This window comes from Sceloporus occidentalis, unplaced genomic scaffold (assembly GCF_023333645.1).
Source record: "Sceloporus occidentalis isolate IW3139 unplaced genomic scaffold, rSceOcc1.0.p SCAF_5, whole genome shotgun sequence".
NCBI lineage: Eukaryota > Metazoa > Chordata > Lepidosauria > Squamata > Phrynosomatidae > Sceloporus > Sceloporus occidentalis.
In genome coordinates this window covers 78,131,453-78,708,168 of record NW_028316985.1, presented here as the reverse complement: position 1 = coordinate 78,708,168, position 576,716 = coordinate 78,131,453, and the positions used below count along the sequence as shown (strand labels likewise).

The window sequence follows — 576,716 nt, the reverse complement described above, 5'->3', positions numbered from 1 at the left end:
AAATAGAGTATTCATTATTTAATTTTGAAAGTTTTCATGAACATTATAAAATTAATTTATGACATTGTTAGTAGTATAAATATTGGACTGAATTCTGAATGTCGAAAGGGAATGAAAAATGGCCCCAGATCATGCAAAATTATCCCCAAATGGAAACATTTAAAGTGACATGAAATGCTAACAGATAATAGTTTAGTTACATGAAATGCTAACAGACAGACAGTGATCTGGGGCCGGGGTGAGATTGTTGACATGTGATTTAGGAGGGAGGGTGGTTTACCTTCTCATCACTGATTGCATCCAATTCTCAGCAGAAGTAGCAGCATACTGGCCAGGCACTCAGAGGAAACTGCTCAACCAGCAAGTGGACAATGGCAGTGGTGGCACCGAAGGGGATCCACTTGTCAGCTCAGGATAAGAGGACTGGTGGGCTCTTCATGTGTGGACAACTGGATCAGCTGAATTGGACCCAATCTAACTGGCCAAAAGAAGTGGAAGCACCCCACGGTTTCCTGGATACACCAGGAATTTCCCAGACTTCACTCACTTCAGAACAAAGTTAAGGACCAATAACCATAGTTCCTTCCTAGTAGTATTTGTACATCATGAAGACAGCCAGCACCATCTTTGCGGTGAATGCAGTATTTTTCACCAACATAGTAAAGCCCCAGGACATAGACTGCCTATCTTCTCAGTACAGCCTGGGTCTGATTTTAGGGCATGTCCAATAAGGTGTCTCAACTTTGACCTGTACCTCTTCATTCTTCATAAATGTCAACATCTTGATTAAAGTTCTGGAAAACAACATGAAAGAATTTCTCCCATGGGGCTTTCCTTCAAATTCATTTGGACAGTGGTTCAAGTTATCTGTTGGGGATGCTTTGTTTGAGATTTCCTGTATGACAGGGCGTTGGACTGGATGGCATTTGCGGTATCTTCCAACTCTATGATTCTATGATTCTATAAATATTCTTCATCATATCATTCATATTTCAATTATTTTGCAGTTTACAAAGTAACTCACAATGGTTAGCCTTAGTGTCTATTCACACACATGCATGTTGCAATATTGTGAATCAATGCCTTTCATGGGTTAAGCAATCAACATTGATCCAAAACACTGTCAAAGGTTTTGCACTGCTTAATGTCATCTCAGGTACTAGGAAATGCATCTCACTCACAGAGGAAATTAACATGCAGCTGAAAATTATTGAATAATGAATTATTATGTTACAAATTTTCATATATTAGAATTTGTTGCTGTTGTTCTATGCCTCTAAGTTATTTCTAATTTATGACAAACACAAAACGAACTTATCATGGGGTCTTCTTGGTAAGATTATATCAGAAGCAGTTTGCCATTTGTTTCCTCTGTAAATGAAAGAATGTGAATTGCCCAAGATCACTGGGTGGATTTCCATGCCAGAGTGGTGATTTTACTTTCATCACCAGAGTCCTACTCCAACATTCAAACTGGACTGATTATCCATCCTTCCTTCCTTCCTTCCTTCCTTCCTTCCTTCCTTCCTTCCTTCTGTTAGAATAAGTGCATTTTTATAGAATTTTGGAGTGCGTGGAGTTCACTCTGACCTCAAACTGACCTCCTAGTAAACCCACCATTTCTCCGAAGTGAGGAGACCAGGTAGGCAACTTGCAGGGAAAAGGCAGGCCCTAGAAAAAATACACTTGGAAATTCTCCAAAGGTAGCTTGAGAGTTGCTAAATGGGAAAGCCATCACCTCCAAAACAAACACAGTGCTAACTGTTTATTCTTAGTCTCACACTTGATGGGCTGGTGATCAAATCAACAACCTACCCATATATCTATTTGTCTTCTCCCCAAGTGTGTCAAGGCCCAAATGCATTGACCAGGCCACCCTACACCTTGGCTTGACAAAGCCCAGGCAATCAAACACTTTTGTCTAGGCTTTGGCCAAACCATTAAGCTCATCACTAGAGGCTAGATTTTGCCTATAAGAGCCCCTAGATTTGCTCACTCAAGAATGCTACTTTCAGAATACAGCTTGGCTCCATGCCAGAGTGAACTCTGATTTTAGCTCCCTCGGCCAACCCCCCCTGCTCCACATTTTGGCGGTCGTGTCTGATCCATCATCCATTTCAGCACTGGGTTCCTGGAGAAGCCTCGGAAGTGAGTATCGCCCGTAGTTCTGCCTTGCAATCTCTTCCATTTTTTCCCCTCCTTTACTTCCATTGAGTATTGAGTGTCTCTGTGTGTATGTGCCCGTTGCTGTATGGGTGCTCCCCCTTTAATAAATATTTGGACTTTAATTGGAGAAGCCTGTCTCTGCGTCATCTCTTAAGGGATTATTTGGTCCTTTGGTATACACTAAGGGACACGATCTCGCGAGGGCATTGTTACCCCTCCCTCTTGGCAATTTGAGCTAATTAAGAAATTCCCCTAATTAGAGACTTCCTAACATTGCCTTCCTCCCTTCCTTTGACAGTGGCTTCCCAAGACAAAGCATCATGACTGATAAGGCTCTGAAGTTGACTTGCCTATATTTACAACTAAAGTTATAGCAAGTGGATCTCATGCAGTTCTCCTTTCAGCATCAAGATGTACTGCATCACAGTTCAACAAGGAAGAATACAAAGAAATTAGTAAGGCATGGAGAATGAAAATGGAAACAGATGAGGATACTGAATATAGAGTAAGCTATTCAATTAAAGACACAAATTTCAAGGCCGGTGCTTGACATCATCACTTAAGACTCAAAAGAAACATCTTGCCCTTTCAGGGCTTTAGAATCTCATTGTGATTCACAATTTACAATAGCCCAAAGTTTCTGCTTACTTCATTCCAGTGAGAGATGTGTGAAGACAAGTGTTATTAACACAAGAGAGGTCAAGGGGATAAACTCGCAAGAAGCTCTATTTCTTTGTCTTTGAAATATGCCAGATGGCAGCATTGGGCAATTGTTAATTTGATCAATGTGTTGCTTCCTTTCTACCTGGGAAATCTGAAGCTGATGACCTAGAAGCTCTGTCTCTGCTTGTTAACCAGGTGTAAAAAATGCCACCAGACTTCTCCCAGACACTCTTGTTACAACCAAGCAACATTTGGCCTTTCCAAACAGGCGTAACTGAACTTTTAAATAAACACCATCTGAGTCACTGAACAAAATATATTGCTGAAATTGATTCAGCCCACAATTCCAGTTGCACTATGTGACTGAAAACAAGGATTAAAACATTATTAAATATTAAAACATGATGTAAATTAATTAGCATCAGTTGTATGCCCGCAGCAGTGCAAGGCCTTACAACACAAGACAGTTGGAAAGCGCCAGGGAAGGAGGCACTGGAGGACTGTGAGTTGCACGTGGGAGATCTGGATTCACAACTTACCACAAACTCATGAGGCTGCAGTGTGGTACTGTTAGGAATACTTTGCCCTGTTTCTGGACACAAGTCACCATAAAACTGTTTCTGTGCATGAGTACAGATGACCACGCTAGCTTGAAATCAACATGTACACAGCAAGCATATTTTGGTTTTGCCACTCTATTACAATAATAGATGGCATCAGTAGCACTGGAGAGTTTATACCAATGGATATCATAAAGTTTATAGCCCTTGCATCAGAGATACATTGGTCACTGAGGTAAAAATACGAAGTCTGTATGTCCTCAACAGATGGAAACTGAGTGATTTATTTCCTGCCGTAGCTCCCAAACACTGCAAGTTTCCTTTTTCATAAATACATCATACAATTTCCTTGCAACCAGACTCCTTTTCTTATTAAACTCATATTCTTTCAACAACTCCTCACAGCTTTCCCCCTCTTAAAATGTGATTTATTTCTCTAGTGAGTTATGAATTAATAATGGGCCTTTGATAAACTGACCAAATGCTGTTCTCACTTTCATATCGTACCTGAAACAGAAGGAGCTTCTTGGAAGTATAGCAAGCCTTCACTTGCTTAAATGTTTGATGAGTGTGCATGTAAAATGATTGTCCTATTTACAATCAGGAGAAAACCCCACTCTTACTTAATTTCATTATGAGTGAAAATATTTTCCAGAATGTTTTCTTCTTCTGGCATTAGGAAGAACTTTATAATGTTACAACTACAGTGCACCTGCTCCATACGTGGCTTCTGGTTTACGCAGAAGCCACACTGCTATTAATTTAATGGTGCTGGCCAGTGTAGACAAGCTCTTAGACTCGTTTAACAATATCCCCAAGCTTTTTAAATGGTTTGGAATTTTCACTTAACAAACACAGCAGTATTTACATATGTAAAAGAAATGCACTATATAATCATATTTGGAATGGTACATGTTACTATAAGAGTTCAGTACAAGAAGCCAATACACACTGTGGAGCAGAGTTTCTAGGTTTTCAAACAGCTCTAAGAGACAGTCAAAATTCCTGAAGTGCAGATTGACATTTAGGAAGAAGCTCTTAACAAGTTTCTGTTCTACCTAGATATTAAATGAAAGTATTGATTTCAGATATCTTAGCCAAGTATTTCTCTATAAAATTTACATATAGTCCACATTCATAAATTACACAATGCACACATTTCTGTCTTTATGAAGGCATATGCTCAAAACTATGGGATTTTTTTTTTTTTTGGTAGGATCTTATTCATTCTATAGAAAAGGAAATGCTTTCCAACTCTTAAGTAGGAAATATTCCTGATAATAAGAGACACCTGCACTCCAGTAAGGGCCAAGCTTTCCAACCATCAGATAAAGGGCATCCCTTATAACAAAGAAGACCTGTCAGCACTACTGTGGAACAAAATTGTCTTCAGATCCTTCTAATCTCCTTATACTGGATTGCTTAAATTAGTGTATAAAATCAGAACACTATTTGTCTCCAGAACAATAGGTTGAAGACATTTTGACGCTTAAGAAAAGGACAGAATTGTACACCATTGCTGCAAACATCATGGGAAAGTAGTTGAAGCAGTACTAGTCAAAAGACAATACCTTCCCAAATGTAGGACTAGAAGTGTGGAAAGTGCAGCTCATGGGTCTTTATTATTGTTGTTGTTGCTACTGTTTTGTGGCTTCAGGTCATTTCTGACCTATGGCAACCCTAAGGTGCTCTTATGACGAGGTTCTTTTAGCAAGATATATTCAGAGCATGTTTGCCTTCCTTTAAGGCTGAGAGAGTGTGACTTGCCCAAAGTCATCCAGTGTGTCTCCATGGGTAAATGGGGTCTACGTGGGCCCTATCAATTTTTTCCTGCCTCAAGGCTCCTCCAGTATATCCCATAAGTCCCTGGACACCCCAAAATGACTCAACACACAACAATATGATAGCCTGGCTTTATTTCTCCCATCACCACATCACCACTCATACTAAGACAGTTGAATATTAACTAAAAATAAAGCTGAATCAAAGTCAGAAGTGACTTCTGGATTGTTATTGGCTTTATTTTCAGCATTGGTGCAATCTACCAACAGGGAAATAAAGGTGAAAGTTGTAACACCTAGTGCAAATGTCCAGTCCTGTTTTAGAGCATTGGACTAGCTCTGAGGATGCAAGATACAAGATATGACACACAAAACATTGCTGCTTCTCCCCATCCAGCACCAACTTCTGCTTCTGCCTAATGCTAAGGAGAATTCTAGTCTCTAGCCATTGAAATCCAGCTTGAATAAGTAAATGAATGAATAAGTAAGTAAATTAATACATAAATGAAATAAGGAGAGGACAGAATGAAATGTGCTACAACTGTCGAGTAGGTCAAAGAATTCCTTGAACAGAGCATAAGATCTGCCTTTGTGGCTCAGTGTATTGAAGTTTGGGAGACAGAAACAGCTACAATATTAAAGGCCAAATTAGACACAGTAAAGTAGAAATCCCAACATATAATTACTATCCCCACCACTGGAGAATGTGGCAGCTTTATTTGTGATGATGAACATAGTCTATGTTTCAACATTCTTCAGTGTATTATTAGTACATGAGTGCATAAATGTGAGTGGGAGAAGGCAGGAGGGATAAATAGAAAACATGCAAATTATTAGACATTTTTGTCCTCTTATGTACAAAAAGCTTCTTTGAATAAGTTATTGATTTTATTGGACAACTAACTGGGGGCACAAAAAGACACACCTTCATTCTCATATTATATAAATTACAGTTCAGTGATCATTAGTCTATGCAGTTTTTAAACAACAACAACAACAACAGTGTTTAAAGATTGTTCACAACACAAGGCATTGCTACATACCAATCATTACTGTGTTCCAACGACATTTCTTGAGGGAGAGGGCACATGGCAGAAATGCTAGGTCTTTAAGGATATGGTCCTAGTGGCTTGTTCTAGTACCTCTGGCTTGTTCAAAGCCTTTTTCTAATACTCTGGTCTTCTTCTAGCACCTCTGGCACTCTCAGGGACTTGTTCTAGTACCTCTGGCACTTGCAGAGATTATACTGGAATATTGGATTCAGTTTGGGTTACCATATTTCAGGAATGATATTGGCAAATGGGAACGTCTCCAGAGGAAGGCAACCAAGATAATAAAGGCCTTAGAAACCATGCCTTTTGAGCTTATAGAGCTGGGTATGTTTAGTTCTCCAAGTCAACAATAAGTCTTGACATGCATCCAGCTTCAGTTCTTCATACTTTGTTTAGAAGCCTCCTTCACCTTGAGAGGAACAAGAACAAGTCTAAAATAGCCTGATTGGCTTGGAATTTGGGATTCAGTTAAAATTATGTACACTTATCCTTATGCATGTAATCTGTGAACTTTCATATCAATCTATGTGTGATGTAGATATGCAAGAAGAAAAGAGAGTGGGAAACTAACAGGATCAGTGTGATACCGACATAACTCAGTGGTTCTCTTCTGTACCGCTGGTCTCTTAAGAAATCTTGCTTTGTTGCAGGCTCAAACTCACAGAGAAAATGGAAATATGTGCTTTGGGGCCTCTCTGGAATAGTTGTTTCCATTCACAGTGAGAGTTGCTCTGCCATTTATCTCTTAACAGCACCTTTCATGTTCCAAATCCAGCTGACAGTGGCTTTTTAAAAACAAAGCTCAACACCCTTAATCTTCCATTGCCTCTTGTTTATTATCCATTCAATTCCACATGTTCTCTGTAACATCTCAAGCAGTGGGAGATCACAAATTGCAGTGACTGGAGGCCAAATCAAAATAGCACAGGAGTCACTCCTGATCAACTCCTCTGAAAGTGTGTACAGTTGCCAGGTTAGCTATATAATGTAGCTTGCCACAGCCTGAATTCCCATATTCTAATGGGTGTTGTTGTTTTGCCAAAATAGATATCAGGAACCCATAAATGGAACCACCATTTTCTGAACAGAACAGAGGGATAATTAAACAGACTTGTGGGAAAAGAACAGGTATCATTGTTATATTGTGGTACTTGGAATTGATTCGTGAACTAACCCAGAAAAGAACAGCAAAGAACAATATTCTAGCTTCACAAGATGAAGAAATTCTAACCAAAGGAGGGGGGACCAAAAGCACTACAAACCAATAATGAAAATAAAGGTGAAATGAGATTTGCAACAGCTAAGAGAGCCAGTGCGGTGTAGTGGTTTGAGTTTTGGACTATGACTCTGGAGACCAGGGTTCAATTCCCAGCTCAATCAAGAAACCCACTGGATGACCTTGGCCAAGTCACAAGCTCTCAGTTTCAGGCAATGACAAATCTCTTCTGAACAAATCTTGCCAAGAATCGTATGATCGATTCACCTTAGAGCTGCCATAAGTCAGAAAGGACTTGGAATCACACAGCAACAAATGAAATAAATACATTCACAAAGGCGGGGTACAGACCTCCCAAAAAGGGCAGTCTGCCCAAGCCTTGTTTTGCTGCATGAGGAAGCTGCAGCGGACAAACCATGCAGTTCCCTCGTGCAGCAAAAAGAACCCGCAAAAAGCAGGTTCTGTCTGCAGCGCCATAATGACACCGCAGTGCACCAATGGTGCACTCGTGACATCATTATGGGGGTGGGATGTGCTGATGCTAAGTGTCCGTTGCGTCAAAATGGTGGTGCCCATGTGTACAGGGCACCGCCATTTTGATGCCCTCATCATGTGCAAGGGGTGAGGCACGTATGGGCTGTGCGCCTTATAGGCCCATCTGGACAGGGCCAAAGAGTAACACAGGCATCTATCGTGTTTTTAATCCTCTACTATTTTCTACTGAGGAAGATGGTTCTAAAAAATGCCAGAAACAGAGAAGCCTAAATCCAATTGTTAGTTACAGCTAGAAGGGTCAGTAGACCCATTGAACCAAGGAAAATTTGTTAAGTTAATAGTTTTGTAAATTCTGTTGATTTAATGTATCTGCTGTAGTTGGGACTAACAATTGGTTTTCGGCTACAATTTCCAGAGAAAAACACAGATACCTTATTCTCTGGTTTCACTCTCCAGGAATTAATACTAAATAATAATGTCAATGGTGGGATCACACATAGGGAGCTGAATCTTAGGAGTATTCCCTCCACACAACAAGTGTTTTGAAAGTGAATGTCAGGCTTAGGTGATGGCTGAGTGGAGGGCCAAGGCATGGGCTGAGAGAGACTTTGCCCCTAAAGTTTTTTGTTATTGTTATTAACTGCCATCCGGTCAACATCAACTTAGGCAATTCTGTGAATGAAAGACATTCACGTCACTTTGTCACCAGCTGCCCTGCTCATGTACGGAGGTTCAGCTAAGAGTCCATTCATCTTCTAAATGTGGAAATGAGGTAGAAGGCACCACCTTTTTTGTTTGCATCAAGTCAGAAAATGTCTTGAACTGGCCCTTTTAGTAAGTCACAATTGGTACAGAACTGCAATCAGCAGCAATGGAATAACACAATTGATAGAATGAAGTATAATTTTACCTCCCACCCTCCTTAAAGTTTGAATACAGTACATACACTAGGTACATTTGATGATTATCAGAGCTCCTGCCAATGAGGCTGCAGTAGTACATACTTGTAAAATATTCATGTGTTCAAATGTGCATGATTATGAACAGACAGTAGTTGTCATTTGCTAGCATCTGACATTATCACTCTCATCCTTTCTCTCAAGTGAGTTGCATTGATCTAAGGTCACTTCAGCAAGCATATAAATATTGATCTCTGGGAGTGAGTAATTCATGGGTAAGGGTTGTTAGCAACAACTTCGTTGGATGCAAATTGAAAGAAAAAACCCATTCTGCTTGTGTGCAACCTTTCATCTAGACTAGAACAAGACAAAACATTGATTCCTATAAAAACAGACAAAATGGGATTTAGTACACTGCCAAATAATCCAGTAGTAGGTGGTGATGCCTCCTACAGATAATACAAGGACTATAATCATATTGTACATCCTCTTTAGTGTGTGAAAACACCAGACATATGTAATGATGGACTTTGCAACTTCCTGATTTCCCCACTTCCCACTTACATTCAGATCTGGCAAGGCAGCAAGTTGTATACATGCAAAGGAGGCATTATGCATTTAGGACAGCAGTGAGTAAAGGAGCTGTATTGCTTTCCTGCTGCAAGATTCTGATGGGTTGCAATCCCCCCTCATGCTCCCCACAAAAAACTGTCAAGAGGGATTTTTTGTGTCAAATAGCAGTTAATGCTCACAAACCTCTAAAGTGGTGTCACTGGATATTCTTTCTGATTCAGTCACTTTCTGTTTAGAAGAATGACATGTATAGGCCAAAGGAAGTGGCTTGGGTGCTTCACTTTTGGGGCATCCCCAAATTGTTGTTCATGTGTCTGGGTGTGGACTCCTGGAGTGTGCAAAAATAGTCCTGGGCCATATATAGCCTACAGATCACACTGTGTAGTAGATCTGCATTCTAATTTAAATGGATGTTAAATTTCCTGGACTTTGAGAATCTTCCAATTGCCACATGGCCAGAAGGAGGATGGGCCAACCTGCAAGAGCTCTCCCCACTCCATCTTAACTAAGAACAGAAACAGTGAAATGCAGGCCTCTGACTAACATCTTCAAAAAAAATCTCCTGTTTGGTTTGTAACATCTTGCCGGATAAAGATTCAAAAGCTCGCAACATGTATATTGTGCATTTTGGTTGGCCAATAAAAAGTATCACTGTTTGGTGGGTTTTTGTTTGAATTTGCTAAATGGCCTACATAGATACCCCTGGATGTAATTTATGTCACCCCTTCCTAAACTGGGCAGAACAACTTAGGGAAAACTTATAATTACCAGTGCTTGACAAATTCTGTCCACTATATTCAATCGACATGAAAAACTTATCTGTTGAATGTTTATATCAGGGATCTCCAGCAACCCTGATGATGATACATCCCAGTCTTCAGGAAATCTATGTATATAGTTACATGAAAGAGAGACTCACAATTTATAGTTTGATGTACATATATTTAGAAATATAGTCTGGTTTATGTTAGCTTTACATTCATAAATATTTTTACTACATTTGCTCATACAGTATATGAACTATAACAACAGTGATAACACAATCTGGTAATCTAAACTTATCTGAGTCCCACTGATTATTCCCCCCTCCCCTTGAAAGCTGTTAAATTCCAAATAAAAAGTTGTCTCTGATGCATAAAGTTTCCCACATTCTTCTAAACAGAAAGTGAGCCCTGGTGGCGCAGTGGTTAAATGCCTGTACTGCAGCCACTTACTCAAAACCATAAGGTTGCAAGTTCAAGACCAGCAAAAGGGCTCCAGCTCAACTCAGGCTTGCATTCTTCCGATGTCGCTAAAATGAGTGTCCAGACTGTTGTGGGCAAATTAGCTTACAGTTGTAAACCGCTTAGATACTGCTTAGGCAGTATGAAGCGGTATATAAATGAAGCTTGTTTGTTTGTTTTTGTTTTGGTGACAATTGACCACTCTCAGATGCAACCAGATACAGCCATAGTTATGGAGGCAGATTATGAACCCTGGGTGACCAACTCAATGAGAGCAGTCACATAGTGGCCATATTGTGCAGGCCAAGGGGTGTGCTATGGTTCAGTCACAGAGTACCCAAATGCAACAGCTGAGTTTGATTTCTTGGGAATTTGGGGTTCAGGGTGCATGCACACACACCCCTCTAGGTATTGGCATGAATGTTCAACCTATGGGCACTCTCCCCATTCCTTTTGGAGTTGTCTCAAGTCAGAGAGCAACAGGGATCAGAAGCAGGTAAGAAGGGGGAAGAAAATGCCCCCATCTCTGAAAGGGTCCCTGCTCCATTATTTTTCAGAGATTATTGGTTTTGCAATTGTACCTTAATCAGGTAGCAGCACATTATTTAAGGGAGGTTTAGAGTAGGTTTCTGAATTTTGGGGAATTTGCTACCCCTACATGGCCAGGAATTTAGCATTAGTTGTAGGTTTGGCGTATATAGTCAGGGGGAAAAATTAGAAGGATGGTGCTTTCCCTTCTCCAACCATCAAGCTTACACTATATCAGAGATGGGAGGGTGGAGCAATGAAGTCCAGTGAAAAGATGAGAGGAATGGGTGGCAGGAGCTTTAAAAATGCTTTCTGCCATGGCATGCAATGCCCTGATGTAATTACTCTGGCCTCTTCCAGATAGGAGGACAGCAAACACTCCTCTCCCCTACAACACTGCACAGTGTGTAGGAAGATGATTTTTTTTTCCTTTATAGAGGTGTGTGTGTGTGTGTGAAATAGTACAAACATTCACCCATTTGAGCATTTAGCTCCCCACCTGCTGTTTGAAATAATACAGTTTAGCAATGGCATCACCACCTGGAGAGTCTGCTTACCTCTTTTAGCTCCTAGCTTAAAGTTTTGGAAAGGAAGTGGGCAAGTCTAGCAAGGGGACCCTGAAACCTAAACATAAATAATAGCTGCTCACATAGAACTTTCACAGCTCCACCAAATGTATTGTAGATTTTTATTATGCTTATTCCAGTTACAGACATTTAATTTCAGAATAATCTTCTGAATATATCTGTTGCTGAAAAGACTAATTTCCTGACTCAATGATCTCTTTTTCAGAACATTTAATAGCTATCTAAAATGTTTGGAGATACACAAGAACTCAGAGAAAGAGAATTTGCTCTCGGACTTCTTTTATTAACCCTTTTTTTCGAGAAACCAGCTGAGCATGAGAATATAAGTTAGTGTCAGTATAAATGTGTATGTGTGAAAGTGAGTGAGTGTGCATGTGTATGAATCATGATTCCGACTAGTAAATGAAATTCATTTGAATCATAGGGCAATACTGTGTATTCAATAAATGCTTCAAAATTAAACTGATAAATGTAACATTTTATACCATCTCATATTCCAGAGATTTAATTAAAAGTTAAATGTGAGCTTCACAGTACAACTTGGAGTGAAAGAGCAACCACAAAAATTGGCTTTGCTAGTGAGACTGATGTGTGCGCTGCAGATTTACTTTGGCCCTATGAATCTGATCATGACAGGGGTGGATGTTATGCGAATTAATGTTGAAAGAGGCTTTCTTACTTCCCAGAGATATGGTACCTTGTCTCTTCTCTATCCCTCTCTTCATCAGAAGGCAGGATAAATCACATGTAAAATGGGGAGAAAATACATTTCAGCCTATTCTAGTTTTTCTCAGTACTTTAACTGAATAATACATTTTCTCTAGACATGTCTCCCTGAATGATAATTGAAGGTGGGGGAGCAGTGTAGAAATAGAGCAAAATGTTCAATGGATCTGAATTTAGAATGGGATGGAGTGTAACTTCCACTCCTTTTGCAGCCTCAAAACCCTTCAAAGCCTCCAACAGATAAGGTAAAACACTGCTAATAACCTCTCCATTGGATTTGCTTTTCCAAGGAGAAAAAATAAATAAACAAATCACTGTCCTCAAAACTTTTTTAAAATTTCATATTCATCAGTGGAAGTAATGTCTGGCTGCAATTTCCAGATTATTTTTGTCCCAGGTGAGCTACCACATGATTTCACAAGGATGAAAATCAAGCCCTACCACAGTTGTCCATGCCTGATTTACAAAGCATTACATTTAAATGTTCTTCCCAGATCAATAGCCACCAGTGGAGTGCAAACAGATTTCTGGTTCTTGCAAGTAAATCTGGCTTAAATCAGCCTTTCCCAAGTTGGTGCCTGTCAGATGTTTTGGAGTACAGAGACCAACACTGCTGACCATTGACTGTAGAAGCTGCGATCTGTAGCCCAGAACTTCTAGACAACACTAAACTGGGGAAAGCTGAATTGGTAGACCTTAAATATGGTAACAGATAATAATAATCCTATTTTTAAAAAGCTTTTAAAATAGACTACCTCAGAAGATAGTGGCCTGTCCTTACTTTGAAGTTTTTTAACAGAAGCTGGATGGGTATTTCTTTGAGGTGCTTAGCTTGGATTCCTGCAGAGCAGGGGGCTGGATTAAGTGGCCCTGGCATTTCCTTCCTGCTCTATAGTATGATGATTTTAGGAAATTTATGACACTTACCAAAGGATGCACACTCTTTCCATGAACTAAGTGCCCTAGATATCTTGTTCCTCTTCTGCAAGCAGAACATTTTTGTTTATGCAAGTTTTTGTAGCCAATAGATCCTCCTGCTGGAGAAGAAGAAAGGCGATTTTTGATAATTAGTATCTTCTAGTAGCCTTTTATAACTGGTATCAGCTAGCAATCTGGAAGCAGAGTTTTCAGGTGGTCCTGGTAGCTGGAAGCATGGGAGTTGGAAGGAATCCGTCAAAATCATTCCACCTTATTGCAATAGGAGTAATATTCCATGAGCAGAATTCTGCTCATGAGAATTCTGGATACGAGTCACTATTGGATAATGAAAGTACAATAACTACATCAAAAATGCTATAGAATTAGACTCAAGATTGTCTGAAACTGGGTGTAGACTAGAGTCATTCTTCAGTTTCCCAAGCAGAAATTCTCAAACTGCTAAGGACTGTTACATTGACCTTAACAGAATTTCTAAAGATTTGAATCTTCTACAAACATAATTTAGAGGGAAATTGTCACAAATTCCTATACTCATATAAAGTGGAGTATCTATTTCATCTGTGCTCTTGAACCTTATGATCAATAATAAGCTGTGTGCAAACATTATTTGACAGGCCACATGTCATTTCCCACTGATATTATACTCAGTACTACTCAAAAGATAAAAATTGTTAACATTATGCAGCATAACATGCAGATTTAAATAGGTTCAATGTGAAACAACAACAATAAAAATCCCCAAAATCAAACAAACACTTGATGTTTGTAATAAATACTCTATGTACATTTTCAGTAATAAATACTTTATGGAAATGAGTGGTAAAAAGGCCTCTAGTGTTATCAAACTCAATATCACTTGCTTTTGGAAACAACTTGAAGGTACAGAACAACATTATATTATTTTTATTGTTTCTGTGGCTTTGTGCTAAAGCAATAAAACTGAATTGAATTTAAAATTTGAGAGTAAATATTTACTTTTATCCTTACTTTTATTGTACTCTGGCAGTTAAAAGACTGTGGTTCCTTTGGAGGTAGGGGTCTTCCATTCAAAGGGATTTGATGAATCTAGTTGTGAAGAAAGCTGGTGGTAACTGAAATGAAGAGAACCACCCATGCACTGGATGCTATGTACTGTATGATGGAGGTTTCCTTACTTCTGACTTCTGACTAAGGTGAACTGTCCACATACTTCTGTCGGACATGGTACTTCCCTGCATACTACAGTGGTCCCTCCAGGTGTGTGGGGGATACATTCTGAGCTGCCGTGTGAATCCAAAATTTCATAAATATCCCATAGTCCCCAAATGACCGAAACCATGAGGCCAAGGCTACGAATCTGGAGGGACCACTGTATTGCTAGAAGTTGGATTCTTGTATGAGCCCCTATCTCTAGTGGTACAATTCCAATGTTAGTATCCTATGTTATCTCCTGTTGGTGACCTTGGACTTATTATAAAAGAAGATAAACAGTAATAAGGTGGTTGACGCTTAATAAAATATAGCCCTATCATTGTCACATAGATGAAATGGAGGGAGGGATAAATCAATTTCTAGGATGGAACTGAAACTATTATCAGGTAGCTTATATTGCTTTTATTGGGGAAAATGTTTAAATTGAACTTATTAAAATCATTATGAGGTTCTGAAGAACACTACTAATAATATTCTTTAAAGCTCTCACACAAAGACAACTAAATTTAGAGTGCACCCAAGGAAGCTAAAAACAACAAGCTATTGTAAATCACACTGTGATACCTTTTAGAATGAGCTAAACTATATATGAAGTATATTTGAAGTTTCTCAGCTTAGGTTCAGATACAAACTGCAGAAGCATGCAAAGTTTCTTTCAGGTTGACATATGAAATGTGAACCTCAAATGACTTTGCAACTTAACTGGCCCCAACCCCTGTTTCCCCAGACCTTCCCAGTTCACCTTCCTACAAATTTTCTCCTGATTCCATTATTGTTATTGGACCATATAGTCGGAGTTGTAATGGTAGCTCTCCAGCAGTGACGAGAATAGACCTTTCTGTGTTTTTGTGAAGATCAGCAAATCAGCAGAAAAGGGCTAGATAGCCCTTGGTAGTCAAGCTACATACTAGCAAAAAACTGTACCAATCCAAAAACACATTTTGAAATGATGAACACAGATGATGCCTACTCCCTCATCCTTATACAGAAGCCAAGGCTCATGACTTACTGACTCATCTGAAATGTAATGTTGGAACAGAGTTCTGTGGATATCACGGACTCTCAAAAAGACAAATCAATGGGTCCAAAAGCAAATCAAGCCTGAACTAGAAGCCAAGATGACTAACTACGACTGTCATACTTTGGCCATATCACAATAAGACATGGCTCGCTAGAAAACACAGTGTTGCAAGGTAGAAGTTAGTAGGAAAAGAGGAAGTGAGGGAGAGAACAGGCTGGCCCAGCTCCACCAGGGCTAGCCTGAAGAAGAAGAGCCCTCCCTCCAGTCCATCTGCCTTGGTCCAGGCCTCAGAGGGAGAGAAGAATGCTGGACCTGATCCCCTTCCCCCCCCTTCACCATTCCCTTCTCCTTTTGTGTCGTGTCTTTTTAGATTGTAAGCCAGAGGGCAGGAAACCGTCTATTATCCCCTCTATTGTAAACCGCTCGGATTACCAGTGATTGGGCGGTATATAAATAAATCCTATTATTATTATTATTAAGTGAATAGACTCAGTTAAGGAAGCCACAAACCTGAGTTTGCAAAACCAAAGCAGGACTGCTGATAACAAGGTGACTTGATGGGCTCTCATTCATAGGGTTGCTATAAGTTCAAGTCAATTTGACAGCAATTAATAACACCAAGAAACTTTGGGAGCAGTGTCTCTCTGGGCCCAAATCCTGCCTTTCCACTCAGCCTCTAATTCCACTAACCCTGCCTTTCACTTTCAAAACATATGTTGTATAAAGGGAATACTCCTGACATTCCCCTCTTCATGTGTGATCCCACCATTGAAAATATTATTTACTACAAAAACTTGAATAATAATAAATAATAATAATAAATTTTATTTATATCTCCCGCTTCTCTCTTCGGATCGAAGCGAGAACAATACAGAGACCTCTTGTGAAATGCAATATATTCTGCCTAAGAAGGGGAATATATTCCCCTTCTTAGAATATATTCTAAGAATATATTCTAAGAATAGTAGATAAAATAGGTACCACTTCTCAGTGGGAAAGTTACAGTGTTCAGTGCAGTCATGCTGGCCATATGACCACCAAAGCAGTCTTCAGACAATGCTGGCTCTTCATCTTAGAAATGGAGATGAGCATCACCCTCTACAATCAGTTACAACTAGACATTCATGTCAAGGGACTATCTTTACCTTTAAGGAGAGGGCAGGTTACTTTACAAAGGACATGAACAGCCTAGATCTACAGAGAAGTTACTTTTTTGTTGCTCATTGACATTTTATTACTTGTATTTTATTGCCTTTTGTCCCTGATCCCCACATGACCAAGAAGGGGAGTTGTCTCCAGGTGCACTGAGATTTCCAGGTGCATAGAACTATTTGGAGTTAAATACCACCTATATATCATCCTACGCAAGTTTTCTTATAAATCATTGTACAATATAAACTTTATGCCATTAGAACACATTTTTCCTCATATTTTTATGTGAACATTATGTCAAAATTTTTGGGTCCACTTTAGCTTGTATTCTTTTAAAGGCTCATCTTCTCTTTCTAGTTTCAGAAGCCATTTATACACTTCTTTAATTATATGGCCATCATTTTTATGCAACTTTAAATAAAATGTATTTTCTCTAACCTCTATGGCTGCATTTCTCTTGGCTTTATTAAATCTGTACTTAAATGCATATAAGCAAACCAGTTAAGATCTTTGCCTTCCATAAGAATCGCCTCTCTTGATTTAAACCTCCAGAGGCCTTGTTCAAGATACAAAAGATCATAATAAATCAAACTATTCCAATTTTTATAAACAATTTTTTCCCTTTAAAAAGGCTTCCTGTGGCGTGGTGACTAATATTATCTTAGGGGAATAGTCTCTGTTTGTACTTATACCAAACTTATAGGAGAGCCTTTCTAATACAATCATTTTAAAATTCAGCTTGTGGTTTAACTTTATAATATTAAAAAAACGATAAATCTTTTGTCATGACCTTTAAGTTCCAAAAGAATTATATCTAAGCAATGCTTTTGCCTTTATTATTGCAATTCTACCCATGAGGGAAGAACTTACATAACTATTGAGCTAACAAGTTTCCTTTGGTTCAATTAATCTTCTGCTACTCTAGCTGTAACTAACAATTGGATTTAGGCGTCTCTGTTTCTGACACTTTTTAGAACAATGTTCTCCTTCAGGAGAAAATGCTAGTGAACCAGAAATGAGGTAGATGTATGTGTTATTCTTTGTAAATGTATTTATTTCATTTAGCTGTTATTTTTCCCATTGCTAGATGTAGACATTCTTCATTCTGCCTGGCTCTGGTGAAAACCTCAAACCTTGTAAATGCTCAGTTTGATTATTTTTTTTAAAGAATGAGAGGGATGATATAATCTTTTTCATTATAAATCTGTATCCTTTCATTGCAACTACAACCCAAAAGGTATTAAAAATTTTCATTTTGTACATGCAAGTATTAATGGTTTTCACTCTATGCTCCCACTGTAGAGGAAAATCAAGATTTCTGTGCATTTTTCTAGATATCTTCATACTTTGCAAAGTCTCTTGCGAAATCATGCTATGCAGAAAAACATCTGCATAGAATTATTTCTTTATTGAAGAAATTGTTTTCTGCTTAGGAAAAAAGTTTTCTGCATTAAAAATATTTTCTGAAGAAGAAGAACCCACATATATTTCTGCACAGAATAGCTCCCTAAGAAACTTCATAAAGTGCAGATAATCTCACTGCTGATCTATTCTACACAGCAGGGTTTTCAAAAAATATCAGGAAGTCCATTATTCTGCCACGGAATTAATAGGGGTACATATTCTTTCTATCTCCAGTAACCACATGCTTTGTCATAATTGCCTCCCAACTGCCAACTTTGTTACTTAGAACCTCTGTCACCAGAGCCACTAACTCAGTGGTTCCCAACCTGTGGGTCGGGACCCCTCTGGGGGTCGAATGACCCTTTCACAGGGGTTGCCTAAGACCATCGGAAAACACATATTTGCACGTAGCAATGAAAATAATTAGATGGTTGGGGGTTGCCACAAAATGAGGAACTGTATTAATGGGTTGCGGCATTAGAAAGGTTGGGAGCCACTGCACTAACTCTATTTAATATCTAAGTTCCCCAGACAATTCATGCTTCCTTATTGCACTTCACTCCCAAAATGAGAAGCAGTGATTTTGCAGTAAAGGAGCAATTAGTAAGACTGTTAATAGGAATTGTTCTTGCTGCAGCCCCGCATGTGAACACAGTGGATCTGGAAGTAGCAATTTCACCCCACACGTGACAGTAAAAAAAGTGCAGTGGGGTAAGATCACACAGACAAACCTTGCTCCAATTATCCCTGTGCCATCTACTCTTCTGTAAATCAACATAAACTGAGCACAAAGGTTTGTCAAGGGACTGCAGATGCATTCAGATATTTAGAGCATCCCCCATACTAGGTATATGAAGTACTTTAGATGTGTGCTCATCACTAGGGATGTTCAGGCCGTCACACCTACCACCCTTTTAGAGTTCCTGTGCACTGGATAAATTCCTGCCTAGGGCTTCTGAGAAAATATTCTTGGCTGTAAAACCCTATCAGTCAACCATATAGTTGACCTCTGAATACTCCCAGAGCTACTACCTCAACAAATATTTAGAATTATTTCACTTAGAGCTTCATCAACTGCAAAACTGAAAATCACTATGAACATATTGATTTTATATTAAAAGCATACATCTAGGAAAAATTGAGACAGAACAAAAGCCTATATAGATGCCCATGGCCAATGGTTGAGCAAAGGACAAAGCTTTGACTCTAGTCTTCTCTCTGTGTTCAAGAGACACTTGGGAAACTGTGAAGAGAGTTGGGAATCATATATTTTGTGGCAGAAAAAGTTGTGATGAGGCTCAAATGTACTGATTTTGTTTGGGAGGGATCTTCTATGCACTACCTCTCCGAAAGATCTTATAGGCTGAATGCTTTAAAAATGGAAATTAACCAAAGTGCCTTCAAGTAAATATGAGGTAGTGAAAAAAGCTGATTTTGCAGTTAAAGCAATTATTTCTTTATTTAAAGACAGGGAAAAAGAGCAGCAGAGCCCGAACAGACAGGGCAAAATAAAGCTGCTTCAGGTCACTTTGGAGGTATGCTGTTTAAATGGCACACATATCTTAAGAGGCCAGAGGCTGTGCCAAAGCTGCACACTAGTGCTTAGGACTGGAGCATGGCTTTGGCGTGGCTTCTGGCCTCTTAAGACACATGCAGCATTTAAACAGCATACCTCCAAAGTGATCCAAAGCAGAAGAGTCTGTGGTTAATGCAAGCTGTTTCTTGAAGTAAATTTAAAAGGGGAGGGAAACAGTATGGAAGCTGGAACTCTTCTCTAAACAATCTAAGGAGGACTAGAGGAGTGTAGCTAACCTTAAGGGATTTACAGACAAAAACACACCTATGGATTATTTCACCCTCCAGCATGGAAAAGACTGGTAGGGAAAGTCACAGAGAGAGAGGTCCAAGATAGGATAGGTCAAAAAGAGAGAGATACTCTCTGTATGTTTTTAAAGTAATTCTAATTTCTGGGGTGGTCTCCTAAGAGTGAAAGGAAAGTCTCTGGGTGGGGAAAATGTGACCTTAGTATGCACTTGTAAAAAGACAGAGATGAAGTGAACTTCAGCTTCTGATAATGGCTCTTTCTGGTAGGAAACACAAGGATTCCAGACTTTACAAAATTTCTTAGTAGCCAGATAAACAAATTAATCTACTGAAGAAGAATTCAATAAGACAATGGCATTCTGCTTACAAGAAATCAAGAGCTGAGAACATTCTCTTCTTCAGTAATCTCAGATCTAGTCATTAGTCTGAAGCCTTAATGTAAGAACTTCAGACAAAGCCAGATGACAGCTTGTTTTTCTGTGAAACTCTTAGAAATCCAAATGTATGTCATGTTTTTCTCAGCTGGCTAAACAAACCATTTGCCTCATCATCATGAACACCTTACACAACATCTACTTAAAGTAACTTGCTTATTTTCAATCCCAGGCAGACCGCTGGAAAATAACCAGACTAATTTTGGTGCCTAGGTTTTCAGAAACACACCATTGCTACTATCCAATTAATTTATAATAAAACCTCTTGTCAGAAATATGAGTACCCTGTTGTCAAATTCAGTTTTGGGAAAGTAATTCACACCTTTGAATGTTCAGATAATTTGCAAGCAGAATGGCTTTTGGGAGGAAAAGCCCACAGTATGATGCTGACACATTAAACATCAAAGAAGGAAGTGCAATCAGTGCAAAACGTATCCCTCTTTAAAATCAGATTGGAATAATTTCCCTTATTTTTCTCTGCAATGAATATTAGGTGTCTGAGTCCACCATGAGATCAGTATTCTGTTTTCCAAATATGACTCCATGGAGGAAAAGTAATTTGAGGCATTTATGCAGATATAATCTCTCCAGAGGTCTCGTCCCAGGTCTCTTCTGATTGACACAAACCTATGCTACATCCTCACTACAGAAATAATGCAGTTTGACACTACTTTAACTGTCATGGCTCACTACTGTAGAAAGATGGGATTTGTAGTCTGTTGTGGTATCAGTGCTGTCTGACAGAGGAGATTTTCAAATGGGGAAAAAGGCCAGGAGTAAAAGTCATACTTCCAGCAAAGTCGCATGATCACACTGAAGATTTTCAGATGATGTCACGCTGATCCAGAACTTATCCCAGGAAGAACCAGGAATGCTCCAGCAACAAACCATTCACGGGACTTCCCTGTGAATGGTTTGTTGCTGGAGCATTCCTGGATCTTCATGGGTTAAGTCTTCGATAAGCGTGATGTGTTTGAAAACCTTCAGTGCAATTGCATGACTTTGCTGGGAGTATGCCTTTTACTCCCAGCCTTTTTCCCCTGTATGAAAATCTCCAGAGAGTGCTAAATATCTCACAAAATTACAAATCCCAGAATCCCATAGCATTTAGTCATGGCAGTAAAAATGTTGTCAAGTTGCATTGTTTTTGCAATGCAGATACAGTCACAGTTATCACTCTTACTGTTAGTGCCAGATACATGGGGCAATCAGACAAAGGCCACTGGAGCACTACATTTTATTTCCTCTATGTAGAGCCAGATATCTATTGGAGAAGCCTGCAAACAGGACAAGAGCACAAGAGCAACCACCCATTAATGTTACCGAGCAATTTATTTTGAACTCAAATATCACAGTGGTTATGACACTGGAAATAATATATCGCCCCTTCTGCTAGTAGCTATCAATATACGTGATGAATCCACTATCCCAGCGGGACTCAGCATTCTAACTCTTGAGTCCTATCACTCACCTGCCCAATTTACTCTTACCTTTTCGGGGTTTGGTCTTGAGCCTAAGGTGGCATTTATAATGGACAAGTTGAGAAGTTGGTCATTGGGGTAGAAGTGGTAATGTATGAGTGGCTTTGAAGTCATTTCCACTTTATGGTGACTATACAGGGTTTTCTTAATAATAATAATAATAATAATAATAATAATAATTCATTTATATACCACGTTTCCAAAGGATCAAGATTTTTTCCAAGGGTAAGATTTTTGTATAACAAGGGTAAGATTTTTGTTATACATTTTGAAATACAAAATGTAAATGAAGGACCCAGACTAATTTTTTGGCCTTCCTTCAGATGGATGGGGCTTTGCCTTCCTCTGTGGCTGGGAGAGTGTCATTTGCTCAAGGTCAGACAGTGGGTTTTCATGGCTGAGCAGGGATTCAAACCCTAGTCATAGTCCAACGCTCAGTCAATGCTCGGGCCACACTGGCTTTAATGCATGACTGGTCCTCCATATTAATTTTTAAATGAAACTATTCAGACAGATGTAGAAAATAAAAATACTAAAGAAGTATTGTATAACAAATAAGTTAAACATTGAACCTGATGCTGGCTGCATTCACAGTATGATGTGATTCCTTAGTTAAAACAGAGTAACACTTTCCTTGAACTCTTTACACACTCTCAGCTCCCATAAAACCAACCTTTTCTCATCCACTTACTATTATTTTCTATTCCTAGCCTGCATCATTTTTTCTATCCCTAGCAGGCCCTATTTTAATTCACTGACAGACAAGTGTCTGATTTTATGTTCTTTCTCTCTGTAAGATTCCTGCACAACTTTCCATGAGCTGAGATTGGCTGCCTGTACTCAACCTTACATACTGTATCTCCTTTTGTCACAGCTTTCTTCTTCATGTATTTGTCCTGTTTCCTATTAAAATCATCCAAGTGTGTATACATACTCACATAATAATCACATCGAGCAGCTGGAACTTTAATCGTTTAACTATTTGCTGTGTAAAGTTCTTTATTTTATTTGTTCTGAATCTTTCATGGGAGGGTTCTGAGTTCTAGAATTAAAAGAAAGGAAGAATTGTCCCTATCCACTTTCTATATGCCATAAATAATTATGGTGTGGGACAGACCGCCCCAAATGGGCGGCCTGCTGGCGGCCTAATTCCAGCAAACTGTGCGGCTTCCCTCCGGAAGAAAAAGAACCCAGAAAAATCGGGTTCTTTTTGTGTCATCATGAGTGTGCCCATGGTACACTCATGACTTAAGCGCCATGAGGTGCCATGTGGTGCCATGCGTATGCCACGCAGTGCTTACATCACAATGATGGTGCCCATGTACACGGGATGGCACCATTGTTATGTCGCCGCGCCGTGCTAGGGTTAGGGACCATTTGGTTGCAGCACAGTCCCTAACCCTAAAATTGGCGCCAGCACAGCACATTTAGGTGGTCTGTCCTGCACCTATATTTCTATCATGACAGTCCTTGGTCTCCTTTTCGCCCCTAATGCTAAACAGCTCCAAATAGTCTAACTTTTCTCTATAGGTGAGTTGAAAGTCAATCCCCTTGACATTGCTCTTTATTGGATTTTTATTTTTTTACAGATCTCTGATATTCATATGAATGTATGATGGTACTATCTATGTTATATCAATTCTTTTCCCAGTGATTCCCCATGAGGGAATGTGCCTTGCCCGTGTGGTGTAGTGGTTTGAGTGTTGGATTATGACTAGGAGATCATTGATTCCCTGCTCGGATATTAAACCCACTGGGTGACCAAGACCTTTTAAATATATTTGGTCTCTGAACTAATTCTGTTTAATGCCCTGTCCTGAAGACACTTGATCCTGTCTACTCTTGGAAGCAAAGCATGATCAGGCCTGGTTACTACCTGGATAGAGGACTGCCAAGGAATACCAGCTTCTATAGACTATATTCAGAGGAAGAGAAGTATATGTTGTCTAAGCATACCTCTAAGTATACTTTGTCTAAAAGAGCCCTAAGAAATTCACAGGGTCACCATTTGTTGACAGTCGGTATGAAGGCACACATATACTTGGTGCCCTATTCAGGGATTCATTGTGTATGCAGATTAAACAGAGTTTACATTCTGATGTGATAAACTGCTACATTGTTCATAATACTATTCCATTTCTGGCATTTCAAAACCCTGGCTACATAGTTCAGTGGATAAAGCCAAGAACATGTGGGATGATTTGTATTTCTAGATCTTTGCTTGTGTGAGCCAAAGAAAGAGAACAGATGCATGTACAATATTCACCTAGGTGAGAAAACATTATCTTGTATATATTTCATGTGCTACATTCTGTCTTTAAAATGTAATCTGCAGCTGCTAATCGGAATTAGAACTATTGTCTAAAGCAGAGGAATTTAACCCCTTTCTTTCGGCTCTTAGTATTAGTGAAAACTATACACCCTCTTTCAACTCAAAATCTACTATTTCCTCCAGGAGAGAATCTGAAATTAGTGCCAAGTGAGCAGTCCAGCACTACTTTTACTGTCATCCAAATCAGGTACCAGATGGTGGGTATCATGAAAGAACAGCAACTTTTAATTGACATCTATTATTATTATTATTATTATTATTATTATTATTATTGGGGCAGGGATGTTACAGACATAGAGAGCAATGCTTGTAGTATTTTCTGTTCTATGTCCCAAAATAACCTGGATTCCAGTAATTTGTACCTTGTTTTAAATGTTTTTCTACTGTGTCTGCATTCATTTTTCTTAATGGTTTCTTGCATGCGCGCGCACACACACACACACACACATCTATCTATCTATCTATCTGGTGCCTCTTTCACACCACACCAGATATTTTGGTGGGAGGTAATGATGCTGAATTTCCAAGTTACTGTCAGCTATGGTGAGCACTAAGAACTATAATGTCTGGGAAGAAATATAGTGAGCCACATGTGCAATAGCACCATCAGAAGCCCCTTTACATCCACATCACAAGCTGAGAGTGGACTGTTAGAAACAGATAAGCCTTTCCTGAACAGTCAGTGGGAAAGCTTGTAAAAAGCAAATTGATTCTGAATTGACCTAAGAAGGCTTCATCCATCCTTAGTGGTACTAATCAATCTGAGGGCAAGTGAAGAAAACCTCTTGAAAAGATGTGGCACTATCTACATTCAAGAGCCATTGACTTTGGTTAAGTATTTTAAAACAAACCACAGACTTGTTAACTGGTCTTAGCCATATTTAAGGTATACTTAAAGTACTAAGTCACTCAAGATTGATTTTAGTGAAAGTACTCTCAGTTTGACTAAATTTTGCTCTGATGCAAAAAGTTGCAATATATGACAAGGATATTTCATTTCTGGTTCTTCTTAAGCATGTTTCTTTTTTTCCTGATTCTTCTAAACATCACATTCAACATCACATTCACAGTAGCCCCCCTCCCCCCCCCATTTCTATTCCACTGACTTTCACCTGATCTTCTAGAGAAATTGGGAGGAAATAGATTCACTTATTTCTAAATCAAAGCCACAGTGCTAAATATGTTCTTGGCTGCAATATTTCTAGAGCAGGGATGGCCAAGTTCTGGAATTCTGGAGGCAATTTTCTAACATACCTCAGAAGTCACCAAGGGTTGTACCAGTCTCCTGAACCTTTTTCTTCCCCAAAAACAGAAATAGTTGAATATCCATTCCTGTCTCTTTTAAAAAGAAAACAATATTACCAATACCACAAATTCATCAAATATCACTCATAAAACATTGGCACACAAAATACTAAGTCAATTCAGTTCAAAGTGTTGGTTTTTACCAACAAAGTCCTATATGGCTTGGGTCCAGGTTATTCAAAGGACTGTATCTCCTTGTATGAAACCATTAGGGCTTTAAATCACCGCATCAAAGGCATACATTCTGTCTCAGTTGTTATTTCTATTGCCCTTTTATGACTGTTAGACCATTATGGTCTAACAGTCATTAATGGACAACAGAAGTATTAACTGAGACAGAAGTCAGTGAAGCTTGTGTGATGCTGTGATTTTTAACATCTTTGCCTGATGAAGTCAGCAAAGTTTGTGTGATTAATTTTGTGCATTTTAGGTGATCTGATAAAGGTATCACTGGTTTGTCAATTTTAAATTTTGTTGTCTTTTGCTCTATGGCCAACATGACTTATCCTGAATATGTTTCTGAATTGTTTACCCTATTTGTGACCAAATGTTCCTCTTTTACCATAGATCAGTTTCAAGATTCAGTGATGTTACTGATTTTTCTATCATAAATCTCATGTGGTATGTTTTTTTCACTTTCTAACTTACACTAATCACATTTATTTGGCTTTAAAAATTCTGAATACCGTGTATACTCGACTATAAGTCGACCTCATGTATAAGTCGACTGCAGGTTTTGGGGGCAAAATTATGGATTTTGATATAACCCTTGGATAAGTCGAGGGTAAAACTTAGGTTCATGCAACAAAGGACCTAAATGATGAAGCAAAGGAAAACAATGCCAAAGAACCTACAAAATTATGGCAGGCATAACTGTTTTGGCTCACACTAAAGGCTGGATGAAAGAGAGAGTAGAGAGAGGTCAGTGCTTCCTGGACAGATTGTACTCTTGCCTTTCACCAGGGAATGGTTTCCTTTTTAATAAGAGTTAAAAATAGTATTTACATTGACCTGTGGATAAGTCGACCTAGGTTTTTGGGGTCAATTTTTTGACTAAAATTTCTAGACTTATACATGAGTATATACAGTAATCTTATTGTGAGAAGTAACTGAGATAGAAACTGAGCTAATTGTTCTAGCTGAAGATTTCCCAGCTTGTAGGGCAGATCAGTCAAATTTAAAAGGTGTCTTTGGAGTCAGTTGGATTGGCATATTACATCTGCACTGGTCTCTTAATGTTAACTATTTAGATGGTACTTCCAACTTTGCAAAATGCCTTTTGGAGTAGAAGGTCAAAGCAAGGTATTATGGTGTTTTTACACCTTGTTTTAATACTAATTTTCTTCATAATAATCTTCAGGTGAACAAGTATCTGTCTTCTACCATTTCTTCAGCAGGGAACAATGGGGCATTTGAAAGAGCCCCATGACCATAAAAAGGTGTTGGAGATGTTGTCCTTGGGCCATACCCCCACTTTACAAGAGAGAGGCAGTGGAGCTCTTAAGGGATCATTCACACTGCATATTTATAGTACTATGATCCACTATAGATAGAGTGCTAAAATGGCAGATTCTCCTTCCTTTTCTTTAAAAAATCCCAATTAAAAATAGTGATGGGTGCATGCTATCATAGAGTGAGCCAGTGAACCTACAGTGATGAAGACAGACCCCCAGAGCATGCTTATTGTATCCCCTACTCAACACATGAACAAACAACAACACCTGTCCACAGTCATTTCAAACCTACCCTCACTGCTAGGAATGAAGGAATTTATAAAATACCTGAATCCTATATTCTGATTTTAAAAATTCTGCTTGAAAGGAACTGAATTTTGATTTAGTATACATGAGGGACCCTTTCACCATCAGGGATGATGGGAGTTGTAGCTCTTCACCTCTGGCTCTAACTCACCACCTTGTTATGCACTGGCGCTGACCAGTTTTGGCCAGTGGTTAATGCTTTTCTCCAAAGCAGCAGAGTTTCAGAGAATAGGCTGAAGACCCTGACAAACTCTCCAAGCCTTCTCACTCTTCTTCCACAGAAGTCTTCACACTTCTCCAGGATCCTGCTGGCTCTTGTATCTTCACTCAAGACACCAGACAACTCAGTAGTCTTGTATAAAAGATCGACTTTATTCTACTATATACAAAAACTAATGCCCTATAAATCACAATCTCTACAATCTCCAAACTACTCACAAAACTCCACAACTACCCACAAAATACATTGGCAAACATAGCAATTATTATGGCCATTGTCAAACACCACCCACTTAGTCAGTTTCCACCCAGTGGGCGTGTACACTCATTTTGATTGGTTCTCATAGTTCAACCCATACTTAATGATTTCATCATCTCACCTTGTACACTTAATGATTCTCAGTTGTTTTCAATTATACACTCTACATTTCTGTCCTTGGCATTTAGGACTGCTAAATTACATTAGCTTTTACACCTGTGTGGCTTCTTAATTGCTTTTGCTTAGTCACTGTGACTTTCACATACATGTTTTATTTCTTCAACTGTATGTCCCATGTTGCATTTTCCTTAACATTCACTTCCTATGGTTCCACTTTAATATCCTTGATAACATCCTATGGAGTCCTAAAATCAGCAGTTTAGGGAGGGTGTTTAGAATTCTCAGCCAGAGGGCTCTAGTGCCAACCCAAACTACAAATCCCAGGATTCCATAGGATGTTGCCATGGTAGTTAAAATGGAATCCTAGTGCTATAATTGTGTGCTGTGACCAGGGTGACCAGATGTCCTAACTGCAAAGGAATACAGGGCACCACAAAATGTAGGGTATTTCAAGAAAAATGTAGGATATTCCAAAATAAAAGCTAGAAAGCACTCATATGAATATAAATGCATGCTTCTTAGACAGATGGTTGAAATTTAGGACATGTCCTGGGAAAGGAGGATGTCTGCTCACCCTGTGTGAAATGTCCTTGAATTTAGTCTTATTCTCCTCGTTGCCTACATTTTATCTTTCCTGTACACTGCAGTATGATAGAAAGCCTCAGCGGGGCTCAGACTTAGAACTTTATCGTGCACCTTTTCCCCCCGTTATGGGAACTGGAAGGGGACTCTCCAGACCATGCACAACCGGCAAAAAAAGGATTTTATCGCACAGCAAATTGTCCTCAAAAGGGCCCCGTTCCATCCCCGGTGCCAAGCCGTCCCTGTTCAGTGCTGATGGGCACCATTTTCCTCGGTGGAAGACTTCCGACCAGAACATTTAACACCCCTCAGCACTGAACGAGGATGGCTTGGCACCGCAGGACAGAACGGGGCCCTTTTGAGGACGATTCGCTGTGCGATAAAATCCATTTTTTGCAGGTCGCACGTGGCCCCGAGAGTCCCCTTCCAGTTCCCATAATGGGGGGAAAAAGCTGTGCGATAAAGTTCTTAGTCATCGCAATGATAATTTCAATAAAAGTATTGTGGACAGCGTTAAAAAATACAAAGTGAGCCAGAAAAAAGAGTTAAACCCTTCAGGTCCTATTTATTTTAATGGCAGAGAGGGGCAATATTTTTTCTTAAATTTAGGCCTGCCACTTATTCATAATATTGTACTGTTAAACATGCCTTTATTAGTGGGTATAGGATTAGTTATTCTGTTGTCTCTTTAGAGCATATAAATCCTTCACCTTTAATCTGTTAGACATTCTTACATTTCCAATTGTACTAAGGACTAAAATGTACTTAACTATCCTTGGGATGAAAATGCTCCATGTAAATTCAGACTAAATGCCTGCTGACTGAAGCTGAAATAGAAGCAAATATGCTATTAGCTGAGAACATCTGCTTTTTCTCAGTGGATTCTATTTCTTAATTTGATGAACCTGCTAATTTTGATGAACCTATTTTTTATTTGACTGAATTATGTTTCTGGCTCTCTCCCCCTGTGGTACCTAGAAAACAAAATTCCAAATATCTGGGGTAGAAACTTATTCTATAGTGTTGCCACAAAGATAAATAATGAGTTTTTATTTAGAATAAAACACATACTAGAAAGCACATTTAAAAACATGGTGCAAAATTATCCCACTCCATACGTTAATTAGTATTTCTCCTTAATTATGTCATCAAAGTAAAAAATCTACATTTAAGCAAAGATCTTCCAAAAGAATATTACAAACCACTCTGTAAGCATCAATTTAATTCCACAAATAAATGGAGACTTTGCAGCTCTTGTGTGATACATATTTCAGATCTCCATATGGCTTCAGTTATGTGCCTTTTTCATGTTGTTAGGAAGCTTGTTCTGCTGGCTGACTTTCCAAAAAAGTGTTGCCTGATGCTCCTGGCATGAGTCGACAGGTTTCCCTGGTGCTTAAGTATGCAGTTTTACCTACACAGTTATTGGACAAAAATGAAAAATGATTTGTAAATGCAGAGAGGCAGCCACCACTTGAGCCTTCAGACATTCATTCACTGTAGGCTTCCAGAAAGATATGAAATTTACTTTGCCAATTCAGTAAAGATACCCACATATGGATTTACCTTCATATGTCAATTTTTACATAAGTCAGACATCCATTCTTTAATCCTGCCATCTGGCTAAATAAAGTTGCCACTTTTTACAAACTGGTGGGAGAAAACTAATTTAATTCAGTATAGAGGGACTGAGCTCACCTTTTACTCTCTGCTCTGCTCTGATTTTGATTTTGGCTATCTATCTAGCTATTGCCAAAAAGACATATAAATGGGTTCTGGAACAGATCAAGTCTGAAATCTCCTTGGAAGCCAAGATAATCAAATTGTCATACTTGGGCTACATAATGAGAAAGCGTGGATCCCTAGAAAAGACAATAATGCTAGGAAAAGTAGAAGGTAAAAGAAGGAGAAGAAGACCGCATGCTAGACTCAATCAGGGAGGTCATGGGCATGGATTTGCAGGACCTGAGCAGAGCAGTGGAGGATATGGATTCTTGGAGATGTCTCACCCACAGGGTCGCCATGAGTCAGGATCGACTCAAGGGCAGCTACAACAATACACACACACACACACACATCCCCTCACCTGAATTTTTAACATGGCAAATTAATTGAATCAGTATGCAAAGGGATCTTGTAGCACCTTTGAGACTGAAAGAAATAAGCTGTAGGATAAGCTTTTGTAGGCAGGGTCTGCTTCATCAGATGCATGGAGTGAACTAGTGCCTAGGAACAGATCTTTATATGCAGGCTGTATCAACCATAGACATGCAAAACCTGTGGGGATGATAATGAGGTGGCAAGTTCAGTTTTAACAATGTTCATTGAGGGACAAAGGCAGAAGGAATGATGTTGTCTACCTTTTCTTTTGGTCTGCAGCTGCATTTTTAATGGAATTTCCTTTTTCACCAGGGTTGGTGGGTGACCATATCAATGGCAGTGGAAGTTTTGAAATGTAGTGTGATACTGGCTGGGGACCAGGAAGGGGTTGTGATAAAGTACTCTATTGCATGGAGTTAAAACAGTGGCTTACCTTTCTCAAATTAATGCTAATTTGGGAGACAGCCAAGTCCTATCACACAGAAATCACCACTGAATCACTTCCTGGGTCAGTCCCGGATGTAGCATGGGTTGTCTAAGCTGCTTCCATGGCCATTTTTAAAAGTTGGAAGCTTCAGTGTTGAAAAAGAAATGGCAGCACAAGCGGCTTAGATGACCTGGGCTGCATCTGGGATGGACTCAGGGGGCAATTCAGTGGCAATTTCTGAGTGATAGGACCTGGCTGCCTCTGAAATTAGCACTGAATTTGGAAAGGTAAGCTGCTGTTTTAACCCCATGTGATAGGTTCTAAAGTGGCAATGAGCTCACTCATGAGACTGGGGTATTAAATAGTGTTATAATATATGGAGTGTGCCAGGAAACCATTGTCTGTTCAGACCACTGTTGATGGACTGGAATCTGTGGATATATTCCAATTCAGCTGTTTCTTAATAACATTGCCCTCCTAAAGTCTCTGGGTGACAGGCCTTTATTTGCCCCTATTCAATTTTTTTAAGTGGGCTGTCTCTTTAGAAGTATAAGGTTTTAACATTATTGGTACATAAAATCAGAATTCAAATGAAGTTCTATTATTTTTTATTTAAAAAAACAAAACAAGTGCAGCCCAAAAGAAATGGTGGAGTGCAAAAGGTAGGATATATTTAAACTCTTTGAAGATATGAAATCAGTATTTGACATGTCCTTAAATAGCAGATTCTTTTTCTCTTTCTCTCTTGTAAAAACAAGCACAATGACATTGTGAAACATCATAACGTCATTGCTGTCATGTCATTCATAGATTAGCGAGGGAAATACCATTTCATTTTCTCATATGTGTGAAAGCATATATGCTATTACCAAGTCTTTGTAGATTTTTCTTTGTTCTACTGTGGCTTTCCTGTCTCTTGACTGTGTATAATGGCAACATTAACAGCAAACAAGTTGTTGGTGTATTTTTACCCCAAGTCTGATTAATGCAATGTTTGGCAGCACTCCCAAAAAACACAGCCATCTTTCCTTAAGTCCCATTCGCACACACCAAAGCATAATTCCCCAGTTTCTTCTCTCCCTTTCCCCACCATAGAGATAGGCTGATTATTTGTTAACACAAGTTGAAAGAGTCAGTAAATGAGTTTTTCAAATCTGTGAGTGGGGACATTTGTCATTTGAATAGGAAGTTCTGTTCCTTCAGTAGAATTTGAACTGCTTGGGTTTGCTTTGTTTTTTAAAGAAAACCTAACCAATGTGATTAAAGATGCTGCTGAGGATATGCAGTGCCTTAGCAGACAGAAACAATTAAAAAGAGATATACTTCTTGGCTCATCCAAAGATATAGGAAAATCTTAGGGTATATTTTCAGTCTGGCACTTGTTTTGTTTCACATACCATGTTAAAGAACTCCTTCATTAACATATAGAAAGTGGTCTTTTCAAAGCTTGACCAAAATATCCACACACATCTGTGAAAAGGTGGTGCAGGAGGAGGTTTGGGTTGAGCAGGCGAGAGAGAAGGCAGGTGGGCAGGAGGATCCAGGGAGGCACCAGAGGGAGGAAGGAGAGGGAGGAGAAAAGGTGACACAGGGGGAGAGATGAGGTCCCCAGGGCCCTTATAAGGAAGGAGGGTGAGGCGTTCGGGGAGGAGAGCACGCAGAAGATGGGGGCATGGAGAGGCGGATGGAAAAGGGAGCGCACGGGTATTTAGAGGCCCCCTTCGGGTTGGTTGTCCCATTAGCCTGCAGTCTGCTCATGGGCGCCATCGGATTGGACCTCATCAAGCGGTAGAATTAGCTTACCCCTGGTGGGTAGGCAGCTTGGTAGATGACCAAGGGAGTTCTGGTTGGAGCCTGGCGGGTTGCAGCCAACCCAATCTGGAAGGGACCTGGTGGGACTCACGAAGAGAAAGGTGGGAGCACGGACTGCGCCCTAAGGAAAGGGAGAAAGCCGAGCTTGAACTGTCAGAGAAAGCCTTCCTGTAGGCCGCTGGAAAGTGGACAAGTAAGGACTTAGTGAGGGAACCTAGCCTCTCTTTTGTGCTGGTGAGGGACTTAGTTGCCAGTGGTGCAACTAGACCCAAGTAAGGATGGACAACGTATTTGTGTGAAGAGGAGTGAAGTTAACTACCTCATTAAAATTTGGTTGAAGTGCACTGCACTCAGTTGGTCTTCACGTCTGTTTGTGTTCAGCGGGAGGCCGGCATGGATCCAAAAATCCTTAACTCTGTGGCTGGAGCGCAAGCCCCTCCCACAACATCCTTGTGCATAAGCATGTGTTTGAATGTTTACATGTGTGTGATGAACATATTGTCTTGCTGTTTTTGTTGTGTGCCTTCAAGTTGTTTCTGATTTATGATACGCCTAAGGCGAATATATCATTGGATTTTCTTGACAAGATTTGTTTAGATTAGATTTGCCATTGCTTTCCTGTCAGTCTTAGAGAGTGTGACTTGCTCAAGGCCTCCCAGGGGGTGTCTATGGCTCAGAGGGTTGAAACCTTGATCTCCAGAGTCCTAGTACGCAAAGGGATTTTATACCATCTTTGAGATTAAGGAGATTAGCACACTTTTTTTAAAGCACCATATCCCTGATGGGATAGAGGCATGTTTAAATTTACAAACAGGTTTTATCACATTCACCATGGCTGGGCGAATGCAACCCAGATGCCAGCCAGGTTTCTTCTGCAGCTTTTCAAGAATGGAAAAATCCCATTTTTGAAAAGCAGCAGAATAAGCCCGGATGACATCCGGGCTATATACGGGCTGCATTCGCTGGCATCTGGGCTGTATATGGGCTGCATTTGCCCGGCCATGGGTGAAAGCAATAAAACCCATTTGTAAATTTACATGTGCCTCTATCCTGTGTTGGATAAGGCACTTTAAAAAGTGTATGCTAATCTCCTAACTGTGAGAAAGATGTTGTAGTAGGAGCTTTGGTATACTGTCCGGAGTGCCCAGGAAGGACCTTTATTGACTGTATGATGCCCAGGTCCTTCCTACCACTAAGCTCCATGTCAGAAGAGAAACCTGACTGCATGGAAAAACTGAGGGTATATCCACACTATACAAATATAGCAGGTTAATGCTATAACCAAGACATCTAAGGGAATTTTAAATAGCTAAATAATAGACGAGTTACTTCAGCTTTGGGACCTGTCTCTATGTTTTATGGAGGTCAAAGACAAAAAAACTGCAGAGGCCAATTTTCTAGAAGGTTATATTTTATTAATAGGAGTTAACACATACACCAAACTCACACACTTACACAAGTGCACAAGAAGCTTAGAATCAAAGAAGTTACCATGGAATAGAACTGAGGTTTGGACTAATGGTGATACATTATCAATAGTGAGGCTGCTCAGGTAGATGTGTCTTGAAGGATGGGAGTGGGTCTCAGTTGCTCCTGGACACAGTGGGGTTACGAGTGCTGAGGGGTCCAATTGGAGAGGTCAGTGACAGAGTGCCTGCAATCCAAACAGTCCGTCAAAGAGTGGAAATTTGGGGTTTAAATAGGAAATATGTAGTCTGGGACAAGTCCAGACATCTCATGACCAATTAATCTGAATTGAATGAGGTAACCCTCAGTGGTGGGGACTTCTGAGGTGAGAATTGTAATGCAAATAAACATATTCCTGCTTTAGATAGCTTGCAGGACCTGATAGACAAGAACAAATATTAACCTGGAATGGTATATTGTTTGTTCATAGGCTTTGCCTCACCTTCCCTGAGGCGTGTGGGTGAGTTGCATCCCTCTGGCAACTCCTAAGCTAGCTGATGGAACCTGCATGCTTGAAGGGGATTGTGTGGCATCCACATGTAGGGTCATGAAGGGGTGAATGTCACCCTATATTTTAATATTAAAACGGAGATAACCATTTGCTGTAACAATGCCACTAGCTGTCAGAGTGCATTTGACCTGGAAATTGGATTAATACAGTAAAAATATATAGTTTTCTACATTAAAACCATTCAAAATGCCACAAATATATTTTTAAAAACAAAAAAAATGATATCAACAGTTAAAGACCACATCTGGTCCAACACTCTGCCATGCAAGAATATACAATCAAAGCGCTCCCAACAGCACCATCCAGCCTCTGTTGAAAAACCTTTAAAGAAGGAGTTCCAACACACTCCCAAGCAGCATATTCCACTGTCATACAGTTCTTCCTAATGTTTAGATAGAATCTATTTTCCTCTAGTTTGCTCTGTGTCCTAGTGTCTGGAGCAGCAGAAAACAAACTTGCTCCTTCAATATTAAATCCTTTCAAATATTTAAATGTGGCTATCATGTCACCTTTTAACTTTCTCTTCTAAAGGCTAAACATACCTGGCTCCCTAAGCTGCTTCTCATAAGGCATGGTTTTCAGACCATTTATCATTTTGGTTATCTTACTCTGAACATGTTCCAGCTTGTCAATATTCTTCTTGAATTGTGGTGCCCAGAACTGGACACAGGATACCAGGTGAGGTCTGATCAAAGCAGAATAGAGTGGTAGTATAACTTCTGCCAGTCTAGACACTATATATCTATTGATGCAGCCTAGAACGGCATTGGCCTTTTCAGCTGCCACATCACACTGTTGACTCATGTTCACCTTGTGGTCTACTAGAACTCCTAGATCCCTTTCACATTTAGTGTTATCAATCCAGGTATCACCTATCCCATATATGTGCATTTTTAAAAAAATCTGCCTAAATATAAGTGCCTTATATTTCTTCCTGTTGAAATTCATTTTGTTAGTTTTGGTCAAGCTTTTTAATCTGTTAAGGTTATTTTAAATTCAAATCCTGTCATTTGGGGTATTAGCTGTGGTGATGGTGTTTGCCTTTAAGTTGTTTCCGCCTTAGGGCAACCCTAGGATGACCCTGTCACAGGGCTTTCTGGGTGAGTTTCTTCAGAGAGGATTGCCACTGCCGTCCTCTGAAGGGGTTATTAGCTACTCCTAATTTAGTGTCATCTGCAAATTTGATACACATGCCCTCTAATCCATCATCCAAGTCATTTATAAAGATGTTGAATAGCACTAAATAGCACTGGGTTCAGGGCAAAACCCTCTGGCACTCAACTAGTCACTTCAGAGCCAACTACAGCTCAAAAATATCTTCTTTAGTGTAAGTGGTACAATTTCAAGTGCAAATGGTCATATTTTCAATGAGAGTCCAAAATACAAGCAGCTATCTGCATTGATTCATATTAAAAACCAGTTCTAACAGTTTTTTAAATCCTCCAATAGGAGCAAGATTCTTGTAAGGCTAACAAATTTTAACTGCATATTCAACACTAGGCCAGCCCCTTTATATTGCAGCAGGGATTGTTGTTGTTGCTAATTGGTCTCGAATCATCTCTGACTCACAGTGACTTTGTAGAGGAGACATCACCAAGCCCCTCTATCCTCCACTGTTCTGCTTAAGTATTATAAATTCATCCTCATGATCCCCCTCATTCAGTCTGTCCATTCGGCTTGTACATATCCTGTCTTTCTACTATCCTCCACCTTTCCTGGCATTATTGTCTTTTCTAATGGGTCATGACTTCTCATGATGTAGCCAAAGTACAAAAGCCATAAATTGATCATCTTGGCTTTTGGGGAAATTTCTGACTTTATCTTCTCAAGAACCCACTTGTTCATCTTTTTCGGTGTCTATGGTATCCTCAGCACTCTTCTCCAGCACCACTAAGTTTATCGCATGGGGCATAAACCGTTCCCCAGCGCGTTCTAACGGGGACGAGCGTGGGCGCGCATGGAGCGTGATGGGCACCGGATGGGGCCCAAAACGCGACTTTATCGCACGGGGGAACGCCGCCGCCGCGCGTTCCCATTGCGTCCCAATTCTGTTCCAGAGGGCGTCATTTCTGAGGACGCTTTGAAACAGTCCCCAGAAATGGCGCCCTCTGGAACAGAATTGGGACGCAATGGGAACGCGCGGCGGCGGTGTTCCCCCGTGTGATAAAGTCGCGTTTTGGGCCCCATCCGGTGCCCATTGCGCTCCATGCGCGCCCACACTCGTCCCCGTTAGAACGCGCTGGGGAACGGTTTATGCCCCATGCGATAAACTTCCACATCACAAAAGAGTTGATTTGCCTCTTATTTGCCTTCTTCACTGTCCAGCTCTCAAATCAGTACATAGTGATGGGGAATAAAATGACTTGGATAATTCTAACTTATTCAGTTGTATATCTTTACACTTTAGGATCCTGGCTAGTACTTTCATAGCTGCCCTTCCTAGTCTTCTGGTTTCTTAACTGCATTCTCTATTGATCCAAGTTACAGGAACTCTTGTTTCTATTACACTTTTTTCATTGTCTAGGTTGAATTTGTATAATTCATCTGTGGTCATTATTTTTGTTTCCTTTACATTCAGCATTAAGCCAGCATTTGTTTGCACTTTCTTCTTTTACCTTCTTCAGTAATTGTTCTGAATTCAACAGTGATAGCTCCCAAATGAGGCCGCACCGCATCTTTTGGGCCAGCCTTGTTGCTGCCTGGGGGAGTGAGCCACTGTCTGAGCCCTAGCTGGTCTGCCTGGGCTCCCAGCATGCCTTGCAGGGGTCGGGCAAGCCCACTATTGGCCCATTCTGCTGGATGGGGTGGAAGAGCCCTCCTATTGGCTACCCCATTCCTCTGGGGTAGCTCATTGGTTGCAGGAGCCAGGAAGGCAGTGCCTCCTTCCTATCCTGGCTCCCAATTGGTTGATGGGTCTATATAAGGCCACACAACGTTCTGTTTGGGTGACAGTTGCTCAGCTCTAAGCTAGATATGTCAAATACAAGTGGATGATGTTTCCTTTGTCCATAATTCTGTATGTTTAGTTACCATAACTCCAAGTGTGACCAATTGGATCATGGTTCCACTGTTGTTCTGAGATGGCTCCGGGGCTCCCACCTTTGCCCACTAAGGACTCTTAAAATAATAATAATAATATGTTTTATTATGTTTATGTCAGCTCGCACCTGAGTTGGTGGCCCTCTCTTCTGTCATACTGATAGATCCCCTTTGACGCGATTCCAGCTGGTGTTGGTGCTGCGCGTGGCCATTCAACATTTGGGTCTTCCTCTTGAGGATTTTGGAGGACATTCATTCCGCATTGGCACAGCAACTTTGGCCACTGACAGTAGCATGTTGGTTGAATCCATCAAGAGGCTGGGCAGGTGGATATCTAGAGCCTTGCGGGGGCCACATCGATTCAGCAGCTCCCAGTGACTAGGGGCTTAATAGCGAACATGCGATTGACCGGTTGCATGTCTTATTCAGGGTGCTTTTCGTGGCCCCTATGTCATGCCAAAGCTTGGCTGTGACCAAGCAGATCGGTTCATCGACCAATCGGGGGTTGCTTGATGATCCAGATCCAGACCTCATGCTTTGGGCCAACCCTACCTCTGTGCTGTCTGGTTAATAAAGTTGTGGCCTTTCTTCCAATTCGGTGTCTTGGTGTTTTGTGGCAGCCTCCCTCCTCAGCAATAATACGTTATTGTTGAAAAGATTCTTCCAGTAAAATATTTTCAAGGTAATTAAAGTACAAATGACAATAGCAAAGTTCTTAGTCTCCCAGCCCACTACCCATGATATTACTAAAACAACATTATATTTCTCAAATAGGAAACCTACTGTTGTGAATATTTTTAGAGGAATAGTGTTGACATCCAACATTGTTCTTGTTACAGTTAAATACTCAGCTGTCCCAAGGCAAAGAAATCCATACATTCACATTTTTTTCACTCACTCTTTCTCACACACCCCTTATTCCATATTGCTGTTCCTCTGCGTTCTCACTGTGTGTCTCCTATAAAACTGTGGAAAGTAGCCAAACCACAAAGTTATTGTTGCCCATGGGGGATATGAAGAAGGGGTAGAGTGGATGCAATACCTTTCAATCATGCTTCTGCATGAGCCAAATTCAGTACTAGTAGACTCGTAACATAAATGACAATAAAATATTATTGCGCTCTTGGAAGAATCCCTTGCCTGCCAGTGTTTGAGATGAATAATGTGCCCTTGGCTCTAATTACTGACAGGTATTTATTACCTCCACTCAACTGCATTTATTCAGGATGAATTGTTCATGTTAAAGACCAGACTAAACTTCTCTATGGCACTTAATGGGGGTGGGGGGATCTCATCTTAATGTCATTGCCATGGGATTCTCAATCAAAAACAGTAAGACTATATGAATGTGTTTCATAGCAACACGGTGGTTTCTGAAAGTGCAGGCATGACAGGTGCCCATAGAGAGTATGTAGGAGTTTTTATTGTTGTTGTTGGAAAACACTGAGCATTTGAAATAACTTCTTGCCTTTCTTCAAATCTGTGTTCCTTCAGTCATAACAAGGAGTAGAAAGTCTCTTCTAACAGCCATCTGAGAAACAGAAAGAGGTAGGCTGCTAGATAAGATAGGTGGAAAGTTCAGTTCACTTAACAATAATAATAATAATAATATAATAAAAATTTTATTTATATACCGCTATTCCTATGCAGATCACAGCTGTTTCCAACATGAAAAAGTATAACAAAATACAGTTAAAAACAACATTATTATTTATAAGAATGCCCACATTTAGCCATTCCTCCTCCTCCTCTTCTTCTTCTTTTCAACAGAAACATTGGACTTTTAAAATATCATTACAAAGAAAACAAAAGTGGGGGGATGAGGAAATATGTAGTATATAAACACACGATAGGCATATACTTTGACGCTGACCCTATTTCCAAAAGTACTATTTCTTGAAGCCTGATGCCTGTAAAATACATGTTTATGCCTGGCTAACATAGTGAATTTCTTAACATGAAACAATAGATGGTGAATATTTATCTTTACAGCTTTAGAGTTTAAATCTTTAAGCAACAGTAAAAGCAAATAGGATTCAACTTTGCTGACCTTCATCAAATCCCATATCGCATAACTTAAAAGAACATGTTTTACCACTAGACTACCACTGGACTGTTATGTAATGTGAGATATAGTAATGTATCTCTCAAGTAAAGTAATTAGTATTTGCAAGTAGAAGGTAAACAACAACCATCCAACACCATCAACAGTGGCAAACAGGATGTAGCAAACAAATAAAATAGCAAAGGACAGGAGAGACCTTTTTACAGCTGCAGGAGTTTACTGCATACAATGCAGCTGTGCACAAGTCTCCATAGGAACCACCAAAAGCAGTGTTCAAACACGAATCAAGGAATATGAGAGACACTGTAGACTGGGTCAGCCAGAAAAGTCAGCAGTAGAAGTCAGGTGTAAAATGTTATTTGAAAATACTGAAATTCTGGATCATGCTGGACTTTCAGGTCAGAATGCACAGGGAAGCCGTTGACATCCACAAACACCTGGACAACTCAGTGGGAAAGAAGAAACCCTGAAAGTAAACAAAATTTGGCTACCAATCCAGAAAAACACCAACACCAGGGTCAAGGGTTTTCCCAGCAGACAATGGATCACTAATTAAATAGACACACAAATCATCCTCACATATCCTCCCACCCTGAGGTCTTGTCATTCACCAACATACCAACACAGAGATTAACATGTACATCACTTTCTCCCAACCAAGGGCCACACAGTATATATACCCCACACACCCCCATGCCATCATTCTCTGCAGATGCCAAGCCACAGATGCAGGCAAAACATGAACACATTTTTCCAGAACACATCCACATAGCCTGAAAAAAACAAACACAAAAATACACTATAAATAAAAAAGGCTTTCTTCTTCTTCTTCTTCTTCTTCTTCTTCTTCTTCTTCTTCTTCATGGCAAGAAAAAAATCAGTAGATATTGGAAATAGAAACACATGAATTAATAAATGGTCCTTGAGCTTGTTTGAGGTTCTAGCAGGGTCTACAGATACTGCATACACTTGACTGAAGAAAGGTACACTCCTATCTGGGATGGTTGTTCTCTTCCACCAACTGCTCAGCTTCAGGCGGGACACATGTGGAGTGGTGAGGGAGAAAGGGTACACCCAATCAGCCAGATCAGCTGAATCAACCCTGGCCATCAATGGTGTGACAGTTGTCACAGCCAGATCATCTTCACATCCAGTTCTTGGGCTATAATAATGAATACTGAACTGAGCTCTATTGATTAGTATATATACTCAAATCCCAGTCTATTGACAGTGGTTTGAATACAGACAATGGTTTCCTAGCACATAACACACATTACAAGACTACTTGACATCCCAGATAGTAAGTAGGGATCCCATGCCTGTTTTATTGAAATGACAGGAAATTAGGGGGGGATACAAATTTTATTATGGCTACCCACACTTGTTCTATTCATTTTCTATGAAACTTAGGCTGCAGCCACACTTCGGAATGAATGTAGTTTGACAGTGCTTTAACTGTGCATCCTGGGGTTTGTAGTTGGTTGTGGCACCAGAGCTGTCTGACAGAGAGGGCTAAATGTCTCACAAAAACTACAAATCCCAGCACTGAGCCATTACTTTTAAAGTGGTGTCAAATTGCATTCATTTTGCTGTGTAGATTCAGCCTAAGTTACTGTTGGGTTTTGAGGTTTTTTTAAATGCTTTTAGGCACCTTGAAGCAGTTGCAAATGGATGAAAGGAGAGGATGCAGCCACCACTTGTGTGCAGAAACTCTTGATGTCTCTTGACAGTAACACTGATGAGTGGCATGTAATGCCAGTTAAATATGAGAGGCTGCAAAGTCAAAAGGAACCTGCTGAACATGACTCCCATGGCACTACAAAAGTACTTAAAAGCTCTGACTTTCCAGGCCACCAAAAATCACCTCTGACTGAGCTTTAAAGTATAAATAAATAGCAAGAATCGCAGTACCAGCTAAATCCCACCTGGTGACAGGGTTTCTACTATAAAGAGGAAAAGTCTCTGTCCTGTATACGAACGAAGCTTGCACTGATATTCTGGACAGCTTTTAAGAATTAAAACAAAATAACTAGGTTTGAAAGTTTGATTGCAAAAGGTGAAGGTGGACAAAATGGGAGACAGAATTCCTCCTATTCTTTGGTACTGAGCACATCTGGGAAATGTTACTTTTTATTACTACAAATCCTGGAATGCTCAGCCAACATGATGGCTAGGAATTCTAAGAGCTGTAGTCCAAAAAATTACTGTAACATTCTGATTCTAGATCTCACCAATTGGTGGCTTACTGCCAAGTGATTGTAAATCCATTCTTTATTTTAAAGTCCATCTTTCTACACCTGCTCTGTTTAACAGATGTCTCCCAGAACCAAGGCCTTCCAGCATCTACTTCAGGGCCTTGAGATCTCCCATTCAACCTGGAACAGCTGCAACAAGAGTGGGTGGTAAAATAAAGAGTGGAATCACCACCTCCATGGCACTGGATGCACATGTCACCCCTGTCCCTGACCACTCCCACAAAACAGGAACCATCAACTTACTAATGCTGTCTCTATGTGTACTGACTGTTCAGTAGTTTAAAATAACTAGATCAGATGGTAGGCAAAATATAGTGCCTCAAAAATGTTTTCTTACCGCAAAATTGATAGGTGCAGGATGAATGAATGAATGAATGAATGAATGAAAATTTATTTCTAGACTGCTATTCCTTGCAGATCACAGCGGTTTACAAAAAGCACCATCAGAAAACAATACAAAGTGGCAACCCATAGCCCAACAATGATTTTGTCATCTTTTTTCATCCTCCTGGGTTGTTTTAGGTCCAAGAGAATTGTTATTGAAAACCGGGGATTCTTTCACACTACACAATGGAGATTATCAGGTGGGGGATGAAACATTCTTGTCCCATCCTTTTCCCATTCTTATAGTGTGATCGTGAGAAGATTTTCATATGATATCATGCTTATCCCATCATTACCACATGCAGAAAGTGCAATTGACCATGATTGTGTGAAAGATTTTCAAATGATGTTGTGCAGATCCCATCATTGAAGTGGCATTGCCTCTTGTTTTTTATGAAAGGCGTTCGCATTAATGCAATGCCGTTTCAATGACAGGACAACAGTGCTGCAATCTGAAAGCCTTTCGCAGGATCGCAGTCAAAGACAGGATAAGGATGGGATTGCTCACCCATCCTTATCCTGTCTGTGTGTCATCATCTCCAGTGATAGCACTGTGAGACTGCCATGGCCACATCCTGAAGAAACCTGGGGTTTGTAGTCTGGTGAAACACTAAAGCTCTCTGGATGAGAATGCTAAATACCCCTCCCTAGAAAGCAAATCTCAGGATTCCATGACAGTTAAGGGGGAATCGTAGCACTATGATTATGTAATGTGAACGAGCTTCAGGGAGTAACTAAATGGTGGGGAATTCCTAGATAGTCTTCTAGAATATGAGGGTCAATGTCCAGTCACAAAGCTCTTTCAATATTTGTAATAAATTGAATGGAAAATGTATTTATTATTATTGTATTTATGTTTATGTTGTTTATTTATATCCCACCTTCCTCCCAGTACAGGGAATCAAGGCGTAATGCATAATTCACTACAGACCATAGTGATACAGTTGGCCATCTGTATCCATGGATTCTGCATCCACAGAGTCAATCATCTAAGGCTTAAAAATATTTGACCAAAAAAGTTCCAAAAGTGTAGAAAATTAAGAGCAGAATGTAAAAATAGGTATATACAATTTGCCCTCCATATCCACAAATTCTGCATCCATGGCCATCCACAGCTTGAAAATATAAAGACCAGACTCTCAAAATCAAACCTTGATTTTTACATTGGTGCATTATAGACGGGCCTAAGCGGCGCCGTCAATATGCGCGAGGGGCGGCGCTTCCGAATGCACCTTGCCCCTCATGCGTATTCCGTACGTCAAGATAGCGGCGCCCTATACAGATGGGCGCGGCCATCTTGATGTAACGGACGCTGTGCGTCCGGACGTCCAAACCTGGAAGAGACGTCGCAAATGCGCACTTTGGCATTTGCAGCGTCTCTTCCAGGTTGCCGGAAGGAGCGCGATTTGCACACTCCTTTTTTACAGCGCAGGGGAGTCGCGCGGTTTGGCTGCAGTGGCTTCCCCGCGCTGCAACCAGCAGCGGCTCAAGACCACCCCTTTTGGGCGGTCTGTAACGGGCCTATATTATATAAGGGACACATTTTGAGTATACTATTGTATATAATGGGACTTCAGCAGTCACAGAGTTTAGTATCCACACCCCACTTTACAGTACAGTGGTCCCCCGGGTTACGAAATTAATTCGTTCCGCTGCCCTTTTCGTAACCCGGAAGACTTTCGCAAGCCGAATTGCCATAGGCGCTAATGGGGAAAAGCCGCGATTTGGTGTGAAATCGCGCCGAAAAGCACCAAAAGTTTTTTCGTAACCCGAAAAAACTTTCGTAACGCGGAACAGTTTTTTTAAATAATTTTTTTTCGTAACCCGGGAATTTCGTAAGGCGGCGCATTCGTATCCCGGGGTACCACTGTAATTGTTTTGATAAAAAAAATTATGTCTCATCTTTGTCACAGTGTTGGAAAAGAATATACAAGTTTTCCATTCTCTGGCCCAAAGGCCACAAATAGAAAGCTTTCTGAAGCCACATTAGTGTTCCCTGTAAACCATTCTTTTAAAATGTAAAGATTGTACAGAATGTTCCTTTTCAGCCTAATTAAAAACTCTCTGTCACATTTCTTATAATCACCCATTGCTTTGATTTTCAGAAATATTTCCTTCAGAGATCTTTGTTGAAAAAGAGTCAGAGTTGGAAATATCTTAAATTTGGCTCATAAGCTTCACAGGGCAGGGGAGCCTCCCACACCAGGTCAACTGAATAAAGGATGAAAGAATCAGGAAGCTAATTCTAATGGATGAGAAAGCAGTCAAGCTTCAAACTCTTTGAAACTGGTTAGACTTCTCTCCCCCTTCTGGGTGGCATAGACCCATTACGATAAGCTAATAGAAAACCTGTGGGGGGCAGTTATCAATGTATAAGATACTTTCTTATTTTTAATATGAAAAGGGCTCCAAAGTATCTGTCAACAGGGGGGGGGAGCATCTGTTAAGATCAATTGCAATGGATAAATATCTTTTGTCTATCCAACAGATAATCTGTGGCCTGAGATCTTAAGTTCATCCTGTTGGAACCATTTAAAATTCTGCCCTTGTTCCTCCTTACCACCACTCTGTAACTACTAAATGAAGGTGGCTTTGATAAGATTCCCCATAAAATATTAATGTCCTCATTAAACTTTGAGAAAATGTTTCAGATCCCCCAAAGGGAAAACAGGGTTAAAAGAGTATTTCAGATCTTCCCAGCTGAAGTGCTAGGCCTTCTCATGGCTGATAGGTCTACAGGGTGTCATCCAAAAAGTTCTAAGGAGCAGACTAATGCTTCTTGGGCAATAAACGTAGGCACGTCCAGCTTCTCAGCCTGTTAAACAGAACTGCTGGGTTATGAAACCTTTGCGTAGCTCAGAAAGCCATGGGTAATGTCAGGTCAATTGTTGCCTCTGATTCAGATGCCAGAAGGCAGAATGACTACATGCCACACAAGGGAGCGGATCTGAAGAGTTACTTTGGAGAGAGAAAATAAGGGAAGAGTAGATGTGGAGCATAACTATTATAATCCCAAAAGGTTGTTTAAAGGTTTTCTTTAATAAAATAGGGCAGGCTTGTGCTGCACTTTTGGATGACCCAGTTGCAATAATTAGATCTATTAAAACTTGGGGGAAAATTTAAAAAATATATAATTAAATGAAGCGAATAGAGCTTGGTTTTTGAGAGTTATTTCAAAGCAAGAGCAAAACATTTATTTCAAAGAAACACCATGCTAAGCCTACTCACCTTCCATAAATCAGTGCCACAGCAGTTGCTAATCATTGTCATTAGGAAGCCAGCTAGCAACTGCTAAGGAAGTTCTTCTCTGTTTTCTTCATAAAAGACTGAAATTACTAAAATAGAAAAATAAAATAAAATATGGATTTTCCATTACACAATAGAACAATTCTTTAACAAAGTATCCCTTACAGAACAAAGCACTAACTTATATTTCAAGCTGGCATGTCCCTTAACTATATGTACGATTTGTGGGAGAAAAATGTTCAGTAACATATTTCTCTCTTTCTCTCTCTCTCTGTCCTCTGGATGGTCAGGCACAAAAAAGATAAGGTTCTGGCACATTTAATGGGATTCATTCCCCTTTACATGACTATTAAACATGCAGAAATTCTGTCTCCTTTTCAGGTGGCCACCCTACCTCCTAAAAGCTATCCTCCTGTTCAGGGTTCATCAAGCGAGTCATTCTACATCCCACCCCAATTTTCCATTTTTCTGGAATTCAATTGGAATTCAACATTAATTTTGAGCAATAAAGCATGCTCAAAATTCAGTGTGCTGTTTTGGTGGAAGGGGTTTCTTATCCCTTCAGAGTGTTTTCCCCCATTAAATTCAGACCATGGGGAAATTCTAAGTCTGGGAATTGTTCTCCTCTGTTTCATGCCCAATTTTGAAGGTGTGACTAAGGATTCCAGGAAACCAGAGTCTGAATTCTCACTTAGCCCACTGGAAATCCATTGAGTGACTCTCTCAGCCTTCAGGAAGGCAATGCCCACCTCAGCCTTGATGAAAACAATGGCAACCTCCTTCTGTATAATAAATCTTGCCAAGAAAACAATAGAATAGGATCACCATAAGCTGGCAATGACCTGAAGGAACATAACCACCACAGCAAGTGTAGCTTAATGATAGATCTACATGTGTTCCATATAGAAGATTGCAGTTTCAGTCTCTAATTTAACTAGGTAAGTTCAGGAAGGATTCTTGGACAACTGCCACTGGTAGATGTCAACAAGCTAAGAAGGACCAAGCACCTGCCTCAGTATAAGATGTCTTCCAGTGTTCCTAATTGTAGCTTGAAGTAGTCTCCTGCTGTCCAGGACCATTGAGCAAGCAATTAAAGAAGGGAAAATCCAGAAGAGAAGCTAACATTATCATTTATCACAGAACAACATTATTTCCATTACTGAGAATTGAACAAATCTCAACTTAGAGGAAAGAGTTTGCACTGGTAAGCAAAAAAGAAAAAAGGAAAAAGAAAGACTTTAAATCATTTTTACATAGAAAAGGCATTTTTACATAGATACAGAATGGATTCCTGATGTTGTTCTTTGCTGTCTCATCTGACATTTGTGAAAGTTAAGTCAGAAAATGCAGATCATTTTTTGAAGATTTAATTTGGAATAATGGGTAAAGCACATTTTTCTTGGAATACAAAAAGAGAAAGATTGTAATAAGTCTGCACACAGTAATATAGGGCCCATCCAGACAGGTGATTTGTGCTACAAAGTGCTGTACAATTTAATTATACTTCTTGATGCTTGATGATTATAAAAGGTTTATTAAAATATGCCACAGTTTTCAGTCTCTCCAATCTGCCTTTACTGTTTTTTAGTTTACGTTTGAACTTTCCAAAACTTTAGCACCACTGCTTTATTTTTTAAAACAAATCTCCCTAGACTTTTAGCACTATTTCAGTATCACTGTTCTTTTCACTGCATAATTACGGTACTTTGATCCCACTGACATCCCTGCAGCCAATGGATTCCTAGGATTTGTAGTGCCATTAGGTAGACAAAATACTTTCCTGTACTCTCATGAACTCTAGCACTAGAGCTATGTGGTAGAAAAGTCTTAGTCCCTTGCCAACCTACAGAATCCAGAATTCCAAAAGACAGAGACATGGCTGTTAAAGTAGTATTAAAGTTGTATAGGTCCAAATCACACTCCATAAATTATCCAGTTGGAGACAACTTCAACTGCCCTTGTTCAGTCCTAGAGAATCCTGGGAATTGTGGTTTATTGTGGCACCAGAGTTCTCTGACAGAGAAGACTAAATGTCTCACAAAACTACAGTTCCCGTAATTCCCTAGCATGGAGCCAGGGCAGTTAAAGTGATCTCAAACTGGATTATTTCTGCAGTGTGTTTTGGACCATTATTGCATAGTGTGGATACGCCGACTTTTATTGCCACATAACTGTGGTTTTCCCTGGTATGTTTGCACACATTAATGTACACACACAATTTCTTCTTAGTCAAGAATAACATAATAATACCACTACAGCAGCTTACAACCATAGTGTTATGCTGTTAAAATTCTGGGAAGATTTTAGTGTTTAAAACAGGTCTCTCCACAGCTAAAATTCTAGGAAGATTTTACATACAGATACAGAAATCTAAATATTTGTGCCTCCCATTGACAATAATTTGATATAACAAATGGCTACAAATGTTGTTTCCTGTTGACAGAATTTGCTGAAATCAATAAGCATAAGGATCCTGCCTACAAGTTTCAAAAAAGAAAAGGTTTTTAAAATCTTTTATTTAAAAAATATACTTAAAAGGATTAAGATTAAAGCCAAATAACAGGTTCATACCAAGAACAGTCAGTAAACATATTACAAGATTCAAACAAATTTATCTTTCCTCTAACACATCCTCCCAGAGGTGTACATTGTTTCCTGGTAACAGATTTAAATATGAAGTGGAGTTTACAAAATTCAAAAAGGGATTTTTTCTTTAAATGATATACCACATCCATTGCGGGATTCCATTCTAGCCAAAGGTTTTTCCATTAAAAAGGAGTCCCATATTCTTCACCACCAACCCTCCAGATTTAATTGACTTGTTTTCTACTTCTGAGCAATCTCTACTCTTCTAACAGCAATAACAAATAATATTATATTTGCTTATATTTAAGGTTTTTGTCACAATCAATAAAAATTGACAAAAGTACTAAAACAGGGCACAAATGATTTTTTTTTTATTAGTAATCTGGGAGATTATACAGAACCTGTTTCCAAAAGTCAAATATTCTAGTACAATAAATCCACATACATTCCTCTATCTGAACAACCTCTCCAACAAAAAGGAGAGGGTTTTTTACTAATATAAGTCAAGAGAACCTGGTCATATACCATCGATGAATCAGTTTTAAGGAACATTCTTTAATGGCTGATCTAGAACTAAATGGGGGTGATTCCAAATGTGTTGCCATGCAGAATTTGGTATTGAGTCCTTAAATTCCAATTCCCAGTTCTGTTTAATTGCTAACCCATTACCGTACAACTCTTCCATAAGTCCTTTATAAATGAACCCAATAATTTCTTTGGTAGTTTATTTGACGATACACAAAGATATTCAAAAGCAGTTAGAGTTCTCATGGGTCCTTCTATTCTAGCTATCTTGCTTAACAAAGTAGAAATTTGCCCTAGTATGAACCAAGCAGATTTAATAAGAGACAAAAATCTCAAGAATAGACTATACAGTCTATTCTTGGTTTGGGTCCATCAAAAAAGTCTCTAGTATATAGCCCCTTCCCTTTCCATGTTTCAAAATAAGATTTCTCTCAATAGCTTTCACAATTTTGGTTTTTCCAAAATATGGCATGCTTATCCCACTAGGTGTTTTTGTTGTTGTTGTTGTTGTTGTTGTTGTTAACAGTTATCTCTGTCAATGACATATAGCACAGAAATGGCCTTGGGTTAAAAAAACCTGTAGATTTCAAAAACATAATAGCATACCTTCTTCCTTGGGTCTTTTTTTTTTTTTTTTTGGAAGCAATTTATATGAAAATAACATGCAAAAGAGGCATTTCTTAGAAATCAGAATCACTTTAGAAGGATAGTTGGAGGAGCTAGGATTTTATGATGAATTGTATACAGATTAAGATCTATTGTTAGTTCTGGTTTCTACTCATTAGGCACCAAATCATAAATCGGAAATCGAATGCAATCAGTGAAATAGGAAAGGATTGTGGATGTCTAGGAAATAGCACCAGAGCCAGAAGAATGAATATACTGGATTTTTTCAAGGGAGCCTCCAGTGTCATATCCACTAGAGGCTAGTTAATACTCCTACATTTGGGACAAGGAAATAGCAATAAATATAGAACAATCCTACTTGTTCCTTCCAGACCCTTCTGCCTTGAGATGAGAGAGATTGGTAAAAAACATTCAATGTGATTAAAAGCTAGAGCTGCCAACCACAAAACTGTGTACTATTTTCTAGCTAAGGAGAGCTTGGGTAGAAATGTACCCAGTCTTAATAACATCTGCTTTTTCAAAATGTGAAATCTCAAGCATGTGTGCTTCAGTAATATTCTCTTTCTTTCAAACTACATCTGGTGCAGGGTTGTCTGTGTCCACCTGAATATACATTGCTAACAAAATTTCAAGTGTTTGGATCTAAATTCAGTCCACTTCAGAGGAGTCTCACTTTGATTCAAATATTTCCCAGACCTCTTTAAAATGGCATGACTTAGCCTGGGATTCATCCAACACCTATGATATTATTTTAATATAAAATAGCATACAGACATCAGACAACTTAAAGAATGTAAGATGTTTCAGATATGAACAGTACAGTCCTACGTTTACTATGGAGCTAAGTCACACTGATTTCAAGCCTTAGGCTGAAATTCTAAACTTGATTATTAAGAAGTAAACTGATTGGAAATGATGGGATTTACCTCTGAGTGAACATTCATTGGATCATTAGGAGATATATCCAGTCATGTTTGTCATCTGGCTTTGGTTTGTTAGATACTCTGTAATTTGTACTTCACTGCATTGACTTGAAGTGTCATTTTCTATTGCTCAAAGGTTTCCATTTTTCCCCTTTTGGTTTAAAGATACCACTTCATCACTACATTTATTTCTCTAGGAGCAAAACAAAGCAATTTGTTTCTTTATTAAACCTAATTTGGCAGGAAAATTGGAGGTTAGGAAAAAAAATGCAACCACAAGCATCAGTTGGGCGGAAAGATAAACAATGCAAGCTGTTTGATGCAATAAACCCATTAGCTAATTCCATGAGAAACTGCCTGAACTAAATAAACAAGCTCTGATTTGTCTCTATTGTATGTGAAAAATCACAACTACCTCAATCTGCTAATTGCTAATCATCCCTCATGCTGCTTTAATAAATTCATCTTCCAAGTCTATTCTGTCAATATTTAATTAATGGGTCTTGATATAAGAACTCTTCTTATTAACATCTGCTCTTCCAAAATGTGAAATCTCAACCATGTGTATTTCAGTGATATTCTTTTTTTCTAACCACATCCTGTGCAGGACTGATATTTCTAACTTTTGGTTTAATTACCATGGCAAACTAACATACTGTTTTCAAGTATCTATGTTAAATTCTCTATTTATATCACATACACTGATGAATCACTAGGAGGTGAGTGTGAAACCTGCCCTTCTTAAATTCAGCCAGATATGGCAAGATCTTGCCATGCTACATGTTTACCTCTCAAGCCTGCCTGCATTTTGATCTGAGCAATTTCAGCAAATGGACTGAAAAAAGTCACTCTAATTACAAACAATTGGACAAAGCCCAACATAGAGACAACTGTGTAGTTGAAAACATCATTGCCTCTCACAAGGGACCCTATATTGGACACAACTTGATTTCTCATTCAGATAACATTTTTCCACTACTGTGGTTCACTGATCCAAACATAATTTCTGTCCAATCTGCAGTGGGCCCTCTGCGATACTTGATTTGGCTGGGTGGAAAAAAGGACCCAGTTGCTTTCTGGTTCCCTTTGGTAGTAGCACATTGAAAGCCAAATTGGACATGCAAATCTGGACTTCTGGGTAAAAAAATATGAGCCATCATGAGGATGGATTTATCCATTCTGGGGTGTCCTCAAAGTCAGCTGGTGAGAGAGCTTCTGTAGGGCCTTATCCTTGGATGACTGATAGATGGACCACATTAAAGGCAATCCAAGCCTGCTGCGACCCTTCAGCAGGACCTCCTCTCTGTGCATCTAATGCAGAAATATGACTGAAACAGGACATGATAGAACATTGCCTCAGATGTGCCTTTGGGCAGAGATATTTCACCCAAAAATTGCCCTTAAGGCACCTTATTAAGTGAAATTTGCTAACTGTTTTCCATGCTGTAGATGTGTTCAATTTAAACAAAATTAAACCCATTTTAAATGGAAAGTTCTGGTACATTCATCTGGAAGGAGTAAGTTCCTTTGAACTCAGCAGGATCTCTAACTAGACATGCACAGAATTCCATAACACACAATGCCCCTATAATTATTATTATTAATTCTTGTAATACCATGAATATGTCCCTGAATACTATTTTGCCTAGCTTGGGGGGAAAGGAAAAGTATCAATAAAACAACACAACACAATATAGTACTTAAGGCTTAGAGTCTGCAGGAGGAGGAGACCAGCCACGCGAGGGAAAGAGGTGTGTGTGTGTTGTGTATATGTCCCTTTAAGAACAAGGCTGCCTCCCTCCCCTTGGCACAGCAAGGGACACTGGGAAATCTGAGAACAGGGAGAATCGGGGACATGGTTTTCAGACTGCTGCAATTACGTGAAGAAAGCAAATTCGTGAATGAACTGGAAATGAAAACACAGTATTTTTGCAAAAATGCTTATTGCCTGATTCACCTCACATTCTGTCTGGATTCTGACCAGTTTGTGCACAGTGTCATCTGAAAAGCAATTGCAAAATTGTCCCTAATGTCCTGGATGGCCCTGCATTGTGTCTAGTTTAACCTTCCAATTTTCCCTGTGTAAAAAAGTAAATTGAAAACTATGGTGCTGTACAAACAGCCAACTCTTTACTCGCTGGATCGGGGCTGCAGCCCCTGCATGCCACGGCCCTGATCTGCCTCTGGAGAGTGGAAAAAGGAGCTGCAAAATGCAGCTCCTTTTTGCATCTTCTAAAGGGTGTCACAGCTGTGGTGGCACAGCTTTGTGACTCCCTTTTCACACTGCATCATCTAGATGCAGCACCAGGGTCATGCCATGAGGCCACACACTGTCTAGAATGGCGCACAGCATCAGGGCTCAAGAGGGGAGGAATCACAGCCTCCAGCATGTGGACGCTCCACCATGACTCTGCCCACAGGCCAGCATTTTGTGCCAGTCTGTACCGGGCCCAAGTTAATTAAACAGATCCCTTCGTTTGAATGTGTCTACTCTAGCTGGAGCTACAATTTGATATATTTCAATTATCTATACATGGTTCTGCTTGCAAGTAAGTGACCTACCTAGATGAAATCTTTTTCATTAAATTGCAGTAGCTACCTTCTTGGTAGTTTTAATAAACACAAAGCAATGGGCAGTTGTTCATACTCAAATTTCTTGGATTTTAGCAAGCTCTATACAGAATTGAAAATGATTGTGATTTGCAGTGGAAATGCTTATTTAGATACTTTACAGTTGTTTGTGAATGAAAATGAGAATGCAAATGAACTGCAATGTACCCATTGTGCTCCTGATGTAATTTAAACATCCTCATTCAACAGACAAGGAAAAGTAAACTTTATACTATGCAAACTCTTTTAATTGTCATTGGATTTGCTACAAGTTAGGGAGATAAAATGTTAATTTTAATTAACTTTCACAGAGTTTCTTTCATTGTATGTCTTTTAAAGTGCAATTATACAATATCTAAGACCCTAAGAGTTCATATTGACCACATTTGTTCACCATATTTTAAGATCTTCACGATTTTATTCATTACAATGCAAATTGGCTGGCAAGTCATCAGCTAAAAGCATCAGACGTACTTCATTTAAAGCATATAAATGCAATTAATAGCACTTTTATTCAAACAAAGATAAGAGTGGTAAATCTTCAACTTTGAATGGAAGGAACACATAATTATTCCTTAGCAGATGAAGGGCTTAACATATCTCTCAATTCAACAATTATATTACTTCGTCATGTCCCTCCCACCACAATTGTTTCAGAAGGTAAAGGGTAAATAATCTTGAATGTGGATGGTTTGCATGGTGGTATATAAAATTAAACATTTGGAACTGCAAGGCTTTTATAACCAAAAAATGTTTGTTAAACTGAGAGTAGAATGTAAAAATAAGTATATACAGTTGAACCCCCATATCCACTGATTCTGCATTCACAGGTTCGGCCATCCACAGTTTGAAAATAGAAAGAACAAATTCGAAAAACCCAAACTTTATTTTTCCATGTTACTGTGCCACTGTGTATAATGGGACTTGAGCATGCTCATATTTTGGTAACCTTTTGGTTTAGGAGCAAAAAACCCAGCAGATACCAAGGGCCCACTATAAGGCTCTATCATGTATGCAGCTAGATTAAGAACAAAAAGGAAGAGGCTTCACACTACACTTTTATAGCACCATATTCCACTTTGACTGTTATGGCAACATTTGGGAATTCATGAGAAGTGTAGTTTGGTATGACCCAAGAGTTCCCTGGCTGAGAATTCTAAATGGCCTCTAAACTGCAAATCCCAGGATTCTGTACAATGTTGCCATGGCAGTTAAAGTGGAAAATAACACTATTACAGTATAGTATGTTAAAGCCTTTAGCATTATCTGCAATTTATATAACAAAGCAGAGATTCATTACTTGTACTGCATAGGAAATATATGGCGGAAAGTTAAAGCACCCTACATCAGGGTTTCCATTCATGTCAGCCTGCTATGCTTACACTAGAATAAAAGAAATTCATAGCCACAGACTATATCTTTAAAGTAATATCCTTTTTTGACCTTCTCTTTATAATACCACTATAATAGGATTTATTATATTAATATAATATAATACTGAATACTGATTAAGTTCACAGTTACAAAATTACTAAAGACCAGCTGTGTTGATATTATTGCCACACAAAATACAACTTGTGTTTTTACCTAGAAGGTTATTTGTGACAAATGGACTCATTTTTAAAATGATGATTCTCTGGAACAAATCTCTTAGTGTGTTTCGCCCACTGCTATTCCTCCAGAAGGCAGTGGAAATTTTCCTATAAACAAAAATAGACTGGGTCAGCCCCATCACTCCTTCATCAGAATTTGACATGTAGTTCCCATTATGGATATGTTTATATTTCATGATAACAATATAGAATTCAAAGAACTCCTTCAGGAGTGCCAAACGACTTAGATACACCTCTTGACAATAATTCCTTTCATCCTTAGTGAACATATTCCCACACATCATGCTATAAATGCTTAAGAACTTTCTGTTTTGAGGAATGGGAACTCTACACCAGTAAAGTCTCTCCATATTTCACTACCGAGACCCCAATGCAGTTCTACTTCCCACTTCCTCAAGGAACATTCAGTATAGGAAGGAATTCATTGGCATTGGTGGATAAAGTACAGTAGTCTATTTTTGCTAAGAATTATCTATCTAGAGTCATTTTTGGGTGCAATTCGCCATTTTTACAAAATTTAATGGGACATCTTGGGGGTACAGGGGAACACCCAAGATAACATAAAGGTCCCTATAGAATGAAAAAAGGGCCCAACAGTCTCACATCTCTCACTTCTGCTTGAGCACAAATGTTAACTGATGTGTAATGCATCACTTTGGGATTTTTGCTAAGTAAGTGATCAAGTTTCTGGTGCCTCATATGTGAATACTTCAGAAGGAGAGGAAGTGATCATGCTAAGTAATTAAAAAATAATATTTTCTTCACTAAATACTGTCCTTTTCTCTGTCTATCTACTTATTCATTTCATTTCTATGCTGCCTTTCTTGACAGGTGCAACACACTTGAAGGCACAAAACAACAACCATATTTTCCCTAAAGGTCTAACTCAAGGCAGGTTTCACTTTGCTTCAGAAATAATTATTTTACCAAAAAGAGGTGAAATTTTGTCTTGTAAGATGGGCAGAAATGTTTCTGAGAATTGACCACAACTACCATTATTGCACTGGGCACTTTTTTCTTTCTCTTTTCTTTTACTACTCAGGAAAAACAAACACTGACAGGAGGACTTGCGTGCTTGTAATCTAACATCCCACCTAACCTATCAATATTGCCTTTACTCCCCTTCACTTGTTATTATTAAGGAGCCCTGGTGGTGCAGTGGTTAAAGAGGCTCCTCCCTCCATAAATGTCATCTTTCGGCCAGTGAGGGAGAGAATTAATCAGGCCCAGCTCCACCAGGGCTGAAGAAGAAGAGCCCTCCCTCCAGTCCATCTGCCTTGGTCCAGGCCTCAGAGGGAGAGAAGAATGCTGGACCTGATCTCCTCTCCCTCTCACCATTCCCTTCTCCTTTTGTGTCGTGTCTTTTAGATTGTAAGCCTGAGGGCAAGGAACCGTCTATTATCCCCTGTTGTAAGCTGCCCGGATTCCCAGTGATTGGGCGGCATATAAATAAATCATATTATTATTATTATTATTATTATTATTATTATTATTATTTAAATGCCAGTCCTGCAGCCACAGAGTTGTAAGTTCGATCTTGGAGGGCTCCAAGGTTGACTCAGCTTTCCATCCTTTTGTAAGTCAGTAAAATGAGTACCGAGCTTGTTAGAGGCAATTGGCTTACATGTTGTAAACCACTTAGGAGTGCTACTTCACTGATACATGTTATAGAAACATTCTTGCTATTGCTACTGTATTATTTTCAGAAGTAGTGTCATTGTATTTTACTTATCATAGTACTTCAACTGTCATAGTTAGGTTATATTCATATAAATATTGACAGATGACTCCTCAGTCAATTGTTCATATAATCTCAAAGCTATTTAAAAGGGCAGCTGGTCTGGCCATCATCACAAATCTGTCTTGCAGTGAGCATATGATGTAAAGGAATAAGGTGCAGATCAGTGGTACACTGCCATGTCTCTTATTAATTGGTTTCTATTAATCAGTTTCATACTTACTCTCCCTTTCTCTTTAACATAGATTGATTCAATGATGGCAGCATAGAGATATTGTTTGGGAGGGCATACCTCCAATAATTCACTGGAAGCCCAAATGGACTGCTATGTTACATAACTTTACATACACTTAGCTGTGTAGCAGAGGCACTAAGAAACCCCTTTACAGAATTGCAAAGATGTGTAATGGGACAACAGCAAGAATGCTCACTGTGATGTGCATCAGGACCAGTGTGATGCACATGAGTCCTGATGTACATTTGGCCCATCATATTGGCACACTAGCTCCACCCCATTATTGTCAATGATGGTGCATGCCTGCAGCCAGGCTAACACAGCCACACACTGCCCATTGACTGTACGTGCATTTGAGCATGTCTATTTTTTCTCATCTGGAGGGGCCTCCTTGCAGATGGAAAGGACACACTTGTATATCAGTCCTGTTGTGCACCAGACACCAATGTGCACCAGTCTCGTTGTGCATCAGGCACCACTATGCATCAGGCACTTCTTTGGCTCTGCTATTTAGCAACATAATAGCAGCCCTTTTCTGGACATGCACAGAATTGCTACATACCTAAATCCACTTATGAAGACGTAAGTCACCAACAGGATTCTAGTTCTTTGCTTTAGGATGACAACAGTCAGAATAGAGCCAGTATAGCCAGTGAGGCTTTGACTACTTATGATCCTAGAAAGTAACTTTGTAAAGCTTTGACAGGGGGTAGAGGTGAAAGCCATGCCTTCTGGCAATACTTCAAATAACAATATAATAATAATAATAATAATAATAATAATAATAATAATAATAATAATATAATATAATATAATATAATATAATATAATATAATATAATGTAGATGAGACTGTATGTGCGAAAAAACTAATGCTGCTCTCATTCTCTTCCATGAAACAATTTATCCTTACTCTTTATGTTACAGTAGAAACAAACCAGCCAACTTCAATTAAATGGATGGAAAGAGAGAGAAAGAGAGAGATGTGGGGTGGAGGAGGGGAGAGAGAGAGAGAGAAACAGCTCTTGTTATTTCAAGCCAGCACATCAGATACAAACCTCCAATACTGCATGTTGTTGCAGAAAGAGAAGGAAAGAGAAAGAAATGGCATCAGTAATATTGATTCCCCAAAGGTCAAGAAGAAAAACAGGTAAATACTGGGTTGGTTTTCTTTATCTATTATGATATAAAGTCAACGTTGTAACAAAGACAGTTTCTTAAAGACATCCTGAGTGCTTTTTCTTTTTGCAAGAAGATGAGTAGAAATTAAATTTTAAAATAGATAAATGAATAAATACATTCACTTCAAATGGAAGAGAAAATTGAACCAAATGACTACAAATCTGTTCAAATTAAATTATTTCTAAACTAAATGGATTTGGGAACACATTTGTACACTTTCTGCTATTCCCATTTGGGATAGTTATATCAATTAGGTTAACACCTACCTTTCTTTTTTTAGCTGGCTAAGTGAGGAGATATGATTTGACTACCCACTCTTGGGAGTTTCCAGTTTTGTCACAGAATGGGCCAGATAGTGCACTGTATTAAAAAAAAAAAGTGGCACTTTATGTTGAGTATACTGACTCGAAAAATTAAAAGCAATTTCAGATATGCAAAAGAATATTGTAGCACCTTTGAGATTAACTGTGTGAAAAAAGTTGTAGCATAAAATTTTGTAGACTTGCTCTACTTCTTCAGCTGCATGCAGTGAATTGTGACCAGGAAAGACCTTTATAATTAGCCAAAACAGACAGCCACGAAGGGGCTCATTTTACTGATCTACAAAAGGATGGAAGGTTACGGCCCCATACAGACTGCCAAAATAAAGCTGCTTCGGGTCACTTTAGAGATATGCTGTTTAAATTATGCATGCGTCCTAAGAGTCCAGAAGCTGCACCAAAGCTGTGCTCCAGTTTTTAGGACTGGATTGTGGCTTTGGTGCAGCTTCCAGACTCTTAGGACACATGCATCATTTAAACAGCATGGCTCCAAAGTGACCCATATTTTGGCCTGTCTGTACGGAGCCTAATTCAAGCTGGAGCCCTGCAGAATTGAACTCACAACATTGTGACTGCAGTACCAGCATTTAATCACTACACCACCAGGGCTCTTGTAGCCCTCTTTTATTAAGTTGACAAAAGTAAGTACTATTAAGTATAATGGAACTGAAGGCAAAGTAAAAGTGGTGCAAACACAGCTGTAGTATTACAGCCAAATACTGTGCACATACTAAAAAGAAAGTCTCACTTTGCTCAGAAAGTCCCAGGCATGTAGCCATGGGACTGATCCTTACTTTAATGGTACTTGTTCTAAAGTTAATGTGTGCAGTAGTATATTAACGAAGCAACATTTTACTATTGGAGCTCTGTATGACCTTGCAAAAGAGCAATAGATTATAATTCACACAGTGACAGCTTCAAAAAAAAAAAGTCACCAAAAACTGTTCAGTAGTTAACAAAAAGAAGTTGACTGAGAAGGGCAAATAATAGACTCTCCTAATAACCATGGAAACAAAAAAGGGCACTTTTAAGAGTTGTGAAGCCATTAGTTTGCAGATGATAATTGAAAAACTAGATTCAAATCATTGCATTCAGCTAAACAAAACAAAAAATCTGATGTAATTTCTGGATTACAAATGTTGCACTCCACCACATTTGTAGAGTTAAATTAGCATTTCTCAAATTAAATGGTACTCACTTTTCTTTTCTTTTTCCATTTCTGTGTAAGTGGAGCACTTCCCAGGAGAATCAGTGTTGTCAACTAAAGGAGAAGGGAGAGAATGTTGATTCATTGCTTGTCACAGAGGTTTTTCTTTCTTTCTCATTCTTTCCCATATTAGTGGATTTTCCCGCCTTACTGTTTGTGATTAAAAATGCCATGCATACACATGATGGATATTTAGAATAAAGGAATGGACTTGCTTAGCACGATTCAATGGGTCTACTCTAGGTGGGACTATTAATGGGATACAGGTCTTAATGGACTGTTTTTTTTAATCAATATGTGTTTTGTCAAAAAGTTCGGGTTTAGGCTAGTATCCAAGACCAATGAATAAGCAAAACAATGAAGTGAAAGCTAGTCTAATTTTCAGGCAGTGTTAAAGACCATATAAATACAAAAGCAGGACTATTTCCAGAACTGTCTGGTTGAGATAACTGACAAGAAATGCAGTCCTCCCTCTTCCATGGCAAAGAAGAGTTATTCAAGGAGGAGGCATGAGACTTGAAGGACCTGATCCCTGCCCTCCTCCTCTTCTCAAACTATTTTTATGTGTAGAATTTACACAGGCATTGAGATAAAAATTGCATTTACTTAAATAAAAATGTTCTAATTTGAACAATGTTATTTCCTCATAAAATGTTAAAATATGAATATGCATGAATGTACAAATGAAAATACACACACTAATAAACAACATATTATTATTCATGTGCTACATCAAGGGGGCATGTAGATGTGCGCATGTAGATGTAAAGGCGGGTCCCAAGGGTAAACGGTTTGAGTACTACTGATGTATCCTATTAAAACAACACTCATTTAAAAGAGGTTAAAACATCAGTAATTTAAAATGCAACAATAGGAATAAAATTACAGTATCTGTCCTCCTGTTAAAAAGATCCCTCTATAGTAATGAGATACTAACCAAAATCCTGTTTAAATTAATAGGATTTCGTCTGTTAGGAGAGCAGAGAGGGGCAAACCTGGTCTCCCATGGGAAGAAATTCCACAGTTAGGGGAAAGCCACTGAGGGTGCATCTACACTGTAAAAATAATGCAATTTGACACCACTTTTAACTGCTATGGCTCCATCCTACAAAATGCTGGGATTTTTAGTTTTGTGAGATGCAAGCACTCTTTGGCAGAGAAGGCTAAAGAAATGGTAAAACCGCAGATTCCAGGATTTCATAGGATGAAGCTGAAACACTTAAAGTGGTGTCAAACTGCATTATTTCTACAGTGTAGATGTTCTCTTAGAGGGCCCTCTGTGATATTCACACCAGTTAGGTCTGTGCCAGTGTTAGGACAGAAAAGGCCCTGTTCTGAGTATTCTGAATTACAAGTACATTAGGATCATACAGGGAGATACAGTCTTTCAGACCGTTTTTCTACCTTCACCTAATTACAATTATATATCGGGTAGCTTTCTGAGCTTCGAGGTTCAGGACCAATCATATAGCAGTGAAGTTTATGTTTCTAAGGGAACATACTTGTGAGATTTCAATTAATATAATGCAGTTATAGTGCAATTTATAGGGTATTACAATTATAATATTTGTGCGTGCCATAATTTACAATAATTTCAACTACTGTTTGCAATTACAAAGTAATTGGCATCTGCTGGTTTTTCCAATCTTGAATTACTTACTGTACAGAATATTTACAAAGACTTTGTGTTGCTAATTAATTTATTATAGCTATATCCCCCTTCTGTATAGAAGGCAAAAATCAGACTTAACTCTTACACCTTCCTGTCATACATTTCCACTCAAAATCATACTCACACGGTAGCACTTTCTCACTTACAAGGCAAATGATATTGAATTTCTTTGGCATTGTCTGCACAGCTGAGAAAAGCTGCTCTGTCCTACAGAATCCTGGGATTTGTAGCTTTGTGAGACATTTGACCTCTGTCAGAGAGCTCTGGTGCCACAACAAACCATAAATCTCAGGATTCCATATGAAGGAGCAATGGCAGTTGAAACTGTGTTAAAGGGCATAATTTCTGCAATGCAGTTGCAGCCTTTGTCTTTTATTCTTTGGGAATAAAACAGTTGAAATGAAGTGATTTTGTCTGGACAAGAACTGGAGGAGAAATGATTGTCTATATTGCTCAAACAGGTGGACAAAAAGCTTTTCATCCTTTTAACCTGATGAACAGTCTGGTTGTTTCCTTTTTTGTACAATGTCAACATGTTGCATTCAAAAATAGGGGAAACGAAGTGCCATCCAGCGCTCTGTTTCCATTCAGCAAAACCAGATATGCAATATCTACAAGCACTATAAAGAGTTGTTTTTATTCTTTCAAATAACCCACTGTGTTTTAAGATACTTCTGTTGTTTCCCAAGAGCAATTTGCTTTTACAGCTACTTAGGAGAGGATGTTTCAACTAATTGCTTTTACTTATTCCATTCAGACCCACAGGAAACTTTGCCTTTCACTTATTTGCCTAAGATAAATTTACCGAGGCAGAAAAATCATTACAGTAGGTTCTAAATCTGGGCGACAAGAAACTTGAATCTCTGTGGAAACAAGCATTTTCACTACACTAACAACAAGTTATTCTATTTTTTTCCTGTACATTTTTGTGTTCCTTGTTAACTCTGACCTTGATTGCCTGTGGTCTTACCTTTCCTAACCTCCCAGTCCTCTTTCCCTTTCTTTCTCCATTCTGCCTTTCCACCACCTACCTTCGGTGAAGACTTGTGATGTCCATGGCAATGGAGTGGTCAATCCACCCCACCTTTTAGTCCAAATTTTAAAGGACCTATCCAAGGTCCTGAACCCTAGTCCTCTTAACAGCTCCATCCCTTTAGACAACTAATTTAAAGTTTTTCCCTTAGGTACAAACCTAGCCCCCACCAACTTTATTTCTATGAATCTTGTTTTCTTGCGTGAGATGCTACCATTCCAGACCTTATTCAATCTTCTTCCCCACCTCCCCTTTTAGTCCTCATTTATCCTCATTTTCTCCAGTAGCATTGTAGGTTACCCTGATGTGGTTTATTATCAATCTTTTATTTCATATGATGTTTCTATTCTACCTCTGCCTACTCCTGCTTCTTTGTCTATGGTACTTCTTTCATTACACTCATTCTCTTACATTTATTTCTTCTCTTTTGTGACAATTCTACTTTTTCCCTTTTCTGTTTCCTGCCTTACTATTTTACTTCTTCTTGACATCGCATAACCAATGCAGTCTTAGGCATTATATTTATTGATCATCATTCCTGTTCAGAATATTCTTGACCCAACAGTCCTTAATCTGAAATCCTAGACTAATATAATTTAATCATTTCAATTTTCTTCAAACTTTAACAAATGGAGGACAATTTATGATGCCATCTGATACAGAATTGGAAGCCCTCAGAGTCAATAAGCATCACTTTAAGTCTATTTTCTTTTCAGTTCTTTGGAACTTGGAGTTGTGTGACTGTAATAACACTGATTTATTTTAAGTATTGAAAATGCTGGTTCAATAGCCAAAACTGTGCATTTTGGAAATAGAGGGTATTTTTAGTTCCAGTCTGGGGAAAATGTGGGGAATCTATAAAGTGATGGAAGAATGTATGCTTGGGAAGAGCATGTATTACAATATTTATATACTCCTTTAACCAGGGGTATGGCCTAAATAGCTAAAGACACCAGATCCCATATGATCTTGGAAGCTGAGCACATTCAGTTTGGGAGTAATATATTACTTGGATGGGAGACTGCCAAGGAATACCAGGTGCTGCAGGCTATATTTCAGAGGAAGCAACTGGCAAAATCACCTTGAAGTATTCCTTACCTAAGAAAATCCTATGAAGAATTCATGCAGCTGCCATACGTTGACAGGTCACTTGAAGGCACATACACACCCACACAAACCAGGGGTGGGCAACAATAATATTTACCACAGCTCCCACCAACCAGTCAATTAATTTCTTATGACAACAAAAATGGACATTTTTTCATGTAAATGAGGCTTGCTAACAAAACACCTTGATTTGAAGGTTGATTTTACTCTAATAAACATCCAGGAAGTACTATTCTCCTTAAAGACAAGGAGTAGATCTTGCTCCCATCTTATTTACAAATATAAATCAGCCTTGACCAAAAGCAGACTCAACAACAAAATGGATGCAACATGCTTTAATAGACAACATTTTATCAGCATTCCTGCCTAATGATATGATAACACGACAGGGCAGCAAACTTTCCATTTTTTTTTTTTTTTTGCCCTCACAGAAAGTCAGGGGCACTTAGGTGATACACTGCCTCAGCTACCCAAAATAACATGGCTGCCCAAAAGAACTGCTGTTCCATTTCAGGTCTATTTTAAAAAGCAAAAATGTCTTGAGAAGGCCATGAACAGATGTTAAAATGAACCAGATATAACAATGGTCTAAGTGCATGATGTGTTCAGGGTCTATCTCTGGTCACATGCCGCAAAAGCCATGTCAATTTCACATTCCTGTGAAATTTCCACCTCTGTTTTCTCTTTCACTTTTCCTCCATTGGAATAAAGTTAATTAAAACAGATTTTCTCTCTCTCTCTCTACACACACACACACACACACACACACACACACACACACACACTATTTGTTTGTTTGTTTGTTTGTTATCTATTTAATTTATATCCCACTTTTCTCCCATATGGGACCCAAAGTGCAGAGAGTGGGAAAGGTAAGAAAAAAAAGTTGGGGAAAGAAAGGAAGCAAGTGGTGAAAGAGACATGTGAGAGCCTTCTGTGACTAAATCAATGGTCTGTCTTCAATGTGTAGTCTCTGTTGTTGTTAACTACTCTCTAGTTGATCTTGACTCATGGCTACACTTTGAATGAGACATCTCCAGGACTCCTTGTCCTCCACTACTGTTCTCAGTTCTTGAAGATTCATGTCGATGGCCTCCCTGGAGGAGCTCATCTACCTAGCATGTGGTCTTCCTCTCTTTCTCTTTCCTTCCACCTTTCCTAGCATTATGGTCTTTTCTAATGACTTGTCTCTTCTCATGATGTGGCCAAAGCACGACAGTCTCAGTTTAGTCATCTTGGCTTCCAGGGAGCTCTCAGGCCTCATCTATTCTATGGCCCATTTGTTTGTCTTTTGATCCACAATATCCTCAGCACTCTTCTTCAGCACCACATCTTGAATGAATTTATTTTCTTTTTATCCATTTTCTTAATTGGCTAACTCTCACATCCATACATGGCAATAGGGAACACAATTGCTTGTACAATTCTGACTTTCATGCTTAGTTGTATGTCTTTGCTGTTGGGGACCTTTTCTAGTTCTTTCATAGCTGCCCACCTGTTTTTAGTCTTCTTCTGATTTCTTGATTGCAGTCCCCATTCTCTTTGATCCAAGGTACAGGAACTCTATTACTATTTCTATTTCTTCATTGTCTATGTTGAATTTAAGGATATCTTCCATAGCCATTATTTTTGTTTTCTTTATATTCGACAGTAAGCCTGCTTTTGCACTTTCTTCTTTGACATTTCAACTCTGAGAAGTCTCAGCCACTTCACTCACTTTTCAATTCCTCATCCTTTTCCTGTTGCCTTGGGGGGGGGGGGGGCATGATGAGGCTGGAGGGGCAGGAAGTGGAGCAACAAAGCCTCAGTGGGGCCAGAGCCAAAAGGGATCACAAGATCATCCAACTGGGCCCTGGAGCACCCCCTGGAAAGCAGCACTCAGGAGCGCCACCCTCGGACCTTCCTTCCTCCCAGGTCTTCCAGCCCCAATGGACACCTAAGTTTCATGATTCCTACAGCCCCCATCAGGCCTGGATGAGCTCCTCTGATTCCATCCACCCCTCCCTCCATCTATGGTGCTTCCTCTTCCCTATGGCATATGACCAATGGGGCAGTCAGAGTGGTGGTAACAACAAGCATTGGGTGTCCATTGGGACTGAAAGACCAGGGTGGTCTTCAAGACCTATACTATTTTTTGACAGAATGAGGTGAACACAGACTTGGAGTGTCAACTCAGTCCCACATTAATGGCTAAAAAATTTTTCTGTTTGTAATTAATTGATTCAGTTCCATAAATACAATTGGACAAGATGACTTTGGAAAGCAGAGAAGCTGAGGGAAAGTTTAGGCCCCCTTAAACTGCCATACCATTGCATGGTGGAACTTAATCCAATTCACCTCATTTCAGAAAGAATGGGATTTTGCACATAGAATTCTCTTGGCTTTTGTGTAACTTAAGCATTTGGATAGAAGGTTTAAAACTATGCACATAGTGTGGAGAATGAGATATAAAGGTGCTAAAACTGTGACTGAACATGACAGTAAAAGGGGATTTTAAAATCTATACTTGATACATTAGAGAAACAGTTGATCCTGTCAAGGCAAATTGTGACTTGTATCACAGAATCATGCCCAGATGTTACTATGCTTCATGAATCATAGCAAAACGGAAGAAAGATAGCTGAAACTTGAATATTATAGGTAATATTACTCTGCCTCAGGACATTCTAAGTCAAGGCCATAATATTTTTCAGCTGCATTCCTGTTTCAAAAAGGGAAAATAATTAGAGAACATTATCTGCTTGAAAAAGGACAACATGGGAATAAAATATTTTTAGGCACTGAATAAAAAATAAAATTCTTAAGGTGCTACTTTAAAAATTAGGTGAACATAAATAAGGACAAATTAAAATAGGAATAATAAATTTCATTCATAAAATATTTTAGACAAGAGAAGTAGTAAAAATACAAAATAAAAATAAAAATATAAAAATACTAATTTTGCTTTCATCGGTGCATAAAGAACCTAACGAAATTTTCTACTTAAAAATAAAAGCAGATTCTATGTAGTATAACTAATATTCAAGAACAGATGTTATTTAATATCATCTTATTTCATGGAAAATATTATAAAAGCAGACCTAGGTATGATGAAAATATCTCACCACATAACACCATGTGGTCTTCTAAAGAAAGGCCTAATAAAAGGTTTTAAGAAGATACACAAATTTATTTTAAAGAGAATAAAACAGAGGAAATGCCCAATATATGTAGCATGTAGTGCACTACAAATGGAAAAAGGTCAATATATTCAGAGAGGGCCAGACTGAAAAAGAACTGTAACCCTGAAATAAATTAAAATTTCATCAAAAAATAAAACAATTAGATTTGGGTTTGCTGTACTGATTACATATAATATTTTAACAAGAAAAGACCAGCTTTTTATAATGATAAAGCAAGGAAATTCAATATGTCAGAGGGAACCTGCTGTTTGCAAATCTCTGCAAGTAGCTAAGATAGCTCATTTGAATTCTAGGCAACACATCTGAACTAGATCATATTTTGTGTTTGGATAGCTTTATAGGTTTTGATTGAGGTAAGAATATCAATACTAGTCTATTTAGACAAAACACAAATGTCTGTTGTGAGTGAGTATTGGGTATATTACACATAATGTATGCATTCCTTTTCCAAGTCTCCATAAATTACATTTAGAAACACTCTTAGGTTGAAAGTGCACTACTTACATTACCTGTTTCTTTTAGTTTTATTCTTTAATCAGTTGGCATAGACTGTGACTTTTGCTCTAGCTTTGCCTGACCAGTGTGCCCTAGGTGACATTAAAAACCATAATCATCACACCGTCTCATTGAATTCCACATCAAAAATATAATGCATGCTCATCTTCCCACTGGAAATGATTTAGAGCCCTGGGTAGATTTCTTTTTACTGTTTTGAACCAGAACAGCTATATACCTTCCTATAAAAGACCCGTGCAAAAAGAGAACTTCATTTTTACTGCATTGCCCTTCTGTCTAGAGGGAGTTCTATTTCTGCTTTATATATTTTCAGAAACTCTGCTGTTTTCTAAATTTATGGACCAGAGAGAATACCACTACCTGAATATATACACACAGATTTATCACCACCAGAGGTTTTTGATACTATACCAGACAAAGGAAACACACAGTTTCTACACATTAGCAGTGAATTTATCAGAGGGAGGGGCAAACAAACTGCACTATAAATTACCAAACTAGTCTTTCTGATTTATAGGCAATATACAACTGCATCTTTTCTGTCTTTCACGACACTGTAATTAATGCCACCTTTATACCATACTTTCGTTGCCTGTCACACTCAAACAATAAGTTATAAGTAAAAGGGTTTTTTATTGTTAATTATATTTACACCACAACAGTAAATGGAAGTGCAATCCGGCTGGAAACAATGTGTTACAATCGAAAGTGCAAGTCAATTCTTAATGAATCAGGAGAGAAGAAAGGGGTGGTTGTTTCTTGCATATTTACTCCAGTTAGATATCATACAGCCACAAGTTTCAAACAGACTTGCAGGATAGTTATGGCTTCAGTACTGAAGTGATACATTTTTATAGTGCAAGTTCTCATTATGATAATTCCATCATCCACTGCTTCCAATCCAAGAAAGCACCACAAATGCAGTCTGTTGCATTGATCTATGCTGAAACACAGATGGGGTCAGATTAAATGTCTGCATTTAATTTCTTTAATTGTTCTGTGTCAAATTTTTTGCCATTTTTATTTTTGTTTTTTTTAGGAATGTTTCTAATATTTCTTCTCTCACTTCTATTCTTTCTTCATCTCTGTAGTTTCTCATAATATTTTGTGAACTTGTCCTTATTTTCTCCTGGGCCCATACTGTTTCTTCCTTATCCTGTATTTTTTTTCTATTATTATTATTATTATTATTATTATTATTTTGTCTTTCTTCAGTTTATTCGCTAGCCATTTCCCAGTTCTGTTAGTATTTTCAAAGAAGTTTTGTCTTACTTTTTAAATCTTTCTTTCAATTTCTTTGGTTAGTTCTCCCTCTATTTGTTTCTGTTGTACTTTTAATTGTTTAATTAATTTTCCAAATGGTGGATTTTCTCTAATTTCTTTTTCTTTTTTTTACATGCATCCAGTTAGTGCTCTTCAGAATTGATATCATGGGAAATGTCTAGCTTGGAAATGGTGTCACCAAGCATCCTCCCATTCTGTTCCATGGGTGGAGGGGAGCACTGAGTGTGGCAGGGAGACACACAGTAACAGTGTGACCAGTGGAAATTGTCTCCTTGAACTGGGAAACTCAAAGGCCATGCCAGTGCAATCATGTGTATGCCATGCATCCATTGGCAGTAATGGCACTTGATATCCCACACTATTTAATATTCATGGTGGGAACAGAACAGAACTTCAGCTGATATGGAGGACTGACTGTAACAACTACAGAAAATCAATGAAATTAAGGTGCTTGCTAGCTAACTGGGAACGTGTAACTTCCAAAAGCAACTTCTATAGACAAAAATTTCAGTAAAATATTTGAGAGATTCAATACTGTGAAAGGTAGACACTGAGGAAATTTAAGCACTGGTGAAAAAAGTACTTTAATTAACGCATTTTAAAATTAATTTTAAATGGGCACAAATGTTTGTATTAAAAGCTTACAATTGTGGATTAGGGACAGGAGAGAAAGAATTTATTGTTTACTTACCAAGATAAATTCAAGGCCATCTTTTTTCTCTATGAAGAGGACATGAACTGTGCGCTAACCTCTAAGGAACTGAGACTTATTTCCTGGAAAATACAATGAAGATAAAGCTAGATAGTTAACCTAAAGTGTGCAATAGTGACAGCTCATGATTGGGTGGATAAATCACAGAAAAAGAATTTTACTGTTTAAACATATACTTTGACAGCTGTCAAAATGGCTTTTGTTTATTCTGATCTAGCAACAGACATGATGGACAAGGAACAGATTATTTTATATGAGCTCAAACAGGTGAAGATGGAGATGAAAGTAGATGACCTTAGACCTGAAGGCTAATATTAAACAAATAGTGAAAAAAGCATTCAAAGAAAGTAATCAATCAACCAGCCTATTGACCAGTGAAATGGAACAGTCAAATATAGAAGGAGTGAATATGGGAGAGCAGTGTGAGAACCTAGAGAACTCAGTAGAAAACAATGCCTATAACAATGAAGAAAATGAAACCAAATTGGAACATGGGAAGTCAATTTTGTAGCCTTTTAAAAGTTAGTCTCATAGTGTACTGTAATAATTTGTTGTGTTGTATTTTGTCTATGTGTGTTACATATGCAGTTTTTCCTTTACATGTAGTTTTATATTATAAAAAGTTTGTGTTCAGTAAAAAGTATTTTTAAAGAAGAAAATGAGACCATGAGGTCAGCAATAGTCATAACCAGAAATTCCTTCATATTTATTCCTTGTCTTTGCTTTTCAGCAAATACTTCTTGCTGTACTTATCCACACTATAGATTGGCTTCTCAGGTATGCAGATATATTCCTTGTGATGTCCCATACAGCTATTTCCCTATAAAGAGCAGATCAGACTCTACCTTTGAAAACTACTTAACTACTATCTCATCTGTTTCTTGCCTGCATGTGTCAGCTGTAGAAATATTCTGGAAACTAAGTGGGATATTTAAATAACTTGTTAGTTTTTATTTCTGGGACATACTGTTGAATTATTAGTATTTGTATTGTACTATCATCTAATCAACCATTTTCCCTTCAGCTCTTTTGGGGACAGGAATGATCACACAAAGTGCCAGAATATCACATATGTGCCATCATATATGGCATCCTATGTAAACACCCAGGGCTTCTTTCCATCTTTGTATGACAATACCCCTAAAGCTCAACATTTGGGGATTAAGTTTATATAGTTTATTAATTCCAAGATAAGTTTCCTAAACAGTGTCACATTTTGGTGACACCATGCATTCAGGAACATAATTATTTTAAACCATGCTAAATCCAGATTTTAAATAGTTCAGCAACTACATGGACTGTTGATACATCAAAGTAATTAGTGGTAGCCTTCATGGGTATGGATGGTGTTACACTGGAAATGTCACTTGCAGCTAATTAAAAAAATCAAATTTAGGAGAGAAACTATCTAGGGAGAAATTATTACTCAGTGGTAGAACACATGCTTTGAAAGTAAAAGGTCTCTTGCTTCAGCTCTGATTTTGTAACCCTGGCATTACCGGGGCTTGTAAAATTTATTTTTGGACTACAAATCCCAGAATGCTCCAGCCAGCATGACACCCACCCAAACTGGTTGGGTTATTTTGGGAGCAGAATATAGAGAAATAGAATGGTTCCCAATAATAAAAGGAGTTAGGCCAGGCTGCATATTATCACCATACACAGAAAATATATGAAGAAGAACAGGGCTAGACTCAAACGAGAGAGTGAATATAGGAGGAAGGAACATCAGCAGTTTAAGATATGCGGATGACACAATGTTAATGGCAGAAAATATCAATGATGTGGAACAAATACTAAGGAAGTTCAAGGAAGAAAATGCAAAGGCTTGCTGCTGAACATAAAGAAAATAAAAATAATGACCATGGAGGACCTACTTAAATCCAAATTACTGAATGAGGAAATTGAAATAGTCAATGATTTATTGTACCAGAGATCAAACATCACCCAGAATGGAAACTTCAGTCAAGAGTTAAGAAGACTAGAAATGGGAAGGGCAGCCATGAAAGAGCTAGGGAAGATCCTAAAGAATAAAAATAAGCAACTGAGCACCAAAGTTAGAATCATCCAAGTCATAGTATTCCCATTCACTATGTATGGATGTGAGAGCTGGACTGTGAAAAAAGCAGATAAAAAAAGAGAGGGGGAATTGATTTGAGATGTGGTATTGGAGAAGAGTGCTGAGGATACCATAGTCAGCTAGAAAGATGAACAAATGGATCCATGAGCAAATCAGGACAAAAATACCCCTGGAGGGCAAGATGATTAAATTGAGGCCGTCATACTATGGCCACAGCATGAAAAGGCATCATTCAGTGGAGAAGACAATAATGCTGGGAAAGGTTGAAGGTAGAAGAAAGAGACCACACACCATATGGCTAGACTCAATTAGGGAGGATCCAGGGATGAGTCTGAAGGAAATGAGCAGAGCAGTGGAAGACAGGGAGACTTGGAGATGTCTCATTCACAGGGTCACCATGAGTCAAAGTCGACTTCAAGGGCAGCAGCAACAAAATCCATAAGGTCTGAGCTGGATTTGCACCTGCAACCTTAGAGAGCAGCTGCCACTCATTGTAAAGAAGATTCAACAAAATTGACCAATGATTTGACTTGAAATAAAGGAGCAGCAGTCTCTCATTCACAACAGCCAATTCTGCTGTATTACCTCTGGAGAGGAGATATATAACAATTGTAAAATTAAAAAAAAACAACAAAGCAAAATGGCAAATGGTACCACTTATCTCTTAATGAACACGGTTTACATAAGGGGAAGTATGTTTTGATTTCTTGTAATGCTTGCAAGGTGGATGCAGATGAAAATGACGAACAGGGAAGATTTGTTTGTATTCTCCTGATATGTAGAGGCATGTAGGAAGGAGTATATGTTGTGTTGAACAATAATAGCAACAGCTTAATGAGAATCTGAAAAACAAGTCTGTGCCAATTTGTTTGTATAAGAGCTTCGCATTACAAATAGCTCGGAAGAAATATCCAGTTAGAGTCATGCAACTTATATATTAAGTGAGAGGGTTGAAAATTACCAACATTGTTCTCAAAGAGATTACACCCAATTAAATTAATTCAATTACAACCTGAAGTCAGGTTTCTATGACTGATTTATGCTGTCAGCAATCAGGACAAATTGGTGACATCTTTAATTCATTGTTTAAAGCAAAGTTGGGAAATTACTTTTAAGAATGAACACAGAGACATGCTGGAGCTATCCATAACAGAGCAGTGGTAGCATGATGCATATGGATAGCATGATGCCCTGACTCTCAGAAATCCCGAGAGCTGTAGTCTGGAAAAGTAACTTATCCAAACTCCAAACATGATGGAACCAGAGTCAAGTGGATGTAAAGTGAGGCTGCTCACACTCACACCACTGTGGCCTATATAGCTGAGCCTCTGGCTCAGATTATTATCATAAGGGTTGATCCTAAAAATAATAGGGAGGCCAAATCATACCAGTGTCCTTTGCTCTCTCTCTCTCTCTCTCTCTCTTGTCTCAGTTTGGTTGGACGCTATCACTAAGTGTATGGTGGCAGCAGAAGAATAATGTTATCACCATGGAAACAAAACACCAAAGCAAGTTTGAATGTAATTCACTTGGTCTTAAAATATCGTATCTTGATGACCAGGTCTGCAGAGCTAATTTACAATTCAGGAGGTTTCCCAAGTGGCTAAAAACATGATTTAAAAACAAACAAACAGTTTGGTTCTTTTCTCATTAGGGGGTGAGTTTTCAGAGTTCATTGTTTTATTCATTATCATGCCATTAGTGGTGCCACAAAGGGAATGCAGCTTATCCTCAATATAGAGGTTCTTTATCTGCTACTTTAAAGAAGGGTCAGTTGCCACCAGTTGGGATCTTGTTGGTTAATTCTATGTAGAGTAAACCCATTAAATGAATACTTAAATGGTGAGTCAACACACAAGCGATGCCAGCTGGTAACACAATGATAGCGTCAATGCTGAGAGTTGTAGGGGGTCTCCAAAGATCTTAGTACTCCCATAATCATTCTAGATCTAGTTTAGGAGAGTGAGGGAGATTGCCAGGTGCTTCTCAGAGCCTGCCTGTTCACAGGTTCAGCCTCAGGACTTTAAAGTCAGGAGTGGGACTTTGGGCACTTTGTGGACATGACAGAAATACCACCACCCACATTGTCCAACAAACCACATATGCAAGGGTCATGTATGCTTGTGGATGTCCCACCATAAACTCTGTATAACAACTGCTAAAAATATAGACAGCCAAATAACAATTATATAACATCAGCTTCACTACTAACAAAAAGCGGTTGCCCGACTCGGCAGGCTGACCGCTTTGCCGCTAGACGCAGCGAACGACTACAAGCCCCAGAGTGCTCTGGGGCTTGCCCCAGCTCCCTATTGGTGCACGGGGTGAAAGGGAGGCCCTTCCATCCCGCGACGCTCTGGGAGCTGGGCTCGGTGACCGGGAGTTCTGGTCCTCCAGGGCAGATGAATGGTTCAGCTGCCCTGGAGGAGGAGTCTCCTGGTCAGGTGGTACTGAGGGAGGGGCTTAGGCCTACATAGGCCGTGCTGCCAGCCCCGGCCCTCAGTCGGCGCTTGGCTCTGGATGGTTAGGAGCCAAGCAGGAAGGGAGGAGGAGCTGAGCCTTCTCCCACCCACCCACCGCTTGGGTTTGGGTTTTTTGTCACAACTTTGGGGCGGCAGCATAGGCCAGGATCTGCACGGTGTGGTACCAGGGCTACGGAGCTCTGGTTTGGGAGTCAGTCGGGACCCGGGGGCGAATAGGGCAGGCGTATGGCCATTGCGGGGGCCATAACGGGAGAGCGCCTCCCGGTGACTAGGGGCTTAGCGAATATGTGAACGCATGGCAGAGATGCGGTCATACGGTGGTCCTTAGCCCCTAGGTCATCCCAATGCCTGGTGGGTGCCAGGTTGTGGTTAATCAGACAAATGTGGGGTTGTTTGATTTCGCAGATCCTGACCTCATGCTTTGTGCCAACCCTACCAATGGTTTGCTTAATAAAGTTGTGGCCTTTCCTCCAGCACGGTCTCCTGTGGTTATTCGGCAGCAGCATCTGAGGCAAATAGTCCTACAACCAGCTGTGAAATTCCACAAGGAAAACTAAAGGCATATTCATATGCCAGTATGAAACCTGCTCCTCCAAAACTCATGCTTGGATAGTAGTAAGTGTGTGTGTGCACGTGATGGGGACAAAATAGATCCAATTTCATTGCCTTTGTACTATTATTTGTAACATCACCTTACTAGCCAGACTTACATCACCGAGGTAGCCAAGCACTTTCTCACTTATTTGGAAAACTTCTCAGAGTCTTCTGTGTTTTTAGCTAAAGATCTGATATCTACTTAAGACAGCCTCCAAATGCCATTACTGGAAGGCCTATCCTGTGCGCAAGCATGTAAGAGTGACCTGGCCAAAGGTTTGAAAAAGAATCACAGAAGCATAGAATTGGAAGAGACTGCAAAGGCCATGTAGTCCAAATCCGTGTCATGCAGGAATACACAACTAAGAGATGGTCATCCAATCTCTGTTTAAAGACCTCCAGAGAAGGAGAGTCCATCATCATCATTGTCATCATCATAGTTGCTGTTGTTGTTCATCATCATCATCATTGTATTTATATCTTGCTTTCCCCCAAAATTGGGATCCAAAGCAGCTCACAATTTAAAAAAAAAAAGAATTAAAACATACAGAAAATCAACTTTAAAATAGAATTAAGATATTACAGTATTAAAAACAAATCATACAATAAAAGAATAAAATGCAATTTTAAAAGATAAAATCTCTTAAAAACAGTTCAGTTAAAACTACAACTAAAGCAGTCCTAAGAGATGGTCATCCAATCTCTGTTTAAAGATCTTCAAAGGAGACATCATCATCATCATCATCATCATCATCATCATCGCTGTTGTTATTCTTGTTGTTGTTATTCATCACCATTATAAACATTCTACTTATATCTTGCATTCACTCAAAACTGGGATCCAAAGCAGCTCACAATTAAAAAAAAGAAACATTAAAGCAAACTGACAGTGAACTTTAAAATAGAATTAAACTATTACAGTGTTTAAAATAAATCATACAATAAAGGAACAAAATGTAATTTAAAAAGATAAAATCTCTTACAAACATTTCAATTAAAACCATTCAGCACCCCCTAGTTTGTCCTTTAAAAACTGTATTTAAGGAGATCTGTTCTACTGTCAAATGATCCTTGCCATCAGAACATTCTTCCTAATGTTTAGAGGGAATTATTTTCTTGTTATTTAAATCCATTGGCTTGTGTTCTAGTCTAGGGTGCTACAGAAGATAAGTTTGCTCCATCTTCTAAATGTCATCTCTCCAGTGATTTAAAGATGGCTGTCTACAACTTCTCATTTTTCTTTAAGTTGAACATAACCATGAGTCATTCCTCATAAGGTTTAGTTGCCAGATCATCTTGGTTTTAAGATCATCTTGGTTTTCAGATCATCTTTGGTTTGATCATCTTGGCCACTCTTCTTTGGACATATTCCAGATTTGCACTCTGTTAGGGGCACTTCTGCATCCTTATCCAATCAATACTAAGAGAAACATCATGCCATGTTCTCAGTAGATAATACATTATCCTGGTAAAGCTTCATTTGGTGATAATGTTCAGTAATTTACAGGTTCCTGAGGAAGTTTGTAGAAACCTGTCAGCATTTTCTCCATATTAGACTGTGCATACCTTTTAATGTAGGGTTTGAGAAATCGTGGCTCTCCAGATGTTGGCAGACCCCAATTTTCATTAGTTTCCACCAACCCTGTCAATACTGACAAATTATGAGATTATAGCTGAACAAATTCTAGAAAACCACAGTGTCCCCCAAGTCTGCTCTATCACTATGTTTTGTTATTTAGAAAAAAATGACATTGGATTCCTGCAAAAAGATCTTCCCAAGCAATATTGTATAGGCTCAAAGTTGTGTATAATATGAAACTGCAAGTTTTCCAAGCAACCATCTAAACAGCAGTGGCAATTTGGAGAATGGTTATGGACAAATATACTTAGCAAGTGCAACATGCAAAGAATTATAATTTTAAATAAGATTATTATGGCATCAGTTATTTTCTTCATATACGATTTTCAAGCATTGCTGCCTATGGTTCAGCTATGTAACTCATCAAACTCTCTCTGTAGTTAGTGATTTTCTCCTGAGGCTATTTTAGTCATTCTACAGGCAAACCTGTTATATACTAATTGTGATCAGTGAATTTTTTTCATTCCCTTAGTGGACTTTTTGCCTTGATATGGGAATTTTTGCCAATATTTTTCACTTGATTTAAAGTTAAAATTCCATGAAAAATATTTTATTGTGTAATTGTGTTTGTACTGTTCAGAAATGTTGGGGTGAACTTAAGGTGGTTACAAATCTTGTCCTTTGATACCACACAGTTTTGGTAAACTAACCATGTCCTGGTGGCATTCTTCAAAAAGACACAGTACATGTCATTATAACTACTGATTTTGAATCATAGAATCATAGAATCATAGAGTTGGAAGAGACCGCAAGGGCCATCCAGTTCAACCCCCTGCCATGCAGGAAATCACAATCAAAGCATCCCCGACAGATGGCCATCCAGCCTCTGTTTGAAGACCTCTAAGGAAGGAGACTCCACTACACTTCGAGGGAGTTTGTTCCACTGTTGAACAGCCCTTACTGTCAGGAAGTTCCTCCTAATGTTGAGGTGGAATCTCTTTTCCTGCAGCTTGCATCCATTGCTCCGGGTCCTAGTCTCTGGAGCAGCAGAAAACAAGCTAGCTCCCTCCTCAATATGACATCCCTTCAAATATTTAAATAGGGCTATCATATCACCTCTTAACCTTCTCTTCTCCAGGCTAAACATCCCCAGCTCCCTAAGTCATTCCTCACAGGGCATGGTTTCCAGACCTTTCACCATTTTAGTCGCTCTCCTTTGGACACGCTCCAGTTTCTCAATGTCCTTTTTTAATTGTGGTGCCCAGAACTGGACACAGTATTCAAGGTGGGGACTGACCAAAGCAGAATAGAGTGGCACTATTACTTCCCTGGATCTAGACACTATACTTCTATTGATGCAGCCTAAAATCGCATTGGCCTTGTTAGCTGCCACATCACACTGTTGACTCATGTTCAACTTGTGGTCTACTTGGACTCCTAGATCCCTTTCACACGTAGTTTCATTCAGCCAGGTGTCCCCCATCCTATATCTGTGCTTTTCATTTTTCCGCCCTAAGTGCAGTACCTTACATTTCTCCGTGTTGAATTTCATTTTGTTAGCTTTGGCCCAGTTTTCTAGTCTGTTCAGGTCATTTTGACTCTTGATCCTGTCCTCTGGAGTATTAGCTCCTCCTCCTATTTTGATGTCATCTGCAAATTTGATAAGTATTCCCCCAATTTTGTCCTCCAAGTCATTGATAAAGATGTTGAATAGAACTGGCCCGAGGACAGAGCCTTGTGGGACCCCACTGGTCACTTCTCTCCAGGATGAAAAGGAGACATTGTTGAGCACCCTTTGCGTTCAGTCGGTCAACCAATTACAAATCCATGTAACAGTTGCCTTGTCTAGCCCACATTTTACAAGCTTGTTTGCAACTCAGCCCACTTTCTGCTAATTTCCTGCGAGTGTGTTGTGTTAGAATGAAAGGAAAAGAAAGGAAGCTTTCTAGATCATTCACATCAGTTGTTATTTAGCTTTACCCTCCCTTTGAACCCAATTTTTCTTCCATGTAACTTTCTAAACCAGAGCAATCACATGATGATTCGTCACAGACAGTAAAATCGTTCTTCATTAGCAGGTCTCCCAGTAATTCCAGGGTGGCCATGACATTAGCTTTGATTTTTTAAAACATCAATTTATTCATTTCCTAAGGCAAATGTCCAAGGTAAAAGGAATATGAACGTGCCTGGGACAACATACTTTCTGTAAAGTTTAATCAGTTATAAGGCAAGAGGAAATATGGTTCTCATGAGGTTCCATTAATCTGGAACAACCAAAAGAAGTCTTTCCAGGACACAAGCCCCTTAGAAGTTCTTTTGGATAAGTCACATGAAGAAACTTGAAGAAGAAATGTTTGTATTCATAATCCAATGTGGCTCTTCAATAGCATCTCTTTTTAATTTCTCTCTCTCTATTTTTACATCTAGATGACTGATGATTTTATCCACTGTTGCTGGATTCACACAGCCACCTATTTCACTTGATAACTGAAATGGTCAGATTAGAGTTATGTGTTATGTAGCATTTCTCCCAGTTCCATTCTGAAACATTTTCCCTGTTGTTTTCTGAGTTTCTCCAGCTTTTACACAAGTGGAATCACTCTTCTGTAGGAATGTTATGAATGCCACGTCCTTGCTACCCCAGTAAATTCTATGCAACTGTTCTTGTTGTTCTTGTTAACTTCATTTATACCCCACCATTTCCCCAGGATTGAGAGTCCAGGCAGCTCACAAATTATTATATAATTAAAAAGCTACAAATAGTCAGCATTAAAACAGAGTTAAACTACTTACAATAGTAAAATAATGTAAAATAAATACTGGGGGGGGGGGCAACAAGCGTTAAAAGAAGTACAAATTAAAAGGTTACATCATCCACTTAAAAGCACTTTCCTGAACAAACTTCAGTTCTAAAAGCCTGTTCAAATAATAATAATTATAATAGTCCCACTGATACAAGAAAAGATAGGAGGGAACCATTCCAGCCACTCTATGGATTGTGTTCCTGAGCCTGGGGGCACCCAGCATGAAGGTCCTATCTTAAGCCCTATGAAGGTGGTGAGAGTAACAGAAAGGACTCTTCTGACGATATCAAAATCTCAGAAAGCTCATATGGGGAGATACAGTTGGTCAGATACCCTGGATCTAAGTATATATAGAAGCCAATAGGTAACAACCAGCACTTTGAACTGTAACATGGGTGTATGGAGAACCAGCTCCATCAGGGCTAGCCTGAAGAAGAAGAGCCCTCCCTCCAGTCCATCTGCCTTGGTCCAGGCCTCAGAGGGAGAGAAGAATGCTGGACCTGACCCCCCCCCCCCTTCACCATTCCCTTCTCCTTTTGTGTCGTGTCTTTTTAGATTGTAAGCCTGAAGGCAGGGAACCATATATTATCCCCTCTGTTGTAAGCCGCCCGGATTCCCAGTGATTGGGCAGCATATAAATAAATCCGATTATTATTATTATTATTATTATTATTAACATCATGTTCATGTCAGTGATAACTACAATCATGTTTATTGCTAGCATGACTTATCTGTCCATAGGATTAATTCTGTGGCCCTTTCACACTACACAATTATAATGCTATGATCCCTCTTTACTACCATAGTTCCTTTCTTGGGAATTCTGGTATTCACAGTTTAGGGGGATTTAGAACCCTCAGCCAGAGAGTTTGTCTACTTCACTAAATTGCAAATCCCACTAAATTTATTGCCATGGCAGATAAAGTGGAATTATAGGTAGTGTAAAAGGGGCCCTGGACTAGGAATTATTTGGATTCATGATTGCTGCCTAGTTACAAATTAATTGTATCCAAATGCCTCATCTCCAGAAAAGGAGAAGAAGTGGTAACCTGCCAGATAGATTAAATAAAGAAGCAACATTGCAGAGGAGAAAGTAATTATAGCATCCTGGTTGAAATACAGTTTTATTGGGCCCCCAATGCGATCCACTTTGGTTCTTCAAATGGACATGCCCCCCTTCTATGCGAAACCATCACTTGGTTTCTCACTAACTTTGTTAATTTCTCCCTATTTTAAATACTTGAAATGTTTCTTCTAAGACTTAGAAGAGATTTAAGCTAAAATATAGTGGTATCTTTGGTTCTATCCTTTTTGCCTTTGCCTTCTCTACCACTGGAATGTGGCTCTATAGAACTTCTCTAAAATTGAATTTTGGCCTTAGGCTGAAAGAGTTTCTCCATTTTTACTGTGTGTGTGTAGCACTGTGATAAAGATAAACCAAAAAGGGATGGAATCAGTGGAAATGATATTTTCAGTGTGGCAAAGACAAGAAACTGGAACCAACTCATTAATATTAATTTCACTACTTACATTTGTTTATATTTTTAAGCAATCTCTTAAACTCAATATAATATGAAAGCATGTTTCCTTGAAAATTGTTTTGAACTTATGGAGACCCCATCACACGGTTTTCTTGGCAATATTTGTTCAGAAGAGCTTTGCCACTGCCTTCCTCTGAGGCTGAGAGCATGGATGTGGGTTTCATGGCCAAGCTGGGAATCAAATCCTGGTCTCCAGTGTTGTAGCCCAACACTATGCCATGCTGCTTTGTGGTACAATATGTATATATTGAAAGGAAGCTGTGGAGATGATGAAAGACTAGATAAAAATATGATAGGAAGGGACATGGATGTAGAGATGACAGAGAGAAAGTGATCGAAAGAGATGTGGAGGAAGAGAGAGAGAAAGGAGAAGAAGAAAGACAGGTTACTCTGTGATAATTTCAGAGGCAAACCGCTGTCTACAAGTCAAAGGTCGTATGGGAAAAATAGAGGAGGTGGTAGTGGAAAACAGGGAAATTGATTTGGATGTCACAACGGCAGATTTTGATTTAAAAATATTAAACATGATGAAAAAGGAGGAAGAGGATGTAAGATTGTGAAATAGGTAAGAAAGAGGAGAAAGGATATTGGAGAAAGGAGTTCTTCAGTAAATTTTCAGTAAATCTTTTTTATATCAGTAATGTAACATCAAGGGGTCTGTATGTAGAGAGCTCTTGTAGCACCTTTGAGACTGAAAGAAAGAAGTTGGCAGCACGAGCTTTTGTAGACTTCAGTTTACTTCCTCAGATGCATTTAGTGAGGAAGTAGGCTGAAGTCTATGAAAGTTCATTCTGCCAATTTCTTTCTTTCAGTTAGTCTCAAAGGTGCTACAAGATCTCTCTACATACTGGTTCTACTGACTAACATGGCTATATCTTTGAATCAAGGGGCCTGAAAAGCCTAAAGGCACCCGATCATATCTGAGATTTGAAGCTAGGCAAGATCAGCCCTGGTTAGTACTTGAATGGGAGACCACCGATGAATGCCAGATGCTGTAGGCTATATTTCAGAGGAAACAACAGGAAAAAAAACCTACCTCTGAGTATTCCTTGCCCAAGAAAACCCTATTCATATGGTCACCATAAGTTGATGGGCAACGTGAAGGCACAAACAATATAGCATCAGTTTAAATGCCAAGTTAAAATTAATGTAATATGATAACCACTACTTTGCAATGCGAATCTAATTAACATAATGTTTTGGGGATTTGTTAGGTTAAATGCAACTTCATGCCACTTTTTCATTAACTGCTATAAATAGAGCAACAGTACAAAGAACAGAATGACAGAAATAGTGCTTTATGGATTTCTGCAGTCTGTATCCCACTTTCGGTTTCTTTTTTTCCTATGTGGAGTAGAATTTTTCTAATGTACACAGAAAAATGAACCTAAGGAAGAGTGTTTATACAGCATTTATTGCCTTTCCACATGAAAAGAAGAATCCACTAGTAAAGTTTCTTTCCATCTGCTGAAGCTTTTTAATGCAGGACTATTGATACATAATAATTGCATTTTTATTTTCTTCATTGTGCATTTGAAGTGTCTTTTATAAATATGACGCTTGTAAAATATTTTTAAAGTCTGGTCTCTCTGGTTTCTTTTTTTAAGAGAAAGTTTTCCAAATCTAACAATGTTCTTATATCCTCTCTTTCCTTTTTGCCTCATTTGCTTGTCTTTATCTCTGAGAGAATAATGACAATATCTTAATTTAATTGCCATCATTTGAAGTGAGAAACTGTTCATCGTTAATCTTTTAGTGATAGGCATTTTGCAATTAAACTCCAAAGATATATAATTTCGTATTAAGCAAGATTCTTTTATTACACAAATCACAAGTCAAATTTATCTGTTCTTAGAGGCACTTCATGGTAATAAATTTATATCTAATTTTATTTGAGTGTTTCAAACGTGTGGATTTTTCAAGCTGATTCATATTTGTTTCTAAAATTGCCATTATGAAATTAATTAATCTTGCTAATGAATTAATAAAAGGAAACTTTGGTTGTTTTATTTCTGGATACTCCAGGAATAATCCAAAAAATGAGCATGTGGTAGACAGTTTCCCCAAAAAATATTTTGACCACTCGGTCATTATGAATTTGAGAGGGGATGACAAACCATTATGCACAGCATTCAAGGCTCAGTACAAACACACACTCACATACACTATTTTCCATACAAGAGATAGTGATTGCAAAGGACTGGTTTGCAATAATCCTAGGTCACATGTACTTTTCACTTAAGCTTTTCAAGTTGTCGTAGAAAGTCTAGATAGTTGTGAAAGGGCAGTAACAAACAATAAATTTGTGGAACATTGCCTTATTTTAAATATCAAAATTTAATTAGAGAATATAATAAAACAGCTCACTGAAATAGCATGCAAACATTTCCAGCCATCCTAGCATTGCATTGTATTAATCTAAGAAAGGCTGAGGGCACAAGTCATTGTGGAATAGTAAATCAAAGACAAAACTGCACAAGGCAACACTGTTCCTATTGTATTAAGTGATTCGGGATCCTAGTCTGAAAAGAGAAAATGAACAATGCAATCTGTGATACATATCACTGTAATATGTATTCTTGTAAGGTTATCACAGCTTTCAGCTAGCTTGATTTTGCACATTACGAAAAGAAAGAAAGAAAAGGACAAAGGAGAATCCAGCCTTCCCTCATCCCCCCCCCCCCCATGACAGATTAGAAGGACAGAGGAAATAAAGGATCTCATGAGTCTTTGTTTCTAGCAGGTACTGTATTTGTCAAAAATGAATTAATAGGTTCACAAGACTATTCACTATCTTATAGACTGCATGTGTGGAAATTCCTGGGTTCTCTTGTAGACATCTGGCAATAGATCAGGTTAAGATTACTTCCTGAAGCACTGGAGAGACACTGTGAATCACTGTTGACAGTGCTGAGGTATCAATGTTTTGGTTTGATATTAGGCAGGCACTATCCTCCTGTCCAGAATTCCAAAAACTTAACATCTACATCTCCAAATTTTGCCATCTCAGCTGCCTAAGAATCCAGGTAATATCATATAGTAATTTCTCCCCACTTGGTTGTTCTTCTTGAACCTCTGGCCATTTTTGTCTCTAGTAGGACAAAGCCACAAACCGTGCCATGTCTCTACTCTTGAAACTCAGCTACATATTTTAGATTTCACTGGAGATCCTTCCCACTTGTCAATACTGAAGTACAATTCACCCACCAGTCCAGTGCACTTCTATATATGGAATCAAAAGGAGGCTCCATTTAGTTCAACATCTCAAGCAGAAAAATATAATTGGGGGACCCTGGCTGTTTATTATAAATATTTTTGTGTGAAAGTGTCTGTGCATAAACAGAAGTACACACACACACACACACACACACACACCAAGCACAGCAGCAGGGTGCTATAATAAAAACAGAGGCATGTCAAGGGCTATATTCTATGTAAAACTTTTTCAGGGGATTTTCAGAATGGTAAACCGTCTGCACTAATCCATAGTTTATAGCCGCATTACATGAGAAGGGGTAGTTGTGTTAGAATGGTTGGACTGTAATACAGAGAAGAAGGGACAACAGAGCCATTGCAGGTTGAGGAAGGATGCAAGAAATGTGTAATAGCTGTTTTCATAACTAGTGGAGAACTGGACATGATTTTCCAAGGCTTGTGTGAGTTATAGCACTAGAATAGAGTACGCATAAGAAAACATATCTTGCCATTGATATTATATGTGATGCCTTTCATAAGCAATAATTCTAGAACTACTGGAGCAAATGATTTGCAAGATAAGCCAGAAGAGCAGACTTGGTTTGAAATCCAGAGTAGTCCCTGAGAACAGGATCTCATTTTATGGAAGGATAAAATGCTTTACTAAGTTAACACTATGGACAAATAAAGTTCTATTTTAGGAGCTCAATATGCAGTTAGGGCCAGCTCTGGAGGGGTAATCCTGTAACAGATTTCCCTTGAGATTCCCTTCAAGACTGAGTGTTCATAGAAGCAGTTTGTTCCTTCCTAGATTAAATGTTGTATATCTAGCTTGTGTGTGTGTGTGTTTGATTATGGACTTTCTATTCCTCTTCCTTAAATCAGCTTTCCACAGTTCTGCCCTTCTTTAAATGTGTTGGATCACAGCTCATTCTATCTCCAGTCACTGCCTGATGGATGTGTTAGTCCTAAGTAGCAATTGAAGTTGAACACTTTTGGAAAACATCTGGATCAAGAAGGAAGCCTGAAATGTTAGTACTCTATAGATAGAGGGATGGATCCAACATTTCCTTCTACTGCTAGTAGCAGTTCCTGAACAGAATCTCACCAAAAAATACTCCCCTGGATGGAGAAATGGGACATGACCTTTGGAGATTCCTTTTCTCTTTCCTACAGCATCAGGGAAAAGCTGATGGCTTCAGCATCAGCATCACTGGAATGGTAAATCCACTCTGGCTTTTAGTTTATACTGTAAACAATGGTTTAAAGCATGGATAAAGCAACTGCAGAAAGATGAGCATTATGAGATAGTGTCCCCACAAACAATGATCCATACCAGGGCATCAAAGCTCCCAATCCTTGCATAAAAAACCCAAATAATAGATTTTTCCAGGTGATTTTTCACCAAACTTCCTCTCCCAGAAGCAGCTCAAAACCTCTGGAAAATGCAGCAGGTTTTCTTCCTTGTCTTTTAGCCCACCCACCCACTCCACTCCATACCTTCAAAAATCATAGGAGCAAAAACGAAAAACCCAAAATGAGCCAAAAAGAAACAGGAAGAGAGCAACATCAAACAGAACTGAGACCAGATTTTTGTAAAAGGTGATCTGAGAGTGTCAGGGTGGCTCAAGGGCTGTACTTTGGGATCCTAAGGATTGGGCGTGCAGCACTTTGCCCACTCACAAATTAAAAGATCCCATCCTTATCACATCAATAAAGTGTCATGTTCTCATAGGTTGATAATAACGCTTTCTCCCATTATTAACCTCCCCAAAGTGCAAGTGGAGCATTATTACCACCTGTAAAAAATTCAATAATGCTCCATTAGCACTACTGCGGGGTTTAGTTTTTAACCCCAGCTTTGTCTGCAATTGCCCTGTGGGCCAATTTTCTGTTCTACCTAACCTACCAGTCAGCTATCGACAATTCTAACCCTTCAAAATTGTCAAAATGATAGCCTTTTCTGTAGTAGCCTAGAAAGGGAGGGGGTAGTCCAATTCCCCCTCCAATGGGAAAGGTGTACCTGTGTTTAAACTGCTGTTAATACGAAATTCTTTGCTAACATAAAATAAGCCTGCTAAAACCTATTTTGCACCCCAGAACCTGTTTGTTAGTATAGTATAGTATAGTATAGTATAGTATAGTATAGTATAGTAGCCCAGGGTCACTTTAGCCTCATCTGCTCATGCTATCTCAAGCATGAGATGCTAATGCTTCAGCTTCACCAGATATGTAACATAAAAACACAATTCCCCCGGTTTTAACCCATTAATATATCATTATTGAGCGATGGTGTGAAATGATCTGTTATGATTATGATCCTATTATTAACCAATAATAGGATAATAATGGGTTAATGATGGGATCATAACTAGATTGCCCCTGTGTGATAAGATCATATGTGCTGACTCACTATTCAGCAATTGATTGAATGGTTCTACTTTAGTTGAGACTAACCAACAGGATACCAGATACTTATTTTTGAAACATAGAAATGAAGATTGCCATCCTCTGTGTACTTACTTTGAACATTTTGAGTGGACGTAAATGGGACTCAAGATGAGGACATGAATCCCCAGAGCAGAAATTATTTTAGTGAGCCTGCAATGGCCTACTTATTTAATTTTATTCAATTTTATTTCTCTCCTATCTGCCAATTCAGAACTTGAGGCAGCTTCCAACATGAGACATAGTGTGAATAAAATCTATCATAACACTAGGAAAATTAAAATGAAAAAGCAAATAAATAAATGAACAAATTAAAAAAGAACACTGGGCTAAAAGCACTTTAAAAGCATTTAAAACACAACAAAAAAGGAAAAAGTACAGCATCTCCTCCCCTATAAAAAAAATATTCCACAAAAACCAGTAAATAGCCTGCACTCTCTCTAAATAGAAAACTCTTTGCTTGTCTATCATTAGGGTTGCCATAGGTTGGAAACAACTTGAGGACAGATAGCAACAAATGAGAACAGAGTGGGGGGTCACCTTAGCCTTCCATGGGAGGGAGTTTCACAACCTGGAAGCAGCGACCAAGAAGGCTCTCTCTTGTGTCCTTTGCAAATGTAATTGTGATGGTGATGGGGCTGAGAGAAAGCTCTACCCAAGAACTCAAAACCCTGGCAGACTTTTATACAGAGATATGGGCTGAATCCACACTGCAGAAATAATCCATTTTGACACAACTTTAACTGCCAAGGCTTAATGCAATAGAATTCTGGGAACTGTAGTTTTGTTAGTCATTTGGCCTCCTCTGTCAGAGAGTCCTAGTGTCATAACAAACTACAATCCCCAGGATTCCATAGCAGTTAGAGTAGTGTCAAACTGGATTATTACTGCAGTGCAGATGCAGGCTCAGGCTTTTGGATAGTCTGAATCCAAGCTGTATAGGGCTTTTATAACCACCTTTGATGTGCTACTGTCATGAATAAAGCTGGTTATGTACACAAAAGGCTCAAATACAAAGAAAGAAGAGCATGGTAAATGGCTATGGATGAAAATAATGCATAAGGATATAATGACTTACTGAATCCATCCATAATGGGTGTAGCCAAGGATTTCATCAGAGGAATTTGTAATAAGCTCAGTATTGCAAATGGGCCAGCTACAAAGACCCAGCAAAATTGCTTCTCAATTTATATATCTAGAAGACAGGGGAATTTCTAAGAAATGAAGCAGAGACAGGCTTCTTCAATTAAAGTCTTATTTTTATTAAAAGGGGAGATTCAGACAGCAATTCACTACCACACACACGTTCGTTCAAGGCTCAAGAAACCAGGAGTTAGAGCAGGATACAATCATAGGCACCACTATGGGTGATACTTACCAGAGACGAGGTTTACCTCTGGGGTCCAATTAACTTAGATAGCGAAGAGACATGGAAATGCTGGAGCTAAATCAGATTTCAGACCGGCATGGAGTCGGTCTGCCTTCCAAATAGCACACTAAGGAGAAAAAAGTAGGGTTTTTTAAAAGGGTAAAATTAAGCCCTGGCAAAATGTGTGTAATTGCTTGGATGACACCTGAATGGAGGTGTCGGGTTATTTTGGTGGGATAATCTGGTCTGACGACAGTTCTGGGGAGGACCTAGGTTGATCAGCTTGGGCAAACATTACACATCCTCCTTGTTATTTGAATAGAATGATAGTCTCATTAGCAACTCCAAAACTATCTGAAAAGATATTATTTGGTGATGCTGACCTCACCTGGGAGTGGTGTGTACATGTCACCTAGCCTTGGGGATAATGGTGGCCAGCAAAACCAGAGTCTGTCTGGAGCCATGTGGAATATCATTTACCAAAATTTCAGAAAAATGCATTACCAGTAACATGGGGCAATGATAGAATGATTCTCTGACACCGAAACAACCAGCCTACATCTGCTCAGTTGCAGGTTTGACATGGCACTGTATTCATTGTTCTGAAAAATAAAGTTCAAGGCTCTGTCATATTTAACATCCACTGATTTTAGCTGTACTACCAGATTTCGGTTTTGACTATACATCTTTGAAACAAGGCTTTGGCTTTCAATAGCCAATCAGTGAAAAACTGGGGAATGCAATTAGGTGACAAAAGCCAGTCTGTGGTGAATCACTCAAAGTAAGCACAGGATGACTGAAAACCACGACTGCTACAGGTTTATACAGTTATACACATAACTCATAAATAAATTGTGTTCTTTTCCTCCGGTTTCTCTGTTTTTCACACCCGTGCTCCAAAGCAAGATTTGTACTGATTTGTTAGCTGCTGTGCGAAGTATGCTCTAGAATTAAAAATTAGCTCATAAATAAGGAAATCTCATGGCAATGTATTTGTTCTCTTTTTAAGACAGCTTCTGATTCAGGTGCCTTTTGTTTCTTTGTCCGTATTCTCTCCATGTGTGGCATGTCAACTGTACACCCTGCTGCTTCTCAGGCGATTGACTATATAACAGCAGTAGGGCTGTTTGTTAGCACCCTTGGTGTCATACGAAAATTCAAAAGCAAACATTGTGTTTCCAAAGCATGACACCAGTAGCATGAAGTGAACATCCTGTTAAAGCAGCAAAAGCTGATGAGAAAAGTGACATCCCCACAGAGATGAGCCTGCAGGATTCCATTAGAAGCCAGAGCATTTTTTAGAAATGTTAGGATGATGTCCCAAATCCACAAAAGCCTTGATGGTATAAGACTTGAGATCATGGCCAAAATTCTGTTGGTGTACTGCACTAGTGTAGTGTCATGTAGCATGTGAAAATAGGTCATAGGCAGAGTGACCATAAAAAGAAGTAAGACACAGGAAAATTAGATTGTTCAAAGCCAATAGGTTTTTTCTGTCTTCCATAACTACTGGTATGTGAGCCTGAAAAAAGTGCAGCCACAGAATCTGACAGGATTCTGGCCCATATGTTCAATTCAGAAGCTATTCCACTTTATATTTTCCCCAAATTCATAATAATTGCCTGGTTCAGTATATGAAATTGTCCTGTTCAGTTGTGTTATGAGTAAAACACTATTTTGTCATCCTCCAGCCTATGAGGGAGTTGACCAGGCAGACCCAGATCCATCAGGGCTAGCCTGGATGAAGAGACTCCTCCCTCCATAACTGTCATCCTCCAGCCTATGAGGGAGTTGACCAGGCAGGCCCAGATCCATCAGGGCTAGCCTGGAAGAAGAGACTCCTCCCTCCATAACTGTCATCCTCCGGCCTATGATGGAGTTGACCAGGCAGGCCCAGATCCATCAGGGCTAGCCTGGAAGAAGAGACTCCTCCCTCCATAACTGTCATCCTCCGGCCTATGAGGGAGTTGACCAGGCAGGCCCAGCTCCACCAGGGCTAGCCTGAAGAAGAAGAGCCCTCCCTCCAGTCCATCTGCCTTGATTCAGGCCTCAGAGGGAGAGAAGAATGCTGGACCTGATCCCCTCCCCCCCCCTCACCATTCCCTTCTCCTTTTGTGTCGTGTCTTTTTAGATTGTAAGCCTGAGGGCAGGGAACCGTCCATTATCCCCTCTGTTGTAAGCCGCCCGGATTCCGAGTGATCCTAGTATTATTATTATTATTATTATTTCTCCATAGATTCCTTTTTGAATTGACATTTGAAGTACAATTCTGCACACACACGGTCCACAAACTAGACACACCCCTCGGTGCTTCGTAAAAGCAAACACAGAAGTTATTTAATAAGAGACATCTCAGGCATTACAATATTTTCATTACTTATTGTGACCTATGTGACATGGCTTTACTTTGGCAAATATAGCTTCTATTTGCATCTGTCAATTATCTTGATTTTTCTGGCCATCAGTGATGTGCTTGTTGTTCTATTTTCAGACTTCTCAAGGTCATGGGGTATATTTGTGGAGGTTTTTCTCCAAGTGAGCCTCTGTTGTGGCTGAGATGGATGCAAGGATGATAACAGGAGTGTGCAACCTCCAGGATTCAGTACAATGATGTCCTTGAATAAAGCAATATCACTACATAAAGGGAGGCCATATTATCCTCATACTGACCTGCCAGAACTCTAAGAATTTCAAAGGAAGGTTTTCTCTTGCTTCCACCACCATGACAGGCTCAGTTGGTAAGGGCACGAAAGAGAGTCTTCTCAGTAGTTTCTCCCATCTTTTGGATCTCCATTCCACGGGAAGCTAGGCTGAACCCCTCTGTGCTCCCCTTTTGCCAGCAAGCAAGAACTATTCTCATCAAGCAGGATTTTAATATGTCACTGCACAAAGGCAAGCTTTTTATTGGGGTGTTTGCCTTTGTATATTTTTAATGGTTTAACATTTTAATTTAGTATGTTTTTAATGATTTTATATTTTTAACTTGTTATATTAATGAATGTTTTAATTCTATTTTTAAAACTATACTTTGTTAAAGTATCTTTTGTGAGCATTCTTGGGTACAATTTAGAGAGAAAAAAAGCAACATATTAAATAAATTAATAAATTTATCTATAAATATCTTTACCTATGTACTGGTATAAATGTTATAGAACTGTATAAATCACTGCAAAATTCGAAAAAGGGACAAACCCATTCCACATATTTTGTGAGAAATGTCACAAATACTGGGCCCATTCCAGTGTCAGTTGATGGGAATTCACCATTCTTTAACTGCATTAGAAAGGTGGAGTGAATGCAGATTTGCATAAAGAAGTTCTTTTTCATTAGGCTATTCAGGAGACCAACTGGTTCAAGGCATACCCAGTGCCATTCAAGTGGAGACAAAGCAGGCTAGTTATATAGGTTTTCTAATGTTGAACATGTTGATCCACATTAATATAGCCAAAAGAGAGATGGAGATGGTGTATACATGTTGTGATTCTGTATCACATTATTAGATCACTGACATGTTATTGAATACAGACGTCAGCAAATAAAGAATGTAATTGTGTGCATGTGAGGTTTCTAGCTGTTAAAGATATGCAATTAGGGACCCTTTCACACTACACTTTGATTCTACTTCAACTATAGGCTGCTTCCTATAGAATCCTGGGGACTGTAGCTTGGTGAAGCATAAGAGTTCTCTGGCAAAGATCTCTAAGGGGCTTGAGAGCTGCCCCTTTCCGAGCTGGATCTGGGCCGAGGCAACCTCAGGCTGTGGCCCCAATCTGGCCTTTTGAGAGTGCAAAAAGGAGCCACAAAAAGCTGTCCATTTTTGCGCCCTGAAAAAGGCACCATAGCCGCCGCACAGCTATATGGCACTCCTTCTAAGCTGCATCATCTGGATGCAGCACTGGTGGTGCACCATGACGCCACATGCCATGTGGAGAAGCTCGTGGCATCAGGGCACCCTGGAGAGGCGAAGGCAGGTGTGTGTTGTGAGGGCAGTATGCCCAACTCTGCTCCATGCCGGCATTTTAAGCCAGTCTGTAAAGGACCTAAGTATCTCTTTCTAAATTACAGTTCCCAGGCTTTCATAACATAGGCATAGTTAAACTAATATGAAACTGTTAAAATTGTGTAATGTGAAAGGGCAAAGTGTTGTAAATGGGTACAGTACTGTGAAAAGGGCAATCAAAACCTAAGAAAATAACAGAGAGAGCACAATGCTGTTTCCCCCCCCTTAGTGGTCAAAAAGTAGTGCCATAACCACCACCCCCCTTCCCGAGTTCATTTTCCATTCAAGGAACTGGCAGAAGCAAAACAAATTGCATACAATATGACAAAGAATACAAATTTATTTAAGTGAATGATTTGTACAGATTACATGATTCAGGTACTTTTTAAATACCTAGAATATTGACAGACCTGGACCTATCCCAGAAAATGAAGGGGCATGAAGTGAAATCAAATCATTATAAATTAACGATGCTTTTTTTCCAGAATACATGAAGATAAATCTAAGATACAGAACCACTAGACAGACAATATTCAAGAAAAAATTAAACTGTAATAATTTAATATAATGACCTCTGCAATAGTTGGTTACAACCCACACACTCTTAAAATCTCATATAAGTTACCATTTCTGACACAAATAGAGCCTTTTAACTCACACCAGGTTTTGCATCAGAGAATACTAATGGTTATAAATGGCTTTAAAACATAATAAAGCTACTAACAGGATAGATGATAGTCATTTTCTATACTGGTAATTCAAATGTAAGCCAATATAATTGTCTTGAAAAAATCACTGAGCTTCCCCTCTGCGAATAACAAATAAGTGCATGAATTTCCATCCAGCCCCTAATATATTTCAGTGCTACTGTAAAGAAATGTGGAGGAGATGAGAAGCTGTTATCTAATACATTCCCATTTTGCAGTGGTGCTGTATAATGCATCTGTTGGAAGAATGAACCAAAAAATAAAAATCACAGCACAAGCTACTGCTGCATATACTTGGATAATAATCCCACATGTAAGAACTAGGGAACAGGGTGGGAAGGAGACCACAGTAGTCTGAGTTCCAAATGGCTGCAGGTAATCCAAGTAATGTTCTTAAAACTGGGAAATAACTTATATTTTTTAGATTCCATTTCAAAATGTAGGCTCCTGTTACTCTCCTCCCTAGAATAAAGCAATGAAAATAGCTTCACCATTAGATCAGCTAGGAGACTGACAACTCTTTTTATGGAATCTGGTGCCCTTTTATTAATTGTTTCAATGATGTTAGTGATGCTTATCATCATCCAACTAAATACAGTAATATTTGGAAAGATGTTTTATTTGGAAATATTTTGTGGATTCTATTGTCTAAATGAATCTAGAGTATTATGTCAGGAATTGCATGGCATAATATTTTTGTTTCAATGATTCTTTTTTTAAAAAATGTTTTTGACTTATAACTTTTTATGTTCTGGTGTTATTTGTCTTTCCTTTGTATTTTCATGAGTCAAAGTATGCCATCAAAATAATATTTGTAATCTGAACACTGATAAGAATATGCTGGAATATGAAGAGAGTTTATTATGCAATGCCACTTCAGATCCACGACATTTGTTTTGCACGTCACTAGATGTCGCTTTAGAAAGTATCTTCACATATATGGATTTTGTCCACATTGTTCAGACATTGTGTGTTGGGCATGGTTTGGACATCTTGGGGCAGAAATCCATTTTTGTATTAAAGTCATAGCTAAATAACTGCCAAGGATATAGGAAAAAAACTCTGGAATGTTACAGAGATAAAGAAAGCATAAAGTATCCACTTTACCATCCCAATTTAATTAGAGAGCAATTTTTAGCAACTGAGTGAAATTAAACAAATGCCTACATAAAGGCCATGACACCACCTGGCTAACTAACCTTTGAATGGCCAATTTAAAACTCCATAAGACCAGTCCAGCCCAGGAATCTTCAACGGAGTATCCGTTGAACGGAGTACGCCATTTAGTTTTAAAAACTTGCTGGTCTTTTCCCTGAGAGGTGAGCAAAGTCTTCTCCGCTGATCATCTGATTGGGGAGAAGCAGTGTGTGCCTTGTTTGATTTCCTATAATTGCTCCGGAATCCAAGCAGAAGGAATAAATGGTTCCAAATCCACAGTGGGCAATATCTTTATTAGTGTATAGTATATAATATAAAATGTGAAATATTTTGATTTCTTAAGAACATCAAGCTAGACTGGAGGTTAAGAAAATGAGAAGATGGGTCAGGTAAATCCAAAGCTTTTTTGCTAGATATTTTAAGTCATTGAAGTCTGCAGTTAAAATCAGTTTCAAGACAGAATTAAGGGGGCTTCATGAATCAGAGAACTAAGCAAATATCACAAGATCTAGGAGAAATAATGGATAGGATAAAGAAAATTGTTTGTTAGATAATATTTGGAATGTATCAGTTCTATCGCGACATTGGCACTTTCCAAAGGAATTTCCAAAAAAGAAAGAAAGAAAGAAAGTGTTGATCCAATAGAATAAAACAAAGCTGAAAATCCATAAGTAAATCATACCTTTATTAGAATTAATTACAAATCCACAAATGTGCACTTGATACAAGTGCTGCTCAACTTTGATAATAAAGTTGGGGTTTAGTTACTTTTCATTATCATTTCTTATGACACTTTAGTAGTGGAGTTCTTTGTTCTACTTGTGTGCGAAGCCCACATTCACTGGAAGACACTTCCCTTTATGGTTTTGTATTGAACTGATTTATTACTCAGAGAGACTTTGCACAACCAGAGGGAATAAGCTACCAACTCTAGTAAAATGTCCATAGAATCCCAGAACATGGTTGTTTATGAACAGGAACAGTTTAATTTCTGATATTTAGCAAACTACTGTTTGATTTCTCAGCCCTTGTTTCATGGGATGCAGTCAAGAAATGGCCTTAAGGTTTGGGAAGCAGCAGTATTTTAAAACCTACTAAATGAAATGGTAGACTCTGAGAATAAGATCCCTATAATTTTCTTCTGTTCAAATTGGTTTTCAAACAAATTGGTTAGATCAGTTATAATCCATATATTGTGGGGATATTAACGAACTAGAATATATCCAGAGAAAGGTGACCAAAATGATATGGAAACTAAGCCTTATGAGGAATAAGTCAGTGGTACTCAAACGTTTTACCCTTTGGGTCTCCTTTTACATCTACATGTGGATGCTATGCACTCTCCACTTGATGCAGCATAAGAATAAACATATTTTGTTTATTGGGTGTTCTTCTTCAAAATAAAGTCTATTCTTTTGGACTTTAAATATGGCTAGTCACCTTGCTGCTTAGGCCTGTTGGGATTTGTAGTCAACAACATCTGGAAAGGACACTGATCCCTCAGTCCTGATGTAGACCACAAGTGAAATGAAGTAGAGATACATCGAAAAAGATGTTGTGGATTCTAAGTATCTTTGCATGCCTATATACAATGAACAGATCTGAAGCAATAACCATGACAAAGACAGCCATAATAATAGTAAATGTAATAATGGCATTGATGAACATTTAAAAAACACATTTGAAGAGACTAAAGAAATATTATTAGGCATCCCAGTAACATACATTATTTACCTTTCCTTAAATCCCTGTTAGTATAGGGATGGGGAACTTCTGGCTCTTCAGACATTACCGAGCTGTAACTTCCAGCTCTACCTATATCTATGTTCCTCATCCATACTAAAAGATAGATCAGTATTTTTTTAGATTGTAAGCCTGAGGGCAGGGAACCATCTAATTAAAAATAATAATAATTGTAAGCTGTTCTGAGAGTCTTTGGGGCAGAAGGGTGGGGTGTAAATACTGTAAATAATAATAATAATAATAATAATAATAATAATAATATGATCCTCTTATTTCGGTGGAGGAAGATGTTGCTGTTGTTATTTAAATTTGTAGCTCAATATCAGGGTAAAAGTTCTCATAATTCATTAAAAATAATAAAATATGTAAGCCTTGAAAACTGTATTTAATACATAAATCGAGCATCCTTGCATGCCAGTATTGGAGGAAGAGAGAATACAATCATTTATCAAACAAACAAACAAATACTATACTGTTGTTGTGTGCCTTCAAGTCACTTCCAACTTATGGCGACCTTAAGGAGAACCTATCAAAGAGATTTCTTGGCAAGGTTTGTTCAGAGAAGGTGTGCCATTTTCTTCCTTTGAGAATGAGAGAGTAAGCCTTGTCCTAAGGTGACCCAGTGGGTTTGGCTGAGCAAGGATTTGAACTCTTGTTTCCAGAGTCCTTGTCCTACATTTGAACCATTGCATCATGCTATCTCTGCTATACTGTACTGAATTAATTAGTTCAGCCTATTTACAAAAGAAAAAGAAGCTACATAATATTATCTAATAACAGAAACAATAAAACCACATAAAATATCAAGACTTAATGACAGTTTATATATTTAGTAATTTTAGTGATTTCCAAACATTTTTTGGATGAGTCCCAAAACCACATAATAAAACACTGCAAGCTTTTGGACACAAAATGCAAATTGAAATGTACAATTTAGGGGTTCTAAAACTGAGCAGATCACGTTTCTTTTAGCCCCTTAATAAAATTTGTAATAAAAAAGCATATGTACCAATGTTTCAATATCTAGACTACCCCTGGGATAGTGGAGTCTAGAGGCAACAGACATTCCTTGGTATCTTGTTTCCAACAACCAAATGCATGATATTAAATCTTGCTAGTGCAAAGGCTACACAATGGCTTGAGAAAATAAAGTTGTACAACATACTGGGGAACGTTAAATGATAAGCCATTCAGAGCAATGCACCACTAAATATTCTGTTTCTATGTCTCTTGGATGCTTTGTCTAATTGGTAGTCTGGCTTCTGAATTTGGGAGGTAGTGGGAGGAGTAATTGAAAGACATAGCATGGTTTACCTCTGAATAATACATACTTTTCTTTCAATGGATTCATTAGAATCCATCATGGTTAAGTAATCAAATTTCTGCTAGATCCACTTAATGTTAAGCATAACACTAAGGAATCATCTGCTATTATACTCTACTTGATCCTAAATTCTGCTCCTACCAAACATCTTGGAAGTGCCATTACCTTCTTTAGAATTTCTCCAATGAATTCAAGGTACTATATATCACATTGAGTCTCCATATGGAATTTTAAATAGGCACTTTGACTTGGTAAATCTAGATAACAGCTGGGACATGTTCTTTCTTTCCTTTTTTGGAGAGTTAAACTAGAGAACTGCACTCAGACAATGCTTATGTCTAGCTAGTGAATATTGCCAGTGGGTAGACAAAATAACATAGCACATAAATATAGCAGATAAAAAAAGCAGCCGTAGATTAAAAAGTTGGTTAAAAGCACAGTACACTAAAAATAATCAAATACTGACTGGAATAAATGTGTTCTAGGACATATGCAGCTTTTAAACCACGATTACACCGGGCAAGAAGGGACTTTGGTGATACTCATCACACAATGATGCCTTCAACCTGCTGCTGCCCTGTCCCCACCCCATCTCTTTTCTTTGATGGGAGAAATTGGTGAATGACCTGGGCATTCATGCAAGTCCCTAGGTTTAAAATGTCACTCCTGGGGCAGTTGCCAATTGTCACAAACCTTTCACTGTCCCCTACTCCCCCCATTCTATTCCTCATTACTATTCTGATACACCCTGGTTACCTGTATTTATTTTTCTATTTTTCTTTCTTTCAAAAAATAAAACTTTTAAAGACTTCAGTTGTGGCAGCAAAGGTCCAGAATTGCACAGGAAAGAAATTAGGGGAAAACCCTAAAGGGATGCTGGGGAGAGCATAAGGCAGAGAGGTAGAGTTAAGACAGTCAGGAAAAGAGCACAATAGGAGCAGCAGACCTCGTTGTACAATTGAGAGAGGTCTAGTGATGGCTGCCTCAAAAGTGGTATGTTCCATTTTATTTCTATTAGTGTGACTGCTGTGAGAAAGGGGCTTGTGTGTAGTCCGACTCTAAGCAAATTAAGAGGGTGTACAGACCGGCTCTTTGTGCCAGCCTGCATCCAAACTAGGGTTCAGTGAGAGCTCAGCGTTTACATGCTCGAATATCTTGTGCTTGCCCCCAGCCACCATTTTGGTGCATGCCTAACCAGACGCTGGGCACCATGATGATGTCGCTCATGTGCAGCACCCAAACAGTGCTGCACACAAGGGGCGTCATAAGGCTGCACTATGGTGCGTATGGTGCCCCTGTAGCACCACAGATAGGAGCTGCGTTTCATGGCTCCTATTTGTACCAGATTGGGGGCATGGTGTGCGGTTGCCATATCCCCAACCCAGCACTTTGAGGGGCGGCATAGAGCCGCCCTTACAGGCTGTTTCTACAGCCCCTAAGTTGCCAAAATTTTGACCTCTTCTTACTCAAGTCTATTGAAGTTCATGGCAGCCAACAGTGCAGTCTTCTTGGTATGAAACAGTTAATTTCTGCATTCTATACATACAACATTTAGTAGTGTTGAAGACAAACCAGGCCTTTCCCCCATTTGGACTGTTGGCAACCTTTAAAAAGATTAATAATTTGCATTAAAGAACCTGCTTTTCATTTGCACACAACGTAGCTACAAAATGGATAGCAGGTGGGATGCTTTTATCCCTTTCTGCTGCATTGGTTAATTAGCTGTTCAAGACAGGAAGGTCCTCTCCTCCTTCCTTTCTTCTGCTTCACTTTCTTTTTCTTTTTCCTTGACCTTGTACCAGAGTCAGCTAACATTCTTGCAATCCATAGTCCATTTGAAAAGCTGCATGTTATTACAGCACTTACCTCACAAATAAAAGATTTTGTTAAGCCTAGAGGGCCTTCATGTCACAAATACTTCACTTTATGATGCACTAAGCAAAGGGTACAATTAAATACATTCTGAAGGAATGTGAGAGAATATGAAAATACACTTAATTGAAGGACTTATTAAGACAAATTCAACTGCAGTTTTAATAGTGAGTAAAGTCTAAATGAATGCAAATTGCACATCAAAGCATGATCAAAATCCCATTTTTTTAAAAAAAAATCTAATTATTCTAATATTCTAACAAGAATTAGCTGATAACAACCTGACACATCCTCATGTGTTGTCTGAAAGCACACTTTAACTTCTACCTGTCATCTCATATTTGAACTACTATTTGAACAATGTAAGCTAGTATCATGGATCCAATCTTTCCATCTGTATTATTTCTGTATTAAAAAGGTTTAAGCAAAGAATCCTGCCCAGACACATCTTTCTTGGAGATATAAAAACACACGCAATAGGTAATATGTACAAAGGAGAATGAATTCTTTAAGGTAATCACTATATTATATTATCACACTTCTTTGAAGAAACCTTGGAAGAATAAATATGAAATTAGTTCGGTTTGGACAGGCAAAAGAACAGAGCTGAGACAAGTAATAACTAGTTATTTAGGATATATTTCTTTTTCCACTAATGAATTTATTTAAATGAATGAGCTGCAGTTCACCATACTTCTTTTGTGGTGGAAATGTCACTTTAAAAAATTATTTTGATAATTACAGTATAGCAGTGGATAGTTCACTAAACTCTGGGGTGTTGGTTTGGGCTGTGCCTCATTTGGCTGCCTTGTGCTCTGTTTGCCTTCTTCACCTTGTCATTGTCTCAAAACCAACATTTTCTATTGCAGAAAAGGACAAATGTTTTCCAAAGGAATTATAATCATTCTGTCCCTTTTGAGAAACAGGAAAGTGCTACTTTTTCATGATTTAGTGGTCACTGAAATGATAACATCACTTCCTAAATATTCCAAGCACCACAAAAGAGTGTGAGTCAACACAGTGCCCTCCAAAAATGTTGAAGTACCAAGACACAGCACATGTGGCAAGCAACATGTTGGAAAAGGCTGGCCAAAAATGAAAGAGGATTGAAAGAAATGAGTAGTGATTCTGTGCTAGTTCTTTTTTCTGGTTCTCTGGGAAATTAGCAATGTATTTCCAGGAAAGTGGTTATCCATGTGTATGCTGCTTATATGTAAGTTTATTCTGAATGTAGTCACAGGCAATACTTAGTGGTAGGTGAGAGCAGCAATAGCCAGAATCCAGTTCTCTCAGGAGCACAAACTCTCTGATATTTCCAATATTTAATATGCTAGCAATCTATAGTTTTCTGTGGGTTTTCCAAGCTATGTAGCCACATTCTAGAGTCACAGACAAAATAGGGAAACTGATGAGGAAATACAACCTCCAAATGATCTACAGACCGATGAAGAAAATCTAACAAATGCTACACTCAGTGAAGGACAGGAGAGACCCTCTCACTGCAGGAGTTTATCACAGCAGAGACCACTAAACACAGCATCCAAACATGAATCAAAGAACATGAGAGACATTGCAGACTGAGGCAGAAAAAAAAATGGCAGTAGGAGAACACATAAACCGTGTGTGTGTGTGTGTGTGTGTGTGTGCATGTATACCCCACACATTTCCATGCCACCATCCTCTGAGGATGTCAGCCACAGATACAGGTGAAACATCAGGAATAAATTCTTCTAGGGTATGGCCACATTGCCCAGAAAACCCACAGAAAACTATGGATGCCAGCCATGAAATCCTTTGACTCCACATGCTAGCAATCTAGTCCACAAAGCTTGTATGTATTAATGGAGACATTTACATCAGTACAGCTCACTCATCACTCTGAATGCTAGCACTAGGATGTCTGAAGATGGCTGGCAGTATCTTACTGGGGCAGAAGGAAAGGATAATGATGGTACATTTACTCTCCCTTCAAAACAAAACAAAGAGCAAAAGAACAACAACCATCAATCCAAGATTGGTGTTGCTCTTGTTAAAACCAATTTATGACATTTGTTTGGCAAGAATTATTCAGAGTTGTGCCTTTCCCATCTTTTTAGACTGAAAGAGTGTGACTTACCCTAAATTTCCTAATAGATTTTTATGACTGAACAGGAATTCACATCCTAGTCTGCTGCAGGCCTAGTCCAGCATTCACATCATTGCACCATGGTGGTTCTAAATCCTCCCTTGTTTTCCACAATTTTTCTGGGACTACAAGAGCAAGAGTAAAGCAGCTCCAAACATAGTCCAGTCATTTCCAGAGAAGAACATGCATAATAACTGCAAATTGTTTTTAGAAGCACTGCCTGTAAAGCAACCCCTTCGTCAGAATTCTTTGTAGATTATAGGAGAAAGTTTGTGTGTTTAAAATATGTTTAATACAAATTTTTGAATGTTTAGGTTGCATATTTAGAGTGGAGTATATCCCTCATTTCGTTATTAGCGAACTGAGCACCTTGCATGAACACAGAAGAAACAGGAAAATGACAAATGAGACAGGAGTGATTTCTTGCATTCAGTAATCAAAACAAGTATTTTAGTTTTCTTTTTAAAAAGATGCATCCTGAAATAACTAAGCAATAGAAATCTGCACATGCATATAACCATCATGTTACCATTGAAAGCTGTAAGCACAAAAGAAACATGTTTGCACAGGCCTACACCTGGTAATGATTTTGTAGTTAGACATCCTGCTTGCACTCGAAAAGACTGCATCAAATGAGGAAAATATCCTCAGCTGATATGGACCTCAACATTATAATTCTTGTTAGTATTTGTATGTGTGATCACCTCCCACACACAACAGAATCGGATACAGAATAACATCTTGGTGTGCATACCAGTGTGGAGCTATACCTGTACTTAGGGTTGCCATAAGTCAGGACCTCCAAACCGGGACAAATGTAGGACAAAATTTTCAAATGGAGGACACTTTTTATTAAAAAAGGAGGACACGTGAAAAAATTTGCTGATTTTTTAAAAAATGTTAATATAAATGCATGTTTCTGAGGCTTCTATAGACAATTGCCCCCTCTTGCCCCCCTTGCCTGCCGCTGGCCCCCGCTTGCCTCCCTTGCCCGCCGCTTGCCCCCGCTTGCCCCCCTTGCCTGCCTCTCCTGACCGCTTCCTCCTGACAACCAGCAAAGGCCGTGTGGCTGGTGTTGGCCGCAGCGGCAGCCGCATGAGCAGCCCCACGCAAGCGTGCCAGAGGCCCCGCACGAGCGGCCCCCTGCCAGCATGCCAGAGGCCCCACGCAAGCGCGCGAGAGGTCAAAGGCCCCGCAAGAGGCATGCCGTCAGAGGCCCCGCGTGAGGGCCTCAGAAGCAGCCGCGCGGCCACAGCCAACCCATAGCCTCCCTCAGCGGCGCCCGGGGGTGGGGGCCAGGACAAAGGCCAAACTGGGGCGGGACCATGATGACCGGTCCAAACTCAGGAAAGTCGCGCCCCCCGGCGGGATATGGCAACCCTACCTGTACTGCATTTTGTTCAGCTGAACACGTACACTGATATGAGTTGGACAAAGACAATAATTTCTTGAAACACTACAAATTGACAGACTACACTGGTTAATACCCCAGCCTCAAGACCAAGTTATCTTATCTCCTTTCTGGTACCCAGACTAACACAGCTATGTCTGTGATTTTGTGCACTGAAGTTCATCCAAGTGTATATTATAGTGACCATCTCCACTGGGACACACATGTGGATGTATAATCTAAAACAAACTTGTCTACGTATCTATATATCTTGAAAACCCTTTAAAAACTTGGGAAAGGGATATTTGAAGGACTAACTTCAGCCAAACAATACTAAGAGTATTCTAAGATGTTCTGACTCTGGGGATCTTCTTGACTGCCCACCATTAAAGTAAATAGGATTAGCTGGTTTCAAGGTGAGCCCTTGAATATCTTTATGTTCAACATTTATTTTGATAGACTTTATATGTTTGCAGAACGGCTTTTTAAGTAATTTCTGAACCTTGGTTCTTTTATGATCACCTGTGATTTATACTTTGTCATTCATCTTTTTTGTCATACTGGAAGGGCACTGTCTTAACAACTGAAAATCAGCATTGGAAGGAAATAAACTACTGGTTAAGAAGCCCAAGAACCCGTTGAAAGGAGATAAAACCTGTGTGCCTACTGTGATTGAGGGGAGCCAACACATGAGAAAAAGAACATATCTAAGTTGAATATGGTCCAACAATTCTAAAGTCTGCAATTTGTATATAAGTCTACTTATAACAATTTCTCAGTGATACTGATAACTACCTGGTACAGATTCTGCCTCCATGGAGTCAACCATCCATGGACTGAAAATATTTACAGACACAAAAATTCCAGAAAGCAAACCCTAACTTTGCCATTTTATATAGGAAACACCAGTTTACTATGCCATTGTATATCATGCAACTTGAGTATCAATGAATTTTGGTATCTATGGGGAAGGGGGCACATTCCTAGAACCAAACTACAGCAAGGATCTATTGTAAATGTATGAAGTTCAGTATACATATTTATTCACAAACAGAATTTAGTATTTCAATTGATAAGCAAAAATACACAGTGATTCGCAAACAGAATTTCATATTTCAATTACCGCTAATAAGCAAAACATTTTGGCTTCTGCTCTAATCAGCTACTTAAAGTAAATACTGTATGAGCTTGCAGCCATGGTGGCAGTATAGTAACATCATTAATACAGTTCTTAAAACATTGCCTTCTATACTGAAACCATGTGGTGTTAAAGTCCTGTGTCTAAGGATCCAAAAATTTGACCTTTTGACTAAAACGCTTGAATGCAGTCACAGCCTATTTTCAAACAGGGAAAAATCAGAGAAGCTGTAATGTTTGAGTTAAAATATCTGGCCACTGGTTGTTCAAGCTTCCTTGTCAGAATTGCAGATTTGATTCCAGAAGTGTGTACATAGGTCTGTGGCTGTTTCCCTATATATTGCACCCTGTATGTCCTAATTCAATCAAATAAATAGGATTATAGGACCAGCAGGTTATGATTTGTTCAGTATGGCCTGCTGGTCATTGTGCTACTACAAGTGACTTCAGATATGTACATACAGGTGATGCAATGCTTGAAATCACAAGCTTGCAATACAGGGTTGATGAAAGACATTTTTAGGACAGCTTTTTTTCAGAACATCAGTATGCACACATATACTGGTATGAGAATACATGTGCTGTTCCTCTTGATTTAAATATAACCAAGACAGGATGCAACTAAATCAGGCTGTGAACATGGATTGCACCAGACTGAAGTAGAGACACACTTCAGAATAACATGACATTTTGATAAACTCTGGGCACTTTCATTATAGCAAATCAGATTACATCCCCATCTTTAATTTCCAAAATAAGCTAAGGTTGCTAAGTGATGTACATACGTAGCACATCACTTATAAAACTAATACTCATTGCTCAAAGAAACAGAAAGCTATTCTTATCTTACATTATCTCAAAATAAACATATCCAAAGCTTTCCTATTAATTTAGCAAGGACAGTTTCATGCATGTACCTTCTTTTATTCATGTACCTTCTCACATGGTGAGAATTTGTTTCAGAGTAATTTTGCACAATTATTTCGAAGTATTGGTTTGTCAATGCAGAAATGCAGTGGGTAAAGACTTGCAGTTTATACCTGGAGTATCAGCTTTAGAATATATCTTCCTTGAGTGGCAATTTGTGCTTTCATTTTGTGTCTTCATTGTGGTTTATAAACAACAGTTTTGGATAGTACATGGGCAGTTACAATTATCATAATTCTTAATGCACTTTTCATTTGCTTTAACAAAAAGCAACTATGCTTGTCACCCATGTATGTTGCCTATTATTTCCCAAGACAGAGACAATTATTTTGACCCAAAAAGCATAGATTCTGTATATATAAAAAAAGGTTTCTAATACAAACAGATATCTAGAATTTACACAAGAGCTAGGCAGAAGAGAGAAATTCTCAACAACAGCTAAAAAGACCATATATGTTGTTGTTCTTAATGAGTCACCATTCTCAGCTCTTCTTCCTGTTGGGAAGGAGCTAAGGAAGGAACATTTTCTAAAACTGCTTTTTCTTCATTGCTTTCAAGATTATATGTCTTTCTTTGTACATAGCATTAAATACAATTCACCAAGAATTTGAAAACTTTTTTCTTTGGACAAGGATTCCTGGTCTTTCCAAGCCATCATGCTTATATATGGACAAGCCAAATGATCATGCTGGTTGGGACATTGTGAGAGTTGTAATCCCCCAATTTTTCTCATTTTAATATAGCATGAAAAAAACAACCTGTTCAGCCCTCAAATTCATGCAGTGGTCCAGCACAGCTACAGGAGGGGGGCTGAAGTCTCCAGTTCCTATTTAAGACGAATGATGGTTCATCTCTGTCACATATAGACCTGGAATCAAATAAAATGAAACAAAATAAAATAAAAATTACAAAGACACACACAATTAATTTTATTGTAGAGTTTGTCAATACAGAATTGAATAAACAACAGCCAAGTACTTTACCAACAGAGAAAAGAATATAGAATAAATTGAAAGAAGCAGTAGCCAACACTTTGGTTTAGAAAGGACTTTGGAGCATTTAACATTCTTATAAATGCTAGAAAATGAGGCTTTTCATATGAAGATTTGAAATGACCTTTGAAGTGTGAACAAGTTTCCTCTTCACTGACTTTTCAAGGATCATCATTATATCACAGGCTCTGAAAAAGGGTGAATCTGGTTTGAAATTTTGAGCATAACTGTATTGAGGAGCCTAGTGTATTTTTGTACCTTTGTAGTTTTCCACTCTTTAAATAATCAGAATATGGATTTGTTTTGGATATGCACCTGCAAAATAAAGAAAACCTACTGTCTTTGGACACGAGGAGGACAGCAAGCACAGTGTTTTTGGGTCGGATGTGACTAGAGGAGCATAATTCCAAATTCTTAAGGAAATCTCCAAAATTAGTCAAGAAGACTAACAAGATAAAACTTATTCAGCAAAGAAGAAGGCCTAGTGAGTGAGAAAATAAAATGAATTGTAAGGAGATGGTTAACCTGTTCTTGGTGAGGCTGTACTATCTCTGAAATACATGGGCCCCATTCACACTTGCACTTTTGTGCCAGGTAGATCTGGGCAGATTCGTCAAGCCAATACCGAATCTGTACCGAACAGAAGTTCACACTGTGTTTACCCCAATCAAGTCTCTCTGGCACAATTTAATGTGATGATGTTCACACTGTTTAAAGTACCGATTTAATATGGTGCCTTTTTTATCAATCACATTTGATCATTTTTGGGTTGTGTGTGTGTGTGTGTGTGTGTGTGTGTGTGTGTGTGTGTCAATCAAATGATGCACATAATATGTCATTTCACATCCGTTGTCTCTGATGGTGACATTTCACCACATCCACTGTCACCATTATTGTTGCCAACTCCACATAGGGTCAAAGCATAGGCATGGATCCTTTGTTAACCATTACATTCCATGCCATCCTGAGTCAATTTCAAGGCTTCCTCAGGATTATGGTGGTTTTGTTGGCTACCATTGAGCATTATTAGGGGGAAAAATATTTTAGGAATATGAAACGCCCAAAGAGCATGCAAATCCAAGACATGGCATTATTTGTCTGTAGTGAAGGTATAATGAAATGTAACACCATGCCCCCCAAACGACCGCCTGGTCCCCAAGAAGGTTTGGTTTCATCTGCACATATGGTGATGTGGAGCATCCCAAGAAAACAGAAAGGAAACAGCACAGAAAAATGACAACAATGACAACAGTCACATATTCTGTAAAAAAAAAAAAAAAGGGGGGGGGTTAAATCCCAGAACAGAGTTGAGGGGTAATGTTAAGGTTTCAGAAATGGAACATTTGCAATCATCAGCACTGGGATTGAGCGTTAGTAATATGCACCGAAAGGGGGGAGGGGGAATTGCCACTGAACAAACGTTTGTATATTCTGTCAAAGGAAAGGGCGAAAAGGATTTAAACAGCCCCCCCTTGAGATCTTCTATCTGTGCTTCCTGATCCATTTTACAAACAGTTTTAACAATTATTCATGAGCTTTTGTGGCATTTTTGTCTTTTGGTAGACACAATGAAGGTATCACTCTGATGTGTGGTTTGGATTTTATTGACTTTGGTTGATCTTAATTCCAAATATTGGATTGAATAATAATAATAATAATAATAATAATAATAATAATAATAATAATAACATAAAATTTATTTATACCCTGCCTCTCCAATGAGATTGAGGCAGCTTACAACAGTATTAAAAAGCATTAAAATACAATAAAGTGCAATACCCCATAAACCCACCCACCTATCCTAACCAATAAATGAAAACAATAAACAACAATAAAACAATACAGTTAAGATTATTTAAACAGACAAGACAAGGTAGTCAGTGGGCAGCAACTGAGATGCTAATCCAGGAAGGTCTGTTGGAGTAGATCCATTTTGACCACCTTTTTAAAGCTATCAAGATTAGTAATAAAGTGGGTCTCCTCTGGCAGGCCATTCCATAACTTGGGAGCAGCAGAGGAGAAGGTCCTCTGGGTAATCGCAGCCAGCTTAGTTTTTGCTGGCTGCAGTAGATTTTTCCTAGAGGACCGAAGTGTGCGGGGCTGATTGTATAGAAGAAGGTGACCCTGTAGATAAGCTGGGCCCGAGTCATGCAGGGCTTTAAAGGGCATAACCAACACCTTATACTGTGCTCAGAAACTAATGGGTAGCCAGTGAAGGGACTTTAAAATTGGTGTTATATGGTCACCCCTAGATCTCGCGATGACCAATCTGGCTGCCATATTATAAACTAGTTGACGTTTCTGAGTTAAGCATAAGGGTAGCCCTATGTAAGGCACATTGCAGAAATCAAGTTGTGAGGTTACCAGCATGTGTACCACAGATTTAAGTCTCCGGGCTCCAGGAAGGGGTGCAGCTGGCGTATCAGCCAAAGCTGATAGCAAGCACTCCTGGCCATCACATCTATCTAAGCTGGCATCAGGAGCAACAGATCCAGGAGTACCTCCAAACTGTGAACACAGTTCTTTAGGGGAAATGTGACCCTGTCCAGGACCTGTTGACAAACCTCCATGCATGGGTTAGGGGATCCAACAACAAGTACCTCCATTTTATCTGGATTCAATTTTAGTCTGTTTTTCCACATCCAGTCCATTACTGCTCTAAGGCATTCATTCAGAGGAGAGATGCCATCCTTAGCTGATGCTGTAGTTATAAGGACTGGTTAAAATGTTCAACACCAGCAGAAACTCACTTTTATTGCCTGCTGATAATGTTTCAATCAGATTTATTAATGTTCCATCTAAATCCAATTTCTTAAATGATTTGTGCATTACTCTGTATGGGATGATATTTATAGTTCCTAACCAAAGCTGTTCAGTATGAAAATAGCAGAAGTTATACGTATATGTTCTAAATAAAGCATATTTTTGAAGCTGAGCCACGACCTCTTTTACTCAGTGCTAGACGTCAGTTTTGGAATATGTAATGTCTGTTGTTTGCTCATTTGTTGCTGGTTTTAATCACTTACAAAGCACCAAAGGTTTATTAACTAATGAAGAGAGATTAAAAACAATAATGTCCCTGCCTACAGGCTTGCAGACTAAAAGACAAGACACAAAGAAAATGAAGAGAAAGCAGCAAGAAGAAAACAAGCAAATGAAGAGTTCAGTCATTAAAGTTATATAATTGTTCATAATTGTTCAAATGGCAGCTGCTTCCTCAGCCCAGGCCAGTGGTGGAAATCATGCCATCTTTCAGATGCTATGAGACTGCAAGCATTGGGGTGCTGGCAAGTTACAATCCAAAAGCAACTCAAAGGCTACATAATTCCTGTAGCTAAGGCTCCAATCCTACGTATATTTCCTTGGGATACAGAATTAATGGACAGAGCACCCACAAGGTTAATGAGGCCCTCAGTGCTGCCTCACTATGATGGGCACTTCTTCTCCCCTAATTTATCAGCATTAAGTAGTTGTAGCATCAATAGTAACTAATCTCGTTCACAAATTCCTGGTGGCATAAACCATTTTTATATCCCTACAATACATCATGGCATAATGGTTTGAGCATTGGACCTTGGAGACCAGGGTTCAAATCCCTGCTCAGCCATGGAAACCCATTGGGTGACCTTAGGCAAGTCATACTCTCTCATCTTCAGAAGAAGGCAATGGTATATTCTCTGAACAAATTTTGCCAAGAAAACCCTATGACTGGCTTGCCTTAGGGTCACCATACGTCAAAACAACTTGAAGGCACACAACAACAAAAACAACACAGTATCTAATCCCCCAAAACAACATTGCTCCAAGACAGTGCTGCATCAGGGCTCCAAAAGCAATGTGAGGTAATTAAATGAGCCACAACTACCCAAGCTCTAGCAGGAGCAACACTGAGGGAAACTCCATCATCATATCTTGAGTCAGATGCAGGTTCAGAGGTGGACCCTTTGTAGTGTTTAGGCCATCAGCAGCTCCCAGATGCTATGTTTGCTTAATGGGACATGAACCCAAATAAATACAGACAGGCTCAGACTGAACCATACTTGAGAGTAATAACTGAGTGGCACTTACTTACAAGGAATACACTCTTAACCTCACACACTATGGCCAAGTCTCACCAAAATCAATGGAAGTCAGTACCGGGGGGGGGGGGTGTAGGATTTTCAGATAGGGATGCATTGGAGCACCATTCCATGTACCACTAGTTGCCAGTCTTACATTGGAACCTTACAGGCCAAAAGTAAGCTTGCTTTGTCAAATGCAAAGTCTCCTGAGTTAAATTATTGTCCTCTGAAAGCAGCCAAGAAGGCTGATAACAACAAACTGCTCTAAACAATATCCAGGACTTAATGCAGTCCAACTAAGCAAGCAAGAAAGTCCAAGAGCACAAACCAAGAGAGTTGTCAGAGAACAAAAGTTCAGGGTTCCAGAGACATGTAGGCAAATCCAAGATTAGGAAGTACAGGGAGACAAGACAACTAGCAATCTGAGGAGCAAGGTTTCCAGCCAGGAAACATGGGAGGTGAGGATCAAGTGTGCTTTTGCAGGAAGTTCAGATAATCTCTGACACCAAGGAAGGCATTCTGCACCTCTTTAAATTCCCAAGCTGCAGCAGGAATCTAGCTGTTGTCGATTACCTTGGCGTTTTACACAAAGCCTCCTTGAACGCGGGAAGCCCTTCCTTTCAGCTCATCACTGGCTGAAGGTAGGTACTGTAGATGCTGTTGTCCCTTCTCCCTCATCCATGTCTGAAGCTTCTGCTGCCTGTCTGCTGAGCCTCCTGGGAGGCCACAGGATCTGCTGGATCTGGCAGAGCAGAACAAGGGCCAGGCTCAGCCTCACATTAACTTCAGGCTCAGGTCCCAGTGGAGGAGAGTACATGTTGGAGTGTATTTGGGGGACTATACCTGGAGAAAGTACCTGGGAGTTGTATTTGGGGGACTGTACCTGCAGAGAGTACAAATGGGATTGTATTTGGAAGACTGTACCTGGAGAGAATACCTGGGGGGTTGTATTTGGGGGACTCTACCTGGAGAGAGTACATGGGAGTTGTATTTGGGGGACTGTACCTGCAGAGAGTACAAATGGGATTGTATTTGGAAGACTGTACCTGGAGAGAATACCTGGGGGGTTGTATTTGGGGGACTCTACCTGGAGAGAGTACATGGGGGGTTGTATTTGGGAGACTGTACCTGGATAGATTATATGGGGGTTGTATTTTGGGGACTCTACCTGGGGAGAGTACATGGGGGGGGTTGTATTTGGGAGAGTGTAGCTGGAGAGAATACCTGGGGGGTTGCATTTGGGGCATTGTAGCTAGGGTGAATATACAGAAGATTGTATTTGGGGAGCTGTATCTGGGGAGAGTGCTTGGAGGATTGTACATACTCATCCCTACAACGAATTCCTCCCGAGCCTCTGCTGAGAAAGAAGGAAAAGTGTGAGTGAAAGAAGGGAAGGAAGAAACGTCATCTCCCTGCTGCCGCTGCCCCCTCCCCTCCCTCGCCCCCCATTCGTTGCCTTCTTCATCAGTAACACCCGCTAAGGAGCTGCCTTCCTTTCAAAGCACAAGTGGCAGGGCTTTAAAAGTCCTGCTTTCCAGTCATCTATATGTAAGCATGCAGCTTGGCAGCAAAATGGCATTTGGAGCACACACACACACACACCCATTGCTCTCAATGCCCCCCCCCCATGAACTCCACAGGTGCTGCCTCCAAACTGGTCCAGGGCTGTCAGAGGAACATTAGCATATCCCTTCTCTCTCTCTCTCTCTCTCTTTCTTGCAGCTGACATATCCGCTGGAAAAAGAAGAGGGGGAAAAAAGAGACCGCATTGAGGAGGGAGGGAAGAGAGGGACAGAAAGAGACAAGCCCTGTGACAGCCACCCTCCAGACTTGCTCGCTCTTTTGGCGTCTCTAAAATGGGATCAAGCCTCTCCGGGGGGGGGGGGGAGAAAGGGGGAGTAAGGGAGCCGGTATGGGATTGTGTTTTGAGCCTTGGGCTGCATCCACACTGGAGAAATAAACCGGGTTGGCATCGCTTTAACTCTTTGTCTGGCTCAAGGCTACAGAATTCTGGGAACTGGAGTATGTTGTGGGGCCCAGAGCGCAGCACATCATCATCATCAACCACCACAACAAAGTGCATCTGAGGGAGTAGACCAAAGTCTAGTAAAATCTCATGCTGCCCATTCCTTTCTTTCAGCGAGTCTCAAAGGTGCTACAAGAGCTCTGTACATTATTATTATTATCATTCATGCATCTGAGGAAGTAGACTGAAGTCTAGGAAAACCCAGGCTGCCCATTTCTTTCTTTCAGCTCTCTGCATCATCATCATCATCATCGTATCCAAATGCCTCTGAGGGAGTAGCCTGCAGCCTAGGAAAGCTCAGGCTGCCCATGTCTTTCTTCCATTCAGTATAGAGCCTCAAAGGTGCTGCTGGAAGAGCTCTGAAAAGAGAGGAGCTGAGAAAGGGTTAAGTGGAGGGGAGGAAAGAGCCGGGGCCCTCGGAGGAAACGCCGAGGCGACGTGCCAGAGCCAGCAAAGCTGCAAAGGCAGGAGCAGAAGAAGTGGCTCTGGAGAGGACGAGGAGGAGGAGGAGGAGGAGGAGGAGGAGGAGGCGCCAAGGCAAGCAGAAGAGAGAAGGTGGCGGCGGTGGAAGAGAGCTGGGTCTCGCCTCGGAGGGGAAAGGAAAGCCCTGGGGGGCAGGAGGGCTCAGCTCTGGGCCCCCCTTTCCCTCCTCCTCCTCCTCTTCCTCCTGGCCGAGAGCATCCTTAGCCATCACCGTCACCATCCGCAGCCTTGGCTTTGGAGGCGAAGGCGAGGGTCTCTCTGAGAGAAAAGGGCGCCAAGCAGCCGTGGGAAGTTTTGCAGCTGTTGCAGGGCTGCCCTCGGAGGGGAGGCTTCCCCCTCAGCCTTCACTCAAGGGTCGCCTATGGCTTTCTTTCTTTAAACCTGGGAGGGTACCAAGGTGTACTTGGTGGTCCCCCTCTTCCTCCTCCAAAGCCTTCAGAGGCTGCCCACTTGGTCCTCCTCCTTTCCCTCTCCAGGGTGGCAGCTGTTGCCCCTTTCCCTTGGAAGTGGAGTTATAACCTCTCTTCTTCTTGAAATGGGGAGGGGGAGTTGTTGTTGTTGTTGTTTTTATCCAGGGCGGGAAATGACTTGGGAAAAGGCAGCTTAAAGCACAGCTTCCACCCCGACCTCCTCCTGGACGCCTCTCAGGGCTTTTGAGGTGCCTTTGCTCCTTCCCAAATTGACACAGACTGGGCAGGGAAGGCACCTTTTCAACCGGGGGGTTAAATAAAAAAAGGCGATCTCTACATGATGATGATGATGATGATGATTATAATAATAATATCCAAATGCATCTGAGGAAGTAGACCAAAGTTGAGGAAAGCTCCTGCTGCCCATTGTCTTTCCCTTTGTTTCTTCCCCAATTGACACATACTTTGTAGGGAAGGGACTAAACAGAGAAAGAAGAGAAAGGTGAGGCTCTTTTTTTGAGGGGGTGTCGTTGGTTCCCAATGCATCTCTTCTGTCAGAGGCAGCAGGGGGAAAGCCCACCATCCCTCCTTGGCACCTGGAGGAGGGGGCTTGCCTCTCCGAGGCTGAAGATGCTGCCAGGTGGATGTTGATGCCCAAACCTGAGGAGGGTTTTGGAAGAAGATGTTCCTCTTTGGGATTATGCGGGGACCAAGGCGGTCGTTCCCGGGGAGAGTTGGCTGGTGAGACTTACCTGAACCTCTGTTGTGTTACTGCGGTTGCGATTGTGGTTTCTGGGGACTTTGTGGCTTCAATGGCTCCATCTCCCACCAGAAGAAGAAGCAGCGGGAAAGAGGCGAGTGCTCTGCCAAGCGCCTCCTCAACTTTCTGGGCAATGATGATCTTGGTTGGCCTCCTCATCGCCTACTGCAGTAAGTACAGCCATAGCCAGGTGCCAAATCCAGGTTGTTCATTTGGAAGTTGTTGGGTCTTTTTTTGGAGGGGTTGGGGAGAGGGAGGTGGAGCACATTGCGCACAAAAGCTGCGTCGTCCAGCAATCGTGACATGTTAACGTTAAAAAGGCTTTTGTGGCAGAACAACTTGATCCTGTGTCAGCTCTGATGTCACTAAAGGGAAAGAAATGCCTTGGGTACATTTGTAACCCAGCCCCAAGTGCTTCAAGGAGCATGGAGTTTATTGCACTGGGGCTACTTTTGGCATTCAAGAGAGATTAAAGCGCATTGAAAGCGTCCCACAAATAAAGCAAAAGTGGCAAGTAATTGTGCAAATGCTTATCACATGCAATTGCACAAACAGAGTGGTAGCGGAGATGCATTGTTGCTGAAATCCCCAAAGTAAAAAAGATGCATGGTGATGCTTCTTTGTGACCACTTTAATGGTGGGTTTTGTGTGATGTCGTGTGAAATGGTTTCACGTAATTATGCAATTTTCCCGGGATATTGACAGGATAAACTTCCCATCTTCTTCGTGTGATAAACTAATAAGAAAGCCTGCTGTCTCTTCTAGAGTCACACACACAGAGCAAAGGGTCAGGAGACTCCAGCTGTTTTAAATTCTGCTTTGCACTTTATTTACAGCTTGTAGCTGGGCTTGTGTTTTATTTCCTTCACCTTCAGTTCTTCCATTGCCTTTATCTCTCTTTCTCAAACTCTCAATCCTTCCCACAAAGAGGCTTGTGCTGGCCTCCTTTCAAGGCAGAACAACTTGATCCTGTGGCAGCTCTGATATCACTAAATCAAATGAAATTCCTTAGGTCCATTTATAACCCAGCCCATGGCAAGTGTGTCACTTGGGGACAGAGCCACAATAGGACCAAACTCAAATCTCTTTAGCATGCTTTTTTCTGTGACTATTATTAGTGGACTGTTATCAGTGCTTTTAATTTATTTTTCATGTTTACCAGATCTTTTATTCTTATTCTGATATCTGTAAGTATGCTGTGTTCATCAATGTAGGTGCACTTAAATATAAAATTAACTGTGTAAAAAATATTCCACACTTGAGGTATTAAGTTATATATAAAGTTCCATTTGACTGAAATGGCATTTACTTCCAAGTGAGCATTCATAGACTAAAAGTCTTAGAGCACTGGATCAGTGACAGTTTAATACAAATAAATAACACGATCTTTGGTCAGGGTTGGAGTAAAAAAAGCCTTCCATTTGATCTTCATTGAACCGACTTGAGGGCAGCTAAGAACAACAAAACTGAAATTGATTTGTAATGCAATTTTCTTGGCCTCGCAGAAACTCATTGTACACCTGTTTAGTTTTAACAGCCCAATCCTATGCATATCTAATTAGAATTGCATGCCATTCAGTGAATGTATACAGAATTGCTGCCTACACCCCCTTGCAAACATTTCTTACTTTACTTAGTATTTACAATTTGTGGGGGCTGTGAAATTTTCTGAACATAAAAAGTCTCTTGGAATTCTTCTTTCAGATAAAGAACTTTATTTCACTGTTCAATTGCAAACTATGTTTAGATGAGTAAGAACACAAATGCTCTTGTTTTGATACAGCATGCTCTTCTCTTCTGCACTCTCACTCTCTTAACCTTATTATATACTATTCCACAAATGAGCTTAAATGAGCCTCATTGCTTCATCAACCTGTTAGCGTGCTCCATGCTACTTGGAACTTTTATTCACTGACATCTGCAAAGCAGAGACTTATTATAATTTTGAAGGAACAAATCTATGATCACTTTAAAATTATTTATTTAAAAAAGTGTTTTGATTTTTGACCCAGCAGAATTCCTGGGTCTAAATACATGCGTATTGTGAATGCTCAACAACATGCATTTTTGTGAAATCAATGATACAATGATTTCAATGGGACTTGAAAGTAAGAGACCCTGTGGTTTCAGTGAGGTTTGTTTTCTAGCAACTGTGCATAGGGCTGCATAGTGTCCTTGTGCTCAATAAATACAGACTGAAGTCTGTTAAGATAAGATTGTAATGCGTTTAAATCATAGTGCCTACAAGTCTTGTGTGAAACATATATTAAACAGGGCTGGTAACATGCTGCTTAAAGCCAAGAGTTTCTTACAGGATAATACATTTTAATAACAATGAGACATTTCTTAGAATTAATTATATTCCTTCAGTTTGCATTTCGATCGCATGTTGAGCATGGAAAAGTAGAATTCTTGTTTTCGTGCCTTTTGTTTTACTTGCCTCTCATTGTCAATTGCACAGTGTGCGTTTTAAATGAACAGTTCCTAACTACTTCTTTGTAAGCTTGTTCTAGTCAGTGTTTTATGTATGTGTATGTATGTATAAGTCTTATGCTATGTAATTCTGAACAAATACCAGGGAGTGTAAAACATGCCATATTGAGATGCTTCACTGCTTATGCTTCTTCTGTGCCTTCATGACTGAACACACAACTTTGGAATGTTAAACTATAATGTACATAGTATCTAGCTATTGTAGTGTTTGAAGAACTGCCAGTGACTTACCTTTAAATGAGAAGAACAGTAAAAGTTACAGATGGAGAAAAGGTGTCCTAATATATCTTCTATAAAACATTATCATTTTTCATTGGACACTTCCTGGAAGACTGTGCATTTCTTTAAAGAAATGAAAAGATAATTTGTTGTGAATGTATTTCATTCAAATTGTGTAAGCATCAGTAATTAATACTTTTGTGGTTTTGATGATCAAAAAATTCAAACGATATGAACATTTTCAACCCTCTAGACACAGTTTCTTGTATCAGTCTTTAAAAATATACCTTTTTTTACAGCTTTAGTCCAAAACCCACAAGCAGTTAAACTACTGCAGAGGAAAAATCCAAATTCAGCTTCATACAATAGTTAAGTGTCTGTTTGAGAAAGGCTTTAGTAACGGCTTAACAAAATTGAGAAACGGTTGTTTTTTTCTTATTCCCTTCCCTTTTTCTTCATTTTAAAAATAGGTTTCTTTTCATGCTGGTAATGTTTTATGTGAAGATGCAGCTGATAAGGCTCAGTTTTTCTCGTAAGAGTCTTATTAAAAAAAAAACCTTTAGATTAAAACATTCCTAATTATAAGGATATATATTATTTAATTTGGTGAAATGATAGCTGCTCTTTTATCTCCAAGGATGATAATATGACTGCTTTGTTCCCTAAATATTTGGCTTATATTTAGGGACAGTGGCTCCACCCAATGGTTGAAGGAGAGACCTGTACTAGACCAATTAGGTTAGTTGCTATAGTGATAAAGCTTTATTGGTCATTTCCACTAGAAGAAGAAAAAAGATCCAGATTTAAGAAGGATCTTAGTAGGAGGCAGTAGCAGAAACTAGGGGAAAAGCAAGTGTGGTGAAATCTTTTAAATGTGTGTTTCTGTGTAAACTGTTTTCACTTCTAAATATTTATCTTTCTAGTAGCAAAATAGAGACCTTACCATCTTTATTGGCCAGCTATCAGCACACTAATGGTGTGTTATCTAGCCAGAGTAACTTATACCATCATTATATCTCTTCTTTACTACTGCAATATGCTCAGTGTAGAGCTACTCTGGATGATTGTTTGGACATTTCAGCTAATACAGAATACTTAAGCCATACTATTGATCGTTTCCAACTCTGTGATTCTACAACTCTGGGGGAAACATGTTATTCCTACATATTATATCAACTTCACTTGTTACACAGTCATTTTAGGCCACAATTCACTCTGGGTTATTTATTTATTTAACATTAAGATTTCTACCCTTCCACATGCCTGAACATCTCAAGGTAGGGTACTGTCAAAAAATAACTTCAACATCATTTTAAACAATTCAATAACATCCCACTAAAACCTGCAACCCAATAGACTAAAACCATACTGCAGTTTCTAAGGCCTAAAAGCTTGAGTGAGTAACCACAGAAATGAAGCTGGTTTCATTGGTTTATATTGTCTATTCATATCTAGATGTTTCCTTACAGAGTTATCAAACTTTGTGTGTTATCTAATGGTACCCAGATGAAAACCTAAGCAAAGTTCTGAAGCCAGTCCATCAACTATTGCAAGTATCTCCTGAACCCACATTTTGAATTTTTGTATTGTTTGCTTTAGAATATATAATTATGAACTAATTTTTACCAGACATTATATTGAAATTTAAGTTGACATCCTGAATGTGTGCCTGTTTTTGATCCATTTTGTATGGAATGTACTATGATTTTATTTTTAAAAGTGAGTTATTAATCAGCCTTTTGTTTAATTCAGTTTGAAGAAGAATTATCAGCACGAGACTGGGCAGCACCAGGTATATTTCCTATGAATTATAAAGCATAAATAGAGCAGGGCCAGTGTACTCAAACAAATTAACAAAAACATTTCCATCCAACCATTTCTGTTTGCTGAAATCTTCCAGAGACAAAAAATTCCATGCAGTTGATGGTATTTAAATAATTCATAATGTGAGATGCTCACATGCTGCCTGATGGTCTTCTTGAATATGTTCAATCTTTCAAAGCTGTGGAGGTGATGGGCCAACCCATCAGCATAACTTTGTTAAAGTAGCAGGGGTTGTTGAACTTAATCCTTGAAAGATCAAAACCTTAGAGTTGAAATGATAGGAGGCATAGTATATGTCACATGCTGTCATAAGGGCACCAACTCCACAAGTCCAAGCCAAATTAACCACATCCAATAAGCAAATGGTATATAAGTTACTTAGCAAAGCTCAGCTGGAAGACCCCCATTAATAAGGTCTCCTTTGGGACAAGACAGATGATAAATGATCCCAAGCGAACCTTCAGTGTTCTTCAGAATAATGCCTGAAGGTTAGTCTGAGAAGTTTGGAACTAGAGGTGTGGTACTTACATGAATGATTTATTCTGTCAGTTTACACTGCTGCTACTAGCAACCTCAGGCATGCACAGACTGACTTAATGTGTGCACATTCTGGAGCAAATCCTTATTCTTTGAAGAGGAATGTAGCATTACTTCCTTTTGAACCCTGTCGTTCTCTGCTTCCTATTTTGTCTTTACAGAACATGTGGATGGGTGCAAAAGAAGAGTAGGTGGTAGTAGACAGGGTAGTAGAAATATCCCTCTTGATGAAAAGAACTCATCCTACCACTATTCCAAGGGCAAGAGAATTTTGGACGTTCTTGTGATATGACAGTACTTGAGAGAAACATCAGGATTGTAACCAACTCAATTCCTCTATTATTATGGATCCATTTTTAGGGTATAGGTTACTTCTCCACAGAAGACTTTATTTTAGATCCTATGTTCACTTACTCCAACCTTTGATATGGAAAGGGTAATGTGTGGGTGACCAAGGGCTGCTCATCTTATTTTGAGGAACTCCTGTGAAGGAGGAACATCTAAGACTACCAAGGCCCACAATTCACCTAGATTAGGAGGTGAGGAAATTTGTGGTGTAGTGACTTGAGTGTGACTCTGGAGTGTGACTTTGTGGTGTAGTAGCTTGAGTGTGGCACTGTGACTCTGGAGACCAGGGTTCGATTCCCTGCTCAGTCATGAAACCCACTGGGTGACGTTGGGCAAGTCACATGTTCTTAGACAATGGCAAACCTCCTCTGAACAGATCTTGCCAGGAAAACCCTATGAAATGTTAATTTTAGGAACACCATTAGTCATAAACGACCTGAAGGCACATAACAACAACAAATTAAGGCTGCAAAGTGCAACGTAGATGCCATATTCTTTTAAGTAGCCACATGTCCACCACTATGCCAGAGGAGCGAGACATTGACAAACATGCCTGTGCACCTTCTGTGTAGCCATTGCTACACGTAGACAGCCAAAATATGCACCTCTGTGTTCTTCCTCAACATACACCACACACTATCACTTTTGCACCCAACATCTGTACAAATAAGACTCCACACTGTAAAAATAAAGCAGTTTGATACCACTTTAATTGTCATGACTCTATGATACAGAATGCTGGGATTTGTAGTTTGGTTAGGTACCAAACCTCTCTGACAGATCAGGCTGATTACCTCGCCAAGCTACAAATCCCAGGATTCCACGTGATGGAGCCATGACAGTCAAAGTGGTATCAAGCTGCTTTATTTCTGCAGTATGGAATAGCTTTTAAACAGTACCAATAAGCTTTTATTGTGCCACCTGCTGATGATTTCATTAGTTCAAAGTCACCACCATTCATCTTAGCTCCTGGTTTATTTCTGGCCTTTCATGTTATCTTCTCACCTGAAGCTTCACATCATCTTTGCTTCATTACCCTTGAGTCTTCTTTCTGGAGCTCATCCTTCCTGGGTTTCATCTCCTGATGAAGTCTTAAATTGCTTTCAACACACTTTTATATTTTTCTAAAGCAGACCAAAGAGGAAACTCTGTCTTATACCAACTCTGGGGAGCCAACCAGTGTTGCTGATTAAGCCTTCGGTGATCTCGAGTTTACTGCACAATCATGGAGCAATGGAGCATAATGGACAACTGTTAAGAGTCAGATAGATGTTGTTCCTGTAATCTCACTCAAGTGAAAACAGTTATCAATGTGTTTTTCCCCTGTAGCTTTTAGCAGGGGATTAGAGACCATTTAATTTGTTCTATCATGCAACTGTTACCTGGCCAATCTTTACAGACTATATTGAGAATTTTTTAAATAGGGACTAATATCTTTACCACTGAGCAGATGAGAAAAAGTGATACATATCTTAGACCTGCTGTGATTGTTAGTCCTTAGTCTGTCATTCTTCATAATTGGTTTTATCAAGGCTGTTATTGGCCAGATGAGTATACTAAATGAACTGCTACTGCTGGTGCTGCTACTGTTGCTAATATCAATGCTGGAAATCAAACCTGGTCTGTGATGTTCACATACAGTCCTGATTTGGGGATAAAGCTTCCTGCACAATAACTGAAATTACTAAAGTGGAGTGGGAACTGAAAAATCATTAGCATTCCTCTACTTGCTCCCAAAGAGAACAAGTCTTTGCATGTATCCCAGCTGAAAGCTTGGCTTGGACATTCTCAAAATGCCCTATGCCACCTAATCTCTCTATGTCCAAAGAACTAACCTTGAGGCTTGTCATTTTCTCATGGGAAAAGGACACAGGGAAAATATGGCTTATATGGTTGTATTAGCAACTAGGAAAACGTGGTTCACTTAAATGTCAGATGTTTCTCTGTGTTTCTAAAGAGCAGAATAGCTATTAGCTGAAGATATCTACAAGTATTGGTGTTATCTGTTTCCATTTCTTAACTATGGGGCTGTACAAACAACTCATTCAGGGGCAGCTCTATGCTGCCCCTGAACAAGCTGGGTTCAGGATGTGGCAGCTGCATGCTATGCCCCTAATGCACTGGAAAAAGAAGTCCTCAAAAGGGTCTTCTTTTGCCAGTACTACAGGGGCACCATAAGGGCTGCGGCACACCCTTATGATGCCCGTCATGTGCAGTGCTATTTAGGCGCTGCACATGAGTAACGTTGTCATGGCACACACCAACTGTACGGGCACATGCCAAGATGGTGCCTGGGGTGCACGGTAGGGTTTCTGCATGTGTAAGCACTCAGCCCCTGTGCAACCCTAGTTCGGGCCCAGGTTAGCAAAATGTGCCAGCCTGTCCTGGCCCTATGCTTTCTTTTTAAAAAGTACAGTGGACCCTTGGTATCCACTGGGGTTAGGTTCCAGGACCCCCATGGATACTCAGATCCATGGATGCTCAAGTCCCATTATATACAATGATGTAGTAAAATGGTATCCCTTATATAGAATCAGCGTTCTGTGCAGTCATGATGGCCACATGATCACAGAGTCATCTTTGACAACACTGGCTCACTGCCCTCTACAGTTGAACATGACTTGACAACCTAGTCAAAGAGGAAACCTTTATCTTTCATAAAGAATCTTAGAATCATAGAGTTGGAAGAGACTACAAGGTCCATCAAGTCTAAAACCCTGTCCAACAGGAACTCACAATCAAACTACCCTTGACAGATGGCCATCCAGCCTCTGCTTAAAGACCTCCAATGAAGGAGACTCCACTACACTCCAAGGGAATGTGTCCCACTGTTGAACAGCTCTTACTGTTAGGAAGTTCCTCCTAATGTTGAGGTGGAATCTCTTTTCCTGTAGCTTGCATCCATTGTTCTGTGTGATAGTCTCTGGAGCAGCAGAAAACAATATAAATTAGTAAAATCAAGGTTTGTTTTTTGGATTTTGTTTTTGTTTTGTTTTGTTGGTGAGTGGGGGTGGGGGGTGGTTCCAAGCTGTGGATGGTTGAATCAGTGAATACAGAATCCATGGATACAGAGTCCAGCTGTAACTGCAACCTGTATATTATGAACTTTTATTGATTTATTCTTGGATAAGAATAACCACAGCTTGTTCTGGTTTTGACAAAGTGCAGAACTGGAGGCATGTAAAAATGGAAGCTAGTGACAGAACTCTTTATGACTGCCGGAGGAAAAGAGAAAAGATGAAGCAGAGAAAATCAAGATCCCCTTAGGTTTGTTCCTCACTTGACCTCTTGACATCAAAATATAACCAACATAAGAAAAGGTCCTAGGGCAAAACACAAGAATCCCTTGCTTAAGAGAAACGCATAGCTTTATATCATGCTGTATTCAAACAAGAGTGTATTTTGGTAACTGAAGTGAGGGCATAACTACCTATCATTGACAGAGCTTTTAGCAAGATATGTAATAGAATAAGAATAATATCTTTTTTGAATTAGCTGTATTAAAACGATTTGTTTCCTTTGTGTAGTTTGCAGAAAAGACTCATGATGATGCAAGGTCACTGTTGTCCAATGCAAACTGCAAATAAATGTTCTAGAAATAAAGGATCTCTTAGAAGGATTCATATCTTATCTTTGGCCATTGCATTTCTGGGGGAAATTCCAATTACAGTGCCATTATTTGTACATATTTTTTACTTTTTCAGAATTCAAACCAGTTTTCTCCCAGTCTGTTTTACAATCGTGTTTATTATAGATATTTAAAAATATTATGGTGATTATTTTGTCATATCAGGAAAGCAAAATATAAAATGCTCATATATTTTATGACATCCCAGCTGCTCTTTTTTTTAATGAGAGCATACTTTTGAATTTAAAAAAGTACTTTAAAATTAATGACCTCTACAAAATACCACCTGCCATCCACTGTATCCATACTGATACTGAAAATGCTTTGAAAAAAGGCAGTCATTGATTACGTGGCAATGTATAGTATGAACCCCAGACCTTAATTTGAACAAGATTTTTTCTATACTTATTGAAACCTATGAATCTAATCTTTAATAGACATGGCATGAGGGCAAGGACAGTTATGTGTAAACCTGTGCACAGATTCAATTTTTACAAGTTTTGAAAATTTAGGAGCACAGGTTAGTTTTGTTTCAGTGTGAGATTCCTTGGTTAAAAAAAGCCTGCACAAAACCAACAGGCATTTTGGTGTGCATTTCTTTCTTTGTATACATTTTGATCCACATTTCTTCTATTATACACAATGTTTGTATCAATTTTTCAAGTAGAGAACTATGTCACAAAAGTTGGAGAAGTGCAAAAACTGAAGAGTGATTGTATTTTATTTTTGCATAGTTCAGGTTGTGTAAATTAGGTTAATTCATATTAAAATAAGTTTCTCCCCACCCACCCAACCGCTTTTGGCTTCTACCTGCAGCTACGCTACTTTACACACCTATCAAAAGACATTGGATCCAGGTCAAATTTATTTTTATGGTCAATTGATGTTCATGGAAAATATGGTGGATTTTTTAAAACATGAAACCCACAGTGGACCATTTTAGTTCTACTTCATACATTTTTGTTTTATGTGAATGAGAGAGAAAGCTTTCAAGTTATATATGGTTGTGAAAGCTGGACAATGAAGAAATCTGGCAGGAGGAAAATCAATGCATTGGGAATGTTGTTGCTAAATGCATTGGGAATGTTGTTGCTAATGTTGCTAAAAAGAAAAATGAATTGGTGTTACATCAAATCAAGGCTGAACACTCAATAGAAGTGGAGGTGACTAAATAGGCTGTTGTCATACTTCGGGCATATCTCTAGGCCAGGGGTTGGCAACCTCCGGCCCGCGGGCCGGATGCGGCCCGTGGGCGCCTTTCTGCCGGCCCCCGCTCCCTCCTGCCGCCGAAATCACCGCCGATTTCGGCCGCTCCGGCTGCCATTTTGCCTTTCAAAATGGCGGCAAAGTCTCACGCGACCATAAAGGCCGCACGAGACTTCGCCGCCATTTTGAAGGGCAAAATGGCGGCGCCCATTGGGAGGCCCGATGCAGCAGCCGAAGCCCTGAAACGGGGCTTCAGCAGCCTCACCGGGCCCCTGGGAGACCCGATGTGGCCTCTGGAGCCCTGAATCGGGGCTCCAGGAGCCGCACCGGGCCTCTAGGAGGCCCGATGCGGCAGCCGAAGCCCTGAAACGGGGCTTCAGCAGCCTCACCGGGCCCCTGGGAGGCCCGATGCGGCCTCTGGAGCCCTGAATCGGGGCTCCAGGAGCCTCACTGGGCCCCTGGGAGGCCCGATGCGGCCTCTGGAGCCCTGAATCGGGGCTCCAGGAGCCGCACCGGGCCTCTGGGAGGCTCGATGCGGCAGCCAAAGCCCTGAAACGGGGCTTCAGCAGCCTCACCGGGCCCCTGGGAGGCCCGATGGGGCCTCTGGAGCCCTGAATCGGGGCTCCAGGAGCCGCACCGGGCCTTCAAATGGGCCCCGCCCACCTCCCTCCTGGCCCCGCCCACCTCCCTCCTGGCCCCGCCCACCTCCCTCCTATAAATGGAGGGGCGGGGGGGGAAGGAGGAGGAGGCAGAGAGAGAGAGAGAGAGAGAGAGGGAGGGAGGGAGGGGAGGAGGAGAGAGAGAGAGTGGGAGGGAGAGAAGAGAGAGGGAGGGAGGGGAGGAGGAGAGAGAGAGAGAGTGGGAGGGAGAGAAGAGAGAGGGAGGGAGGGGAGGAGGAGAGAGAGAGAGAGTGGGAGGGAGAGAAGAGAGAGGGAGGGAGGGGAGGAGGAGAGAGAGAGAGAGTGGGAGGGAGAGAAGAGAGAGGGAGGGAGGGGAGGAGGAGAGAGAGAGAGAGAGTGGGAGGGAGAGAAGAGAGAGGGAGGGAGGGGAGGAGAGAGAGAGAGAGAAAGGGTGGGAGGGAGAGGAAAGGGAGGGAGGGAGGGAGGGGAGGAGAGAGAGAGAGAGAGAGAAAGGGTGGGTGGGTGGGAGGGAGAGGGTGGGAGGGAGGGGAGAAGAGAGAGAGAAAAGGTGAGAGGGAGAGGAGAGGGAGGGAGGGAGAGGAGAAGAGAGAGAGAGAAAAGGTGAGAAGGTGGGAGTGATAGGGAGGGAGGAAGGGAGAGAAAGAAAGTGGGTTGAGACTGGCATGCATTTTTTGCTGTTTTGTGGCCTTGCCTAGTCGCTTCCATTCTTGCAAATATTGCTCTTATTATTGTTGTTGTTCTCCTTTGGTATTCTCTTTGCAAAATCCCTCCACATGGACTTGCTTGCTCTTTTGTGGGTTGAGACAGTGGCATGCATTTTTTGCTGTTTTGTGGCCTTGCCTAGTTGCTTCCATTCTTGCAAATATTGCTCTTATTATTGTTGTTGTTATCCTTTGGTATTCTTTTTGCAAAATCCCTCCACATGGACTTGCTTGCTCTTTTGTGGGTTGAGACAGTAGCATGCATTTTTTGCTGTTTTGTGGCCTTGCCTAGTCGCTTCCATTCTTGCAAATATTGCTCTTATTATTGTTGTTGTTCTCCTTTGGTATTCTCTTTGTAAAATCCCCCCACATGGACTTGCTTGCTCTTTTGTGGGTTGAGACAGTGTGCATGCGTTTTTCCTGTGTTATGGCATTGCCGGCCCTAGTAGCTTCTTGCAAATATTATGCGGCTCCACCCCTGGAGGGTGGAAACTCCGCCCCTGACATGTGGCTCCGCCCCTGGATAGTGGAAGCTCCGCCCTGGCATGTAGCTCCGCCCCAGAGGGTGGAAGCTCCACCCCCATGTGCAGCTCCGCCCCCGGAGGGTGGAAGCTCCGCCCCCGGAGGGTGGAAGCTCCACCCTCCGGGTTCGGCCCCCCAGTTGTCTGAGGGACAGCAACCCGGCCCCCAACTCAAAAAGGTTGCCTACCCCTGCTCTAGGCAGCATGAGTCATTTGAAAAGAAAGTAATCCTTGGTAAAGTAGAAGGTAATATGATGAGAGAGAGAGAAACTGCATTACAGATGGGTCAACTCAGTCAAGGAAGCCATGGTCCTTAGTTTGCAATATCTAAGCAGGGCAGTTGATAACTGGGGATCTTGGAGGTTTCTCTTTCACAGGGTCACCATAAATTGACTTGTTAACATATTTATATATAACCCATCTTTCTCCCAGTTTGAAAATCAAGGTGTTGGGTGAATTCTGGAATACCAGAACTCTTACTGGGTCCCACTCTGGAATGCAATATAACAAGTGGGCCCTGAACCAGCCAGATCAAGTACTTTCTCACAAGCAACTATTACTGTTGATCAAAGAGGAGGGGGTTCTTGCAAGAGAAGCATGGATGCACCAGATGCTTTTCATTAGCAAGAGGGGATACTTCATGGATTACAGCAAAGGTTTTATAACTTCAGATCAACATGAAGTCACAGGAGTCAGCCATGCATAAGTAAAAACAAGTTGATCAACAACAAGGATACAAGCAGCATTCTGGTCAGCAAAGAGACTACAGGTCCGCAGTTGAGAAATGTTGCACTCTAGGAAAAAAGAGAGTCTGTAAAACTAGCCTCTGGGAGGGCAACCAGCTAAGAAGCATTTGCAACATTCAGGTTCAGTGGATATTTTCTCACAGCTGCTTTCTGGTTAAAACTACTGTTGTGCTAGAGAAGAACTGGAAAGGGGGGCTGGGGAAAAACTGCTTTCAACATGGTATTACCTTTGCTCTGTTTATTTTTATTAGTTTTGTGCGTCTACTCTATAAATGAAAGTAAACAAGCCTGCCCAAGCTAGATCTCAGTTCAGTTTCCAAGTTACCTGTCCAGGGTCCTGAATTTCTGGTATAGACTAGCATGAGGAAGAGCTTTTAGTTCCCTCACTCTTCAAAGGCAGCTAACAGTTAAAATAAACATTATTAACAACAGTATGCAAGAGTTTTTAAAAAGCAATTAAACTATTATAAAAATTGAAATAACAACTAAACAACATCATACAAGGCTTCCTCCATTGAAAAAATCAGTTCTCAAAGGCTTGCTGGAAAAAAGAGGCTTCACTTGCTTGTGGAAAGGTGCTGGTCTAGCCTCTCTGGGAAGGGAGTTCCAGAGCCTGGATGGAGCCACTAAAAAGACTCTCTCTTGTGTTCCCACCAAATGTACCCATGAACATGGCAGGACAGAGCGAAGGGCCTCCCCTCCAGATCTCAAAACATGGCAAACAAGAATCATGAATGAATGATTCAATTTCTCTACCTTCCTTCTAGAGGATATTGCCTCTCCAAAAATTAATATTGCCTGAAAGTAATATCTATCTTGGAGATACTTATTTTGTTTGACACTTCTTACTTGCTCTCCTTTCCTTCGCTCTGTTTCCATAGTATGATATCCCCATTACAGTTTGTGTTTGGCTTTAACATGATTATACAGTCTTTAACTTGACTGTACAGTAAGAGTATGATGAAATCTTTCTGAAATACTAATTCTTTATGAGGTGGACTGTCTTGACACATTGACACAACATGTAGAGAGTTTGTTAACACATGGAATATTTTCCTCCTCCAGCAAGAGAATGAGACAGTAAGCATGCTTGTTTTCACTGAGGTGCCTACATAATATATTTGTAGAAAATTCACATTTTGTGCAGAAGCACAAACACACATAAGCAAGCAAGCAATGAATAATCAAAAAAGATGCAAATTCATCTTCTAATTTTTAATAGTACTGCAACACAGCAGCAATTATTATTGCTTAGTAATTTGCACAAAAGTTGTTCTCACAAATGTGAATAGGCCCTGAAGACCAAGAGAATTCCATAGCATTGAGCCATGGAAGTTAAGGTGGTGTCAGACTGGAATATTTTTACAGTGCAGATGCGGCCATAGTCACGAACCTAGTTTTTCCTCCTGGAGTTCTGTTGTTCAAGAAAAGAATGGCATCTAAAGACTTCTGGGAATATAGTTGCCATAAGTAAGCTTGTTCAGCTATGTTGCTCATTTTCTCTTGCTGAAATGTCTCCAGTTTTTACAAAATAATAATTTATGAACATGTTTATTTCACCTCAGTCCTGGTAAATAGTATATACAGTGCTTGGCTTTCAATTTCTGTTGCAGCTCTTCAATTTTATCAGTAGCTGACTTGTACCCAGATGTTGGAAGAATTTGCTTTTTGCTTCCAGGTGTCTTACTAGAACATCCTGAGAATTGTAGTCCAAAAATGGGTTCCTAAGTTCTGCCTTCTCTAGACTTATTACATAAGAATAGAACGTGTTACCACATCATCACATGTGTGAACTGACCTAAAACGTTTTACTAGGAGAGAACTCCTTATGCTGTGCATTTCTATTTCATACTGAATGTATATGGCCTTAGGGGATGGCTCACAGTGAGTGGCCATCATTTCATGTCTACAGTGATAAATGATGACAAATGCAGCTGTTAATGAGCAGTTCAGAATTTGAGATGGCTCATTCAGTCATGCAAGTTATTATACCATAGTTAACTTTAACCCTCAGGCACCAGGATTAAAACAAGTACTTGCATTGAGTCAGAAGTTGCATTTTCTGACCTCATTGGAATTCTAATGTACTGCAGGTTAGCACTGTGGGTAAGGTTAGTGGTTGGGGTTAATATACATTTCTTGCCTTTCCTAAACACACAGAGATTCCTTCAGTTGGTGTCAAGTTACTGTAAACAACTTCTGCTTCTTGGTTTCATGGTTGATTGGAAAACAGCATGGGACACATACCCTCCAAAAGTTGTGAAAACCACAGGAATGTCACTGGAACCTAGACGCCCTGACATACTGTTTATTGTGCTATGCTGTTTATTGTGGCAGAAACCAAGTCATTCAGAACAGTATCATTAATTTTACTTACCACCAGCATTATGATTCCTGGGTATTTTTTTACAGGGTGAGCCATAAATCAGTCAAAAAATCAGTGGAAGGCAGTTTCAGGGTAGGAAAATGCCCTAACAACCAATCAGAAAGGGGTGTGAATAGGCAGGTTGTTTCCTGTTGTAAAAGCTAACTGAGAAAGAGGAATAGAGAGGGTGAGTAAAAGGTATGGGAGAATGCATGTATTTGTGGTTACTTGTGTGAGAGATGGAATATATCTTTGTGAGGAGAAAGCTTGTAGCAGTTCATTTACATTAACAATGCAATCTAATCAGAAGCAAATTCTATTGAGTTCCGTGGAACTTTGATGTTGTTGTTGTTGTTGTGTGCCTTTAGGTTGTCTCCAACATATGGTGACCCTAAGAAGAACTTATCACAGGGTTTTCTTGGCAAGTTTTTTCAGAGGCGTCTTGCCATTGCCATCCTCTGAGGTTGAGAGAGTGTGACTTGTTCAAGGTCACTTTGTGGGTTTCAAAACTGACTGGGGAATCAAACCCTTGTCCCAAGAGTTGTAGTCCAACACTCAAGCCACTTTGCCTCACTGGCTCTCCAGCAGGACATTAGTGCAATTCATTTCATATTTTAAATACAGTGTATTCTAGTGCATTGTAGTCCAAGTACTGAGCCACAATTTTTTTATATGTGCAGTAATGATAACACAGGTGATATATACAAATTTTGAGAGGAGAAAAAGCAGTGATTTTTTTAAAAAGAAAACCCTACCTCTTTCTAATGACTTGAGGCCTCTAGCGGTTATCTTAAAACTCTGCTGTGCTGATTTTGAGGCCTATAAATAACTTACCTTCATGACACATAGAGAGGGAAATTTGTATACACGATCATAGTATCCCCCCCCCTCCCTATTTAGAGATATGATGAGAAACTAAGCAGTCATACCAGATGGCATTTGGTGTTGTATGTGTATGAATGACACCATATATGAATTAATCATTTCCACCCTCATTTATAATAAGCCAAACACCTAGGGCTGATAATTTAGCTCATTATGTGATCATTCTTGCTTCCATGGAAACTGATGTTTCAGAGTCTAAAAATGCTATATTTTGATTTTTAGGATACCTTTTCCTTCTCTTTTTCCTTCTTTGTGTTTATGACATGCTCAGTATCCATTACAACAGTGTGAAGTGGATGTAGCAATTAAAATTAATAATAATTCAAAAGAGTGTGGGAGGAGCAGCTTGATTACTTATTTTTAAAATGTGTGGGTGGTATAATGAGTGAAAGGGCTGGATCAGATGCAGTGCCAAAAGAGCAAATCTTTAAGCAATCTTGGGTTCATATAATCCCTCTCCCCCCATCTCTACTGTCTTTGTTTGCTGAATGATTCCTTCTGGATGAAACAGCAAGCAATGCTTTGCCTCAAGACAGAAAAGGGAGAGAATTGCCACATATAAGGGGAAGGGGAGCAAATAAGCCAGAGGCTTCTTTAAAAGCTCATTCTCAGAGCACTAAACTTTGGATTGGCATTATGTCTGAATCAGCCCAGAGTGTTTGTTTAGCAAAAATGATTTTCAAACCAAAATCTGAAATAAAACATAAATAAGTGTTTATCTGGGAATTGAGTTCTTGTGTATTCATCACCTGTATTTGTTTATATGACTCTTCAGCTTATAGTGACTTGAGCTTATTGTGGAACCCATTATATTTTATGCACTATTGATGTGCAGTGTGAAATTGTGCAGTTCTGAAAACTAATCTGATACTATTGCTGTCACATACTAAAATGCCTCTCAAATCACATGAAGGAAAAAGCTGTATTTTTCTAATGAATGCTGCTATCTTTAGAAGCCTAACACAAGCTGTGCAGAGGAAAAAATGGTTAACCATATTGAGGATAATTGTGGTTCTTGGCTTAATGATCTGTTAATTCCTTAAGAACCTGCAATATTGAGATACTCCCAAAACATTTCACAGAATTTTTTTTAATACTCTTGTTTGAAGTAAATAGAATCCTACTACTCATTGAGTAACCAGGTGTTTGAAAAAGCTTGACTCTTAAGACAAAGCATGATATATGATCTTTAAACATTTCAACAGTATCCCTTCAAACTCAATTGCAGATAATGAAAGATTTAATGATGAATTAAAAACTACATTATATACATTATAAATAAAGAATACATTCAATTTTCCCTGATTTATTATGAGCCATACACTGAAAATTTGTCAGTGATTTCAGCATGTTGACTTCCAAAGATAAGAAAGGAAGAATATTCTAGCTTATATGATGTTATAGGTCCTTGAAAATTGCTTTTGTTTTCTATTACTAACCTAAGGCTATTATCCTTTACCCACACAGTGGAACTTGCATCATAGTAGCTAGGTTATACATTCTGAACAGGATCACCACCCAAACGCCATCTGCTAATCATTTCTTGCTCCTATGATAGACTTAAATAATTTTATTCACCTGAACAACAAATTTGTGTTACCTTTCTGCAACTCTTTCAGAATACCAAAATGAAAGAAAAAAGAGAAAAAGAAAATGAAAAATCAATAAAAGCAGCCATGGCTTATGGATTATGCTCTTTTCATCAGTCACCCACAAACAAAAACAAAAACTGTCCCTTGATATACAGAACTATCAAAATGCAGCACCCACATTTTTGGTTAGAGCTGGTTAGGAACACATAATCCCCCCCCCACACACACACACACATACACATATACACATACATGTCAGTTTCACTGGCAACCAACTTTTTTCCTGGCACAGTTTAAAGCTATGATTTAGAAACCTCTATGAGACTTAGATCCAAACTTTCTAAAGGACTGTATTACCCAACACAAGACTGCAAGGGCTCTGAGAGCTTTGGGAAGGTCCATCTTTTTGCTCCATCACCCTCAGAAACATGTTTGGTGCAGATGTGAAAGAAGACTTTCTGGATGGTTGCTTCCATACTATTGAACCTCCTTTTATGAAATGCTAAGCTGGTTCTTCCCTTTTGTCCTTTCACCAGCAAGCAAAACATTTTTATTCAGGCAGGCTTTGGTCAATTTACTGGCTTCTGAGGAAGGGGCTTTTCATAGGGGATGTTTTGCTTTTTAACTGATATGCTTGTAATTCAATTGTGTTTTAATATTACAATTGGTTTGGTTGTGTTTTAGCAGTATAATTTCTTATGTGTTATTTATAATTTTTTTAAAATCTTGTGATCTATTATGAACCACAGTGTTGGGAGAAAGCCAGAATATAAATCAAATAAATAAGTAATGGATCAGTGACTGACCTTTAGACCCATTTTTGTTGTCTCTGTCCTTCCCGAAAGCAGAGAACCCCTGCTGCTAGGACATAGACTATAAACTTTTCATGTAGCTATCCTTTTGCTATAGTGACTATAACATATCTCATTCCACTGTAGATGATAATGTGGAAGGAGCTTAAAGTTTGTATTTGTTCCATATTCTCTTTCTTTTGGTGCCCAAAAACCAGAGTCATCTTCCAAAATATCTCCTTTTTTTCATGAAAGGAGAATAAGTAATCTTTAATTATTGTGTTGAATGGCAAGACAGCACAGATTATGTAAAGATAATAAATCATAATAGGCACTACAGCCTTCCTTCCTTCCTTCCTTCCTTCCTTCCTTCCTTCCTTCCTTCCTTCCTTTTGCTTTCTGCCTCTTATCTTAAGCCTGCCTCTTCCTGTATCAATTCTGAACTCCTGATCTCATTTCTGTCTTCTTTCCAAGCTCCCATTCTTAATCTTCAACTTCAATATTTTGAGAGTTGTACTTATAGTCCAAAATCATTGATAGATAATACAATAGTGCTAGGCAGTGTATCACTGTGGTTGATAACAGTTTTCCATGTTATCTGTCATATAGGAAAGAATGGCATATGTTGTACTTGCTTCCACCCCACATACGTTACATTATAGCTGACATATGGCATTGTAGTTTTACCTCTTGATCTTGACAACTTCTGAAAAATTGAATTCCCTGGTTATGCTTTTTACCCAAGTGGACAATGTTGAGTACCAATTGTGGGGTAAAGATAGTGATTTCTTAATAATACTTTCCTCAGTAGGACTAGCTTTAGGACTAAAGTTTCTGATCTTGGATTATATATTTTTGGTGGAGAAGGGCAGAAGACACTTTGAGAACACAACAACATGCTGTGGAGAAGATTCCCTTATGAGCAGTAGTTTTTTTTAGTATGCCAGAGCTGTCTCTTCAAGAGAAAGAAAGAATGGATCCTGGGAGGAGAAGTTTTGGCTTAGAGATACAAATGTTGTCATGTGAGCTTGTTGGAGCAAGAAGCTGACTTGATTTAAACTACCTTGATTTAAATCTTGATGTAAGTCTTTGGAGAACTCCATTTCAAATATTTAAATCACAGTTCACTACTGAGGATGATTTTATTTAGTCCTTTATTTCATATAAGCACATTATTGTTAGGATGAACCCCAAATTCTAAAAAGACATGTGGAAGCTGCAATTAGAGCAATGGGAAAAAAAAATAAATCACCAGGAACAAGGGATACAACAATCAAACTGCTTCAACCCACCCTGACAGAACCAATACCAGTACTAACCAACATATGTCAACAGATATGGAAAACAAAACAGTGCAAGAGCTGGACAGTGAAGAAATAAGATAGGAAGAAAATCAAATCATTTGAAATGTGGTACTGGAGAAGATTGCTGAGGACACCATGGACAGCTAAGAAGTCAAAGAAATGGATGCTAGAACAAATCAAACTGGATATCTCTGGAAGCTAAGATGACTAGACGAAGGCTGTCATACTTTGGCCATATCATAAGAAGGCACAGCTCACTGGGAAAAAAAACAATAATTCTTGCAAAAGTGGGGAAGCAGAAAGAGAGGAAGGTCACATGCTAGATGGATGGATTCTATAAAAGAGGTCATGAGGCCTGGTCTGGGCCCCCTATTCCCTGCCTTTGGTCCATGGGTAGAGAGAGCCAAACATGACCAGATCTCTCCCTCTGCCAGCAGTTCCCACTCACTGGAGTTGTGGGCTAGCTGCCTGCCTGAAGTGTCAAGCCCCAGGTGATGAACCCAAAGCCAGCACAGGGGAAAGATTCCCAGCAGCCACAAGAGATATTTGATAAAGATGGGAAGAGCTGGACTTGCCAGTGCCTACCCCTGCTGAGAGATGCCAGGAAAAGGAGAGTTCCCAGTGTTTAAGTAAGAAGCAGACTGCTAATAAAGGAGTGCCTGCAAGACCCGGATGGGCTATAAATATCCCAGCACCTCCCTCAATCCAGCATTGCTCACAACCATTCATCTTCCTTGTTTAGACCTCTGCCTGGACTCTGACTATACTTTCAGATTACTCTTTGGACTGCTTTAACGGACTGACTGCTGACTTGTGAAAGACCTGGACTGGATAGAATGACCACTGTTTTTGATACAGATTCCTTGGTGAGTGCAGTGGGACCTTGTTAGCCTCTGGGCTTTGGTACCAGGACACGGACACACCCTGGATAACAAAATCCTTGGATGCTCAAGTAACATTAAATACAGTAGCATAGCAAAATGGTGTCCCTTGTATAAAATTGAAAATCAAGGTTTGCTATTTGGAATTTACACTTTATTTCAATATTTTCAAGTTGTGTATGCGTGAATCCATGGATAAGGGGGGGGGGGGGCAACTGTAAAACTCTTTCTCCCTCTCCTTCCTTAAGATGCTGAAGTTTCAAGCTAGGATGCTGAGTAGCTTTCCAAGGGCAAAACAGGACATGAGGAATGACAACATGAGTTACTGCATTGTGGTGACACCAATTCTAGTGATGCCACTGTTTTGTTGTTGAGAAACCCTGATGAGAAGAATCTCGAACAAATGAGAATCTTCGCAGTTCAGAACTTAACTCTGTGCAAAATTTGCAAGTGGGTGTTTTGTCCAGAAAATGCTATTTTCTGCCCAAAACAAACATGCATAAATTTATCTGGAGGGTCAGAAATTGCTATCTTCTAAGTGAGAGACATATCTAGGCATTACACAGCTATTTTTTCTAGACAATCATTTCTAATTTAAGTTGGCATTCTAGAACAAACCAGTGTGCCAAAAGCTACTAGGAAAAATTGAAGTAAATGAGCCAGCATAGTGGTTTGAATATTGGACTAGGACTCTGGAGACCAGGGTTCAATTCCCGGCCTGGCCATGAAGCCCACTGTGTGGTCTTGGGCAAGTCACATTCTCTCAGCCTCAGGGGAAAACGAAATCTTGCTAAGGTCGCCTTAAGGTTACCATAAGTTGGAAATGACTTGAAAGTACATAGCAATAGGAGCCCTGGTCGCACAGTGGTTAAATGCTGGTACTGCCAGCCATGCACAGCCACAAGGTTGTGAGTTCAATCCTAGGCAGGGCTCCAGGGGCCACTCAGCCTTGCATCCTTCTGTAGGTCACTAAAATGATTACCCAGCTTGTTGGGGGCAATTTACAAATACATTGTAAATTGCCTATGGAGTGCTTAAGTACACTGATAAGCAGCATAGAAATGTCCTTGCTATTGCTATAACAACAACACAGCACAGAAAGACATTTCCCTGAATGCTTGAGCCATTAGAGTGGCAACATGCAAGACAGGAATCAAACAAAGTAGCAATGACTTAAGCCCAGAACCACTTCTGAATATATCTGAATTTCCTTAAAATTTAGCATTGGTTGATGGTCCCACTTTATTATTGATGATAGGCTCAGTGCCAATGTCTTGCTCGCATTACAGTGCAATCAGGTGGAATGGATAACCAGTAAGGATATGTTGCAATTATGGCAAGACTCAAGTGTTCCACCTCAGTAGCTACATCTCCTCCAACAGAAGTTGGTATCACACAGCTTCCCAGATGATTTAGGCAGCATAGGGAATGGTGAGAAATGGTATGGGTATTCATTCAGCCGTATCGGGCAGACTGCTTGATTATCACCTCTGCCTTGTGAGTAACACAGTATTTCACAAGATAATGGGAGAAGTGTTTATGGGTCCCACAATCTATGGTTTCATGTAATACGGCAACCCAGAATGAGAGTTCCTGATATTTGATAAAGATGGGAAGAAAATTATGAGGTGGAAATAATCAATAAACACCAGGATGGAAGAGGAGAAAGACTAATTTGAAAGAAAATTAGTTTAAATGGAGGAGAGAAGAGAGAGCAAGCAAGCAAGCAAGCAGTGGGATGAAGTTAGGATTGATGGGTTTCTAATCCTGGTGATGATTACTACTAGTAGTTTTATAATATGAAAGTGTTTATATGCAAATCAGAACTTGTAAAGTTGTTTTTTAAAGCAACCCATTCTAGTTACTCATTAAAGTGTTTGGAAAGAAACCCATTGCATTTGGTTGTTAGAATATATTGCAATGAAATATTTTGTTGTGTTACTTGTTGCATCAGTCATTATTTATTAATTAATTTATATAAATCTTTATATCCTGCCTTATATCACATTATTTCACCATGGCATAAAGACAATAAACAATTCAAAACAATTTAAGGCCATTTCAAACATTAAGAATAATTTAAAACTGTCTAATTCTCTATATAAAAAAGATTAATTTAGGAGCCCGGGTGGTGCAGTGGTTAAATGCCTGAACTGCAGCCACTCACTCAAAACCATAATGTTGCGAGTTCAATACCAGCAAAGGGGCTCAAGCTTGACTCAGGCTTGCATCCTTCCGAGGTCACTAAAATGAGTACCCAGATCGTTGGGGGCAATCAGCTTACAGTGGTAAACCGCTTAGACACTGTTAGTTCAGTATGAAGCAGTATATAAATGAAGCTGTTTGTTTGTTTATTAATTTAAATCAGTTTGAACATTTTAAAACTTATATTTATACAGGTCTAAACAAGATCCTTAGAGCCTGAAAGATTTGGTTTAAAATGCTATATTACTTTGGTATTATTTACTAAGGTTGGATGCTGAGATACAAAATAATAATATTATTATTTTTGAAGGAAAGTCCATAATTGTGCCCATGTTTTGATTTAGCACCATTTAGGATGATTCTGTGCTCTGAATTTCCTTACAGTGTGCAATATCAGGAAGTGGGGAGCCATGGGGTCCAGGTGGAGGGGGTCTAACCTGCAGTATGGGCATCAGCATGGTTCTTCTCCCTGGGTGGACCATTCCTTTCACCCCACGGAGTGGAGATTATGGCAAGTTTTGTCAGATGCTTACTAACAGACACCTGTTGCACAATGCCCTGTTTGAGTAAGTGTTGGTTTGGAAACCATAGAGCCTGATTTCCCCTTATCTTTTTCCTATATGTTATTATTATTATTAACTGTTATTTATAAAGCGCTGTAAATTTACACAGCGCTGTACATACAATATTTTAGTTAGATGGTTCCCTGCCCTCAGGCTTACAATCTAAGAAGACATGACACAAATGGAGAGGGGAGTGGTGGTGGGGAATGGGATCAGGTCCAGCAGTTCTTCTCCACCTCTGATATGTTGTATCTGAAAGGAGAATGTATGGTCTATGTTGTATTAAAGTTGAGATTTAACCCACTTAACCCACAACATGGTGGTCTCTTTATGTCAGAGCAAGGAGCCTTAGGGGCTGTGCACACTGGCATCTTTGGCCAGGTTGGGGGTGGAGTTAGGGTGTAGCATCTACACGATGCATGCCCTGGCTCCATGGTATGTCCAGGCTCTGCCACCAGGCCAGCATGATGCTGCGTGCTGCACCACACGGCATATCACATCACAGTGCTCCTCTGGCAGGGCCAAAGGAGCGCTGTAAAGCCACAGAGGTATGGCTATCGTGCCCTTTGCAGGGTGCAAAAAGGAACCACTTTTTGTGGTTCCTTTTTCCACCCTGCAAAGGCCAAATCAGAGCTGGAGCATGCAGTTTCAGTGTTCCCGATTTGGCTGTTCCGGATTTGACAGCCCCTTATACTGCCAAAAAAAAAAAAATTCTGTGTCTCCTCTCCTCTCCTCTCCTCTCCTCTCTCTGTTTGCGTATGTGTGCACATGGCAGTTGTTGTTTCATTCTTAACCACATAAAGAGTAGATTAAAAATGTTTTGGTCTAGCCTTAAAGTGAGAGGGCAAGAAGTTAAATTCTCTTATGTCTCTTGTTTGGCCTGTGGCCACTGGCTCTTTCTCTGAAGTACACAACTGTTTGCTGCTCCTTTTCATTATTAGTTCCTAAGCTGATGGGTATTGCCCCCTGTTTTTCATTTGCTTTGAATTTTCAATTTTGGGGATATCTGGTTCGATTTTTATATTCTCTTTCTCATTCATGTGTATGCACACTTAATGTTTTGCCTTCCAGTTTCATCAGTACCTTCTCCGTAAGACTGTAAAATCAAGCATCATAATATTGTGAGAATTTCAGCTGGTTCTGTTAAATACCTAATATGCACGTAGAAATTGGTTAATAATTAAAATCTTGGTGTGTGTTTTTAAATCAGCCTTTTAGCAACAACAATTTATTTTTAGAGCTGAGGAAATATTCAAAATATTTGGTTCACCCTCCAACCATTTGTATTATTCAGCCTATTTATTACAGCTTCCAAGGAAATAAACAAGTTTTAGGAGGTGGGCACACACGTGTATGCGCGCACACACATAAACTGAATTGTTGATCTGGCATGGAATTACTGGGAATAATTTTCATGTTCCTCCTTAGACCTGAATGCATGATTTTGCTATTGTTCCTGTCATAATTAGATTACAAATTGTGATCATCCTCCTGACCACTCAAAACTGTTCTCTTCCTTCAAGCTCAAAATTTAATTGGTGCTATTTTTGTGTATGCATGGTTTAGCACTGCTGTTTGGTCATTATAGTGTGAGCAAGGGGAAGGCATTTGATCACAGAATACCTCTTGATTTTGTATACAATGTCAGAAGGACCAGGTCAGTACTAGGAACCTTCAAGTCTGCACCATTCAAGACAAGCTAATGTATTCATTGAGGAAGGAGAGGAGTCTCTCCTTTCAATAAGAAAAGAGCAGTTATAGTAGACTAGAAAGGGCCAAAATTCCTTCTGGTTTGGGAGTTTGTCTCCAAATGGACTGGGACTATTATACAATGTTGCCATTTCCGTTTTTAGCTATCTTCCTATATTTGTCCTGCTCATAACCCAGATCATTCCTCTCTAAATTGCAGAAATAACACCCTTTCTGATTAATATTGGCTACACAAGGGAGCATGCCACAATTCATTCTAAGTATATTGTTAATATTTAAGGCAAGAATGAATCTTGGAAGTAGAGAACTTGCTTTCCAAGCACTTCCATTGTGATAATGATGGATATCCTTATTTAAAATCAACACACACACACACACACACACACACAATCAATTCTACCCCCATTACATTATGCGGTTTTAACTCTTTGGGACTCAGAGCCTCTGCAGGAGGGGAGCCTCCTTCACAGGAGGTTTATGGATCCAAATGGATTCCTGATGACCCTTAAGTTCCCTATTGCTTTGGTAAGAGATCTTGTCAGAAACCTGACAGATCGCTGGAATAGGGAAATGGGCAGAACGATGGACACGATCACTCCTAAGCATCCCCTCCTATGGAATAGAACTAAGGGCTGTGCTTCAGGTGCACCAGATTGGGGCTGTGGCAACCACATGCTATGGTCCCTATCTGGCCTTTCCAGGGAGCAAAAAAGAACCACAAACCACAAAAAGCAGCTCCTTTTTGCATCCTGGAAAGGGTGTGATAGCCATGGCTAGAAGGTACTCCTTTGGTGCTGCATTGTGTGGACGCAGCACCAGAGAATGCCGTGATGCTGTACACTGTGTGAAGTGGCGTGTGGCATCATGATGCCCTGGGGATGGAGGTATCGTGCTTTGTGTGGAAACCATACCCTGACTCTGCCCCCAGGCCAGCTTTACTGACTGGTTGCACTGGGCCTAACTGAGCCTCCTGGTTTACTAGGAAGCTGGTGGTGATAACATAGGTAGGACAGACACTAGAGCATTGATGGTGGAAAACCTGGAGTAAGTCCAGTTGAAAATGGGCTTCGCCTAGTGGAAAATCGTCTCTGTGGTGGTAGTGGTGACACTGAAGCAATAATTCTTCTCTGCCACCATTCCATCTGCACAGTCCAGCAGAAGTATCTTAAGTGTTCAGGGGCATTTTACATTTTGCCCCACGGGGACATTATATAGATCACTTAATATCCTGCTGTGAAGAGTTTGCTTAACACTTTTCAGATAAAATCACTTGGATCCACTCCAACCTGGATGCTGTAGTTGTTACAAGTCCAGTGGGTATAATCTTGGCTCCTGCTTGTCCCATGTTAATGTTCCATTTTGAGCAACCTGTGGTTGTAGCCAGGATCCTTGGAGAAGTGAAAGTCACCATGTGTGCACTGGACTCACATCCATCTTGGCTTATAAAAGCATCTGAGAAAGACTGGCAGAGTGGGTAATGGGAGTAATGAATGCCTAACTACAGCAAGGCAAAGTTCCATCCTGCCTAAAAGAAGCCCTACTAAAAACACTCCTGGAACCTGATTACACTAGGTGACTACCTGCCAGTCTCCAATATTCCGTTCTTGGGTAAAGTTCTGGAGCATGTAGTGGCCTCCTGGCTCCAGGGGTTCCTAGATAAAAAACATTATCTAGATACATTTCAATCTGTTTTCACACCCGGCTATGGGACAGACAGCTTTGATTGCCTTTGTGGATAGCCTGCCCAGGGAAGTAGACAGAGGACGTGTCTTCCTTTTGGTTCTGCTGACCTTTTAGCTGCTTTCAGTCAGCTACCTTTGGCCATGGTATCCTTCTTATATGCCTCTCTGCGATGTATTTGGGGACATGGTTATGCAAATGGCTCTAATCCTTCTTGGGGGGGGGGGCAACTCAGAAGGTAGTGCTGGAGGATTCGTATTCTACCCAATGGTCACTGGTGTGTATGGTCCCTCAGGGCTCAGCTTTGTAGCCCATGCTATTTATCATTTAGATGAAACTGCTGGAAGAAGTTGTCCAGAATTTTGTAGTTGAATATCACTAGAACACTGATGACATCAAAATCAATATCTCCTTTCCATCAAATTCCAAGGAAGTTGTCTCTGCACTTAACCATGTTTTTGGGCTCAGGTCTGCGCTTGGTTACCCAGCAGTGGCCAGGAGTAAGTTTGCACAGCTAAAGCTGGCACACCAGCTGCACCTGTTCCTTGAAGCATTAGATCTGGGCTACAGTGACACATGTCTTACTTACATCTTGTTAGTACTGCTATAAAGCACTGCATGTGAGTCTGCCTTTGGAACCTTTTTGGAAATTTCAGAGGATCCAAAATGCTGCAGCCAGGTTTCTGCCTGGGGAAGGTTATAGAGACCATGTAACCCCGTTGCTGAACCAACTCCATTGGATGCTGATCTGTTTCCAGATCTGTTTCAAAGTGCTAGCTGTGACCTTTAAAGCCCTACACAGCTTGGGTCCAGATTATCTGGAAAAAACTGTATCTCTTTATATGAGCCTGCCCTTGCCATAAGATTTGTGGAGGAAGGCTTGCTCTTGGACTCACCACCATCCCAGGCATGTTTGGTGCGAACATGGGAGAGAGCCTTCATGGTGACAGCTCTCATGTTTTGGACCTCCTTTCTGCTGGAAGTCTGGTTGTCTGCCTTCCTGCTGTCTTTCTGCCTGCAACTGAAAACCTTTTTTATTTAAGGAGAATTTGGATTTTCCTATCTTGTGGCAGTTAGAACATTTAATGAGGGGTGTATTTTTTATTATATTATGTCTTAGTGTCTTTTTAAATTTGTTTTTAATTTGTGTTTTTAAAATAGAAATTTTATTTAACTGTGTTTTTACTTTTGTACTAAGATTTTTTTTAAAAAAAGGGGGAGATACAGACAGCCCCAAAGGGGTGGCTTACAGCTGCCCCTTTTAGGCTGGATTGGGGCCAGGGCAAAAAGAAGGGTTTTATACTTCCCTGCATCGCTGCTAAAACGTTCTCCAAACAGAGCTAAAGGGGAAAAGAAGCCCCTGTGTCTGAATGCCAGGAGCACTTCCTGAATTGCCATAGAAATGTGGCTCCCTCTAGTGTTCCTGAATTGTTGCAAAACTTTGCATTCAGAGGAAACCTGCTTCCTTTGCAACAATTCAAGAACCCTAGAGGGAGCCACATTTCCATGGCGATTCAAGGACCAGTGCTTCTACACTGTAAAAATGATGCACATCGACAGCACTTAAAGTATGGTAGCTAGATCCTGTGGAATTCTGAGATTTGTAGTTTTACAAAGTCTAGCCTTCTCTGACAAAGAGTTCTGGTGCTTCACAAAACTAAAAGTTCCAGCATTCTGTAGGATGGAGCCATTGCAGTTAAAGTGGTGTCAAACTGCATATTTCTACAGTGCAGATTATCATTATTATTATTATTAATAACCTTTATTTATAAAGCGCTGTAAATTTACACAGTGGATGCACCCAAAGAAAAAGTTTTCCAGGACTTCAAGGAGAAAATGGCTCAGAATGTGATGATACAGTTATCTCAGAATCTGAGGAAGTATTCACTGCTCCATCTAGTCAGGTTTCCTAGGATTTGTTTTATTTGCTGAGGCCTGTTTATATGGATGGGGCACTTCAATTAGACTGTTCAGCCACCTGTAAGCTTGACCATTGCTCCTCTCAGCTGATAAAATCTAGCAGATGTAGATGTTCAGATGTGTGTGAATGCTTTACTATGTCAGTGGGAGGTGCCTGCTACATTGGAGTAGGCTGTAGCCTAGCGTCCCCTGGAGTGATCACCCTGTACCAAAAGGTATGTGAGAAAAAGTGTTCATATATTTTCTTCCCCCACATTAATTCTGAAAGCTATGTAGACAGTAAACCTTTATGTAAGACTATGGCGGGTTACAGACCGCCATTTAGTACGTATTCTATACGTACTAGGGTTAGGAAGGGGCGGTGCTTCCGCACCCCCCTAACCTTAGTACGTATAGAATACGTACAAGATGCCGGCGCCCTGTTCATACAGGCGCCGCCATCTTTACGTATCGGACACTGTGCGTCCGAACATGTCACGGCACTAATGACGTCGCGAATGTGCCCCTGGCGCCTCGCGACGTCATTAGGGCGCCGCAAGAAGAAGCTCCATTTTGGAGCTTCTTTTTTGCTCCGTAACGGAGCCACGCGGTTTGGCTGCGACGGCTCCCTTATGGAGCAAACGGCGGTGGCGGCAGACCGTCTCAAAGCGGCGGTCTATAACCCGCCTATGTATGGTATGCTATACCATTGCAATTTCTCATCTTTGTTTCTTTTTCTCAGTGCTTTTTATGGGAACAAATATTTTATATCTGCTCAGCACAACAGAGGATGAGGGAAGCAAACATTTTTTGTTGTTTTACTAATTTTGATGACACCCCTCCCCATTTTTATTGCCCTCCTAACCTCTCATAAACTGGCAAAAGGAAAGAGGTTTCTTATTTTTCTGGGGTTCTTTACAGCTCAGGACATTTTGTATAAAATTGTATTTAAACTATGATTATTTTCTAGAAATGGTAGTTTTAATTTACCTGACATGATATTTCTAGGCCAAGACAAGTTATGCATAATACATTTTGTTTCTAAAATAACAAAACTGGTTTTCCACTTGTAAAGAGTGCCAGTATTGCATTTTTGAAGCATTTCTTTGATTTTCACCCAAAATAAAACACGTATAAAAACTACAGCCAAAATGGGATTGTGGTAAAAGTGCCATCATGGCAGCCTCCTCACCTTCAGTGGGGCGCCTGGCCCAGCTGAGGGTGAACCTCCTCCCAGCCCCTGTTGCTGGCCAACTAGTTCTCCAACAAGTGCCTGAGGCTGGGAGACGCAACATGCATCATCATGATGGCCTGTTGGAAGCAGAATGCACTCAGTGACACAGCTTGTGCCCATGAGATCCAGACATTCTTTGATTATGCAGCAGAAGCAAAACACAAAGAAAAATTTTTCCAAGAATCTCTCAGACTATCAGGAACTCTTACTCTAAAACAAGTCAATAAACTACTTAGACATTTTCCTAACATTACACAGAGTTATTAAAGAGCCTTAACTAGACCCAAATTTGACTAAGTTGGAAAGATTCCCTCCTGCTTTGTCTTTGAATTTTAAGAAAAATGTTCCATGATGACAAGGACTGAAGACTAGAATTGTCTGTTTCAGATCAGGTGAAATTCTAAAGTAACTTCTGCAATGGAGCTTCTTTGAGCAGAAGGTTTTTTTAGTCTTACATGAAATAAAATCTTCTCACTAATAAAATAAAATCTATGACCAAAACATAACTAAGTCCCTATCTTTTCAGCCTGAAGAGGTTCCAAGGTGCTGCAAATGGCCCTAGTAAATGATGGCACTCTTCTAGTCATGGGATGCACTGAGAACCGGCAGCTGTAGGGACCACTGGGAGTCCTGTTGCAAGTGCTTGTCTCGGAGTGTCCTGAGTGCAAGAGTGCTGCAAACATTATCCTGCAACTCCCCTCTATGCACTACCTTGGAAACCCTTTGGTTGGGGCACTATTTGGCTAGAAAGGTAGAGTTTGGATGTCATGTTCAGTCATCAACATCTGTAATCATGTATCCCCAGCAGTTAAGAGATTATATCTCTAACTTATACTCTTGTAACAGTTGAACAGGATGCCACCCATATTTATATGGTGGGATATTAAAAATTACACAAATAACTTTGTGATGGGGGAGAGGAAATGATAGATATAGAAGACAATAAAAACTAATGGGTTTTAGGAGAAGTAAGGGAAAAGCACACTGGCAGCTTGGAGTAACCTCTGGCTGCTCCAACCGTGGTTGACCCCCGATTGTCCTGGGACTACAGCAACTGGATACTGTGGTCCTGAAGTCAGCCACTGCTGCAGTCCTCAACAGGCTGCCAGAAATCAGTGGCTTTTTCTTCTTTTCTGCCAGGGTTTGTAAGCTTCTAAGATGTCTGTTCTTTAAAAGAAATGTTGTAAGTAAATTTAAAATAGCAACTGAGGAGTACAACAATAACACATCAAGTGATCAAGAGTTTACTGAGATAGTAATTTCTTCTTTTCCTACTCCGTCACTTCATGTCAGGTAGTGGGAGGAGGCAAAGTTCGAGAGGGACTCCAACCACAGAATCCTCACTCTCTGAAAACTTACCCTCACTAAGGGGCTGTTCAAACCAGCACTTTGGGCCACCTTGGGGGTGGAATCAAGGCATAGCATCACCACGATGCACACCCTGGCTCCACCCCCAGGCTAGCTGCATGTCGTACCACATGGTGCACGATGTCATGGTGCTCCTCCAGTGCTGCGTACATATGACACAGCCCTTAAGGAGTGCTGTTTGGCAGAAACAATTGGGGAAGAACAAAGAGGGTTTTTACCGGGTAGACAAATCAGAGAAAATACAAGATTGATAATTGATATAATTGAATATTATGAGAAACATAACGAAAAAAAGATGGGTTTACTCTTCTTAGACTTTGAAAAAGCTTTCGACTCAGTCAATTGGGACTTTTTGTTGGCAATACTAAAGAGAATCGAAATTGGCTCTAACTTTCTAAATTGGGTATCAAAAATTTATAGTAATCAAACTGCACAGATTCGAATTAACAGAGAGAAAACAAATAAAATTAAAATTAAAAGGGGTACTCGACAGGGCTGCCCTCTTTCTCCCCTTCTGTTTCTGCTAACAATAGAATTACTAATTAAACGAGTTAGAGAGAAACCAGACATTCAGGGTGTCAAACTAAGGAACTCAAAAATCAAAATAAGAGCCTTTGCAGACGATGTGGTCATTATTATTGAAGATCCACTGAATAACGCTACAAAAGTGATAGAAACTATCGAAGAATTTAGCAGGTTATCAGGATGTGTATTAAATAAGAAGAAATCGAACATATTGACAAAAAACATTACCAAGGAGGAAGAAACTACCCTGGGTAAATTAATGGGAATTAATGTGACAAACAAAGTCAAATACTTAGGAATAAATATTACAAAGAAATCTAATGAACTATTTGAAAACAACTATACAAAAATATAGAAAGAGATAAAAAAAGATCTGATTAAATGGAACAAACTAAATATTTCTTTATTAGGTAGAATAGCGACAATTAAAATGAACATTCTGCCGAGAATGTTATATCTCTTTCAAACACTTCCCATCATTGTACCAAGAAAAATTTTTAGGAATTGGAATAAAAATATTTCGGATTTTATTTGGAGGGGGAGGAAACCAAGAATCAAATTTAAAAATTTGCAAGACAGTAACGAAAGAGGGGGATTAGGTTTACCATCTCTAAATTTATATTATGAAGCATGTAGTTTGGTGTGGGTAAAGGAATGGATAACGCTGGAAAACAAAACACTACTAGATGTAGAGGGAGATGATCTGAATATGGGATGGCACAACTATCTGGTGTATGGAAATAATTCCCAAAACAAATCCTTTATGAATCATGCACTTAGACGCCCCCTCTTTGAAATTTGGAAGAAATATAAGAGGCATATACTACCAAAAATTTGTGGATGGGTCTCTCCACATGAAGCTATCTGTAGAAAAGAGTCTAGCTCAGGAACTAACTGGCTTAAATATGAAGACCTTTGGGTCAAAACAGGAGATAAAATAATCCTAAAAGCAAGAGAAGATTTGATTAAAGAAAGAGAGGGAACAAACATTAATTGGTTTACACACAGGCAAATTTATGAGAGATTTAAGATGGATGAGAAAACATATGAATTTGAACTCGACATTAAAAAAGTAGAGCTGAGTAAAATTCTGTATCTGGATAAGGTTAAATTAATTGGAAAAACTTATGCATTACTGCAATCTTTAGATATGGAGGAGGAAACGGTCAAAGATCAAATGATAAAGTGGGCCACATGTGTTGGCCATCCAATCATGTTAAGCCAGTGGGACAAGACTTGGAAAGATATAAAGAAGCTAACTTCCTCTCAAAATATTAGAGAAAATTTTTTCAAAATGATGTACTTTTGGTATTTATCACCTTACAAAATGGCCTTGATTTACAAAACTAAGAAGGAGAGATGTTGGAAATGTAAAAAGAAAAAAGGGACCTTCTTTCATGCATGGTGGGATTGTAGTAAAGCGAAAATATTCTGGAGGGAAATAAATAATTCAATCAACTATATAATGCGAACAAACTTGGAGCCTAAACCAGAGCTATACTTATTGGGAATGACAGATGAGAAAGTAGGTAAAGAGGATGAGAGAGCAATATTCTATATGATCTCTCTAGCAAGAATCTGTTATGCTCAAGGTTGGAAATGTGAAAAAATTCCAACTATTGAAGATTGGCTAATAAAATTATACGAAGGAATGGGGATGGATATCCTGACTCAAGGTTTGAATGATGAGTATAGCGAAAAACCGTTAGATCATTGGAAAAAGGTAATAACTTTTTTTGGAAAGGAATGGGGTAAAGATGCAATTATAAGTTTAAGATAAAACTATGTCTTTTGAAATTATAGTATAATTTGGAATTTAATCCTGTCAAGCTTCTCCTTTACAGTGATACGGGATAAGAACAGGATTGCTTTGTATTTATCGTCTTTGTAAATAAATACTTATAGGATAGAGGAGAGAAAGAAAAAAAAAAGATAGCCAAGTGTTAACAATAAGATTCTGTCTGGTAGAGAGGAAGCCAACTTGTTGTTTGTTTTTGTAATAGGGATGTAAAGAGGGTTGTGTTGTTGGGGGCGGGGGGTTGATGGGAGAAGTGGATGTGTTGATGTGCTCCTTGTGGTGATGTATCTTGTGTCTTATGTGTGGGTCTGTCTGTTTTTTTAACTCAATAAAATAAAAATTAAAAAAAAAAAAAAGGAGTGCTGCCAAGCCGCAGCGTCGCAACTATCATGCCCTTCAACATGGCTCTACCACATTTAGACCTTAAGGTTGCTTTCTGATATTTCCTGTTCAGTCTTGCTTGCAGAGAGAAAACTAGAAGACATGAAGTGGGCATTGGTACTGGAAGACTTGGTAGCATCCATAGGAATCCAGGTCAAAACCTGTCAGATTCTGCTCTTATACATTTGATGTCACATTATAAGTTTTTAGCTTTTTGCTTTGTGTTAGGAACTTAGAATTTTATGTAACCTTTGTTATTTGCTTCTTCTCAGTAGAGAGCAACATGCACTTTCAAAAATAAAATTGCTATTTGTTGAGTGTAGTCCTGTCATATGCAAATTATTTTTGTTTAAAATTGCCATATAATATATTGATATTGTAAACATCCCCTCATTATATAGGTGACAGTTCAGAGGCAACAGCTGCTGAGCAGTAGCAGTAATGCAACACAAGCAAAAAGATTATTACATTGACCCCCCCCCCCCATCAAGGGATTTAAAAGAAATAGCCTTGGTGAAATATTGTAATGGAAACATTGATTCTGATGGCTTAGCAACATCATTGCTATTAACTTTATAGCATTGTACCTACGGAATAATTAAACCAGATGGTGTGTTAATCCCAATTGAAAGCATATAGGCATTTTTACTTTAAGTTGATCAAAATTAAGTAAAACAACATATGGTCTTATACATTCAGATCTTTTAACTACATATTAACTGCTTTCTTTAATATTCTTCCTGGAGCTGAGAGATACTGTGTTTCCACCCTAGTAATGTGTTACTGCACTGCATTTCTCTCCTCTTTCTATTTAAGGAATTTCTATGCTGAGACTGACTGAAGATCCTTGAAATTACAGAAAATGTTTAGAACATTCTATTTTGGGTAATATCTAGCTCTCTGAAAATGGTGGATACATTTGCATTCAAAATAATACTTAATTGACTCACAGGGCATACAATGTGCACAACTGAGCAAATTATATTTTATGCAACAGATGTTTAGAGGAGAAGAGTAAATGCCCTGTTTCCTGTTGTTGGTAGTGACTTGTCATTGTTTCTTTTAGTGTCATAACACAATAATGCCATACTGCATTTCTAATTATACTTCAAGTTGTTCCAGATTGAAAGATTGGAAAATGGGGATGTAGCTTCATTGTAGACCATATGCTTCCCAAGAAAGGGTGGGGGAGCTCTTTCCACCTGTTTCTAAAATACAGCAAAACTTTTATTTTTTGGAAATGGTCTAAGATCAAGAAATTAAATCTTTAAAACTAAGCACAGACCTTCTAAGGAAGTCACATTTCTCACAAAATTTGTTTCTGTACATATTATTGCAGAAAGGGGTTCATTAACTCTCATACAGTGCTTTGTTTATATATTTATATCTCTGCATGAGCTTTTGTATATATCAATCCACTTTCTCAGATATTCTGGCAAGGGGATATTAAAGCCACAGGCTTTAAATTGTGGGAGTCAGTATGCAATAGGGTACAGAAAGATCCAAGTTGTCACCACAATCATAAATTTCGAAAGAGCTGTGTGAGATTACAAAAGTCATTTAAGTGGGTGGCATTAGTCTGTTGGCTGTCTGGACATCACCAGATGGCCAATACAAAAATCAGATAGATAATTGGAAGCAGAAGATAGAGAAGTTCTATTCTTGCAGCCAAATCTAGACCAGGTGCTAACTTTGGCACAGGTCATGAGCTACTTATATGAAAAATTATAGTAAAGCTGAAGAAGAATATTAAAACAGTCACTATACAAAAATATGAACAATATCTCAGCAGAACTTTCTGACAAATAATGGAGGTAAGAATGGTCAACCCTACCTTGTTCTTCTTGATAAGTCAAAATATTTTAAAATTTATTAAAATATTAAATATTATATTGCATATTAAAATATTGCAACATGAAGCCATTTAAAATTCTTTCATTTTAATATTGTGAGTATATGCACTGTAGAGTAGATGTAAAACAATCTCCCATACCCATTTGGTGTTGCAGTTTCCATATGTAAAACCATTTCAAATGATCAAATATTTCAAGGGCACTGAGTGACAATAGAATTAGAAGTTGCTTATTTTCTTTATTAGTATGAATAATATTTAATGTCCTCTTAGTTGCATATGATAAGTTTCTGTCATGAAGCTGGTCAGATTTGGAAGGATATATTAATTAATAAAAGCATTTAAATTGTGGCAGTGTAGCTATAAAACTGTTTTGATCTTGGTTCAGTAAGGCTATAGATTAATAGGGTGAAACAGGAGAGTAAGTGCACTATTAGTTTTCAGGATCACTATACTCCATGTTGTTTGCAAAAACATAAGAACATTGCTGCCATTTCAGATATCATAAAACCAATCTGGATAATGGGCTGAGAGGGCAGTTGCCTTCCAACTCCAAGCTGTCTTAGAAGAAGACGATTATCTGGACCCATTTCAAACCAGCTTCAGGGCGGGATACAGAGTTGAGACTGCCATGGTCACCTTAGTCAATGATCTTTGTCTGGGCATCGACAGGGGAAGTGTGACCCTGCTGGTGCTCTTGTATATCTCAGCGGCCTTCGATACCATTGACCATGGCATCTCTCCTCTGGATGCTTGCCTTGGGTCGATAATGGGCTGGATGAAGGAAAACAAGCTCAAACTGAATCCAGAGAAAACGGTACCCCAGGTCTGGAGAAGGAGATTTGTCAACCAGTTCTGGATGGGGTCACACTTCCCCTAAAGAATGAACTTCACAGCTTGGAAGTACTCTTGGACTCGTCCTTACAGTTATCATCTCAAGTAGATGTGATGACCAGGGGTGCTTGGTGCCAGCTTCGCTTGACACTCCAACTGTGTCCATACCTGGACCAAAAGGACCTTGAAGCAGTGGTACATGCACTCTTAATTTCTCGTTTAGATTTCTGCAATGCTCTCTATATGGGGCTACCCTTGTATCAAGTTTGGAAGCTTCAACTGGTTCAAAATGCAGCAGCCAGATTGGTCACTGGGTCTTCCAGGTTTGACCATATAACACCTGTTTTAAAATCTCTTCACTGGCTTCCAATCAGCTTCTAGGCACAGTACAAGGTGTTGGTTATTCCCTTTAAAGCCCTACATGGTTTGGGTCTGAGTTACCTGTGGGAACGCCTCTACCTACATAATCTGCCCCGCACTCTCAGAATGATTGGGAAGAATCTGTTAGAACAACAGATGACTAGACCTGTACTGACTTCCCAAAGAGTTTTTACTGTAGCTGCTCCTAAATTGTGGAATGGCCTTCCAGAAGAGATCTGTCTTATTACCTCCTTGGAGGCATTTAAGAGGGCAGTTAAGACGGATCTCTTCTGGCGAGCTTATTCACTTGACCTTGTGTAAAAGACTGTTCCACCTCTTTGACTATTGCATAATTGTATTGTTATTGTCAATTGATGATAGTGTAAGTTTTAACCTGATTATTGTTCTGTATTTCATTGATATGTTTTGTATGTGTTTTATTGGATTGTAATCCCGCCTCGATACATTTGAGAGAGGTGGGAAAATACAAATAAATTATTGATTATTATTATTATTTATAATCTTTTTTGGATGAGTAATTAAATCAGATTCAAAAGCTTTATAGAAATCATCAGAAAAAAACATTCATGTCACCAGCCTTATCCCTTTTTTAAAAACAATTAATTTTAACTCATTCTCTGTAATTGGGGTGTTAAAGTAGTTTCTTTGATTGTTGTCAAAATTTTTGATGTTTGTTAAATGTGTTTGTTCTCCAATTTCTTCATATTTTGCCTTCCACAGAAACTTTGATGTAATTATAATTCTGGGAATGATATAAATTGACTTAGTTTAATAATATATGCTACTACATAGGGTATAACTTTAATAGTTATTCTCTTTCAGTCATATAAATGTAGGAATAAAGAATGCTTAAACACTTCATTAAATAATGTAATATGCAAGGAAGGTCTATTAAACCTACGCTGTGACACTTAGCTAGGAATAATTCCCACTGAACTTAATAATATGGCTTTCTTGTTAATAAGCATAGCAACTTTTAGTTATGAGGGGGGCACTTAATGCTAAAAATGAAAGGTTAATATCAAATTAAGTTTAAGGATAAATAAGCAGTCCTTTTGAAACCTTCTGGGATACAGATCATAACAAAGATATTCAGCTTGCAGGCGAAGTATTGTTAATATTTCCCTGTTTTAAACAAAACAAAAAATAGAACAAAAATTTGGGGACTTGCTTTCTTTTTTAAAAAAATCTAAAGTGAATTTATATCTGTCAAATGGAAAGCAGAATATGTTTCAGTACTACACCATACTTTCACTATAAAATGTGAAATGTTATAATTTCTCCAATTCTGTCAGATTGTCAGGCTAATTCAAGAGAGAAATTAGAATTGGTACTTTTCTGAAAATGTAGTATTTCTGTTGCCATGACTATGTTGGATTTTTAAACTTTCTCGTTTGACCAACCTCACACATTTTCTTGGGTATGCACCTAACTCTTTATTATTCATCCAAAACAACGAACATATTTTTAAATCAGATTCAATCTTACGTAATGTTTCTTTTGCACTTTAAGGGTGGGGGGAAGCAAATCATTATGTACGTTGGTTCCATAAAAGACAGAAGTACAGTATGAAATAAGTACCACTGCCCACTTGCTTTAGTGTTTGCAAGTGAATTTCTAAGGAGAAACATGTAACTGAATTTAAAGGGTTGTATGCAAGATCATTTTGTACTTGGCTGATTAAATTAAAATCAACAAAGATGGTTCAAGTGAAATGATGGGAAGTTCAAAAGACAGTGAAAGGGCTACACAGATGATGCACAGGGCAGGGGTGCCTCAGGAGTGACAAAGACACAGTAGACCACCACATGGAGGAAACAAGCCACAACTTTATTGTTCACTGGAAACAGGGTTAGCCTGACACATGGGTCAGGATCAGGCATCAATCAACCCATCTATTGATCAATGAACCCCTGCCCAGTCACTGCTGGGCCCAGGGATGACAGAAGGAGCCTCTGGGTGTGCCATAGCCTACCCCTTGTCATCAGGGGATGTTGATAAGGCAGTGACTGCCTTTGAGACCACAGTGTCCAGGTGACCTCTTCTCTAGCCCAGCACCCCTGGATCACAATGGGACTCCTGCTAACCAGGACTTGGCAGCACTGATAGCTCTGCCCACTAGATCCATGACTCATGCTACATCCCTTTACAAAGTTGTGACAACATTACCCACAGAGGTAATAAACTTCCTACAGAGGTTTCATGGCAATCTAGGGGGGGAGGGGGAGAGCCAAGCTGAAATGACAGCTCCTTCCAGTGATGCAATTTTATAAGCCCCCCCCAGCCAATCAGTGTGGGCCAGAAGTCCCGCCTCTTTTGGCCAATGGGATCAATAGGTTGGGCCAGAAGCCAATTTGTGCAGTGGTCTGAGCCAATCTCGGGCTCTTTCCTGCTCTAGATGCAGCCTGGGAAAGAGAGGCTGTGGGGCTGGAGGTCCTGCCCATCCCCAGCTGACCTGACCAATTGCCTCTGCAGCCCAGCCCTGCTCAGCTATTCCCAGGTTGCATCTAGCCCCAGTACAGCCTGGTAAAGCGAGGCAATGAGGCCAGAGCTGACCAGGAAAACCTGGGTGCTCCACCCTATAAATTGGCAGTCCTGGTGATTAGGGCAACTACAATTGTGATAACCTTCCATATATAAATAAGAGTGAGAAAAATCTATGCTTTTAATTGATGGTGAGAAGAAAAGTTGTTTAAACATTTTAGGGGGTTAATACTCTAGAACTGATCTTGCCAATGCACTCTTAGAATCAAAAGAGATGGCTCACACTTATGGCAAGACAGCAAATGGATGTGGTGTTTGTTCCATTTAAATTAATATACAATAACATTTATAATTTATACGTATCCCCATGTATGACATTTATTGATTGTTTATCTTTTTACAGAGGACCCTAAGTAATAATTCTTTTCCTGCCTGTTTAAGACTTTAGTTCATATGTCTGTTAACTGAATGTTCAGATCAACTCTGACCATAAACCAGGTTCGATAAGCAATTCAGTATTTTTTTTTTCAACTACTACTTTAGGTACTTGAGGGGAGGACTTGTTTTTCATTGAGATTTCTCCTTTTTTAGGGCTAAGTAGGAGCACAGCATGTGGACTATGACCATTTAAGGATAAACAGCCACATTTAAGCCTTCAAATTAGAACAAAGTGAAATATGTTCTTGGAAATGAAATCAGTTTAATAAGAAGAGGAGTCTTACAAGATGTTCTGGGGCCATTCAGACTACCATTTACCCCAGATCAGAACCCAGATTAACCACAGGAAGTTCATATTTGCCCCGAATCTCCCACAAGCGAATCCGAGGCTTGCATACCTGTTGAGGGGCAAATGCCCCTTAGCGCGGGTCTTTTGAAAATGGAGTAAAAGCTGTATCTTTTGGAAAAAAACGGGTCTGGCGAATATGAACAGGGCAAGTTCAGAGGAGAGATTTAGGTCAGAGGGAGGGCAGAGGGCGGAACTGGATAAAAGGTGTCATGCCAAGAGAATCTGGGTGACAGAGATGGAGCCTTGAAAGGGTGCTAAGAGATGGAGGAGGAGGATGAGGAGGAGGATGAAGGAGCCGGGGGAAAGAAGGGGGCTATGAAGGGCAATCAGGGTAATGGAGCAGGAGGAGGAGAAGGAAGGAGCAAGACAAAGGGTCAAGTTCAGGGGAGGAAATTAGGTCAGAGGCAGGGCACAGAACGGAACAAGCTTCCCTCTCGCACCAGGCTGCTTTCTCTCTCTCTTTATTTTTTATTTTTGACAGACTATGCTTTTTGCTACAGGTAGATACATATATAGATAGAATGTGTATCTGCTTGTGCTACTTTCCCTTTCATTTCCTTGCTCCCAGCATGGCACTTTGCAAAAGGCTTTTTTTCTAAATTATTTTTTATATGCGAATGCTACAATGCAAATGTTACAAATGTTTCTCTTTCAATTTGGCAAATTGATACAGATTCATTTTGCTACTGTATGTGTCTGTAAGGAATTCTGGGGTGGCTGAGGGAAAGCAAAGGATGCAGAGATGCCATTTGGGGTGAGGAATTAATTATTATTATTGTTGTTGTTGTTGTTGTTGTTGTATGTGTATGAGGCATTCTGGGGTTGCAAGGAGGGAGGATGCAGAGATTGCATTAGATTGCATTTTGGGGTTGAAAACGGAGGCAGGGGAAGATCCATAATCTGTAGTGACCCAAATACACACACACACACACACACACACCTGGAGGTTTTTAAATTTGACAAAATATGCGCATACTGCCGCCGGTTTTTTTTTAAAGGAGGGGGGAAGCACACTTCCGATTACCCAATGGCTGTAGGAAACATCACCTTGATGAAAGCGGAACTGAATTTGATTGACAGTAAAGGCACCTTCATTTTAAACCGGTTCAGCAAATGTAAACTCTCCGCAATGGCATTCAGGGTTAAATTACTCTGACTGAGGTAAATTATTAGTGGGCACTTGCTTCCAGAGGGATTTGAGGGGGGGTGAATCTGCCCAGTTCCATCCAGCACAGATAGGTGAGTCGGAATGGGGCCTCTGTATGCTTTTGCAGCTGAAAAATAAAAGATTAGGAATATCAAGTAGGTTTTAAAGATGGTCAGACTATAAAGTTAGAGTGGAGCCAAAATATGTCCTAAGGATAAGGTGGAATTCTCTATCTGAGGCTTATTACACATTTGAAAATAAAAGTAGAAGCCCCAAATCACAGTCCATTGAAACAATTATAAGTTTCATTTTCGATATCTGTATTCAAAGTTCTCACAAAACTTCTGAGATGTCTGCTGTTTCTGTGTCATCTGGTCACTGAGCAGATGGAGGGGGAAAGCTGGTCTACCTATGGGCTTTGCCAGTTTTTGGGGATATCCTGTGGTCTGTACCACTGGATGTCATTACAGGCCTAATATTAGCAGGCAATGTACACTGAACCCCTTCTTCTGTAAGGCTGGACCAGCCAAAATGGGCCATTTGCATTGTGCCATTTTTTAAAATGTTCCAGACCAATATGCACATGGACATGCCACCAATGTACATTTGCACATGGTTCCACCAACATATGCACATGGACATGTCACCAACAACCACCAGTCACATCCCTTGTCCTGCCAACTGCAGACTGATTCGACATCCTGCACAAATGGCTGTGCAACCAGCCACTTAATCACCTGTATGGGACATCAGTGCACCCAATGACACATTGGCACAGGATGTGGCCCCTTTCCTCCCCTTCCCCATAGCCCCCAGTTGGTCTAGCCAGTTTGTTATTGCTCTTATTAAATCAATTGCATTGTTGGCGACCTGCCATATTTGTAATCATTTCACTTCATGGGTTGTGTGTGATGGGTCGATCGTGCAGCTGACCACTAATGTGCATATGCAATCAATCTGTGGGTGAGCAATAACAAAAAAATATGGGTGGCAAAGGCAGCGGTGCCTCACCAGTCCCTTTCCCCGTCTTTCCACCAGAGCACTGTGGTAAGATAGTTCATACTTTCTGGCTTCTCCTGGAGCAAACCAGGGGTTATTTTGCTCCATTGTTTAGCTGTGGAGCATGGCTTCATTCTGGTTCCCTACTATTTTGAGCATGTGCATTGTTTCAATAGATAGGTTTCAAAATGGGGTGAAACCACTTTTAACACATGCTTGAATGTTCACCTAAACTCCTTTACATATAGAAAACTAGAATGTGGTTTCTGAAGGCACTTGGATTTGTCTCCAGCTTTGAATGAGAGATGAAGTGCTAGAATAAAGGAAATGTGTGGAGTTAAGAAAGGAAGTAATCTCTTACATTCTTTGTCATCAAAATGAAGGGCTTTTGAAGAGTAAGTGCAATAAATCTTGTGCAAGCCCAGGAATGTAGAAGAAAAGCATTTATACAACATTTAACATGGGTGTAGTAGTTCATTGTTCTTTTATGATGAGTGTTGAAATCATCTGTTTAGATCAAAACTACGTGTTCATAGTTTTCAGTTAATGGAAATGATATTTGGTTTTTGCAGTGTTTGCTGTATAAAGTATCATCTCGAAAGAAATTACCACTGGCGAAAAATCTGTATCCAGTACTTTGTAAAATTATGGTGGTCTCCAGAAGGAATTACAGATTTTGTAAAAGTCCACAATGCTGAAGTAAAGTTTATAGTATTTCTTTGACTTGGTTTATGCTTTGTTTAGCAGAAAATTCTCAAATATTGAAAACGCATACGTAAATACTACAAATTTCCATTGAAAGCTTCATAACATAAATAACCATTTACCATAGTGCTCTAAATAACTGCAGGCTATTTTTTTAAAATTTGAAAATTAACGTTAAATCATAAGAGAGAAAATAATTTGTAGTTCAGTTTGAGAGGCCATCTATATTCTGAATTGATGGAAAGTACATGTTTGGATGGTGACAAAAGGTAAATGATTTCAGAGTACATTGAATTTAAATATTTGCTAGAGACAGGAGTCTTCAGTATTCCTCTTTTCCCTCACTTTCACTTCTAATAATTCTAATGCTGCAATGTATTTATTACACTATGACTTAAAAGAAGCAAGGCTGCTTCTATTCAGAAATAAACAGATTTGCTATGTCTGTGAAATAGACTTACATGTAGTGAGAAGCTTTCTAACAGTTTCAGAAAGCTCTGAGTTTCTCGTTGCTTATGAAATGATAATACAAGTGGATTTAGCATTTGTATATCTAGAGGCTCAAGCTTATTCAGTTGTACCAAGGCAGCTTAAACTAATATCTAATCTTCTTATAGAATTGTTTCCCCAATAACAACAGGATTGCTTATAACAGGCTTGAACAACCAGATGGCTGTTTGGGGAAACTGAATGGAAGTTGCACAAGTTAAGCAGTATCTAATTACATTCCTCCATGTGCTTATTATTTTAATGTTTGAAATGAATGAATGATGAAGATGGCATTAATACAGTTGTCCATCTTGGTGTTTTACAAGCCTATCTGTTGCTTGGGGGGAGCTGCAAGGTTGCAAAGAGTGGTACTTGAATATTTAATAGTGATGAGTGTGGAATAATTGTGTGGAAACAGTTCACCATATTTAATTTAAAAAGTCACAGTAAACTTTGATTAGTGCATTCAATTTTGTTGCTGTTAACTGCCCATGAGTCGACTCCAACTCATGGCAATCTTGTGGATGACACTTCTCCATGATTCCCTGTACTTCACTGCTCTGCTTAATTCGTATCAATTCATGCCCACGACCTCCCTGATTGAGTCTATTCATCTGGCATGCAGTCTTCCTCTCTTTCTTCTGCTCTCTACCTTTTGTTTAAAGCATTATTGTCTTTTCTTCTGATCTGTGCCTTCTCATTATATGGCCAAAGTAAGACAGCTTCAATTTGATCATCTTGGCTTCCAAGGAGATTTCAGGCTTGATCTGTTCAGGGACCCACTTGTTTGTCTTTTTGGCTGCCCATGGTATCCTAAGCACTTTTCTCCAGCACTACATCTCAAATGAGTTGATTTTCTTTCTGTCTGCTTTTTTTCTGTCCAGCTCTTGTACATGGTGATGAGGAATAAAAATGGTTTGGACAATACTAACGTTAGTGCTCAGTTATATATCTTTACAAGATCTTTTCTAGTTCTTTCATAGCTGCCCTTCCCATTCCCAGTCTTCTTATTTCTTGACTGCAGTCACCATTAAATATTTGATCCTCAGGACATGAACTCAACTATTTTTTCCTTCATTGTCTAGATTGAAGTTATGTTTGTCTTCTGTGGACAATATTTTTGTTTTCTTTATTTTTAACATTAAGATTGCCTTTGCACTTTCATTTCTGACCTTCCTTAGTAATTGTTCCAAGTCTATGATGTTTTCTATTAGTATTTTGGTGTCATCCATTGTTGATGTATTCCTCCTCCTTCTGAGTTTAACCTTGCTTTTCTTATGATGTTTTCTTCATACAGGTTGAACAAATAGGGTAAAACAGAAATCATTATCATCATTATTATTAGTTATCTCATTTACAGTATATGCCACCTTTCTCCCCTGAGGGACCCAAGGCGGCTCAAAGACAAGAATGTAGCCTTGCCTGACCCAGTAGCATCACTAGGGGGTGCAGGAGGCTGCACCGGGTAGACACCACTGAAGGGGGGGGGTAACACCTGATGAGCACCTTTCACCTGCTTGCTGTGTGCCATGTCGCATGACAGGGAGGTAGAGGGCCCAGCTCCTCCAGTCACTGACCTGTGTGGTAAAGCCACATGTGGCAGGGAGGGAGAAGGCCCAGCTCCTCCAGTATCTGCCCTCATGGCTTTACTCCTGAATAAAGCTGTATGGGGCAGGGAGTTGGGAGCAGGCCCTTTTGGCTCCCATCCCAAAACTCCACCCCCTCCAACAGGTGACACCCCAGTGTGGGGCGCCACTTGCCAACAAAGTATTATGTGACAGGTTTCTAATAATCTTCTCTTAAAACAAAACAAAAAGTGAGAAAGAGGTAAAGTTATATACTGACCTTTTTTTTCTTCATTTATTAATGTTATATTGTTAAGTAACACAGATGTGCTTAGAGGCAGACAGGGACATGCTGGCTGCATGATTCTGAGTGTTGTAATGAAAAAATATTTTTTCCAAACTCTTAAAAAGAAAACTAGGATATGTACTAGATAAAGATGGCTCACAAAAATAGACAAGAAAATACAGAGGATCTGGAATGCAATATCCTAACAAGAAAATAAAAGTAGGGAATAAAATTCAGATCACTTAAAATAAAGTTTTATACACACACAAATACACAATGCAAAAAAAAAAAAAGCTATTTATAAAAAAATAACAATCATACCCCAGGATAAATGTTAATTTCCTCAGCAGATTATCTTCCTGAAATAGTAACAGGGTGAAATTGTATTTTAAACCATATCAACTTGTTTATATGGATGTTTAGAGATCCAGTTTGCACTTCTAAAGAAATGTAAATCTTCAGTTATATTTGATCTTGTATGCAGGAATAAAAATGAAACCAACCAACCAAACAAACAAACAAACAAAACATTTTTCACCCACTAGGATAGCGTCTAAGACCCCTCTTTGGATCTCACCCCTTGAAGCATTTTACAGAAGAGAAGGTAGACTGAATGAAGATTGGTACATGTATGAAGAATTGCTGGAAAAATCAGAGGTTTCCAAGTAGATAAATCTGAATTAGAAATAATTATTAGGGGGTGCAAAGTAAATCAATACCAAATTATACAAAACCTTACTGAAAATAAGTGGAAGAGGAGATGATCAAAGACCAAATGATAAGAAGGGCTAGAAATGTAGGGCACCCGATTATGTTAGCACAATGGGAGAAAATATGGTAAAAAGGCCTGAAATATTTGACATCACAGAATCTAAGAGAAAACATTTATAAGATGTTTTACCATTGGTATATAACTCCAGAAAAAAAATCTAAAATTTAGAATAAAAAAACCCTGAAAATAATTGCTGGAAATGCTGGGAGGGAGTGGGAACTTTTTTTCCACTCCTGGTGGAATTGTAAATTGGTAATCAAATATTGGGGGGAAATAAATGAGGTAATAAATTCTATACCCAATATTAAAATGCATATGTCTCCACAAGGCTATTTATTAGGAATATTAGAAGAAGATTTGGAAAGTAAGTATGGTAAAATGTTGTATTACTTAATTACTAGGGCCAGGTTAGCTTTTGCACCCAAATGGAAAACCAAAGACATTCCTACAGAAGAAGAATGGTTATTAAAACTATATGAAATAATAGAATTAGATAAATTAACTCATCTACTTAAAGGTAGATCAGTTGATATAGTTTATGAAGAGTGGAAACCAATCTTAACTTATTTTGAAAGACTCGTTTTGTTTGTTGGAAGTGTCTGTCTACATTCCTCTTTTATTATGTCCCTGGCTTCAGACCAAAGCTTTTCCAGTTCACGGTCTATTATACTTAGTAGTGCAAATATGTTCCTTAGATTGTCAATGAATTCTGTACTAATATTGTTTAAATCATATTTTGGTATGATGACTGCTTTTCTTTTCTTCTTGAGTTTTATTTTTATTTTTAATATGAATAATTCATGATCTGTTCCACAGTCAGCACCTGGTCTAGTCTTGGCCACCATTATGGGGTTTTGCCATCTTTTGTTTCCAATTATATAATCTATTTGTTTTTTGTTTTTTATTGGCCGTCTGGTGATGCCCATGTGTATAACCTTCTTTCTGGTTGTATGAAAAATGTGTTTGCAGTGAATAGGTTGTTGGTTTCACAAAAATCTGTCAGATGCTCACCTGCTTCATTTCTTTTGCCTAATCTGAATCTGCCTACTGGTTTTAATTCTTCTTTGTTTCCTACTTTGGCGTTCCAGTCTCCAGTGATCAGCTTGACGCCATGTGTTGGTGTGTTGTCAATTTCTTCCTCTACTCCTTCATAGAATTTATCAATTTCTTCCTGTTCTGCCTCTGTGATTGGTGCATATATTTGAATTATGGTGATATTCATCAGTTTTCCATGGAGCCTTATTGAGATGCTTCAGTCTGATTTTGCATTGTACCCTCTGACTGATTTTGTCACATCTTTTCTTATTATGAAAGCCATCCCATTTCTTCATGTCTTTTCATTCCCTGAGTTGTTGTCTGATTCAAAGTGGCCCATTCCTGTCTATATTGACCCACTCACTCCCAGTACTTCTATGTTTATCTGTTCCATTTCCAGTTTTACTACATCTAGCTTCCCGTGGCTCATGCTTCTCACATTCCATGTCCCTATTTTATGTGTAATGCTACTTTGGATTGTATTTGCCTTTCTGGGCATGTTTACTATTTGTCTTGTCATCTTTCTCTGTCCTTAGCCCTTCTTGCATGAGTGTTTTCTTTGAGTTTCTACCTGTCTCTATGTTGATGCTCTTATCTGCCTGTGTATCACTTGGAGTGTCTCATCATAGGGTTTTCTAGGTGAGGAGATAACACAAGGAGGGCCACCTACACCTCTGTGTTCGCAGTGCTAACAAGCGTTATCTACAATGTCACTTCTTTCACTTTAGTGACACCTACCACTACTGTTGCTGCTCAGTAGTCCTCCCTCTCATCCCATTATTGTTTAATTGGTTGTTTCCCTACCCATCTTCTCCTTCCTCCCTTCTCTCCCCTTCCCCCCTCATGTTCCCCTTTCTTTTAGTTTTTCATCTGTCTCCCAGCCTCTGTTCAAATTTCCACTGGGTTCTTTTGTTCCCTCTCCTCTGGCCTCATTCCTGCTGGCTGCTTCTCCTTTCCTCCTTCTGTGAGGCTTGAAGGGAGGGGATGAGATGGACTTTGCCTTCCCTCTCCCTGTTTGCCTCACCTAGTGTCCGGCTCTTTCCTTCTTCTTCCTCCTGGCTACTTCTCCTTTCCTGCTTCTGTGAAGCTTGTGGCAGAAGGGAGGGGCTGAGATATATTTCTACTTAGAAATAATTCCATCTGAGTTCATGGGATTTTCTTCCCGATAAGCATGAACAACACTACAGTGAATGGAATAAATTCTGTATTGGTCCAGCTGGACGACACTCATTGAATCAATGGTACTTACATAAATGTTCAGTTGCTTAATAAGAGTAAGCGAATCTACCCTGTTTGGTAGTATCAATAAGAATTAGATCTAAATGTCTTTAAAATCGTTTTTGCTTCATCTTGTCAAAATGGCATGTGAGGTCTGAGCTATGGTGAATTCTTATTATAGTACTTCTTGGGGTATAGGTCGTGTTCGTGTTGACATATAAATTAACCTGCAAGAAGATTCCAGATAGTAACCTACAAAGAAAACTTCAGTGTCAAGACAGTCAATTTGTGTAGAAATGTTTGCTATCTAAAAATTTCAAATCCACACTTCATTTTCTAGTTTTTCCATTTCTCACTGCAGAGGTTTTTATCTTTTTATCATAATTGAAATTATTGCCTCCTGACCTGGCAAAGAGGATTCCTCAAAGAAATTCTTAAAATCTGCTCTCTCTGTTAAAATTTGTACTTCACCATTTCCTCTTCCTCTGGTGTTCTGAAATGTTAACTCACAGACTGAATGCTTTTATAGTGAGTCAGTGTGTTTGCAGTCTTTGCAGTGCTTGCCTGTGCATGTGCTTCCTCTGTGAAATGGATGTTGATGATGATACCTTCCTTACTGTTTTTTCACAACACAGTTGAAAGGTATCATGAACAACACCAGATGCCTTTTGAATATTCTTTCTTGTAGGCAGTCAGTCTAGATTAATTCCTGCACTTTGCTTTTGCACTAAAAGCAAAGATCGGTGCTCTGATTCTAAGAATGCAGCTAAGCGTGCTATGCATACTGCTGTAACAGAGTCAAGCATACCTTTTGCTCTGAAAACACCCTGTTAAGTCATATTACAGTGGAAAAAACAAATTAGAGGAGCACATTGGAAAGAACACATGCACACCAGGTATGCTATTTCCAATGAGTTGTAACAAGAATTTTACAAAATGTGGACTTTTTTCTTCTTTGCATTCATGTGTTTTTTGCTGACAGAGATCAACCTAGTTGATATTTTTAGCCTGGGAGGAGAAAACAAATGCAAATTGGTGGACAACAATATCTGCTTGAGTAATCAAGAAGTATTTTAATGCTGGAAACACAAATATTAAAATTAGCCAGCTTGGTGGAATCACAAAGGGACAGTTCATCAGATGAAAATAAATGATTATACGATATCCTGGGGAACTGATTGTGAGCGAACAAACTTTGATAGACTAAGGGGCAAACCAGACCTCCCCCCAATGGGTGGCTTCAAGTTACCCCTCAGAAAGCTGGATCGGGGCCATGGCAACTGAACACCATGGCCCCAGTCTGCTTTTTGTTGACTGAAAAAGGAGAGGCAAAAAGCTGGCTTTTCTGCCCCACTGCTGCAGGAAGCCAACTTTAAGGCACTTTAAGTCAGCTTCCAGACATCTTGGAGTCATGGGTCATCTGTACGCCATGCCCCCAAGATGCCCAGAAGCAGGCTTTTTATGCCAGTCTGTTTTGCACTTGAATGTTAAGAGTGGCTCTTGATGCTATAGAATAAATCCACCTCCTCTTTCAGCAGTTGAGGTTTTACCTATAATTCTTTCCAAAAGACATGCCACTTGTTTTAACTTGATCTATAAACTGTTCCTTGAAAAGAAAGACCTATTTCTGACTTCAGAATTTAACTCTGAGGCTGCTATACATCATTTTCCTCTATGACTATAAAGAAAATCATTTGTTTAGAAAGTCATGTGTGATTCTGCCAAGAATAACTCCATTATTATCATTATCATTTTTGTGCTTGCTTATCTGCAAACCTATATTTACCATTGGAAATGGAGCAAGTTAGCCTTGGCCCCTGACCTTCTTGCTCTGTTGCTAAATGTGCATGGGTATTTACCTCACAGGTGTGCTTAACTATTTGTTACCTTGATGCTTATTTACTTGGGCTTGCATTTCATCAGCTAAAGATCTCTCTAACATGGAAGATTATCGCACCGGGGTTAAAACGTTCCCTGGCGCGTTCTAACAGGGGTGAGCACAGAGCGTGACGGGAACGTGATGGGGCCCAGAATGCTATTTTACCACACAGCGGAACTCCGCCATCACCGCCGGCCATTCCCATCGCGTACCCATTGAGTTCCAGGGGACGCTCCATTTCTGGGAATGCTTTGAAACAGTTCCCAGAACTGGCATCCCCTGGAATTCAATGGGAATGTGATGGGAATACCCGGCGGTGATGGCGGCGTTCCACTGCACGGTAAAATAGTGTTCTGGGCCCCACTGCATTCCCATCACGCTCCGTGCTCGCCCCCATTAGAACGCACCGGGGAACGTTTTAATCCCGGTGCGATAATCTTCACGGTCTGAGTGTTCTGAATAATAAGATTTGTTCCAATGGATAATAGTTGAAATTAATTGTAACAGTGCTAAAAGTATCTGGGAAGAGGACAATTTTAGGTATAGCACAGAGAATACTTTAAGGTTGCATATATCAAAGACAACTATTTTAAGCATTCATTCTGTTTAATATATACATGAAAGGTGAGGTCATCTGGAAATTTGGAGTGAGAAGTAAGTAATACATGGATAACACTCAATTGTATTTGTTTTTGTCATCAATTCACCTGAATCAGTAGGAATCCTAAATCAGTGCTCCCAAATATATTGATGAGATCATTAACAGTGAATGGAAAATAGATAAAAATTATGCCTGTGCCTTTTCATCTTCATAGGTTCCATGTCTGTTTACAGCATAAATCCTTAAGTGCTAGTTTTGACTCTCGTGTGTGTGTGTGTGTGTGTGTGTGTGTGTGTGTGTGTGTGTATGCGTGGTCCTTTATTATTTGTAGACACTTGGAACACTAACTTTTCCTATATGTATATACTTTCAGAGGTCCTTCCCCATTTTCACCTGAGGTGTAGTGAATACCTGTTTGAGAAAGGGTCTTTTAAGTGTTGGTATACTTTGACCACGTAATGAGAAGGCATGACTCTTTAGAAAAGGCAATGATGCTAGAAAAGTTGGAAGGCAGTAGAAAGAGAGGAAGACCACACTCCAGATGATTAGACTGAATCAGAGAGGCCATAAACCTGAGCCTGCAGTACCTGACCAGAATGATGGAGGATAGGGGCTCTTGGAGATGTCCATTTACAGGGTCACCATAAGTCGACTTGAGGGCAGTTTACAACAACAGCAACAACAACAACAACTGTTGTTGCAGCTTTACAGTCTTCACAGAATGTTAAGAGCTGGAAAAAGCTGCAAGGACCATTCTAGTTCAACGCCACCGCATAGGAAAACCCAAGTGAAGTACTCCCGAAAGAGGACCATCTAACCTCTGTTTAAAGACTTCCAAAAAAGGAAAGTTCACCACCATTCAAAAGTTCACCCTAGTCTGTTCTGCCATCAAACATTTCTTACACTAAAGAAATTATTCCTAATGTTTAGGTTGAGTTTCTTTCCTTGTCTATGAAGTGATAGATCTGATAGATAAGGAAAAGTTTGACACTCCAAGGGTAGGTTGTATGCAAACCCTAACATTCCTCACTATTGTCCAGGCTGGTGAAAGTTGCTGTTCTAGTTCTCCTAGAACAACTGGAGAGCTGCAGGTTGCCAACCTTATGAAGTCACAATACTGGCTTTGCTGAAGCAGACCAAAATGTCTACTCTTCCACAATCAAAGGGAAAATAGAACAGTGAACATCGTCCCATATGCAGTGGTAAAGACAATTTGCTTTATACTGTATACTTACAACATTTTATCATCCTTTTCCTCAAAGTGGTTCAGTATAGTATAAATTGAGGCTGGGGTTTTAGCCTGACAACAGTCCCATGTGGTATGGTAAAATGAAACAGGAATTGGCTTACGGTTAACTAGTTACTTTATAGACAAGCAAAGATTTCAACAGCAGCACTAGAATTTATATCCAATACTATAAGGTATCGTCTATGTTTCATTTAAGTATCTCTGGGGAGATTAATCTTTCTTTTTTTACAAAACTCCTGCTATGTTTTTCTAAGGGTTTTCTTTTGTCTTTATAATTAAAGTGCTTCAAGCACATATTTATAGTAATCTTAAGAAGTAACAAATAAAGGGAGAATCAAGAACAGCAACCACAACAATCTGATACCAGACGTAGTCCTACATAAAAATCTTAAGGCTACATAATTTTTAGAAATAATTTTGGCATAGCAAAATTATGAACAGCCAGTGTGGAATAGTGGTTTGAGCACAGTGCTATGACCCCGGAGACAAAGGTTAGAATCCCAGCTCAGCAATGGAAACTCGTCTTAGGGAAGTCAAACTCTCTTAACCTTAGAGGAGACCAATCTTAGGTTCACCATACGTTGAAAGACACAACAGCAACAAACATATGAAGACCTTGTCTTAAATACTGCATTCATCATTTTAGAAGAAAGTATTCCATAATCCAATTTTCTGGAAAACCAGCTTTGACAAAAAGGGGAGGCAGTAACTTCCCCGCCCCATTACTTGTTCCTAGCTCTCAGATTTCTAAACTAGCCACAGTTCAGCATGACACTTTTTCATCACACAAAAGAAAAAGAGATGCTACTGTGCATTGATGTAGCCTGTCCACTCTGTAAGACAAAGCTGAAGCCTTTCAGCACACTCCATAACAAATATGTGTGTGTGTGTGTGTGTGTGTGTGTGTGTGTGTGTGTGTGTATATATATATATATATATATATATATATTTTCATTCATTCTTTGCAGGGAGCAAATAAAAGGATATAGTGGTTGCACAGAAATATTAAGCTGCCCAAACTAGACTCCCAAATATTCTTTAAAGAATGTCACTCACTTTTAACCACCACACTATTTCTTCTTAAGAAATTTTATCAGATATTTCTTTAACCCCTGGGGGATAAATGATTATTCCAATATTGACATAACCTTTGTAGAGAGGTTTATTTCCTACCTAAATGATTTTGGAATGAAGTGAAAAAATATTTCTTTAAAAATATTTCTTAGGACTTTAAAAATCAGGCTTTTAAAGTTTAGTTATCTTTTTAATTGTTTGTGAACACCTTAATTTGTTTAACCTTTTCAATGCTGCTTAAACTAAAGGTTTTGAGCTGTACTGTTTTAGAGTTTAGTTGTGATTATTGTCAGTTTATTTTTGCTGTTCTTATTGTTCCTGTTTTTGTTTTGAACCACTGAAGACGTGTACTATCAGATAGCATGTAACTGCTGTAAATAAAAATAAAGTCTATACCAGGGGTAGGCAACCTTTTTGAGCCGGGGGCCGGCTTGCTGTCCCTCAGACAACTGGGGGGCTGAAGCGAAATAAATAAATAAATAAATAAATAATATAGGACAACATTTTCAAATGTAGGACACATTTTTTAAATGGAGGACATGCAAAAAAAATTGATGCTTTTTAAAAAATGTTAATATAAATGCATGTTTCTTAGGCATGATCAAAATGGAGGACATTTGGGCATTATTCCTAGACAGAAATGTACTTTCCTTTTGGCCAGCCCCCCTCCCCCCATTCCAAACAGCACATTTGGGCATTGAACATGGCTTTACTTAAGATGGCCTCTTGCATATTTCAGAGGCTTACTGCATAACCAAACTCTTTGGGTTTCACACTGAACATGGGTCCACATGGCTATGCATATTTAACATGTCAAGCTGGTTTAACAAGAAGTGATTTGCTCTTGGGTTCAACTGTACTTCTCAGAAGTGTGTACTTGGTCAAGGGACTTTGGTTTTTCTTCACTGGGCATGAGTTTGTAAAAATCAGAGCAACTTGCATTGGCCATGCCTCAGAAGCTGGCTCATATCAATATCACCATCATCACCACCACCATCATTGTCACAACAAGGCAGCATTAAAAGGACAAAAAACGCACAGAAAGACACTTTGGAAAGTCACACTCTCTCGGCTTCAGAAAGAGTGGGCCCATATCTCAAAAGCTGACTGATATCAATAAATAAGGGGGAAATATATAAATAAGGGGAAATGTACATGGAAAAATTAAATCTGGGGGAAAGGAGTATGGGAAAATTAATCCAGAGGGAAATGTACATGGGAAAATTAATCCAGAGGGAAATGTACGTGGGAAAATTAATCCAGGGGGAAAGGAGCATGGGAAAATTAATCCAGGGGGAAATGCATATTGGAAATGGCACCTTCCTCCTTTCTTCTCCTCCTCCTCTTGTTGCTCATTTTCAGAGCCAAAGGGGTTTGGGAAACGGCCCTTTCTTTCCCTTCCCTCTGGGCCAGAGGTCCTCCTCCTCCTCCGCATCCTCCTCCTCTTCCCAAGTTTCTCTTCCTCATTGAGGCTGGCCAATGGCAGAGTGGGGCTGGAAACAGCCCCGCCCCCGCCATTTTGCTATTGGCCAGCCCCTGCCAGGCTCCCTCAAGAGAAGGAGCTGCTCTTTGCGAGCTGACTCTGGCCCTGGAGAAAAAGCACACAGAGGCGCAGGAAGAGGAGGAGGAGGCTGCCAGATGGCCCAAAGGCCGCCGCTGCCATGGCGGCGGCGGCAGGACAGGACGGGGGCCGGTCCTGTCCCCTTGCCGGGTCGGATGTGGCCTGTGGGCCGCAGGTTGCCTACCCCTGGGCTATACTATGAAGAATACTGCCTAAAATAAAATACTAATCTATGGCAGCATACAGACTGCCCAAAGTGGGTGGTCTCCTGCCGCCCTAGTTTGCTCCACGGGGAAGCCGCAGCCTCCAGATTTAAAAATCGAGTTCTTTATGTGGCGCCATTGTGACGCCACAATGCACCAATAGCACATTTGCAGCGTCACAATGGCGCTGGGACGTGTGGACGCTAAGCATCTGCCATGACAAAATGGTGGTGCCCATGCGTACTGGGCACCACCATTTTGACGTACAGATTACGTACTAGGGTTGCGGGGCATATATAAGCAGCGCCCCAAGGCAACCCTAGTGCGTATGCAGGCCGGCGCTTTCACCGGTCTGTATAGCACCCATATTTACTATAGTCATCCCTCTATTTTCATGGACTTCAACTCTGTAGTCTCTGTCCTTCATGGACTGGCAACTGGGAAGCGTTAAAATGGTGCACACAACCATTCATACCAATGGAACTTGAATATTAGTAAATTTCCTTTTCATGGTGTGTGTGTGTGTGTGTGTCCAGAACAGATCCCCCATGAAAATGGAAGGACAACTGTACTATGTTTACAACTAAACTATATTACACACTAATGAACATTTTATATCTAAAACCAGTTCACCAGTGCACTTTTTCCCTGGCCATCTTTTTGTAGAATGAATAGGCAACTTTCTGTCCCTACATCTGTGCAGCAGTTTGACACCCCTTTAAGTACCATGGCTCAACAGTATGTAATTCTGTGATTTGTAGTTTTGTGACATATTGAGCCTTCTCTGTCAGAGAGCTCTGGTACCACATCAAACCAAAGATCTCAGGATTACAAAGGATGGATTTATGACAGTCAAAGCAATGTCAAACTGCATTAATTTTGCAATGCGTCAGGAGCCTGGGTTGCATCAACTCATGGACTGTACTTATGTCACTCCTGTTTTCACATGTTTCAATAGTCACATTTTGATTTGGTTTAAAATGTACCATCCCATTTTGTTACATTGTCAGAAGTAGTGGATTTGAGATATTCATTCCCTTCCCCTCACAGTGCTCCTTGGAATGACATCCCACTATAATGTACCATCATTCTGAGGAAGGCATTCAAAACAAAATGGGAACTATCCATTTTTGATAGAAAGGTGGGATTTAAATCCAATAAAGAAATAAAAAACAGAACTGAACATAACAAACAGGTTGCTATTTCTGTCATTGACATATTTATTCTGAAACAGGTCTCCAATGGAGATAAACCATAAAATATTTTGGCATGCTAGAGCAAAATGCTTACTAGGTGTCTAAGGCCTTCCATGAGCATAAAACACATGTGAACTTGGGAACATTACTTAAGGGTCTTAGTCTGAAATGATTAAGGCCATGAGTAGATGGGGAAGGACGGTCTGGGCTGAGCCAGATACCTGTCCCTGCAATGATCCAGGACCTGGGGCCACTCCTTTCTGGCACTTGATCCATCTGATACATCCCCTGCTCCCTCCGTCTGATGCAGAAAAAGGACATTGGCTGCACCCACATGGCCTGGTGTCCTGTTTTCTTAGAAACTCCATGGAAAACCAGTACTTTTTTACCCTGGGGAAATGGCTCTTTAGCCCAAGGTCAGGCCAGATCATCTAGATCGGTATCTGCACAGCCAAGATCAGCCCAATCATGTCACAGGCATTTTGGCCTGTATCATCTAAGCTAAGCAATGCAAGGCCATGGGGAAGCTGGGCCATTAGGTTGTCTTGGGTTTGTGTGGATTATAATTGAAAACTGACATTTGGTTTAAAAATGACAAATCAGCTAGACAAAAGAAGATAGCAGTGCTGACAGGCTGTTCGGTGCTCTCCGGAAAATAAATAAACATTTTTTAAAAAATTGTATAATCAATTCCTAATATGATGGTGCATTCTGGTATATGTGTGAGCTAATTCCCAGGTTTCTCCCCCAGATTAGTCATGAAGTCACTGCTTGTTCAAATACTCCATACAGCATTGAGGTTTATGCTGAGGTCTCTGAGTTTCTAGCATATTGATAATGATTATTTAAACAGAATTTAAAATTGGAGTTCAGTATACATTATGCTGACTTTCAAAATAAAAGGGTTTATTTCTCTTTTTAAGTGTGTGTTGGGGGGATTCAAATCCAGGTTTTATAAATATATTTCTCATAATTTTACTTTGAGTCCTTAGTCGAGTGTTGAACAAAGATGTTTTAGTTATACTCTCCTGTCACATACATTGTAGATGTATGGCATGCTTTAGCTGCTGAAGATAATAGATTGTCAAAAATTAATGCCAGCATTTGTTTTGCCAAACATTTTACTAAAAAGTAAAGCTGGCGATCAAAGTCTGCCATTTTGATGTTGTGGATAGACTTTTAAAAATAAATATGGCCTGTTACAGACTGCCAAAATAAAGCTGCTTTGGGTCTCTTTGGAGGTATGCTGTTTAAATGATGCCTGGGTCCTAAAAGTCCGGAGGTCGTGCCAAAGCCACACTCCATTCCTAAGCACTGGAAGGCAGCTTTGGTGCAGCTTCCAGATTCTTAGGATGCATGCATCATTTAAACAGCATACCTCCAAAGAGACCTGAAACAGCTTTATTTTGGCAGTCTGTAACAGGCCTATATTTTCTTTTTTTCCCCTTTCAATAGTCCACTTCTCTTGACTTAAAATTGCTTCTGGAGTCTTTTGCATATTAAGCAGAATGCTGATGTTTGCAGGATATTGATGAATCCCCCACCAGCCCCATCATGATGCTTTTATCTGCATTGTAGAAACCATTCAGTCACAAGTACTGTTCTGCATAAATTGTACTGGACATGAACTGTCTTGATCTAATGCATGCTGACTGCAGTATATGTTTTGATGTAATTAGCATGGTTAAACTTATAATCAGGTTTTATGGTATTCTGCTGCATCAACAACAAAGCAGTTAGATTTGATGCTTATGATTAAGGCTCAGAGTTTGCTATTAAGCACTTACGCTTTGTTTTTCTGTCTGCCTATCATCTAGCCTTTGTGACCCTGTCCTTGTGCATGCTCCATTCATTGAGATCATCCATTTGAAGAGTGGATTGCACAGTGACACCTGGTAGCTTCTATATTAGTGGGGTGATGAGCACACTCTGGGTCTTAATTCACAATTAATGAAACTATCCAAAGTGTTGAACATAACTTGAGGATAAGTTTAAGATGCTTAGATAGGTCCTTTATAGTTCAGACTAAACTTCAGAGCAGATTCACCACCACCACACTGACATGGAAGCCATCAGCTGCTACAGAACATATGAATGAAACATAATGGCTTTCACTATCATATAAAAGGATCACCATTACAGATATGGGCACAGCTGTAGATACCCCATCAGTTTCTAGCACCTGCTAGATAAGTAGATAGGCTTAGGCTGGTTTGTGACGTTAGGTTTCGGGTTATAGATAGGACATATTGGTGTGGGATTGTTTGTTTGAGAGGAAGGGAGGGAGTGATAACGAGGACAGGAAATTAATTGTTAATTAAATTTCAAGGTATTGGAAGGGATAGCTGTAGGGGAGGGAAGATGAGTGTGGCCAAGACATGTTAATTTCCAGCTGCTCTGGGCATTTCAGAGAGCGAAGAGAATGGATAGAATTAGATGCCAAGTTTATAGTTTACACACACACACACATACACACATACAGTGTGTTATTTGGGGGTGGGATCATAGTGTCGGGTTAATTACCTGAATCTAGCCTAAAACATGAGCCCCTTAACTTTGTGCAAGTCTTGGTTACAAAAAAATAAATAAAAATATCACTTGTTAATTTCACATTCTGACCTATTTCAATTCCACGTGTTACAAAACCACATAGTGACAAGGAAAGTTATTTTCATTTTCTTCATTGATTAAATTTTTTATTAAATTTGATGAGAAAATCAGCATTAAACATTGAGTTAAAATACATATTTTAAAACATATTTTCTCTGAAAAGTATTTTTTGGCAAGATTTCTTCTGAGACTCTCATCAGATTTTTCAGGAAGTTTGAAGCTTGTTATGTTTTGATCTTCAAACTAGTTTTGCAGTTGAAAAGTTCACATTGATCAGTTCATATTCAAATCCACAACCTGTTCTTCATGCATCTCTCTCCTCAGTCTCAGGGGTGAACATTGCTAACATAATAAATTAGACATAACTATTTACATCCTGATCATATGATCCATAATTTGTGATCTGAAGAGTGACTGCAGACTTTACAAGAAAGCATCCTCAACCAGATAAGCAAGCAGGTATGGATTCAGCTTGCAATACTTCTTCATTAATGTCTAAATATGTTCCAGGTCTACTAAGGGCGGCATGTATAAAAATATTTACTAGAGGTTAATTCCTGCTGTACCCTGTGGGATTTCTTTCAGACTAAATATTCACAGGATTACACTAGGTGTTTGTTTTTTCAATCAAAGAAGCTTGAAAAATTTCTTCCTCTTATTAAAAATGCAATCTAAAAACAAAATAGTACAAAACCTGAAGCTTACTTGTGACTTTTTTGTGATATAAATATTTTGAACTTTAACCGGGGCAAATGAATAACCAGGAATGGAAAAACTATTTGAATTAACCAAACTTTTTAAAAATGAATTTATCTAGTTAGCCATCTGAAAGGCTGTAAACAAAAGTGAACATACATCTTTCCCTTTCTGGTCAATGGAAGGTTACATAAAGAATCAGATTATCCTCAACCGTGGTTATATGTACAAATGTATGCAACATTTATATTTAAAGGGAAAAAAATACACTTGAGCCACTGCGAAGATGTTTAAGGAAATTAGATACATTAGAAAGCATGCATTAAAATGTATGCACAAATATCTGTGCAGGAAATAATGGAATCTGATACAGAACTTGGATGGACAAAATTGGTGGTGTGCTTCTGAAAAATGCATTGAAAATGTAACTTGACAGATTCTCATAACCATATGGAAGGCATCATAAGAAATAAAATTGAATATGTAATGTAGTTAAGGGTTTCCACTCATTTATGGTTGCTAAACACTTTTCTGCCATTTTTTTAAAAGCATACTGGAAGATTCTTCTGTAGATCAACCCTTGCTGTTCTGTAGTGTTTATATGCAAGTGACAGAAAGAGTGCTTAATACAGAACGTGAGAATCAGTGGAATGTGCACAAAGTTGCAATGATGCCATCTGCTATTGTTTCAGCCTTAGTTAGCCTATTGGTACAATGGAAATAACTGCTATAGTAGAATATATAACTAAACTCTAGATTATTTCACTAAAGTAAGCTTTCTATACCTATGCTGATCATTCCTCATTTATGTATGTTGTCTAATCAGAGAGTGAAGTAGGTAAATTTGCTCAAGCCAGAATGAAAATGGGGTGGGTAAACTCCTGGACTTTCTTTCCCCTGCAGGCACTTATCAATTAATTTGTATAATTTGAAAATTTCCCTTGATAGATGCCACATAATTGGCAACTGATTTTCACCAGGAGGATGGCATCAGCGCTTGCTTGTCAAACTGTGTTCTCCACTACAGTCGACCCTGACAAAAACATGTTCTTCTTGGCAGTGCTTCCATGGCAATGGGATGGCAATGTTTCCTGCCCTCAGTTTGTAAGCTATGCTACAACTGACACATTGTTAGCTCAGATGCCAGTCATAGAGCACCATCGTTCTTCTACTTTTCAAATTAGATTTTCCAGGAGGAAGGAGTGTGGTGTGATTGGATCATAGTTCTTGGCAGATGACTGAGTTCTAAAGCACACAGATGGGCTCCTCATTTCTGTTTAGCCCTTGTGTGTCTCCTATCACTGGCAAGCTAATGCAAGGAAGCCATGGGGACACATCTGCATACTAATGTGATTGTTTTAAAAAGGTAATCCCCTCCACCCCCCATTTTCCTTTTTTCTCTTTTACCATGGTGGGTCATACTGAGTTTTTGTAAAATGGAACACTAAAACTCAAATACTTAAATTATTAAACAAAACAGTGACAGAACATGATGATGAAAGAATTAGAATCAAAACTGGAGGTAGCTGAATTAGACTTAAAAAAAGAAAGAAAAATACATAACACCATTAGGACAGTATCTTTATGATAATGGTTAGAATAATCCAGCCCTCCTGATGTTTTTCGTCTGTAATTCCATGTGTTAATCAACACTGGCTATGCTGGCTAGGATTGTTGGGACATGATTTGCAACCCTGCCTTATGCAAACAAAATGAAAAACTTGGATATTGCCACATACCCAATCTCTGGAGTCTACTTTGGGGCCTTAAGGCCTGCTATAGATGTAAATTTGTTGGATGCACATCATGAGAACCAGTGCGATATAGTGGTTTAGGCATTGAACTATGACTTTGGAGTTCAGGGTTTGATTCCATGCTCGGTCATTGAAACCGACTGGGTGATCTTAGGTGAGTCACACATTCTCAGCCCCAGAAAACCCTATGATAGATTCATCTTAGGGTTGCCATAAATTGGAAATGACTTGAAGGCACACAAGAATAACAACAAACACATACCTATATTATCAAGAGATGCCACCTATCTGAGATCACTTCCTCCAATACATCTGCATCTTCTCTGAAACATCAGACAGAAACTCTCAACTTAAGTATTTACATATAGCATTTCTGAGACTACAGTACTTATCCTATGAAATAAAGGCCAAAGTCCTCTCTAATCTGCCGCTGTACTTAACAGTCATGCTGCCTCCACCTCCCCTACATTGAGTTGTGGAGAATTTTCTGATTCTATGAAAATCCCAATGTTTTGAGTGTTATAGTTAAGGTTGCAGATAGGATTAACATTTACTGGAGGTTAACATTTACTGGACACTTATATTGTCTGATCCCCAAAAAGCCTTCCAACCTACTGACAATGAGATCTTCACTGCACCATACTCACTAGAATTATTTACAGTTTACAACTGTTCAGGTGCCAGCACCTAGGAATGTTTACATTGCAGGTTTAGTTCTATAGTAAAATGTGACTTTGGGGGATGATAATGTCCATCCTGATGAATGAGAGTGAACCAGACAAAGAACACTAAAGGGAGACTACAGCATGAAACTATGGAATTACATTTTATGAAGGCATTTAGTTCTGTTTCCTGTAGTTTGAATCAGGATAATTGGTTCTTACTAAACGACATGTACTAATTAGCTTTCTGAATCTAAAATGCTAAAGTTGATGTGAACATTGGTTTCTAAATGGCCACTGTTAATAATGTAACCATGAAAGAACACACTTTCTGAATTTCATTTCGCTCTGATTTAATTTTTTTTTTTTTTTTGCTATTCCCCACCAACACTTTGTTACATGTTAGGATAATGTTTCATGCTTTGATGAAGTGAAATCTAGTATATTAAAATGTATCCCTAGAAAATGCCTAGAAAATACCTTAATAAGGTGCCAGAAGACACATGCTGCAAGGAATATTCTGTTGCTTGACAGACTCTTAACAGTACAATGTATGTCCTTAAGAAATAATACCAAGGTATCCTGGCCTTTTTAATTCTGAGTGCCACATACAGTTATGGCTGATGGATTGGAGGCCACACACATACGATTGCATGTGTATTTGCATACACATAGCCTTACATTAATTCTCCCTACTCCATCTTAATATACTGGAAAGCCAAGATTTGAATCTTACCTCCCTTATGCTGAGGTCATAGAGGTGGGATCATAGGAGAGGATCATTATCAGACCAGATGTCATTTACCCAGCACCTAGCAGATGGCTGACCTACTAAGCTATTGGGAAAAGTAGGTGGGTTTCCCTGGGGTTCCAGTGGACCACATGAAGAGTGGCCAAATGTTGCATATGACTTATGCTCTGTGTGTTACCCACCTGTGGAAAGTAGTGTTGCAGGCTATGACTAAAATCCTAACAAATTTACCATGTGGAGCATATTGTATGTTATTTTGGAGCAAGCACACAGTATTGCACTGTAGGCCTAGCAAAGTGACATCTTCTGATCATGCTTAGGTGGCAATTGAGATCTTCAGTCTCCACAGCTAAGAGAATGCTCTCTGGCACAATTGGATAGCATATGATATTTATTTATGGTTATAGACCAATAAAAGTGGACACCATCCACAAAATCACATTACACAAAAACAGCACGAAATTACAGTATGAAATTACATTATAAAAACAGTACAGTGTGTTCCCACCATACACAGGCATGCCATACACGACTTTCAGCTTACGTTGAAGCCACAGCTGGGAGGAAACAATGAAGATTTCCATACCTGGCTGAATTGCTGATAAAACATCCCTAAAACATCCCTCAAATTTGGAGGAAGCATGCATGTCTGAATTCCTGGCTTGCTTCCTCAATCGTCATGCAATCGTCACTCTCTCTAGTGTCCCTGAATCATCTCAAGGGGAGTGGATTTCCCCTGAATGCAAAGTTTAATGGCCAATTTAGCCTACTCAAATCCCATGGTAAACAAAGGTTTAGGGGAAAAGCTGAAACTTTAGTTGTAACTGCCAGATACTATCGAGTCTGGCCCTGATTAGATCTCTGGTTAAACAAATTTTTAACCAGAGATTGTTCTCAGTTGCCTAGAAATATTCCTAGTCCACAACATATTGCTTATTTAAGGCATTAATCTATTGTCTCAAAAGCCACCAGGGCTCCCAAAGTGATGCCAACAGGTAAAAACATTTAAAATATTAAATAAATCCACATTTTAAAACAGACTAAAATATCTGTTTAGAAATAAATTTAAAGACACAGTCAGTTAAAACAGCTAGAGCAGCCCATCTAGTTTAAGAACCAAAGGTTTGTGATTCAGATATTTAAAAATCTTGTCATAATTAATGCTTGCCTATACTGTTTTGATCTAGAAGAGTAAATATAAAACATATGTACTGTTTATATTCTTTGTGCTGGCACTGCTAGCTTAATGGGGTCAAATCCTAATTTTTCCATAGGCCTTGGGTGGTTTGCAGAGCTGAGTTTTTTAAAAAGTGTTCCTTAGTGAAGCAGTCTAATGTGCCTTAATTGAGATTAATTTGGTGGGAATGCTATTTTTTCACCTTATTGCCAAGGTCTCTGCTCATCACATATAGATCTGATTTTTCCTGATAGGTCGGTAAAATGAGTACCTAGCTTGTTGGGGCAATTGACTTACACATTGTAAACTGTTTAGGGAGTGTTAGGGCACTTTCACACAGAGGAGGGAAACATCATTAAAATATGATTAAATTGTGTGATCGGGGGAAAATTATCACCCTGCTGCATGCTTCTCTCATTTGTGTCCTGTGTGTAAACTGTAATGGATGCATCATTGAGTAATAATAGGAGTTTCCATTTTTACCCAATGACACATCCATTACAGTTTACGCATGGGACACGAACAGGAGAAGTGTGGTGTGAGATAACCCCCCCCCCCCCGATTGCACTATTAGCACGATTTAATCACATTTTAATGACGCTTGCCTCCCTTATGAAAAAGTCCTTAGTTTACTGATGAGCAGTATAGAAATGTACTTGCGATTGTTATTGCTATTGCTAAAGTCCCAAGTACAGGAAATCAAATACAGAACCCAATTGCCTCAGTGCATTTCTGCTTTTTACATGCACATCTGTGTGTGTGTGTGCATGGACACACACACACACAGCCTGTCAAGCTAACTCAGTATATTTCACATACTGCAGAGTATTATGTCTACCAAGATTCAGCAGGATATTAAGGTTAAAAACTATTTCAAAAGCTGCTATGGCTGCAGATCACAATAGAAAGCTTCCTTGGTGTTCAGACCAATAAATAAATTAGAAGATGGGCTTTAAGCTCTGCATGATAAAATGAACTGAAAGTAGGGCAGAGAAAGAACAACCTTTGTAACGAGACCTGCCTGGGGCTAAGAAGAATCAGAAGTTCATTGTGTATTTCAGAGCATGATGCAACAGTGTTGCAAAGAGTTGGTGACTGAGGTTTTCCAGAGCCTCAGGGTACTAGCATTTCAGCTGTATGTAATGACAGAGAATTCCTCAGATATACTAAATAAATCTTGTTTCTGCAGCTTACATTTTCAAGTTGCAGCTTAAGAATAGAAAAGAACACTTCTTAAGATATATTTTTAGCTACCCAGATGTGCTATGCACCATCTTTTTAATTTAATTTTATTTCTTTTTTCTTCTTCTTTTGCTTGAATATTTGTATTATTTGTGGATTGCATTTTAGGATACAATGAGAAATGTGCAACCCACTGTATGTTCCCTAGCTCTGTATGCATTGCAGCTCCTAATGTACCCCATTTCTGTATGTAGCTTAGTTCAGCCTTTAAAAATAGTCCATTTTGACATGGACCCACTTTGGAGGCCTGCCAATTCATTTCAGGTCCTGGATCCAAAATGAGGAAGGTGTTGTTTTTGTTTGGTTGAAGGCAAAGTCACACAACATCACTATTAAATAGGCAATAAAGAGCAACAAATCATTTTCGTGATCTGTCAATGATTTATTGCCTGTTTAATAGCAATATGTGTAAAAATTTAGATTGCGATATTGCGTTTTGCATGGGATAATCACTGTTTAAACCCCCAATTTATCCCGTGTGATAAGGTTCTATCTATCAGATTTGGAAGAGAGGAACAGGAGCTTGTGAGGAGAAAGTGGCAAATACAGACCGCCCTTGCCTTACGCAGGGGATCCGTTCTGGACATCCGCCACATAAGGTGAATTCTGCTTAGGCTCGAGCCCCATTGGAAACAATGGGGCTCGTGTGCAGCGGTGCAGCAGTGCGCGGGGCGCCACGGGTGCACATGCTCATTCAATTGAATGGGACACGCTGCCCCTTGTGCCCTGTGCGTGCCCCGCGGCTTGAGCGCGTACACTCAAGACCGCGTGAAGTGCACCCGCGTATAACGCAGGCACACTGTACTTCAACTAAAGCCTTTAATTTCATACCAGACACTATAATATACCTTTCTTCTTTATTTAAATGTTGGGAAATGAGTATAAAAATGATATATTAATTGAACAGATGGTGCTTTTTTTGTTCTGTCATGTCATGTTACTATATTCATAAAATAATAAAATGAAAATAAATGAACTCCAACATACAGGTATACAGATTGATTAAGCAAAGCATGCATTCTACTTCTGATACCCATTCTTGCTTTAAGAATTTTTCCTTTCATATTAATATTCAATCAGAAAAATATCCAAACATAAAAAAGCTATTTCTTGCAATCTCATCTGTTTTGACTATCAGATCTTTGGGGTAATATCAAACTTAAAAAAAAAATGCCAGCTATTTCAAGGAGAATCTGTAGGAAGAGTGTCTGCCCAATTAGTCCAGCTGAAGAAACAAACCAGCTTTAGTGGTCATGAGGGCAGCCAGAAATCAAATGGGGTTCTGTAGTTTACTTGCTGGTTTGGAAGCCTATTGGCCTCATTTTGTATGTGTTACAAATATCTTTCATACATTTTGTATTCTGTCTTCTCGTTTCCCTCCCCCCCCCTCTCTCTCTCTCTTTGACTTAACTTCTAAAGAAAAGAATTGCAGATGATCTGATATGAATATAGCCTCAAGTAACATTCTATTCTACTATAGTTATCTGAACCTACACACACACACATACACTCTAAACTGGTACGATAAGTACCTCTATATTTTTAATTGACAAAAACCCCCAGACCTTCAGACACTGTGTTCAAAAGTTTAGTGTATAATTTTGATATATTTTCCCTCTTTATTAATAATATCAGTGTAATAGGAATATTTTGAAGAGAGAGAATTCTGCTTGGAATAACACTGGTAAGCCTTTTAAAATGTATGATAGCCAATAGCACTATTTTGTGTTGAGTCCACTGCAGGCTGGCAGAGATTCATGTATATTACTTATGTGATATGCCTGGAAGGATCTCCCTGCGGAAGCATCTTCAAATGTAGGGATCTTCAACATTTCTTTTTAATTAAGAAAACTGATCCACCAAAGATTTAAAAAATGTACTAACTGTATACCAGTGAGATAATTCTGCCTGATATCTTCAGACATTTACTGAAACTGCTCTTTTTTTTTTTAATGACACAAGAATAGGGTTGGTAGAACGTATATTTCTAGCCTAGTGAAATCTTTGAGCATACCCTATGATCATACTGGATAGACTCTGTGATATCTCTTCATGAAAGGAAAGCTTGAAATTTCTTTGTCCTTTAAGTTGTGTTTGGATTAGTGATTTTGCAACATTTTGCTCCATGAAGGTCCATTAACTCATATGAAAGGTCATTTGGGGGTCTTAGATAATGCCCAGCCTCACTTCATTCTTACATAGTGCAGAAGAGGATTCTCTAAAGGACAGTTAAAAAGTATGAATGCTGAGGGCGATATTTATTTAGGATGAGAATAGCACATGATACAAAATAAAGTGCTCCCCGTCTTTTGGATACTTCTGTGAGAGTAACTAAGATCATAATGAGTGGTATGGTTACAGTAAGATGTGGAACTTTAGGATTCAGCTAGAAGACAGCACTGGAAAATCAATAACAGTAAACTGTATTACCTGCAGATCTGAAGATTATTTGTGATGAAAATGAAGCAGTGATTTTTAGAATAAAAGTAGAATAAAAATTCAATTCTTAGGTGGTACCTCCATGAAGTGATATCGACTTCATTTTGCTTCCTTTTTTTGTTTCAGTGTGGAGGAACATAAATGTATATCAGAAATGCCTGTTAGTAGATGGATGTCATGACAACTTTAGGTGTATCCTTTATGCAAATGGCATCCGTGATAATCATCAGTTGTGTAAACCAGTATAGACCTTTTATATTCCTTGGAACTTTTAAAAAGATTCTTCAATTTTCTTATAATCCTTTAGGGTAAGGGTACTCATAAGCAAACTGTCTGCCTTTATTTTGTTTTTGACCACTCAGGCTGTGTTTCTTATTTTTCCCTTTTCTTTTTGGCCTTAGGGAGGTTTACTGTGACACAGTTTCCAAATGGCTGAATTAGGAAAATGGCACACATGAGAGTTTCTCCTTTTTTGATTATATGTTTGTGTCTGGAGGTGTTATAATAATAGTTGAGAAGGGCAAATATTCTTCTGGAATAAAAGAAAGGAAAGTAGTGTGAAAGAGTTCCCTATTCACACACAATGATTATGTAAAGAATTCTATGTCTTTAGAGATACATAGGAAAGCTGGACAGCTTGGAAGAGAAAACAGAGAAGAGGAAGTAGTTATATTTATAGTATTATAAATTGTATTATTAGTAATCAGTAATTATATCTAATTATAAAAAAATAGATATAAATATATATGAAAGCCAGCATGGTGTAGTGATTTGGATGTTGGACTATGGTCCAAAATACACTGCAGAAATAATCCAGTTTGAGACTGCTTTAATTGCCCTGGTGCAGTGCTAGGGAATCTTGGGAATTGTAGTTTATTGTGGCACAAGAGCTCTGATAAAGAAGGCTAAATGTCTCACAAAACTACAGTTCTCAGAATTCCCTAGTCAGGGCAGTTAAAGCAGTCTCAAACGGGATTATTTCTGCTGTGTGTTTTGGACGTATGGCTTTGGAGACCAGGTTTGAAGCCCCACTCATCCATGGGAACCCATTTGGTGATCTTGAGCAAGTCACAATCATTCAGCCTCAGAGAAAAGCAAAGACAAAAGCTGCTTTTAAAAAATCTCGCCAGGAAAACCCAATTATAGTTTCACCTTAGAGTTGCCATAAATTGGAAATTACTTATGCACACAACAACCACCTGTCTTAGCTGTGGACTTTTTGTGTTCATCAGAGTGTTAGGGCAGATGGCCTATCAAGTCCTCTCCAACACTAATTCTGCTGCACCTTCTCCAAAATGTCAATGCTGTTCACATGGTTCCTGGGCATTCTTTTTGTCTCGACTGCTGGCTATACTGTTGTACCAAGACTGCAGAATCCCCTGTTTGAAATGCTTTCTAATGTCGAGTGTTAGAAAAATAGCTGACATAAAAATTTCTGTCCTACAATATTTGATTTTTATTTATTATTTTGTTTGAAGCCAAGTAAAGTCTGGTTGACAAGAATTTCAAGACAGGTGGATGTAAAGTGTAAAAAAGACATCGCTATCATCTTTCAGCAGGGACTGTATAGAAACTGACATTTATGATTAGTGGTTGTCAGCAGAGTTTGAATGAAAGAAACAAATCAGCAATTTCCAGCTGAGTCCATAGTAGGATGTATGTAAAATATAAACATCAAAATTATGTATCAAAATTTTATACAGAATTACAAGGTGACTGCCAAGCAGTGTACAGTTATTGAATTTCTGTTGTCAGGTGTATTAAAGCACACCAAGTCTGAAATACTGGGTGTGAGTGAATATTTCTGTGCCAACTCCTGCAGGCCAATATTGGAATCTTAGGCTCAGTAGGAGAGGGATCCAGGCCAGCTCCCCCCACTACACACATACACCATAAGCTCCAAAGGCCCTCTGGACACACCACGAAAACAAATGTTGTCAGGAAAATATCCAGAATATACTAATAAGTGCTCTGGAGGAATTGTGCACGTCCTGCACTCTCACATCTGTCCTAACAGTAACTCTTCACCTGCAACATGATCAGAGTGCAGAAATGCAAACCAGCTTCTGCCTTAGTACCTTCAAAACCCTTCATCATATATGCAGAAGGACTTGCCTCCTGTACTGAAAGCACTTGTGATAGTTGAAACACCCACTGACTGCTGGAACCACTGAATGCCTGCACTGTGTAGGCTGTGCTGATCACACTTGAGCTCTAGGGCTGGTGTATTTTCTGGTGGATGGCCACTCCTCCACCGGAAGGAGTGTACATAAGAGAAAGAATGTTTGTTAGCTCAAATGACAACTGCAAGAAGGCTTTGGATAACTAAAGTTAGACCTGTGTATAATAATAATAATAATAATAACAATAACAACAACAATAATAATATTTATTTGTGTTTCCCTGCCTCTCCCAGTGGATTGAAGCGGGGTTACAGACTATTAAAATCAATACATATAACTCTTATAAAAACATTAAAAAAATTACATCAACACTCATCAATACAACAGTACAAAAATCCATCAACCATCCAGCATCCAGGGGCAAGGCAGAATATCATTGTCAGCAGGGATATTGGTCTTCATTCTTCGGGGGGGGGGGGGGGAGGAAGCTTGACAAAAGAGTACCATTTTAAGTCTCTTTTTAAATGTTTCCAAGGGGGTCATGAGACAGAGCTCCTCAGGTAGGCTGTTCCAGATCCGTGGGGCCATTATAGTAAAGGCCTTTTGGGATGAGGAAACATATTTGGAAGATGGTGTTTCCAATAAGTTCTTACCAGATGTTCTGAGTGTGCGGGGCGGATCATACGAGGAGATGCGGTCCCTCAAGTAACTCGGGCCCAAGCCATGTAGGGCTTTATAGGTGATAACCAACACCTTGTATTGTGCTTGGAAGCGAATAGGAAGCCAATGAAGATCTCTCAAGATAGGTGTTATATGGTCAAACCTAGATGCACCGGTGACCAGTCTGGCTGCCATATTTTGTACTAACTGAAGCTTCCGGACTTGATACAAGGGTAGACCAATAACAGTTTCAAAAAACTCAACTTCAGAATGCAAGTGCCAAAAGGGAAAATTAACTTTCACACCAAAACATCACTTTCACACACATACAAGAACTAACAATATAAAAGATATTAGCAGACAATGATTTTCAGGATTGCAAAAGAGAATACTATACCAGTTCCAGAAGTAAAGGTTCCAATCAGGGATTCTGTCTACCAATATGTAGTCATCAACCCTCCTTTTCTAGCTTCTCATGGATGTTTTGGAATTTTCTGTCCCCATTAGTAGTTTCATCCTGCTTGGGAATGCTTGGACATTGGGAGAAAGTATTCTTTCCAGTTGTTCATGCTTTTGAGGAATCATAGCTTCTTGTGCTCTTTGGTGTTTTGGGTTTATTTCTCACTGTACCTGCTGCTCATATTGTTTCCATTTACTTCTTTGGGTGAGGAAAAGACTCAGTTGTGTGTATTCTATCTGGAAGCTGTGGACATTTTTTTGTTGAATGCATGCTCCATTTGGTTGTGCTGGAGTATTGCTGATGGGACTATGTGAAAGGTAGGGTTTGGATCAATGTGGTGTCTGAGCTGAGAATGAGCTGTCTCCACTGAAGTAGAGCAGTGGGTTGTGGGATGTAAGAATAAACTCTTGCTTCCAGGGCAGAGAGGAATAGTTCCAAGACACACACCCTGTGTTCCAATTGGACTATTCATAAAAGAGTGGTTTTAAGTAAGCTGGGGATGAGTGTCTGAGAGTCTTTTGGTGACTACTTAGCAGTTCATTGAAGAATTAGCACTGCTTCTCCATCCTTGTAGCAGCTTTGAGGGTAGAGAGAGAGGGACGTCATCACCATGTAGGAATATGAGAGTTGGGCAGTGAAGAAAGTTGATAAAAAGAAAAATCAACTCATTTGAGATGTTGAGCTGGAGAACAGCACAATGGATACTGTAGATGGCCAAAAAGATAAATAAATGGCCCAAGCCTGACCTCTCACTGGAAGCCAAGATGACAAAATTTGTGCTGTTGTACTTTGGCCACATAATGAGAAGGCAGGATTAACTTAAAAAGACAATAATGCTGAGGAAGCAGGAGGGTTGAGGAAGGTAGAAGGAAAGAAAGACTTTATACCAGATGGATAAACTCAGTGAAGGAGGCCATGGCTTTGAGCCTGCAGACCTGAGCAGAATGGTTGAGGATACAGTGTGTTGGAACTCTCATTATCAAAGTTGCCATGAGTTGGAGCCAACTCGAGGGCATTTAACAACAACAACAACTGCATCTCTGAGTGCTCCTGGACTCGTCTCTACAGTTGTCATCTCAGGTGGAGGTGATGGCCAGGAGTGCTTGGTACCAACTTCTGTTGATACACCAACTTTACAGACAACTTTAATTTCTTTCTGTTCCTCCAGCTTCCTTGTTTGGGAAGAAGTAAAGAAAAAAGGAAGCATTTCAGGCCTATGTTTTTCATGATGTTTTTCTAGGAAGTCAAGGAAGTGACATATGTTGCCACAATTTGACTTCTAGTAAACTAATATTCCCAGTTTCTTTGTGCTCAGAGCACAATTCAATGACATATTTTTATCCAGCCTCCGGGTGGTATATCATGGATTGGATCTTTCACAAAGAAGGTTGACTAAACAGACAGAACTGTGTGTACTGAATATATGAACTAGATTTCTTGGATATAAAAGAACAAGATGAATTTGTATAATAGTGATAAGCACCACTTATATAGTGTTAAGCTGAGTCTCTCAGACATGCTGCTGACATCACAGTGGCTTGGGCCAGAGAAAAGTGCTCTCGTCAAATGGCTGAGGGAGAAATGTGCTTCCAGATTGAACTCATTTAAAATATTTAACGTTAGTCTTTCATTAAAAAAAATCAGGTGAGCTTGCACCATGATAAAATACCAATTAAAACACAAACTGATAAATATATAAAAGAGAGTAGGACATGGAAACAATTCAAGCACCAGTGAAGTAATCAGGGAGATTAGTTCTAATGAGTTTGGCAGGTCAAATGTCGATTAAAAAAGAAGAATCTGGGACTTGACCTACATGACAGGATCAAGATTACTGAAACCTGAATTTGGTTTACTCAATGTACCCGTTCCCTTGTAGGTTGCAAGTTCAAAAAACAAAACAAAACTTATTCACTGCCTGTGTTGTTTGTTCTCCATTTCTCTATTGTAGAATCTGAAGAAATAAATAATAAGCCCTTCTTATACACAGATTTTTTATACACGGATTCAAGCATCCACGGTTTGAAAATGTTCAAAAAAAGTATAAATTTCAAATATCAAACCTTGATTTTCCATTTTCATAAGGGACACCATTTTGCTATGTCATTATATTTAATGGGACTTGAGCATCCACAGATTTTGTTATCCACGGGGGATCTTGGAACCAAACCCCAGTGTATAACAAGGGTCCACTGTAATAGGGCATTTTCATATTGAAGGAAGATCATCAGCAAGCAAAGGAAATGAGTTTCCTAGGCAGCAGATTGCAAAGCCAAAATGTAGAGGTAGAAAATACAGACTCCAACATCCCAACAATGCGGAACACAAATTGTGGAATGTGAAGGAGAACATAAGTGGAAAGTCTTGTTCAGCTGGCAGATTCATATAGAAGATGAAAGACCTTAAGCCTTTTTGGAAGACCAGGTTGTTGAAGAGAGCAGTGTACTGACAGACAAAAAGAATACAAGTGCTGGGGTGCAAGGTGCGCTGGTCTTCTTTTGCATTCTTACTGCAAACCCTTGACCTGGTGAATGAATTCAGGATTCATACAAATGTGCTGAAGATAAAGTGTGAAGTAATTACAGCATTGCAATGAAAATGTTTCTGTATATGGGTGCACAGAAATCATTTTGACATTTCTATCTTCTCTTTTTTTATGTGGCAAGGTGGCTAACCTGATACCATTAGCATGACTCTAATAAAATTAAAATAAGACAGTACATCTGACAGTTTGTTTTAGTTATGATGGGTAACTTGAGAAGTTGTCTGTGGGAGTGGGAGTTAAAACTAATTAACTGCACTGAATTCAATCTGCCCTAAAAGATTGAAAAGCTTTTTTGCTTTTCCTAGCTTTACCCAAATATTAAAATACAGGACACTCATTAATCCACAGGGCCAGGTATATTCTATTTTGAGATTAATCCAAGTTTCACAGATTAGTCAGGTATACCACCAGGTAAGAAAGTATAGAATTGTGTCATATCACTTGCATTTGAATCATTGTATTGTCCTGAGAAGGACCCAGATTCTAATGAAAAACACACCACCTCTCTTAGGGAGAGACTTTGGTGCACTCTTCTGTATTTTCCACCAAGACGACATGACTTTCCCATCATCTTCATATACAGTGGGGCACTCTTATTTATCATCTGTCTTGCCATCATCACCGTGCAGTAGGATGAAGAGTCAGCCGTGGATTTTTAAGATTTATAGATATCACTTTCAAGGTTTGTAGTGACCTGGTGGGAAAGCCCCACCAGCTTTTTAATGTGTTCATATGATCTAAGCACTTGTTTGTATCTTGGTGTGGATCTCACTGCACAGTGAGGAGGTTAGCAAGAGTTTCCCTGGGTCCTGTTGTTTTTCATCGGAACCTGCTGTGATTATACTAGTGTGAGATAACATGCTTTGACTTACCTGTCATAGTGAGCTACACTAATCCTAACCCCAATCCTGATTGATTTAAACCTGACTTGCTTTCCAGCCTCAGATGTATTTAAATTGGAATATGGTTGACTCCATTTACCTTTTCCCTGGTATGTCTCAAGTCCAAAGAACGTTCCTCACAGCTTCAATTGCTTGCTCTCAATATTATTGCTGCTGTGGTGCTCCAGGTATGAAATGATAATCAATGCATCATTTTCATGGAGCACTCCTTCTATGTTCTCTGAAGCTATATCATATAGAGAAGTTTACTTATGGAATGCTATCTGGAAAATAATATAAATCTTTAAAATGATTGCCAGATGACCTGAAAAATATAGGAAGTGGGGGTGGCTTTGTATTTTAAATGTGACCATATTCAAGAGGTTTATCTTCATGCTTTATCAGTCTTGTGTTTTATAAAATACTGTTATTTTGCCTAAAGTTTCAGGTGATGCATTTAGCTTATTTGGAAGGGCAATATTTAAGGTCTTCACCAAATTTATGTTCACAGATCCCATTCATGATATATTTTACTGTCCATTTATTCTCTTCCCGGAGGCATATTTATGGCTTCTGGCTTCGGTAATAACTAAGATATTTTTTGGCAAGGTATGTTGCTTGTGAGAATGTGTTTGAAAATAGCTTTGAACAGAATAGATATAGGCTTCTGTATCTGTGTCTTTTCATTATATAGCAGTTTATGTAGTCTGTCCTTTGTGGTAGTGATATTTTTCTGATGTTCTTTTGTAAAAGCATGTAAACTCTGAAGTACATAGGCACTATCTCATTTAAACTAGTCACTATAAATTCTATCCTACCTCTGCTATTCTTTGTTACCCATTTTCTCTGTGTGTCCTTACTGCATGGATAGAACATAGCCATTGATAAAATCAGACAGATCATCTTAAACAAATTTGTCAGGAAATTCATGGTAGACTCTCTGAGGGACCATTGGCTTCAAATAGTTTGGAAAGAATTTGTTAGTCCTACACTGTGATGTGGCTCAGTGGTTCAAAGCATATGTATTAGTTACTAATTTTGCAAAGAAATTTGTTTTTGGGACTTTATCATGCTTGTGCCCAAGGAGATCATGGCCAATCCCACCATGTCCCCTCAAAAGAATGCTAGGTCAGAAGGGGGAAACTCACATTCATTTCAGTGCCACAGAGACATGGCAGGAACATATGATGAGCATACACAAAGTTGTGCATGAACCAGATCCCACAGTTCATTAAGAGGTTACTATCATTAGGCCTTATCAGCTGGGCTAGTAATGGCGCTCGGTATTTAAAGAGATATTGGTAACCCACCTTTGAGCTTACCTGATTTCAATTATCTACTTACCTTATCTCAGTGATTTGCTGACCAGATGTTCACTCTCCCAATTTAGCTATTTTTAGTGTATTTCAGTTTTCCTGTCTGTAATATTTACAAATTTTTCATGCTAGTTATCTCTTGTAAAAATAATCTTGAAATTATAAACACAGCATGCAATTTACTTTGACTGCTTAATAAAAAAAAACCTAAATCATTCAATGGGACTTAATTCCTAAGGACATTGTCTCAAGACTTGTTTCTCCTCACTCACGCGCGTCCCCAACCCATGCCCAGAATGGACCAAAAAGTGCGTGCGATAAACTCCATTGTACTGTTTTTATTTGAATTAAGTTGAATTGATTATATAAATTAAATTGTTTTAATTGTATATAATAACTGTATTTTAATTTTAATGTATATTTTAAACTTTTACTACTGTGAATATTTTACTTTTATTTTTATATTTTGATTATATTGTACTTATTTTAATTTGTAAGCTGGTTTTTGTGGAAAGGGTGGAATATAAACGAAGATCATGGTGATTGTGATGGTGGTGGTGATGGTGATGATGATGATGATGATGATATTCTAATTACTGAAACGTGCAAAATTACCTATTTTTTCAGATACGTCTTTCAGACACATGTATAATATAAAATTTCGTCTGGGGTTGAAGCTTTGGGAAGAGGATGTAATCTGATAATCTTGTATAATGACAAAGTACCTGAACTGTGGTGATAGGATTTCAAAGGAATCCTATACAGGATTTATAGGATTACATATTTATAGGATTATAGGATTTACATTTGCAGTTCTGAAACCACTTGCTACTGTAAACACTTTGATCCAGTTAGTCATACATCTTTTCAACTCATGATGTGTTAATAAGTAAACCCCTGTCCAGTTCTTTTCCAGATGTAGGGCAAACATGCAGAGAAGAGACTAGCAATGTATTGCTGATTCATCCCAGAATATCCCATGTAATTTGTCTCTGTATAGGATTTCCAGTTTACATCTGTATGTGAGTCTCATATATCTCAAGGACATCATTCCTCTTTTCATGTTTGTCCTATGCACAGAGTAGCTTAAATGATAGTACATACCAATCTGTTTTTTAAATAATATTTTTATTGATAATGGTTCCAAACATAGTTTTAAAAGACATACATTAAGATACATACAAAATACAAACCACAAACAGCACAATTGCATACTAGCTGTTGTGTTTTAAACCTGCTGAAGTTTCTTAACATTTCTCTGAAGATGCCAGCCACAGATGCTGGCGAAACGTCAGGAAGAAACTCTGCTAGAACATGGCCACATAGCCCGAAAAACCCACAAAAAAACTATGGATGCCGGCCATGAAAGCCTTCGACTTTACATTTCTTAACAGTCTCCAAAAGCAGCCCCATGTACAGTATGTTAGATGGGATGTAGTCAAGGCATGTGTAGTCAGATCTGACATCTCAAGGAACAGACACAGCTAGCACAGTAGTTTTAACTGTGCAAATGCGGACCTGGCCACTGCTGAAACCTGGACATCCAGACTCAGAGCTGAGTCTAGGGGAACACCCAAACTGAAAGCCTGAGATTTCAGGGAAAGTGTAACCCCATCCAGCACAGGCAGAGTTCCCATTACCTGATATGCCTTTCAATTGACCTATGGCAACTTCATCTAACACTTTCAGTTTACATCTTGACAGGCATGTCAGATTAATCCAACTGAGTGAATAAATGTATTTAAATTGAAGGTGTTGTACTAGAGCAAGTATAGTAATGATTCATTTGCGCTTAACATGCAAGTTTTTGTCCTTTTAAAAGTGTCTGGCTGGTGCATCTGCTGCTGCATATCGTGGAGAAAGCAAATCTTACCACAGTTAACAGTGCTTTAATAACTTCTTTGGCAACTGTAAAGTATTATATGTTGACCTTGAAGTGTGTCCAGAAACTTCAGAAACTGCTAAATGTTGTGCGCTTTACACTTTAGAAACCACATGTCTCTGATCTTAAAACAACTGCAGAGGCTTCCAATTTGTTTCCAAGACCAATTCAATGTGCCATTTTGACCTATGAAGCCGTAAACAACTTGGTGCCAGGTTATTTGAAATACAAACTCCTTTGATATGCACCTGCCCGGAATTTGTGATCTTTCTAAAATGCCTTTTGAGTAGCAGCACTCATGTGTGGAACTGTTCAAGGAAGATCAGGATAGTTCCACCACTACTGTTTTTGACTAGCACTTCTACAATGTTTTCTGGCCAGGCTTTTATAGTTTTTAATAGGTGAAATTTTATTTATTTATATTTTATGTTTTGAAAGTATATTATTTTGTATGTCTTTGAAGGACCTGATTGTCAGTAAAGCAATATTTAAACAGTTATGGAAGTTAATTAAAATTAAGTTTTGTCCTGTGAAAAGAAAACAAAGTCCATGCAGTGATAACAAGATTTATTTTGTACTTTTGCATGGTCAGTGACAGGTTTAGTGGACAAGAGAATCACAAGGCGTTCTATCCTCACAGTCTTAAGATCATTTTTAAGCAGCAATATTGCCACGTACCCTCCTTAGGCCCATGCTTTCCTGGTCAAGGTGTTAGCACCTGGGTTGGTCTGCAGGCCAGCATAGGGCTGGGTGAGTGATTACATGCCCATCCACATGTGGCCCTGGTAACCTGCTACTGATATATGTTCCTAACCTTTCCTTGCAACCCCGCTAGCGAGCAGACTCCAGTTGTCATGCCTGATGTGAAAACAGGGCACCTGGCCATGGAGGTGCAGTGTCAGGCATCTGCTCATTTGTGGAGATGCAGGAGCAAGGTAAGGAACATGCAGGGCATCTAAACAGCCAGCTCCATGGCAATCTCGGGGTCAAATTAACCCATATTAGGAGCTGTTTACCCCAGGACCAGGCTAGATCCACAGGATCCCAGCATTGTCCAAACAGGAGGATGTCAAGGTCTGGCGGGAGTGGGGTGGGGGACGACATAGGCCTTTTGGCCTATGCATCTTCTTCCATGTATCTGGAATTCTTGATGCACCTTTAACTTTATCCTAATCATATATAAAATTGAAGTATAGATGAATACTCTTTTCTCAGCTATCCATTTTTTAATCTGCATCAGAGTATGTGGTATAAAAAATGATATTCTGGACTGACAGTGGAACCTATTTGTCTCTTGCAAAGTGGTCCTCTATTCTACCTGAAGAAGCAGTCAGGTTTAAGTACTGCAAGGTAAAAATATGACACACACATAGCTTTGCCCTACAACAGAGAAAAATAACCATGGGGCTCAGGAAAAATTACAGGGAGGGAGTTCTGCATCTATTGTCCTTTTAACCACCAGCAACTGCAATGCTTGCCTCATTTTGCTTAGAAGTGTGGCAGGTTCTTTTTTCTCTGTTATCTCATGCGTATGGGTTAACAGCATTTGGACCTAAGATTGCCCCTGCCCCAGTTGCATCTCAAGAGCTATTGAAAATTTAGTGAAATGCCAAATATTTATGTGCATTAATCGTTAAACAGCAAGAAGAAAACAGAAGGTTGTGCCTTGAAAAGTCATTTTAGATATACTTCACAGAGCATGGGATATAAGTTTGTTTGGACATCAAAGCTACTAATGAAAATTCTTATTTGATTGGGCACTGACAGTTCATACCAATGTTGCTTTCATATGACATATTTCTAGACCATACTGATCTCCTGCTGTAGCTTCTTGGCAAGCAATAGAAGACAAGGCCCTACAGTAATGCTAGTTCTTTTTGAAGGGGTCTTTAAGCCACTCTTCTCTGGCCACACCATGCAATTTTTGATCTTCAAGACTTATAGACTTAATTATAGGGAGCCATTTCCTCCTTGTAGGTATAAGGACATTTAGCAATGTGATACTGCTTCACAGTCATCACTGTCTCTTTGCAAACATAAGGTGGCAATCATATGAGCTTGATTCAGGGGAATGACACTCCATGTTTCAAGGGCCACATCCTTGAAAATAATTTGACTCGAAAAGGAGGGTTGCTTTCAGCAAACTCACTTTCAGCTGTTACGGAATAAGAACACATGGATAGTTGTGAAACATTTCCTTCATTTGGTGTCCTGGCTTTTAAACAACATCCTAATAGGTTGTAAAACAGCAGATACAAAGTGGTGTTTTAAATGAAAAACCAAGCACAAGCCATAGTTCATAGCACATTGTGTGAGTGTTGGTATATGTGGCTGGATTATGGTTGAGGTAATGGTGCTTGGGAAAGCTACTAACTTGGGGTGGGGTGGCTTCCAGATATTTTGGTCTACATTGTCCGTCATGAAGCCACAATGTTTGCACCAAGTTTTCTGTGCAGGAGATATTTGCCTGCACATTCCTTGGAAAGAACCATAATAGCAGTAGCAATGGCAAGTACATTTCTATACCGATTATCAGTGAACTAGCACTCCCTGAGCAGTTTACAATGTGTAAGTCAATTGCCTCCAACAAACTGACCTATGAAAGGATGGAAGTCTGAGTGGTCGTTGGAGCCCTCTGGGATCGAATTCTCAGTGTTGTGGCTACAGGACCAGCATTTAACCATTGTTCCACCAGAGCTCCTGCTTATATTCTGGCCATATTCTTTTCCATTTTAGACTGTTAATAATAATAATAATAATAATAATAATAATAATAATAATAATAATAATACTGTTTATTTGTATCCCGCTTTTCCTTTTCAGATCAAAATGGGTTACAGCAGCACAGCAGTGCACAAAACATTCCAAACAGCATACACATATAAAAAAAAACGCGAGTGGTACAGTTAAACAGATTAAAAACAGATAAAAAACTACCAATTAAAACCATAACAATAGCTAGCGAAAGTGCGGGTGCATCAATACATTGGGGGGAGAGCAGATATTACATTGTCTGGGGGAAAGCCTGTTTGAAGAGGAAGGTTTTTAACCTCTTCCTGAATATGTCGAGGGAGGTAGCTGAGCGGAGCTCATCGGGAAGAGAGTTCCAGAGCTGCGGGGCTGAGCTGGAAAATGCCCTTTGTGCAGACACAGAATGTTTCATGTTTGGAACTCTTAACAGTTGCTTCCCGGCTGACCTGAGAGTGCGGGGCAGATTATATGGGGAGAGGCGGTCCTCCAAGTACCCTGGGCCCAAGCCATTTAGGGCTTTATAGATAATAACCAACACCTTGTATTGCGCCCGGAAGCGAATGGGCAGCCAATGTAGATCTTGTAAAACAGGTGTTATATGGCTGGTCCTGGGGCATCCAGTGACCAGCCTGGCCGTCATATTCTGCACCAGTTGAAGCTTCCGGATTTGGTACAAGGGTTGCCCCATGTAGAGCGCGTTACAGAAATCCAACCAAGAGGTTACCAGAGTATGTACCACCATTTCAAGGTCCCCCCCGGCCCAGGTAGGGTCGCAGCTGGCGTATCAGCCGAAGCTGATAAAAAGTGCTCCTGACTGTCGCATCCACCTGAGATGTAAGGTGCAGCGACGAGTCCAGGAGCACCCCCAAGCTGCGAACAGAGTCCTTCAGGGGGAGTGTGACCCCGTTCAGGACGGGTGGACATATTTCCATCCCCGGGCCTGGGGAACCTATCACGAGTACTTCCGTTTTCTCTGGATTCAAACTGAGTCTGTTTTCCCTCATCCAGCCCATTACTGACTCCAGACAGGCATCTAGAGGAGAGATGCCATCCCTGGTCACTGCATCAGTCGGAGACACAGAGAAGCATATTTGGGTGTCATCAGCGTACTGATAACACCGCACCCCATGTCTCCGGATGATCTCTCCCAGCGGTTTCATGTAAATGTTAAATAGCATGGGGGACAGAATGGCTCCCTGAGGGTCACCAGATGTAAGTGCCCTCTTATTGGAGCACACGTCCCCCAGCTGCACCATCTGGAATCAACCCGAGAGGTAGGAACGGAACCACTGGAGCGCAGTGCCTCAAATTCCCAACTCCCCCAGGTGTTCCAGAAGGATACCATGGTCAATGGTATCGAAAGCTGCTGAGATGTCTAAGAGCACTAACAGGGGCACGCTACCCCTGTCCGTGCCCAGATTGAGATCATCGACCAAGGCAGCCATGGCAGTCTCAACTCCATAGCCCGCCCGGAAGCCAGTTTGAAATGGGCTTAGAAAATCAGTTTCATCCAAGATCGATTGAAGCTGAATGGCAACCGCCCTCTCGATCACCTTCCCCAAAAAAGGCAGCAGTGAGACAGGCCGATAATTATTATGAATCAGGGGGTCTAGGGAGGGCTTTTTTTAGCAGTGGTTTTACAATAAGACTCTGCACTGATTCCTTAGTCTGATGAAATAGACATGAATTGCTTGAGGATGCAAATTCATTGTAGGAGATGCATGCAGCTCAAAAGAGCACAGCCTTCATTGGTGAGGACTTCTACTTCCTTTTACTCCCTACCCCTACTCTGGATGATCTTCAACTTAGGTTTGCCTGTTAATTGGTGCAAAAAGGTAAACGACCTGTTATAGCCTATTCCGTTTTTTTAAACACTAAACGTTCTGTACACTATTACATTCTGTACACCTATTTATAAGCATTACTATGTTTTTGCTTGATTATGCTTCCCATAGCAAGTAGCTTTCAAGTCAGCAAGTTGTCATTTAATGATGATTTAAAGTCAGGCTCCTGGGAGATAGTTTGTGCAGCCAATTTTAGCTAGTTTTAGAAGATGATAAAGTGTTTGAAAAACAATTTTGAGAAATTACAGGAATTTGTCCTACTTAAAAATGTAGAGAAGCATTAATGTTTGCAAAATACATATTTTCTCACAGTTGTATTATATTTGTTTATCAGACATTTTTACCTGCCCTTTAGCTGCTGCTGTTGACTTAATAGCTACACACACAGTAATTGGCACTTCACTTCTCCATGACTGTATTCATTGATTTTTTTTCCTGTTTCCCCCCATTAAATTCCCTTTACTGTATGTTGAAGACAAAAATGCATTTAATCTAGAGGGATATATGTGTTCTTGTATTTGGAGAGGAGCAAGGCTTGCATTGGAAATGTTTTATTTTTGAGTGCTGGATACATTCACTGTTTGTTTATACCTCAATTCATACATTTCTATGTTTTCACATAGCCTTGTTTAGTTAGCCAATACACATTCAACTGAACCAGTATGTATTTAGAGAAAAAGTGATGTGCTAATGTAATTACACTGAAACATATGTCATGCTTGCATAATTTATTTCCACGAAACTGTTCTTGAATTCCATTTGCTAAATACTGTTTGAGTGTAAGTAGACCTTTTCTTTGATGACGAAAGCAGAAATTCTCATTGTAGAATGTATGAACTCTTAAAATATAAGTAAATTACCTGCTGCTATACAGCATAAACACATCCAATATGCTGTAAAATAATTAACCTTTGTGGGCACTGTCCCTAAAATTCTAAGGAAGAGGAAAAAGAAGGAATAACAGTTCCCTGTGGTTGCTTATCCCTCCCATTCTATTAGTAGCCCATTTTTATTAAGTACCTCTATCATGGTAGGCTTACTAGCTTTTAAGAAATCTAGGAAGGGAGATTGGTAGTGAATTTACACCTTTCCTTCTTCACAGTAGTTATAATTGCCAGTGTGGTCCAACAAAACATAGTATGGAGTCAACAATTTGTTTAATATGGGGTGGGCAAAGTGCAGTCTATGGGCCACATTTAGCCTCTTAAGTTCATTTGTATGGCCCCATGACCCCCCAGGAATGAAAAACATACAGTGGTCATTTTGGAACACCAAACTTGATAAAAATGCCTCCATGCTCCATAGAGACAACTGAGAGCTAATGTCCCCTAGCAGTTGCCCACTCCTAGTTTAATAAATAAATTTTCCCATTTCTGTGACTTTATGAGTTAGCATTTTAGTTCTCCCTTGTCTACATATCTCGTGTCATGGTTTCACAGCAGTGCTGACTTGAAACTTGGTGATATGATATCATTTGACTATTGTATTTATCATCCGGAATGTCCCTTTGCTCCATATTGTTTTCATCTCTTAGTTGTTAGACACTTTGAATGTACATGAGATGGCAGAAAAGTGTAAATAACCATTTGTACCACCAAACTGAGGTGGACAGAGGAATAAATTCAAAATAGGGATGTAAGTGATCACCAATTTTGTTCTTGAAGGAATCAAGAAGTACTTTTAGTAATTTTCTTCCAGCTGTGAGAAAGTCTTAGAAAATTGCATAGATTATGAAAACTATTTGAAGTTCAAGATTTAAGCACAAAATCTGCATATGGTGTTTTTGCACAGAAGAAAACATTTCGTTGTATTTCATGGTATTTTTGTGTGTGTGTCGAAAAAGCTAATTCCTGTGTAGAAAATGCTGTAAGTGAAGACTCAGGCAGCAGTGGTCTACTCTGCTCTCCCTTTCCTCCCCTCTCCTTTTGCTGCCTCACTCACTCACCCACCAACCAACCATCTGCCCAGATGCCCACTCATGGCTGCCAGGGGGTGGCTGGCCAAGTGAGCTAGTGGGAGATGATGGAAGGACACACCTCCTTCTTTTCTGCCTTGTCTTCCTCCTTGTTGGAATGAGCCACAGCAGTTGGGAAGCCTGGAGGAGCATGTGTGCTCACCTGCCCACCCCTCTTTTTTTGTTGCCTTTGCTTCCTCCTTGGTGTAGAGAGCCATGGCAGTGGATAAGGAGCAGGTTCCAGCAGCAGCACCATAGACACACACTACAGTGGGATGAGGACCTGAGCGGGTGTCACCCCTTCTCTGAAGTGTCACCCAGTGCTGTCTGTACCCCCTAGTGATGCCACTGCAGGGTATGCCTGATTTTTCTGCCTGTGTTCAAACTTTCTGCTGCATCCTGTATTTTCTTAGAGATGTCTGTGTTTGCTAGAAGGTCAGAATGAAGTTCCCATTTTTTTTTTTTTTTTTAGTTTCTGTGTTGTTTTTGAGAAAGGCATGGTCACTTTATTTATTTATTTCATTGCTGTACCACCTTTCTCCTGGAATGGGACCCAAAGCACTCACAAATACCTTTCACAAAATGGCTGAACTTTAGTTCAGTTCTGATCCCAAATGCCAGATCACAGAAATGTTTAAAGAAATATATTTGAAATATTCACTCACCAACAGTGGCTGTTGACTAGCTTCTCAACAGAGCAGTGAATGTCCTCTGGCTTTCTGTGTGAGCTTTTAAAGATCAATTCAAGATGATGAATCTTCTCCCCAAAATTGATTCAGTATCCTGAATAGCTCATTTAACCTCGAGATATATCACTGCCTGACCATGGAAACCATTACCTGCCACTGCCTCCAACATAACACACTAGTGCGCATAAATGCTCAAGCAAAACATAAAGTGCACACTACATCACACCAACCCAAAGTGTGCACACATAGAGCATAGGCAGAACAGCATGTTTTATCCTGTGCCACATTATTTGTTGTTGTTGTGTGCCTTTGTCATTTCTAACTTATGATAACCCTAAGGTGACCCGATCATGTGGTTTTCTTGGCAAGATTTGTTCGTAGGAGGTTTGTCATTGCCTTCCCTTGAGGCTGAAGTGTGTAAATTGCCCATGGTCACCCAGTGGGTTTCATGACTGAGCTGGGAATCAAACGCTGGTCTCCAGAGTTGTAGTACAGTGCACAAACCATTACGCCACACTGGCTCTGCTGTCACACTATTAACACTTCAAAATGATCTTTCTATTTCCCTCCTAACATATTTGTCCCCACTCTCAGAAAACAGGCATGCTTCAGAGTGAAGCTTTGGCCTGCAACCCACCCATTGCTTTCTGTTTCTAATAACATATTGGGGGCAGGGGGCATTGTACTTAGAAATGTTATTGGGAATAATTATGCTGCTGGAAGTAATCATGACACTTTGTGTTTCATAATGGAGGAAAATATACTCAGAAGTAAGACAGGGTGAGAGGCAATGATTGTGATTATGGTTTGGCAACAATTTACAGGACGTCATATTAAGGAGTATGATAACAAGCAGGTTTGGGTTGCTATGTCCCATAGCACACACGCAAAAGCAGCAGTACACAAAATTTTACTGATACAATAATTATTTTATCAACAAAAACAACAACAATAGCCTGTTATTCAATAGTGAATAACAGCTATGGAAAATCACGCCATAAAAACTGTAAAACCACTTGTAAAATGAAAATTAGTATTTGAAGGCTGCTATTTGAAGTTCATTTAACTGGTGTGAAAATGGATATTTTGACTATGAAGCAATTTTCTGTCTCTCTGTGTTTTATTGAGCAATTTTAATCCCAAAATGCAGAGTTCTATGGAGCTGCTGTTTCAGGATTCAGTGCTTTGGTCAGCACAACATAGATTTCTCATTAAAAGTTCAGTGTACCCAGTTTGTGCCCAATCTAAACATATTGCCTTAGGAAGAACAAGATGCTTACAGATTCTGTTAAAGTGAAGCCATTTAGGTCATCCATTTACTGCCTTTCTAGGAATTGACTGAGACACTCTTTTATTCCTTTGAATGCGTATGCACAGAACAGGACAACACTTAGTGAAGTAAACAGAGAAGTGCCCCTTTTAAGTGGATTATAACCTTTTGAGCTTAATCAGATGTCACGAGCAAAGAGGAAACAACACTGGAAAATCTGGAACATAGTACACCATTGCTAGGTATAGCACAATAATGCTGTGGTATATGTGGTGGTATACCAGCAGTGGCATACTGAGATAGAGCCAATGTGATATCGGAGTAAATGTCACAGTGAGCCAGAGGAGACTCATGTTCAAATCTCTAAACAGTCACAGTACTGTACTCAGTAGATATTCTTTGGGTCCCAATTTTGGGAGAAAAATGGGATAAAAAAATTAATATGATAAATAAATAAATAATATTCTTGAACTATTTGCTATGTGTCAGTTTACTCTATCATTTAAGGAGCTCTTGCAGACTGGTAATATGTCTCAAATTGTCCCATAGTATTTTATGTTGCATTTTTCCACTTGTTGCAGTGCCCCATTCAAACACTCTTAATTTCTCCCCCTGTACTCACTACACAGTACTTTTGATGGGTATTTTTTTAACACACTCTAAAAGATTTAGAGCTGAATTGCTAGGCTCTGCTGATCAGAACATGCTCTGTTGGGGATAGGCTTGGCTTGTTTCTCTGAGGCTCTTCCAGCCAGATACCATGATGTATGTTCCAGCCCTTGAAAGGTGAAGGGAGATCAGAAAGTGGTTATTAGTCCCTTTCCTTCCCTTCAGTGTTGCTAAGTAGAAAAAGGCAGAACCAAGAGCCAACCCGTTGTAATCTCCCTCCCTCCCTCCCTCCCTGTGTGTGTGTGTGTGTGTGTGTGTGTGTGTGTGTGTGTGTGTGAGAGAGAGAGAGAGAGAGAGAGAGAGAGAGAAATTAAGATAGGGGAGGGGTAAAATTTCACAGCATAGAGCTCAGTGCTTTGTGAAATATAAAACAATTAAAAAGTATCTGTGTGACTGAGCATTTAAGTCACTGTTTGGATATGAATTCAATTCTTAGGAAAAAGAGAGGCAAAATCTTATACCATCCTGTGAGCAGAAAACCTTTGTGTGTATCAGAGAAAAGGAAGGACAAGTAGCAGTAATCACTGCCATGTCTTGATATATTTGCAAGATGTGGAGGCAAAAAACAGTTGTTATGAGGATAAAATAATAGGTAGTAAACCATGTGCTATAGCTTGAATGTCTTGTGTGAATGACAAAATGTAGTTGTAACAAACAAACAGTACTATATTACAGGTAAAAAAAATGTAAAGGCAGCCCCTTGAAATGGATGTCTAGTCGTAACTGGCTGTAGGTGGAGATGCTCATCTCCATTACTAAGCCAAAGAGCCAGCACTGTACGAAGACAACTCTGGTGCTCATGTGGCCAGTGTGACTGCACCAAACACTGTTACCTTCCCACTTTAGTGGTACCTGTCTATCTACTTGCATTAGCATGCTTTTGAACTGCTAAGATGGCAGAAGTTGGGACTAGTGACAGGAGCTCACTCCATCATGCAGCACTTGGGCCTCGAAGTGCCAACCTTCCAGCCTTCTGATTGTCAAAATTGGCATCTTAACCACTAAGCCACTGCATCTCGTGTATTACAGTTAGCAGGGGCTATCTATGGTATCTGTGACAAGTTTGTTCATTTTACTTGCTGGTGTTCTCTGGGTCTCATCCATAAATGGTAGAAAAGCTCCTCCCCTCTCCCGTTTTACAATAGAATTGGCAATGACCTGGTCACCCCACATCTGTCACTAGGTAGAAGCCAACTCAAAGCTTACCCACTAGAAATAAACCACAGAGAAAACAACACCCTAGCTGGATGAATGACTATTGGTTGATGTAAACTGGACACCTCCCTGTGGTCAATAGAGTTCTAGTTAGCTTTCATGTACTCTTCCTGCTTCTGACTGGGCATTCCCGCTGAAGGGCTCTTACTCCTAGCTTCCATATCACCTCCATTCGCTTCTAGGGGAGGAAACCTCTTTTATCGAGTTCCTTACACTTAGGCCCTAAGACTTCTTTTTTTAGCTCACTAGATTATCTGAATAATCTCACTAACACATTTCAGTTTTGTTGTTCACACTATTTTTTTGTATCAGCACTGCATATATGCTCATCTCTGAGAGTTCTGATGCTCATGCATGTCAGCACTCGAATGAAGATGAAGTCGATGATGCAATTATATTCGAACCATGTTCAAAGCATGCAGAATTTTATCTTGTTTTATCCCAGGTCTATTTGCAGCAAGATCAATTATTTAGGTTTAATCGGATACATATGAAATGAATGTGAACAGCAAAGATTCAATTCAGATCCTACCAGATTTTCATCATCTGAATAACCCCTTAGATCCACTTCTCTGTAATTTGCCTGAGATTACTGGCAACTCTATTGATCAGTGTCTGCTTGCACTTTTGGTTATGCAGGATCGTGTTTACTGTTTTGTTTGTTAGTCTAGGTAAGGATCAGCCAGTTACATCAGCAGAAGATAGACCATTTAGACATATACCACATAATTTAATACTTTATTCCTTTTAAAATAAAAAAGAAAAAGAGAGGAGGAAAAATAAAGAATCTAAGTGAACCTTTAAAACTGACTAGTCTTTATTTTACCCTGAATTTTCATGGATATCAATCCACTCCTTAAAGTGCAATATTAAATATTCAGGTGATTAAACTGTTATTTATACAGTTACGGGTATGTGATGGAATGTGATAGGATTTGGAAAGATGCAAATTGTGATTCTCACCCAAAAGCTTCAAAGGGCTCTGTGAGGTGATAGAGGAATTTCAGATCTTTACAGTGGTTAGTTGGTATTGACATGTGAAAGCAATAGATCTGCTTACCAAAAGTCAGTTTTCTTGGAATCAATGTCACCTAAGTTAAAAGTTCTAGTTAAGCATTCCCAGACAAGGTAAGTGCTTGTTTTTCTATTGAGATACACTTTCTTTTTCCCTTCTTGCAGCTTGGAGCAACTCAATTTCTAGCAATTTCAATAGGAAATTGCATAATCTGGACACAGTGCAGCGTGTTCTTTTCTACACTTGTTTTAAACTTGATCAGCCATTTATTTCTGGTAGAAATGAAATATAGCAGAGGGGACTTGGCTAGGGTCAGCCTGCCCCTTTCCCAGAATCTCTATAAACAGATTTTCCTTTGTATAAGGGCCTGGAAGAAATGGAATGTGTGTAGGTTTCTGTGAAGCAGATGTAGCTTTAGTCCAAAAAGTTATTTCTCATGGAATGGAATCTAGGTCCACTGGATACTACTCAATTCGCTCTGTTCATTTCTGCCTACTCTAGACAATTAACTGGATTAAATCTGTAGATATAGGAAACATATTCAGTAAAATCCAGGTAATTACATTTCAACTTTATTAGCAACTGAAAAATAACTCCTCTTGAGATCCAAACTGACTCTGTCTTGTGGAGGCTGCCAGCTCCTTATGTAGGCAGAGAACATTGCATTTCTCAAGAAGCCTCAGTTACATGTGGGGAAAAGAAACTTAGGTGCTGGATAGGTAAAACTTGCCAATTGCAGTCCAAATAAAGGGTTTTACCTTTATTGTAAGTAAAAATATAAGCCCTGTGAGTCTAACATCATTTTTGTTTTCTCCTGTATGATCTTTAATACCTTTGTCTGAGAAGCCAATGGAGCTTTGAAAGCTTACATGATGTATTTTTGTGTTATGACTGTTTTTGGTGTTTAGATTTTGCTGTAGAAATACATATAGATATACACAGATTCTAAGCGTTTTCATTAGGGTTGTTCCATAATACAAGTTGAACCATTTCTAAGTCATGGTACCATAGTAATTCTCAGTTTCCTGTATCTTATTTAGAGGTATTTTCAGACACATCTTTTGATGCTGTAGTTAGTTTATTAGTTTTTCATATGCTTTAACCTTATTATTCCTCGCAAAGAAGGTAGCCATAGATACTGTCATGATTACGATGATATATCTTCATTGAAATTGTTTTTATTAGTATCTTCCTCTTTGCTTTGTAAACACAGATGCTAAAATTAGACATGTTGATACATTTAACAGTTGAGTAATAATTCCTGTAACTCTGTTATGTGCATTTTTTTCTTTGCAAGGTTCACATTATTATTTCAAGATTGAGTTTCCATTTTAATGTTTATCTTATGGCATTTATTCACAGTGTCTCTAAAAATAATATGTTGGAAACATTATATGCAAAAAAATCCTTTACCATTTCTAAGTACCAGTTTCTGGCTTTGCCTTTTCTTTTTCATCTTTTTGTTTCTTTGGCACTGCTCTTCAGATAATCCAGACTGATGAGATTAAGCATGGAAAGAAATAGTACTAAAGTCAGTAGGATGGGCCATACTACCAAATAAATGTACTTCATGGCCAGTATAGCAGAACTGATATTGCTAGTGGCTAATTTGCTAGAAACCCCAGGATGGCATTCCCCTGGAATGACAGTATACACCAACATGGATAGCATACAATGCTTTAAAAAAATTACACACCACACAAAAATCTTTTGCACTGGGAACTTAATGTTATTGAGTAACTTATGAATAGTTTTAATAAGTAAAAAAAACTTGAAAAAAAATCAGAATGATTTGTATTCCTCCCAACATGAAGCAAACTAATCTCAGTTGGAACAGAACCATTGAATCAATGTATCCTACTCATACACAGCAACAGAATGCAGAGTGCCACATGTGCAGTAGCTAAAGGAACAAGTGGTATCTGATTTAAAAAAAACAACAATGGGGGGGTGTCAGGAGCCATAGATCAAATCAAAGTCCTTGTAGGAGTGGCAAAATATATGAGTCCAGGCTCATAAATCACAGGGCCATATTTCACAGTAGATGCAGGCTGAGAAAGAAGTTTGCGTTGAATAACCCAAACAGGAAAAGACCCCTGACTTATAAAGCCAGCTAACTCAGCCCAACTCAACTTGTAGACCATATCTCAAGATGGTATTTCCCAGCTCTGTGTATGCAGCTTTTCACTTTACCTTTAGGGGAGAGACTGGGTTTGTGCCAAATGCTGAACCTTCACATTTCCTGCAGACTTGGACCTTTATCTCCTACCTCCTGCTCCTTTGGAGAATTTAAATGGCTGCCAGGCTGAGCTGGGGAAGGGCACAGTTGCAGTAGGTCTGTTTCATCTTCTGAAGCTGAACTTTCAGAAGGGGGCACTTCCCATTCAGCAATTGATTCCTTGGTTCTTTCCTAGCTGGGATTCACAAATGGATTTAGGCCAGTTAGATTATGCGATGCTGAAATTACCCCTTATTAGGTATTCATACAACTCTGATCTTTTTCAATGTTAGTAGCTAATATGGGGAACAGGCATATCATTCTGGTATGGATATAATTGTGCACTCATTTTAGGAACAGTGTTTTCTTGTACATATAAAATTATGCTGTTTTATTTGCTATTTATCCTGAAGCATTTTGTTTTTTTCCTCCTCACTGTCATCCCATGGAAGTATTGTTGTATGGGAAGATACAAGGCTGGGTTTGTATTCTGGTTGATAGCTTTATGCAGGGACGTCATTTTGAAATGCGGGAGGTGTGGCCTGCATTGGGTGACACCTAGGAGAAAGATGACCACCTGGTGATCCAGTCACCCCAGACAGAATGGCCTGCTGTGAAGGCAGCAGTTTCACCCACCTATTGGCAGTGCTTTTCTGATCTAGTGCAGCTGTTGCATATGTGACTAACTTTTTAATGTAATAGGTATCTGTGGGTCTTTTCCCTAGATTATTGTAGTGGGATATATTATCATCAAACATAACAGGTTTGTGAGCACAATTAATCTTCATCATATATTGTTTATGAAGCAAAGATTTCTGCTGCCATTTTTTTCCCTCCTGAACAAGAGGCCATGTCATTTAACTAAAGATGGAGATAATAGCATAGTAGAATAATATCTGCCTCTATCTTAAGCATTGACAGCATCAGATATAATTTATTTGTCATAGTAATAGGAAAGGAAGCACCGTAAGTTCCAAATTGTAGAAGTATCCTGCTGTATAATCTTATATTCATTAATGAGAGATGTAGTTTAACAGCAATTTATACTCTGTGAAAATTATTTCAACTGTATCATAGTTGTAGCTCATTCTTTCAGCACCACATAAAAAAAATCACACTGAATATTGTGATGCTTTCTGGCTCTATTTTAAAGTCACTGTATTTCAGAGGACAAAAATCCTGCATGTAGAGAGGTGAATGAAAAGTATTCCACAGTTCCCTAAAAAGCCAGAGGCAGAAACTATTTGTTGACATGAGGTGGAACATTCATTCTGAGGACTTGGCAACACTCCTTTTCTGCACAGGAACATAACAAACATAACCAACCACCATGACTTTATGTCCTAAAGATACTACCACTTTTATTCCCAACTGAAAACAAAATAAACGTAGTGAACACTCTTAATTAAGACAAAACCTGAAGTAAGCTGTTTATATTTGTTTGTACAAAGATTCATTTCTTTATTTTATATTATTTTGCTATTTATTTCACTGATTATATGGCACAGCATGTTTTCTGTCAGGAGCAGTTGAAAGGTTTCTAGCACTGTTTTCTTGACTGTGTCTTTCTTCAGCCCTGAGTGTCCTCAAATGATGTCTCTGACTGTTCCTTGCTGAACTGCCTAAGAATGTCTACATAGGATGTCTCCATCCCTACCTCTCAGGACATCAATATCCATACTTAGGGCAGGTATAGACTTGATGCCACCACTTTGGGTGCTGGATTGAGGCCACGGCAACTACACACCTCAGCCCCAATCTAGCATTTTTCTGGCCCAAAAAGAAGTGGCAAAATGCCGCTCCTTTTTGGGGGTGGAAAAAAGCCACCCTTTCCACTGCAACAGAGGCTCTTCTACACTCCTATGCTGTCCGCTGTCTGGTCAGGCAGGTGGAATGACATCAGCTTGGGGTGGTGTTGGGGCATGCATCATCTAAATGCCATGCCCCCATGCCACTCCAAGCCAGCACTTGCTTTCAGTCTGTTTCAGCCCTTAGTTCTTCCAGAACAAGGTACCATTTTCTGCTAGTAGCATGATGTCATCTGCATATCTTAATTATTCATGTTCCTTCCTCTAATTTCCATGCCTCCTTCCTATGAATTTGGTCCTTCTTTACCTTCTTCAGGCTAGTTGGAAAGTAGGCAGGCACTCTGTCAGTTTAATCAAGCTAGCCCCGGTGTGTCAGCTCCCCCCCCCCCCCATTCTGCGGCAGCCACCAAACCTCCTCATTCCAGACTTCTCTTCAACTGGACTCAAGATCCCTCAGCAAAGGTTTGTATCTCTCTACCTCTCTCCCCCTTTGATTCCCTCAGCAAAGGTTTGTATCTCTCTACCTCTCTCCCCCTTTGATTCCCTCAGCCTTTTGTCTGAGTGAAGGTGTGTGTGTTGTTTATATCCCCTCAATAAAGTTTTATTTCTTATTTGAAATCCTGCCTCTGGAACTCAGTGTGATTATGGACCCTGTAAAAGTTGGGTTGGATCCTTAAGGCTGTGTTATCTCAGCTGGTTAAGATTCTCTTTGAACTATTTATAAATTCCCCTAAATAAAATACATTGGTTTTGGGACCCTGAGTAGGGTAACATGTGGAAGAGGTCTATAGTAGATCTCTTTGTTCCTACACACAAGTCACTGAGCAGTGACATGGTTCTGACCCTATTCCTGCCATCTTACTTTTGCTTTTCATTTGTCTAGAACTGCTTGAAGAGTTTCATCTGTCATTCTTTGAGGCTTCTCTTTATTTTTGTCTGCAAATAATGCCTTTTTGCATTCCTCCCTGACAATATTCCTGGCTCCAGTCCAGAGTTCTTCTGCCTCCTAATCAGTTAATGTCAAATTTATTTTTTTACATTATCTTTAAAATCTGTAGGAATGTTCTTCAAGTTGTATTTTGACACAATGCATGCATGTTTTGGGCCTATGTCTAGCTTTCCTTGAGTCATGCTTCTCACATTCCATGTTCCTACAGTATGTGTTGTGCAGTTTCTCACATTCCTTTCACATCTGAGAATGTCAACAGCTGAACTTCCTTTTTGCTTCAATCCATTTTTATCATTAGCCTCAATGCTACTTGTAGTTGTCTTCTGCTCTACTCCAGGAACTCATTAAATGCCATTTGACCAGGGAGTTTCATCTCCAGGCACTACCTCTTGTTGCATTTTAGCTTGCCTCATCATAGGGCTTTCATATCAGAAGATACTCAAACGGGGTTTACCATGCCTCCTTTGCACAATATTAACAAGTGTTAGCTATGGTGCCACTGCCATTGTTTCTGCAAGAACTTTCATCAGTCTTCCCACACCACTGCTGCTGCCCAGCAGCTGTTTGGCACATTTCATCTGGCTCCTCAGCAAAATACAGTCTTACATGGGAAACCCTACTAGAAGCACTGTTGCCATCGACATTGCATCTCCCCTCTCAGGTGCACACAATCGAAGTGTAGTGGAAAGGTATCATGGAAAGGTACTGCCTTTCTTGTAAGTATATCTGTATTTCAATTCTGCAATGAACTGGGGCTCTGGGCTATTGAAATACCCCATCTTCTAGGACTAGCATGAAGGTCTATATATGATTTGGGGCCTTTTCAGTCTGTTCTATTGCTGTTCTTTTTCTGTGGATATCTGAAAGACATCTGGAAATAAGTGGTACATAGGCTATGAATATACTTTTGAGTAACCTGGTGCCTGCAAAAAATTCTGGTACCTTCTTGATATTTCTAATTTCTTAACATCTATTTTCTTTAAATTTTGGCCAAAATAAAGCTGCTTTGGGTCACTTTGGAGGTATGCGGTTTAAATGATGCATGCATCCTAAGAGTCCAGAAGCCGCATCAAAGCCACTCTCCAGTCTTTAGGAGTGTCTGTAGGCCTTGGTGCAGCTTCCGGACTTTTAGGACACATGCATCATTTAAAGAGCATATCTTCAAAGTGACCTGAAGCAGCCTTATTTTGGCATGTCTGTACAAGGCCAAAATTACTTATTTGAGCTTTATTATTACTTGCAACTTGTTTGTAATTACTGTGAACCTTAAAATCCAGTGTCTAAAATAACATGCAAACAGGTTTGTGAGAATGCTCAATCTACTTTCTGAACAAAGGAAGTGAACTGATTCATACGGATTTCAAAGTAGCCATCTCTATGTATTTTCAGCATGACCCTGAATGTCACAGGGAAGATCATGCTAAATCTTCTAATTCAGGGTGAATGTTAAATACTTTGTGGTTTGTGGCTGGAAACAAATGTACAAATTATGCCCTGCAGGGCTCAGTGAGAGTATTCTGAAATAGGTATGTTGTGTTTCACATATTTCCTGGACTCTGGTAATAATTCCCCTTACTGATGCTGTATTATTGTTATGCTATTCAAGTGACCTAGTGAAGATATATCTAGAAATAAACATGCCCTGCTAAGACCTGCTTGTATTACCTTTGGTGAGGCTTTGAGATTGAAAGTTCTTCATAGCAGCCTTTAGTTAAATAGATTTGCTAGTGATTGGGTGAGGTTGTGTTTATTTTTAGAATGCATTCTGGTGTTTCTTTTCAGAATGATGTAGAATAGCATTTTCCAAATCAATTGGAAATGGATTTCCACAGTTGTACATGTTGGAATGAGAGTGGCCACCTGGGTAAATTTTAGTTCAAAAGTTCCCAAGAAGAAATGTTTCAGCTCTTTAGTGAGGTTATTTACAGAATATCCCTACAGACATATTATGTGAGGAAAGTGAGAGAAATGCTGCTGCTCTGCCAGAGGAAGTATCATCATCCATACTCAGCTGAAAGAGAAGAGGGAAATGCATTACACAAGCAATGTAAATGTGGTATAGAAATGACATATTTCCCTTGCTTTCCTAGGAACAATTCCAGTAAAACCATAGTGATGGTGTTTACCATTCACACACTGAGTGTGCCAGTGATCCAAATGGCATGCTGGTTTTGTATCAGCTTCTGCCTTAGAAAACACAAGCCCTCTACCGGGGGGGGGGGGGGGGAATGATTTTAACCATTTATAAAGCTCTTGCAGCCTATTGCCACAAAGAGCTCCATTCACCCAACTATTTTCCTATTGTGGCAGCCCCATGGGTTTGGTCATCCCACCATTGCCACCAAATTATGTGACGAGAACCACCCAAACTGCCCCCCCCCCCCCCCCGCTTTTAAAATTCACTTTCAGATGGTACCTTTTGGTGTGGTTACTTATTTCAGACCCAGACAAGCTTATAAGTAATTAACAATAAAACGTGATTTGAAAAACAGATTAACAATGTTTCACTTGTTCAGTTGGTACATTCACTTGTTATTGTTTCACTTTGTTGCACTTAGTTACACCTTGTTACTCGTCTCTCTCTCTCTCTCTTTCCAGAGAACTCTAGTTACTCTCACTTAGGACTTTCACATCGTCCTCATTTACTGTTATCCTTCTGACCTTATTTCTGTATTAGCCCTCAGGCTAACCCTACCCCTCAGGATAGCAGACCAGGAACTCCCTCCCTTGGAGTGCTGTATTAGAACCATGTCCCTCACTTCTGAACTTGTTCCCTATCAGACCCTGTCATAGAGCTAAGTTGTTTCCTTTCAAGCTTTAGCTCTCACAGTCCCTAACTTCTGGACTTTCACACAACCAGACCCTAACTGTATGAAACCAAAACCTTATCTGACTCCAACTGTCAGCAATGGAATTCATCTCCTCTTAGTGGCCGACATCCCATTGGCTGTCGCCAGCTGACTCCTGACTGGCTGTAGCTAGCTTAATTCTACCTGGTCTTCACACCTATGTTTTGACAAATAATTTTAATTTGAAAGCTATTGGTCTTTGGTTTAGTACAGTGGGCCTCCGGTATCTGCAGGGGAACCATTCTGGACTGGGTCTGGGTCTGGGGCTTGAGTCTTGGAGCCCCGTCCCCAGGCCTGGCACCCAGGATGCAGCCTCTGGGCTCTGAAACTTTATCCCTGGCCCTGGTGCTGGGCCCCTCCAGCCAACACGGCTGCAGGGAGCCAGTGCCAGGGCTTGAGTTTTGGAGCTCAGAGGCTCCGTCCTGGGTGCTAGGCCTGGAGAAAGAGCTCTGAGACTCGATACTCAAGCTCCGACCTGGGCCCTGGCCCTGCTGACTGGGCAGCAGATTCCACCCCCACAATCAATCTGGGGCAGACAGAAAGGATGGAGGGAGGGAAGGAGGGAGGGGGGACTTTTGTCCCTAATGGCGGTGCTAGCCATCCACGGATGCTCACATCCATGGATGGCAAGTCTGTGGATAAGGAGGGCCCACTGTATACATGAGGGACTCTTTCACTCTCTGCTATTATTCCACTTTAACTGTCATGGTAACGTACTATGGAATCCTGATATTGGCAGTTTACGGAGGGGCATTTAGAAATTCTCAGCCAGAGAGCTCCAGTATTGCCTCTGGCCAAACTACAATCCTAGAATTGTACAGGATACAGCCATGCCACTTAAAAGTGGGATCATGGTGCTGTAACTGTGTAGTGCAGTATGCCCAACTTTCTAACTTAACCATAGACCTGTTGGTGTGTAGACAAAAGTTACTACCAGTACAGGTCAGGAATACTAAATTGTGCTATCTGCTTATCATGGCCTCTTCTAAACCTACAAAATCTATCCAATGTCATTCCCATTGACCAACCATTTTGGTCAAACATTTGACTTTAATCACCCAAATATTTGTACCAGACAAGGTTCTGGCAGCTTGAAGTAAGATTCTGTATGCAAGAGTGGACTAAGATAAGTCTGTTACTCAGTGGTGTTGGATTCAGTTCAACATATCTCTGCCACCCTTCAAGCTACAGTTCTTGGTCTTGTCTATACCTGTGGGAAATCCCCTACTTAGCCTGTAGTGGCTGTGAGCTGGGCACATGACATTCCTCATAATTGAGAGGCAATGCAGGAAAAAAGAATATTCAACTGGAAAATCTGGGTTGACAATAAAGACACAGCTATGTGCCCAGAAATACGCCACACTATAGGACATGTGGTTATTGTAGGACCACCCTTTTCTTCTGGGTTGCTCTGATTTTGCAATGGTAAGTGTGGCATTATTGGAGGCACTGCTGACTAGAAATGCTGCTTCGGCTACATGTGCATATGTGGTTTCTTACCTGGTTTCTTCCTCCCCACCCCAGCTTGGCTTTAGGGGCAGAGTCTGGTTCCCAGTCGTCCAGGGCCAGGACCAGGGCCTGGGGTGGGGCGGGGTCTTAAGTCTTGGAGCCTCTGTCCCAGGCCTAGCACCAGCAACAGAGCCTTTGGCCTGCAAGACCAAATCCCCAGCCATGGCCCCGGCCCTGGCCCCCTTGGAGCCCCGTTAGAGCCCCGTTGGCTAGAGGGTGTCTGCAGGTGTGTGGTTGTTTGGAACGGATCCCCATGGATACTGAGGGCTGACTTTATGTGTAAAAGATCTGTGTAGGTAGGGGCATAACTATACCAGTTCACTCACCTCTCTCCTATGTGTAGTGTGAGTTAGGTGGAGTTTAAGCATGGTATTGTAACATAATTTGCTCTAGAAGTGCTAAGTGCAACCTATGTTGTAGGGCTTTTAAAATTATTACAAACAATCTCTGCTCTACACACAGCATATATATCACTCCCCAGAGCAACCTTTTAGGGCAGGGGTAGGCAACCTTTTTGAGCCAGGGGCCAGGTTGCTGTCCCTCAGACAACTGGGGGCCAAAGCCAAAAAATAAATAATTAAAAAATTTAAAAAAATTAAACATATAAATAAACCAGGACAAATGTAGGACAAAATTTTCAAATGGAAGACACTTTTTTAAAAAAAATGGAGGACACGCAAAAAAAAATGCTGATTTTTTAAAAAATGTTAATATAAATGCATGTTTCTGAGGCTTCTATAGACAATTGCCCCCCAAAGGCCCTGGTGGCAATTGGTGGCAGGACCAGGCTGGGGCCGGTCCCAAGGCCTTGCCGGGCCGCATCCGGCCCGCGGGCCGCAGGTTGCCTACCCCTGTTTTAGGGTGTATTGGGAGCTGCAGAATAAAAAGGAATTGCTGATTCTGGTGAATTGGTGTGATTCAGTGCATGTATGCCATTTGATCCTGACCTTTAACTCTAACTTAGACTATATAGGAAACTGAGGGAACATAGAATTAACTAGTGAATTAAGTTTTTTACATTTGAAAGTCACCTTGCCAGTGAATTGAATAATCTGTATTAGATGCTAGACTGTTGTTAATATGTATTAATCATACTGGAGACCGTTCCACTTTTACTGATGATTTAACATTTTGTAAAATGAGAAACATTCTGGCATAAAATTTTATCTTGGGCCGCAAGCAAGACTAAGCTAAAATGCCAGGTTTATAAACCAAGGGAATGTTAAAAATAAATAATACTTACATTAAACCACCAATCAAACCTTCTTAATACACATCATCACTAGGTTCGGTTCTTCTTTTATACTAGTATCACATTTAAGATAATAATTTAAAAAATCACATTCTTGTATGAAGATGCCAAAATCTCAGGCCCATCTTGCCAACAGATTGGTGGTTTAGGAAATACATATTCCTAATCAATATTACATGTTGAGGGGCTAGCAAGTAGTCATCCCAGTCCTAGCAACCATATTGACGAAGGGTCACCTGACAAGCATAATGCCATTTTAATATATTTAGTTAATTATCTAATTAATGGAACAGTGAAACAGTTTACAGTTCTAAATTTTTCTTTGATCTTTTCTCCTTAGTTCTCATATTATTCAAAACATAGCAAATTGCAAAATACCTATAAACACTTACATTGATGCATATGTCACTTTAAAGTTTGCTGGGAGTGTCACAATAAGTATTATATATATTCAGTAATCTGGTTTTAACTGAAGTAACTAAAATTTTATTTTAAAAGTACAGTCACCCCTCCATGTTCACAGACTTGAGATCCGCGTCCCTTGCATATATGCAAGTGGGAAACAGAGGGGGAAACAATGAGGTGCACACCTCTGGCGCACGGCCACAGCTGCCCATGGGAGCACACCCTCATTCAAGCCAATGGGGCTTGAATATACGTGCATTTCCATTTTTGAAGCGTGGTCCAGAACGGATCCCTGCGAAAACAGAGGCCCAACTGTATTTAAAGCTATCACATGTGTGTAGTTGGTTTCAAAGGTCTTGCAGTGCTTATGACACTGACAGTATTGGGATTTTAAAGTGACATGATGTATCAATATAAGCGTTTATATTTATTCTATAATTTGGTATGTTTAGAATAATATAAGAACATCAAAGAAGGGAGAAAGTCCAAAGAAAAAATGTAGACTGTTTCACGATTTTATTAATTAGATAATGAACTAAATGATTAAAATGGCATTATACCTGTCAGATGACCCTTGAATCATATTGCCTACTCTGATTTATTGTCTGCCCACTTGGGTTATGCATGGATGTTTATATGTTTTTGGTTAAGGGAAGGACAGACTCATAATGAAATACATGAACTCTGGACTCTTTAATGTTCCAAAGCCTCATGCATACTGGATAGATGCTACTATTCCTATAAGGATGAGTGCCAAATGGAAAAAAATTGAATGTTTTGACCTTTATTATATAACATATTTTGACCAGCAAGATATATTTTCACCATACTCCTTACAAAGACCTATTCAACTGTTTTCAGTTGTGTAAAAGATAATGCTAGCCTCAAAATATTTATGTAGTTGTTTAACTCATGTAGTACATAGAATAAGTTCAACATATTTCAACATATCTGATATTTGATTTGAAATTTGATATTTGATCTTTTTAATTTGTTATTTTATATTTTGCATTTTGTAGAATGTACACCATTGGCAAGTTTCATTTTTATTGATGTTATTGCTTGTATGTACATAATGTATGTACTGTGTAATTCTACAGTGCTACATAAACAACAACAATAATAATAATAACATTTATTGTTTTTATATCTTAGAACAGTGTGCAAGCATATGTTGCAGCTGAATTATTTCAAATTATTTCTTAAGCCCTCATTTAATATTGGTCATGCCCTAAAAATGCTTCTTAATATTCCTTATTTATATATTAAAGAAGTTCTTAATTTTTGTAATTTTAACTTTTGATTCTGTTGGATGTACAATGGATGTATTTTTTGATTGGTAATGATAGATTTGTTTCCACATTTTGCATCAGTCTGTGCGAACTTCAATATTCAGTTTAGCTATGACTTTATGACACTTGGGGAAATGTGGAAACAATGGAGCTTTAATAATAATAACAACACACACACAAAAAGTCCTGTTGTCTTTCTCACAATGTTCATGCCAGTCATTTTCCTAAATCATCTTTAATCCACCTTTACCATAAACACTGACTGCTCTCCAAAGGGAAAAACAATCAGTAGAGGAGTGACTTTTGTAATATGAACAAAACAAAACAATACACACACACACAAACGGTCTGAGGGAAAAATCCTTCTAGGGTATTGCTTCTTATCTACAAAGAAAGAAGCTATTTCATATTTTAGGTCAGGCTAATCCTCGTTGAATGTGCTATTTTCATTCACACAGCAAATGATGGCAATATAAACAGAATATTAATGCATTTCAACAAGCCATTTAGAAAACTGTGAGGACTGCCCCCCCCCTCAATATTTTTCTTTAAAGACAGCTTCATAAACCAGCATACTAGGAAAGAATAGGGACACAAATGATGCAAACATAAAGTATTTGATTATTTTAGGATGAATTTAATTTGTTTGAAGGGGAAGGTAAGAAGAATGGAACATGTTTATACTCAGTCAGAACTGCATACTTTCTTAACAGATGTGTATGCACTCACATACACCTCTGCATTTTGAGTTTATATTGTTCCTTATATTTGAAAGTATAAGTAACTAAGGAAATGTAGCAGATGCCTTGCTGAGAAGGTGAAAAGAGTTTCTTTATTGCAAGGTAAATTGCTGTAATTTCTCATAGTCAGACGGTCAGGAGCTCAGATACTGATCTCATCCACTTACTCAGATAGGACAATGTTATTGATAAACACCTTGGTACTTACGGTGTCTCCTGAGAATTGATGCCAGTCTTGTATGCTTACATCAACAGAACAGCCTCTTCCTTGCTAATCTCTTCACTAACCTTTATACCTCAGGCAATACTCTTCAATATCCAATTAATCACTGTTTTGTCAATACTATCTGATATTGTGCTTCGGTTTACTACCTGACATTTTCTTTTGTTCTAGAAAGGCAGATTCATTGCGAAATGAAATAAAATAAAAATAAACAAAAGGAAGTATAAACTTCAAAGCTGCACGATAAATTACAAATTAATGGTTCTTGTTTTGGTTTATTTATAATGGTTTAAAACAAACAAACAAACACACACACAAATGCAATTTCAAGTGGGCATGGCTAATAATGAGGAGAAAAGTTTAAAAATCTGTCCATGGTTATAACAGTTCTTGCATGTCATTTCAACAATGAAAGAATATACTTCATAATGCGATATATCCTAGAAGGTCCCACTTAAAACAACCGACCTTGCAAAATAGATTAAGCAAGCACTGCTTTTGTGAAGCGTTTGTTCTCAGCGCTTTAGCTGTTATACAGTCTGTTTGTGATGAACTGAAATTATGCAAAAATGCTACCTGTCTGTTTGTTTTTCCATTTTTAAAAAAGACTAAAATAACAAAATATACACACTGGCATGGTCCACAACAACACTTCTGTCTCAGCCAGGAGGATGATAGAAATGATGATTGCATGAGACATTTAATCCTAATTTCTCATTTGTGTAGACTTCCAGATTCTCAGTGGGGCATAGCTAGACTGTGTTTTCATTTCCTTGGACTTGTTCAAGACTCTTTCTGATTAAATAATTTATGTTGCTGTTATTCAGGCAATAATAGACATTTTGGAATAGATAACTCTCTGTAGATTCTAGTGAAACATTGCCTGCGGTATTTTTTTTTAATAAATGACTTAACATTGAACCATGACATATCTTCAAAATATAATGCTAGGAATTTAAATTTAAAAAAAAACCCTCTTGCTCAAAATCTCCTAATTACATGTTATTTCTGGACACAATAAGCAATACCAATTCTTTTTGATAGTGTGAAAGGAATTTGTACTCAACAGATTTATCTTGTGGACCAAATGGAAATCTTGTATCACAGAAAAAGTGGAACTATGGAAATAATTTGAAAGGCTTTATTGGCCTTTGTATGATAAACAATGATTAAAAGCTGTGAAGTATGATTAGAATACCTTTGAAGTGTCTCCATTTAAAGATATTGGTGAGTTGCATCAGAATGGGGATACAGTTTGAAATGGTAAATTCTGGCTGTAAAGAAACAATTTTTGGGTTTCTTTCTCATTAAAAGAAACAAAGGAGAACACTAAGTATACACTGAATTTCCATTTTAACTAGATCTTCCACAGGTTTGGAAGAGATATTTTGGAAAGATGATGCTCTAAATGCCAGAGAGTATATTTGTATTTGTAATTTCTTATTTGTGTTTTATCATATACATCTCAAACAAAATGAGTTACTTCAAATATTGTTTTCAGGCTACCTGAAAGATTTTAGTGTGGCAACTGCTAAATGTTTTATTCCAAAAACTTTCTTCAGGTTACCTGAATTACTGTATTCTCTCAAATGTCCCTACCCAGGGACTAGGCAAAACAAAAATGTGATTGCTAATAATGCAGTGGATACAATTACAACATACACAAACCAGATAGTCCAACAGGGAGCATGGGGTGAAGGTGTGTGTGAAAAGGACATCTATGGGGATCTCCATGATTCTGCTTTGCCAGTGTATCACTGGGCACACTGATGCACTATACAGTACTATACTAGACGGAAGATGGAAGTAATTGAAGGTTGCCGGTGGTGTGTTTGTGTGATGGTGCACATGCATGGTGGGCAGGTGGCAAAAAAAATTATATGGCACAGTTTGATGCTGCACCATGCAGACAGTCAGTGGGTGTTTGAGCCACATTTGATGCAGGTAGTATGGATGGTGGGTTTCGACCCGCTTTCAGATAATGCAGGATGGAGCTCCTTTTTCTGGACTGTTGGCTCTAGCCCATTGTCTTGCTAAATTCTGGATTTTGGAGACTTGGGTGTAAGTCTAGAGTTGCAGGCTTCAATGATCTCAATTTGAAAAGGCTTCATTGACTAGCCAGATAAACATTTTCCCCCAGAAATCAAGATCTTTTTATGTGAAATGTGAAAGCAACAACTGGATTTATCCTTCCGAATGAATCTTTATGTAGTTTTAGATTGGGGAAAAGTTCTTTCAGAGTATGCATGCCCACTAAAATAATAGAACCGATAGCACAACTCTTTGTCCATCTCTCTTCCCTGAGATACCTTTCTCAGAACGGGATTTAGCAAAACCGTAGTAACATAAATGAGACAAACACCATTTGAAAGATCATATGACTTCTAGCTCTGAGGTTCGTGGATTGCTATGAAGAGAATGAAAAATGGGAAAAACTGAAAAAGTGAACCTCACCCATCTGGGATTATCTTAGTACCAAAATGCCTGTTGCCTAGATGCAAGGTGTCCTGCTGTAGATAAAGTTCCCTGCCTGGGAGATGTTCATGTTTCATGTTTGATTCTGTGTTCCCCATGTTATGGGAGTATTGAATATTGGGAATAAAAAAAAAATATTATTAAGGAGTTATATTTCTATAATTTTTCAAGGAGATGAATTAAGAACTGCAGGAAATTTCCTTACAGAAATTTAACCCTTATTTGTCTTGGTCCAGACAATACTCCAAACAGCAATTTCCTTGTAGCACCGCATCACATAACAGTGCCCACACATACACACATTATCTTAGCGGGGATGTTGCAAAAAACCAGATGACATTTCGACACCTTACCAAGCAATGTAGCAAAAAGAGCAGAAAACAAGGAAACTACTCTTTAATATAACAATGCATAAGAAGAAAGGAGATAAATAAAACACAATAACTAAAAATATACAACTATTTAATGCATAATAAAGGGAGAAATAAAAATAAAGCAAATAAAATATCATAATAAACTGAGGTTAAAGGTACTTGTATGAAATGACACTGACAATAGTTGTTGCAGAGAAATGGAAAGATATTCAATGATGTGAGAGAATAACCTGAAAAAGTGGTTTCTCAACAGACAGAAAACCTGACAGGAAGAAACCTGTGTCCCAAGGTACTGTAGGGAGTCTCCACTCTTCCATCCAGGATTCACAATTTTCCTGCCCCCTCTGCAATTTGGATCAGTCAGCTATGTTCTGATAACACAATGATCCCCAAGATTTGGTCCTCCAGAAGTTTTGGACTTCAGCTCCCAGAATTTCTGACTATTGAGCAAGCTGGTTGGGCTTTCTGGGAGCTGAAGTTCAAAACATTAAAGGGGACCACTGTTTGAGAATGACTGTGATAGCTAATTTACATCCTTTGAAATTTCACAGGGGTCCTCCAGAGGTCTTTGAGGATGACATTGTCATCCTGCATCTGGCTACAGAACATACACAGATGATTCTTGACTGCCTCCTGCCTTCCCTCAACTTTGGTAAGGCTGGAGAATAGCTGAGGATCATCTAGTTATACAGTCAGCCCTCCATATCCATGGATTCAATTATCCAGGACTTGAAAATATTCCCCAAAATTTCAAATAGCATTGATTTTGCTCTTTTGTATAAGGGCCACCATTTTCCTAACCACAGTATTTAATGGGACTTGAGCATCCATTATATTTCATATAAATCTAGAGTTACAGGCTTCCATGATCTCAGTTTGAAAAGGCTTCAGTGACATTTCTTCTAGGAATCAGGATTTTTTTTGTGTGAAATGTGAATTTGGTGATTTTCGTATCGACGGTGGGTCCTGGGACCAAACCCCAGTGGATAGCAAGGGACCACTGTATTCTAATAGCTGGGACAAATTGATGCAGTCATGCTTGGGGGTCTTCTGTGGGGTCGCCTGGAGATCCCAGAGCATGATATTATCATGCACCTGTTTATCTGAGCATAGCTGAAAACCTGCTCCTCTGCCCTCTCATGGCCACTAATAGCCAGTGCACAATGATGCAGACATATTATGGGACCTCCTGCCCTACCTGCTCAAAATATGACCATGTCAGGGAGAGAGAGTTGAGGAAGGAAAATAATGAGTCTTTGAGGAGAGAAATTTTCTCTGATCCATGAGAGCATCCTCCAAAACTGGTAAATTTTCAAAGACATTTTTGCAGTAGAGACAAAATTTAATAATTAGTCCTTCTCTCTTTGTTAAATAAATGTAAATAAGAATTGTATCCCTAGTGCAGGATAGTTCCAAATAAGTGCAGTTTATAATCTTAAAATTCTAAAGCCCTAGCTAATACAGTTAAAACAGCATGGGCTCTGTTTTTCACATTCTGGAATTCACAAGCATCAGGTAATGCTATTGAATCAACTTTTTAATGTTTGGAATTAATGAGGATAGGAATCTGTAATAATGTATTTGCTGTTGAGGAATTTATTATACTGTACCATCATATTTCAAACTCTGTTTTTGTTTTGGTACACAATAGAAACATATTACAATGGACTTAACAGTAGGTTCCTCAGTGCTGTCACATTTAAGTGTTGTAATGAAAGAACCTTGAGAAAACTTCAAATGAATATAGATGAAGATGAACTAATGAATATCTGTTTATATGTATAAAATGATTTAGAAATAGAAAAAGTCAGCTGCTGACCTTGAAGTATGATATTCAAGTGTAGAAGGTTGTCAAGTAGCTTGGGAGAGAGGTCAATCCTTGCCTCAAATGTCACTGTCTGAAAGTTTTGGAGAATCTTCACAAAGAATAATTCTGAGGCAATTCTGTGCTGTGGTAATGGAAAAGCAGATAAGATTCATAACGGCTCAGACTGTCCCCATTTTTGCATAATAAATCTGTGTAATAGTCACAGATAGTAACAAAAATAAGAAAGGAAAGTTAACTTGAGTTCCTAAGGAAGAGTCACTTGGAAGAGTTACTAGCTAAGTTTTATGGATGCGCTATTGCAGAATGAGATCAAATACTGTTTGTTACTAAAACTGGAAGTACTTCTCCCTTTACATACTTTTTAATCTATGCCTAATTGTGCTAAGTAATCATATACATATTGGGTTATGGCTAGCAAAAATATTGTGTGTGTGCATGCACACACACACAGACACACACCCATTGACATTGAACATGATGCTTGGCATATCAAATAAAGTTATTTCCTAATGTGGATCGATTGGGTAATGTATTTGCAGTTATATTTTATTGAAATTTACAATTTAAGGTTACAGGTGTGTGTGTGTGTGTGTGTGTGTGTGTGTGTTCACATAAAGGAAGTATCTAGTCAAAGTTATCTCTCTCTCTCTCTGGCTTTGCTTCGCAAACGAAGATTCAGGAAGGACTCATCCCACGCTTTGTACAAGCGCTTTGGTGACTAAAAAGGCCAATCCGGAACAAGCAGGTCTGGTTGCAGAAAGCACAGCGGAAAGTCTCTTTGGGTGATGTTTTCAGGTTGCAGTTCTTTCTGCGTTGTCGTTTCTCTTTGAGACTCGTTCGTTGGGAGTTTTTGAAAAAAGCTGCAGCATCGTGGATAGTGCGTCTCCATGCCTCCCGATGCGAGGCCAGGGCAGACCATTGTTGGTGATCAATTTGGCCAAGCCTGAGATGTTGTTTCAGGGAGTCCTTGTATCTCTTCTTTGGGGCACCCCTCTTACACTCACCCGTGGCGAGTTCACCGTAGAATACTATTTTGGGGAGGCGATGATCATTCATCTGAGAAACGTGTCCTGCCCAGTGCAGCTGCGTCCCCAATAGCATGGCCTCAATGCTGGTGGTCCCTGCTTGCTCAAGGACAGCAACATTCGTCACATAGTCAGTCCAGTATATATTTAGAATTGTGCGTAAACAGCGCTGATGAAAGCGTTCAAGGAGTCATAGGTGTTGGCGATAGGTGACCCATGTTTCAGACCCATAGAGGAGAACAGACAGTACAATGGCTCTATACGCACTGATTTTTGTGCTTCACCTCAAATGTTTGTTACTCCAGACTCTTTTGTGAAGCCTTCTGAATGCACCATATGCCTTTGCTAACCTGTGATTGATCTCTTTATCAATCTTGGCATCTGAGGAGATGATGCTTCCCAGGTAGGTGAACTGCTGGACGGACTTAAGTACAGATGTGCCTACAGTGATGTGGGGATGGTAGTGTTCTTCCTGTGGTGCCGGCTGGTAGAGAATTTCCATTTTCTTCAGACTGACTTCCAGTCCAAAGAGCTCTGCAGCAGTAGCAAAGCAAGATTTGAGGCGCTGCAGAGCTGCTTCCGTATGGGCAACGAGGGCAGCATCATCAGCAAAAAGCAGCTCACGGACTAGATAGTTTAGAGTCTTAGTGCGGGCCCTCAGGCGGCTTAAGTTAAACAGGCTACCATCAGTATGGTAGCGTATATAAATGCTGTCTTCTTCTTTGAGATCTGCCGTAGCCCTTTGGAGCATCATGCTGAAGAAGATTGTAAATAGAGTTGGAGCAAGAACACAACCTTGTTTCACACCATTAGTTATTAGAAAGGGATCCGAGAGAGCATTGCCATATCTGACTTGACCTTGCTGGCCTTCATGTAGCAGGATGATCATTTTGAGTAATTGGGGGGGGGGGCATCTTAGTTGTTCCAGGATCTGCCAGAGACCTTTTCTATTCACAGTGTCGAAGGTTATATAGTGGTGAGGAAAACAATTTGTGGGGATGTTTGGGAACGTACCCAGCTGGTCTCATGTAATAACTTCTTTATAATATAATCTACTAGTTTGGCAGGTGATGTATGATTATAGATTATGGAAATGCGCACAACTACAGAGGGCAAAGCTGATGTGGGAGAGTCACAGTGAAGAGAAATTGTGAGAGAAGTCCCTGATTTAGATGTAAAAAGAGAAGGCTGGAAAGAGAGGGCTTGGTGCCTGCTTTATACAGTTATACAGCATTCTCTGAAGATGCCAGACACAGATGTTGGTGAAACGTCAGGAATAAACTCTTCTAGAACATGGCCGCATAGCCCCAAAAACCCACAAAAACTATAGTTATACAGGCAGTTGATAAACAGTTTTCTACCTTGCAAACTGTGGGAGTTATTAGTCGAAGACACCAAAGGGTTTGGGAACAGGGTAGTGATCCCTAATCTTCATACTGCTTTATGACAAGTGTATGTTTAAGAAGCTTAAAATAATTCCTTGAAGTACAGAGGACTGAAATGATTCCAAGATCAGCTGTTAGTAATCCGTCTTATCCATATTGGACAAAAGAAACTGTAATGTACTATAGTGCCAAGTCAGTGAAACCCTGGATTTTACTTAGCAACAACCCAAAGCTTCTGTGTTCCATTCATATAGCTTGCTTGTGAAGTTTAATATACTGTATTATCATTCAAAATTACATATGCATTTAGAGTTTCTGTGTACTTGAAAGGTTGTTACTTCTTTTGCATACATACTGGAGTGGAATAAAATCAGCGATTCTGTCATCTTTCTGTTATGCTGCTGTTCCTTTGGACTAATGGATTATAGTAGTCATCTTATATTGAAACACATTTTTGTTCTTTTTAGTATTTCATCTGTGCTATGATAACTTTCCCCATAGTATCTTTTTAATAAAACAGTTCTCCCCTCCTCCAAGCAAGATGTGGGATTCTTACTTCTTTCTATTTATAGCAGGGGAAGAAATGCTTTGGTAGTTGACTGGCCATGGGCTACATAATACAGTATGTGTTTCAGCGTGGTGTGAAGAGTAATCCATGTTTCCCCTTCTGTGTCATGTAGGATGTCATGAACATTAAATCACTGCATAGTTGTCATTATGCCACATATATAGAATCTGAGACTACAGCGACTCTTGGACAGGTATTCATTTTCTGCTCTAGTTTCAGAAGAATGACGATCAAGGCTCTTCCCTCTTTCCCATGTGAACTCTAGGCTTCTGCCATCCTCTTTTATACCACTACTGTAATCTATTACTATAAAAGCAGTATCATAAAAGCAGAGTACTTAGTAGTTGATATAATCCAGCATTCTATATTTGAGTGTATGATTGTACTCATAACAAGGTTTTATTGGGGATCATTTGTTAAGTGTAATTTTTTTTCCACCCATCTTCCTGGACAAGTTAGCTTTATCATGCACCTCCCTGCTACGTCTTTCAGTGCAAAGGACAAGTCCGCATCTCGGTGCTTTAGTGTTGCTCATGCATGGCTTCCTTTAGAGACTCTTGTCTTCCGTTGTTGAGATATTTTTATTAGGGTGTGGGGTGATTAATGACTAATGTTTCTACACTCTTGCAATTATTACTCAACTCTGTTCTATTTAAAGAGATGTCAGAATGTTAGACAGATATATCTAGATCAACAAGCAAGCGATATTGGAAAATATGTACACTGCAAATTTATTCTTCTTGCTGGTACCATAGATCATAGCTTAGATTTATATATGATTATTAATGGGTTAATATTTTGCTAGAGAAATAATGGAACTTTAAATCACAGTAGTATTACTGAGTTGGCATACATGCTTTTAATTTAGTGCATAAAGGAGACGTATCCTACCGAGATTGTAGCTGAGTTAAATAAAAACAAACTATTGAATGTGAAGAATCTACACAATGCTGGGCAATGTATAGCAGCATGGAAGTCCAGATGGTGCACAGTATACTGAGAGCAGAAAGAATGCATGACACTACTCCCTGGTGACAGGAAAAAAAATAACCAGATGAATAATTTCTGATCATAAAACATAGATTTCCCTGCGGAAAGTGATAACAAGGGAACAGGAACTGATACCTTTGGTAGAATTATTCTTCTGCTCATGAACCAGGGCTAGGCTAAATGAGATGGGGAGAAGGAAAGCAGCCCACCTATTGTACTATTCCAAGTACTATAGGAATGCACCATCCAGGGCAGATGGCTGGCTTACTTATTTATGTATATTCTGCTTTCCCCCCAAATGGGATTCAAAGCAGCTTACACTATAAGTTAAAACAAAGCAGTTAAAACAATATGAAATAGGGTACAAAATTTTTAAAAAGCACTAAATAGTACATTCAGTTGATGGTGCTGAGAGTGGTACTTCGAGGTTTTTCAGCTGGTGGGTCCATGTATGCCCACCTCCTTCAATTGACAGCAAAGGGTGAAGGGTAAGAATCAGCTATGGCATCTCTGGACTAGTGTAGCTTAAGGATCCAATTTGGTTCTTTTGGGGGAGTAGGTAGAACAGGTTTGAACCCAGCAAATCTAAAGCTGGCTTCAACTCATCTCAACATAGGCCCAGTACAGACCGGCACTTTGCGCCAGCCTGGGGCCAAAAGTAGCGCTTGAGAGAGCAGAGCATCTGCACGCTCCTGAGCTCTAACTGTGCACTGCGGGCACCATCTTGGTGCACCACCATTTACATAGCATGCATGATGATGATGTGGCTCGTGCACTGTGTCCAAATGGCACAGCGCACAAGGGATGTCACCACGTTGCTCCAGGATGCTAATGGTGCCTTGGCAGCAGGAAAGGAGCCGCATTTCCCAGCTCCTTTTTACAGGTGCATCATTGCCGTGCCTTTTGGTTGGCGTGGACACAATCCAGGGAAGAAAGGGGCGGCCTCTGTCCGCCCCTTCCCCCCAGTCTGTATTGGTCCTCATTTTGGGCCTTAGGCTTTCTGCTACCATCAGTATGTGGGCATACCTGGGCTTAGTGGAGTTGATGTTCACCAAGGCATCATTTCTTTCTTCTTATAATTTGAAAATACTGGGGGACAGGGCTGGCTGGGCATGTCCATGGTTGAACTTGAAACATAAGCTTTCTCTGCAGTAAAATGATGCTGGTTCCCAAGTAAAATGTGTTGAACATTAGGACAGCAAAAGCAAAATACCTTTCATTCCTGTAGTCACAATGGTGCTATGATTTAAATAAATTTAAATCAGATGGTCTTCTATTTGTTTGCTTCTTTGTTGCTCTGACATATCCATAATTGAAAAGCCATTACAAGCAATGAATGATAATAAGGAAGGGAAGCGACTGTGTACTTCATAACTGAAGCATTACACAGGGCCATCTAAACCCTAGTTCATATGGTTATTAAGTCCCAAATGACCATTGATGAAGTGGCTCATCTTGGCCAGACATGGGACTCTTAAGCCTGTGCTGTTCACTAGCTTCAGGTCTCGTGTTGCTTTTTAAAAACAGAAACACAAAACCTTCATGCTTATTAGGCTCTCTTGTTCAGTGCAGTTATGATAAGAGATCTGTTGTAGCTACTTCTGCCATTGCTAGCCTCCTTCCCAAACCCTACCTTTTAGGGTAGGCTGAATAACAACCAAAGCAGTCTGAAGCAGTTAGGAATTGATGGGTGCTGCACTCTTCCAGTTGTGGGATACCTTGGGAGTAGTTGTGGTAGACTCCTGAGGGGTCTCTCCAGCTTCATATCTCAGTTCAGCTTGTGTCCAGGAGGTTATTTTGCAGCTTCCTGATCTGTAGTGCCTTGGAATCCTTCAGTTGGAACACTGCCTGGGTTAAAAAGAATGTTCAATTATTAATGACTAGAGACTATAGTCCATTTTATGTTCTTGTAAATATTGAACAGGATGCCAGCCTTGGTGTTCGCTTTGCTCCGTTTTGTCCTGCAGCTGCTGCTGTTGTTCTTTAAAAAGCAGGGAACAATGCTATGGTCACTTAGAAATATATATTACACACACACACACACACACACACGTATACTTCTGTTAAAAAGCAGTGTTCCTGAGCTTTGCTTCACTAACAGACACTTGGTACCAGAAGCAGAAATAAAATGGAAAGAACACAAAAAAGGAAGAGCACATTTCAGCAAACTTTTTATTCAAAACTAGCATTACGTACATGCAAAATGAAACAATCAAGTAAACAAAACCCTTTTGAATCTTCTTGAGACCACTTTGGAAAGTTTCTTCCATAATTCTTCCTGGGGTATTCCTGTCTTTCTTTCAATAGCCTCCACTTTTCTTATGGTTTCTATTTTGGTGGTGAAACTTACAGATCTATTCTGTTCCAACATGCCAGGAGAGCTACTTTATCCTCTTCTCCCTGTTTTGCTCTTCACATAGTAGATGAGTCTGGGGTCAGACATTTGCCTTACCTGTTGTACATAAGCACACACAGCTACAGTAGGATCAAGATGAGAAATAAATGAAGAACTGAAGGACTGTATATAATTATTATTATTATTATTATTATTATTATTATTATTATTATTATTATTATGTTTATTTATACCCCACCTTCCTCCCAGTACAGGAACTCAAGGCGGCTAAGTATATACCACCAATGGCTAACTATATACTTATTGGAGGAATTATGTGATTTAAATGGAAGAAATGAATAGATTATAAATAAGCATTGTTTCTCTAACTGTTTTGTCTAAAATCCCACAAGCTATGTACTCACTATTTATATACTGTTAATATATTTGTCCTCAGTATTGTCTTGCAAATCTGTATTTAAGTGACTGTAGAAAGAAATCAGTATTGGAGGAAATTCTCCTTTCTCATTGTTTTGCAGACAGTAGTAAGATGGCAAAGTAGTCTGCTAAAATCTTAAACCTATACAGACTGCACAGTTAATTTCACTAACCTTGTATCTCGATGTGTCCTTTGTAAAATGTTGGAAGTGGTAGTAGTAAGAGTGGATGAACACCAACTCTTACTTTAAAATGAGTCAAAGGTGCATGAAAAACACCCTTGAGTGGCTTTTGGCATTCTGCATTGTGTGTATGGCTCTTCAAAAGTGAACCTAATGATTTTCCCCCCTTTTTTACCCTATCTTTGCTTAGGCAGGGAAATTGATGAAAAATGGTTAGGTAAGTCCCATTAATTTCAATGAAGTAAGCCCTATTGATTTCAGTGACACTTACTGCCAGGTAGATAGCTTGCAGTGTAAGAAATTTTGATAAGGAGATGCAATGCCAATAGGAACCCTCCAGGGAGCAGCTGCGATGTCAATAGGTAGTTATGAGAAGCAGGTATGCTCAGGGAGGGAAAGAACAGGGAGATGGTGATGGCACAATGACATTCTGAAATGTAATGAAAAAGGTAGACTATAAAGAAATCAAGGAAAGTGTTAAATAACATACACATACATCTACACACACACACACACACACAAGCCAGTGTGGTGTAATGGTCTGAGTGTTGGAGTAGGGAGTTTATCACATGGGGACCATATGTACCTCCATCCCAATAATGATTAAAACGTCCGCATCCCACAAAAGCATGCAAATGTGCAAATGATTTTCACACGCAGAACACAATAAGGTGTTAGAGGCTCATTACTAAAGAGAGAAAGAGGGTAGAACGTGCATTTGGTTTTCACACAGATATGTGTAAGCCCTGTTGATAGATTGGGAATCGTGTTTTTGCGCGTGTGCACAGAAGAATTAGTTGCGTCACCAGACGTCGCCAGCGCACACATGGCAGCAAACAAAATTACCCAGAGAAATAAACAATTTTATTTACATAATTTTCTTTATAAAAATATACTGTACTGTTGCTTACTTTCCCAGAAATGGTACCTATGAAAAAGAACAAAACATCACTCAAAAGATAAGAAAGTTTTTTTAAAAAGTGTAAAAGTCTGGTTTCCAGGCATGACAGAGAAGCACCAGAAGTAAACTCGCCCCAAAGAACTATGGGAAATCTGGCAACAAGTACAAAAACTATGAGAATCCTGTGAATAAACCACAAATAGAGCAGTTGTGGGGGAAAAGGCGACATTGTGAATGAAACGGAAATGAATTCACAATACCTTCCCCAAAATGACTAATTGTTGGTTCATGTCTCTTTCTGGTCAGATTCTTAGTGATTTGTGCACAATATATTGTGTGAAAACCAATTGTGCAATTGTATCTAATACACTAGATAATCATGGGTTCTTACCCTTTTAAAATTCCAATTTTCCCCTGTAATAAACTCCTAGGATTGTGGAAACCAGGGCTCAATTCCCAGCTTGGCCATGAAGGCCGCTGGGTGACCTTGGGCAAGACACATGCTCTCAGCCTCAAAGGAAGGCAGTGGCAAACCTCTGAACAAACCTTTCCCAAAAATAACCCATGATGATAGAGAAGACTCAGACTGTCATACTTTGGACACATCATGGGAAGGCATGAATCGTTGGAAAAGACAATTATGTTAGGAAAGGTGGAGGAAAGAAGAGAGGAAGGCCACATGTTAGACGGATGGACTTTATTGAAGTGACGACAAATATGAGTTTGCAGGAGCTGGACAGACCAGTAGTAGAGAGGGGGCCTGGAGATGTCTCATCCATAGGGTCACCATGGATTGAGATTGCTGTGAAGGCAGTTAACAACATGCAGAAAGAACCACAATGTGAAAACATCACTCAAGGAGACTTTCTGCTGTGCTTTCTGCAACTGGACTTGTTTATCTTGGATTGGCCTTTTTAGTCATCAGCGCCCTTGTAGAAAGCATGGGATGAGTCCTTCCCAAATCTTTGTTCGCGAAGTAAAGCCAGATATATATATATATATATATATAGAGAGAGAGAGAGAGAGAGAGAGAGAGAGTTAGTTTTGTGTGTGTGTGTGTGTGTGTGTGTATATATACCGTATATACTCAACTATAAGTTGACCTCATGTATAAGTGGAGAGCAAGTTTTGAGGCCAAATTTATGGATTTTGCTACCACCCGTGGATAAGTTGAGGGTAAAACTTAGGGGCGTATAGCAAAGGATCTAAAAGATGAAGCAAAGCAAAACAATGTCAAAGAACTTACAAAATCCCAGCAGTCTTAACTCATTGTGCTCACTCTTAAGGCTGGATGGATGAGAGAGTAGAGAGGGTTGGTGCTTCCAGGACAGATTATACTCTTGCTTTGGTTCCTCCTTTTAAGTCAGTTAAGATACAGTACTTACGTTGACCTGTGGATAAGTCGAGGCAGGGTTTTTTTTGGTCAATTTTTTAACCTAAATTTCTAGACTTATACATGAGTAGATACAGTGTGTGTGTGTGTGTGTGTGTGTGTGTAGTTGCTGTTGCTGTGTGCCTTCAAGTTCCTCTTCCTTCAAGGCAGCATGTCCTTTGCCTAGATCCTCTGCCCTGTTCTCCTCCATGACTGAATTCACACTGGAGAAGTAACTCGGTTTGGTAGCGCTTTAACTGCCCTGGTTCAAGGTTATGGAATTCTGGGAGTTGGAGTTTGTTGTGCTCTGCTCTGGTCCCACAACAAACTCCAACTCCCAGAATTCCATAAGCATGAGCCAGACAAAGAATTAAAGTGGTGTTAAAGAAGGAGAGGAAAAAGGAGGGGAAGGAAGGAGGAGGAGAAGGAAGGGAGGAAGGTGAAAGAAGGAGGAGAGGAAGAAGGGGGAAGGAGAAGGAAGAGGAGGAAGAGGAAAAGGAAAAGAAGGAGAAAGAGAAGAATCCTAGAGTTGGAAGAGACCCCAAGGGCCATCCAGTCCAGCCCCCTGCCATGCAGGAACTCTCAATCAAAGCATCCCTGATAGATGGCCATCTAGCCTTTGCTTAAAGACCTCCAAAGATGGAGACTCCACTACACTCCGAGGGAAAGGAGAGGAAACAGAAGGAAAAGAAGGAGAAGGAGAGGAAGGAAAAGAGGGAGAAGGAGAAGAAGGAAGAGAAGAAGGAGAAGGAGGAGAACGAAGGAAGGAATAAGGAGGAGGAGAAGGAGAAAGAAAAGGAAAAGGAGGGGGAGAGCTAGAAGGAGGGGAAGGCGAGGAGGAGCTTTCCCTCCCCCAGAAGAGAAGGAAAGAGCCTCTCGGGGTTTTGGGGAGGAGGGGAGAGGAGAGGAGAAGGGGGAGAGGAAGCCTCGCCTGCAGTTCCCGCCCTGCCCTCCTCGCCTCCCCCTCCGAGGGAAGCCTCCCAAAGCCCGGGGCTGGCTGGGCAAAAAGGAGAAGGAGAAGGAGAAGGAGAACAGCCTGGGCAAGGCGGGCGAAGCGGGAGGAGGGCTCCCCAGGACCCGCTGCCCACCCTTCCTCCTCCTCCTCCTCCCCTTCTCTTCTTCCTCCTCCTCCGCCGTCTGAAGCCGCTGCTGGGCTGCCAGGGCAGAGCTTTCCTTGGGGAGGAAGGAGTGCCATGGAGGAGGCAGCGGCAGAAGCGGCAGCATCAACCTGTGGGCTGCAGTCGCTCGGCTGATCGGGAGAGCTGCTTCGGCCCCTGAATGCGCTTGCCTTGGAGGCAGAGAAAGAAGGGGCCGGAGAGAGAGAGAGAGAGAGAGAGAGAGCCCAGGCTGCCTCCATCGCCCTCCACGGAGAGGGAAGAAGGAAGGCACAAGGCAGCCAGGCTGGCATAGCTGGCTCTCTCTGAGGAGAAGAGACCCCCAAGACCAGGACCCCTCCGCATCCTCCGCAGCCTGGCCAAGAAGCAGCCCTCCCTCCGGCCGGAGATGCCCCTTCCTTGGGGCCAGTTGGCACCTGCCTGGTCCTGGCAGGAAAGGATGGATTGAATTGCCTTGAAGCAAGGACTGGAAGCAGCAGAAGAGAGAGAGAGAGAGAGAGAGAGAGGAAGAACTGGCTTTTCCAGCCTGGGAGGGAAGAGGACCCTTTCTGCTCCAGCCTAGAGTCCTCTCTCTCTCTATCTAGATCTAGATCTATATTCCCAGCGATGGGCCCTTGGCTCCCTCCAGACACGATGCCTCCTGCATTCCTCTGCTGACCTGGAGGAGGAGAAGGAGAAGAAGGAGGAGGAAAGGCAGCCAAACAGCCCCCTCCTCTTCCCGGGAGCAGGGCAGCCTTTGCGCCATTCTGCCCAGATTGGCTCCCTGCCCGGTCCCTTTCCTCCTCCTCCTCCTTCCAACCCTCCCTCCTTCCCTCCTTCCCTGCCTCCCCCTCCGAGGCTGCTCCCCTCCCGAGGAAACAGACAGCTGATTCATGGAGCCCAGACCCAGTCCCTTCGGGGCGCCTCCTCCTCCTCTTCCTCCTCGCCTTCGGAAGACTAGGATGCTGCTCCTGCTGCCATCATCGCTGGAGACTTGCTCTTAACCTCCTTCGGTCTCGGCTTGCCTTCTTCCCAGCCCTCCCCCGACGCCAAGGGGGAGGGGAAGGAGAGGGAGAGGAGGAGGAGGAGGAGGAAGAAGAAGCCTCTCTCTCTCTCTCTCTCTTTCTCTCATCCCTAGATCCCTTTCCTTCCTTCCTTCCTTCTCTCGCTCTTCCCCCTCCTCTGCTTTTGGCTCTCTCCAACCTGAGAATAAGCATCGATGCCTCGCTCTGGAGATCCATGGTGATGAGGAGGATGATGGTGATGATGATGATCGTGTGACTTTCTTGGGGATCTGCTGAGTGTTTTCCTACCCGAGATGCAGCTCTTGAAAGCTTTATGGGCACTAGCAGGGGCAGCGGTCGGCTGTTTTCTTCTCTTCGTCATCCACTCCCAGTTCCTGAAGGAAGGTAATGGTCGATCTGCATGCCTACAGATGCTCCTGAGCTGCGGCCACACTGGAGAAATAACTCGCTTTGGCAGCGCTTTAACTCTTTGTCTGGCTGAAGGCGCTCCGCTCTGGGCCCCACAACAAACTCCAACTCCCAGAATTCCATAGCCTTCAGCCAGGGCAGTTAAAGCGCTACCAAACCGGGTTGCATCTCCAGTGTGGATGCAGCCTTAGGATAATATTCCTAGGTGGTTTCAGTTCCACATCTCTCTCTCTCTCTTTCTCTACCAAAGCAAATGTATTATTCTTTTCCTTTTTAAAAAACTTCATTTCATTTGCAGAAGAGGCTCCTTCCTCGAAGTGCATTCTCTGCTTTTGTTGCTCAGCTTGGACTCCTGTAGCCTCAGGCATCCACCTGGTTTCAGACCCTCCTGTTTATATACAAGGCATCATCCCTCGATGCTAGTCATAAAATAAATCACATTGAAATCTTAGGTGTTTTTAAAATTTGACTCAGTAGCCATCCTTTTTGGGGGGCCTTCTCCCCCCCCCCCTAAAAAAGCATGTTCCATACATTTTCAATAGATGGCACTCAAGTTCTATGATGAGGGCAAGGAAGTGCTGAGCTGGAATAGAAAGGCTCCTTCCTCATCCATTCTCTCTCCCAAATCTGGAAGAGGCCTTTCTGCCTAATTTTGGGGGATTTCTCCATAAAATATTCAACCAGATGTAAATGGTATATCTCCCCCCCAACCCTCTTCCAACAAATAAAGAACCTGGAACAGTTATTCTTTGCGCTTTGGGGAAAAAATGAATGTGTTCTGCATTTGAATATAGGCTTATTTTTATTTATTTTGTAACAGACCCTCTTTTCTCCCACCATTTTTACTGAGGCTTTGGCTCTTATGAAATCATGGTGCCCATTAGCTGCTTCATTTCCAAGCTGCTGTGCTTCATGAAAGTTTAGTATATTATAGGTGAAAAGATATATTTGTGCAGCTGTGGAAGAAGATGAAGCTGTCTGTCAAGGACAACAACAAAGTAGCAGAGGTTTGAAAAGTAACCCCCCCCCTCCGATACTGTTTAATAATCTGCATTTAGATGTTTCCACATCCATTTGTACAAACAGCAGGAAAGCTGTTGGAGGCTAACCCTGAGAAATATGGAAGAACTTTTAGTGCATCTTGGACAAAGTAGCTCTCGACTGTTGCAGTGCTTTTGGCTGCATAATTTTGTACATGCCAGGCTTGGAATGGCCATGTTTAATGTGTCACTTGTGAGTAATAAGGCACAGAGAGAAGAATAAATTCTGATTTTGTTGGAATAGCAATGCAGAGTTAATATTTTATTTCCCCTCCCCTTTATTGGATCAGATGCATAGAATGTATCTGCTGTCTCTGAAGGACTAATTTTGAGATTAATGGTGATCACAACAAAATAATCCTTGCATTATTATATTGGATGCTTCTCTTTTAGGTGGATATAGTATTAGAGAAGAAAAAGGTCTGAATCTGGTATTTATCGTTGTATTATTATTATTTTTAAAGAAATCAGTTCCTTTTAATGTTCTGGAAATTCCCTACAGAATCAAAGAGACAATCCTTTTATACAACACTGCAGAGAGAAGCAATTTCTGTGTTTGAGAACAAAAGAGTAATATATATCTTAGCAAATACCTAATGTAATGTAATGTAATGTAATGTATGTGTATGGTTACTCTTGTAAATTAGTTGTATGGATTTGTTCTAAGCTTCATGGATAACTTAGCAACTTGAAATTTAAACCGTGTTTTCTTTTTAAAGGCCACCATTCACTATCACTGTAGTGCTGTACTTTCTGCAGTAGCATTGCATAATTAAATGAGTTTGGAAATGATTCCATGTTCTGTATTCACCAGTATGTTTTGAAGCACATTTTTTATTGTCTGCTTGGCTGAATCTGTTCATTTTTATCTTTGAACACAGCAATGTTTAGGTCTTATTTTAAATCATTTTTTAAAGCCTGTCTATGGTCATTCAGATTTACATAGTGGAAATTGCATCTCACCATTTCTTTAGTCCTATGCAGAGATGAGGCAATGTTTTCCAAGTTTTGCACAAGACTCTGGTTACTGCTATGAAGAACATAGATCAGCGGCATAAATATGGCAGGCGACTTGGTTCTTATATGTTTTGGGGCCTGGTACACAGATAGGATTAGAATGGCACCGTTTCTTCATTTTTGGGCCAATAAACTCAACTTTCAGTGCATAGTTGAAGATGGGGGCAGAGTGATTTCATCTTAGGGCCCCACTGTGTAAGCTTTGGTTTATTTTATGGAATTAAAATCTAGATACCTCCTTTCTATCATCTCCTCTGAGGCAGATCAATTAAATGGTCTCCATAATGTCAACCCAGTAATTTACAATTTGTCTAACTTGATCGGGCTTAATTGCCAGAACGGTATCTAAGATGTGCTCATCAGTTTAAACAACACCTGCTTCTCCACTCTTTAGCAAGGGTTTCCCAGGAACATGGCTTCAGTAGAATAGTGTCCCAAATCATTCCCCAACCACAGTTATATTAGGCCATTTAAAGGCTTTCTGCTTTGTTCCAGATTATATCCCATGTGCATGTGTATATTTATAATGGTAGATAAAGCTGTCACTAAATATAGTAACTGCTCAGTTTTTCTCAGAATAACTTGTATCACACATAGCTGCAGCATAAAAATAAGAGGGTGGATCAGGAGTTAGCTGTGGTTAGACAAGACTCGGTGCAATCAGTGGGGCTGAAATTAGGGATGAGTAACTTGTCCTACGGATTTTAGTGAGGTTATTCTAAACAAGACTAAATCTGGACTGAGCCCAGCATGTGCATTCTTATGGTTTCTTTTTTTTTAAAATTCCAAACAACAGGTAAGAATTGGACTTCATTATAGCAGATTTCTACCCAAGTCATCACTGGTTGCTTTCCTGGAAGGTCACCCTGGTAAACGTGAAGACATGGTGAAGTTTATCTAGAATACCTTTGCATATGGAAACTGCCCTGTGCTGGCTGTTTGTGCAAAATGGTCCAGTTACTGTTCACCATGTTATTAACCATGTTATTCTTGAGGCTGGTTGTTTTTTTTAAATAGAAGGGCAGAATCAGTTCACAGTAATGATAATGCTGCATTACTGTACAACTCAAAACAGGCAACACTTGTTCTGAGATGAGTGGGAAAGAGCTGCTTAACTGGCTGTTTCTTTGAATAATTTTCTTGACCCAAGAAGTGAAGAATGGCTGACACAGGGTGCATTTTTCCACACTTAGGCTTTTGTGTGGAAATACAGGTCGTTCTGTGGCTAATCCATTCCCTTATGTCCAATCTGTCTTTTAGTGTTTCAAAAAGATGAATCGAGCTGTGAACCAAGAAAAGGCTATTGTGATACATAATTGCAGTCCCATGCCTGTCTGATCTTCATACAAAGCAGTTTAACATATTCGGGTTGGTTTCTGTCAGTTTGAAGAGGTGTTGAAAATTAACACATTTAGAAATTGCTGTTATAGAAGATTAAACGTTGACATGGTATATTGATTAGCTGCCCCGAAATTCAAAATGGGTTTATCCCTTATTTTGACATTACCTTCAATAGAAAGCAGAGCTGTATAAATATTATAAGAGAGCTGAAGGGTATTTTGCCTGATTAAATAGCCCATAGTATACACCCCTGTTGCAACCATTCTGTACTGTGATGTGAAAGATGATGAAAGAGCAGAAGATACATCTTGAATAGATAGATGGCTGTGTAGCAATTTTAAAGTAGCTTAATTAGGGGAACAGCTCAATGGCAATATACAATGCACAACATATAAACACTCATTTCTTTATCTTGGAGGATGTTATGTCATTTTGGAATGTCTGCATCTTAATTAAGCTGTTTAGTTTGTCTCTATCCATTTACCAAAATGGGAAAGAGAAGTTTCCTTTCATGGTAGAATTTTGAATGGTGTATTGGGTTAGTAGGATGTGTATGACTGTGTAAAAAGTAAACAAGGTAAAGAAAACACATACTGTGCTGTGTTAAATAGAGCATACCCAAATATCTAGGAAACTAAGAATTATAGCCATCTCTCTCACTGCTTGAATTTGAAAAAAAAGCAAAACAACAACAACCCCATGGTATATATTTTGTTTTATTATCTTTGTTGTTGTATTCCTATTAATAACATATATGTAGCTCAGTTTTGCATTGATAAAAACATTTCTGGATAGTTTTACTCTCCTCTTTAGTTGCTGGTTTTTCCCCTACTGTGGGTTAGCTTCAGGTTGTTATACTTAGTGTTGACTCCTTGAACCAATTTAAGTCCTCGATTTCAGGGGGTCATCTGTAATCTGGATCCAACCCTAATGTGTTCCATCCACCAATAATCCAAAACACAGTTGATTTCCAAGTAAATCTTAATCTTATGTTTTTTTGTTTTTTTTACTAGTTAAGAATTGCATGGAAGAAATGTGCAAACATCTTCTTCCTTCAGAATCTCACAAAAAATGGCATGGCCTAAACTTCTGCAATATTTGCATTGCAAGATACAAAGCTGGTTCACATCAGGATGCAAAGATTTAGGGGGAAAATATTATTATAAATTGAGCAGCTAACATGTTAAAAGGATTACTTCTACTTTGTGATTGGGTACAATTTGGCAAAGGCCACTGTAATTTCCCTAGTTAGATCAGTGGGCCATTCTCTCCAGCAAATGCCTGTCTTTGTGAATCATCTCTGGAGGCTGTAAGGGTTTTTAATCACAAGAGTAATCACTGATAAACTGAAAATAAATTTGATAAATTCACCAGAGTAGGCTAATGACTAGAGATTAGCAACTGTCCCCTCCCATGACAGCCAAAAAATTATTTTAAAGTTAGCATGCTTGCGAAAACCTCTAAAATTGTGCTCCTGTATATAACCCCATTGTGTTGCTGGAACACTAAGAAGTGACAGGAAGGATCTCAGTTCTACAGCAAGGGTTAAGAAAAGGAATATGAACCTGATCTTAGTGCAAAAACTTTGCTTTGTTTTGCTCCTGTTTAATAATTACATGGAACACAATTTGTGCAATTTGTCATTTGAACATCATAGATATGGTTAAACATGATGAAAGTGGTCTCTTCTTCCTTGGACATTTGGGAAGCCATTTACCTGATAAGTTAAACAGAGACAGGCTGTTTTCATTGCAGTACTTCCATTGGTTCTTTGGTTCTTGAACTAGCATAGATGGTCAAAACTTTAGACTCTAAAGCAAGGGTAAGCTCGAGTGATCTGGGATGTGTGGCCTTAGAAACCTCTGGGGGCTCCTACCTGTAGAACTGAGGTAGATGGATGGTTGAATACAAAAACACATCAAGGCTATATCCACACTGGAGAGATAAGCCAGTTTGGCACCGCTTTTTTGTCTGGCTCAAGGCTATGGAATTCTGGGAGTTGGTTGTGGGGCCCAGAGCTCTACTCTGCTCTGGGCCCACAACAAACTCCAACTCCTAGAATTCCATAGCCTTGAGCCAGACAAAGAGTTAAAGCAGTGCCAAACCGGGTTATTTCTCCGCTGTGGATGCAGCCCTAGTTTGAAGAAGGAACTGAAGGAATTTTTACAACAAAGGACAGGATGGGACATACCTTCTTTTTAGAGATAAATTGTGCCTCCTGGAGGTATGATTCCTCTGTATTTTGGAAAAAAGATGAGTTAGGGGCTGTAAATGAAGATTCCGTGGACTCCAGGGACCACTAGAATGATCTTGGTGATTTGAGTTCCACAGTTATTCTTATATGTTTCAGTTGGCCTTTTCTCTCTTTAGTGTCTCAGTAGCAAACTGAATTTTATGAGTATGTAGAGTATATTTTACCATTTATCCAGGAATACAGAACATATTCTATACATATAAAATATCATCATCATCATCAATTACATTTCTATTCTACCTTCTCTCACCCCCCCCCAGCTCAAACATTGGCGGGATACAGACCGCCGCTTTGCGGCGGTCTCCCGCTGGCGCCATTTGCTCCGCGAGGGAACCGCAGCAGCCAAACCGCGCGGCTCCCGCGCGGAGCAAAAAAGAAGCTCCATTTCGGAGCTTCTATTTGCGGTGCCTTTATGACGTCGCGAGGCGCCGCTGGCGCATTCGCGACGTCATAGGTGCCGCGACACGTCTGGACGCTATGCGTCCAGTACGTAAACATGGCGGCCCCCATGTGGAAGGGGCGCCGCCATGTTGTACGTATTCTATACGTACTAGGGTTAGGGGGGTGCGGAAGCACCGCCCCTTCCTAACCCTAGTACGTATAGAAGACGTACTATATGGCGGTTTGTATCCCGCCTTAGTTTCTCCTTCTACCCAATCTTTACCCAGAACAAACCTATAGGATAGATTCAGGTAATAAACAGTGAGTGGCCCAAAGTCACCCATTGAACTTCATGGCTGAGTGTAGATATGAACCTGGGTTTGTCCAGTGGTAGGTCGTATTCTAACTATTACATTATTATGTTGCGTAGTGTATATTCTGGTGTTCCCCAGGACAGTGCTACTCAAACTAGTGGTACTCAAACTAGTGGTTCATGAACCAGTGCCAGTCTGCGTAAATTTTCCAGGAAAGAAAGAAACAGTTATAGTCATTGGACTCAAATATGGTGCTATTACCTGTCATGTTGGATGGAGGAGGACAAGCAACCAGTCTTCCAGATCAGATAGCTCAGGAAGTAATGTACCAAATAATGCTTACTCCTTTACTACTTTCTATGATAGATCTGCATCGTTCTATTCTCTCTCTCTTTTAAAGCCAGCTAGAATCCTAGCACTGCAGGAATTCTGGTGTTTGCCAAATTGATATCAGTTGTGACGGAAGTGAGAAGACAAGTGTTTGGCACTGGTGGGGGCCTCCTGACCAGGCTGTATTAATAACTTTCCACACATCAAGGCTCAGGCTCTTCATGTGAAGCAGGCTTGTGGTTTTAGTTGATAGATTGGGTTGTGGAACTTCCTTACTGGGATAAATAATGTAGCATTTTCATAGATAGATAAGTATGTCCTATTTCTGTTATGCAGTACATTCATTGTACCTCTTGTTTCAGAAATCCAGGACATACAGTTTTTTTAATGGGCTTTCATTTACCCTTTTGCAGCCACCTGCTTTTAATGAATTTTTGGAATAAGGCATTTGTAAAGAAACAATACAAAATAGGGCAGTTGGCCACATTTCATCACAGAAGAATGAAACATCCTTTAAAAAAATAAAAATAAAAATGTTTTTGATCACTCTAGTTGTGATTTGTATAGTCATTGTCTATAGCCATTTGGGGGTGGGGGAAACCTGTGATCTTACACCTTCCTCCCTTTCTCTGGGGCTAAATGTGACAGTTTTCTATCAGTTGTCCTTGTCCCTGAATCCTGCATGTGCCTTGTATATGAATAGTACAGTCATTGTTTGAGTGTGAATCCTTCAGTATTGAAAACAATATCTACACACAAGAGGTTCAGCAGGTTCAGGGAAACTCCAAATTTGCAGAAGTGGGCATGTGTCTATATGTATTTATGTCAAGAAGAATCATAAGAATGGGGAAACACTAAAAACAGCTCGGTGAGAAAAACATGGTCATAGACTGCTGAGTTCTGGCAAGGTGGGGGATACAGAAAATGAGAGAGAGAGAGAGAAGAGGGAATAGAATAATATGGTATATCTGGGCGGGGGGGGAGCACATGGGATATATTGAACAGAGTGCAACATTTTGATGCAGAGACCACTTGTCCATGTCTAATTTTTCTTTCTTCATCTAAATCCCATCCTCTAATGCAGGGGTAAGGTGAGTCAGCATGATGCAGTGGTTTGAGTGTTGGATTAGGGCTGTGGGAGACAGCGGTTCAAATTGCCATTTAGCCATACAAACTAATTCAGTGACCTTGGGCAAGTCATACTCAGCTTCAGAGGAAGGCAGCAACAAACCTCTTTGAGGAATTTTTCACACTGGGTTTTCACAAGTGTTGCCATCCCAGAAAAGCAAGCAAATTCGCTAATGCTTATCACACACAGAGCACAACAAGGGGTTAAAAGCATATTACTTAGTCAAGAATGTGGTTCAAAAGCAAATATGGATTTCAGACGGATGAGGACAAATCCCCTTGCTAGCTTGGAAATAACTTTTTTGTGCATACCCCAAATTGTCATTTCCACAATTTTGGAACTTCAAGGGACAAGCTCCAGAGAAGGAAGGGAAATGGGGAGGAAAATCCTTTTCCCCCAGAAGCTGTTTCAGAGGAAGGCAGGCTGAAGTTTGCAAACTCCCATAAAACCACATACAAACAAACACACACGCAAGAGAGAAAGAGGAAGTGGCTGGTCTATAAACTTGCCTGATTTTAGTGAGGGCTGAAACTGCCTTCCTTTTCCAGGACATAACCTCCATTTGTCCCTCCTGTGCAGGAGGAATTCCAAAATGTCCTCTCTCTTGCTGTCCCACCAGTTGTTCCCTACTGTAGGAGGAAGGAGACCAGGTGCACGAGGGAAAGAGGTGTGTGTATATAACTCTTTAAGAACAAGGCTTTCTCCCTCTCCTTGGCACAGCAAGGAACCTTGGGAAATCTGGGAACAGGGAGAATCAGGGACATGGTTTTCAGACTGCCACAATTATGTGAAGAGAGTGAATTCACGAATGAACTGGACATGAAAACACAGTATTTTTGTGAAAATGCTTATTCCTTGATTCACCTCACTTTCTGTCTGGACCGGTTGATGTTCTTTTTGTTGCCTGTTTTATTGAACCATTTCCTGTATGCTATGTGTTTTATTTGTATTATCCTATCATTTCTTAGATTGTATGCCAAAGGCAGGTTTACTCTTTTATATTTGTTGTTTTTATGTACAGCGCTGTGCAAATCTACAGCGCTATATAAATAAAGAATAATAATAATAATAACATTGTTGGAAAAGCAATTGAGAAATTGTTCCTAACGTCCTATATGACCCTGCATTGTGTCCAGTTTAACATTTCAATTTTCCCCGTGTGAAAAAGTCCTGAGCAAATCTTGCCAAGAAAAACCCATGGCCATGGCAACGTGTGTCAGAAATGACATGAAGCTACACAGTAATAGAGGAGCAGGAGTCACACAACTTTCCAAATGTTGATGGGCTGCAACTCTCACTAATCTGTCTAAGAATGTTGGGAATTGCAATCCAACACCATCTGGAGGATGATTTGAATTTATCCACTCCCTGGTCTGATGGAAGATATGGATTAGATGTCTTGCTGAAACCCATCATCACCATCGTGTATCCAAACCTTGCTGGACCTCCCCCTCTAGAGGGGGAGAATTAATGACAAAGACAATGAAATGAAATGGACACATTATTAATTACAGCTCATGTAGAATTTTAGGCCAAATAGAGCATGGATCCACTCATCAGCCAGCCCATATGCTAAGTGATAACATGCCTGCTGTGTGGCATCCTGGGATCAGGGCTCTTCCCACACATTGAAATGACTATGTTCTTATAGGATCTTCCCTCCCCTTTTTGGAGTAGATAAGCAGATATTACATAGAATAGAACAAAATTTGTTTCCACTTAAACAGATTGCCTCATTTCCACAAACTGTAAAGTTTTGGTAGGACAAGTAACATTCATGAATAACATAAAAAACCAAGTTGCCATGAGAGAGCTGATAGCCCTATTAGCATGAAGACTGGTTGTGCTTATGGGTGGTTTTTTCTCTCTTCTCCAGTTCCATTAAGTGGCAGCTAACAACTTCAGGGCAAAACCAGAGAATGAAGACAAAGAGAGGTGGAAAATAGATGAGATGTTTTCAGATGGAAGGACAGGTGGCATTCCAAATTATGTAATGTAGCGGTGGAACAGAATCTGGACTGCTAATTCCAGTTCTGCCAGTGAAAGACCTATTACTGGCTGCCAACCAGTGCTTTCGATTGGATAGCTATCTGGGTGTGTAGCTATGTGGTGTATCAGAGGGCCATTGCAAGGCTCGGGAAGTCCTAATCTCCAGTCTCCCAGTGCTTCGTGGTACAAACTGGGAGTGGGGAGGAGGAAATACTTCTGCACTAAGAGGAGATATAATTTCACTGTAGGAAAATCTGTTTGTTTAGTGTCACATAGACTTCCTGAATTATCTAGAGAAAACCAGTATAGGTACAATGTTAATATTTGTCCATACCAGCTGCTTATTGGTATTCCTGCCACACACATCCTACTTACCTTGATGTTGAGCTATACTAGTTTCTGACTATTGGTGCTCTGTGTGGCTTGTTTGCTCAAGAATTTCATAACCAGGCTTGGTCTACGTATGCAAGGGGGGGGGGATCATGTGCTCATTCAATCCCATACCATTTGTGGGAACCTGGCAATTCTCCCCCTCCAAAATGTAACGTTAGATTACAAAATATACTCCCATTGCTGCAAAAGCTGATATGAGGGCTCCAGAATAGCCAAACTGCTCCCCTACCCTCCCTTTCTTCCCCTTTGTATGCATTTGGCATCCACAAATTCTGCATCCACTGATTCACATCCATAGCTTGAAAATATTCTCTCCCCTCCCCCAACATAATTTGAAATGTAAACCTTGATTTTGCCACTTTATACCATTTGTTCACACCATTGTATAAAATGAGACATGAGCATTTCACAGAGATTTTGGTATCCATGTGGGTTCTGAAACCCAAACTCAGAAGATGCCAGGGGTACTGTAAACTAAGGGTGTGAACTGTGTGGTCCTGAAATTCCCAGTATTCCTTACCATTGGCTTTGCTGGGTATTGTAGTATAATAGCTTTTGGAGGGCTGAATAATTCCCAAACGTGTTGTAAACGCTCTTTTTGTATAAAAGTAAACCTTGTATCACCAAAACGCCAGAAGTCTCATGTGTCCTCTCCTCTAAAAAAATTGAACAATGGATGAAGAGTGAAATGGAAGAAACATCCTGCTTCATTGAGGGCTCACAGGCACAGGTACATAACAGTAAACTATGATCTTAATTGAATGGCTAAATTGGGCTTGAAGGATGGTGGTGAAAGTATGCCTATCTATTGTACCTGCTACCTGAATGGAATTCAGGTTGATTTTTTTGTGTAGTTTAATTTCAAGCATCAAAAGACTCCTATATGCTGTACCATATTTTATATGTTTTCTTATTCTTCTAACTTAGATCGGTAGTTGGTTGTTACCATAACAACTGCAGCATGACCATCAACAAAACTACACTTTAATACTCAAATTTTGTTCTATTCTATGTAATTTCTAAATCCAGGAATAATAATGCCATACTGGACTTACCCTTCAACTTTTTTCAAGCTTTACTCTAGCCTGGGGAATAGTTGCTCTACCTGAAAGAATGTTGATGCTTTCTGAGAAGATTTAGCAAGCATACTGTTTGGTTAAAAAATTGATCCCCTAAGTATTTGACAAGAAAAGGAAAGAAAAGCACACACACCTTCTGTGAAAATGTTGTCTCACTGGATTACGAGCAACAAAATGCACTTGTTTTATGCTAGCACATTCTCCACTATTTTTTTTAATCCTCAAAAGCTCCACATTACAGATACCAAGGAAATGTGAATGGAAACAACACAGCCATTTGACTAAATGGCAAATAGAAAATGGAAAACAAAATGCATATCCCTTGCTGATTCAAATACTTGCTGGAGGAAGGGGTTTCTTTTGCCTGTTTAGAAGGGTGAGGATGTGAGTAGGAGGAAGAAACTGCATTCTTGTCATCCCTGGAGGACTGAGTTTTTCTTTGATTAGAAAGGAGGTGGGAGAGGTAAGAAACTAATCTTAGCATTGTGGTGTGGCGGGAATTCGTTTTCTCTGCTTGTTTAGGTGGGAGTGAACAAGTGTTGTCTGCTTTCTTGACTTGGCAAACTTACTGGGGCAAACAGAGCAGGAGATATGCTGCTAGTCTTCCTGTTGTGCCCTCTCCACTTGCTGCAAATGACACAACGGATGTGGTGCCTCTCTCTCTCTTCATGTGCTTTCTTCACCTGTGAAGCAGGCTGTAGAAGGCACAGCAAAACACCACAATTCTTACCAGTTGATCTGTCTGTGGACTTCTCTGATGACAGCAAGCTCAGCCCAGCCAAATCTGTTTAGCATCAGCAGTTGCTGCCTCTTCTGGGCCCATTGGAGAGCATCTATATATTTCTCTACATATGCTACATAATGTTCTACATAAAGAATATTAGCCTGGTAATGGTGAGCTCTGATGTTTTATACCTTTTAAAATTGGTGGTGGGCTGAGTAAAATCACTAACTGTGCGGTTACTTAAGATCCACTGGAACACATCCCCCTATATAGTGATTCCCAATGGGATGGCTTTCCCCACTTACATCCGTCTTGATTTATAGTTATTCCAGAAATACAGGCCCAATGTAAACTGAGATTGTCTGTGTGCAATTTGCATATGAATGCTTGCCAGATCAAATCATAATGACAGGAGATACTTCTGGATGTTCAATCTCTGGTCACTTTTTAAAAATTCACACAAGGAGTGTGAGCAACAAGAGAAAAAAGAATCTCTTGATTTTAAGTTGTATTGCTGGTCAGTGATGACAATAATACAGTCAGCCTTTCTTATACATGGAATTTTTATCCACAGATTTAAGCATCCATGGCTTGAAAATATTCATACAAAGTATGAATTCCTGATAGCTAACCTGGATTTTCCATTTTATATAAGGGACACCATTTTGCTCTGCTATTGTATTTAATGGGACTTGAGCATCCATGGATTTTGTGAGTCATGGGGGGTCCTGGAACCAAACCCCAGCAGATAACAAGGTCCTACTATACTGAACAAAGGTTATCATCAAGGCCACCTCTTCCTGCATGATCATATGAGTGAGTGTACCAACCTAAACAAGTAGTTTTAACCCAATATTAATCTATCCTTTGAGATAATTGTTTGATGCTTTAAATCACATGCCATTATAAATATTATCAGATGTATGGGATGTGTTTGTGTACACACATATGTACAGGATATAAAAAGTGTGTATGTGTGTGCGGATGTTTTCAGATTTGGATATTTAAAACCTGAGTTCACAGAGACATATTGTAAGTACTTTTGTACGTAAATATATGTACAATACCTGGTATATGAAATCTGACATGCATTTGATACTCTGGTGATGTCCACTGGTGTTCCTAGGGATGGTGTCACCTAGTTAATAACGTATGGTGTCACCCCCCCCCCCCCCATTGACCTCCTCCCATTCCACACCCATATAGATTACTTAGTAACTTTTTTGGACTAATTTACTCATAAATAATTTCTGTATATCATTGAATGTAATGGTAACAGTTGTGACATAAACAACTAGCAAAATTAAAATTACAGTATACCTTTAAATTACAATATCCTATGCACAGAATAAATGTGTTTACATATAGTTCCATGTGGGTAAAGTGAAATTTGGTAAAATGTGATGTTTTAAAAGAATTTAAATAAATTAAATTTTGAAATTTTAAATATTATTTAAAAACAAAACAAAACTAGGCCCTCTTCTTTCTCCTCCTACTGAGATGCACCCCACTCACACTATCTCTTCAGCAGAAATACAGGTGAATGCCACAACCAATTTCTGCCAGAATGCAGATATTTGAGGAACAATGGTGTCAGCCCTCCCTTAGGGTATCACCTGGTGTGGTCTACACTCCCCACACTCCCAGTGATGCTATCAGTGATGTCAGTTAGACCTTGACACTCTTGATTTTCTCATTTGGAAAAACCTAATTGCATATTCTGCACAGTGCTGGAAGGTTTGCAGTTCTGTGCCTTTAAGTCATTTCTGACTTATGGTGATCCTAAGTCAACTGTATTGTGGGGTTTTCTGGAGTTAAGAGTGTGTGACTCACCAAAGGTCACCCACTGGGTTTCCATTGCCAAGGAATCAAACCCTGATCTCCAGAGTCATAGTCCAGTGCTTGAACCGCTCCACCATGCTGAATCCTGCTGGAGAGTATATAAAATTCATATACATAAATTACTGATTAATCATGCCATTATATACAAGGGTCCATATAACCATGTTTTTCCCTTCTAGTCTGTCTGGAACATTAAAGAGTTACTTAGTGGTAATCTATGGATTTATTTACTGTGCTATCTCTACAATTGGACAATTGCTGTACTGGACAAAAATACAGTCAGACTTCCCCCTCCTCCCATGTCATGCTAAATCAGGACTTGGCAATTGTGTGTGTGTATATATATGGGGGCAATCTTTGCTCCTGTGGCAAGTCATATTAGCACATCTGGGGCTGAAAATTGGATGAAAATGTGAAAATTACATTTAGTATGCATTTTATGAGTTTACAGTCATTTGTGGCTGGTTTTCAGCATTTCAATAAGTTTGGGGGAGGGAGTTGATGAATAACACTATTGTGTTGCATTTCAGAGCATTTTAGGCAGTTTTCACCCACTGTTATTGGAGAGTCTGGGAGCTCTGAGGAACAGAGTTGGGTGCCACAAAATGACTGGGGATTTCATGTAGCCCATGCTTTTGCCACACCTATGCTAAATATTTAAAACTAAGCTGAAATCCTATGCACATTTGCTGGAAAGCATGTAATGCTAGGCTTATTTGCTTGATGTTAAGCAGAACATAGGATCAGATACATATAGTATTGCCCTATAAATTCCTTGTATCTGTTTCGATCATAGTTCTATTAAGTGGTCTAAGGTGTTATTTGTTAATAATGCTTAGATGATTAAAAAATGTAAATGGTTCAGATTGCAGATTATTTGTGTTGACTGTGATCTTAATATTTGTTACGATATAAGCCTAGTTGCTGTATTTGTTTAAAAACTTTTTAATTTTTGAAATTACTTCTATAACAATCCAGTAAATTCAGTGTTTCAAGTTAATTTGTTTCAATTACAAAAGTCCAAAAGATTCCAGAGCAAGCTTACATAGTAGCTATAGGTGTGATTGCATCAATTGGCAGAGCCATAAGGTGAAACAAAAAAGGAGGAGCTAAAAAGATTCCTTCACTTTTAAGAATTCTAACCAAACAAAAACAATTTATTCCTCATTGTTGCTGTTTAAGTTACCTCTGAGGTTGAGGTGACCAGAGTAAAATGTGGGTTTTGAAGAACCTCTTAATAACTAGCAGAAAGTAAATTGTACAGGAGTAGAGACCAGCTGTTTAGAAAATGTTGATATTTCACCCAGGACCAACAAAGGGTTGGATATAGCCTGAGACAACAAGATACCTAAAACATATAGGATGAACTTATAGGGTTTTTTTTTTATCCACTGATTCAACAATCCATGGCTTGAAAATATATTTTAAAAATATATAAATTCAAAAAAAGCAAACCTTGATTGTGTCACTTTGTATAAGGGACACCATTTTATGCCACTGTGTATAATGGGACTTGAGCATCCATACATTTTGGTGTCCATATAGAGTTCTGGAACTAAACCCAGCAGATACCAGGACTTGCTATATATTAGTAGGATTTATAACCAATCTGGGAATAGAATCAGCAGGTTCTGACTGATATTGCTTTAAATAACAGGTTTGCAGTTTGAAGCCCTTCTTTTTTAATGAACAAAGAGATCACAACTATATGTATTTCAGAGTAATCTTCCTTGGCTTTACCTTCTGTGCCAACACTGTCCTTTATCTATGAAGGTGGGAGATCTCGTCACAGCCATATATGCCTTGGTTATTTCCACTTCAGCCTTTGCTAATGTTTTCTGTGTGGGCCAAAAAGTGTTCATGCAAAATACAGCAACTTGTGTAGCGAAAACCATTCTAATTGTGGTATCTTAATCATACAAACTTTATTGGCTTGTACGCAGCCCTGACAGTGTTTCTTTTGACCATTTGAAATGCTAACAGTTGGGGAAGCTGGACAGCTGAAAAACAACATTTTTTCATGTCCTGTGCAAAATTTGATCTTCAGAGTAAGTCCTGCATTGTGCCCTATCTTTGTTGGAGACATGGTTGATGAGATAGGACTTTCTCATTAATGGAACATCTACCCATATGGTTTAGCGAGACCCTTCGCTATATGTATTCAGCTTCCTGAATCCAGTTTTTTAAAAGGCATTGTTTAGCCATCTCTTTAAATGATGAATAAAATTTATATGTCTAGTTATGATACTGTGCTTTTTTTGGGGGGGTGGGATGAGCATGTTGGGTTTGGATATGATATTTTTAATGTATAATAATGTACATTGTTTTTAGATATCTTGGAGGCTTTGTTGTGGAGCTAAAAGGCAAGATGAAAGTATTTTAATTTCAAATAAATGAGCATTGCTCAGATAATTAAGCACTGCTTAAAGATTACTGAAATGTTAGAATCCTGTTTCACACATGAAACGTTCTAACATTTCCGTGATCTTGAACTATGAATATTTATTATGAGTAATATTTGTTTGTTAAAATAAGCTTATTTATTAAAATATTAAAATAAATAAGCACAATTAGTTTATTTATTAAAAATAAATAAGCATAATGAGATTGTTAGCAGGGGACACATTTTGTCTTCAGGGACTATGGAATTCTTTCACATCTTTTGGTAAGATATGTACATTTGGACAATTAAGAAACAAGAACTACTTTTACTTCCCATTTCCCATATTGTACCATGTCAAAAGCTACTTGTTATTCAGTGGATCAGAAAACAAGCAGTGAAGTTCATTGAAAATGAAAATCTACTTTAGTTTGCAGCAACTTTCAAAAACAGCTGTTTGGTGGGTTGGGAAATTCAAGATTTTTCCTAGTTTGTCCCCCCCCCCCCCCCATGTTTCCTCACAATCCAGGGTGAATGAGAGTTGCTAAGCATCTCAGTTCAATTATGAAAAGATTTCTACCTTTCCCCATATCTCTGCATATTCTAGTGATTTGATGTGGCTAACAGAGATTGTCAGTAGGCACAGAAGAGGATCATTAGAAGGTTCATATTTTAATGAACTACGGCGGGATACAAACCGCCATATAGTACATATAGGATACGTACAAGGGTTAGGAAGGGGCGGTGCTTCCGCACCCCCCTAACCCTAGTACGTATCCTATATGTACAAGATGGCGGCACCCCTTCCACATGGGCACCGCCATCTTTACGTACTGGACGCATAGCGTCCAGACGTGTCACAGTGCCTATGACGTCGCGAATGCGCCAGCGGCGCTTCGCGACGTCATCAGTGCGCCGCAAGAAGAAGCTCCGAAATGGAGCTTCTTTTTTGCTCTGCACGGGAGCCGCGCGGTTTGGCTGCTGCAGCTCCCACGCGGAGCAAACGGCGGCGGCGGGGAAGCGCCGCAAAGTGGCGGTTTGTATCCCACCTACGTTTTATATTCTAATCAGCAGCAGCATGGGAGCTATTGTAGTGTAGGTTCTTCCTATGCTACTGAAACAGTGTAAGAATTCCCAGCCCATGTGGATGAAGTAGCAGAACTGCAACTTCATGGTGTGACCTTTCCTATATCATTACTAATTTTTCCACTTCTGCTCCCACCTTTCCTCATTTCTCTCTCTTACTCATTTTTCTCTACCCTTCCCTGCAACATCTCACTTCACAGGAGTTTAGTCTTTTCTTTCTCTGTTCAGTCTCTCTCAAGGCACATTTTGGTTGCTAAAGTGATCAGTTTCCAGAAATAACACAGTCCTTGGAAGACTGTGTGCATGAAATCCTAGTGTTGCCAACAAAGTCACATATACATACATCAGTAGTATGCCTGTATACTTAGGACTGAAGGAGAATGCTGAAGATATTTGGTGTTAGTAACCTCTCTGAACTAACTCTTGAAGATGATGATGATGATGATGATGATGATGATGATAATGATGACGACGACATTTATTTATATCCTGCCTTTTTCCCAGTTCAGGACTTAAAGTGGCTTTCAACAAACAATAATAATAATAACAACCACCACCACAAACACTAACAACCAAACATTTTGTTAAAAAGCCATGAGATATAAACATTACAATAAAATTAATCAGTCTATCAGAAAATTAAACAAACATGTGCATGCACACACACTCACACACACACATGTGCACATACATACACCCAGGACAACAGTTAGCAGGATCCAGTGTATTAGTTTGGTGTGACAGGCCTTCTGTAGATTATAAGAACTATAGATTTACATGGTAACCCTTCCACATACTTAAAAACAGGTTATTTAATGATGTACATAAAGATGGTGAAGGTTTTCAAGCTTTAAAGATGTGGCACTAAAGAACTGATTCCGTAGTGTAACAGTGCTAGCTTCTGTGTTGATGAATAATAGGCTTTGCTATCTTCAAGAGCATTGCAGGCTTTTCTATACCAGGGCTTTTCAGATAGTACTCGAGATACCTCTGTTCCATACTGTTAGGAGGGATTTTTTTTTGCTTCACTTCTGTGTCTCCATTGGTGATGTAGGTGCCCCCTCCACCTAGTTCTTTCCTCTTTCCCTCAGACTTTCTTCTTCTCCTGGAAAGAGACATGGGTCCCAGAAAGGGCCGTTGAAAAATATAATCCTGATGCCACAGATCCAATATGCAAGAATTCCTTATTAGGTTCTCCAGTAACATGTTTGCTGGATGCAAATCTTCAAATAAATGGATCTACTGAGTTACATATTTAAAGGTTACTTTTACTTTAAAAAAACAAAACAAAACAATAAGGACCCTTTTGAAGGAAACAGTTACAGAATGGTCAACAGTGACAGCTTCTGTGTCACTCTGTGTAAATCCATGGTGTGGCTCAACAGTTACATTTTAGCCAATTAACAATACTAATTAAACAGTTTCCTTTTAAAGAATTTATGACAGTGGGTTACTTGTCCAGTTTCAAATCCTTAACATTATCAAATTAATTTGGAGACATAATATTCTGAGCTCTGTTTAACTGTTATGTTAAAAGCACTCGTGGCCATATGATGTAGGTATGCATAGGTCCCTCTGTGCATTTCATTATCAACTTATTGCTTTATTTTTAACACTTCCTTGTGTTCACCTTAGTCATGCACTCCTCCCCCTTTAACTATAGTACTATAGTACTAATAAAAAGAAATTCTTCAGTGGTTAACGTTCATCTCCTTAACTGCCGCATTGACATGGGATGTTTTCATCCTGTTACAGGTATTTAAGCATACACGCTCACCCGGCAGAGATAAATCCTTATAAGGTTTTTAAAAGAGAATATTTAAACTTCATTAACACATGAAAACAAAGCAGAACAGGTAAATTTTTTAATGTTGTTGTAAGATAAAATATGGAGTTTCTGAAGCGGCAGGTGTCTATCACATTTCTAAGAAGAAATGTGATGTCACTGGAATAAACAACCAGAAGTCATCTGACTGCTAAGGAATTCAGGGACTGTTTTCATTTGTTTGTTTTAGTTCATTATGCCCTTGTCTTCTTATTTTAGGAAATTTTTAATGATATGCAATAAATACAAGGAGGTGGCATTTGCCAATGGAGCAGAAATGGTGCTGGTAGATAGAGATGGCTTATGTCTTGTATTCATCATTCTATAGCTGCTGGTGGCACTGTGGACTGTTGAGGAGGAAGAAGAGGAAGAATGTGTTTAAGTAATGTTACAGTTGGCCTTCCTTATACACAGATTTTTTATACACGGATTCAAGCATCCACAGCTGGAAAATATTCAAAAAAATTATACATTTCAAGTATCAAGCCTTGATTTTTCCATTGTTTTCTTGTATCTCACTAGCACCATTAATTGGGAGAGGGAGCACAATAACGGCAATCAGTAATTGTGCATTGGAAGTTTTATAGTCAAAACATTATGCTTGGGTAATCTGTTTCTGTGTTGAGATGATACTTCTGTATGTGTATGTAAGGTCACTTGTCATCTTTATGGTGACCCCATGTATTTCATAGGGTTTTCCAAGGCAAGTTATTCTCAGGGGCGGGTTTCCTTTCTTTGAAATAAAGCCTACAACTCCTGGTATTTGTTGGTGGTCTCCTATCCAAGTGTTAACCAAGGCTCACTGTGCTTAGTTTCCTAGAACAAAGAGGATCTGGTGCCTTTAGGGCATTTAGGTCTCAAGCATCTTAATGCCTATTTAATTCTGTTATGTTTTCTTCCTTGGTTTCATTGGCTTTCTCTTGTCTTATTGAAATTTGCTATGTGAGAGATGGAAAAGACTTGACTGATCATACACACAGTATTAATTATACCACCTGACAACTATGTACATTTAATAATTTGAATGTGATGTGTAGAATAATGAAGAAATCATTATTCAGTACAGTTATATTAACAAGTAATTTGAAAAATGAATTTTGCTTCACGAATGGATGAGGTTTGTAAGCTTCTCTAGTGCTTACAGAGATGATGAAAGTCAAATTAGAATTGTATCATCTTTCTTAGATTAATTTCAGAACTATTACTTACTAACATTCTGCCTGAGGTGTCTCTTCCATGGCCACATAATGTCCATTAACTGTAATGGGAGTTGCAAGCATGCATACATTTGTAAGAAGATAGCTAACCAACCCCTTTTGGCAAATTAAGTTATCCAATATTAGACTGGCTCATAAAACTATATGTTGCTGCTTGGAAAGTAGCATCCCCCCACCACTGGAGTTATTAACCTAGAAGGCTGTGCATTAAAGCTCGACCAAAACCAACATGGTATTTAATTGGTTTAAAGGCCAGATTTTGAACCATTCATCTTGAAATTTATGCTAATACTTTCTAATTCTGCAGCGTTAAAAGGAAAAGAAAAGCTGAGGATATGACAAAAGTATCACACAATGCAGCTCTGAGGAGTTGCTATCTAATGGCAGATGTTTTAGAAGAACAGACACACATATTACTTGATGGCCACACAGTTGTTGTTGTTTTGAATTTGCCTTCAAATAAACTCAAACTCATGGTGGCTTATCATAGGGTTTTCTGGCAAGATTTATTGAGGAGAGGCTTGTCACTGCCTTTTTCTAAACCTAAGAAAATGTGCTTTCTCAAGTTGACTTATTGGGTTTCCATGGCTGACTAGGAATTTAAAACTTTGTGTCCTTAGGTCCAAAACACACTGCAGAAATAATCCAGTTTGAAACCTGGTGTGGCTCAGTGCTAGGGAATCCTGGGAATTGTAATTTTTTGTGGCACCAGAGCCCTCCGACAGAGAAGGCTAAATGTCTCACTAAACTGCAGTTTCCTGAATTCACTAGCACTAAGCCAGGGCAGTTAAAGCTGTCTCATACTGGATTATTCCTGTGTTTTACACTCAAGTGTAACACTTAAAGCATTGTACAGTCATCCCTCTAGATTCACGGGGGATCCATGCGGATACAAAATTTCACGAATATTCAAGTCCTTCCCTCCTCCTCCTTCCTCCTTCCCTCCTTCTCCCCCCCCCCCAGCCTAGCTTTGACTCGGAGGATGGGAGGGGGGCTTCCCTTGGTCCAGTGGGAGTGAGGCAGGACACAAGGGTAATCCATGCCCCACCATCTGTCCACCATGGGGATTTGCCCTTCTGGCATGCACACTCCCTGCCCCCTCTGCTACAACCAACCTGCTTGCTTTCCATCTTGTCCCTGTCATCCTGTTAGCTGACCCAGATCCAAGGCAACAGGCAAGATGGGAAGCAAGAGGGCATCCCCCCACCTGCTTCTCATCTTGACCCTGTCGCCCTGGGACTGGCTCAGCTTAGCCAAACACCGGGCAACAGGGATTAGGTGGGAAGAAGGGAGCCTCCTGCTTGCTTCCCATCTCACCCTGGTTGCCTTGGAGCTGGCTCAGCTGAGCCAAGGACGACAGGGAAGAGACGGGAAGCAGGGCATGGAAAGGCAAATCTCCATGGTGGAGATGGGGCATGGATTACCCATGTGTCCTGCCTCACTCCCAAGAGTGACAAGGGTAACAGGGACAAGATGGGAAGCAAACGGGCCCCCATTAGCTGCAGTGGAGAGGGGAGGGGCGTGTTCACACTGGGAAGGTGAATCTCCATGGCGGCCAGTGGGGCATGGATTATAGGCCCCGGCAGTCTCTGCACCTTGCCTCACTCCTGCCAGACTGAGGGAGGACCCCCCTCCGAGGCACAGCTAGGCCCAGGTGGGGAAAGAAAGAGGTAAGGAGGGAGGGGATGGAAAGGAGCATGTGGGAGGGAGGGAGAAGGGAGAAGTGATGACCTCGCAAATGATCAAAAACACGAGTTCCAGAGCCGCAAATCTGGAGGGACGACTGTACTGTTCTTATAGTAAAAATGCAAAATTTTGAGAAATTTTGAAGCTGTCAGAAAACAGAGAGAAACATTGCCAGAAACAGAGAGTGGGAATGGGAAATAGAGAAAGAGAGAGATGATGAGAATATATAAAGTTGGCCCTCCATATCCAAGGGTTCCTTATCTACAGATTCAATCACCCATGGCTTGACATTATTTTTAAAATATATAAATTCAAAAAAGCAAACCTTGATTTTGTTGTTTTATGTAAGAGGCACCAGGTTACTATCCCTTTGTATTTAATGGGACTTGAGCATCCCTGAATTTTGGCATCCATGGGAATGGGGGAAGGCTGGAATTAAACTCCAGTGGATACCAAGGGCCCACTATACAATACTTACTCTTTTATCAATTCTCAACCTGTTTCAGTGCTTTAACAACATGAAATGCTTTATATATTACTTGTGATGAACAAATCATACTTTAGACATATTTTTAGTCTGCTATTAGGATAAAACTCCTGTTAGTCCAAACACCCTCCTCAAAAAAACTTACATAAAATTACTTGTTCATATTTATTCAAAAGTAAGACCCACTCTGTTTATTGGAGCTTATTCCTAGATGACTTATAGCTGAATCTTATACATGTTTTACTCACCAGAAATAACCATGAATTATAGCATATTTCTAACTAATGGCCTGAAAATGTCATCCAAGAACAAGTCACAGATCTACTTTGCATTAGTATATGAACTGGTAGGCAGAGATGCAATACTTCCTCTCTCCACCTTTGGATACACTGCTCTGTTGACACATGTTTGGCACATTATATAACTTCTGTGTGTTAATAGTTTTTCGTCCCAAGATCCCATCCTGACAGCACCAAGGCATGTGCATAATTCTGCCTGTACACAAGTTAAGTCCTATAGAGAATAAATGGGATTTACTGTAAGTCCCATTCCCATTTATAGGACTGCAGAGATTGACAAAATTGTTCTTATATACTGTGTGTAATCTATCCATTTCAAACCACTGTAATATGACCTACAGCAAGGCATAGTGTAAACACATGGGATGAAGGACCTCTGTAACCTAAGAGCCAAAGTGCTCCAAGAAGTGCTCAGAGTTTGCTTCTTTTCTAAAGAACGCAGTGGGATGCCTTTCTTGCTCAGACCATATGTTTACAGGTTCAGAAAAGCAATGCAGTCATGGTTGTGCCTTTTTGATGTTTTCAGGCTTGCAGCAGTACCCATGGGGAGCTGAATTCTTTTGTAAAAGGAATACATTGGTACTCCAATGTTCGTAGTATGCTTGGTTTTGTTTTGTCTTTTTGTTTTTCTCTGAGAAAGATTTGAGCTCAAAGTGGATAGGCAGGTTTTCTTTAGCCCTGCCTGCAATCCTCCATGCACTTGCTTGGAAATAAATCATTTTAAGATGAATGATATCTTCTCCACTGTAAGAGGGAGGAGAATTACAGAAATGAACCAGATCGGAACTGTGGTTGGAATAAGATCATGGTTGAAATAAACAAGGTCAGAAGGAAACTTGAGGGTGACAAGAGGGAAAGAAGAGTTTCTTCTACCTTGCATGAACTTAAACCATCGGCACAGCTATGCTGTTTGTACACACACACTTCTGCCCTCACACTGAGTTGAGTTACAAGCTGAAATAGTAAAAGTATTTTTTAATAAAATAGTAAAAAATAGTAAAATAGTAAAAAAAAAAAGCAATAGTAACTGTAAAATATTTTTTGGGGGTGCGCTATTTGGACATGATTTGCATTTTTTTGGCTCCTACTATGTTTTATCCCACTCCCACAACTATAAATATGCTTTATAATCTGAGCCTTTACTATCACTCTGTATTGCATCTTATGTAGTGTGTTTAAATGCTAAAATAAACCCACGTAGTCATAAAATTGCTGCCTTATTTCTTTTTCTCTCTCCCCATCCTTTCTTCCTTTATATACTGTACAGAGTGTTATATAAAGATATTTCTTTTAGAAATTTAGAAATTATTTTGGGGAAGCAAATATATGAACGCCTTGTACTAAACATTTTGTTCATCATTTTGAAAAAAAATACTGTATAAGCCATATTTTTCAAATTTTCCAGGAAAAAAAAAGGCTTTTGGGGGAAAAAAGATTTACAAACCCATAGTTGTTTCCATGAATTTTCTGGCTTTTCCCCAGGACTTCTCATTTGTAGGAAAAAGTACAGTCTGACAGTTACTGGGCAGGCTGGAGGGACTGATTTTTATGAGATGTTGTCAGCCTGTAAATATTTTTCTACAAATGTGAAGGCCTGAGAACTTTGTATTGACGGCAGTTTCCCATCAATAAAAGGTTATGGGGCCACTCAATTGATAGGATAAGGATGGGATGAGAGCAATGTGTCTGATAATCTTCTCGCAATCATGCGAAAAGGACATGACCATCTTGCTTCTCTCCCATCCTTTTTCACCGTCTGATAATGTCCATAGAGATAAACCCTTTAAGTAAGTATAATGTAGTAAAGCATTGATTGAGTTTCGAAATTAATTTTGTGCTGATCTAGATCTAAATTATTTATTAACATCTTTCTTATTTCAAGAAAAACTTGATGTTTACATTTTTTTAAAAAATCACATTTTTAGCCCACCATCCTATGTACATAGCCCAAGATAAAAGATTTATATGTGGAAGCCTTCTGCATGCGCTTCACTGTACAGTCTGTAGGTAAACTGGTGAACTCATTGCAACAAAATGTGATGGCAGCCAATAATTTATATGGTGTTAAAAGAGATTAGACAATTAATGGAGGATAATTTTTCTACTACTATTAATTATGATGCATCTATGTTAGTCACGGGATTAGCGGTAGCATGGTTTTGAATATCAGTAGCTTGGAGCAACATTGGGAGAGGGCTATGGCTTATATGTACTGCTTGGGGCATTTAATTCCATAGACTTCTAAAAAGAGGGATATTAGAACACCTGTATTAATTTTGTTTATTCTTTTGAACATGCTAGCAAATATAGAATGATGTATGTTCCTGCTCCTGAACTGCATCACTGAAGTGCACATTTGCACATGCAACTTCCACATTTTTACATGCACTGATGAGCATGTCATTTAGTCAATCCTCATAAATGTATGAGGTTCTGTGAATATGTTCATTGTAACTATGCTAGCCCAAGTCTAAATATCCCAAAGGCACCAGATCCTGTTTGATCATAGAAGCTAAGCAGGGTAAATAAGTGCTGGTTAATATTTCGATGGAAGACTTTAAGAGGAGGTTATAGAATCCTAAAATAATCCTAGAATCATTGGCAAAGGAGGGAACTGGCAAAACTACATCTGAGAATTCATTGTCTAAGAAAACCCTATGAAATTCATAAGGTCTCCATAGGTTGACAGGTGTTTTGAAGGCACATGCACACACACACAGAGACACAAACAGGCCCATAGTAGTTATGTAAAATACTGTATAATGAATATTTAATTAAGGTACCACTCTGCTCTAATCCTTTAAGAAATTAAATGTTAGGAGACAGTTAAAAATATATTTTCTTATATCAAGATATTTTAAAAGATTTCATTTTATATTACATGGTTTTGTAAAAAAACCCAACACACACACACAACCTAATATGCATAATTTTTTTACCTTAAATGTCAACTTCCATTTTTATACATATAAATTTAGGTTAAAATCGTCATGGTAGTTTTATAATGTCTCATATGTAATTTTTTTTAAAAAAAAAAATAAAAGCAATCTGTACAGCTTCGATAATACTTTGAAAAGATTTTGTGAATTAAGCATGTTTAACTAGGGAAGGAGCCAGGAACTTCATTATGTAATTCATCTTAAAAAAAATCATTTGAAGTTGAACACTAAAGCAGCTTCAGAATAGAATAAAAACATAGAAATGTTTCATATTTCATTTCTTGCTACAGCAAAGAATTACAAAGAAAAGAGTTGGACAATCTAATTCAATCTAGGGAACCATTTTCCCTTTCTTTTAGAGGCTTTTGAGGCATCCCTCTGAGAGAAATTCTCCAAGGGAGGCATGATGTGGAGGATTTTGATTTTGGAGCCAAAATCAAACAGGACCAGTCCCATCTCTTTTTGCCTGCCACTTCTCTCTCTTTCTTTTCTTCCTCCCTCCCGCCACACTTCCTTTCCACTTTCCTCTGGGGAGGAGGGGCAGCTGAATTGATCATTTGTTCTATTGATTTGGGCTCCTGTATCACCTCCACATCCTTTTGGTCTTCTTTCATGAATCTCTCCACACTTTTAGGAAATTAGGCTGAGAACCACGGATAACCTTCAGGACATAGGTTGCCTATTCTTGATCTAATCTCCCCTGCTTTTAGATAAGCTATACCCTAACTTTTTGCCACACTGGTTATTAATGATCCATTGCACGAATCTGTCATAATCTGAAGACTGCAGTTGGTAATCAATCATGGGGGCAAATCCACAATACACTTTATGATTCTTTGATACTAAATTCAGATTTGAAAGACTGAAGATATAGACAAGGTACACTATTGTGGTTTCCACATGTCTGCTTTAAACTTTCCCATTTGCTGAACATGCAAAATTTAAGATTGTGTTTTCAAAGAAGTGAAAAAGCTCACTTGTAGTTATGCACATTCTAAGGAAAGCCTTCTTTGACCTCCAAGGACTATTATACAGTGCGCCCGCACCATACGCGGGCGCGCCATACGCAGCCTTGAGCATACGCGCTCAAGCCGCGGGGCACGCGCGGGGTGGAAGGGGCGGTGTGTCCCATTCAATTGAATGGGCACGCGCACCTGTTGCGCCCTGTGCGCACTCGCACCGCTGCGCCACCGCACACGAGCCCCATTGTTTCCAATGGGGCTCAAGCATAGGCGGAATTCGCCTTACGCGGAGGGATCCGGGACGGATCCCCCGCATAAGGCGAGGACGGACTGTAACTATTGACTATTTGCAAATATCCCCATCTTGATCAAGTTGCTTGAGCCATACTCTTGGATAAATCCAATTATTTAGATCTGTTTTCATCTGGCTTCATGGCCAGTTTTGGCCTTGAGTGCCTTCTTGGGTGTATTTTCCTTAATGAAGAACAGGAAATGTTGAAAGTGTAATCCTGCTAAACTCTCCAGGATTGCACAGTGGTTTCTTAATAATTGTCTATTGGGGTCTTTGAGGGTAATTATAAGGCAGAATACAGTGCCTAATCTATGGAATTCCCCAGAAGGCTCAGTTGACAATATAGTCTCTCATGTTTTCAGTCTAGGAAAAGATCTTTCCACCACCCATAGCTTTTTACATCTGAGTACTAGTACTTGTATTTATATCCCCATTGTACTGTTTTCCCACACTATAATAATGTCATTTGTACATGAGGCGAAAACATTTATTCCCTTCTGCTAATGAACTCAGACTGATATTGTTATCCATCTTCATGCTGCCCTACAATAAGCTTTCTGACTTTTTATGAAGAAGAATAATCAGTGACTTTCATAATCTAAAATGAACAAGCTGCTATTTTGTTTCCTTTTATTCTCTGTAAAAAGTACTGAGTCCCCAAAGAAAATAGAAGATCAAACAGATGTTGTTTTATATGTGGTAGAAATATTTGCCTGTGTGTGTCAGACATATTTAAATGTTCAATAAATTTTCTTGCAGAGTATCTACAGATGTATCCATGCTTGGCCATATGATGTATTGCATATAAATTATTTGTTCAAAAGTCAGTGTAGTTAATGCATAGCTCGTGTTTAATGTCTATGAATGTTCAGTGATTACTGTTGGCAAATGAAGCCTATGTGCAAATAGGTCAGATGACAGAAATAAGGCTAAGTCACTTATTACATGTCCATTGAATGGATTCTTAATTGTTACACCTTTTAAGCATCTGAAAATGTGTGTGACATTAAAGCAATCTTCTATCTCTTAAATCTGATCAGGTTTAGATTTGGGTCTCAACTCTGCTAAGTGGCTTGTGGCAAGTCTTTTTCTTTCTTTCTTAGCCTTAGAACCATTAGTATTACAGGGATAATAATGCTGATCTAAGCTAATGCTTGTTTTAAGTTTGACAACAGTACAGTAGAATGTATACAGATTCCTTTGTACTCTTTCTAAATCACTATATCATTGCTGGTTTTGTTACTACTTTTTCAGCTATTATGTGCTTTTTTTCATGAGAAGAAACAAAGGGAGAAAAAAGAGTTTATTTTAGTATCTACTGACAGTTCTGAGTACAACACATTGATCTGTTTTCTTATCCACAGAAATAAGTGATAAATGATAGTGGTTTTCTCCCCTTTTCCTTAAAATGGGCCCTTCCTGTGTCTGCTTGACACTGTGGAGGTGAATAATTTCAGAACAAAGATTGACTTGCTTTGTTTTATGCTATATAATAGTGGTAGTTTCTTTTGGCTTGACAGTAATGCACATGTAAGAGAGCTAGTGGTCTTAATAGAACACAAAGTAAACATGGCTCAACATTGTGATGTGCCGGGAAATAAAACTAATGTAGTTTTAGATGTACCAACATAGTATAGTGTCCAGCTGAAGAGAAGTAACAGTGTCATTTTATTCTGCTGTGCTAAGACTTCACCTCTGTGAAGAATGGCTGAGGAAGCTGGGTATGGTTAGTATAGAAAAGAGAAGATTGAGAGGTGATACTATCATCAAGTATTTAAAAGACAGTCACTAGGAAGATGGCACTAGCTTGCTTTATGCTCCTCCAGAGGGTAGGACCCAAGCCTGAAATTAAAGTTACTTGTCTGTCTGTTTTTTCTCTCTCTCTCTCGCTCTCATTCTCTTTACCACTTTGGAAAAATATTTACTTAATTTGTTACTAATTGTCTAGAAAGTCCCCAAGTTACTTATTTGATTTTTAGCTGCAATAAACACCCCCCACACACCTTTTTCTGAATGCAAGAAGCTGTCTTTTGTATGCAGATAGAAATAGCATGCATACAAAATGTAGGCAAAATAAAATGAAGGGTTTAGAAGTCATGGAAATGATGTGTTTGCCTGAAGCCCCTTTAAAGGTTTTGTTGAGAATTTTAAGAGGTAAATTGTAATGAACGTTGTCAGGCTGACAGCCTGCAGGTTCCATCTTTTTCTTTTGGTTAGAAAGAGCACACCTGCATATCAAGCTGTTCCCTAATAATAATCAAATATGTATGTTCTGCCACTTATAATAATACATTGAAGAAATATAGTGGCATACCTGGTGACTGTTGGCTTCTGAAGTTGACAGTTGAGCAGCTAAGGCTTTAATTAGTATTAACGCAGAGCACTGGAGACAGTTAGCATCTTGTAAGATGGCAGACTGCTCTCTGGATAGGAAACCGATCTTCACTTCAGGTTTTGGGTATGTTTAACATGCATAGAACCACTGCCAGAATAAAATGAGATTTTAGTAAAGAACATGGATATAGTTTCTTATATATGTGTCCAGATCTTTATGATGTATGGAGCTAAATCTGTTTGTTAGTCCCAATAAGACTAAACCTACTGAATCAATGGGATTTGCAAAAGTGTGGCTTCATTATAATTCACAACTAGATTTAGGCCATTGATACACTCAGATAACAACACTGATATTATCAACAAGGAGATATTATTCACATAGCTTTCTGCCTGAGGTGAGCTATGACCATCATCATCATCATCATCATCATCATCATCATCATCATCATCTTCTTCTTCTTCTTCTTCTTCTTCTTCTTCTTCTTCTTCTTCTTCTTTTCAACATTTTCTGTTTTAGACTCCAGATGGCTTTCAACAGTTAAATGAAACATAACCAAAAATATACCAAATACAAAAGTTAAAAATGTCATTAAACCATCCACAAAGATTTTTTTAAAAAAAAACAATAAAGTGTGGAAAACAACAAATAAACAAAACGCAGACAGTACAGCACACTTCTGTAAGGGTTTGTCCTCAGGAGCAGTTATTCTTCAAAGGCCTGTCAAAATAAAGAAACAAATTAAAAGGTCTTATCTTGAATATGGAAAAATAGCAAGGAGGATGGAAGTATAACCTCTCTTAAAAAGGAGTTCCAGAGCCTGAGAGAAGTAGCCTCTTTCACATTGCTAGCAGATGTACCCATGAGGGTAGTGGGACAGAGAGAAGTATCTTTCAGAGTATGCAGAGTATCTTAAAACATGGGCAGGCTGATATTAGAGTATATGGTCCTTCAGATTACCTTGACAATACTCTAGTTTAGTATTACATCAAATTAGGCACTTGTAGATATAGGATGAATATCCCCTGTCCAGAATTCTGAAATACTTCAAAATCCAAAACTTATCACATGAGATAATGACACCTTTGCTTTCTGATGGTTCAGTTTACGCAAATTTTATTTCATGGACAATATTATTAAAAATATTTATACAATTACCTTCAGGCTATGTTCAAAGATATAGCCATGTTAGTCTGTAGAATCAGAATCTCTATAGAGAGATCTTGTAGCAACTTTGAGACTAACTGAGGCCTGTTACAGACTGCCAAAATAAAGCTGCTTCGGGTCTCTTTGGAGATATGCTGTTTAGATGATGCATGCACCCTAAGAATCCGGAAGCTGCACCAAAGCTGCACTCCAGTGCTTAGGAATGGAGTGTGGCTTTGGCACGACCTCCGGCCTCTTAGGACCCATGCATCATTTAAATAGCATACCTCCAAAGAGACCCAAAGCAGCTTTATTTTGGCAGTCTGTAACAGGCCTGAAAGAGAGAAATTGTCTGCATGAGCTTTTGTAGACTTCAGTCTACTTCATCAGATGCTAAAATGCATCTGAGGAAGTAGACTGAAGTCTACGAAAGCTCATGCTGTCAATTTCTTTCTTTGAGTTAGTCTCAAAGTTGCTACAAGGCTATGTGTATAAGGTGTATATGAAACATAAATGAATTTCATGTTTAGATTTCTGTCCTATCTGTAAGATATCTTCCTATGTTTATGCAATTATGCCAAAATTTAAAAAACAAAAAACAAAACAAAATACTTCTGGTTCCAAGCATTTTGGATAAGGGAGATTCAACCTGTAGTTGGCGTTATCAATTGTTATCTTGCTCCTGCATCTGTTGAATTGTCTTGTTCTCTTCTTTGGAGGTTTTATTGGCTGTTGTTCTAAAATGCTATTTTCTGTTTTTAAAAATCACATCTGTAGGGAGAGATATTTGTTTCTTATACAATATCCTTAGGGAGGGATGAACTCTTCTTACCTGCTCAACACAAAATTCTGGGGATGTGTGGAAACTTAATGTATAGCAGAGTGGAGGATTGTCACCAGCTTTTCTCGTATTATTTGAAGTCTAATGAACTTCGGCCAGGTTCCAGTTTTATTCTTGCTAGCGTGAACCAAGCAGTATTAACAGGATAACATACTGTATAACCCTTTTGTATAATTCCAGTACCCATATGACGGCTGTTTCAAATAGCAATCTACTCAGGGATTTAAGGAAACTAAAACTACTGTTTCAAGACCAGCATTTATTTTGAGCTCATGTTGGCTCAAATCTCTGTACAGACATGACTGCTTGGGAAGGGTATAATAATGTCAGAAATTTTGTTGGCTTTCTAAACTTTACCATGTAACCACACTGTGCTTTAGTCTTTCAGGGTCAAGAGGGTAGAAGGGATAGGAGTATCAGGTAAAAGAAAAGGGTACTCCTCCTTGTCCTGGCCCTGTATTATCTTATAAAACATCTATATTGCTAGAGCAAACCTTCGTTCTTGTTATTAATTGATCAGGTTCAAGTTTCTGGTTATGAGTTCAACTGGTGTACTGTAATTTGTATTAGCAGTAAACTCTTAAGGCTTACAAAGTCAAAAACATGTCCCTCCACTCCCACGTATGACTCATTTTAACTAAACGCATACTAACTCCCATGGCCTTTTAATATCCTGTTGTTGATACTTCCTGATGATATTCTGTATTTTTATCATTTGGATCCTGAGATAAAAGCAGAATGTAAACTAATGAACAATTTTAATGAGTATTTCAACCATATTTTAAATAATAAAATCCAGATATCTCTATTGCAAAATGTAAACTGCTTTGAAAATGCAGTGCAAGGATAATCCAAGATGATACAGTTCAATTTTTCACTTTCATCTTCTCAAAAGAAGAACCACATTCAATATTGTACTTGTCTGAAATTGCAGTGTAGGTTTAGGAGCCTATCTCCTTCTTAAGCAGTGGGTTAGATCCAGATTAATATAGGATGTATCCACACTGCAAAAATAAAGTAGTTTACACCACATCAACTGTTATGACTCCATAGTTTTTTGTGGGTTTTTTGGACTATGTGGCCATGTTCTAGAAGAGCTTGTGCCTGACGTTTCACCAGCATCCTGTGGAATATTGGGATTTGTAGTTCGGTGAGTTATTCAGCCTGTTCTGACAGAGCACACTGGTGCTTCACCAAACTACAAACGCCAGGACTCTGGATGTACCTTTAGTTGCACTTAGATCCCAATGAAATCAATGATACTTACATCATTCATTAATAGTAAAACCAAAGTTTGACCATCATGCCCTGGAGCCGAGCTAAGCTTTGTGCTGCTTGATAACAAATTTGAGTTATATAGGCGGGTTACAAATGGCCCTCAAGGGGCCGTTTTCCCGCCACCGCCATTCTGTGTAGGGAAGCTCCAGCGGCCAGACCGCGAGGCTTCCTGTGCAGTGAAAAAGGAGCGCCGAAATGGCGCTCCTTTTCAAAACGCGGAAGTGGCGCCACGAGGGGCGGAGCGCGCCCTCGCGACGTCACTTCTGCCGCAACACATCTGGATGCGCAGCGTTCAAGACATCAAAATGGCGGCACCCATGTGGATGGGCGCCACCATTTATGACACGCTCCGCGCGTACTGGGAGGAAGGGCCGTGAGGAAGGTAAGAACCTTCCTAATCCTAATACGGCCCTTCCTAACCCTAGTACGTGCAGAGCGCGTACTTTATGGCGGATGGTAACCCACCATAGTAAATAATAAATAACTAATATTTCTTTTACCTGCCTACATTAATCTGAATTGATAAGGGCTGCGTTGTGATTGGCTTTTATATCTGATGCTGAATGCATGCGTTGAAATGGGTTTGTAAAACAGGCTGTGCTAACAATAGCATGGGGTATATCTGTGTTTGGCATATCAAAGTTATGTATTGGTCTATCTCTGTCACACCAGATATAGAGAGGAAGAAAAAATACTGAGAACAGACAAGGAGCCCAATGTAACAGTTGGCATTGAAACAAACAGTGTTTTGGGTTCTAAAAATGTTTGTTATAAACTATGTCTCTATAAATGTTGGTAGATGAAGTGAAAATCAGTTGACTTCACTGTAGGCCTATGCTATAAGTAAAAAAGTTTATGTGAACTTTAGTGAGTACCTATGACTATTTCCTTTTACAAAGAATGAAGAAAGAATGTTAATGTCAAGTGGCCAGAGCATAGCTTCATCCACCTATAAATTGTATGTAGTTACCTTGAGTAAATAAATGAGCAGAACTCCCAACTCTTCTTGCTTTCCACCTTCACTCCTGTTTTTTACAGAGATACATTGTGTTATTAATTAGAAGAAGATTTATAAACAAGAGGAAGGCAAGAGTGAGTAATTTATTGTGTCCAATTAATTTAATCAATACAAGTGTCTCTTCCTTTACTAACTAGTGCAGGGCATCGTAAGGACGATGAATCACTGCTTGATGTTTGATTTATTGTGTCTGTGTTAGTTTTGTATGGGATGCATTACAATGAGAATACACTAAGAAGGTAATGCTATATCCTTTGCTTTTGCACACTTGGTGGGGAAAACACTAGAAGAAAGGAGCAATGTGATTGAGTTTTGAAATTAAAATATAGTAGAATGGAATGGAATGGAATGGCAGATCAGGAAATTCCATCCTATCTGTCATAAATAAGAAAATGATGAGATGGGTGCTAAGACTGAAACAAATGTTACTTTGTGGAAGAACTTACTTACTGAATGCAGGGACCAGTATTTGTGTGTAGGTGGTGGGCAGACCTTAATGGTTAAATAAGTAGAATCGATTTTCCTGTTACTGCATTTTTGACCCTAGAAGTTGGTCTGTTGCTGTTACCAATCACTGATTTGGTGGTAGGTTTTCTTCCTTGGAGCAGTGTCTTGGAGTTTCACTGGAAGTTGAGGTGGGACATTGCTTGTGTACTAGTAATGTTGGGGTGGCATTCTTTGGTCCTGTACCACAAAGTCAAATACTTTAGTAACAGTTTGATATACCAGTTTGTCATTGAGTGACGAACCACCAAATTTAAGTTTTTTTGTTTTCAGGAGCTTGGCAGCCACAGAAAAAAGATGGTAGTACATGCACCCAGCCAACTGCATTTCCTTCACCTTTGCCTTAATCAGTCTGCCAAGCAAGCTTACCTGGATAGTGCTTGTCATCAAGTTATATGTGTACATAGATCACCACTGTCACAATTAAAAGGTCAATGTGGTACCAGAAACTTTTTGCAGCTGTCTACAAACCATATTTGTTTATTATGTCCTCCGTATTAAAGACCAAGGCACATTTTATGCCGTCCTACTTTGCCAAGTATCTTACTATTTGTTAAAAGATATCAATCCTGCTTATCCAGCCTCATTTGCTACATTTCTTTTTCTTTGGTGTTGCATATACACACACTGATGTGCAGGGCATTGGAATCAATACGTAATTGATTGATCACTCTATTCTGTAACTGATTAGGTAACTTTTGAGACCTGTTATGTTGTATACCTTTAGAATACAAGAACTAGAATATTTGAATTTCTTTATCAAAGTTAAACATGACACTAGTCATTTCATTGCCTCTCAAAACAAGGTTTGTTAAATATTAATTATGACAGTGTAAAACTATGTGGTTGAATGTCTGTGCACTTCCAGTTTCAGAAGATTGTAAAATCACTATGGGCCTTGCTGGGAGTGGAAAGAGAGAGAGAGAGAGAGAGAGAGAGAGAGAGAGAGAGAGAGAAGACCAGGAAGCTGAGGTCCTAGGTTAAAGTAGTTTACTTTTGAAATGCCTAATGACATCTGAACACTCATTTTGCATTCTGATATCTTGCCAAAAAAAGAAAAGAAAAAGGTTTTGATGCATGTCCACATCAGTAGATGGAGAGAGTGTTTCATGAGGCGATTTTAATAATTAGCTGAGTACTGACATTAGAAGAGTGTGGACCATTGAGATAACTGACCTTAAAGAATAGCCTTATAAAAAAGATGCAACTGAACAAATCAGCTACAGAACCAGTATATAAACCTATTTGTTAGAAAGCAAGGCAGGATCTCATACCACCAAACCATTTGGTCTGCTCTTGACCAGTTTTAGTCTCCTTAGTCATATCTGTTTGATGTGCCTTTCCAGTGCTGGTTAAGGACAAAGACTGTGGTAATTCTGAAATCTAGACCTGTTTGTCCAGATTTATTCCCAGGAATATCAGTTTAATGGTTGCATTTTCTGATTCAGGTGTGATCATGACACACTTTCACTGCTGAAATGCACAATGGTGTTTAGGTTTCATATCTCTGAGCAAATAGAAATCCTCTGAATGTTCAGTTCATTATCAACAGTGGAAAAACAACAAGCACCAACCAAATCCTTATTAAATACAATCCATCTTCAGATTCAAAGTGTAGCAAGTTGCAGACAACTAGTTTTATGGAGAAAGACTTGAAAGTTGATTTTATGTCACATTTGACTTGAATAGCTCTTGGCTATGGTTCCTGTGGAGTCAACTGAAGTTTACTTAACTGAGAAAAGCTCAAGATGATGGTATAATTCATTGATGCCAGATTATGGTAAATAATACAGGAACACCTCAGTTAAGTAAGTCTCTGACAAAAAAGCTTCATTTTACAAGGTTTTTTAATGCCCACCATCTTTTCCTTCTTGTCCTTTGTGTAGTAGCATTTTCTTTAGCAGGAATGGCATTGGGAGGATGGAATTGGGGTAAAAATAAAATGAAATAAACCTAAAAGGCATGTTGGGTAGAGCATAGGGCAAGAAGACGGGGTTAGAGAGGATAGCACAATGGTCCAGTCAAACTATTGAAGAGACGTGCAAGGTAGGATGCTCCCAAATTGGTATGCATCCAGTTTCTTTATACCAATGCAATCATGGCAAGAACAGGACTTTTGTGATAAACCCTGCTATATAAGGCATAATGGGGCTCAAAGTGTAATACTTTTTCAGGCACACACATTGACAAAAAAGAAAAAGAGGCCACCTAACTGTAATAATACCTGTCTTTAAATTCATATGTTACTTCCTGCTTTAGTGTTTCAACACTTTATGAGAAGGGAAACAAGCACACACACACACATCTTATTCATTGTGAATATTAAAGTCATCACACTGTGAGCACTGCTGTGGATGAGAGTAGAATTTTGCCAGGCAAATGGTTTGATGATCCAAAGATGTTCTTATTTTCATAAGGTTCAAATCTATCCAGCCTAGTATGAACCATAAATTTTTGTAGTATCAATGATCCTCTAATTATTTTTATGTATTTGCCTCTCTCTAATACTGTTCAATACTATTTATAGTCAGTGATGTAATGATTCAATGTGTACAGTAATGCCCTGCCATTAAATGCAGTTAAATCTCGTGCCATGTCCACATAATTTTATGTGTTGTTGATTTACCTTATATGAATGATGCTGCCTTTCAAAAAATTGAAACTTGTTTCCTTGTAGTATACCTCATGAAATGCTGTATATATATGTGTGTGCACATTGTCACTTCTCCTTCTGAACATAGAGGATCTGCACATGTTGACTTGCATTACTAGCCTATGGTCATCCCATCATCAGACACCATCAATTTGTCGACCCACTACTCTCACAAATAATAGAGATGTTAAATTTCTAAACACTCTGAAGAGAAACTGCTTATTTGTGTTATTTTCAGGTAAAAAAAATTGGCAATGACAAAATTGAGAAAAATGGGGCCAGATTGAAAATTACATATGCAATTATAGTATCCTCTACAGATTGATACACATTGTATGCACAACTTGGTTTGGCATAAAAATAGCATGTTTAACATATTAAAATATGGTTTATTAAGAAAGTAATTACAAATTCAGTTTATTTGTTTCTTTCTTTATTTAAAAAGTCTTATCAATGGTGCTGCTATTTCCTGAACTGTGTGGCAAACCTAAACTGTAAGGAAACACTTTGCTTTGGTTTTGCCATTTTCTGAGAATCAAATAAGAACAGAAGAAACAATCCATATTAGTAGAACCAAGAAATTTCTCATAAAAAGAATTCAGAAAAGGAGACCAGGACCAGAAATTACAATGATCTTATACAGTTCAACAGTGTTTCTCAGGTTAGCTGAGGAGAGGTGACACCCACACCTCCAATGTGCCAGGGCCCAGTACCATGATTGTGGCCATTGGCTGCAATTGTTTCCTTCCTTCCTTGGAAACTTGCCACTAATGGACAGCTAATGGCTTGCATACTATCTATGGACTATCTATGGTCTATGGACCACCACTTTAAATAGCACTGCTATACTGTACATAGCCTTGCAGAAAGGGCTGCCTTCTGGATAGTTTCTAGACATGATGTCAGGTGTATCAGCATTCTAAAAGAATATATTAAAAATAATATTCTATATTCTAAAATATTTTTCTAAAAGAAAATACTACCTAATCTAGGTTTCCAACCCCCAAAGAAAATTAATGTTTCGGGTTCCTCTTAGGAATATTTGAAGGTGATATAGAAAAGAAACATGGGAAAATATTATTTTATGTGACATCTATGGCAATAATACTACTTGCTCAAAAATGGAAAACAAAAGAGATTCTGAATAAGGAGGAATGGAGAATAAAGTTAGTTGAAGTAGTAGAAATGGGTAAATTGACATGATTAATAAAAATCAGACCTATAGATAAATTGATAATGATTGGCATTTGATCTTTACATATATGAAGGATCAATGGCAAAAGGTGATTTTGCTAGACTAATAGTACATAAATAGTAAGGCCTATGTTTGGTTTTAATTTATAATTGATAATTGTTTATAATTGATAATTGTGAAGAATTGAAAATATCATGGACGAATGATCTTATATGCAGTAAAGACTAGATGGAAAGATAGGAAACTATAATATAATATAATATAATATAATATAATATAATAAAGGCAAGGAAGAAGAGTAATGAAAGAGAAAAAAGAAAAAGGGAAAAAAGGGATACTAGAGATGAATGGATGTACAGTAGGAGAAAAGAAGTCCAAAGAGGGGTGAATGATAAAGAGGTAAAGATTGAGATATGAAGAGGGAAATAGAAGAGGCAGAGGTAGTTTAGTAGGTATAGAATTTTAGTAGGTTTAGATAGTAGAGGGGGGTAGAGGTGTAAATGTATTGTGTATAAATGCATTGTGTGGAAACATATTTCTGGAATGGCTATTGTAAAAAGAAAAGCAAAAAAAAAGTAAATTAATGTTTTGGGAAAATGTGTCTTTTTCCCTGAATTTTTCTGTTTTGGGGAGACAGGATCATATATTTAACAAGGTGGTCCCTGCGTTTTTGGAGCTGGTTCAGGGCCCAAGTCACCTTAATTTGATCTTGCTTTCAACAATGCTATGCAAGACACACCACCATGATCCCAGACAGTTTGTATCAAAGATGGGCAGGAGATGGCGTTTCCTTCTGAAAATAATTCATGGCAATACAGTCTTAAGGCAATCAAGGACCATGTATCACTGCAGGTGATTGTAGTCTGATGTGGGAAGATTGAAATAGTGATTAGATTTTTTAATTAGCAAGAATCTACAGGCTATAAATTAGTTCCCAAAATCTAATTAAACTTACTTTTATTTGAATGATTTGAAGACAGCAACAGGGAAAACATTCAGTCCTGAAATGGTTTTGGTGCAAAGTATAAAAGCTGGCATTGGGGCCTGGTCAATGGGATATATTTCCTATGATGCTGGAGGGCACAGCTATCCTTGGTTTACTAGATTTGAACTGAGGTGAGAAATAGGAGTTGTCTCTAGCAAAGTGCAAGGAACAGGTGTGGGAAGGACAGCTTAAGGGACAGGAAAAACCCATGAAATAAGCATAGTAACTTGTAGTGGATACCAGCAATTCACTAGTAGAATGGTGGACAAGTTCTAAATATAACTGCAGGTCTTAAACCACTCAGGCCATCTGTACAGTTGAATGGAAGTGAACAAGAGTCAGTGGGGAAATCCTTTCTCCACTATATCACTCTGAAGGCATTTTATCTCATAGGAATTAATCTGACTCCTAAGAATATAAATATTACATTTATATATTTGATTTCTCTAATTTTTCTTTTTTTGCATTATCAAGAAGCATATATGACACGAAAGCTATGAGGATCAGCTTTTTAATGTCATGTTACAGTCTTATATAGGCTTACATGAACACATTAAGGTTGCAGTCATATATGCTTACATAAACTCACTGTAACTTACTTCAGAGAAGATCTATATAAGATTGCAGCACTAGTTCATAAATTAGTTTACTAATATTATTACTATGCTGTGTACAGCTGATGCTATGTTCCTCTCAGTGTTGTTCCCTAATATACCTTCCTGAATTCTTAAAACATATTGTAGTCCATTTCCAGTTTATGCTATGGAGCAAGGGTTTGGCTTTGAGAAAACATTTATTTATTCATTTATTTATTTATACATTTCTGTTGTTGTAGTAGTTGTTGTTGTTAGCTGCCCCGAGTCAGTTCCCACTCATGGCAAGCCTGTGAATGAGACATCTCCAAGAATCTCTATCCTCCACTGCCTTGTCCAGATCCCGCAAGCCCCTGCCCACAACTCCCCTGATTGAGTCTATCCATCTGGTCTGTGGTCTTCCTCTCTTTCTTCTACCTTCCCTAGCATTATTGTTTTTTCTAGTGATTCATGCTTTCGCATTATGTGGACAAAGTATGATAGTCTCAACTTGATCATCTTTGCTTCCAAGGAGAGCCCTGGTCTGATCTGTTCAAGAACCCATTTGTTTGTCTTCTTGGCTGTCCATGACATCCTAAGTACTTTTCTCCAGAATCACATGTCAAATGAGCTAATTTTCTTTCTTTCTGCTTCCTTCACTATCCAGCTCTCACATCTGTACATGGTAATTGGGAACACAATGGGCTGAACGATTCTGACTTTAGTACTCAGTTGTATGTCTTTACTCTTCAGTATCTTTTCCAGTTCTTTCATTGCTGCCCTTACCATTCCTAGTCTTCTTCTTATTTATTGACTGCAGTCTCCATTCTTGTCATTGTTTGATGCTAGATATGGGAATTCATTAACAATTTCAATTTCCTCATTGTCTAGATGGAATTTGTGTATTTCTTCTGTGGTCATTATTTTTGTTTTCTTTATGTTCAGCATCAGACCTGCCTTTGCACTTTCATCTTTGACCTTTCATGTTAACTGTCCCAATTCCTGAATGTCTTCTGCTAATATTATGGTGTCATCTTCATATCTTAGGTTGTTAATGTTGCTTCCTCCTATCTTCACTCCTCCCCTTTTCTGATTCTAATTCTGCTTTTCTTATGAAGTTTGCAGCATATAAGTTAAACAAGTAAGGTGACAGTATGCAGCCTTGCCTATTGGGAAACACTCTATTTCCCCAAATTTTGTTCTGATGGTGGCTTCCTGTCCTTGATACAGATTCCTCATCAGGACTCTCAGATGTAGTAGCAAGCCCATGTCTTTGACTACAAATGTACAGACATTTCTGTACCGCTTTCCATAACTGTAATCCGAAAGTGGTTGCCAGCACAAGCATTAAAACCCTCCTTGTATATAATGACAACAAATAATAAACAAATTAATAAATAAATGACACAGAACAGTGTTAGAACAATAAAGCAGTTCATGAAAATGAGTAAGGATAGGTTGATGACCAGGGAAATTCCTGGAGAAACGAGTTAAGTCTTCAGCTAGTAGCAGAAACATCTATGCATTTGGAACCTATGTGTGTATGTGCCTTAAAGTCACCTGTTGAGTTGTGGTATCTCCATGAATTTTATAGGGTTTTCTTAGGTAAGAAATACTCAGAGGTAGTTTGCCATTGCCTTATTTTGAAATGTAGCCTCCAGCACTAATCAGTCTAGAACAGGCTCAGCTTCTAAGATCAGATGGGATTTGTGCCTTCAAGGTGTTTATTTCTAATCGCAGTGGGCATATTTCTGCACATATGGCAGGCACTACCATGAAAAGGTCTTCCTGTACCACTCAACCAAACAAACCTCATTTAGTCCTTGCACAGTAACTAGAGCCTCTCCCACAGAGCATCGAGTGCATTTAGCTAGTCTACATGGGGGGGGGGGGGGGGGGAATAATAACCTTGTTTGATTTTGATTTCTTGACTGCAGTCTCCATTCTGATGAATGATTGGGCCAAGGTATGGGGAATTTTTAATCATTTCAAATTCTTTATCATTTACTTTAAAGTTATGTAAATAATCTGTAGTCATTATTTTTGTTTTCTTAATGTTCAAAATTTGCAATTTAGTATTTTGTTTTTTATCAATAGTCGTTCTAAATGTTTGCTATCTTCTTCTAGTACCTTTAATATGGTGTCACAGATTCTCCAGGTCTAATGTGATGCCTGTGGCCAATTCTCTTGATTGAAACCAGGGTTTCTGGAGGAATGTAGGTGAACTTGAATGAGTTACTTTTGCTAAATCCCTTATGTTTCAAGTAAGTCATAACGTCTGAATCACTTTCTAAATATCTAAAGAGAGCCAAACTGTACAAATCTTATTTAGTGATAAGCTTTCAGGATATTGATGGAAACTCTGAACCATCTCAAATCTTTAGATTGCCTATAAATATTTAAAACCTCTTTGATGACTTGGTTGATCTGGAGAATAAAAAAAAGGTCTACCATAAGTCTAGTATTTGATTAGTAATAAAATACTTTTGATGTAGTGAATGAAATACTTTTGATGTAGCAACTACTACTTGCACTCTACAGTGAAATAGCTTGGGGATTTTACAGACCTTAGTGTGACAGTTTGAGACTCCTCAGCTGTGTCTAAAGGCTCATTTCAAGTCAAACCTTCTTTTCCAAAGAACATCATCCTTGGAGAAATTTAAAATCAATATGCTTTTGCAGAAAATGTGCAGGAGCATGCCAGAATGTATCCTTTAATTGCATTCTTTTGACCATTTTTGTGGTACACTATAGTGTTCCTTGTGTATTTTCTTTTACAGGTATTCTTTGAAAGTTCATTCACTTGCCAGACAGAGAGTAAGAAAGAGTAGCAGAAGAGGAACGGGTGTGACTTAATTTCTTGGTTGGTAGAAATGTTAAGGGAAATGGAATGCTTTGGAAATGGACGTACTTTTGGAAATGGTTTACAATCCCTATATTGCTTAGCAAAATTGATTTAATTGGCAAAGCACACAGCTGCTCAATTTAGATTGATTGGGATGTGGGGTAAAGACAGTATATCTTCAACCCTGGATTGCTGTTTTAATGCAAATCTCCCTCCCCTAATCCATCCCTCCCTCCCTCCCTCTTCATAAGGAAGCCACAGTTTCAGCGTTGACAAACCCTGCTCCTTGGCTCTACAACAATCCTGGGCAAAGAGAGAGATAATAGTGACAATCTAGTATGTGGGTTTGTGGCCAGGAGTATAAAATAGAGGTTGCTGTTCTACTGATATAGTTTCATACTGAACATGAGAGCTCAAGCCGGTGGTAGGAAAGGTTCTTCAGTATTTTGCACAATTTGCTCTATTTAGATTAGGATTTGTGGCAAGTAGTGTTCTAGTTGTTGTTAGACTGCAACTTCCATCAACCCTTGCCAGTATAGGCAGTGATGAGAAATGTGGGCAGTTGCAATCTAATAACAACTGGAGGACCAGACTCTGCCCAGATTCTGATCTAAATGATGCTAAGCATGCTGTATCAGGAATACAATGCAGTACTTAGGTTCCATGACCCCCCCCCCCATCAATACCAAAGTCTACTTTGGGGTGTGTGTGTGTGTGTTCATATTTGTATTTTATCAAACAAGGATGGTTAATTCTGTAGCTGCAAAATATGTGGAGATGGATGGCCACCTGTAGTCAATGGTAACAGCTGAGGGCAGCTTCACATTTATTCGCTCAATGGTGTATCATACTCTTCACACAATAGGCATATTTCTTATAACTTCATATCATCGTTTTCTTTTGTTTCTTTTGTGTTACCTTTGCTCTCTATATGCCATAATAAGCTCTGTGAATTGCACAGAATGCTATACATCACTATAATTCTTTCTGAAACCACTTGCTAACCCTTTCTTCTTCTGTGTCTGAAGTGAGACACACTGTCTCCATACCACCTCAGTTTTTCCACCCCTACATCTTGCTTTTTCCCTTTTAGAATTATTGAATCATAGAGTTGGAAGAGACCACAAGGGCCATCCAGTCCAACCCCCTGCCATGCAGGAAATCTCAATCAAAGAATACCTGACAGATGGCCATCCAGCCTCTGCTTAAAGACCTCTATGGAAGGAGACTCCACTTACACTCCGAGGAAGTGTGGAAGCCCTTACTGTCAGGAAGTTTCTCCTAATGTTGAGGTGGAATCTCTTTTCCTGTAGTTTGCATCCATTGCTCTGGGTCCTGTTCTCTGGAGCAGCAGAAAACAAGTTCCAGGGCCCCCCCTCCTCCGTGGATACCAAAATCCATGGATGCTCAAGTCCTGTTATATACAATAGTGTAAGGAAATTGTGTCCTTTATATATAATGGCATAATCAAGGTTTGCTGTTTGAATTTTTTTTAAAATATTTTCAAACCATGGATGAATCTATGGATACCAAAATCTGTGGATGCTCAAATCTCATTATATGCAGTCATGTAGGGCAATGGTGTCCCTTATATAATGGCAAAATCAATGCTTGCTGTTTGGAATTTATTTATTTTTTTAACATTTTCAAACCATGATGGTTGAATCCAGGGATAAAGAAACCATGGATACACAGGGCCAACAGTACTTGAGTTTACAGGAGCCTTTGCATTTATTTTTGTGACACACTAAAAATTCTCTTGTGACAAAATTTAGCAAGCCCTGCTCTATCTCTTAAGTCTCATGGTACAAACTGTAATGCAAGACAGGGGAAGCTTTGGTTCTACATATATTTATGTTTATAAGTTTCATCATGCCTTACCATTGGTCATACTTTCTGGGAAATGAAAACCAAAACATCTTTACCCCAGCTATAATAGTTAATCTAAGATGTAAGCCATCCACATATGGTGAGAACTTTGTCACAGGGACAGGAATATATAGCAGTTTGAAATTTATTGGCAGCGAATGGCATTTGAATGCTGACAAAGCCCTATTTTGTCCTCTCTTTTCTCAAATGGATATGGATTTTTAGTTGGCAGGAAACAAATTGTTCATAGTTTAGTCTGGCAAGTATTATTGCACTATCCCATCCCCAGTAGAGTGGAAATCTGGTTTCCTGGCTTCAAGAACTTTCCTGTGTCCTCTACAAGTAAGTTAAATGCTAAGATCTGGTTTCCTTGAAAAACATTATTTGTTTCAAGCTCATACAGAATTTCAGATTTTGTAACTACAACAGTTTTTTTTGCATCCTTTCTGCTGAAAGTAGAAGTTTTATTTTGGTAGCTGGCAAGAAAACATTGTGTCCTATAGCTGATAGAGGAGATTAGATTCTCAGTGACTTTGAAAGGTAGATTTTAGTGTTTAGACTTGTCCTCAACTTCTCACTTTGAGAGAAGGGGAGCTAAATGTTAGCCATAATACATGAAGTGTCACAGCTACACAAACACACACACAAGCACACTCATTAATGATTTCTTTGCAAGATCTGGCCCGGCACATTTCATCCACATAATATCATGCACAATTACTTCCTTGTTTGTGGTGCACAGAAGATGCCTTCTGTGTATGTGTATGTGTTTTATTCATACACCTTATCACTTTTGTATATTATGAATTCTGTTTGTTGAAATATATTAGTATGGAGATTAAATTTGATTGAAAAAGAATAAGCAGATATAAGAATTTCAGATCACCAATAATAACCTTGGTCTTCTGGAGTGCTCGTCCAACCCTCAGATCCCTACACCACGCTGGCTTCTTGATAGTCTGATGCTTTATTAAGAATTTATCTTGGTAATTTTCAACTTGCATTATTATACTTCCATCCTCAGAAATAATGTAATTACAATTTTCCTGAGCATAGGGGATTTTATTATCTATAATCAGGCTGAAAAGTTTGAAAGGTTGGTATCAATAAACCAACATATTTTTTATACTGTATTTCAAAAAATAATATTTTCATTTTCATTGCATAAATATAATACTTTACAGCAATATATTGAAAATAAGAGGCAACATTTACAAACTTTTAAGTGGATTAGTAATCATATTGAAATGAAATGTTCCAAGTTCTCCAGAAGACGTAACAATATGAACGTTTGTATTGTTCCACACTCACTCTGATTTCCAAACATCTGTGTGCCTTCATGTCAATGGTAATTCTTGTACAGCTCTTTTTCAGGTACGTTTTCAGATAGTTGCCTGCATTAACACATATTAATCAAATCAGGAAGTGATGCTTCACTTCTTCAGAGATAACAGATTTATACTTGTTTCATATCATATCACTTGAGGATTTGAGGAGAGAGTTGCTTATATCTGGCTAATCTTTTTGTGTATCTGCAATATTATCCCTTTTAAAAATTATATCTATTTATATACATGAACCAAAGCTTAAACTTCATCCTTGTCACTAAGCATTATATCATCTTTGGCTAAAACAGATCCTGGATCAGCAGTCGAATTATTCTATAATACAAAAAGCCACATTCTTCTTGGTAAAATGGTACATGGTTCATATTCAACTAAACTCTCCCTTGTCTAGACAGGATAGAGATCTGCAGAATGTGCTTCTTGATGGCCCTTTCTATAGACTTGCAGGACATCTTTTTGTTTAGGAAACAATGTTTCTAGTCTTAATAAAGCCTTAAAAGGACAGTGTCATTCTCAATTTCTTCCTTGTCAGGTATAAGCTGTGTGTGACTAAAGGATTCATGAATCAAAGATGGATAAAAAGTTGGCTGTAAGTCATTCCTATTAAATCAACAAAGACATTACTTTGAATCTAAATGTTTGCAGCAGCTTTGATGATTTTTAACATGAGACTCACAATTCAGGTTTGTAAACTACAGTTGGATCATGCTTTCCTTAAAATTTCAGCTTACAAAAGCTGAGCAAAAGGTGGACCTGAATTTTGTATGAGAAGTAATCCAAGACATTTATTTTTCTCAGATGCCATTCTCTTGATCAACATAAATGAATCAAGGTAGCTCGGGGAAATAAATTTGTTTGAATCTGCTCTTGATAGACTAGTTAGGCATGTGTCTGGTTGCCTAGAGGTTTTGCTGATAAATTTCCCTTCTGAATAAAGGAGAAATGCTGTCCACTATAGATGAATTTCTTCTATGTGAGTATGGGGTTGGTTTGGTTTGTGCCATCAAGTCAGCTTTTACTTACATTGATTCCTAGGGGTGAGAGTTCTCCAAGGTGTCCTATTATTAAAAGCCCTGTTCAGCTCTTGAAAACAGAGGGCTGTAGTTGCATGATTTAGTCTATCCACCTGTAATGCCGCCCACTTGACCAAGCGTTGTCAATTTTTCTAATGAGTCACATTGCCTCATGATAGCATGATAGGCTGTTGTTGTGTGCCTTCAAGTTATTTCTGACTTATGGTGGGCCTAAGGCAAATCTCTCACAGGGTTTTCTTAGCATGTTTCTTCAGTGATGAGTCTTCTTCTTCAGAGTCATCTTCTGAGGCTGAGAGACTGTAATTTATCCAAAGTCACTCATTGATTTTCCATGCCTCAGTGGGGATTTGAACCCTGTTCTCCAGAGTCATAGCCCAGTGCTCAAACCACTATGCTATGCTTGCTCTCATGACAGGCTCATTTTGGTAATTTTGGCTTCTAGTGACAGTTCAGACTTAGAATCATAGAATCATAGAGTTAGAAGAGACCACAAGGCCATCCAGTCTAACCACCTGCCATGCAGGAATTCTCAATCAAAGCATACCCGACACATGGTCATCGAGCCTTGTTTAAAGACCTCCAAGGAAGGAGATTCCACCACTCTTCGAGGGACTGTGTTCCACTGTCTAACAGCCCTTACTGTCAGAAAGTTCCTCCTAATGTTGAGGTGGAATCTCTTTTCCTGTAACTTGCATCCATTGTTCCATGTTCTAGTCTCTGGAGTAGCAGAAAACAAGCTTGCTCCATCCTCAGTGTGACACCCCTTCAAATACTTAAACAGGGCCATCATATCACCCCTTCTCCAGGCTAAACATACCCAGCTCCCTAAGTCTTTCTTCATAAGGCATGGTTTCCAGGCCTTTCACCATTTTGGTGGGCCTCCTTTGGACATGCTGCAGCTTGTCAACATCCTTTTTGAATTGTGGTGCCCAGAACTGGACACAGTATTCCTGGTGAGGCCTGACCAAAGCAGAACAGAGTCGCACTATTACATCCCTTGGCACTATACTTCTATTGATGCAGCCTAAAATCACATTGGATTTCTTAGCTGCCACATCACACTGTTAACTCATGTTCAACTTGTGGTCTACTAGGGCTCCTAGAGCCCCTTCATAAGTAGTCTCCTTAAGCCAGGTGTCCCTCATCCTATATCTATGCATTTCATTTTTTTCTAAGGTCGGTATCTTATATTTCTCCCTGTTGAAGTTCATTTTGTTAGTTTGGGCCCAGCTTTCTAATCTATTCAGGTCATTTTGAATTTTGATCCTGTCTTCTAGGGTATTAACTACTCCTCCTAATTTGGTATCATCTGCAAATTTGATAAGCATGCCCTCTATTCCTTTATCCTTCCTTCAGCAATGACTTGATAAAGATGTTGTATAGCACTAGGTTCAGGACAGAACCCTGTGGCACCCCACTAGTCACCTCTTTCCATGATGAAGAGGAACCATTGTTGAGCACCGTTTGGGCTCGGCTGGTTAGCCAATTACAAATCCACCTAACAGTTGGATTTTACAAGCTTATTTGCAAGAATGTAATGGGGAACCTTGTCAAAGGCCTCACTGAAATCAAGATATGCTGTTTTGTCAGGGCTAGTTACAGGGATCATATAACTCCCTTATACATGTCCCTGGAGCCCTTAGAAGGTGCCCCGGGGCTGCACTGAGGTCACCTAAAAAGGAGTGGATCTTTTCTGCTCCTATTTGGGGCCATGGGAGGAGGCACCCTTGGGGCTGCAGCATGTGTTCATTACAGCCCTGGGATGATCAGGCTGGGAGCGGCTTCTAACCACTTCTTTCTGCCTATCTGCTTAGCCCCCAGTTTCCCTATATGATTTGGCCCCAAGTGATTTTTATGGGGAGGATTTCTCTTATGCCCACCACTGTCATGAGGATGTTTATGAGAGCACAGAGAAGATAGCTTTTTGAGTGGCTGCTCCCAGGTTTTGGAATTCTTTCATGGGATGTTTATTTATCCCCTTTCTTGTTGTCTTTCTGCCATCAGGCAAAAACCTTTTTATATAGGCAGACTTTAGATTTATAAATCTAAGAGAGTTTTAAAATTGTGTGCTGTATCATCTGTCTTTTCAATTATGTTTAAAATGTATTTTAAATTATTTTTAACTGTGAGTTTTTAATTTCCATTTTTGTGAAATAAGATTTTGGCTATTTTTTGTTTTGTTTTGTTTGAATTCATTGTAAGTCACTTTGGATCTCATGGGATAAGGTGGAGTATAAATTAACACTTTGAGCAACATGTCTTTTTCAGCTTCACTCCTGTGATAATTTCTTTTGTTAGATTTCTTTTGTTAAAGATAAAATGTGAGGAGGCTTAAGAAATGTATAGTATTTTAGGATTTTCTTACATGGTGCTCCTTATGATTAGTGAAGAGATTCAGCTCAACTACTTAATTTTTTAAAGGGAGTTTGTCATTTTTATTTTTAATCAGAACAAAATGAAGATACAGATTCAGCAGATTAGCCTAATGCATGGTTAACACATTTGATCATTAGGTAGAGCATTCAGTTTCAGATATTTACAAGATCTCATTTTTGTGTGTGTACTGAGAAAGAACGAATTAATTAAACATTATCTTCATTGTGTTAATGCTGTAGCTTCTTGTGCAGTTGTATAGTAAGCTCTGTGGTTCATAATAATTATGCAATAACTGTAGATATTTGACCTTTTTAAATAAAAAGTTATGCTTTCAGGAAAATGTCTTAGTATTATCTAGTTATTAAGGCAAAAGGTTATTTTGTATTCTTCATACATTTTTGTAACATTATGAGAACAGTATTCATATTGATGTTAGCTACTTCATTTTAATATATACATTTTAAAACTAAAATGTGGTAACAACTATCTGAAATTAAGCTTCCAGAAGAAGCACATAATTTTAAATAAATACTATGCCAAAACATTCAGCAAGGCGAGGATCTGACTTAAGTAGACCCACTTCAGGAGCACTTGAACCAGAATCTGAACTACGGTAACTTAGATCTGAGAGAAAATGTTCTGGGGCTTCAGGAATGGAGCATCAGAAATGTCAGAAAGGGTGCTTATTATTTTAAAACGCTAATTTCATAACTTTTGTACATCTAGTAAGTTCTACCTAAGGCAGAGGAAGAGGTGGAATGGAGGCAATATATAAGGTGTGAAGCATGGTTTTGTTATTGATAATTGTAGTTTCCAATCAAGGAATGACTTCACCTAGGACAATCCTTTTTACCTCCAGCCACAGTGCTTTAGAGCGAGATATAGGACAAGCCAGCATGGTGTAGTGATTTGAGTGTTGGACTACAACTCTGAAGACCAGGGTTCAAATCCCCACTCAACAGTGGGGTGGGTGACCTTGGGCAAGCCACACACAGCCTCAGATGAAGGCAAAAGCAAACCCTCTCTGAACAAATCTTGCCAAGAAAACCTTTTGATAGGTTTTCTTTAGCGTTACCATAAGTTGGAAATGACTTGAAGGCCCACAACAACAAAAATAAAAAGAACACATCTGAAGGTAGTATACTCTTTGCTATAGTTTGTGAGTATGGTGGTATTCATACTGCATAAATATAGCAGCTTTCCACCTCTTTAACTGCCGTAAATCTGTCCTGTAGATTGATTATTGTTAGTCGCTTTGGATCTCATGTCAGGAGGAAGGTGAAGTATAAATTAAAGAACATGCTGAGCCACACGTGTTTTTCTGCTTGACTTATGTGATAGTTTGGTGAGGCACCAGAGCTCTCTGGCAGACCAGGCTGAATAAATCACCAAACTACAAATCCCAGGATTCCACAGGATAGTGCCAAGAAAGTTAATGTGGTGTCAGACTGCTTTTTTTCTGCAGTGTGGAAAAGCTGCTTGTGTCACGTAGCAGCAAGTGTTCAGAATCTCCTTGTTTTGAAGAATTTATGACAACCTTGTCTTTCTCCACATCCTAAATCAAGCTCTGACCTCTGTAGTGCCTCTTCGTGTTCCTTGGAATAATGTTGTGGTTCCACTTCAGTTTTCAAGTAAAGCTCAGTGTTAGTGCAGTTCTCGAAGATGAGGTTACACACTAGCTGATGTTATGAGGTAGGTTATTTTACTTTTTCTCTGAACAAAAAATGGCAGGCGAAAAAGCAACTAACAATAGTAATGGCAAGTACATTTCTATACCACTTACTGATGTACTAAGCGATTTACAAAGTGTGAGCTAATTGCCCCCCAAAAGCTGGGTACTCATTTTAGCAACCTACAAAAGGATGCCAGGCTGAGTCAACTCAGAGCCCCTGGCTGGTATTGAAATCACAATCTTGTGGTATGTGAGTGAGTGGTTGCAGTACATGCATTTAACCCCTGCACCACTTACTGCTTCAGTAAAATAAAGTAAATGTGTGTGTGTGTGTCCATATCTGTCTGCATGAGTGTTCAACTGAAGTAGTTCAGGGAGGTTTTCTCCTTCTATAGTACGTTGTTAGGTATCTTAGATACTGCACTATGATGTGAAAGATGAGATTAAATTTAGAGCAATTTCCCCCATGCCTTGTTTATGCCTCCTCCCCCCCCCCCACTGGATGGGAGATGGTATTATTCAGTACATTTTGAAGTGTTGTTTAAAACAGTATGACCAAATGCAGTGCTGAAATGTTCTAAACCTGAAATTCAAAATGTAGTAATACAAGAATGACAGCAGTGCTTCTGTGTTTGTCTGGAATGATTATACACAAGCAGCAATTTTCAGGACTTTCTGTTTTGAAGGATTTAAAATTGGTGTGGCTCATAAAAGCTTCCTAGTCCTATTGTTTGTTCCTACTTCTGCTGTTGGTGTCACAGGCTCTGCTGCTATTCTTTTCTACTCCCACAAATATGTACTGCTGAGTGCTCTTCTTTTGACCAATCACATATAGTAAACATTATGTGGAAACATTGCTTTTGAAGCAGTATGTTAGACAATTCCATAATTTAGTAAATCAGAGTATTGTAAACCAGAAAAGCATGTTGAACCAGTATATATTTCCCTTGCCCCCACTCTTGTTTCTGCAGTCCTGATCAATTTAAGGTCAGACTTCAAACCAGCATGCAGTACTACTTTTGAAATGCCATCTTTCCTAACCAGGAACCAAACTGCTTTTTATTTTAGTTGCCTTAGTAACCTTGACTTGTTTAAATCACGGCTGAAACATGTATGGCTTTGCAGATGTTCTTGGTCTACATTTCCTAGACAGAAAAATGAATGGTGAGGGATAATAGTAATTGTAAGGGCTAAGACCGCCCCTTTTCACCCCAGATGGAGGCTGCAGCAACTCCAGAAAGAGCAAAAAGAAGCCCTGAAAAGGGGCTTCTTTTTGCATCCCAGAAGGGGTGCCATAGGTGCGCTTGCACACCATGATAACACCCCTTATGCACAGTGCCCTTTAGGCGCTGCGCACAACGAGCGTTATCATGGCATGCACCATGTAGATGGTCACGCACCAAGATGGTACCCGGGTGGCACGGTGATGCCTCTTTTCTTTTCTTTTCTTTTCTTTTTGGATGGGGTTATATATTGATCATTTCCAATATGTTGACCACTGTCTTGTTTTCAATATTGGTTGACATAAGTTGCTTAGGATTGGAGTTGATTCTGTCAGTGTGGATTGTAGTAGTTCAACGTGGAATGCTGTCTGTTCCTGGTGATTAATATTTCCTCATTTCTGTTATTGCAGCTTCTACCTTCTTTTTAGAATTAGTGGTTTGTCTTCATATGGCTCTTCATTCCATGTGCCCTTTATTTTATTTTTTTTCATCTCTTTTATATAGATAAATATAGATGTAAGTTCAAACTTTAAACTGTTTAGGTGTTTAATCTGTGTATTTTGTGATTGCTTTTTCTATATAGAAATGTAGTCAATTTGCTTGTTCTGTATTCTTGAATTTGTTCAATAAAAAGAAACTGTCTGAAATCTGGGATAATGTCGAGAGTAGCCTACTGCTTCTCCATGTAAACTCTAGGATTGTTAAGGGTCAAAAAGAGAATTCTATCTTTCATGGATGTATCTTATCTAGGATAAGAATAGGGGGACAGAAGAAAATAAGAATTCTGTCCTGCCCTACATGGCATTTTCTTTCAGTCCTCAAATTCATAGTATTGCAGAGAGAGTGACATTGACCATTGTTCACATCTAGAATGCTTACATTTGTTTGTTGTATTTGCATTCTCTTAGTAGCTTTGCCTTCCCCTTTTCGTTGAATGCTGAAATTGTATTTCTACATTCTTAACCCAAGTTTTATGTTACTGGAATGCTAGAAATGTGGGTACCAAAGGGGGGAAAATAAAAATAGAGGAGGGGACAGAATCCTTATTTAGAAGAATTATCTATTTTGTCTTTGTCCTCCTTCCCATAGCTTGACCTCTTGTCTTTCATTTGATGTCCTCAGTGTACTTCTTTTTTCACACACATAATGACCGTTAAGGACTCCTCTTGTGGAAAAGTACACTGTTGAACTCAGGGCCCCCAATAATGTGTGGGTTGGCATGAACCAACAGCAACAACATGACAATATGAACTTGCACTGGGAAATGTTCTTGTTATTGTACTGTCTCATCAGAGCAAGTTTAAACAGAAATGTATGTACATTGCAGGGCTGGATATAGCTGTACATAGATGACGAACAAGTAGAAAAATTAGTAGTAATTGTTATTAGATGAGAAGGTTGGCATGTGCACATGAGTTATATTAGTATTTGTTGTCAGCTGATCTTGGAAGAAGTTGTGGTGCTAATGGATTTATTTGCAGGGTTGGTACCTAAAAATGGGGGCAGGGAGACTAGACTATAGTGACTCAGTGGTCTGTGATGATACTGATTCTTCTGCATTATAGAAAGCCCGGGGTTTTCTTGAAAGCATAATATGGGAGGAAGAGGTCAGAATGATGTTATATTCAGATTTGTAAAATAAAATGTAACAAGTTTCTTTTATTGAAGTCATCTTGAATAGCTATGATTGCCAATATAATGACAAAGTGTTTACTATATTATGCCAACAAAGTACTAATCATGTGCTAAAGAGTGACGCTGGAGTTTGCAATTTGCAGTTTCTAATAGATGTCACATTAATATGCACATTAAGAGAACATAATTGACTGTAAGCCAGATGGACAGTGGTAAAATACTTAATAATGAACCTCTTCAATGCAGTATTTGCTGCCTCAAGGAGAACAATAAAAGCATCCACATTTCCTTTAATGCCCTTCAATAAAAAGCTGGCATATTAGCAAGCAAAATGATAGTGTCGTGCAAGGTCTTTAAAGATTTGGAGAAGTGAAATCCGTTAAGCCATAAATTGCTGGAGTGTGAGAGTTTACCAAGATGGGGGAGGTATCATTTTTTAATAATAAAAAAGGCGCTGCACTTTTTCTTGGTGATTAGTATTGCAGTTGGTGATGTGGGAGGATCAGAAACTAATTTATCCAGTTAGAAAAATAACAAGTCATTATGAGCTGAATCCAGCTTTTTCTGAGATTGGGCCCAGTTCATAATCAGTTCGTCGAGTGCCAGCTGTCTCTGCAAACTCCTGCTCTACAATGGTAAAGGAAGGGACCATCCAGGAAAGCTGGCAGCTGCAACAGAGGTACCATCTTTATGTCTTAGGGGTGAGGCAGACTGGCCAAAAGAAGCAGCCAGAGACCCCAATAACCATATGGCCCGCTCCCAAAGTGGGCCACCACCACAGTCCTGAAGGGGATGCTGGCAGGAGTGGCTTTTTGCTGCTCCTTTTTGTTTTTCTCAGCTTGTCATGCTCCCCACACAGCTTCCGGCCACTTGGGGTTGTGCACAATCTGAATGTCATTTGCCAAAGAAGCCAGAAGCTGCTTTATTGGGCCCTTCTATTTTGGACCACTGTTTGAAACCCATATAGTAAAACAGTGGCATACAGGTTTCCATTTCCTTTTGGATGAACACAGGGCACTGTAAAGTATTGTCTCCAGTGGCTATGGATCATCCCAAACATTCTCAATGATATACATTGCTAGATGGTGTCATCCATCTCTTAAGGGCTCACTCTCCTGTGGAAGATTCGCCACTGGGGATGTGGAAAAGACCTCTGGAAAAGATTAGAGGATAATTTCATCAGGTTCACTTTTTGATGCAGAAGATAACTTTTTTTGACATGCTCCCTAACTAGGTGTCATGTAATGTGTGTGTGTGTGTGTGTAAGTATGTATGTATGTATGTATGTGTGTTAAGTAAGTTCCACTGGAAGTTGGAATTCCCCGAGTTACCTAGCATTGAGGCAAGGCATTAAAGTGGTGTCAAACTGGATTATTTCTGCAGTGTGTTTTGGACCCTAATTTAAAAGTTAGTTGCCAGCAAATGAAAATGTACATTGCATTTTTTTTAGAACAGATTTTATAGAACAATCACATTTTATTCTGGGCTGGCAGGTGGGGGGGATAACCAATAATTTGTGCCCTTTTAAAAATCTGATTTAGATTGATCTTCTGCCTCAAAATGAACATTTCTTTGCTATACGGTGTTCAACTGTTAACAAAATATTGAATACTTTTCTGAGCACTGAAAAGGTACATTTATGAACTGTCCTCAGTGCTCCTTGATTTTTTTATCTCCCTCCTCTGCCCAATATGACTAATGTAGTTCAGATTGTGTGAATCCAAATTGCATTACAGCGGACCTTCCACACAAGCTGGGGATAGGGCTGCAGAACCCCTGTTGAGTTTGTAGGCTTGCTTCATGTAGAAATATTGGTGTACAGAGTTTTGTTTTGCCCTGCTGAGTAATTGGAAGGAAGCATTTCATCCCTTGATGATTAGATATGATTTTGAGTGTGTAGGATATGTTGGCTTGTTTTTGAGAACATAATCATGTTGAATTTTTGTCTTCAGGCAAGATAATTCAGTGTGTCTGTGGTTGTGGGGATTATATTATTGGTAATTGTTACTAATCACAAAGTTTACACAGGCATATAATTTGTCATCTAGGGGGAAAAAATCAGCTCCTGTAACTATGTGTGGCTGATATTAGCGAGACAGGTTAATTCATACTAATTTTAATAGGTGTGACATCATTGCAAGCTAACCTTGTGTCATATTCAGTGAGAATTATCTTTTTATCACCAATAGTTACTTAAAGTAAATTCTGTTGACTGTACTTTCATTAGAGAACTATTTTCCTTGCATAATACAGTTGGCCCTTTTTATCCCTGGATTCTCCATCCGCCGACGCAAACATCCACTGCTTGAAAATATATTTTTTAAAATATAAAAAAGCAAACATTAGATTTTGCCATTTTATATAAAGGACACCATTTTGTTACACCGTTGTATCTAGGCTTGCCATTTCCCGCCTGGGGGCGGGACTTTCCCGGTTTGGGGCGGGTCTGCACGGTCCCTCCCCAGTTTGGCCCTGCCCCCGGGATTGCCCCCGCCCGCGGGCGAGATATGCCAAGCTAAGGGAGGCTTTCCCTCGCAGCTTGGGCTAAGGCCTGCAGGGAAAGCCTCCCTGAAGGGGAGGAGTCCCACCCCGTTTGGGCTCCGCCCCCACCGAGGGCGGGGCCCAGGCTGAGAGGGAAAGCCTCCCTGAAGGGGAGGAATCCCTCCCCACTTGGGCTCCGCCCCCGCCGAGGGCGGGGCCCAGGCTGAGAGGGAAAGCCTCCCTGAAGGGGAGGAATCCCTCCCCGTTTGGGCTCCGCCCCCACCGAGGGCGGGGCCCAGGCCGAGAGGGAAAGCCTCCCTGAAGGGGAGGAATCCCTCCCCGCTTGGGCTCCGCCCCCGCCGAGGGCGGGGCCCAGGCTGAGAGGGAAAGCCTCCTTGAAGGGGAGGAGTCCCTCCCCGTTTGGGCTCTGCCCCTGCCGAGGGCGGGGCCCAGGCTGAGAGGGAAAGCCTCCGAGGCTCCTATTCAAATGTAGGGCACCAAAAAATGTGTCCTACATTTGAAAATTTTGTCCTACATTTGTCCCGGTTTGGAGGTCCTGATGAATGGCAACCCTGGTTGTATATAATGGCACTTGAGCATCCACAGATTTTGGTATCCATTGGGGTCCTGGAACCATAATTCCAGCAATGTCCAGTTTTCAATTTGCAACTTGACAGGAAAATAATAATAATTTAAAAATACATATATGGAAGTATTTAAACATGATTAAAGAAAGTGCTACTAAATACTGAGTAAATTATCAGACTGTAGATTATTGTTCCCCCCCTTCCCTCCTAAAGTCCTGGGTTTATGCTTGTTCCCCCCAGATATTCCAGGATTGAAACCATATGCAAGAACCACTATTCATTTAAAGTTCTCTGAAAGAATGATGTGTTAAAAATCCTAAAGATATATCCTAATGTTGTTTTTTCCTGCTTGGATGTATTACAATATAATTATTCTAATTGCAGCATTACTTTAAAAATCTCTGTACATGTGTGCATGCAGAAATCACAACATGACAGAATTCAGTTAAATTGTGGTTTATCAGAGATGATGGAGGGCTTGGCTACACTTTGGGGAGGATGTCCGAATAGACTCCACATCCATTCGGACCCACTCTCAAGCCACCCATGTACCTTGTTTTGTGTGCAGCAGTTATTTATATTGCAGATGTTGCTGTGGTCTGCCGCCTCCCATCAGCTTCCACCACTGTTGCCTTTCCTTCATCAGCTCCAAGAGCCAGGACAGATTGCTGCCTGGCAGGCCTTACTAATATAATGCCCAGGCCAGTTCTGGTGAAGGTTTCTTTTTTAATAGTTACCTATTTTTATTTAGTTGATTTATCAGTGTCTTAAGATAATGATGGGTTATAAAGAATTTAATACTAGAATCAAACGTACTAGATTTTTGCCTACGTAGTGTCCAGGTAAAGATCTATCTCTATCCAGCAGAAAGTGGGATATTTTTAAACACTTTGAATTCAGTAGTTATATTGTCTATGTGCTTTGTATGAAAATATGTAATTTAGGAAAATGCACCACACACCATGCTCAAGTTGGAAAGAATAGTCTTGTACTGTCTTGTACATGATAGCTGGCATCTGTTTATTTTTATTGTGTTGTGGTGCTTGGATGATTTTGGATAATACCTGTGTATTGTGTTAAAGCAAATTGTGGAGATGCAAAATAATGTTGTGTTGCTTGTAGGGTTTTGAACAGCTTTGCTTTTTGCAGTTTGGGGTGGGAAGAGTAATTAAGAGGGACATAATACATAAGGCAACATCAGACTCACTTTTGAACTTGAATATTTACTTTACTTTTCCTGCGATAAAATTAGTGAAGGTTATTAAATCTTTCTAGCCTGGGTGCTGCTAGTTTTATTCTATAATGACATGCATGGGCACATGCAACCTCTCCAGAAGAGTGCTGAAATGAAGGCACTTGGCAATGCTCTACAGGACCAAAGAAAATTCAGCTACCTGTCAGTTTTAGCTTTATTCCCCTTAGCTTTTCATTACACTGCTCATCTCCTTGACAAGACATAAAACCACTACATTTGCCCTAATTGTGTTGTACCTCCCAGAGATTAAAGAGTGTCTGCATAGGCTATTTTAAATCTGCATCACATGTTTCAAGGAGCTAGGAGAGGTTATTTCTGCTTTCTATATTGCACAGGTAAGGTCTCTGCATAGAGGATTTTATGCTTATTTCTCTATTCAAATATATATCTTTAAAAAAATCTAATTCATGGCGTTAAAAAAACAACACAACAAAGTCATAGAAATAACAGCTTCTGCCATAATTTCTAGTCTCTTACACCTACTTCTTATAAGTTATCATTAATGTAAAAGCATGGTGTAAAAGTGAACAGACATTGAAATTCAATTCTCCAGATAGCTTTTAAGTACAATGGAGAATGTAAACCATGCAATTTATTGTGCTTAATGATGGAAGCTTCACTGTCAGAAGTTTATTTTGAGATGCGTGAAATAGTTCTTTTGGTTACATTGGGGACAATTTCCAAAGAACTAATGATTTAAGGATGAACTTCATAAGAGAAGAGCTAGAGAAGATCAACACTTCTTTCCCTGTTCAAACATTAGAGCAATATATGCAAGGTCAGATTAAGATGTATTAATTTAGAAAAAGGAAATTTCATTTCATTGTCAGCCACAAATCCAAATGGAACTGTACTGATAGTAACATAAAATTTGTGCACTGTTCCCACCCACCCCCACCCCCACCCCCAGTTTGGTTGTTTTTAGGGTAACCTTCCTCCCAAACAAAATGTCCCCAAAGCCCCAGTACTTCTTTCACATCAAACTCCATCATGTTGTTCTGTCTTGTTAAACTACCAAACCTAGATATTTAAAACTGGGCTGCTCTAAGGCAGAAATCATTATGAGGAAATAATAATGCAGGGATTGTTTGTTTTTTCCTGTTTGCAGGATTATACAGTCTCTTAGGCTATCTTGTCTTTAAATGAGATGGCATGACTCATTAGAGAAAATGATTATATTTAATAAAGTGGGAGGTAGCAGGAAAAGAGGGAGAGCAGGATCTGGGCAGGGCTAGAGATGACAGGATGCCTTGGAAATTTCTCATTCATAGGGTTGTCATAAGTCCAAAGCAATTTAACAGCAGGAAACATTAACACACACACACTCTCTCTCTCTTTCTCTCTCTCTCTGTGTGTGTGTGTGTGTGTGTGTGTGTGTAATAAACCTCATTCCTTGAATGTTGTTGTGTGTCTTCAAGTCATTTCTGATTTGTGGTGGCCCTTGGCAGACCTATCATGGGGTTTTCGTGGCAAGATTTGGTCAAATGAGATTTATCTTTGGCTTCCTGTGAGGCTGAGAGAGTGTGGCTTGCCCAGAGTCACTCAATGGGTTTCCATGGCCAAGCAGATATTTGAACCTTGGTCTCCAAATGTCCTAGTACAGTGCTCAGACTACTACATCATGCTGGCTCTCTCATACTTTGAATAGAGCCATCTAAATAAGCTTCTTGAATACACACACACACACACACACATTTTTGTTCCATACAACAGTATATGATCCTTCTGATCACCATCTTGAGGCAGGCCAGCAACAACAGGCCTCGCCTGGAAGACAACATTCTTATATACAATACAATATGTATTGTATATTGTCCATTGTATTTTTATATTGTATTGTATACTGAATTTCTTGTACACCGCTATGATCTATTTGGAATAGCGGTTTATAAATAAAACATATTATTATTTATTATTATTATTTCCCAGACAGTAAATGAATGCACTAGTAAACTAGTGTGACAGAATAAACCAGTAGTGTTGTGTGAGAGGAATAATAGTTATGACATGGGAAATAACTGAAAGGTTTGTGAGAATTCAAAAACTCTTTTCTACCTTGTCTTCTTGTGATCATCCTCAACTGAGAGGTAGACATTTCTCCCCCCTTTATTGGATCATTCAGTTGCACAAGATTCGGCTGAATGAGAACAGACTGTTGTGCTCCTACATAACTCACCCTTCCAGCATTGCAGCTTTCTTGTTGACAGAAATGTTGAGATTTCTTAGACAGAAATATTAGTTGTGAAATCCTATGTGCACAAGATTCAGCTGAATTAGGGGACTCAAAGAGAAATTCAAACCAAGGGTGGGGATGCTCTACGATTAGAAGAGGAACATAATACAACCACAATTATTTTTTTAAAAATAACAACAATTGAAACAATATACAGGAGACCTATATTAAAAAATGTGAAAGGATAAATGACATATGGGAAGATAAAACTTATGAAGATGAACCCAAATTTTGGAAAGTAAAGTGAAAGGCACATTTGACTGGGGAAAATAGATCACTGGGAACAAATGACATACCAATAAAATTTTTACAATACACAGGCCCAAAACAGATGGGCCAAAAGAAGCAGCTTCCAGCCACTTCTGGGGTGTGGTGTTCAGATGATGCATGCCCCCAAAGTAGTTGGAAGCTGTTAGAAAAAAGAGTGGATTTAATCCACTCTTGGTAGTGGCCTGTTTGGAACCATGGTGACAGCCCACTTTGAAAGCAGGCCATGTTGTCACTGCAGACGTGGGCCGATCATGCTGGAGTGACTAGAGTCCGCTCCTTGCTGTCTCTCTGCTTTGGGTCACAGAGACAGAGTCAAGTTAAGTACTTAATAAAATCTGCTAACAGATATAGAAAACAAAATATTGGCCCCACAGATCAGAAAAGATCAATATACATTCCTCACACAAAAAAAGATTGCAGCAATTACATGACCATTGCACTAATCTCCCATGTGAGAAAAGTCATGCTCAAGATTCTGGAGCAAAGACTCCTACCATATATGGAGCGAGAAATCTTAGAGATGCAAGCTGGTTTCAGGAAAGGAAGAGGCTCATGGTATCACATTGCAAACATATAATAGATAATGCAGTGCACCAGGGAATGCCAAAAGAAAATCTGCATGTGATTCATTGACTACAGTAAAGCCTTTAACTTCATTGATCATAAAAAGCTATGGATTGCTCTTAGAGGAATGAGATGGATGGCCTCAATCAGAGAGGCCACAGGATTGAGCCTGCAGGAACTGAGCAGACCAGTGCAGACAAGGGTCTTACAGGGTCTTGTTGTGAGTTGAGGATCATTGGAGGGCAGTTAATAACAACAGAAACCATTTAAAACAGTGGAGGCAGAAGGAAATATTAAACTATGCCATCCTGCTTGTTTTCCTTGGTAATGAAGAAGGTTTTTGTTTTGTTTTGTTTTGTTTCAGATTAACATCAAGGGCTGAATGATGACAGCCCAAACCATAGGTCACCAGCCATTTACCACAGAGTTGTCTTTAATTGTAGTGTTACAGAGAGACAGTAGTAAAAGTATGGTGAGATTTGATATGGTTGTTCATAAATCCATGCATTCCAGGGAGCATTATGGGGTTTATATCACTGTAATTATTCTGTAGCAAATTAGATCTTACATTAGATATAACAGCATTATAATTTTATTTATATATGTGCTCTAGATCTTTGGCTTTGCAAATTGTTGTTCTTTGCTATGGACACATTTATCAATTATTTATAGGTATGGGTGTTCTTGCTATGATATTTCCAGGCTACCCCGTATAACACAGACTAGTTTTTAAAATCTACTGAATATATATGAGAGATACTCCTTGTTGTATTTCTAGATGACAGAACTTTGTCCTGGAAAATAAATGGCTACAGTGAAACTTGAAGCTGGAAGAAGCTAGCTTGTAGATACACTTAAGTAGTAGCAAACATTACATAAATCTGATGTTAACACTGTGATGAATCACTAAGCAATAGGAATAAAGAGGTTGTAGATTACTCATAGTAAAATCCATCACATTTCCTCTAAAAGATATTTTCTTTAATAAATATCTTCCTAATTGAAATGCAGAACAAAGTGCTCTTTGTTACTTTAGAGTTGGAGTCCAATTAATCTCAAAATTGTCAGTTAGAGAAAGACTGTCTTAAATAGGGATGTAAACAGTCCATAGAAGCTAACAAAGGGAGAATGCCAGCCTTCAGCTCTGAATGATTTGACATTCTGAAAGGGCTCTTGATGCCTAAGGGTCTCATGCCATGCAAACATCCATCCTTCTATCTCACATTCTATACCTCTGTTCCAGGTAGTGACTCACTATTTCTCTTGATCTCCATTCTCTTGTTTTTACAATGCATGAGGCAGTAGTCATATTAAAACAATGCAGCCTTTCAACACAGAGTCATGTGATGTATTTCCTCCAGTCCTTAATCCCTCTTCGTTTGAGACCACCCTGTTTTATTGTATCTGTTAGAGAAAGACCTTTAATGGATTCTAATGAAGTAAAAATACAGTCGGCCCTTGGTAGCCATGGATTTGTCATCCACAGATTTGAGTATGTGCTTATGGCAAGCCCACATTGTCCTCAATGGCGGCACATGTACATAGCTGTGATTGCTATTAGGAACAGCCCCCATTGTCTCCAGTGACGGTGGTGCATGTGCTGCCATTGGGACAGTGCGTCTTCAGGTGAGCCAGAGACACACCCTCCATTGCGCAGCTGCAGTCCCTTCCTTTTCCTCACTACTCTCTCTCTTGGGAACTCCTTTTCGAAGGATGCATAGGATGCCTACCCATCAAGGTAGTGAGAGAATCCAATTGGATGCAAGGTACTCCCTGGTTGGGTAGTCATCTTTATTACGGCTTTGCCCCGCACTCCGTTCCACATCAGAGCATGCAGGTGGGTGGCTTCAGTTTTTTAAAATGTCATGGGAGGGTAGCATGGCAGTTGGGGTGGGTGGATGGAGGAGTAACAGGGAAGACTCCTCCCATTACCTGTATTGGGAACCTGTACTGAAATATGATAGTTTCTGTGGTATAGTTCTGTCAGAATTGAGGGAAGTTATCAAAGGGGCTCTACAGGCTGCCTCTTTTCGCACCTGATTGGGGCCACAGCAATCTCATGCCGCAGCCCTGATCTGGCTTTTCAAGAGCGCAAATAGGAGCCACAAAAAGCAGGTCCTTTTTGTGCCCTCGAAAGGGTACCATAGCCATGGTGGCGCAGCTATATGGCACTTGTTTGACACTGCATCATCTGGATGCAGCACTGGAAGTGTGCCGTAATGCTGCATGCCATCTGGAGCAGCACACAGCATCAGGGCGCCCTGGGGAGTGGAGTCAGACGTGTGTTGTCATGATGCTGCACCCTGACTCTGCCCTCTACTCTGTAGAGGCCCAAGGTTTTGTTGTCCCCAGTGGTGTGCATGCATGGATTCTGGTACCCACAGGTGGGGGTGGCTGGGTCTGGAATGGATTGCCCTTGGATACCAAAGACCACCTTTTACCAATTTGTTAAGAGTGTAGGATTAATTGTGGACTAATGAGACTAATTGGACTAATCAAGGATGCAGTGGCTTAGTTGTTAAGTTAAGATGCCAGTTCTGGTGATTGGAAGATTGGAAGGTTGGCAGTTCAATGCCCGACTGCTGCATGATGGGATGAGTTCCTGCCACTAGTCCCAGCTTCTGCCAACCTAGCAGTTCGAAAACATGCAAATGCAAGCAGACAGACAGGTATCACTTCTCAGTGGGAAGGTAACAGAGTTCAGTGCAGTCATGCTGACCACATGACCACTAGAGCAGTGGTTCTCCAGCTTAGAAACTGAGATGAACACCACCCCCTACAGTTGGTTACAACTAGACCTTCATGTCAAGCAACTACCCTTACTTTAAACAGACAATTAAGAGTTCAGCAACTTTGGGTGCAGGGGCACCTAACAAATTAATAGTTTAGCCAATTATTTAACACACACCCCTCCCACACACACACGCTGTTATAAACTGTCGCGATAAATTGGTCTGACCAGCAGCACTAATATCTCTGGAGAGTTAATATGAGAAATATGAAAATAGAAATGATGAATTTGGGGACTGCTGCAAGTAGCAATTGGGACTCATGCTGTGCTGCTAAAATTGTTGGAATAAAGTAGGACTAAAACTGCAGACACATTGTTGCATTTTTGACTAGAGTGTTACAGTCATGGTCTTCTCAGGAGGCATAATCCTTCCAAACTTGCTGTACTAGCTTGGAGTGATAGCATGAAGAGAGAACAATGTGATTTCAATTCCCCGTAGAGTAAAAATTTCTGCCCTATTTAAAATCTGTGTGGGACACAGGTGTACTTGCTTTGTGAGTCATGCATGTGGATTGTCAAAAACACAAGTGAAATAGATTTATCTATTCAGTACCATAACACACGGCATGTATTAAACATAAAACTAAGACATGTTATCCCCCTGTTTGGTGATTATTCCTATGAGATTTCTGTTTTACAGTATATGGGGGAAAAACACAGTAAAGTGTAGACTGCAGTGGGGTGGGGGACAGCTGCTATTAGTGTTTTTCAGGAACCCTTAATCTGCTTATCATTGAGATGTGACTGGATCATTATGTTTCTCTGACTCTGGACAGTTTTAGGGTCCTTATCCCTATGATTAATAACTCTAATATACTTTGATGATATACTGGGTCTCTAAGGCTAAATTAATTTCCTATTCATAAGCTAAAAGGCAGTTGGATCTTACATTTCTTTTTCAAGAGACTTTTGGTGGTAATAGGGGGAATATGAATATGATCTTACTCCTTAAATTTTTTTAGGGAATGGAAACTATAAACAAATATGTTTAATGCAGTCCACACATTTTGCATTGAAATAATGCCAGATCTTTCATTCGGAAGAATAAATGGCTATTTCCTCGTTCCCTTGGTAAAAGCATGCACTTGATTAGTCACATTTTTCTATGGCATGCAGTATGCACCAAATGCAGTATGCACCAAAATTAAGCTTACCAAAGGCAATAAGCCAATATGGGTTTTGGGGAAGAAGTCTTAATGCATGCTTACTACTGTAGAATGTGCACATTATGAAATGCTCAGATAAAAGACAGTATATGTGATCCTAAGAAATAATGCACCTCTAGTCACAAAATCTAACTAAGATGGTTAGAGATTACATCAAGTATCCTGGCTAGAGAAATTTAGTAGTGACTAGGTAGAAAACATGATATTTGAGACAGGGAACAGAAAAGTCAGGAATACTGTATTCTCATTTTGATGCTAAAATGTCATCCCCTCCAGGATGGACCAAATTATAATGTGCTGCTCCCCACCCCCACTGGTTCCTAGACATGTTTTAAAATTACCTGGTGGTGCAGCTAGATAAAAGTGCATAACTATTATATGCATATCACAGGAGACAGGGCTGTGAATGAGAGAGAATGCATTACTGCTAGTGTCCTGAGACTGTTCACTGTGGAGGAAAGCATTGTGCTCACTGGCAAGCCATGTGAAATTATCAGCCAAAGAAGGTCCAATATGACAATCTTAAGCATGCTGCATTGCCTTTTGTGATTGATTCTGCCTGGCTCCCCACTTCCTTTGTTCTTCTTGCAGTTCCTTGGATAAAGCTTGAATGTAACATTGTTCTCTACTAGTACTATCAAATTTTAAAGCAACATAATCAATATACAGTTCATATACATATACAGTTGATACACATAGATACAATATGTTGTAGCAGTTCATGCTATGCTCATGAAATAAACTCACCTACTACTGTGCAGCTTATCCCTTGAAAAATGTGCATAGATTATTATGGAAGTCGCCAGTATATTGGAATGTCTGATGTGCTCAGTACACTGCTGAGTTTTTTGAGCCATATGGTTATAGCTGTGGTCCTCTCTCTCTCTTACACTCTCGAACATAAACAACATGGGATGTGTTTTAGTAGAATATTTTCCCTTCTCCTTGTAAAAGGAATTCTATTCACACCAGTATTAGCACGGGTTCATAATTTCATTTGTAATGGGAGTATGGTTGGAGGTTATGAAAACTGTGCACTAAATGTATATGACATCTTTTTGAATGGATTAGAATGAGAGTTCAAACTGTAATACACCCAAACCATTAATGTGATTTACTATCCATACAGCAGCTTTCCTGTAGTTCCTCTTTCTCCCAGCGCTCAGGTGCAATGCTAGTTCTAACTGTATTGGGTTCTCATTGTGGAAATTCCATGGTGCCAAATTTCATCTATTTATCTCCAGCTTTTTTGGGGTGTGTGTGCTTATTCCTGTGGCCACAGACACCCTGGTACAATAACCACAAAATAAATGTTTAGTGAGAACTAAAATGGCCTTTAACCACAAATATATGAAATATATTTTGACTTATCATTTGAATCCAAATAACTTTCCAGTACTACAAAATTAAATGAAGTATTACAGATGTAGCCTCTCTCACAGTAGTTTCAATTTTCATTAGGTCCTGTTCATTAAAAGTGAAGTATTTATTTATCAGTATTTATTTCAACCAAAATGGCAGAAGAGATTGCTTCTACAAAGTTTGTTGTAAAGTAGAAAGCCAAATATACATGCAGTTATATTTTCATCCAGAATGTATCTCTGAAGCTATTTCTCTAAGTCTTCATCAAATCCTTTCCAAAATGATTTTCTTTAAATAAGGTGAAGGTCAGTGTGGTGGTCTTGGAGATTTTACCACATAGTGAATTAGAATCCATAAATCCCTGGATTGAAGGAAAGAACTTTGCTCTCTTATTTCTTGAAATCTGTAAATGTAATGCTTGCTTAAACTAATAAAGGATTATCTGTTTTATAGGATACATGTTGTGAACTGTTTGTGAAATAGCCTCAGGTGGCTTTTTGGCAGTATACAAAAGTATATCCTTTCATGACTTAGTTGCTTCCTTCATACTTTCCCCCTTTTACCACCAAGCCTATTAAAATATGAACCTGCTTTCATGGCAGTGTAGTAAAGTATTTCTGTTCAATTAGCAGTGAGATTGTGGAACAGAAATGGACATCCAGAGCATCTTGAATTGATTTCAGTTATGTGGAACTAGAAATGCATGAAAATTTCTACATATTGTTGCCAATCTAGACAAACAAAAAACATATATGATGGTCTGCACACAGACATCTTTTTGAATTGGAATAACAGTTTAAACTGTAATACACCCAAACCAGTAATGTGCATACAGCATTTCTCTTATAGCTTTCCTGCAGTAGCTTTCATATGTTGTCAGCTTGTGTTAACTGAAGTGTTAACTGTGTTGTAAGGGCACATAGTGTGGTCTGCAGAATTTAGTACAATACTCATAGCTTGGTTTTCTGTTAAGGAATATTTCTATGTTCCTTTATTCTACATCATTTTAACAAGTATCCATGGCAATACTGGCTTCCATTTACTACTCATCCTTCATCAAGCTATATTAAAGAGAGAGAAAAACCAACATAATTTATCAGAACAGAACTTTTCTTCTGTGCAGTTCTCATGGCCAGTCCATTGTGCTGTTGCAATATCTTTTCCATGTTCCTGTTAACTTTATTCTATCACAGAATTTTGTTTCTATCCTAGCCCAGCTTGTCTGTTCATGCATGCATATCAGAAATAGAGTAGAATCTATTGGTAGACCTCCAGGTAACCTGGAGCATAACACAGGGTTTATGAGTCTCATCTTCCCTTTCCAAATAAGCCCAGGAAGTTTAGGGGGAAAGTGGAGTACATTTGTCCTCAAACTTTGGTCCAAAACACACTGCAGAAATAATCAAATTTAAGACCATTTAAAGTGCCCTGGCTCAGTGCTAGGGCATCCTAGGAATTGAAGTTTAGTATGGAACCAGAGCTCTCTGACAGAGAAGGGCTGAATATGTCATAAAACTACAGTTCCAAGAATTCCCTAGCATGGATCCAGGATAGTTAAAGTGGTCTCAAACTGGATTATTTCTGCAGTATGTTTCGGACCTCTGATACTGAAAACAAATTCCTGGTCTGGGCCTTTCTTTAAAGTCATTTTCTACATATGATGACCCTAAAGTGAATCTATCATGGGGTTTTCTTGGCAAGATTTGTTTAGAGGAGGTTTGCTATTGCCTTCCCCTGTGGCCGAGAGCATATGACTTGCCCAGGATCACTCAGTGGGTTATTAGCTCATAGTGAAAATAAAAACAATAATAAAAAATACCCACCTATTTTGAAAGAAATGGCAAGATAATAGCCAGTAGTGACTGCAAAGATGCTCCCTCTGGATCCCAAAAAACTATGTCTACACTTTATGTATGTAGACATTCATTAAATCAGGGCTGTACATTGTTGTCTTCACTAAAGCTTCACTTTACAAAAATGAATAAAATTTAGCTAGTTGATAATGTCTAGAGGGATAGCTGTTATAGTCTGTGACAGCAAAACCACAGTGTTTAATGATTAGAAGTCTCTAATCACTAGTGTATCAACTGAATCAATTTACAATATTAATGTACAGTTCACCTAAATTTTAAAATCTACATTTAATTTTGGCCTATAGCGTTCTTTTAAAAGATCAAAGTCACTGAAATAACACCTGTTCTTTCTCAAAACTTTTTTTAATTAATTTTTATAGGTTTTTCAACAACATACATTGAAATAGAACATTAGTACAACTACAAACATACCCACATAAACATTTAACCAGACACTTATAATAACATAAACATATACAAGTTCTTTTTTTGGGGGGGGGGGTTGTGGGGGCTATGTGGCCATGTTCTAGAAGAAGAAAAAACTTTTTCTATTCTACATCTTTAAAGCTTTTATAACAAGGCCTTTCAGTGAAGTACATTTCAGATTGTCAAGCAAATCTTAGAAAATCCATAGTTTTTTGTGGGTTTTTTGGGGCTATGTGGCCATGCTCTAGAAGAGTTTCTTCCTGACGTTTCACCAGCATCTTATGCCAACCACAGATACTGGTGAAACGTCAGGAAGAAACTCTTCTCGAACATGGCCACATAGCCCAAAAAACCCACACACACACAAAAAAAAAAAAAACTATGGATGCCAGCCATGAAAGCCCTCAACTTCACACTTAGGAAATCTGTTTGGAGAAGTCCCACCCTTTTAATGTCTTTGCTCCAATGTTTTTTTATACCACCTGCCAAATTCTCCTCTATTTGTGAAGTCATCTGTCCCAGTTCTACAGCTTTTGGTGTGAATAAATAACATCCATGTAGCTGTTTTGTTGTGCTGATTATTAATACAATGGATAAAATCGTGGGAGCTTTTCAAAACAGCTGGCCGATCACTTTGCAGTCTTATATTGCTCAGTCACTAGATTTGACTTCAGTTACTGTAACAGACGTCTTCGATTTTGCCACTTAAAGAGAAGGGGGGAAAGCTGAACCATAACATTCAGCAGCATGGCTCTGATTCTAAACACTTCAGCTTTAAGCTAGGGCTGTAGTACCAGATAAATGTGCTTGGAAACAAATGCAACTTGGATAAAGTGACATCTTCACTGAGTCATCTATTTCATAGGAATATATCAGCTTCTACATTTTGGAATATAATAGGTCCTTGGTATCTGCTGGGATTTGGTTCCAGGACAGAGCTCTCCCTCCAGTCCATCTGCCTTGTTCCAGGCCACAGAGGGAGAGAAGAACTGCTGGCCCTGATCCCCTTCCCCACCACCATTCCCTTCTCCATTTGTGTCATGTCTTTTTAGATTGTAAGCCTGAGGGTAGAGAACTGTCTAAATAATAATAATAATAATAATAATAATAATAATAATAATAATAATAATAATTATTGTAAGCTGCTCTGAGAGCCTTTGTGACTGAAGAGTGGGGTATGAATACTCTAAATAAATTAAAATTAAAAAATAATAAAAACACCAAAATCAATAGATGCTTAAGTTCCTTTTATACTATGGCATAGTGACATTGTGTCCCTTATATAAAATAGCAAAATTAAGGTTTGGTTTTTCGAATCTATACTTTGAAAAAATATTTTCAAGCCATGGTTGGTTTAATCCATGGATATGGAGGGCAAACTCTATCCCTGAATTGCCCTGAGAGTGCTTATATTTGGATGTGTTTCAGGAGTGGGGGACTCTCCATTTGTTCTTGGACAACATTTTCCATTAGTCCCAAACAGCAAGTGAGACTATGTGGAATAATAGATGCTGTGGCCTAACAAAGGATGGGTGGCCCTGGGATCTCGTATGTTGTCCAAAATCAATAACATTTCTCAGCTGAGAAGTTTGGCACAACAAAATAGGAATTGTACATCCTTGAGATTATTTATAACACTGACTCTTTTCTTACTTGCTCAGAGATAAACTGAATTATTGACCTGCAGGATAGGGGCTCAAAGGCTTAAATACTGCCACTCATTCTTATAAATTTTACTTACTTCAAAATACTAAGTATAGAGGGAAATTAAGGCAATGACAACTTGTAGATGCTAGTGTTAGATTTCAGATAACCCACATGAAATATTTTCACTTATCATATCCTACATTTGACACATGAAAACTGTGAGACATGTGGCCAAACAACATCAGAGTGTAATCCAGATGGCAAAAGTTATTCATGAGAAAGAACAGACAAACCAAGTGAGGATCCAGCAATTTGCTTTTACATGAACCTACTGAGGACAAGATTATTCTCTTTTCTCTCCTCTATTAGCAATAGCAGTACCAAGTACATTTGTATATCACTTATCAGTGCACTTAAGCACTCCCTAAGCAGTTTACAATGTGTAAGCTAATTGTTCCCAACAAGTTGTGTACTCATTTTAGCAACATCGGAAGGAAGCCAGGTTGTGTCAACCCTGGTGGCGCAGTGGTTAAATGCCTGTACTGCAGCCATTCACTCGAAACCACAAGGTTGCGAGTTCAAGACCAGCAAAAGGGCCCAAGCTTGACTCAGGCTTGCATCCTTCCGAGGTCGCTAAAATGAGTACCCAGACTGTTGGGGGCAAATTAGCTTACTTGCTAATTAGCTTACTTGATGTTCACCGCTATGATCTTTGGAATAGCGGTATATAAATAAAACAAATTATTATTATTATTATTATTATTATTATTATTAACCTCGAGACCTTGGCTGGTATTGAACTCACTATCTTGTGGTTTGTGAGTGAGTGGCTGCAGTGCAGGCATTTAACCACTGCACCACCAGGGCTCCTATTGACTCAACATGGAGAGGAGGAAGGGCAGAATCTTGCGTTTCCCAGTAGGCTCAGGTAAAAACAATTTGCTTTGTATGCAGATGTGTCCAAAGTACCTTGACTTTAGTTTGAAGCAATTGAAATGATTGGAGGACAAAGTGGGAGGAATAGATCAAGGAGACCGTAACAGGGGCATTTTAAAAGCAGCTGAAAATGTGTTGATGGGGCTGTGTAGATGGACAGCAGCCAGCTACTCCTATACTGTCCAGATTGGTGCCACAGCAGCCGCACGCAACAGTACCGATCCGTTCCCTGTATGGAGCAAAAAAGAAAGTGCCCCAAGGAGCTTCCTGGAAGGGGAATCATAAGCCCTGCGGTGCGGCATCATGACATCCCTTCCACACTGTGCTGTTTGTGCGCTGCACCACCTATGTGTTATCATGGCATGCACCATTTAGAAGGGTGCGCACCAAAATGGTGCACAGGTGGCATGGTGAGGGCTTGGAACATGCAGACACTCCTAACCCCGCGCACAAGCTGGCACAAAGTGTAGCACTGATAACTACCCCTGCCTAAACAGTACAGAATAGGGTACATATGTCTGTGTGAGAGGAGGGGCGGGGGAGAGAGAGAGAAAGAGAGAGAGATTTTAGAATATAACTTATTTTATTCTGTCATGGGAGGAATCAGAAATTCCCCCCTCCTAGGCAAGATTGTAAGAGTCATCCATTGTTCAGTGCTTGTGGTATTTTTCTTTCTTTCTTTCCTTTCCCCCCAAAAAACGTGGGGAGGTTTTGGCTTGGTTTGGTTTTGTTTATTTTTGTTTTGGCCACTGCAGTTAGAGAAAAAAGCACTGGTCTCTTCTGTGTTACATGGGGTGAAAAATATCAGGGTTCAACAAGTTTTTTTTTTTACAAGGTGTCTCAGCACATCAAGACATCCTTTCTCACTGAGGAGAAGACATTTTGCCAACTTTCCCTCCCCCTACATCCCTAGTTAATTTGTGCTTATAGACATTATTATACCACTGTCCATTTTGAGATAATGTCTTATTATGTTAAGAGGCTTTGGTTCCATTCTCTCCATTTACGCATTCCCACTTGACTTCACCAATGTCACAGTTTTAACACAGAGATTCTAGTATGTGTGAAGAAATATGATCAGAAATTTCACAAGATAGAATAGCATGTCACCCAGCTGCCTGATTTTTACTATTAGCATATTTGGAATGATGACTAGGGCTTCATCCACATTGCAGAAATAATCCAGGTTGACACCACTTTAACTGCCCTGGGCCAATGATATGGGATTCTTAGAATTGTAGTTTTATGAGACATTTAGCCTTCTCTATCAGAGAGCTTTGTTTCCACAATAAACTACAATTCCTAGGATTCCATAGCATTGAGCCATAGTTATTGGTGTCAACCTGCATTTTTTCTGCAAAGCAAAAGCAGCCCAGGGCAGGTAGAGAATTATAAAAAGAGACTAAATAGTGGAAAAACTTAATTACTAGCAATAATAATAATAATAACTTGTATTCAAAGCTACTATCATATCTCCACCTCAGTATTTTTTTCTGTAGCCCAGTACAGACCCTTGTTATATGCTGGGGTTTGGTTCCAAGATCCCCCGTGATAACAAAATCTGTGGATGCTCAAGTCCCCTTAAGTATAATGACATAGAAAAATGGTGTCTCTTAGAAAAAAAAGGAAAATCAAGGTTTGATATTTGAAATTTATACCTTTTTTGAACATTTTAAACTGTGCATGCTTGAATCCGTGTATAAAAAATCTCTGTATAAGAAGGAATGACTGTATTCATTCAGCCAGTATGAGCTTTAACTCTGCTAGAATTAGTTTTGCTGTACCTTTTCTCCTCTAACCTCTCTCTTCTCTCTCACATGGGCCCGAACAGACAGGCCAAAATAAAGCTCCTTCAAGTCACTTTGGAGGTATGCTGTTTAAATGATGCATGCCTCCTAAGAGGCCGGAAACCACACCAAAGCCACGCTCCAGTCCTAAGGACTGCAGCACAGCTTTGGTGCAGCTTCTGGGCTATTGACATGCATGTGTCATTTAAACAGCATACCTCCAAATTTACCCGAAGCAGCTTTATTTTGGCCTGTCTGTTTGGGCCCATAAACTCTTTTTATTCCTTGCTGATCCTTCTCCCTCATCTCCTCTTCCCTTCTCCTAGCTCTCTTACCTTCTCTTACTGGGTACCAGGAGTGTTTTCACCTCCTCTTCACAGTTCTGGTTGCTGTATTCTGTTTCCTTAAATCCAAGCATTAGTATTTGAACATATATTTTCTAATTATGTAGACCATTTGATGGATCATGAAAGAGTTGACCGACACTAATTTCCTAATCAGAAACTCAATTGGGGAAAAATATTATTATTATTATTATTATTAACCTTTATTTATAAAGCGCTGTAAATTTACACAACGCTGTACATACAATCTTTTAGTTAGACAGTTCCCTGCCCTCAGGCTTACAATCCAAGAAGACACGACACAAAAGGAGAAGGGAGTGGTGGTGGGGAATGGGATATTGTTGCATTTCCCTAGGTTCTTACCATCTGAATCATAAAGAGACTCCTTCCTCAATGATAACTGTTGTCCTTCGGCCTGAGAGGGAGTGAATAGGCAAGCCAGCTCCATCAGGACTAGCCTGAAGAAGAAGAGCCCTCCCTCCAGTCCATCTGCCTTGGTCCAGGCCTCAGAGAGAGAGAATAACCACTGGACCTGATCCATCCCTTTCTCCACCACCATTCCCTTCTCCTTTTGTGTCGTGTCTTCAGATTGTAAGCCTGAGGGCAGGGAACCGTCTAATTAAAAATAATAATTGTAAGTCGCTCTGATAGCCTTTAGGGCTGAAAGGTGGGGTATAAATACCATAAATAAATAATAAATAAAATATTTTATTTCCAACTTCTAACGACCCTATCATGGGATTTTCTTGCAAGACTTGTTCAGAGGAAGTTTGCCATTGCCTTCCTCTCAGGCTGAGAGTGTGTGACTTGTCTACGGTCCCCCAGTGGGCTTCCATGGCCAAACTGGAAATTGAACCATGCTGTCTAGAGTTGTAGTTCAGCACTAAAACCACTATGCCAGACTGGTTCAAATAAATATGTATTTCTATAGTCTTTGGTTAAATGTTGCTGTTTCTTAGCTTTGACTTAAGATACTTCTGTCATGAAGTACTGAGGAGCTGATCACCTTAAAAGGCTCCTTTTTACCTCCTTGTATGGATTCTTTGTTGAGTATATATAAATGCATTGAAATACATTGACAATTTTATAGCGGGATAGGCTTTTACAATATTACTTCTATCCACAGAATGTTTACCTTAGCTCTCTCTGTCTCATATTCTTTTAAATATTCAGTCTTGATTAATATGTCATTCTGGTTATATTTCAAGAATCTCTGAATTTGTTTATTTATACCATTGACTGTATATCAGGATGGGGCCTAAATATTCTAGAGATACTGGCTGCTGTCTGAACTTGGAAGCTAAGCAGGGTCAGCCCTCCTTATTGTTTGAATGAGAGACCATCAACAAATACCAGATGCTGTAGGCTGTGGGCCGGTACAGACGGCCCTTTAAGACACCTTCATCATGTGCTAGGGTTGCCTCAGGGCGGGGCTTCCAGATGCCCCTCAACCCTATCACATGACGAGGGCATCAAAATGGTGGCGCCCTGTACACATGGGAGCCGCCATTGTTGCACAAGCACTGTGCGGCATCTGCACAGCGCCACATGGTGCTTGCAGAATGAGTGTGCCATTTGTTACTCCACAGGGAAGCTGCATGGTTTGGTGGCTGCGGCTTCCCTGAGGAGATGAAACAGGCGCTGGCAGGGCGCCGTTTTTAGGCACTTGCTCTGTACTGTGCCTATATTTCAGAGAAAGAAACTGGCAAATCCACTTCTGAGTATTCCTTGCCTAAGAAAAAAATATTGAGTTTATGGGGTTGCCATAAGATGACGGGCAACTTACCTACACACATATTGATCAAGACACGTGTGTGTAGCTGCTTTCAACTTAGGATTTTTTAAAGCAAGGAATACCCATAGGTGGCCCTTAGGGTATTTAGGCCTTTTAGAGTATTTAGACCTAGATCAGTGCATGTGCTGATTTATCTTTTCCTTTATTAAGATTTGTACATATGCAAATTGCAAAATGACTACTTCTTTTTATTTAAATAGAACATTCCCTCTTTTTTATTCTTAATATTACCATGGCAAGAACATTTTGGTACTCAATGTATTTGTATGTTGCATTGTCTGACACATTACTTTTAACTCTCTGCTCACAACATAACATGCACTTCAATATTTTTCAAAAAATACATTTGTGCTTGCTCATCTTCCTATGGAATCTCATGACTGCTGTGTGTAAAAGTGTTTATCATACAGCTGTGCCAAAAGTAAAGACTGAATGAATACGATAGAGATTAAAGCCAGTAGTCTGAACCTGTATTCAATCACTGCAGTCATGCTGTTTGCCTCCTGAATGCTGATGAAGTGTCATGAATGGTCCCATGTACTCCCATTCCAATATATTTCGGGCAGTAGTGATTATTGCTTGTACTCGGCTAAAGCTTGAGATAAATGGAAAAGCTTCGCTTAGCAACAGAAGGCCTCATCTTATCTCTCATAGGACTGTATACTCCAGAAATGTGCTACTCCTTATAGAAGGAAAACTTACAGAGAAGAGATACCACAGGCTCTTTGCATTCCACAAAGATCTGAAACAGCGAACAGCAACATGAAACCTAGCAGTTCAGCCAGCCAACAATTTGGTTGTATAATATACTTGTTTTCTTTGTTAATGTATCCAAGCCAAATGTTCTTTTATCATTCAGTAAGTGGTTGCTGAGTTCGAAAAGTGCTGCATTATGGTTGTGTTAAGATCATATCTGAAACCTGCATTTTTCTCCTCTCAAAAACTGAAATATGAAACATGTTTATTTCAATTAAAAACATTTAAGATATCACATGTGAAAACATTTTGTCAGTATACTTGTTTTACAGATCCTGGAAGCACACATTACAAATAATGCTGTCAAAGGCATGCTAATTTTTAGGGGCAGCAAAGCCTATAAAGGATTTTAATTTCAAAATCAGTAATTGGTAACACCATAACTTTTTAAAGGAAAAACACGCAGAGTAACATTTACTACTTGTCTTTGCTCTTTTATGTTTAAAGATTCTTTGAGGGCATTTAAAATGTATCTTAAGAAAAAAACACCAGGCAATGTTCTTTTTTTAAAGATTTCAAAACAGAAGTGAAGTAACAAACAATAGAAAGATAAAGAGAGATTCAAGTGATTTTTTTCCCCTTTGCAGTGAGAACAAGTTGCCTTATTGGAGGAGTCCTGAATTATATAACTGAATTACTTTCTTTAAAAAGTAACATTTCAAGGCTTGGGTATTTTAACTGTTAGCTTCTGTCTTTCAGTGAAATTCTTGTTGTTGTTGTTGTTATTCAAAAATAGTTATAACACTAAAATGGAATAGGCAATACATGGACCTCCAGTTGTTGGGCTGAAATTTCCATAATCTCTTACTATTTTGCTACACTATGTTTACAATGAATGATACCTGTATGAGCAGATGTTTCCTAATCTTGTGCTAAAGTGACTGTAGGAAAGAAATAAAAAAATGCACCACAAAAGAAATAGTTCTTCTCAATAATTGTCTATATACAGGTGGCCCTCCACATTTGCAGCTTTGACTTTTGAGAATTTGATTATTTGTGGTTTTGATTATTATGATCTCTCTAGGAATCTCTAGGTCCTCTAGCAAACCTCTGCCAGAAATTGACCACAGAGCCTAGAAGTACCTAGAGTAAACACTTTTCAAGGCATTTGTAGGTTCTCCGGCATGGTTCTGTAGTCAACATCTGGCAGATGTTGACCATAGAGTTGAACTGAGGGACCTGGAGATTCCTACAGAGGTTTTCTCTTTCCGGTAAAAAGAATAGTTTATTTGCATTTTTCCACACTCAGGAGGGTCCTTCACCCCTAACACCAACAAATGTGGAGGGACCACTGTATAGTGATTTTAGTGTTTTGGTTTCCATGACATGACAAAAATAATAAATACTGAGGAGCAGACTTTAGCTTCAGTAATAATCCATCCTGATATTCCTGCTTCATGTGCATCAAACAGAGCTCAGTGGTAGCAGAGGGGAGAGTCAATAGTAATTTAGAATCAATTTTTTCCAGGAAAGTGTTTTTTTTCTCCCAGTATTAAATTGCACTTCAAAAATGATTTAGGTTGTATAAAGTAAAATATTTACATTGGCCATGAAAATATTTCCATTTATTTTTAAGAGAATATTTTAAAGGTAAAGTTTCAGAATATCAAATTAAAATAGACTTGTTTTCTGTTACTTCTATTGCTATTATGATCTAACAGCTAAGGAGTGGTTTTTCTTTGCAAGCATGCTAAATGCCTGCAGGTGCCAAAGACTAGGCACTGCTTTATAACAATGTGCACAGTGGAAAATATCTATATCAGGATCCTGTAAACAATATTTCTTGAGCCCATCAATACCCTGCCCCTCATGTGTGCCACTTACAACCACTTCTCAGGTGAGAAGAGAAAACAAACATGTAATCTATAAACTGCAGGTGTAGTTGAATGATGTATTGAGTATAAGATCATCACAACAGTCAATCCAGTGTAAGGAATTTGATAGCGTCACTACACTTTTCCCATATACAGTCGGCTCTTCTTATACACTGATTTTTTTATACACGCATTCAAGCATCCATGGTTTGAAAATGTTCAAAAAAGGTATAAATTTCAAATATCAAACCTTGATTTTCCATTTTTTATAAGGGACACCATTTTGCTATGTCATTATATTTAATGACACTTGAGCACCTACGGATTTTGTTATCCATGGGGGATCTTGGAACCAAACCCCAGCGTATAAAAAGGGTCCACTGTAGTCCACAAAGCTTCTTGTTATCTCTTTTCTGACTGTCAAGTTTAATCTTTTGGCAATTGTAATGGAGACCTTTCTGCCTGAAGAATGATTATGCCCAAGCAAGTCAGGGTAGAGAGCATCCTGGGCCCATCCAAATGTATGGGAGTGTGTGTGTAAGAATGCCTTCAAGTCACCTGTTGACATATGTTAACTCAATGAATTTCCTAAGATTTTTTTTCCTAGGCAAGGATGCCCTCATCACGTGAGAGGGGCAGTGCTTCTAGATGCCCCTTGCCCCTTGCACGTGATGATAGCGGAAAAATGGCAGCACCCTGTACAGACGGGTGCCACCATTATGACATGCCAGACACATAGCGTCTGCACGTTGCAGTGCCATTACAACGTCGCAAGTGCGCCAAAAAACCTAATTGACTCAAATTGACCCAAAAAACCTGGGTTGACTTATTCACGGGTCAATGTAAGTAGGCATAACATTTGCTTTTGTGTATAGAATACATCTTTATTTTTCCCAGTTCACATGTATCATTTGATTAGTTACAAGGATAGTGCAATACCTATGTTATGTTAAAACTTCTATGAAAAATCTTTGAACAGAATTTAAAATATGTGCATCTATGAGCTCTGTAAACTTACCTTACTTTTCTCTTGTAAAATTCTAAGGAGCCTGGAGGCCTGCATTTGCTTTCTTTAATTCCAGGAGTCATTGGACTTGTTTGATTAAAGATAGCTGCGTTCCCTTTTTAAATGGAATGGTAATAGAATAAGCTTATCTCATATCAGCTCTACATTTCTGTTGGAACAAGCTGACATTAATATATGAAATCTGATGACAGTAGTAAACCAGTGCTGTCTAGTCCAAAATAGCAAAGGAAGAGATGGAGAATCAAGCATTAATGGGTTTGGAAATTCTTTATCACTAGCAGTAAACAAGAAATTTCATTATCATAGAATTAAACCAGTTTGGAAAATGTTTTTAACTCTACGGCAATCAAAACACAGTGACAGTCCAGCCAATGAATGTAATTCAACAGTCTTTCTTTTTGTAAGCTGCTTAAATACTAGCACCAATCAGGGAGCATGTTGTGGGAAGAAAAGTATACAGAGGTCTAAATCCAACTGATAGGCCCCACTAGGTTAGACATTTGGAATCAATGGACTGCACAAAAATATTGATTTAGTATTCAATAGATTCAGTGAATCTGCTCCATCAGGCAGCAGCAACTATATTTAACCCAGAAGAAGTACAGATTTTTTGAATCCAGTTTTCATGTTAGGCTTGTACTACACCCAGGATACTTAAGCAGCATAAACCCAGATCACTTGTCCTTCCATGTATTTTCACATGGAAGGAACTTTGGCCCCATCTGGATGTTATGTGCCCTTCCAGCCCTACCTTTGACATCCAAAGGTTCAGTACAGATGCTTGCCAACCTGAAAATGAAAACAAAAGTAAAGTACTGAAGAAAATGAAAGATACGTAGAGCATCAACTGCCTGTAATGTCAAGGGAGGAAGTCAAACTGACTGTGGATCAATGTGTTAGGAAGGTTGGCGTATGTGAAACGATAAGAGAAAATGCTGTTGGAAGCATGGAGAGGAAAACGTTGAAAGAGGTTTGAAGGATTAAGAAGGAGTGGTGGTGTGAAAGGAAGTGAGAAGAAAGGTGGGGAAGAGATGAGTCAGTAAGGAGGAGAAAGGAGAGAATGTAACATATGGGTGGTTCCTTGTTATGAATGGTCATGAGGTTGTGAATGTTGTGTCTATGATGTTATTATGTTTAGGATGTTACCGAGGATGATGTTGTAATGGATATTTTAATGGTGTATATATATTTATTATTGGCAGAGATCTACTGGAGGAACTAGAAATTCCTAGAGAGGATATATTATTCCAAATCGGAAATAATCAAATTTGCAAAAGTCAGAGGTGGCAAGTGTGGAGGGCCAACTGTAATTAGTTAATTTTTAGAAGTAAATTTTGATGTTTTGCTGTATACAAATGTGTGCAGACAATTTGTATCTTATACTGTGGTCTATGAAAAATAGTTTCTTTGCTTGGGGGCAGAATGCTGTTAGACATATGATACATAACCTGCTAAAGTTTAAAACTAAAGCAGAAAGAGACTGTGTTTAAAGGGTCACGACATCAGCTGCCAACTGCTTCACATTTAATCACTATAAATTTTAATCGTTTATTTATTCATTTTAAATATTTATAAGCAGCCTTTCTAGGCAATGTACACTCAAGCAGCTAATAACAATATAGCAACAAATTAGAGTGTAATATAAACTTTGTCACAGCCCTATGCTTGGCTTGATGGAAATACAACATCCTAAATATATATGAAATAATTAAATAAAACAGCACTTTTAAAGAAAGAAAGAAAGAAAATAAAACCATTTATAAGCCAACGAAAGGACTGATGAGAGCCAAGCAAGCAGGTAGAAAGTGATGCAAGAACTGTAAAGATTACTTTGGACTAATTAATATTTTATGACATGTGCTGAATAGATTTGAAGATGGAAGCAACATCTTAAAATGTGTTCCTAAGGTCAAAACAGAAAGGATCCTGAGGGGATATTACACTGGAAAGATTCCAGAATTTGTGGACTACCACGAAAGGCCCTTTCTCCTTGCTAGCCTAAGAGATTTCACTAGTAAACCACTTGAAAAATGTCAGTCTTAAAGCTTAGGCAGGATCATTATAAGTTAAACTAATAATTCATATAGCCTGGTTGCAAACCAATCACCTTAAATTGAGTTTAAAATGAAGAAGTAGTCAAGGAACCTGCACAGGATAGGATGGGAAAGGATTTCCTGTCCTTTTACTCTAGTCCAGTGATCCCCAAACTGTGCCCTTTAAGGGACTTTGGACTTCAGCTCCCCAAACCTCAGACTATTGGCCAACATTGCTGAGCCTTCTGATAGCTAAAGTCCAAAATCTCTTAAAGGGCATAGTTTGGGGACCACTGCATCAGTCATTGCACCTCTTGACCATAATAAGTTTTTATATAACATTTTAGAACATAGATTGAATGTTCTCTCACTCTCTTTTGCTGTGTGTTTTGCAGAATTGTTATATTAGTCTTATATTTAGGTAACAATGCTCCCTTATTAAAGAGGAGTATGTATATGCTGTGCCAGAGAATTTTTCTAAGTCTTTCCAATGCATTCATGACAGACATGAGATATGAGACTTGAACTCATAATTGATTTGTGGCTTAGTGCCTGAGTTACTGCACTGCATTGGCTGTTCAAAATCACATGTTCTCCATCTCCCAATCCTGCTTATCAATGAACAATATTTTAAAGCTATTGGGACAAAGCAGATGGATGGAAAGGAGCAGCCAGAAGCTGCTCTGGTTGCAATTGGGACAGAACTGTGGCAACTGCCCGGCCCGCTCTCAAAGCGGGCTACTCCCTTGAATAAAGTTTTTTTATTTTAAAAAAGGGGGCTGCTCCCGAAGGTCCCAACCTGCATCGCCCAGGAGCTGGATTAAAATGGCTCCTTTTTGGTCTGGTCCTTTGGATCACAGGCCAGCACTGGAGCAGCTTCTGGCCACTTTAAGGGTCTGTGTCATCTAAATGCCACACTCCCAAAGTGTCTGGAAATTGCTTCTTTTGGCCTGTGTGTTTCAGAACATATTTACTTACACCTTGATCAATATATGTAGAGAGATTTTGTAGCACCTTTGAGACTAAATGAAAGAAAGTAATTGGCAACATGAACTTTCATAGACTTCAGTCTACTTCCTCAGATGCATTGATTAATATAGTAACTTGACCTTATTGTTGCAGATGCCTCCATGGAGCTGTGGGTTGAATCCCATTTTTTCATGATAGGTTTTAGCACTCTACTTTAGGAGGGTCATAGTTCATGAATAAAGTACTTGCACACAATCTCAAGCCCCTTGCAATCTAGCTACAAAATAGAGAACCATACCAGCTTTGCTTTCACATCCCTTGGTGAGCTACTGCAGATCCTAATATGGAAACTGTTTTTCCTGTGTAATCCCATACTTTCTAAGGTCAAATTTGGACTTGTTTTAACTTAACATGCATACATTTTTACACATTGAAAACCTGGATAAAGAAAATTGCTGGGCAATTAAAAGTATTATTGGCAAATGGTAACACTGAAAATACACTGGGTGTTTACATATTTATAACATGAATAACCTTATCAGGCTAATTGGGTATTCTGTTTAGAAAAATCCTGAATGCCATGGCTACTGGGATTTGGTTCTTTATAGCAGATGGGATATCTGCAGGTAAAAGTGGTTGGAGGGAGGAAATTAGTGAAATGAACCTTTGTGCATGATGAGTTATAAAAAGAGCTTGCGTTGCTAGGCATCCAGATGATGGCACATGGGAAGAATTATTGTGTGAGAGTATAAAATAAGGCTTTGTGTGGAAGTTAGAAAACCAGATTTCTAGACGCACACAAAACCTATACCTCATTTGCACAGAGGTATCTTGGAACATACACTCCAACCAAGTCTTCTGATATTGTAGGAGCCTAGGAGAGATAATATTTCATTCTCATATAATGTTTTCAGTTATGAAAGTTTTCTAGATTGTACTGGCTTATAATTATTATTTGATGATAATGTCACACATCTAACCATTAAGTACTTATGTGACATATGAAATCTCATTTTATGAAACAATTACATTGGCAATTAATGCACAAAATATACCATATCACTGCTGGTAAGATGCATTCTATTTATATCAAAATATCACTAGTGGAGGAAACTTTACTGGTAGTCAAAAAGGTATAATGTTTTGGATAATTTTATTATTTGCATTGGTGTCTGCCATGTTCCTCAGTCTGAGCCTAGGCTTTGATGGTGCTCTACAAGTGTCTTTTGAACCAGAGATCCCCTGATTGGGATTCTCAGAAGCAACATGCTCAGTTCATATATGCCCAAAAGGGGCTTTACGTGTCCATTAAATACCAGGATGGGCAATGCTTCTGGATAGGAGGCAGAGTGTTCTACTCCAAGCAAGAACATTATGCCTGCATACCTTCCCATTCTTTAGGATGGAGAAGTAGCCAGAGAGGGATTCTTTGACCCAAAATTGATAAGATGTTTGACTTGCAATATTGAGAATAAGGGGCCTTTACAGGGGGGAACTGAACCGGAATGGTGGAGTTATTTATTTATGTAGTCACTAATTCCCACTTATAAATACTCCTACTCTGCTTTTTAAAAATGTATTCCCATCAAACATTTAAGATCAAAAATCTTAAGTACACAAGGCTACCTCCTACCATGCATATCCACTGCCATCACCACACCCTTTACATTTCTCTTGCCATAGCCAATAAAGATTTAGGAACATACATTTTCCATGATAAAGTGGATTTCCACTTGTTGCTCTTGCTTCTCTTCATCTCTTTCCAGTGGTGTGATAACGGACTATCCCATTAAACATAGCTGAGTAATAGTCAGTGTCTCCCCCTGCAGCCACTGCTGCCACCTTTTCAGTTGGTCTCATCTAAGGAGATTGAGATTTCTGCAGAGTCAGAAGTGAAAAGTGCAAGTTAACTTCCTACTGAGGTAGTGGGTCATGTGAGCTAAAGCCAGTGGGTGAAGACAGTTCCTTTATATGTCCTCAAAGGATCCTGACTTACTCAGTAAAAATGATGGGAGCATAGTGGGATGCTCCCATCAGTTTCACATAATTGTGCGGAGATTATCAGATGATGTTGTAATAATTCCGTCATAATCCTGTGAATAAAAAGGAGTTTTCAACCGCTTTTCATTCACAGGATTATCATGACTTCATGCGACGTCATCTGATAATCTCCACACAATTGCACGAAACTAATAGGAGCATCCTGCTATGCTCCCATCACTTTTGCCTGTCTGAAAATCTCCAATGTTGATCCTCCCTAACTCCTCAAAATACAGTGAATTGCAGATTTTGTATCAGCTTTAATTTGTTCCCTGACCTTGTTTATATTTTCTTGGTCTGGAGTTGGTTGTAGATACTAAGGAAAGACAGATATAGCCTTCACTTACAATAGGAAGGAAAAAAATAGAAATAGATACCAAATATAAATAGAATCCATCCAAAGTAGTTCTGCTTCTTTTACCAAAAAAAAAATCAGAAACAGAGAGCATATGGCATTTTAGCATACTTCTTGTGCATCAGTGATTTAAATATTTTGTTAGATGTGCTACGTCTGTTGTGGAAGACTTCATTTCTTACTTCATGACTAATACTGACCAGTGTGTTAGGAAAGGTCATTTCCCCAACTGTTTCTGCCTCTAGTACTCAAATCCATATACTTGGTTCCATTCATAATGGATAGATTTTGTATTTTTTCAACACACCCTCAGAAAAAACTTGCTTCCAGCAACAGGCTACTTGTCCAAATGCTTCCAATTGTTACATTTATTTTTTAATAGTTTAGTTTCACACATTGTCCATTTCCTTGAATTGCCCCTAGCTACTTTAACTATTCAAATGAAAAAAAATGGTTGTTGAGTGACTTTTAAATAAATAAATGTTTCATAATTCATCAGGTAGGAGACTCTTTTATCTATCTTTCTGAAGTGACTTATTTTATATAGCCTCTGATGGCATTTTTGCATCACTAGGAGGCATATAGTAAATAAAGGCTCCTCTTCTTGGCCATTCAAATGACACTGGAATTTAACCATCCTTCCTCTCTGCATGCATGGATATTAATACCAGTCGGAGTGTCAACTACAGTACATTCGAGCAATGTGTATGCTTCATAATCCCTTTTGGGTGGTACAATTTGCAGACCCAGTTTGGTAGGCAAGTATGGGGACACAATCCAAATGCAGCAGGCCCCAATACTCTCTTTGCCTGCAGCTGTCCACTCCCCATTCTCTTTTCCCACTATTGTTTTTTAACTAACAAAAGGTGGTTGGGATTCTGAATTTTTCTCCAAATTTTCCATGAAAGATTTTTCAGGGTTCTGATCACATTATGTCACTCACCTTTTCTTTTTCTTTTTTTCAAAGGGCAAAGAAATGAGGGAAACATGGGAAACATTTGTGGGTGTGCATAGGATAGCATCTTATGTAAATTTTAAATGGAAATTGTTTACCCTGTAATAGAAACTTAACGGCACAATAATTATACAGCTCAATCCTCTACAGTTTATTATTTCTAAGCTATATTTCTACGGCAAAGATACCTAATTCCCAGCTTTTTTTGAGAATTGAGGGGACATTTTTAAAATCCACCTTTTTTTTGGTTTGCAACTTCTGTATCTCTTTGCTTAAATTAATCACTAAAAAAGTAGGTTGCTCTTTCAACAAAGTAACTTGTTCTGTGAAACCATTTATAGAAAATTGCAGGATTTTTTGACAGAACTAGTTCTCAACGTTTTCACTTGCCTGACACAAGGGAGAAAAATGCATGTCACCTCTGTTTTTTATGATATCCACCAGCTGACTTTCCATTTCTTGTGGAACTTCAGCTATGACATTGGGTCATGACTCTTTATGGTTGTAACAGATTGCTTGTAGTGCATTCAGTGACTATGGTACCTGTTGCTGGTTCTTTTCCCAGGTCAATTGGCTGCAGGTACATGTGAAATTGTTACATTGGACAGAGATAGCAGTCAACCCCGAAGAACTATAGCCCGACAAACAGCTCGTTGTGCATGTAAAAAAGGACAGATTGCTGGTACAACGAGAGCAAGGCCAGCCTGCGTCGATGGTAAGAATGGAAAGATCATTTAACTGAATATCTACCAACACAAAACCCAGTTATCATGTACTTTTATTTGTTCACATTGCAAATTTGTCTTATCAGATATTTATACATGCGACAGCCAAATGAGTGTGTTGACACAACGATTATGCTTGAAATTACTGTGAATGTTATCATCTGAAGGCGGCATGCTTCTAACAGTCTGTTGACTCATGTCATTTTCTGGTGGTAAAGCTTTTATTTTGTGTCAGTCAGATGATGAGGTTTAGAAATATTAGGCTGTTTCTCTATGGGCCCATATGGACAGGTTGGTTGTGTGTCAGTTCTATACCAACAGGCCACAAGTCATGATATCCATATGGTAAATTGGAACACTGCTCTGTGTATTCTGTGCCAGAATCGAGAGATCTTCATTTGGGTTTATTATACTCCTATATAGGAAATGGTTGACCTGCATTGCAGTATTCTTGGGTTGATGGTATAATGTTCCCCAGTAATCTGTTACTTCTTTTGCACACCAAGAGTTGCATATTCACAACCTGCCCGAGTGAAGCTGTTGAAATAATGCTTTACATCTTAATTTTAATCATAGCCAATGTGACCACTTTTGCATAAAAGTTAATGTGGTGAGGAAGGGTGAAGGGGAAATGATGATATTAGAAGGGAGCTGTTGTATTATACCTTATATTTCTGCTGTCCCTTTGCTCATTAAAAATGTCATTCTGTATGATTCACTGCAGATGCAGTGTGTTGCCTGCAGCTTGTAAAAATGCTGATGTAGAGGGAGGATGAAAATATTTCACTTTGAAATCATTTTTTATGTCTCAAATGAGCTGTTCTGTTCCAATGAAGACACCAGTGGTTCAGTCAGCAATGTAAGCCTGCTGATGAAGACTTACAAACATTCACATTGCAATTAAAAGAAAATATGACTCCTATTATAAATAGATGGCATTAAATGGCATGTTTTGATTGGGGCGTTGTGAAGGAAAACAACTAAAAATGGGTTCCACTATATAAAAAAAGATAATTTCAGATTTCTTTTGAAAAATGACTCACACTTCGAGTCTATTAAAAGGAAAAAATGTTAAAACTTTGTTATCATTGCAACTGTAAATTTGACTTCCCTACTGACTATCAAAGACAGGCACAAAGGGAATTTCATTGCCTATCCACCAAGCTAAAAAGAAAACATCACATCCATTCTATATTTGTGTTTTGCTCGTGACATACTGTAAAATCAGCTCATTCTTTCATTTTGTTTCATCATATTTTCCCCATGGCATTTTTAGTTACACGTGCCCATCCACACATGTTGAAGATTGTCTTAAGTCAAAAAGTCTTTATAGCATTATTAATTTTGAAAGCACAATTGGATTTTTTTAAATAAAAAGAAACATGCTAACTAATTTCAATCTTGTTAGCTTAATGATTTATATGCAATGTTACTACATAATGTAACAGTATATTCTAATTCTTTTAAACTGAAAATTAGGAATAGAAAAAATATTTGAAAATATTCAAGAAATAGTAGAAAAACATTGTCTTCAACTTGTGAAACCCTGGCTAGAGGAATCCTGGACTGGTGAGAATCTTCACAGCTCAGGATTTCTTCTATTCAGATTTTGCACATGGTTGTTCTGCACATGGAAAATAATACTTCAGCACAGAGGTTTTGTACAATTCATGCAGTTTTCTTTGCAGAAAATGCTATAATTGGAGATTTATTCTGTGCCAAATTAACACATGGTTGAATTGCATAGAAAGCAAACATTTTCTGTGCACAAATTGATTCTTCTGCATTGAACTGCACTTTACCATGCAGAACATGTTGTCTCTACATACACCCTTCTGAAAATACAGATAGAGGTTCCATGCAACCACATTCATCACATGATTTTTTTTAGGTATTATCAGTATAGCATGACACTCTGTAGTTTGTCCTTTACCAGTGAAAATAAGTCCTTTGTAATTGTTGTTGTTGTTGTTATACATGGCTATGTTCAATTTACTAACATAATAGCTGGAAGCAAAATTCATTGAAATCAATGCAACTTAGAACTAAAGGAGTGTAGGATTGTGGGTAAAATGTAATCATGAATATGTATTAATTTCCTGGCAGTCCAATGCTTATCAGTTTTAAACTGACATCCTGCCTTCAAAAAACAAACAAACAAACAAACAAACAAACAAACAAACAGAAGACCTAGTTTTGTTAATGCTTTTTAGTGGGGGAACAAATTGTTTGTTGTTATTATTTTTCCCCACAAGGTTAAAGAAAGTAGAAATTGGACAGATTAATGGGTAAAGTTTAGGTCTAAGAAAGAAATTAAGATACAAAGTATTAAATATCTCCCCCCCCCCCCCACCTGAGGTTATGTTTATTGGCACTCTCGCTTCACCTAAACTGTTTGACAGCTGGCAGTTTCATTGGTGTCCACAAGCTATTAGTTATGTTGCTAGTTTTTCAGATATCACAAAGACAAATTACCATATATACTCGACTATAAATTCACCTCAAATTGAAAGCAGGTTTTGGAGCCAAAATTACGGATTTTAATATGACCTGTGGATAAGCCAAGAGTAAAACTTATGGGTATGCAACAAAGAATCTAAAGAATGAAGCAAATAGAAAGGATGCCAAAGAATGTAACAAACTCCCAGCAGGCATAACTCTTTGTGCTCACACTAAAGGCAAGATGTTTTCCCATATAAGAAGGTTACATTTATAAGACAAAAATGGATTTTTTGTGTGTGGCAGTGAGACAAAGAGATGATGTAAAATTAACATGTTCCATTCAGGTTTAGATGTTTCTAACTTTCAGTTAGAAGCCCAAATCTCAGTTGCCAGATAGCATTTTTTTAGAGTGTCTTTCATAGATCTAAGCTGGCAGAGGAGGTGACATTCACCATATGACTTCTTCATTATCTCCCAATCTCATATTATTATTATTATTATTATTATTATGCTTTATTTATATAGTGCTGTAAATTTACACAGCACTGTACATAAAATACATACTTAAAAATGTAACAATAGACAAAGCTACAGAGGAGGTCATACTGTCCCCTGAAATATTTCAATTTAATTCTGATAGACCCCAATTCTGGCTGACTGGACAAGAATTATCCCTACCTTATAGTGGTCTAGTGTTATCATTCCCTTTTATAAAAAGTTGAGACATATGATGCAAAAAACTATAGGCCAGTTAGCTTCTGGAATATAGTGCCATAAGTCTGTGATAGGTTTCTGTTGAAGATGCTTCAAACCTTGGCAGAGGAAACTGATAGTTTGGTGGAAAAACACACTGAAATTAGGCATGTCAGAAGCACAACGTCTGATGAGTGTTTTGTGCTCACTTATTTAATTCACAAAAGCTTGACTTGGTTGATGGGAATGTTGGCCCTTTTGGATTTTTACTTAGAATTTAATTTAACAGAGAGAGCTTTGAGAAAGATTGTCACACACCAATAAAAGTAAACTTGTTTTGATACAGAAACTCTATTCACACACTAATTTGAAAATGCAGACAGCACCAAAAGAGATGTTAGGCAGAGTTAGGTTGGAAAGCCCCATTTATTTTTATTTATTTATTTATTTAGGTATTTATATCCCGCATTTAGATGAATGGTGCAAATGCCCATGGCACACACACACTGCACCACGCATGGGAGCACACCCCATTCATCTAAATAGGGCTTTAGCATGCACAGAATTCGCTTTACATGGGGGGGGGGCTGTTACGGAACGGATACGGAACATATAAAGCAAGGGTCCACTGTATAAATTTCTCTAAATCAGTTAATGCTGAAGATAGTCTTGCCCAAGATGAAGAGCCTTCATGAATGACCCTTAGATGGACACCTGATTGAGCAATGCTGCTATTATAAATACATTGGGGTACATTTTTAAATAAATATAATGGTAACTGGGGATTTCATTTAGGGGGAGCAAAACTTCTTGCTTCTAAGACATCAAAAATTATTCTAAGCTCAAGAAGAGTCAACTGGTGTTCTTTAGAAGACCTCATTCTGATTTTTTAAAATATATATATACAGTGGACCCTTGTTATATGCTGGGGCTTGGTTCCAAGATCCCCCGTGGATAACAGAATCTGTGGATGTTCAAGTCCCATTAAATATAATGCCATAGCAAAATGGTGTCCCTTATAAAATTGGAAAATCAAGGTTGGATGTTTGAAATTTATACTTTTTTGAACATTTTTAAATCATGGATGCCTGAATCCATGTATAAAAAATCAGTGTATATGAAGGACCAACTGTAACTATAAAGTATTCATTTAACATATATGTGGGGCTGGGTCATGCTGAGGAGATAAAATATAAGTTCCCCAAGGAAATGCTGGCACTTACCCTCAGGATATCTTTCTTTCTGAAATCTTCCTTCCATCAAAGCAAGAAGTCATAAAGCAGCTATTCTTTTTGGGAAACGATTGATGAACTTTGAAGTAATCTGATAAAACAGTGCTTCTTAGGTGGATAGATTGAGCATCTCATTGGTCAAAATTGTCACTATCTTATTTTGAAAATGCAAATGTTTCTTTTGTCCTCATGGATTAATTATTTGATATAGAATGTGTGAGGTTTAATCTTACAGGAATGTATGTCCTCAAGTGATCATCCCATGGTTTATTTTATTAAAGAGTAAATAATATTTTCAACAGTACAAAAATGTCTGAATAATTATTTGTAAGCCACTCTTGAGAGCCTTTAGGGCTGAAGAGAGGAGTATAAATACTGTAAACAAATAAATAAATAATAAAGTAACTTTTGTCCACAGAAAAGCTTTTGCTGCCCTCCAGTTCCAAACAATGCCTTTGTCTTAGTTGGAAATGAAATGTAAAGGGATTCCCTAAACACAGTGGTTAAGTATTTGTGACTCTGGGGGAATGGATGCTGTGGCCCCAGGATTCATTTCTTGGATATCTGTTGGGAGATAGCCAGTTGGGCACTGTCTGGTATTATTTGTGACTTGTTGACAGATTGTAGCAAACCTGTGACAATCAAGGTTGCAGCCCTTTGCAGTAGGAACCCAACAATATTCTGTAATTTTTCTAGAGCTATGAGTAATCGAGTGCAAAGGAGATCAGTTGACATAGTGTTGGTTGCTATTGTTAATGTTGGCCTTCAATGATATAGTCTATTAACTTTGGTCCAATACTGTATGTTTGTTCCACAGGCAAATAAAACTAAGTAGAAATAGAATCTGAATAAATGATGCTTGTCAGTTCCCTAAAGCAAATTTAATTTTCCAGATTTAAGTAATATAAATAGATATAAGCTTACGTTCACACAACTGACAATTATGGATTGATTCAAATGGTTGCCGTGCACCAGTTTTTAGCTGACCTAGTATGTTGGTTGGACCATCTTAGCATCCATCCACTGAAAATTGAAAGTAATGGTGCCACCTGCAGTTTCTGTAGCCAAGTTGCCATGCTGTGTGATTGCTTGACAATTAACATTCCATCTATACATAATACAGCCTGGCTGTGAAATTTATATGTTCAAACAACTAACAGGACTAGGCCATGATTTGATTTGCTGTTTTTCAACATTGTGTTATATATTGTTTACCTTCTAGTGTGGGGTGTGTTAGTGTGCCTTCAAGTCACCTGTTGACTTATGATGACCTCATGAATGTTATAGGGTTTTCCTGGGCAAAAAAAAAATCAGAGGTGGTTTTGCCAGTTCCTTCCTCTAAAATACAGCCTACAGCACCTGGTATTTATTCATGGTCTTCCATTCAAGTGCTGTCCAGTTTTTGATACTGCTTAGCTTCCAAGATCAGATGGGAATTGTGTCAACAGTTGCAACATCTCTTTGTGTATGTGCATAAGGAGCCTCATCTCCTGTATCCAGAATATTAACTGTTTCCTCAGATACAATGATACCAACAAGTCTAATTTATACATGGTTCTGGACACACTTTAAATGTGATGCTAATGAAGCCAGAATGAAATGTAACAAAGACTTAGACTGCCTTACATAAATCAACCCCCCACCCCCAAAATTGAGCTAATCTTGCTCTCTAAAATGTCTGTTGATTTAACATGTTTTTGGGTCCACTGGATTTGATGTTTCGGGTTTACTAATCACTGTTACGTCTAAGGAGAGATTTGTCACTTCAGCCGAAATTCTTTATGTAATGCTAATAACACTTTCCCATGGTATGGATATCTCAATAGTGTTAGTTAAGCTTTGTGTAAACATTAACAGTTCAACTAAATCACTTTATACATTTAGCTCTTGTTCTGGAACACCAGGACCAAACTGTTTCAAAACACATAAAATCATAAAAGAAAAGAAAAATCACACATTTTAAGGAACCAGTGTCAATATTAAATGAAATTGTACAAGTAAACAGCTATTTCCACAGTGGCATTCTTAGCCAGAGAATATGTTGTGTAGTACTTAGAATGTTATTTGTTAACTGACTGCTATGCTAACCATAGGTTTCTATATATAATAGTTATCATAAATAACATTCTGTGATTTTTGTTTTGAAACCATGATATACCTGGATGTTTATGTAACCTCTTAAATGCAAGGATTGTGGAGCATTGGTTTGATTCTTTACATGGATCTTTGTTTTCTTGTTATATGTTCATACACTGTTTATTTAATTCAGAAAATAAGGACTAGAGTAGAGATCACATTACTTTCCTTCAATAAATTCCTTTCCTTCCCAACATATTAGCTCTAAAATCAAGTTTAAAATTGATTATTAATTGACTATTGATTTACAAGCCTGTTACAAAAAACTGTTTAGTGATGTGTTCATTTTTTAAAAAAAATGCTTGCAAGGAAGAATGTGAAATACTGTGCACTCTAAATATAGAACATAAAAGTTACACATAATTACAGTAAAATGCTATGACTTTGATCCATGAAGTACTTATGACTGACTCTTGGATTTCAGCCATTTCAATTGCATTGATTTCAATAGGTCTAAATTGGTTTGAATTAAAGCACCAGGGCTTAAATGGCTTATCTACAGTGAGACAAAAATGGCTTCCTTCCAAATGCCCTGCCTTAGTGTATTCATGAGCTGAGCTGAATAAGTACAGTTCTTGCGAATAGGAGACGTTTTATGGAATGGTGTCCATTAAATTCCTGAAAATACTCTGAATGTACTGTAGGAGAACTTAGCCTTTAAATGTCATCACATTTAAGATATAAGGCTCCTTAAGATTATAAAAACTGAATTTATAGTATGTGTTACTGCTTTTTCTGGATATAAATCTAACCCAAATAAAACAAAAAGAGAGAGATCTGATGGATTTGTTACTAGCGTGATGGGATGGGGGAGTAAGAAGACAGGTGTTTGTTGTTGAAGCCTTGGAAATTTTCCATTTTTGTTGTTGTTCAGATTAAAAGGCTAAAATAACTTATTTCAGGGCAGAAGAACTAACTAGCTTTAAGTAGTAATAATAGCTATCATATAATAGCAAGTTAAAAGGGGAGCTAATTAGATATTGTCAAGTTCTAAGCCAGTACACCTTTTGTGCTTTCATTCTGTTGCGGGGAGATGAATATGTTCAAAATTATTACCATTGAGAGGTAGACAGTAATAAAAGTTTAACTTTTATGCTCTTTATCATCTCACAGATAATACTGTTCTTCCTCTTCACCTAGTTTGAATACAACTAGACATAAACTATATGCCAGTTTCATAGGTCCCTTTGACATCTGTGTACACAGAAAGATCAGCCATGCATAATAATTGCAAGATGATATTCTAATAATACCACAGTAATTTGGATGCTAATGCAGCTTGGCAACCTGTGACTGGTGAAGATTTTTCCAAGTTGAACTGAGAATGCTACTTGGATATCAGAACTATTTAATATTTCTAATAAAATAGTCCCAATTATCTTGGGAACCATAAAGGTCTGCAGCCATGAGGTGAAGATAGCAGTACTGGTCTCATATAGGCTTTAGGATTTTTAAGTGCATTTTAGGATTTTTAATTGCCTTTCATTATAGCAATAGATTATGATAGTGGCCCAATGCCCTAAACCTGTATACTCTGCAAAAGTGGCAGAATTCTTTGGCATTGCACTAAATTTGGATGTGCCTTTTGAGACATTGAAAATTACAGAATTGTGGCAGAGACCAGACCACAGTTGTGCAATAAAAAGAGACACTTTCTTTAATTTATTTAATTGTATCTTTAAACCATACCTGAAAAGATGGGGGTAGTGTGAGATTTGCTGAAACATGAGGTCAGCTCCAGGCCTCCTTCAACCCTTGGTTGAAAGGCCTGAGCTCCAGGAGCACTACATTATACTGGATTTCTTCCCAGCCTGCACTGAGAGAAGGAAGGCTGAACAGGAAAAAACCCTTTACTGCAAGCCCTGTAACTGAAAGTGAGTCTGAACTTCAGGACAGCCACAAGTGGAGTCTCCTTCATCTCTTCCTGGATACCACAACAAGAAGAACTTTCTCTGGGATATATTAAGCCATTTAAGCCCTGGGGCTTGTATGGAATTATTATTATTATTATTATTATTATTATTATTATTATTATTAACCTTTATTTATAAAGTGCTGTAAATGCACACAGCACTGTACATACAATCTTTTTAATTAGACGGTTCCCTGCCCTCCGGCTTACAATCTAAAAAGACATGACATAAAAGGAGAAGGGAAAGGTGGTGGGGCTAGTAGGCTAATACATATAAAGTACATAGCAATACAGGAAATGGTTCGATAAAAACAGTAACTGTTTCTTTTTCAGTAAAAGGAAAGCAACTTTCTAATAAAAACCAGTCCCAGGACCTCCACTATTCTACACCCTACCAAAAATCCATAAAGGTACACATCTTCCCTTTGGTAAACCTATTGTTTCTGTTCTGTAACCTTTCGCACAATTTGCAGATTGTTTCTTGAAACCTTTTATACCCTCTATACAGTCTTATATAAGGCATAGTACAGACTTCATTAACAAAACAAATCCTCTAAAGATAAGGGACAATGACATATTGGGGTTCCATGGATGTGAGATCACTTTATACCAACATACCCCAAGATGAAACCCTCAACATTATAGGAGTTAATTTGGACAAGAGGGAGCTCAAACATCCCCCAACCCATTATTATTTCTTTTACCATCTTTAGTGGAAATAGCTCCAACAAAAACTATTTCAGGTTTGAACAAAAATATTATTGGCAAATTAAAGGAGTGGCTATGGGGTCCCCAGTGGTGCCTCAGGTGGCTAATCTTTATATGCAGGAATTTGGAAAACAACAACAGCAGTCCACCTTAGTTGCATATTAAGGAGAAACTCATATTTTGGACTACATATTTAGATGACATATTTTATATCTGGAGATGTGATAATGAAGAACTAAAACATACAATAATTAATAACATCAACAGACTTAATAAATTTGATTTTAATTACAGTAAGGCAAAGATCCACTTTTTGTATCTGATGATAAAAAAAGAGGGAGACCATCTCACTGTATAAAAAAAACCAATAGATGCTAACACATACCTTAGCTTTGATAATAACCATCTAACTACCATGAGGAGCAATCTCCCATATGATAAAATCTATGGCTAAAACACAATTGTACTCTTGAAGAAGACTTTTAAGATATCCAACAGGTTGGCAAAAGTGGCTGACAAATCAAGACTGGAACTGTTAAAAACACCAACATAGACCACAAACTAATTGCCTATATTGCACTATGACATTTAATCATATCACCAAGGATATACATAAACACTAACACTTGTTATAAAACATTCCAGGATGTGGACAAAAAACAATGATTTCATTTAAAAGACCCAAAAACATCAGGGACTTAGTTATGCATGCTGACTGTAAAACCTTAAGACAAACTGCTGAGAATACTGTGATGAAGTAGGACACCATCTATGTAGTCAACCATATATTGCACCCACACAACTAAAATGACAGAATTTGTAAATTGCAATGACCAACAATGATATAAACTATACCATTTTAGCACACACAATACTAGTTTTGTGATCTATGCTATTGAATGTACATGCAAGAAACTTTATATGGGGAGGACCACTAGGCAGATAAAACATAGAATAGGGGAACACCTCTCTAATCTAAAAAACAGAAGAGTGGGAGCTCCCTTCGTTGGTCATTTTGTAGAAATGCAACATTCTACAGCCAATTTCCGGTTTTGGCTAATAGAAACAATTTATAGTAATAAAGAATATATTTTAAAGAAGAAAAGAGATAAAATGGATTTTAAGATTTAAATCCTTGGTGCCTGCAGGTTTAAATGAAGATTTGTACCTGCAGACTTTACTTTGAATGTAAAAGAAAAAGTATGCATTAGAACATATGTATGGATAGTACTGGAATATGATGACATGAATAGAATGAGCAATTGTCTGGAGAGATTGCATCATATGTCCCATTGAGACATATCATTAGTTATGTCTTCCCAAGGTCATCTGAAATATGTATATATACATAAATGCTGCAGTGTCTGTTTCCTTTATCTTTATGGTCCTGTATTTTGGAGAGTGTTCACAACTCCAGTGAATTCTTTTGAAGGATATGTATAACTTTGTTTAGAACTATATGAATATTTTTGTATCTCATTGATGAGTGTTGTCCATATCTTAAGTATATTTATATTTGTTTTCAACCCCCAAGGAAGGCCTAGTGTGGCCGAAACAGGTTGGGCTTTGTAAACACTAATAAACAGTTGACCTTCTTTTAGCACGTGGAGCTTATCTCCTCTTTGTTTGCTGCTTGACTACTTGCTTTCAGTAAAATCTATGTTGTGACTACCAGGTATACTGGCTTCCAGAGGGGGGAAAATGAATACAGGAAATGCATTGTAAGCTTTTGTATCTAAAACAAAAAATCAAGCCAACTTAAAATAAGTATTGTTTGAGGGAGGCATTATGGAGAAGATGAGTATTTCCTGAGTTCATTGTGCAACCAATAGTTGTAGCATAATGTGTGAGGAAAAATATAGCTCAGCTACTGTGCACTCTATTCTACTTCATCTAAAACACTTACCAGTGTTTGCAATATGTTCACCTACACACATTCCTCTATATTGTCCATTCTTTCTTCCAGATCCTTATTTTTTTCTGGAAACAATTTACATCTTGTATGCATGCATCCCTACCCCCATAATTTTCCTGTCCCTGGACTTTTCCTTTCCCATCTTTATTCTTCTCCTAGCATTTCTATTATTTTAACCAGCTCTCCATTCTGTCCTATTTTTGTGGCTTCTTAGGTCCCATCTGGCTGTAAAACAATCAGTAGTATTGCATTTAAAGTATTATTAAGAATGGAAAGACATGTCACCAAAGCATGAAGAGTATATACCTATATATACTTACATAGGCATGCAGAGGTGATAGATTGTTATTAATGATATAGCTTGCTTCACGAGAAATTATATTTCATCTGGAGTATCCCCAAAGAATTAGAGATTTGAGTGTAAGCACAAATTGCTTCATCTCTCACTTTAATGTGGTCTCCTTTGGGGTCTAACCTGGCAACAACATGGCAGCTGAGACTGGGAAATGAAAACTGAAAGTGCTGGGAAATTTTAAGATTTAATTATTTAAATTGGAGCATAGCCAGGATGCAGGGTTTAACTCCCTCATGCATACATATGCTACCATGGGATCTTTAATTACATCAAATGCATGCTTTATTTTACTGGAAAAATGACACGTTCAAAAACACACTTCATCAGAAGGGGATGTTTGTTCAAAGCATACATAATTTTGCCATTTGTATTCTGTGTGGTTTCCAGGTAATTTTTTTTCTTTGTTGTCACAAAACCTGTCCCCTTATTCTCACAGGATTTTCTGCTGTGGTTCTTCAGGCTCTCTGGATAATTATAGGAAACTCAAACTGTGATTTTCCACTTTTGTGTAGTTGAAGTTCTTTCTCCTAGTCCCTACCAAAGAGCTATTGAACAGTATTACACATTATAACAATAGTCTCACAAAATGTACTGACATTTTATGTGCACAGAAATATGATTGCTATTGCAAACTGTGCCATGTTATGCATTTAATTTCATATTCTACCTTGATGCATATGGGATATGGGAAGAGGAGAAGATCAAAGTCGGATCTCCAAATGCAAAAGTATAACATCGGTTCATACATTTCCAGATAGATCTGTTTATTTCTGTATTTTATTTCCGTTCTACTAGTATATGAATAGTTGTATTAGTTATGTGGAAGGTAAGTGAAATGCAATTAGAATGTACATCAGAGTGATCACCCAGTGAGAATTAGGAAATGCTGCCAAACACAGATTTGGATGTGGATTCTGATATGCATCTGATCTCTCTCTCTTTCTCTCTTATGTAAGAGTATGTGCACCCTACTGCAGAGCTCTCCTGTTCTCCTGGCTGGAAGTAAATCAGAAATAAGCAATGCCTGGGATAATTTCCCAGCCTGATCTCACTGGAATGCCTTTATCCTTTCAGAATTGCAGCTGATAAATCAGTGCAAAAATACCTACTGCTCCCAGAGTTGGTGGTGGCAGTTAGATACCAAATAGTCTCACTGCTGCCCATCATGAGTAGAGGCACTGCAGCAGTTCTCTGTATAGCTAACTGATAGGAAATAAAGAGAACAGGGAGAAAAGATGGAGTGAAAGTGTCAAATATGAGAAACTGATCATTTATACAAGGTGTCCATTGTATATATGCTTTGTTTCTGCTTCCTCCTTGCTACAGTGGAAACATTCTCTGGCATAATGATAAGCCATGATGCCAGCCTTTTCATGGTAAACCCATTTTGTCAGTACCATCATATAATCTCTATGAAAAAGAAAGGAGTGGTGGCAATTTTGAAAAGCATTCACACTTACAAGAAAAGCATGTTGGTGCTGTTACTCTCCTGATGTAGGGACATAATATTGAGACCTGATGTTGAAAAATAAAGAGTTTTTAGAAAACCATTTAATCTGATTCCATTATGAATCAATAAATGGAACAGGTCTTGCATGATCTGGCTGGACAATAGAAATAGAATTCTAGATTAGGAAGACCTTTGATCCATTGGACAAGATGTGTGAATGTATGTACAGAGATTGAAAGAGAGAGACATCGATGCATACACATTTAGCTGCATTTAGCAGTCTATTTCTTTGCAGTGTTTAATTAAGCACATGGAAGAAGATTATCCATATTTTCTTTTTCACACCCAGATGTGTTGCCCAAATACTGTAATATGATAATAGCTGGGAAATGAACTCTAGTACTCAGCAGTTTCTGAAATCTGTGGCTACAATAGTTCCATTAGAAAGGCTTCCTGTCTTTTCTATAGTCATTACAGAATTTCATTACACCACTGGGAAAGAATAATAGAATGAGTGGAGATAACTAGCAGCTTATAATGGTACAGTCAACAATAGCCATCCATACTCATGTCAAGAAAAATAAGGCAAGACCATCTTCAAAATCCTTTACTACTTTCTTTGAGAGATTCAATAACTATTGAATCCTACTCTTTATGGCTTTCATAAGAGTTCATTATCCCTGGAGCTTATTAACCTCAGTCACAGTCCTACAGTACAGTTTTAATGATTTCTTTTTCACATTGTCTGCCAGGATTGTTGACATTACATGGTCATCTTCAGTGATGCAAGCAGGACTTTATTTCTGAATAAGAAGTGGTTGTGTGGTCCTATAGTAAAAACAGTGTTGTTCAATTTTCACCCTGCTAACTGAGAAGTCACTAATACAATTCTTTTCATTTTTCATTTTTTCTGAAACTTAAGATACAAATTTTACTGCCTTACTAACTTACCCATGTTCATCATCATAAAATTTATTCGGTCATTGACCAGTAGTCACAGAATTGTAGCAAAAGACACTGAAAATTTTACAGGTTTTGCACTCAGATATAAAAACAATCACATCGTTCACTTGTACATTCATTTAAAATCATAATAAAACTCTTTACACTTCAAAATAATTTCAGCAAATCTGGTGCTAATCACCATTTCTCCTGAAATTAGCCTAAGATCATACGAGTTACACATAATTAACTTCATTACTTTCAATACACTTACATTATCTTTATGTCTGTAATATACACAGATTTTAAGACATAAGCAAAATAAAATAGCAAACTTGCTGGTAGAAGACGAGTATATCCAGAATCTGAAATATTATAATTTCAATGTTGATTAACAATCATTAAACTCGGGCAAAACCGAGGCCGAACTTCAAAACCTCTCAGGTTCTTTACCTGGAGATCTTAATCTAACAGGTTTACTGGTTTGCCTATATTAGTTCCCGTTTACCATTTGGGATCGAAGTTTACATATAATATAACAGAACTTTGCTACCCTGAATATCACTTCGGGTGCCTGGCTATTTAACAATTTGCTAATGTAAAAAGTATCAGGGTGACCCGGGTATTTTCCCAAAAGGGGGGCAATCAATTGGAGACGGATGTCTTTGTAAAACTGGCAGTATAGAAAAACATGTTCAATGGTTTCAATTGCGCCCGTATCACACGGGCAAAGACGGGATTTATAAGGCACTTTCCTGAATCTGCCTTCCAATACTGCTGTTGGTAAGGCGTTAAACCGGGCCAAAGTAAAAGCTCTCCTAAATTTAGGGAGAGTAATTTGAAACAAGTACACAGCGGGTGAAGTAACCCAAACTTGTTTGTTGGCTACTATATACTTGGGGAAGGCAGCAGTCTCCACCTGGCCTTCAATGTCCAGTAATCTTTGTTTAATAGACAATTTTGTAGTATCTAGATTTAGGCCCAAAACAATATCCCTAGAAAATCCCAAAGTGCTCAGAAACTGAACCCATGTTCATATTACCCTCTCCCATCAGGTATTTTTTTTCCTGAATATTAATAGTTTTCGGGTGTTTTTTCTATCTTTTGTATTATCCCGTCTGTACCTTCAAATATGTAGACTATTGTGGAAGGCTGGGCCCCAGAGCAGTTAAAAAGCACATTTGTATATAGATGGAAGCTCCCCATGGAAGGCCAACTCTGGGCCACAGCAATTTAGGCTTGGTGGACACTAATGAACAAGTAACGCCCTCCCTGGGGACAGATCCACACCTGGAAAAGGAGGCATTGCCCCATCTTTGTCTCTGCTGGCATGACTCAGCTTCTCAGAGGCAGCAACCTCAGGATTTTCTGTCACTTTTTACATCCTATACAGTTGAAAGGAAGAAAGTCAGATCAGTAAATAGTACCAACCCTTGAAGAGAGCAAAGAGGATCTGAGTTTTCTTTCCCCAGTGATATTTCTTTCTATAGGAACATCAGAGTTCTAAAATTATGTGTGTGTGTTTGCGTTTCTACAAATGGTGATACCCCCAAGCCTAAGGGCCCTGGCGTTATTGTTCAGGGTGCGCCACAAATACATCAGTTACTTTCTATGCATGTTCTAGGTATACCATGATTTATGTCCATTACGTCCTCTATATTGTTGTGATTTAGTGTAAATATAACATTGTACTAGTGGGCATCTTTAAATACAATAAGTTTTTCCTCCTCTTCTCTCTGTAACATCCAAAAACCTGATCTAGAGAGTTTCTCTAAAGTAATGATACACAAAGTGGTGGTCCTGGAATGTTGCAAGTCCAGAAGCTATTGGCTGGCAGTATGCAGTGAGTTTCCAGTGACGAAAGAAATTGCTGACAAACCCATTGAATAACGAGACCAGACACAGAGAACTGGGTTATAATAATGGGCAACTTTATTAAACTCGATCTATTTAACTTTAATTTCTTTGAGAACTGTAAAACCAGGGGGGAGAACTTTGTGTAGGAACAGCTGGTGGATGGTCTGCTCCAAGACCAATTCTCCAGCTTCCAAAGGGTGAAAACACCTGAGCCCCAGGGGCAATCCGGCTCGCATCTGGAAGGCCAACCCAGGACTCTCCCACTTAACCTGCAAGACTTAAGTGAGGGTTTAAATTTCAGGCCAGCCCCAAGGCAAGTCTCTTTTCCTTCGTGTTTAGTCGCCAGATGTAAACCTTAGTTCCAGAGACCCACTTTCCCCCTTTAGGAGGGTGCTGAGGTGTTCACCGAAATCTCTATCTCCCCCTGCCTATGCCATGAAACCTATTTGGAAATAGGTAAGAAAGAAGAGTGTAATTTCCTTGTTTGCCCCAGGTCTATCACCACTTTTTCTAGGTGAGTAGATCAGTGAACAGCGGTGGTTCAGGTAGAACAAGTAACTTAATAATACATGAATGTACTTTTATGATTTTTATGATTTTTTTCAGCAACAATACTTAAAATCAGTGGTTAATGATTACAAAATGCACACAAGAAAAAAGAACCTAGTATACAGACATTAGAATGGTACCACAGCTGATTATTATTTAGAGCTACTCTGGCATTCTTGCTTTTCACATTATTTGTCTGCCTTAGGGCCTTTACCATTGAATTAGTGGTCTAAGAAAGCTATTCATTTCAAACTCTCTGAAAGATAATTTGGGAACTGTTACATTTTGCTATGATTATCATCAGTCGCTGTCTCTGATTAACTGAGACTAAGATGAATTTAAGTTACATTTTAAGTTGGAATCAAATCAAATGAAACCAAAGTAGCCAAATATATCTCAAACAATATTATTTTTAATGAAATTTAATTCCAGCTTTCACTCTGGACATGACACTTCTTACAGCAGCTATTATGAATAATATTTAACAAAGCTGACTTCTATAACACATACAGTGTTTCTGGATTTAGGAAATGCCTGAGGCTCAGAACATTTTTAGCAAGTGGCTCTAGCTCAGACTCATTGTCATAAAGAAGAAGAAAAATGCAAAAAAATAAAATAAAACAAAACTATCTTGCCAGAGGTTTCTCTAAGTGTCATTGTTCAGTCATGCCTTTTACTATTATCAATGTTCTCAGCATGCCTAATATATTTTATTTCACAATTGTGACTATGTGTGTGCATACACTTTGGTAAAAATGACCACATCAAATTTTATGAATGCTTGGGCAGAATGATATGTAGATATCAAGCAAAAAAGATGATGAATGGGTGCACATCTAATGATCAAACCACATATAAAAAGGCTACTTTTGATCTCTAAAAACCTGTGCTGAATCTTTCTTTGGCATGATGCCCAAACCACTTTAGATGGAGTTAGTTCGTGAAGGGTTTTACTGTTCATAACAATACTGTACTATATTTAGGTAATTTGGCTGCTGTGATGCATGCTTTACTATTGATTTCTTTACATCTTGATTTGGAAAGGGTGGGATACAGTGTCTCCCCTGTGCTCTGGGATTATAATTCCAGTCCAGTTCCAGTTTAATGCTAGCTGGAAACCTGGATTTCCATATGAATTCCTAGCGTATGTTAGAGATGCAACAGCCTTTCTTCATTTGCAAGGAAGGAAGAGCTGTTATAAGGGTCCCAAAGGCTCATGGAATTAGATAGATTCCATAGGAGCCTTGGCAGATTTTTGGATGGCATAGCTGGCATGTGGTTTCTGTGGTCTGGTTACTGTGTGGAATATATAAATGGCAGTGAAGTTGCAGTGTTTACTCTCAAGCACCCTCCCCCTTCAGGCACAGGCAGTTTAACTAATGGTTGTGTCTGTGACAGCAGTGAAGCAGGAAGGATGGATGGTTAAAGCACAAGCAATGGTATACACGCAAGAAGACTAATCACACTCTATGCTTTGAGCAATTTTTTGGAAAAGGGGCACCTTCACAGTACTATTTCTCACAGGGGGTCAAGAACCTTCTGCTCTCTGTTTCATCTGGAGGTATTGAGAAACCTTTGGTGACAGAATATGCTAAGACCTGAAAGTTTACAATTGCACACATCTGCTATACCTGGGATGCTAAAGCTTGATCAAATCAATCTGTCCAAAAGCTCTTGCTGGAAAATTTCAGTTGGTGAGACCTTGGAATGTTTGGACATACAAAGTCTTCCACAAATGTAATTGATCCTTGTCTCTTGTCAAGGAATTTGAATCACGAAGATGTCTTTGCTCAGTAGACAAGACATGGCAAAAATAAATGAATGAATAAAACTTCCTTGCCAAAAGATAATACCTACTTTATTTTAATCAGTTTTTCACAGATAACCATCTGAGACTGTAGTTTTTGTTTAGCTTTGTTTTGGTCTTTCTGTAAAATGTGCAAAATTGAAACTTGCAGAAACTTCTTGCTTAGTCCCATCAATTAAGGTAAGTGTTGGTATTGGAAAGATTGTTTGTGTCTTAGTGATCAATCATCCCAACCTTCTGTGCTTGCTGTGTGTGTGCATGTGTTTTTATACCTAACTTCCCAAAGAAGTGGAAGATAAAAGGTTTACAAAGGAATATTTTGTGCAACTTGGCCAAAATAGGGTGTGTGTGTGTGTGTGTGTGTGTGTGTGTGTGTGTGTGTTGGGAGAGGGAATGCTTGATATCTCAGTCTTGAGCCCTTATCAGATGAGTCTGGAACTGGGGGTCTTCAGCACTGGGCGGTTCGAATTCACGTTATTTCGCACAATACCATCATACCAGCATTCGAATGGCCCAATCCGAACTCACGTGAATGCGCGAGATGCCGAACTGAATGCGTACTGGCTCCTCTTTTTGGAGTGTGTTGGCCAGTGCGCTGATAAGGGGATTGGCAATATCCTGGATTGGGGCTCTGTTCGATCTCAGTGCGAATGGCTCTGGTGTGACTACCCAATCCTGAATTCCATCGCAAGACCCCCAGATTCCAATTTTAACTTCCGGTGGGTCTTTCCTCTTGCCGGTTCCAGGGAAGCGGGGGGGGGGGGGGCGGTTCCAGCGGCCTCCTCCTCCTCCTCCCGGCTTGGGAGCCAGCATAAGCTGCATCCCAAGAAGGGAAGAGGCGCGGGGGGCCGCTGGAATCGTGGTTCCGGCAGCCTCCTCCTCCTCCTCCCGGCTTGGGAGCCAGCATAGGCTGCATCCCAAGAAGGGAAGAGGTGCGGGGGCCGCTGGAACGGCGGCGATCGCCACGATTCTAGCGGCCCCGCGCCTGTTCCCTTCTTGGGATGCAGCTTATGCTGGCTCCCAAGCCGGGAGGAGGAGGAGGAAAAAAGCATCCCCATTTACTTAGATGGCCATCCAGCCTCTTTGACAGCCGCTGGAACTGGTCCTCCCCCCCCCCCCCCCAGAATACATATTCACTCACTCTCACACACACACGTACAACCGGGCATTGCTAATTTGTTGCAAGGGAAGGTCATGGTAACGTTAAAACCAAGCAGGAATGTAGAGAGGAAACAGAGAGGAATGTAGAGAGGGCACGTTGTATCGCGATTGTTAATGTGCATGAGCTGGCTCTCCAGCTGTTTACCAGGCTGTCATGACGTGACCTCCCCTTTCACCCCGGAAGCGTTTAAGGTCGCAACCCATGCAGGGCACCACTGAGCATGTGCGAGGGGGCCGATACGAATCGGCCAATCCTCATGTTGAGCACCGGTGTGACAAAACATTCTGCACTGAATGCACTTCGCGCGAATGCGTATTGGCCAATTTGAATCATGCCAATTCGGAGGGGCTCCCAGGTATGATGGTATTGTGCGAAATAACGTGAATTCGAACTGCCCAGTGCTGAAGACCCCCAGTTCCAGACTCATCTGATAAGGGCTTTGCACTGGAAGAGGAATATCTTCTGGGGGTCACAGAAGGCTACCTTGCTGTGTTGAGACACCCTATCTTTATCAAAATTGAGCACCACCACCCCTGTTTACTCTCAAGCACACTGTCACAACTACTCCACAAGAAGAACCCGCTTTTTGCGGGTTCTTTTTGCTGCATGGGAGAGCCGCGCGGTTTGTCCGCTGCGGCTCCCTCATGCAGCAAACACGAGCGCTGGTGGAGCACCCTTTTTTGGCGCTCTGTAAAGCGCCATAGACTTTTAAACTAAAATTATGTTCTGATACCTACAGTTTGGCTTTGGCTGTACTAGTAACAACTGAGTTTGAGAGCCAAAAATCATTTGGCAATGAAATTGTCATGTTGTGAATATGTTGGCTAATTTAAACATTATGTGTATGTATCAGTGTGTGAGAAACCTATATTTTGAACACTCTGAGTTTTATGCAGGGTAGCAATTTTCTTTATATGTTCTTAATTTCAAGGTAGAGCCAATCTTTTACCCGATACAGCTAAAAACAAACAAACAATGTATTTAGGTGTGTTTGAGATGAATTGTGAGGAGGGAGAAACCCAACTATTCTATTAGGACTGTGATTTTTCCATTGGATTGATACAGGCATGGGCCCTCTTTGGTCCTCAGGACAGTGGTGAGGAATCTCAGGGTGAGCATTCTCCTTTGAGCAGTGTATGTATATGCATTCTCCTCATTTTTTAGATCTTCCTCTTCTTCATCGTCCTCTTTCTTCCTGAATGGCATACTCTATGTAACAAATCAATGGGGAGAGAATAGCAAAGTGTCCCACACTTTTCATGTTGTGGACAGTCTTTGGATATTAGAACATTCATACACCCCATATCAAAGGACTGATATCATTTGAGATCATTCACCAATTCTAATTCCAAGAATGTTATATATATGATTCTATGTCCTTGCCCAAAATTTATGTAGGACAGACTACTGGAAATTTGAGAAGTAGAATTATTGAACATAAAAGTAAAATGAGAAGTGGAAGTCTGGATACTTTGTTATCAGAACATTTTTCTCAATATAGTCATTCTCCAGACTCCATTAAGTTTTTTTGTTATTGGCTTAATTAAGTCTGGTCCCTTTGACAGAGGATCTCTACAGAGCAAACTTGTATAAAGAAGCTTTCTAAATGAGTATCTAGCAAACCTCAAGGGCTAAATGAACATCTAGATTTATCAGGGTTTTTTTGGTAAATAAGGTACAATCTGAGCCTTATAATATGCTTTTTAGATATTTATTAAATGATAGTTTACTCTGGGGTTAAATCTGAACTCTAGACAATTATAATAGTATGTGTTTCATGGTATTATTATCATAGTGTAGAGAATATACCATTGCATTGTATAAACTCATGAAGCATTTGTTGGTATCTGATGACAATGAAATGTAGCCTGATCTTAGGGTTTCTGTGTTGGGAGATTTAGTTTAAATAAAAGTTAAGCTGTACATCTCTTTTAAGAATTATTGCACTATGAAAGAATTACCTATATATCATTAGGAAGAGAGTGTATATTGTCGCCAACAGACACAATAGATAGTACTCACTGATTTTGCTGTATGTAAAAGAGCAAATCTTAAGAGACAGGTAAGATTATTATATCAATAAGGGATAAATACAATTGTTTTTTTTTATATAATAAGGTTAATCTGTATTTAATATTGTTAATTTTGTGTATTTAGAATAATGTAATAGCAAGCTGGAAACTGCACTTTATAATTTTCAAATTTGGAGATATCTATTGTCTCAGCTGAAGAAGACCTTGATGTCAAAATGGTTGTACAACTCCAGAGGAAGCCCTCTTGCTGCCTGTGCTACCTATGTTACCTTAATTCCTGAATTATTGCCTCTTATTGGCTGCCATGTATTAGCAAATTGTCTTATAACCATATTTGATGACAGAGATTCCATAGAACTGTATGCTCTCTTCAAGAAGAGGATTTTTTTACATTTAGCTGCTGCCATATTAAGTTTACAGCAGGACTTTGGAAGATTTGGACTATATTGGACATTTCATTAGCAATTTCATATGTATGGTGATTGAATATTTCACTGTCTATCATTAGATGTTGGTGTTAACACATATTAATATATTTTGATACATAAAGGTTTTCCAGTATCTTCCTTAGTTTTTAGTACATGTATTTTGGGATACATAGTGTGGGGCACTTCACTATTCTCCCTCCATTGTTTTGGGCTAGTGTTAGTGAAACCCTCCTGTTATGTTTGGTTATACTCTGTGTAATTCCTGTGTATGCTGATTGCTTCATATCTAATGAGATCACCAGGAGCTTCCCCACATTGGGAGGAGGAGCTGGGGTTCATCCTCAGGTCTGAAATCTCAGGTCTTTAAATAATGACTGCCCAATTAAAAAACATGTTTATAAAATATTATCAGTAACTATTTTTACACAAAAGACTTCAGAGAAGGGCAACAGAATCCACAAAATTACAGATTTAACAGGTAAACATCATGTTGTGGCGAAGCCAGTTTAAAAACAAGCAAAGTATCCCCTAACCCTGGGACAGCAATATTTGAAATATACAGAAGGGACTATATCAGGGCAGATTTTTGTTTGTTTGTTTGTTTTGAAGTAGCATAAACAGTATCCAAATGAGAAAGGGGGCAAAGATGAAGTAACCCATTCATTTTCATTGGAAATGCACACAGATTCCTCTTAGTCAAGTGATTCTTCAATCTGGTTGAAATATCATTCCATAAATAGTGATCTGGTTTTTCTTTTTATAATATTGTTGAATGTATTAAGAAAGGACACTAGGATAGTCAAAAGAATGAGGAGGAAGGGATTAAATCAAGTATAAAGAGTCTTACATGGCCCAGTTGAACAGGTCCTGAAGGCAATGCCTATTCTTCATTGCAGTGTGCTATTTTAGTTTAAAGAACTGTAATGCAAACACAGCTAGCGAGGCATTTGTAGCCATTTAATCAAATCTGTGCTTCATTTACTCATTGCCAGAGGGAGCCACATGATCAAACCTGTATTGTGAAAAGGAGGCAAAATCCCATATAAATTATTTATTGTTGATGTGTGCAGAAATTGTATTTTAATAACAGTGTACTGATGGCGAGGGCTACAAAGCAGGGATATTAAAAGGTTTAGGTTTATCCCCCTCCATCTTAAAAGTTTTGCAATACATTTTAGAGAATACTGTCACTGGATTTGGGGAGGGGGGAATCTTGTCTTTATTCATGTAAATATCATGCTTAGTTTTATTGAATGGAGCTGTTTCATAGATGTACTTCTTGATTATAAACAAAAGAATCTAAATATTTTCCACGTTCTGCTATAATCTGTAATACAGTTGTTCTGCTAGTTTCCATAACTGTGGAATTAAAAAAGGAATTCTTGTGATTAGGATTTGAAATAAGTGCTATAATATCAGGCAGGGAATTTGAAGTGGCAATTTTCATTTTCTGTTGAGTTGTAAATCAGATAATATTGTTTTCTTTGTTCTTCTCTGTTTGTGCATCTGGATATAATAAAGTATTTATTATCTGAGCTGTGTTAACAGAACTTGCCCCTTGAATCAGTGACATTAACCACAACAGTAGTAGTTTTATTCAGATGCTTGCTGTAAGAAGTGTAGACCAATTCTGTCAGCTTCTTATAAATTATGTTAACTCTACAATGCTTGTAAAATTATATGAGTGGATTTCTTAACACACTGTAATTTGTGATGTGATGAGCTGTCAAGTGATTTGTGGCTAAGGGCAAATGCATATATCATCTAGAGAACATATTATCTCTGAAAAAATATGTATGTGCAAGTCAGTATTAGTGCTTAGTGAATCAGTTTTTATATTACAATGGACCCTTGTTATACGCTGGGGTTTGGTTCCAAGATCCCCCGTGTATAACAAAATCCGTGTATGCTCAAGTCCCATTAAATATAATGACATAGCAAAATGGTGTCCCTAATAAAAAATGGAACATCAAGGTAAATTTATACTTTTTGGGAACATTTTCAAACCGTGTATGCTTGAATCCGTGTATAAAAAATCCATGTATAAGAAGGACCGACTGTACATCTTATTGGGCAAGGCATACTGCAGACTACAGATCCCAGGCTGTTATGAAGAGAGAGAAAAATAACCATCAGGAAGGTCTGTTAGGTTCATAAGGACATTTACAATTTCTCCCTCATTCTGAATAGGTAAACATTTTGAACTACAGTAACTGGAATTGTTAGTCCTGATTATGATAAACCCACTAAATGAACAAAACTTAGTAAAACAGCACTTAGTGTAAGTTTTGGTCTACTCTAGTTGGATTTCATCCTTCCCCCTTATCCAATAATGGTACACTGGGCTGAATTTAGACTAAGCTGTGCTTAGTTCCCATTAAGATCAGTAGGACTTCAGTTATGGTTAATTTTCATCATTGACTTTCGAATTACCAAACTGCAACAAACATAGTCAGGAGGATCTAATCCATAGACTTTCCACCTGTGCTTACCTGAAGGAATGAGTAATTTCTGTCAGTTTGTCTCCCGCCACATCACACCCCACACAATTTGCCTGATCACACAAAAAGCAGATTGGAGTGGGCATGGGGCCAGAAGCAGGTTGGCAGAAAGGGAACTATCCCACGACATGAGCATGAAATCTGTTCTATCCATATAATGATAGGTAAGGTCTTCAAAGCATTGTCTTTTGTTAGCAGCCTTTTCACATAAACAGAAGCTGTGCTCTTGATTTTTATTAACCCAGTTGTTGGACTATTTAGGCACTGATAGTTGGAAAAGAACTGTAGATGGTTACATTCATGAATCCACTCAAAAGAAAGGACAGCGTGAAAGTACTGTATGTGAAAACAATATTTCTCCTAAGTGTTTCTGTGTGTGAAGTATAATCAGATCAGTCACATAAGAGAAGTTTCAGCTGAAATCTTTTCCATCCTGTTGCCCTGCTTCATTCATTGAATTTTAGGGGAGCATCAGACCATGGTATTCTCCACTTCTAACACTCCCTTATTTTTCTACTTCTTCTTCTGTTCTTTTTCTCACTACAAAAAATCCATTAAGGAGATAAAGAAAAGCTCTACTTTGCTTTCCATTCAATAGCATGAGGACCAATTCCATCTGGAAACTCCCCACATGTACCTTTTATTATGAGAGAAGTAGCAACTGTCTCTGCCCTTTCAGTGATATAAAAGTGTAAACAAATATAATCTTCCAAGCCTGTTCCTCCCCTCTGCAAGTCTGAATAATCTTTCCATCCCCATTCCTGTTTGATTCCACCCTGAGCTCCTTTTGATTATAACACTAAATGTTGTGTTGGAATCATGTTATTGCTGTCACAATACTGGACAAAAACAAACAAATTGGATTGCGAAATAAAATGTATGTATTTTTCTCCTTTGGCTCTTATTTTTAGTCTAATTTAGAGATGTATGAAAAATGAGTCTGCTTGTTTTTCATGGGCAATACTGTGCATTATAAGTAATCATGAATTATTCAGCAAAACTGGCCACATCCGAGCCATCTTTTAATAGGTTAAAGGTGAATAGATGATATCTGCTGGATGGATAAATAACTAGAATTCACATAACTAATGTGTATCAGGTTCAACTAACACTTCTCCTTTTAACTTTAATAAAAGGCAAGATACATAGTTTACCTTAGGGGGAAGGGGTGATTTGTTCCCTCTGTGGTGAACTGAGTAGAATGATAGGCAGTACCATGCAGTTTCTATTATAGCATTCGCTCAGTTATTCTATTCCTCCATAATAGCTTCCAATCATATGGATCAGTAGGCTTTGGATACTACACAGGGTATTGCTTGATGTTTTGAATTTGGGTTGTTATTAACTGCCCTCGAGTCAACCTTGACACATGGTAACCCTGTGGATGACACATCTCAAAGAACCCCTATCCACCACTGCTCTGCTTAGGTCCTGCAGATTCAGGCCTATGACTTCCCTGGGTCCAGCCATCTGACATGCAGTCTTCCTCTCTTTCTACTATTTATTTATTTATTTATTTACTTACTGTATTTATCCCCTGCTCTTCAGCCCTAAAAGCTCTCAGGGAGGCTTACAGATAGTTATTCAGACGGTTCCCTGCCCTAAGGCTTACAATCTAAAAAGACATTACACAAAATGAGAAGGGAATGGTGGTGGGGAAGGGGATCAAGTCCAGTGGTTCTTCTCTCCATCTTGAGGCAGATGGAGGGAGGGCCCTTCTTCTTACTCTGGGTAGCCCTGATGAAGTTGGGCCTGCCTTTTCACTCCCTCCCAGGCCAGATGATGTCAGATGGCATGGAAGGAAGGCTCTTCTTCTTCAGCCTACTACCTCCTGCCTTTCCTAGTATCATTGTCATTTCTAATGACTTATTCCTTCTCATGATGTGGCCAAGTATGACAACCTCAGTTCCATCATCTTGGCTTCCAGGGAGAGTTCATGCTTGATCTGTTATAGGACTCATATGTTTGTTCTTTTGGCCATCCATTGTATCCTTGGAATTCTTCTTCAGCACCACATCTCAAATGAGTTGATTTTCTTCCTATGCAATTTTTTTCAGTGTCTATCTCTCACATCCATACATAATAGGGAAATATAATGGCTTGGACAATTCTAACTTTAATGCTTAGTTGTTGGCCTTAAAGAATAAAATGCAAGTGATGGCTATCTAATACACAAAAGATTTGCTCAATGTGAATCTGAAGGCTCCATCTATTGGTTCTTCTCAAATTTAAGCAGACCTTAGTAGCTTAAGAGGGGTAATGTGATAATGCTGGAGTTAGGAAGGAATTGTAATAAAATGTAGGGGTCAGTTTATATTGCATATTCATAGGAACTGAAAATACTCCAGCTGTCCGCATCTCCATCCTATGGGATTCTGGGATTTGTACTTTGATAAAGTCATTAGAATTCTTTAGTGAACTCACCTGAATTGCAGAATTAGAGTTTCCAATCAGAGAATTCTAAGTACTGTATATCATGAAACTACAGATTCAAATATAACATAAGATGGAATCATGACAGTTAAAGTGGAACCACTTTACAAAACAAATTCCTTAACAATGCACAAGTTCACAAAAATCAGAAAACATAGTTTTAAGAAAATAGTAACACCTTTGCTTTCTAATGATTCAGTACATAAAAACTTCATTTCATGCATAAAATTATTTTAAAATATTGTATGAAATTACTTTCAGGCTATGTGGATATGAAGCATAAACGAATTCTGTATTTAGACAGGGGTCCCATCTCCAAGATAGCTCATTATGTACATATATGCAGAAAAGGTATTCCACAATCCAGAAAGATTCAAAATCCAAAACACCTTTGGCCCCAGACATTTTGGATAAGGGAGACTCAATCTGAAGAAAGATAGTGATTCCCCTAGTAGTCACCAACAGTCCTTTGAAGATTTTTTTTTTTGGGGGGGGGAGTTAAGACATATTTCCATCCTATTGCAATCAAAACATTTAAATTAACTCTTGGAATAGTCCAAAGGTTCTTAATGTTTGGTACTCCAGAGGTTTTGGATTCTTAACAAAAGCCTGGTGCAAAGTCACTGCTTCATTGATATGGAAGCATACTATTACTTTGATAAAACCCAGTCATAATAGTACATTGGGCCCTTGGTATCTTGGCTAGTGTTTGGTTCCAGGCCCACCATCCCCATGGGTGCTCGAGTCTTATTGTATACAATGGTTTAGTAAAATGGTGCCTCTTATATAAAATGGCAAAATAAAGGTTTGCTTTTGGGGGGGGGGGGATATATTTAAGTTGTGGATGGTTGAATACATGGATGCAGAATCTGTGGATATGGAGGGCCAACTCTAGAATGAATACTCAAAATGTATGTTTTCCTTTGTAAAAAAAGTATGCAACCAAAAAAAAAATACTTTTAATTTCCTTGATGCACCCTTAATCTGATAATTTGTTTTGATGTGTAGACACAGATATTATAATCTTCAGAAAGTTTACCTAAGCTCTTTAAATTTTACAATGGTGATTTTTAGGGTGAAATTTCTTTTTCACATGCTTATTATCCAGGAAAAAAACACGATTCATTCATGCTGTGGTTTTGATGTTGCTGTTGTTTTTCAAACACCTGGGCATTCCAGATGACTTCTTTCTTCATACTATATAAATAACATGGAAGGAGATTCCTACAAAACCTGCATATCCACACTGACAGTAGTAACATTCAGTACCTATTAATTTTTTAGCATATTTATGCTATTATGTATATTGAATATTACCAAGAAATTAATATAAATTGTCCTGTTAATATATCTCTGGCCATTATCTTTTCATTGCCCAAATTCATAGAAACATGTGACTTTTTTAAATTACCCCACCTCCCCAAACTTGTATCCTGACATTGAGAAAAACAATCTATTCTCTAGAAGGCAATAATGCAGTGTTGAAATTGGGATGGGGCTTTGACAATAATTTCTTTATTAGCTATCTAAAATAGTATCAGAGTTGTAACATTATGCATTGTGAAGTTGTTTCACCTTGGAATGATGATTAATTTACCTTTCTTGATTTTCAAGGATATTGTACTGCAGAGGATGTCTAAATCATTAACTTTAATGTATAAGATTAAAGAGAGACGGATCTGTGCAAATGTATGTTGATTCCTCTCCAGAACGTTTAAAGTTAGACTGCTACCAAAAGCTAAACAGTTGTAGATTTATCAGCGTGTAAAATCCGAGACCAATTGATTCTTAAAATACACTAGTAGATTACAGAATCAAGCACCATTTTCAAACTCAATTAGATGTGTTGCTGAAACATGCAGCAAGTCATTTCTCTTAGGGCAGATTTTATCAAGTTCTTCTCAATAGTATTGAGGCTGTTAAGTGTTAATGGTCTTATCACATTGATAACCTGTCTGTACTGTATCAGAGATGACAAACGGACTGCTCAGCGATTGCAGCATTTTTTTGCATGAAAGAGACAAAAAAAATGCTTTCATTTCTTAGAAATATTTCTATGTCACTTTTCATTTGTACAGATACTAAAACAGTTTAGCACATCACCATGAAACAACAATAGGATAATACAGAATTTGGGATAGCCAGAGTAAAGTAAAGTAAAATAAAGTAAAGTAAACATATTTACATAAGTTTTAAGTAAAATTTCAGTGCTGAGGTCTGACAAACCACAGGTGAGATGTTGTTTCACTAGCTGGGGATCACTACAATTGAGGCCCTTCTCTGTATTATCACAAAATTGAAATCTGTAGGGCAAGACATGGAGGCTAAGATAAGCCATCTACTGAAGATTATGGTGTTGTGGCAGGTTGGTACAGGAGGAAACACTGCATGACATCATTTGATCTAAGATACACAGGACTTTATATACTAATGTCAGCATCTTAAAATAAGGTTGAATACTGTTTTGCCCATGAAATGATGTATATGTGTGTGTGTGCGTGCGCACTGCTGAAGCTTGCAAATTACCCAATTATCATATATTCATATATCCAAATTACCATACATTCATTGCAAAATGGATAATTGTGCCCCCAGAAGGTATGATTCTCTGTTTAAATGCCTTGGGAATTTTGTGAAGTGGGAACTATAGAGGGAATGCTTTACCGTAGAGCAATGATCCCCAAACTTTCACCCTCCAAGTGTTTTGACTTCTGTTTCCAGCAACCCCAGTCAACTTGGCCAACAATCAGGAATTCTGGGAACTGATGTCCAAAATATCTGGATGAGCAAAGTTTTTGAATCTCTTCTCTAGAGGCTTGTCTGTACCAGCATTAGTTAGGGGAGTAAGAAACAGTGAAAGCTGATTAGGAGAAGGAGAATATGATCTGGATTTGAGGAACTCTGAATTAAGGAAGAGTTTAGGGAATACAAGTTTAATTTTAATGTTATACAGGTTGGGTCTCCCTTATACAAAATGTTTGGGACCAGAAGTGTTTTGGATTTTGGAATTTTTTAGATTTTGGAATATTTGCATATACATAATGAGATTCATGAAGATGGGTCCCAAGTCCAAACATGAAATTCATTTATGTTTCATATGCACCATATACATATATCGTGAAGGTAATTTCATACATAATAATTTTAATGTGTTTGTGCATGAAACAAATTTTGTGTACACTGAACCATTAGAAAGCAAAAGTGTCACTACTTCCTCTATACTATATTTTACCACTTTTGCCCAATGAAAATTGTGCAACTTCAAAAGTTGTTGGGAAATAATTTGCACCTTTTGGTTGGCCCACTAATGGATTTTGGATTTTCTTGTTTATTTTTTTTTTCATTTTATAGCCAACACAACTACATGCACCCCAACTTTCCAGTACCTGATAACAAAATACCCTGCTTTTGAATGTTTCCTGTTCTGTGATCTCTTGCCAGTCTAAATCCTCTGATGTTATAGATTTTCATATGGTATGGGGAAAGGTGGTATTTCTGGTGTAGAAAGTATTCCAATATTGGGGTGGGGGCTTGCCTTTGTGCTGCTTTTGCAGAGGCATAATGAGCAGCTTTCACCTTTTTTTAACCCCCCCAAAAAGGCTGCTGCATCTGCTTCTACTGTTTTGTAGGTTATGTCTTCTGTTTTACTCTGAAATCGTCTTTGCTCCTTGATCTTGGTTTTGATTAGCTTAGATTGCCTTGTCATCTCCATGGCTTTTTGAACAGGTGAGTCCTTTAATAACTGTATTCTTTCAGAAAGCCCATTGTCTAGAATTCTAAGTGCCTATCTATCTCGAAAGTGTTTCTCTTTCTCCTATTAACAAACTCACACTATTCAGCCTGTTCATATAAGGCCCAAACAGATGGTTCAACAATTTTTCTTTGATAGAAACAGATCCTCTCAAAACCCACATTCCTCTTGGGGATGAAATAGGCACCAAATGTGGTCAGAACAGCTCCATAGTTATGCTTATAAACCTTGTTGGCTTTTTATCTATAGTATAAAACAGTGGATTGACTTGCAGCATTCATTCCTCATTGTGGATGTAGCCTTGCAGTTCTGTGGAAGCAAGGAAGCCTTTATTTCCATTCAGGCCATGTTGCAAGGCTATTAAACCTGAAGGCTTTCTGGTACAGTGAATATCATTTTTTTTCTCTTAGGAATTTGTGGATTTAGAACTTGACTCCTGACACCACAAGGCTAAAGGCCACAGCAGTTTGGAAAGGTAGATAAGAACTGCATTTTCAATCTCTTTCTCACTATTCACCCCTCCCCCCCCCCTTTTCTCTATTTTAAGGAAGGACAGGAAACAAGCAGCAGGAAACTGATTCTGCTCAGATGCACAACAGTTAACAAATAAGTCTACATAGGTCCAAAGCACACTGCAGAAATAATCCACATTGAGACCACTTTAACTGCCCTGGCTCAGTGCTAGGGAATTCTGAGAACTGTAGTTTTGTGAGACATTTAGCTTTCTCTGTCAGAGAGCTCTGGTGTAATAATACACTACAATTCCTAGGATTTCTAGCACTGAGCCAGGGCAGTTAAAGCTGTCTCAAACTGGATTATTTTAGACCACAGTGATCAGGAATTTACTTTTAGTGGAAATATAAATTTATGTGTCTCACATTCATCTTCCCCCCATCCTCCTCCTCCTCCTCACATTTTCCCTATAAATAAATCAGCCAATGTTTGCTACACATTAGCTGATTTATATAGCTAATGTGTTGCACATTCAAATTTCTTGTGGCTCACTGGCCAAAGGTCACAATCGGGAATACTCTGGAGAGTTTACCAACAACGACATCTCTTCCTCTGCTCTAGAGTAAACATAACATAATTCAAATCAGAATTGTAGTGCAGGAATTTAACCTTTTGCAACCTTCTCTATCAGGATGAGAATTCATGAATACTTTTTTTTTCCTGTCCAAAGTGTATCCATTCTCTACCTGGCAATGAAAATTGCAATCACAGGGGCCCTCATCCAGATCAGAACCACAGGGCATGGAAAGAGTCAAACCTACCTGCACAGTATTGCAGGACCCCATCTCAAAGAGGTCTCCTGTGCTAACTCCTGGGTAAGAAAAAAGAAATTTTGCAGCTGGTAGTACTGTACTATTTTTAATATATTGTTTAGTTTAGACGCCTAAAGGACAAAGACAGTGATTATTTCAAACCCTTCTGTCAATGCATTTGGTGCAGGTTTACACAGTAATAAGTCCAGTTGAGATCAATGGAATCAATAATTTTGTGCTGACTTTACCAAAATGTAGCTATATTTGAGTAATTTCAGAAGACAGTTGACATTTGTACTTTGTTCTGGTTTCTATTAATACTATCCACACTACACAATTATACCAAATTGATACCACTTTAACTCCCACAGGTTCCTCCTGAGAAATACTAGGATCTGAAGGCTTGTGAACTCTAATGCTGAGATTCAGAACAATGGACCAAAAATCCTACTCCAATGGACTAGAGAATCCTAAATATCACACCAGTCTATAAAACCCAGGATAGAATGGAACCATGGCAGTTAAAGTGGCATGAAATTGCCATAATTGTGCAGTATAGATACATCTCCAATTTCTTAGTCCTGCTTTCTTTCAGCTTGTCTTTTACTGTTCATTTTATTGATACCATTGTGAATAGTTTTATCAGGGTAGCAACAAAGTTGTACAGTAGATAGTTGTTAGAGATGTTATTTCATTTACATTTTAAAGCCACAGTTTCCTTCTACTTCACTGTTCATCATTACTTTAAAAAATGCATCAGCTTTATTCAGTTAGGTAATTCCAATCTAGGCAGTCCAAAAATGTGTAGTAAATTCTCTGTACCTTAAAAATGAATTGTGTTTGTGGGACTCAAACAGGTCTCTATATCACATGGCAATACTGTGTGTATAATGGAGGGAGGAAGAGAGGCAGTATATATGTGTGAAAGGCATAGAAATTTAAAGACATAAAATTGCACAGGGCATCGCTGCGTGAAGGAAGAAATGTAGTCTGGATTACAGTGTTTACAAATATCTGTAATTAATGGCATTGACAAATGTTGCTTCATTTTTTTAAAAAAAAAATCATTTTTATTCACCAGACAAATAAAAAACATACACATAACAATTTTTGATTACTTCATTTAAAATTTGCTCATATTAAACCTGATATAATTAATTTACTTCCTTCTTGTTTATACTGATAGTTTCAGTATAGCCTCATAGATTCTTCATTATTTTTCACCCATATTACCGAAGATAGAGCCCGAAAAGGATGGTCTCCCGGTGCCCAGCTTTGGTCCGTGGGGAAGCCGCAGCCTCCAGTCCGCAAGACTTCCCTGCGGAACAAAGTCATCTATTATGACTTGAGCCATCTGCTTCTCTAAGGTAGTCTGAATTGCTGTGATGAAATTAGCTCCTATCTCCATTTTCCAATTTACCATATCAAAGGCATTTTCAGCATCAATAATATCATTGCTGTTTTTACCCGGGGTGTATCTCATAGTATTCCAAGCGATTTATAACCATCCTAGCATTATCTTTGATTATTCTTCCTGGCAAGAATTCTTTCTGATTTTCATGTATTATTAATTGCAAGATTTTTTTCCAGCCTTCCTGCCAAAATACTTGCAAAAATTATAATCAACATTTAATAATGACATGGGATAATTATGCGGATCGCTATGGTCTTTTCCTTCTTTAGAAATAATGCATATGCTTGCATTGCCCTCCAAGGTCTCTCTCCCTTTAGTGCTTCACTGATTTATTTATTTATTTATTTATTTTGTAGAGGAAGTAAGATTTCATCTTGAAGTTTTCATAATACATTTCCGAGAGGCCATCAAGACCTGGGCCTTTCCCTAATTTGCAATTCTTAATTGCTTCTGTTGTCTCTGCAAATCTTATTGGAGAGTTTTTCTTTTGTTCTTCTGAATTTTTTTTGGTATATCTTAATTGTCAAAATAATTTCTCATCTTTTTTATTTTACTTTCCATGGTTACCTTCTCACTGAACAAATTTTCATAATATATGTGAAACATTATTTTTATGGATTCTTGATCTGTGTATGTTTTCCCCCTTTTTCAATCTCCATAATCAACTTCTTTCCTTTCCTTTTTTTCAATTTGAGGGCCAGCCACTTTTTCTGCTTGTTTACATATTCAAAATGCTTCTGATGGCTGGATCTTAGTTTTTAGGGTTTTGTTTTTCTATCTCCATTTTTGTCTCAGAGTACAGTCATTTTTGGAGTATTCTAATTTCATATTGTTTTTTAAGTTTTCTCTTGCAGCTCTTGTTAGGTTTTGTCTCAATTTGTGGGGTTTTTTTTCCCCTGAATTTCTTCTGTTGTTGTTGTTTTGAGATTTTTCTCTATTCTTCCCCTTTAATTCTCTGCCTTGCTTTAAAAAAAGGCCTTTAATGACAGCCTTACTTGCATTCCGGACAGTCTTCACGGACACCTCTGGTGTTGACTTTTTTTTAAAGTGGTTGCTTTTTGTTTTGTTTTGTTTTGTTTTCATTTACAAGTCTTCATCTTTAAGAATATTGTCATTAAGCTTCCAATTAAATTCTCTATTTTTTTCACTGTTAACAATATAGGATTATGATCTAATATTATCTTAGGTAATATTTCCATGCTTTTAATTCTTGTTTTAAACCTTTTTGCCATTATAAATATGTCTGTTCTATACATAAATTTGTTGCATTTGAATTTCCATATATCCATCAGAACTAAGTCTTCCATCTTTTTTGGGGAAATGTTATTTACAAATATTGGTCTGCATTCCTTATGGAACAGTTAATTCCTAATTGCCTCAGATGCCACTGACAAATAACCACAGGAAACCAAGCTGGAGGAAAGGCCACAACTTTATTAATAGCAAACAATTGGTAGGGTTGTCACCAAGCATGAGATCAGGATCTGCGAAATCAAACAACCCCATGTTTGTCTGATTAGCAAAATCCTGATACCCACCAGGCATTGGGATGACCTAGGGGCTAAGGAACACCGCTTGACCGCAACTCTGCCATGCGTTCACAAATTCGCTAAGCCCCTAGTCACCGGGAGGCGTCCTTGCGTTATGGCCCCTGCAATAGCCATACGCCTGTCCTATTCGCCCCTGGGTCCCGACTGACTCCCAAACCAGAGCTCCGTAGCCCTGGTACCACACCATGCAGATTCTAGCCTATGATGCCAACTCCAAGTTGTGACAATAACCCACGAACCAAGCGGTGGGTGGGTGGGAGAAGCACTCTGTTGCCTCCTCCCTTCCTACTTGGCTCCGAACCGCTCAGAGCCAAGCGCTGACTGAGGGCCAGAGCCGGCTGCATGGCCTTATATAGGCCCCGGCTCCGCCCTCAGGTCACCTGATCCAGAAGACTCCTCCTCCTGGGCAGCTGACCAATGAGCTGCCCTGGAGGACCGGAACTCCCGGATCATAGAGCCCAGCCCCTAGAGCGTCGCAGGGCGGAAGCGACTCCACTTCTGCCCCACGCTCCAATAAGGGGCCGGGGCAAGCCCCAGAGGCCTCTGGGGCTTGTAGTTTGTTGCCACTTCTAATGGCAAAGCAGCCTGCCCGTCCAGCTGGGCGGCCACTTTTTGTTGTAATGCAGGGGTGAGCAAGCCAGAAAAAAAAATCCCACTTGCAGAGAAAATGGTTTTGATGTCCATTGGTGGAACTGTGATTCATTTAAGGGAATTGTCATACCACCTACAGCTGTACCACCCTGATCATACACAGTCTCTTCTGATCTCAAAAGCTAAGCAGGGCTGGACCTAATTAGTACTTGGATAGGAAACCCACGTTTATTAAAACTGTTTAGTCAGAATACATATACTGTAGTTATCAGAATTTATTCTTAGTGTTATCTCAGATCCCCATGTTTTCTATGAGAGGGATCCTCAGGAGAGGGGACTCCCTCATTTTTTTCCATTTGGGGTGTTCTTCACAACTCTGATCTTGTATTACCTGACTTTTATGAGTCAGTGTTATTTATTACCATCAATCTTTCATCCATGTTGTTGAATATATGGTAGTTCTGTGACCCACAGATATCCTAGGGTGTGATGAGATTGTAAATAGTAGATTATATTCTTATCTGTTTCAATACTTTTTTTTTTTTTGCTTATAGCAACATTATCTCAAAGTCATAGGCCTTATTTTCTACAAAATAAAGAAAGGTCAATCTTTAACATTGGTTTTTTTTTTTTTTTAGTGAGAAAAAAGTCCTGTTTTACAGATGAAAGGAGTTTCTTAGTTATTTGCCAATCAAAGTATTCTGAATAAGACTCAATGAAGATTAATATTTTGACATTAAATTAGTATTTTAGTACCGAGAGCACTATGCCAAAAGGCTTTGCAAAAATAGCACTAATTTCAGATAGTTCATTTTTCACCAGGTGCACAATATAGGTTTCTTCTATCTTCCACTCAAATCTCATTTTCTTCCTCACTGTAGATGCGACAGCTTCTTTGCTGACTCTTTGGTTTATTGTGATGGACTGCTGGCCCATTTGTAAGTTACTTCACCTCACTTAATTCAGCTTGCATAGTGCTCCGCCTTTCCCTTTTTGTTATAAGTAACCATAGACTACAGAATGAATACATTTACATGGAGACATTCAGCTGTAGATAGGGAGCTAGTGAAACCTCTGTGTATCTTTCTCTCTTTGTGTGTGTGTGTGTGGGGGGGGGGGGTAAATATAACCATATTTACCAAAAGAGGGCAGCACATTACAGCTCTTTCATATTATGACAGCTGTTTTAAGTGTGTGTGTGTGTATGTACTAAGCAAAATGTTATAAAGAGATGCCTTTTGGGTTTAATTTTATATCATATTTCCAGAGCAGTGCATTTATTTTATCAACACAGCTTTTTGCAGTTCTGCAGTGCTTGAGCACTAATATTTTGACTAATCCATATTAATGAAATTATATGCTGCAAACTTTAACTTAATTATGGTGAAGGAAGGAGTGATGCATTCACAAAGTCATCTTAATGTACTTGCCAGGGCCTCAAAGATTACTAGTGTTATCTGTAAATTACATATCATTGTGTTAGTAGTGATTAGCATTTTAAACAAAGGTGTAACTGGCAAGTAGATGTATGTTATTTCTGTTTTGAAAACTGTAGAAAGGTATTGATTACTAAATGTCCAGGACATGTTGAAAATACGTAAATGTTAAGAGGAAGGGGGGGGGGGAGACCACCTGTTGTTCCTTCTTTCCCTCACTTCATCTCTTATTCATATTCTTAGATATACTTCCCTAAGTTTTGGTAAACACTCCAGAACAACATTCCATTGTTCAGCTTCAGGCAAGCAGTGACAGAACAGCTATGCATTATACTTTATTTATTGGTTTAATAGTTATAGTCCACTCTAGATCAAAACATCTCAGAGTAAGTCACAGAGAACAAATTGCATTAAAGAATGTAAAAGCATTTAATAGCATTCAAACAGTCCAAATAACTGAAGAGAACTTGAGTGATATCGGAACTTTTCATCCTAGTCAGACCATGGTTTCTAGTCCACTAAAGCTTTGAGGAAGAGAATAGTTTTAGCTTGGTCCTATAACTGGCCAGCTGCTTAGAGGGCATTCCATAGAAGATTTTCATACCTGGCATAAATGTCGCACCAACGTGGCTCAGTTGTCCTGAAAGGGTGGAGGAAATGAGGGTGTCTGAACTCCTGGCTTATATGGATGCAAGAAGGAAACATTTATGTTGGTTATGTCATGGCTGTGTACTTACAAAGCCAATGATTTTTTCAAAAGACAGGCACCATCTATGTGATAAAATCTGCCAGTGACATCTAGAAGGATAATAGTGGAAATATTTTGGAAAATATAGTCATGGCAACAACTAGTTGTGTGTGTATCACAACTCCTAGTCTTTGCAATCTATTGTTGGGTTGGAATTTCAAAGCAGGGCTGAGGAGTAGGAGTAGGTGTAAAGAGTAATAATAATAATAATAATAATAATAATAATAATAATATTAATATAATAATAATAATAATAATGGTAAGAGGATTTTACAGGAGTAGGAATAGGAATAAGGAGTAACAAATATATTTTGTTACTCCTTATTCCTACTCCTACTCCTGTAAATATATTTTGTTACTCCTTATTCTTGTTATTATATTGTACATGCAAACACCAAAAAATAATTAAATTATATTGCACTGAGGAAAGGACCTGGAGGCAAACAGAGACACTTAAACATACACAGCTTGTTTTCCCCTTTTCCTTTAGTTTTTCAAATGATACAGAAGTAAATGCCCACTTTTAAAAATATCTATATTTAAAATGCGCATAAACATACTTTAGTGGAAAATTTGTGCTAAAATGTTCATTAGGAAAAGTGCATACAAAAATATGCACAGCTTTCTGTGTGTAAAGCAAAGAGAAAAAGGCTCACACTTGGATGAGAATGCTGATGAGAGACTGAAAATGACCTATTTCACATTCTTATTCAGAAATATGATGTAACTAGTATTAGCACTGTTGAACTTGGAATATATGCATATGGATTAGAATCAGTTTAAATAAGAGCATTGATTCAGACATTTAAAATCTAAAACTGAAGTCCACTCCTCTACTTGATCCAAAGGGATTGAGTCTGAGGTCCAAAACAGAGAACTAATCTAGTTTGAGCCCGCTTTAACTGCCCTGACTCATTACTAGGGAATTCTGGAAACTGGAGTTTTAGGAGAGATTTATACTTCTCTGTCAGAGAGATCTGGTGCCACAATAAACTACAATTCCCAGGATTCTCTAGCAGTGAGCCAGGGCAGTTAAAGCAGTCTGAAAGTGGATTATTTTTGAAGTGTGTTTTGCACCTGAGTTGACTTTGCAACCAGCTAGGTTGTGACCAAAGCATACAAAGGGGCCATTCAGACTACTTTTTGTACTGAATTGTAACCTGGATTAAAAGTGGGACATTCCCATTGGCACTGGTTTAAACACATCAGAATTAAGGTCTTGCACACCTGATCCAGGACAAATCCCCTTAGAGCATTTTTTCCAAAAATGGATTATTTCCAGTTTCTTTTAGGAAAACCCATTTTTTCTCTGCTGCCAGCAAATGTGAACTTGGCCCCGGTCATGATCGGTTCAAGTTCGGGGGGGGGTGGGGTTAGGTCAGAGGGAGGGCGGTGGGCAGAACATGGCTCCCCTCTCGCACTGGTTGCTTTGAAAGCGGCATTTTTTAAAAATTAGTGTGTGTGTGTGTCAGAATATGCGAATGCTGTGTCCCCTTTTAAATTTGGCAAATTGATACATAATGTGTGAATGCTTTTGCTACAGTGTGTGGATGCTTTTTGCTACATCTGTGTATGTAAGGAGAGATGACATTCTGGGGTGGCAATCGGAGGGAAAGCAAAGAAAGAGGATGCAGAGATGGCATTCTGGGGTGGCAATCAGAGGGAAAGCAAAGAAAGAGGATGTAGAGATGGCATTCTGGGGTGGCAATCGGAGGAAAAGCAAAGAAAGAGGATGCAGAGATGGCATTCTGAGGCAAGGTATTATTATTATTGTTGTTGTGGTTGTGACAGATTAAGTGTATGCTTTGAGCTGGAAGGGAAGGGAAGAGGATGGCATCAGGGAGGGGAGGCAAGGGCTTTGCAGGTGGCATTGGGCTAGAAGCAAAGGGAAGAGGTTCCAAAGTGGAGGAAATGCTGGGCTGGAAGCGAAGGGGAAACTAGAGGCTGACATTCAGAGGCTATGGAAACCCTTGACTTTGGGGGAGTCACACTCTCTCAGCCTCTGGGGAAAGGCAATGGCAAATCTCCTTGGAACCAATTTGCCAAGAAAACCTCAGGATGGGGTCGTTTTAGGATTGCCATAATCTGTAATGACCCAAATACACACAACACACACACACATACCTGGAGGTTTTTAAATTTGACAAGTTGACAAAATATGTGAACACTGCTGCCAGTTTTTTTTTAAAAAAGGAGGGGGGAAGCACCCATTCGGTTGGCCAATGGTTGTAGGATATATCACCTTTGATGAAAGCGGAAGTGAACTTGATTGACAACAAAGGAGGCTCCATTTTAAAGCGGTACTGCAAATATGAACTTCAGACGGGCAAGTTGCATCGATCAAGGTAAAGGGTAGGCAGAAATTCTACCCAGGGAGATTCAGTATGGGGGCAACTGGATCTGCCCAGTTCTATCCAGTGCAAATGGGCTAGTGAGAATGGGACCAAAGACCCAAACTCCATCATAATTCCAAGGTGGGAAGTCCCACATATCCAGCTAGGCCTTAAACACCCTCTGTTTACAGTGTAAGATAAGCTGTTCTTATTTGGCTGAGTATGAATTTTTGGCTGTCTCTAAAAGGAACCAGCATGACAGGGTTTTTTTTTCTTTTCTTTTTGTCTTTGCTATGCTTTCTGTTGTTTATGCTAGGACACCCCGTGCTTTGAACTTTTTAGGCATGTGATGTTGCTTTAATGTTAGGGCAAATGCACTGATACAAGTAAGAACATCAGCAAGTACTTTGCACCACTTTTGAATGCTAACTCTTAGGAATCTTTCATCAGCTTAAAGGTGGTGCACAATATTTACCCATGTGCTTGTCTAAAAAAGTTAAAGATATGGAACCCATTTCAGGATTTATTTACTTTTATCTACCTAGATTTGTATTAACTCACAATATATAAAGATGTACTAGCAGAGGGGTGGAGCTAGTTTGTACTACCTCCAATAAATAGCTTAGGATGGCTTACCCATGGTCAAGTGAAACATAGGTGCTGGGTAGTTCTTGCATTAGAAATATCCAGTGCATTGTATGAGTGTTATATATTCCAACATATTAAAATAAATCTTCCCTGCTTAACCTGGTGAAATATGTCTTGACTTATGACATCTGGAACAGATGCAATATGCTTGAATTTCTTCCCCCATGTTTTATGTCAATTGAAATACACACATGCGATCACACACATATATTTAAATGTGTGATAAATATGGAAGATATGTTTGCATCTTTCTAAGAACTTCAGGCTCTGATACACTCAGGCTAGAGTTGGACAGGCTAGAGTTGGACAATAGAGTTGGACAACTGGTGATGGTATGGGTTGCCTGTGATGTCCCTGGATATTATTCTGCAGGCCAGCCAATCTGGATGATAAAAATTGCCTTCCAAGGGATTGTCTGGCCTGCAGAATGATATCCTGGGACATCCTCCTATTTCTCTTGGTACCAATTCCAATACAACCTCAGCTATGCAGCTGCCAAGGAAATTGAGGCATGACGCTTTTTCTGTGGAGAATGGTGAATGACTGATACAAACTTAATACAAGATGTATCCGCCATAGATCTTTATAACACGTCTTGTATAACAATAAACACCCTAATTATGAAATACTCTATTAATTTAATTTCTGCTTAATGAGTAGCAAACATAACTTAGTGAAAGGCAAAGGGCTAATTCAGAAAAAATACAATAAATATAAATCTGTATAGACAGCACATTGTCTTATCTTTTATTTACATATGCATATTAAGATTCATATAGATGCCCTTGTCAGTCTTTGTGTGTGTCAGTTGTAGCATCAGACCATTGAAGAAAGGGCCCTGATCTTTCTTCTGTAAGGACAATTAGTCCATCTTTAGATCAGATTCTCAAAAGACCTAAAAGTGAGTTAGGTTTTGGAAGTGCTCTTCTATAGCAATTATGGCTGCTGTTTTAGACCTCTGTTTCATGTAGGCTTTGTGGATTAAACATTAGCTATTTATGTCCCTGCCTTCTTCAGTGCCACTATAATTCTGTGCTTGCTGATACTGGTCTGTGTTTTTTCTTCTTTTTTTAATAGTTTGTGTCAGCCTTATTTTGTTCATCTCAGAAACATAATGATGAAAAGAATGGATATAATTCTGCTTCTTAAATAAAATATATACTTTTTAAACTTCAAAACTAAAATAATGTGCTGACTATAATGTGCAGAGTAACTTGCAAAATGGCATGAATGTCATGGAAATCTGGATTTCAGCTTCACAACTGTTGTTTTTAATTACTGTCAGGTCGGTTTCAATTTATGACCACCCTGGGAATGAGAGACCTCAAGTATACCCTGTTATTATTAGCCCTGATTAGGTATTAGGAACTCAGAATTGTGGCTTCCTTGAGTAAGTCAATCCACCTGTAATGTATCTTCTTCTTTTCCTACTGCTTTCTACTTTATTTAACATTATTGTCCTCTCATGTCTTCTCATGATATGTCTAAAGTACAATAGCATTAGCTTAGTCATTGTGGCTTCTAGATTTCAGGCTTGATTTGCTTTTTAACCCATTCATTTGTCTTTTGGCCCATCTTTGGTATCCACGACATCCTCCTCCATCACTACATTTTAAATGAGTTGATCATCTTTCTGTCAGGTTTTTTTTTTTTACAACCCAGCTTTCATAACCACACAAAGAAATAACTCTGGCATGGATGATTCTGACTTTGGTATTTAATGACTTATGTTTGTCCCTTGTGTTGAGTTAGCTGTTCAGTGGAAAGTTTGTTTTACTTACCTTTATTTTAGATTGCATGTGTTCAGTAAATTTTTAGAACAAACAAACCACTGTCTCTCCAGAAGGATTTTACTAGACAGCAAGCATGAATTTAACCAAAGATAAATCAGGCAATTTCCAGTGGTTTTCATTGATACCTGTGAAGAGGAAAAGAAAAAAAAAACATATAGATATAAACAAGCAGCTATTGGATATCTTCATGAAAAAAAGCCTGTATAAAAGCAACAAACACAAATAAAAGATTAGCTGTATACACTCAAATATTTGTATATGAATGAATCATTACATTAATAATACCATTTAGAGCTTCGTACCCAAAGGCCTTTCTAAGTAATGAGAAAAATTAGTGATGCCACCAAATTCCCAAGTTAGGTTGAGATGGGGGGGAGGAGAGAAGAAACATATTTGAATTTGTTAGGTACACAGAAGATATATGGTTTTATGGGTAACAGAATGCTAAAAATATACTTTTCTCTCTTTGAGTTTTACATCATTGTCTCAGTTTAAACTGGGAAACATATTTTATGTTTTCATTTCAGGCACAGACCATTAATCCTACTCATTAGGAAAGAATAACCATCAGTAATATATTACCTTGTTTTCGAAACACTGAACAGTATTTTACACATAGATCTTTTTATGTTCAGCATACCAGTGCTATGATAACACGTGTCTTTACTTATAAGTAGGTTTGTTCCCAATTCATCCCAGATTAAGCACTTTTTAAAAGTGTAAAATGGCAGATTTTGCCTGTAAATCTGTTTTCTAAACATATTTTGCAAGCTAACATAAATCCAAGGGTTTGTGAGTTATGGGACCATCAATGGAGACATGATAGGAAATAATGAAGGTGAACTCTTCTCAAACCCGCTTATTCTTCCCTGCAACCCCCCTCCCATTCCTGACAATTTCCTGCGACAGATTACATTGTTGTTTCGAAGCTCTGCTGGTAGAAAATCTGAATTAATATCTAGGAACTATACGTGAAGTAAGAAATAGTTTCCAGCATTGTGTTTCCTCTTTAACACTAAATGTACACTATTCAGACAACTCTTCTGCTGGGGGAGCATCATGTGCCTGCCAGTTCTCCCTTGGAAATGACCTCCTGAACCTTTCCACCAGCAAAGCTTTGAAGCACCTAGTTATGAAGCTTAAATTGTGTGCAAGTGTTAAGTGTTGTTTCATTTCAATGGAACAGTGTTAATTCCATCCTTAATTCTACCATCAGTTTAAGTAAGAATTAAGAGAATAAAGTTGCGTTCAGCCAACTATTTAAAAATACTAATGAAATATTAAGGGAAGAGTTACATATTCTGAAAAGGAATATTAAGTTAAGTATGAGAGAGAAAGTATGTATGTGTAAGTGTATCTAAGCACATTGTTCTAATACATATTCTGTCTGTTTAGATAGTACATTTGTGCTGCTTTTCAGCAGCAATTCCCATCAACTCTCATTCCCAGTGCTGTCTGGGACTGATGGGTATTGCAGTCAGATATGGGGGGAGGGTTTAAGTATTCCATGTCCCCATGTTGAGATTCACATAGGGAAACTATCCAAGCAATTTAGACCTGGTATGTATACAACAAAGAGATGGGAGGGGGAGCGTAGCAGAGAAAAGTAAAACATATGGACGATACAGAAAGTGCTATTCCTTATTGAAGTATTGAAATAATTAGAAATGTAAGAAGAGAATGAGAAAAGGACTACAGAAGAAGGCACAATCAAGCAGTTGGGTATAAAGGGAATAAGCCATAAGAGAGTTAAAACTTTTTAAAAAATGTGTAAAGAATGAAGAGAATATTTTACACTAGGAGCGGAACTGAAAGAGAAAATAACAGGGCTAAACAGAAAGGTTTTAGTGATCTAGAAGCAAGGGATAAAGGGAGATGGGGCTTTAGATGGAGTATGATGTTGGCCCAAAGAATAGCTAGATGACCATGCATACTATGAGAGGTGAGACATTGATTCTGTGAAGGAGAGGAGGAATGATAGAGATGTGGGAGCTAAGAACCAAGAAGTGATAGGTCAAAAAGAAAACCTTGAGGAGGTTGAACATGGATAGCAGTGTAATCAACTCAAAGATAGATTGGTAGTCAGGCTAACTGGTAAGATTCAATATATATACGAAGCAGTTGGGAGAGATCATCCGGAAACATGAGGCGGGTTGTTATCAGTACGCTGATGACACACAGATATATTTCTCCATGTCTTGGTCTACAGCTTTGACTACAGATGGCATCTCTCCTCTCAATGAGTGTCTTAAAGTGGTAATGGACTGGATGAGGAAAAACAGACTAAGGCCCCATACAGACTGCCAAAATAAAACTGCTTCGGGTCATTTTGTAGGTATGCTGTTTAAATGATGCATGTGTCCTAAGAGTCTGGAAGATGCGCCAAAGTTGTGCTCCAGTCCTTAGAACTGGATCATGGCTTTGGTGCGGCTTCTGGACTCTTAGGATGCATGTAACATTTAAACAGCATACCTCCAAAGTGATCCGAAGCAGCTTTATTTTGGCCTGTCTGTATGGGGCCTAAAATTTATTCCAGAAAAAGAGAGGTACTACAGTTGGGGCCCCTAATCCAGGTATTGAGATTCACCAACCACTCCTAGACTAGGTCACACTCCCCTTAAAGGACTGTGTTCGCAGTCTGGGGTTGCTCCTAGATCTGCCGCTCCAGATGTCAAATCAGGTAAACACAATGCTCAGGAGTGCCTGTTATCAGCTTCGGCTGATATGCCAGCTGCCTCCTTTCCTGAAACTAGGGGACCTAGAAACTGTGGTACATGCGCTAGTAACCTCACAACTCTATTTCTACAATGTGCTCTACATTGTGCCTAGTCCAGAAACTTCAGTTAGTTCAAAATATGGCGGCTGGGTTGGTCACTGAGAGACCTAGAAGTGACCACATAAAACCCATCTTAAAATCGCTTCAGTAGCTGCCTAAGTTTCCGGGAACAGTACAAGATGTTGGTTATTACCTTTAAAGCCCTACATGGCTTGGGTCCAACCTATCTAAGGGATCAGCTTCTTCTGTATAATCCACCCCGTGCACTCAAGTCCTCTGGGAAGAATTTATTGCAACCTATAAAGACCAGGTTAACTGCAACTTCCCAGAGGACCTTTTCTTCAACCGTTCCCAGATTATGGAATGGTCTGCTGGAGGAGATCTATCATATTACCAGCTTGGACAGTTTTAAAAAGGCTGTCAAGATGGATCTCTTCCAGCAGGCCTTCCCAGAATAGCAAACCTGGCCACCAACAAAATGCACCTTCCCACTGAGTACTTGTACCCCATCTGCCCGTCCCTGATTATTTTAATTGTATTACTTTTAACATTTAATTTTGTTTAATTGATGTTTTAGGGGAGGGAGCGAATGTTTGGGATATGGGATATGTTAAAATAAAGCCATTATTATTATTATTATTATTATCAAGGGAGATATAGATGGTGAAGTAATTGGGGTCGATGCTGGACAGAGGAGCATCAAAACAGATAATTATACAAACAATAACTCAAAAAGTACTGAAGTATTTTGCTTTCATATCTATGCTTTAAATTAGATATTTTGTTATTGTGTGCCTCCAAGATGTTTCCAATTTATGGTGTTTTGTTTTGTTTGTAAGATTTGTTCAGAAGAGGTTTATCATTGCCTTTACATCTACAAAAACATACTTCTAGTACTGTGTTTTGTTGTTGTTGTTGTTGTTAACTTCCCTTAAGTCGATTTTGACTCATGGCAACCCTATGGATGAGACATCTCCCAAGACTCCCTGTCCTCCACTGCTCTGCTTAATTCCTACAACACCATACCCTTAACCTCCTTAATAGAGTTCATCCATCTAGATGTGGCCTTCCTCTCTTCGTACTTCTCTCCACTTTTCCCAGCATTATTGTCTTTTACAATGAGTCCTTCTTTCTCATGATGTGTCCAAAGTACGACAGCCTCAGTTTGGTCATCTTGGTTTCTAGGAAGGTTTCCAGCTTGCTCTGCTCTAGGACTCATTTGTTTCTCCTTTTGGCTGTCCATGGAATCCTCAGCCCTTTTCTCCAGCACCAAATCTCAAATGAATGGACTTTCCTCCTATCTTCTTTCTTGACTGTCCAGCTCTCACATCCATACATGGTAACAGGGAATACAATGGCTTGTATGATTCTAATTTTTGTGCTGAATTATATATACAGTGCGACTGCGTTATATGTGGCTTTCAGCATATGCTGAAAGCTGCGAGGGAGCCGTGCGGGGCACAAAGGGTGGCATTCAGATGAATGGGGTGCACACCCAAGGCATGTGCGCACTGCTGCGCTGCTGCGCCACCGCCGCTTGGATGAGACCCATTATTTTCAATGGGGCTCCAGCATACTCGGGTTTTTTATGTGTGTGTGTGTGGGGGGGGGCCCGGAACGGATCCCCCGCGTAAAAAAAGGTGCACTGTATTTGCATTTTAGAATCTTTTCTAGTTCTTTCATAGCCACCCTCCCCATTATTATTATTCTTCTGATTTCCTGACTGCAGTCCCCATTTCTATCAATGTTTGATCCCAGGTATGAGAATTCTTTTACTATTTCTATTTCTTCATTGTCTAGGTTGAACTTGTGAAGGTCCTCGGTGGTCATTATTTTTGTTTTCTTTATGTTCAGCCTGCCTTTGCACTTTCTTCTTTGATCTTCCTTAGTATGTATTCCAGGTCTGTGACGTTTTCTGCTAGTACTGTGGTACTATCTGCATATCTTAGGTGCGGTCCAGACTGGCACTTTGCACCAGCCTGGGCAGATACTAGGGTTGCACGGGGGTGGAGCGACCGCCGCCCCAAAACCCTAGTACATGGTAGCAGCGTAATCATGGCAGCCTCCTTTCCATGATGACATCACGCACGTGCCACATCCAAACGGCATGGCACGTGCGTGACATCTCCGCGCCGCCCCAGGCCGCTTATGGCGGCCTGGCTGCAGCATGGGAACGAGCTCCAAAACGGAGCTCCTTTTGGGTGTGCACATCATTCCCTCAGCAACCAAATGGCTGTGGGAATGATGCTGGAGAGAAAGGGGGCAGGTGGCCCCTTTCTCCCATGGCTCTGGCTCCTAGGGTGTCCAGGGGCATGAAGCCCCAAGGACACCCCTTTTCCGTGCCACGGAGAAACGTCATTTTGATGCTTTTCCATGGTCCGGGAAAACTGCAGATTGGGGCCGCACGTCTGCCGGTGAAGCTGCCCTGCCCTGCCCCAAATGGGAGCAAAAAGGGGTGCCTTTTGGGGCAATCTGTACCACACTGTAGATTGTTAATATTCCTTCCTCCTATTTTCACTCCTCCTTCTTTTGTGTCCAAGCCTGCTTTTCTTATATGTTCTGCATACAAGTTGAACCGATAGGGTGAAAGGTTACAGCGAAGGCATTTCTGAGGGCACGCTGAGAGACAGGAGGGCAGGGCAAGAGTAACGTGCCTATTCCTCTTCTCCAGGGAGGCAGCTGAAGGCACAGGAGTGTGGGGGAAGAGAAGGAACAGGCAAAGCTGTCTCCGGGGAAGTCCCTTCCCCTGAAGGTAGGAATCTCATCCTCAGAAGGTGGCAGTCCCATCCCTCCAGAAGTCCAAACCCCCCCCCCCCCCCTTGGTGCAGGAATGCCTTTAAGTTTGGGCATTTGGTCTCTAAAAGGTTTGCCATCACTACCCTATATCTCAGGATCTCGGGCAGCATACAAGTAAAATGAAATAAGAAGTTTAAAACAATTTAAAATTTAACACAATAAAATATCTTGAACAAGCTAAAGCATATTAAACCATCTTACTTTTAAAAAAAGTTAAAACAGTGTAAAACCATGTGCATATATAGTTTGAAACAAATTGATTTGGGTCCAAAGGCTTTAATGGAATGTTTCATCTTCATTTGGCATTATAATGCATTGGAGTCAAGGGGTAGGGAATGCTGGACAGATGAAGAAAATGGCCCATGCAAAATCATAAAATAAACGAATAAACATTTTTAAAAAACCAAATGTTGATTTCCCAACTTTCATTGCAGCTTGTACCATTTAACTGAATATTCACAATGTACATGAAAAATACATTTTATATCACTCCTCAGAAAATGTTTAATGTTTTGTTAATGTACACAAATTGCCCTGTGCATGTTATTTTCTTTCTTGAAGCAAATGTCACAGAAAACTTAGATAAAACTTTTAACATGAACTATATTTTTGTACTGTAATACAAATAGATTCAAATGTGTATATGAAATGTCACAATGACCTTTTATAATCTCATTCTTCTTTAGAAAAATCTATTTATTACCTAATCCTGGGATTTCCTTTCTTTTTTCTTGTGCCCAGACCATAGATATCAAAACACTGTGTCCACTATAAATGGTGTTCTGCAAAATACCACACAATTCTACCTATTGTACTTCCTACTAGCATCTTCTCCAAGGATGCCATTTCAGTTTAGGGAATGTGAGAACAGAGAGAAGAAGAACTAAACATAACAGCAATCCATGACTGTTAAAATCATTGTAAGATGTTTATAATACATAACAACTCTAAAAATTAAGGTGTCATGCATACCTTATCTACCCTTCTTCTTTCATTTTCACAACAACCTTGTATATAGTACATCCCGCTGAGAGACCATGTCTGCCCAAGCTTCTGCAATGAGTTTCATGGCTGTGTGGAGACTCGAAGGTGAATCTCCCAATCATGAGTCTAATCCTCTAACCTCAGTTTTACTTTAAATCAAATATACACATTTCAGATCAAAATTGCAACTTTAAAAACCCATTAAACCAAATCATACCAATAGAGCTCTTGAATAAGTAGTTTGAGTCTTGTGATATAAATCTTACAGTTCACAATCCTGAATGACTTACAGAAAGAAAGTGGTAATTTTGAAAAATCCAAGAGAAATAGATTTTTATTTTTTTAAAATGGGTAATGTATAACAATTTTGTTCTTTGGTACCATGGCTCATTTAATTAATTCAAGAGAAACAGCTATGCTGAAATTCCTACTTAAGTATCATTTCAGTTGAAAGAGGAGTTTCATAATAAATTTTCAACTTAATTCTAGGGGTGGGGAAATTGATTCCCTGGTGATTTCCTTCTCAATCTGGAGAAACAGAAAGGTTTCCAATTACCAAGATGGTCAGACAAGGTTGTATTTTATCACAGAACATGTCATATGGAAAGTAAATATGAGTTTGAGTCTTGGTAGACTGAGAGGAAGGACACTTGAAAATTGAGGGAAAGAGGATAAGCTTATGATACCTGTGGTGGCAAACCTATGGCACATGTGCCCTCTGGTGCATGAGGCCATTGGAGGGGCGGCACATGGAGAAACAGGAGGGTGAAGGGAAAGGAGGAACAGGCTCTTCTTCCTCCCACCCTCTCAGACCTTTAGCTGTCTCCAGAAATGTAGCTGAAGGCCCAGGACGGTGAGGGGAAAGAGAAGCAACAGGTGCGCACACCTGCTTCTCCTCTTCCCTCCACCCTCCCAGGCCTTTAGCTGTCTCTGAACAAGTCCCACCACAGAGGGCAGAAGTCCTGCCACCGAGGGCAAACATCCCATCCCCCCAGAAGTTCTTCCCCTGGCACTAGGTAACACCTGGTGCTGGAACGCCTTTGAGTTTGGACACTCGGTTCCTAAAAGATTTATCATCACTGTTATATACCAATGGAAATCCAGATAAACTTGGAACAATCTTAATGACATTAAGGAAGAAAGTGTAACACAAGGTTACAGTTCAATATTAAGAAACCAAAATAATGGCCACAGATTTATATAACTTTAAAGTGGGCAATGAAGACATAACAATGGTTAAAGATTTGCCATGTCTTAGTTGAATCATGAAGAAAAAAAAGTGACTGTAGCCAAGAAATCAGAAGTAAGTCAAACCTTGGGAAGGCAGCTAGGAAAGATCTAGAGAAGATCCCTGAGTGTAAAGATACATCAGTGGATATCAAAGTTGGAATCATTCAAGCCATAGTATTTGTAGTTTCTATGTATAGTTTCTATGTATAGTTGGACAGTGAAGAAAGTTGACAGAAAGAAGGAGAACTCACTTAAAATGTGTGGCTGGAAGAGAGTGATATGGATACTGCCAAAAGATAAATAAATGGGTCCTCGAGTAAATCAGGGAAGAAGTCTCCCTAGAAGCCAAAAAGACTAATCTCAAGCTATCATACTTTGAATATATAATGAGACAACATGTTTAACTAGAACAGATGATATTGCTCATTAAAGTGGATGGCAGAATGAAAAGAGGGAGATTGCACTGCAGTTTAATTGGCTCAAAAAAGCCAAAGCCCTGAGTTTGCAAGACTTGACCAGGGCTGTTGATGACTGAGACTCATGCAGGTCACATTTATAGGTTCACCATAAGCTGAAGCCAATTTGACAAACAATAACAATAAACAAAACCACCCTACGAACTAGCGAACAAAAAATTCTTGATACGTAAAATACTCCTAAACACTTCCACATTGTCTCAAACAGAATGTCTCATTTCCTTGTTCTACATACTGTGTGCAAAAGAATGTCTCTCACAAAGATCTCTGAGACAGTTTTGATCAATTCGTGTTACCCCTAACTCTTTTATATTGATTGCACTTTCTGTGTGAATACTCTATTGTCAAACTCTTTTTTCTGTTATGTTCATTCTCATTACATTCTGCTCAACTAAACGTATCATTTACTAGACAGATTTCTGAGACGTCCCCCTCCCAGTAACTGTATTTTACAATTAATGCCTCAGAAAAATGCATTTAATTACATCCTTTAAAACAGTGTCACATTTGAATGAAGGGAAAAGAAACAATAATTCTTAATCTTGCTTGAATCAGTTGATTTATCCTAAACTTGATGGATATAGAACAGACATGCACAACTTAGAATTAGGAAGGGGTCAAAATTAAAATAGGTTAACTTCTTCAGGCCACAGATAGTATTTAATTAACTATTAATTAATTAATAAGAAGGAGCAGAGGAGCCTTGTAGGGCAAGTATTTGCCCAACCCACTCCTCTGCCGCCACCTGGCCTCCTCCTCAAGAGAAAGCCAGATGGTGGAGGAGCCTTCTTGGCAGGCATTTGCCCATCCTCCTCCTCTGCTGCCTGGCCTTCTCCTCAGGAGAAGGCTGAAGAGTAGAGGAGCCATTCTACTTTGTGATCACTGGAATAGCGGTATAGAAATAAAATTTTATTATTATTATTATTATTATTATTATTATTATTATTACTTCCTTCTGGGCCACCAGAAATCCTTTGGTGGGCCGCATGTGGCCCCCAGGCCATATGTTGAGCAGCTCCGATCTAGAATTAAAAAGATATAGAGGAAATTATGTTATGACATGTGTGAGGCTAGCAGGTCTGTTATCGTCTTATAACAACCTGACCAGCTCACCAAAAATGAAATGGAGGAACGTGCTGGATAAGAGAGAACATTTAGTTCAGATTTACTTTGAAGTCCATAAAAAGACACTCAGTCAAAGCCTGCAGAGTTGATAGAAGCAGCCCCCTCCCTACTCTAAACATAGCTTTAATTAAATGCCTCAAAAATGAATATTAGGACTGATTAACTTTAAACATTTATCCCACTATGAGCACAAATTAAATTTATCATTGGAAAATTTATGGAAGTGGCCAGTAATGGCTTTACAAGAACCTAAGCAGAGTCCTAAATCATTGCCAGTGGAGAATGGGATCTAACAAATTAGAACAGCCTCAAATAATCTCTTCTTTCGAGAACATCTATGCAGTTTTGCTACTCTGAGTAACACTTCATCATAAGCCAACTTAATGTGCTAGACTAATTAGACTAGACTATTAATTAAAAGGAACTACCAGAATGAATCCAGGCTTCATTTGTTTATGGATGGCAATTTAGAGGGGCAATTTAGAAATCTCTTTTCTTTTTCAAATTCCTTTTAAGGCTTTCAGAAATCTTGTTATGTATATATAATATTAAAATAAAATCTTGAGATAAGTTGCCTTCTTTTTTTTTTTTTTTACTGGAAGCCCTTCTAGTTTGGTTTCCTTGCTTTAAAGGAGTAGGTAGCAAATGCTTGGGCATCACGTTGAACATGAGAATACTCTTTGATGGGAAAGAATCATGGCTGCCATTTACATTGATCCAACTGATGTTAGCCACTTATGAGCTGAAGAACTAGGCTGTAAATTAATTTGAACCCTATATTTATCTTATAGTAAGCCAAGTGGAACACTTGTGAGTAAACATGCATATGATTATGCTATGTTTCTTCAACACAGATTAGTGATATTTCTTATAATGGTTTTATAAGGTATCTGTTGATTAATTTGAAGTAATTTTAGAATCCATGAGAAATAATTGCAAAACATGAAGTCATTGCCATTGATAATGCTTACTGTTTTCTTAAGAAAATATATTTTAATGTCTTCCAAATGAGAGGCTGTAAAGTTTATTTCCATATTATTTTCAAAATGAAAATCCTGCTTTTTTATTTTTGTTTTTATAATTGTTGCTGTTTTTGTCTGCCTTAAATTCATTTCCAACTTATGGCGGCCCAAAGGTGACCCTATCACAGGGTTTTCTTGTCAAGATTTGTTTGGGAGGTGGGTATTGCCTCTTTCTGTGAGGCTGAGAGAGTGTGACTTGCTCAAGGTCATCCTAGTCCACCATAATATATGGTGGGACACTATCCTAATATAAAGATTGTCATTGACACATGGTAAAGATTATATATTCATACATTTCCATGGTCGAGCAAGGATTCGAATCAGAGTTCTAGTCCAATGCTTAAACCACTATACCAAACTGGCTCTCTGTTTTTAAAACAAATTCTGGTGTCAAATATCAAGAATTGTACTCAAGTACAGTATTGGCTTTCTTCATATTCATGTTGCTTAAATAATAACAAATAGAGTAAGAACATGACATTAATTTTCTTTTTTTAGTAATAGATATGGATATATGATAGCACAATAATCTGGATGTATGATAACACAATAATAACAAATTCTAAGTAAAAATGGAGAGAGGAAAGGGAAGATATCAAGAGAGAGAGAAAGCTTTATAGTTATACAGATACAATTAAAGATGTGCAGGGTGTAACTAATCAGTTTGCAACTCAATTTAATTAATAATTGCTTTTAAAATACATTTTTCTTTGTAATTACTGTATAAGAATAATTACTGGATAACTTAATTAAAGCAAATATCTTGGAGCACAGTGCAAGTATTTCAAGCAAAAAAAAGTACAGTTTGAGATTGACTTCATTAAACCTTCTTTGATTGACTGAAGGGATTTTGTGTGTTTATTTCCCGTATGATCATATCTTTATAGAAATGTATAAATATATGTAATCTTTAGTGTGTCACTGACAATCTTTGTATTATGTTAGTTCATATATCAGATAAGATCAAATTGACTATATGATCTTCATTTATATTTCACTGGATAATGAGAGAGTACTTGAAGGGATGTCATATTGAGAATGGAGCAAGTTTGTTTTCTGCTGCTCCAGAGAATAGGACCCGGAACAATGGATGCAAGCTACAGGGAAAGAGATTCCACCTCAACATTAGGAAGAACTTTCTGACAGTAAGGGCTGTTCAACAGTGGAACACACTCCCTAGGAGAGTGGTGGAGTCTCCTTCCTTGGAGGTCTTTAAACAGAGGCTGGATGGCCATCTGTCAAGGGTGCTTTGATTGAGAGTTCCTGCATGGCAGGGGGTTGGACTGAATGGCCCTTGTGGTCTGTTCCAACTCTATGATTCTGTGATTCTACTGCTCTCATATGCATCTCACTTACTGTAACTAAACCTTCATCTGTGTGACAAAATATGTTTCTTCATGGTGTTGTTTCTAACATACAAAGTGAAACCATAGTGCTATAATTTTATTGTGTGAAATGGACCCAGGACTTAACTCACCATTCCATTGGACATGCATTAAATAGCTGAAGAGCACAAAGTGTATTTTATGCAATTGCATTCTTTCATTGTGATTTTCTTTTTCTTTTGTTTTATTTTTGTGCTTATTTTTTTAGCACTAAATAAACCGCCTGACAGTAGCAGTCCACTCGTGATTGACAGATATGATTACCATCACCCCTTGAGAGATGTCTTTTGCCAAAATCAGTATGCATCTGGAATCATGTGAAAAATGGAAATGCTAGGTCTGACGTGCACCTTGATGTAGAATAAGAAACACCAGTCCTTAAAGAGCAGAATATATCTTAATGTATTATTATATTTAGGAAACAGAATTTTGTGAGTTTAAGAATTCCTTTTTTCTTCTTTGGTTAGATTATCACTTAGAGTCCATTTCATCATGAAAACTATTGAGTTCAGAGTAATCAAAACACAGCCATGATTTATCAAGTTAATAGAAAGTAAAGTACTATGAAAATCATAATGCTAATATTATAGTTTAGTATTGTGGCTCAAAGTGTAAGCTAGGATATTCTTATTTATAATCTCACTCCATATGTGAACTCAGTCGCTGAACTTAAATTGTCAGCTCCTCTCATCACGCTGTCTACATTAGGGAAATTATCATGGATTGGATGTGTGTGTGTTGCATTTTAACACTGTTGAAAGCATTATGCATAGTAGGAATGAGATTACCAAGGCAGCCTGGCTTTTCATCAAGATTTTCAATTATTTAGAGCAGATTTTGTCCTGGTGTATTCAAAGATATCAAACACTACACAGCACCTACACAGCTTCCTTGTCACACACTACCTGGGTCAGCTCAGGATCCATAAAGTGATGATCTGTTCAGTGAAGAGCATACTGTGATGGCTGAAGTGTGAACACAGGATCTGAACTGGTTCAATCAGTGCTGTGTTTAAAAATAAATCAGCCTTAGCACAAATGGACTAGGATGTCAACCTTAGCTGACACCCTGCTACACAACAGCATGAGTGCTATTTTCATTTGTCCTCCACACGTGCTGCATTTATATAAAGGAGTGATTTGTTCTATAGATTTGCCAGAATGGCCTTGTCTTTTTTATGCCAAAATCTCTTGTGCACAGAAGAAAAAGAATGATACTGTAGATGTTAAAAGCAATCTTGGATTTCTGTTTTTCCATGTTTTAGAAAATCTAAATATAGTTATTTTCAGTCACTCACAAACCATAAGGTTGCAAGTTCAATACCTGCCAAGGGCTCAAACTGGACTTGCATCCTTCCAAGGTCGCTAAAATGAGTACCCAGATTGCTGGGGGGCAATTAGTTTACACTTTATAAAGTGCTTAGGAAGTGCTTAAGTGCACAAAGGATGCAAAGGATGAAGTAAAAGAAAACAATACCAAAGAATTTATAAAAGTTTGTCAGGTGTAACTATTTGTGCTCACCCTAAAGGTTAGATGGATAAGGGAGTAAAGGAGGTTGGTGTTTCTTTTATGTGCTCCCAGGGAAGACTAAGTTCTTGCTTTTTGCCACTCTATTTGGAGAAGGGGATGGTTCCGTGAGTACTTACATACCCATATAGATATATACATGTATTTAAGTAGTTATGTACATTAATAAATAATAATAATTTTTTTATTTGTATTGTCCTTCCTCTTTCAGTTGGATCGAGGTGGGATTAAAACCCTATACAATACACAATATACAAATAAAAATCACAACAATAAAAACAGCAATATAGTACAATGGAATATAAAAATAGATAACAATTAAAAATGATACTATCAAAGCGAAAGAGGAGAGAGATGTTTCAATCTAGGTCAAAGAGGTAGAAGAATATGTCTTATAAGAGACCAGGTGGTTAAGCTCACCAGAAGAGATCCGTCTTAACTGCACTCTTAAAGGCCTCGAATGAGGTAGTGAGATGGATCTCTTCCAGGAGACTGTTCCAGAGTTTTGAAGCAGCTGCAGTAAAGGCTTTCTGGGAAGTGGAAGTTAGTCTGGTTGTGTGTAATTCCAATAAATTCTTCCCCGATGTTCTAAGAGTGTGGGGCGGATTATGTAGGGAGAGGCGTTCCCGCAAGTAACTGAGGCCCAAGCCATGTAGGGCTTTAAAGGTATTGTGCCTGGACGCTAATCGACAGCTAGTGAAGATCTTTTAAAATTGGAGTTATGTGGTCGAACCTTGATGAACCGGTGACCAGTCTGGAGAAGAAACTGCTTCATGGAGGTCAACCATATGACACTTCCCTGCATTGGTACTGAGTGTGTTCCTACATGCTTGCTTTGCCTTCCTCTTTTTTGGTCCCCCAAACCAAAACACTCCTATATACATAGTTTTCACTTAGTAAAGATAAGCACTTTCTTCTAGATGAAGTGTTCAGAGTTAAGGGCATAAAATTCTATTTGAAACACTGATATTCTGGACCATGCCAGCAACTATCAGGATAGAATGCACAGGAAGCCATTGACATCCACAAACACCTAGACAACTTCAGTAGGAAAGGAGAATCCTTTAAAGTAAACAAAATTTGGCTACCAGTCCTGAAAAACACCAAAAACCAGGGCCAGCTCATCCATATAGGTGAACTAGGCAGCCGCCAAGGGCGGCAATGTTTCGGGGCGGCTTGGTGGCTTTTTTGTATAATTTTTTGTGTAATTAAACAATATTAAAGTGAAAACTCATCACAGCAAACAACGTAAAAGCAAGCAAACATATGCCATGTTTAGCTTTAACAAACAAAACAGTGGAAATCAAAGGGTGAAAATAATTATGAGGGAGGACAGGGGATGCCAAAATATTTCTTGCCTAGGGTGGCCAAATACCTAGAGCCGGCCCTGCCAAAACCAAGACTCAGCACATGCAAATGGACATCACCCGGGTTAAGGGTTTTCCCAGCAGACAATAGATCACTAATTAAACACACACACAAATCCTCCTTGCATATCCTCCCACCCTGAAGCCTTGCCATTCACCAACAGATAAACACACAGAATAACATGTAAATCACTTCCTCTCAACCAAGGGTCACACTGTATATATACCCCACACACCTCCATGCCACTATTCTCTGAAGATGCCAGCCACAGATGCAGGTGAAACACCAGGAATAAATTCTTCTAGTACATGGTCACATAGCCTGAAAAACCCACAAAATACTAAACAATAAAAATTGAATTTATGAGCATTATAGGGTGTTACAAAATACTGGTATATTAGCTGTACAGGTAACAATATATAGACTTATGTTATTATATTTGAATTTATTACACATCGGCACCTCTACTGAAAGCAGGATGGCTGTAGGAGTGGTCCAGTGAGGAGAAAGGCTAATCTGTAAATTTTTGTAATTTTTAAAGGTCCATGATCTCTTGGTAGCAGCTGTGGAATCCTGTGTGGTTGGCCCATCACAGATATAAATGGTTTCTCTGTTTGAAATTATTAACACACTCTCTCTCATTAACTGCATTAACATTTTAAAACTTCTATCTTGCATGTTGCAGCTGTTCCTCTGTTTAATTACTCGTTGAAAAATTTGGTATCACTATTAACTGTGTTTTGTTTCTTTGGCTTCTTTCACCTGTAAATGCTGGTTCACAAATTTGGGAACATCATTTCTCTGTTAAACACCATACTGCATTTTAGTTTAAAACAAGAAAATTGATATTAAGGATTAAATATCAAATAGCAATAGCAAGTACATTTCTATACCGCTTATCAGTGCACTTAAGCACTCCCTAAGCCGTTTACAATGTGTATGCTAATTGGCCCTAACAAACTGGGTACTCATTTTAGCAACTTCGGAAGGATACAAGCCTGAGTCGAGCCTGAGCCCCTGGCTAGTAGTGAACCCACAACCTTATGGTTTGTGAGTGAGTGGCTACAGTGCAGGCATTTAACCATTGCACCACCAGGGCTCTGTTATGAGTTACCATAGTTAGACAATATGAATTAAAGAAATCCTGGTCATAGTTAACCTGGCATATTCCCCTCTTAGAGTATATAAACTGTGGTATATTCTGATACTTCCTTGCAAACTAACCAGCCACGTTATAATTGAAATCAACTAATAATACAGCAATAAAAACACCAGTAAAAGAGCATAATGATTACACCAAAGTGGTTAAAACATCATCTGTATTTAGTATCACATATCTTCTTTATGTCAAATAAGTAAAAGCCTTGTGCGGACTTGATTCTATAAAGTGTATTTTCCCTATAAACTGTACAGTCAGTACAGTGTTGAATTGTCAAGAAACTAGTCTTTCATGTCCCTGTATAATTTAGATCTTTTTCTGTTTCTGCTTTCTAAAGCATGCTTTCTGATAAATCTTTTCCATTCTAAAATGCACAGATATTGTTATGATTCTCTTTACAAGTTGTCAATACCTCTTTTGAATGCTTGTTTTGTTCAGCACATATCTACTCTTTTTTAATTTATTATTTTATTTTATCTATACATTAAAACCATGGGACTCTTCACGGCTGAATCCTAAAATGCAAGCTCAAGCAAAATGTTTCCAAATGTAAGGCTAAAATTTTTGAAAAAGCAAGACTTTTTGGCGGTCATAATGTCTTTTGAGATCTCTGTCTTCTTGTTGTTGTTTATCACTTTTAAGTCACGTTTGACTTATGGTGACCCTATGAATGAGAGACCTCCAGGAGTCTGGTTATGAACAGCACTGCTTAGGGTTTGCAAACTCAGGGCTCATACTTTATTCCCACGCTAAAACTCAGGGCTCTTTATTTATTCCTATGCTATTCCAAAAATCACTAGTTCCCATTGAAATAATTGGTATATATAAGGAAATCTAGGAAAGATCGTATAGCTACATGTTTTCAACAACATCCTCTGGAATATTTGCTGTTGTGTTGACAGTTCTGATGTTAAGCCTCATGTAAGGGATAAACTGGAAAGGTTAGATTAGTAGGAAAATTGCCAACTGTACATTAGGGATATATAAATCTATCAGTCTCAGGAGATTATTGCATCACTGAAAAATGTGTCTTACCACTGCCAAATTCAAGCTTCATTCAGGCTGTATCCTGCTGTTATCGCACGGCTTTTCTCCCCAAACCCACCATCTGAGTACAGCCTAGTTCCAATGCTGGTCCCTGAACTCGCTTCAGCAGCCATTTTTCAAAGTTGGAAGCTTTCTGACTTTGAAAAATGGCCACTGAAGTGAGTTCAGGGACCAGCTGTACCTGGATGGCGATTTTGGGGAGAAAAGCCATGCGATAATAGCAGGCTACAGCCTGAATGAAGCTTGAATTCAGCAGCAGTAAGACACATTTTTTCAGCAGTGTGATAATCTCTCAAGTTTCATTGAATCTTTCAAAATTTCACCTGGGCCAGCCTGTGGCCAAAAGTAGGGCTTGGGTGAGCAGAGTGTCCGCATGCTCCTGAGTCCTACTGTGTGCTGTGGGCTCCATCTTGGTGCACCGCCGTTTACATGGCATGCACGACGATGACATGGCTCATGTACCAAGGCCAAATGGCATGAAGCATGAGGGACATCATAGTGCCGCTCCAGGGCACTTATAGCGCCTTGGCAGCGGTGAAAAAGGAGTCATGTTTCACAGCTCCTTTTCCCTAGCACATCGTTGCTGCACCATTTAGTTGGTGCAGCCACAATCCAGAGAAAAAAGGGGCGGCCTCTGTCCACCCCTTTCTCCCAATCTGTATAGGCCCTTAGTCCGAAAAGCACAGTGTAGGAGTTTGTAATAACACCCCAATGTATATCTTATAAATCTACTTCTATAAACCAATATCTGTTTATCTATCTTGCTTTATAGAAGTAGCTTATAGAAAGAGAAGTAGATTCAGTGTACATGAATAGGCTATAGCCTATGCATGTATATTGATTGTTCATAACAAAAAATACAATTATGCCCTGTATCCACAGATTCTTTATCCATGGATTCAACCATCCATGGTTTTACAATATTCCAAAAATATTTCAAAAATCCAAGAGATAAATAAAGGAAGGGATTAAGCGAATATTATAACAATGTTTGATAAGAAAATTGTGTATGATCTACTATGTATATGTAAGAATTTTCAATAAAAAGGAATTAAAAAACAACAACAAAATATTCCAAAAAATAAAAATTCCCCAATGCAAACCTTGATTTTGCCATTGTATATAACGGACACCATTTTAGTAAACCATCGTATTTAATGGGACTTAAAAATCCATGGATTTTGATATCCACAGGGGGCCTTGGCACCAAATCCCTGTGGATACCAAGGGCTTACTGTAATGTATTCACAACTGATATATAAGTCATCCAATAATACAAAAAATAGCATAGATGTGATAATTAATAATTGATAGTAACCATATATAGCACTGAACAATAACAAACAGCAGCCAGTACAGAATCTAACACACTCTGAGAGTTAGCATTGTAGAGTGTAACATCCCTCAAAGGCTAAGCAACAATACTGCATAACACAAAAGTGTATAGTCTTCTCCCAGCAGAGACTAGTAAATCAAAATTTAAAAAAAAGAACAACAATGTTCCTCTTTGATTTTGCATTCCACAGTAACATTTTTGCTTATCCTTTGGAGGATATTAGACTCTTAATTGGCTGTTGTTTTGCAAGCTATGTGTAAAGTCAGTCTAAGACAGAACCCCAGGAAAGCATCTTAGTAAGATTAAGAAATAAGAAGTATATGAAAATGGGCATTGGCAGGAAGGAGCAATGACTGAAAAAATAAGAGTTAGGGACCAAATGATACATACAAAATTAAGGCAGAGGGTACCTTTTAAGGATCAGAATGATCCTTTGCTGAATTCTTATAATACTAAGGCTAAACAGACTGCTTTCTCTGAAGATGCCAGCCACAGATGCTGGTGAAACGTCAGGAAGAAACTCTTCAAGAACATGGCTGCATAGCCTGAAAAAACTATGGATGCCAGCCATGAAAGCCTTCAACTTCAAACTGCTAATGGTTTAGCACCAGTTGTGTGGCCTGAAATGTGGAGGAAATCCCTGACCAGATAACCACAACTGCTGTCTGCCTTAGCAAGTTCTGCAAGAGTTTGGGAAGTAGACACTGAGTATACAGAGCTCTATCCAGAAAGGCAAACAATGTCCTGAAACCTCTGTTGCAATAAACCCTTATTTATCATGAGCATTAGTGTCATACACCCAATCAGTGCTGTCATTTCTCATACCTCATCATCAATTCCTTCTTCCACTTATAGCAAGCTGTGTGGGAAGTAAAGACCTCATTATAACCTCTCCCCACCCAATCATCTTCCCTTCCCAATTTCTTTACAAAAGAGCTGCCTTTGATCAAAAAGAGATAATTAAAAGAATTAAGGAAGTTTACCACTAATAGACTCCCTGCCGTCTTCCAACTACATTTTTAGCAAGCAACCATCTATTTCACATGGTTGTCTGTTATTCTTATTAGGAAAGCAATTAAGCTGATACTGTTTATATGAACACCTGAAGGAAAAGTGAAAGGAAAAAAAAGGGGCAGCCATCACAAGAGGAACATGGAACAGTCTTTTGTCCTGGTGGCTTCCACTGATCATGTACATCAACTTGCAAATGAGCATCATCTTGCATGTGATCTGGTGAGGCTTTTGCTATTCTGGGTTGCTTTTTGCTCAGCAGGTGGCTGGGCAGGGAGATAGCTGATGGTTCTGGAAGAGGCTTCATTTTCTCTTTCACAACAACAGTAAAAGTAATTAGTTCAGCTTCTTAGCTGGCGTTCTCTTCTGGAGCCCAGCTTGACTTCAAGAAAGCAACATTTTCCCCTTCTTTTTAATGCCTTTTGAATATATTCCTTGCTTTTAGAGGAGCAACACATTATTTTGCTTTGGTTGATAAATATTTATGCCCAAGAATAGCAGAAATCCTTCCTTTTGGATGCTTTCCCATTTTTACAGCATGCTGGATTTTGGTCTGATCTTTGTATTTAGAAAACATTGTGTATACCTGCATGCTTTTCTGACTCAATTTCAGATTGCTCTGCAGTTACTGCTGCATGAGAAGCATAGACTCTATTGCACTGATTTTAAATGACACACCTGATGCTTTAAAGAAATGTTAAAGACTGTGTATTAAGATATTAAAATGGGTGATGATGTTTCTAGACCTTTTCTTGCAAATTTGACAAAAGCAAAGCAAGCTGACACATGATGTACAGACCTAGCTGTATTAGCTAAAGAATTAGCACATTATTATGACAGAATTTCTTGTTCTCTTTGCCTTCCTGACTTTGCCTTTGCGTGCAGGGCTTAGCCTGGTTGAGGCTCACCTGCCCAACCCCTTCTCACTTGACTTCAAACATTGGTGCAGGAAGGCCTTGTGCGCATTGTGCTCAGCCATCAGTCGGGAGAGCTAAAGAGCTGGTGTTGCCAGCAAACTGGCTTGATTCAGGGCAGGCCAGCAGGGAGCATGATTGTGGGAAGCCAGTGGCGAGACAAGAGATTGGGCAGTGAGCGGATCTCTGAAAATGCATTTTAATGTTTCTGTGCTACAGAAATTGATTATGTCAAAGTATGTCTGTCTTCAGTGGGGTTGAAGCTTTATCATAGGAATAGCTAGTGTCACACTGTAGTAACAGTAGTGCTATTCTGGCAAAGTGATTTCCCATATTAATTCTGCTGCTAGGAAATTTTATGTCCTGACACTTTTTAAAAGTAAAAGAACAAGCAATGCACTTTAAAATACATGCATCTGACACTGAAGTGCTATTTTCTTCATTAGTTAATTAAATAAAAACACTGTTGCTTGCCTCTGAGTCTCATAGTTCAAAGTATCCCAGTAGTATCCCAGTAAGTGGGATGTGGAAGCAGTGGTGTTTCTCTGTTACAAAATCCTTTTTGGTTACAGCAGAACCAAAAGCAAAACAACCATTCTGTGAGTTTCAGACAAATTAGTGCAGCTGATAATACTCACTTTGAAAATAGGAATTTTTGTGTGTGCTTCTGTGTGATAGCAATTATTTTAATGAAAACTGTAGGAGGTGTGAAAAGACTTCTGAGCAAGTAGTTTCACATTTTAGCATTGCTGTTAGTATTTTATAACAAGAAAGAGTTAATGTCTTTAAAATGCTACCTAGAAGAATTATGATAAAAATGATAGTTAAATCATGTAAATTGTATGCAACATTAGTTGTCTGCTTTAATGTCATAATTTATGGAACATTCATGCAGCAATTTATTATGTTTGCCAGATATTTCTACACTTTCTCCTGATGCAGAAAAGTGTTGGATTGTACTGGTACAAGTCTGATACGTAACCCACAGCTATGGAATGTCAACTGGGCCTTGCTGATGACAAGTGGAATACTTTGCAGCTGCTCTTGAGCTATTGCTGAGATATGTGACTTGTCCAAGTTCACCCAGTTTCCATGGCCAAGCGAGTATTTCAATCATGGGCGGGGTACAGACCGCCGCTTTGCAGCGGTCTGGCACCGCCGCCAGAAGGTCCGCGGGGGAGCCGGAGCCTTCAAACGGCCCGACTCCCGCGCGGACCGAAAAAAGAAGCTCCAAAATGGAGCTTCTTTTTGCGTCGCGTTTGCGACGTAGCGAGGCGCCAGGGGCGCGCTCGCTACGTCAGCAGCGGCGCGACGCGTCTGGACGCTGTGCGTCCGATGCGTAAAGATGGCGGCGCCCATGTAGAAGGGGCGCCGCCATCTTGTACGGACGGAGTCCGTACTAGACCATGGGGCGTCTAAAAGAGACGCCCCTTTTTTAAAATGGGACGTCCGGAGGACGTCCCAAAGGGCTGTTTAGAAAGCCCCAATGTCTCCAAAGTTGTACTCCAGTACTCATAGGGTCACTATAAACTGGAAACTACTTGAAAGTCACAACAACAACATCCCAGAATGGGATGACATATTTAGTAAAGTTCATTTAAGGGGAAAATTGACAGTTATCAAAACAACATGAAATCATCCAGACTGATTCAGCATTGCATAAAAAAATATTAGAGCAAATCATTTAGCTCAAATCCCTTAGAGCACTTAGCCAGCACTATTTCTTCCTCCTTCTGCTTCTCTGTCCCAGTTGCTTGGTTATGCCAAGCTGCAGGAATATTGCCTATTGTGATTTGTAGTGAGCTGGCAAAAAGAGTCTTTCAGAGCTGAAAGCACTGTTGAAAAGTCATCTGTTAGATTTCCTCATTTATATTTAACTGTTACAAGCTTTGAAGAGACAGTCTAATTTTAAACCCTGCTGGTTCTCTCCCACCCCCTTTTCTCTTTAGAAAAGCTTTAATTTGCTTGGGTGCATCTCTAATTTAGCTGCCTATATACTTCAGCTCTGAAAAAGGGCTTGAACATAGAAGCTGTTGCATCTTATCTCCTCCCTCTCCCTTTCTTATACAGGAAATGGGGTAAAAGGCTAAAGAGAAGTGTCTGTGTTTTGTACATGAGAAATAATGTTTCACAAACCTTTCATTTGTTTTCATGCAGTATGCTACTGCTGTGCATAACAGTTGTCTGAGCACCCCCATAAGCATGGGGGTTGAACCAGCAAAGGGAATAATAGTGCTTCAAACTGGTGTTGTAAATTGAAATAATTTACACAAAGAAAATATACCACAAAGGTCTGCATCATTGTTCTACCATCCTCTTCATTATGGCATAGAGAACAAGCAATCCATTAGTGTGTATAGTTTAGAAGTACAGTAGTTGATGAGAATAAGCATACATGGCTTATTTCTAATGCCTGGGCATATGTACTTACCTGTTTTGTCCATCTGGTATATGGATGTAAATAATATACTGGCAGTATAAAATGGGATTGTTGCACACACACAAAAAAAGTGTTTTGTCACCAGAACAATTTTTTTGCAACAAAATACTTATTGATCTAAGAGGAGTAAGCTGTATTAAAAAGCCAGCATTGTTCAGTAGTTTGCATTTTGTACTAGGAATCGGAGAGACCAAGGTTTGAATCCCAACTCTTCCCCTCACCTCATTCGGGGGATGTTGGGAAATTCATACTCTCCTAGTCTCAAAAGAAGGAAATAAATCTTGTCAAGAAAACACCATAATAGGTACACCTCAGGGTGAAAGCTGACATGAGGCACACAACAGCATTACAAAAAAAAATGCCACTCTTTCCAAAAGTTATTTCCTAGCCCAGAATTTACAATAAAAAATAAAAAACAGTAAAAGAAGGTACAATGAGTTTTGTAGAGTGTCCTCTCTATCCTTTCATTTATCTTTCATTTCTCCTTGCTGTTCTGTAGAAAGAGAAGTAATGCCCATAGACCTGATCTGGATAAGTCCCCAGGAACCTTTGCTATGTGGTTCCCTGCTGGGTCTGGGGAAAATGTGGGGGGAAGCAGTACATAAATAGCTCACTGAGGGTCAAAAATATCCAGGAACCTGTTCAGTGAGTTTCAGGGATTCCACAGATACCTTGCATCCAAAGTTCGGGAGCCTTCCCTGAACTGTGTGTATGGTGACAAATAGCTCTGAAATTAAATGGTTCCTTAGTAATTTGAAAATAACTTTGGAGAGCTTTGTCTGAACTGTGATTGGTAAGGAAGGCTTCCGTATCACCAAAATAGGCTGGCAGAGCGCACACAGGGGGTGGGTGATGGTTGGGCGGGAGCTCAGCAACAATTTACTGTGTGACAACACCAGTTTTTTCACCTTCCGCCCTGATGCCGTCCCGTGCCTGACCAGGGCAAAAATGCAAAAATGCAATACTCTCTATAAAGATGTAAATTTGAAGACTAGTAGTGAGCCAAAGCACCGTTTCCTTACCTGAGTGCTTGTGCTGGTCCATTGAGATTATTTATTCTTTGTCTTTGTTTTCCTTTAAGCACTAAACAAATGTCCTTTTAAAGGCAGTTTCAAAAAAATGCATTGCTTGAAATAACACTGAAGTTTGAGCCTAACGGAGTCAAACTTGGTAAATTCATGAAGTATAAACCATTCAAATTTATTGTCCCGAATAGTGTTTCTGTTGCTTTAATTTCCCATCCAGTCTTGCCACTAACTTTAATCACTCAGGCTGACAGGAAGCAAATAGCTTTCCTCAAGGGTTATTCTCAGGTTGGACAAGTTTGTTGAAGGGAAGACAGGATAAAAATGAAACAAGTGATTCTTATGGAGTATTTCCTCTCCTAATTATCAATTATTTATATGTGCTAAGGAAGGATGGATTCCTCTGCCTCTTCATGCTCTGCTTATTAAGCTGAGCACAGAATTTTATTTCCCATGTTATTTTGAACAACCGCTAATATTCTCCTTAACCAGTTACTGAAAGTATTATTGAGAATTTCCTGGCAGTCCTACACTTTCCAACCATTTCCCTTAGTATAACGTAGATCCTCAATACAGTTGCTGTTTCTGTGATGGTTCCACCCATGATTCTGTTAAATGGGAACACTAATTACCTCACTGAATACATGTCGATGCAGGAAAAACCTCCCATTGAGTCCACTGAGGCCTGTACTTAAGACCTGTCCTTCAATGTAAAATGCATGTTCTTAATAATGCTTCTTGAAGGTCCAGAGCCTGAATTGTAGCATAGGTATAAAATTTATATGTATGCTTACCCAGAAATATTTTACTTTAGCAGATGAGACCCCTCTGACAGCAATTCAGTTCAGTTCAGGTCATCTTTGTTATGGTCATAGACCTGCACAGGTAAAAAGGGGATACAGAATAAAAGAAGGTAATGTTAAAAACAATGGTAAAAACAGGGTAAAGCACAGATTAAAAACAGTATAGCCTCAACAGTACCTTTTCAGGTTCATTCAACATATTTGGGTAGACTACACAACATGTTTGTTGAACTATAGTGGGACAGTCTTTAGAGAATGGGGAATCGGCTTATCTTTCACAAGAATTCTTCCAGAAATCATGTTTACAAGTTCAGAATACATCCTGGAAAGTTATGTGAAAGAACTCCCACTCCCATTCATTCTTGCCATGACATTTTCAAAGTAAACAAAGCTTCTCATATGTCAAATATATCAAATAACAATATAATTTCAATCAGCTGGGTTTGGTTTAACTGTGTTTTTATGACCACCTCAACAGTATGGATTTTTCTGCTGCAGAGGAGGCTGTTTATTGTTTTCTGTACACTGATATACTGATAGATTGAGAATATGGGTGCAATATTTAAGAACAGATTTGTTATTGTTATTATGCTGAAATACACCCCTTATTTTGAAATCACAATGTGTTGTGAGACAGAAAGGTCTGAATCGTTATGCCAGCTGACTCTGAGGTCTTTTCAGTAATCAAGAGTGTGGCTTGGGTGTGTTAGTGGAGAGAATTCAGAATATACATCATTAACCTCATAATCTATCTAACCGCAGAACTCACTTGAGCATACAGAAGATATTCATCTCATTCCCTGTTAGTAGGAACAATTTTTATTCTGTCCCATCGCAGAGTGCCCACATGCCTGAGAAATTCATTTTGCTATCAAGCAGCATATGTAAGTCAAGTAGTATTTTCTTGCAAAGATTACTGCAAATGGATATAGATTAAGGTCTACTTTCTGTGAAGAGAAAATTAATCGAAACGGGATTAGAGCTATACATTGCTTTCATTCTGTAGTGGTGCTTCACTGATTTGTTAAATAATGGATTATTTGATGTACTGTAGTGAGACTGATGTAGGTCACTTTCATCCTTGCCAGCTTTAGACTTCAGAAAGTAAAGATCTTGATGTTCAGTGTCCTGAACAACTGAAATAAATTATAAACACAATGCAGTTTTTTCTGACCTGTTTTGTATTTTAAATATTTGAGTGTTTTATATAAATTGAATAATATGGTGCATGACCATCTCTGTATTTCCCCCTTCATGGACACTGCCACAATCAAACTCCACGGATGGGAAGAGTCCACTGTAATTAATTTCTGAAAATGAAGTGGGACTGTTAATCAAATCCAAGTAATCACATTTGGTTAATATTGCGTCATTTTTAATTAACTGAATCCGTATGATAATTACGGGGTGAGCAGTACCCAATGTCCACCTGAAATAGTATATTTTGAGATGTTGAGTTAGTTACTTTAATTATTAAATTAATTATTTGATTTATTATTATTGTGTTTTTACTATGAGGACAGTTACTCAGCCATAGCTGTACTAAAATCTTGGATTTATCAACTGATTTCTGTCTATTTATCTTGCGTCTCTGTAAATATAGCCTATCTGGGGTGTAAGATGGAACTTAATGTTGAAGAATGATCACCTGGGGGCACTATCCTGTGTAAACAGACAGTACAGTGTGCCCGCGTTATATGCGGACACATTATACACAGCTTTCAGCATATGCTGAAAGCTGCAAGGGAGCATGAAGGGCGCAAGAGGCAGTGTGTCCCATTTAGTTGAATGGGGTGCGCGCCCAAGGCACGTGCACATCGCCACGCTGCCACCGCACCATCGCATGCACAAGCCCCATTACTTTCAGTGGGGCTCGAGCATACGTGGTTTTTTATGCAGGGGGGCGGAACGTATCCCCGCATTAAAAAAGGGCACACTGTATATATATATATATATATATATATATACACAGACAAATAAGCATCATCAACAACAAAACCATACCCAAGAACTGTTGGAAAATGAACTATCTGGTCAAATATATTATTGTTTTTGCATTCATATTTCTTGGTTCTTGTACTCTCTTACTTCATTCCATTCTCTCCCAAGAGAGAGTAAGGTAAATAGTGCAAGGACCCAATAGTGGAGGGGGGGGGGACTTTATATAGGAAGCAAGTTGGGATGTCCCATGGCCTCAGATGTCTCTACACTAATCCACAGAGCATGGGAAATAAACAAGATGAATTTGAACTACTAGCACAGTGAACCAAATAAAATATAATAGGCATCACTGACACTTGGTGGGAGGAATGTCATGATTGGAATGTAGTACTAGAAGAGGGATATAATTGTTTTAAAAGAAATAGGCCAAACAGGAAAGAAGGAGGAGTAGCAATATATGTCTGAGATCTTTACACTTGTGAAAAGATCCAGAACTTAAATCCTGGAAGACAGATGGAGAGAATCTGGATAAAAAAATTAAAGGGGAAAGAAACAACAGAAATGTTATTGTGGGTGTCTATTGCAGATCCCCAAATCAGTCTGAGAAATTGGGTGATACCTTTCTAGAACAGATGAGTATACACTCAGAAAAGAGGGATGTAGTAGTGATTGGTGACTTCAACTATCTGGATATTTGCTGGAAGTCAAACTCAGCTGAGAATTTAAGGTCCAGCAAATTCCTCACTTAACTGGCAGACAATTTTATTGTCCAAAAGGTGGAAGAAGCAACAAGGGGATTAGCTGTTTTAGATCTGATTCTAACCAACAAGAATGACTTAGGCCCAAAACAGACAGAAAGTAAAGTGTAACTTCTAGCCGTTCTTGGGGTGGGGCATGCATGCAACGGACACCTCCAGAGAGAATGTAAGCCATGCAGAGCGTGCATGCAGCCAAGAAAAGCTGGCCATAAAGGGAGCAGCAAAAAGCCACTCCTTGCCGGTGGCCTGTTTAGAGCCATGGCAGCAGCCGGCTTCAGGATTGCAATGTCCAGTAGCTGTGGTCCTGCACCACTCAGGGCTTGCTTTTGGCTGGAGCCAAAGGCCGCTCAAAGCCACCTGTCTGAGGCCCCAGTTAATGGATTGTAAGTGCAGGATCCTTAGGTGGGAATGATCACATGGGGCTGCAAAGAAGTAGTTGGATAGTAAATCCACTCACTTTGCTCAGTTGATTCTGTTTCATTTATGTCCAACGTCCTCATGTAATCATCCAAGAAGAGAATTTTGATACCATTAGCTGATTTATGGATACTAGAAAGAAATTAGAATTCTTTTTTCAAACAAAATTATATAAAATTAAATGTCATATATTTTCTTAAAGAGGTCTAGTACTTGCTGTTTTGGGACTTGAGCAAGACTATTAGGGAATGCTTATACAACTGAATAACAGTGTGCCTGCCTTTACTATAAGGTGTTTTGGTTCTGTTTTTCATGGTAGGAACTAAAAGATTCTATCCTTAATTCAAATGCTGGAGGAAAAAATTCAGACATCTCTAAGATATCACAGATATATCAAAAGTAAAAACTATGCACAATCAGCCCTCCACTTTCACAGGGGTTGGGGCAAAAGACCCCTGTAAAAGTGGAAAAATGGCAAATCAATGGGAGATGGCATGTGCCTCTCCCCCCTTCTCTTCTGTGCTTTAGCTGGCCGAAAAGGAAAAGCCCAGGGAGGAGGAGGAAGAAGAGTGAGTGCACGTGCACAGGGACAAATATGAATAGTTGAATCCATGAATGTTGAAGCCACAAAAGTGAAAGCTTTCTGAATTCATCTGTAAATATAATTGTTTTCTTGGGTGTTTTATTTTTTAAAAAATACTGTACTTTGACAGAGACACACTGCAAATATGTGCATGTGATCTTATTGCATTGTTTGCCTCTTTAAAAAAAACCCAAAATCTAAATCCTGAACACTTTTAGTGTGAGATTTTGGGTTTTTTGTAAAGACAAAAAGATTGTGTATGGACAAAAAGATTATGAAAAGATTTTCCATGGTACGTTGTGATGTTGGAGGTATAGGACCACATGCCCTCCACCAGCCCCAATGTGGCATGGGCAGTCCTGATTAATCCTCCCTTGCCCCACATTTTCATTTGCTTTTAAAATGTCCCAGTTTCTCTCTCTTTTTCCCAATTTCCCACCCTATCCATGGATTACTTCAGTTGCTGGTAATTGAGGGCCTGAACAGACAGGTCAAAATAAAGCTGCTTCAGGTCACTTTGGATGTATGCTGTTTAAATTCTGCATGAGTCCCAAGAGGCCAGAAGCTATGCCAAAACCACACTCCAGTCCTAAGGACTAGAGCACAGCTTTGGTGCAGCTTCTGGCCTCTTAAGATGCATGTGTCATTTAAACAGCATACCTCCAAAGTGACCCATAGCAGCTTTATTTTGGCCTGTCTGTTCAGGACCTGAGTTCAAAGTGGAAAGGTTAACTCAGCAGGGGGAAAGGAGAGGTGGGGCAGAATTTTTTCTTTCCCTGTAGACTCAGGCAAAAGCAAACTGCTGCAGCCTCTCCTAGGTTGTGTGATCTTCCCCATTAACTTCCTCGTAACTTTTGTCATCTTAACCACACATCAATATTGCTTGGCCACATGTGTTTTTATCTGTGACATGTTGGAGAGTATGTAAATATATGTTTCTAAATGTGAAGGACAAATATTGCAGTAGCAAGCAATCTCATGCCAGAAGAAATGCCCATTTTATATTGGTGGAATTCTGATAACAACAATCCCTCACAATGTGGAACTACTGTGGATGTGTATGAAATTCTAAGTACTGCACTTTGGTGGAAATTTCTTTGTGTTGGTCTGAGGCTTTCATTGGCAATTCACTGAAATGCACAGGGGCGGGAATGGGGCAGAGAAGAAAGCTTCCTATGCACATTCTATAGGTGGTCTCACAGCAGTGATTACTGAGAAGAAATGGTGCATATTCTGCAGTTGGAATATTCATGCTGTTTTAATGCCTGCACATTTTGTCCTGTCAGCATTCCTTGGGGGTAGTGAGATCTGCAAGCAAGGGAAAGGAGCTTCTCAAGAGGAGTAGATTTAATTGATTAAATTTTCTTTTAAAGGGCACTGGTATCTCTTAAAGCGAAAAAGTCTGAGGTCATCACTCCTTTCCCAAAAGGTTGACTTTTAAATTACTCCATTGCATTTGTACATGAGGCCAGCAATGAAACAGATTCTTCTTTGTCACTGTTATGCTGCTCATAAAGATGTCTTTTGTGAACTGGATGTTTGACTTGTGAGGGGAAGTGGGCAGAAAGTTATTGTTGCTCTCAAGGATGAGTATTTCAAAGCTACATCCATAAAGAGGCAAATTTTCCAGGTTTCTATAGAACCACAGGGCTATAACATATTAGAAGTGAGCAATTTGAAAGGGAAGACTAATGCTAATAACAATAATTCACATATTAAATACTTAGTACTTAATTATGGTATATCATGTAATTTAAAACTTTAGCTTAAGTTTTGTTAGGTCTTATACCTTCTCTTTACCCATTGCAGTTCACTTCTTGCGGTTGTTACTGTTGTCATCGTCAATCGTCATCATCTTTATCTTTGTCACCATCACCATCATCATCCATTTCACCTTTTCCCCAGGTCAGGTCACAAAGAGGCTTACAAGTTTTAAAATAAGCAACTCATTGTTAAACTTCATAAAATAAAAAAAGTTAAAATTAAACAATCAAAAAATTAAAGCCAGATTAAAACATATGCATCACACACACACAAACACACCAGTACATCAATTAGTGGGAACCAGCACATTGTTTAGGTGAGACAGGCCTTATGTAGTCACTCCTCAAATACACGCTGAAACAGAAAAATCCTTTCTTGTCTGCAAAAAGAAAGTAGGGAGGGTGCTGGACCAATTTCACTGAGAAGAAAGTTCCAGAGCTTGAAAATGGCCACTGACAAGTCCTTCTCCCATGTTCCCACCAGATGTACAATAACATCCAAAATCCATAAAACAGCCATATATTTATTGGGCTAATTGAATTGTACATAATACATGTTGCAAGCTTTCAAAGCTCCACAGGCTTCTTCATCAAGCAAAGATGTTAAAAATCATACAGTGTGGGGGTTAAGATGATATTAGTTTCAAGCTTGCATTTTGTCAAGATGTAGCTGTTCTCAGTTGAGGTGGTATTGGAGGGACCGGCCATGTGGGTACTCCAGGGGTACATGTGAGAATGGTGGGACAGAGAGAAGGGCTTCCCCAGCAGTTCTAAAAAGCACAGGTTGGTTTGTAAGGGAGAATATGATCCTTCAAATAACCTGGACCTGATCAGTGTAGGGCTTTATAGGTCAAAAATAGCACTTTTAATTTTTCCTGGCAGCCAGTGATGCTGTTCTAACAGAAAAGTTGTGTGTTCCCTGTAGCCAACCCCAGGCAGGGTACAGACCGCCCCTTTGGGGTGGCCTGCACCTGCACCTGCAACTTTTTTGCTGGGCTGGAGATAGGGCAGCCTCACCAGCAGCCCCTGTGACTCCAATCCTGCGCTTTTCCAGGCCACAGAGAAGCTGCGAAATGCCGCTTCCCCGTGGCCTGGAAAAGGGGTGTTTTTGGGGCTTCATACCACTCGGACCCTTTCTCCCTGGTGTCATTCCTGCAGCTGTTTGGTGGCTGCGGGAACGAGGCACCCTCCCAGAAGTATCTCCATTTGGAGCTCCTTCTAACGCCGCAGCCAGCCCGGCATAAGCGGCCTGGGGTGGCATGAACATGTCACGCCCGCATGCGCTGTTTGGATGCAGCGCAGCCATGACGTAATAATGGCAGCACCCATGTACACAAGGCACCGCCATTATGCCACTGCCAGCACATATTAGGGTTAGGGAGCATGTACATGGTGCGTGTATTAGGGTTAGGGAGCGTGTACTGGCACTGGTACGCTGCTTTTTGGTGGTCTGTACCGCGCCCCAGATAGCATTCTGGCTGTAGCTCTTTGGATAAAGCTTCCTCCCTGCAACCCACTGTTCCTGTCCTAGCCCAAGCACACAGGCACCTCCCTACCTGGCTAACAATAGTGGAGGTAGCTCTTCTGGCTGTGCTTGGGTTGTTTACTAGGTGAGGTGTGTGCACAAAAAAGAGTCCCTCTAGGAGAAACTCCAACTTTGCTCTTTCGATCCCTTTAAATTCTTGTATATCTAGAACACATTAATCAAAAGAGCAGACCATAGATTGAATATACCTGTACTGGATAAATAATTTAGGATGGTGGAAAAAATGGGTTGTCAAAAAGTGAGTCATTGAATAACAGGGGACACCTGCATCTGGGAGGAGGAGAATTATAATCTGTTTCACAACTTCTTACACCTTAGGAGTCTGTTTTTGTTGTTCCTATAGGTATTTGATATTGATCTCACACCTGTCATTTAAGGTAATCAAGGCCATGATCTATTGCTAGATATTTTTGTGTCATTGTATAATATGGTTATGTCCAAGCATAAGCCACAGGTCTAATATAGAACATTTCTATTTCTTGTACCACAGCATTTTTATACAGCAACATTTTTTCTTAGTCTCGGCATTTATTAATACATTGAATGTTGTACTTTCTTTTTCTGGGCAAGCTAATATTTCAAAATATCTCTGTGCATCTCAAAATCCTATACACACACATATACATTGAATTTTCCTTTTTTCACTTAAAAAGACTGACTCACTTTCATCGTGGAACTCTTCAGATATAATCATTGTTTTTAGGATTACAAAAATAATTGGGGGAAAATACTTATGCTTATAGATTAGTAATTCCTCTGCCTTGTGAGTAGAAACTTGGAATTATAAGGAGAAGATTGGAGGTCAATGTTAACAGTACAAACTGCCCTTAAATATTAATATTCAGGAAAAATTAATCCCATCATAATTGACAACTTTACTTGTCTTTTTTCAGAGGCCTGAAACCAGACCAAACGCTTTAGGAAGGTACAGCATTTGTTATTCCTGACTAAGTACCATCCTATGCACTTACTTGACTAAGTACCATCCTATGCACTTACCACATTTAAAGAGAAGCCAAGAGAGGCATTTTTTTAGCAATGTGAACACTGAGGCCCTATTTCTTTCCTATAGTGCTTTTGCAATACTGCACACTCCAGGCCTGTTAACATTACCAAACGGAAACCCTTTTCTAGCAAGAGAGTTCTTTTGAAGAACTATTGCTAAGGCAACACTGAAAGAAACTGTTCTGTAACTAATTTTAGATTGAGGCACAAGAATAAAAGTACTGAACCAGATAAATAATTAAAATCAGGCAGAACAAAGTAATGTGACTCTATATTGTGAAAATAGTTCTTTTTTTTTTAACATCTAACATAAACCAGGGTTTGGCACTGCTTTGTTTTGTTGTTGTAGTTTGAAGAAACAGCAGAGTTATTTAATAAATGCAGTCAAATTTGTATTGCTTTCACATATTTATTATGAATTCATAAAGTCTGTCAATAGTTTAAATTATTCCATTTTCATAGTTTTATTTGCTTTTTGTTCTTTAGGCACAGTATCACTAACAAACCAGCACGGTGTATTTAACATTTAATGAATTAAGACTCTTTCTAATTAAAACTATGCTAACCTGTCAATCAGAAATCTTGTGCATATCTTTGATATCAGATGCATATCTAACAAGATATATGATTGGCAAGAAAATGTATACAATCTCCTCTGTTTTTATCATTAACTGATGGTTCAACTTAAAAAAAATTGACAGCTTGCCAAGTTACATAGTTCCCCATCCACTTTCAGAAACAAAAAGTAGTTATGGTAGCACTTGTATGGGATGATTGTGGGATTGTTTATGTTTATGCAGGTAATGGATGGTATGTCTCTTGTTCACATTTAAGTCTTCATTTTAATTAGCACAGCTGTCACAGTTTCATTCCCACACTTAGTCTAATAGAAGCTTTTCCAGCCTTGTGGCTAATATTAACAAAATTAGCAACATTCATGGGATCTGATTTTTATGATTGGATGGAGAAAAAATATTTCAATGATAATCACAATGTGTGTTGTATGTGTTGTGTACATTCCATATTTAACTTGACTGCTTCTTCTTCATTGGACACAGTTGGAGAAAAACAACTTAATTCTTTCTCAAGAGAAGCTTATTTCTCAAGGATTATGCCTTGTCCTGAAGATACACATAATCTGAAAATGCAGCAATCTTAGAAAAACTAAGTTAATCTAGTCTGGTAAATACCTGGCTGTTGCTAAAGTATACAGTGCACTCTTCTTGACTTCCATTAAGAGACAAAAATGGAGTATGAATATAATATTTAATCTTGACACTGCCTTATTCCTTTACCATCTTGGAAGACAGGAACACCAAAACACTAAGGCCTGTTACAGACTGCCAAAATAAAACTGCTTCGGGTCTCTTTAGAGGTATGCTATTTAAATGATGCATGGTTCCTAAGAGTCCGGAGGTCGCGCCAAAGCCACACTCAATTCCTAAACACTGGGGTGCAGCTTTGGTGCAGCTTCCGGATTCTTAGGATGCATGCATCATTTAAACAGCATACCTCCAAAGAGACCCAAAGCAGTTTTATTTTGGCAGTCTGTAACAGGCCTAAGTTTAGTAAGGAATGAAAATATTCTGTATAGTTCTCCACTGAAGTTCTGGTTAGTTGATATCATGTTGTTATTTTTAATAAGAGATCCTCTCCCTCAAATGGTATGTGTTAGAACAACATGCTATTTCTTTAACCTCTGTTTCTTACATTTAGTTTTTGTGATTGATCAATGGAAGATAAATATGGCATTAATTTACAGATTTGATTTCTGGGGCACATATGGCACAGTTCCATTTATAGAAGGGCAAACAGGAGGATAATTGAAAAAATACATATTCCCTTTAATATCTAATTGGATGTTGGGGGAAAAAATAATATATGACTGGTTTTGGAAGGTTCTGAAGACAAAAATGGAGTAGTACTGGATAAGGAAGAAAAATCCTGTCAAAGGTACAGATAGCAAAGAATTTAACTGGAGTCGTGATCCTTAATGTAATATCAATTCTAAATCTCTCAAGATTTATAGAGAGAAATATCCTTGATATTTACTGAGGATATTCATAGAGAGAACATTTTTCTCAGAAATATCCACATTTTTAAGGATGGATGAGCACCAGTTTGAATGTACTTCAGGGAAACCAGGTGTATTGTATAGAAATGCAAATGGTTAAAAAATGTGTGCAGTTGGGAAATGCATAAAACACATAGTTAATAGGGGAAGGCATGCATTAGAAAAAATATGTGCCTTTGGGAACAGTATACATAAATGCATATAAATATACATGCAACAATTAGAAACAGAGTTTCAGAGCATGAGATGAAGAGGCACAAGAATGTGAATGCATGTGACATTCAGAAAAACATAACAAAATCGTGCTAGTAATTTTTCATATTCTTTAGTCAGAAGTAAGGGCTATCCAGAATGGGTAGGCACCAGACAGTTCACAGTTTCAACTTGCACCTAAGATCAACTAGGAGCTTGTAGAGAAACTTATTGCCAGCTGCCTGCTAATCACGTCTTGGCTGGTTAGGCTTACCATCTCCTTTTTTCCAAATACCAAGCAATGGGCATGTGGCTGGAAATCATAAGGGATAGGAAGCTGTGTTCCACTAAACCAGCTGTTTGTCCATTATAATCCAGTATTGTGTACTCCAAAGATGGGGAACATGTGGCCCTCCAGAAGTTGTTGGAATGCATCTTCCATCACCTCACATTGATGGCTGTATTGGTTAGGGTGTGTGGAGCTGAAACTGAAAATTTGGAGGGCCGCTGTTCCCCATACTTAGGCTGCTCTGATTGATTGCATCTGTACGGTTTAAGGTCAAAGTCTTGCCTATCACCAGATATCTCATCCTTTGAACCATATAGTTTCTGCATGCAAATCATGCTGTGCCACTGAGCTAATGTCTCTCCCAGTGTGCAAAGTGAATGGGGAAACTTTCCTAAGAGAATTGTAGTTGTACATTTATGTTTTACATTAAGGAGCGCTGAGAGATCCCATCTGCTGCATTATTTTGATATTTGGTAATACATCTCTTAACTTCTTCTCACATCTGTAGTTTCTTCACTTTTTTGTTTCCTCCTGCTCCCATTAGCTCTGATAGCATAGTGGTGACAAAGTGAAACAACCTAAAAAACCTGATCTCTGTAATGGTTTCTGCTGGCATGTCAGAGATCAGTTTATATTTTACTTTGCTTCCAGTACACTAATTGAATACAGCAGAGCGGAACAGCAGGGGATGGAAACAGAGCACAGTGAGTCCTGACAAAGATTTCTCTCTAGAGCCCAGCATTCAATTAACATCCCTTGTTAGACAGCAAAAACTAAGTACCCTGAAGCTATCTGACTCTTTATTTGTTCTTTTCCCTAAAAGTAGGATTTCCAGAGTTTGGGGAATACTCTCGGGGAGGTTTCAAAATCTCATGCCAGTCTTTATGGCCTAGGTTATTCAAGCTAGGTCATCAGCTGATTTGGATATAAATGTGAAAGCCACTTCACAGCAAGTCAATGAGATTATAAATATTGTGCCTTTAAGAAAGTTTACAAATTGATATATGCCAATGAGACTACATACAAAGTTTACAAACTGATAATTACAAATCAATATACAATGGTTGCTAATGCATTTCAGTGTTTTAACTCATTTCCCTTTGTTGTGGGTCACTCAGTGACAATTCCATTACCTACGGATAAGAACATCAGTAGAATGTTGCTAATAAAAATTCAGATTATGTTGGAATTATGTTGGGATAGGAGGATGATCCAAAATCAGATGCAAAATATAAATGAAAATACAAAAATATATTCAATATCCGGTTCATTAATTATTCCTTTAAAAATACATGAATATCCACTTCTTCTACTTCTAATGTATTCTATATGTATTCTAACATATTAATTGATTACATAAAAGACATTATATTTTACATAGGTACTTTTCTACTGTATGTTGTTCTAATTTAGTCAGTTCAGTTCAAATTTTAATTGCTTATAACCATGGGGCATCATAATATATAAAAAAAGATATTATACAAATGTCAAATAGCCAAGTTAAAATATTAAACATAACATAGAATTTCCAACACCATTTCTAACACTAACAAACTTAACAGTAAGAAATAAATATACAAAATGAAGCCACAGGGGCAGTAAAACTTTGGGGAATGTCTTATAATAATTTGCACAGGCTTTAGTCACTTAAAAGCTGTGGCTGTTCTAGTAATACAAGAAAAGGAAAAAAAAATCTATTTTGTGTCAGATGGACCAACTGTTTTTAATAGATAATTTCCCCCAAGGTATTTTTCTCTAATCCCCTTTGACAAAGGATGACTAAACAAATAGGAGAGGTCTTCAACTTCATCCATACCATAGAGACATAAATAGCATAAATTGTAAAACAGTAACATAAATGATAAAGGAGTTTAGCTAATTGGCCTTCCAGACTTGTGGGTGGCATTAGCTGAAGCCTTGCTAATGCTTGCTCCCTTAAACAAAAAATTTCCATTTTAAACAGATAGTCCTCTGGGTCTAGAAGGTGTTTAAGTAAATTATACCATGGGGAGATTTAAATTTCCTTTCTAATGTATTCTGTATGTATGCACTGACTAAGTAAAGCATTTACTTGTTAAGAGCCATGCACTAGTTTCAGTGGTCTGGGGGGAAAAGTTCTTCCAGGCACTAACTGGAGGTCCTTGCACACTGAAGGTTTTAAAAACAGACAACCAAAGTTACTCCAAATAAAAATGAGGAACAAAAGCAAGCTGATTTTGAAACAAAGGCCCGAAACAAATGGGCCAAATAGAGTGGCAGGAGACCAAACCTTCGCCATTTGTGCCAGAACCATGGCAATCGCATACGTCTGGTCCCAATCCAGTCCTGAACTGAGCTGCTGGAAGAAACAGATTCTATCCTCTCCTTCTTGGCCTGGTTCTTCACAAATGATGTGGCGTTGGCGCAGCTTCAGACTGAATTTGGGGTGTGTGTCATGTAAACCGCATGCCCCAATGTGGCCTGAAGCTGCATCATTTTGCCCTTGCATTTTAAGGCAAAAGCAAATATTTCTTTATTTAAAAGACAGAAAAAGATAGCAGCAGAAACCAACAGAACAGTATGTACTTGATGCAAGGTGTTTCTCAAAGTAAAAGTGGAATAAAACAGTATAGAAGCAGAAAACCTTTATCCTAACCATACTAGGGCGATAGAGATAAGCTTAAGATATTGCAGGCTAAAACACACACGTGAATTTTCTCATCCTCCAATGTGAAGATGATGACTGGAAAGTGGAGCAGGGAAGCAGGTGTTAGAGAGAGAGTGAAGGTCCAAAAGAATAGCACATCAAAGAGGAATGCAGGCCAAAGAGCGAGAGAGATTCTCTCTGTGTATCTGTCTTTTAACCTCTTCCTCACTTAGAGAGTAGTCTCTTAAAAGTGAAGGAAAAACTTTTGGGTGGGTCAAACATGACCAAAACATGTGCTTGCAAATAAATAGAGGTGAACATGTCCTTCAGGTTCTGATAATGGCTGTTAAGTGGTCTGAGAAGGTAAAGATAATGGACTTTCATACACCAGACAAAAAGCCAACCAAATTTAGATATTTACCTTCTCTGAAATCCAAATGTACTGGCCAATCATCTCTGGGTGTGTGTGCCAGTCTGAGCCAGTTTGGCAGGTCTACATTCCATGGAGGTATACAAGGCAATGTAAATAGATGTTTAATTCCAAATAAACGTGTAAGATTGCACTGTTGCATGGTAATTAGGATTGCATGTTAATCTTGACCAGCATTTTCTAATCCATTTGTTTCCATTATTCTTGTAATCTGCAGGATTTTTGAGAATCCTGACCTATTCTGAACAATATTCTGATCTATTCTGTCATCCATCAGCCCCTGACTGAGTGGATGAACTGAAGTACTTGGTCTCGGCCAAGCTTTGGGATGACAAAGGGATAGACTAGTTAAACGCCCATCTGTTCCGATAATCGGTCATGCGATTGTTCGCATCTCCACATATGCACATCATCGCATCTCTATCCCTTGTCAACGGGGAACGCTGTATCGATGTTGCTCCCACAATGGCAACACCGCATTGCTCACAGCACCCACGTGTCCCCATTGGGCTCCCGATCCAGTGCTACGCAGCCCTGGAAACCACGCCACCAGATCCAAGACCTATGCAACTGCTCCAAAGTTGTGACAGCAACCCTGATTCCCACAGAGGGAGGGTGAGTGGGTGAGCTGAGCTGTCAGGGACGCCGGCCAGGGCTCCGCGTGGCCTTAAATAGGCCTGTCAACCAATGGGAGGCCAGGATAGGATGGAGGACCTGCCTCCTGGCCTCCCCACCAATCCCAGGTGGTGCCACATGATGATGCCGCCCAATAGAGAGACACTTCTGCCCCTAGCGCCTTCTGGGACTTGTAATCCCCGCCGGCGTGGGCGGAAGTCCCTCTCTTTCCCCCCTTTGCCAGACAATCATGGTTCGGGCAGCACAGGCTGCTGGGGCCGCCCGAGCTGGGATTATGGGAAGTTCCTCAGGAACAAGTGTGAAGACAATATATTATGTTTGTATTCATATATGAAAAAATATATAAAATTATATGTTTTTGGTTTTTTCATATATTCTTGAATCTGTAGTATCAGATATGCAATACATGTGTGTCACAGGAATAATTTATACAAGCACCATTTTTTAGTTTCAGAATATGCTGACTAAACCTTATTTTTTGAAAACATTGTGTTTGAAAACCTTAACTTCTTCCCCAGAATACTAGCAACAACTTACCTTTTAAGGCGCTATCTTTTTTATGCCATGAAAATAAGCAATATGACTACCGTGATCTATATCCGCATCGTGCACAATGAGAATGCCATAAGGTTACTAGGCAACGGCTTAATACTCCTTCCCTTTTCTGCCAGTGAGAAAGACAAGTAGTTGCTAAGAAAAGTAGTACCTGTGGTATCTTTATTCAAGTGCCATGTGATTTAGAATACTGTGAGAAATAGGACTTCTGATCTTTTTTTCAGTCATTCTGTATGGTATTTTATATTTGATGTGTTGCTTCCTGAGAGTTCAGTACATTGGCTAGTTAAATTTTGCACATTGTCACCCAGAAATCTGAATTCATTACAAAGCTGATGAGTTCAATCCTCTGTATTTGTGTGGCTGTGATCGGGTTAGATTCATTACTGATTTTTCATAATTGTGGGTAAGATAGAAACAGTTTAGATAAATGTTGTATTATCTTTATAGCATAATTGTATAGCTTGCAGGTGAAAAACTGTAGTTTAAAGTTGCATTGTAAAATATCTTTGTGTGGCTTGACACAGTTTTGCTTCCACAAAACTGAATATTTGAATTTTCAAACTGGGGGATGCCAAGTGCCTTTTTTTCATTTGTCAATTCCACTAGAAAGGTTCACCAATCCCTGTCACCAGAAGAGTAATACTATTTGAAAGATTTACTACAGATCATGTAAAATATTCCCAAAGGACATACAGATACAATTTTAGAACATAATGTTGCAGTTATATAGAGAGCTAATGTTAGCTCATTGACCTAAAAAAAATCCCTCCAAAAGGAATGTTATTAGCATTTACAAGGATTTTTTAAAAATAGATCTTTGATTTAAAAAAATAAATAACCTTGGGACAATCGGTATCACAATCAAGTCCTCTGATGGTTATTGACCCTTCACAGAGCTACATTCCACATGACTTTGGATTAGATGCATTCCAGTTTTGTGGGTGTAGATAATCTCCTATAATATGATTAAAGAACAGATTGTGATTGATCTACTGGTAAAATTTTGCTTATCAGTCAAATTAGTTGTTTCCAAACTATTTGTTCTGCCCTTAGTTTTCCTGTAAAGTAATCTGTAGCAATACTTCTAAAGAAAGAATGAAGGCATTGCGATTTTGTATTCTGTCCTAAATCTCAAGTACCCAACATTTTGAAAGGTTTATGAATTAGGGCTCTCTGATGCAGTTAATAAATGCAACCTCTGAAGCACATTCTGTACTTTGCTTTATATTCCACATGTCTTCTGTGTAGTGTTGTGAAATGAACAGAGAGGGGAAGGCCTGGCCTATGTGTCAAACCTTTCTGTGTTGTGCCATCTTCTCCTGCTTTAACATATATCTAACACAGGGTTAGAGTCTGAAAGAGTTGCGGGTCATAACAAGGCAGTATTTTGTTGTTCCACTCTAGCACTATGATGATGCTAAATTCAAGATACAGTGCGTTTTGCTCTCCCACTTACTCTGAGTTTTTTCTAGAGCGATCACCTTCCCAGCCAGATAGGGGCATCTCAATTAACTTCCAGAAATGTTCTTAAAATTATTTGGGAACAATAAATATGTGAAAACCTGGTCCTTACCATGTATTCATACTTCTAAAAGAAAATATTTGATAATTTTCTCCATTTTTCTGGAAAGGGGTAATTTATATCAGCTGTAAAAATAAATTAACTATTATCAGAATGATGAATTCTTGTGCTATGAGTACCTATATTGAGAGAAAGCCAGGATATAAATAAATACAATAATAAAAAGTAATAATAATACTTAAAATATCAAATGTAGAAGAGATTTCACCTCTGTTGTGTCTGCCCTCTTGCTGAGACTGTAAAGGGATTTAGAAAGAGCTTATTTTCCTTAAGATTACATCCTAAGTGCTTTAAAGTGTTTTTTCCCCTTTTTATTAGTAAAATGCAGTTATGGTCCCAATAGTAACATTTGCTCATATTATTTCTAGATTTTGATCTTTCTCCTCTAATTTTGTTGCTGGATTTTGAAGAAGGGTTTGGAACCTTCACCTTCCATTTTAGATTCATTGCAGTTTGTCATGTCATTAAAACCTAAACAAATTGTGGCTAATTTTAACCAGGGTATATTGAAACAAGGCCACCTCAAACTATGTGTTATGAAACTGGCTTATTTCAGCACAATATAGTATTCAAATACAATACTTACCACTGGTTAAGCTTCATTGGAAGCAGAATTTCTTTTTCAAGGTGGAGACAGAGGTGAAGGGGGTAGTTATTATTATTATTCACCTTTTTTTATAAAGCGCTGTAAATTTACACAGCGCTGTACATGCAATCTTTTTAATTGGACGGTTCCCTGCCCTCAGGCTAGTTGATAATATGTATTACAGTGGACCTTTCCCATCCATGGGTGCTCATTTCTGTGATGCTCCACAGATGGGAAAAGACATGGATGCTTAAACCCCACATTATTTCAGTGGGTGGCAACCTGCATGCATCCATGCGCACAAACTGTCATTGAATAATATGGGGCATGGCAATCTGTGGGTGGTCAAATCCACAGGTTACTGATACTATGGGCCCACTGTACATTAAAATGCAGCCATTGATTGGTTATTGGATAGTGGGCAGGTGGAATGCATGAAATACTTGCTAATCTTTTTTTCTCTTTCCTCGTCTACAGCACGCATTATAAAAACAAAACAATGGTGTGAAATGCTTCCGTGTTTAGAAGGAGAAGGCTGTGATTTGCTAATCAATAAATCAGGCTGGACCTGTACACAACCAGGTGGGCGAATAAAGACAACTACGGTAAGGTTCGTTGTTGTTGTTGTTGTTGTTGTTGTTGTTGTTGTTGGTCTGCTTTATTTCCTGAAATATTTCAGAACAGCTGTGATTGTGAAGATATGAATGAAGAAACAAGTGCTTGGCACTAATCATAAAACCCACAGATATCATTAATGTGTTTGTATAATTTGATATACTTTGATAAATATGCCTTTTAATAACATTTATAACTTATATTTATCCATTCTCACCTGTGCTACAGAAAGCCCTCGTTTTGTATTAGGTTTGATCTTGATAACAATTCAGAAACATTAGAAGGTCCAGAATGTGGCAGCAAGAGTTTTGCTCAGTTTAAGCCACTGGTGGCTCTGTTGACTCAATTTTTCCATGAGTGCCAAGGATTTCTCTGGTGGTTTTGGGCATAATGCAAAGTGCCTTTTATCTTTAAATCTCTGAAGTCTTTCTTCCATAGACTCATGATATATGGTGTTAGGTGGCATTTATTGATGTATGGTTATCTGTTATCAGAAATGGGTTATTTTTATAGTGTTGACATCTGAATGAAAAACTATTTCCACAGACAGGTTTGCTGTGCTCAGCCTATTAGGTGTTTAGACTTTTAGTGTTCCTATTCTACCTGACATTTGTATAAGCCTCATAGTATTAGTTGGCATTGTCCTTCCAGCTGAAGTTTTCATTGTCAACATGTTTAATTGAATTTTTAGCATGATTTTGAAAATGGTGTGGATACTTTTATTTTGATTTTAAGCTGCTTTGAGCATCACTTGGGTGGAAAAGTGAAAAGTAAATTGTCTGCATCTGAGCAAGAGAGAGAAAGAGAGAGGAATGTACTGTACATGAATACTTTAGACCAGAAAAGCCAGGTTGATGAACATCATGGTATCAAGATGTACCTGAAATCACACTCTTGCTATTTTAAACCTAACGTCTCACCTGATCCTGGTTGTCAGTCAAATGGTAAGTCATCCTATGTGGCTTACAAAACTTAGCATTCTGGTAACAGGATATTTTTCATTGACAAATCCATCTCCCCCATAGAAAATCTATTTTAGATGTACTTCCTTTGATTTTAATTTACTAATACTGTATCTGTATTCCTGAACCATCTGGTTCTGTACATATTATGTTGCCAACCAAACATTTCTAGCATTTCTATTTTCAGAAGAAAAATCAGCACAACAGCCTGTAAAACAAGATCCTTGTATTTCACTGATATGTGAGGATTCAGAGGCATCACTGTAACTTTAAAGTGAGTTAATATGGCCATTTTCTGAGGTTCAAACTAAATTTAATGATATTTACATTATTGGATTTGCATCGCTGTCCTCCTCCATAAATAGGATTGCTGAATAAAGAACGATGGAGGGGATCTCTGTTGCCCTTCCTGAAGGTTGGATCTGCTGCAGGCTTCATACTTTGAACCTTGTCCCTTCTATATAAGGGTTACTAAAATAAGAAGTCACCTGGCTAAGCACACCTCACCAGAATTGTTTTCTGATCTGTTTGTCACCTGATAGTCCTCTTGTTATTACAGGTCAAGGTAGCCATTACAAAAGGCACATCTGTCAAGTGGTGGGAGGGGTGTTGTTGCATATTCTGTGGCTGGTAGACTAGATTTGGCTTGGTGCCCAAGTTCTGCAGGCTTTTATTATACTTCAAGTTATGAACAGTTTATCTTACAAACTATATTTTCATTATATTTTATGTATTTGCTTGCTTGAATTAAGTCAGTGGTATTATTATTTTTTAAAACAAAAGCAGCAGACAGAAATACTGTTACGAAGTGATACCATATTTAAGAAAGCATGGCTTGCCAGCTGCTCTTGCTTCTTGTTGTTGGCATCATCGTCATTATGATCATCATTTTTTGTACCATTTCTTAGCTAGATATTCTTCTAGCAGAACAGGAGATGTTGAAGCAAAATGTAGCTGGCGCATGATCAGAAATATTAGAGCAGGTGTGGGAAAGAGTGCACTTCCCCAATCATTTTTGAGGGTCCTAAATACTTCCCAGATATTTTGGAAACAGTAAACAGGGCAGGGTGTTTTTTGTTTATTTGTTTGTTTGTTTTACAAACCTGGTACCCAGCTCAGAAAGTATCCTCTTCTGGATCTAAAACAGGATAGTCCCCCAAAACATGGTAAAATCCCCCCATGCCCTGTATAAGTATCTGGAAGCATTTTAAATATGGGGTGAGGTGTATAAAAATCAAAACAACAGCACTTCTCTCAGGTTTGTCCTAGATCCAAGAAGAATGCAGTTGATCACTGAAGATGCATATATTTATTGAAACAAATAACAAACAAAACGTAAAAATACGTATCAAGTGTGAAACGTTCCAGCTTCTGTCTTCTTCAGCTGCCAAAGATGAAACTGAGCTGTTTAATAGGTGGCAGTATATAATATTTCTTCAGTGACTGACTTTCCTGGAGCCAGGACACACGTGGGAGAAGTGCTATTGGTTTACTTTAAAAGCACACATGTGCACACATGCACACCATTTTCAGTGGTGAGTGTGGAGTGGGGCCATGTCACCTTATGTCTGGTAAGGCTTGTGTGTAGCTGCCAGACCTCATGTATTCTGCCTATCCTTGCAATAGAATGCCTCTCCTTTGCATTGTTCTCTATGACTCTACATGATCACCAATGGAAAGGTAGACAAATGGAACTGAATTTCCATTGGAGCAAATGGAGTGGCACTACTTCCTATTTCTGCCATTGTTAGTGTGTGGATCCATGTTCATGATATCTATTCATGAAGAGTACCTTCAAAAGAGTAATCTCATATTCTTCCACTTTAAAAAAAACTTGAGAAGAACTAGAAAAGAGATATTTTCAGGTGGTTTTGAAAAATGGTGAGAAATGGTAACAAACTTCAGATACAGTACTATACTGAATTAGTACTGTGGAATGTACAATAAAACATTTTACGCCTCCTAACATGACTGTTCTGGCGATGTGTCTATCATACTGTTGTGTAGGAGATGGGACAGTTTCATTTTAATAAGTTGCATAATATATGCAAAGTTGTATCAGTTTCCCTATGAACAACTGCTTCTTTTCAATCTTTCAGGGATATATGTTGGCAGTGTGTAAATGTGAAAATCAACCATTCTGTTGGTGTTATAAGGGAGATTAATTTTAGCACCAAATTGTGTATGTATATGTGTCTGTATATATATATTGTCAATGATCCATCACTACTTAATTGTTACTTAATTAATTCATTCTTCTTCATGATGCAGTTTTGAGGCATGGAGCTTAACAGAACATTCATGCTCCAGTTCCCCAGCAGCTAACCTTTTAAACTTCTGTGATTTTACTGCTAAATTGGCTGAAGTGGGAAATTAAAGAGTATGAAGAAGCTAAAAGAGAGCTCACACTAGATAAAGGATGTAATTACTCTGACACAGAGCTCAGTGCTTTGCTAGTAAAATTTACTAAGGATCTAGCTTCACCAAGGGACGTGACTTTGTTAATAGAGTTTACTTACACACAGAGCAACTTAGCATTTCCTGCCATTAATATAAATGACATGGTGGCTGGGTTGGAAAGGTAATTTGTTCCTTACCCTGAGCTTTACTATACTATAGTTTGTTTCTACAGACAGGAATGTGAAATACTCCCCCCCCCCCCCCTTCTGCTACTATTCATATAAATCTCCCTTGTGTGCATGTGCAAACAACACACACACAATTTATTTTTATAATACTGGGTTCAGCTATATAAAACACATGGATTTTACTATCTAGCTATGTAGCACGAAAAGTAACTTTATCTGTGTGCCACAAATCACATTCCTTGATTCCCCCCCCCCCCCCTCAGACGTTAACTCATTATAAAGAACTAGCATAATTGTTGGAGTGTTGGACTGTAACTCTGGAGAACAGGGTTCAAATGCCCGTTCTGCCATGAAAACCCACTGGGTGACATTTGTGCAAGTCATATACTCTCAGCCTCAGAAAACACTATGATAGGATCACCTTTGGGTCACCATAAATCAGAAATGACTAAGGCCCACAACAACAAGAAGAACAACAACAATGGAATCAGCATCTGATTCAAGTTTGCCTGTGATTTCTCTTCATGTGTTTCTTTTGTGGTTTTTAGGTGGTCTTGTGTGAGATCCAAAACACACTGCAGAAATAATCCGGTTTCAGACCACTTTAACTGCCCTGGCTCAGTGCTAGGGAATCCTGGGAACTGTAGATTATTGTGGCACCAGAACTCTCTGACAGAGAAGGCTCAATGTCACACAAAACTACAGTTCCCAGAATTCCCTAGCATTGAGCCAGGATAAATAAAGTGGTCTCCAATAGTTTATTTCTGCAATTTATTTTGGACATTAGAGTGGTTCCAGTTTTAAAATGCTGCTCCTAATGTATATGGGGAAAAAAGCTTTCAAGCTGTTGGAGTTAATTTTTATTTCCTCCAACCCAGACTTTGAAAAGAAAGGTTTATATCGTATATGTCCCTTGTAACTGGAGAGCTTGTGGAAGGGAAACATGCACACTTATTTCCAGTTGCAGCTGTGCCCAGGGGAAGCCCACTCCTTACTCTTCTGGAAGCCTCAGTTCAAGCTTGGGATGTGGGTAGGAGACTGCAGAGGAAAGCAGTAATTGGAGAAAATCAGGCTGAAGAAGGTTAGGGGGGTAATTGCTGCATGAACATACACATGCAGCTTTTCTAAAGCATGATACATTCTAGGCTTTTCCATATGTCCGAATTTACTGTATGAATCAGCCCAAACATTGCTGCAGAATTGTCATCCAGAGGGGGAAAGATGTAGTTGTAGCTTTAAATATATATCTTTTTAAAACCATGCTTCTCATTGTTCTTGAGAAAGTGGGATGTGTTCAGTCTAATGGTAAGAGCCCATGGGTCAGATAGCACCTTGGTTAAGCAAGGACTGGAGCAAAAATGAGGCCTCTTTCACTGCTAGTTCAGGACTACCCTTTGAAGGCTTAACATTTTCCAACAAGTAGGAAGCCTTAGAACAGGAGTGAAAAAGTGATTGTCATGGGATGTGTGCTGCCCCACATATTTTCTCTCTTTGTAGCCTCCAGACTCCTTAATATTTGTCCAAGCCCCCTGTAGCCCACTCTTAGTGGGTAGGAAGTCACCCAAAGGTTATCAGCTTGACAAATACCAGCAAAACAGCCCAAAACAAAGGTAATTGGTTAAAAAGTCTGAAATTGCAAAGTGTGGATTTTGCTTTCAGCCTGTTTTTCACCAGGGGGAAAGAGAGGGCAGGAGTATAGTTTTCAATGAGGTCATGAGGTGGAAATTGGCCCTGAGGCCCTCATGCCTGTCCTGTCCTACAAGAGCTGTGTCTAAGCAGTTTATGATATCTCTGGATCTCTTGCCAAGCATGTTGCTAGCTTTGGTGTGCCAGATTTCCAGATCATGGAACCCCTAGAGATAGAAGTCTTAGATATGGCTCAGGAAGAGTCCAGGTTGCCAAGGACATGGAGACCTTGGGCTTAATGGTTTTTGGTCAGACCAGTTACCTGATCGTATTAGGTAATAACTCTCAGATCTGGCCTTCTTGGGGTGACATCTGGGTCTGCTGTCTTCTCAGCTAGCTCCTCTGCTTCAAAGTCTATCTCTGAACGTATCCTGTGGACTGCTAGGATATAACAGTATTCCCCCCCAAAAACCAAACAACAATCATACCTTATTGCTCATATAAGAGAGAATTTTGATCTGGTACCCTTTTTCTATCATTATGTACAGTGTGTTAGTTGCAGCTATTCCATTCCTAGTTTAAACATACAAAAAGCTATCCCTTCATATTCTAAGGGAAGAATAGGCTGTAATCTTATGCCAAGCCACCTAACAGTAAAGATAATTGTAAAGACTCACTGCTGCATACTGCACAATAGATATACGCTGATGTACAATTCCAGTTGCTTTATGTGATTTATATTACCGTTGCAAAGAATATTGACAAATGTTCTTATCCTCTACAAGCAAGTGAGGTCAAGACAGCCCACTGAGGTAAATGTGTCATCCACAACAAGATTGTTTTGCACTGCCAAACATGTTTTGGAGATTGTATAAAGCAACCCTCTGATGCAAAAAATTTTTTAAAAATGTTTTATAATTTTTTATTAAAAAGTTGTAAAAAGTGTTGTTGTTTTTAATTTTAGAAATGCACTGAAACTCTAGGAATCTAACAAAGCAAGACAAACTCTTAATTTGAGGGCAAATGTTAGAAGGAGCTAAGTGAAGCTTTGGATCACAAATGGATACTATGGTATCAGTTCTTTGGACAAGGCATTATGTAGTGAATATCTATATTTATTTGCGTGTCTGACACAGGGGAAACAACACTATGTATATATAATTATAATATTAAAAAATACACACAACATCTTTCAAATGCGCATGTTAGCATTATGAGAGAAGTTGTTTTGGGCACCAAGATAGCATGCAATGGAATCAAGCAAAAACAAAAATGAGTTGGACACCAGCTTCCTGAATTAGTTGAAAAGCTAGAGCAAGTGGCCTGCTTTTAAATTATGAGAGAACAATGTGATTCCTCTATATGCTGAAATCACTATAATAGTTCCTGTTCACATAGAACACATTTAAGGAATGAAACAAAGCCCTAAATCCAATATAATATTCATAGATTCAAAACTGTATGCTAGCAGAGTTCAGTAGGGTGTGTTTGTTTCTGATAGCAAAAACAATAGTTTGCTTGTTTCTGTGGTTCCTAAGTATACTAATGTTTGGCTCTGCATAACTGGGAACAATACTGGACTACCAACCCTTGGCTAAAGTCTAGAATTAGATGTTGTATAGTAGTTCAAATATCTGAAAGGGGATTTAGAGTCAAAAGAGCCTCCTATTTTGTTGTAAGTCCTTCTTTCTTCTAGTTGCCAAGCAAACAATATAGTATAAAACTAGGGAGAGAGGTTAGAAGATCTTTAAGTCTGATGTGGTAAAGAGAGAGAAAACTCTCACTTTATTCTCAAAAACAATCAATAGCAGGCATTGTTCTCTTTAACGATTACTGCAAAATGTGCATCATGACTTAACGTAATGTTCTATGGCCCAGTGCTTCTATGTTCTGTCCCTTGTAATTTGCTGGCTGTAATTTCAGCCCAAACCTCCTCCTGAGCTATTGTTCTCACAAATGCAGCATTGACCCAGTCCCCCACTCCCCAAAATCCAATCCTATTTCAGAGTCCAGCAATAGTTTCCTTTAAAGCTAGATTCCAGATACATGATATGGAAGACAACAGGCCCAAACAGACAGACCAAAATAAAGTTGCTTCAGGTCACTGGAGGTGTGCTGTTTAAATGATGCATGCATCCTAAGAGGCCAGAAACCACACCAAAGCCACACTCCAGTCCTAAGGACTGGAGTGCAGCTTCCGACCTCTTAAGATGTGTGTGTCATTTAAACAACATACCTCCAAAATGACCCGAAGCAGCTTTATTTTGGCCTGTCTGTTTGGGCCTTACCCAGTTCCAAATCCAGAATACCCTTTCTTCAAGCTCCCCCTCTCTGTTTGATGATAATTATAATTTTAGATATGCTTTATAATATCAAAGTGAAATAATCAGGCACCATATATGATGCATATAGTGTATTCAGACTTCAACTGGTACTAGACTTTTTGTCTTGTGAATACGTTCATTTTCCTGATGATGGTTTTTTTCTATAATGTAATAACCTTGGAGTTGGTTAGCTGTGCTGTGCTTGAAGTGGTATGAAGTGATACAACAGCTTTGTAATAGTTTATTTGTAATGGCCTTTTCCACTTCTTGGGAGTGTAGTGATGAATTTGTATATTTACAAAATCATAGTATCACAAAGATTTGAAGTGACCGTAAAAATAAGCTTGTCGAAACACTTTTCAATGCAGGACATAACTACCATGTGCCAAGTAGCCATTCTGCTATCTCCGTGTATCCCTTACAGAAGTAAGTCTGGTACTTTTTAATGTGATTGCAGCATATAACGTGGGTAATATTTTGTGACAAATGATAGCAAGGCTGGAATTGTTACCATGTATGAGCTAAATCCAATTGCCTGTGTAATTGTTCTGAGAATCATGCAGTAATCCAGCTGTTTCAACAACCCTCTCAAGCAGACCCAAGCTGAGGAATACTGGGAGCTCCAATCCAACAACATTTGAGGGGGTACAACCTGTCCACTCTGATGGGGTTTACATAAGGAATGACTTACCAGCTTCCCATAAAATAAATGGCTCTCTCCTGGTTGGGATTAACAGTTAGATTTAGCCATAAGGTTCTATGCCTTTTAGCTGTGGAAGAAACAACCCTTGTCAAGGGTGGCTTAAGAAAACATAATTTCAGGAAGAAATCCTGAAAGGAGTAAAGAATCTATCAAATTACATAGAATTAAAGAGAGTGATATCAGATAGTTCTATGTAGAAGAGATAGATAGATATAGATATAGATATATGGATACATATATGCATTCTGCCCTATTGGCTGTGCTGAGTAAAGCTACTGAGAACAGGTTTTAGAAGTCCTCATGATTCACACTCCTGTTCAATGACTTGTTAGTAATAACTTGAAATTTTATTATGTATGGGGCCCTACCCCATTTTCTCCAATTGTAAGATATTTTGCCATTATTTTTAACCATATATGGAATTTGTGCCAGGTTAGTCTATCTGCTGACCCATTATATACAGTCAACAGTGGGTTGAAATATTGCAACATCATATTAAATGCACACAGCTTGACTGTTTAAAATACTTTAGAAGGGATATGTAACTTTTGAGTTCTGTAACCAGTATATATAAGAAACAATCAAACAAATATATGTGAAGAGAGCCAGATTCAAAGACTTCATTCTGCCTTTCTTGTATGATATAAAGAGCCCTGAAGTAAAATAATCACAAGAGACTCAAGAGAATAGCCAGGAGTATATAATTCTGGATATGTATTTATGATTTGAATCCATTAAATGAAATAAAAATACTTTTAAAATTGCTCAGTCTTCTAAAATATTCATTTAGGAACATCAATGAAAAAGTGGCACAATTTGCCATTTTTACTGCATTTTAACTTTAAAAATAGGTGCCATAGAAGGGAATATGACTGGAGGGACAGTGTGACATTACTCTTCAGTTTTCACACTTGAATCTTAATTGATGTGATGGATCCATTTGTTATATTGATATTTTGTACCAAAAAGGCAGGCAGGAACCCTTCAAGGGTGTATAAAATTCTTCTTTCTGTGTTTCCTCCGTACACAGTTTGTATTATACTTTAAAATTGCCTTGATTTGTCATATTTCTAACAAATTAGGTTTTCTTCATTTTCCCATCTTTTAAAAACTGCATTTCCCTCCACTCTTGTTTATGTAGAACCATTACCATTATTTTAAAGGAGAATTAAAGGACAATTATTTTAAAGGAGAAAATAGATTGAAATCTGTCACTTTGCTATAATTAGTGTTGCTGCCAGAGTTTGTAATTATCTGGGTTGGAATGCAAATATTTCCATGTAGTAAAGATTTCAGCTGTATTGAGAATTAGTCATAATTCCTCTAAAGAAGCTATGCTGTGATTTCAAATGTAAAACAAATTTATGAAATACAGTTTATGTTCATTTAGTAGACAACTGAGTGAAAGTCTACTGCCTAGAATGTTTAACCCTTTACTCTTGACTACCGTGAGAAACTATGTAAGTTGTGAAGTCAGTTTGCATTATAGAAATAAAAAGTTCTTTAATGTTTACCTTTTATTTTTTATCAAACTAAGTCCAAGCTCAGATGTATGACAAACCATGTTTTTATACTACAGATAGTGGTACCAATATCAATTTTTTTAAAAAGAGCCAGCATGGGGTGGTTGTTTGAGCATTGGACTAAGAATCTGCAGAGCAGAGTTCGAATCCATGCTGAGCCATGGAAACCCACTAGGTGAACTTGGACAAGTCACTGTCTCTCAGCCTCAGAGGGAGGCTCTGAATAAATCATTCCAAGAAAATCTTCTAATAGGGTTGTAGTAGGGTTACCATAAGTTAGAAATGACTTGAAGGCACTCAACAACAACAACATGACAAAGCTGTGATTTCTGAGTAGGCCCATGTAATTCTCAGCAAAAGTGCATGACATCTTGGACATATTCAACCAAGTAATTAAAATCAATGCATCTTAGTTGCCAGACAGTTAAGAAGCAACATTAATTATCATTTCATTTAATTCTAAGGACTTGGATCCAGATTTTTCTCCACAGCAAGAGGTGGGTAGAAACTAACTTTCTGACCCATCCTCTCTCCACTTGCCCCTGCAGGCCCTTGAAAATACTTTGAGAATTAGAGGCCTTGCTGTGGCCCATGCAGCAGATGGAAAGAAGAGCGCATGGAAAATTGGTCAGAGCAGGGTGACCAGATGTCCTGCTTTTCCAAGACATGTTCTACATTTCAACCTTTTGTCCAGGAGGAGTTGCAAAATGTTCTCCATTTTGATCACGTAATGCCCTACATTTTCTTCAATGCCCTACATTTTGCAGTGCGGTTATGAGTTCTGGTCGCCCTGGGTCAGAGACACCTTTTGTTATTTTCAGAGGACACTGGAGTGTAATGGGCACACAAAGAATGAGTGTTTGGATTAAATTCCACATAAATAAAGTTTGGCTTGAAGGAAATTGTTCATAAGAACCTGTTTCTTCTTCAGCAAGACACTGATTTACAGAGTATACCGTGAATGTGAAAAAAAATCTCTTGTAAATGACACACAGTTTTCAGAACAAAGCCTGACACAATCTTTACCAGGCAGGAAGTTTGTTTGATATTAGTAAAGAGTGAGTTGAATTTCCAAGGTTTGAAAGTATTACAAGACAGCATTGTAGTGTTGTATGGTTGCTTTCTTATTTAAGAATAAGGGGGCTTTTTACCCCCTGGCAATTGCTACCTGTAAAATAATTCACCATGCAATATTGGCTTAATGAGCACTTCTCTCACAGCATGAAAATGTAAATAGGCCTTAATTAATTCATCTCATAGTAAATATTTTCAGAAGATTCAGTTCACTTCGTTGTGGCTTAGTTAAACAACCATATCCTAAAATGTACTGTGAGTGACCAGAAATGTTGACTTTGTCCCTCAAGTTCAGTTTCAGCAGTAAATGGCTTCGTTAACCCCTTAAATGCCCACTAAGTTGCCACAACCATAACTATGTGAAAATTTCTTCTTTTGTGCCTTGCTCTACCTTCCATTTTAATCCAGATTCTTTACACTTACTCTTACTATTACATGTAAAGAACAATTTAGAATAACATAATCCCCAAAGCACCTGTGCTACGTGGTTTGTGGATAATTTAAGAATGTTCAAAGACCTTGCTCATTAGAGAGAAATGTTTCAATCTAGTTTTAGGAGAGAGAAAAAAAAACTGGATTTGAAAATGCTATCATATCTGGTTAATTGAGCCGCCACACTATGGTCAGCTAAAACTGAATATAGCTTTTGTGATTCTTCATACCTCTGGGTTTTCCATTTTGTCTGTGATGATGCTATGGACCGAAGTATTCCTTTACTGGCAGGCCTATACAGTACTTGTGTACATGAGATCTATAATAGCCAAGACATTTTGCTTTCTCATTTCTGCTTGTTGTATGAATAGTGCTCAGTTTGTATTGTCTGCTCTGCTTGGGGCTTTGTGATCAAGAAGTCTCAAGGATGGCCTGTAAGCTCTAGGTTCTGTGGGGACTTTGTTAATCTTTGCTGTTTTACCTGGGGTATTCCAATTAAGCAGAACAGTAATTATATCTGTATTTTTAAAACATAGGTTTATTTATATGCTGCTTTTCTCCAGACGACAGATTAACAATAGCATTCTTCCTAATATCCCATAACAAACTTGATAAAGAATTACTGTAATAATAAATATCATCATCAGAATTAGCAAAACCACAGAATAGTCTCCTTAAATAAATCAGTGCTAATAATCATTAGCTCCAAACATTTCATGTGAATAAAATAAACAACAAAATAATGATTGTATTAAATATGTAGTGAGAATCATCTTATCAAAACTATCAGCACACAACAATATAACATCTGCCACCAATCTCAGTAGTACAAAAATCTGAAATTTCTCAAAAATCAGAAAAGTTCCATGTACCAGACAGAGCTGGACAACTCCTGGAAGATGTATACCAGTAGTTTAATTGTTCTTGCTATTAGTTACAAAAGCAAATATGAAAGGAGAAATATAATTTTGTGTAAACACTTATACTTTTTTAAAATCTAATTCATTTTTTTCTCAGAGATGCAAATGGGATAAAGATCAAGAGGTACATATATACCTGTAGTCCATAAAGTAAAAAATATGAATAATATGGACACATTTGCAAACAGCCAGTACATTGCATTAACAACATTGGCAGTGCAGATTCTATTATGCACTAATCAAAGAAACAGCTTCATAAATCTGTGTCTAGAAAGGAGAGCTCATGTAAAATAAGCATTTTCCTGAAGCTTGGGTTTGTTTGTTTTTGCCCACCCACCCCAGAAACAACGAGACAAGACAACGGAAAGGTGGGTTCAAACAGGGCCATTTATTAACTTGTCCGATTTATTAATTTCTTAACAGAACTGCAAACCAGGTGGGGAAATAGCCATGCACAGGACCAGCTGCAGCCAGTGGCCTATCTTCAAGACCACCTCCGCAGCTTCTCCTGGGCGATAGCACCTGAGTCAGAACATTAACCCAAAATCTGGGTTATCAGTTGGCCAGCCCGCATCAGGAAGACTAACATGAAAATCCCTCTCTCAATGGTCAAAAATTAAAGAGAGGGGTTTATTCTCCATGCAGTCCCAAGGGAGGTCTCTTTCCCCATCTCCCAGGTCCCAAGGCCGAAAGAGGTGGTTCTGTAGACCTCCCTTCCACCCAAACAGTGTCCTAGGCACTCACTAAAATCCAAATTTCTTTCAAATCATGCTGAATCAATCTATTTAGATGCCACCCAAGCCAGTTTCCCAAGGTCTGTCTGGAAACAGTATGGGGTAGTCGAAAAAGCCCTTGGAAGGGGGCAAAATTCCTATCTGGCTCCAAAGCAACCAAGTTAACTTAACACTGCACCAGCGGAAGGGTGAGTCGATTGCAAAATGAAAGTGAAGAAGCTGGAGGAAGCATACTATAAATTGGCTCTGGCCATGCCTGCAAAATCTTCCAAGCTCAGCATAACTGCCGAGGCATCTTTTAAATCTTGTTTCCCTGTGGGCTTGGGCAAACTATGCATCCCATCCCAACCCTTTGTGTGAGAGTGGGATGCAAATTATTTGTTTAGGTGTCTCCTAAAGTTTCTTTTGTGGTTACACAACAAATGTAGAGATGAAGTTTTGTGTGTGTTTTCTGTGTGTGTTTTCAAGAACTCAGCACCTCCAAATAAAATATGATTTCAGTTTGATAGGTAAGAGATTCTATACAGGGTAAGAGATTAATTTTACAAAAATCATAGTATTTCAATAATAAGAATAATGCTGAGTGCCTTTCTTTTTTTTAATTTTCCTTCCCCATTCCTCCATTCTATGTTATTGTTTCTAATCTTTCAGAAACTTCTGTTCTGAATTGTACTTGGATGTTTATAGTGCAGTAATTTAAGAGCCACTATCATGCAATATTGTTGCATGTATGATCTGTCTTTTTATGTAGCAATTTTTATACGCAGGTTTGAAGTTCATATTATTTGAACAACAGTCATACAGCCTATGATTGATAAATTGTTTTCAACATTTGCCTACTTTTTCCCTATTACAGTTACTCAGCATTATCCAGAGCATGGAAGAATGTATTAATTCGTTAAAATTTTTGATTTGTTAAATTTCCTCCCAAATGTGGCAGGATTCCATAGTGTTTATGATTTAAGTGAGAGTAAGTTAAGCGAGTACTGACTCTCAGGGGTTGTCTGCATGGGCCGCATGGCCCAGCTTTTCCCCTGCCTGGCGTTGTCTAGTTTAGATGGCATAGGCCAAAACCCCTGTGGTGGGTTTGGGTCTGATCCTGCCTATATAGATGTAGATTTGGAGGATCCAGTCTGACCCTAGAGTAAAGAGCCTTTACCCCAGGGTAAAGATGTGTGAACACCCAAACATCCCCACACTGAACAAGGGTAACCCAGGTAAGAAGGAGGCTATTTAAAGGCCCATCATCCCCTTTTGCTTCGTCTCCACAATGAGGAAACACATCAGCAGTTGCCTGTCTAAGTTCTCTCAACTTCTTTGGTATGTGGTCTCAGTTTTCCTTACTTTAACCTCTCTGTTAGTCTGTGGTCTGTCCTTTTTGAGAATCTTTCATTTAGTCATTCCTTTGCTTGTTCAGTGGGTGTTTCTTCTCCGTGGGGTATCTGGTGGCAATAGAGTGTGCGGGTGGCCCCCCACTAACTCCCTCAAACTGAAAGCCTCCTCCTCTCTTTGGTTTGCTTTCGTGTTTGACACTAAATGTCTCCGGCCCATCGTCCTCCTTTTTGATTGAGAGTGTAAGCTCATGCAAGCATTTCTTGGCAGGCTCTCTTTCCATTTGATTCTGTGTGGGTGTTGAATCCTGATTTTGGTGTGGTTGGATGAGGGTGTGTTTTCTGCATGCAGCTCCACAGCCATGAGCATTGTGTTGCCTCTTTCCTTCTCCTGATTGTAGGGGTGGGCAGTTGACTCTGACAGATGATTGCAGACTCGATCTGGTCAGTTCTAGGCCCTCCCCTTCTGTGCATTCTTCTGTGGGGTACCCACATGGCTTTCATCACCTTCCCATTGTTCAGAGGGGCAGGGAGTTGGGTGGGACCCTTGAGCCATGTGGTGGGGCACCATCTTCCGAGATACAGAGCGGGGGTGGTGTTGTTGGAAGTCCCTGCATTTGGTTTAATGAATTCTATTTCTGATTAAAGGCAATTTATTGGTTTAGTTTATTTATCTTCAGTTTGATTACATTAATTTAATTGATTTAGTCTGATTTGATCCAGACCTGGTTGCTGTATAAGGGGGTGCTGATGACATTTAGTTAATCAATTGGTAGCTAATAGTCAATTAAGCTTATTTGGACTGACTTGACTGGTTAATTGGTTGATTGATTGGTTGATTGGTAGAATTACTAATAATTGTTAGCTAATTAGTAATTAGTTCATTAGTTGATGGTGTTAATTGATCAGGTTAATTGGTTAGTAACATTAAACCAATTACATTTATTTAAATAACATTCAAATTGAATTGAATTGAAATAGTACGATTAACCAGCTACAATTTCACTAATATAACTAATTTGACTGAATTGCCTAATTGATTAGTCAAACCAGTTTGTTTGATTGGGCTAATTAATTGTTCAAGTACTCTTTCTCTCTTGCTCCCTCTCTCTCCTGCATACTTTACAGCAGGATTGCTATTAATTATATGACTAATATTGCCTTTAAGTTTTCACATGTGGTTTAATTTAAGGCTTGGTCCAATTCAAGGCTTCATTAGATCAATTTCATATGTTTAGCATTATCAAAGTGGTGGTTTACAATAATAGGCTACCACATCTCATCTGATCATGTTGGCTTGCTGTGCTTTTCCACAGTATTAATTAACTGCCTCAGAGAATTTCCAGCCAGATGCTGTCTCATCTTGGAGGCTTGGCAGACTGTCTGGGTGACCGTTCACCAACAACAGGTGTAAAATGAAATTCAGTGCTTTAGGACAGCTTTTCTCAACCTGACAATTTACAGATGTGTTCAATTCCCACCATCTCCAGGCCACAATTGTATTATAGACATTGTAATCCATCTGTGAAAACTAAACAAAAATCAGGGAATGGAACATTAAAGCAACAAAAAGAACACTTTTGAAGGAGCCAGTAACAAAATGTGCTGCTAGGGGCGAACAGTGACGTCCCATGTCATTCTCTGTAATCCCATGTTCTGTTTTGGAAAGCTGAGATCCTGCATTGTTAACATAACTATGATGACAGTTTTTTTCATTGTAATTATATCTGATATCCCACTCCCCAAAGACCTACACTTTCAGCCTAGCAGCACCCTGACCAAAGCATTTCCAAGTCACTGAGATCCGGTCACAAGGAAATCATGTATGCAGCAGTGTCCCAGTCACAGAGCACATCATGAACAGGCTGCTAGAGAAGTCCCTCAAGTTCTTGCCTAAACTATTTGGTCCAAGGCACCTTATGACCAGGAGAGTGCTGCAGACATCTTTTCCCAGCACCTTGATCAGCAATGTCTTAGAAATGCTTCAGGCTGTTGCCAGGAGGAAAAGGTAGGCTTAGGGGCTCATGTCCAGTCATAAATGACCATAAAATATGACTACTCAGCAGTTTTGAGATAATAAGTCCAATGTATGGTATTTTGAAGGCTCAATAGGATACTACCATGTCATTTTAAGTAACAAATCAACCAATAGCATATGAACAGATTAAACTATTTCAACATTAGATTAATCTCCCAGTTTTTAGTAGTTAACATTGCTGAATTAAATTTCAGATGAAAAGTTCCAAGTTCTGGGTTGATCAATTTGGTATTACAATACTTGTATAAAGTCTATTAACTGGATATGACAGAACAGCGCCAATAAAACAGTTAGGAATATTATCATTTCTGCTCATAATAAGTCAAATTCCAGAATAAGTGGTACCTTTATGACACAGATGATGTTACCTAATAAAGGCAGAGTGTAGAAAAGACTAGTCCCAGAACCCTAACAGATTTGGGAAGCTGGTCTGTGTTCATTAGGAACATTTATGTATCATTAAAAAGTCACAAAAATGTGCAAGGTAGGACAAGACATACCTATATAGGAAAACATTTTTTTTATATAAAGGATTTGATTCTTCTCAGTTTAATCCTCCTTATGTGAGTGGAAACTTCAATGTCTTTTACATGCCTTCATTCAAAATGGAAGTAACCTCAGTGGTATGGAGCAGAAGGGATGATAGTCTCTAAGTTCACTGTTGAATTTGTCCCATTGTCAAATATACTTGTGAGTCACTCATGGTAATATCACAGTGAACAGTATTAGACAGAGGTAAAAAGTAGCAAGGAGAGGTGTGTTATTATATTAGACCAGCAGATTATTGCGAAAAGTCATGTTTCTGCTTTCCAAATACAAAGAGGAACAGAAATGCACATGGGGGTAGATGCTGCTGTTGCTGTTGCTGCTGCTGTTGCTGCATTTTGTTCACTGTATCCCTCATTCTGACTTTAATATCAATATACAATATTCAATATCAATATACAGTGTAAAGCAAAAAATCAAAAACCCTTTCATATTTGTGGTGGTTATGGCACTCATCAAGCTGAATTAGAATGGTACATGATGGTATACTTAGCGTCTCATCTAGGGTATATCTTACACTGTCCAACTAATGAGGACATTTTGTAGAGACATCTGAGAGGCCTGAGTGATGTGAATCTATTCCCAGTACCAAACACTATTATTTAAAAAGGGACCTCATCTACCTGTGTCTTATTCAGGTGCATGCAATGTGGGGAGAGACACAAACCTCATTTCATCCATATATTATTTGGCATTCTTTGATGTGGGTTGCTGCTTGCTGTAATACAAAAATGTAAACCTTTATTTATTTTTGTTCACACAGGCAAGAATCCAACATTTAGCATTACCAATATCACTGTAGGTCTGATGAGCTTTATGATATTATATTAATACAAATCGTACTAATCACATTTCTGGCTTTCCAGATCTTCAGATTTCAGCTTAGTCAAAGTAGTGATATCCAAAATGGAGTTTCCAGAAAGTATTCAGGTGCAGTGCAAAGATAAGGTTCACAAGAGATGATGAAGCAATCTATTTTACAACCACCATATTAGATATATAATTTTCCAAATTACTTTTTTTGATTGCTAGAGTTAATTTTTTAAAGAGACAGTAACAAAGCAGCATAACTACCTTACATGGTAAAGCACAGATAAATGTGTGTGAGTGTACACTGTTACAAAATATTTGATTTTTTAAAAGCAAAGATAAGCTTTTTGTGGGACAAAACTGAAGAACAACTGTGAAAGTACTTTCTTAGCATTGATGGTTGCTGTTTTTATAGCTTTGGATAGTTGTGACAAAACTGGATAAATATAACAAAACTTGAAACAGACCATTTAGAAGCAAAGAATCTATGATAATTATGTCATTCGTTCAAATCAGAGCCAAATCTTGTCCAGTAGCAAGGGTGTCAACAGGAGATAGAAATTAGCACTGAGTACAAAATGAGCAAATTGCAAAGAAAAGAAAGAGACAAAAAAAGTTCCTTCCAGGTTGTTATCATGAGAGAGGGTGGCTGTTTGTCTAGTGGTAATGCTTATTCCACTGTCTTTCCATGAATTTTGTCTGGGAAGAGTCTGGGACATTCAGAAGCCTGAAGCTGATGCTCTGATTTTGGTGGTTATTAAAGGGTGTTGCCTCTATACATAGGAATCTGCATCCAGAGGACCCTTCCATTTGTTGAAGGATCTGGGATCCTGCAGAGTCTCCTGCTAGAGGAGGTCAAGGGAGGTGGTTTCCATTGATTTCTCATTCCCTCAGCAGCTGCCCACTGCACCATTTTCTACATGTCCCAGAGAAACTGTCCTGCATTCCAGAATAGCTTTTAGGGAAGGATGAAAGAAACATAAAAAGCCACTTTAAGGAGGTCTTGTGGGAGGAGGAATTAGTGAATATTGTCAGTATCACTCCTTCCATTAGAGTGACATATTTTGAGGAAATGCCCTTTATCTTGGAATTTTTCAAACCTCCAAGTTACCTGTTGGAAAGCAATTTGTTCTCCTGGGCATGCAGCTAAGGCCAGCTTTTAGGCTTTCAATTTCATATTTCTCATATTTTCTCCCTTTCAATCCTTTCTATTAGCTTTGTATTAACAAATTGTAATGGTATTCATTGAACTGTAGTGGATGGAAAGGGGAAGAAAATACACTGATGTAATTGTTCTGCTATAGAAGGAAACAGGTTGTTTCATTTTAAAAGCAAGATATGCTTTTTTAACCACTACAGCTGTTATTAAATCTATGCTATGCAAATTGCTCTTCCCCACTAATTGTAATATAAAATATTTGGTCTTTAACTCATACATGAATGCAATATTGGGTTCATACTGCAGTATCCTTCTGGTGCTATTTGTGTAAAGGTGGCCAACACAGAGAAGGTGACATGTAACTAATCCATCTCGATACTGATGCATATTTCGTCTACTGATGTGCACATTTTATTATGGGTTGACATTTGAGTGCTGAGAGCTTGTATGTTTGAAGCCTGGATTTAGGGGGTCCAGCCACACTATACAATTATAACACCATGATTCCACTTTAGGTGCTCTGGTTACATCACATGAAAGCCCGGGATTCGCACTGTGTGGAGAGGCATTTAGAATTATCAGCCAGAGTGCTGCTCTAGTGCCTCAGCAAACTACAAACCTCAGGACCCCATATGATGGAAGCTCATTGCCATGAAGGCTAAGCACCCAGTGTTTCTTGAATTAGAATGAGTGGCAAAAATTGTCTAGAATTGGGAACAGAATATCTGCTCATTTCTGATAGTCAGAAGAAACTCATGAAGGGGACAAAAATATGTCACATGTATATTTCATTGCACTTTGGTGAAGCTTGAATAGAAATAAGGCCTCTTTATTCATTCAGAAATAAGAAAGTATATTCAAACTGACTAAATATAGATCTGCCTACATACGACAGTCAGAAAGAGGAAATCAGTAAACCATCCTATTTTTAGCATCACACAAGCTGTGTGTTAAATCTAATTTGTTTCTGAATGAATCTGGCACTCTGATTTACACATGTAGAGCTCTTATGTATCTGGCAGACATTTCTCCAGTCTTACCACATCTCTCAGCATTGCAGCAACAGATCAAGTATCATTGTTTAGTGTTTCTTCATTTCATTACTTCATACAGGGAACTGGTCATTTTTCATCCCTTCCTCTCCCCTCCTTTTTTTGTAGTTTAGCTATTGGCAGATATGTTTGCTGCAAAGAGAGTGCAGCTGATCAATATCTTACTACTTGGAAATAGCAGTTGCTTGTTAAGTCTCTGTTAGGGCTCTACTATTTTGCCATTTAGGTAGCTCTTCCCATAAATTTTTAAGAGCCTTGACATGACCGCCATGGACTTCCATTTGCAAGGGAAGCCTTTCATCTTGTAATGAACCAATCTGCAAAATATGTAACATGCCATAAGGAACAGAGATGATTTTTCCCCAAAGGTTGTGTTCCTCCATTCCATAGTGCTTATTAGGCAAAAGTAAAGATGCTGAAAACAACAGCAGTGTAGTTTCCTCTTTCCCATGTTCCTTGTATGAGGTCTCCAAAATGTTGTTTTCCCTGGAAGATAAATAAGTACCACTGTCTTCAAGCAATTATCCATTCATGTGTATAAATAAGTAACAAGAAAATAATAAGCTGTCTGCTAAATAGAAATTTTCAGTCATGGGCTTTTGCAAGCCATAGCTCTAAATCACAGACTTGTGCATTACCAAACGGTTTCTGCTTCAGATATTCTAGTGTAACATTAAGTTACCATGACGGCTGCCTTTTGTTAATATTTTCTCTGCATTGTTTTAATTAACTCATTCTGCCTAGAACAGCAGAAAAAAAAATAGCTAGCTAATGATGATCTCTACTAAGAAAAGCAGGTGGAATAATGTATTATATAGCTGTGGGTTCCCCCCCCCCCCCTCTATTCCTTGTTTGTGTGTTGAGTAATACTGCCTTTCATTTTGAAATGCAAAATCCAGGTATAGTGAAGCAAATGCTGGTGCAGGTAATGTACTTTTCCTAATCTGCTCGAGGTAGAAGAGATTTACTTAGCAATATCATGAAAGCTAGATTCTTATTGGATATTACATTAAGAATCAGATTGTGTCAGTTCTCAAATAAGATAAAACATTCATTATGTTAGTACCTAATTGACCAGCATACTTATTCAGCAGCTAAGACAGTATATCCTGGATTTACTGGAATTCATGACTCATGGTAAGGAAAAATGAAATCCTGTAGCCTGCAAGGAAAATGGCTAGAAGACCTCTAGCTGGATTTGAATCCTAAGTAGTAATCTTGAAATTAAACCCTGTACATTAAAAGCATCATAGAGTTGCACAGTATCAACTAGAGCTGGTTTCTTAATATGCAAGAATAATAATTCAAACGTTAGCTGATTAATCTGTTGGAGCCAAATTGTTCAGTAGTACTGCCTAAAGAGAATAACTTCTTTATATTTTCCCCTCCAGTTTTAGTTCTGACTAATAGTGGTCAAAGGGAATAAGAAATAAAATGTTAGAAATTGCCTTCCCTTCTAACTATTTATTGAGTCTATTTCTACTCTGTATTTTAGGGCAAGACCCCACAAGGCAATGTACAATAAGGTGACGTATGAGCAAACCACACCGGCTAGAAATGCTAGCTTCAGGGTGGAGTGGGGAGTGTGGTGGCTGCACATCACATGCCCTGACTCCACCCCAGTGCCAGAGTCACACTGTGCACTTGACCACATGGCAGGGGGTATCACAACGCTCCTTTGATGCAGCGTTTATACCCTGCCACCATGGCAAGGGCAGCTTTTTGCCAGCTCTAAAAGTAGCTGCATTTTGCCATTCTTTTTTAGGCCTGGCAAAGCGCCAGCTTGGAACATGACATGCAGGTGCCACGTCCTCAATCTGGTGCTGAAAGGGGCGGCAGGAAGCCGCTTCTTTGGGGCCATCTGTCAAGCTTGTTACTTAGAATAAAAAATGTAGAATCTTTTCCACAAATACAGTTTTAAAACCTTTTGAACAAACATAAAAACAAAAACATATGGAGGAGACAAAAATATAAATAAATCTGTTCTGTAATTTAAAAAAAGTTATCACTTAAAGGCTATGCAAGTAGAGTAATTGGGGCATTAAATGTTGAGATGTGGTGCCATGAAAGTTGAGATGTAGATCCTGTCTTGGTTCATCTTTGTGCACTAATCAAGTTAATACAAATAATTATCTCTTCAACACAACATGGCAAGACTTCTTAAAATGAAATTGGGAAGATTTTGCACATTTTAAAGACTTTTTTTTTTTTTGCATTCCCATATAGGAATAGAATTTAAAACCATGGTAAGTGTATCTTTCTTGTGTAGTGGTAGCATTGGATGTGAGAGCTATCATCTGTCACCCCATTGATCTACAGGGTTAATTTGACTTACCTGGCTGGCAAGGCAGTTGTCCCCTTCCTCCATCACTGCTCCACTGCACAGACTCAGCCCATAAAGCTTGGTGTTTGTTTAGCTACATAAAGGGGAAAGACATTAGTTCTGGTCAGAGTTTTACAGAAATTCTGGAAAATATGATAGGAAGAGTTACTGCACATTGACTTGCTCTTGTGCTGGAAGTGAGAACTGCCTTGGTGCTTGGAGAATTCTTGGCTGTCTGTCTCGCCAAACCGAGGGAGGCTTTTTCAACCAAAGTTAGTCCAACTGCAAGATTTTTTTTTTTTTTCATATATCTGCTTGAGAGCCCCTATGTCTGGTGCCACTCTCCCTGTTCCGTCTTACAATAAAATGTCTTTTTCAACTGTAAATCGGTATCAGTATGAACTTATAAGATGAATTTTCCAACAGGTGTATTCTAATATGCAGAATTTTCTTACTATGTGTATCTTTTGATGTAGTGTTCAGAAGGTGTATGTTGCAATTTTTATTGTCAGTAGCTATTTTTAGTCCTCCAGATATTGCTGTTCACAGAACAAGACAAAGGCAAACCCTCTTTGAATTACTCTTGCAAAAAATGATAATCCTGTGATAGGGTCGCCATAAGTAGAAATGGCATTAAGGTACACAGCAACAGCAACAACAATAACAACATTGTTATTTGAGAGTGGGATGTTGAATCATAAAGTATCATAAAGTATTATGGGTTGTGTACAGGGCTGTCACATCAAAATAGAATCAGGGTTGATCACAGTGAGAAAAAGCTATTCACATTTTATGGATGTAGCAAGGATTTATAACAGAGAAAATCAGTTTCCTTACACTAGCATAACCACATCCGAAGGCTGTGAGGGAGAAACTAGAAGCACTCAATTTTCCAAAAGATTAAGAAGGTGATAGTCATACCTGCAAATTATATGATACTGTATATAGGTAGCTAAACAAAGGCTAACAACTTTTTCCAGTCACAAGTATTTGCTTATTAATCCAAAGTTTACCTACATTGCAAGAATTAATGCAGTTTGACACCACTTTAACTGCCATAGCCCAGTGCTATGAATTATGAGATTTGTAGTTTTGTGAGCTGTTTAGTCTTCTGTGTCAGAGAGCTTTGGTGCCACAATAACTCCAGAACCCAGAATTCCATCACATTGAGCCATTAACTGCATTAATGCTGCAATGTGGCATCAGTCTACATAATTTATGTAATACCACTTAAGAATCCCCAGGAGCAAAACTTCCTTTGTTCCTTAGTTCTGAAAATCAAACATCTGGAAAACACTTCTTATAAGAGATTATTCAAATCCAACCCTGCTATGACCTCATTATGTGCCCCTGGCAAGCATGTAAAATCAAAAGCTTGATTTATTTATTTTCTTTCTGCATAAAAATTTGTGTACATTTTTCATACATCATGTATTTTGCGCATATATATCTTATATACACATCCCCCACACATTTTCCACTGAAAATTATAAAGCAGTGAAAGCCTGCCACTGTTGTCCTCTTGTGAAGATGACAGTAAACACTAGTGCAGAAATACATATTGGATATGACTCTCTTGTACATCTTTCTACAGGAATTACCTTTGCCCTCCCTCCCAAATAACATGAGACATGACAGTGGATGAAATAAGACCACAATTTTATTAATTTCAGGAATCTGCAGCATGGCAGCCAGTGGGACATGCAAGCATGAATTTGTGTGTGAGAACTTGGTTAAGCCATAATGCACAACTGGAATTCTTTGGGCTCAAAACTGTGGACATAGACCCCGTAATTCATCCTAGCCTGATTCCATAAATGGACCAAATGATCCCTAGGGACTCCCTCAGATGGCGCTGATTAGCAGTCATCTTGGAACAAGAACCCACTTCACATCTTCCCTCAAGCCAGTCAGCAGTAACAGGGAAAGAGATGAATCCTTTCACTTGGTGATGCCATGAGAAGCCTTTAAAGAGAACCAACTAAAACTATGTACATTATTGCACTGGGCTCTTTATTGCCACAGTCTTGCTGCAGAGGGGTGACCAAAAGAGAACAAAAACATTTAGAGTTTAGAGCTTTCATTACTACATCTCTCCTCAATAGTGCAAGGGAGCTTTTAGTGCCATTGTGGGTTGTGGCACGCTCTCTTCTCTCATTTGCACTGTACTCCACCTCCCTGCTTTACCCAGCATGCCCTCTCCACCCACACCCACCCTATCTGCCATAGGGGAAATGTCAGGGTTTCCTCAGGAGGAGAATCTCGCACTCTCCTCATTAGGAGGGTCAAGGGGGGGGGTTTGAGGAGGAATGAAAAGAAAGTTTTAAAAACTCAGCCTGTTCTGGAATAGGGAGAGGGAGGGAGGAGACACTGATACTATGTGTCTACCCAGTACCGAAATTGCCACTGAAGTAGTTCTCACACTTAGGGACAAGTGCAATTGAAGTGTTTGGGGGTTTTTATTCATGGATGTTCTGAAAAAGAAGTCCCCAACAGCAAGGCAGCACAGAACAGCCATGACATCATGTGATAATTTTTCCCAAAGCACTGTTGTGTCATTTTAATGGCAGATATAAAACCTGGTATGATAATCTCCTCAGTGTCTGCACCCACCATTGAAATCAGATGGAATGGCTTCACATACACCATAGGCTCACCAGTTGCCAGAGGCCACTCTGCAGATTCTCAAGGTACAAAAAAAAATGTTTAAATGTTGTTGTTGTTTTCACTTACCATCTTCTTAGTATACTTCTTACTACAAGGGCATTCCTATTCTAGAAAGAAACCCAATTGGAATGTTCCAAGAAGTCAACCTACATTGACATGTTCTGGGGCACAGGTTGTGTTTATTCTGACATGGTGCTGTGGGGCAGATGCGTTCCCAAAACACACCACAAAGGTGATCCAGAAAAGCCCTACTGGGGGCTTCCATCCTGTAATCAAAGGACAGGTAGCTGAGTTCTTGAAACAGGTGAAGCTGCAACTTCTTGACTGACAAATTGATAGCCATTTTCTCACAAAATACCTCATGTTTAGCTAGAAACTGACACACCTGGGCTACTGTGGCAATTTCAATATCCAAAAAGAATAGGGGTTGCTGTTTAAAAAAATGCAGAAGGTACAAACTATCCAGGAGTTATTGAATTTTAAAATGGGCCAACTGTATTGGGAGATGGTGTTCAGAACAGCACTCGTCTTTGGAAGTACTATATGTCTATATTTGAAAACTATTATTCAGAAACCTTTTACAACTATGGAAAAAGGTGAACGTGCATGTATCAGCATAACTGTTTTTACAAAAAAAAGATATAGAGAGGTCAGAAATACACAGTTCACAAAAACATAAATAGAATTCAGGCAGTAAATAGTAAATAAAGTCAGAAAGATTTTATGTTTCTATGGTGTGGGGCTTTTACACAACATTTTAGAAGGGGCACATCTTGCAGATTCTTCCTCTCTGCCCTTGTGAAAATGTGAATTTCAACTGTACTTAAAGTTCACTGCTACGTATTTAAGTTCATTCCCTTGATTGCCCAAAAGTGAGACAGGAATAAATAACTCGGAATGCTTTGTTGTATTCCACCATGTTGCAGTTTAGAAGGACAAATTAAAATGTACCATTGCATATAGGAAAAGTAGATCAGTTAAACAACAGTTTAACTGTTGGTTAGTTGAAATCCATAGGTCAGCTCTGTTAGGCAATTGTGTTGTTAATTCGTGTGTGTGTGGTCAAGATATGTAGGCTGCAAGGAATAACTGTACAAAATAGCCATACTTGAATCCATATACAATTTCTGTTAATTGTGCCTGTATTTCAGTAGAAATACATGTGTCAGATAACACAGCTGTGTGAATAGTGTGCTTATTTTTTCAGTCTAGAGCAAAAACCAAAAATTAGATTGACCAAATTTACATTATTTCTGACAGCAATTATGGATAATGCAGTACTGGAAGAACATTGCCATTATATCCCCATTGGCTGTTTCAAGTAATTGCACAAGATTCATCTCAATTTTCCTTAAGGCTGTATTTCATAGGTCTGTTTGTAATACATAAATGGTAAATAATTGAAATAAATGAAGACTTTACATAACTGCTTATTCTCCACTGGACTTTTAAAGAAGCTTCTGGACAAAGCAGTACACATGAAATATTTGTCTCGATAAATAAACATGATCTTATGCAGACAGTCTTACTTGATGGGAAAATCATCTTTGTACTATCCATTAAAAAAAACATTCTATATATGCTAATATTCAGTGGTGTCTGTTTTTTAAAAAATGCAGTACTGTTTTCCAACACTTTTAACTATGGCAGAAATAGTAGATGTGCTCTTTCTGAAACAAAATACACTGGTTTAGAAAATTAAGCATTTTTAATTACTACCATCATTTGAAAATATTGGGTGGGAAAAAGAAAAACTTGATCTGCAATGCCCCATTCAAACTTCCTAGATTAAAGGAGCAAGTTCCTGATTATACAGAGAAGGAAGTCCTGACTTGCTTGCTCATTCAGATTCTTTTGGATGGGTAAAACATTTTGTCTGTGTTTATGTTTTCATTTATTCTGGTGTGATCTTTTTATTGATTTAAGCCCACCTTGCAGATGGTATGCTAGTGAATGTTTGCTAGTGTGACTGGATATACTTTGTTCCTGCAACCATCTGCATTGCCCAGACATCTGCTGAAAAGATTTTTCTAGCCTGTTCTCCTTCTTAACTTTGTGGTAATTGAGTAGCTGACTCTACCAGCTCTATCTGGGCAACATAAAATCAATGCCAGGGCTGGGTATTGCTTTGCTCTTCCTTCAGTTCTGATTTTGTGTAGAATAGGTCCTAAAAATTGCTAAAATTACTCATTCCATCGTTCAAGGTCAAAATTAGTGAAGAATTACATCCCAAACATAAGGGCCCGTTCACACTGCATTTTAACCTGGGCTCCAATCCGATTTAAATGAGGGTCGTTCATACTTGCGTTGGGGTTTCATGACCTAAAGCAGGGGGTCGTTCACACTTGTGCCAGGGTTTTCTAACCCAATTGGGGGGGGGGGGTGTAAATCCTCCTTAATCCAGGTTTTTTTGCCATGGATTTTCTTGTGGTTCTTTTCAAAAGAATAGGTTTTTCTGAGAACTTGAAAATTGTTCCCATCCGATTCCTTCCTTCCTCCTCCTCTCCCCCTGTTCTTGCCTCCCTCCAGTCACCCCGATCTTGCCTCCATTTGCCCCTTCTCCTTTCTCCTCTTCCTCCCTCCTGTGTCACCCCGATCTTGCCTCCATTTGCCCCCTCCGTCCTTCTCCTTCCTCTTCTTTGTCCTCCCTCCTCTGTCACCCCTATCTTGCCTCCTTTTGTCCCCTACATCCTTCTTCCTCCTCTTCTTCTTCCTCCCTCCTCTGTCACCCCAGTCATGCCTCCGTTTGCCCCCTACATCCTTCTCCTTCCTCTTCTTCCTCAGCCACCTGCGCTCTTCCTCCCCTTCCTCCTCCTCCCCTTCTGCCAGGATCGTGGCATTTTACCCTGTTGCCAAATGTGAACGGAATCCTGGGGTAAAACCACAATCATGACAAATCAATGCCATGGATAGAATCGATCCTGGCAATAAATGCCATGGAGAAATTTGATTGTGGCATTCCAGGGAAATAACCTGGTTCCCTCACCAGGTTATTTCTCCAGTGCGAACGGGGCCATAAACATAATGGCATCTCACCCAGATAAATCATAAGAGGTTGCAGAGTTAAAATATCAGTCGATGGTCAACATTTGACCAGTATGGAAAATCCTAACGATACACATAGACCTTATTGTATTCACATAGTAGACGGAAAATCCTAATGATACACATAGACCTTATTGTCCTCACATAGATGTTGGCAGTCTGGCCACTTATTGTATTCACATAGTAGATGGAAAATCCTAACGATACACATAGACCTTATTGTACTCACATAGAAGTTGGCAGTCTGGCCACTCATGCGCTTGGAACATAAGCTCGGAATCTAGTCCTTATTGTTCAGTCTCAAACACATTCCACAGCATTTTGGGTATGACCACACTGCTTGGAATGGGTGATGCCTCCTCTGTAAAAAAATTTTAGTTGTCTGTTTTAAATCTTTGATATGAATTCAGGATAACATTTGGCACACATACCTACTTTAGTAAATCTTAGTAATCACTTCTGTTTTTCTGATATGCTTCTGTTTTGAGCTAAATATTAACTTCCACCTCAAAACATTTCCCTCCCACCTCCTCTGGTCTGTCATCAGGATATCTTGGAATTCATCTCATCTTTTCCAGCTTCATAAAAATAGCACATACTTCATTGAATATGCATTGATTAATTAATTAATTAATGTTTTATTTCTTTCCTGCCTCTCCTCAAGGCTAGAGGCAGGGTACAGCACATTAAAGTACAGCACATTAAAATACAAAACACAATTAAAAACACATGAACCAACAGTTAAAATACAGCACTATAAAATTGTTAAAAGACATGCATAAGAGCACATTTTTTAGAATATACAAATTAAAAGTCATGATTTAACATTGGCTGAGATGTTCTGCCAGAAGAGATATGTCTTTAATGCTGTATTAAATGCAGTCAGAGTTTTCAGCTGTTGTATATCTTCCGACAGGTCATTCCACAGTCTAGAGGCGACAGATGAAAAGGTCCTCCAGGAAACCATTGCCAAAATAGTCCTGGCCGATTAAAGCAAACATTTCCCAGGGAACTTAAGTGTATAGGGCAGGTTGTACAGAAGAATATTATCCTATAGGTAGCCTGGGCTCAAACCATGAAGGGCTTTAAAGGTAATAACCAACACTTTGTATTTCGACTGGAAACTACAATGTACCCTTTTTATACGCTGGGGTTTGGTTCCAAGATCCCCCGTGGATAACAAAATCTGTGGATGCTCAAGTTCCATCAAATATAATGACATAGCAAAATGGTGTCCCTTATAAAAATGGAAAATCAAGGTTTGATATTTGAAATTTATACTTTTTAAAAATATTTTCAAGCCATGGATGCTTGAATCTGTGTATAAAAAATCGGTATATAAGAAGGGCCTACTGTAATTGGCGGCTATGGAGTGATTTTAAAATTGGTGTATTGTGATTCCTCCTGGATGTACCTTTAATCAGTCTGGCTGCCTCATTTTGAACCAGTTGGAATTTGGTACAAAAGTAGCCCAATGTATAGTGAATTACAGAAGTGTAGCCTTGAGGCTAGCAGCATATGCACAACCATCTCTAGGTCCTCAGTTCCAGGGAGGGGTACAGGAGCATATCAGCTAAAGATGATAACAGGCATTCTTGACCATCACAATTAACTAAGCAGACCTTTGGAGAGATGGATCCAGAGCACTCCCAAACTGCAAGCAGTCTTTGAGGGGAATGCGAGCCCATCCAGAACTGGTAAACATACCTCCAACCTTTACTAGCTGTAAAACCAATTGTGGCATATAGTTGGGTGGTGCATGTTCATTTTACAGACAATTCATCTTGAGCCTTTTAATTCCCAGATCTCTTTGAAAAATATAAATATTTCAGATGTATTTATTTGAAGTAAAAGAACAATGGTATTATCAAACAAGAAGCTTTAAAGTATGACTATGAGTTATTTCATTGTGCCTCCTCTTCTGCTTTGCAAGGCTCAGAATGGCTTACGTGATTTACATTGAGATAATTGTGATTTCCACCAGTCCTGGCTGACTGCTGTATTAAACACCACCACGTAGGCTTTGCATACACTTTCTCTAGTTGAAACACGGCAAAGCAAGTTGACATAAAGGGACTAATACCTATTATGTCAATACCAAAGTGGTGACAGATTAGGTACCCCTTCACAGCTGTTTGGGTTAGGGAAAATTCTAATATTATAGTAAAGGAAGATTTGCATTTTCCTGCTATTAGCAATGCAGGCAAGTGCGTCACTGGTTGAGGCTCTTGCACATTTATAATTTTGTCAGGTAGCCAAAAGCTGCTGTTATCCTATTCCTTTAATCCAAAAATGAAAGAGCATTTTTGAAGTACCACATCAAGTAAAACAGTGATGAGTGCTAAGCTGGAAAATATGCTTAAGAAATCATTTTATTATTGCAACAATTTACAGATTATGGAAGAAGAGCTGACATCTGTATTTTACTACACATCCCTTCACTGCAAGCTTATTCCTGTTCACCTTCAGCTGATTCTGTGTTTAAGGCAGTCAGTCAGGCTGATCCCAAAGAAAAGAAATCCATCCTGCTTCTATACATAGATTACACCTAAGAGACTCCTGATTATAGGTTTTAAAGGTTAATGTAATGCAGCTTATATTTGTAAATCATTAATATGTACAAAATGACCAGCCTCCAACTCAAAAAATATCCTGTTTTTGTTGTGAGATGTTGTCTTTTAGAAACATATGGTCAGGATCATGTAATGCCCCATTTATTTTTATTTTTATTTTTGTAAGTGATTCTTCTCTTTGACTTTGTGCAGATAAAAACCATGCTGAAAGGTTTCTTATAGGAAAAAAATTGTTTATGCAGTTTGTCCATGACACCTCCAAGCAGATACAGGCTGTTTATTTGATATTTGAAGAGTTCTTTTAGGAAAACAATATTTTAATGAATTGTTATCAAGACATACAAAACTACTGTTCACTTGCTGTCTTTTTCAGCCAGATCTAGAATCATAGACTCATATAGTTGGAAAAGACCACAAGGGCCATCCAGTCCAACCCCCTGCCATGCAGGAAGTCTCAATCAAAGCATACCCAACAGATGGCCATCCAGCCTCTGTTTAAAGGCTTCCAAGGAGTGAGACTCCACCACACCCAAGGGATTGTGTTCCACTGTCAAATAGCCCTTAGCACATAATGGAAAAAAGAAAATGTACGTCACTGTTGATGGAATTACATTTTCAAATAGATACTATTTCTGTTTGAATATTAAATAGGGCATAAACATATAACTCTTCATTCAGCCTTGCCTCATGACCAGTTCTGATATTTGGTTCTTCTTGTGTTGCTATTATCAGTGTCTTTGTTTTAAATAATGGTGTTTTTCAGAGCTTAGATGGATCTCTAAGATCAAAAAACTCATATGTGATAGAAGTGTGGAAAGGCTGTGGAATATTGAGAACTGACAGTGCACTTGAACAATCCTTTCTATCACTGTAGCAGATATCAGTCAAACTAATTTTGATCTGATATTGGATTCTTAAACAGAACAGAAACAAACAACCTGGAGAAGACCCAGTTTGATTAAAAAAACAGCTTTATTGCTAGCCAAGTGTCCTCAGCTTGGAATTACCATTCCAATGAAAATTCTGAGGCCTCGAACAAACAAAGTTCATTGCATTTATAGATGTTTAAACAAAGAAATCTTTTTTAGTATATTTCATTGGCTATAGTAAAATTTAAACATATAGGATTTCCTGCAATCAGAAAACAAATACAAGATCCATTTGAGACCCTCGTGGACACATTCTTTCTTCTTTCAATTCTGATGTTCCCATGGGCCTCTTTGTACCAGAGAAGCTGCATCTCTTATCTTTATTATGGTTTCAGACCAGCTGCAGGGACCTTGATGAACAATGTCCTTCAGAGTATCAACCTGTATTCTAACACTCCTTTCTGCAAGTCCTCCCCAACATTCGTTTTAGAGGCCTCAATTTCAAATTCCTTTATATGTGCCCACTTTGGTTCATTACATTTTATTACATTTATTTCATATATATGAACTTTATTTATTTCATGTATATAAATATTGATTATTGAACTCTAACTGCCACATCTTCAAAGCTGTTAATTACTTTTTTGCAATATTATGTCCCTGTAGATAAGTGAAGGCAATTTTGATTTATACATACAGTAGTTAGACTTCTGTTTGTAAACACACAGGATTTTAATCTAAGCTAGAGGGCCAGTGTGACATAGTGGTTTGCGTGTTGGACTATAACTCTGGGGACTAGAGTTCAATTCCCAGCTCAGCCATGAAATCCAATAGGGGACTTTAGGCAAGTCACATTCTCTCGGCCTCAGGGGAAGGCAATGGTAAACCTCCTCTGAACAAACCTGCCCAAGAAAACCCTGAAACAGGGTAGCCATAAGTTGGAAACAACTTGAACGCACACAACAACAGCAAGATGGAATTAAGAAGGATGTGATAATAGTTGGATGTTAAATGGTTAACATGTCTTTGGATGCAGAATCCATGGATATGGACATCCAACTCTATTTGCAGTTTCATAACTTTAAAAAAATCAAAGAGGATTTTAGAGGGAAGGATTTAGGGAACAGCCCCAAGTGAGGAAATGCAGAAACATGGCACACTCTTGAGACGTAAAAGGTGAGTGATTAACCTAATTTGAATTACAATGTAATTGTGACTGCATGCTGGTCATGAGTAAAGTGTTTGTATGATGAAAACTTTTCATGACAATGTATTGCTTAGATAATGCTTTTGAGGCATTACTGAATTAGGTTTGCTTCACATATGTCACATTCATGTCATGTCTGTATCTATGACGCCTCCATTATAGGTTAAGTTAGCAAACTTGAGGGCGTCCATTTTATACACATAATATCCCCATGTGGTAGGTTAAGATAAGAGACTTATCTAAACCATTCCATGTGCTTTAACAAAGAAGGGGAACTTCATGTGCAACACTTTCTACAATATTTTGTACTGGCCATTTGTTCCACTCAAAGAGATAATACCATTGGCATTTCTACCATTGTGTATAAAAACAAATTCCAGTTGGTCCTCTGTATCCACAGATTCTTTATTCATGGATTCAACCATCCACAGTTGAAAATATTCCAAAAAATTAATAAATTCCAAAAGCAACATTTGATCTTGCCACATTATATAAGGGACAACATTTTACTATGCCATTGTTTATAATGGGACTTGAGCATCCACAGATTTTGGCATCTGTGGTGGGTCCCAGAACCAAACCCCTGCAGATACCAAGGGTCCACTGTAGTATTATTTATGTGGGTTATGTGATGGGTCTGATTGAAGAATGTCCTGATTATGAGTATAGTTGTCAGATGGTACCCCATCCTGCTGCTTGCTTGTGTCATTTTGCTAGTGTCTACCAGTTGCAGAGTGTTGATTATATTGCTCAGCATGTAGAAAGGCAGTTGTTCCCCACAATATACTGATTCACAGTTTAAGAAGTGTGAAAGTCTTCTTCTTCTTTTTTCTCCTGTAAAGGGGGTCATAACAGTGCATTTTGATCTAAGGAGTAGTAGTGTGTTACAGCTTTCCTTATTTCTTTCTGGATTGTTTCAGTAGTAAATGTCAAGGGCTTTTCTTACATAGAAAATGTAATTTGTATTACTTGTGAAGAAACAGAACGTGAATAGGATGTGCTAAGATGACATTAAAATGCACACACTGTCACTGTGAAGCAGATATAAATAAAGTGTACAAGACTGTGTCTTATTCTCAGAGGAGCAACGTTGAATGTCTGACCCTGTGAAAAATCCAAGATGTTACTTTTGAGAAAAATAATGTGTGGTATAAAGGCAGAGCTTTTTGAAAATGCAAGGAAGTTGATGTGTATAGAAAGTCACTGCAATATCTGTAGGTTGACATCTTGTTTTTATCTGCCCCCCCATCCATTTTTATTTAACTGTTCCTTTAAATTTGATATAAAATTAATTTACCTAGTTGAAATTTTTGGGAAGGTTAGGGAAAGGAAGAATGAAGAAATATGGGATGACTCCAGGAAGTCATTTTTGTGTTTGTTTTTACTGTGTTGATGGTATGTTTTGTTTTTTCCTCTTTTTGTTCCTTCTTCTATCCCTCCATCCCTTCCCTCTCCCCCTCCTCTTTTGTTAATGGTATTTGATGAATGTATTATTGTTTGTAAGTATGATTTGTCTTTGTGGATGTATTTTTAATGCTAATAAAACATTAAAAATAAATAAATAAACCTATGCCAATTATCAGGTTTGCAACCTCCCTTGTCCTCTTATCCAGCATGGTTCTGCAGAAACTTTTGCTTCCATGTTAAACTAACTGTGGCCTGGTGCAGACAGGCACGTTGCAGTGATATTAGGGAAGTGGAATCATAAGGCTGCATAGCAGCCCTTATGACACCACAAAAAGGGAGCCGCCTAGAGTGGCTCCTTTTTGAGTGCGCATCTGTGCAGTAGTATGTGGATGCTGCACCACAGCTGTGCAAGAAAGAGGAGTGGCATTTTGCCATCCATGTGTACTGGGCCTGCAGCTTGTTATGTATCCATACTTGGATAAACCATATGTAGAACAGAATCTTTATTGTGATCGTAAACCAGCACAATGGATAAACCATGATTAGTTATAACTATTGTGGGTGAAAACAAACCAACTTCAAACCACAGATTGTGAAGTTACCTTGGTTTCCCTAAACATAGTTAAGAATAACCACAGTTTAGGGCTTTGTCATGATGTAAATCTTTAAATATTCTAAAACATAAATGAAGTTTCATTCTCTTCCTGGCCATGCTAGAGGAGAAGGTTTATTGTTAACATGAAAAGGCAGCCACTAAACAATAAAACAAATGTTTCCTAGGACCACTTTATTAACCTTAGGCCTTTTCTCCAAATGTTCTGTTTACACCACTTCAAACTGTAAGTTGTAGTTTCTTATTTTTATTTTTAAAGTTTCTACATATTGCAGCAATTCAATCTATAATTTAGTACAACAAAATTAAATTAGGCTTGTGTATGGTAAAATCTCTCCTGTATACAAGTGAAACTATAGTTATTGCTTTTGCAGAGTGTAGACAAAAAAAAAAAAAAAACAAAAAAAAAAACCCCTTCTCTTATACCCTCTGCAGTTTCACATCTAGCATAGGGAATTTATTTAGCAAACCAAGCACAGCTCTAGAGCAGTGCTGACATAGGGAACTATGCAGGTGCAAAAGCAAGAGGGAATGTGTGTACACATACAAACATGCAACAGTAATCTCCATCATCATTAGAAATAAACTCCAGTGAAAATTAAATGTTTTTTAAATGGAGGAAAAGCAAATGCATTTTAATGCATCTGACAAATTATTGTAGGCAGGGATGGAAATCAAACTATTAAAATGTAATTCAGAATGTAATTAAATTGTACATTGTTGCAGGCAACCAGTAGCAAACTGTGTAATTTAACTACGGAAGGAAGTAAAGTGGATTCCTTGATGTGGCTTTCTGCCTTCATTCTAAAGCGTTAAAAAGAATCAAGTCCACCTCTTCATTACATCAATGCAATATTTAGTAAGCTAGTTTTACACTAGCAAAAACAATGATGATATTTATTAACTGGTTCATGGTTTATTATTTTCATATAAAGTATGTTGATGTATTTTGGGAGAGGGAGGATTCTGAAAACCAGTTTCTTTCTTTTACCATTTCATGCAAAAAGTTGATGGTGGCTAAATAGTATATTTTCTTATGGTATAGATCAAGACGTACCAGCTATATGTCTTCCAAAGTGGAGGAGGGAATTTGAGAGAGTTGTGGTCTATGGCCTAGAATAGATGGGCAGGAAAAAGTGGCTCAATTCTGCTCTTTCTCAAAATATATTGAAAACCCATTGCCTACACAGCTCACTCCCAAGACTGGCGAATGCATATGGCCTGACCTCATGGCACAGCATCAAGCCATGCTGCTGGGTAATTTTTTGTTGTTGTTGGTTCCTCACTGTGCATGTGCACCTTCACACAAACACACCATCAGCATCCCCCAAGTACCTAACTCTTTTGCCCATATGCCATCCCATTAGATGGCTGCCTCTTTGAACAGCAACATAGTCACATGTTCAATGCTCCACCAGTACAAGTGATAAATTGGCAAAGCACAATTATGGAGGAAACCCCACCCCCCATACATACCCCCTTCACCCCCTTTCCATTGTTGGGCTGTCTGTTTTGTGTATGTTGCAGTTACATCCATTGGAGTTGCCACACTTTCGTTTCTTTGCAGAAATGTTGGTGCATTCATATGCAGGGTTAGGGTTAGGATGTATCACTCCTTCAGAACCTCTCTCGCATTGGGGCATTTATATGCATGGTCGAAGGCGTGTGTCTTCTGCACTAAGCTAAACTATCCCAGCTTTTGTTTGCTCCGGGTTTTTTTTAGCCCCAGAGCATGGCTTCAATCCAGTTTCCGATCGGTTTGGAGGCATGCATCATCTAAACACCCCATCTTCAAAGCAGGCAGAAGCTGCTTTATTTTTCCCTTCTATTTCACCCCCATGTTTCCTATCCAATAACAAAACTGAGATCTTGTGTAATAGTCTGTTCTCAGTTTGGCTACCTATTTTGCATATTATATTTTGGCCACTTTTATCCCAGTTCAGCAAAGGTTTGTCCCCACCCAACCCCTTCATGTCTTCTTTTGTGATTAAAATAGGAAGTAATTCTGACTAACTATAGTTTCTTCTTTAAAAGTGGAAATCCATGGTTACTTGAAATCAGATTCAGCTCAGATTCTTAAACCGCAATTTGAAAATTTGTTTCCAAACCTCATTGCCATATTTCCTGGTTTGGATAAAACAGGAAGCCATTGTTAGTTAGACTCTTTTTGTTCACTCATAGCTTATGAGAAGCAGCTGAACAAGTATCTTCACTTGTTAAGCTGAGAAAGGATTGCTTAAAATAGACCACTGAAAACCATATCTAAGATGAAAGCATTTTCAAATGAAATACCAATAAATTGTTAATCATAACCTATTTTTATCAGCCGTCCATTAAACTCATAACTACATTTACAAAACCATTTGTGGTTATTTTTAATATCTTTGCTCATTATGAATGCCAAGGCTACCTTAAAATACAGGAAGAATTACCTTTGAAGTCATTCATTCAAGAAGTGAGAAAGTATTTTGGCATTGTTCCCAGAGTACCGCAGAAGTGACTGGTGTGTTAAATGTCCCATCAGGAGAAAGACTGTGGCTGAATCACCAAATTTTAATTCTTAATTATTGTTCTTCTTGGTCAAGAAGATACATGGCGGTAGTGCTCTTATTTATTACTTACAATTATAGCCGCTGGTAGTCAGCCAATTTCTATTAGTCATCTGTCGTCAGTGTTTTTAAGCTTTGATTTTAAATCCAGTACAAACCTAACCAAATAATATGTTTAGGGTAACCAACAACTTCTACGGATTTTAGCCTAACATGAATATACTCATAGAATAGCTTGTGCAGGTCCTAAATGGGTTTATTGCTACATAATTAAATAATGGAATTCACTACCTTGACCTGTGTTTGTAACCATCAGTTTAAATAACATTTAAAAAAAAATATCAATTAAATTCATGAAAGGCAAAGGTATCAACAGGATCTAAATATCCCAAAGACACAAGAACACATTTGATCTTGGAAACTAAAGGGTCAGCCCTGCTTAGTATTTAGATGGGAGAATAGCAATGAATACCTGGTGCTGTAGGTTATGTTTCAAAGGAAGGAACTGGCAAAACCACGACTGAGTGTTCCTTGCCAAAGAAAACTGTATGAAATTCATGCGATTTCCATCAGTCAGCAAGTGACATGAAGGTACACACACACACACACATAGCTATCAGCAGCTAGTAGTCATTATGCATTTACTCTCATGCAGAAGCAACATTCTTCTGAATATTGGTTACTGAGAAATAACAGATTTAGTAGACATTATGTTGTTATGTCTAATCCTAGCAACTATTATAAAAATCATCACATACCTTCAATACCCTGCCAAAGATTTGATTATGAAGGACAGTTTCTTTTCTCTTTTTTTAATTTTTTAAATATAATTTTTATTATATTTTATATCATTTTTATTATCTTTTCTCCATGGGAGGGGGTGTTGAGATATGGTCCTCCACGTCCATTCTGTTGCACTAAAATGCACCAAAGCAAAAGGTAGGACCACTAACTGGTATTTTTCTTAATTAGAACGGGGGAAGGATCACAAATATTTTTGATGAAGACTTCTAGGGGAGTAAAAATATGGGGTTTTTTTAATAGAAAAACATCTGTGTTTATCAAAAACAGGTTTATCAAAAACAAAACTTAGGCAGGTTACACACCGCCATTAAAGTACGCACGGAGTGCATACTAGGGTTAGGGAGGTGCGGTGCTTCTGCACCTCCCTAACCCTAATACGCGCTCTGCGCATAAAAAATGACGGCGGCCATTCCAGACGGCCGCTGCCATTTTTACGTAGCGGACGCTGTGCTTCCACACGTGTCGCGGCGGCTATGATGCCACGAGTGCACCAGCGGCGCTTCACGGAGTCATAGCTGCGCCGCGAGAAGGAGCTCCATTTTGGAGCTCCTTTTTTGCTCCGCGAGGGAGTCGTGCGGTTTGGCTGCTGCGACTCCCTCGCGGAGCAAACAGCAGTGCTGGGAGACCGCCGCAAAGCGGCGGTTTGTAATCCACCTTAGCATGCTTCTCTCGAGTCTGCCGGTTCTGTGCTAGCAGGACTTGAACCAAAAAGAGCTTATTGAAAAACAAGAAAAGAGGTGATTGTATGCCCAGGTAAATTCTGAGGTCTGCAAAAGTACAGATGAGAAGGTGGAAACAAAAACACAAATAGAGACAACAGCCATAGAATACTGAGTGCTAATTAGAAAAGAAAAATGAAGCAGTGAACTAGCTTCCTTGAGCCCTCCCCGCCTAGGGTCATGCTGGCTGGAGCTGATAGATTTGTAATTTAAAAAGTCTGAGGACACGAAGCTGGAGGACACTTGCATATAATATTCAGGTAAAGGATGCGACTGGCTGACTAGCTTGAGCCCTGGACTATAAAGGAATGAGGATAAACTGCAACTTTTGGGTGAGGCGAAGAATTCCCATATGATCCAAATTCTATAGATGCCAATTAGCTTTCAAGTTTATGTAGATAAAAAGAAGAAAGTAAAATTGTTCCTACATAACAAATTTATTTCTATAAATCTTTAGTTCCTATGTCAATTTAAATTTGTATCAGAGAGCAAAATTGCAGATGAAAATTCAGTGGAGACTGTTCTTGCATTCTTTCAATATTTATATATGAAAAAAATCTGTAAGTGTTTTCCTGTGAATAGAATCTCATTTACCTTTAGGAAATTGGGTTCCCCCACCTCCCACTTACCTCTTGAGTACTTTCTTCTTCCTGAAGATCTTTTTTTTGGGGGGGGGGAGGTCAGGGATTTGTGGGTGGGGGAAGATGGTGGCTGAGTTTTTAATACAAAAGTTGCAGGGACTTGGGGGGCCCCATCAACAGAGACAGCATCTCCTTGGTATTTGAGGGAACTTTATTTGTTCAACAGGAGGCCTACAAGAGGTCGGATAACTCAAGGGATCTTTTGCATCCATGCATACCCGCACTAACAACAGAAAAGCTCTGGTGAATAGAAAGAGTTTTATTTAGAAATGTGCAATGCTGGTGAATGGTGAGTGTAAGCCCCATGATTCAGTAGGTCTACATTAGTTGAGACTACTAGCAGCATTCAGGTGATGGAGCTGATTTTGGATTTTTCTATGCTTAGCTGTCCTAAGAAACGTTTCTTTTTCTTTTTAATATTAGGGGAATAAACCTTCATTTATTTTACTCTGGTACACAAGAACAAAGATTTCTAAGGTGTTCTAACTAAGGACAAAATCACAAAAGGGGTTTCTTGCACATTTTTGTTAATTTTTCACATTTAACACATTTTTACAAACATTTCATTTATGAAAAAAACAATGTTGTTTTTGTGGAAACAAAATTCATGCAAAAATATCTGAAAACATCTTAGGGAAATGGATATCTCTCTCTCTCTCTCTCTCTCTCTCTCTCTCTTTGTTATCAGGGGAGAAAATCTTCAAGTATTTAAAACATCCCTATATTATATTCATGATGCTGCTGCAGCTGCCCCAACCTTCAATTCTGATGACAGTGACAGTAAATCATGATTCAGAGACTGGCATCTGTAGCAATAAATAAATAAATTGTAGTTGTCCTCCAAGGATGCAGCAATTCCACAGGGCTTGATGCCATCGTTGCTCCAGGTCATTGTTTTAGCTGCAGATAAGTAAAATTATCCAACACATCGTCACATCTAATAAATATTAATAGTCACCCTTTAGTTTCTTTTTTTAAAACTGTTGACTCTAAACATATTGGTTACCTTGCCTAATACAGTAAATTAGTATGCCTTAATAACACTGGTTCCCTTCGATTCATGTGGGACCAGTGATGATCATGTAAGATTGGTGCGCACACAGAGGTAGTGCTGATACCAACCAGCTGTTCAGCAATTGTCCTTCCCTTGCTTTGCATAATCACTTACAAGAACTCATATAGTATCCACAAAACCATGACTATATATGGAGTTTTGATTTACACTCTGTTCATATTTTCTTCATCACCGTCTCTCCTATGAACATAACATCTATAGTGATGGCTAGAGGGTAGTGTCAGTATGGTTTCATACATATTGAATGCTGTGGCTCTCCATGGAGCTCAGCTGAGAGAATACTGTATTTTTTAAACACTTTCCATCTGCATTTTAAAAAACAATTTGACAGATACCTTTGTATTTAAATATACCTTTTCTCTGAACTGTTGATTTTAGCTGAGTTAAAATCTAAGCAAAACTCTGTTTAAAGTTAAATGGCATAGAATAACTAGCCTGTTCTAAGAGATTTAGGGCCTGAACAGATAGGCCAAAATAAAGCTGCTTCAGGACACTTTGGAGGCATGCTGTTTAAATGACACATGCATCTTAAGAGGCCAGAAGCTGCAACAAAGCTGAAATGGACTGGAGCATGGCTTTGGTGCGGCTTCTGGACTCTTAAGCATGCAGGAGCACTATAAGGTTCAGATATTTTCAAAATGCCCATGTCTGCACCACCACCCCCCACCACCCCCGATAAAGAATTGTGTCCCAGATTGTCCCTGTTTCCTTCCCATCTTCCTCTGCCCTGAGCATAGAGAAGGAAGAGGAGGGGGTGTTGGTGGTGTGAGACTGTGTTTCATTAGGAGCAACAGAAAAGACATACAAGAATAAACGTAGTACACTTTTAAAAAAATTCAGCTAGAAGTCCATTTCAATCCAGTCATTCCATAATGTGACAAGGTACAACTCCATATCCTGTTGGGAATAAGTTGGAATAGAACTCAAAGGTATATGCAGTGCTGATTATCTGCAAGTGAAAATCATGGATACCGTTTTAAGTCAGGTACGTTTTCTGCATTCATCTACACACACACACACAAATCCTGCTCCAAATGCCTCTGAAATCCTCCTAAATCAGTTTTCAGGTGTCCCCTAAGGCTGCAGTGGGAAGGCAGGGAAAGGAATGAAGACCCCTAAGAACGCACCAATGCCTTTCTTGTTAGGCTGGGAAAGAGGGAAGTAAATGATGGCAAGTAATTTAAAGTGCTTCCGAATTTGCTACAGCTGCATCACAGTTCTAAACATGCATTTGCAATAATGAGCCCTGTTGAGTTCACTTTTGTATGCCCCCAGGTAAGAATGAGTAGGATTGCAGTACTGAACCCATTGGAGAGGATTCAAAGAATTTCTGCTTTATATGCTCCATTAAATGTGATATGCATGTGGAGCATGCATAGATTGTTGGGCATGCTTAGATAGTTGCATGGTTCTTTTTATACTAGACAAAATGTTTCCCACAAAATAAAGTTTATTTCTTTCCATGGTCCTATTTTATTTTTAACCTTATCGTCTTAAATTAAAGATTATGCAATGCAAAGGTTCATTTACAAAAGACTTCTTCGCTGAAGCAGAAGTCTTCCACCAAATCTTCCCAGTTATTAGATGGAAGAATGTTTGGTTAACCTCTGCCTAGGGTTCTAACAACCCTGAGTTACTGAGAGCTTATCCAATAATTAAAACATACAGCCAGACTCAGCTACAGGACTGTGAAACATAGGAGCCACTTGACTCCCTCTATACTCTCATGAAGAAACAAATTGCTTCATGTATTCTCAGTATACAGACAATTATGAAATGTAAAGTTCAAATTACCCAATGTCAGTCATAATTACTATAGAGATGATGTTCAGTTAACTATTAAAGGAACAGGACCAATTTTCAAGTACCAATACATTAAGGAATGGAAAGTATTGATAATCACACACAAATTGACATGATGTATTTTAAGTGCCTCTTTCTATGTCAGAGAATGTGTGGGGAACAGAAGGGACTGAGCAATTATCACTAATATATTAAGGCACACAGTGATTGGTTAAAAATGTTTTGGCAATGTGTACGTCTTTGGTAACAACAATTTGTCTCTTGCTCTTTCAAGATGGTCTGTTGGTGGATGGAGATCAGCATGCATAGGAAAGCAGGTTTATGACCAGGAAATGGCGGAATGCCTGTGTGTTAGTGAATATTGTGTGTAAAGATGTTGGAAGGGTGGGGTGGGCACACACCTATCATGGGTGATGTGTGGTAATTTATTGGCCAAAATAAACAAGAAGCAATGGGATGTCCAGAGGATGATTCATGCAGGATAAAATCAAGGACAAATAAGATTTGGTGTCCTCAGTCTCCTGTCTCTAAAAAGTGAAAAGTATGTAACTTAAGTGAAAAGTGTGTAACACTTCTTTCCTGTCGTAGATTCGTTTTCTCTATTCCCTGCTGCAGTCTCAATCTTCTGCCATGCACAAAAGAACTATAGGGTGAAGGTTTCAACCATGGATGGGAATTTGCCTGTTTCCCAAATGAGGTTGAAATTATAGTTCGTGACCTCTTTGAGAACTGGTGCAGGAAGAAAAACAACATTATTGAGCTTTGCCAGGACTTTATTCCCTTCCAAAGCTGCACTACTTTCATTGCAAAATGCATAGCTTTTCCAGCTGAAATGTTCTAGGTGTTGTTTTTCTGCACCTTTCCCTTCCTTCTTCTGAAAGTTGTACAAAAACCATCAGCTGTGAAAAGAATATCAAACCAGCTGGGGGCTGGGGGGAAGGAGGGAAGTTGCTGAAAAGTTTACAACTCTTGTTATTGCAGCAGCCTCTAGATGGGATTTCTGTAAAAGTTGGGGGTGGGCCAGTTGCAACGGGATGTTGCAAAGGGGATGAAGTTATGGATGTTGATCAGTGAGTTATCTAGTTTCAGTTTTTCTCCACAATGTCTCTCTCCCCCCAGTTCCAATTTGGATGAGAAAATGTGAAAAGATATTCCAGCTGTCAAACCAATGGGGTAGGGGATGAAATGTCTTTTCACAATCCCTAGTCAGATTTCTGTGAAAGACTGGGGCTTGGAGGGAGGGAGGTTGTAGGGAAAACAGAGACTAGATCATCATTTGACAAACATTCACAACTTCACTTCCCTAATCTGTCACAGAAATCCTGACTAGAGACTTTGAAAAGACATTTCAGTTTTCTTTCTCCATCCCTTTCCCCACTGGTTAGACAGCTGAAACATCTTTTCAGAGCATCTGGTCAGGATTTCTGTGAAGGATGGGAGCAGTTACAGATGGCTAGCATCTGATACTCTAGTTTCTGTTTCTCCTGCAACATCCCTTTCCCCACAAGCCCCAGACTTTCACAGAAATCCTGACTAGAGGCTGTAAAAAGCTGTTTCATTTCCTCCTCCAGTTAGTTTGACAGCTGAAACATCTTTTCACAGTTTTTCCTCAGGTTTGGGGCTTGCAGGAAGGAACTAAATAGTCAGCTGCCAAGCATCCACAACTTCACCCCCACCTCCATCATTCATAGAACCCCTGACTAAAGGCTGTGAAAAGAAATATTGGTTTCTTCTTCCACCCCTGCTCCACTGGTTTGATAGCTGGGGTGGGATAGAAGGGAGTGAAAGCTGCTGAAAAATAGTACCCAGTACTTGTCAGTTGGAAAGTTAAGCACTTTTCAATGAAAGCGGTGCAGTTTCCATAGAAAGTTGCGCTACTTCTATCATCTCAGGGAAAGTGGGAATTTCCTGCATTTCCCAAGAGCACATGAAGAAAAATAGATGGATGTTTCCCAACACCCATCAGGACAGAGGAAGTCGAGAACTACCATTTCTAGTTTCCACTTCCCTGAGTTGCATTTTGGCATTTGACTTCTGAACTTCCCACTCTTCCCTCCCCAAGCAGTTGAAGTTATTCTATGCCAATATCCATGTTATCCTTGTGTCTTCCTATAACATTTTAAGCATCTCATTTGAACTGTATAGAGGTGGGGACAGAGGGAAAGAGGGACCTGTACATATTATTGCATTGTATAAACAGAAAATAAAATCACAGCCCCCAAATTCCAACTGGATCATTCTCTTTTCTCCCTGAGCATATGTCAATACACAGGACAACAGAGCAGGGAGAGCCAAATAAATAAGTGTGACATGAGGTTTAGCACAATAACAGCAAGGGAGAAGGCAGGGCACTTCAATTAATAATGGAGCACAGAGTTCCTGATAGAGCCGTTCTTTAATAATGTTTAAAAGAGCTACAAGGAGCCCTGGGAGAGGCTTTACAGATAACTGATATGGGCATTTTGCCCAGCTCTGCCCAAGAGGCACAGCTCCTCCAGCAGAATAAGTTCAAAAAGGAAATGGAAATTGCTTTCTTTAACAAGAATGGGTATCTTTTGAAACAAGGTTTCAACCAGTCTTGATGCTAGGAGAAAGGTGTCCTTGTACCCAAGAATAGCAAGATAAAGAAAAAGGCAAATGTCTGCCTTCGTATTATACAGCATTTCCATCAGCTAGGGAGAGATTATGTCTCTTGATGACATGATGGAAATGTAGGTTATCACCGTGATTCTTCTAGAAGAGTTGATTCATATGAGACAGGTAATCAATGAAAATTAGTTTCTTCTTGTGTACACTTTCGATGTTTTTCTTTTTTTCCAGCATGACTATGGTGGGAAAAACTACTCTGAATATAATTGCATTTGGAGGTAAGCAAAAAAATCATAATTAAAAAAAATGCAATTCACATTATATTTGAAAATTAAAGGCCCCATCATGGAAAGAGTGGAATTTATAACAACCCAAAAGGGGGCAACTGTAGATATACAGTCGTCCCTCGACACTTGTGGCTTTAACACTTGTGGTTTCAATTGTTCACGAGGTTAAGACAGCTGTGCATGCACCCCTCCTCCTCATCTCTCCTGGGCTTTTCCCCTAGTTAGAGAAAAGGCCCAGGTAGAAGAAGCCCAGAAGGGTGTGTGCGCCAATCCCCCTGCTTTCCAGGACAGAGAGCTACCTCTTTTCCCAAGCAGCTCTCTTGCCGTGGGAAGGGGTTTGGGGAAAGCAAGCCTGCCCTCCTTCCTGCCGTTCCAAGGCTTCAGAGAGCTCCCTGGAGCTCCCTGAAGCCTTGGAAGTAACAAGGGGAGCTGCGAATGTGTGCTTCACCACCCTTCCAGTGCCTCAGAGAGCTTGCTAGAGCTGTTTGAGGTTTCAGAAGAGAGATGGGGCATGTGAGCATGCATTGCTCTTGCCTCCCTACTTTATTAATGAAGTTTGACTTTTGTGGGGGGTCTTGTGCCCCTAATCCCCATGAATGTCAAAGGTTGACTGTATTTGCATACTAGTAAATAATAAGTATGTTCACTAATTCTATGTACAGCAAATTCTTAAAACTGAAGAACAAAGAGGCAAGATATTAAGTTCACTGGGAATGTATATTTAGCAATGGTTTTGATACAGCTGTATACTTAAACGTTTTTAAAAATAATCTCAGTTTCTTTATTCTTTTACACAGATGTACCTATATAGGCTGTTTTCAGATTGACTCAAGGTCTAGTGCGTGCCCTAAATCACAATATAAACATTTGTTTTTATTTTATTTTTATTTATTTAACATCAATTGTTTTTCCCATTAGAGGATTTATATCACAGATTAAGAGTATATCAGTTGCTTGCGTACTCCCCGACACTTAAATACCATACTAAATGGATATTCCTTTAGGTCTTTTCTACAATATTCCATATATAGATTCTAGTCATTTCAACTTGAGTAAGACTGACTTACTATCACTTGTTTTCTCACACAGTTCCCACTAATAAGTGGCTAACAGCACTTAAGAAATATTCGCCCAGATCAGGCTACAAGATGATAATTCTTATGGAAAAGAATAGTCTACATACTCTGAAAAACAAATGTGACTGCAGAACTACTTTGAGAATGGGAGTATACAGATTCTTAGAGAATATACACCAAAACATATCTGTGTATTTGTGTGCATATGCATGTGATCTGAGTGATCTGATCATTGGTCAACAGTAGTTGTACGACTGAGACTCACTGACTGATTTATCATTGCCTTTCCCTTTACATAGTATATTAGGTGTCATTTTCTTTATGACAGTCCCTCACTGTTAAGGAGCATATGTTATTCCTACATTCAGTGTATATATGTAACTTACTGTGCAAATGGAATTGAAAATTAAAGTAGAAGAAGCTAGTCATGGTCACGCTGTGACCATGACAGGGCACTGCACATATGAATTGAGATAATCAGATTCAAATCATACTCTACATAGGCTGTTCTGTGGTGGTGAATTGTTCAAAAATCCCATTATCTTTGCCCTTCTATTAAGTCCCTGAACTTGACATTATTGTGATTCATTTCACCCTCTTTTTTGTACTCTGTAGAAGATCACAAAATTTATATTGTGTACAAACATAATAAAGAATAATCCTGCTAATAATAATAGTAGGTCCATTGTGTTCCTTCATTATCTCCAAACTAAAGGTGACAGTTTAGCAGTTCTAGCCCAGGCTTTGCATAGTACTGAAGAATATTTCCCCTCTTTCTAGCATTTTATAAAATAGTGGTTACCACACATCTTTGCACTTCCTTACATGTTTGAAAGTGAATTCTTCCAGGACATAAATGCTAGAAGGAATGGAGTGGCTGAAATTTGGTACATGAAATGTTTTCCTATGACTCTGGCTTCATTCTACATTGAGATCAGGCTATTACTTGCCCAACAGAAGTGGGCCCCAAACTATAATGTTGTGGAAAGACAAAGAAGGACGGTATGAATAACTGCATTACTTGATTGAAGTATTCATGTTGTCTTTGGGAAGCAATGGAGACAAGACCAGAACCTTTCTAGCAAGTGAGTTTTTGTCAAGGAAAAACTAAATGGCAATTCAGTGGTTAACTTGGAAACCAGTCCCATAAATGAGAGCGAGAGAAAGAGAGAAGTCAGATAGCTGCCAGCCGTGAAGGCTGTACAGTGGATTGCTTTGGCTTCTAGGAGAATTGCCATGGGAATTGAAAAGCTTGCAAGAGACATAAAGATTCATAGCATCAGAGTAAATCTAAAAAGAAAAGGTAAAAAGAGGCTTTCCTCAGCTGCAGCAAGGCCTTACTGGTTAGAGTCCACTGGAAATATGTCTGAAGAAAAAGATGTCACAAAGCTGGGGTTCCAAACTAAGTCTGGCTACATTTTGCACAGCAAGATCCTAGATGTAAGTATTTAGCATGTGAGACTAAACCAGCAGCCCTAGAAACTTAGGTGGAAGATCTGTCAACAAAACAAAGAAATGACATTGTCGAACAAATGTAGGGAGGCTACTGGATTAGTTTCTGAACACTTAGTGAGCTCTGGGATTCAAAAGTTATTCTAGTATCTGATTACAAAGTCTCAGAATAGAAAAGGGTGATCTTTAAACAGGTAATGCGGGTATAGAAAAGAAAGACTATGATGTGGTTTTGTGTTTGTCTTGTTTTTTTTTGCTTCTCAAAAAAATGGAAAGTTAGGTTTCAGGATAAATGGAAAGTACTTCTTAGGAGTAGATTCAGAATCATTCCATAGCTGACAGTGCAGGTACATCAACTGCTGAAGAATTAAGAACTGAAAAGTGCTAATAATAATTAATAATTAATCATTTTATGAAGTCACCATGTGTAGTGTGTAGAGACAGATTAGCAGTACTGTATCTTCCGGCATATAAGATGACCAGGCATATAAGATGACCCCAAACTTTTAAGATGAAAATATAGACTTTAGCATATACTCACTGTATAAGGCTACCCTCCACCTGAGTAGCATGGCAGCTGGCTGTGCACATGCATGCCAGCATCAGTGGGCCTCCGGAGGCCCCTTAGAAGCTGGCGTACATGTGCACGGCCGGCTGCTGGCTTCCCAGGCCTCCGGAGGCCTGAGAAGCCGGCGGCCCCAGAGCACGCGCGCCGGCTTCTAAGGGGCCTCTGAAGACCCCTTAGAAGCCGGCATGGGGCTGCCGGCTTCCCAGGCCTCTGGAGGCCTGAGAAGCCAGCGGCCCCGAGAGCGTGCACGCCCGGCCGCGGGGCTGCTGGGCTCAACCCAGAGTACAAGACGACCCCTGACTTTTGACCCAATTTTATTGGATCAAAATGTCATCTTGTATGCCAGAAAATACGATATGTGCATTGTACAGCATAGCAGATATTTTCAGTGGGAAACATTGTCCTAGTTGATGTTTCCAGACAAAAATGTAGGCCCTAAGGCGAAGATGCTTGTAAAAAAACAAAATGGTGGCAGAATATTTCTATCTGGCAATAAAATCTGTTGACTGTGATCCTGGCTTGCCACCCTAGTGTCTATGCTGTAGGCAGGGGTGGTAGCTAAATAGTAACTTAAATCAATATGTGTAAATGAATCATGTTCTTAAAAATAAATAGCCACCTCCTAGCCAATGGTGTCTTTTGGGGATAGGATACTCCTTTGACCTAGAATTGTTACTGGAAACATAGGCGGGTTACAGACCGCCCATTTGGGGCGGGCTGCACCCGCCCCTTTCCCCAGGATATCGGGGCCTCAGTGTCCAGAGCGGCAGCCGCTGAGGCCCCGATCCGCTGCTTTTCAGGCTGCAGGGAAGCGGCAAAAGGCCCCTTCCCCGCAGCCTGGAAAGGGGTGTCCTTGGGGCTTCAAGCCCCAAGGACACCCTGCGGCGGAGAGGAGGAGGAGAAAGGGGCCACTTGGCCCCTTTCTCCTTTGGTCCGCTGGGCGTAGCCGTGTGAAGGCTGCGCCCAACGGACCAAACCAGGAAGGAGCCCCGAAACGGAGCTCCTTCCTGCTCCGCTCTAAGGGCACACTAAGAGCCCTGGCGTGGAGCGAGGACGTCACATCCGCACCGCCCCGTATAGAGGTCATGATGTCCTCATATGGAACGGCTGCTGCCATTTTGTGCGCGCAGAGCACGCACTAGGGTTAGGGGGTGTGGAAGCACCGCCCATTTCTAACCCTAGTACGCACTCCGCGCGTACCTTCTGGCCCGTTTGTAACGGGCCATGTATTCCTTGGCTCAACGTATGGACCTACTGACTTAAAACACATACTTCAGATTTGAGGAGGGTCTTATATCTTGTTTGAGACCATATTTATTTGTACGCATTCCCAGTCATATGGAGGATGTCTACACGTAAGTGAAGCTGTCCTATTCACACGCTTGCTCTCTACATGAAAGGAGTGATGGAACTAGATAAATGATGAGAGTAGAGCTAGTGTCTTTTCCTCTTTGTGTGTTAATTCAACATATCCACAGACTCTAGAAAAACACATTTTTAGCATTCTGTATTGTGGATTAGGCTTCAGACTTTCTTCTTCAGTATACCAATCACTCCTCCCAAGAGAAGAGAAGTGATAAATAAGCAGCCATTTGAAACAGTGAAATGAAGCCATTGTCATGTTCCTATTGGGAATTCTAAAGCTAGTAGTCAAGAGTTTCATTCAAGAAAAAATATGAGTACTGAAAAATCAATTATTGTGTGTGGGGGCAGTCATGTTCCAAGCTGAGTGTTAACTGCTGTAGTTTTGTTGCACTACTAAGCTAGAGAAGCCAGTATCTGATTCAGTGTAAGGCAGCTCCTGAGCTTTCCAGGGAATTCAGGAGAGTCCTTTAAGATTTATCACCCTCCCACAAATCAGTCAGTATGCAACTAAAAGGACTATTCATATAAATATTTATTTCTGCTTCCATAGAATATGTCTACATTTCTAACTTCAGAAGTTACTGTCTGGTGAAATGCTTTTAACATTCTGCTTCTGTTAACAAAGATATATACTGAAAATGACACCACTGCAGGGTTGAGTTGCTTTTTTATTACCGTATTAATACTAAAGAAACAGAACAAAAAACAAACATGTGGCTATAGGTGAAGTGAATTTCTTGAAAGCTTTAGATAATTTGTCAATCCAGCTGCAGGTTTTGATAGCTACTCAGCCACATCCAAGCTGTTTTAAACTGCACTTTCCTCTTTCTCATGAAAGGAAGCAACTAGATAAATCTGACCGTTCCTAAATACTATAAAAAAAGCTTGATGACACAGATTTGTTTGACTAGCTCTAATACTCAGAAGAAGAATACTTCCCATGAAAAGAGATGGTTCTGACAGTTATTCTTATGCTATTGCTAAGTGAACATCTCAATTATATAACATTTTTTGTTACTGAAAGCTGACTCACACCCAGTGACAACGAATGGGTCCCATGTCAAGTGTGCCATATACATCCTCTAGTTTTATTCTTGAATTTAAAGGAGAATTTAACTGCTGGACCTTGGATTAACCACACCCCTAGCATAAAATCCATCAATTACCTCTGAACACCATCACTACTGCTATGTTGTTTTTGTTGTCGTTGTTATTGTTTGAGTTTCAGAATGAGGTTTTGTGCTATCAATGATTTGGATTCTCTCCAAAAATTGAGGTGCCAGTGAAGTGTCATCATATAACATGGCATGTTCCAAGTAGTGTCACTTTTTTTACTACTGCTGTTGTGATCCTACTTACGGTAATTTTGTTCAGATGTTTTGCCAGTCTGGTTGTTGTTGTTGTTAATATAACCACACTGAACCCGTAGGGTCCCCTAGGGTTTGGTGTCAAGAGCCCCACCTCCATGGAAACAAAATTCCATAGATGTTCAGGTCTATTTTTGGAATACTTTCAAATTATTGATGTTCGAATCTATGGGTAAAGAAAATCTGCGGATATGGAGGACCTACAGTATTATTGTATCTCACTGTTTCTCCAAAATTGGGGTCACAGTGGGCGGCTAATATATGGCCATGATACCTATTACAGTACAAGTTGATATTTATGATATTTAGGTTATCCCTGGGCCTCAAAAGGAAAAAGCATAGTTATCTACAATGTTCTGTTCCAAAGAGAAAGACTTTATTGCTTTCTTTGCACAGGAGGGCCTAGCATTTAGCCTGGGTGGACAGGATCAAGATGTTCTAGATTACAGTTCTGATTGCTTACAGCAAACCTCTATTGGTTCCTTATGCTATAATTTTAAAATAGTTTAGGTTTTCTGTGATCTTCATGTGAAGTTCCTTTGCTCCACAGAAGGCACTTTAAAGTATATTCATTAAGACAGACATTTAAATCTAAAACTACCAAGTTGGATTAAAAATGGATCAAAATATATTATCAAAGCTGCTTCAGTTATGGAGAAAAATGTGTACAACTTTCATGAATAAAAATATTTTGTTTTCCCAAAAGGTTATCTGGCAATTTAGTTTTTGGTGGGCATGCTAGAGGCTGTTGTACAATTTGAGAAACATTGTTGATCAACATTGACACTATTTAACTGCATGCTTCCCTCTGGAGAGCTCGTATGGAGTGATTTCATTTTTAATGTATATTTTTAATGTAATAAAATTACATATGAACCATGGTTTTAATGTCATCTTAAAGAAGCAGATATAGACACATATACATACATTTTTAGAACCATTAAAACAAATATACTGACAACACCCAGAATATGAGATCTTGCATATTAAAAGGATACCCAGAACTGTCCAAATTAGGGGTATGAAGAATATTTGCAGATTTTTTTTTCTTCCACAGTGAAAAAAAGTATTGATGTTCTTGACACATTAAGACCTACATCATGTTTCTGGCATATGCAGGCACTTCATGCCTGATATACACAATGCATGCACACACACACACACACACACACACACACACATACTTGACATACATAGTTATTGTGAAGACTGGTGTTCACCCTCCACACCTGCACAGTGACCAAAGTCCCTCAAAAATTCATGGTTTAGTGTGATAGCCCCTATGGTTTGTGGAAAGCATGGGTGAATCAGAGAAACATCTAGTTAGGCCCCCATGGCCAGACACAGTTCAATTACATTATCTGCCAAGACCCAAAAGATTCCTATAAAAGATGACCCCAGTCTTTATCCAGAATAACCAGATGCTACTACAATCCCACCCTCTCTCCACCAGCCAAGGAATGCCTGTTTGGGTCTGTGAGAGAGAGCTTTCACAGCAGAAGTGAGTGGGGAGTCATAGGAGAGTTCCACCTGCAGAACTCTTGCATTACATTGGGCAGTGTAGGTTCTCAGCCTGAGATACTTTTGTGTACTTTCTTGTACAGCAATATGCCTGTGATGGTGGGGGCAAATATTTCATTTGTATAGAAATTATATTTGCAAAAAACACAATTTTATGCAAAAAAGGGGGAGCACACTTTTTCTTAAAATGCTTTCCCCCCACAAATTAAATCTTCACCATCAGAGAAATCATGTTAAAAAGTCCAAAGACTCTTATAATCCTATCTAGTAGGTGGGGGATGGGGAATAAATAATCTTATGTAGGAAGAAATAAGCAAAACATTCTGGGTTGGCCATAATAAAGAAGCAACCCAAGAGGTCAGTGAAAAGATGTGTAATTTGAAAGCAGATTAAGGCTCCCTTCCCAAGAGCTATGTTACCTCTCAGCTTGTTCAGTACTGTTTGCTTCTTTTGAAGGTGAATGTCTTGTACATACTGTTTCTATTTTAATTATACAAATTACTTCCATTTGCATTCTTCATAGTCCATCAGTCCTATTTAGTCAGTAAAATATTTCAGAAAGATTATCTTCTTCCCATAGTGCATAAAATCATTTCAGAAAACCAGCAACAGATACTATTATCATGTACTGCAGGCTATCATCTTTCCGGACATTATGATTTCTGATTGAAAGTTTATGATGACAACCATGACACTTTTCTTTCTGGCAGTCATGTTCAATTTCTGATTATAGAGATTCATGGATGGAACAAATACTGTACCCATTACATTCTAATAGAAGAGAATGTAATACTGAACATGCTCTGAGAATTTGTATATTTAGGCACATGTTAAAGTTTATCTGTTTTGGTAAACCTTCCCAAATTAATTGAGGCTTAACATCTTTTTGTCATGTATAATATAAATGTTTTGTACAGTATCTTGATTTTATGTATTGTTCTGAATTGTTATTCTTACATGCCTTCAAGATGACTCCAGCTTATGGGAACCCAATATTGAATTTGCTTCCAAGATTTAATCAGATAGGGTTTACCATTGCCTTCCTCTTAGACTGAGAGAATGTGACTTGATGAACATCACCCAGTAGTGATGGCTTAGTGGTGGATTCCATCTGGTCACTTGGAGTCCTGGGCCAACCCTAAAACTACTGAAAACTGACACAAAAAGTTTGTGTTTCTCCAGCCTTCCCTTTTCCTTCTCCCAGTTGCAGTGCTGCTGAAAAAACAAAAACAAACACTCTAGCTTGACAGAAGACAAGGAGAAAAAGTGGGTCTGGGGGCTTAAAACATTTGGTAAAATGGAGCTTCTTTATCAGAAGCTTTGTTAACTGCCATTTTTTTCCCAATCTTGAATTTCCCCACATTCAGCCTCTGTTGGATGACATTTAGTTCATGTATTACAAGAGAAGGGAAGGGGTTCTCTCTACTTTCTCTGTGTCATGCACCTTTCATTTTCCTTCTGGTTTACCTTTTTCCTTTTCTAAGCTGAAAAGCTCCAAATGCTCTAACCTTTGTTCATTGGGGAATTCCTTCTTCCCTTTGATCATCAGGTTGCAATTTTTGCACCTTATCTAGCTTTCGGTATTCTTACTTAATACACTGGATATGGAAAGAATTCCTAGGCTGGTCATACTGTAGACTTATATAGAGGCATGATGATATTTGAAATTTTATTTTCATTTCCTTAATGATCCACAGCATGGAGTTTTCCTTTTTCTCCTTTGCTGGAAATCACAATCTTAATATCCTTTGTTTTTGCCCTTATGGTTGTATATCATCAAACCTCAATGACTGTTCAGTACAGATATTTCACTATTTTATTTGGCTGTGTTGCATGCCATTTTTATATTGTATGCATGACATTCTATTTATGATTATATATATTTTCATTTCTCTGTTTTTCATAGTTGTTATAAATTTCACATTTTTGTTGTTTTGGTTGATTTTTAGCTGTCTTGAATGTGCAGAGATTGAAATGTTTTTCAGAAAAAAACAATATCTCATTGACATGGTAAGACAGAAGGTGTAGTTCTCTCACCATATGAGAATAGCAAGTGTGCATTTAGCACTGTGCAAAGAAATGAAGGAAATTTCTGAATTTATTTGGAAAACAAGCCCACATTGCCATGTGAATGCTCATGCCATAAGGACTACAATTTTTTCTTCATATCCAAGACATTTGATTTAATTTAATTCACTGCTTGTATAATTCCCTATGAAGTTGCCCTTTGCTCTTAGCTTGAAAACAGACTTGACTAAATAGCTTGTAGTTTCTTAGAAACTTATATAATTTAAATAGTGTCTATTTTTTTAATTTGGTTGAATAAGGCTATTATTCAGTAAAAATATAGTTCATGAGCAGTACTGTGAAAAAGAAACCTAAAGCTTGGGCTGCCTTTGGTGCCCAGCCAAAATAACTCAAAATTCATGTCAGCATCTGTTTGTCCCAAGAACAAGGGATGTTCCTCTGATGTCATAGTCATCTCTGAAGCCGGTTGCAAGTGGCTGGATGAGGCTTCACTCTTTTCACCTTATACTGGGCTTGTCTCTGCCATGTTGGCTTTTAGAAGTATTTCGAGTGCTTCCATGCAGGTCTAGGCTGCAAGGAAAAGACGTCCTCTCAGCTCCAAGCTAGAGAATCAAATGCTGTATTTGTCTCTGTTGTGCTAGATCTGACAGAACTTGGAACATAAGATTTGAAAATTATTTTGACTATGTTAAACATTAGAAATTGCTAAATTTATTCATTACCATTGAAAATATTTGATTTGTTGATTTGGCTTTTTTAAAAATTGTGATTGAGAACATTAGATAGTACATTCCAAGACACTAGTATGGAAGTTTTCATTGTTGACTCTAGAGGCACATTTTGTTATTATCTCCTTTTAAGGTTGCCTTCCTTCAACATAATCTTTCCTCACATAGACTACAAGGTTCATAATATGATTGTGGCCCAGAAATAGTGGGAGTCCAATACATATAGTACCTGTCAAATTGAGAAAGGCTGTCCAAAAAGCAAAGGATCTCATCTCACAACCTATTCATTTTGTCACTTCCCTTAACCTATTCTCCTTCCTTTCCACCTCCATGGACACTTTCTTTTTAATTACCTTGTTTGTTCAAAGTTAATAAGAAATAATGTATTTCAGTTAGGAGATAGTGACACATCGCAAGTGCAGCAACAAGAAAATAATTATAAGAATAGTCAGTGAATCGATGGTGAAGAATTCTTAATCAGAAATGAATGTCTGAGCATATACAGAACATGTTTTTCTGCACAACTGTATTACTGCATTCTTCTGCCTTCCTGCTCCAAATCAAGAACTATTATTTGTAAAGATCAGATGTAGTAAAATACATATTCTGCATGCAGCAACCAGGCATTCTAGACATAGAAGTGAAAGAGACTGTCCCTTTGTGCCAGCTTGAGGACAGCATCAGCATGCAGGGTTGCCATCCCTTGCCCTGATGCTTCCCCCAAGCCAGTGTCACTCCGCCTGCCCAACCACATGGCGGGAAGCTTTGCGGCGCTCCAGGGGCATGGCATTTATACACCAAATACCACAAGAGTCCTGCAAAGCTGTGAGAGTGGCTGAAAAGCAGACTTTTTGTCAGCTGAAAAAGGAGGGGCATTTTGCTGCTTCTACTGTCAAGCCCACCCCTTCAGGGCTGTCTATTTCAGCCCTAAATCTATACTTCTAAGGTCTAAAAGACCAGGCATCTGAAATGTCCACTATTCCAGTATCCATCTTAACCTTATTTCCATATATTAAAGAGGATGAGTAGGAAGGATTGGAGGGATGGAGAGGGAGACGACGGGGAGAAGGAAATAGAATGGGTGAAGAAAATACAGTATTTGACTTAATTATCCAAATGTATAGTACTGTGTGAACAAAATTAAGATTATAAAGAGTTTCATTGCCATCCACTCCAAATAATATTACAAAAGATTGCATAATATTATACAATAATATACAACAGAAACAAGTCTGGACTTTAATGTTAGATATTAGAAGTTACTGAAGAGAATCACAATATATGCCTGATCACCCAGAAAGATTCTAAACACTTTCCTTCCATACATGGCCAGGAAAGAGACAGTTGCCACTTCCCATCCCAACCACAATCTATTCTTAGACCTTATTTATTTATTTATTTATTTATTTATTTATTTATTTATTTACTTACTCTTCCTGCCCACTCTTGTTGTTGTATCTTCTCCTGCTCCTTCTCCTTTCTGTTGCTCAGACTTGGGCTCCATAGGGTTCTTTTCCTTGCCTGCTTTACAAGTACATATGATAAATTTCATTCAGTCCTGATGTTTCTTTTCTTGAGGCATCAGGCCTTCCTTTTCTATTGAATCTTATCAGGGAGAGGCACCCACCCTAACAAATTCTAATGAATTATAATGAACTAATTAACTGCAGTATATACAGTATTTAACTTCAACAATACTTAGGCAATCTAGCAATTTGGGCAAAATCACTAGAAAAAACTAGGAAATAACTTTCCATGTTACTTGATTAGTTCATTCTAAGCTCTGCATCTTGGGATGAGATGTCTCTTTGGTAGTCCTTTGGGGCCAAGCATGAAACCGCAATCCTACTTCACGTTTCAAAGGCCCGTTACAAACGGGCATAAAAATATGGCCTGGGTCTGTACTAGGGTTAGGAAGGGGCATCACTTCTTGATGCCCCTAACCCTAGTATGGACTGAGTCCGTACAAAATGGCGGCGCCCTATGCACACGGGCGCCGCCATGACTACGTCACAATCGCGCTGCCTCTAAACTGAGCAGTGCGGTTGTGACGTAGTGGGGCCACACAAGGGCTCCTAGGGCGCCCTTTCTGCGGTCCCGGAAGAAGCTCCGTTTTGGAGTTCCTTCCAGCTTTGCGTCGCTGGGCGCAGCCTTTACATGGCTGCGCCAGCGACACAGAGGAGAAAGGGGCCAAGCGGCCCCTTTCTCCTTCTCCCCACCGCCGCCGAGTGTCCCAAGGACACCTCTTTCCAGGCCGCGGGGAAGCGGCCTTTTGCAGCTTCCCCGTGGCCTGGAAAGTGGCGGATCGGGGCCTTGGAGGATGCCGTTGTGGCAGCTGAGGCCCCGATCCGGCGGGGAAAGGGCCGGTTACAGGCCGCCCCAAATGGGCAGTCTGTAACGCGCCACAGAAGAGCTAGGTCTCTAATAGATGTACTCACCACATCTAAACAATGTTATGGAGCCTTGCATAAGAAACAAAACTCCTCTTTAATCAAGCTAAATTCTGGAGTTGAGGACAAATCTAAAGTTAATATGTTCCTGTTGATCACTTCCATTTGATTATAAATTCACAAAAAGCACAACAATAAATAACAGATAGTGCTTCTCACTACATTTGACTAATGATATTGCCACTGTGGTATCCTGTTTTTTTTTTTTCTTCATCTCAGGTTCTCTTGCTTTTCCAATTCCTTATATTTCATCTGCATAGCTGTTTTATGACTCACTAAAATCTTTGAGATATCTGACATTAGAACAAGCAGTTCCACAGTTGTAGAGCATCTATCTTCTGATGAAACTATAGATTAAGAGAAATATGATATGATGAACTGTGAAAGTATTTCACATGTTTTCTTTACAACTGGGTGTAAAGAATCCCCCCTCTATTCACATTTGATAATATTACTAGGGGGTAGATATTGGATTCAGGGCCAGCCAGTTTCACACTACTTATTATGCTCTACAGGTTCAAAATTATATATTTAGAATGCATCAATAAAAACAAGGTTTATCAAATAACCTTTTAAATTGAGGTGTTTGGGCAGTCTTTAAAACAGATGCCCAGATGTTAATAGCCGAATAGAACTCTATTTCGTTTTTGTTACATTGAGCAACAGAATTTTCATTCTCTGTATTTTGTTGATGATCCTCTGTACGACACCAGGTGGTTACTGATGGTGACATACACCATAAATAAATGTTTATGAATAAATAAATGTCAGGATGTTAATATAATCTTTGTTGTTGCTGCTGTTGTTGTTGTTCACCTCTAAGTCACTTCTGACTTATAGCAATGCTAAGGTGAACCTATCATGGTGTTTTCTGGGGCTGAAAGTATTTGACTCACCCATGGTCACTGAGTAGGTTTCCATAGCCAAGCCAGGAATCGAATCTCCCTGATCTCCAGAGTCATACTAGCTTATTGCACAGGCCCTGGAATGGGCCTGTCGCGTTACAAAAGGGGGTGTGATGGGAACGGGAGGTGGCATAGAATGCATCTTACCACACAGGAGAACGCCGCCGCCGGAAGTTCCCATCATGTTCCGGATGCGTCCCAGAGGGGGTGATTTTCAGGAATGGTTTAGAAGCGTTCCTAAAAATCACCCCCTCTGGGACTAATCCAGAATGCGATGGGATCTTCTGGCGGTGACAGTGGCATACTCCTGTGCGGTAAGATGTGTTCTATGCCGCCTCCCGTTCCCATCACTCTCCCTTTTGTAACGCAGCAGACTCGTTCCAGGGGCCTGTGCGATAAACATCGTAGTCCAACACTCAAACCACTACACTTCACTGGGTATTTGATACAATTTAAATAGGACTAAATCGTAAAAGTGTCATGAAACTCCTTCAATTTCATTCATATTTGAGTTTAGCAGGCCAAACTACCTCTCCCCATTCCAAAACATGACAAATGGCAGTTTTATTCCAAGCCTTGTTATACATTACATTCAAATGCCTTATGTCTCAGTAACTTGACAGAGTCCAATCTGTTTCACCACTGCTGTATTCCATCCCCCTCCAAATTCCACACCCATCAGCTTCACAGATATTTTCCCCACATTCCCACACCACTGTCACTATGTAAACAAAAAGGAAGAGAGGAATTATAGACACCGCCACTCCTGGGGGGGGGGTGCTTGGGCAGGTAAGCAGGTGGGAGAAAGAGAGATCTAGATGCTAATGAGTGAAAGGAAGTCCTTGACTTCTTCTCGGTCATTCTCTGATGCTGTGCAATTCTTTTATTAAAATTTGCACTGAGACTGCAATTCTACTGAATATACTGAACAGCTTTGAAATATGAATAATAGTAAAGGAGAATATTACCCACCTTTGATGTGAGTTCCCTATGTACAAATACCTTGTGACATGACTCATTTTGTATAATATAGGATATCTAGTAAAAGAGACACTTTAAAGCCACCTACGCATGTTCTAGCAAGCCTGTGGAAATTGCTTCAATTAAATACTTTGATTTTTAATAAAAATGTTTCTAGTAGGTTAGAGGAACAGCTATAATATCCCTTGTGGCCCAAAATCTCCAATTTATGTGTTTTTGGTTTTGAAAACAAACTCATGTTTTTAAAACTCTGTGCTTGTTTAGTAAATATATGTTGGAATTATCACTATGAGTGGAATTTTGCCCAATGTAAAGTCACTTCTTTAGGGTAATGTCATCTTAGAAGCAATATTCAGTACATCACATAACTGAATTTTGAAGATTTTAATATTTAAGAAAAGAACAGGGTGTCCAGATTTAAAACAAATTAAGAAGGCTTCTGCAGACAATTTTGTTCTTTGCTGTTAACAAGGTTTTTCCACATACACACATGAATTGATAATGTTTTACCATTTACAGAATGAATCTAATAAGTGAATAAAGCATATGAATAAAGAATAGACACTTGACACAAATACAGACCCTGTCTTCCTTCCATGGAATGCATTTAGATTCATAGTGTAGATGTTGTGAAATGCTGTTAGGTTAGATGTTCTAGGTTTTAGTTTTTTGTGGGTTTTTTGGGCTATGTGGCCATGTTCTAGCAGAGTTTGTTCTTGATGTTTCACCTGCATCTGTGGCTGGCATCTTCAGAGAATGCTAGCATGGAAGGGAGTTGTGTGTGTGTGTATCTATACACACACACACACATTCATATATACTGTGTCACCCTGGGTAGGGAGGAGTGGTTTAGTGTCTGCTTAATTAGTGATCATTGTCTGCTTGGGAAATCCCTCTGACCTGTGTGGGTTTTCATTTGCTTTTGCTGAGTCCCAATTTTGCTATTTTTCAAGATTGGTAGCCAAATTTTGTTCACTTTAAGGGTTTCTTCTTTCCTGTTGAAGTTGTTTGTGGATTTCAATGGCTTCTGTGTGCATTCTGATCTGATAACTGTTGGTATAGTCTAGAATTTCAGTGTTTTCAAACAGCATTTTATACCCAGCATGGTTTATAACGTATTCTGCTACTGCGGATTTTTCTGGCTGACCCATTCTGCAGTATCTCTCATGGTCCTTGATTCGTGTTTGAACACTGCATTTAACATGGAAATCACTCATACCTACCCGGGGTCATACAGTGTGTGTGTGTGTGTGTGTGTGTGTGTGTGTGTGTATACACACACCCAACTTCCTTCCATGCCAGCATTCTCTGAAGATGCCAGCCACAGATGCAGGCGAAACATTAAGAATAAACTCTTCTAGAACATGGCCACATAGCCCGAAAAAATGACAAAAAAAACTATGGATGCCGGCCATGAAAGCCTTCAACTTCATGTTCCAGGTTTTCCTTGGGATAATGTTCTCATGAAAATCCAACTGCAGATCAGTTGCATGGTGATCACACACCACTGTACACATACCCTTTAGAAGTTTTATTCTCAATTGCAGATATGGAGCACATCTGGCTTTCTGGATGCTGCTGGATTGCAATAATATGAAGCATAAGTAGAAGAGCCAGCGATAGGTGTTGCAGTTGAATAGCATGTTCCTGATCGCTGCCAAAATGTCTGTGGTATTCTCTGTAGAAACTTTTTTTCCTGAATCAAACCTTTTCACTTTCCATTTCACTTTCTGTTATCACATATAATTAATGTCATCATCAAAACCTCTACTGCCAATGATGAAAAGCCTTTAAAAAAATAATTCAGTATTTTAAATGATTTCTATACTGTCAGTATAGCATGACTTTGGTAGCATCATAATTTCAGCCTATGGCTCAATAAATTGTTCTTGATAGGTACAAAATAAGAGGTTAGGAAATATTATACTTGCAGACATCATCAAATGAAGTTTGTTTTGTCAACCTGTTGTCTTGAAAATCTTTATTTGGAAATTGATTTAACTTAGCATACTGTGTATGTTCCAGAGATAGTCTAATGTACAGTAGGTCCTTGGTATATGCGGGGGATCCATTCTGGACCCCCCCCCCTGCACATACCAAAATCCGTGTATGCTCAAGTCACATTGTCCCCAATGATGGTGGCGGCGAGGAGCCAGAGCAGCAGCGCCAGCCCAGAGGCCTTCAAGGCCTCCAGCTCCACCACCCAGCCTCATGGAAGCTTGTGTGATAAAGTCCTTAGTTTAAGGACAACCCTACGTAGAGGTTCTTATTGTAATCTAGAAGCATAGCTAAGATTACTGAAACTAGGCTGTTTCCATCTATATTGGTTTATTGTTGACTTATCAGATGCAGTTGGTAAAAGACACTGTGGCCCAAAACAGACAGGCCAAAAGGGCTGCTGTTGGACCGCTTTGGGGGCATAGCTTTGACACAACGCATGCCCCAAACACTGCCAAAAGCTGCACTGAGCCCACCCCAACCCAGAAGAGCCAGGCCAAAAAGGAGCAGGAACAATTGCTCCTTTCGAGCAGATGGTTAAGGACTGCAGTGGTGGCCCGGATTGGGACAGGCCAGGTGCACTTACCGCAGTCCCACATCGATCAGGCAGGAGTGGCCTCCAACCCCTCCTTTCGTCCCATCTGCTTGAGGCCAGTGATGCTCTTTCACCTCTAGTGACAAAAGTGGAGCAACAAGCATCTCTGAACTACAGTCCTGATTATTTTAGGAACTGAACTTTCCCCAGAACAGGTTGAGCACTCCTCCAACTTTAACTTGCTTGATTTTGAGTTTATGGGTTCTCACCCAGTTTGTATCCACATACAAATAAGGTTTTACTTTTACAACCCCAACACAAACTTAAAATTTCATAGTATTCTGTGAAAGAACTCCATTTTAATTAAAAGGCTTCCAGTCCATATAGTTATTAGATGTAGATCTATCCACAAATTCCAATCCATTGGCAGAGGTATAACATAGATTATGGGGCAGCCATTACCTACAGATATTAACAGAAGAACTTTTACACATGTAACAAAGAAATCACCAAGTTTCTGACTTCAAGAGAGCTGATTTTTGAAATGCATTGACATTTGAAGATTAATAATCCAAATGTTTTACTTGCTTATATCATCTCATAAAGCCCTTTGAAGGTTTTTTGTGTCCAGAGCCACAATTTGCATCATTTTCTATCCTTTTATTCTCTGATCACACCCCACCCACCACTATGTAAATGCTCAAATATTTATGCTGTTTATCTCTCCATCAGTGCATTGGGAGATATTGCCTGAAATCTATGAATGCTCATGCTGAAATAAATTAATCTTAAAGGTGCTGCTAGATTCCTTCACCCACTCCACTGCTTTTTAGATCCTTATTACAAATGCCTGAATAATTCTTGAAAGTCTTGCAGTTATGAGTCCATATGAAATTTACTGGAAATTCAGTGTTAACTAGTTTAGTATTTTTCAGCAATACGTATATATATAGAACTGCCTTGATCCAACAACAGTTCCTCTGAAAAACCTATTGTGTACTGCATTAATATGAATATGAGTCAACCAGGCACTGAATATGATCTTTTTATGATACTATAAAACTGAACACAAAGAAAGAAAGAAGACAAGTGGAATTTAATGAACTAGCCTCTAGTTAATTGCTTTAAAATGAGAAGTATCATTGGAATGTGTATGATATGCACGATTGGCACACAAAAAGTTTCCAATATGGAATGGTGCCCAACTATCCTAGTATTTGCCCATTGTATTCATAAATAAGACACAGGCCTGTTACAGACTGCCAAAATAAAGCTGCTTCGGGTCTCTTTGGAGGTATGCTGTTTAAATGATGCATGCATCTTAAGAATCTGGAAGCTGCACCAAAGCTGCACTCCAGTGCTTAGGAATGGCGTGTGGCTTTGGCGCGACCTCCAGACTCTTAGGACCCAGGCATCATTTGAATAGCATACCTCCAAAGAGATCCAAAGCAGCTTTATTTTGGCAGTCTGTAACAAGCCACAGTTTGCAAGAGACTAGTGTTCACTTTCTTCCGTATATCGGGACTGAGCAACTATAAAAGGACAAGGGGCTGCATGAGACCTTGGAGGGCTCCACACTCCACTACAAAACAAATAAATAAATCCTTATTTCCCACAATGCCCCATACCACCTTTAGGGGGTGTGGGATGCATTTTCATAACGTTTTATGCCCAGGAGAAGGTTGAGGGTTTTTTTTTACAAGGTGTAATAACAGTGGGCCCAAGGTTTCATTCCAGGATTCCTCATCAATACCAAAACCCATTGATGCTTAATTCCTATTACATACAGTGTTGTATTAAAATGATGTCCCTTATATAAAATGACAAAATCAAAGCATTTGGTTTTGAGGAAAAAAATATTTTCAAGTCATGAAAGGTTGTGAATGCAGGGGTCATGGGGGAAATGGATGTTTTTTTGTTGTTTTTTTTAAATGGCACTTCACACCACAAAAATGGCTTTGGGGGCAGTGACCCTCTGTTGCATTGCCTTCTGCACTTGGTTTCCATGGTTCGGTATATGAAATGTGCATTAATCCAAAAATCTTCTTAATTTATGCATGATTTGATCATAATCATATTGCATCTTTCATCTGTGGTCTTTAATGCTGCAGAAACATTTAGCAATCCTCACATATTAACAGAATGGATTATCATTTTTATATAATCATAATTGGGTTTTGGGACAATGGTGGCAATGACTCATCTGAAACGATTGAAGTATTACAATAATGCAATTGTTGAAAACTAAGATGATATAAAACTGGATATAGTTCTTGCCTTGAACTGTAATTGTAAAAGGAAGGAAAGAACCTTTTGGATTCATTAAAAGCAGTAAAGATTTTGATATGGATTAGGAACTAAAACAGTGCACACCAGATTTAGATATCAATAATTAGTAGAATAAATTATCTTCTGTTGAAGGTAAACCCTGCTGCAGACACAGTTATTCATTCTCTGAAGGATTACAGTCATAGATAGCTTGATAGATAGGTTACAATCATAGATATCACTGCTCCTGAATGCCCACCAGATGGCTGTTTTGGCCAGGGATGTCTTTCTTGAGCTTTGATTGGGACACCAGCTGTGCTCCTTTCTGAAGAACAGAAAACATTGTCATATGATTGAATCCATCAAGATTAGATCGTTTCAGCCTTTTCATCATATGGCTGTGCCTAAAGAGTGAAAACACAATTGGTGGAAGATCCTGTGGCAAATATACCTTTAAGTATATTTGGTATATTGAGACCATATCCCATTGTACAAATCTAGTCCAAGGCGCTCATTCTTAATCTGTAAAACTCTAAATGACTTGAACCCAAGGTTCCTGGAAGACTGCTGTTTCCCATATAAACCTGACAGTATGTTACAATGATCCCATGAGGCCCTTCTTTTTATGTTTGTGAGTGAGAATGCAAGACAGGACTTTTTCTGTGACAGCACCCATTTTATCAGATTCCCATTGACAGAACTAAAAGTAGCCCAATCTATTACCTCTTTCTCTTCAGCTTGACTCTCAGTGGTTTTTCATTAGATATTCGTGTTTGACATCTTTTGGATAGCTTGTATTTTAAATGTCTGCCTCTAATTCTGGGTAAAACATTTAAACTTGATTTTTAGTAATTTATAAAATCAGTTTTCAGTTACACTGGGAATCCTTTTTAGGATAGAATGGTAGCTTAAAATGTTCCTATAAATAATGAATATAATTCTTACTCAATATTCAAAATGCAGCAAAACCTTATGCTGACAACATCTGACCAAACTTGCTAAGTACTTTCTGGATAAAGGTCAGATCCTGTCCTGTACATTTAAAAATTGTAGAAAGGATAAGGATAATTGAGTAATTTTTTTTGTTTTGTTTCGTTTTGAAATGTTGGATGAAATATTTCTTGCTTGAATTATGCAAAATTGAGGTTTTTACTTGTTAAATCTATTTTTAGAGAAAGTACTATATGAATGAGGTTCACTTCCATGGTACAATCTTGGTACTGACAATCAAATGACAAAGAGATATACTATCTATTGGGCAATTGTCTTGGTACCATAAGGTATCTAACAATTATGTGTCCATGTGAGTATTGTATTCTATTTTAAAATCAAGGTAATGGTTGAACCAATTGAGTCCAGTCAATGTGAAATATGGATGTGGACCATTCTTCCTCAGTGTTGTTATTTTATACGTATTATTTTTCACTGTAGAAGCGCAGATCAAACCGGGGGGGGGGGGGGGGGGAGATTCTTATCTGCCTTTTCTTGGATCCTTTGCTCCAATATACAAATCTTAGATATATTAAATGCTAAATGAAGACTTGCCTTTGCTCTCATAATGAATAATGAATGGAAGAAATATAAGTAGCATTTCACTATTAATGTCAGATTTTATGTACCTGTTAATGTCCATGTAATTTTTCCATGTGAACACTGAGTTTACAGATGAGAGCCAAGTAACCTAACTTTATACCTCACATTATTGATTTCAAAACCTAACAACCTTTCGATTGTCAGGTACAGTGAACTGTGATGATGGCTTAATGCCATAAGGAGTTTAAAAATATAGAAAGATGGTCAAAAATAGGACAAAGAAGAGGAAGGTGGCACTGTGGGAGGGGCGATTCAAATAATGTTTTCTTGCTAAATGTACATACATGAAACAGGGAAATATCACAATAATCAACCCGGTTTTTTGCCTTCAGCCTGTCTGAGGCCATGTGGGTTGGAGTCTGACCACTAGTCGGAAAGGAAAAGACTGTTTGCAAGAGTTCTGGGGTGTGTTTTCCTGGAAAAGGTGAGAGGCTGAAAGCAGAACTCTGTCAAAGAAACTTTGTGCCTTGTATGAGAACATCCATATAAAGAGCCGTTGTTAAGCTGTTGGTGGCAATTGTTCATTTATCTAGCAAACGGGTCAGATTTCTTTTGGGGAAAAAAATCAAGTTCTAATTTCCATGCTCTGCTTGAAATGAGTGGATGAATCCTGTTTTGTATTTTCCTTCCTAGTACTGTATTTGGTATTTCATAATTTTTATTCTATCAAAAGTAAATATTTTAAATATTGGGGAAACATGAAAAATGTCAAAGGAAATATTGCTTTAGTATTTGGAATTCACTTCACATGACACATCTTCTGCTAAAGTGTATTCCATGAATTGGAAACTTTTACAGATTTTTTTAAAATTGCCATTTTCTCCCCAAATTATTCATTACAGAGTTTTCTAATACCCATGTGTGTTTGTTTCTGCTTTGTGTATTACACTTATTAGCATTGTCATTTTCATTATCATCCTTATCGTTGTGGTCATTATAGTCACTAGAGGGTATTTTTGCCAGACTCCACAAGTTATAGAATTATTTAGTAGAGCATTGTTTTTATAGCTTGATTTTTGTTTACTGTAAAATTAATCTTGCTAATTGAAAATAATTATTAATTTCAGTTCATGAAATCAATATTCAGTTATATTGATCACAAATACCTGTTTAGTGATGGTATCACTAGAGGGCAGCATTTATTAATTTAGTGTGCTGAATAATCAGAATATGACCTCACATCTTAAAAGCAGGAAAAAATCCTGTACCATCTGAAATGTATTATGCTGTGTCCAAATATTTCTGCATCATAGAGTGTCCTTTTACGTTATCTGATCAATGTATATAGTTTTTATTTAAGAAAGAAACACATGAAGCAGAAACACATATATTCAGTGCCATTGGAGTGTGTGGTGGCTGTGGGATGTGTAAATAGTTAAAGCTATTCTGAACTATCCTTTGAAAAGTTATAAATTGAATGTTGATTCATTTGTTCTTATTGGCTTACAGGTCTCCTGACAAATGCAACAACAGAGAAGCCTTGTAGGAGTTTTTAGGCTCTGTGTGGGCTACATTCCCTAGTCGAGTTTCACTGCTGTGGATCATCATCCATTATATGTCATCGGTTCAACTGTCTACTTCTCTGTGTTTCATCAAAGACAGCATAATTCTACATTCTGAGCTAAAGTCTGTTCTACCATACTAAAGAGCACTGGACTAAGCAATCAAGATGTAAGAGAAATGCTTGGGCATTAGCAATACAAAATTAAAAACAAACAAACACATTCACAGTTAACGTCTCATCTGCGTTATGTGCCACTACTGGACTTGATCTGTGGTGATGTTTTAATCTGAAGAGTCAACTCCACTAGAGAGTACTCATCCCAATCAGCCTTAGAGAAGACTGTTTTGTCTATGGGAGGACACTGAGGTGCAGAGGACAATTTCTTCTCATGCCCTAGACTGCCTGAATTGCTTTTATTTTCTTATGTTTCAGTATATACAATAGACCAAAGAGCAAAATTTATTTTAAAGTGGACACAATGTTACTGTTAACAAGGTTATTTGAGTCCAGCAGTATGGGGACCACCATGCACGAAATCCGCTCACCCAGTGCTGCAACATCACTGTCCAGCAAATGTCTTTATGGAACACTGCAGAAAAAGTTGGAACTGCTCTTGGAGAAAAGTACACTACAAAACACAAGGGAACTAGGAGAGACAACAACCATTCTTCAGCAAGAAAACAGAACTTTGACTGAAAACAACACAAACTGTCTACGTACCACCTCTACTCCTCTGTGCTTAGATTGACTTCTTGTACTAAAATCATTTTGAGTTTAACCAGTTCGACATGCCTCTTCTATGGTTCCATTATTTTTTTGATCGTTAAAAGTTGGATAATACAGTATTTGCAAAGAGCATGTTTGGTCATCTGTGGCCTATGTCTCATCTGACCCACCATTTAGCACCAGAAAGCAAACCCAAGGGGGGGAGAGTAACACTTGTTTGAAAGAGATCATTAAATGTATTTTGAAAAGCCTAAAGTTATATATTTAACAGTTTTTATATGTTGTATATTTGTAGAAAATCCTATTTAACAATTAACGTGGTAACTCTGACAGTCATGACACAAATGGTTCAGAGTTGAGTTGTTGTTTTTATTACTTCAGTTGTCTCTGAAGTGACTGGTGTAATTTGCTTTCTTCCATTGGGACATTCTGGATGTAAAGCATGACCAGAGAGGACTCTGTAGAAAAAGCAAAGAATAATGTTGTTTATATTACATAAATGCATTCAACCATTGCACTGTTGGAAGGCTTTCTCTCTCTCTCCCTCTCTTTCTCCAACTATTTTTGTTCTTTTTCTTCTTCTGTTTCTCTGAGGGGTGGTAGATTTTATATACCGGTAAAACAATATACACTCTGTTAATTATTTACTTTCCATATTGAATTCTGTTCTTCTTCCTCTCCTTTCCCCTCATTCTGAATTTGGTATAAAGGTAAGCTTACTCCTTGATCAACATGTAGGTGGCTATATGTTTTGTTTTGTTTTAAGACCTCATACATTAGAAAGCCCTCTTGCTCAATATAATACGGTAGTGAAAAGTTAAAGATGAGTTCTGCATAAGAAACAAGAAAAGGGAAAATGTTAGATCAGGAACCTCTAATGTGGGACCCCTTTTGTATACAAGTCTGGCTGATAGTGATATGAGACCAACAAATGGGCTTTTCTTCTTCCCCCCGAAAATATTTGCCAATATTAAACTTTTTCCCAATGTCCACTGTAGTATACTACCTAAATACTCCAGTTAACTTTTAGTATTATGCTAGTTCTATGCTACTAAAGAAAAATATATAGGGTTTGTTTGAGCAACCATAGATGAGAAGTATGAAAAGGAAGTTCATTTATTTAAGACCTATCCCAATTTTCAGGATTATTTTAATGCACAGGTTGAGGAAACCATGAATTATAGGTGACAGTGTCTATGAATAAAACATTTGCGTAGATGATCTTATTTCATCATAAGATATTTGATCAGTGTCCAAGTAGCAATTAAAGCCCAGCCACTTGAAAAGTATTATGAACTGCCTGCAGTATAAATGACCAATGTCTGATTTAAGGTGTCATGCAATAAATGATGGAAGATACTTCACCTGTATTATAAGAATTGGAAAGCCAGATCCCTCACTCCACTGAGTTTTTCTCTTTTGTTATGGTTTTATTTTATTTTACTGAAGGGAGTGTAGTAGCCTTATTTAGTAAATACTGAAAAAAAAATTAAAATGTTTCAACATTTTTGTTGCTTTACAGTATTCAGTTTTGTGTTGGTTCAGCTAAATTATGAAAAAAATAAAGAAAATCCTTTTATAAGTGAGACTTGTTCACTGTTCTTGACATAAGGCAAGTACTTCTTGGAAGGAGGGAGGGAATGAGGAGAGAAAGGTTCTGTGGATGTGAATGACTCAAAATTACACACACAATGACTATGCTCAGGAGTATTTCAGTGTTGTGCACAGATTTAGACTGAAGCCATTTCCTTTTAACGACTCCCAAAATTCAAGCATATTACAAAAATGTGCACTAATGTCTGTTTTTCTACAGTTCAAACTGATAAACTAGTTCACAGAAAGGCAGTTTGTGTCCCTCTAAATGTTGTTTGGCTTTACATCCCATCATGTAACATCACTGATAATCCAACAATCTGTAGAGGGTCACATATTTTCCTTCCCTGAATAGTGGTATACGTTCTGATGGGATTAACAATTATGCACACTTATGTATAAGTTTATAAGTTACTCATTTCCAAGTTCCATAGTTTTCAGTGAGTTACCCCTAAGTATTACTAAATTTGGATCTTGGTCAGTGATTATTAAAATGGCAGGGATCATAAAGTGTATGCAATTAAGGAAGTTTACAGAGGTAGTGTTTTCCATTCCTTCATCCCCATTTTGATGTCATCTGTGCACACGCTCCAAATCTTACAAGAGGCACAGGGTTCTCCTGAACAATTTAGGATGGTCAGGAATACCTAATGACCAGTTTTTGGGGAGGACAAGTACAAGTGCAAGGAGGACATTTCCCATACTTGCATATATTACTTATATATATCACACATTACTTATTTAAAAAGTTGCAACTTTTTTGTTGAGGGGGGGAGGATGGAGTAATTGCTGACTTCACTTTTATTCTTAGAAAAGAAAATGTTAGCAAAGCTGGCCCTGCACAGGAAGTTAGCACTAGATTTAAAAGATAAAACCATTGGAATAATTTGCATCCTCATAAGAAATGGTGGGTCAGAATTATATGCATATATATCTGGGAGTTGAACATGTAGAGTTTTCATCTAACACGTCTCTGATTGGCTTGCTATATACTTTGTTAACCTTACCCATTGAACACAGGCTTATTTTATACATTATACCAGCTTGGTTTTGCTGAATTTTTTCATTGAGCTATAGTGAGCTTTACCTTGGTATAGCCAGATATTTCTTGCACTTATGATACTTTATCACTTGGATGGTAAGGCTATTTCCCCAAAGGTATGAAGGTGCAAGAGAATACTGTCTTTATTCTCAGATTTGCATTTAAATAACATTGGTGATTCTCCCTCTATATCTGCTGTATTCTGGATTCCAAAGAAAAGAAAATCCACAATAACCAAGTTAAGAAGCTATCCAATGTGCTCTAATTAGAGATGAATTTCAGCCTAGTTTTATATGACAGCAGCCTCAGGCAAGTTCCAAAAGCACAGCTCCTTCCAAATCATCCTTCCAAAATGTGCAATTTTGAATGAGCAGCCAGTCCTTGCTTGGCTATATAAATTGAAATGTGTTTCTCTGTAGTGTTTAAAAGAAAAGAGTTTTTGTTTCCTATATACATTAAAGCACCTATTTTCTTTTCAGGAATATATCCCTTTTATACTTTACCTTTATAAATGCACTGTCAAAGACAGATACGTTTAAAAAAAGACTCCAAAACACTGCTGCACATACCTCTTTTCTTGCTTAGCAGATTAGCATCTAATCTGCACTAGTGCCCTTGAAATGATTGTGTTATTTAAGAAAAAGAAATGATATAGTTATAATAAAAATAAATGCAAGGCAGCCTAGCACTATGTCACTGAAACATGGGGAAATACAAAAATTGTGCTTGATAATACCCAAATCGGTCTAAGTGTAGCAATGTGTTTCAGCAACACCCAACAAAATGCCCTGAAAATTCCATACAGGATAATTTCTAAACCAGTTGAAATGTTTACAATCATGTTGAATGTTTAATTGTTAAGACTTTAATACAATACCTCTAGTCTTAAGTCTACGCTTGTTTGTGTGTCTATGTGCCTTCAAGTTGCCTGTTAACTTATGGCAACCCCATGAATTTCATAGGGTTTTCTTAGGCAAGGGATACCCAGATGTGGTTTTGCCAGTTCCTTTCTCTGAAATCTAGCCTACAGCTCCTGATAGTCATATTTCAACCATGCAAGTACTAACCAGGACTGTTCCTGCTTAGCTTCCAAGATTTACAGGATCTTTTAGCACATTTTGGCTTTACTCAGCAGTAATATTAGTAATGAGTGCCTGGGCTCATTCTCTCAATCTCCAGCAAATACAAACTGTAATATCTTGAATCTATTTTGGCTTCCAATGTAGCCAAGATTATTGCCCCTGCTTTAGTAATTGTATCCCAATGACTTTTCCTTGTTGTCCATCTGACAGCTCATCTGAGGAAAGTATGTGAGCATTTTCAGAGCTCTCTGGTATTCCTAACGTTCTATATAGGAACCAAATGAAAAGGTAGGCCAGTTTATAAACTTCACATCTAAACATAATCTTTCATTGGATCCAGAATGAAAAGACAGAATAGGGCAGGCATTGTCTAATGGTAGTAGTATCATATGTAGTTCAGTTAGCCCAGAGGTGGTGAATTGTCTCTGGTTTTTGGCCGTAAGTACAGAGATACCATTAAACCACACCATGTCCACATCCCTTATGATGAATAGATAGTAGAACAGAAAGCTACTCATCTAGGTTCGATTTCATGAGCAGCTAGATTAAGCTCAAATTGGGCCTTAAAATTAAAAATATATAAATGAAATGTCTTGTTTCAAAAAGAATCATGTTACTATCTCTTTCCCCTCCTGGTTTCTTTTGTAGAAAAACACAGAGAAAATATGTTAGAAAATAAAATATGTTATTTTGATCAGCTGCAATCTAGGACAACAGCCTTTCTTCATCTACCACGATCATCTTCTGGGCTTTCCCAAGCTTTGCTGATTTTTTTCAAGAGGGTAACTTTGGTATTGGACAAGTAGTCATTCTTCCTCAGACTGTCTCCCTGCCATATTTAGTCTTATGTATGTGATTATTGTTTAGAAAAATCTTGTCTGTTTATTCTGGTTCTCTTTCCATTTGTGAAACTTTCTCATAGCAGCATCAGCATCAAGAGGAGGACTTTTTAAGTAGAGTGATAATGGTGAAAATCACTCTCTGATGGACCATCTATTAACCTCTCAGGACATTGTATTCAATACTGTATTCAGTAATGAAACTAGATTATATGGTTGTTTGGAATTCTCTATTAAAATTCCCATGCTAGTCATGCTGGTATTCCAAGTTTACAGATGAACAGAAATGAAATACTTTCTCCAGAAGTCCAGAAATTTTATTGTAATAATAATAATAATAATAATATTTATTTATCCAGTGTGCCCATGTCATAGGTGAGTGCATTATACACAGTGTTGCTTCTTCTGGCACTATGCGCCGGAAGAAACAACGGAGTGTGTGCCCATGGCATGTGTGCGCCGCCACAAGCACAAGCCCCATTACTTGTAATGGGGCTCGAGCACACATGTTTTTCGTTTTACGTGGGGGGGGGGTCCAGAATGGATCCCCCGCGTAAAACAAGAGCTCACTGTATTTTCCTGCCTCTCCCAGGTGAATTGAGGTGGGATTGCAACCCAAGAATAACAATAAGATACAAGAATAAAACATATAATTTTCAAGCATTTAATCAGTTAAAAACAGTACAGTTTATGGCCTCATTTAATCATGGTGGCTTTTTCAATGTTGATTATTATTTGTTTTGTTTAGGCAAATATAAGCAATCTACAGACTTCCTAATAGCAAGCAGTTGAATAAAAGCCCAGTGAGACATAAGTGGCATTTTACACAGTCCACAGTAGCAATTCCAAGTTTACTTACTACCTATGTATTCAACAGAGAGACTCATTTAGGCTCAGAAATCTCAAAAGTGTACCGCTGTAATCTAAGATTAGATGCACATCTAAGAATTATAAAACTCTCCAAAGAGACTCTCTACTCTTGATGACTGAAAGTGTTGAGTGGAAGTTTGAAAACAAATTGATTTCCAGCACACACAGGATTATTTTGGAGTTTCTTTTTTCCTCTGTAGTTTTCTTAATTGGATTAGTTTGCAAATACTGTGTTTCTTGTAGACTAGTACAGCCTTGTGGAGAATGTGAAAAACTCCATCAAATAATCAGACAACATAATACAAAATGAATGTAGCATCCAAAAGAGACTGCAAGGAACATTTATAATCGTCTGGTGTGTGTGACAGCTTTTTTTTTTCTCAGAGAAAACATGGTGAAGCTTCACTGAGGACACACAAATCTGCCAATGTGATTGTTCAATGTGCAAAAATCCCCCTTTCTCTTGGATCTTTGAAGCAGCATTTAAAGGCAGAGATGATTGTGTTTTGTCTTCTCTCTCTCAATGGTTGCATATCCTCTTCACAACTTGTATCTGTTTCAGCAATTCTGACTGCTTCAGCCATGATGATTTGGGCTTCAAATTTTTCAAGAAAACAAGTGACCAAAAGATGAACCTGATGACAGTCCAGACTTAAGCAAGGAAGCTTAGGTTTTGTATTTACACATATTTTATTACACGTCTGCCCTGGTGAAGCATTCATTTGCAATTTAGAAGCTTACATCAATGTGCTGTGAATTTTAGCATTTACTAATCCCCTAGCGTTTTTTTTCCTTTTCTCTCTTTGCATCTCTGTCAACAGCAAGCTAATATCCAACGAAGTGGCAGAGTTTAATATTCTAGTACTGAATTAACCTTTTCTTCTCTCCCAAGAAAGGTTATTTTGTTGAATTAAGTAAAAGCGAACAACGAAAATCCATCCTCTGAATAAGGAACTTTGCCAGCTTTGAACAAGATTGATTGGAATGATTGATTGCTCAGTCTAGATTTTGAAATGCTTGCTGATGTAGTCTTTCTTTGTTCAGTGTTCTTTCACATTTAATAAATTCTTACAACCTGGCATGCATATCTATATGTTTGCCATAGAAACAAAACAAGCATCAATTCTGTAAAGTTTTTTGAAAGTCTAGTTTCTCTCCAAATTTAATGAAATGTTTAAATTAAGAACTTCCACTGTGTATGCCTCATACTAGCGCTGCCTATGTTTCATAGATGACTGGTGTTGTACGGATCAAAATAGTTATTAGGGCGGGTTATAGACCTCCACTTGGGACGTCCACAGGACGTCCCATTTTAAAAAAGGGGCGTCTCTTCTAGACGCCCCTGGCTCTAGTACGGACTCTATCCGTACAATATGGTGCCGGCCATTCCACACGGCCGGCGCCATCTTTACGTATCGGACACTGTGCGTCCGAACGTGTCGCGGCGCTAATGACGTCGTAAGTGCGCCAGCGGTGCCTCGCGACATCATTAGGCCACCACAGAAAGAAGCTCCATTTTGGAGCTTCTTTTTTGCTCCGTAAGGGAGCCGCGCGGTGTGGCTGCGACGGCTCCCTTACGGAGCAAACGGCGGCGGCAGACCGCCCCAAAGCGGCGGTCTATAACCCGCCAATGTCTACTAGCACAGTCAGCCTCTGTGTAGCATATTTACCTACTTATGGGATCTCTACCCTCATTTATTCTCCAAAAATGAAATTTAAGGTTAACAAAGCCTTCAATACTTTATTCAAGAGTGATATACTCTGGTACCTTTAGTCTTTTTACATCTTATGATTCCACTGTAAGTATCATGATCTATTCCTATAGAATCCTGGGCAGCAGAGCTCTTTGGATATAAATTCTAAATATCCCTCCCTTCCTAAAATGCTAATGGAACAAAATACTTGAAAGGCACCAGATCCTGTCTACTCTTGGAAGCTATGCAGGGTCAGCCCTGGTTAGTTCATGGATGGGAGACAGCCAATGAATGCCAGGTGATTTTGACTATATTTCAGAGGCAAAACCACCTCTGAGTATTCTTTGTCTAAGAAAACTTTACAAAATGCATGGGGTCATCATAAATTGACAGGGGACATGAAGGCACACACGTATGCCTGTGCACGTGTGCTCACACACATACACACACACTTACATAATCATAAATATGACATGAGAAAACTTGTCTTGGGCTTCAGAGCTTTGGATTAGATATTGCAGAGAAATATTACTATAGGATGGAACCATTGGAATTTCTATAATTGTGCAATTTAGCATCACCTGTGAAAAACCTGCTGGGGTAAAAAAAAAAATTGATTTACTTGCCAGAATCTTGTTGATGCATTAAAGTAGTGTAACAATACCAGCAGTAGTGTAATGATACCAGCATTGGGTATGGCAGCTTTTACTGCATCTGTGAAAGAAAGTGAGGTCACTGTGGTGAGTGCAAAAGAAATACCAGCCTCCCTAGTGACCAAAAATAAAAAAGTATAGAGACAGGTGTTGGATGACATACAGCTACACACATCTCTAAGAAGATGCCATATTTATACTCTGTCTTTTCTCCGAGGATGGTACTTAAGGCAGTTTACACATTTAAAAGATTACAACTAAAAACATACAAAAAAGTCAACATTTTAGCTTTCTTAGGAAGTTCTAAAGTCTAGCGAGAGTCACTGATAAGGACCTTCCTCATGTCCCAACAGCTGTACCAATAATGAAGGTAGTGGGACTGAAAGATTGGCTTCTCATATAGATCCCAGGGACCAGGAAGGTTCATAACAGGAGATATTGCCTATCATACAGCTTTTGTCTTCTCTTGCCACCATGTGACCCTGGAAAAAGTGGATTTGGCTTTCATTCCATTTTTGCACTGCATGTGAGAATCTGATGATGATGATGATGATGATGATGATGATGATGATGATACTACTAATAATAATTTTTATTTATATTTCACACCTCTCCCAAGGATCAAAGTGGGATTACAACATTAAAATAATACAGTACAATCCACACACACAAAAAAAAATCTATAAAATACTAATATTGAATTACACATTCCTATTAGTTCCTTAAAATATCCAATCGTCAAATGGTTATACAGTCATAATCAGGGGTGGAGCATTAACCATAATCTCTTATACGGAATCCGGTGGATAAGCCCGCCGGAAGAGATCCGTCTTATGTGCCTTCTTAAAGGCATCTATGGTGGTGATAAGACAGACCTCTTCCGGTAGACTATTCCACAATTTAGAGGCTGTGGCAGTAAATGCTCTATAGGCAGTTGTGATTAATCGAGTGTTATAATATTCCAGCAAATTCTTCCCGGATGTTCTAAGTGTGCGTATTATGTAGGGAGAGGCGTTCCCGCAAGTAACTCGGGCCCGAGCCATGTAGGGCTTTAAAGGTAATAACCAACACCTTGTATTGTGCCTGGAAGCTACTTTGGAGCCAGTGAAAAGATTTTTAGGTGTTACATGGTCAGATATAGGCATACCGGTGACCAATCTGACTGCAGAATTTTGAATCAATTGAAGCTTCCGAACTTGGTACAAGGGTAGCCCCAAGTAAAGCGCATTACAGAAATCTAGACATGTGTGTGCGTCCAGGTAGGGGCGCAGTTGGCGTATCAACCAAAGTTGGTACCAAGCACTCCTGACCATCGCATCCACTTGGGATGAAAACTGTAGTGATGAATCCAGGAGTACTACCAAATTGCAAACTTTGTCCTTTAGGGGGAGTGTGACCCCATCCAGGACAGGTTGACTAATCTCCATCCTCTGTTTTCTCTGGATTCAACTTGAGTTTGTTTTCCCTCATCCATCCCATTACTGACCCAAGACAGGCATCCAGAGGAGAGATACCATCCTTAGTCACTGTGGCAGTCAGAGATATAGAGAATGGGCAATTTATACATGTCAGCAATCTATCACAGTACAGTACAGTTGGCCCTCAACTTTTGCAGGGGTAAGGTTTGCACTGGATTGCACTGGAGCTGGCTATAAGCTCTTTCTTATTGTTTCATTTTGGTGGTGGCCACCATACTGGATATTTCATTTGTGTGTTAGAATAGAATTGTGTTTTCACTGGAACGTGGAAACAGATTTAGTCAACATATGTTCAGCAAAAGAAAACAGATAAAGGCTAATTCATATGTTATATATTGCAGCCATAGGAATAGTGCTTCTTCCAAGATTCCCTCTGGAGTGTAATGCATGAATATTTAATACATAAGAATACATTACAATATTTAATGCCTTTCCTTCCTGCCAGTTCACACTCAGAGTTCTTTTGTTTGGAAAATGTACTGTGAATCAGTCTAAGAGATAGTTGTATGAAGACTGCTCTGTAAGGGGATGCAGTGTCTAAATGATTTTCATATGAGCAAAAATCTTAGGCCATTGCAGCTCTGATGGATTCCTTATTTCTAGCTAGTCTTCCAGCACACACTAAATATTGATGTTTCCACACAGCTCACTATTACTGTACTCATTTGTCCTTACCATATTTAGGAAGCTATTGGTAGTGAGATATTGTTGTCATTGCTTAAGTAGAAGGACAAAGTCTTCCGCATTGAATCTGAGCAGGTAGATAGACTTTAAAGTTAACATGTAGAGTCCCAACACACACATACACACTAAGTATCTTCCTTTAAGTCTTTGGAAGAGAACACTGCACATACTTGAATATTCCTTAGAATTTGAAACTTGAGACCTTTCTTATTATTCTTCTTGTTATTATTGTACCCCACCTCCCTGTGCAATACAACCGGGGCAGCTTACATATTAAAAATACAATCAAATCCCAACAACCCACCCCCCTAAAATACATAGATTAAACAATTCATAGAATAAAGCATACCTTAAAATAACAGATAAATCACACAATGGCTATAGCAAAAGTCAAGGAATAACAGATTCAGTTATTGTTGGTAGCCGGTTATCTATTCAGGAAAGGCCTGCCGGAAAAGATCCGTCTTAACAGCTTTTTAAAAGCTGTTCAAGATGGTAATGTGACAGATCTCATCCAGCAGGCCATTCCATAATCTGGGAACAGCTCTCCCTTGATCGTTTTAATTCACATTCCCTGATTGGTGCAACCTTGATCAGAGGATCAGTATTTTGCTGGCCTCTGGGAGGAGGCCAGGGTAAAAGGTGTCATGGAAGATTTTCACACTTGCCTGCATTGCTGCAAAATCGTCTTCCAAATGGAGATAAAAGGGAAAACAAGCCCCTGTGTGTGAAAGGCTGGAGGTGTTTTTTTTATTGGGGGGGGTGTCTCCCTTTCAGTTGATGGCAGAGTAGAGATAATAATATTTTAATAATAATAATAATAATAATAATAATTTGTATTCTGCTTTTTCACAAAGCAATCAAAGCGGATTCCAACAGTATAAATAAAACATCAAACAATTAAAAATTACAATTAAAAAATGCCAAAACATCAACCCTCCCCTTGGACCCTGCTTTTGCTTTCATTTGCCACATGCTGTGTGACCTTAATAGGGAATCCTCCTTGATGTCAGGTCTCTGACAGTTCCAAACAGTGTAAACCCCACTCAAGCCACAAACACCCACTAACAACTGTTTGGTTATAGGGCTATCTGTTTCATCCTGATTATATTAGTGGTCTTAGTATTGAAGGCTAAGCAGAGTCATACCTAGTTAATACCTGATTAAGTGCCAGAGCCTCTCTCATATATATATATATATATATAGAGAGAGAGAGAGAGAGAGAGAGAGGATATAAAAACTAGGTGATTTTGTTTGTTTTAATTTCTTGGCTTTGGGGTTGCTCCTATGGTCCCTAAGAAGCATTGTCTAGGCCATAAGAGCAAGGGGCCTGCTAGAAAAACATAGCAATAAGCAACCACATATAGCCATCTCATCATCTTTGGAGTTCAATGATGGGGACATATGCTATGATAAGCTTTTGCCTTGAATCCAGGCATTAGAACAATCAAAAGCACCATCTCGACAGACTTCCCTTTCCCCTCACAAAAACCCTCTAGGGTGTCTAAACAAAGAAGGGTTTTCAATGAAATTTGTGCTTGTGTTAAAGCCAAGGACATCCATCTATGGCTACTGAGGTGGTAGAGGAACATACATTGGTTCACATGACTTCTGATGATGACCAAGTCCTTCCTACTACAAGTGGATCTCCTTTGACAGGTGAGGTTTCAAACACACACACACACCACATATTCAAGAATTTCTTGGCCATGGGGGTTTAGGGGACATCATCAGGTCAGTTGGCCACTCCAGGTGTGAATGTTTTTTCCAGGACCATGGGCACCATCACACCTAATCAGAGAAAGCCATGGTCTCTCCCACAGTGGTGCCCACAGTCAGGTGGCCCCCCATGGGCCCTTCCCACCAGTTGGCAAGGGATGGAGAGTGGCTTAATAATACTGGGGATTTTAGGATACATAAGGTTCTCAAAGGATGGGCTAGACCAAAAAAATATAGAGTGATTAACAAAGACCTTTATCCCCTTCTATACTTAAAGGTGTGGTTTGGCCCACCATCTGCACCTCACCCTTTTCAGGCTGCACCCTTGGCTGCATTCTTTGGGACATTGCAAGTTAGCAAGCTGTTGGTAGCATCCAGGACAGATAGGTCTGGTAAGGCTTTGCAATTTCAAGATGTCTGCCTGATACCTCAAAAGGTTGTGTTTATTATTTGATTATTCAAAATGGATCAACACTAGTTTGGGGCTCAATTGAAGCTACAACCCTGTAGCAATCATTCTATTTGCCCTGTAAAGGCCTTGCCCCAATATATTCAAGTTCCAGAATCTGGAGCTGGAACATTTTTCTGTCATGGAAGACCATGCTCCTTTGATAAAATTCCACTTGTGGTCTGTTACAAACAGGCCCTTTTGGCTATTAATCTGTAGGGTGTGAAATTTGGAACATACTCTTTTCTAATCAGGGCTGCTTCTACAGCAGCACCCTTGGGATGATATCATGAGAGATTCAGTGTATGGAAGTCTAGAGCATACCACAAGTATGTCAGGCCATTACAGTTACAATATATTAGTTTTGTTCTGTTTTTCACATCTTAGTTTCCAGATGGTTAGATACCACATGTTCATCTTTGGTGACAGATTTGTATATTGGGCTACTTGCCAAGCCAGATCAGGCCATTTTGGAACCCACTGAACAATGGATGGCAGGCTGATGGTCAAATGGATGGACAAGGGGTGCCTTCTTTGGCACAGTTTGATGCCCATGTTGTTTGGGGAACATCTTGGGCTTCCAGCTCATATCCTCATCATCCATTTGGGTGGTAACAACCTGGGATTGTTGAAAGGAAAGGCTCCTATTCTTCAGGCCACCTTTGACATGAGAGCAATAAGAGATCAATGGCACAATGTGTTCATGTTATGGTCCACTATGCTACCACAGTAAGTTTGGTGCTGTGGAGGGGATCCTCATTTGCGAGAGGATGGGCCAGTTATGAGAGTCACCACGTAATGGACAGATAACTGGGTCAATTTTTGCTGCACCCTGAAATTGTATTGTAATGGCCGGAGCTATACAGCGTGGATAGCATTCATTTCTCTGAATCTGGAAACAAGATCTTTCCTGGAGATCTGCAATCTGGAGTAAGGGTTTGTTTAGCCAGTCTGGTGGAGTATAGGGGCTAAGCAGATGCTTGTCCCATATCTATGGCTGGTATTTGGGGGAGATATGAAATTTGGTGAATACCTATGGCACCCTCTTTGGGTAAAGGTTTGGTCTCCAAAACTACCTCTTTAGGTTTTCCAGCTAAAGGAATAGGGAAAGAGACATACCTGGGGATTGGCATTAGATATAATCCCTTCCTTAAGTCGTGAGAGTGCAGTGACGAAATCTCTGGTTGGTGTTCCGGATGTGGGCCAGCTTGAAAGCAGCCCAAATTTGGGTTATCCTTGGGGCTCAGGTGTTTTGCTCAGGAGACGCTGGGGAGGTGCTCTAGAGAAAAAAACACCTGCCCCAGCTGCTCCCACACTAGGTTGCACCCCCATTTTGCAGATGTCAAGAAAGAAAGAACTAAATAGGATAATCTAAATAAAGTGGCCCATTTTATACCCAGTTCTCTGTGTCCAGTCACTTTATTTCCCAGATGGGACAGCAAAAAGTATGTTTTGGTTCAAAACAAAGGCTGCATGAACTGAAAATTGATTGATAGTAGAAAAATCCAAATCATCACATCAAAGCTAAATGAATAAAAAATATTAACGACCTTTCAAAATTGCTTGAAATTGTTTTTAATGTGATTGCTTGTTTTTCAGCTCAATTTTCTATTGTTTTAAGTGTACTTTGTTTTAAATTGAATTGTGATCCACTTTGAGTCCCACATTGGAAGAAAGGCAAAATAAGAAAGAAAGAAAGAAAGAAAGAAAGAAAGAAAGAAAGAAAGAATAACTTTCAAAATGAATACTTGGCTGATAAAATCTAATTATATCACATTTTGTGATAAAACACAAGGGCCCAGAGTTGATTTTAGTTATATCTAGCGTGGACCATCTGAAACAAAGCAGATTTAAATTTAACAACACACAACTGACTTCATCTATTTCAGTGCTCCTACTCTTGGCACAGATAAGCCTGTGTCTATTCTGAGGTACACAGTGAGTATACAGCAGAAAATAGTTCTTTCCCAGCTACAGACAAGTAAATACATGATTTGATAAAACAGGATAATTTTCCTAATTCTATCTGCACCTAGAATTTGTTGTTGTTAACCGCCCTTAAGGCAACCCTGTGGAAGAGACATCTCCAGGACTCCCTGTCTTCCACTGTTCTGCTTAGTTCCTGTAAACTCAAACCTATGACCTCCTTAATAGAATCTATCCATCAACATATGACCTCCTTATCTTTACTTCCCTCCACCTTTCCTGGCATTGTTTTTTTCCAATACCTTCTCATGATGTGTCCAATGTATGACAGCCTCAGTTTTACCATCGTGGCCTCTATGGAGATTTCTGGCTAGGGCCCATTTGCTTGTCTTTTTGGCTGTCCACAGAATCGTCAGGACTATTTTCCAGCACCACATTTTGAATCAATTGATTTTCTTCCTATCTTTCTTAACTGTCCAGCTCTCCCAACCGTACATGGTCATAGGGAATCCAATGTCTTGTATGATTCTAACTTTTGTGCTGAGTTGTCTATCTTTGCATTTTAGGATCTTTTCTAGTTCTTTCATGGATGACCTTCTCATTCTTAATCTGATTTCCTGGCCGCAGTTCTGATTCCTGTCAATGTTTGATTGCAGGTATGAGAACTCCTTTACTATTTCTATTTTTTCATTGTTTAGCTTGAATTTGTGTAAAGATATTCTGTGATCATTATTTTTGTTCTCTTTATGTTCAACAGCAGGCCTCCCTTTGCATTTTGTTCCTTGATCTTCCTTACTAGTTGTTCCAGGGCTGTGAAGTTTTCTGCTAATATTATGGCATTGTCTATGTATCTGAGATTGTTGTTCTTCCTTCCTCCTCTTTCCACTCCTCCTTCTGCTGTGTCCAAGCCTGCTGCAAAGAATAAGCTGCATTAGAATTAGGTGCAATAGAAAATTGGGTAGTTCCTGCTAGCTAAATGAAGAGGACAAACATCAACCAAAGCTTTCATCCTTTTTGCCCAACTCATCCAATTCACTACAGATTCCCTCACATATCTGTTCAGCAATCAAGAAATATCATGCATGCCCATTGTCGAATACACTGAGTTAAGTGGATTTTCCCATGTCCACACAAACAAATGGTGCCGGGTACATTTGGAGCCAGTGGGGACATGACAGAAATAACCTAGTTTCACACCAGGTTATTTATATAGTGTGAATGGGGCCTCACTTGTGAGGAGACATTTACAGTCTGTTTGGTGAAAGGTCTGGAAACCATGCCCTATGAGGAACTTAGGCAGCTGGGTATGTTTAGCCTGGAGAAGAGAAGGTTAAGGGGTGATATGATAGCTCTGTTTAAATATTTGAAGGAATGTCATATTGAGGAGGGAGCCAGCTTGTTTTCTGCTGCTCCAGAGACTAGGACCCGGAACAATGGATGCAAACTACAGGAAAAGACATTCCACCTCAACATTAGGAGGAACTTCTTGACAGTAAGGGCTGTTTGACAGTGGAACACACTCCATCGGAGTGTAGTGGAGTCTCCTTCCTTAGAGGTCTTTAAACAGAGGCTGGATGGTCATCTGTTGGGATGCTTTGATTGATACATGGCAGAGGGTTCGACTGTATGGCCCTTGTGGTCTCTTCCAACTCTATGATACTATGAGTCTATGAAACTGGCTACATTGAGACAGAATAAAATCTTTGGATCCCTCCCTGATCTTCTTTGGGAACACAACATACACTTCTAACAAAATTCATAAATCTAGCTTGTATTAGCAGATATGTGTATTTTACAATAGAATAAAGGGTTAAATATAGGAAAGTGTAAAAGCAAGACAGGTGATTTCAGCACTCTGTAACTGCTATAAAAAGGGTGTGTCTAAAACTAAGATGACAGCATTGTGGAAGGGATGTGAAGGAATGCTGGCATTTCTGTTTGTTTATGTTGCTGTGAAAACTTCAAAAAATTATGAAGGAGGTTTCTGAACTGTACTATGAGTCCATGGAGTTAATGGACTAAATATAAAAGGCTAATGTGCTCTTGGACACACATAAAAGACAAATAATATATATGCATTGTGTATGAACCTAATACAGTGGACCCTTGTTATCCGCTGGGGTTTGGTTCCAAGATCCCCCATGGATAACAAAATGGTGTCTCTTATAAAAAATGGAAAATCAAGGTTTGATATTTGAAATTTATACTTTTTTTGAACATTTTCAAACCGTGGATGCTTGAATCCGTGTATAAAAAAATCTGTGTATAAGAAGGACCGACTGTACATCTTGCTCTATCATTACAACCTGCTGAATAAATATTACTAATCTTCAAATCTGGTGTCAGGACTCTGTTTATATACATGGGTTGAGTGTGAATCCACTGAGCAAACCTTAACAGGTTGCCCAGATTCTCCAGGAGTTCTGGTTTTTTTTCCCCCCATTGGAAACCAGTCAAAATATATCAACTGTCACACATACAAATTCATTTTGCCAAGACTGCAATTAAAATGCAGTTAAAGAGTTTGCTAAGGTACAGTTAAAACAACCCAAATCCTGCGGATTTTAGGAATAATTCAACATGTCTTGCTCTGTTTAAAGTTGCAGTTGCAATCCCACTGTTGCAGGACTTTAAGAGGAGGCCTAGACATGGGAATGATTAGGTCACATAAAATACTCTGCCATATTTCAAAGTAATGTATTTATTTCTATCTGTATTTTCAGACTCATTGATAAAATAAGAACATAGTAGTGGCTTTATGCTAGAAAGGAATAGTTGAAACAGTACAAGGGAATAAAAGATGAGGGGATGACCTGGACATCCTAGCTTTAATTAGCATAGATTTTGACTGAATCTTTACTCCTCTTGACAGATGACTTTTAGCCCGTAAGACTATATAACCTATGTAGTAATAAAATAGGGTTATATTTTTGGATTAAAGTGATAGCATGACCAAATGGATTTCATTAGTGTATCTGTCATATATGCTGTTAATGATGGCTAACAGTGGAATGGAAACTGACAACAATTTTTGAAAAACTGTGCAGATCAAAATTACATTTCAGTAGCATTCATGAATTTTAATGCCACCCCTTTTTATCACAGCTTTTTTAAAAAAAGAAAAATCCTTTCCCTTTTAAATTCTAACCTCAGAAGAAAAGAAACATCTTGCACCTGTCTTACTTGGAATGGTTTCCTCTGTTTCTGATATTCAAGTCTGACTGTCAATCCTTATGTAATCAAATCAGCCCTACAAAAGAGAGAGGTTGCATCAGGTTCAGAAGAGAAATAGCAAGGCTTAGGTTTCTAGAGGTACCCTAAAAATCATTAATTGAAAAGTGCTTGAGAGAGATCCCAGTAGCCTTAACTGTGAGAGACCAACATTAAGAAATTATGTTCTGTCACCATGGAATGGTGACTGTTGTGGGGTAGAGGAATGGAAAGGATTGTAATGGTTGATGGGAACTGCAATAGGTGCATTTGACACCTCTTTCTTTCTTTCTTTCTTTCTTTCTTTCTTTCTTTCTTTTTCAGGTCCCACTTCATGTGTCTACTGTTTTCATGTTAAGAGGCTGAGCATAGAAGACATTTATTTTGCTACCTTGATCCAAAAGTCTCCAGTGAGTATTTATTAGCAAATTTGAATCAAGTGCTGATGCTAAACTGAATTCTTTTGAATGACTTAAGAGATTTCAGACACTCAAATGACAGTTTAGAAAACTGTCTGCAGAAGCTGCTAGTTATATTTATAGGTCTTGTGGGGATAGTGTCTTCTCACAGCTAGTCCCTAACCTTGTTTTAAGTCTAATGGCTCCTCTGCTAAAAGCAGAAAGGGAATGTATCTCCTTGACTATCATGAATCATTTGATTAGCAGAGTGTAAAAGCATGATAATTAGTGGAGATGTAACATAATACTAAGCTTGCAGTTACAAAAGAGTATTCAAATATACTCTGAGGGGAATTTAATGCAGAAGGGGGGAAGAGCAAGGGGATCTTATATAAATATACGCATGTATCTTTTGTACATCTAACATGTAAGCTGCCCCGGTTGTGCTACATAGAGAGGTGGGATATTTATTATTATTATTATTATTATTATTATTATTATTATATTGCAGTGGTAATAATGGTTTATGTGCGTGTCATATGTACACATGAATAGTGGCTATCAACACTTTTTTTTTCTTCGTGGATCTTATGGAAACTATGGAAGACCTGCCCAGAAAAATGTGGTTAAATGCAATTTTCAAGTAACTATAAGAAAATCTATGGGGGCAGGGGGGAATAGAAAATGTGGACATTTTGTAGACTACCTGAAGACCTTCTATGGATCTTCCAGGGGTTCCATGGACCTATGGGTTAAGAAATCTTGTTCTAGAATTTGTGCACAGCCACTGTAAATACTATAAATACATGTTGCTTGTTGGCAGAGGATGTTTCAAAAGGAAACAGAACTCTCAAAGATCTCTATTCCATCACATGAGTAGTTTGGCATGCTGCATCTATATTAGTAATTGTGTTTTATTTTGAGCTAAATGTCAGATCCAATCTCTTATCCAATTTGCAGATATCTCTATGATCTGCTGTGTCTTGCACTACACATGTACCAAATGTCATAGTTGGAGATCATGCAGAATTACATTAAAGTTCATATACCACCCATTAAAGCCCACAGTACTCTGAGCATGTTTAGATTAACATTATGGTACTGCATAAGGCTATGTGGTTGTTTGCGGGTTATCTTTTCAAGCTACTTACCAAATTCCAGTGTTTGACTCAACCATCTGAGAACAACATCTGAGACTTTTATATTTCAACACTGAGAAAATCAGATTTAGTGCTTCTCTACCAGCTTGCTATTTTCTGCTATGTTCTCAGCTATATACAGTTTTAAGTGATAAAAACCAACTGATATCTAAACTTTCAGAGCCCTTGGCATCCCTTTGGCTCTCTGAATTTTTTTGTTGATCGGGTCTCCTGTCTTGAGAATAAGTATTCTATAGAGATTGCCACTTTCCTGCTCTTGTGTTTCTCACTACTTAAAAAAAAAGCAAAGAATTTAAAACAAAGTTTTATCTTAAACTAACTAAAAGGTGAAGTATCAGTGTGTGACTTTTCTCTGCATTTTTATGGCAGTCATGGTCACTCAGACAAAACTATTTGAAAACAAAATTTAAAAAACAACACTTAACGTAGTTCTCCCTTGGAGAGGGGCATCTGCCTAGCAGTACATGCTAGCAAGTCTGTTATCTGACAGTGTTCTTTCTATTTGTGTCCTTAACTTAGACCCTTTACAGATGGGCAAAATGTGGCATGGCGGTGGCGGTACTAGGGTTAGGGAGCGCACACCATGCAGATGCTCCCTAACCCTAGTACGGAGGTGTACTGGCGGTGTCAAAATGGCGGCGCCCTGTCTACACGGGTGCCACCATTACAACATGATGGACGCATAGCATCTGCACGTCGCATCGCGCTTGTGATGTCACAAGTGCATCATTGGTGCACGCAGGTGTTGCAAGCGTGGTTTATCCGCTGTGGCTTCCCGCCGGCAGAAAAGGAGGTGCCGGCAGACTGCCCTTTTTGGGCAGTCTGTATCCCACCTTAGATATTTTACTTCTCACTCCACCACAAAGATTGAAAGGAGCTGCCTTTGAAGATGTTTGGACACTACAGCGGGTCCAAAGATCTACTGCCAGATTGCCATCTGGGGCTGACTACAGGGAACATACAACTTCTCTTTTGCAACTGTTCCACTGACTCCTGGTCGATTTCCAGGCATTAATCAACGTGTTGGGTTTGATTTATGAAGGCATATATGGCTCAGATCTAGGTTATTTGAAGACTTGTGTTTTGAGATTTTCTGGGATGGCCCTTCTCTCTGACCCAAAACCAGTATACGTACTTCTATAAGTTAAATCCAACATTGGGACATGGGAGGGCCATAATAATAATAATAATAATAATAATAATAATAATACTGTTTATTTAAAGCCCGCTTTTCCAAGGAGATCAAAGTGGGTTACAACAGAGGTACTAAACAATGTACAATTTGCAACAGTATCTACATTATAAAATTTCAAACAAATACATCTAATTTTTAAAAACAAGATAAAAATTACCAACATTAAAAACCACAACAATAACTAGCTTAAAAGTGCTAGTGTAACGGGGAGAGAGCAGATATCACAACGCCTAGGGGAAAGCCCGTTGGAAGAGGTAGGTCTTCAGCTTCTTCCTGAACAGGTCAAGGGAGGTAACCAAGCGGAGCTCACCGGGAAGAGAGTTCCAAAGCTGCGAGGCAGAGTTGGAAAATGCCCTCTGTGCAGTCACGGTGTACTTCGTATCAGGAACCCTCAACAATTGCTTCCCGGCTGATCTGAGGGCGCGGGGCGGATTATATGGGGAGAGGCGGTCCTCCAAGTACCCTGGGCCCAAGCCATTTAGGGCTTTATAGGTAATAACCAACACCTTGTATTGGGCTCAGAAGTGAATGGGCAGCCAATGAAGATCTTGCAGAATAGGTGTTATGTGGCTAGTCCTGGGGCATCCAGTGACTAGCCTTGCTGCCATATTCTGCACTAATTGAAGCTTCCAGGTTTGGTACACGGGTTGCCCCATGTAGAGCGTGTTACAGAAATCCAACCAAGAGGTCACCAGAGCATGTACCACCGTTTCAAGGTCTACCCGGCCCAGGAAGGGTCGCAGCTGGCGTATCAGCTGAAGCTGATAACAAGTGCTCCTGACTGTCGCATCCACCTGAGATATAAGGTGGAGCGACGAGCCCAGAAGCACCCCCAGACTGCGAACTGAGTCCTTCAGGTGAAGCGTAACCCCATTCAGGACAGGTGGACAAATCTCCATCCCCGGGCCAGGGGAGCCTATCACATGTACTTCCGTTTTCTCTGGATTCAAGCTGAGTCTGTTTTCCCTCATCCAGCCCATTACTGACTCCAGACAGGCATCTATAGGGGAGATGCCATCCCTGCATCAGTCAGAGACACAGAGAAACATATTTGAGTGTCATCAGCATACTGATAACACCGTGCCCCGTGTCTCCGGATGATCTCTCCCAGTGGTTTCATGTAAATGTTAAATAGCAGTGGCTGTTCCCAGGCTCTGAACCTCCCTTCCCAGAGAGACTATAACTGGCACTGTCCCTAATCTCTTTCCATATAGGTCAGCAGGACTGCATTTCTATTCTGACAGCCCTTTGAGGACTGATTGGGCTAGGCCTTGTACAATGTGCTGGAATTTCATATATATAAAGTTAAGTGCTTTTGTTTTATAACAACAAGATAAAAAACAATTAATACATAAATAACAAATAGCCCTGGATGTCTATATGTAAACTTGCATAGTAGCTATCTTTTGTGGGATAATAGCATAAGAGAGTCCTAAAGACATCACTCAGATTCGCTAGTTGATGAATCTGGGATCACAGTATCTTTCCAAAGAATATCTTGATGAGTAAGAGGTCCGATAGAAAATAAGTTGGCGTTGGTGTAATTAATAAACACTGATCAATCATCAAAAAAGGTATCCAGTTTCTTTTGTCCATTACAGAGTCGAAAATTATAAGAAAGCTTTCCCAATAACCAAGTGTCCCAAACTCTTTTCCACCAGTCACTTATTAGCACATTCCCTGTTTGCCAGCTTCTCACAATTATATTCCTGGCTGCTGAGATGAGAAATGTGATAAGGTTATGATATTTCAGACGAATGTTCTCTTTACAATAAACTGACAATAAGAGAAGGCCTAGACAGAAGGTTACAGTTTGTTTCACACTGAGAGATTTGCATCAGTATTGCACTCCAAAAATCTTTAACCTTGGGACAGTCCAATCACATGTGTTCAAAGGAGCCTAAGGTGTCACAGCCTCTCCAACATTTTGGAGAGACGTTTTTCACCATCCGGGACAGTTTCACAGGTATTAGATACCATTTGTATATTAATTTTAGGGTCCCCTCTTTTGTCACTGCCCATCTTGATTTATATGCAAGGGAAGTCCATATGCATTCCCATGTGGTTTCGGAGATATCTAAATTTAGGTCCAATAGTCACATTAACCACATTAAACAGATTGCATTAAATTTTTGTATATAATGGCCGCCCCTTTCTTGCAGTTATGCCCTTGTCCATGCATAATATTTCATGAAAGGTCATATGAAGAGGGTAGCTCCCTTGCAACATCACATTCTTTGCAAAGGATAACACTTGTGATAGTTGCATCCAGTTGTGGTTGACATGTCTCAGGCTATCCCTCAGATTATCTATGCCTTTTATTTTCCCTTGTGTAAATAAATCAGCAAGTTTGTAAATGCCACCTTCCAACCTTTAAACTGAGCTAGTTTGTCCATGTCATAAAAGTTTGGATATAACAGAAATGGGCAACATGAGGGAGGCGCTTGGCTCTGGTATATGAATCCATTGTTTCCAAATAAATAAGGAATTATAAAGAAATGGGTTTTGGATCTCTCTTAATGTGCTCCGCAGCTCAATGGAGAAGAGCAATTTCAACTCAGCCATACTATGGGAGTTTACTTCCATAGATACCCTGCTGGCAATGTGCTGGAATTTCTTATGTTGTTTTGTTGTGCTATTTTTTTTTGTTAGGTTAATTACTTCTTAACTTTTTTATTTTATGATTTTTAAAAATATTTTTAATTGGTTGTAAGCCACCTTGGATCCTGAACTAGAGAAAAGGTAGGATATAAATATAACAACAACAACAACAACAGGGGGTAATTTGAAACTTTTGCATAACTGGAAAGAACTGGGCCTATGTTAGTGCAACTGCTGGGGTCCAAGAACCACTATCAGCAACTCAAACGAGTCCTGGGGTTAAATCAGACCCTTGGAGCAGAGCTGGCAAATTTCCAGAAGCCGAAGCGTGGCTCCCAGAGTCCAATTGGGATGACAGCAACTGGATGTCTTCCAGGAACTGCAGCAATGCAGGAACCTCCAGGGACACACAGCAAACCGATGCTGTAGCTTCTTCTGATAAACCACCAGAGAAACAAAAGTCCCCAAAGTGCTCTTTATTCACAGTGCTATAATACAATACTAGATCTCTAAAACTCCAAAACATACCAATCCAACTCCTACTTCAAACCCACACCACACCCTTGCAACCCCTGGGTTTATATAGACTCCAGACCATGTGGTCTCCCAAACCCAGTGAGTTCAGGTGTGTAGCCATGTCATGTGTCTCCTGTGCAATCCAGACACATGTTTCATCATCCATGGCTACGTGCACTTGGACATTGAAGTGTCCTTGGCCCAATGAGCATCAGCTGTGGATGATCAGGCTTGCCACTGTGCTGAATGCTCATGGCCAAACACACACACATCAAGCATTTCCCTGTGTGCTGTGTTTTAACCCTTCAAATCCTGACAGCCTATTCCAACAACCTCTGGTTAAGATCGTATCTCCATTCATCGCTTTCTGGGTGAGCTTTAAAGTTTGTGGTTCTTCATACTAATTGGAGGCAATAATTGTGAAAACCTCTCCTACCCTTTCAATTCCTCTTAGAACAGTCACCTCTTTACCGTTCTATCCTAGTTCTTTCTCTGGGAGAAAGGCAATAAGTCCTATTTAATCCATTCTACTAGCCTTTTTGAAACTCCAATAGCCTCTCAGTGCCCAAAGGGTATGCAACACAGATAGCCTTTCTGCACATTACAGAAACTGGGGTGGTAGAATTTTGAACTGCTCATAAGAGAATAAAATTTTGAATACACTTCATATAAACAAGAAACAAACTTTCCTGTATCTGCCGCTAACAGAGGTACTAGTGTAGGCATGTGAGGAGCCTGTTAGACATGGGAACCATGGAAAACATGTTACTGCTACTATCTTTAGTTTGATGTGACACAGTGCCAAGCCAGAGTTTGCAAAGTTTAGAGTTGTTGTTGTTGTTGTTTTTCAACTATAATGCTCACAATAGGTTCCTTGGGCAGGCTGGGAGATTCTGGGAAATGTAGTCGCAAAATTTTTTACAAACTCTGTTCTAAACACTAGACAATAGGAGATGATAAGGCATGTAGCAACTTTTATCCTCTGATATCAGAAGAGGCAATTGGTTGCAGCCTCAGGTGTTTTCACAGTAAAGAGGAGATGCCTAAGTGAGCTGTTTTCTCCCATCCCTGTGGGCTACAGATCTTTTCCTGAGTCCCTGAGGCTGAACTGGGAGCAGCTGGATGCTGTTATGCCTCAGGTGTGCTTTGCTGGTAAGTTGTGTTGCAGTTAATGACATATTCTCTGGAGTTTAAGGGCTAGGAACTTTTAGCAATTCCACTCTATAATTGCTGGTGTAGATCATCCGTCCATGCTACGACTCATTTCAACTCTGCTTTTAAAGCACACACACACAAACATACATCTTGTTAAAATCCCATTTGACCCACAGTTACTGTAAGCTGCGCTAGCATTGTTTACAGTCTAAATCTAATTATGTTGTATTTGGAAATGAGAAGGAAATCAATATCTAATATTTATTTCCCCATTGTTTTTCTCATTGCTGCTAGCATGGCAGAGAAAATGCCAATATTTTGAACTCGTACCTTTGCTTTGTTGCATTTCCAATGGCAGAGACAAGGTCAGTCGTGACAGAATATGTGGCAAATCCCCAACATGTTCTACAATTAATAGGTGGTTATCAGACAGCAGAATCAAAGCCTGCGAGCAAATGTCAATGAATAGCAAATGATAACTGCAGGGTCTCTTTGAGCATAAATGACACCATTGATTTTATCCAGAGAACTGTCACCTGATTATCTCTAAGGGCTTGACAATTCATAGGCTAAATACTTGTTGGAAAGGGTTTTTGTTTTGTTGTGTCCAATCCTACCCAATAAATTGGCTAGCTAAAAGCTGACACTTTTCTAAATTATTCTCTGTTAGTATAAATGTGTAATGTATCAAGGGAGGTTCTGGTGGATCTCACAGAGTAGGCACAATGCATGCCACCATTTTATTCACGGCTATCCACAATAAAGACAAGTTGAGATACTGCATTGTCAGATGTAACTACAATGATGAAGCTCTGCCATTGTAGCTATGATTGATGATGCTACCACCACAAAAAGCAAATAAATAAAAAATAAAATCCCCACAACACCAACCTTTTCAGGTATGCCATCACCCAACTGAAGGATTTCTAAGGCATTATAGATAGCGGCTCTGGGAAATGCCATCTACAGCACTTTCCTGGTTGATGGGCACATTGAGAATAGCAGCTGGAGAGATCCTATGGACGTTATCACACAGGGCAAAATTGGAAGGTTAAAGTGGGGGCAATGCAGGGCCATCCAGGGTTCAAAGGCAAATACCCAGATGTTTTCCACACGACCCAGCAGCCAGTACGCAGTGAATCTGGGGTGAATGGGAGGTCAATGAGGAGAAAGTAAATTCGCAAAACTACCAGAATTAAGAGTCCCTTTTGCTTGTGAACTGACTCCTTTCACGTAATGCCAGCCATCTGGAAAGCAAGCCTCTGATGACTTTGTTTCCCCAGGTGCCTTTTTTTGCCAAAGAGGGAGAATTTAAAGGGACACACACACACTTCCCTGGCTTTCCTCCTTGTTGCTGCTTTCTCCTGGGAGAAGGCAGAGAGAAAGCCTTTGGGAGTAATGGAGGATGTGCCCTAGAAAAGGAGGACATGGAATCAGATAGGCTTCTGGCCCCAGCCTCCTCTTTTCTCTCTCTCTCTCGTGTGTGTGTGTGGTTTTGGAGCTTGCAAAGGGAGAGAGAGAGCATTTTGGAAGTCATCTTGGACAGGAGGGAGAAATGGAGGACATGTCCTGGAAAAGGAGGGCATCTGGGAGGCTCACCCTCACTGGAAAGTTTATGAACCCTCTCTCTCTGACAGAGAGAGGGGGGGGGTAAGTGCATAGATAGATAGATAGATAGATAGATAGATAGATAGATAGATAGATGGCAAAGAGAGATGACAGAGAGAGACAGATGACAGAAATAGATAGGTACGGCAGGTGGATAGATAGATAAGTGGATGGATAGATAGGTGGATAGATAGATAGATAGATAGATAGATAGATAGATAGATAGATAGATAGATAGATGACACACACACACAGAAAGATGGGTGACAGACAGACAGACATGGATGGATGGATGACAGACAGGGACCCTGCTTGGTCATGAAACCCACTGGGTAACCTTGAGAAAGTCACACTCTCTCAGCCTCAGAGGAAATAGGACTCATATAACTCTTGTGTGTAGGTGTGTGTCTTTGTGGTTTGATGGAGGTTGTCTGCCTTCCTCAGACAGCTTTTGGGGCTTTGGGGGCAAAGAGGCTTCCCTCCCTGGTTTCCCCTCCCTCCATGCAGCATGTGGGAGGGCACTTGTGGAAGTGACAGTTTGGAGCATGTTCAGAACAGATATTTCTAAGCAAGCAATGGGAATTTGTCCTCATCCATCTGATAGCCAAATTCAAATCTAACCCTAAATACTGTGCCTTTAAACCCTTGTTGTGCTCTTGCGTGTGATAACCATTAGCAAATGGGCTTGATTTTCTGGAGTGACTGCACTTTAACCATTTTTGGGATGACAGCGCATAGGTCACTGTGTGATAAAGTCCTATGTGGGCAACTGTCCTCTGTATGTTCCCAAAACCAGGAGAATGCTGAGCCATCATTTCCAGCACCTTGAATCTGCAGCACCTCAGAAACCCTTTGGTTGGGGCACTGTCTGGCTGGAAAGGTAGGTTTTTGGATTAATGACAACAAATGGGAATCCCAAAAGTTATAAGATTATACAGAACAGAATATCAGCCATGATTTAACAAACAAAACAAAAACCAGCTCTCTGGATTGGCCATGAAGAAAACTGTATTCATCTCATGGGTGGCTCACAGTACTCCTTCAGATAATCCAGAAAAAGCTATGAGTGTGCCTCACATGAAGTCATGAAATCTTGTATACAGAGTTCCTTTCCTTTCCAGGGAGTCTATGCTTTGATTCCCTTTTAAAAAAAAGCTTACTCATCGCTTAAGATGGTCTTTAATAACAATTCCAAACATGCATATATGGAGTGGCATTTGGAAAGACCCCCCCCCAAAGGAAAACAGAGATAGGGAGGGAGGGAGGGAGGAGAAAAGGTATACATAAAAACTTGCACAACACACTGTTCATGGAAGTTGTGTTTTCCATTTCCTGATAAATAAGATTTATTTTGAGCAGACTAGAAAGAAAAATGTGATTTTGACAAGCCCTATTTCTGTTTTAGAAATCAAGGAGTATGAACATTTGAAGAGGAGGATCTGTGTCTCAGCAGCTGCTCATCCATAGAGGTTTATTTTTAAATATTAGTATTAAATATTACGTAAACACTGTAACTCTACTGCCTCTTCTCCATTTCAGCATCACCATCAGGCATTTCAACTGCCAAGGGTTGGTAGGTGATCTCACCCTCCTCTGGAACTCTGGTGGGTCACATATGTTTATTTGTTGGCAATGTGAATAACAATGTGAATAGACTGGGGATTTAATCCTGCATGCCTGGCTGCATCATCCAATGAGGGGAGAGGAGGACTATGCCTATCTCAATTCCCAGCTCCATGGAGCAGTGGGAGACATTGCCACCGCCGCCATTGCCTCAAGAGATCTAGCTGGAACACTTGCTCCTAAGGGTCTCTGGCATCCTTCGGGAAAGATGCGGGGCTGGCAAGAATGTCTGAGCAACAGAAAATGGAGAGATATGAAGAGATGCAGTTCTGATAAAAAAATGATGTGAATAACTGGCATGTGTGAGTTGGCTTATTCACATCATCCCTTCACATCATCCCACTAAAAACAACACCTGAATAACCCCTTGTAGGCTTCATACAGCCCATGGATTACACCTTCCCCACCATTAAGTGGCACACTCATTACGTTTTGGCAGAGAGTGAAAAGGTTTTTTTCAGAATGAATACAATGACTATCTGAAGCCATAATAATGATTTGGAAGTTAAAACTGACCCCTGGTAAGAAGAGACTCTTGTTCTCAGATCCCACCCTCTGTATTCCATTATATGCATTTTTCTTAAAAGTGACTTTCTCAGTGCTGCATGTTGAGATTGTTATTTTCCAAGAACAGAATAAGTGCTGAATCCTCTTCTTTCATGCTTAGAATGTCCATCTGTCTTCATTTTCACTTAGTTACAATTGGGGGATGTAGATTTAATGTCAACGCATTAGCTCTTGCGGCTGTCCATGTTTTCTTTCCCCCATTAAGAAACATGCATCTCAGCACAAATCCATAAGAGATGAACATTTGGAAGAACATTCTAATTTTAACATTTAAAAAAAAAAGATGATCAAGAACTGTTGGTTTCAATGAATACTTGACAGGCAGCATTAACAGCAATATTGCTCTTCTTGATTTATAATTATAAAAATGTGTTACCTGTAAAACTGTCATCAGGTATTCAATAGAATCTGATTACTTCGTCTTCTGAAATATACATACAACGAGGCTGGTTTTCTAATACACTTGTTTTTCAATTTGAAGGAGATCTCTTTCATTTTTCAAACTGAGCTCACTGAGAAAGTTTTTACCATAAAATTTGTAAAAGCACAGTTCAAAAGTAATACTAACCAGAATATCCAAATGTTGTATCCTTCCCCTCCCCTCCCCTCATCCTTTCTTTTCTCCAGATATATGGTAAAATAAATATATTAAATTCTGTATCATTTTGAACCACTCAACACAAGAGGTTCTAAACCCCCTCAGAAGGTTCCATATAGTCAGCTCTCCATAGCCTTGTATTTTTTAATCCACAGATTCAAGTGTCCACAGTTTGAAAATAATTTAAAAATATATAAATTCCAAAAAGCATACCTTAATTTTTTCCATTTTATACAAGGGACACCATCTTGCTGTGCCATTGTATTTAATGGGACTTTAGCATCCTCATATTTTTGTATCCACAAGGAGTCTTGGAACAAAAACCCATCTGATACCAAAGTCCCACTGTACATGAATATATGTGATAACAATGAATATATATCTTTAAGAACAAACTAGATGAGATGGGTAATGTTATCACAAATTTAAATTGACCACAAAAAAAAAAGGAAAAAAAAGAAGACAATAATCACACTGGAGCCAAGATTATTATAAGCACAATGTGTACTCAGAAGTGCCCTCCATTTGTCCAATGTGGCATTCTCCCATGTAAGTGTGCAAAGGATAGATTTCAGGTAGTCTTTATTATTCTTTGGAGGGTTCATTGCAATTACTGTCTTGATGTTCCTTAATGCTTGATCATTTAGTACACTTCTGACCGATAATTCCTTAGTAGGCCTCAACTTCATGAGATCTTCTGATCAGTTTTTGCCAGACCATTTAAAGGAAGACTTCAGCCCCTTGTAGCCTAGTTTTGGGGGCAATAGAACACACCTGCCCCCTGATTCCAGGGTCAATGGTTTCCTCATAACCATTCAATACTTCTAGAATGAAACCTTAAATGATTTTACCTTTAGGCCTCAATGATAAACAGTCCATGAAAGGCAAAAGAAACACACTCAGGTGAAGATAAATGAAATGGATATAAAAGGATATGACTGTATAGGAATTTAATTGGTATATTCCCATGTTAAGGTTACCATTAACCCATGAGATTGCTACTGATGTGAAATAGTAAAATGGACCATTTGACTTAATTTTTTTTTTTTTTTGACCTTGTGCTTCCAAGTGCAACTCAAATGGAAACTTTTGTGGTTGTCAGCAAAGTGGCCACTATTTGTTAATTTCTGATAGCTGTTTCTTTTTCACATGCTTACCTATGCTAGAAAGGGGAGACGCAGCATCCCATAGAAGTTAATGGGTCAGAGAAACAATGTATACTTCCCCATCCGTTTTCACCATTTCCACTGAAATGAACTTTATAAAACAGTGTGCAGTGATAATTAATCTTAAAAGTAGTTGCTACTAACTTTTAATTTCACATCGCTGGAAATAACAATAACTTACATAGAACTGCTATTGCTCAAATTTCCTGTTCGGCTTTCTGGGATCGGTTGAGATTTTAGGTCCAATCCTTAGAACCCCTAAGTATCTTTGGGGTTGCTCTACTGATGGCTTGCTCCAATAACATCAGAGATTTGGCAAATCTGCATGAGAGGCAGGGCCCTTTTGATAGTTTGCTGAAGCTCTGGAATACTCTTTCCTCACTGAGGTCTCTCAGGTTTTCTGTCTGCATATTTTCCCATCTTCTTTTGTTGGATTGCTAATGTATAACAGTCTAGCTCTACTGTTCTACTGTTTCAAGCTTTTAATGTATGACATCATATTACTTAACCTTATTCCCATTAGCCCTCCCCTCCCTAATTCTGCTTGCATTATATGTTTTAACAACAGAATAATATCTCTCATTTTCATGATCATATTGTACTGCTTTTATCCTCACATTTTAAGTCACTCTGACTACAACAAATGTATAAACAAGTTGTCAAACTATTGACACAGTTGGTGCATGCTTGTGAAGGAGGTAAGCTGTTCCATTATTTTCATACAACTTAGAATTGTCTCAGATTGACTGAAATCAACAACATCCTGGGGCCAGAATGATTTCTTAAATTTAACCTGTAGAAATCCAACCTAATTTGATGGCAGCTACTTTAAAAAAATGGGGCCATTGCCCTTACACAGGAAGCCCCCCACTTATCCAATGAATCAGGGACTGCAGCACTGTCAGAAACTGGAAATTGAAAAGCAGCACCCTCCCAACTAACTATGGTTGTTCACTTGGGGCTACCTGTGCATGCCCACGTGTGCATGTGCATACATGCGTGTGAGTTCCCACATGCATGCTGCTTGCAAAGTATCTCAGTCATCTTGGTGCCTTCCCTCCCCCTGAGCTCGCGTTGTGAGCAGACTGAATGTGAGTGTTCAGTCCCAGGCAAGCCTCCATAGGCAAGCAGAAGTGACAAAAGATCTAACTCCTCATCAGATTAATGAAAATTTCCCCTATTTTGAAAATGTTGAAAGAAAGCATAATCAGATAATGGGACATCAAAAGGTGGGGGCTTCCTGCAGTCAGTAGTCACCCTATAGATGTTCATGATTTCACATTTTATATGGAGTGCCAATAACAAGGTATGTGTATCACGATGAGTCCCACTCACCTAACTATTTTCCTATTGAGGCAGCCCCATGGATTGGCTGTAGCTAGCCTGGCATAATTCTGCCTGTTCTCCACAATGTGAATGATGTATTTTGGAGAAGGAGGAAGATAAGGAAGACACTAAAAAAAGCAAAGTATCATGAACCCCAGGTTCACATCAATCTACCTTTCCCTTTGGAAAGAGTCATAGAACTTATTCTCAGATCAACTGTTGGTGTTGTGGCTGCTTTAAATGCTAGACAGACTACATATGGTGAATGGATTTACAAGGGCATCTTATTGTGTAAATCAGCCTTTGTGAATTCAATTTAGAAAGGGGGGGAAAGGCATCAAGTGGCTGATAGGAAGCAGGAAAGCTCCAGAAGTACTAAATATAAAATTCTGATTAATTGCAGATGCCAGTTAGCTTCCAGGTTGCAAGAACAAATTTAGGTTTTACTAGACATTGCTAAATGCGAAAAGTCTTCTTTTATGCCAGGGTAAAATAAATTGCTACAGCCTTTTTTCAGGTCCGTTTCTGTGTGTAATTAACTTGTTGACAGACCATATCCTTACATAAAAGGAGAGGTTCTGTTTAATTACACCAAGTAGCTAGGTTTGCAAAGGCAGCTCGACAATGAGATGGTGGGACATTGAAATAATTTCAGATCTGGAAACATAAATGAATGTCTTCTCTTCCAATTACTTTTTGGTTTTTTTTGGTTTTTTGCCCTTTTGCCAGCAGTGTAGGGGCATAAGAACATGCTGAAACACAACAAAGGCCTATCCAGTCCTGCTTTATATTCATACATTAGGCAACCAGTTGCTGAAATGTGATATAAAGTCATGCTCACTAGTAGCCATAGGTGGGCCTAACCTCATTGATTTATTAAACATCTTTTAAATCTCCCCACGTTAGTAGACTTCACTTCATTTTGAGACAATGAATTTCATAGTTTGTGTGCTATGTGAAGAAAACTTTCCTCTTTTTTGTCCTACAAGTCCCACTCTTCAGCTTCACTGAATGCACTTAGCTCTCAATATTAAAGGGAAGGGAGGATCTGTCTGCTTTCTCCATACCATGCACAGTTTTCTACATCTCCACCATGCCTCTCTTTCTTGCTGTTTTTCTTAAGCTAAGAAGTCCACATTTATGACTCTTCCTCCTAAGGCAGCTCTTCCAGCCTCTTGTTCATTTTGTTTGCCTTGCCCTGCCTGCTTTTCAACTCAGCATTAACATGTAGCTGTGATGGCCAGAAGGGAACACAGAATTTCAAATATCATCTTATCATGCTTCTGTGTCAAAGAAGTGTTATGTTTAATACCATTTTGAATTATACCCAAGATGGAATTTGCATGCTCAGTAAACCTGGCCACTTCACACTACGTCTTCCAAACTCAAACTATTGATGAACAAATGAAAACTCCCCCCTACCAATTAGTTAATTACTTGTAAAGTATATAAAGTATCAAGAATAAAGAACTGGTTAGTTGTGCTTCTGTATTATACTTTCAGTAGATAGTACAGAACAAAGAAAAAAAACTATGGTTGGCTGCAGCACAGCAAATACGTTGTACAACAGGGAAATAAATGGCCATTGTTGTTGTTATTTAATTTATATCCCACCTTTTCCCGAGTTAGTTGTGTGCCTTCAAGTCATTTCCAGTTTATGACTACCTAACATTATGGACTTTTCTTGGCAACATTGGTTCAGCAGGGGTTTGCCATTGCCTTCCTCTGAGGCTGAGTGTTTGACTTTCCCAAAGGCAGTCAGTGAGTTTCCATGGCCAAGTGGGGTTTTGAACCCTGGTCTTTAGCGTACTAAGGCTAATCTACACTGCAGAAATAATGCACCTTGACACTGCTCTAACCATCATGGCTCAATGCTATTAAATGAATTTTGGAATTTGTAGTTTTGTGAGGTATTAAGTCTTTTCTGTTAGAGAGCTCTGGTGCTATAACAAACTACAAATCTCAGCATTCCAAAGCATTCAGCTATGGCAGTTAAAGTGATGTGAAACTGCATTATTTCTGCAGTCCAGACTAGACCCTAGTCCAGTACCCAAACAACTATATTACACTGTCTGTCTACATAGCATGACATAGCATGAGACGTTATTACTCAGAAAAGATAATAATGATTGTAAGGTAGAAGGCAGTAAGAAAAGAGGAGACCATATTAAAGATGGATTGATTCAATAAAGAAAATGGTCCTGAGTGTGCAAGACTCAAAGATTCTGTTATAAAACAGGGCAACTTGGAATTCATAGGGTTGTCATAGGCCAAAGGTGAACTGATGACAATAACATCAAAGCCATGATGATTTTTTAAAAAATCAAAATAAACACTACAGGACATTCTGAAAGGTCCTTTGCCCTTCACTATCAATCCTCAAAGGCCTACTGAAAGAAAAAGGTCTTCACTAGCCCATGGTATGATATCAGAGAGGGTGCCAGTCTAATCTGTCTAGAAAGGATATTCCAGAGCCTACAAGAGGCCACCTAAAAAGCCCTCTCCTGTGTTCCCAACAGATGGTCCTGTTGGGATGGTGGTACACAAAAGAAACCAGGGCCTGTTACAGACTGCCAAAATAAAGCTGCTTTGGGTCTCTTTGGAGGTATGCTATTTAAATGATGCATGCATCCTAGGAATCTGGAAGCTGCACCAAAAGCTGCACTCTGGTGCTTAGGAATGGAGTGTGGCTTTAGTGCGACCTCTGGACTCTTAGGACCCATGCATCATTTAAATAGCATACCTCCAAAGAGACCTGAAGCAGCTTTATTTTGGCAGTCTGTAACAGGCCCAGGTCTCAATACAAACAGACTCATATGGGATAAGTTTGACCTGGGTCATTTAGGGCTTTCATAAGCAACATTCTGAACTGTGACTGGAAAGAGTCCAGCAGGCCGTGGAGCTGTTGGGAGTTGGGTGCTTCTAGTAGCCAACCCTGGTTAACAATTTGGCTATTCTCTTAAAATCAGCTGAACTTTCTGAACACTTTTCAAAGGCAGGACTAATAGAGCAGACACAGAGTCTCTTCAGAGGTCTAAGAACCTGCTCATGGAATTTATCACAGAGCTAATTTCTATTGGCACAGTTGACTGGATGGTTACCTTTGCCAAATTCTAACCCACTCAAACAAGAAAGATCAGGGATCTAGGAGGACTGTATCATAATCTGTAAAATCTTCTGCATATTTCTCTGGGGGTAATTCCCCTTGAACACAGTGAGTGAAATAATTTACATTGGATAGCTCTACTAGTCTAAAGGCAACCAAAATGTTCTTTCCAAATTAATCATGAACTTATCTGTACAGTTCTATGGCATTACAAATGCATCCTTTCTACATAGAGAAGGTAGTTATTAATGGCCAAGAGGAAGAAATATTTTTGGTTACCTAATTACCTGTTCCAAAAAACAGCAAGGACTGTTTAGTATTGAATTAATTGTCCTGTTTTTCAACAAACTTTTTCTGTGAGTCTCAAAATTATGGAAATAAACATTTATAGCAGCATCACTGCCTCACCTGAATGGGTTGTGTATGCTGTGTTCTATGTTTTAAATGTGTTTTTCCTATTACACTGCTTTCAGTGGCTGATGCCTGGTAAGTTAAGACTGGGGCACTTTTACAATCAATAGACATTCTTACACTATTGAATATGTAGGCTTATCAAAAACTTACGTCATCCCTATGAGGAATGCCTTAGGGAACTGGGTATGTTTAGTTTGGAGAAGAGAAGGTTAAGAGATGACATGATATCTATATTTAAATATTTCAAAGGATGTCATATTGAGGGAGGAGCAAGATTGTTTTCTGCTGCTCAGGAGCCTAGGACCTGTAGCAATGGATTCAAACTACAGGAAAAGAGGTTCACCTAAACATTAGGAGAACTTCCTGATGGTAAGAGCTGTTCAACAGTGGAACAATTTCCTCCTTATGAGGTTTTTAAACAGAGGCTGGATTGCCATCTGTCAAGAGTGCTTTGATTACAGTGTGATGCGGCAGCCAAAAAAGCCAATGGAATTCTAGGCTGCATCAATAGAAGTACAATGTCTATATCAAGAGAAGTAATAGTGCCACTCTGTTCTGCTTTTGTCAGGCCTAACCTGGAATACTGTGTCCATTTCTGGGCACCACAGTTCAAAAAGGATGTTGACAAGCTGGAGCGTGTTCAGAGGAGGGCAACCAAAATGGTGAAAGGTCTGGAAACCATGCCCTATGAGGAAAGACTTAGGGAGCTAGGTATGTTTACCCTGGAGAAGAGAAGATAAAAAGGTGATATGATAGCCCTGTTTAAATATTTGAAGGAATTTCATATTGAGGATGGAGCAAGCTTGTTTTCTGCTGCTCCAGAGAATAGGACCCAGAACAATGGATGAAACCTACAGGGAAAGAGACTCCACCTCAACATGAGGAGGAACTTCCTGACAGTAAGAACTATTTGAGAGTGGAACATGCTTCCTCAGAGAGTGGTGGAGTCTCCTTCTTTGGAGTTCTTTAAGCAGAGGCTGGATGGCCATCCATCAGCGGTGCTTTGATTGGGAGTTCCTGCATGGCAGGGGCTAGGACTGGATGGCCTTTGTGGTATTTTTCAACTCTATGATTCTAGGATGATGTATTCATGCATGGCAGGAGGTTACATCTGACAGCCCTGGTGGTCTTTTCCAATTCTATGATTCTATGAATATGAGGGATCATATAGGGAATATGAGTCAATTATCATGTAGGAAATATGAGTAAGTATTAATGCATGACACTAGGTTGCACATTCATAATTGCAATAAAGAATTCCAGCCAAACTCTGTGCCTTTCATGCATGCAGATAGCCTAGTGCAATCATCCCTTCTCTCTCCAATGACTTTATTATTGAATAGTCATAAACATTAAAGTATTTGGAGCCATCTCATTCTTCCTCTTGTGTTGTACTTTCAGATAACTGAAGGAGAAGTGTAAATGAGCAGCAAGGTCTTACAGTTCAGTATAATTTATCACCTAGGAAGGGGTTTGGTCAAACTACATTAATTATACAATCACTTTATATCTTTTTAAAAAAAGGAAGAAGAAAGGCCTGAAATGCTTAAATCAAAATCATTTAGAAGCAACTTGATAGATATTAAACACCTCTGAGAAGGGAAAATGCTGCAGGCAGTTTTGTTAATAAGTCTGGTTTAGTTAATTATTGCCTAAAGCAGTTCTGAACTAATTATTTACTCCCCAAGGGGAACTCCACATTTTCTGCATAAAAGTGCCAGAGATTGATTTTCCTTAATTGGCAGCATACAGTACTAGACAGACCACATGGAGCTGAAGGTTAAACCATTTATAGAAAGCAATAGCCAAGCCCCTACAGAGTACCAGGCAATGCATCAACAGGAATGGGAGACCCAAGCCCCAACTGCAGCAGTTTGGGGGAAGAGACTTATTTGTCTCTGTCATCTGGCCTTTACGGTTCATTTAACTTCTTAAACAGCCTGTATAAATTAACTGAGTTTCATAGTTACACATCTTCCCTCACATCAAAGAGTTGCTTTTCCGTTCAGTTTCATAAAACTTTCGAAAGTTTTAACTTTTTTCAGTGTACAAAGTAAAATGTCTCTTTTAAATGATGGGACTTTGTGCATACTTGCAACGTGTTCCTTCAGAAGTTTCCCTTTTGAATCAAACTTTGGCGAAACGATTTACAAAGTGAAGGTATACTGGTGAGAAATATAACCTACCCAAATGGATGTAGACTTTGGGAAATGACTATGGAAGTTCCCAGTTCAGTTATCATCATACCAGTAGTCACATAGTCATGCTGAGAGTGAAATCCAGGCAACTGTAATCAGGAAAAAATAACTTCCAGCTCTGCTAAAGTGTCCAGCTCTTCCAAAAGTCACACATTGGCCCCATTCCATATGTGATGATTTCAGCATGGGATGTAAGACTTTAGAAGGAAGTAATGATAATCCATAATAATAATAATAATAATAATAAATTTTTATTTATATACCGCCCTGTGGCGGACCAATCCGGGCGGTTTACAGCATTAAAATAACATACAGCATAAAAACAGTTTATTTCCCTCCCCCCTTAAAAAGTAATTAAACAACATATCTAATTTAAAACCACAATAACTAGTTAAAATAACAATAAATTAAACAAAATAATACCAACCAATAAACCACTGCAACTTCAGTTCTAAAGAAAAGGGGGCTTTGGAGATATTACTGAGGAGGGGGAATAATGATACGTATTAAGATAAATTGTTACAAAGATTCTTTATAATCACAGTTTTTTTTTCAAGGTAGGATTTGACTTGTTGGACCAACATTTCATCTCATCAGGGCCATAGTTTAATGGACAAATTACTCCCTATCAGATTCAAGGTGTGTGTGTGTGTGTGTGTGTGTATAAACACACACAAAAGGAGGAAGTCCAAGGATTGGAATCTATTTAAAGGTACTATAGCGGGTTACAGACCGCCTATTTGGGGCGGTCTGCACCCGCCCCTTTCCCCGGTGTATCGGGGCCTCAGTGACCAGAACGGCAGCCGCTGAGGGCCCGATCCGCCGCTTTTCAGGCTGCGGGGAAGCAGCAAAACGCCGCTTCCCCGCAGCCTGAAAAGGGGTGTCCTTGGGGCTTCAAGCCCCAAGGACACCCCGCAGCAGCGGGGAGGGGGAGAAAGGGGCCGCTTGGCCCCTTTCTCCCTTGCTTCGCTGGGCGCAGCCGTCTGAAGGCTGTGCCCAGCGAAGCAAAGCGGCGCCTCAAACCAGGAAGGAGCTCCGAAACGGAGCTCCTTCCTGGTTTGCGCAAAGGGCGCCCTAGGCACCCTGGCACAGAGTGAGGACGTCACGTCCGCACTGCCCTGTGTAGAGGCGGCGCGGCTGTGACGTCCTCATGACGGCGGCCGTCTGGAACGGCTGCCGTCATTTTTTACGCGCAGAGCGCGTATTAGGGTTAGGGAGGTGCGGAAGCACTGCACCTCCCTAACCCTAGTACGCGCTCTGCGCGTACTTTAGTGCCCGTCTGTAACGGGCCTATATCATCCAGCAAACTATGGAGGGTCAGAATCTCAGGAAGAACCTCCCAAGCCTGATGTCCTGTAAATAATTCCTACATGTTTTTTGTGGGTTTTTTGGGCTATGTGGCCATGTTCTAGAAGAGTTTCTTCCTGACGTTTCACCAGCATCTGTGGCTGGCATCTTCAGAGAAATTCCTACAAGACTAATTGCTCACTTTCTTTAATCCCATGTGCACCTACTTCTCTTGCTACCAATCTTCAACAAAACACTTTATATGGCAAGCCTATACTCAAGTTATCTGTTAGTTCTCAGTACCCTTTCCAAGTTATTGATGTTCCATTCCATCATGCAAGCTTGGCCTGCTTTCCTTGAACTGTCCAGTTGCAATAACCAGTCATTTTCTTCCCAGGAGGTTCAGGCAAAAGCAAACTGCTTCATGCTGTCTAAGCTAATGTGTTCTTCTTCATTAATAGTGTTTGCCATCTTGATCATCCTGTGAAGCTGCTTGTCCACCCATTTCTCAGATTTCATCTGTGAAATGATGAAGAGTAGGGAATTTTAGCCCGACCTTTACAAAAAACCTGCAAGGTGCTGCATCAACTGGGATGGGGAACGAGTGGCCCTAGGAGTAATAGGGTTTATCTGCTTTGATAGCTTCTCATAGTCCAAACTAAAACCTAGAGCATATTCATTTGCTCACTGGCACAAAAGCAACCATTCTCCACTACTATCCATCAGATACTATTTTTAGATTGTAAGCCTGAGGGCAGGGAACCGTCTGACTAAAAGATTGTATGTACAGTGCTGTGTAAATTTACAGCACTTTATAAATAAAGATTAATAATAATAATAATAATAATAATAATAATAATACTGCCAGATTCCTCTGAAGTGCAGCATCCCTAAATATTGACCCAGATGCATTATTTTTTTAATGCTTCCCTCACTCATAAGCAATTATGGCTCTCTGTGTTTCTTTCCTTTTTTCTTCCATGCTCCACAATATTATTTTTTATTTTAAGTGTATTTTATCAGCCCACCTATTGCATTGAATATACATGAAACCAATCAATCAATCAATCAATCAATCAAACAATCAGAACTTCTATGTTGCAAGAAAACAGTCACTCCTGAATCTAGTGCCTGCCTTAGAAAATGTAGCGCTAAAAACCGAATGCTTTTATCAATAGGCACGGGAGTCTAGGAAATTTGCTACACTACTCTTTGAAGACTAAATTAAAAACAATAAAATGGCTGTTCAAAAACCTCTTACACATTTACTGGCTTTTGGGGAATTTGCACTGCTTTAAGGAGGCCATTGGTGTCATGACAAAGACCTCTCAGCTTCTGATTTACTTTCTAAGCAGTATAAATTTCCTTTTAAGCTGCTGCAATTCAATGAAAGTTCAGGGTTTTGGGAACTATTCAAGCCTGTTGATTGCCATTCTCTTTCAATGAGGTGTCCACAGTATTCACAACAATACCCGGATTAAGAATTCGATATGGTCTATTAATAAGTGGCCATATAATTGCGAAAGGATTATTCACACAACAAAGGATTATTCATATAACTCTGCAGTGAAGGTGTTTAATATGTTTCTCAACTAATAGTAAAAAAAATCCAAAACCTCACATCATTCAAGAAGCTTTGCAAACCTTTCTAAGAAACTGACCCATGAAGCTTTTTTTATTGAGTTGTATCTTTTCAAAAGAAAAGAAAGGAATGCTTCTTTTTTAGAGATAACACAGAGTAGTATTGTGCTGCATGGTCAGATTGACAAAAGCTGTCAACTCAATTCTGGTTATTGGGTGGTTTTCCAGAGTGAAATAGCTGTTCAATGAAGTGCAGTGTATGCCATCTATGGAGCCTTTTACAATACACTATTATAGCACTAGGATTCTTATGCCATCCTATGGAATCCTGGGACTGGCAGTTTAGGAAGAAATACTTAGAATGGATGACCTTGGACAAGGCACACTCTCTCAGCCTCATAGAAGGCAATGGCAAACGCTGCTATCTGTTTGCCTTAGGGCCTCCATAAGTCAGACATGACTTGAGGGCACACAGTAAAAAGCAAATTTAGAATTCTCAGCCAAAGAGAAAGAGTTCTAGTGCTTTGTCAGTCTATAAGCCCCAGGAATCTACATGATGTTACCATAGCAGTCAAAATGGAATCATGAAGCTTTAACTATATAGTGTGAGAGGACACTATATGTCCATATTGTCCCCCCTCCCCTCCCCAGCCGTGTGTATGTGTGTTGGTGTGTCTGTGTGGGAGGGGGGAAGATGGGCTCTCGTTTGATTAAAGACAGCTTAGATAATTACGCATATAATTCCCACTCCATTAATTGATTAAATCTGTATAAATCTGCATACAGTTCAGAAGAAAAAAAAATCTCCTTTGTTCTTAGATGATGTATTCATAGGTCTCAGCAGGAACTGTCTTACCAAAGAGACATTTCCTCCTCCTTTCTCATCCAGCAGGGAGCATCCCATAAGAAGGTATTTGCCATCTGTAGCTTTTATTAGAGTATGTATTTAAATTATCTTTAAAATAAAATAAAATATGGTGCCTAGTTAATTGGGTGCATTTTTCCAGGTGATTAAAATGTCTTTCACATATTTTATTAATCAACTTAATATCTCAGTCCAAATGTGGAAAAGAAAATCCACACAAGCATTGTAACAGATGTCTAGAGCACATCTTTCCTAAGATGATGCCAGGTGGGTTGATTAAAACAGGCTGCCCAAGAAGGCTGATGGATCTGACAACTCACACAGAGTTTTTTGTTGCCCCAGCAGGCAGCTCTGTCAAAGTGCATATTGACCTCTGGAATCAGGAAATGCCCAGGGCAGTGGACATAATTGCTGCTGAGCACACTTTCCCATAGAACCAATCTAACTGGCTCTGTGGTTTAATAGGGAGTTCCTAGTAATGAAATGAATTGGACAGTGACAATGGTGAAAAACTCAGGATAAGCTTAATCAAAAATGGGCTAAAAGCTCATAGGAAGACCAAGACTGTGCTGGCAGGAAAAACAACATATTTCTCTGCCAGCACTGTTTCTGCTCAGAGGCATCCAACACAGCTGTTTAAGTGGTCTATTATGATCTGGCCCATGAAACAAGAATACAAACCAATTGACAGCTATCTGTGAAAAATGTATACAATGCTTCTCAAATCAATTCACTAATATTAGTTCTTACCCAGATGCTGTAGTTGATAAAGGGTCAGTGGATGTAACTTTGGTCTCTGCTTCTTGAGCAATGAAGGATGTATGTTTAGTACTAGATGGCAAATTGGGAGAACCGGGATTTCAAACATGGTTGGATAGGTTTTGACACTGACCCTAATGAAAAAAAACAAAAAAAAAAAAAAAAAAACAAAAACAAAAAAAAAACCAGGCATGAGAAAACAGCATAGAAGATAATTGGGGTATACATTTATTAAATTTGTTTCCAAAGTGAACTTTGCCCTTGGACCTTCATCAAAACTTATGCTGTTCTGAACCGACACACTGTAACTCAAGCTTGTTTTTTGACTGGATTGGTTTTATAACTATACAGTATTTGTGTTATTAACAAAAGTGCCTGATTTATGATATGTTAAAGTAATAAAAACTTATTTTAAACTAGTTTTCCATTCTTCTAAAATAATTCTGCCTTTCACAATTATCTGTGGTGGTTGTCTGAAAACAAGCACCCTCAAATCACAGCTTCACAGACTCATTATGAAGTGACCCAATATGACAACCAAAAAGCTTTTTCGTTCATGTGCTGTTTCAAAAGTAAATCTTCCTTTTGTTCATAGGACAGATTTATGATATTCTTCCATAAAAGTGCACAACCTTCAGTGTTATAAATGTGGATATATTCTGCCTGGAAAAGACACAGGGGAGTGATGTTCAAGAAAAAGTTCCTACTGTCACCTGTGTTTATTTCTGAAAAATCACTGGATGATAGAAACCCTCATTCTAATAATGGTAAGTATTCTAATTTCATTGGCTTTATTTTGAAACATTTTAAATGTATGTTCATTTAAGACTTTTGTGTTAATTGAATTGTATTACCTTTATATCATAAGCTGCCTCTTGATGCAAAAACCACAGTCTTGAAAGATGGCTAAGCAATGTCTTAAAGGAATGAATGCATAAATACATTTATTAAAGTTTTATTACAGTGTCAGGCTACTTAGATTTTCTCCATTTCTCTATGTTGTGGTTGCTAGACTCCCCCCCTCCCCCAATACTCTTGCAGCCTCAGAAGAAGGCAAAGGCAACCTCCTCTGAACTAATCTTGCAAAAGGACTTAAGCTGACCCCCTTTTCCTTTTTTGGATGGACTACATCTCCCAGAATCCCCATCCAGCACATCCACTGAGCCATGTACATAATGAGCTGGTGCCAGGCAGCCATGGGTATTGGCTAAAACTCTTCAATATGTCTTGTAGCACCTTCCAGCTAGATTGGACTACGGTTCCCATCTTCCTTGAATCACCAAGCTGTCTAAGGATGACGGGAGTTATAGTTCAACACAGTTAGGATTTCTTAGGCAAGGAATATTCTGAGATGGTTTTGACAGTTCCTCCCTCAGAAAAAGAGCCTCTAGAACCTGGGTTTCCTTGGCTGTTTCCCATCTCCGTACAAAACCAGGGCTGACCCTGTCCAAGAAAACTTTAAGAGATGATTGTCATAAGTTGAAGATGAGTAGAAGGCACACCTTGTAGAATCTACATAAAAAAGGTGGGAACTATGTGGTTATTACTACAACTCCTATCAGTGTAGTTGATTTCAGACACTCTCTCCTCTGTTTGGTTAGAAGGGGCCCATTCCTGTCCTCTGAGGCTGAGAGAGTGTCTCTGAAATCACCTACGTGGATTTCCAGAAAGAGGAAAATGTCAAGGGTAAGAAGCAGCCACCAGTAACAACTTGAGGAGCCCTAAGTCAGAATCACTGCCTACTCTGTCCATCCTACAATCATGACTCTGTAAGTTTAGCCCAGAACAGTTGTAGTATATCACTGGCCATGCTAAGTCAGAGTGAAATCCGAAGCCTATTCACCTGCCTGCTAAATTTTGTTGATGGGCAGTCCTAACTGTTGGGAAAGCCACTTTTTAATCATCATCATCATCATCATCATCATCATCATCATCATCATCATCTTTTATTTCTATCCTGCTTTTCTGTAGCAAGATAATCAAAGTGGCTACCAACTAAAAACATCCATATACAATATTATAAATAAAATTACAATCCCCCCTTTAAAAAAGAATTGAATATATTATGAATTAAGAGTTTCCAAATCTATTAATAATAAGAGTGACGCGGGCAGGGTGGTGGTAAATGCATGGTATAAGGGGGTATCATTCTGTGGTCAATGAGTTTTATTCAGGAAAGGCCTGTCGGAAGAGATCCATCTTAATAGCTTTTTTTGAAGCTGTCTAAATTGGTAATTTGACGAATCTCATCTGGCAGGCCATCCCATAGTCTGGGAGCAATTGCAGAAAATGTCCTTTGGGAAGTTGCAGTTAATCTGGTCTTCAAAAGCTGCAATAGCTTCCTCCCAGAGGACCTGAGTGTGCGGGTGGATTGTATGGAAGTAGGCAATCCCTTAAATAGGTTGGACCCAAGCCATGTAGGGCTTTTTTTGTCAGGCATATGCTTAGAAATATGCTTAACAGCCTCTCTTCTTCTTTGTCTTCTTCTTCTTGTTAACTGCTTTTGAGTTGATCTCGGCTCATGGCAACCCTATGGATGAGACATCTCCAAGACCCCCTGTCTTCCACTGTTCTGCTTAATTCCCGCAACCCCATAGCTGTGACCTCCTTAATAGAGTCCATCAATCAAGATGTGGCCTTCCTCTCTTCCTACTTCTCTCCACCTTTCCTAGCATTATTGTCTTTTCCAATGAGTCCTTCCTTCTCATGATGTATCCAAAGTATAACAGTCTCAGTTTGGTCATCTTGGCTTCCAAGGAGATTTCCGGCTTGATATGCCCTAGGACTCATTTCTTTGTCCTTTTGGCTGTCCATGGGATCCTCAGCCCTCTTCTCCAGCACCACATCTCAAATGAATTGATTTTCTTCTTATCATCTTTCTTGACTGTCCAGCTCTCACACCTATACATGGTAATAAGGAATACAATGGCTTGTATGATTCTAACATTTGTGCTCAGTTGTATGTCTTTGCATTTTAGAAGATTTTCTTGTTCTTTCATTACAAAGCTCCCCATTCTTAATCTTCTTTTGATTTCCTGACTGCAGTCCCCATTTCTATCAATGTTTGATCCCAGGTATGGGAATTCTTTTACTATTTCTATTTCTTCATTACTAGGTTGAACTTATGAAGGTTATGTTTTCTTTATGTTCAACATTAAGCTTGCCCTTGCACTTTCTTCTTTGATCCTCCTTAGAAAGTGTTCCAGGTCTTTGAGGTTTTCTGCTAGCACTATGGTGTCATCTGTATATCTTAGGTTGCTGACATTCCTTCCACCTATTTTCACTCCTCCTTCTTTTGTGTCCAAGCCTACTTTTCTTATGATATGTTCTGACAAGTTGAACAGATAGAGTGAAAGGATGCAGCCTTGTCTGACCCCTTTGCCAACTGGGAACCATTCTGTTTCGCCATGTTCTGTTCTGACAGGAGCCTCCTGAGTACAGATTCCTCAACAGGATGGTCAGATGTGTTGGCAGTCCCATATCTTTAAGGGCATTCCAAAGCCTTTCATGATCTATGCACTCAAAGGCTTTGCTATATGTGTAAATCTACAGCGCTATATAAATAAAGTATAATAATAATAATAATAATAATAATAATAATAATAATAATCTATAAAGGATATGCTGATTTTCTTTTGGGACCCCTTGGTGAACTCCATTAGCCATCATGTTTGCAATGTGGCCCCTAGTGTCTCTTCCTTTCCTGAAACCTGCTTGAACCTCTGGGATTTCTCTCTCCATTTATGGTTGGAGTCTACGTTGCAAAGTTTTGAGTATGATATTGCTTGCATGGGCGATCAGTGCAATTATCCAGATTCATAAACAGGTCTTATCAGCAGACCTGTTGGCATAGGTTTCAACTAGATTCGCTACCTGATATTTTGGGAAGGAGGAAACAAACAAATTTGTTTCTCCATTTTGAATGTATAAGTCTTTTTCACTGTTTCAGCCCATTTAACCAGACCTCTTCACCTGAGTAACTGAATTTGTCATGTGATACGTATCCACATCAGTAATTATATCTGAACCTGCTCTGTATAGTATGCATATAAGCAGATCCCTGTAAACCAGTTTTGTTAGCAGATCTATGGAAGCTTCTGCTAATTAAACCTGAGTTGTATAATTAATGCCCTTTAAAATAATTAGAATATATGCACCAAAATGGTATATTTATAGTTCATTATGCTAGATAATTTGAGTGCACATTTTGTCCTTTTCCACTAGAGTAAATCAGTGTAAGTTATATGATGTATTTTGCAACCTAACCACACTTCATAGCAAACACTATTCATGCTGATTTGTTTACACATTTATAAACTTAAATTCCTTCTGGATATGAAAAAGAGAAGATTTACAAATGTCTGCATGTAAATGTAAGAATATATATTACCCCAGTGAATGAGCTCATCTCTGCAGAATATTAATAGGAATCCCAGATAGGCTGGAGTTGGGAGAGAATTTTCCTAATAAATATGAACGTGCTCTTTATTAAAAGTGGGGAACAATTCTTGGCTCAGCATTTATTGCATTTGTTTTTCATTATGATAACGTATGCATAGGTATACTGTCCTCAAACATTGTTCTTTCTTTTCTTAAATCCCATTAGTAACAGATATTATTTCATATTTAAAGAATTCTTTTTCTCCCTGAGAGCCAAAAGATTTGTCACTGACTCTGATGTCTCACATAATCAAATCACTATTCTTGGTAGGAGGCAAGGTTCTTTCTCTAGTGGTGCTTTTGTCTTGTTCACAAGCTCTGTCCTAGAGGCAACCTGTCTGGTCTGATCTTTATGTTCTAAGATGCTAGAAGAAGGAGGAGTAACAGAAGAGAGAATTTTCCTTCTGCTTTCATATTTACATCAATAAAAGTAGAAATGAAAAAATGCACATACAGTATTTTGAATATCTTGCTTGGATCCATATATTCACAGATAATAACATAAAGAGTCACTTCCATATCCTGCAACAATTCATAGATTAAAAACTGGGACAGAATGAGTGGTCATACATCCCTTCACTCCTGTGACTGTCCCTCTAAAGTCAAAGAAAGAATAATCATAGTGGCAACCAACTCTCCTGTATAAAGTCACCAGCTTTCTGAATGGGTCCTCAAGAAAAAAATGAGACCTAGTGAAACTGACTATTGAAACTGACCATTGTAGGTGCTGCTGTAGTAAAGATATCCCAACTTGCTGCAAATATTACCATTTTGGAAAGTAACATCTAATATATGGAAAACATATATTATATACCATAGATGTGTTTATTTTAAGCTGTACCCGTTACAGGTAAGGGACAAAAGTTCACAATTCTGTAGTCACAAAGTAACTTTGGGCCAAAACAGATGGCCGTAAAGGGGCGGCTTGATGTCAGACCTTTGAACGCCGGCTTGGGGCTGCGGCAACCACATGCCATGCTCCCAACCCAGCTATTTGCAGGTGGAAAAAGGAACAGCAGAAAGCTGCTCCTTTTTGAGCCAGCATAATGCAGGATTTTCAACCACCTCTGCAGCTTTGCGGCACTCCTGCAGCATCTGTGGTCTTAATGCTGCACCACTGTAGCATCACAAATCTGCCCCCAAGCCTCCAGCAAGCCAGCACAAAGGGGCCATCTGTTTCTCCCCTTTCATCCATTAGACTATGAGGAACTTGTGAAATCAGTATCCTGACCATTCTCTAAATAGCATTAAAATGAGAGTCAACTCCTGCTGTTTTCAGTTATCATGTAAATCTGATGTTGCCTTCATTCCAACTGGGAGATTCTGAGACTTGTAGTCCATTAAAATAACTTTTTCAAACTCCAGCTGAGCAGATGACATGTAATTGAGAGATGTTCTTAGATAAGAAATTTAGTGACTATGCTAAAAAATGTTTTAAAAATGGCAACAGAAATTTAAGACATAGTAATATAACTATTTATGAAATATTGTATGAGGTGGGATTAGTGATCCAGATTCTCCACATTTCATGGTAAATTCAGTGGTATTTAAACAGCAAAAACAGTGCATAGCCCACAATTTATTTATTTGATTGATTGATTGCTTTCTATTTTGGCTTTCTCCAAGAAAGGGACCCAAGGTGGCTCACAAATAAACATTCTAACAAACATATTACAGTAAAATTATTAAAAAGATCAGTTAAAAACAATATAAAATTACAAACATTCAAACCACAATAAAGCCACAATAATTCACAGAGGCATTTGTTAAGTGTCCCTCAGACTGCCATGTTCTGCTAGTCTTTGGAGTACAGCTCTGTAAGCCTCAATAGTCTCTCCTTCTTGCTAGTTATGCTTGTGAAACAGAAATCTGTTCATGCTCTTCAGAGTTCATCTTCAGAGATTTAGGTGCAAAATCTTTCTGCAGCAGTATTATTGTTCCAGAAAAAGATTTGCAGCTTGGCTTTACTCAGTATGCCAAACCATAGAACAAATGGTGTGTTTGTGTCTGCCCTGACCCCTTTATATTTCAGCAATGTGGGTACTTTTTGCCATCTGGATTATCATAGAGTGTAAAATCTTCTACAGGACTGGCCTTCTTAAGGAGAGTGGGGAGAACAACTTAGGAAGCGCGTTTGGGGTGTTGTGCAAGCAAATGCATAGTTATGTAATTTGTTACAAGTGTGTCCTTCCCGCTTGTTTGAAGAAAATTGTTTGAAGAACGTTCTACCTTCTATGCCAAAATAATGTTACTGGCTTTGGATACTATACATTTTAACTTTGGGCACAGACATCATTTGCTACTCTGTCTCCAACAGCAAAATATCTTGGGTTGACACCTTTTCTAAAACATTATAGAAAAAAATCCATATACTCATGCTAAGATCCATTCTGTTTAAACAACAATTTTCTGAGGTTGTTATCTCACATTGTCCCCCATCTTTCCAACATGTCTCAGACTAGGCTTAGGCCTAGTCTTTATAAAATGATATCTAGGTCTACCACAGCCCAGCCAGCGCAGTCCAGTTTCCTTCTTGATAGCTCTCCATAACAGTGGGAAAACAACTGTATTTGTCCATCCTACTATATGTCACATCAATAACTCCCAGATATAGCACTGTAGTAACTCCTTCATTTTTTTAGTCAACCATGTCACTTGCTTGACAAACAAACAGGCCTAGATAGGAACTCTGCCAAGAATTTTCCTATATATATGTGCATGTGTGTGTGTGTGTGTACACACACATACACACTGCTTCTCTATGGTTTCCATGGCAAAAGCTACAAATTTGGTGTTCAAGGTCACAGATTCGAGATCCGTGAGTTAGGAGGGGCAATTTTTTGCTCCTAGAGGTGAAGATCTTTGAAATCTAGTCAGTCATGTCTATCACACAGATAAACATAATGAATGTGATTTACTCTTTCTTTTAAAATTCAACCTTGGAGTAACAAAATGCAAGTCAACAGGATAGCACCACACATTATAATTTGCCTTAATTATTCAGTGCTGATTGTGTGAATTTTGAGCATATGGGATATTGGAATGAGTCATGATTGGGTTCATCTCTATAGTTTCTAGGCTTTCTGTAGATAATACCTTTGTGCAGGATGATGCTATAAATGTAACATGCTGTTTCAGTCAAAAGAACACATTTGAATACAAAAGGATCTCTCCTAAACATCTGCATTACACTGTAGCTAGATGTTTATAAGATCTCTTGTAGTAATTCTGTGCAAATACCCAAGAGAAAAGGGAATTTTTTTTATTAGAATCTGGACAGGCAAACATAATATATTCTCACCATGATATAACGATTGCATTGCTTTTCTAATTTGCAATTCATCTATGCCATTATACTGGCAAAGAAACTTTTTAAAAGTAAAAGGGACTTCTTTATTTGTATTTTCTGCATGGGAATCTTAATGTTTACAATTATTTCTTTTTGTACAGTTTCCCCTATGGCTTTCTCTGTTTTTCTTTATTTATCTTTCCACTTGGGTACTCCTTAGTTGGCCCCGGCATTCTTCTCTACCTGGATCAGTCGAAGATTATTTTGAAAATGGACTTGTCATAGCACAGCTATGAACCTGTCTTGAATGCAGTCTCAGCTTTGAAACATGAAGTAATCATAAAAATGAGAAAAACTCTGATCATAGTGTGTGTAGGTTTACTATGGTATATTGCTGAGGAATTGAAAACTTCCACCTAGCCCCCACTTAGCTCCCATCACTGCCTTTGTCTGGAAAAAAAGATGTAATAATATCTAGGAAGTTGTTTGCATGGGCCCAATAAATTATCTTCCTCCCATTGTCTTGGTTGGGACTCTAGATGACAACACAGAGCTCAAACCTGGTACAAACAGTTCAGATTATGTCCAGGAAGCTCAGGACCAAATATGCCATATATATCCCTTAAAATGATTTTTAAACATCATGCTTTCCAGGAAGATCCAGAGCCCTCTGTTACTAAGCAGCTGATTACAACCTGTCCTGCTTTGCTACCCAGCAAGGCCACGGAAATACAGTCACTTATTCTGAGGTCAGAATGAGGCCCTCAACCATGTGGTAGACACTGAGCGCCTCATTCTGACCTGAGAGTGAGCGACTTGCCATGGTAGTAGTTGCTTTGGGTGGTACAGTGGGATAGATGTGTGAGCATCTACCTGACATCACAATGGAGGGCCCCAGATAAGGGAGGAGGGACACTGGAGTAGCTCCAGGGCCAAAATACTCCCATGTAGACCTGGCTTAGGACAAGTGCCAAATTATAATAAGGGCTCTTGGAGGAAAGGCTGTCCTTGTGAGCAGGACTTCTTCCAGGTTGTCTCTGATGGACTGCAGTTGAATGGTGATGAAATTTCATAATCACTTCAGTCAGAGAGTTGCTGGGATGTTTCTCTGCCTGGTTTTGATCCTATTGGTGGCTGCCTGACTGTCACTACTGAATTTCCTTCTGCTTGGATCCTTGCATTGTCTTCAGAGCTTGCCCTGCTATTTGATTTCTATTTTAATTCTGCTTGCTGAAACTGGATTAACTTTTAACTTTGTCTTGGCTATTTACTTTTGCTGATGGTTTATTGCTCTACCTATGCTGCACATGAAGCAGGACAGTCTGACTTTCATGTTTGCAATATTGAACATCCCCTCTAAAAAAAAAACCCAAAACAAAACCATGGCATGAGAAGCCTGCTTGCCTTCTATAACTGAAAATCTGGTGTTACTTCTTGCACACACATGGAATGTGAGAAATTATGCACCAATGTGGCTTTCAAGAAAGTTTGGTTTGGTCTGGTTTTGCTCTTTGAAGAAACACAAAAGATCCTACAAACATGGTTTCCAAGCAATTATGAAAAAAAAAAAAAAACCATAGTTTCAAGCCTATCGATGTGATAAATACACCAATTAAAGAGACTAATAACTATAATTCAACATTGTAAATGATATTTATCATCTCTGAGGAAGCAGTGAGAATCTTAGTTTTGTGTCTGAATCCTTGCTTGCACTTAATCTGAAGCAGACACATTTGTTTTTAAAGTGCTAGTCAGTTCCAAAAAATCTATAAATGCAAAGATCAGCTGCATATGATCTGAGATTATCCACCCAGTTCATAGAATCATTAAACCAAAGAGGTTGAATGAAGCAAGTTAATATGCCAATGTAGTAGTATTGCTGCCACCATAATTACCTTCTCATGGGAATTTTAAAATGTGTGAATTTTTGTGCCAGGATGAACAATGTTACCAAGGTGGCTGTATTTCTTAAGACACTACTGCCAAGATTTGTATGCATACGTGTGCGTCAACCCATAGGAACTGCTGTTGTGAAACTGGGACTCTTGTCACACCTATGGCATGCTTAAACAAAGCCTTAAAGGAAACCTCTTTTGTCTTCAAGTGAGGCATTAAGAAGGATTATAGACATATAACTCCTCAATAATAATAACAATTGACTGTTAATATTCCCAGGATGAGTGGAGTAAATCACATATTTAAAAAAATGAATATCCCCAAGCAATGAGTACTGTTTCTCAGCATACAATGTATTACGGACAGGAAATCACACTCATAAGGAGGGTTAATCCCCTCAATACTCTTCTTCTTTGATTGTCTAAACAGAGACAAGATTTATTCCACAAGACCAGGTCAGTCAGGTGAAATGGGTTGCATTGCTACTCTTTTGCCCAAACATCTAGGTAGTCAAGGTTTTCCTAGTTTTGCATTATCCCACCTTTAAAAAGTAATTGACTATCTCATAATATCCAGTCCTAAAGTAGTTATTGGGATGGTTACAATTATTAAAAAATGAGGTTAGAATCCTGTTGGTTAGTCCTAACTATTGTTGATCCATTCAGTGAATTGCTGAATTTTACATCAACAGATCGGTAGATCCCATTGGTAGGACTAGGAACAGAATTCAGGCCTAACTTTGGGTGCATCTACACTGTACTAATAATACAATTTGACACTATTTTAAGTACTATAGCTCCAGTTTATGGAATCCTGAAAGTTATACTTTTACATTGCCTTTAGCCTTCTCTACCAAAGAGTGATGGAGCCTCATAAAACTTCACATGCCAAGATTCTATAGGACACAGCCATGGCAGTTATTTCTATAGTGGAGATGTACCCTTAGTGTTTCCCATTTCTCAAAAGTTTAAAAAGGGTTCCTTTTTAATTCCTAAACAAAGTGCATCTTACAAGTTGCTAACCTATGGAAGAAACATTTTCTCATTCCACTCACAGCTCATTATTACCTCAACATCCACAACAGAAAATCAGTCAGCTCTACAAGTCATAGTATGAGCTAACACTTGAACCATGTGATATCCTTCTCCCACCATTTACTCGAATTTTTTTAAAGTAATTAATTCCAAGCCCTGGGTCTGCTTAGACATGAGGTATGATTTCCAGATGGAGGTGAACTCTGAAAATTCTGCACTTAACATAATAAACAGGCATATAGAAAGACCTTTTACGATAGATTTGTCACTCAGATGCAGTTTTGTCCTGGCTTCCTCCCACCTCCTGCTGACTGAGGGTATTAATAGGGAAGAATACGTATGTAGACATCTCCTAAGAAGGTATCCACAATCAGTATGTGGATGTTAGGAGCATGCTTGTCATTTGCCATCAAGAATAGAACCAGCACTATATTTCAGACAGTCTGCTCTCATATATCTATTTATATTTGTTCAATCATTTGTCCCTGATGAAAATGATAGAGCCTGCAGTGCCATCTTCAGTCACTAGGTGGAAGATTCCCTTAATCATCTCTAACCATCATAGAAGATGCTGTAGCAGACCTGAGAAAATCATTATTTCCACAGGGTCTTTGGGCAGCTCTATATAATTTGTCCTTCTGCAGGGGTCCTCAACAGTTCAGATAGTTAAGAGAGACTGAGGAGGTTACTGCTGCCCAGTAAGTGGGGCAAAGAGGGTGTTGAGAATTAAAGGATGAATGAACACTGAGGTGGAAAGATAAAATAAAAAAAAATGGAGATGAGGAAAAGAGAATGAATGAGAGCATCAGGATGCACCCAGTGAAAGCGAAGCTTCTGCTAGTAACATCATGAAAGTGAGTCATGAGTAGAAGATTAAAAACATAGAAAGTCCTTGTGATCTGCCTAAAACTGCTTGAACACAGCAAGTGAATGCCTGTTGGAACAGAAATGTCCAGATGGTGGAAATATAATAGGTAAGGTGATGTGATATTTCTCAGTAGATTAACTGGTAGTTCATAAATTATACCATTTCCCCCCCTCTTTCTCGGATATCAGACAGCCCACCCACCCCCATCTGATGAACTATATCTGTCCAAAGGCAATCATATTCTATACATGTGACACATGGCAATAAAATTTAATGTGGAAACTGAAATGCATTTTTTTTTTGAGTAAATGCCACAAAAATCAACAGAATTTACACCCCACTAAATTCTTTAAGAATGAGGTGTCAGCCCTGGCTTAGTTCTTATATCAGTGGAAGATTTACTTTTTATTCTTCCTTTAATTGACTTTATAGTGAAGATTTGGGGGCAAAGTGAAGGTTTAAGTATTAAGTAGTTTAAGTAACTGCACAAGCAGATTACTTTGCTGCCTGCCGTTTCTTTAGTGTGTTCTTTTCATTTCTGCTGTTGAGCCAACCAGCATTTGATACTGATTTTTACTGAGAGTCTCCCAAAACCTTCCTCAAACCAATAATCATGTGTTGATAGGTGAAATTAATTTCAGAATTCTAATGAAGCTCAGCATCTGGGAGACAGACAGCTCATCTGAAGATTAAATGAGAAAAATTGCCACTTTTGCTGGTTCCTTTAGAAACTCATTTACATTCTGTCAGCTTCTATTAGGAATGGGAACTGCAAATATCGAAAGAAATATACATGAATTCAGCAGCCAACCAGCCAATCAGAATCAGTTCCTTCTTGCTTACTAAGCTGCCAAAAATGTACTGTAGTTAAGCATTCTGAAAATATTAGGTGTTAATTTCTTTGTCTGAAATTGTCATGAAACATTGAGAACTTTACAGACAAGTATTATGGAAAAGCAAATCTGTTGTCATGTCATGTCTGGACAAGTTTTTAACATATTTGGTATAACATATACAGGCACCTTAGTGATTTCAGATAACATCTGGTAATCTGTTAATAAATTACAATGGCATAAATCAGATTTACTTATAGTCAGATTTACGCACCATCACAGCTCATATTTTTTGCCTTCTCGGAGGCTGGAATTCTATTCTGAGTTGTTGTTATTGTTATTGATATCCACCTTCAAGTCGATCTTGACCCATGGTGACCCTGTAGATGAAACATATCCAAGACTCCCTATGCTCTGCTGCTCTGTTCAGGTCCTGCAAATTCATACTCATGATCTCCTTAATAGAGTCCATCCATCTTGCATGTGGCCTTCTTCTCTGCCCCTCTACCTTTCCTAGCATTATTGTTTTTTCCAGTGAGGTAAGGGCTGTTCAACAGTGGAACACACTCCCTCGGAGTGTGGTGGAGTCTCCTTCTTTGGAGGTCTTTAAGCAGAGGCTGGATGGCCATCTGTCAGGGATGCTTTGATTGAGAGTTCCTGCATGGCAGGAGGTTGGACTGGATAGCCCCTGTGGTCTCTTCCAACTCTACGATTCTATGATTCTATGTTTTCAGCTAGTGGTTTGGTGATGTCTGCATATCTTAGACTGTTGATATTCCTTCCTCCTATTTTCAGTCCTCCTTCTTCTGTGTCCAATCCTGCTTTTTGTATAATATCTTCTGCATACAAGTTGAAAAGACAGGGTGAGAGGATGCAGCCTTGTCTGACCCCTTTGCTCATTGGAAACCATTCAGTTTCTCCATGTTCTGTCCTGACAGTGGTCTTCTGTCCTGACTAAAGATTACTCATTAGGACTATCAGATGTGTTGGCACTCCCATGTCTTTAAGGGCATTCCATAGTCTTTTGTGATCTATGGAGTAAAAGGCCTTGCTATAGTCCATAAAGCACATGCTGATTTTCTCTTGGAATTCCTTGGTGCACTCCATTAGTGACCATATATTTGCAATGTGATCCCTAGTGCCTCTTCCTTTCCTGAATACTGTTTCCACCTCTGGGAGTTCTCTCTCCATGTATGGTTGGAGTCTATAGCCCTTATCAGATGAGTCTGGAACTGGGGGTCTTCAGCACTGGGCGGTTCGAATTCACGTTATTTCGCACAATACCATCATACCAGCATTCGAATGGCCCAATCCGAACTCACGTGAATGCGCGAGATGCCGAACTGAATGCGTACTGGCTCCTCTTTTTGGAGCGTGTTGGCCAGTGCGCTGATAAGGGGATTGGCAATATCCTGGATTGGGGCTCTGTTCGATCTCAGTGCGAATGGCTCTGGTGTGACTACCCAATCCTGAATTCCATCACAAGACCCCCAGATTCCAATTTTAACTTCCGGTGGGTCTTTCCTCTTGCCGGTTCCAGGGAAGCGGGGGGGGGGGGCGGTTCCAGCGGCCTCCTCCTCCTCCTCCCGGCTTGGGAGCCAGCATAAGCTGCATCCCAAGAAGGGAAGAGGCGCGGGGGGCCGCTGGAATCGTGGTTCCGGCAGCCTCCTCCTCCTCCTCCCGGCTTGGGAGCCAGCATAGGCTGCATCCCAAGAAGGGAAGAGGCGCGGGAGCCGCTGGAACGGCGGCGATCGCCGCGATTCTAGCGGCCCCGCGCCTGTTCCCTTCTTGGGATGCAGCTTATGCTGGCTCCCAAGCCGGGAGGAGGAGGAGGAAAAAAGCATCCCCATTTACTTAGATGGCCATCTAGCCTCTTTGACAGCCGCTGGAACTGGTCCTCCCCCCCCCCTCAGAATACATATTCACACACTCACACACACACACGTACAACCGGGCATTGCTAATTTGTTGCAAGGGAAGGTCATGGTAACGTTAAAACCAAGCAGGAATGTAGAGAGGAAACAGAGAGGAATGTAGAGAGGGCACGTTGTATCGCGATTGTTAATGTGCATGAGCTGGCTCTCCAGCTGTTTACCGGGCTGTCATGACGTGACCTCCCCTTTCACCCCGGAAGCGTTTAAGGTCGCAACCCATGCAGGGCACCACTGAGCATGTGCGAGGGGGCCGATACGAATCGGCCAATCCTCATGTTGAGCACCGGTGTGACAAAACATTCTGCACTGAATGCACTTCGCGCGAATGCGTATTGGCCAATTTGAATCATGCCAATTCGGAGGGGCTCCCAGGTATGATGGTATTGTGCGAAATAACGTGAATTCGAACCGCCCAGTGCTGAAGACCCCCAGTTCCAGACTCATCTGATAAGGGCTTATGTTGCAGAATTTAGAGCATGATTTTGCTTGCATGTGAGATTAGAGCTATGGTACTATAGTTGCTGCAGTCTTTTGTATCTCCTTTTTTGTGAATGTGTATTGATTATTTCCAATCTGTTGGCCATCACTTTGTTTTTTGTATCTGTTGACATATATTAGTTAGCACTGGTATTGATACTGTTAATGTGGACTGAAGGAATTTCATTGGAATATCATCTGTTCCTGATGATTTATTTTTCCCCATTTCTTTTATTGCAGCTTCCACCTCTGTTTTTTTAAAATTTGGAGTTCATCTTCCTATGACTCTTCAATCCATATGTCCTTCATTTTGTAATCCCTTTTATGTAGCTCTTCTGTGTACTGCATCCAGCATATTTTTATTCCTTCTTGATCTTGAATTATGTTGTTTTTATTGTCATAGTGTGTCCTAGCCCTTGATTTGAATTTTCCTTTGATTTCCTGGATCTTTTGGAATAGGTATCTTGTTCTTTCCTTTTTGTTGTTGTCCTCTAGCTCTCAGCATTGATCATTGTAGTAATTGTCTTTATCTATTCGCACAATTTGTTGATCTGTAGCATCCATGGTTCTGAGTTTGTTCCTTTCTGCCTTTTGTTTTGCTTCTCTTCTTTCTTTTACTGCTTGTAGCATTCTATCTGACTTCCATGGTTTCTTCTCTTTCTTTTTGACTATTGTAAGTGTCTTTCTGCTTTTTTCTTTTATTATGTCCCTGGCTTCTAACCATAGTTCTTCTGGTTCCTGATCTACTGTGCTTAGTAGTTCAAATCTACTCATTATATTGACAATACATTCTATTGAAATATTGTTTAGATCAAATTTTGGTCTATTGACTGTTTTTGTTCTTTTATTAAGTTTTACTCTTATTTTTGAAATAAGTAATTAGTGGTCTGTGCCACAGTCAGTGCCCATTCTAGTCAAAATTTCTCCATCTTTTGCTTCTGATTATAAAATCTCTTTGGTTTTTGTGTTGTCCGTCTGGTGATGTCCACGTGTATAGTCTTTGCTATGGCTGTATGAAAAAGGTGTTTGCAATGAATAGATTGTTGGCTTCACAGCAATCTATCAGATGCTCACCTGCTTCATTTCTTTTGCCTAATCCAAATCTGCCTTCTGTTTTTGATTCCTCGTTGTTTCCAACTTTGGTGTTCCAATCACCTATGATTAGCTTAATGTCCTGTGTTGGTGTGTTGTCAATTTCTTCCTGGATGCCTTTGTAAAATCTCAGTATTTCTTTCTCTTTTGAATCTGTGGTTGATGCATATACTTAAATTATGAATTGTATTCATAGGTTTTCCATGGAGACTTATTGAGATGATTTGCTCTGATTTGGCATTATATCCCTTTACTGCTTTTGCCACATCTCTCCTTAGTATTAGTGCCACCCCGTTCCTTCGTGTATTTTCATTCCCCGAGTAGAACACTGTGTAGTTGTCTGAGTCAAAGTGGCCTCTTCCTGTCCATTTTAGCTTGCTTACTCCCACTATTGCTATGTTAATGTGTTCCATTTCCATTTTTAATATGTCTAGCTTCCATTGGCTCATGCTCTCACATTCTATGTTCCTATTATATTTATTGTGCTGCTCTGGATAGGTTTTGGATTTTTGAGCGGATTTCCTGCTGGCCTCATCATCTTTGCATTTTTTATGCCTTTGACTCCTCCTTTTCTATCTCTGTGTTTGTTCCTTTTCCTGCCTGTGTCTTACTTGGAATATTTCATCATAGGGTTTTCTACACAACTGAAACTCCCCCAAACCTACCTTATAAGCAGCAAAACCCGCAATCCCTAGCACAGCCATCCCCAGAGAGCTCTGAATCTGTCTGGATCTCCTGGAAGTTACTGTGATAGGCTCTCAAGGTTACAAGACCCAGCTCTATCCAATAGTTAGATCAACATATGTACATACACATAGATCAACATATCAAAAAATACTCTAAAATACTCTTGAGCCTTGGTCTATTTTGACATTAATAGGAGAACAAGTTACAGTTTTATATTAATATTGAGTCTAGTAACACAGCACAGATAAATACACTGTTCTAGCAGCACAGCTTGCATAGATCTTAACTCAGTTTAGGCACATTCTTTTAATGAGCTTACATCTCTATTAAAATTATATAGCAAAATGTTACACCCTGAACTCCTACCATGTCTGTTTAACCTTATCTATATACTGGTACTAGGTTAAGTATTAAATAACTAGTGTCATCAAGAAAAGAATATCTAACTACATGTAGTAGTTTGGGTTATCAGCAACTGCCTAGTAGCAGAGGTGGATCAATTTGCCAAGAGCAAAACTTTGTGCTTTGTTGCTAAAAGGGATTCTGTTTTATACCCTCTTCAGCCTTCATTAAGCAAATCAGCTGGAAAATCTATACCCCTTTCCTGCTCTCTCTCAAACAAAAGAGGGATCTAAGGAAAGTTAGGTGTCATTACTGTTCTACCTATTTCAGCCAGTGTATATACTGAGGTTTAGTTTCTCTCCCAACCTAATGGTATCTACTATTCTTATGTAATGCTTTGCTAGCCTTAGACCAATAAACTTTTTACTTTGGGGGTTGTTATTATTATTATTATTAGGTTGTTATTACCTTGCTTTTATCTTTGTTTATTCTTATTCTTACTCTCACTGCCTGGAGCTAACATGCATTTACTTTCATCATATGCTACTCTGCAATACATCCCTACAGCTCCAAGTTCTTTAATGAGGCAAACAGAAATCTAAAAAGCAGCCCAGCCCACTGTCAGTTGTGCTCCTGTTGTTGTTAACTGCCTTCAAGTCAGCCCTGACTCATGGTGAACCCATGGATTAGACATCTCCAAGACCCTTGTCCTCTTGTGCTCTCCTGGATAGTAAATACTACAGAGAACTTCCTGTATGGACTAGGAGGAATTTGTGTGAGCAGCAAGGTCTTCATGGGTCTGAAGTGTTTCTCTTCATTCTCCAAGTTATGTTTGTTGGTTTTGTTTTCTTAGCTTTTTGTTGTATAGCTCTTCTGACACAGTTGTCTTGACCTATTGAACTATACAGCACCTAAAAGTTTTTTTTTCTAGATGTAACAGTATAGGAACATCTTGAGAAATTCAGTATTCTCTGCCTAAGAAAGGGGCAGTAAGATTTGAACAGAACAGGAATAGTCTAAATCTCAAGGGAAGTTACTTTTCTGTTGCTAATAGAGCTGCAGTTTCACCCTTCCCCTAGTCTCCACTTGGCCAAGAAGGGGAATATCATCTGCCTGCATTGAGATCTCCCCAGACCATCTTAACTGACAACAGGAGGACCCATCTGCATGAGCCAAAAGTCTCATGTTTCCCCTGGCCTGGCATTGTCCCATCCAGATGATGCAGGCCATTAGCCCCTGGTAGACTGGATATGAATCCAGCCCCAAAGGTTCTTAATCTAGTCAAAAAAGGACAGCTGTTTGCAGTAGAGTTTCTGAAAATCCCCCATGATACCCAGCAGTTTGGATGGGCTGCACACCCTTGCCTATCTCTGCCATCGCATCCTTTCTGAAGGACCCTGCCACAGCCTATGACATCAGAAGGTGTGCTTGGTCATGTGCCTGGCCTTGTGGCTGTAGCCAGGCACTCCATTTCCATCCTTATGAATTGTAGAAAAAGAATAGGCTGAGTGGCTTGCCATGGTGGCAGCAGTCTCCTCATGAGAAGACGTGCACTGCTGCATCAAAGGAAAGTGTTACCTAAATTGCACTGGGGCTGGGGGGCTGGTAGGGGACCCACATATTGTATTTCAGGGGGAAATTAATTTAGCTCAATAGAAGGAGGCAAGGGGCTCCAGTAATATAGAGCTACGATCCTGACCTATGTATAATGGTTCCAAACCCAGAGAACTTCAGAGGCAACTTTCAAACTAAGTAATTTTATTTTAAAAAGGGGAGTTCACACACAACCATGATCTTTCACAAACACATGCACACAAGAACTAATGAAGTAAAGGTAGTAAATAATAGTGATTTGCAGGGTTGCTATGAAGTAATACTCTACTGATCCTGAAGCGTAGCTCTGATTTTGGGACAAGTGGACAGAAAGTGGTTCAGTAGCCATTGCGGAATGTGAGAAGACTAGCTACTAGGATGCTGAGTTGGAATTGAACAGAGGTTCCACCTGGTTTTAGACTAGACTGATTTGCTACTCTCTGGACCCATGTACTTATACCCAGAAATGTGTCCTAAGGGCAGTATTTCAGGAGTTGATAGGCTTAAGTGACTTTTCCAAGGGAGAAGACATGGGGTGCAGTATGAAGCAATCACTTGACAATCAGCATAAATGTTCCCAGATAAAAAGAGCTTTTCTTCTCAGAAGGAAACATCCCTTATCTGTCATATGCAAACAGTCTCCCAGTTTAACTTACTACCACCCTTCCCCTAGTCAAAGGATTATGCTGATTCCGATCTTGAAAGATCCCATTGTGGCTAAGTGCCTTGGGCTTCTCCCATGCTGACCCATCTAGATCAATGTGGTATAGATGCTTTCCTGCACTGGGGAGCCCCCTTTTGGGCTACGTGCCTAAAATATGCTTTTATGATATAGAATTGATTTCAAAGGTTAAAGAGGGGTGACTGAGAGCTGGATCTTGGGTTACAAGCAGGCTCAACGATCCTCTCCTAGCTTTCTATGGTGGTGGAGACCTCCTCACAGGAAGACCTCCACCATGCAACAAAGGAGGTAGCCCAGCAACCCTTGCTTGCTCTGCTGTGGAGGCTTCCTCACGTGGAGACCTCTGCTGCCCAAGCAAAGGACACCCAACCCCCCCCTCACACCAGGTGACATCATGCTCCTAGGTTTAACCCTAGGCCTGGGGGCATAAGTTTAAGCAGTGAAAGGAGGGTATTTTCACAGTTAACGTTAGTGCACCAAATGTGCCCATTCCTGGAGAAGTTAGGTCTGACCACAATGGTACATGCCTTGGTTACATCCTGCTTGGATTGCTCTAATGTGCTCTATGAGGGTCTGCCTTTGAAAACTGCTTAGAAAGTTCAATGGACCTAAGCACTCAAAGGATACAACTCAAAGTCAGACAGTATATTATCAATAAGGCTTCAACCTATAAACATCACAATAACCCAGGTATATACACCAACCACAGATGCAGATGAAAAGGAAATTGAGAGATTCTATGATGCAGTCCAGGAAGAAATTGACAACATACCATCACAAGATTTCAAACTAATCATTGGAGACTTGAATGAAAGAAGAATAAAAAACAGTAGGAAGATTTGGATTAAGAATAAGAAACAAAGCAGGAAACCGTCTGATAGAATTCTGTGAGACCAACAATCTATTTATTGCAAATATCTGCTTCATACAACCAGATAGGAGACTATACACCATCATCAGATGGTAAACACAAAAACCAGGTAGACTACATAACTGGAAGTAGAAGATGGAGAAGTTCTATCCTTGTGGCCAAAACCAGACCAGGAGCTGACTGTGACACAGACCACAAACTCCTCATAACAAAAATCAGAGTTAAGCTGAAGAAGAAAGAAAAAAATCATTATACCAAAATATGACCTGAATAACTTTTCAGATGAATTCAATGACAATGTAAGAAACAGATTTGAACTATTTGGTATAATCAACTGGGAACCTGAAGAACTGTGGACAGAAGTCAAAGACATCATTAAGGACAAATGCAAGAATACACTAACAGTGGCCAAAAAGAAAGATAAGAAACAATGGATGATAGATGAAGCACTTCATGCAATAAAAGAAAGGAGAAAATTAAAAGCAAAGGGAGATAGAAACAAAGCCAGAAATATGAACACAACTGGAAAAATACTACAATAACCAATGCAGAGAAATAGAAGACAACAACAAAAAGAGAAGAACAAGATACCTCTATCAAAAAATCTGAGAAATTAAAGTCAAGTTCAAACTCAGAGCAGGGATTCTCTATGGAGAAAAAAAGAATATTATACGGGAACAACAAGAAATAAAAAGATGCTGGAGGCAATAAACAGAAGAGGTCAGACCAGGCCTCTCTTCGGTAGCAAAGATTATCAAGTTGAGCCTATTGTACTTTGGTCACATAATGAGAAGGCGTTTATCATTAGAAAAAAACAATAATTCTAGAAAAGGTAGAAGGAAGAAGAAAGAGGGGAAGACCATAAACCAGATGGATAGACTCAATCAGAGGGGTTATAGGCAAGGGTTTGCAGGAGCTGGGCAAAGCAGTGGAAGATAGGAATTCTTGGAGATGTCTCATCCAAAGGGTCCACATGAATCAGAACCAATTTGAGGGCAGCTAACAACAACAAAGAGCTGTAGCCATATTGGGGCTAGTACAGGGAACACACAATTTCCTTGTTGCAATATATCCATTGGTTGCTGGTCCATTTCTAATCACAATTCATAGTGTTGATGATGACTTACAAAGCCCTATATAGTTTGGCAGTTTGAAGGCCTGTATCTCCAATTATCAGGTCATGAGAGCTCTACATTCTTCTCAAGCCTTTTTTTCCACACCACCACCATATTAGGCTTGTTTGGTGGAGACCACGGAGAGGACCTCCTCAAGGGCTAATCCCAGACTTTGAAACTTCTTCCCTCAAGAGGCAGGATGGCCTGTCCTAGCCCTCCTTTTGCAAGCAAGTTTTTTCCCCTGCTGGCAGGCTTTTAGAAACTGATTGCAATGAACTTTTAGTGCTGTGCAGTGTTGAAGGTTTGTGTATGGTCTTTGAATGTTTTTATGGTTTTAACTTGCTGCTGCTGCTGCTGTTGTTGTTGTTGTTGTTGTGTGCCTTAATTTGAGACTTATGCTGACCCCAAAGTGGCCATATCACAGGTTTTTCTTGGCAAGTTTCTTTAGAAAGGGTTTGTCCTTTCCATCCTCTGAGGATGAGAGAGTGTCATTTGCCCAAGGTCACCCAGTGGTTTCTTATGGCAGAGCCAGGATTTGGACACTAGTCTCCAGAGTCATAGTCCAGTGCTCAAATTACTACACCACTCTGACTCCTCATGTTCTAAGCTGTTTAATTCTTTTAAAATAACTTATATCTATGCTTTCATTCAAGCTTTTGGACAGCGCTCTCTCTCTCTCTCTCTCTCTCTCTCTCTCTCTCTCTCTATATATATATATATATATGCATATTTTGCTAGTCACTTGAGTCTCGTTGTTGGGAGAAAGGTGGGAAATAAATGAATACCACTACTATTACTATTGGTATGCTGTATCTCCCTCATAGACCAGATAATGTTTGTTTGGGATGGACGGCCTATCACTGAGAAAATATGGATTTGGATAGGTTAGATGGGAAAGTAACATCTTTTGACTACTGTATATACTCATGTATAAGTCTAGAAAAATTAAGCCCTATGCACACAGGCCAGAAGGTGCAGCTTCTGCCAGCTTCAGGGAATGGCCATGAAGACGATGCACACCCCTGGCATGGCTAGAAGGTGCTGTGATGCCCACTAAGGTAGCCTGAGGCCACTGGAGAAAGGAGTGATGAAAAAGCCCACTTGGGACTGCGGCAACAGCCCACTCTCATAGCCGGCCTTGCAGTTGCCATGATTCTGGGCCGCTTGGGGACTGCTTGGAGCTGAGGCCACTCCAAGCCACCAGTCTGACTGACCCCAAAAAACCTGAGTCAACTTATGCATGGGTCAATATAATTACTGTACTTAAACTCTCATATATAAAAAAGGAATCATTCTCTGGTGAAAGGCAAGAGTGTATTCTCTACTGGAAGCACTGACTCTCTCTCATCCATCCAGCCTTTAGTGTGAGCACAAACAGTTACGCTTGGTGGCATTTTTAAAAGGTCTTTGGCATTGTTTTCCTTTGCTTTATCCTTTACATCATTTGTTAATGATGTTAAGACCCTTGTCTTATCCACAGGTCATATAAAAATCCATATTTTTTCTCCAAAACCTGCCCTCGACTTATACTTGAGGTCAACTTATAGTTGAGTATATACAGTGTATCTTCTGATGCAGGATCTCAGCCATAATTTAATTTTCAATTTAATATTTTAAAAACCCAATGAACAATACATATTTTTACTGTTAAGTGCATTGGCTTGGCTTGGATGTCAAAAGACTGGAACATAAGAAAGGCCAGAGAAGGAAGGCTTGCTTTCTCCTGATCCCTGTCTCAGTAGTTGTTAGTCCTCAAGACACTTTGGAGTGATGGGGAGTCACACTTGAAAAAGGTGTTGTGGGGTGTTAAGGAGCTGCCAAGGGAGAGTAGAATTGTCTGAATATATACTAAAATATACTAAAATTTGAACGATACAGAGATGATCATTCCAGAGATGGCCAGAGGTGACTGCATGACGTAGGATGGGACAGAAAACTTTGCTTTACAAACTTAAGTGAATTTATCATAGCATTCAGTCATCAAAAATGGGCCTTCAAACTTTCAGTGATTCTTGCTCCATGACTGAAATTGAATTGTATTCTAAATATCAAAGTTTGAAATGGCTCCCATTAATAACAGCCAGAGAAATGTGGGTTATTACATCTATATTATTTTCATTCACCATTTTGTGAAATGAGCACAACTTGAGGAGTGGAGAGTTAGATCTGTTCATCTAATGGCATATTTTTAAAGTCATGTCATCATGACTCTATTGAGGTCACACTCACATAAGCATCTCTGGCTTCCTTTTCATTTTGAAAGGCAGAGGGCATTTACATTGATAAAGATGACCAATTTGCATTGATGGTATGTCCCACTCTTTTCTGGCACGCAAACATGATTAGGTCTTTTTCATAAATTCCCAGATAGGTCAGTGACCTGTATAAGAACTCTATACTGTAAGCATTTTTATACTCTATAATATGCATTACATATTAGAAATATTATCTGTGCACAGCAAACTATCACTTAATGAATAGTTGACTGAAGTAAATGTATGTTGAAAAATGAATAAGGATTTTACAAGGCAATTAAGCTGAACATTATGTTTGTATTTTCCCCATGATATTTGCATTACAAAGAGTTTGCATGATTGGAAAATGCTATAAAGACAGATTTGTGATTACTCTGGAACTTGACAGATTTTGTCACTGACTTTTTTTTCAGCTGTTCCTACCATGCTGATGAATAAGTTGTTTGGAATAAAGGCAGCAGGCTTCAACACATAGTGACAAATAAACATTTATAAATACATTATCCATCTATGCAAAACAGACTAAGAATAGGAAGATAAATTGGTGATTTGTGCTCTGCACAAGAGAACCATGTCAGCCTTCTGTAGAACAAATATCACACTATCCTTGCTCAAATAATACCTCAAGACCATGTTGACATGCTTGCATTTCATACGTACTTATGCCAGAAAAAGAAAAGTGCAGTCTTATAAGCTGGGAACATGAAGTGTGAATTGTAAGCTCAGAACAGAAAGAAATGAAGGTATGAGATGAGCCCAACTGAAAAGGTTTTATATTAGCTTCCTTTGTTTCTGAAATACTAGACAATTCAGCTAATCAAAGGCAAAAACAACCAATTCTTTTCTGTGTCACCACTCTACACCAGGGATCATTTTCATGATGTGTTATGGTCCAAATTACATTCTGGGTCAGGTGGTCTGTAATCATGCCTGTGCCAGTGGCCATTGGCACAGTTTTTTAACTGGGAGTCTGAGGAAATGAGCTGTTCATAGATAACTTTTAGGCCCGAACAGAGAGGCCAAAATAAAGCTGCTTCAGGTCACTTTGGAGGTATGTTGTTTAAATGATGCATGTGGCCTAAGAGGCCAGAAGCTGCGCCAAAATCTTGCTCCACTCCTAAGGACTGGAGCACAGCTTTGGTGCAGCTTCTCGGCCTCTTAAGATATGTGTGTCTTTTAAACAACATACCGCCAAAGTGATGCGAAGCAGCTTTTTTTTGACCTGTCTGTTCGGGCCCTTTCTTACTCTCTTCAGAATTTCAACATGATGAAACTTCAACTTCCAGAATCTCTAGCCAGTTTGATCATTATACTGGATGTGCTAATTGGGGAATTCTGCAGGTTGTAGTCCAAAAGAAAACTTTCCCAAGCTCTGGATATTCCCTATACATCGAAGATGAGCAACTGCCAAGGTTTAGGGCTAATTTCATCCTTTTAGAAGATGTTCTGAAAGCAATGGAAGTTCATGAGATGACAGATTTAAAAACCAAGATACAATGAACTAGTAGGGTATGCAGACTGGCGAAGTTGACAAGGCTAACTAAATCCTATGTACTTTCCTTGCCATACATAAAGCTATGACTCTTTTTGCAACTTGAAAGTATTTTTGAGGGAGGTAGTCTAAGTGGGTACCCAAATGGGGGAAGGGTTGAGTGAGCCTTGGCTCTCTGGGTTGGCCTCAATGTGGACCAGGGCCCTACACATGTGGGGTGGGGTGGGGGGGCAAGCATTTGCTTCTGATCCAAGTCCCTACTGAAGCCAGCTGCTGTGTGAATGTGCACATAGCAGCCAGCTTCAGGAAGCTGTTGGTGGCTGCGATCATAATCCAGAAATTCTATCCTAGCTTCAGGCATGCAGAGACCACCTTATCTGGCTGGGCAGAGAAAGAAAGTAAAAAAGTCCAGACTCCTGAAAAGGGCATAAAGCTCTCTCTGCTAGAAAATTAAAGGAAATAAAAGGAAAACAGCCTGCTTGGGAGTTGCAATGAGGAGGGGGAGAGGAGCAGAATCAGGTCCACTCACATCACACAACTTGCTGAAAAGTGGAACTGCAGCAGAATGACCTATTGTTCAAATGCTGTAATGAAACAGCAGCAAGATTGAGACCCTATTGATAGGTTTTGTCCATCAACGAAAAGGTGCTCTACAGTAACAAATGGAGGCAGCAGCAGGATGGATATGACATCATGGCATAAGTACTGGCCAAACACTTTCATCCTATTAAAATCCCACGTTTCCAGCCCCATGTGATAAAGTCCTCATACCATAACAGGAAAGGGAAAAAATACAACCCTCATCTCCACATTAAGATTATTTTCTTTAACCTTATTTTAAAGTACCAAAACCACGGTCATATCTCTGTCCTATTTACTGAAGGTAACAATTTCGACCCAGGATGGCTCTGTTATTCCTATTTATTTTATAGCTCATTTTACAGATTTCACTGAAAACATTATGACCTGCCTCACCCTTTAGAAAAGGGTGGAACAAAATTCCAAATACATAAGTGATCCTTAAGTACAGATTCTTAGCCTATTATCTGTTAGAGCTCAGAGAACTAAGTCTTGTACAGAATGATAAACACGTTAGCAGGATGGACAGAATTAGTATGGTTGGCAAGAAACATCATTGGCTTCTCCTCTGTACTCACTGGGATTATAGGTATCCAAGTATTGTACCATTCTGTCTTTAATTAGATTCTCAGTGGGTTTTCTAAGAACAGAGATATGGCTCACAGCTCTATAATTAGGAATTCTGAGTTGAGGTTTTAACTGAAAAATACTGATAAAAGACTTCTGATAAGAAAGGAAGAAATTGGAAAAGGCTAGTGTATATTGAGTTTCTTCAGGTTGGCTTTTTAAAATGTGGGCTAAGGGGAAATACTCTGCCATCTACCAAGGACAGACTTGTATGTAAAATGTCTCAAATGTTAAAATATATATCCAGTATATTCTATCAATATACTGATGACACTCAGCTCTACTTCTCCTTGTTTCTGGTGTACATTGTGGCTATGCAGGCAGTAGAGGAGAGCTTACATGCTGTAACAGTCTGGATGAGGGCTAACAAACAGAAGCTGAATCATGAGAAGATAGGGGCTGTGTGGATTGGTAGTCTCATGTCCAAGAATTGGATATGTGACTTGTTCTGGACAGAGTAGATAACCTTGGAGTACTCCTAGATCATCATTTTCAATGAAACCCCAGACAAACTTTATGGTTTAGAGTTCTTGGGAACAGCTTCAACTGGTCTGCCAGTATGTCCTTTCCTAGAGAGTGATAACCTGGACACTGTAGTCTATGTACTGGTAACTTTCCAATTAAACTACTGGAATGCACTCTACATAGGATAAAATCAATGCACACCATAGGTTTTAATAAACCCACCTGGGCCTCTAAGGGTGGGGTATCCACAATTGGGGTGCCACAACAAAGAAGACCCTTTCCCATGTCTCATATAATGCCTGCAGAAGATCACATAGAAAATATATAACACTAGTTTGAAATTAGTAGTGCTGGTTGTCAATAGGCTTCCTGTCTGAATTCAGGGTATCGTTGAAGGAATGATTCTCTCTAGCAAGTCTACTCAATCATTTATTATTACGGCATACAGCCAGTACAAGATAAAATACAATAACAATGACCAAATATCTGTATAAACAATACACTCAAAATGAGCTTTTACAAACAGGTTCAAAGGCTATGTCTACTGAACGACTGAAGTTCATTGGAAGGGCCCTTCTTTGATTCCCACCAGTGGAGCAATACATTGGACTAAATCCAGTTGTTAGTCATGACTAAAGGACAGTCATTGAATTAAAATGATTTACCTATGTCTTGACTCACTATTCAACAACTGTAATGGTATCAAAAGATGCATTTACATTTTGAGTGTTAGCTACCCCTGCAAAATGGGTTCCTAGTACTCCCGACCCCCAACCTTAGACTTTGTATTTGGCCTGCCTTGGTTTACTCTCACACAAAATGGCAATGACACAAAATGGATCTGTTAACAGTAAAGCCAAGACTATTGTGCATGATACTTGTGTATGTTTCAACTGAAATCTGTCTTTAATTAAAAAAAATGCTTATTTTGTGACTTCTTACAGTTGTTGAAGCAATAGATTTTTTATTCATTGTGTCTCATTTGCCTTCATTCTTTTCCTGGTGCATCATAATAGACCATAATCTAATCTGACTATGCAGTCATTAGAAGGTGTGTTTAAGTATGGTTCATTTAGTCCCTCGGTCATTTAGTTCATTGTGTAGTCATTCATCTATTTTGTCTGATCATTTGGGGAGTGCATTAGATAAGTGGATACTTGGAAGTTTGGAAAATAAGAGAAGACTATATCCAGATTCAGGGTCAGTTCACATGAACAACTGTGATTAGTTATCAAGTGATAGTATATTAAAATTTATACAGGGAGAAAAATTTATACAGGGAGATCAAATCAGGGAACCATTTAGAACTTCATATATTACTTTTTGAACTGGTGAACATACACATAAGTAAAACAATAACAACAATATATACAGACAAAATTTTCTATGAATGTCATGCATATACTGCTGGTTTTAAAGAAGTATGACTGGAGACCTGATCCTTACTGTTTTTCTATTTGGTTGTCAAAAGTTTTCATTTATAAATAGGTGGTTCGTTTCTATGTAAGAAATAATATATGAAGAAACACATAATAGTGTTTGATACAGGGGTATCATGGTTGCAGATATGCTTTATATATAGAAAGTCCCAGAGTCACCATACAAATCTATGCATGTCAAATCCTATCTCTAGGGGGATTATCACACGGAGGCACTTACAGTTGCTAAAATGCCAGCAAAATATTCCTGAAGTGTTCCTGAAGTGCAAAGATGAGATAGTCATTGTCATTGAGGCGTCTTGCTTCTCTCCCGTTGTCAAAGCTCCGCGAACATTTTGACAATGGGAGAGAAGCGGGATGCCTCAGTGACGATTTAGAAGTGCGACTGGCTATCCCACCTACACACTTCAGGAATGCTTCAGGAATGTTTTGCCGATGGTAAGCCTCCATGTGACATTTACTTTCATGTAAATGTTCATAACATTTGCAGATCCAAGGAGCAATTCCAGCACCACTGACAGTAAAATACAAGACACCTTAGTGGAGAAAATTAAGGCCACAACTTTATTGATTACAGCTGCACAAAAGATTGGTATTGTCATGGGACCAGATCCAATGACCCTATGCCCAGAACATACTGGGCAACCTCAAATGACAGGTGTGGGACTCTACTTGCGCAGATGCCACTTTGTGATTTCACTCATCACTGAGGATGTGATGAAGTGAACACTCTCTCAACAGGGTATCCTCCTGCTGTCCACATTCCCAGTCCTATAAGGAGACCACTTCCACTGCTTGTAGGGCCTACCAATTTCCCATATATTATATTCCTGGATCCAGATCCCATACCAAACTACTTAAAACAATGCTGTGTTGACTGCATATAAGGAGGGTAAGTGTAGCCAGCTTGGCAGGGAGGATGGGACAAAGCTCCCAAACAGATTGAGACACTAGCACCAGAACGCTAATTTAAATATTTGGACCTGAGTGAAAATTTTCAGTGGTTTCATTTAGGTCCCACCTGCCAGCTAATAGCTTTGATTCTATTAGGTCGTGTTTCCCACACATACCAAAGCCTGCACACAGGCTTCTGGGAAGGAGAAGCCCAGCTCTGCATCACATCTACTACAGCACACCTATTTTGCCATGTCTCTGGATTACAAACTTCCCTTCCAGTAAGTTGAGAAGCACACTTTCCATTCAAGGGATTTCAGGTTATGGGACTCGGGAAAATATTCTGCATGAGAACCTGGATATGTGATACCGGTTAAAATGACAATACAGGGCAAGATGGTAGAGTTCCGGTTTGGCATGTTATTCTAGAGATGGATTATCTTAAAGTAAAGAAAGACAGAGATATGTTTTTGCCTTTGAGAACTCCTTTTGAACAGTTTTGGAAAAGTTAGAAATAACCATTCTGTCAAAAACTCTTCCACCTTGAGAAGAATTCCGAGGGAACTGCCAAGAGTTTGCAGCCATTCAATGCTTGCAGATTTATTATTTGACCCATAGGCATCAAAATATTAATACATGATTCAGTTCACTTTTGACCTGAATTAATATATATGATTCACTTCATTGTCCACTGTCACCTTCTTGCTACATTTGCTAAAGCAGCATTTCTTTAGCATTACCAAAATTTAATGTGAAAGGCAGCTGGAATTTGAATCAGGATCCAGCTGTCTAGCAAATACTGCAAATCCATCAGAATCTGCATCCCAAATTCTTTAATAAAATAGATATTTTATGAAACTTGACAACATTAGTAGAGATCCCCCCTCCATCACAATTGTAGATTAGAGCCCTCACAGGGATTCACTAATGACAGTCATATTCAATAGAAGAAAGATTTCATCTAATATTAGTGTCTGGCAAGTCAATTTGCAAGGTTATTTTTGCAGATTAAATTAGCTACATTGGGAGGTCACCCTCTTGCTTCTAAATCAAGAAAGACAGACAGATATATAATAGCATACCACTATAGCACTGCTATTATCCAATCATTTGCTATAATGACATTATACCCCCTCCCTCTGCAAAGATGATAGGATAAAGAAAATCTGTATTATCATGAAGTGTCAAATGATCAGAGCCCAACTGAATATCACAAACATTGTGCTCTAAGTGTACTAGTATTATCCTTTGTGAATGGCATGAAAACCTGTTAAATGTGAAGTCAACAAAGGGGTATATTTGAAACGTTGCCAATATTATGGAACTCAGATGATTCAAGAAAAAGCAAATAAAACAAAATGTAATTTATATGGGGAAAACTGTTCTACAACCCATAGAGGTCAAATGTGTAGTCTGCTGTATACTTTCAACTTTACAGTGTGTCAAAATTTATGTAATACCCTAATAACTTTCTTTCTAGTTTTTATTTGATTTTTATTAGATCAAAGTTCCCTGTTAGAAAAGAAACCAACATTCTGCTCACTAATAAGTTCAAATAATAGATATGCCCAAAGCAGAAATGTAATTATTTGGCAATTTTCTTCTTGAAGGAAGCAATTAGTAGTTTTAGCAATTTTCTTCTATTGTGAACTGTAAGGATTTCTTGCAATGGAAGAAAATGGTTGAAAATACTCATTGATTCCTTTGCACGGTTATTTGTATTTCAGGACTTCTCTGTACAGAAATATTATTTTCCATGCAGAAAATACTGTTACCTGCATGCTACCTTTTGCACAAAGAAACCATGTGTGAACTTTGTGCATAATAAGTCCCCAACTGCAGCATTTTCTGTGCAGGAAACAACATTTTTTGTGTGCATAAAATAATATTTCACAGTTCAAGACTTCTTCTGTACAGAGCTATTATCATCCTGCATAGAAAAGGCTGTTTTCTATGCAAAAACAAAATAAAATACTGTTCTCTGCACAAAAATACCACGTGTGAAGTTTTTGTAGAATAAGTCCTGAATGCAAAGATCCTTGTCAGTCAAAGATTTCTGTGGCCAGGCTTTCTTCACAGTGAAAAGAGGAAAAACATTTTTCAACCATTTTGGAATATTATTTTCCAATTAAACCATTTTATGTATAGGAAACTACATTTTCTTTACAGAAATATTGTTTTGAAACATACAAAAAAAAAATGTGTTCCTCTGCAGACATTTCTGTGTTCCATGCAAAACAGATATGTGAAATTTTGTGTAAATATGTCCTGAACTGTGAAGACTCTCACCACCCCAGGATCCTTCTGATCAGGTTTTCTCCACTTTTGTGAAACCAGTTTTTAAAAAATATTTTCATATATTCCTTAGCCCAAAGCTCATATTCTACAGTATACATGTACATTAATGTTGCTGCTGATGTAAATCACGGTGTGAATTATGAATGAACCTCAGAGGTCAATTTGCGATGTACTAAATTATCATATTTTTGCTATTGCTTTCATGGCACTCAGGTTCTTACCACCTCTCAGAACCCATATACAGCCAGTGTGAGGCACCAGGGGTCCCACTCCAGAGAAAGGCGGCATAGAAATGAAATAGATAAAAAAGTGTGTGTGTGTGTGTGTGTGTGTGTGTGTGTGAATATGCCTCTATAGCTGTCCAATGCTTGAGAGAAAGTAAAAATGGCCCTTTTTGAACTATTGCAATAACTTATAGTCTTTTTGTATCACTTTGTGTTCTTGAATGTGAGGAATAAAAAATTCTGTGCCCATAAAGCTTTGTCAGTCACTGTGGTAATAAGCACAGCATGTCCACTTGTCATGGCTCCTGAAAGGATAGCCGCCATCACACACTCTGTCCAAGAATCTTATTTTATAAAGCAGGCTTGCTGGTAATATCAATGTTTTATGTCTTCAATGTTTGCTTTCCCCTTCACAATACACTTTGGGGGCTGGCTTTTTCGTTGCTCTTGCAAAGTCCTTTCTGAGCACATCACCTTGGAGCCATGCACATCCATTGCCATCTGCACACTGTGATTAGTGGACTTGCAGAATGTCGGGTTTTCTGCAGGCTTGAGAGCTCATTTAAAATGGTTGTAAGTGAGGGCTGAGGCTGTCGGTGAAAAGCACCAATTTGTCTGATAACAGCAACAAAATATTAGGAAGGAAAGATAGATAAGCCAATGATGAAACAATAATGAGAAGGCAAGGCAAGCCTTTAAAAAGCACTTTGAATTCACAGCCTTCACTCATCGCTGTACTGGTTTTACACATTTCTGTTTAGAAGGCAATTTCCCCCTTACTGCTTCCAGCTAATTTTTATGTGGCTGTTTGTATTGGTTATGTGTCTCCCATTTGCCTTCCGCTCTCCTTTCATTACAATTTCTTTGTTCGCTAAGCTATCATCCTTTTTAAGTGTAATTATCTGCATTCTCAGTCTTTTCAGTGAGTCTGTATCTTGTGTGTCTCTTAACAGACTGTTTTACTCATGTTTCTAAAACATTGCCTAAACTGATTGGTTGCATAGGGCTCAATAAAAAGATCAAAGACATCAGCTGAATTCTTGTGTCATTTTCATAACAAACCATATCTTCTTAAGGCATTATCATTGTCATTGTTAATGCCGTTTGTCCTTGGGCTCAGTATAGGTTCCATAATGATAATCATAGGAATAACAAAGAGACATCATACCCAGACTGCTTTCAGTCGCTTCACAACTGAAGATAAAAACATGGAACTGTCTTCTACAGTGCCTGGTCAGAATAAGCCTTTCAGATGTGTATTATATAAGGAAGCATCAAGCTTAGAAGGGAACTCTGGGGCCACACCTCTGCTCTCACCCTGAGGTTGCATGGTGGCTCCAGATGGCTAGTTTTATGTGTAGATAATAATAATAGGTTTTATTTTATTTTATAGATCTTTTCAAAAGAAAGCCTACACATTAGTTTTCCTTTGTAGTAAGCTTAAGGGTAGTGGAACTGAAAAGGGGTGAAACATTGCAGCACTAATGTCTACCTCTGCATTTCCACATGCAACCAAGACCAGTCCAAGACACTTCTTCTGTTTGTCCTGTCTATTGTATGTAGAAACTAGCTTGATTGGTAGTTAAATCAGGAAGGAATGAGGGCTGCAGGAGTTTAAGAGATGCACACTATCCTCAAAGAGAGCAGAATGCATCCGCTACATGAGATTGTGGCCTCACTGCATAATGATAGGGCCAGCCCACTGTATAACCTATGCATGATTATAAGCCAGAGTTCAGTGGGAGTGCCATTTGACTTTAGGGATACTACCAGAGGTATGACTTTGCAATCCTGTCCTACATATGATTCAACTTTTCATAATAAATGCATTAATAGGGCAGTTTAGTGGTACTGTTTAGTGGTACAGTTTAGTCCTCCCTCCAGTCTATCTGCCTCAGAAGTTGAGAAGAACTGCTGGCCCTCATCCCCTTCCCCACCACCACTCCCTTCTCCTTTTGTGTCGTGTCTTTTTAGATTGTAAGCCTGAGGGCAGGGAACCGTCTAATTTAAAAAGATTGTATGTACAGTGCTGTGTAAATTTACAGCGCTTTATAAATAAAGGTTAATAATAATAATAATAATAATAATAATACTGTAGCACTGTTTAGCAATACACCTAATGCTGTATATAACCACATTTGTGGGTGGGGAGTCTACTTTCACTACACTACCGAGAGATGAGCAATTGATTTGTATTCTATTCTTACGTTTTTATGAATGAAACAAAACAAGATAGACAAAAAGGAGTGTGACCGTACTGATTGCCCTTAACCTTTCTGTGGATTTTTATTCACAGAGATCTACCGTGTTTCATTCTGAAGATTCATTCAAAGTAGGTGAGCATTTTAGGCCAGCCTAAACATTCAGCTCTATCTTTCCATGGTAGTGGGATTGCATGCTTTTGTAAGGCAAGCAGCTGTGCTGATGGTCTTTCATGTCAGACATGTTTTTGCTGAGGAACCAGACAAAATGTGCCAAATAGCTACTAGGCAGCATCCGTAGTGTGTGCATGTGTGGGGTGACACTGGAAGAGGCTCTCTCAGAGACAACGGTAACAGCACAATAGCTAATACTTGCTAATAGTGCTCAGAAGAAGGAATGTTAAAACCATTTTGAATGTCTTCTACCATGAAAATCCTATGATGGGACAGATGATGCTGGAGTCCAAAATGAAACAAGAAAAGTGCCAAAATATGAAGTACCAATGAGTGACTGGGGTACAACAGAAGACAACTACAAGTAGCGCAACTGAACTCAAACTGAAGGCCATTTAGCCATAGATGTGCTCAGAGGCTGTAATGTACATTTCTTTCTTTATTCTTCCTGTCCCTGAAGGGAGGTAGGAAATTGTATTTCTCTTCTTGCTTCTCTGTAGAGAGTGAGATATTTCAACTTGGTCCTCCTTACAGAGAGGTAAACCATTCCTAAGCAATTCTCCCCAAAATGTGGGTTATAAAACACTCAGCTGTCTTTCCCTCCCTAACTCTTATTGTAATTAGTGGTGTGAACCATAAAACTGTGTCTTATGCAAGCAAGGAAGGATAACCTGTGTTTTCGTTAAAATGGAATTCCCCTTCCCCTCCCCTCATGAAGCCCAATGAAGTAATCTAAATGTCTTGACTGAAATTAACACAATTAAAATGTGGAATATCATATTATCTTGGTGATACTACTATAGCTCTGTATGCTTATGTACAATGTTAGGTGCACCTGCAGTGCACATGTGGAACATATATTTTTATGATTTGAAGCTCTTTTGGTGGTGACTGGAGAGCACTATAAAACACTCAGCTGTCTTTCCTTTCCACAATGTTTAACAAGGAAGTATGGTCTGTGTTTATCTTTAGCACTGAAATCCTTCCTCTCTCCCTGTCTTCCTGCTGTTTAGTGGAGTAAACCACATTGCCTTGACTGAAACTCATACTTAAAATGAATAATTGAGACACTGTTACTTTTATTATTTACACAAAACCAAACAAAAAAACACACACACACACACACAAAACTTAAACATCAAATTTCTAACTGAAGTGTCCACCCCATTATTTCCTTTGCAAATGACATATTTTCAAATTCTCACATCTTGGTCAAACAGGTGTCAAATTCCAGCCCTCATAAATATTTTACCCAAGAATTGAAATAGCCAAAAATCCTGTATCTTTCATGAACAGTAATGAGCTTTTGTCACCGCCATACTCAGAGGTGAAAGGAAAGTCTGAAGTTGCACAATAAAAAGGTATTGTTTTTGGATGTGTGTGTGTGTAATATTTTCCAACAGTGGATAGTTGAATCTGTGGATAAGGAATACATAGATACAGAGGGCTGACTGTATTTGGGAAACTCCCAGACAGCTGATATTTTGTCAATAGCTCTAGGAAAATGTAATGCGAGAACCATGACTTAGAAGAATCTAGGCATAGTCTATAAACACTGCAATACTTGGGGTGAGTGAGCTAAAGTGGATATGAAAGGGGACATTTTTAGTTAGATAATTACACAGTTTTACTTAGGAAATGAAAATCTCGGAAGACAAAACAGGGTGGCATAAGTAGAGAGGTGAGATGTAGCAAAAGCAGTCAAAAGATATAATGGAAAGTCTTTTTGTTTTTTAAATTTTACTGAGAAGATTTTTTTAACTGACTCGGTCTGAGAGCCACTTGGGTCCCATTCTGGGAGAAAGGCAGCATTCAAATCAAATTAAACAAACAAACAAATAAAAGAGAAACAAACTTTTAAATCAAAGAACAGTGAGCAACAAAAACAACTGTAAGACACAATAGAAGACAACAAAGTGCTCCGCTGAATTGGTAAACAACATATTTCATGATTCATTTAAATCATGGAAGACATCATCTGAGGGGAATGGTTAGACTGTCTGTCCTATTTCTCTTCTAGTTCACTTACATCAAAACATGCTGGATTTTGCAGCACACCACTCGTGAACTTTCAAAGCCCCTGATTTCTTTTCAGTCTCAGATCAACATACAGTGTTTCCTTGGCATTCATTGTGGTTTGGTTCCAGGAACCCTCTGTGGATAACAAATTCCATGGATGCCGAAGTCCCATTATATACAATGGTGCAGCAAAATGGTGCCCCTTATATAAAAAGGCAAATTTGATTTTTGGATCATACACATGCACACACACACACACACACACACATTCTTAACCCCATGTTGGTGAACCTGTGGCACGTGTGCCCTCTCTGACACACGGCACCGTCCCTGAGGGCACGCAGCAGCCAAAGGAAGTAGGGGCAGAGGTGGAGCATATGTGGCCAACCTGGCTCCTTTTTGCATCCCAGTTCTTCCACGGAAAACCAAGCTGTGTCAAGGAGGGGCCATGCACAAGTTTTTTTTTGTTTTCCTCCTCACAATACTGGCATGTGACAGCACAGCAGCCATTTTGGTTGTGGCCCTGCCATTACATCAGTCCAAAGCTTGGGGCATGTTTTCTTCTTCTCGTCATCCTCCTCCTTCAGCCAAGGCATAACCCGACCCTTTGATTGGTGGGGCCTGGCAGGTGCCGCTAGTCTGGATTCAAGGGCTGGAACTGGGGAAGATGTAGTGATGGCTGAGCATGTCAGTTTTGGGATGGAGACATCCCCCCCCCCCCGAGTGAGTCAGGATCCACTGATGCTGGTATGAGAAAGTGGAATGAGTCCATCACATTGGAGTATGAATGCTTCTCAGCCTCCGCTGCTGCTGCCTCAGCCATTCCATACCTGGAGAAAGGTTTCACCTTGGGGACCAGCCTGCACTTGCCAGGCAATGGCACTTGACCAGACTTGGGAATGAAGTGGATGCTTGGCAAGTGAGGTGCTCCTTCCGCCGTGCACTGCCCCTGCTCCCCATTGCAATGAGCAGCCTAGTTGCCCTCAGCATGTTTTCAGACCACCACTCCCTTCTTTCCTTCATCCCAGCATTTCCGTAGTGTTTTGAGCCTTGGACTAGACTAGAAACTGCATCCTCACTGCAAAGATAGCCCATTTTGATGTTGCTTTTAACTGCCATGGTGCCCTGCTATGGAATCTTGGGATTTGTAGTGTATTTTTGTGGCAGTGTGGTTTGAGCATTAGAGTGTAATGATTCTCTAGACCAGGGTTCAAATCCCTGCTCAGCCATGGAAAGCCACTGGTGTTTTTTGTTGTTGTTGTAAGCATACCTTACATGTAATAAAAAGGGGAAACAGAGGTACTTTTGCCTGTGTATAGGCAACAAAAAAGGAATATAAAATGTTGAATTTTGAATATAGTTTGTTTTACATTTACTGACAAGATTTCCTTCCAATGGCACATGTTCCTTCCAAATAATGGACTCAGAGCTGTTCACAGTAATACTGACAAGGGGGCTCATAAGCTGCCCAGATTCCCAGTGGTTGGGCGGCATATAAATAAATCTGATAATGATGATGATGATGTCTCTTCCGGTCAGTGCCATTCAGGCACTGAAACCCATTTGTCATCATGGTCCGCCCCATGTAAATGGGGGCCTGCCAGGATGGCGCACGGGCAGCAAAGGTAGGGCTGAGTGCGAGTGGATACCCAGCCCTATCTAGCCCTACTTTTGGCCCCAGGCTGGCACAAAATGCCAGTCTGTTTAGGGCCTAAAAGTACAATTAAAAACAATGTAACTTCAAATATTAAAACCAAATCAAATGAAAGTCACAATTTAAAGCAATTAGAAACACAAGTTAAAAGCAAACCACTATAAAAACCCCAAGGTCTATAAATAATGCACGTACCTAAGCATGCCACAAAAAACATTCCCATCTCTTGTGAAGTGTAATAATGTATGGATTTGGATGTCTAAGTAACTCTCACATGTAAGCCTGAGACCAGGTGCCATTAAATTGCTTCACCAATTACAAATAAATAAATGAAAATAAAAAAATAAAAAATCCAGAAACAAACAGTGGACACTAACTGAATTCTTCACCTGCACCAGTTATGAATCTTAAGTCATGCTCAGACAAATATCAAAGGCTACTCATCATCTGAACAAGTTAACCATTTTATCAAAGCAGTGCTTAAGGAGAATGCAAAAAGTGGGTGGAATTTAAAGTCTGGTTCGTTATTGATGTGTAAAAAAGATACAAAAAACTTCCAACTTTGCAAAGAAGAGCAAACTGCAATTTATTTCATGTCCTTGCATGGTCACACAAATCTACAGTCTTCATTGCACATGCAGGTTTGTACTCAAAAGCCAAATAGGCAGTTTGACACCACTTTAAGTTCTGTTACTCCATCCTTTAAAATCCAGGGATTTGTAGTTTTACAATGTCTTTAGCTTTCTCTGGCAAAGAATGCTGGTGGTTCACAAAACTACAGCTCTCTGGATTCTGTAGGATGGAGCCATAGCAATTAAACTGGTGTCAAACTACATTATTTCTACAGTGTAAATGCACTGACAGAAAAATCTATAGGTACAGGAGGAAAAATGGAAAAAATGTAGAAAATGGGACATCACTTCCCTAAATGGCTTTAGTAACCCTTGGAGTGAGTAAGGAAGATTTTCAGTAGGGATCCAGACACATACTTATGGTTGCAGGATGCATGCAAAGTTGGATGCGCCTGATTTCTGTAGTACTGTTAGTTATGAAGAAAGTTTTCAGCATCTCATATTTTAATTTAATGTTCTAACATTTTATCCCATCCTGCTTCTAAGAGGGTCAGAGCAGCATACATTATTCTGCTTCTCCAAATGTTATAACCCCACAAGACAGCTTAGGCTGGAGAAAAAGGGCTTATATGGCTAAATAGGGTCTTTGAAGAGATGTAGCTAGGAATTCTCCCCCACCCCTGCCCTTTCTATAGACATTGGATTTGAATCTACAATGTCTGTAAGCTGAGGCCTCCAGTCTTTTTTTTTTTTAGAATTCCACATGACACTTCAAACCTTATGAACTTTGGAGTTAATTCTATTCCAGGCCTTTGTTTCCACTCATTCCTTTAAATCACATTTTCAGATGCACTTATTTTAGCTTCCAGCCTCCAATCTTTATTTTAAATCGCTTCAAGTTTTACATCGATCTTATTTGAGCTCACCATTTCCATTGCTCACTTAGAACTGCATCAGGTTTTTCAATTGCTTTTATTTTCCCTTTCTGCTTCAATTTCTGGGCATAAATCACATTGGTTTTACATCAACCTTTCAATCATTTTTATCTTAGAGGCTTATTTTTACTCCTCACTTTAAATCGCATCAGCTTTCCTATCTTTATAATTTATGTAACTGTAAACCATATCCCATTCTTTTAAAATGTCTTTATGGATATAAAGGTTCGTTTCTTTTTCTTTTCTTTTCTTTTTTTTTTTTTTAAATACCTGTGCCAAAAGTTGTTCTGATCCTGAACACTTGCCATCTATTGATACAAGTGCTTTAATATATCTTCAGTACAGTTGTTCAATATATCTTGGATAATGTCTTTACATTTACCCCAAAGCCCTATTTGAACATTTAATTTCTGCATGCATTGGGAATTATCTGTGAGAGTACAGTGACATGTATTATATCCCTACCATATCGTATTTTCAGCCCTTTATAACATTCTCATTATGGGTGCTTCCAATACATGCTGGATATATCTGCTCCTTACTTCCTATTATGTGCTTCACCATTTTCCCATGTATGTGAGTTACATTCCCAGTCCATTCTCAACACTAGTACAAGCTAGCGCCACTTCCTATTACTGGCTCTGTGGCCATTCACACAATGAAAAGTAAATATTTGCAACTAACTTAGGCACAGTACACACATGCCAAATACGCCGTGTTGGTGGCGTACTAGGGTTAAAGGACCGCACGGCAACCACACGGTCCCTAATCCTAGTACAGTGCAGTGCCGTAACAATGGAGGCGCCCCATGTACATGGGCGCTGCCATTGTTATGTCCCATATGCATACCGTCCACACATTGCACCATGCTTGTGACATCACGAATGCACCATTGGCGCACTCAGGCATCAAAAGCATGGCGTAAAAAGAGTCTCCTACCTTGGAGGTCTTTAAACAGAGGCTGGATGGCCATCTGTCAGGGATGCTTTGACGGAGGGTTCCAGCATGGCAGGGGATTGGACTGGATGGCCCTTGTGGTCTCTTCCAACTCTATGATTCTATGATTCTGTGATCATAGCTGGCCTCTATTTTCCTACAAACCACTGAAGAACTAAGTTGAGTTTGAAACTTTTGGTCCACTGAAGCAAAGGATAAAAGCATGGCATGAACAGCAAAGAAAACAAGAGATCAGCATTGCCTGAAACAGGCACCAACACCATCTTCTTGTGAGATGCCTCATAGATACTGAACAACTACCAGAATCCCTCAGCCAGCATGACTGGAGTATTTGATGAAATGGGTGGAACATGTAGGAATCATGTTACAGAATTCTACACAGAGGTAAGGCAGACCATCAGCACTAGCTCTGGCTTCTGTGGAATATCAGAAAAATGTAGGATGGGTAGGAGGACAGGTCCACAAAACTACCAGAGGAAGGCATGGAACAAACTTTCTCTCCAGTAGTTACAACAACAGATCTCTAAATAGCAGCCACAAAGAGCATCCACAAGAGAAACCTGTAAAGAAAAGAAAGCCAGTCAGAAAGACAAGGCACAACAAGCATCACAAGCAGTGAAAAGGAGCATGAGCACTGGAAGAATCAGACAATACCAGACCTTTGTGTCAATCCCTTTCTAAGGATGAGGCAGTGTGGGTTGAGAATACTGATAGGTGGGCACAAATGTGCTGGCTGTACCTGCATGGACCTTTGCTAGGAGAGCTAAGGGGAACCAATCTGGTCCTATAGTGGTGTGGGCAGATGAAATGGAGTCTATATCTTTGTCCATAATGTCCACTTTTCAGGACTATGAAGACCTTTCATATATTGCTTTATCTTACAAGACAAGGACATTATATGTTCAGATGATGATGATGATTTTGGGGGTGATGAAGGATGCTACAACCTGCTGTTAAAGGAGAAGAGAAGAACATGTGGTCAGTGAAAACATTGATAAATGGGGAAAAAACAATTAAAATAGAAACTGAACTTGCTTTGAAAGGTTTCTTTCTTTGAATAAAACTCTTGTGTGTTCTTATAAAAAGTGTTTGTAAAAGTGTTAAAAATAGTTGAGATTCCCCCTTCCCCCCATTGATAGACGAGCCTGGAAAACATTCATTGGACTGCAAAAGCTGTAAAACAGTGCTTCCAAAATTGTTAACAACTGGACTAGGAAAGGCTTATTTGAATTCTCTCCACTGTAGAGCATGGATATCTTAACTTTTCAACCAGAAAATATTTTCTCATTTATTACACTTTGTGTTTTTAATATGAATGCAATGCTCTGATCAAGTGTGGTTGATGCTTAATGTATCATGCTTAATGCCCATCACAGGGCCTACCCTCTGGTGCCATTGGCTATATATAAATATATTCCTGGAAATGTATTTATATTGGGTTGCACTGAGGGTCAATGCTGAGGAATACATATATGTATCCCTTGAACTGATGAGTGGATTGCTGTGCATTCTTTTCCCTTTAAAGGCAAGCTGTGGATCATTAGATCTCATAAGAAATAGAAAAGGAAACAGATTGTTACTGTTTCCTAAGTACAGCAAATTAAATGTTCAGCAGTTTTAAGTTTAAAGAGCCATATAGTTAGTGACACTGCTTTCTGGTAGTTGTGCTCTTACTTGTTAAGCAATTTCTGGAACTTAATGGGAGAGTGCTGTACTTCTTTGTGTGATCTGGCTTGTGGCGTTCTACAAGGTCCCCCCCCCCCCCAAACTGGATAGACAGCAAAAACATGAAACAGGTCATATCTGGCACCCAATGTGTTCCTCTGTTTCACAGAAGTATATCGCACTGGGATTAAAGCGTTTCCCAGTGTGTTCTAATATGCCTGCGCGTGGGCGCGCATGGAACGTGACGGGAACGCGATAGGGCCAAGAACCCCATTTTACTGCACACTGGAATGCTGCCTTTGCTGCCAGGCGTTCCAATCGCGTTCCCGTTGAGTTCCAGAGGGCGCCATTTCTGAGAATTGTTTTAAAGCGATTGGAATGCCCGACTGCAAAGGCGGCGTTCCAGTGTGCAGTAAAATGGGGTTCTTGGCCCCATAGCATTCCCGTCACGTTCCATGCGTGCCTGCATGTGGGCACGTTAGAACGCACTGGGGACATTTTAACCCCGGTGCAATAAACTTCATAGTATGATGCCTAAAGAGTCCACAAAAAACAATAATCCAGAATACACATTTTCTCTCCATTCCTAGAATATGCCATAGCCCTTTTCAAATGTTACCTGCCATCCTTTCTTCAACACAGGGCCAGGTTTTTAGTCTTGCTCCATTGTCACTTTCCTCACATGAAAAGCAATGTTCATGAAGAAGAGAATTTCCTGCTTGCACAGAGACCTTCAGCATAAGCAAGAGGCCTGATTTTTCAAGATACTTGCTTTCTAGATATCCTCCATGTAAACAGAAAATTCTGTTGTTCAGGTGTGCTCTTTTCCATATGAAAAAAGTTTTGATGAGGAAGCACAGTACAGGTTGAATCTCTCTTATCCAGAATTTTGAAATCTTAAAAACTCCAAATTTGTCCACATGAGATAGTGACACTTCTGCTTTCTGATGGCACAGTGTAAACAAACTTTGTTTCATGCACAAAATTAATGTTAAAATATTATTGTAGTAAGGTACTCACCCAGGTGGAGAGAGCTGAAGGGGCTAAGGGCAGCCAGGTGGTGGAGGTTGAGGGGAAGGAGGAAGTTAACCCAGAGGTGGAGCCAGTGGAGGAAGGAGGAGGAGCTGGAAGGATTATAAAAGCAGAAGGGCTGAGGTGTGTGAGGGGAGAGGATGGATGTGGAAGAGCTGTTTGGGCAGCAGTGGCTGGGGAAGGGAAAGAACAGGGTTTAAGGAGGCAAGAGAGGGACAGAGTCCCTGTGCCTCTTCCAAGAAGGGCCCTACGGCCAAAGCAGAGACCCCAAGAGGAGGAGAGGCTACAGAACCCTCAGGAGGAGGGAGCCTGGGCTTTTGCAGGCTCTGGGGAATGGACAACCAGAGACCTTGAGGATTTGGAGGATGAGTGGTGGAGTCCACATGAGAAGCTTTGAGAAACAAGCCATGTCATAATGGGAAGTGGGAATGTCTGACTTGAAGACTGGACTTTATGTTTTGAGTTATCATCTACTTGATATGAAGCTATTTTCTTATTAAAGGTACAGTTGTACCACACTTGCCTGAGTAAGTTTGTTGTGCATGTGGGAGAGAACATAAGGGGAGGAGTCTGTTTCCTTGCAAGATGGAGTCTGCTATGCCAGCCCCGCCCACAATTATGTATAAACTTACCTTCAGGCTATGTATATAAGGTGTATATGAAACATAAAGGAATATTATTGGGTCTCAGCTCCAAACAAACAAATAATTCCAAAATCTAAAACACTTCTGGTCCTGAGCATCTCTGATAAACGAGACTCAACCTGTACTAGGTGCTCCCCTGCTCCTGTGTTGAATAAAATATGGTGAGTAGCACCCAAAAAGAGCCACCATGGTGCTCTTTTTGGACTATGATCCTGGAGACCAGGGTTTGATTTCCCTGTTAACTATGGAAAGCCACTGGGTGACCTTAGGTGTGTCACACACTCTCTGCCCCAGAAAACCTTGTAATAGATTCACCTTAGGAGTACCATAAATCAGAAATAACTTGAAGACACCCAACAACACCCAGTGTTCCAGTCAAATTTAAATAAGACAATATGTTTGCATGCTCATAATCCATCTTGCCTGGGTCACAGAGTGACACCTTTGTTGGCCTTCAGTGAAAAAAGGCCAGGTAAAAATGGATTTAGATGGTCCTACCGCTCCCTCCTCTCCATCTCTACATGATTTTCTTAACCCACCCATCTTCTTCTAATATTGTAATGTTATAAGCTGCCTCGATTTTATGGGGAGAAGTGGCATAATAATAATAATAATAATAATAATAATAATAATAATAATAGAGTGTTACTTTGGCAATGGGTAGGATTCCTCAGTTGTTTTTGTTTATTTGTTTGTTCCACCTGTCCTGAACGGGATCACGCTTCCCGTGAAGGACTCGGTACGCAGTCTGGGGGTGCTCCTTGACTCGTCACTCCACCTTACATCTCAGGTGGATGCGACGGTCAGGAGCACCTGCTATCAGCTTCGGCTGATCCGCCAGCTGCGTCCCTACCTGGGCCAGAGGGACCTTGAAACGGTAGTACATGCTCTGGTAACCTCTTGACTGGACTTCTGCAACGCGCTCTACATGGGGCAACCCTTGTACCAAACCCGGAAGCTACAATTGGTACAGAATATGGCAGCCAGACTGGTCACTGGCATATCCAGGGCCAGTCATATAACACCAGTACTGAAAGATCTACACTGGCTGCCGGTTCGTTTCCGGGCGCAATACAAGGTGTTGGTTATAACCTATAAAGCCCTAAATGGCTTGGGCCCAGGATACCTAGAGGACCGCCTCTCCCCATATAATCCGCCCCGCACACTCAGAACATCTGGGCAGCAACTATTGAGGGTTCCAGGGGCTAGATTGGCCTCCACTTCTAGGAGGTCCTTTACCACCTCGGCCCCGACCCTCTGGAATTCGCTGCCCGGAGAGCTCCGCTCGGCCACCTCCCTGGCCCAGTTCAAGAAGGGAGTAAAAACCTTCTTGTTCAGAAAAGCATTTACAGATATAGGCTCCAGTTAGCCTTCCCCCCTCTGATAGCACTGGCATGGTGGCCAGAACTGTTTTATTGTGATTTTAACTGTATTGTTGTTTGATTATGTGAATGTGTTTTTATTGCTGTACACCGCCCTGATTGCAAGAAGGGCGGTATAAAAATAAAACTTTTATTATTATTATTATTTATTTGCCTGGACTACATTTTTGGTGATGTCTTAAATAGGTGGTCACTTCCCAGGTCATGGAAAAGCAGAAGGGAGACAAGGAGAAATTTGGTGATTTTATAGTGTGTTTTACTTGTTTTAGTGTTATTTTGTGTTATTTTGAAATGGCCTAAGGGCTATTCAATAAACATTTCTTCTTCTGGTGAACACCTATAGCACCATTTTGGGGAATGAGAGGACTTTGGAGCTGCCAGGGTGAGGGTGGGGAAGAAGGAGACTTTCCTTGGAGACGGCCTGAGGGCTAGATCCTTACTTTATGTGACTTGTAGTAGTTATTCTCTGGTTGACATTGTAGTTGCAAGCAGGCAAGGGATCAACCCAAATTTTTGGTTCTTCTTGGAGCTCAAGTGTTTTTCCCAAAGGAAGCTGGGGAGGAGTCCATCTGCCTCAAGGGAATCTGGGTGAGACCACTTCCCTCAGCTGCTCCCATACTAGGTTGCTCCATCTATCTTGCAGCTTTAAGAGGTTAAAGGTTAAATAGCTTTAGAATGAAATAATTGCTATTTTGGCTGCTGCCACACTGCAGAATTAATACAGTTTGAAACTGCTTTGTTGGTCAAGATGCAATCCTGGGATTTGTAGTTGTCATAGCACCAGAACCCTCTGACAGAGAAGGCTAAATATCTCACAAAAGTGCAAATCCCGGCATTGAGCCATGGCAGTTAAAGCGATGTCAAACTGTATTAATTCTGCAATGCAGAAACATCCCTTATCTTCATGTCTGGGTTCTTTATTTCCCTGGTTGGTTAGTAAATCAATAGTGGTTAATCCAGTCTTTATCCAACTTTCAAAATAGTTTCAGTTGTTCCAGTGAGCTGTTGTTGTTTCCCCCAGAAGCAGTTGTTTCAAAATACTCTGCACAGGGGAAGCATTTTTAAATGGGGGTGGCCCTTGTGAAATCAAAGACAATCTATTTAGCAAGCTATAAATCAGTCACGGCAAGATTCAAAAGCTATCTAAATACATACAACTATGCATACAGTACACAGAAGAGGAAATATACATTGCACTTTAAACAACAATATCTATACAAATAAAGAAAATCAGAATATTAACTACTAATGACTATTAATGAATACAGTGGATTACACTTAATGTAGTGACATGACTAACAAAAACAGTATTTGGGGACTAGCACATAGTTATTATAAATATTACAGTTAATAATATAGGTACTATTTTCAAACAGGTGCATACGCTGTCAGCTGAAATAATGTTCATATCCGAGCATGGTATATCACACACAGTGACTTATACATGAAACAAGATGGTGTAACCAAAGTTCATAAAACATTAAAAGCACTGATGCAGCTTGAACAATGATAGTATTTATTTATTTATTTATTTATTTATTTATTTATTTATTGCAATTTTTGACATAATGCAGATGCATTATAAATAATACATATGGACTGTATATTTTCTTTAAAACTGTGTATCATACATTTACCCTATCAAGAACAGAAGTGAATGTTACCTTTACCACTGAACACAGAGCTGACATTTTCAAAGGATTACAAACAGAGACATTTGTTTTGGGTAATTTCATTTCAAAGAAAAAGAAATCTTGTTTAATAGTCAGTTTAATATCTAGCAAAAGCAAGTATGGCACAGTACAGACCACCAAAAAACGGCGACCTGCTGCCACCTGTTTTTCCTCTGGAGGGAAGCCGCAGCCACCAAACCGCGTGGCTTCCCCTGGCAGAAAAAGAACCCATGAAATGTGGGTTCTTTAAAAGCCACAGGGGGGCATAACAAGTGCGCCACTGGTGCACTTGTTACATAAGCACTGCATGGCAATGTGTGGACGTTGCACAGTGCTTACGTAACAATGGCTGTGCCCATGTATACAGGGTACAGCCATTATTATGCCGCCACGACGTACTAGGGTTGCAGGACGTGCAGTCGTTCCAGCCCCATGCAACCCTAGTGCATGGCCAGGCTGGCACAAAGTGCCGGCCTGGACCACACCTATATTACTATACTGCTTACCAATGTACTAAGTGGTTTACAAAGTGTAATATAATTGCCTCCAACAAGCTGGCTACTCATTTTAGAGACCTACAGAAGGATGCCAGGCTGCTGACCCTGAGCCCCTGGCTGAGATTGAACTCACAACCTTGTGGTTTGTAAATGAGTGGCTGCAATACAGACATTTAACCATTGTGCCACCTGGGCTCTCAATTACGTATTTGAAAATATCATCTGTCTGAATGAAAGCTATACTAATTTTGAGTTTTATCTATTATATTTATCTTCTATATTCTTCTGTCTATCCTATGTACACATCCACTATTGCAAATATGCCATTATGGTCCCAAGGCAGATTTTTACTGATATTAGTTCATTACTATTCTTATAATATAAATAAGCTGAATATGTTGTTAAATATAAACTGCCCATTTACATTGTGTAATTTATTTTTTTCAAAAAAAGAAATAAATAAAACAAAAACCAGATTTAAAGAGAGTTATAAAACTGAAGACAGAACATTAGGACTACATTGTGAACTTCATATGCATTAGATACTGAAACCTAATTTTAAACATTAGTCAGATTGTGCTTAGAATAATTGATTCTCATGGTTGTTAAACTGGAAGAAATTAGTTCATTATGGGCTTGAACAGACAGGCCAAAATAAAGCAGCTTCGAGTCACTTTGGAGGTATGCTGTTTAAATGATGCATGCATCCTAAGAAGCTGGAAGTCACACTAAAGCCACACCCCACTCCTAAGGACTGGTGTGCAACTTTGGAGCAGCTTCTGGCCTCTTAAGAGGCGTGTGTCATTTAAACAGCATACCTCCAAAGTGACCTGAAGCAGCTTTATTTTGGCCTGTCTGTTCGAGCCCATTTGCTACCTTTTTTGTTGTTGGTTTAGAGCTCTTCAAAATATTTTGACTATCTCTATGATGATGCTTTTGACTCAGTAAATCATTCTGCCATGATATTTGGATGTTCACTATTCTTTTATGGGATTTAGGAATTTAGGATTAAATTCAGAAAAAGATGTCTGCTTTGTAAGTTGTATCAACAGGAATATAGCATCCAGATCAATGGAATCAGTAATGTCATTCTGTTCTGCCTTTGCCTGATGTCACCTGGAATGATGGCAGCACAGTTCAAGAAGAATATTAACAAACTGGAACATGTCCAGAGAAAGCTGAACAAGATTAACAAAGGTCTGGAAAACAAGATGTATGAGAAATGACTTGGGGAACTGGGTATGTTTAGCATGGAGAAGAGAAGACTTAGGAGTGACAAGACAACAATTTTTAAATATTTAAAGAGATATCATTTAGAAGGTGAAGTGAAGTTGTGTTCTGCTGGTCCCAATACTAGAACATGAAACAATGGATTCAAATTACAAGAAAAAAAGACTCCACCTAAACATGAGGAGGAATGTAAGAACTGCTCAACAGTGAAATAGCTTTCGTTGGCAAATGTTGGTTCCTCCTTCTTTGAAGGTTGGTTGAGCAACTTTCAGGAGTTCTTTAGTTGTGTTTAACTGTATGGCAGGGGACTGGGCTAAAGGGCCCTTGAGGTTACTTCCAACTGCAAGTTTCTGTGATTTGAAGTCTATCATTAACCCATGGTTTTCCCATAAGGTGACTTTTTAACTTGGGTTTTTAATAGGACATGAGATTTGGAGAACTGTAAATTTGTGCTACCATTTTAGGCAATCAGTGAAAATTCAAAAATGGTGATTCCTTTCCCCATCTTTGTCAGACTGGATAAACTTTGCAGACATGGTAGCCCCTTGGCTACCATTGGCAGAGGGAGTGTGTGGAGGCTAGGTTATGTGTCCTTAAAGCATGGGAACTGTCTTTAAAACAACTTAAATTTCTTAACAGAAATAGAAGAAATTTGCAGGCATAATTGACCTCATGAAAATAAAACTATATAGTTTAAAATGAATAGATGTGCAAGAATAGGCTTTCAGTTTGGTGTGTGTGCATCTGTGCATGTGCACAAGTATAAGTATGCCCCCCCCCTCTTATTTCTCCAAGTTTCTTGTGGTCTAATCGTAATAATGCATATAGGCATGCCTAAGTAATAAAGCAGTGTAGGTTCATAAGTATAGACACAAATATTTCTGTTAAGTATTATATGAGACAGAGCTAATTTGGTTTCCTCCCCCCTTTTAAGGAAATTTCTGTGAAAACAGCACACATTGCAATGATGACCTCATCTGAGAAAGCTGCAAATTTTCAATAGAGTGAATGCCGGAGTGCAGGGATTATGATGCTAGAAAACCATCTTAAGGTTTTGACCATAAAGTGTGGTTATGTTTGAGATATGGTTTGAGAAATCTAATGGTTCTATCCTTGCTCAATCCCAAACCACAGCCATGATATGACATTGCTCTTTAAACAATTGCAGTATATTGAAATACTGAAGTTACAGTAAGTGATGAATTACCAGTTTGTCATCAGTAGTATTTTATCATGACCAATGATAGATTGTTAAATGGCATGCATCTTTCTAACACTTTGGGCGTAATCCTATATCACATTAACAGAGTATAATATTCCACATATGCTGTTCCAGGCCTTTCTCCCCCTGAACACAGCTTTCAAATGCGTGAGTGTATTGCAGTTGTCATGTACTGGAAGGCTGGAAAGTGCTCAGGAAGCATCCAAATGCAGTGATACAGCTGGAAGGAAAAACATTACATCAGGTTCAAGGATCTCAACCAAATCACCAGAAATCTGGAAAGGTGATGGCAGCATCTTTCTTCCAGCTGCAAAACTGCAACTGAACACTGCCTGAGCACTTACAGACTCTAGTAAATAACCATGACATTTTGTTCTGGAATTTCAACCTGCCTTCTGTGAGGGGAGAGACATTGTGCAAACAGGTATTGAATATCTTTGAATATCCAGAAAAGGACTTAAACCTGTGTAACCCAAAGTTGTGTAAACGTATGCCATCAACACAATTCAGCACCAACATCCTGACATTGTTTTGTTAAACAAAACATCCATATGCTTCCAAAGATAAATTCTGCTGTTTTTTTAAAATCTGAATTATACTGTTGCCTGTATAAAATGTCAATTTCACTAGCTATTTGTAATTCAGAAATAAATTTGTAGTAAGAGCTGGACTCTTTTCTCCCCATCTTGTGACTTTAATGTTGTCACCAGAAGGCCTTGGCTGAACATTGCTATGAAAGTACTGATGGATTTTTGGCATTTAGAAATTAATACCAAATCACTGTAGACACTTTGGATGTTGTAGAAGAACATAAGCTTCCTAATACTAACTCAAACAATTAGCATAAAGAGTATTATGGCATAATGAACAACACATTTCAGGGTGGCTGATTAATGCTGCATGTATTGTAGCACACCAGGCTTGTGTTTCAGTGTTTCAATGGATGATGCTATAATGTCTTGTATAATGCATGGAACAATTTTCGATAATTGTAAAGGAATTGTGACAAAAGGGATGCTGATTGGGTTCCTTGTTCCTTTCAATGGAATTGTGCTGTATCCTCATTGAATGTAGTGTGGCCAATGGAAATCTGCAAATACATTTCTCCCTATTTATTCTTTTCATTCCCTTTTATATACAAATATAAAGAGAGTCCTGAAGATGCTGCATTTAAAGGCCTGTAAACTTGGATTACAATGGTAAGAAATTGCAGTTTCTAAATCTGATTAGAAACAATGAAACACTATCAATTTCCCATTTTTTTCTTCCTGATAATGTAAAGTTGGCTTAGTGGTTAAGATGCCAATTCTGATGATCGTAAGGTCAGAAGGTTGGCAGGTTGAGGCCAATCTGTGTAACCCAAGGTTGTGTCGCATGATGGGGTGTGCTCCCATCACTACTCCCAGTTTCTGCCAACCTAGCATGCAAATGCAAGCAGATAAATAGGTACCACTTTGGTGGGAAGGTAACAGGATTCTGTGCAGTCATGATAGGCACATGACCACTGGTGTCGTCTTTGGACAATGCTGGCTCTTTGGTTTAGTAACAGTGATGAGCACTGCCCCCCACAGTTGGTTACAACTAGTCATTCATGTCAAGGGGAAACCATGACCTTTACCTTTTTAATATAAAGTATATTAAAGATAAATGCACAGAGTTTTCACTATTAGAATTATTATTATTTATTATTATATTTATTTATATCCCACCCTTTCCGCAATACTGGGACTCAGGGTGGCTTACAATATTGAAAAAAAAGTTCATTGAAAGCATACAAAAATTGAACAGTATAATAGAATTAAATTATTACAAGATTAAAACAAATTACATGTTTTAAAAAATAAGATGTAGTTAAAAGATTTCAGAGAGATAGTAAAGCTGAATATAGGCATAAAATATACATGGATAAATGTGGAGCTATTAGTCATGTCTTCACTGTGCTTGGATTCCCTGAGTCTAACATGAATGTTCATTCTGTCTTTAGTATTTGCTTAGTACTTGGTTGCGAGACCTTAGTTGCATTTGCACTGCAGAAATAATGCAGTTTGCTAACACTTTAACTGGCATGGCTAAATGTTATGGAGTTCTGGGATTTGTAGTTTCTTGTGGCACCAGAACTCTCTGACAGAGAAGGCAAAATGTCTCACAAAACTGCAGTTTTGTGGATTCAATAGCACTGAGCCATGACAGTTAAAGCAGAATCAAACTGCATATTTTCTGTGGTGCAGATGCAGCCCAGTGTATATTTCTTGTACTGATATTTTTAATCCATTGTCCTGAATTTGTGCTTTTTATTTGCACAGCTTATCTAATTTATGCAACATTCTACTATTGACTAAATTGTATTTCTACAGTTTCTCCCCAATCAGATGCATTTGAAGCATTCACATGTTAAAATATGCACATTGTTTTGTGAAAACATTATCTAGCCTGAAGGAAGGAGACTCCGCCCTCCATAACTGCCATCCACTGGCCTGAGAGGGAGTTCACCAGGCAGGTCCAGCTCCATCAGGACCAGCCTGGAAGAAGGAAGAGCCCTCCCTCCAATCCATCTGCCTTGGTCCAGGCCTTAGAGGGAGAGAAGAACCACTGGACCTCATCTCCTTTCCCTCCATCATTCCCTTCTCCTTTTGTCTCGTGTCTTTTAGATTGTAAGCCTGAGGGCAAGGAACTGTCTGATTAAAAACAATAATTGTAAGCCACCTTGAGAGCCATTAGGGCTGAAGGGCGGGATATAAATACCTAAATAAATAAATAAAATAAATTTTGGAAAATGCCCTTTAAGCTTCATGGTTGTACAAAAGCTTCATGGTTGGGCAAGGTGCACATTTCTCAAAACAAGCCTAGGCAGACATGAAAATACAACTTTCATCAAGACGTTGAATGTAGAAAAATCTTTCTAGCCCTAAAAGCAATCCAACCTTCTAGCAGCCAGAAGAACAAATCAAAATGAGGCCAGTTGAATAAATAAATAAGACAAGGGCAACTGTTCTGAGCTGTGTGGAAAAGCTCCCCTCCCTGCTCTCTTTCTGCTGGCAGGCAAAGGCTTTTTTATTTAAACAGGCCTTTGGCTGATAACTTGTTGTGGCAGAAGGAGGTTTTAATGGGGCGTGCTGAGCTTTTATCTGTCCTATTATGTTTTAGATGTGTGTTTGAAACTGTTTTAACTCTGGGCTTTTAAGAAAATTGTCATTTAATTGTTTTTAAACTTTTGTATATATCATTTTTTGTTGCACTTTGCATTAACTTGTTAGCTGCTTGGAACCCTGTACTGGGAGAAAGGTGAGTCATAAATACAGTACCATACAATACAACACAGTACAATACTGTGAAATGGGCACTCCATTACCCAGATACACAAAAGGTTAATGCTGTCTTAGGCCTGGTACAAACTGGTGTAAAGTGCCAGCCTGGGGCTGATTTTAGGGCTCAGGACAGCAGAGTGTCTGCTTGCTCTCTAGTCCTACCGTGCACCATGGGCGCCATAATGCTCACTCCCGTCCATACAGGGTACGGAATGATGACGTCCATATGCTGCAGCATCCAAACAGCACTGTGCCACGCAGACATCATTGCTGCATACCAGCCACATCAATGGCAGCTGGTGCCTGACACAAAAAGAACATGCCAACAGTGAGTTCTTTTTAGGCCTCACAGAGACCACAGTGTTTGTCTGCTGCGACCTCCATCAAGGAAGTGGTGAGAATAAAGAGAAACTCAAGGAGCTGGTCAGGAAAGCACCTAGGAGAGCTGGTCAATAAAGACAGCAGTTTGCACACAGAGGAGTTGGTCAGATGATGAGACTATGTAGCCTAAAATCCTAGCTGTCTTTTCCAGGAATAGCCAAGCCCAGCATCTCCATTGAATTGCAAGTAGATGGGGATGTTTAGTTTACTCATGGCAGAGAATTTATGTTAATTTTGGTGATCTTGGCATATGGACATCTAGACAATTCTGTAATTTGTAAATTTTTTAAGTATGCCTGAAGGGAAGGTGTCCCTTCATGAACAAAGATACCTTTTGCTAATATAGATGTCTTGCTTGGAATAAAGTGTCTCTTTTAAAAGTACTTCTCCTTTTCCGCACTTCTTTTGTGCACTTTTGCTTGGTCTCTGCTCCTCACCAGGGTTGTGGGGAGGAAAATCTCTGCAGCATCAGAGGTGGGAAGCACAGTGCAGGTGGATCCCAAGCACTGACTCATTGGGCTGCTGTGTAAGGGGGACTCATAGAATCATAGAATCATAGAATCGTAGAGTTGGAAGAGACCACTAGGGCCATCCAGTCCAACCCCCTGCCATGCAGGAAATCCAAATCAAAGCATCCCTGACAGATGGCCATCCAGCCTCTGTTTAAAGACCTCTAAGGAAGGAGACTCTATCACCTTCCGAGGAAGTGCATTCCACTGTCGAACAGCCCTTACTGTCAGGAAGTTCCTCCTAATGTTCAGGTGGAATCTCTTTTCCTGTAGCTTGCATCCATTGTTCCGGGTCCTGTTCTCTGGAGCAGCAGAAAACAAGCTTGCTCCCTCCTCAATATGACATCCTTTTAAATATTTAAACAGGGCTATCATATCACCTCTTAACCTTCTTTTCTCCAGGCTAAACATCACCAGCTCCCTAAGTTGTTCCTCATAGGGCATGATTTCCAGACCCTTCACCATTTTTGTCGCCCTCCTTTGGACACGCTCCAGTTTCTCAATGTCCTTTCTGAATTGTGGCGCCCAGAACTGGACACAATATTCTAGGTGGGGCCTGACCAAAGCAGAATACAGTGGCACTATTACTTCTCTTGATCTAGACACTATACTTCTATTGATGCAGCCTAAAATAGCATTGGCCTTTTAAGCTGCCGCATCACACTGTTCACTCATGTTCAACTTGTGGTCTACTTGGACTCCTAGATCCCTTTCACACGTAGTTTCATTCAGCCAGGTGTCACCCATCCTATATCTGTGCATTTTATTTTTCCGCCCTAAGTGCAATACCTTACATTTCTCTGTGTTGAATTTCATTTTGTTAGCTTTGGCCCAGCTTTCTAGTCTATTCAGGTCATTTTGAATCTTGATCCTGTCCTCTGGGGTATTAGCTATTCCCCCTAATTTGGTGTCATCTGCAAATTTGATAAGTATGCTCCCAATTCTGTCATCCAGGTCATTGATAAAGATGTTGAATAGCACTGGGCCCAGGACAGAGCCCTGTGGGACCCCACTGGTCACTTCTCTCCAGGACTCAAATCAATGGGTAGTGGCAGCTAAGATAGATGGTCTCTGGAGGTCCCATCCATCTCAGGCAGAAGTAAGAATGGGACTGTGAGACCTTAACGAATAAAATAAAATAAAATAAACTGTGCCATACAGTCAATGGATGTACCTGAAATTAGAGTTGCTGTAGTCACGATGGAGATTACCCACTCCTTTTAAACTGACCTATCCCCAACGCAATAAAGTTGAATTTAAATTAAAAAATGGGTGTTATCGCACTCAGCCGGGGCCAGGAGAGTGGAACCCGTCTGCAGCCTCGTCCCCAGCTGTGATTATCCAGGGGCTTTTAAAAAATAGGAGTTTGTCATTTTTGAAAAACTTCTGGATAAGTGCAGCTGGGCTCCAGGCTGTACACAGGTTGCACTTTCCAAGCCTGGCCTGACTGTGATAACACCTGCTTTTAAATTTAAATTCAACTTTATCCAAATGAGGATAAATTGGTTTAAAAGGAGTGTGATAATCTCCCATGGCTGTGCTTTTCACAAACAATATTAATGATATTTGCTCAAAATCATATTGTTCCTAGCTTGGGTCTAACTCCACTACTGGTTCCTATTTGCATGATAGTTGAATCTAGTACAAGAGAGGTTGAAATACCTCCTCTTTGCCACAACTCCTCCACCCAAAGCACCACATAAATCTACCCTGGAAAACTGGAAATGTCTCTTCAGTACAAGGGGAAGAATAAGGGTCTGAAATTCCTGAAGCTACCACAAGTATCATAATGGATTTAAGCATTGGCAGAAGACAGGATGCTACAGTAAAATTCACTCTCTACTACAATGCAGGTGAGATTTTTGAAACCATTTTGTTATTGAGTAAATCTGAAATATATTTCTCCGAATGTGTAGATTTGTGGTTTTATGAATATTTGGATATGATATCACACAGAGGACACAGTGTAGATGTTATACACAACATCAGTTCATCCATTCTTCTAAGAGGCCTATTCCATCACTGGTTATACAGGGAGACAATTAAGTCAGGATTGTTTGCATACAAAGTGTGTGCCCTGCTATTGAACTATGACCACGTGCCAAGCTTCAGATCCCCTCCTTCATCCTCTTGACTTTTTTTTGTATGTTAATAGGTTCTCGTTCAACTAGAGAACATAAAGAAAGTCCTTAAAAATTATTCCATTTCTAATCTCTTGCTTTTGATTTCTCTCTCCACACATACACATATTGTAGAGTATATAACCAAATTACTGCAGTGGATTAAAACTCTTATTTGAGCCAGACATAGGAATTTTAAGATGTTTGAGGAAATCATAATTTCCCTACCCATGACCATCCTGAATGTAGAACAGAAGGAGTGTTTTCTATTATTTTGAAATATATAGGCAAGAGAACTAGTTCATTTTAGAGTTAACTTTAAGCTGTGATATCACAAATAAATGTGGATCTCAGTTTAATCATCCCCCGCCTCTAAAAACCAAGGTACAGAATCATCTGTTTCCAGGAATTCATATTTTATCTGGATTATTGTAGCCTTTCTGGTTCAAATACAGCATCATTTTGAACCAAATAATAGCTTTGATTAGGTATTCTCAACTTGTTCACCAAAGTGAATGCAAAATCCCATATTCGTGCTTTATAAGGGCTGCAGTTTGCCTTGATTACAGCAGCACCATGTGTGCCGACCTTTCTGATGATGCTACATATGTCCTTTTCACTGAATCTAGGATATGGTAATCACACTCATGACACAGCCTGCAATTTATTGATCACGTTGTCCCTGGAATGCTTTTGTTGCATTGGCTCAGCTCTTAGTTCACTTGCTATTTTTTGAAATTGTTATTTCATACCAAGCACAGTTTTTTTTAAATGGGTTGGCACTATTTCAGTTGTTCATACTGAAGCTACAAAGTCATAGCTCAGTTTAGAATTGGAATATTTGTTTTTCCATAGCACTGTTTTGGGCTATGCTGGTTACATACTGTCTTTGTTTTTTATCACTTCCATCATGTACACTCCTTTCATAGGACTTTATCACACGGGGACAATTGGAAGTATAAACAGGGATTGTCATGTGAAAATCATGCATTCGCAATTAAGATTTTCACATGACATTGTGATTAAATGGCCTTTATCCTGGAATATCCCATGATAAAGCTTTTCACATGATGCCACATTGAAAAGCAATTAAAGTACCATTAACCTGTGATTAACAAGGCCATAAACAGCAACAAATCATTCACGTGAAAATCCCCAAAATGCTTTCTTACTGTTTATTGCCTGGTTAATTCCAGTATAATGGCTCTTTTATCATGCTTACTCTGAAAATCTTGATTGCAATTTAATAGTAATTGCACAATTTTCACAAGATAAACCCCATTTAAACTTCCAGTTTTCCTTTGTGTGATAAGATCCATAGACTAATCACCTACTTCAGTTAAATTGAAGTTTATGGATTTAGGCTCCTTGTAGATCCCTTAACCAGCTTGTTGCTCTTCTTGTGTCTTCAAGTTGTATGGTATCCTAAGCTGAACCTATTATGATGTTACCTTGTTAAGGGTTGTTCAGAGATGTTTGCCATTGCCTTCATTTTAGGCAAAGAGAGTGTGACTTTTCCAGTGTAACCCAGTGGATCTCTATGACTGAGCAGAGATTGTAACCTTGATTTCCCAAAGTCCTGCTTCAGCACTCAGATTATTACACCATGCTTGCAGCACACTTGTCTTAAGACAGGTCCTCATGCAACATCTCCAGTTATTGGAATATAAACATACCAACATAATGTTGACCCTTACCCTGTACAGATCTCTCACAATTTCCATGGCTTTCTGGAGGTGTTGTAGAGATGGTGATAGGTGCCTGTGATAAATGGGGTATGTTAATGTTTGGCTGACATAATGGTAATTTATAACTGATACTTCAAGTTTGTTCCTGGAGATCAGTTTTCTTCCACGTAGTGATCTTATTTTTCTTTAATGTTTCTTTCTTTAAAATATTGTTTTCTTTAAATATTCTGCCTCTTTTCACTCCTTTTTCATGGCCCTTAGCTCAGCAAGTTCCTCACTTGGTTGGCAATTACTGGTAGAAGTCCCAGAAATGTCCCAATACATTGCTAGGGTGTAACTGGTTAATCACTGAGTGGTGGAAGCAAGTTAGTTTTGGATAAAAGGTCATCTCAAGTGGCCCAGTCCAACTCAGGAGAGGTGGAAGGGGAACCATAGAGAACCATCACATGGTGGCAGTGGTTTAGGACCTTGGAGGTATATGTGGCTTTGAGTACAGACAAGGAAAAGTGGTCTCTCTTCTCTTTCTGTCACTCTCTCATTTTATCTACTCTGTGACAGAATGGGACTAAAGGGTGTGTGTTTGCAGTGTGTACTGTTTCTGCCTCTTCACTATCAGAGGTTCGGCAGGGAAACTTTGGAGCACAGTCCCTGGGGGACAGGATCAGGATGAAATGGAAGGGGACAGGAAGGGAACGGAATGGGGAAATCATGCATATACTGCATGGGAGAATGCCCGCTGATGCTGTTGGAAGTTCCCGATCCGTTCCCCATCCATGCCACAGCATCCAATTTTCAAGAACGATTCTGAACAGTTCTTGAAAATCAGCTGCTGTAGGACGGCTGGGGAAGGAATCAGGAACTTCCAGTGGCATGAATGGCATTCTCCCATGCAGTAATAAGCATGATTTCTGCATTCTCTTCCCTTCCTGCCCCCTTCTGTTCTGCCCCAATCCTGTTCCCCGGGGCCTGTGAGATATGCTCCTATCTTTGAACAGGCAGGGTGGGGCCTGCCCACATGAAACCTCTTTGAAGCTGACAGTAGTTTTCCTCTTTCTCTCTCTGCCTCTTCCACCTTGTTGTGGGGGAGCAGTAGGCTGTGAAGAGGTAGGGCTTCCTTCTCTCAAGGCAAGCTAAAGGGCTAGCTGAGACTAGATAAGGGATGGTAGAGAACCATCACAATGCCACACACTTAGTAAAACACTGCCTTATTCTTAGCACTGTTCTGTGGTTGTTTCACAAGCCACCTCAGTTATATGGAAGACAATGAGAGAAACACTCCATGGTAGCAAAATTAATAAATGCTATAGCCCTATGCAACATGGCCATTACCCTCAATGAAACATTTTGAAGCACAAACCAAAGGGAAGGAGGTTGCCTCTCACATGGCCTTGAGAACATACCAGAGTGAGTTTTCAGTGCCAGAGAGAAAGCTGAGGGGTGGAGGGATTTCTAACATTGCTGAAAGCTTCATATTGGGTTTATTCATGAACTACTAAAAAAATTAATTTGTCCTTCAATAGTACAGTGCACCCGTGCCATATGCGGGAGCACATACGTGGCTTCCAGCTTACGCGAAATCTGCACAGCAATCAAAGTAATGGTATGCGTGCCTATGGCATGTGCACTGTCCCTGAGCCATGTGCATTGCCCCTGAGCCACGAGAATGCACCCCATTGTTTTTAATGGGGCACAAGCATACACGGATTTCCCCTTTCATGGGGGGATCCAGAACCGATCCCCCGCATAAGGGGAGGGCCCACTGTAACATCTCCCTGCCCAAATCTGCCACTTGAGAAAGCCTGCTTCACTCTACCTAATGGTAATGTTGAACCTGAACTGTATACATCGAGGGTGCCAAATCTGGCAGATGTTTCTCTTCAAGAAGCCTGTCCAAGCATCTTAAATATCAGAATCTAGAAACATTATTTCTGAAATCAATGTTGAACCTACCTACACGTCCTTATATCACAATTGGTTTGGGACTGTTTCTTCCTACAACAATGTCTACTTGGACTGGGAAAGCAATTCTGCACTACTTTTCTTCTCAAAGGAAATGACAAGCAATTCTAGTAATTGTTTCCCTTCTGCAAGATTTTTTTAAAAAATATATTCATGTCATGTGCAGTTGTTGATTACTATTCACAATCTGCAACTTATTCTGAGAAAAGTTTTAATGTGGTTTTTAATGTGGTTCAGTTTGAACAGAAAACAGGAAGTTTTCTGGCTGTATCACATTAGGGAGCCGTTTGGTTATTTGTCAGTGCGATAATCTCCTATTTCTTGCTGCACAGAAATCAGTGTAGTTCCTTCTCCCCATTTTTTCCAAAATGTGTACATCTTTTGAAATGCATTCTGATCACTTGTGTTTTTTTGTAATTGGCTTATTTTTACATATTTCCCCATTGACTCAAGTGTGGTTGTATGCACTTTCCAAATATACACATTTTAATTATTATTATTATTAACCTTTATTTATAAAGTGCTGTAAATGAAGTTTCCAAATATATCCATGGAATTCTGCACATTTTCCTCCCCAGCAAAACATTGCAAGCCATAAACATACTAACTTCCAAGGCAAAATGTGTTTAATTCCATCATCCATCTCCTATAGTAACAAATATGATATTTTGTAGGGAAATCTGAATCCAGTACATTACTTTTTCATACCTTGAGCACAGGCAAAATCCTTTATCTCATCCCTTTTTTCCTACATCTTTTTGGCTAACCACATTTTCTTTTCAAGTATACTTATGTTCTTGCCATCTTTACTGTTTAGAAACTAAAGCACTAATCCCACAGTGATACCTCTTAGTTAATGCCTTGTGATCACAGTATGGGTTGTGTTTGTCTGTGAATCTCGCAGTTACTGTTCTTGTCTCACATGTTACTACAATTATTAAGCCCATGACTTGAATTTGTAATAGCTTTCTTGTGCACGCACACACATATGCACACAAAATGGCTTTATATTTCAGGAGATCATCGCTGAGAAATGTCACATCATTGTAATGTTGTTAATGGGTATGAAAAATAATGCCATAAACTGACACAAACCACTCTCTTATGCATTAAAACTACTGTTTACATGAGAGCCTAAAAGCAGCAAAAGAGGAAAATAGTATTCCAGCCCTGAAATAGTTTTTATTTAATGCAACCTTCATTCCTCAGCAAGGGTGGATTAATTTTTGTAGTAAGTAAAAATTATTCTGGAATTCTTGTGACATACATTCTGTCATTAAAGCTCTAATGGAATTTTCCGCATTCACAACTTTAGGTAAAATGGAACCAGTGATACAGTCGTCTCAGCTCTGGGAAACCAGGGTTCAAATCCCTGCTCAGCCATGGAAACCTAATGTGTGACCTTGGGTATACACCTTAGCAGAAGACAATGACAAACCTCCTTTGAATAAATCTTGCCAAGAAAACCCTGCAATAGGTTTTCCATGTCAGAGTTGAACGTACATAACAAATATAGTACATGTAAAACAATATATATCTTGGTGATGATAGGAATGTGGAGATGTGAAAGGAAAGTTTAGGCCTATGTCTCTGGGAAACCAGGTTCAGTAGATGCTGCATGTTATCTTCCACACAAACTGCCATGAATCTGTTGACTGGCATTACACTGGTATAGGTGGCAGCAGAGTAAGCAGCAGTGGAGTGGAAGGGGTAAAAAAGATAAATGTGGTCAGAAAGTGGTGGCAAGGAAAGCGAAGCCAGTCTCTGTCATGACAGAAAGCTGTATTTTTATCTCTCATACTGTGTGTGTGTGTGGCAGAACATCTTTCCTTTGTGCTGGGGATGATTTTTTGTGCCACTTCCACCTACCACCAAGCCATGGCTATTTATTGCTCCAAAAAGTGCTTTATTCCAGCATAATGGGTGGTTATGTCTGCATACCGAATCAAATTGGATTCTGTCCAGTCATGTTCAAGCAGAAATTCTTTTGCTTTGGGAATCTAACTGTTGCCAAAACATAACAAAATATGCACATATAGAAACACAATTTAGGTACCTAAAGGAAGATGCCACATTGAAAAGAGTACTCCCTTTTGAAATTCACTTGGGTTCCTTTGACCTTTAAGAGGTCTCCAAAAGATTGTATAGTATAACGAAGGGAAGCTGGCAGGTTTAAAGGCAATTTATATTTCAAATCCCTCTATTTCCTCCATTCCCTCTTCAGGTGTACAAAACCAGCAAGCAGCTTCAGAGATCTACAATTTACAACTGTTGTGGCTGAGGACTCCAAGGTAATCATGTAATGTGACAAGATGACATGCCCTCCTCTTTATCTTCAAACAGTTTCTGTTAGATGAAAAAAGATGTCATGAAGTTTTGCTCAACATTTCAACATTATTGCTACCCAACTGCAGTAAGTTTTGCTTTAGGGACTAACTTCACGTTAGATGCAAATGCATGTGGTAGATTATCAACCCCATTGAAAGGAACAGAGAGAAGACAAGAAAAGAGACGAATTTGGAACAGTAAAATTGTAAGGGAGATACTTTTGTCCTTTCTGATCAGCCATTTTCCAGTCCAAGTTCAAAACCTGTAACTGTTGTGCTCCTATTTAGAATTCATATTCGTCCCTGTAAAGTGTCCTGTTCCTTTGATCACTGGGATACTTCTGCATGCAAATTCCTTTGTATGCATGATGCATTTCCTTCTGTTAAAGTAGATGAGAAAGACTGTGTCTCAAAAGCTAATGCACTTGTGTACTTTCTATGCAAGCATAGCTATTCCTTTTTAATTGGAAATATAAAGGATCTCTTGGTAAGATATGACAATTTGTTCATTTTCTGTGAAGGGTTAACATGTCTGCTGGTCCAAAAGAGGACTGTTTTATCTGGATTTTATTTCTAATTCTCACTTGCTCCACTCACATTTGAATTAAGATGAAGCCTCATTTGTGACAAGCTGGATTTCTGAAGCAAGTAATAATAGCTCTTTGGGGAAATTGCTCTCCTGAAACATCATGTTTGCTTAGGTCCTATGAGGTTAGATCAGTCATATTGCATGTCATATCATATCTGAAATGCCAAGGAAATAAAGTATGAAACTTGCTCAAAATGACACATTACAATATGGCAGAGTGTAAACCAATACATCAGAATGTGGCAGCTCTTGAATCAATCTATCTCCTTTTTGTGTGTGTAATCTGTTAGAATACCAATTTATTTAAGTTATTTCTTCTTTCTTTCTGGAAAAAAAAACCCAAGATTTTAACAAAGAAAGTTTTAAAAGATTTTCCCATTCTAGCTGTTTCCTTTTCTTTAAATATTCTTGACAACATTTCCCCTTCTCAGCACACAAGTGGTACCAAAATCTGCAAATAAATGCAAACTTATGCAGTGAATGCAATGCTAAATACAACAGAAACTGACAGATCCCGAGGAATGAGTAGAAAGAAGGTCATGAACTGGATTGAAGCTATGCTATGGACATTGCTTGAATTGACTCATATCAGTGATATAAGCACACAATTCCCCCACCTCCTTTGACAGACGTTCTCAGTCAATTTAATACATCATATTTTTTCTTAATAGAAATGTGGATGCAGAATAGGTAGAGATGATAAAATTATATGGTCTCAGTTTTTTTTAAAAAAAAGTTTCCTAAATTTGTAAGGTTCTTTACACATTCAATGAGAAGAACATGACAATTTAAACTGAAGGGGAAGTAAGAGTTTCACCCACCCAGATGGAGAGAGAGAATGCTTAGTAGTGTAGTAGATTCATGCGTATTCAGACATGTTTGTGGTATTGGGCTGTTGTTCTGCCTTCAAGTCATTTTCAACTTATGGTGATCCTATCATGGGATTTTCTGGGGCTGTGAGTATGTGACTTGCTCAGGTCATGCAGTGGATTTCCATAGCTGAGGTTAGATTTGAACCCTGATCTCCAGAGTTGTAGTCCAATGCTTCAACCATTACACTATGCTGGCTCTTGAACTAGTATTACCAACTCTTTTTTGCCATGACAGAGTTCTAATTTTCATCACCTACATGGAGAGAATGTAAAACATCCTCCCATATTGGGAATAGCTATGAGTGTTTAATTTGGCCAGAAAGATGGAATCCACTTGGTCTGCTTTTGACAAGAACTTGTCTTCATATAGATTTCTTCCTACTTCTGATGAAAAGAACTTGATATTAAAACAATTTGAATAAGGAAGAAAATAAATCTGATTTGTCTATCCCTATTGCAGAATTGCTTGTCATTGAATATGCATCACTCAGCAGCACTGCAGAACTCTGTCCCTTGTTGTAGTTGGCTGGATTTTAAAGTTGTCTTTAGGGACATGTATGGTAAAAGTGAATAGGAAAAAGTTACAAGGTTGAATGTCTAATTTATGACATTCTATCTAACAAGAAGCCAACCATTATATTTATGCCAGGTGTAGGCTGAGTATGGTCCTCAACACCCTCCATGTAAGAAAAAGCTAAATCATGCTCCCCAACGCCCCAAGGGAATTGGAACATGTGTATGAAGGCTTACTCACCTCCAAACGCATTTGAAGCCCAAAATAATATATTAAAACCAAATAAAAAACAAATTATTCCCCCCACCAAGAAGTATTAAAGAGGTTCTAGATGGTGAACAACAGCTGAATAATAAATACAATATTATTTTATTTGTTATGAAGTAAAAAAATATAAAAGTTTGGATTATGGGGAAATTCAGTGGAATTCTGGTTTGCCAAAAGTTTGATTCACAGATGTATATTCTTTACTTTATTAAAGCAATAGGAAGTGATAACTTGCATGTTTAAAGAATTATTGTAGACCTGTTTCCAAAAGTCATCTCAACTGCAATACCTCAGAGAAACCTGTTCACATATTAAATTAAGAATCTTGAAGGGATGGAATAACAAAGATGTACTAATATGGGAGAATCAGGTCCAAATTTCTTTGGAAAGAAATGTTGCACTTTGCTGCTGGAATCATTGCAAAATTTTCTGACAGAGCTGTGTAAGTATAGAGGGAAGAAGTCTCTGATTCTCTTTGTCCTTCAGCCAATACAAAATTTAGTATAAAAACAGCAAAAGTTGATTTGAAATCCAGTTTGTCTCATTACTTTTTTATCTACCTTGTTTAGTAAAGCTCTTTCCTCCTGGACCTTTGTTTTCTCCCCCACTTCCACCCCACAAATGCAGGGAACATAGTACAACATAGAAACCTCGTCAGAATTGTTATGGAAGGACTGACATTATGTGCTTTAGCAAATAAGATATCACAATGATTATGTCATCGGATTTGCAGTCATTTTACATTTTGTCCTTGTGAAAAACCATATTGGAGATTTGGGATCTAACCAGCTAATCCACTTAATACTTATTTAATTATCTCGGTGCTCTGTTTTATAAATCTCCATGAACTACTTACACAGAACTGATACCTTCTCATCGCCCAGCACACTATACCACCTGCGCAAAATTTAATCAAGAAGAAAATTAATGTGAAACATAGTAAGAAGAATTACACTGCCTATATGGTAGCAATTTTCTCCATTCACAGCTAATAATATAATGCAAATGAATGACATTTTACATATTAAATTTACAGTTTCATTATGTTTCAAGTGGAAATATGGGGAAGAAAAGTTTTAAATACGTCTGCTCCATTTCATGTAAAAAAAAATCAGTCTGCCTCAAGCACAACTGCTCTTTTATAGAAACTCATGAATACATTCACACCAGTTGCTAACCGTTTAACATCTAAGCTCACATGTATTATTTCTACTCATAAATGCCTAATATTGAGAGCCAGTGTAATGTAGACATGTACTTAGAGTATAACTCTGGAGAATCCCCACTCAGCCATGGAAATCCACTGGGTAATCTGGGGCGAGTCACATTCTCTCAGTCTCAGAGAAAGCTAAAGACAAGACCCCTCTCAACAAATCTAGCTGAGATAACCCTGTGATAGGGTCACCTTAGGGTTACCATAATTCAAAAGAAGACTTGCATAACAATAATATCATTATCATCATAATCAAAAACAACAACATGCCTAATATTTCCCATGCAGAATAGATTAATGCCCATCCAGTGGTCACACAGGCTTAAATGCAACTGTAAGTTCCCACAAGAATAGACAAATTGAATCAATGTGAGCTTAGAATTATTTAAATTCCATTGATTCATTGGGTCTACTGTAGCTGGGAATGACAATTTAGGCCAATGTAAACCATTGTATGTAAAGCATCTCAATGGCCTGGGACAGACCACCCGAAAAGGGCAGCCTGCCGGCGGCCTTTTTTCCTCCGGAGGGAAGTCACAGCCGCCAAACTTCGTGGCTTCACTTTGGAGGAAAAAGAACCAGCAAAAAGCGGGTTCTTTTTCTGCTGTGCCAGTTACATCCGAGTGTGCCAATGGAGCACTCGTGATGTAACTAGCATGGTGTGACGTGTGGACGCTATGCATCCATTACGTCATAATGGTGGCACCTGTACATGCTAGGGTTAGGGACTGTGCTGTTGCCACGTGGTGCCTAACCCTATCTATGCCCCCGCCACACCACAAAAGGGCCATCTGTCTCACACCTTAGTTTCTCTTAACTTCATCAATAACAATAACCCATAGATTTGATGCACTTCTTGTGAATTCACTTGTGAATTCTTATGAACAAGAGTTGATATTCATTTGAATTAGGATGTGTTTAGGAATATGTCAAGTCTTGCTGCTTGCCATTTCAATTTTTGTCCCCTTGCTTCTCCCAGCATGGAGTAAAGGTGACAATCAGAGGAGCTCCTTTGAGTCCTGCCCAAGTCCTTGTGTTGTCTCAAGCTGAACAGTAAATTGCTCTCACACTCCAAGACAGCACTGTCAGGATCATTGTGGGATTAGATTTGGTCAGCACTTGGAGAAGCAAGTCTTTCAAGCACTGGCAAGTGCACCGTAGTGCTACTCACTAACCTACTTTGGATAGCCAGAGGGGTTCAGCCAGCTGAGCTCTCTTCTCTGTCCAGAGAAAGACACAGAAAAAGTGGAAAAGAGGATGTTATTGATGCTGGAAGGAGTCTTGGTGGTGAGACCTTGCCGCTTGATATCATCCTGCCCACTAGATCAGTCATACGGGTCAAAATGATGCCCAAATAGTGTTGTATCTGGCTCTTAAGGTCATTTGCATCACTCAGTAGGCTATTGAAACTCAGTAATAATTTCAAACAGGGTGTGGAGTGGACATATAGAGACAAAATCTTTACCTTTAATTTCAGCACATATATAAAATATGATATGATACTGTACAATAAGCAAACAGAAGGGATTTTTTAAGCAAGATGTTTCTGCTTCTACCTTTTTCAAATGCTCAAAGAAAAAAGAGAGCTGTATGCAAGGTCAAAGGTAAAGTGTAAGAGATGGAGTGGATGATATGAATGAAGTTATTAGATACTATTTTACAAGTACTATTTTGGATAGCCAGAGTGGTTCAGCCAGAGTCCATCATGTGATGTTAAGGATTTCCATCTGCTAATCCAAAGTTTTCTACTTCTCTCAAAAGTAGGGTT

The 576,716-nt window shown here is 39.2% G+C and overlaps 1 protein-coding gene across 7 annotated transcripts; it reads left to right on the top strand.

Annotated features, from left to right (window-relative positions):
* Positions 1-111,666: 111,666 nt before the first annotated feature.
* Positions 111,667-470,134, top strand: LOC149312355 (chemokine-like protein TAFA-5). Of its 7 annotated transcripts, none has more exons than XM_089524449.1 (6): positions 111,667-112,247; positions 316,234-316,383; positions 400,365-400,492; positions 445,440-445,486; positions 466,663-466,754; positions 467,780-470,134. In XM_089524449.1, exons 1-5 carry the CDS (start codon positions 111,962-111,964, stop codon positions 466,691-466,693), a joined length of 642 nt encoding a protein of 213 aa, XP_089380575.1. In that variant the 5' UTR covers positions 111,667-111,961; the 3' UTR covers positions 466,694-466,754; positions 467,780-470,134. The 7 variants fall into 7 exon arrangements, with proteins under 7 accessions (XP_089380575.1, XP_089380578.1, XP_089380579.1 ...); XM_089524456.1 differs by lacking the exon at positions 111,667-112,247 and adding an exon at positions 229,863-230,665 and having other exon boundaries at positions 467,780-470,133; XM_089524452.1 differs by lacking the exons at positions 445,440-445,486; positions 466,663-466,754 and adding an exon at positions 401,652-401,738.
* Positions 470,135-576,716: the final 106,582 nt, after the last annotated feature.

Excerpts from the sequence above, each read along its gene's own strand:
- LOC149312355 (XM_089524449.1), top strand. The coding sequence starts at position 111,962 with ATGTTGATGCCCAAACCTGAGGAGGGTTTTGGAAGAAGATGTTCCTCT. Across the intron at positions 112,248-316,233 it reads CCTCCTCATCGCCTACTGCA|GTCAATTGGCTGCAGGTACA; the intron begins GTAAGTACAGCC and ends TTCTTTTCCCAG. Across the intron at positions 445,487-466,662 it reads GAATATAATTGCATTTGGAG|CCTGTCTGAGGCCATGTGGG; the intron begins GTAAGCAAAAAA and ends TTTTGCCTTCAG.